The sequence below is a fragment of the Phyllostomus hastatus genome, unplaced genomic scaffold (genome assembly GCF_019186645.2).
Source record: "Phyllostomus hastatus isolate PE091 unplaced genomic scaffold, TTU_PhHast_1.1 phas_contig_40, whole genome shotgun sequence".
In the NCBI taxonomy this organism is placed as follows: Eukaryota; Metazoa; Chordata; class Mammalia; order Chiroptera; family Phyllostomidae; genus Phyllostomus; species Phyllostomus hastatus.
In genome coordinates this window covers 42,179,310-42,708,902 of record NW_025333872.1, presented here as the reverse complement: position 1 = coordinate 42,708,902, position 529,593 = coordinate 42,179,310, and the positions used below count along the sequence as shown (strand labels likewise).

Here is a 529,593-nt window from a genome sequence, read left to right as displayed (position 1 = left end):
CACAGGTGTACTTCAGCCTTACTTGGTTTTTAAAAAGTTGTGTTGCTAAGCTCATACTTTGTAAGTCCTGATTATCACTGATGGTCAGAGAAAAGGATCGCAGTGATTGCTGAAGTCCACAGCCAGTTTCATAGTATCCTCATCCATCAAACATTCAAAGAGAGATGTTATTGGGGAGCCAATTTTTTTTCCTGGTTTTACCATGTATTCTAACCCTTGTTTTGGGGTGGAAATAACAGACAAGTAGCTAAAAGTCCCCAGTCTAAGAAATTCACAAATAGTCCCTACAGAAGGGTTCTTGCCTCCAGGAAAGGAAATAAAGCTCTTATCTAACCTGTAGGGAAGTATACCTGAGCAATAAAAATACTTATACTAATACTTATACTTTTACTTAAATAAAAATTAGTGTTAAAAGAAGGCATGGAAACCATGAAAAAGAACCAGTTCAAAATGAAGGCTACACTAATTGGAGTGAAGAATAAATTACAAGGAATCAACAGTAGACTAGATGGGACAAAATCACATCAGCAATTTGGAATATAAAGAAGCAGAAAACACCCAATCAGAACAGCAAAAAAAAAGAATCTCCCCAAAATGAAGATAGTGTAAGCAACCTCTGGGACAACTTCAAGCATACCAACATTCACATCATAGGGGTACCAGGAAGAGAAGAGAAGAGAAGAGAGCAAGAAATTAAAAACATTTGAAAAGATGGTAATGGAAAACTTCCCTAAGCTAAGGGAGGAAATAACCGTAGAAGTCCAGGAAACTCAAAGTCCCAAATAAGACAAACCCAAAGAGGTTTACACCAAGACATATTACAAGTAAAATGCCAAAGATTAAAGACAAAAAGAATCTTAAAAGCAGCAAGAGGAAAGTCGTTACCTACAAGGGAGTTCCCATAAGACTTTCAGCCAATTTTTCAACATGCAAGTCAGAAGAGATTGGCACAAAATATTTAAAGTGGTAAAAAGCAAGGACCTACAACCAAGATTACTTTACCCAGCAACACTATCATTTAGAATTAAAGGACAGAAAGAAAAGGTAAAGAGCTTCCCAGAAAGAAAAGGCTAAAGGGGTTTATTACCACTATACCAGTATTAAAAGAAATAAAGGGCCTTTTTTAAGAAGAAAAGGTTTAAAATATGAATAATAAACAGCCATAAAAAAGAATGAAATCTTATTTGCAACAGCATGGATGGACCTAGAGGACATTAGCCTAAGTGAAATAAATCAGAGAAAGAAAAATACAGTATAATCTCATTTATATGTGGAATCTAAACAATATAAATGAGCAAACAAAAATGGACTCAGATACAGAGAACAGATTCATGATTGCCGGGGTAGGGGCTGGGTAAAAAAGGTGAAGGGTTGAGAAGTACATATTGGGAGTCACAGAACAGTCATGGGAATGTAAAGTACAGCATAGGAAATGTAGCCAATAATTTGTAATAACTGTGGTGCCAGGTGGGTGCTGGGAATACTGCGGGGGGCCACTTTGTAAAGTATATGATTGTCTAACCAATGTGCTATATACCCAAAACTAATACAAAATAATACAGAATGTAAACTGTAATTGAAAACATTTTTTAATTTTTTAAATTTATAAAAAAATACTTACCTTATAGCAGTACAGCTTATTGAAGAAATTTGTTTAAGTGTTGTTTATAAATGTTTGACTATTTTTGCTGATGTGTTCTAGGGTATTAAATGTCTCTTTTTCCCTTCCAAGTTTCTTTGATGTTTCTGGCTTCAGCTCCTGCCTGTAGCCAGAGATCACAGGCCATGCCTGCGAAACGTGTTTCTTTCTATAGGTGTGTGGTTTTCAGCAGTCATTTCCTCTCTTCAAATGGTAGGGAGTTCATCTTCCATCATTTAGAACATTTTATGTAAAATTATGTAATACAGAAATCCTTGTATATACTGTATAATTGAAGGAAAGTTTTTTATTTATTTTCGTTTGTAATAAAACTCAGATTTTTATTCTAAACTTGTTCCTAAAGATGGTGAATGATTTGTATCAGCAAACGAGCTGTGAGGGGCACTGCTCCAGCAGCATACTTTCCACCTTACACAAAGTCAAACACAAACTTAAAAGTCAGTATTCTTGTAATGCTGACACTGTTGTAAGATAACCATGACTTTGGAGGGGCTGGCTGGTTGGCCAGTTTACACATCATCTGCCACTCAGATATTTGGTTATATGGGTGCTCTGCACAATCTCAGCGAGTTCTACTTTGTAGGAAGTACAGCATGGCATGCATTGTTAAGTGATTCTTCGAATTAAAAAGTTATTTTTTTTGTTATCTGTAAGTTATATTAAGTATTATATTATTTGTCAACCTGCTAGCCCCCCAACCAACACATAGGCCACGTACACACATACTCTCTCTTTTACGAACTCTGCCTTCGATTTAATAAATCTATCCGTTCATTAACTGATTCCTGTTACCAATTTTTATTGAACACCTACTGTAATCCAAGCTGCTGTCACTGATGCCAAGTTACATGCCCATTTGAGTCATCTGATAGTTAGAAGGTATTCCCATTTCACAGATGGGAAAAGGCTCCTTAAGGTTAAGGCTTGTACTGAGTCTGCCTCTCTATCATCTGTTTTAAGCAGAATCTCATGGAGGTGGACTCTGTGGCCACTGCTAATCTATGATGTGAAGAGTGTAGGCTCACATCTATTTACTGGGGCATGCCACATAGCCACCCTACCTTGAGTGAGGCTGGGATATGTCTGTTACGGGCAGACAAGCCTAACTAAGTGGGTAAGAAGCTAGGTCACTGCCTCCTCTGATTCCTCTGACCCCACCCTTTGTAGTTAAAACAGAAATAGGAAAAGGCCTCTCACAAGAATGCAGATGTAATTTGCATTTTCATTAGTATTGGAACCTGACCAGTGTGCTGTACAATACTTAAAGATTTTCCTGGGTTCATAACTGATGCAGCTTGGGAGAATAATACTTCACAATGTAAAATTGGAGTATTTTAGTTGGAACACTAGTTGGGGACATGAAGTAATTTATATTCAGTAACAGACAATCCACCTTAGGAAACAAGTTTCCATTTCATCTTGAGTGAATGAATGAATGAATAGAAACTTTAGCTGACATTTCACTTACATATGGAATCTGTGGAACAACATAAATCAATAAGATACAGCCTCAGATATAGAGAACAGACTGACAGCTGTCAGAGGAGAGGCTCCTTGGGGCTGGATGAAATAGGTGAAGGGATTAAAAAATAAAAGAACGAACTTTGATAGAACAACCCATTATAATGAGGAAAAAAATAGCCATAAGAAGAAAGACTTTCAACAAACTTAGAGATACTATTAGAAAGAAACAACAGAATTAACATTTACTGAGAGTGCAGTTTCAGGCGTTTCCTAGGTGTTATCCTTGCTTTAGAGAATCTGAAGCCCAGAGATGTTTGAAAACTTGCCCAGCTAATAAGTGATGGACTCCAGTTCAAACCCAGGTCTCCTAAGCCTCAAGGTATACAAAAATCTCAGTTTAGAACTTGTAATGCATTTTCTTACAGATTTAGTAAAGGAGAAAAGAACTAAGTATCTAAGCTCGTTCAAGAAACTCTATTTGGTCTTTAATGGAAATGAAATAATAATGCCACTGAATGGAACAATCCCAGCAAGGGAAACAGAAAAATTAAGTGGTTGATATTCAGCCTTTTACACTGGGGATTTTACCCTTTTCGAAAGTTATTTCCTTTTCTATCGTATGTTTCCCAGTAGAAATAAAAAGCAAGAGAAAAGACCACTGTGGACAGGTGAAAAGGGACCACACACTAAACCTGACAAGCTCAGGGGAGGCCTGCATGGCAGCCTTTTAACTCAGACCTAAAATAACCACAAGGGATGGTCTAAAATTGGATCTCACTAACCAAAAGTAGTTTATAGCAGCTAGTTATGTCCTAGGCTAGAATCTTCCCTGGCAAAAGTCAATCTTCAATACACACTGCCCATCTATTGTCTTTTCGCATCTACAATAACATACCTTCGGAATGCCAAGGTAACTTCCTTTTAGCACAGATAGCGCAGAGCAGAGACCACCGATCCCCTCATTGTCAGTGAGTTGACTGTTGGCTGTTTACTGTCCTGTACCCATTCGTGTAAAAGAAGCACGTGTCTACCATTTTACTTTTTATCTGCCCCAGAGGTTTCCCCACCTTGCTTTCTCCCACTTCCCTACTCTGTCACCAGTGGATTTCATGTAACCTATTGTACTTACGTCTTCTTTGATCATAATGTATAAAGCAGGGTGCCGAACTGCCCTTTTCTGGAGCATTTTCTCAATACGTTGAGGTTTTGCTTCCCAGCAATTGTCAGTTTGGCTCAAATAAACTCATAAAAATTCTTACAGGTTTAGACATTTCTTACACTGACACCACCTTACACACAGCTCCAACCATGTTTCTCTGGCAGGAACCCAGGGCCCTGTGCCGTGGGTGCAAAAGTTGGAGCCCTTGTCTGAACTCTACAAGGTCAGTGTGGAGGAGCTTCATACAGCAGAGCTCCCCCAGCCGCCGTGGATGAGAATACGTCTACCAAAACATGATCTGCTTGGGAAGGAAGGCTGACCAGTCTCTCACAGGAGAAAGGCGTTTAGCTCTTTTCTCAATGGACACATTGAATTTAGTTTGCATAGGGATACATATCAAAGAAAGGAGGTATGGTTTACAGATAACATTCCTGTCCTTTTAACTCAGAGTCCGGTGACAGTGTGATGCCTATCAGCTGTAAAACCTTGGGAAGCAAACTTATTTTGTGCTTGAACCCTTGACATTTAAATTGAGGGCATTATTAGCAAAGCAGGTTTCATAGGACTTTATGCATTCTTTCTTAGGCCTGACTGCCCATCGCGAGGAACCGTTGGTTTGACACAGCTGCACCCCTCTTTGGCATTGTTTCAGACCTGAGTCAGGCGGCAGAATCTAAGCAGCCAAGATATAAGAAAAGTTTTTAGATAGGATGAGGACTCAGGCTATGATAAAGCTGAGGGGTGAGGGTCTTTGTCCCTCCTCCATAATCCCTTGAGTCTTCCTGATGGTCCCTTCAAGGCTGCACCTGTCTTAGGTTGTCCTTTCCTTGAGGAATCTTACCTGTCATTAACTACCTAGCCATCCTCCAGGGTGAAGTAAAGGGAGCAGAGACTGCGTCCTGGCCAGGAGGATAAGTTTTGTCTCCTTGAATCTTATGTTCCCAAGGTCCCCTAGCCGTGGGGCCCTTTAGCTGTTGGCAGGGTTACAGCTTCTGAAACCAGGCAGGATGGTTCCAAGAGGGCAGGAACTTTCCCTCACTACTGGCCCCAACCTGGACCCCACAGGTGAGGGTGGACCTGAGGGCAGGGCATCCAAAGGTTCTCCCACAGATTTGATGAAGCCTGTTACCAACAAGAGGAGGGAAAAAATTAATAAGAACTTTAATAGCTTTAAGTTTGGGGGTTTTTAATGCACATTCTGGGGGTGGGGAGCAGCCTCTGGAATTCTGCCTCACTATACAGAATAGGACCCAGGAGCATACTCTCCCCACCGCCCCCTGCCCCCAGTTTCCCAAGTGATTCTGTTGCATAGACAAACTTGAGAATTACCTGCACCATAGAGTGTATATAAAGAGTGTTGCAACTGTAAATTTTTTAGACCAATCCATCTGGTATTGTGAAAGCTAGAATGACTAATGTGATACTGTGAGGTATAAATATATATTTGGTCTTGTTCCCTGTTCCTTGCACACAGCTCTTAAACCCTTGGAAATTTTAAGTGGTGAGAGTAATACAGGTGTTTTTGTTATGTTAATGAGGTGACCTTTTGGAAACCCTGTGGGTAATGCAGGGGTGGAGACTATTGCCAGGGGAAATAACCCCAAGGTTAGAGGATCGGAACTGTTTGTCCCAAGCCCAGACCTCCATGTGAGGGGAGAGTGGCTGGAGATTGAGTTCAGTCACCAATGGCCAGTGATGGAACTGGTTGTACCTGTGTAATGGAGCCTCCATAGACACCCCAAAAGAACAAGGTCAGGTGAGCTTCCAGGTGGGCGAGCACACGGAAGTCCAGGGAGAGGGGCATAGCTTGGAGCACGTAAGCGTCTCACCTTCTGCCTACTGTCTTTTCCATCTGACTGTTCCTGAGTTACATCCTTCTATAATAAAAGGGTAAGTAAAATGTTTCTCTACGTGAGCTGCTCTAGCAAATGAATTGAATCCAAGTTGAGGGGCGTTGGAACCTCTAATCTGTAGCTGATCAATCAGGAGCATGTATGAAACCTGAATTTATCATCGGTGTCTGAACTGGAGTTGGGGTGGGTGCAGTCTCATGGGACTGAATCCTCATCTTAAGAAATCTGATGTTTTATCTCTGAGTAGGTAGTGTCAAAATGGTATTAAATTGTAGGGCACCCAGCTGTTGTCCAAGAATTGCTTGGTGTGGGGAGGGAACCCACACATTTGAATTTGAGTCAGAATCGTTAATGAGTCAGAGAAAGATAAAATCTGCCATATTCCAGGGATTCACAAAAAAATAAAAAATAAGAGCATGGAGGTGAGGATAAGATTAGGAAAGACACAGAGACAGAACTTCCAAAAACAATGAAAAGCCAACTCAAAATGTGTTTAGGTAAGTGGAGGCTGAGGTTAAAAAAAAAAAACTGCCTTTCTATATAAGAAGGGATACCTGAATAACAAAAATCAAAAAGTTCTGAATATATGAACTTTGTCTTTTCCACCACTTCAATCCCTAAGGAGGAAGCGAAGAAAGTAAAGGTGAAATTAGAAATCGTTTTAGAGTTGTACTATGCAATTATATTTATCATACCATTGAGTGAAAAAAGGCAACCTAAGTAGGCATTAGTCATCAGGTCAGGTTAAACTATAGTAGAACTACACCATGTAATACTATGTAGCCATTATAAATCATGGTACAGCCTGACCAGGTAGCTCATTTGGTTAGAATATCGTCTCAAGGTTGCAGGATCAATCCCTGGCCAGGGCACATATAAAAACCACTGGATGCATAAATAAGTGGAACAACAAAATAATGTGTGTGTGTGTGTGTGTGTGTGTGTGTATCCCTTCCCATCTTTAAAATCAATAAATTTTAAAAATTCAAAGTATGATATCATTCTGGCATTGCTATATTAATCTGTCCAAATTGAATGCTTCAAAATATTTTTAAAATTTATGCACCAAGTAGTAGGATTTTTCCAATTTATTTTATTTTTATTTGTTTTAATCTTCATTGTATTTTCCCATTACCCTGTAGTCCCCTTCTACCCCATCCCCCCAGCTATCACCACACTGCTGTGCATGTCCATGAGTCCCTTTTCCTTTTTGCTCAATCCCTCCACCCCGAACTTCTCCCCCAACTAGCTGTCATCCTGTTCTCTATCTATGAGTCTGTCCCCATTTTCCTTGTTAGTTCAGTTTGTTCATTAGATTCCACATATGAGTGAAATCATGTGGTATTTGTCTTTCTTTGACTGGCTTTTTCACTTAGCATAATGTTCTCCAGGTTCATCCATACAATTTTCCTTTTCATGGCCAAGTAGTATTCCATTGTGTAAATGTCCCATAGTTTTTGTATCCACTCATCTACTGATGGACACTTGGGCTGGTTCTGTTATCTTGACAATTGCAAATAATGCTGCAATTAACATAGGGGTGCTTATGTTCTTTCGAATTAGTGCTTTGGGTCCCTTCAGATATACACCCAGAAGTGGGATCACTGGGTCAAAAGGCAGATCCATTTTCAATTTTTTGAGGTATCGCCATACTGCTTTCCACAGTGGCTGCACCAATCAAGAAGTAAGGTTTATAACAAGAAGAACATTTTTAATCTCAGTATAATTCATTATACAAACACTTTAAAGGAACTGTACAGTTATATCAATAGATGCCTAGAGGACACTTGATAATAGTTACAAATAACATAGAGGGATTAAAATGTAATTTCCCAAGCTTAATATAAACCATTTATCTAAACCAACAGCATACTAAATAGATGACTGTCATTTTAATTAAATCTGATACATTTTAATTAAATCTGAAACAAAGTAGAGATGCACTATCTTCATTCAACATTTTCTAAGTTTTAATTAATGAAAAAGGAGCCCCAAATAGAATAATTAGTATAAACACTAGCAATTAAGAAATAAGACTGTCTTTAATTGCAGAATGTAAAATTGTATAGAAAGTTCACAAAATTCTCTTTAAATTCAATTAAAATTAGAGAATTTGATAGTGACCGTATGTGATACGAAGTGAAATCAGTAGTTTTTCTCTATAATATCAATAATTAAAAGTAGAAAGGACATTTTTGAAAAATCATACTAATAATGGCAATAAAACCATAAACTACTAGAGAAAACATATCACAGGAAGCAGGAGGCACTGAAGAAACCAGGGTCGCCATGAATAACATGGAGCAAGAATGAATTTAACATTTCCCTAAACAAGAAAACATGATAAAATATTTATGTAGCTACATGTACATATAAATTATTTGTTTTATATAATTTCAGCCAGAAATCTAATAAAGTTGGGAGTGGCCATTTAATTACCATAATTAAATTAATTATGGTAAATCTGTTTTGAACTAGACAAAGGATTTTCAAGCTCTAAAATAAATGCTCAACAGCTGAGGTATTATTTACATACATATTGCACATACTTAGGTGTACAATTTGTTAAGTTCTGGCAAAATGTATACACTTGTGAAACCACTGTAGTCAAAATTCTGAGAGGTTCCCCCATTCCCAACATTTCTTTCTGCCCCTTGAGAATTCATTTTTTCTTAACCACTGCCCCCACCCCCGCCAAATTACTACTGATCTGCTTTCTCTAACTACTTATGATTCTTTGGCATTTTCTAGAACTTAATCCTGCAGGATATAGTATCTTTTTGGCTGGCTTTTCACTCAGCATAATGATTTTGATATTCACCCAAGTTGTTGCATGTATTAATAATTTGTTCCTTTATTATTTTTGAGCTGGATTTTGTTGTATAAATACAACAAATGTTTATCACTCACCTATTGATGGGTATTTTGGGTTTCCAGTTTTTGGCTCTTATAAATAAAGCTTCTGTGAATATTGGTGTACAAGTCTTCATGTAGACAGATGTGTTCTGTCATTCCTTTGGGGTAAATACATAGAAGTGAAATAGCTGAGTTTTATGGTAGGTTTTTGTTTAACTTTTTAAGAAACAGCCAAATGTCTCTGAAGTGGTATACAATTGTGTACTCCCACCAGCAGTGCATTAGCACACCAATTGTTCCACATTCTGGTATGGCCAGTCATTTCAATTTAATTTATTTTATGGAGGGTCTGTCAAAATTCTTTGCCCATTTTTTAAAATTTAGATCTTTCTCTTCTTAATATTGGGTTGTAAGACTTTTATTATAGTTCTTTATCTGATGTTTTTGCTGTGAATATTTTCTTCCAGGCTGTAGCTTGTCTTTTTTATTGTCAAAGAAACAAGGCTTTTAATTTTAATGAAGTCCAATTTATCAACTTTGAAATTTTGTTTTATGTTTCATGCTCTATATTCTGTCTAAAAAAATTTTGCAAAGTATTTTTCTTGTGCTTCTTCTAGAAGTTTTCCAGTTTTGGCTTTTAAATTAGGTCTGTGATCCATTTTGAGTAATTGTATTCTTTAATATAAAGAAAGGATAAGTGTTCATTTTTTCCATACAGCTACCCAATCGTGTTATAGCACTACTTGTAGAAAAAACTCTTCTTTCCCCCCACTAACTTGCCTTAACTACCTTTGTTAAACTCAGTGCGAGTTTACTGGTGGGCTTACTACTTTTTGCCATTTATCTATATTCAATTGTAGCCATATAACAAGTTTTGAAATCAGTAATATAAGTTCTCCAACTTTGTTCTTTGTGAAAATTATTTTATCAATTTTCATATAAATTTTAGTAACAGCTTGTTCATTATCCCCCCTACCCACCCAGTTTATTGGGATTTTGATTGGAATTGCCTTGAATCTATAGACCAAGTTGGGGAGAATTGACATCTTAACAATACTGAATTTTCCAATCCATGAACATGGTGATTATCTCCATTTATTTTGATCATTTCTAATTTCTCATGGCAATGTTTTGTAGTTTTTAATGTAGATATCTTGGACATGGTTTGTTTTATTTATTCTGAAGTAGTCTGGTAACTTGTATTAAAAGTAAAATCCTTCTGGGCCGAGCATCCCCACTTTAGGAACCTACGGGATTAAGAGCATCTGTAAGGAAGGACAAAAATACCAAGAAGTTACTTGAAACAATGCATAACAGCCATCAATACCTTTTCTAACTAAAGAGAAAAAAAATACTCTAAGCAACAAAAATGCCTAACAACAGGGAAAAGAGTAAATTAATTACGGTAGATTATATAATTTCTTAAAGGGGGAGTGAGGTCTCCTGTGTTGGTCTGGATCAATGTGATCTGATGCTGCGGAGAAATAGGATGTCGAAGAACAGATTCATGATGTTATTTTGGCCAAAAAAAATTAAAAAGCAAAACAGAAACCTGTATGTGTATGACATGGATATAAGTATAGTGGGGAAGGATACGCTTAACAGTGGTTGTCTCAGAAAGGGGAGGTGGTGGTGGAGAGATTATTACCTCTTCTTTATATTTCTGAATTGTTTTAGCATGTTTGATGCGAACGGATAAGTTGATTATCTAAAAATCTAAGGAAACTTGAAGCAGAAGGCAGATGTGGAGACAGCACAGTGAGTGTTCAGGCATCAGGAGAGGCCGAGAATGCTCTGTGGGAGGGCCGGAGTTAAAGTGATCTGTGTTTTCTGAAAGATTCTGCAACAAAATGTATGAAGTTCTTGATTTATAAGATGATTTCCATTTTGAAAATAATTTTTAGTTATAATCCTTTTACAAGCTGTACCAGATGAACAGGACTTCATAAAATGCATTACAGGCATTTATAGCCTATACGACGTAACCAACACTGATGGAGTCCTTCAACGATAATTGTTTTTAGGTAATCAAGAATATCCCTTTTGCAAGCCCTGGCTGGCGTAGCTCAGTGGATTGAGCGCGGGCTGGGAACCTAAGTGTCCCAGGTTCGATTCCCAGACAGGGTACATTCCTGGGTTGCAGGCCATAACCCCCAGCAACCGCACATTGATGTTTCTCTCTCTCTCTCTCTCTCTCTCTCTATCTCCCTCCCTTCCCTCTCTAAAAATAAATAAATAAAATATTTAAAAAAAAAAAAGAATATCCCTTTTGCAGTTGATCTGTGATTTCCTTAGTCTGCATGCAAATGGTGTGACAAGGTCTCTAATAAGCAGGAAAGTGCGGGAGGGAGGGGAACCACGAGAGCACAGCACAATGACTCGGTCTGTAACCTCTAGGAGAGGAAAGCCGTGTCTGGTCTGGCAGTTTTTCAGAGCACTTCCACTGCCACACATACCTGAGTCATAAATCTCTCCGCGCCTCGACGAGGCTTTTGATCTGAAGCACACAAGGAAAACTTCGGGGAGTTGTATTTGTCTCTCTCGAGGGAAAGAATGGAGGCAAATTCATAAATCAATGAGGAATAAATCCCAGTCTCTGCCTGAGACATTCAGTGTATAGCATTATGATCAGGGCCAGCAACAGAATACACACATGGACAGGAAACGTACTTAAACAAAGCACCTTTGTGCCTAAAAGTGATCAGACACTGAACCCAGGAGCCCAAGGAGCTCTCAGGTGTTCTCTTCATGCTCACGTGCCTTCACTAGCTACTAAATGCCCTTTAACTTTGCTTACTCAGTTCCTTTGAGTAGATCAAGTGGAGTTTCCTGCTGTGCTTCTGTTCTGGTCCTGCCAGGAGGTGACGCTTGTCAACCACTTGGGGACAAGGCAAAAGACCAGAGAAAATACTTCAGAGAGATCCCTTAGTTTTAAGTCTATTTGAGCTTATTCTCACACTCAGGAGGCAGCAGATGAGTCTGTCTTTCCCAGTGTCAGCATGACAACTACCACACTTAAAACTAAATGCTGCCAGCTTCAGTGGCCATCTGAAAGCTGACAGAAATGACGTACTCTTTGAGTAGGTCTATAAATCAGAAAATACAGGAAATCTGCCCTTATTTTTCTTCCTTGCCTGAACAAGCTAGTACCTGAGCCAGTTTTGCTGCCTGAAATGTTTAAACACTGCTGTACTGGTAATTGCTCCTTAGAACTTCATTTAGGATCTGAACAGCCTGTCATTCCCCTCAAATAACAGCCTGTCACTGTGACGAGTGTGGGGGTGGTTGGTCCGCAGTGCACAAGCAGGCTGCGTCCCAGCACACTGTTCCCTGGGTGAGCAAGAGGCGGTTTCGTTAAAATGCAACAGTGAAATATGCCCCCACTCAGACACAGTGCTTTGGTGATGGGGGGTGGGGGAAAAACAGCCAAACAGGGCTAGGAAGGATTACGTATTTGTTACTTAAAATATTTCCTTTACCTTTATTTCAAATTCTATTATTCTGCTGTCTATTAGGATTGGGGCATTTTGTTATCTATCAAAACATGACTTTTTAATTCAATTTATTGGGGTGACATTGGTTAATAAAATTATACAGGTGTCAGTGTACAATTCTATACCACATCATCTGTACACTGTGTCACGTGTTCACCACCCCAAGTGACGTCTCCTCCCATCATCATTCATTCCCCCTGTGCCCTCTGGTAGTCACCACACTGTTATGTGAGGACCTTTTGTAAGTCTGTGAGTTGTTTTTTATTTGTTTGTTTAATGCCTTCACCTGTTTCACCCAGCCCTCCAACCATCTCAGCTGCTGTGAATACGCTGCAGTGAACATGGGGGTGCTACCTTTCATCTCATAGGACTGTTCCTTACCAACTGATTTCAAGAACACATGAATATGTTTTTTTCATTTTTTCCTTGGTGAATAGGTATATTTTTTAGTGATTTTTTATACATATAAAGAAAAGGAAGGAAAAGGAAACCGTAGTGATGGGTACAGGGTCAGACTACTCACTGACATGACAGTCTCCAGTTCTCAGGGTTTGTGATTGTAAGGTAGGCATGCCAGCTCTGACTGTAAAAAGTGCATTTCTGCTTTCCTTACATCAGCATTCATTAAGTTGCTCCTCCATGCAGGGAAGGAGCTGCAGTCATCAGAGGAGCTTTGCTTTGGAGCCTGAAATTGGGAGGCTTGCTGCTGGCTGTGTGAGGAAATAGCACTTCCTGGAGGAACAAGACGGGGAGACAGAGCAGTTCCAGTCCTGGCTTGACAGCACCTTGCTTTTGGGAGACTGGGGAGAGGCTGGAGGCTCGGCCTAGGTCTCTCATCGGGTAAGCACAGTATTTTGAACCTTACCTTTCCCATCCTCCACTAGGGCTAATTCATTTCTTCTGTCACCTAAGCTCCTGTACTTCAGGCGTTGATGAGGAGAGAAGAATGAATCAAAATGTTGGGGGGAAATAGGACTGAATGTGTATTTGTTTATGCCTCCCTTCAGATGAGATCCCAAGTCCTCTCATTTACAGTAACAATATTAACACATTCTTCAGTCCCCTTTAAAACATTACCTTGATTTAGGAATCACTACGTGTTGTGTGAACAAATATTGACCTCAGACTCCATGGAAGACTCCACAACTGTAGGGAGAGTCTTGGATTTGGACCAAAATCCCGCTACTGTGCATCAGGGATGTGTTTGCAAAGCCAGCACAATGGAGTCTCTCTCGGAAAAAAATGCCAGGGTAGCATTCCCAGATCCAACAGATGACCCACTGTAAATCTTGCTGGATTAAACCTGAGGGACATGGAGAAAAAAGCTGCCTCCAAACATAAGTGGAAGTTCAACTTGATACTCTAATCACCATAAATTGTACTGATTATTTGTATAAAACCATCGAGGTACACATAAATGAGCCATTTAAGGAATATCCTTTCAGTTTTTAACTTGGCATAAATACCAATCCCTGAAGATCAAGTTTAACACTGGTCACTTTGAGCATTTGAGGACCTTTTGTAAGCCCAAATTTCGTATTTACAAATGGTAATTTCCCAGGTGGTGGGTGAGCAGGGCTGGTCATTGCTAATGAAGCGCTAGTGTGACAAGACAGGCTGCAACCAGGAGTGAGTTTCATCTCTTCTCCTAGCTCCTCCCCCTCCTTCATTTACACTTTGAGTTTAATTAAAACTCCTCAGACCTTGGCTCTGATTAACCTGAGGGCAAACCAAGCCCTGAAATGCTGATGCCTCCTTCACGTCTGCCTGCTGGCTCAGCTCCTTAAGGGCCATAATTGGATAGCACGTCCACAGTGGCCTGGCCACAGATCCGGGGAAGGGCAGAAAGCCTCAGTGCAGAAAAGCAGAATATGAGTATACCTCAGCAAGTATTTCAACAATGTGCCTGACTTTTAAAATGCATTTTGAAGACGGACTTCAATTTTTTAAGGTAATAGATGCACATCAATTTTAAGTCAAATTTATCACCTACAAAATGAATAGCCACTGCCCCACCCACTGCTCTCAATCCATTTTTTTCAGTTTAACCATATTTGTAGATAATATTGTAACCACAGAGCTAGCTCAGAATGGTCCTGTTCTGTGTAATGAGATACTGAGTTGCTTTTCAAAGATGACAAAACAAAACAGCAAGTCACACAGCCAAAGCATGTGCAGAGGAGAGAACTTTGACCTCCAGCTGTACCCGGAACCAAAGCTCCCCCCATCCCCCGCCACACACACAGAACTGAAGGACAAGGTCGGCACCAGAACTTGAACACTGGAACCCCTTAGAAGCCGAGGGTCTGTTGTCTGGGGAAAAAATTGACAAGCACTTGCAACCTAAGGATTAGATGTCCATTAGAATTTTCCAAATGTAATATGCATATTGTCTTTATTCTAAAAGCAGTATTCAGATTAAAGAACTAGAAATTTCATGAAAAAAGGAGGGAAAACATCCTATCAAAAGGTATGTGAACGTTTTCCATTTTGTGCTCTTTGTGAACACAAGCGAAGGTGAGAGGCTGGTTCACCACTGAGTCTCCTGCATCAGGTGTGTGCCTCCTGCATCTCTGCTCTGCTCTGGCTCCTCTGCAGCCCATTCCCATGGAGAGCAACAGGGAGTCTGCTGACACGCACATTGTACTGTGACTGTTTTTGGTTTAAAACCCTTAAGAAGATTTCCCATGGTATTCGGAGTAAATCAGAGACACTACGTGCCCACAAATCCTCACCTCGTCCGGCTGCTGCCTTCCCCTTCAGCTCCATCCTTACCCGCCTCTGCCAGCAGCATGCTCTCGGCCACTTTCCAGCTAACTCTTGCTCGGCCTTCAGGTCCCAGCCTAAACAGTACTTCCTCAGGAATTCTTCCTTGATCTACAATAGGCTCCTTTGGTATACTTTTTCTTAAAAGGTAAAATCCTCTTCTATGTGGACCCTAAAATAGGCTCAGAGAAGCAGAGAGGAGAAAGTGATTGCCAGGGCCCTGGTGTGGAGAGGGGAGATGGAGGAAGGCAAAACGGGGGAGGTGTTGGTCAAGGGCATAAACTTTCAGGTGTAAGACGAATAAATTCTGGAGACTTAATGTACAGAATGGTGACTACAGTTACTAATATGTTTTGTGTACTTAAAATTTCCTAAGGGGGTAGATCTTAAAACTTCTCACCAAAAACAAACAAACAAACAAACAAACAAAAGCAAGAAAGAAAATGGTAACTATGTAACTGTGATGTTAATTAGCTTGATTAGCTTAATTGTGATCATTTCACAATATATACACATATTAAAACAAGTTGTACACCTTAAATATATACAATTTTTATTTTTAATTATACCTGAAATAAGTTGGGCGTAAGAAAGCTAGGAGCCTGAGGCCCTCTCACAATTGTGTTTGCTTTCTTTCTTCTTTCTTTTTCTTTTTTGAAAAAAAAAATTTATCTATTCATGTTAGACAGAACAGAAGGGAGGAAGAGAAGCATCAATGTGTGGCTGCCTCTCACGCACCCCCTGCTGGGGACCTGACCTTGCCTACAACCCAGGCATGTGCCCTGACTGGGAATTGAACTGGCAACCCTTTGGCTCACAGGCCAGCACTCAATCCACTGAACCACATCAGCCAGGGCTCTTTCTTCTTTCTTTTACATAAAGCACATTTAATGTGCCTTCTTTAGCAATTGCAGAAAGTTTCATATTTTACAATTGGGAAATTCTAAATATTATTTTTATTGTGGTAATATATACATAACACAGTTTACCATTTTTATCATTTTAAGTGTTCCATTCAGTAGTAGCATTAAGTATATTTACATTGTTGTACAACCTTACCACATTCATCTCCAGAAACTTTCACCATCCCAATCTAAATATTTTTTAAATTTTGTTTTAATTGTTCAAGTAGTTTTCTGCCTTTTACTCCCATCCCAGCCCACACCCTCAGTCCTCCCCACCTCCCTCCCATTTTCACCCCCCTCCCCAGTTTTTGTCCATGTGTCCTTTATATTTGTTCCTGTAAACCCTTCCCCTTTTCCCCTGAAAGTATGCCCCCTCTCCCCTCTGGTCACTGTCAGCCTGCTCTCTATTTCAGTATCTTTGGTTATGTTTTGCTTGTTTGTTTGTTTTGTTGTTTAGGTTCCTGTTAAAGGTGAGATCACATGGTATTTGTCTTTCACTGCCTGGCTTGTTTAGCTTAACATAATGCTTTCCAGTTCCATCTATGCTGTCACAAAGCATAGGAGCTCCTTCTTTCTTTCTGCTGCATAGAATTCCATTGTGTAAATGTACCATAGTTTTTTGATCCATTCACTTACTGATGGGCAAAACCTAAATATTTTTAAATATTAATATTTTACTTAAAATATCTGTTCAAGAGTTAGAGGTAAAAGATTGATCAGCAATTACCTTTTTAAAAAGGAAAACCAATAGAATGCTTTTTTTTTCAGTACAATCAGGTAAAATTGTTGAATTCCCTTAATTGAGAAAGTGCTTTTGAAATATCTTCTGTTTGTGAACTGATTTAAATGTCATTTGTTTGAGGGTCCAGACAGATTAAAAATCATATACATTGTGTGCATATCAATCACACTGGTCAATACAAACATCTATTCCAAGAATCCATGAATGAAGTGTTACAAGCACAGATGATAGCCTCAGGGGATGTGGTTCCCTGCTGTGTTTGCACTGCAGTTGCTTTCACAGTAGAGCTATAATCCACCCCATGTGTCCATGTCAGAGTCTCACAGATAAGACTTGAAATCCATTAATAACTGAAGTCATTTTTGACAATAGAGGTAATTTCTGTCTCTTGTCCACTGACCTCACAGGGCATCTCCAAGAAGTTCTGCTTGGTTGCTGGGCTCTGCTGCTCGGGTTCCATGCAGAGGGGGTCTAGGCCACATAATCCCAGGCACCCAGGGGCTCCGCCATGGCAGCACACGACAGTTCCTGGCAAAAGTGCCCAGTGGGCCACATCAGACCAATTGTAACCCACTTCATATTATTTTATTTTATTTCTTTTGTTTGATACAAGCAGAACTACCAAATTCAAAAGATTACTGGGCAGCAAAGGTGAATAAAGCAAATGGCTAATATCTAAAACCATTTCAAAAGCAACTGCCTGGATAAGCCTTTAATAGAATTTCCCAGGTTACAACTCTGAAGATGTAGAAGGCACATTACCATGGAAACAAATAGTCTCTTTAAAGAGAGACAGGCTCCTCTCCTAGTCTGAGATCTTTCCAGAAGGGAGGAGGGGGGAGGCGGAAAAAGAGAAGCCAAGGATCTGCAATTTGAACAACAAAGGGAAGTTTTCTTCTCATAATCTCATAATTGAACTTTGTGGGGAGGGTCAGCTCAAGATTATTTCATTTTGGAGGCTGTGTTATTAAAAGAAATCTGAAGTCAGATATTTTGAGATACTTAAGCAAAATGACATTGATAATTTGTGTAAATTTTTTTCTTCCTTCAATTAGTGACACCCACTAGTAACCAGTGAAACCCCAGTACACGACATCAAAGGCAAAGAGGACTCACTTTTCTCGGCCTTCTCTCCCCAACACACAGCCGGTGAGATAACATTCTGTTGCTTGTTTTTCTCTACCTCTGCCTTGAGTATATATACTTATATATACACATTTAAAAGAGTATAGACAAGCAAAAATAAATTAATAAACCCAAATAAGCCAATTTTGAAAAGGGCAAAAGATTTAAATAGCTATTTCTCCAAAGAAGGTGTACAAATGAACAGTAAGCTCACAAAAAGATGCTCAACATCACTAATCATTAGGGAAATGCAAATCAACATCAGATATCACAGATATCTGAAGGCATACCACTTCACACCCATTAGGATGGATATTATTCAATAAAGAAATGAGTATTGTTGAAGACTCGGAGAAATTGGAATGCTTATGCACTGCTAGTAGGAATGTATAATTGTATAGCCATTACAGAAAACATCAGGCAATTCCTCAAAAAATTAAAAACAAGGACTATATGATTCAGCAATTTCACTGTAGGTATATACCCAAAGAATTGGAAACAGATTGAACAGATATTGCACACCCACATTTATGACATTATAACAGCTAACAGGTGGAAGCCACCCAGGTGTCCATCGATGGATGAATGGATGAATAAAATGTGGTCAATACATATAGTGAAATATTATTCAGCCCTAAAAAAGAAAGAAATTCTGACACCTGCTACAATCTGGCTGAACCTACAAGGACCTTATATTAAGTGCTGTCAGCCAGGCATAAGAGGACAAATCTTGGGTGATCCCACTTACAAGATACCTGGAGTGCTCAGATTCACAGAGACAGGAAGTAGAAGAGTGGCTGGCGAGGGGCTGCGGGGAGGTGGGAATGGGAAGCTAGTGTTGAAAGTCTGGGGACAGCATTTCAGTTTGGGGAGATGTAGAAGTTCTGGAGGAGGTGGTGGTGGCAGGGCCACAGCAATGTGAACATGCTTGAACACCATGAACTGGACACTTAAAAGTGGTTAAATGGTAAATTTCATGTTATATATGTGTGTGTGTGTGTGTGTGTGTGTGTGTGTGTGTGTGTGTTTTAACAATAAAAATGTTTTTTATTTAATTCCTTATGTAGATGTACAGGGTTGTATATATAGATTTTTTTACATATAGATGTACAGAGATTTTTTGTTTGTTCTTGATTGGTTTTACTAAGAGAGAATTATACCACACACCTACTCTTTATGTAACAAACTTTAATGGTATGAAGCAACTATTTAATCATGCTTAGAATTAGGAATTCTATGGGTCAGGAATTTGGCTTAGGCGCAGAAGGGACAGCTCTCTCTTCTCCAGGTGTCTGAAGCCTCCTCTGGGAAGACTCAACGGCTGCAGCTGGAATTATCTGGAGGCTTCTTCACTTAACATGACTGGCAATGGATGCTGGGTCCTCACCTGAGCCGTGGACTAGAACATCTACATGTGGGCTCTCCACATGGGCTGCTCCTTTGAGCTTCCTCGTGGCATGTGGCTGAATTTAAACAGGAATTCCAAGAGAGCAAAGCAGAAGTATATGGCATTTTTGCAATCTAGCTCCAAAAGACACATTGCGCGTCCTGTACTCAACAGGTCAAGGTCATTACAGAGGTCTGCCCAGGTTTAAGGGGAAGAGCTCAGTGGGAGGAGTGTTAGGGTCCTTTGTTAGAGGAGTGTGTGACCAGGGCGATTGTTAAGCTATCTTTGGAAAATACAATGTGCTGCAACACATTCATTACCCTGCAGTTTGCTCCTATGACATTTCATCCACATCCTTTAAAGTTAGTACAGATGTAATTCTTCCATTTTTCTCATATCTTTATAATTATAAAATTACTTTAAATTCTAAAAATAAAACAAATACAGTAACAGAACTTGGAAAGCAAAAGAAAAATCTATCCACAATCCCCCTCCTTCAACCAATCACAGTAATTATCTTTAGGCCTTTTACTCCATAATTTCCACATGATGTACATAGAGCTTTGTGTTTGTTTATTTCCCCTTAGCATGTAAGTTCCCAAATTCACATCTCTATATTGTTATCTTGTTTATTTTTCTTGCATAGACAAAGCAAAAATAAGAGTAGGATACATCACAGTACAAAACTGTCAGCTTAGCCTTGGCTGGTGTGGCTCAGTAGACTGAGTGCCACCCCATGAACCAAAAGGTCACTGGTTCAATTCCCAGTCAAGGCACATGCCTGGGTTGCAGGCCAGGTCCCCAGTAGGGGGTGCTCAAGAAGCAACTACACATCGATGTTTCTCTCCCTTTCTTTCTCCCTCCCTTCCCCTCTCTCTAAAAATAAACACAATCTTTTAATAAGTAAATAAATAAATAAAACTATCAGCTCAAAGCTTTTGTTTAGCCTGATCCTACCTGACTGAAACTGGCTAAGGAAACTCTCTTCAAGGTTTTCAAGTCTTCCATCTTCTTTCTCTAATGAACATAAAGCAGACACTACACAGTGACTCTGGAAAAGTAATGTCATCATGTGCATTTGTGTTCATGTGCAAGGAACAAGCCAGTGACTGACCTTCGTATGCAATGCTAGCAAGTGGATTCTCAATCACTTTTCTCCTGCAAAAGCTTGGCTTAGGGGTCTCAACCAAATACATGGATCTAGCATATCAAAAATCAGCAAAGCTTGAGTCTCCCAAACAGGACCCAGCCATTGCTGGTTTTCATGGGCCTGCTGTGATGGGAGAGGAATCATGACACTGTGGTGCGTTTCTCATAAAGCTAAATGTACTCAATTTAAAAACTGAGCTTCGCCCTGAGGCCATCCCTTTTTTTTCAACGTCAGCATTTCTTTTCTCTTGGGACATAATTCTGACCATAGACTATCTTAGTGTTCCTAGTTCGCAAAATAAAAAGCTGGCAATTCTAACCTTAGTCACCCTTAACTTAGTTTCAACAATTGTACTGATGTGTGACATCCCAAAGTCTGGGACACACTGATCCAGGCCAAACTGCCTCCTTATGAAGAGTCTTTGGGTTTGAAGTGTCGTGTTTGTCAAAAGGGATTACATTAGAAGGCAGGAAAAAAACACTGTTTGATGTGAGCGGAGGGTCTGAAACTCAGAATTCTGTGTGTGCCATGCCAGTTGTGTGAAAATGAGTGAGTCATTTATGCTTAGAGCCTCTTACCTCAGCCATTGAATCCAGTCAATGATACCGGTCTTCTCTCCCCGCAGGGCCAAGAGGGTGAAAAGCTTAATTGTCACAAGTGCAGAGTGCTGTGTAAGAGCTGAGTGTGTTCTTGTGCAGCCTCCACAGAGCTTTCCCTCACAAAGCCTGCTCAGCAGGTCCTGTAATAGCTGCAGAAAAAAAAAATGTAAGGAGGAATACTCTAACACACTTATTTCCCTGGGAGTTCTGAATTTCAATGAGAATAATATTCTCTAATTAAAATACCACTGCAGATTTTTTTTTAAAAATTGCCATCTAATTTCTCTTTGATCTGTTTTTTTCCACTTAGGTTGCAAGGTTGTACAGAATTTTCCCCCCAAACACTTAGAGTCTGCAATAATTTTATTACATTCTGATTAAACTTCAAAGGACAAAATGCCAAGCCCCCAGAACAAGCTAAGCGTTTTCCCACTTCACTTAGGCAGTGAGCATTGTGGGGGTGTCTACAGTGGGCCTGAAATTGTGCTGGGTGTTAGACACGAAGGTAAATAAATACATCTGGGTCCTTGCCTTCACGGGTTCAGGGTTTCCAGGACTTGGTCGGGCCATAAACAGAACACTGTGAAGCAATGTGGTGACAACAGAAAGGCCATCACACTTCCATGTCATACGGGGCCTTGTGGGAAAAAAGTGGTGGCTCTGGCTGAGCTGACACTCTAACTAAAAGATGACTGAGACTTAACAGAACGAGGGCATGAAGGACATCTCAGAAGAAGAGATGACGCACACTCAGGTCCAGGGGTGGGAAACGGCATGGCCTGTGGTGTGTGTGTGTGTGTGTGTGTGTGTGTGTGCATGATGTGTGTCTATTCATGTGTATGCATCTACCTTTGTGTGTGTGCCTGTTGGTGTGTGTGTGTGATTGTGTTTCCATAACGGGAGAGAGCTGGAGCTGGTATGGTCTGGGAGACTCTACTGAATGGCTGGAGGACAGGCAAATTAACCTGAAACAAGCTGGCAGCATCAATATTAGCTGTGGGTCTTGGGAAGACAGATTTAAAGGTTTGCTTATATAACCCGGGAAGAAGAAAGAAAAAATTGACTCCTACACAAATAAATTTGACTTTAATGCATGTTTTGAACACACACCTCTTGGAGGTTCTGTGGACACCAATGCTGAGACCAGCGAAGAAGAAACCCCATTCTCCTCTAGAGATGATTTAGGGGACCCTTGTCCTCTGGAGGCCCAATCCAAAGCTTCTCAAGACTTGATGGCCATATGAGTCTCTGGAGATCTTGTTATGATGCAGATCTGGTCCAGTGACTGAGGCTTCTGCATTTCTAAATAGCTCCCAGGTGATGCCAGTGCTGCTGGTCCACAGAGCATGCTTTGGTAATGAGACCTCTGCTGTGCTGCCCATTTTGACTGTCTGCTAACCTAGAGGGACCACAAGGGGTTCCCTGCCCTCGACTCAGTGAACAGTGCAGACATCACTGGAGAGCCATGTTTGGGCCTCTCTGCATCCAGCACCCAGGGCACCAGCCAGCAGGGGTCCAGGCCCTCAGGTCTGGGGTGGCTGCCTACTGACTCCACAAACCTAGAATTGAAGAGTAGAAGTGGGGAGGAAGGAGATAGAAATGGTGGGATAAGGCTGAGAGTTGCTCAGAAAATAGGCCCATAAATCTCCTGTGACAAGAATTAAGTAAGATACTAAGGGACACAAGAAAAGAAAGCAGGAGGTCGGGGAAGGGCCCAGGCAGAGCATTGGACTCAGAGTACTGATCACTAGCTATGTACCAGGGACCGTTTTCCTGCTTTACACAGGTGTCACGTTTCATCCTTACCCAAAGCTCTTGCAAAGCAGATTGTAAATCCCAGCTAACAGACGAGGAAGTTGGAGCTAAGAGCAGTTCAGTCAACCCCTGGACCTCCCCACAGGCACACTGGGGAGCCACCGTTCACACCCAGATCGGCACAACCTGAAAGTCCAGGTCTTTCAGGCACCGCACATTGTCTTCTGTTCCTTAGAACAATGGACAAGATATGGGCGCTGGGCCTAGGCCTAAGGTATGCCAGGGTAGGGTCTTATGATAGTGAATCCAAAAGCAAGTGATGTCAGCCATGAATGAAGAAAGCACTAGGCCAGGAGGAAGCAGGTGGAGAGAAGCTGGCATGTAAAGTAGACCTGGAAACTGGAATTGGACCACTGGTGGGCAAAGCAGCCTGGTGGCTGGTCCTGAAGGAGATCTGCCTCCAGGTTTGCCAGCCAGGGGAACAATGGTCTTGGCACACTCAGAGGTGGGCCAACTGTTTGTTGGGCATCTGACAGCTATCTTGGATAGGAATTTTGGCAGAAATGGAATGTTTACCTGAGGGAAGAAAGGACGGAGCACTAAATGGGCAGGACTAGCATACGACGCAGTGTCTTGGACACAGTCAGCAGTGACTGAAATTGGTTATTACCATTACTGTTGCTGTGGGGTGCTTTCAAGGCATTGCTAGAGAACCAGCCAGCAATATACCAGGACATTCCCAGGCATATTTAGATACAGAATATTTCTGGGAAACCAAAGCATAAATGAGTCCAGCTGGGTAATCAAGACAAACCAGTTGAAGCTTCATAATATTTTGTGGAGAAGCATTCACACCCGCAATACTTTGCATCACTAACATTCAGATACTTGCATGTGGTCACTGCTCATGCCCACTTGTCCCCTCACTGAGCTATCATAATCCAGAAATTGTGTTCCTATGTGCCAGGAGCTATCCTACTGAAATCGCCTCAGACTGTAGTTCAGAGGCCCCCTCTGCTCCTCACTGACACTCAGGCTTCTTTGTAAAATGGAGATGATCACACCTCTGCTGCCCACCTGAGGACCAAGAGAGATGACGTGTGGGGAAGGAGGTAAAAAAAAATCACTGAATCCCATACTCATAGGAGCTGTGATGGTACTCTTCAGATGTCTCGCCATTCTATTATAATTTGAAAACTAATTCTTTTTTTTAAAGATTTTATGTATTTACTTTTAGAGAGGGAAGGGAGGGAGATAGAGAGAGAGAGAGAGAGAAACATCAATGTGTGGTTGCTGGGGGTCAGGGCCTGCAACCCAGGCATGTACCCTGACTGGGAATCGAACCTGCGACACTTTGGTTCACAGCCCGCGCTCAATTCACTGAGCTATGCCAGCCAGGGCTGAAAACTAATTCTTTATTAAAATTGTATACCCTCGGTGTTTCCTCTAAACTGCCTCAGTTCCTTTGAGAAACCAGGTCATGTTTAATTTCCTCCCTCCGTCCCTCAAAGTCTAGATAAAACCTGAGAGCAAAATTACATGTATAGATCTCAACACACCTCTGTGTGTATAGATAAATGGATGGCTGGATACAGATATATATACAGAGATAAAATTTCTCTGTACTAAACTCAAAGGACTACTTGTTAAAGCAGGTGAGACATTTGCACAATTAATTTAAAAGATTATCGTTTCAAAACAAATAGCTTAGAGCAGATGACTGGAAATCATTTCTCACTACAACTCAGTGGAGGAAGCTGTCTAATTCTTGGAAATTTAGACATTCTTCTAGTAATTTAGTACAAAAATGGGCCTGGCTCAATCTGCTCTTCACATTTTGGTAATTTAAAAGGACAAATGAAATTTTATTTTAATGGTAATTGCAAACTCATGCAGAAAATGTAAATGCACATTTCATGATTAGCTTACAGCATAAACTATGGCTTCTATTAATGTATTCCAATTTGTAATTCTTTTCACAGTATGAGATTTGAAAGCTGTGATTAAAATTAATTAGGTTAAGTAAAGTTTATCCCCCCTGAGCACTGCTATTGGGAAAAAGCAAGAGGAAAATGCGAACCGCATCTGGCTCTGCAGGAAGCTGTGTCTTCACACGAAGTCGGCTGACTTCTCTTCTCCCCACTGAGGTTGCATGCTGCTTATTTGGCATATCTTAAGCACCATGGATCTCCTCAAGGAGCTAATTGAACCATTAAACTATTCTTTGCTGCCTCACAAAACCACATAGGCTGTGACTACATCATCTTCACATAAGGACGTTGGGTTGATCCATCAACTCTTTAAACCCGATACAACACGTATGTCTGGTAAACCTAAGGTGATGGTGGCCACCCAGAATGCAATGTTGTAATTGCTACGAAAGAGGTACGAATGAGGGAACCTAATAAAGACAATAACTAACGAACACCTGTACAGAATTCTCTGCTTTGCACATAATTGTCTTGGCTATCACCTGCATTGGTCTCCTCGATAACCCCAACCAGGAATCCTCACTGTCATCCCATTTCACAGATGTGGGTCCCATGTTAAGTGAGGTGTCCAGATTCAAAGAGTGCTGAAGCTGAGACCCATGGGAATTCCTATTTCACATTCCCATGGCTCTGCTCTGTAGCCACTCAAAATAAAACCAAACAAAGCTCTTAATTTATGCCCAGTCTATGTTTTCACAACGGGTTGAAATTCATTACCAAGTCTCATATTACATGAACTAAGGCAAATGTTAACAGCTCCAAGATGGTGTCGTATATCCCAGAATGTGGAGCATAAATTTAGAGGGCCAAGACAAGCCAGAGGGACAGGCTGGCACAGGGACCCCACTTCTTATTAAAGATCCTCCTTAGAGTTCTCCAGTCTGCCCCAGCTGCCCCTTTGTTTGACACAAAGCAACTTGTGTTAATGCTTGCTTCCCTGTTTCCTTTGGCGCAATGGAGTCCCAGCCCTCGTCCAGGCCCTGGGAATACAGACGCAGGTGGCAGATACACTGTCTTTGGGCGTGCCAAACACACACACTGAATCGTGATGGACCCTCACCTCCTGTGACTCATGGTACCTAGCTCTCCACACTGTCTGACCCGGCTTCTTCCAGGGAGGACTAGATAGTCCTAGCTGTCATCTTGTGATGATATGTGTTAACACACCACTGAGAAACCTCTCCCTGGCATTGTAAACGTCACCTCCTCCAGTGTAGTGAATAGGAGAGTAGCTTTTAAGTATGGAAAACTGGATTTCATCCATAGTTCTGCTGTGGACCTTGGGTGAAGCATTTAATCTCTTTGTTTTTAAAATCAGTGCTTTTGTCTACCACCACTGTCTGATAGAAATTTCTGTGGCAATGGAAATGTTGTACTTACTCCTGCACTTTTACTGTGGAAACCACCAGCCACAGTGGGCATTAGCCCTTGAAATATGGCCAGTGTAACTGAGGAAACAAGTTTTCCAATTTCTTATCTAATTTTAAGTAGTTTAAAATTTAGATAGTCACAAGTGTCCAGTGGCTGCTGTGACTAAGCAGGCAGATGATCTCTTAAACTTCTTCATCATTGGATCTCTATCTTAAATAAAATTTAAAGGTAGGAACCTCTAGCTCATGTGATAATAGATTGGTGGGGATAAAGGGAATCGGTGGGACCTAGCAACGATGCTTACATCCAGCCACAGAGAAAACTTCAAGCTCCTGGAGACTAAATGCAGGACAAACTTTTGCTTTTATGGTGGAGGATGGTGCACTGGAGGCTGGGCCAAGGAAGCCCCGTTACATGTTCATGTGTGGCCAGTTCCTACAGTGTGTTGCTGGTGTGGGTGGGGATCTGCTAAAGTAGCAAAAAGGGAGCAGGGAGCTTTTTTGCAGTGTCTACTGCAAAGATGAGGACCATTCTCAGCAATTAGATGTCTACATCCTAGAAAACGTCACCATCACTCTGAAGGGACACACAGTCGCTGTGAAGGGCCCCGGAGACACCTGCACAGGGACTTCGATCACATGGATGTAGAACATTGTCTCCTGGGAAAGAACAGGAAGAGGCTCTGGGTTGACAAGTGGCAGGGAAATAGGAAGGAACTGGCTGCCGTTCGCACCACCTGCAGTCATGCACAGAACGTGATGTGCTGGGCTTCCGGCACACAGTGAGGTCTCACCGCTTCATCAGCATCATTGTTCAGAATGATGGTTCTCCTGGTGAAATCAGAAATTTCTTGGGCAAAAAACACATCTGCAGGGTTCAGATAAGGTCAGGTGTCACTTGTTCAATATCTCAGGCCCAGAAAGATGAGGTGATTTTGGAGGGAAATGACATTGAACTTGTATTGAATTCAGCTGCATTAGTTCAGCAAGCCACAGCAGTTAAAACAAAGTTCAAAATTTTTTGGATGGGATCTATATTTCTGAATAAGTGATCGTTTAGCAGGCTGATGACTAAAATCTAAGTGGTCCAGCTATATAAAGAGCAAGAGGCGGAATGATTCCTCACACTTATTTGTGATATTTAAAAGATGCAATGAAAGCCGTATATTGATTTGGGGGTGAAAAAAGTGAGCAGGGACTAGTGTCCAGAACACTTGGTTGCAGAGGCTCTCAGAATTCTTGCTGTTTCCTCCTGATACCCATCAGAGAGGATTTAGTGAGCCCCTCTAACTTCTATCCCTCTGTGAGGAAGACGCAGAGGTAGGTTTTAGCTCCGTGGGGAATAACTCCCTCTTACATCTATCTGTCCAGCAATAGTCAGACTGAGCAAACTTGTGAATTGCCCTTTGCTAAAAGCCCATCTAGTTCAAAGAGACAGCACTGAACTAGGACTCGAGAAAAACAAATGTGTGAGATGTGGCCCCTGACCTTCAGGTAGGTGGATGATGGTCTAGAGGATGAGTGAGAATTCACTGCCCTGTGCTATACATTAGAGGCAGTAAGTAAGCATGAGTTTATAAACTGGCTTAGATTTTTATATTTGTAAATATTCCCTTGTGCTCCTATGCAACACTGGATATTTTAAAAGTTAACTGAAAGTATTACTTACGGACAATGAACTACTAGGAAGGATTTTGAAACTATCCCTTGAATATGTCTCCCAAATGTTGTGTTTCAGGGACTCAGCACATCGTGGGATGAAATTCAGGTGTAATTGTTGCAGAATTGAGGAGAAAACCACACACAGAGGGCAAGGTCCTGTGAGTATTGCTCAGCGTTCTTAAGGTAGTTAGTTCAGGGGAACAATCCCACATTCTGAAACCAAGGAGTCAAAGAATATTTTCCTAAAATTCAGAAATTAAATGAAGGATTGGTTGTCCACATGCTAGCTCAATTTTAAAAAGGAACAAACTGTATGTGCTTAAGGAGCTGGAGAACACAGCTGGGGGAGGAGGGCTGTCCCCCAGGCAAGGGGCAGACTTGACTCAGTGTTACAGCGTGGGAATTATCATTGTTCCCAAACTTTCCTTCTCTACTCAAAAATGTCTGTCTACAGAACCACAGACGTTAGAGGTAAGGGGCACCTTGGAGAGTATTCACCAGCCCCTCCATTCACAGTGAGAAAACGGAAGTTCAGATCCTCACACAGACTCTGAGCAGGGGGCTTTTGGCTCCTCCCCGCCGTCCCACCATCCCGCCACGTGCTGACCTGACAAACGTGTCCCGCCTAATTTGAACCCTGCCCCAGACAGGCAGCACTCAGTGTGGGAGACCTTCCCGCACGCTCCACGTGCTGCTGTTGGGGTCCTGAATCCCCATGTCCTGGTCAGCAGAGCTGGACTGACTTGGAGAAGGAGGTAGAAGTTAGTTTCTGGCTCTGGGGTCATACATCACATTTCCACAACTTCACTGGGGTGACATTGGTTAATAATATAGGTTTCAGGTGTGCAGTTCTGTAATACATCATCTGTACCTTGTACTGTGTGTTCACCCGCTCTCCTCCACCTCCTCAGTGCTCTTGTGAGGAACAAATGTGACAATGACGCCTTTATAGAGATTAAACACTCCCTAAACATTAACAAATTTTATATTAATGTTCCTGTCAAATGCTGACTATTCTGAATGTGTCTGATGAGTCAGGGGCTTCAGAAATGGGCGGACCCTACTTCTGATGAGATGCGTGGCCTTGAGGGCACTCCTTGACCCCTCCTGGCCTCCGAGTCCGGGTGCCATGGGCTCACCTGTCTCTCAGGGTTGCTTTGGGGATTAAACCACACAGTGCGTGTCAGTGAACCAGTAATGCCTGTATCCAGTAGAGCAGCTGCTCATCTGTACTTTGGCAGATCATGACGAGAGTCCTCTCAGGACAAATCAGAAGATTGTATAAGACAAGGCAAGAAACCTAGCGGCCTCTGTGCCTGGGTTCCCCACCACATGTGGCCCCCTCCTTCTGAGACAGGTGTAATTTGAAAGGAGAATTATGGGTCCTCCTCATGCCTTGTCCCCCCTCCCCTGTCCCCACCCCGGCAGGTGTCTGCTTCACTTGAGTTTATGTGGGGGCTTCAGGACAGAGTCCTCCTCGGATGTCCAGCTTCTCTCATCTAGTGTCCTCTCATGAGAAACCACCTCTCTGTGCCTGAACTACAGCTTTTACAACCAAAGAAAGGGTCCAGACCTATGGACCTATGGACCCCGAAGAGGCTGCACCCACTCTAGGGCATAGAGCACATTAATTTCTCATCCTTTTAGGATAGCTACTGTGTGTTTCATAATAGACGTGACGTTAATATAGTAGTGCATATATACTTAAATATTCATAGTGAGGTGTGTGCTCAGAATGATTTGATGGACAAGGGTGCATAATCAAGCAAGTTTGGAAACCTCTGCCCTAGGCGTGAGCTGGGGACACCAGACACACAGTGAGCCGCGGCAAGCCCACCGGGGTGGGGGGCAGGGCAGGGGGCTCAGTTAGGGGAGTGCAATTAGGTTTGCAGGATCCAGTCACTGGGAGAATTTCAGAGATCGGAGGACTGGGCCGGCAGGACGTTGTTCTGAAGACGCATCCACCAGGTCATGCAGGAAAGCTGAGGGCCTGGGCAGAGGCTGCGGGGAACAAGCAGAACCCTTGGTCTCTGCTGTGGGACCCGTCCCTGGCATAAACTCGGTATGTCCTGTCTTGTCGACCTACCTTAGGGAGGCTGTTGTCTTCTGCATGGAAGTTTATGCTGGTTCGTGGGTGGGGGTGGGGGGTGGTAAATGGCAGGGTCCACCTTGCCTCTTTTGATTGGTAACTCTCCATGAGCATGTCCTGGGCTTCCTGGGCTGGATCTTTCCCAATTTTTTTTGTTTGGTTTGGTTTTTGTTGGCATTCCCTTTCCAGCACCACCAAAGGAGAGGGATCCTCTACTTACTGGGGAAGAGGAGGCGGCTGGCTGGTTGGTGCACTGAGGCGGAGTACCCGAGCAGAGGGGTGGCGGCAGGTTAGAAAGGGGAGGACTCCATCCAGTTCACAAAGGGACTACACATGCGAACTTCACGGCCACTTCAACTCTGAGTGTTGTTAACTTTTATTTTTCTAAGAGAAAATGGAAGGTTTGAGCCACTTCAAAAGTTTTGTAGTGACGCAGTGACTCACATGAGCCTTTAAGTTCCAGGGCTGGTGCTTCCGTCTCTAGCTTGACTCTCACAAGCATGTCAGTGTTTTGAGGGGATGATGAAATTAAAGTAAATTAGCTTGCAAAACTGTGAACAAAATGTTCATAGTATAAAATTTCCGTGAGCAAGATGTTGGTTTTTGGTGATAACCGCACAGCTGGGTCCGGAATCTTTCCCAGACCGACTCTTGCTCCTTGCAACCACTAGGTGGCAGTGCAAGCACAGCCTTATCGTAAGCTCTCCGAGGGCGTGACAAGTGAGGGGTTTCCTAACCAGGCCGGAATTAGTCATTCCACAACTCCAGTGTCGTAGTATCAGTTTCAGTGTGTGCAGTGGAGAGCACAGGAGTTTTCTCTGTGCTCTCCAGCCTCACCAGAAGCTGTGTATTTACTGGTGAGATACCTGCTATGAGACCTTTTACTGAATTAATAATGACAGAAAAACTTAACTGGACTCCCCGACCTTTGGATGCCAAGTAATAGACATTCAATAGCCAAGTTAGGCAGGCTGAGTTAACAGGGCTGCGGGGGTCCTGGGAGGACACAGCCTGGGTGTTCTTCAGTGTGCTGGGGAACCAAATCCTCAGCCTGCCTAACATCCCAGTCACTTTCAGCTGCAAAGGAAGTGCTGTCAAAAGGAAATCAGAGACTCAGAGTTGGCGATTTGCCAGGAGCCAATTTCTCCCAAAACATGGTGTGTAGCATTCTCATTGCAAAGAAGGGCATATTTTGGGATGACCCAGCCTGTCTGCCTTAGAAAGGAGCACTCTGTACCCAAACTCATTCTATTACTAGTATCAGTTAATGCATATAGAACACAGAGTAAGCACTGTATTATAGATTACCTCATTTAGTCTCACTATGACTATAGTGGGCGTGTGTTATTATTATCCCAATCTTCAAAGGAGGAGCCTGGGGATTAGAGAGGTGAAGTGATTTCCTAAGCCCTAGAATTTGAGTCAGGGTCTCTCTGATTGGAAGCCCATAATTTGTCTCACTGTACAGTGTTTAGCGCATTTTTAACCAGTGTGTAGTAGAATCACACCCCACCTCTGCCACAGGAAGGGGTAGTACAGACAGGTCCCATGTTCTTGTGCAGAATTCCTTGGGAAGTCAGAGCAAGATGCGAAGATGTGGGGGCCTGGGCTAGTGCTGCCCTCGCCGAGCAGGCTGGCCCAGCTCAGCAAGGCTCTGCTCGATGGACCGGTCCCAGGGGGAGGGAGGCTTAGCGATGGTCAGATTTGATTCTGGGCAGGCGAAGAGTGAGGCTGCTCAAATGAGGGGGCAGGCAGCTCTACAAGAATACAGCCAGCACGTGTGCAGGTGTTCCTGGTGTTTGTCTGCACACACCCTTCTTAGCATGTTTTATCCCACCCAGTTTGATCAGGTGGCCATCCGGCTTCTTCTCCTTTGTGCCTGTGGATGGAAGTTATACTTAGGTTTTTGGGTCAATTTGTAGACAAGACAGTGTGAGGCAAAAGAGCTTGATTTTACTCAGGGAACACATCTGGAATTACAAGTCTTTCTCTAGGTTTATTTCCCAAATGCTTGCTCACGATGACTCTTTCACTGGTCAGCATCAACACAAGAGCAAAAGGGCAATGTGGTGAGGTTTTCACAATGCTGCATTTATTAGATCTAGGAGACAATCCTATCTTTGAGACTGTGTCCTTCTTATTTCTTTATGGTTAAAATGTTTCTCTTGGGAAGCAGTGGGAGTTGCTTTATATCTTATATCCCCTGGCAAAATAAAAACTTGACAAGCCTATGGAGTGCTCTCTGTTTTCTTTTTAAAAGTTTTTACAGATCAAAGTCTGGGAACCTCTGCCCTGGCTAGTCCTCAAACTTCTATCACCTGCTCACATTGAGTGTTTCATATACTGCCATCTAGTGGTCACTCTAGCTCACACTTGCTAACTCCGCCCTTTGAGAACATAAATGGTAGGCACCTCTAAACAACAACCTCTACTCCCCACCCTGCCCCACCCCCACCCGGTATGTGAGTGTGTGTGTGTGTATTCAATTAGGTGCTGACAAGCAGAGATGTGTTAGCATGGAAAAATGCGGGCTTTGAAAATTGTGCAGAAATATTCGGGGTGAATAAACCTCCTACTCCAAACCCATGTGGGCAGAATTGAAAGCAGGTGTGTGGGATTAGCACTCTGTATTTTTTCCAACATCCACCACCAAAAGGTCAGCAGCACAGAAACGTTCATGCTCAGGAATGCTATCGGCTAATAGGACATGAGATGCTATAGACTCTAGAGGAAAAGCTTTCAGGACTAAACTTGAACCAAATGTGTTCACATTTTAACTCATACCTTTGAACAACAGAGGCATCCCTTCAAACTCCAAGAGGACCCATCAACCTTTCAAAAATGAATAAGTACATATTTCTGCAAGAACCTCGTGTCCTTGGGTGGGGGTAGGATCTGAGTTTGCAAATACCAGACAGTCCTCACCTTCGGAGGGACGCGTAGGCATGTCTCGCTCACCTCTGTGAGCATGGCCGCTGCAGCTCTGCAATGCGCTCCCTCAGCCTCCGGTTGCCCACCTCCTATGCGCCAGCTACTCCTGCACTAAAGTGGACTCCATTTCAGATGGCTAGGGGTGGGGGATGCAGAAAGCCCCAGGTTCGGTGAAGACAGAGGAGACTGGTGCTTGGCTCGGTGCAATACAAGGCCTGCATCCGCCCGGCCCTTCTGAAATTGAGAAGGGCTGGTGTTAAAGGGCTTTGAGCCATGTGGTGTCCTGTAATTTACCTGAGTCATCCTGAATTGAGTCAGAGATATTCAGGGTCTAGCCACTAGTGCATCAGCAGGCAGTCTACAACTTGCTAACAGGTTATTTTCTGAAAGGTCACGTGTGTACTGGCACTGTTTGAAAGTTGAAATACATTTACACATAAAAGCAGTGAGCTACAGTGCTTGCCCCCACAAGGCTGGCTCCGGAAACCCGTTTGACCGATTCTGTGTTTCTGAGGTGCACAGCAGACCTCCTTTGAGCCACCTGAGCTTTTTCTGAGTGGGGCACCTGGTGGAAATGGGGAGGCCCTGTAGAGATGTAGTCATCGATTCTTTTAATAATTCTCAGTAGTAACTCAGTGCATCAGAAGAGTACGGAAGGGGGAAAACACAGAAACAGAGAAACACATCTGAGTAAAATTACATTCACCAAGGGGATGTGTTCAAAGAACTCTTAAAGAAGACAGAGCCAACAGTTAAAGGAAGAAAGTGCAAGGCACAGACAGAGCTTACAGCGTCCTTGCTCTCCTGGGCTCTGAATACCCAGGGCTGACTTCTGCTCCTTTCGGTTTCCTTCTCGATTGTCTGCGCATCAGGCGGTGTGCTCCAGGACAGCCCTGTGCACCAAGGGTCTGGCTCATACTAGGTGCTCCATAAGCATCTGATGAACTGAACTGCCAAGAACAAGCATAATCTATTTCTCCCATTCATTTTGTATATATTAATGAAGTGCCTGCTACCACGGAGGTGTGTTCTAAGTACTGGTATAGACAGTGAGCGAGGGCAGGAGTCCATGCTGTTCGAGCTGGTGGCAGGCTGAAGAACGGGTCCACCAAAAGTGCCCACATCCTAATCTGTGGACCTATTGTGGCCTTACATGGCAAAAGGACCTATGTAGATGTGACAAAGAAAAGGATATTGGGACGGGGAGATGATCCTGCATTGTCTAGGTGGGCCCAATGCAATCACAAAGACTCTTGGGAGAGGACAGAGGGAAGCAGGACCACAAGCCTTCAAAAGCTGGAAAAGGCAGGAGACAGATGCTCCCTTGACCTATAGAAGGCACATAGCCCTGACGATTTTAGCCCCGTTAAACTAATGGTGGCCTTCAGACATCCGGAACTGTCAGGTAATAAATCTACATTGTGCTAAAGCCACTCAGTTTATGGTAATTTGTTGTAGCAGCAATAGGAAATGAATACAAGCTGAATATAACTGTAGCTTATTAAACACTTTGCGTAAAGTGGTAGAGGAAGTATAGAGTGTTGATTAGCTCATTTACCTTATTATTGCATCATAGATTGGCTTAACAATTCATTCTTCTTGTTGCCCATCAATGTATGTGCGTAAGGCTATCCCCTCCTGGGGTGGCAGGCAATTCATTCTGTAGCTTCCAATGTCAGGTCCTGCAACTTCAAATGCTTATACAGACACTTGAGTGATGAATCCCTCTCTATGATGACAACTTTTACTTAGGAGGAACATTGTTCCTTCATTGACAATCAAGTTCAACTTGGTTTCTGGTTACGGTGCCATTGAAAAATAAAAAGGAGATCTTGTTTGCATCCCATTTCTCCAGTGGGGAAACTGAGGCACATATCTGTTGAGGTTTGCTTTGCCATCCAAGAGCAAGAACCTGAACTTGGCTCTTTGGACACCTAAACCAACATTCCCATGGCCTCTGCCCATTGTTTCCCAGGCATTGGGGAAAGAGGAAGTAAACAGCAGGAGGAAAATAGCTTGCAAGAAGGAGAGGAAGGGAATTCTGGATAAAAACTAACAGTCATAACCTATGGAGTAAGAGAGCTTCCAGTTTTTAAATGAAGACTTGGGGGAAATTTTGATAATTGGACAAGTTTCATTTTGAAACTCATTTAACCCAAAAAGTCAAAACGAAACTCCAGGGGTGCAAACCCGCAACAATCAAAATATAGAAAATAAAAACAAGTTTTCACAAGCCCTTTGCAAAGCTAAATATAGATTTTTCAGATAGACCCACTCACCTCCAAATTCTTGACTTTTTGGAACTATTCCAGACATTATTTTTTTTTAAAGAATGTCTATCCAAAGAACACTAGTTTTGTGTGGGAGAAGCAATAAAGGTGTGTGTGTGTGTGTGTGTGTGTGTGTGTGTGTGTGTTTCTTTGTTTTGGCCTCCCCAAACTGTTGAGATGTTTTCAAATACCACTTGTGGTCACCTGCACTGGCAATATTTTCTAACTGTGGTCAAAATAAGCTGACTAACTCTTTGTGCATTTGCGTCAGGAGTAAACTGTCAAAAACCAGTGCCTTCAGTGCACTGGCCTTTAGCCATCTTACTTGACTTGGTTTGTCAATGGTGCATTTCTATGAACCTCTCTGAGTTCTGACATAATGAACAGCAAGATTAAAATTGAAAACCAAAGTAGTCTGGTTGCAGCGAGGAACACTGCACATGGGCCTTTCCTTTTCTGCATATCCCACTTCCTCTCTGTGCAGAGGAGGAGAAGAAGGAGGAAGAGGAGGAAGGGGGCAGGACTAGCCAGGCCGCTGGAATCACCCGTGGCCTGAGGGTTACCCCGGAAAGATGGCCTCTCGGGTTCCTCTCTGTGTGGTGAGGGCTTTGAATCAGGACGTTTGAACTGCTGAGCAATATCTTGACATGAACACTGAAGTGTCAGCTGGGGCTTTAGGCTCTTATTTGTGGTGGGCTGTTTTCCTGCCACAGATGTGGTTTACCGTTTACCTGAGTGTTCAAAACTGCTTTGCTGAATCCAGCGGCTTTGCTTCAGATTTGGTACCTGCCCCTTCCCTGCCCAGCCCTGGCCTCAGTGACACGCGTCCTGCTGCGTGTCCTCTCAGGCCTCGCCACGCTCCTTCCCACGGAGAGTGGAGTCGCCTGGAGAACAGGCACCCACATCATCAGACCATTAGTGTAGTGTGTTTCTCTGGGAACAGCAATATGGGGAAAAGTAAGATAGATCTCCTGTGCAAAGATGATATCCCAATATAAACAATGAAAATCAATCATAAAACCATGCAGCCCAAGAAAGGAATTGTTAAATCAAAAGCCTTAGAATTGTGTGACTCAGGCCAAGGAAATTATGCTAAGAAAATAATCATGAATATGTAAAAACAGTTCCAAAAATAAAGTCACAAGGATGTTTACTAACAGCTTAACAAAAAAATGAGGGGGGTGGGGTAGTGACTAAATAGCCAATAGGTTATTGATTGAATAAACAATGTTACAGTCATGTCATTGCCATAATCAATAGCTAGCATTTATTGAATGCTTACTATGCCCTAGGTACTGTGCTAGTTGCTTTATGTATATTTTCACACTGAATCCTTAACACACCCCAGGGACTTAAAAGAGAGGTAGGATCCCTGATCCATGAACACAGTGCTAGTACAGTGAAGTATGTCCCCCAAATGTCCACTGGAACCTCAGGATGTGACCTTATTTAGAAACAGGACCTTTGGAGAGGTAATTAATTAAGACTCTCAAGAGGAAATCTTCCTGGATTCATCATTGATGGGCACTTGTACATGAGAAAGGAGAGAGTGGTTTGAGACCCACAGGCACCCAGGGGGCACAAGTCTCTGGGAGACGGGGGCAGAGATGGGAGAGAGACGTCTACAAGCCAGGCAGCACCAAGGGTTGCGGGCAGCCAGCTGAAGCCAGGAGAGAAAGGCAAGGGGCAGATTCTTCCTCGGAGCTGCAGAGAGAGCCAATCCTGTCAGCACTGTGATGTCAGACTTCTGGGCTCCTGAACTCTGAGAGAAAAAATTTCTGCTGTGCTAAGCCACTCCGTTTGTGGTAATGTGTTATGGCAGCCACAGGAAATGAACATAGGTAGTGAGTGGTACACACAGGATTTGAACCCCGGCTGACTCCTGAACCAGAGCTCTCCCAAGGCACGGTGCATCCTCTGGGAGCAGGGCTTAGCGCTGTTTGTATGAGGCCGTGTTTGTGTGAAGAAATTGAATATGTGCACAGAAAGGAATTGGAAGAATATACAGCAAAAATATTTATTTCTGGTTAGTAAGAATCCAGATGGATTTTAATTTCCTGCTTTTTGCTTATCTCCTTTTTCTTTTCTCAGCACTGAAGTGCAATACTCTTCATAGTCAAATATACACTGAACTGTTGGAGCAAAGGGGCATCAGGCAGTAACTTTCTCTCAAATGGGTCAGACAACCTAATATAATGAATATGTACATACGCTGAGAGAAAATGATAAAGTGAAGGTGGGAAAATGTTAGCTCTTACAGAACCTGGACAAAGGGTACATGGAAATTCTTTGTACTATTCCTGCAACTTTTCAGAAATTCTGAAATTTCACAAAATCCAAAAGTTGCCCCACCCCGAAAGAGTCCTATCACGGAAGACATTCACAGTTGAAACAGAAACACCTTTATAAATGTGAGTGACAAGACACTGCCAACTAGTGCATTCCAGGGATCAGAAGAGTTTATCTGAGGAAGAAAAGTGAATATTTGCATTACAGCACAGGTGACTCTCAGGGGGAAAAGAAACGGAGAGGAAGAGAGACAGGGAGAGACAGACAGAGAGAGAAGGTGACAGAAGAAAACAGCACCCACAAGAAGGCCCTGCTGACTGAGGGCTGGTGGGGGCGGGGGGGTCTCGGGGAGGGCCAGGACAGGCCCGCAGCCCCACCCAGCTCCCCACTGCAGGTGTCTTCACACCCTCGAGCGGTGCAGGGCCAGCCCCAGACGAGGTGTCAGAAGACCAGGGTTTGCCTGCCCTGGAAGGAAGGAGTAAGGTCCCCCAGATCATCTCTGCAGTCCCTTCAAGCTCTGATGACAGTTTTGAGTCACTGGTTACTTACTCCCCAGAGGGTGGTTGTTAATGATAACTATGCAGATTACGTTTAAAAATAATATGGATAGACAAGTTAGAAAAGTTTCATGGTCTTTTGAAAATGTAAAATTATTAACAGGCCACTTGACATTTTTATATTAGTAGGACAGAAATTCTAACTGTGTGCCAATTTTAAACCTCACTTCCAACCAACGTGTGTAGTTTACCATCTGGGCAAATATAGGAAACAATGTCCACAATTTGGACTTAAAGGGGGAAAGTCACACTACTAAATGCATTATTTTAGATGCTCCATTCCTCTATCACTAATTTCTATAAAAACCTGTGACTATTACAAAAAAATAACTCAGTGTTATTGGCATCATTTTACCTGTGTACAAGATATTGTGCAACTGAGCTAGCTCTCGTCCAGTGGAAGGAACTAATTGTTCCTTTCACTCCAGGCTTGGTGTGAACAGGTCTGGCTTGGGGGTGGCCCCACCCTCATCTCAAACAGCACAGATAAATATATGGTTTGGCAAAAGCACATCGAATATATTATGTGCACTTAATTAAGTCGAAGAATAATAGGTCCATTTTTTACTCCATTCTCAAGTTGTTTCACATTCAGGTTGCCTTCATCACAAAGGTTTGCTAATTGTTCCAATTTGTGGTGCCTAGTAATTCCATTAATGTTTGCATTTCTGGGTTCCTACAAAGCCATTCTACTTCCCAGTGCTTCTGAGTAGATATTTGGAGGGAAAGACCCCACAAAGAGTAGAGAGTAGAGGCAGTGCTCCGCCCTGGCATCACAGGTGGGTATTCTGAGTGTCCCTGGAGGGATGCAGCAGCACAGTGATGCACTGGCTGCCCAAGACACCACCCAAGGACTGTTCACATAGAAGTAAGGGTATCTTCTACGTAAAAGGGAGAGTATCTGGGTGTGATGTTGGTTGTGTCTGTATTCACATGTATACACACACACCCATATATCCTAATATGTTTTAAACTAGTTTGAAGTACAAATGGGAGGAGTTCCTTTTTAGCCTTTCCTTTATGGAAACAAAAGCAGCTTCTTGGTAAGATTCCAGACTACCAGCCCCACCTCCACTTTAAGCTCTTGAAGCTTTTAAGCCCTTTCCTACCAGTTTTATTAACAATTTCTGCTTTGAGCCATCATCATGGTGTCCAAAGAATGTGTCCCTCTGAGTCCTACATCTTCCTTTCAAAGTGAAATTTCCTCCCAACGCCTGGCATGGCCATGGCCTTGGTGTTTTCATTCTTGTCTTTTGGGGTAACAGCAATAGCACTCCTAGAGTCCTGCATAAAGCAGGACTCGGCAGTGATAACAAATCCTGCATCTGAGAGCAGCGTTTAGGCCATTCGGGGCAGTCAGCCTGAACAGGTGAGTATCAGAGGAGCGGTGACACTGATTAAGACGCCTGCATCCACCCCACACCACGACTCCCCACCTGAGGCAGATAAATTAAAGCCAGCTGCTGATGAGTTTTTAGTTAACCTAATGATAACATTAAAGCTTTCCTTGTGGAAATGATACTAAAACAGAGTTTTCCTTGCCCAAAATGGCTAATGTTTTTGTGAACTCAGCTGAGACTGTGTTTCATGTTTGAACACAGAGCACTCAGTTCTGGCCCACGTTAGAGAGGAGAGGGGAACCATGCTCTTGCAATTCTTTGCATAGTACCAGCGCACAAGGATTACGTATGATGCCTCTGATGAATTCTCATTTTTCCATTTCCAGAGAAAAAATCTGGAATCTGAAAGATGGTTTTCTGGAAGATTTATGCTCTGAGTTCAAAATGCTTGGGGCAAATGTTTCGTCAGGGCTGCTTGTTACTTAGGTCCCCAGGTGGTGGGGACACCTGAACCTGCAGTCAGGGTCACCAGCGGAGCGGGAGGGCCCTGGGTTTAGGGTGGTGGCTCTCAAATTCCAGTGTGCACAAAAATCGCCCAGCACGGGGACAGTTAGAAAATGTGGTCTCTGGAATCCTTCTCTAGGCATAGACTCTGTAAGCTAGAGGAACCTGCATTTTAAGCAAATACTCTCGGTGATTCTGATGCAAATAGTTGACGATACAAAAATGTGTGCTTTAATTAATAATTTTTTGTTTTTCATATTTCCACTCAAAATTCTGCTCTCAAATACTTTTCCTAATAAAAAACATTTAGAATGTGAAAAGATACTCAACATCCTTAGTCATTAGGAAAATTCAATTTAAAAATTATGATGAGGTACCACTCCACACCCATGGGAACGGCCATAACTGACAATGAAAAGACTGACAATGCCAAATGTAGGCTGTGGTTACAGACAAGCTGGAACCCTCATGTGTCGCTGATGAGAATGGAAAATAGTAAAACCACCTCGGAAACACTTTGGCAGTCCTTTAAAAAGGTAAGAAATAGTTACTATGTGATCCAATAGTTATCCTGGGCACGCGCCCAAGAGAAATGAAAACCAGTGTCCGCACGAAGGTCTGTGTGTGCATGTTCACGGCCGCGTGATCACCCTGAACTGGACACAGCCCAGACGTCCATCTACTGGTGAATGGATAAACAAAACGTGGTGTCGGTGTACCATGGAATATTGCTTAATATTTAGAAAAGAACAAGCTACTGACATGTGGATCAACATGGATTAATCTCAAAAACATTATGTGAAATGAAATAAGCCAGACACAAAAGGCTATATAGATCATGTGATACAATTTAAATAACATGTCTAGAAAAGGTCAGTCGAGAGAGAGCACAGAGCAGCAGTTGCCTGGGGCTGGGAACAGGATGAGTAGGAATGGACAAAGGGAGATGGCAGTGCTCTAAAACTGGATCGGAGGAACAACTGAAGGGCTCTGTAACACTACTTTAAAAAAATATCATTGAACTACTTCATTACAATGGATGAATTTCAAGGTATATAAATTATATCCCCCCAAAAAGGTGCTTAAACATACAACAGGCTCTCAAAAATGGCAGCTGGATGGTACATGAGTGAATGAATCAATCCATTCAAAAACATTTCCCAGTATGCAGGAGATGGCGCTCAAGGAAACACATACGTACATGGATTGAGTGCCTTCTGCACTGTCATCGACTACTAATGTCAGTCACCTTAGTAGGTGGCTTTTTCTTTTCAGCTCGCCCTGTGTCACATTTTCACCCTCAGCCTTCAGGAATTTTTACCCTCAGCTTTCCAGCTGGTCCCCGCTCTTCTCAGCCTTAACCGTCACTGGACACTCTCACTGTAGGCTAATAGGATTTAGCTTTCTAATCGGGCAGAAAGGGCCGTCCACCCTTCCTTCTGACTCATCTGCTTTCTTTTCCACGTGGCAGGAGAAGAAAAAAGAGTTCTCGGTCACGTCGTATGTCTCTGTGTCAGCAATTCAATTGTTCCCCTAGCAACCATCGCTTTCCCCGCTGGCTCTCCGACACACACTGCAGCCTAGAAGAGCTGAGAGTCACAAAATATCTTGGTTCATGCCAGGAGCAAGTTTCTAAAAAGGCCACTCTCTCTTCTAGAGCAAACTATTTATAAAACAATGCTCAAACAGAATACACTGTTGTTCACTAAGGCGATGATGGGACAACACAGAGGGGATGGTGCCTCCTGGGTTCATTGGTTGAAGGAGAGGTGGGGCGGGGACGGCCTCAGACTCACGGTGCCCCTCCCGGCCTGCGGAGGTCACGGGTCCTGAGGGCAACCCGAAGAGAAGAGGAGGGAGAATCACGCAGTGTGGGAGCAACGCAGGGACTTTCCTCTGCCAATGGAATGCAGTCGTTTTTTTGCATTACAAGCATTCTGGATTTACTATTTTCCCGTCTGCCTCCTGACCGGAGCAGGCTGCCCTCAACGGATTTCTATACTCGCGTGAAAACTAAGAAGCAGGGATAGCTCAAAAGTGCGATTTCCTTGATTTTTCCATCCATTATTTATTTCCAAAGAGAATCTTTTTATTTTCCTTAATAAAGGAGGACACGCACGTTTCCCATGTCAGCCAGCGTTGGAGAACCGAGGGCCACTCAGGCGATGGAGAGCCCCGGAATGCTCCCTCGGAAAAGTATTTCCCAGACACTCGGAGGAGGGTTTGGAGTGTGTGATAATTCCATTTCACAGGTCCGTCTATGGAAGTAAAACCGCTCAGTGACAACTCAATAGTTTCTTTTTTAATTAACAAGAGTTAAGGGGTGTTTTATCACTATTTGAGAATACAGTGTTTTTCCAGCATTTCAGAAGAACAGCTGTCCGTCAAATGGTTGATACCAAATACCTTTAATGAGCCTCTGCTGAGTAACATGTGCACCAGGGTTTGGTATGTGAGTTACAAGAACCTAGTAACTGCCTTATTTTAATGTAGGCACTATTTGAAGTTCTGTTTTGTAAACTTCTTTTGTTTCAACTTTCCCCTTGGCCTGCAGATTTTCCTTGTGATTAGCCCAAATTACAGCAATTTCTCTGAATATAAATTATTTTTTAAAAAACTGTTAACACAGCCGCCACTGACCCCAGTGGGCCTGTAAAGAAAGGAGGAAGTCCCTGGCACGTGCAATAGCCTTCCAGGAGAGAGACCCAAGGTCTGTGATCATGTGCTCTTGCTGTGGCAGCTGCAGAGCATCTAGGCTTTCTGGGGTGTTGTCCCCAAAACGGTCCTTCAAGGTGTTTTGAGAGGTTGTTTATCAGGCCAATCCACTCCCTTAGGGTTTCCCCAAATAATACTAAGTCTCCAAGAATGAGGAACTTGAAGCCCACATTGAAGTTCTGAGTATACCCTGAAGTCCTTGAGGAGAAAATTCACTGGAGATTTATCACAGCCTAAGGGAGAACACCACCACCCCTTCCCCACACAGAGAAAGATGGGATCTCTTTCCTTTTCAGTTCAGAAAGAAAGGGTAAAGGGAGCCATAACAATTTGCATTTGCCTTGGAGAAATCAATTAACATTTTGTTTTATGGTGACAAAAGAAGAATGAAGGTCTAAATTCCTCTGTTCTTAGTAAACGCTGTCACTTAAAGACTCAGGCAGGCACACGTGCCCGGGTCTAGTTGCTGAATAATGGGGGTTTTGTCTGCAATGCTCTGGGCAGCAGTTTGCTGACCTGCAGAGAGAGGGGACAGGACAAATGTCCGCCAAGGCTCTAGTCTATGTTTGTGTCTACTTTCTCCAGTAGCGGACCGTGTTATTCCACGGTTTTCAGCGTGTCTACCCCACGCGCCCTGACCTTCTCCCCAGCCCTTTCTCTCCCTGGGATCTGAGCTGCTCTCACATACAATATTCATACATCCCAGTTCACATGAGCCTTTCTTCTCACCGCCATCAAAGTCCCAGTCAAAGGTCCTCAAAAAAACCATATACACAGACACATGCATGTGAATATAGGCGTTTATGAAAACATGTGTTCCAGCAGATTCAAAGGCCTGAGACAGCCCGAGCTCAGTGCTCTGAGTCTCAGGGTGACTCTCCTCAGCAGGAAGTGACCCCGTCAACATCCTGCTCGGTCTCCTGGGGCCCTTCAGACATCCTGTGCCTGGCTGGTGAGGCCTGCCTGCCCCAGCCTTGCTTTCTAAGCTGGGTGACCAGCTGGGGATCTCTCAACCACAATTTCTATGTTAAACTATAAGGCAGGTGACCTCAGGAATTGGCATGCCCCAGGCCCAATCTCTCAGCAACCTCCCTGGTCCCTTCACAAGAGCTACTTGTTAGCAACCTGTAGGCCCAGTGGAAATTTGCCCCAAGTTAGCCTGGCAGGAGATTCTAAAGCTACTCTCTCAAAGCTGCCTGATCATTTTACAGATGACCCTATTCAAGCTAAGGTTTTTGACACTTACTTAGGACACAAATAACAAAAATATCCCCATGCTCTTGTCTCTAATATTGTCATCCACACCTTTTCCTGGCCCACCCAAAACAGGTCAGAGCCCAGATGATTCCCACGGTAGGCAGAGGCTTCATGGACTGGTCTTGGAGTCATCTTTTAAAGGAATGAATGGATAATTAATAGTGTGTGGCTGATTGCTGTGTTACCAAGGTAATAACTGATGTTCATTGTGGAAAATATGTTTCTGGCTATGGGGAGGGAGGTGTGCCAAGACTGCAAAGGTGGAAAGGGCAAAGGGGGTAGTGGGGGACAATCAGAATACAAAAAGAGATGTAAAGACCATACTTAGGAATGTATATAAATTTACATATACATGCATTTTTTAAATTATAGTAAAAGATTTGGAAGATGTAGAATAGTTCCAGGAATAAAAAATTAAATCTACAACCTTTCTTCTCAGAAAAGCATACTTGCTAACCCTGTGGTGTATATTATTCATCTTGTTTGTTTGTTTTAGATAAATGGAACCTAAGCTTTCAGTTCTGTAACATGTTCTCTTTACAGTTAATCGTATTTACCACAGACCATTTTCATGCCTAGCAGCAGAGGGCCCCAGGCAGAACGCAGCTCCTTGCATCATTGCAGCCAACATCAGCATGATGCATTACGTATTTTATGACTTACAATGTGCAGCATTTCGTTTGGACCTGGGTTCAGTGACCAACTCCCTCAGTCTTCAGATCTGCAGCATTATAGCCTGTTAGAGCAAGACGGGGCCAAGAGTGATCATGGAAGTCAAGCACCTCATTCGCAGATGAGAAAACTGAGGTCTGAATCGAAGTCAAACACAGCTTTCATGGCTCCCAGTCTGTGTCCCCTATACCACATGGAAAAGCCCCCCTTTCAGAACACAGCCCACGAGGAGACTCAAGCTGAGAGAGGAATGCAGATTCACCAGGACCGACTTACTTTATTTATTTATTTATTTATAAATTAATTTTAATAACCATTTAACCCCCTTATACCTCCTCCTCCCTACAATCACCACATTGCTGTCCATGTCTGAGTCCCTTTTCCTTTTTTATCAATCCCTCCACCCCCTAAATGCTCCCCAACCCCCGCCCCATTAGCTGTCATCTTGCTCTCCATCTATGAATCTGTATCTGTTTTCCCTGTTAGTTCAGTTTGTTCATTAGATTCTACACAGGAGTGAAATTGTATGGTATTTGTCTTTCTCTGTCTTATTTCACTTATTTCAGCATAATGTTCTCCAGGTCCATCCATACTGTCCCAAAGATTAAAATTTTCTACTTTTTTATGGCCAAGTAGTATTCCATTGTGTGAATGTCCCATAGTTGTCCTACTCATCTACTGATGCTGTTTCCATATCTTGGTGATTATAAATACAGCTACCATGAACATAGGGGTGCTTATGTTCTTTCAAATTAGTGTTTTGGGTTTCTTTGGATACATTTCCAGAAGTAGGATCATTGGGTCAAACAGCAGAGCCATTTTTAATTTTTTGAGGTATCACCATACTGCTTTCAATAGTGGCTGCACCAGTTTGCATTCCACCAAAAGTAAAGAGGGGTTCCTCTTTCTCCACATCATTTCCAGCACTTGTTTGTTGATTTATTGATGATGGCCATTCTCACAGGTGTGAAGTTATATCACATTGTGGTTTTAATTTGCGTTTTTCTCATGATTAGTGACATTGAGCATCTTTTCATATGCCTCTTGGCCATCAGTATACCCTATTTGGAGGAGTGTCTATTCAGGTCCTTTGCTTAATTTTTACTTGGATTGTTTGGGGGTTTTTTTTGTTAGAGTTTTGTAAGTTATTTATAAATATCAGATATTAACCCCTTATCAGATGTATTGGCAAATACATTCTCCCATTCCCTGGTTTTCTTTTTATTTTGTTAGTGACCTCCTTTGCTGTGCAAGACCTTTTTAGTTTGATGTAGTCCCATTTGCTTATTTTACTTTTATTTCCCTTGCCTAGGGAGATATATCCAATAAAATACTGCTATGAGCAATGTCTGAGATTTTACTGCCTATGTTTTCTTCTAGGACTTTCATGATTTCAGGTCTAATATTTAAGTCTTTAATCCATTTTGAACTTATTCTTGTGTGTAGTATAAGAAGGAGGTTGAATTTCATTTTTCTACATGTATCTGTACAATTTCCCCAACATGATTTATTGAAGAAACTATCTTTAACCCATTGTGTGTGCTTGCTTCCTCTGTCTAATAAAATTGACTATAAAGGTGGGGGTTTGATTCTGGGCTCTGTAGTCTGTTCCACTGATATATGTGTCTGTTTTTATGCCAGTATCATGCTGTTTTAATTACTATGGCCTTATAGTATAGTCTGATATTAGGTAGCATCACTCTCCCAATTTTGTTCTTCTTTCTCAGGATTTGCTGTTGCTATGCAGGTCTTTTGTGGTTCTGTATAAATTTTCGAAATACTTGTTCTAATTCTATGAAATAAGCCATTGGAATCTTGATAGGGAGTGTGTCAAATCTATAGATTGCTTTGAGTTGCATGGATATTTTAATGATGTTAATTCTTCTTATCCCTGAACATAGTATTTGTATTTATTTGTATTTTCTTCAATTTCTCTCTTCAGTATCTTATAATTTTTTTGAGTGTAGGCTTTTTACATTCTTGGTTAGATTTATTACTAGGTACTTTTTAAAGCAAAAGGGCTTTATTTAATGAGGGTTTCTCAGTCTCACTCAGTTGAAAGAGAGGCCATGGCTGGGGTGCAGAGGGGTGGGCTGGGCTGGGCAGGGTACAGTGGATCAACAGCCCAGCTGTTCTCACACAGCCCAGAGAAGACACCGCACTGTTCTGAGGAATGGGGTCTTAGGTGTTGGAGGCACAGCTCTGCCTCCTATATGTGGAATTGGGCCACTTCTCACCCCCTCCTCACTGCCCCCCTGTTCATAGTCACCTTCTCTCTCCAGGGTTATTACAGTAGCTCCTTTCTGGGATTCCTGCTTCCACCCTGCCCTCCACAACCCCACAATGATCTACAACAGACAGTGGGATTTTAAAATATTAAAACTCTACTGAAAACCCCAGGGGTTTTCTATCTCACTCAGGGTAAAAGTCAAAGTTCTTGCAGTGCACAGGGCCCTTTGCTCCCCATCCATTTGCCTCTCTGTCCTCCTGCCTTCCTCTCTACTTACTGAGCTCCTCCATACTGGCCTCCTGATCTTTCTCACACTTGTCTCAGAGCCATTGTATTTGCTGTTCCCTCTGCCTGGAATGCTTCTCCCCACATACAATCCTAGTTTGCATTCTCATCTGCCTTGGGTTTTGGCACAAACATCACATTCTTGGGGGAAGGGCTTTCCCTGAGAATTTTAAGAAGGCCCTATTTAGAATTTTAAATGAGAGTGTTGACTACAATCAAGATAGTGGTATAGGTAAGCATGGTTCACCTCCTCATACAACCACATCAAAATGAAAACTAAAATAGAGAACAACGATCATTTAGAACCATCAGAAATCGAGTTGAGTGGAAGTACAGAGTTAAAGCAACCACATCTATCCAGACTGGTAGGAGGGGCAGAAAAGTGGAATGGGCTGGTCTCACATCTACGTGTGGTGAATAAAAATTTAGGAGGAATATTTCAGGAGCAAGAAGCCCCAGACCCACACCAGGACCCCAGCCTAGGGTTCCAATACCATGAAGATAAGCACCATAACTTCTGGCTATGAAAAACAGTGAGATTCAGTCAGTGGAAGAAACTTCTGGAGTCCCAAGCAGTTCCTCTTAAAGAACCCACCACAGACTTACTCAGACTTACTCCCTCCTAGCTCCGGCACCAGGGTAGCAGTTTGAAAGGCACCAGTGACATACAGGGAGGAACTAAAGTGCCTAGCATCAAGGCAGAAGCTGGGGGACAGGTTTCTCCAAGAAAGAAAGGCAGGCAGAGGCCATTGTCTGTTTTCTGATGCCTTCCCCCCACCCCCAACAGCAAAGCCACAGAGCTGGCAAGTTGGTGCCATATCTGAGACTCCATCAACCTGGCTAACTGTTTGACCCACCCCGAATATCCTCTGAGACTCCATCCCACCCAATTTACAGGCTCATCCAAGCTGTAACAGTGACTTTTCCATATGAATGGCTGGTCTTGGCTCATGCTTCACAACTTCCTAAATCCTCTCAAATAAGCAACAGCTAGTCTCAGAAAGCCCCCAAATCCCATACCTCTTGCTAAGTAACCCCAGGCCTAGAACTAGCAGCAGCCAGTCTAGATTCACAGCTAGGCTTCTCCTGGGAATCTCCAAGCCCAGCACAAGGAACAGCCATTTCAGATTGCTTTATAGCTCAGGCAGCATGGCCCCAGGCAGAACACAGGTGATAGCTGACCTTAGCCTGCACCACTTGGGAAACCCCAGAGCCTGCACACTCAATGGACAAATACAGACCATGTCAGAGTACCACCACCCTGCCCCTGTACAGCTGATACACCACAGAGGGCAGAAGTTGGTGATGAGTGGTCACAAACAGTCCTTGCAGCTGACTGGCCTGAGTAATCCCTCCCATTGACCTGTCAACAGCAATCAAAGTTCAACTACTAGAGGAGGATATACTCAGCCCACAAGAAGAGTGCACCTCAAGTACCCAGCTTTGGTGCTAGGGGAGGATGTGCCACTGGACCCTTCAGGACACCTAATACATTAGGCTGTGCTACCAAGACAAGATGTCAAAGCAGCTCTACCTAACAAATAGAAACAAACACAGGGAGACTGCCAAAACAAGGAGACAAAGAAATATGGCCCAAATGAAAGAACAGATCAAAACTCCAGAAAAATAACTCAACAAAATGGAGATAAGCAATCTATCAGATGAAGAGTTCAAAACATTGGTTATAAAGATGCCCAATGAACTTAGTGAGGGCCTCAACAGCATAAAAAAATGCAGTCAGAAACAAAGGATACACTAGTTGAGATAAAAAGCAACTTATAGGGAAACAACAGCAGAGTGGATGAAGCCAAGAGTCAAATCAATGATATGGAACTTAAGGGAACAAAAAACAACCAATCAGGACCCCACACCAGGGTGTGGTGATAAAAAGATAAAAGAATCCAAAAAAATGAGGATAGTATAAGCAGCCTCTGGGACAACTCCAAGAGGTCCAACATTCACATCATGGGGTGCCATTAGGAGAAGAGAAAGAGCAAGAAATTGGAATTTTATTTGAAAATATAATGAAAGAAAACTTCCCTAATTTGGTGAAGGAAATAGAAATGCAAGTCCAGGAAGCACAGAGAGTCTCAAACAAGATGGATGCAAAAAGGTCCACTCTAAGACACATCATAATTGAAATGCCAAAGGTTAAAGATAAAGAATGAATCTTAAAAGCAGCAAGAGAAAAGCAGTTAGTTACCTACAGGGGACTTCCCGTAAGACTGTCAGCTGATTTCTCAAAAGTAACTTTGCAGGCTAGAAGGGGTTGCCAAGAAATATTCAAAGTCATGGAAAGCAGGGACCTACAGCCAAGATTGCTTTACCCAGCAAAGCTCTCATTTAGAATCAAAGGGCAGATAAAGAGCTTCCCAGATAAGAAAAAACTAAAGGAGTTTATCATCATCAAACCACTATTATATGAAATGTTAAAAGGACTTATTTAAGAAAAAGAACATCAAAACTATGAACAATAAAATGGCAAAAAATATAAATCTACCAACAATTGAATCTAAAAAACAAACTAAGCAAAGAAGAACAGAGATAGAATCATGGATATGGAAAGCATTTGATGGTTTATGGGTGGGAGAGGGTATGGGAGAATAAGTGAATATATGAGGGAATTAAGAAGTACAAATAGGTAGTTACAGAGTAGCTATGGGGATGTAAAGTACAATAAGGAAATGGAGTAGCCAAAGAACTCACACCCACGACCCATGGACATGAACATATGATGTGGGGATTGCTTGAGAGAGTCAGGATTGCTGGGTGGAGAGGACCAAAGGGGGAAAAACTGGGACAACTATAGTAGTATAATTAATAAACTATAATTAAAAAAAGAATTTTAAATGCTTTCCTAGAAATCCCTGATCACTCTTTTCTGATTTAATTTTCCCTAGTCCTTCCCTTTATGTGACATACTATATATTTCATTTATTTTTCATTGCCTGTCTCTCTCTACTAGAATGTAAGCTCTAGGAATTTTTGTCTGTTTGTATAATTAGTCAAGGTCCTTTTGATGCAAGTCACAGAAATCAACTGCAGCTAGCTTAAGGGGAAAGGACAGCAATTTATTCCAAGGACTCAGAAACCCAAGGGTAGAAAGCAGGCTTGGTCCCTTCTTGAGAAGGGATTGGGACCCAGTGATAAAGCTCTTCTCTTTTTTACCTCTACCTGTAAGTGTGCTTCTTCCCTCTCTCTGTACATACTGGCTCTTCATGCTACTTTAGACAATACATCAGGCTATAGCTCCCATTCATTTAGTCAACTACAATCTGTTAGAAATAATGTGTGTCAGGCACTGATCTAGGTGCTCAGGAGGCATCAGTGAACAAAGCAGAGCCTGCCTTCCTGGAGTTTACATTCTGGCAGGAGAGACAGCCTACAGACCCAATCAATGAGCACATACGGTATGGCATGTTAGATGAGAAGATTATGGAGAAACAAAAGTAAAGCTCAGTAAGAGGGCAGGAGGATCCAGAGTATGTGGCGAGGCAGGGAGAATGCATCTTTAATTTTGGTTTCATCTTCATCCAAGGACATTTTTTCATTGCTTTGAGAGAGAAAAGAAAGGAGAGAGAGAAACATTGATGGGCCACTTCCCATACATGTCCTGCTTGGGGCTCAAACTCATAACCCAAGCATGTACCTGATGGGGAATCAAACCCACAACACTTTGGTGCACGGGATAATGCTCCAACCAACTGAGCCACACCAGTCAGGGATAATGCATAGTGACCCCAGTGATAAGATAGGGGGAAAGATTTCAATCACCACAGAGTCAGACTCAGAAATGCACTTCTCTATCCACAAAGGAGAACTCTAACTGGTCCAGCTTAGCCCAGGTGTCCACCCTGGTGTAATTAACTATTATTAGGAAAGGCAGAGGCACCCAAAACAAGTATGGTTTCTGGAGGCCCTCTCTGGTGGATGAGATGGGGAGGTAAAAGTCATTCTCAGAGAAAAGGAAATTGCCTTGAGCTAGAAAGACTTTTTACATGTACCTGTTACTAGAGAGATATAGGGTCCCTATGTTCATGCTATTGGTGTGTCTGTGTTAACATTTAAGTTAAAAAAGAAAAAGTCCCCATCTGATGGAGTTGTTCAGGTGATCTCACCTGTAGGAGGTCTGTGGTAAACCAGTCCCCCATCCTGCCACGTTCATGGAAAGGCATTGTACTGCTAATTTCCTGCTGATCGCCCCAGACAAGAAGACAGAGATGGTGATATCACAGAGAAACTTGCTGAATGCGAACTGACTCAGGAAATAATGTTCCACATCCCCATCTGTCAGGCTTGTTTCTGCCTCCTGGGGAAGGGCTGCCCATTTTTAGGAAGCAGACCCGTTTCTCATCTCTACCCTAAGGAGTTTCTCCTTAAAAGAGCAAAAAGTCACAAAGAATTAAGGGAGTTAAAAGGAATAGGACATTAGACATTTGGGATGATATAATGGCAAAAGCCATGAGATTTGGGTAATTTCCTTCTGAGGCAGACAGAAATAGAAATGGAAAATTTGATAAACCCCAAGTCATCTGCTGCTTTGTGAGAGAAGCCTATGAAAATGTTAAGAGTTTAAGCTGGAGGGCTAGCTCAGAGAACCCTCCTAAGATGTTTACGGCCTCATCTGAATTGTTAGCCTTGGAAAAGGAGAAGAGTAATATTTATAAACTTATGAATTGAGAAACCCCAGGGCCCCATTATTAGAACCAAGTAATGTAGAAAGGAATCTTCTAGAATTTAAAATCAGAATATATTCATCTCTGGCTATGAGGTCACAGCAGAGCTCAAGGCTGACCTTTGAATATGAAGACTGCTCACCACCTTCCTCATGCTGCCAGCATCTGTAGGCAGTGGGGACCGAAGGCCTAACATGTGAGACTTTTTGCCGATGAATGAAGGTGCCACAGGTAAGGTAGATAGATGGCAGAATCAAAGAATTTTCTTTTTTTGCATGGCCACAAGAAGAACAGTGTGTATTTGTGGCTGTCAGTCTTTGGGGGCCTTTCATGGGGGTAGACAGCTGAAGTCGTCCAAGCTTGACAATGAACAAGTGGGCTACCTGAAAGAAAGTCCTGATTCCAGCTTGTACCAACCCAGGGGAGCCAGAGGCTACCAGGAGCTCTTTGATAGACTGAAAGGGCATTGTCCCTGGGTCACCTTTGATGATCTGCTTCCTTAGAATAAGCAACTAATGCACAATCACAAGCAAAACTGACTATTTCCAAGGATCAAAAACAGGACAATGTTTTCTAATTTGCCTTTGAGTCTCAAGACAATTCTGCCCACTGACTAGCTTGCTGAGATACAGGCTCCTATTATGCTTACCTGGGCTCCAGGGTTTGAAATAAATCCCACCTCGCCTTCCCCCACCCCCCACCTCACCTCTGATGGTTTAAGGGGCCACACAACAGGAACCTCAAACTCCTTTTAGAGAATCCTACAAGCCATTAGAGGCTGGACTCTAAAACCTGAGAATTCTGGCTTCATGAACCTGATAGGGACATGTCCCTGTGGGTTTGCTGGAGCAGAAGGAAGGCCTTGCAATTCTAGCTGGATCCTCTTTGAACTGATAATTTCATCTAAGGAGCTGCTGATGTCAGTTACTCCGCTGCACATTGGCCCCTTGGCACATCTCCTGTGAGTCAGACTTCAACCAGAGAGGCCCACCCCGTGCTGAATGGCTGGGAGGCGCTCCCTGCTCACTTTAACAGAGCATCACTGCCCAGTTGTGGTCTCCCCAGGAATCAAGGCTGGACCTTGCACTGTCAAATCTATTGCTATGCGAAAGGTAACACAAGCACGGCAATTCTCCTATTCAGATTTCATGCCCACGTGTTCCCCAGTGACCTTGCAGAATTCCTGGAAAGAGGGCAACAAGCACCTGCTAAGACATGCGTCCTGCGGTGGGAACGAGCACAGGGCCGGTGAAAAGTCCCAGGCAGTGAGTTACGGACATCACTTGGAGGGTGTCTTCCACATAGGATGACTTTTTTCTCTTGAATGACTTCAAGGAGTTGTAAGGGGGCAGCAAGTAGGTAACAATGGAGCCTGCTATAAAAAGAATGTGCAGTGACTATGAAAATCTATATTCTTTCATGTGTGTGTGGATCATGTAGGCTATTTCTGATCCAAGGATAGAGGCAGTGTCTGCACTGAGAAGAGCATAAGTCCTTTAGCCTCAGTTCAAATCCAAACTCCATCACTTCCCAGTGTGTACCTTGGGCACACCACTTATCCTTTCTGAGCCGTTCCCTTGTTTGTTAAACAGGGACAGTGATTTTCCTCGTAGGGAGGGTTATCACAACCAGATTGGAGGCAAGGTAGAAAAATCAGCTCTCACCATGCTTGGCACATAGTAAGTCCTTAAATAACACCTGCAGCTGTTATTGCCATATTTAATAAAAACTGAATGATGCAGATGGGTGTATTAAGACATTCGCCCTGATGGGGATTTAATGGATGAGGCATGTGGATAAGCAAAATATGGCAGTCAGTATTGGCTGGTCATTGCTAACCCTCTTTCCTCCTTGTTCCTGCACCACAGAGGTGAGAAAAGTTAACAGTAACTTTTTCAACCTCCCTGGCAACGAAAGATTACCACAAAACACAGTTCTGGCCAAAGAGATGTGAGCAATGATCTTTCCTAGTAAAACCATGGCTAGTGCCACTCTTTCTTTCCTGCTTCTGGCCTTGAGTGTGGACATGATGGCTGGAGCAGAGACAGCTATGTTGTAACCTTGAAGAAATAAGTCCCATGGTAAAGATGTCAGAAGAGAACAAGAAAAAGGTTCTTGTTGGCATCAGTGAGTAGCTGCACCAGCCCTGAGCTATGTACTTCAGACTTCTTAGTTTTGTAAGAAAAATACCCTTCTATTTGTTTAAGTGACTCATGGGTTTTCTGTTGCTTACTGCTGAAAACATTCTTATCTGATAAACAGCTTGTGATAAGCTTCTGCAATACCTTGCTGGCCTAGTAGAAAAATCCAGTCGCTGTGACTTCCTAATCAATCTTTCAGGAGCATAAGCTCTGTAGACATTAAACAACCCTAAATATTGTAATAACATGAGTATATAGCTATGAATGTATTATCCACACATATTCACATAGTAACTTATGAAACCAGAGAGGTTTGGTTTAGATGCGATTCTTGACCTTTATGGTGTGCAGCCTATCACAGTGGAACTCTCTCCAACCTTGGAGATTCTGGCTCTGTACGCCTCGGGTGAGGCCAGGGCACCACCAAGTCTGAAAGCTGCACAGGTCCCTGGGAGGCACGGGGCCAAGTGAAACTGCACCATAGCCTTCCTTAGCAGGAGCCTAAACCTAGAACTCTCGCCTCCTAGGTACTAATGCCTCTCAGAGTCATTAGTAAATTAGCCTGTGGGCAGTGTGGCATAGTTCCGCTACTTTAATTCAAGTTATTCCACACAATTTAAAGAAAAATTATCAGGCTCCATAAAGCACAGGATTTGTAAACAATCCTCTCCTGTAGGTTACTTAATCTTCCTCTTTAAGTTCGCATCGCACTAAGTCTGGATAAACCAGCATTCAACCCACATAGGAGCCAGAAATACCAGAACTGCTGCATTATGACCTTACTCTAATAACTTGGATAAACAGGATAGAAACTCAATAAGATAGTATGGGGCAAATCAGCTAAGCCAAACATATTCACATATGGACAATCTAGAGCTCTTCCAATGAGAAGGCAGCCAGCTAACTCCTTGTCTTCTGCAATGTTACCATAATGTGCGGTACAGTACCCACAGGGCCAGATCAGAATCACTCGCATTGCCGACCCAACATGTTTACTTGGAATCTGTAATTTTTCATCATATCTGTAGTTTCTCTGTCAGAGTTATATATTTGCTTATATTTCTTGTGTAAATGTCTCAATGAGATATTTATATGCCTAAATAAATATGCATGGGTCTCTAAGGTTTTTGGTTTTGTTTCAGTCAGCAGCAAAATAAGTGATGGGCCAATTGTCTTGTCAATTAAGCTTCTATTCTAATATAGTTAGTGACAGTTATTGCTAAATAATTGTAGGTTCATACATAGAGTACTGGGTTAATTGCTTTATCAACCTAACTTTGAGAAATAATTGATGGGGTTCCCATTATAATATCTATTGATATACTTTATAGCAGCCTGTCCTCACACTGCATGTTTAGATTTCCTTAGTAATAATAATGATATAATACTCATGTGCCCTAACTGATACCAGACACTGCTATGCTCTTTATGTGTAAGTTACTGAATTCTTACCACAACCCAGTATGGCAGTGTACTGTTACCATGGCCATTTCGCCCATGAGTAAACTGAGTTTGAGACATTAACTTTCTTGTCTGAAGTCAACAAAGCCCACAGCTGGTAGAGAGAAGTTTTGAACCTAAGTAATTTTTACTCCGAAGTCCACCCTCTTGACCACCGTGCTATGTTAGCACCATTTATCATCCACACTTGTAAGAAATTTTAACAATAATTTTATTACGAATCACCGTCAACAAACCTTTCAGCCATATCCTGCTATAGCATCGCTTTCAAAATCTTTTAGAAAGAAACAAATGCAGTCATGGGTCTGAGGTATCCTTTGTGTCTGTGATTGTGTTTGTTGTGGAGTCACTTCCACAGATGCTGGTGTAAGGAACACAAGTTTTGGAGCCTGACACTTTGCTTATGTGGCCCAGAATGGACATTCAGTCTCCTTAAGCTACAGCTTGCATGTCTGTAAAGAAGAAGTTTTCATTCATGCTAAGCTCTTGTTCCTCAGGATAATGTTGATGGTTAAACAAGTTAATGCATGTGAGAAGTGCTTTGAAAATGATGGAGTGATGCACACATGTTATTATTTTATAACTTTCTTTTCAACACAACTTTCCTGACTAGTTCCACTGTAATTCATGGCCGCAACTCTCCGATCGGCCCCCAGCACTATCTACCACACTCTCCACCTCTGTTAGCTTTCCCATCCTTCAACACAACTGTGTCACCTCTCTCTCAACACCGCCCCTCCCTAGTCTGAGCCCATGACCTTGCCTCACACTTCCTCAGGAACACCGAAGCAACCCAAAGGCCTCCTTTATCGTGTCACCACCACAATACCACCCTAAGTCCCCAATGGTTTCCTTCCTATCACCAAGGATGAGGTGTGCCACTGCCTGGGGACCAACTGCCCTCCCACTCTCATCTCCCGCCACCCATCTCAGGGACTCCGTTCCTTCAGTCAGTCCTTCTCTTCAGCATGCACTCTCTACCGGAGTGGGGTCTTGTGTCTCCCATATTAAAAAAGAAAAAGAAATAAAAAGCCCTCCCTTGACCCTATATTCCCACACAGCTACTACCCTGTTTCTCTGCTCTCCTTCACAGTGAAACTTGCTGAAATACTTGCTTACGGTCACTGCCTCCACTACCTCCACTTCCTCATCTCAGTTCTCCCCTTGGCCCATTTCTGCTGGGTTCCGGCGCCTTGGAACTTCCTGGGGCCGAGTCCAGCGTGCATTCCCTGCCCTCCTTGTACTCAGCCTTGCAGCAGAAGTCAACAGAGTTTACTGCTTTCTCCCTCCTCCTGACTATTCACACTCTCCGGTTCTGGTTCCCACTCACTCATTTTCTAGATCTGGTTGCCTCTTGCCTGGCACTTTCCCCACATCTGCTTCATTTTTCTGACCTCTGTGTGTTAGTGGCCTACACTTTGTGCTCTGACCCCTTCTCTTTCACATCCTCACCCATTCTCTAAGTCTCCTCCAGTATTATGCCTTTAAATATCATCTCTATACCCCTTGCACCAACTATTTGGGTAATTTGGCATTGCCACATGGACATTAAGCAAACTTATGGCCAGTCGAAATTCTTAATTTTCCCTCCCAAAGTTTCTCCATCAATCTTCTCTATTTCAATAAATGGTACCACCAACTAGTACCATTAAAGGGTACTACTTGCTCATGAAAAAAATCTGGAAACTATCCTGGATAACTTTGCATCACCCCCACAACCAACCTCCTAAGTTCACTTCTAAAACACAGCCTGAATCTATAAGTCTCTCCCATTCCCTGGCTGGCATACCTTGGGACAAGCCATACTCACCTCTCATGGGGAATCCTGCAAGAGCCTCCTAACTGGTCTCCTTGTTTTGCTGTTGCCCCCATACTTTCTCCCTTTTAACACAATAAAGGAGAGAAAGGAAAGCTCTTCCCTGCAGTTGGATTCCAAATAATAAATATGGAAGGAGTGATGAATTTAGAAATTCATCAATGAATGCTAAAACTAGTAAAAGTAAGACTTTGGTGATCAATAAGATATTTACACAATCTCGAAGAAGCTGCCCTCATGTTAGTTACTAACTACGAAGGAAGAAATACTATCTTTACAGAGAGGCGATCCAAGGAGCATGACTGTACCCAGGTGATCAAAGCCAGCATTGCAGGTGTTGTTGGGACAAATCAAATCAGGTGCCTCCTGATACCATGCGCTGAGACGGACAGAACAGTATCTCTGGGATTTCCTGACTGAATCTAGTCACAAGGAAAAATTAGACAAGTCAAAATTGAGACATATTGTAAAAACAACTGACCTTGTTCTTTAAAAACATCAAGGTTAAGAATGACAGAAAGAGTGTCATTCTGTTCCATGCAGAAAAAGACTGAAGACACATGACCGAACTTGACACTCAGTTGGATATGAGACCTGGAAAAAAAGTAGCTACAAAGTACACAATTGGGACAATTGTTGAAATTTCAATATGGACCATAAATTAGAAGAATAGTAGAATATAAATATTAAATTTTCTAATCTTTCATTAGAGTACTGTAGTTATATAAGAGAATTTTTATTAGAAAATAGAGTTTTGAAGTATTTAGTTTTGAAGGAGCATAACGTTTCCACTTTATTTTCAAGTGGCTTGAGGAATATGCGTATGTACTTATAAGGGTATGAACATAGAGATAATGGTAAACAAATGGGACAAAAATGTAAGCAACTGGAAATCTGGATAACAGTTTATAGGAGTTCTTTGTACTGTTTTTGTAAGTGTTCTTTACGTTTGAAATCAGATCAAAATGAAAAGTTTTCAAAATGTTTTACCTCTCTGATCTTGTCATTTTCTTGCTTGATGGCCCTCCCATTGCTTCCCAACGTATCTGCAATCAATTTCCAATACTTTCTATGCCTCACACACGGCCCTCTGCGATCTGCCCAGGCCTGCCTCTCGCATCTCACACCCTGTCATTTTTTCTCACTTATGCTGCTCGAACCAGACCAGGTTTCCTTCTGTTCCTGAAACACACCAAGCTCATTGTCATCTTAGAATCTGGAAGCTGTTTCTCTACCTGGAATATTCTTCCTCTCAACTTCGCATATGTGGTTCTTCCTTCACATTCAGATATTGGCTTCAAGCTCCCTGCCTCGTGGAGGCCTTCCCTGACTGACCACTGCCAGCCTCTCTCATCCCGTCCAATATTAACTCTAGGTGGAGCACTTACCACTCCATATTTTTATTTGTTTATTATCTTGTGCCCCCACTGAACTGTAACACCATGAGAGCAGGTATTTTATCATATTCACAGCTGGATTCTCCATGCCTGAAACAGTGTGGGCTCAAAAAAAATACTTGCTGAATGAAGTTTGGTGTTTGTTATGTATTTTGATAATGCTATATATTATTTCCGTAATGAAATAAATCTGCAAGTAATAGGGAGAATCTCCCCCTCACCAGACATGAGGTCTCTTTCCTGGATAACTCCAGGGTTTTCTGTCCTGAGGATGATTCTGGTTATATTCAGAACAATAGATATTTTGTTTCAGTTCCTTTTTGTAGGGAGCCAAAGCTCATTAAGCCCCTTCCCCATTAGGACCCTTGGCGGCCAAGGCAATTACTGAGAGGACAATGGCATTATGTGTGTCTATACTTCCCAGAAACGACGCCTGCATCTCATAACTGGCAGGGCCCAGTAGGCAGTGATTATTTTTATCCTCATTGTTTTGACACTGCTGATGAAATATCTTCAGATGTCAATTCCTAAGAGCCACACAATAGCAATGGTTGTCGTAAGTTGGGGATTGGAAAAGAAGTTTGATCTGCTGTCTTCCGCCAACTCCAAGTGGGGTCTCAGATTTGTCATTTGAGTTTTCTGTAGCAGCTGCTTCCCTTTGAATTTAGAGAGTGCCTCTTTCAACTCTGTGAATGAAGCACGGGGCCTGCAGAATCAGACACACAGGCCCCCTTCCCGCTGGTAACCGATCTTCACAATTTCCTGGATCAGCCACATTCATGAGCCGCAGTGAATCTCTAAGGACAACGTGTTGTAAAAGAGACACTTGATCCAATCCATAAAACTCATACCTGTCATCATCTTTCATTCGCTCCAGGAGGCCTGTCAATAGGACTGCCCTTCAAAATCGTCCTCAATGCTCAGGAATATTGTGTCTCCCTGTTAACCCACATAAGGAGAGCTAGCTATGCCAGAGAGAATGGGAGAAATGTGTTCTGACATAAAAAAAAAAACCTAGTCCCTCCTGGTGCCTGCGATCCCTAAGAGGTCGGTGCTGCTCACTGCAGATTCGCAGAACAGATGTGCGCGGTGAGGTGATGCTGCTGGGAGGCACCACCAGGCAGATGGACTCATTACACCACCTAATGAAAAGCACTGATTTGCTGTGGCCTGAGGGAAGGAAGGTTAGAGTCATAAAGAAAATATGGGCATCTGGGCACTGTGCATGCAGAGATGGGCAGATGCAGAAAATGGCAGCATGGTCCAGGTGAGAAGATGTGTGTGCTTCTCTCAGGACTGCCGGAGACCTCTGCCTGCTTTGGGTTCACATCTATACCCACTGCTTCAGGGCAGCCGGAGTGACCAGCAGCCTCTAGGTTCCGTGACCAGCAGTAGTCACTGCAAATTAAACAAACCCACTTTGAAACAATGGCTGGAAGTAGGCTGCTGGTCAGTCTGGCTGCCCTCAGAAGGGAACACTGCCCTCAGAAGGGAAGTGTGGTGGTATCTTGCTTCCTATTAATTACCAGCTCGTGGTCTTGAGCATTTTAATTAACTTCCTAAGCCTCAACGTGCTCATCTATAAAGTGGAGGCGATAATGGTACCTATCACATATGGTTCATGGAAGGATTAAATGTAAATATATATAAACCCTTAGCACCATGCCTAGGGATAGGGTAAGCCTTTAATAAATGTTAGCTCTCATTACTATTTTCACTTTATCATTAGGCACCTAAATAATCCCTGCTGCTTTAATAAAATTGAAGTCCTTTTTGTGGCTTACATAGTGCTACATGAGCTAACCCCTACCTGTCTCCGATCTTACTCTATATCGCTCTTTGTTACACTGCTGGAACCATGCCAGAAGTCTTTCTGTCCCTGAAACACACCAGGTCACACTCAGATTAGAGAACAGGCTCATATGCCATATCTATATGCTCAGCAAGTAGTGTTACAATCAATATAATAAAGCTGGAATATATTGATGAAAGAAAATAAACATGCTCAGTGTAACTCACCTTGGATCTTGGTGCCTATAAGTGGGAAATCTGTAAATTAGATAGACCAAGCATGATGCTTAGGATCTCCTAAACTTAAAGAGAAATACATCTGGATAGCCAGCTGGTTAGCCCTATTTTGCCAATTAGAAAATTGAGTTTTAGAGAGGTTAACCTTTCTAGAAACAACTCACAACTAGTGAAGCTGCATCTTGGACCCAGACCTCACTTCAAGAGCTCTTCTCTTTAACTGTTACCCTCGACTGGCTTCAAGGTTTTTAACATGGGTTTAGGGGCTATCCCATCTTAATCCACCCCCAGAAGGAGCTTTCCGACCAGGAGGGGCCGTTCGGAAAGCCAGCGCTGCCTGACTGTACACACCCTGTACGTGCTGGTCTAGCACACCCTGCCTCCCACAAAAATGTCTTATTTTTAGACATTTTTAGACCAGCCCCTTAAGGCTTAAGAAACACTGATCTTGCCCATTTCTGGACAAAGCCTCTCTCAGTGCCAAAGGTAATAAATTTACCCCATTGTACCTGTCACTCTGATCTCCCGGCCTCTGCCCAATCTGAACATCTGCTTCCAAAAGCCAAAATCAGCATTTTTTTCAGTTCCACCTGGCTTCTGCTCTTCCTTCCTCCACAAGCCCAATCTTTCAACCCAGAGGCAATTAACTGGATTTTATGAACAAGAGCAAAATAGAGATGAGAGACTACCCCTTATGGCGTTTTAGGAGTGTTAGTCACATGTCAGTTGACATATGAGTCTCAGCCACAGCATATTGTTGTTGTTGTTGAAGGATATGTCATAGACAGATGTGAATTCAGTGCTCTGCCCCAGGATGGCAGAGCATGGTGATTTCTGCTTAGGAAATAGACACAGTAAGCAGGGAGTTAGGTCATAAGCTTCTCCTGCATAGTTGTGATATTTTCTTGCTAATGATGCTTAATTTTATCTAGCCCCTGAAGTTCGATGGCCAGTAGAATAATATATTTTCAAATAAAGTTAAAATGACTTGTATTTGTTGCATAAAGACATTTCCAGAAAGGTTAAATGTATTGTTTAGGACTGCAGTTAGAATTCAGAACTTAATTTCTTAATCCTGAACCTGTACATAGTCTAAAATTAGTATTAATAATAATAATAATAGCATTTCAAGGATTGACGCCACAATTTCTTTACAAACCTTATTGCCAGATATTAAGAGGTAGATATTACTTCCATTTTTACCTTCCAGAAAACTAAGTCCAGTCAATGAAAGGGCAATCATGACTGAACCTCAGTAACAGCTCAGCTACTCAAACCACCATCCACTCGCCCAACATGCACACTCACACACATGCACACACGCTCGTAATGATGTTAAACTTAGGTTCACAGCTAAATGGGCTAAAATAATAATAGCGTCAGTCAAATGCAACCCCATCAGAGTTCTTACTAAAAAGTCACTTTCAGAAAAGGAATGCACTGAAAGATCAAATGGAAATTTCCCCTTTCCCACCCCCAAGTGTATAACTATAAACCGCTGCTGTTGGGACCATGCTCCTTGGGGTCACTCCTTGGATTCGTAGAAAATGTTTTTTTTAAGATTTTATTTATTTATTTTTAGACAGAGGTGAGGGAGGGAGAAAGAGAGTGAGAGAAACATCGGTGTGTGGTTGCCTCTCACACACCTCCCACCAGTGACCTGGCCTGCAACTCAGGCATGTGCCCTAGACTGGGAATCAAACCAGCAACCCTTTGGTTCCCAGGCCAGCACACAACCCACTGGCCACACCAGCCAGGGCCATAGAAACTGTTTTAACAAGAAACATGAAAGTAAGTGCAAGGATTCAGGGAGGTGGGAGTTTGAGATTTTTCACCATCTGAAGTCCAATGTAAAGGACATAATTTATTTCCTACATAAACCTCAAGTTAACTTTGGAAAGTAGAAAAGATAAAAAGGAGCGTTGTTTAAGCTGTCTCTCTGGCCCTACATGATATTTCTGTTCTTTTTGGTTTGCATTATTTATCCAAATTAAACTTGCATCACTCAGAAAAAGTGATGAGAAAAAATTAGACAATGTCTTCATATCCACTAGTAATCAGAAAGTCCACATTTTTCTAATGCACATTCACTTTTTCTTGGCAATTTGACTCTGTTAATAAAGCTCAGGCAATAAAATAGTACTCTGAGGTAAATATTAAACTAGACCAACCCACCAGTGAGCAGCCATTCCTTTCCAGGAAATGAAGTGAATAATTAGAAATGTAGAGAAACATTTTCCATCCCCCTTGCTTCCTGCTTTCCCTTCCTTCTTTCTGTTTAATTTCCTCAGACGAAGTACTTTTTATGATGCTAACTCTTAATGAGGAGTCTTATCTCTTGCCCTGAAATTGTTGACCAGGTAAAGAGAGTTCTCTATTTTAATTCTCCCTCTTGAAGCTTGTTTTTTCCTCCTTCACTTTTTCTATTCTTTCCCTCAAAGGAGTTGACTGAACATCTCAAATTCATTATGTTAATATAGAGCAATAAGAATGTGTGTTCAAATTGTTTCATTCTGCCATCTTGAATGAAAAGCCTATCCAATAAATGTTTTCAAATGGCCATTTAACATTACAAGCATTAATTATAAGATTAACCCAAATAAGTTCTGTCGGGGAGGGGGGGACATCAGCTTATTCATAGTAGTCTATTTTTTTATTTTTTATTCCAACTGAACATTCATTGCCTTCCTCCATATTCCTCTTCATTTGTTCCATCTCCACAGAGTGGACATTAACTCTGAATGTGTGAGGAAAGAGACTTAAGTATTTTATTTTTGTAACTTCACATTAATCCAACAATGTAGTTTACAGTATTTACAAGGAGCCCTCCGTGTTCTAAACAACTGTGGCTATTCTGCTCTGAACACCAGCACCAGACATTTTATTTCCCATGAGCCTTGATTAACACAGCACCAGCGCCCCAAACAGAAATGGAAAATGAAGCAAAAATATCAAGCTTGCTTTTTTCAGCACTGACTTCATGTTGGTCTAGCAGTAAAGATAGAAATTCCAGAGACATTGGCTATCAACATGTGGCTGATTCTCTGAGACAGATCTGAGTTTTCCACTTTTACTCAGAACATAACACAATACCTCATAGCATTCTGTGCAGTGGCCTGAGATCCTCAAGAAGACTGGCCTTGAGGAGCCTTGCCTTTCCAAATGAAGCTGATCTGGAGGTCTGTGGGGGTCCATTGCTGTGCTCTGAAAGAACCTTATCTGAGGCATGGGAAGAGAGAAACTCTAAGCAGCCTAGAGAGCAGCAAGAATCCCTCCTGCTGTTTCAGAGTGAGGAAATGTTAGAGACCCCAGTGCCATCTGATTTACAGGCTAAAAGGTCCTGACCATTGACACAAACAAACGCATGAAATAATTTCACCATTCAAAACAAGCTTTGGTGAATTCAGACTTAAGCACTGCTTTTCCCACTATTGAACCTGAAATTATTTTTCTTTTGATTACACTTTTCAAGTAAAAGTGGGATTTGAAAAATTCACCCTACAAGCTTTACATTAAAAAAAGCCACACAGTTTACTAAAATACATATACTCAAGACCACTCAAAGCTCAAGCCTTATATCCGGTTATAATCTGCTTTTGCTTGTCTGCTTGTCTCTGGGCCCAAGCCCTTAGTGTCTGTTCCCAAAGCACAGATGGAAAACAAGCACACTTGTCTGAGGCCAGAGGGGACAGGGACCACAGCCCAAGGCCAGGGAAACATAAAAGTGAACAAAAGGAAAACAGAAAGAAAAATATCTGATCTTACAGCATATGGTCACATTCGGTGTACAACCCATACTTTTAGCACTGAGCTTTAAAATAATAATAACCCTGTATTACTGCAAGTCAGTAACAGCAGCCCCTCCATCTATACTAAACCAGGTCAATTGTCTGCCTGAACTCAGCACCACTGATGGCTGTTGTTCTCTATTACATGCTTTCCCATCCCTCTCCAAGTCTTTCCACTTCTTCTTTGCTTCACCCTTTTTTTCCTCTTCCAAGGCCAACAGTATCATTACTAAACTTGAACTATTGCACTACTGCCCTAGTTTGTCTGCCGGCCTCCAATCTCTTTATCCTATCCATCCTACATCCTATCCTTGAACTATTTCCCTAAAACTCCGTTTTTTCATATTAGCTCCATGGGTAAGAATAGCAACGGCTTCCTATTGTCCACACTCTGCAGTCGAGTGTTCAAGTCCTCTCCCACCTGACTCTGCCTCATCCCTACAGCTCATTCTCCACCACGCCCATTGAAGCAACAGTCTCCCTCTGACATTCCATAAGGATGTTTTCCTATTATACATCTGTCATATTAAGATTCTGAGTGGTCACCTCTGATGGGAGGGAAGGGAAAAGGATTCCAAATGACCCAAAAGGGGCTGAGCTGGTGCCCAGAGCTAGGAAGGAGTAGCCATTCCTTGGATTTAAAACCCGTCAGATGTCTTTGCTCTGCAAATGAGACAAGAGTAGAAATACCTACTACATCTGAGACTGGAAACAGTCTCAGTAGTAGGAATTCAGTAGGGTGCTCCGTTTGGGCAGAGCTTGGAAAGCTGCGGTCTGTTGACTAGGGCAGCATCCAGGCTGGAAGCACATGGCTCCACAGCCCACAGGCTTCAGGGAAGGCAAGTGTGATGTTAGCTCAGCTGCCAGCAACAGAACCATGGGGCAGAGCCGAGCATCACCACCAGCACAGACTGTGAGTGATACACTTCAGGTAAACTTCACAGCTGTGACTTGAGTGCCATGCGTTCTGGGAAGCCGCCTCTAACCTTCTGTTCTGTCTCTGTGACCTCCACTGAGCTGCTTTAGCATCCCACAGTTATGTAACACATAGCTCTTAGCTCACGGAAGGCAGTTAGTTATCTGTTTTCCCACCTGTCTCCTGCACTTCTGTGACAGCTCGTCACACAATGCCTGGTACATGAAGCAGCTCGATAAAGGAAACCAAGCAATCCTGAAAGAAAAGCCCAGGGGAAGAGCAAGGTGGATCAGAGGTTTTTCTGTATACCAGCAGGACTTGTCGTACACACCTTTCCTCCGCAGAGCCCAGCTCTGGGCTGCACGCAAAGAAGGCACTTGCTGAGTGAGTCAGTGACAATAAGCAAACACATATTCAAATCCCAGTCTCCCTTTTCTTTCTTTCTCATGTTAAGTGTGGAAGTCCAATACTGTTACTTCTATAAGCCTAAGGGCTTTGTTTTCAAAACTAATGGCTAAAACTACAACAATCAAACCTCCATGTTGGACTACCCTGGTGTACAGATTGATATATTTTAGCATCCTCTATCACAGTGCACATGACTTTGTAGCACCTGCAACATTGTGATTTGATTTCCAGATAGGGCTACAGCAGCCCCACAGCAGCTCTCCTAACTGACGCACAGCTAGTGAGCAAGGGGGCTCATGGTTGCCTTTCTGCACAGTCTGTCTCCGAGGCACATGTACCATGATTTAGAGCACAGCTGAGATGGCTGGTCAGGGAAATCTGGCCAGATCTGACTTCAAACATGGAATAAAAGAGAACTCCCATTTCTGGTTTCCACTCCGGCCTTAACTAGCTCCTATTGTGTTCCATATGGCAAGACATATGTTTCTCGCTGCACAAATTTAAAACATCTGAAAATAATATTTTCCTGATTGAGCCATTAGGGATGAGGCAGCATTTTTGGAGCAAAAGCTGAGTCAGTGGTGAACCTAAGAGGAGGCATCACAAGGACCAGGGCCACCACTCACCATGATTCATCTCAAACCCAAGGACAGCCTTCAGGTCCGTGGGATGGAAAGCAGGGCAACATCAGCTACTGCTCCCGCCCTCCCTGCAGACACTCTCCCTGCCTGGAGCATGAGCTTCAAAATAAAGACAAACCACTGATATTCTGTAAAAAACTAGTATTGAAATATACATCTTTTAATCAATTAATTTTTGTGAGCTTATCTGTGGTTTTTACAAAATAGTTTTAAGGCTCTAGAAAGTCTCACGGATATTGTGAGGGGAAAGGCAAAAAGCCCTTCCCATAAATCACCCTGGACCAGCTGGCATCAGGCCTGGCTGGAGCTTGAGAGAAGGGCAGCTCAGATGGGGAAGTGTTGCTGATGGTGGGGTCGGGTAACTCCCTGAGAACCGGGAAGGGACACTGGTTGGCAAGGAGATGGGAGGCCTCAGGTAGGAGATGTTTAGAGACTTTGGGGCCATGAAAGGGTAAAATGCAAAGGGAACTCTGGTAAAGCCCAAGATGGTCCAATTAATAATGGACACCAAGCCAGGGCAGCTGAAGCAGCATCCCATGACAGACCGGGCTGAGGCAGAAATGCTCTAGGAATTCCTCATTCAGGGAACCTGCACAGTCAGCATACAGCTACCTTGAAAAGCAGTTTCTTGTAACCAAGAGGGCTGTCCAGGAACCAAACTGGAACAGACAAAGAAAGAAGTACAGAAGGAAGGGAGGGGTGGGAGTGGGGAGGGAGAGAGGGAGAGAGGGAAGGCAGTGATACCGGGAAGGCCTGGAAGGAAGGTCAACAGTCAAACCTGCTTCAGGTAGGGAAGCAAGGGCACTGCATCGTCTTTTATCTAAAGTGCCCCTGACAATTCACATGCCCCTCCCATACTGTGGTTTTCCGAAGGTACCCTATACTTTTCTTACTTAATGTTGTTTTTTGCCTCCCTGACTAGAACATTAACTCCATGAAGATAGGGGATAGTATTTATTTTGTTCACTGCCTCTAAAATGAAGTGTCAGAAAAATTGCTCTCATTCCCGATCGACTTCATGCCCTTGAGCTGCCGATGAAGGCACAATCAATCAGGTGCAGGAGGGGTGGCAGACAGGTGAGCAGGAGACTCCTGAAAGCCTGGACCTGGACATGTGAGGAGAGGCTTCTCTCCCCCGATGAGGTGGTGACGTCAGCCCTCACCACAGTGCCAGCGCTCAGCGCCCTCTGGGCCAAGCTCAGACCAAACACTGAGCTCGCATTATGTCATTCAATTCCCATAGCAACCCTATGAAGCAAGCACTATTATTAACTTTGTTTTACTTAACGTAACTGAGGAGTTAAAGGTATAGAATTAGGTTGAGCCATATGAAATTGTCATTTTTGTATCTAAAAGATGATCAAATAGCCATACCATATGGTTTGACCTTATTCCATGTCCAAGACAATAGACTTCTCAAGTGGCAGAATGCAGATGCAAATGCACATCTGTCCATCTGACTCCAGAACCCAAGTTCAAGGGCAAAGCCATTCCTGGAGAAAAAGCACCACCGGGAAGCCACGTCATTACATCTTGTTAGAATATTCATACAATGAGGCCTAAGAGAGAGAAGAGAGGAGTGAAAATAATTGCCTGTGTGAGCTATAGCCATATGGTCTTCCCAAAATACTTCAATCTTAAAACGAAGGCTCCCTATTCAGTCTTAAAAAGGAATGAAATTCTGACACATGCTCCAACGGGGATGAACCTTGAAGACAGTATGCCAAGTGAAATAAGCCAGACATAAAAGGACAAACAGTGTACGATTCCACTTACATGAAGTACTTAGAGCCATCAAATTCATACAGACAGAGAGTAGAATGGTTGGGGGGGGGGGTTCTGGGGAGGGGGGAGTTAGTGTTGAATGGCTACAGAATTTCAGCTGGGGGAGTTAGAAAAGTCCAGAGGTGGAGGGATGGTGCTGATGTGAATACTGGTTACACAACGGTGTGAATGTGCTTAATGCCACTGAAGTGTACACTTAAAAAGGTTAAAATGGAAAATTTTATGTTGTGTTTACTTCACCATGATGGGAAAAAAAAGAAGAAGGTGGTTCTTGCTGCAGTCTGGACCTCTCTGGCTCTAAGCGCAGTCGGACACTTCAATGCTGAAAAACAGACTGTTATTTCAAATCTAAGCTTTTATGGCACAAAGTGTACATGTGTATTCAGATATATTCGTGTGTACTACATGCAAAGACTATTACCATGAATAAAAATAGCTAACATTCATTGAGCACGCACCTTGGGCCGGACTCTGGTTGAATGTGGCACACACACGAACACGTTCGAAGTCGACAAGACCCTGCAGCACGGCAGGCACCTTGGCAGTCCCCGTGTTGTGTCACGTGCTCTTGCCACCATGCATATCCACGTCGGGGAGCAGTCACCTTGCCTTCCTGCTCGGTGGGGGCTTCCTGGAGAGCTCTGAGAACAAAAGACTATAATGGAAATTGATTAGAAAAAGAGGCTTGGAACAACCCCCGATTCAGGATGTCAATAAAGTTTTGTTACGTGAGTAACCACGTGACCCAGAGAGAATCGCCCAGCGTTCCTGATTATAGTCCTTAACATTTGTGTCACCAGCACTTTAAATATGGGGAAGTAAAAGAAAACAACAACAAAAGCAACATCACAGTAAAAATTTCTGCCAAAATGCATTCTGATATCTTTACTGGGTCGAAATGAGACTCACGACAGTCTACGAAAGCTGGCTATGTTGAGAAATGGCGTTCTTTGTTGGTTGCACTCAATGTGTAGTATCAGAAAAAGGTCTCAGCCTGCTCAGATGAAGGAAATCTCACTCAGTGGTGTTATGTAGTCTCACTGCTGTTTCTATGGGTAATGTCACCTTCCTCGCACTACTCGTAGCCCACCTTGTTAGAAGCAGGAGCCTCTATGGATTGACCACAAGATATTTTTAGTTTCTTCTGACGTGGTTGGAACTGGGTGTAGGATAGTCAGCTAACCGTTCTAATTGTCTCACCTCCTGCACGGAGCAGGGAGGGGGGATGATTGAAGCCCCAGTCACAATCCTCCCTGAAAAGGTGTGATGTCTGTCAGCTCTTTAAGAGTTAAGCAGCATATCTTGCACGTTCAAAGCCCATTGTTTTGCAAGAAGTCTTAGGTGAAAACAATGAGACAAAAGCATGCTTCATAAAAGACAATGACATCCATTCAAATGCCTCTCATTATACTCTCCTATTTTGCGAGAGCCTTGTATCCAGAATTATCCTGTTCTATTAACTAGTCTGGTATAGTCTCAAAAAATGCTTTTTTTTTTCCTTAAATGTGGACTTGGGAGGTGGAGAAAAAAATTAAAGCAGAAAGCCATCTCGTTCAATTCATTCAGTCCCAGAGTTCACTGGCTAGAGAGATTGTTTCTAGTCACAGTTCCTTTCAGCTCTTTATGGGAATAGCTTAAAGCTTCCCAGAAGCTCAGATTCCCAAGTGCATACTTGAAGTTTATAATAACTCACTCCCCTAAAACTTAAGTAGCCCCATAATAGGAGACACAGGGAAATGTTCTTCTGTTTCTTTTTCTTTCTCTCTCTCTCTTTCCTTCTTCCTAACTTGTTGCACATGATCCGTTGCAAAAGTCCTGGAAACTGGGGAAGCAAACAGTTTATTAGGTCTCTGGTCCACTCCATTTCCATCTCCTTCAACATATTCCTCACAGGTTAATTCCAGCAGATCTTGAATATGGTGAAGGAAGCCATGTCCACCACTTCCCAAGGATCCAAGATCACAATGTATGAGCTTTTGAGGTCAGGACATTTAGACTTCTGGTCTGTGGTTCAAGTTCATTGCCATTCAAGTTCACAGGGCTCTGAATGTGAGGGGAATGGATGGCAGGAAGGGGATGGCAGGGATAGAGCCGACAGTGAGAGAAGAGGCTGGTGAAGGGACTGGGCAATCACTGAGCTGGGGGTCCTGAGTGGGGAGATGGGAGTGATGCTCTAAGACTCCCTGGATGAGGAAGGGATGGTCAGGGTCCTGGGTGCGGCCTTTGCGATGCACCTGTCAGTAGGTGGCCCATCAGACTAAGGAACTCTGAACATAGCACCCTTTACAAACCGTTGTGGCAGGAGGAAACATAACCCACCAACTATAAGGAAAGAGGATAATCTACTACTATGCTCCACAAGAAAGGTCCAGATTCATGAGCACACCCTGGTCCTGGCCATCGTGGGTGAAAATTTCACCCTGTGGCTGCATCTTTTACTCAAAGAATTAAAAGCTTGTATTTATCTATATAATTACTGTGCCACTTTTGCCAGCCTACAAAAATAAGAAAGGTCATATTTACTATGAGACCTAAATCACAAAGGCTTTAAGCACTCATTGCTTCCAGCAAGAATTCCAGTATTTTCCAGAACAGCTCTCAGCTCTCCCTAAATATCCCAGAATTTCTCCAGAGCTGCTTTCAAGTGTTTATGAACTAGTCTTGATCATCACTCCATTTCAGTGGCCACAGAAACCCAAACAGATACCTCTAAGCCTGATTCCCCAATCACTGGTCCACTCAGCGGCTGCTCCACCAGCTTTCCATAGACAGGAAGCCAGAGTCCATACTCGCTGAGGTCCCAGCTGTGAGGCCCAGCAGTCCTACCATAAGGCTATGACCAAGCCATGTATACACAGGTCCTCACACCTTGCTGTCACCACTGTCACCACCTCTGCCCATACAGAGTCATCCACCTTCACCAACCCTAGGGTAGGCATTTGACAATTTGCCAAGGCTAGCAGTGTGGTTCCCGGTGGTGTAGATGCTCCATCCTATTGGTCTCCAGGGAGCCCCACAGCACCATTGCCTGGGCCCTAGACATCATAGCATTTTGATTGGATAGTACAAGCTCACAAGACACATTTCACAAGGACACTTAAAGCTAAGTAATATGTTAACTACTTGAGAATGGTGGCTACTGGAAAAGAAGACTGGGACATGCTTAAATTAAACATTTAAAAATTCTTAAAAGAGAGGAGACTTGTAGCACCAATTACATTCAAGGAAAAGAAAAAGTAACTTATAAAAAAAGCTACATAATAATGCACAGTATACAGGGTGGGGCAAAATAGATTTACAGTTGTGAGTATGCAAAAAAGAGTTTATTCTTATATTATTATTTATTAATTATTGTATTATTTTCCATACAAAAACCTATAAACCTTCTTTTGCTCCACCCTGCAACTATTATGAATGTGTGATGCCAAGAAGTAATTAGAGGGGGTGATTTATTGGGGAAATACTAAAAAAAGTCACTTTTAGGCACAGTGCTCCATCCCTCACCTAATACCATTCCCTAGTAACATTTCTACTAATCCCACAAAATAACTACCACCATCACATAAACTATCATTACTTAATGATAACATGAACTATATTTTGAACATTCAAAATACAATGCCAAAATACAACCCTAAGTAATTTATATGCATTAATTAATTTAACCTCCACAAAATTTTTATGTGGCAAGGATTATTATCATCCTATTTCACAGATGGGGACGTAACTAGAATGTGGCAAGACAAGATTGATATGCGGTCCCATTTGACTCCAAAGGCTGAGCTCTTAGCATATTTTCTGGTGATGGTACATGGCACACACCCAAAAATTCTGTGACACACCGAGCAGATACGCACCAAAAAATGTTCACTTAAAGCCAGACCAAGGAAGGCAATATTTTAGAGCTTCCTTCCAAATTTGAAGCCATGCAAGCAGCAGCCAAAACAAATTCCTGTTAATTAACATGCTTGTTATGACAGGTGTCCCCAGTCCTGGATCTGTCTGTCCATGTTTACTCGTTCATTGAACAAATTTTGATTTGACGGAGAATCTACAATGAACCAGGCTCTGTTTTAAGTGCTTAGGATAGCACAGCAAACAATCCAGGCAAGGTTCCTGCTTTCACTGGACTTACATTGTAGTAGAAGGGGACCGAACACACACACAGAAATGAACAAGGAAAGCTTGTGAAAGCTGCTCACAAATGAACAGTTAGGGATAAAGTCCCATGAAGAGGCTGTGCAACAGGGCAGGGTGATGGGACATGTCTTGGGTGGGGGCTGCTTAAATTATCTGGTCAGGGAAGACTCTGAGGAGGCGAGATTTGTGCTGGGATGGGAACGACAGCAGACAGTCAACCATGAGACAATGAGGACAAAGAGCCTCAGGTGAGTGAGCACGTCAGGTAAAGGGTATATCAGATGATACAAAATCTTAAGGCAGGAGCCAGCTTGGCATAATCCAGGAGCAGAAAGAAACTGGTGTGGCTGGGGGAGGTGAAAGGAAGGGAGAGACGAAGATGAGACTGGAGAGAAAGAGAGCACTTAGGGCATGCTGGGCTTCGTGGCCAGAGTAGGGAAGGCATTCCAATTTCCTTCTAGTTGTGATGAGAAGCTGTCAGAGTTCAGGCAAGAGAGTGTTATAATCTGACTTGAATTTTGACAAGACTGCTTACTTACTCCATTCTGGGTGGAGAATAAATAGAATGCAGGAGTGAGAGTGGGAGTGCAGGACTAGTCAGAAGGCATGATAAGAAGCCCAGTCAGGCTTCCAGTTCTGGTGTCTTATACTGTCCTTACCCTTCTGTCATGAACAGCTATATAACCCCTAACAAAAAAAACAACAACTCTTTTCAGGCATTGGATAGCAACCAGTGCAGAAGGGCACACGAAGTGTGTCTGACACTCACCATGGCTTTCTCCCTAAGGGCATTTTCCAAACTGGCACCCAGAAGTCAAACCCAAGTAGCAAACAGTGGTGGTCTCACTGGGTGGAACAAACAAGGTGGAAATCTGAGGCTGTCCTTAAAATGACCAGCGTCTGAGAGGTAAGGTACTGGAGAGGACAGGACCTCTCCCACAGAAAGAGTCCTCAACATGTAGATAATGAGCCCTCACGTTCTTGTTACTTCTTGTGACAATCGTATGTGTCTGCATGACTAGACCGAGGTACCGGATATTTGGTCAAACACCAGTGTAGGTTTCATTGTGAGGTTTCTTCTCCTTCTTTTTGTTTTTTAGATGAGATTAACATTTAAAGCATAGATTTTTAGTAGATTTCTCTTGATAATATGGGTGGGCACCATCCAAACAGTTGAAGGCCTTAAGAGAAGACAGACTGAGCAGGAGGAAATTCTGCCTCCGGACTAGAGCCGCCACACCAGCTCTTCCCTCAATCTCCAGCCTGCTAGTCTGCTGCCCTGCTGGCCTGCTCTGTAGGCTTTAGACTTACCGGTCCCCACACTTGTCTAAGTCAACCTTTTAAATAACCCCTCCTCTGCCTCTCTCTCTCTGTCTCTCTGTCTGTCTGTCTGTCTGTCTGTCTCTCTCTCTCTCTCTCTCTCACACACACACACACACACACTGTTCGTTGTCTTTCTTTGGAGAACCCTAATATACCTCTTAAGCTGTCCGTGCGCAGGGTGACAGGCGTCGAACTTCTAGAAAACAACTGGTCCAACTGGAGCAGAGAGAGGAAAAGAACTATTAAGGGTTTTTCAGATAAAGACTGGAAAATATGATTACTCAAATGATTTAAGCCTAAGGAAACCTTACCTGTAAGGTATAGGACCTTACAGGAAAACTAATCCATACAGTTGAAAGAAAATGAAGCAAATGAAAAATTGAGACAACTATTATCTCTAAATAAAAGAATGTAACTTTCTGACTCAGCAGTGAACAATAGTTACATGGTTATAAAATGAAAACACCAAGTATGGATATTACTAACAACGATAATACAAATACACAAGGGGGTAGGAGGGTAGTAAGTCTACATGAAGCTAAAACTGTCACCTATGATAGTAAGTAAAAAGATAATTAAGTCTCAAGAGGTAACAATACCCACATATTTTTAAAAGGAAATAAACAGGTAAATACCAAAGGAACAGCTTTAAAAAGTATTTAGTAAAATTGTCTCTGCAGAGTGGGCTGGACCTGTGTAGTGTATATGGTAGTACTATTATCACCTTCTAGCATTGTTTGATTTTTAAAACTACACGCATGCATTACTTTGTTAAAACAAAACAAAACACACAACAAAGCTCCATTCACCAAGCCAAGAGGGACTTTGAAAGACTTAGGAAGATGAGTCCTAGTTCTTTTTCAATTTATTCACAGCCTTGAAAGCATCAGAAAAACTACCCCCTTCCTCCAAGTGTTATATCTCAAAATATCAGAGGATTTATTGTTCATTCAATAAGTAATAAGAGGATTTGACATCCACAATCTTAATTTTAAGAGAGATTGGGAAGATCTGTAAAGTCATGAAGCATATTTACTTGCTGTTTGGATATTTACTAAAAAAGAAAGCAGTGTGTTCACAAGAACCCACATTTAAAGAATGCTTAAGTAGTTCACATTACTGTCAGTGAGTCCAGTTCAGCAATGGTAGGTGGAGGCCGGCAGATGCAGGCAGGAAGAAGACTGAAGGATACGGATGTGAGACCCAGAACTGGCTGTAGATTAAGAACTACTGCTAATATCCTGGGTTACTTAAGACATGAAAAAATAAAATAGGCTAAAATCAAAATTCAACTCCACCTTTTTGAACCATTCTTTTGAAGCATGTGTAAAGAAACAACGCGGTGGAGGAAATCGCCCATTCTGAGAAGCCCAAGAGGCCTGGTACGCGTGGGATCCCGACGCTGTTGGATCGCCAGCCCAGACCTGTTGTCGCAGCCAACGCCAGGGGCGCGGGGCACCTGCGGCTGGTGCTCAGTGCTGCTCTCCTGATTCTTCCGTCGCCGACTCACCGCAGTGGTTTTCTGCAGTCACATCAATTGTAGTGCCTGATTGAAGGAGATTCTAGAAAATGTGAAGCTTCCAAGGTACTGACTGTTTGGTAAATAATCCCTGAGAGAAAAACTAAAAGAGCTCTATCTATTATGTCAGAAGTAAGATAAGAGAACGTAAAGACTTTTTTCTTCAGTTTGTATCCAGACTAAATAAAGAATAAGACACGTGATCCATCAACACTAAATCAGAAGTCACTAATTTTTAAATTTTCCTTCTTTGTCCATCTACTAATTCCCCACGCTAGGTTCCCAATGGCTTCCTAATAAATTAGTCCTAATGAAATGAAACAAATTCTAAAAGGAAAGTGTTCTCTCTCCTAGGATTATCTCTAGGTCTCTAAAGACAGTTGACAGAGCAGAATAATAAGGTTTCTTTCAAATTTTAATTTGCACCAACCAGCTCAAATATTACTAGTTTTCAAGTATTACATTTCCCTGAGCAAATAGTGTTCACTTTCTTGCCAGGGACTTGGTACTAAACTCCATCTTCAAAACTAGGAATGCAGCGTGACTGTGAATGAGACACGGTATTCCCATATTTGCCTGTCTTCACTTTTATGATCCCTCTGTTTTACTTAATAGTACTTAAAAACTCTAAGAAATGAAAGAATAGAGTATTGTTGCTCCATAGAAATGTAAATTTAAAGTTTCATGTACTATAGGTACCATTCGTAAAACTATATATGAATTTTAGAACTTAAATTAGACATAAACATTTATCAAAGGAGGAGAGGTAGGAGTGAGAAGGAGAAACAGGTATCGGTCAGAATATGGTGGCCTGAATTAGGATCTTAGTAGCAGAAACGAAACTTGAAAACGTTCACTCTGTCTTCTGGAAATAGATGAATAATAATGGGGAGGGTAGGAGATGAGCATGAGAGGAGGTGGGGATGATTCCTGCTTTCATCTCGAGTGGCTGGATAGAGGAGGTGCCCTTAAGTGGGATATAGACTAGGGTACAGGTGTGAGGAGGGGGCCATTTCAACTGTGGGCATTTTCATGTTAAGGTGCCTAGGAGACTTCCTAATGAAGGTGTCAGGAAGGATGTTAGATACAGGACTTTGAAGGTTCTCAGTGAGGGCCACAGATGTAGATTTGGGAACCATAGACATACAGACAATACTTAAAGACACAGGCCCCAGTGAAATTAGCTACGGACAGAGTGTAAATATAAGAGAACTGGGGGGTGAGGACCTAACCCTCAGATGTATCACAGTTTAGAGGTTTTGCAAAAAAAAAAAGAGGCAGCAAATGAAGAAAAAAAAAAGGCAAGAACGGAGGAGGAACACAGAGTGTGAATGATGTCACAGAAACCGAGAAAAGAAACTGCCATAGGCTGCTACACGATGGGGTGAAACGAGGAAAGAAGATGACCTCTTGCTTTGGATCGTGAAGTCAGAAGGTCAATGGTGATCTTAACAAGAACCTTGACATGAGTCAGCAAAGCCGTGGGGACCAAAGCTGGAGTGGAAGGGGAGGAAGTGAAAACTTCTTTCAAGAAGTTTTGCTGGGAAAGAACCCCCAGAAATGGTATGGTGGTGAGAGGGGACTATTAGGCCAAGAGTTTTGCTTTGTTGTTGCTGTTTTTACTTTTGACTGTGGAAAACATTCGTACCTAGCATGTGTAACACCAGGGATCAATATTCTGTACCTCATAAACTCATCACTCCAACAATTATAATTTCTACCTATTGCCCCCCTTTTATTTTTAAAAAATTAAGATATAATTTTACACCTGAAATTAATATTATATTGATATTGTATGTCAACTGTAATTGGAAAAAATTAATTTAAAAAATTCCAAACAAAAAGTTAAAATATAAATTTGCATATAGTAAAATTCACTCTTTTTAGTTTATAGTTCTATGAATTTGTGTACATGCATACACAACCACCACCAAAATCAAGATATAGAACACTTTGCACACCCCCAAATTGCCATTCATGTGCCTTTGCAGTCATTCCTCCTCTCACCCGCAGCACCCCCGTAACCACTGGTCCATTTCATATCACAACTTTGCCTTTCCAGAGTGTCAAATGAATGGAATCATACCATATACAACCCATCTAGCTTCTTTCACTCAGCATAATGCACATAAAATTCATCTATGTTGTTGCAGGTATTAGTAGATTGTCCTTTTTATTCCTGAGTAGTATTCCACTGCTCAGATGTACCACAGTTTATCCATTCAACAGCAGAAGGACATTTGGCTTGTTGCCATTTTTTGGCCATTATGAATAAAACCTCTATAAACATTTATGTCCAGGTTTTGTTGTTGATATAAGTTTTCATTCCTCTCGGTTAATATGTATCAATAGGATTTCTGGGTGTGATGGTAAGTATATGTTTAAATTTATAACAACACACTAAACTGTTTCCCAAGGTGGCTTCCCATTTTGTAGGTCTGCCTGTGATGCGAGAGAGTGCAGGTGCTCAGGAGTCTTGCCAGCTGTTGGGTGTGTCCCCCGTTTTAATACCTCTGCTTTCAGGGGTATCACACCATAGTTTTACATTGCATTTCTGTAATAAATAATGCCATGAGACTCTTTTCAAGTGCTTTCTTTTTGCCACATCTATAAACCTTTTGGCCATCATTTATTTGGTTGTTTTCTTATTATGAAATCCTGAGATTTGGGGGGTTTTTGTTTTTGTTTTTGTTTTTACTATATTCTGGATACAAATCCTTTGACAGAAGTATGTTTTGCAAATAATTTCCCCTGATATGTGGCTTATCTTTTCATTCTCAACAGTGTCTTTCATATAGAAGTTTTCAATTTTGACAAAATCTAACTAGTCAGTACTGCTTTAGTTGCCTAGCTCAACTATTCTTGGATAAGGAATATGGTAAGGCTCAAGGTTAAATTTTTTTTTGCATATGATGTTAAATTGTCCCAGCACCATTTGTTGAAAAGACTACCCTTTGTCTATTAAATTGTGTTTGTGCCTTTATGAAAAAAAAATCAATTGATTATATAATGTTTATTTCTAGTTCTCCTAGACTGTTGCATTGATTATTTATATATCTATGCTTCCACCAATGTGAATTTTTTTAATTAAAAAATATTTATTTATTTATTTGGAGAGAGGGAAGGCAGAGTGAAAGAAAGGGAGAGAAGCATCGGTGTGAGAGAGAAACATTGATTGCACTCCCCCAGCTGGGGACTGTTCCTGAAACCAGGCATGTCCCCCAACTGGGACCCTTAACTCTTCAGGCTGACATCCAGCCTACTGAGCAACACAGGTCAGGTCAATGTGACACTTTCTTGATTACTGCAGCTTTATACTAAGTTCTGAACTAAGGAAGTGTGGATCCTCTGTATTCTCCTTTTTAAAATTGATTTAGCAATTCTAATCCCTTGGTCTTTCCATATGATTTTTAGAATGTGCTTGTCAAATTCTTAAAAAAAAAAAGCCTACAGATTTTGACAGGGATTGAATTGAATCTCTAGCAACCCTATGACCTATACTTGAGAACTTTTCCTAAGTGATAAGGATGGTAATCCAATGAGCTATAGCTTCTTCATGACTCTTTAGAGATAAAGTCATGACCAGTATGCTGCCAGGTGAATAGGAGGCATAAAGGACTGAGTTTTTTGGTAGCCAAGTTCACAGGCAGAAGGCAGTGCTTCTGGTGAGAAAGTGTACTAAAGTTGCTTTCAACCTACTGCCCAGTGTTACCCAGTATCACCACTTAGAAAAGGAAACTATTTTAATCAGTCCTGGTGACAACAGAATGATTAGTGAGAGAGAACATAGTAGATACATTGCCCCAAAAGAGGAGGAAAGAATAAAAACATGGGAAAACTAGGGATCTAGAAATGTAGTAAATAGAAATACATAGGAAGACTTAAATAGTAAAAAAAAATGTTTGAGAGAAAATAGACCAAACCATTGAAACCAACTCAGTTTGACAAGAAGAAAGTGCAGTAAAGGAAGTAGGAAAAGAAAAAAATACAATGTGTGTATGGCTTTTATTGCTCTGCTTTATATGGAGATTTCCTAGCAAAATATTAAACACATGCAATCATAGGTTACATGCTGTATACAAAACTAAATAAAATATACATAGCCTTCAAACAAATGGGCATCATATTTTACTTATAATCAATAATGCCTCATGATAGAGGTATTTGGAATATCATATTTAAATGCTTCTTGAAAGCAATAAACAATGAATGTTCTTTGACATATGTAGAACAGATATTAGTGTATTACTCATATAAGCATATGACTTTAACTTTCCACTTACTTTATTTCTGGGGCATTTTCAAGTATTGTCCTTAATGTACCTCTTACCCGATGCTAGGGAAATACAAGCTGTTTGAGAATTAATTATAAGAAACTAGAGGGAGTGGATTGCATGGAATGATGCCTATTTTTAGCTTCTCAACCCTAAAACTACACATGTGATAGTTAAAAATGAGAATCACATACAATTCTCTTGGATGCCTGCCTCAGCAACTGCCTCGCATGTGATCATTTTGGCCACAGCTCTGCTCTCAGTGTGCCTTTACATGACAGTTTTTTCTTCCTGTTTTCAAGCATCACCTACTTCCACAGTCTCTCTGGACCCCTCTGGGCATATTGTGGTCTGGCCCTCACCTCACCGCCCCATAATGATGTTGTGTGCGGGAACAGGATGGAAAGGATGGCATCCGTAGACACGTCTGCCAGTAGATGAGTGAAAATGCGCCTTCGCTTGCCTTATGCACTGGGAATATCTCTGACGGAAAACAAAAAATAGATACACATGTATATGACCTCTGTCATGCTGTCAGGGCAGGCAAACCCAGTGTGATCTGCTATGTAGGTGTCAGCTGCCCCATTTTCTTGTGCCTGGAGGCACATTTAAGTTTGGTACTCAAATGCAACCAGAAGCCATCTCGCTGAAATCTAAGTGAAATGCACCTATTTGCTTCCTTTTTCCATTTATCAAGATTATCTGGAAAATTTCAACTCTTCTATATCTATAGCCTTATTCTGTATTTTATCATTTAAATTTCCCCCTAATCACCAGGCAACGGCTCAACATAATATTGCCGTAGCTTGAACAGTCGCTTCTAGCAAGATGTTGTCACATTAATGATATTGTGACCTTTAGGAATAAGGAATATGTAAACACCAACTGTTTCCATTAGAAAAAGTGTTTCCTTCCACCACAAAGAAAAATATAATGTTCACATGTTGAGTGTCAAGTAATGGAAACCCCATTCTAAGCATGGAGAGAAATTGCCCTGCATTTATTATTATGGTGTCTGAAGCTATCCACTGAATTTATCCATAAAATTCTGTGACTACAGTGAACTAACCATCATGATTTCTAAAAAGGAAATTGATATAATTTCCAGTAAATATGGTAGATTTAGCTGACATGTTCAGGCTATATTCCTGCTAAAAACACAGACTAGTCCTGGTGAAATAAAGCAAAAATGATGTATTTAATGCATAGTTGAGTCCAAATGAAAGAAAGGAATGTGTTTGGGGGCTGAGAAAGAAGTAGGCACCAAAACCTACAGCGATAAGAATTGAAGTGTAGGAGACTGCACAGCCAGCAGGCCCAGGCACGGCCTGTGGAGCTCCTGCTATGCTCCCGGGCCCGGGTGGAAACTGATGTCGGACCGCGGAGCCAGAGACTGGGTAACAGTAGATCCAACAGGGCCTAGAATGGGGCGGGCTCTCAACAACCGATTGTAAAATAGAAGCGATATATCTGAGATGAGGCTCAAGGGGGTCCAGAGGCCCCAAGTATGCTTCATGAGCAGGTGACTCAGACCTCTATGACTCCTTCTTCTGTTATACTCCTGCCTCTCCCTCAGCTCACGCCTATGGCATTGTTTGTGGGAGGGGGCCCTTAAGACCACTTTGTGGAGAAGGAACAGCCTGATTTATGGAAGATTGGCTTGGTATGTTGGTACAAGCTGAAAATGGAATGCCTGTGCACTACAGCCTAACTCAGGGCATCTCAAGACAGTGGTAAGGGGAAATCCCTCTGATGAATAGATTCAGATGGTACATTTCATCATCCACTTTGTGTGGAAAGAGGAATAACTAAGATAAAGATATCCATGGACTCGTGGGCAGTAGCAGATGGCTGAGCTGATTAGTCAGGGTCCTGGAAGGAGTAAGATTGATATAATCACGTAAGGAGTCCTGGGAAAGAGACACGTGGATGGACCTGAATGAATAAGTACAAAGTGTGAGATCATCTGCTTGTGAGCCAGAAAGCACACCAGAAACAAAAGATACCACAAGGTGGAGAATATGTTTGCTAATCAGTATGCCAGAAACCCTTGGAAAAGCCTGCCCTTGCATGCCAAGGCTTTCAGACATTTGCCGTCTTAAAATTCTCCCTTCACCTGAGAGGAGATAAAACACCGGCACCAGCATTTCTGGAAGCATCTTAAACAAAGCCCTCACCTTTTTTATCCCAAAAGATAATTCATGCAATATGCAAGCAGAGAAAGACTAGGGGCATGTCACTCTCACATCTCACTCTTCACTCAGAAAAATTGCTTCTTTAGAGTGTTTCTCAGTTCTCCTAATAAGAAAAAAAATAGTTACAATTGCATATCATCTCTGTCAATCACTCTCATTTATTAAAAGGCATCTGGACACCATCTTTGACTAAGAAAAGGTTGAAAGTCGTGTCCACCAAATGACAATCTTTCTTCTAGCCCATCATTTTTAAGATGGGGTGGGGCAGAGGGCTGGCCCTGAACTATACAGGCTTTTGAAATACAAGAAGGAACTTTAGCGGCAGAAGCTGAGAAAATAGTGCAGTTAATACCTATTATTATCTAATATCATCTTGGTTATAAAACAAAAGAAATTTGCTTGAAAAACCTTTGGGTTGACCTCTGTCCCCTGTGTTAATTTGTATCTCACTGCTTTGTAAAAGAACCAAAGAATTAATTTGAATCTGACACAGAGAAAGGCATCATCCCTGCTCTTGCCAAGCAATCCCAAAATATCCACATAACCAAAAAAGTCTTGCTGCCCACAGTACTTGAAGATCTCTTACAAATAAAGAAGATAAAACCCAACAGAGATGATAAGGAAACAAATCACAGAAGAGGAAAATCTGAATGGTCAAAAAGCATGTAAAGTGATCTTCTCCTCCAAAAACAGTCAGAAAGGTGCAAACTAAGGTGGTGGCAAAATGTTAGTCACTCCACTGAGTATCCGTGAGGTCTGGGGGGGAGGAGAATTCCCACAGAGGTCTGGTCTGTGTGTAAGCACTTCCGGGAGCAGTGCAGTAGCAGCCAGAAAGCTGAAGCTTTGCATACCACACATGCATTAGAATACCACGACACAAATGCACAAGGAAATGTGCACAAGATCATTTTTAGTTACATTGTTGTCATAGGCAATATTGAAAGCAACCTTAATGTCCATCTACTGAGAAAGGGAAACATACTTTAATGCTTTCCTAGATGGAAAACTATATAGTAATTTAAAACATAAATGAACTATTTCTACAAGCTTAAAAATAGGTAAATCTTGGAAACAATGTTAAATGTAAGTAGCAAAATACTATTTATGTAAACATTTTAAATACCCTAAACATCATTAAATACAGTGCTGTTTGTGAATGCACATGTACATCATAGATAGGAAAGCATGGATAAGGAACAAGAACCAATTTTAAGAGAGCGGTTAGCTCTAGAGATGGAGAAGGAGACAGTTTCTATTTATTCATGTGACTTTTTATATCTTCAAGAAAAAGATCTGAAGCAAACATAGGCAATTATCAACAGTTGTTAAGTCTGGGTGGTAGATACTTTTATGATTATTTGAAATGTTTTGTCATTTAAAAATAAAAATAATTCAATTGGCTCATTAAAATAGAAGTAGAAGCAAAGCAGAAGAGACTCCGGGCCTCGGCGTGGCGACGGTGCAGTTCCGGGCTGAGCAAGGAGAGGGCCGGTGCGCAGGAAGCCAACAGGTCCCGCTCCGTGTGGGTAGTGGAGGCCCGGCAGTGGGCAGGAGACGCTACAGTGAGCAGGTGGACCGGTGAGGAGGAATGCACTTGGGCTGGGTTAGATGGGCCTGGGGTCGAGGAGGAAGGCGTTAGGCCCCAAGTTTTGGGCTCTCCAGGTCTGGCTGAGTCAGGGCTGGCGAAGGGTACAGCATCTGGGCTGAGCGTCAGAGCCCCACCAGGGGAAGGTGCTGGGGCTGACTGCTCAGCACCCGCCAGTCCCTCCGCACCCCACACCCCCCGGCTCTGGCGCCCAGCCGCCCAGCCGCCCAGTCCTCTTTCTCGCTCAGGAACCCCCTTTCCCTTTCTCCAGGCCTCCACCACGGCCACCTCTCTTCTGCCAGTGTTACAGCACTGGTCTAATTTATTAGTTCTATCTATTTATTAAGAGGCTGAGGTTCCTAATGGTCACTTAGTTTCATTACTTTTATATCAGTAGAAATTGAAAGTACTTTATAAAAAATCTGTGGCTTCCCGTAGACATTCCCTCACTCTAGTCCTGTTCCACAGGCTCCGAGGAAAAAAATGGGCTTGTGTTCTAATGTATACTTTATTTCAAGCATTTTCTAAGAGCATTATTACATTAAACATCTATGGTGTGCCAACCATTGTGTGGGTTAGCTCTTTACATGAATTATTTTATTTAATTCTTATTTTTTAAAAAACCCACAAACAGTCCCCTGCAGTAGCGTATCCCCACGTTGTAGGTTCTCCCCATCTCATAAATGAGAAAACTAAGGTTTAAAGGGGTCAAGTAACTTAGGTAAGCTCCAGAAAACGGCCCGGCAGACATTTAAATCCAGTCGGTGTCCAGAGCTCAGGCTCTGAGGGGAGAACTGTTTCTGACAAGAAGTCTGGACTGGACTCTTGAGCATATGATTTTTCACTCAGGATTACAAGTCTGGAGAAATCTTATTTTCTGCTAAATGTAGGACTTTGTGCCTTCCTAGTATGTGTTCAGATGTTAAATTTTGAACAACAAAACAATTTTATTTTGAAGGTGTCTCCTCTCAGATATGAAGCTGTATTATGGAATAAACATCAAATATCTAATAAATAACCTATTTCTCTCTCACACACACACACACACCCACAGACACCCACTCTTCCTTATCAACTAAGCTAAATCAGCAGGCTAAAGGGTTTCTCAGAGACTCCCCTCAGCATTAAGGATGCTAATTGCTACTCTAGCAGTTACTGGAAAGATCAAAGAACCGCCCACAGAGCAGAGCGCGTTTCATCTTGCACAGACCAAACACTAATAGTGCCCATCCCCCGCCAGCCATCTCCCCCTCTCAAGCTGCCACATTGGACCAACTCCCTTTCCTCTCCCACACAAGCTTCCCCCCCCCCCCTAAAATAGCTCTATGCCCAAAATAAACACTCAGAAAAATGCTTGGAATGAATGGAGAAAGGTACCTTCACTATCATTATGTTTCCCTTCTAATTACCAGGGTTGTCTAATGATTTGCTTGTTTGTTTGTGGTAGTGATTCAGAGACCCATCACAGGCAACGCTTCCCAGTCTGTCTCCTGGGAGCTGGGGCAGGAATCCCGGGCCTTGTCCTCCCTCCCGCACTAGAGGCCCTGAGCACAAGCCTCACCTCCACCCCCTCACCCTGCCCCCTTGCGTGTGTGTTGCAGGAAGTCTAAAGGCTTCCTGCTCAGGAGTTCTCTGCTTTTTGTTGGAGATCAGGGCTATGAAAAAGGGTACCTCTTTCCTGGGGGAAGGCTTCCTCCTTCTAAGGATGGCACAGTAACAGAAGGGGCCTTCTGTCATGCATCGAGAAGTGGATCTGAAATAACCAGAGAGAGAGCTGGGCACCCTCATGGTATAAAATGTCTGACCTAGAGTGGATGAGTGAGGCTCTCTCAGCACTCTGGGGGTGCCCAGCAAAATGGGTCCAAGTTCCATGAAGTGGAAGAACGAGATGAGACTAAATGGCAGGCCAAGGAGTGCCTCAGGGTGGAGGGAAGAAGTGGCAGAGGGGAGTATCAGCAGAGACACTCCCGGGAGGGCCTGGGTCAAGGTGACTGAAGATGAGGCTGCCCTGGCACACCTGGTACATCAGGGCCCCCCAGGTACACGGACGCCCATGCACTACAATAGGCAGCTGAGTCTTCTTCAGTAAGACACAGTGCAGCACTGAACTGGGTCCCTCTCTCATGCAGGGGTCCACTTCCACTCATCCCCTTGTCCACTGCCATCCCAGGCAGTCAGGACCAGCTCTTCCAGCCCCAGATACTGATGGGGAGCAGGGGCCCCACCCCACAAACTCACTTGGATCCCTGCCCCAGGCTCCTGGAGTCCTCAGAGCCCTGTCCCCAGCTCAGCTTCCCCTGCCAAAACAAGGCCTCCGTGTCCTAAAGCTACATGTTTTCAGGCCCTCCTCCAGAGGTGTGTTTCTAAAACCCATCCCCACCTTTCCGCATCTGCCTCAGTCCCTCTGGCCCAGTGTTTGTCTTCCTGGACCTGTCACCATTTCCAGCTCTGCTTGCTCAAATCTATTGAAAACCACTGCCAGTGCAACCTTTTCCAAGGATAGCCTGTGCATTGTACTCCCTGTTCTAATGGGCCTCAGTGACCCTCATTAAGATGTTATTATTTATGCTGTGTCAAGGAGCATAGAATGGGGTATATATGGGAAATATCAGCTCAGTTCTAATCTGCAGTCTTTCTGTCTGGGCCAATGAACCTGGCCCACAGGAGTCCAAGTTGCAGAAAGGTCCTAAGAGCCCAGGAACAAGATACAGACTACGTGAATAGGTGCAAGCTCTTGGCCACCAAGACTGAGACCCCTGAGCTGCTGGTAAACAATAACCATTCCCAGGTGGGGTGCCGACTGGAAGAAGAATATATACTACCGGCTAGAGATTCAGGATGCACTAGCCTGTTCTGGGAGCAATGATAAGAGGAGATCTGAATATGCACAGTGCAGAGTCACCTAAGTTGTTTTCTATCCACAATTCTTCATCCTTGTCGTCCCTTCCAGTGTCGGCTTCCTGGAATAACAAGTGAGAGGAAAGATGAGATCCGGAGTCGAGTGAGAGATGAGAAGCACCCAACCTGCTGTCGCGGAGGCGATGCTCTGAGACGGGCATTCCTTGATTGCAGCCAGCAAGCAGACAAGCAGCCAAATCCTCACCATGGAGGCGGCCACTGGAGTGGCGGAGGCAGCAATGAACAGCGACATCAATGCTGCAAGCCCAGGCTACTTAGATTGTCCAGGGAAAGGCCAAAGCTCAGAGGAGAAGAAACAGAGGAAGAGATTGCCGTTGAGTTCACACATGAAGTACCTCAGGGATCTCTGAAAAGGAAGGGCAAGACTATAGGTAGGTCTTCTCCAGGTGGGATCTAAGTCAGTTCCATTACAGTAACGGCTGTCCCTCATTTACATAATCAGGCCAATAACCTGAGGAAATGTTGGTTATAGTTGAGTAACTCACAAACTGCACAAAGAAAGTCCCTTTTCATTACCCCCTCACCCCTCAGACCAGATATGATCTGTTCAACTCTCAGTGAGCGCATTTCAAACTCACTGCCATCATGATTTTGCTTATGCTATATTTAGCTGGGGTTCCCTTCCTCCCTGCACTTCTATGGCTTCTATTCACAGTATTACCCATCTCTCAGGGCTTCACTTAAATGCCACCTCTTACATAAAGCTTTCCTGGATTATCTTAGTTTTAAGTGATTTTTCTTCCCTGAGTTCACATGGCCATTTCTACCTGCATTATGATTCTTACCACATCTCACTTCGTGATGGAGCTATTTGAGTGGGTCTCAGGTGGCTAAATCCTCTGGGCATTTTTAGTTGCCATCTTACTTGATCTCTTAATAGTATTTAATACTACTGAATGTATTTTCCTTCTTGGAATATTTATCCCTTTGGCATCTGAATAGACAGAATTTTGCCTGCCTGGCTTCCTCTTACTTCTTCGGGTAACAGCACCCTGATTTTCTTTTGAGGAACTTTCTGTCCACAAAGTGTGGGCAGGACTGTTGCCAACCCCCTGCTCAGAGATGAGCACACAATCTAAGCTGTGTCAAAACAGTAATATCTGCTGTCTTACCGGAACCAATAGAAGAGAGACGTTTTCTTTACCTTATGTAGGATGTAAACCTGGAGCTTCTGCTGGTGACCCGATCAGGCCACCACATAGAATGACACTCCGAGCAAAGAAGCTCATTCAGAAGAAGGCAGAGCCGACAGGTGGGGCGAGGGGCATGCTCCCGAGGACCTGTTCCAACGCTTAGATCCAGACACGTCTGACTGGTGCTGAGTTTAGGTTATAAGAGCCAATGAATTATTCTTTTTATCCTTAAATTTTTTTTTTACCTTTTAAGTTTTTTTATTGTTGATCAATTATAGATGTCCCCATTTCCCCCCATTATTTTTTCTTAAATCAATTGAAGATGGGCTTGAAAGGGCCCAAGTTCAAGCTCTAGGACATGATACTCTCCTGGCTTTCCTCCTGCCTGATTGTCCCTTCTCAGTGTCCTTCACCGACTAAATGTGAAGGAGACTCTAAATGTTATAATCCATCAAACACTGGTCCTAGTCTTCCTTCTCTTTTTATCCTCTATGTCCTGCGTGGCAGTCTCAGCCACACCCATGGCTTTAATCACCATCTCAAATGTTTACCTGTAACATAGGTTTGTCTCCCTTAGAAATATACACACATACACAAACACACACACATTCATTTGCCTACTTACTGTGTCTACTTGAATGCCTCAAAGACATCTTGGGCTGGCCACAACAATCCTGAATTATGATCTTTCCTCCCCAAACAGCTCTCCTCCTCTCTCCCTATTACAGCAAACTGAGCAAGACAAAAATCTAGGTCCATCTATTTTCCACAAATTAGATCATGTCTATTTTGCCTAAATGCTTCTAAAACCTTCAGATTGCCCACAGGAGTCCGGAATCAGGAGCCTGAACCCCAGGGCCCCGTCCAGCGTGGTCCCTGCCCACTTCATCTCTCAGTGCTCTGCCCCTTGCTCTCTGGGCTGTCACTCTGCCTCCTCTCACTTCCCCCAAAGTGGCACGCTCCCCCTCACCTTAGGGCCTGGGCACATGCTCTTCCCTTTGCCTGGAACCTCTCCCCATCTCCACCTAGCTCACTGTAGTCATCCTCAGGTTTCAGCGAGAAGGTCCAAGAAGCCTTGCCTTACTCTTGCATCAGGCCACCCTGTAACTTTCCTTCATTACACTCATGACCTCAGGTTGGTTAATACCTGTTTCCTACAGAACTAAGTTTCAGGGGGCCAGACACCATGTCCGATTTTCTCATTCATGTTTCCTTCGCACTTAGGCCTACTACATAATGGGCAGTGGGCATCAATTAATATTTGCACAGCAAAGTGGTGAATACTCAATGTCTCCTGCTAAGTGAATAAGCTCTGCAGACGTGTGGAAACGAGTGGGTATGTGGGAGCAGTGGGACTTCCAGTGATGAGGAAAGATAATGCAAAGGGGAACTTCCAAAGGAAACAGCACCCCAGTGGGTGGACAGAAGCCTGGAAAGCAGCAGGGGTGGGGCAAGGCCTAAATGAAAGTCACACTGGTGAGGGGAAGTATGCTGAGACACCATCACGGGGCAGTGCGTTTGCAGATAGCTATTTGCTTCGCTGGGCTGTCTAGTTGCGAATGGAGTGGAAAGTCCCAGGTGCTATTTTCTAATACAGATGAATTCTGAGGATAAGCATTTATTACTTAATCGACGAGCTTCTAACATGTGTGTGATGTGTATCACATATAAAATTAAAGAGTAAGATACGGTGTGGGCTTATTGTGTTCAGTTTAGAATTACATAATTCTGTTATGTAATCTTAAGATGGGTGATGTTCATGCTATCATTGCGTGTTAAAACTTTAGAAGGAAATGTGACCTAGCGCTGTTGGAAAATTCATAAGGCAAGGGCAGGGAAGCATCCATCTCTGTAAACTATCTGTGCCGGGAGATTTTTATGTGTTACTGAACAGCACATGCCATCTGGACAGGGACGTCAGGAAGGAAAAATAAAAGGTTAATGTTTTTTACTGTAATAAATATTTATTGGGCATTTCATTTCTGCCACTTCTGCCACTTTCTAAGTCTATAATCTCATTTACCTTCTCTGTGTCTCAGACAAATTTGGATAATAAGGTTTGTTAGGGAGATTAAATATAAAATACATTGAAGGTCTTATAAACAGTGCCGGGTCCAATGGAAACAATTAAGAAGTTAGCTACTATTTACTTTTGATGTTTTATTATAACTACATCCTGGGACTGGATTTCTAGCAACTGAGGCTATGGTTGTGAAGAAGACAAACAAGATAGGAGGACCCTCATGAATTTTCTATTCTAGTTAAGGTGGAGACAATCAGTAAGTAAAACAATAAACAAGTCATTTCAGAGAAGGGTGACGGGGTGGCATGCTCTTGGGAGCAGAGGCCAGTTTCAAAAGGGCAGTGAGGAAAGGCCTCTCTGAAGAGGTGACAGCTGAGCTGAGACCCGAATGGTGGGAGATGGGCAAAGAGTCCTAGCAAGGGCATTCCAGACTAGATGCACAGCAAGTGCAAAGGCCCTGGGGCAGAACTGAGTTGAAGTGTTACATGTGACAAGAGAGAAGGAAAATGGTATGAACTGAGGTCAGATGTGATAAGATGGGGAAAACCATCAGTACCAGGCTGGACTGACCAAAGAGCAAATGGTCAGAACCTTGGTGGGACAGGCCTGCTGGTTAGAGACTATACTTCAACAGTTGTGACTGTTGGGTTACTAGGAGTCAGGGCCCTGAACTTAGAGGAAGGAACAGCTGGTGCTGAGACAGAGCCTTACCACAGTGCCTGGCCTCAGAGGAACCATGACCTCCAGAAGGCAGGCCTCTGTTGGCCACCCATCTCTCTCCCTAGCCGCTATGGCACATAGAACTGGTTGCCTCTCCAACGTCCATTCCCTCCTTTTCCTTGTTAGCAGGAGCTTGATATTGTTTATCGCAGCAGTGGGCCATCCCCAGGTGAAACAGGGTTAGTCTGACCCAATCAAAACAAGCCTGCAACCTGAAGCCTGTGGTAAAAGAGGTGCCTAGGACCCCAGTCCCAGGAAACCTTCTCTCTTAGGTGTGAGAACCAAAACCATATGCCCTACACTCAGCCTGGACCCTAAGAACTGAAACTACCCCTTACTGTCTACTCTCACATGACTTTCCTATCTCACTGTCTTCATTAATATGACTGTACTTTTCCAGGACTGTCCTACCTGAACTTCACAAAAGACTCATCAACCCTTCAGTGGAAAGCATCAGCAGACAGTTTTCACCCCCAATTCTTTGCATCCGTCCTCTCAGAATCCTTACCTTGCTGTTTCCACCGACCTTGCCTTTCTTTAACCTCCTTCCATTCTCAGTAAAGTCTGATGTCACCTTTCCTGCCCAGAGATGCTGCCCAAGCCATGTGGAGGTGGTGTCCTCTGGACCGTGTGGGCAATGCAGGAAGCCAAGCTTTGAAAGGTCTGTCCTTTAATGGAAGGTTTGGTTCATGTTATCTGTAAGTAACCACATACAGTTACAGATAGATTTCAAAAGCTAAAGATTGCTAAGGGGATAAAAGAGGCCTGATTTAAAGGAGTACAGGCAAATATACATCAGCTTTTGGGCATTCCTCCAAAATTTGTTCAAATGCCTCGTACAAGAAAACCAGGTTATAAAGCTAGTTCAATTTCCAGAAGTTTCCAGTTGGAGAACAGATGCCACAAGTCTTTTGAAAAACTGTTTTTCTTAAAAATCAAAATCATCAATATAGGTTCTTATCACTCCTAAATCAGGACAAATAACAACTACTAACAAAGATGTTATAAAATTGAGCATTATTATTTCCTATGGTATTAAGATTAGTAAAACATGTTGACAACCTAACATTTTAAAATTATTTCTACATTTGGAGTTCTGGACAAAGGTGTATTATTATTAGTATTTATGTATAATTATTCCTTCGTTGACAACTAATTCATTAAATTAGTTGATTTCATCAATAGACAAGGCTCCGTGATGTCAGCAGATTTTACATTTCTTTGCAAAATGAAGCAAAATGTCACCTAACATCATCTGAAAACAAAAAGTTCAAGAAAGAAATCTTGACAACCGCTTTTATAATGTACAACAAACTCACATCATTGTGTGTTTTAACTCCGTGAGGCGACTCATGAGTGAGCCTGGGTGTGGGAGAAAGCAAGGAGGTCTGGGGGCTGAGCTGCTGTCCGGGGCCCGCTGCTGCGCAGCCCCCAGAACCCAGACGTGGGACAGCTGCTCTATGTGGATTATCTTATCGCCAACACCCTGTGACCTGGGCGCTATGTAATGTGCATTTTACTCAAGAAAAAATTTAGGCAGAGAGAAGTTACATAATACACTGAAGATCACACAGCCTGGTAAATACTAGACCCAGAATTCCAGCCGTGGTCACTTGTTGTTGCCTCTATGAAATAACACCTGTTAGGGGGAGTGACGTGGCAGCCTCAGAGGAGAATGAGAGAAAGCCAAGTGAGTGAAGTCTAGGTCTCTTCTGGGGAGCCGGTGGGTAGACTGGGAGGCTCCTGTTACACTTTGCCTCAAATTGGGCCAAACTCGAGGAGCAAAGATAAGATCCCTCCTGTTTCCGGCTGTAAGACTTGGGCCAGACCCAGAAGCTGCCGCTGTCTCCTGTAGCAGTCTCATATTGAACATGCCACGTCAAGGAGGGCTTGTTAATAATGCAGGCTTGTAACACAAGCAGGATGTGAGTTTTGAAAAGACGCCTGCCACTACCCAGTTCCCCCGGCTGCACACAGGCAGAGAGAGGATGACAGCAAGATATCCAAGATGTTAGGTGAGCTAATGGCAGCTGGCTGACAAGAGGGAGGCTGAGGATTCCATCGGGATAACATGAGGTGTGAAGTCCAAGGGCACTGCAAAGCTGAGGATATGAGGATATTGTAGAAGCCCAGAAACTGTGGGGAAATGCCAGTCAGAAATGGGCCAACTGCTGAAATGAGCCAAAAGAAAGAGGCAGAATGGTTAAGTGCAGCAGGTAGGTACTGGCCAAGGGTCATGAGGAAAGCAGCCAAAAACAGGTGAGGAGGGATCATAACAGATGATTCTCCTGAGGGGATAAGTAATTACCTGGAGGTAAAGAGTGATTAGGACAGAAAAGACCCCCCTCCCACAAGTGGGATCTGCTGTGTGCAATGTGGTTCTGAAATGACTCATGATTACTGGGTGACACTCCTTACCACACACTGGAAATACTATTGGGTGCTTCTGCTCCCACTATCACTGGCCTGTCTGTGAGGGTGGAAGTCACACGACAGCCAAGATCACGATGGCAATGGCTTTACTCACCACAGCATCACCAGGACCCACACAAAGCCTGGGATGTGGCACGTGCTCAATTAATAACTTTTGAATTTTAAAAAAAAGGAAGAAAAAAGGGAGGGAGAAGAGAGGAGAGAAGGGGGAAGTGGGAAAGAGGGAGGGAGGGAGGAAGGAGAAGCTGTGACCTGGGGGCAGCAAGCTGTGCCTGCCTAGCCGAACGGACCAGGCTACATAGCAAACGACCTCCTGCCTCTCCTCCCCTCTGCACCTCTCCTCCCGACACATACACAGCAGTCCCGTGCCACCTCTCAAACACAAAAGAAAGCCACACAACCCATCACATTCATGGCAATGCACTAAGGCTTTGAGGAGCCCAAAGCCATACCCTTAGGCCTCCTGGGTCATCTAGCAGTGCATGAGATCAGTCTCTGTAGCACCTTAGACCTCCAGAACTGTGACCTCTGGAACTTGGAGGCCTTCCAAATAAAACCCAACCAGTGAGCTGTTTTAACACACACTCATAAGTTCTCCACTCCTCAGTGAACCCAATGCCACGCCAGGAGGTTGATGGGGACTCCCTCTCTTCAAATACTGCTCCTGCTCCCCACTTTGGAACACCTCTGGTATTATGATCAAGGGGAGGAGGTTGGGGGTGGAAGGTTATATCTTGTGTTTTAGTCAGCATAGGCTAGTTTATGCTGCAGTAACAACCCTGGAAGCTCAGTGACTGAAAAATAGGTGTATTTTTCACTTATGCTACCTGTCCATCACCGATTGGCTAAAAGCTGAATTCTACACTGACCTTTCTCTGGCATCCAGGCTAAAAGCAGCCACTATGTATCTGTGGCAGAAGGAAAGTACCCTGCAGAGGCTCTCACACTGGCATTCACATTCCTCAGCCTGCAAGTCACACCCAATGCTTCCACGCAGTCACTGGCTAGAAGCGTGCCTTGGTCCCACACAGCGGCAAAGGGTCTAGGAATATAATCCTACCATAGGTGGGGAAGACAGAGAGCTGAAACTAGTGATTCCAGTTTTGAACTGAGCCTAGGAGGTGGGACCCAATTAATCCTAAGCCCCTTCTCCCTAGCAAAGCAGTAAGGACTGGGCACCTGCATTGGGGAAGTGTCCAGTGACCTAGCTGAGACCACTGGAGGTGATTTCTAGATGAGCCTGATACTCAGGGGATCCCTGCTCCATACGTTCACATCCAACACGTTTCACCTGTTCTGCAGTCTCAGTTCTCCTGACACAGGGAGAACCCTATTGAGGACATTGTCCTCCCAAGACCCCATCCAGGGAAAGGTTGTCTTCACCATAGTGGACTCCCATTCCAGGTCCAGTGGCAGGAGCACTAAAGTAAACAACTATAGCAAAGTGTCTGGTTTGAAGATTTATTTTCTTTTAAAAAAATAATAGAGAAGTTTTCCCCTACCTCATTCTAGGAATTGAGCAACATTGTTTATACGTCAATAGTCCACATGTCAAAACTGACACTTGCATCACTTGCTACCACAGGTTTGAGGGAAGGCACGGTGGGTAGGCGAAGGGGAGGCAGAGAGGCTCAGGAGAGAAACACAGTCAGGCAGAGGAGGAAGGATGTGGAGAGCAGACAGGCTCAGTGATGGAGCACGGGGGATAAGGAGAAAGAGAGGGTGCGGTGGAGAGACAAGCGGAGGGGACAATGTCACAGATACACTTTCTCAAAGTCATCCCAGCTCTTGCAAAGGGCAATTTGCTGTTTAACAACTGTTTGTGTTTCTTTAAAAGTGGATCAGAGGGTTTGCAGCCTGGGCTGCAGGGACCCAATCAAGAGGAGGACAAAAATAGCCCCAGAGCTCAAGACCACCCTTGGCAGGAGGCCACAATGCAGCAGGGCTTCAAAGAGGCGGGCATGACAGGCAGACCTTTGGAAATCAGAGGTTGTTCAGGGAGCTACCCATTTACCTGGACTTCCTATGCCAGGTGAGAGGGACAGCTGAGTAAAACTTAAACTAGAGGTCTTAAACTATCAAATTCAGCTCCATCTGATTTCTGGTCCAGACATCAAAAAAGTTGAACCTGGTGACTTCTGCTGGATTTTTGTTTTGTTTTGTTTTGCTTTGCTTTGCTTTGTTGGTTTTGTTTTTACTCTGTACTCATTCCATGAAAATCTGTGGGTCACTGCATACACAGGTTCTGGAATCTTCTAAAACCCGTCTAACCAATATGGGCCACTGAGGTGCAGAGAGAAAGCAGAAATCTCAAAATACTTTTTTTTTAAGACATCTCCTTGTTCACTGCCGGCGCAAAAGCCGGTCCTCCACCGCCCCTGCTCCCCACCAGACGCACTGCGCTCTCATTAACGAGGCCACATCTTTCATGACTTACACTGCGCCCTGGGCCCAGTGACAGGGATCAGAAATAATCAGGCTCCATCAAGCCATGCCACCCCGGAGAACGCCCATTGTTTCCACTGGGCCCTCCCTAGAGGCATTCCCCCTCTGAGAGGGGCTCAGGGCGCAGCTGTTGCAGCACTGAGAAAGCACAGGAAAGGTGCTTGGCTCTCTGGAGAGGACAGCGGCCTGAGGTTAGCTAGGAAGGGGGATTGCAGTGCAGGCCGCAGCCGCAGCCGGGTGGCTAGTGGCTGGGGAATGCCCGCACCGCCGCGAGAGAAATCTTCCGTGGCCTGGAAATCTTGATAAGGTGGCGGCAGCATCCTGAGGGCGGCCGGCCGCCCGCCCACACATCCGCGGCGGGCAGGCGATGTGCACGCTGTCATCTCCAAGCTGGCAGGCATCGGGTACACTTAATTACCGGGGAAGCCGAATCAATTCGCACTTTTCATGTCAGCTCCTGAATTCACTCATGTTGTCACTTTTTCCTCCTTTTTCATAACTCAGCTGATGGAAAGATGTACAGAACTGGGTTTCCACCAGCAGGTCTCCGAAATGGATACGGAGAAGAGGAGGTTCATCCGTTGGTTCTTTCACTGATTGAACAAATGTGTATTGAGTGCCTGCTGTATACCTGGCACTGTGCGCGGTGGGATGGGAGTTCTCACTTCCGTTCTCCAGGGGGTAGCGACTGAGTATTGGACAGCACTCACCACATCTTTCCGTGTTTGTCAGGGCGCGTGGGGAGCTGTGATATTGGGACATCAGAATGGGGCAAAACAGGGGTGATGTGTGCCCAGAGGACGCTGCCCGGCTCCTGGGGGCTGATGGGACTGGTTTCCGGGCGGCACACTCTGCCCTAGAGCTGGGCTTTTGCCTTATTTCTGTGAATGAGGTATAAGGTGGTACTGCTAATCCGGGCCTGGCAATCTCCTTAAATGCACTCAAGGAAACCTCTCTTAGGGCCATTTCTCTTTCTTTTTCCTTTTCTTTTGAGAGCGTATCAGGAGGGAGTTTGAACTGAGAAATGCTGCCCATTTGGGTTAGTTATGTCATGAAGATAAATGATTTAGGATAATTTTCTGCAACTGGGAATCCCAAGTCAAGTCTGGAGGAGTCTTTTAAAAAAATAGGGGCTCAGACTCAAATTAGTATTTTTTTTAGTAATAATTAATCCAGAATTATTTTTAAAAACTGGCTGGAATGGACAGTCCCAGACTCTTGGTCGTCCTAATCAGAAACATCTCCTTCCTCTCTGACTGGTGAAGACTAGGCTTGAAGCTTTCTCATAGGGTTTGCTCAGTGTAAACTCCCAAGCTAGAAGGCTCTTCCAGTTGGAGCCTAAGGGTTCCTGAGACATGCCTCAGGGACTGCTGGGAATGCACTTCTCTGACCACCCCCCCACCACCGCTTCATTCAACCAGAGAAGAGCCATGGTAATATTCTTTATATATATTCATTTTCTTTTCTTAAGCGATCTCTTAAGATGTTTGAAGAAAACTTCCTATATTGAGAAAGAGAAAGAGCATAAGAAAAAGAAAGGGAAAGAGAAAGAGGATAGGGGGGATAAGCAAATGAATAAAGGACCAAGGGAGAAAGGAGGAAGGGAAGAAAAGAAGGAAAGAAAAAAAAAGGGAGGGAGGGGAGAGAAAGAAAGTCAAACTACATATTTACCAGAGGAAGACACCCAGGCCCAGGAAGGCCACAAGGCTCACCAGGTTCACACAGCTTCCCGGAGCTACGCCGGAGTGCGGGTCAACTTCCCACTGCACACCCAAGTTCACTTCTCTGTTTGGCCAAAGATGCCAAGGCCTTTGCTTTTGCTTACATGTTCATGGGGAACATATAGTATACAGATTTTTGCTTACCTTTTATTTAGGAATTTTCAAAATGAACTTCTAGTTGACCCCTCCTGCTTTTGCTTTATTTAATAGAGATTCTTGAAGGAGAAAGCCCTAGATAAATATTTTTTATCTGGATGAAGACGAAGACAATTTGTTATGTCAAATCTTAGGTGCTGTGGTGAAGCCCATTTGTCATACCCTTGTTGTCACCTTGTAAAGCAGGAAGCTCAGGAGAGGAGCCACAGCTTGCAATGGTGCAACCCCCACCTCCTCCGCAAGGTATTAGAAGATAACCTTTGTGGGTGGGGAACGGAGACAGATGCCTGGGCTAAGCCAACCCGTATAATGACAATGTTTCATCGATATGAATGATTTCCTTTTCAACATCACCTTAGTAATCAACTTTTCCATTATTGCCTAGCTTTATCTTTCTGTCAGCATAAGAAAATATCATCATGAGGTAAAATGTGCATGATATCCACAAAAATGCCTATTGTCAGGAGGTTTCGCTGCTGTAAACTTGCCCTCACATTCCCCCCATTTCCGCCCTGCGGGTGCTTACATTAGGGTGCCTGACAACCCTGTGCATGATGCAGCATCATACACAGGGGGAGGCAAGTGGTGCTAGCGCAGGGGAATCCCCAGCAAAAGGGCAGATCTGCCAAGGACCGTTATCAGATGAGGTGGAGGGGTGTGAGGTGACTCAGACACTGTGAAAAGCATGATTCATTTAGAACCCTGCTTTCCTTTATCAGAAAGCATGCCCTTGAAGTGTGTGTCTAAACAAAGTTCTGCAATCAAGTCCTGTGTTCAGTGGGTTGAAGAAGCTTGCTATTCAAATGATCCCTATAAAGCATCCTTTATCTATCAAAGACTTCATTCATTCATTTGTTAATTCATTCATTCATTCATTCAACAAATATGCATTTATTCAGGACTTTCAGCAGGGCACTGGGTTAGACATTGGGAATATGGGAGGAAAGAAGAAATTTTCCTCTGGTGACATGCTTCAGAACATTATACAACCACTACAAAAGAAATAAAGGGATGCAAACTGATCTTTTGCAAAAATGAGTCTTCAGAGATAATGGCTTACAACAAACTAGTGACTAAATAGAATTAAGTTTTTTGAGCAGCTGCCCCTCCTCCCTGACCCATTCCTCTGCCATGCAAGTCAGTTTGTTCTTCCTGGGCCAGATCTCCCACCTCTCCCAAAAGTTTTAATTTTAGTTTTAGTTTGATCCTAATGTTTTTCTTATAGCCTATTTGAAGTACAGTGTGATTTGCTCGGCTTCGATCCCAAGCACATCGGAGAAAAGTACATTTTGAAAAGAGATCAGGAGACAAGAGCACCTGGTTTGTGGGGGGAAAAATTCTGGAGGCATCTCACTAACTCATACATCTCTGCATGTTTATTATCAGGTCCCTAAAAGAATGGAGAGAGAGCAGTTAGCAGAAGGTGGAAGATGGAGCACCAAGGTCTATCTAGCTCCTATTGCTTGCTGCCCAGTGTCCGGTCTCTCAGCAGCAGATACCAACACTGAGGACCTAAAATGTTACCATTTCTTGAGGACACCAACCAGTCACTTGACAATAAGGTGATTGTACCAGGCCTCCTCACCCAGGCTGGGATTGGGGCAGTCATTCGTCCTTCCTGAGACTGATATGTGTTCCAGGTATGTGTGCACCTTTCCTGCCCACACACCTTGGTTGGCCCACCATCTGAGAACTCCCTGATTATCTGATCTGTTGACCTGAGATTACACATCATATTGCCTCAGACCTAGGGACCTGTGTAACAGCAAAGGAGGCACCACAATGGCCTATGACCTCAGGAGCCCTTGCACTTTTCGTACACTGTACAGTCTGTGCGCTGACAGCTGGAGGTGTCAGACCTCCACAGGGCGGAGCCAGGTTTGGAATAAAGTCATCCTTCAAGATACACAATCTACTTTGGATACTTTGAATACAAGACAGAAGTGGCCCCAGTGATCTAAGTCACTCATCTAAGTGACCCACTAGGCAATTTGTGTTTCCTATTCCGTAAAAGCACAATAACCAGAGGCAATCAGAGGCTGACAAAAACCAGAGGCTCAGATGCTCAGGGGGGAATTTCAGGGTTATTCCACTGGGCAAGTCACCTAGACCAGCAAAACTGCCATCCTTGAAGAGAACACCAGCCGTGTCTCAGGGCAGCATCAGGAACTGTAGCTGTCCCACCAGCCCTGCTGTTGTAAATCTTTTTTTTTTTGATTGAGAGGAAAACCAGGTGAGTGTGGGGTAAGCCACCACCTTGAAGAATCAGGGACAGAACAGAGGAAATTTAACCTGGAGCATGAGTGGATTTGAGTAGTGTGAGAGGTAGACTGCAGAAGAGGCTGCCAGTGTGTTACCTGTTGCCCCCAGTGTCCACTGCCCCTGTGCATGCCCACTAACTCTTACTGCAGGCACCTGCTGCTCAGAGCTTTGTTTGGACTTAGGAGCTCACTTGGCCCAAGCACAGGGCAGGCCAAAGGTGCTGCGGAATTGATGTGCCCAGAAACAGGCTTCAATAAAGTATAGCAAGTGTAGCTTGAAGAACATAGAACAAAGAAACCTAAACTTACCTAGTGCCCAGGAAAGGCCTCTCTGAACCATGAAGGATGAGTAGGAGCCAGCTACACAAAGAGGTGGAAGAAGGGTGTTGACAAGCACACAATGAAAGGGAAGCCATGGTACATACAAGGGAATGGGAGACAGAGAGTGGCAGGAGAAACAGTCAGGGGTCATACCATCAAGGGTCTGGGATCCTTGTTTTGGAATCTTAATTATTTCCTAAGACAGCAGAAATCCATTAAGGGTTTTTTGCAGAAGGTGGTGTGATCCAACTGACATGTTGGGAGATGGCTCTAGCTATAATAGGAAGAATGGTTTTGAGGAAACAGGGCTAGAGTCAGGGAAAGCAGATGTGCATTGACGCTTGGCTGTGAGAGTGGTGTACAAAAAGGTATGTGACCCAATGATGCAATAATTAAAGTCCACTGTAGGGGGAACAGGATGTTCCAGAGAGAATGTAAAAACATGAGAAGAGCAGATAGCCCAGGCTTGAGTCCCAGGAACAGAGACCTTAAAGAAAAATGTAGAGGTAGAGACAGAGGAGAGTCCAAAGAAAACCAAGGAAGAGCACCTAGAGAGGTAGATGAAAACCTAGGATAGGAGGGCGCCCAGGTGAGACGAGAGAAGAGAGTATTTATTCAGTCAGCAGTATCAAATGCTGTCGGAGCATAAGCAAAAGAAGCCTCTTTCATGGCTCCTGGCAGAATAAAATAATAGAACCTTTCAGGAAAGTAATCAGTCACGTACGTCAGGAACCATATCCCTGGAAATTCATTCACAGGAAGTACTTGAGGAAAAACCTATTTATATAACAATGATAATATTATTAATAATGGTAAAAATAGATAGTAAAATATCTTTAATGTGAGAATTGACTCAGTGAGTTATAAGACAAACTTAATGTACTATTTTACAACCATTAAATATAAATATGACTGCCATGAAGCAGCATGAAAATGTATAAAAATAACATCAAATGAAAAAGCAAAATGCAAATTCTATGTAAAAAGTAAATATACATATAGATAAAGATTGGAAGAACATGGAAAATATTTCAGATGTTAGGTAAGTAGGATTGTGAAAATTTCTTATTATTTCCAGTATTACTGTTACACTCTTTATAGACAATAAATTACAATAACAAAACATACTATGGAGCAACTTTATAATAGGTAGAAAAACCTAGAACGATGCCAAACAATTTTCTGGGTGAGTAGGATGAAAGAACAAAACATAAATTTTGCCACTTACAACTGGGGTCTGTGGAAGTATTGATTGCTTTCTGGACCAAAGAGGGTCAGACAACTTAATACATAGTTAATTCTCAGCTAAAGAGAACAGATGTCCAAACAGCTCTTAGTGTGAAAACTATTTATTCTTGAAAGCTATGAAAATAAAAGGAAATTACATTAATTGCAGCATAATAGTCACTATATTCATAATATTCACAAGAGATTCTATGCACTCTCCCACTCACAGGGAAAGGAGAAAGGGAATTAACATTTTTTGAGTGCCAACATGTGCCAAGAATACTGCTCGTCACTCACACACAATAATGGCTCATACGGACCCAGGAAGCGTGCGGACCCCTGCATCATCAGTCATGTTCTCCAGCATTGACACGAGTCAGATTCCGTAAGGTCTGTCCCTGCTTTGTTCCCCTCTCAGCCCCCATCTGGGACTTAAGCGCATTTCAGTGACCCCCTGGACAGCTGCAGCGTAGCTGCCTAATCCAGCAGAGTCAATGGCTTTGTTTCCCTCTTGCCTACAGTTCAAAGTCAGGGGTGTATTATCACCTCTTCCCTTCATATGTAAACTCCTACTTTCTCTCATGGTAGCTCTGCCATCATAGTTCTAAAATGCATTCATGTGTGAGGCTGCGGCTGAAGCTCTGTTGTGTGGTGTTCCTTTATTCTGGCATTTAATGTTCTTTTCATCTCACCCACATGCAGCATTTGAGCCCCATGCCCACTACAATGTCATGGAACCTCGGGGCACTCCCTCCTAGTTCACTGCTTACTAAGGGGTGTTTCATTTCTTCTCTTGATAATCACATCCTCAGTTTATTCACTTTTCTAATAACTCTATTAGAATGTTTATAAGACGACGTGCTTTTAATCGTTTCCCTCGCCCCACAGATACAGAGAGTAAGTTTCTCTAATGGGCTTTGTAACTTCCATCCTTTATTTTTATTGCTAATGGACTCTCCAGTAATATAAAATGACTGATGAGCACCGTCAGAGAAAAGCAGAAAAATCAATACCTGTCCAGACTCCATATTAGTTAAAAGCAGGTAAGGAGCTGAGGCTGGCAGACAACAGAATTTCCTCTGGCTCCCAAGTATCTGAAAGGAGGAAAAATGATCTCAAATGGGCTGTAAACACAGGGTGTTGGAACGAGAGACTACCCAAATAGTTTGGGTATTTCTTAGAAATCTGTGAAAACTGTCTCCAGTAGAGGGCAGTGGTAGCTGCCCACACTGACCCCAGGCACTACCCAACTAGTGCTGCCTCTTGAGGTTTCTCCCCTCACCTTCCTACAGATCACTCTGAGCTGATTTTGGCAAATCAAAGGAAGACCCTTGGTCAGACTTATTTGCTGTTAGCAGAGCCTCAGCAGCTACAGGTCCATACCAAGCATTGTACATGTGCCATCTCAGTTAGTCTTCACAACAATGCTATGATATGGGTACTATTGTTATCATCAACTTCACTTACAGATGAGGAAAATGGGGTTAGCTTGCCCAAGGGCGTCCAGCCTTTTGATAGAGCTGCTGTTCCAATTGACTCTACTCTACACCCCAAGAGCATAGCCACCATGCTATCAGTGGCAGGGCTTACTGTGTTCCATTCATGGGTTCCATTTATTATCTTCCCCTAGGGAATGTCTTGATGGCAGGAATCTTAAAATACTCATCCTTCTGTTCATCTGCAGCTAACAGTGAGCTCTGCCTATGGTAGATGCTCAATAAATAATTTTTGCTGATGTATCCTTTAAAAGTGCTTTAGTGTGTCTTTTTACAGCATTGTGATGTGTGGAGGAAGTTCCACATGCTCCTCCATTTGTCTTCATTTACAATCTAAGACAAGCAAACAGCGATGAAGAGATGAACCTGTTGAAGGCACAGGGAAGTGAGGAATAAACTTGAACTAATACCTAATTGGCTACAATATTTAAGTTATTTAAGTTTTATATATAAGTCAATGGAAAAAGGTTAAGGTGATTTTTCTATGTCTGTTTCTTTAACCTTCCCACTCTGCTGCTCCCAGATTTCTCAAAATGTTCTGTTAAAGCCCAGATGAGTCACAACTTCTAATCATTGTCTCCAGAATTTTCTCCCATCTGCCATCCCCAGGGCAGGGTGGGTTTGGGCAGGTCTCTGCACCCAGCCTTCCCTTTCAAGATTTCAGCCAACCACCCCTTCCCTGGCTTCTTGCAGAATTTAATACGACTCACCCCAGAACACTCACCGCATCACTATTCCTACCTATCAAAGGCAATGCAACTGAATCCATGCCTCTCTGTAATTCCTTGTCCTTGTTAAGACTACATAGATATGTGCATTTTAATGCGTCTACATGCCATCCTTTTTGGCCATTTGCAGCAACAAACGAATACAATGTTATAGCCTTAAGAATACCTGTAACTAAAGTAATCATGGGTAGAATCAGGACATAGTTTTGCACTTAAAAATATTAAAGAACACTACATTGTAATTATGTCTAGAAATAGAAAGAGTTTAAGAATACAGAATTGAATAACTGTTTCCCAAACTGGGACTCGCAGATGATTTTTCTGAGGCCCTAGAGCTCTCTAGGAGAAACTTGTGTTTTATTATAGTTCATGAAAAATTAATATAAGCATATTTTGGATCTTGGTTACCTATGAGGGGTTATACAGTACAGTGGTTAAGAGCCAGGTTTAAAGACAGACTGCCTGTAGTTACAACCTGGCTTTGCCCCTCACTAACTGTGTGACCTTGGAAATTGCCAGTACTCAGTTTCCTCATCTGTACAATGGGGTTACTGTATAATGTAGTAATGAGGGTTACATGGATTAAAACACATAAAGCACCCAGAACAGTGTCTGGTACAGAGTAAACACTTTATAAATGTTACTCATTAATTACTAACAATAAATACCATATGATTTCAAGGTTTGTTGTTTCCCTGGGTATTTTATGATATAATCACCAAGTAATACTACTTGACCTTCATAGCTGAGAGAGAAAAGAAGGAGCCTGGATACGTAAACCATGTGTTCACACAAAGTGAAGTCAAAGGGCCATCCCCATATGCTAGCCAATGACTGACTTTGGGGATTTTGAATGGAGAAAAGAGTGGGAGAGTTGAGTCGCTCCCAGAAGCTCACTGCGGTAGAGACATGCTGAACTCAGAAGGATGTGTATCATTGTGGGCAACACCATGCTACTATGACAAGAGGCATTTTATTGTCAGCAAAACCTCATCTGTCAATATTAAATTAACATTGTAAATTTAATTTTCTTTATGTTTATTTTTATTTGTACTTAATCTGTAAATTTCCCTTTGGAATTGTATAAGAGCTTTAAGCGTGAGTTGATGTCTCATTTTTCTTTAACTTGTTTAAGTAATATCATTTTATTTTATTTTTAAAAAATGTTTATGGTAGAAGGAATATAGAAACCTCCTACCCTTGGCCCCTCCACAGAATGTGCTAAACAATACCATCACTTTTTTTTAATCCCCATTCAAGGACAAGCTCATTGATTTTTAGAGAGAAGGGGAGGAAGGAAGAGAGAGAGGGGTAGAAACATTGATGTGGGAAAGGAACATCAACCAGTTGCCTTAAGTGGGGATGGAACCCTCAACTCAGTCATGTACCCTGACCAGGAATTGAACCCGAGACCTTTTGGTACAGGATGATGCTCCAGCCAAGCGAGCCGCACCAGCCAGGGCTGAGTAACATTATTTTAGGTAAATACTGGGACTCCAAAGGAGTATTTGAAAAGATCCCCAAGTTACTCAAGATGAAAAACACTGCATAAATTGCTGTAGCCTTTCCCTTTTTGTTTGGTTGGTAGACCATCAATGAACAAAGCACATTTATGTCTAAGGTTTGCTCTACTCTAACACTCCCTCCTATTCATTTGAAATTCGAAGCATATGTACCCCCATTCACATACCATGACCACTGCCTTGTTGTCATTATTTACTTATTTGACTTCCAAGTCATTTAGCTTTTAATATTTGAAAATGTTCCCATCCCTTGGAATAGCTTGTCTTACACACTGTATATTCACTCAAATATGCAAACTTATACAAACCAAACAGCCAATAGAAGCACTGTAGAGTATGTTCCTGGAGAAATTAGGAATGGTCTACACACCCCACAGCCTCTAGCCTACTCATGAGGAGAATTCAGCTAGGAAGGTCCCTAAACAAACTTGACCTCCAGCTCTAGCTCCAAGTGGTACCAGACAGAGGTTGGCTGAGGTAGCAAGTCCAAGGTCAAGACCGCTCTGGGTCCTTCTTCATGCTTCACAATTTGCCCCCACCTGCAAGTCTCCTGAAAATGTAAAGGAATAGGGACACTTCCATTTTTTACTCTACTTTGGTGTTTTTACATCTTCTCCTACCATACATGCACACCAGGTGTTCTGGTGCTACAGAGGAAGAATTGTATTTACAGAGGCCTTGAAGCTTTAATTAACTGGTCTAAATTGTTGAATCAATGCCTGCGTCCCTAAGGATCAAACCCCAGATGAATAAGAGGAAAGAAGCTAAGTGCACGACTGAGACAAATTCCTAGAAGTAATATCTAATTAATGGCTCTTTCTTTACCCAAGTAGCAAAGGACTCTAGATGTCACCATAAAATTTAACTGTTTTCCTGAAATAGTGAGAAAAGTAGATGTGTGATCCCTCATTTTCAACATGAAGAATGTAAGGCAGGGGTGATATTCAAATTAGTTAACAACCCAGAGGGAAAGTTGGGGGGTGGTCAAACAATCATGCTCCTTTAGCTGAAGGCCCTGGCTGTGCCAGGTGTTAACGCTTTAGTTGCTACACCACAGGAATGGTTCAGGCGGTCCCAGAGAGTGCAGTTATTTACCAGCCAATGGGAAAATGTTGCACTATTTTATTGCACAACAGCTATAGCTATACTAATGTATGCTGACTAAATATCAGCCTGAATTTACTGCTCTTTGTGCCCGGAGCTGTAGATGTGTGATTTGATGAAACAGAGGCTTGGCTCAGAACAGGTGCCTAGAAATTTGCTTATTTTCCATTAGGGCACAAAGACAGGAACATCTCTCAACACTAGGCAGTTCTGACTAATTGATCAAAGGTAAAGAAGACAGCCTCGACACAAGAGGGTGTGTTGGAATCTGCCTTATTTTGGAGACAAGATCTTAGATTTCTGCTGAGTGCCATTACTCCTGAACGCACAGTGGGTTTTAAACTGCTCGTGGAATGTAGAGCTGGTCTTTCAGTGAAGGTCTCCTCTTATGCTGTGGATCTTTTTTCCTGCATGCCCTCTAGCTGATATCAAGCCAGTCACAAAATTAATACTCATTGATGGATGGAGGATGAAAACCAGTATTTTTCTGGGGTAACTTTAATTTGCTGCAGGCCTAGAAACATGCTGTTTTGTTGGTTGGTTGGTTGGTTGGTTGTCTGGCTGGTTGGTTTTTCCCATCTCTTTTGCCAGCATTAGCCATTTTAGGACAGAGTTTCAAGGGAAAGGTAAGGATGCTCATGAAAGGAGGAAGCCAAGGTAAGCCTGTGTGCAAAAGAGAAGTCAGTGCTTTTATGAATGAGAGGGGGGTGTTCCAAAGATAATTACTTTTTGATGTGAATGATTGAAGGAAATGACTTTTCTGAACTGATCTTGCAAATAATTAAGTCAGTCAGGGCACGATTCCTTTCCCATGATATGGTTCACCCATCAATCCCACCCCAGCCCTCCCATCCTTCCCACATGAGCTCAGAATCTGAGCAGAACAGCCCATGCCCACTTTCGCGCATGTACAGAATAACAACAGAGGAGAACAAGCAAGCTCCCACCCAGTCTGGAGTGGTAAACTGAAATGATCATTATTCCAAATCACTTGCTGCCTAAATCGTTTTCAGTGCAGGCAAAGTTTTTCTGCTTTTTTAAGTGAAGTTTCCCAAGTCATGTTATTTGGAGCCATCACCCAGGCTTGTCGTTTAATGGAAACGGTACATAGGAAGTTGCCAAGATGGAGATCTTTGAGTCAAACAGCCCTTTAACCAGAAGAAGGGAAGTGAAGCAAATTCTTCCCTTCTCCATATTATGAGTTCTATGGGGAGGTTTATTAAGAAAACCTCCCCCACCCTCTTAGGGGATGGGAGTTAGGGAACAATAGCTTTGGTATGGAAACTCCCCTCCCAATTTGCACTTAGTTAGAGCTACACATCCACCCCTCTGCTATTCCCACTCCCCAGGAGGGAGGGAGGGAGGAAGGGAGGGGAAGACAGTTCAGAACAAGTGCCTAATCCCAGGTCTAAAAAGAGCCTGGGCCAGATCTTCCTGGTGACTGTGTCATGTTTGTGATCCCAGAACCAAGTTTAATTGTCTTTTAAAAAATGGGTGGTCTTGTGTTGAAAACAGGATGAAATTTTATTGTCACGTGCTCTTACCTGGACTTAGTGGTTGGTAAGGGGACCACTTGAGTGGTCCTGGGAGGGAGAAGTAAAAAGCTGGTCCTATTGCTGTCTCCACCTTCCCTTTCCTGGCAGCCAAGGGGCCCACCTGAAGGGCTTCCCGGGAGCACCGAGCCCCAGCAGAGAAATTATGTGCTTTGACACCCTTTACTTACCCCAGACAGTGTGCCATTAAAAAAAAAATCCCTGTCTGTTTTACCCTCTGATGGCAGTTTTAGAGGAGAGAAGGAAAAATGGATGTTTAGTGAATGCCTTTTCTATACCTCGCAGTGACTTACTTTTTTCCTAAACTATTATGTTATTTTCTGGATGGGAAAACAGAGGCTCGCAGAGAGATAAGATCAATTAGGAAAAATAAACAAGAATACAGAACAGAAAGGAAAGCACCTTCACCCTTAAAAAGAGGGGGGTGCAAAACCAACAACAACAACAGAAAAGAATTCTGAGGTCCAGGCAACTCCCACCAGACCAGCAGTACTGTGTTTTCCTGGTAGCGCTGACGGAGCCTGGAGTCTGGCAAACAAGCGCATATGGCAGCACCACGAGCTCTCCACCCTGCCATTACCCAGTAACACTCATCCTAAAAGGGAGCCTATGGCTGTCATCGTCCCGTCCACATGGTTTAGCTGTCGCCAGTCTTGCTGGTTCCTTACACCTTCTCTCCAGGTGATTTCTCTGTCTTATCCCTTTTCCCTTCTTAATCACAGGTCCCTTCACCCCATGAAATCCAATCCCCAGTGGATTAACTTGTCTGGTGTACAACTTTTAAGTACTCTCCACTGCCAGCTACTAAGCTGGACAATAACTCTTAGCCTCACACCTAGAGATTTTGCATGTTAATTTGTTAATGGTTTGGCAACCCCCTCCATAAAGGCTGAAATAAAAATAAAACCTTGTCTTCTTTTTCCATTCTTTTTTTTTAAAACTCAAGCAAATATTTTTCTGCCTACTAGAAAGCTGATATTTTCATTACAATAACTAAAAATTAGCAACTTGGATGCACTGGGGAAAAAACTAAACTGCATATGTCTCTGCCTCTGTTTTTATCTCACTGAACAGCGAGATGTTACTGGGACACAGACACTGGCCTTGTATAGTGATCGTCATATAGAGCTCGGCATCCCTCATCTATCACTGCCCTCTATGCATTTCCAGGGCTTTGAATAATCAGATCGGGAGGGCTGTATACAGTTGTCTTGTCCAAGTTAATTTCACAACACATTGGTTAAAAAACCATTTTTAATATGTCATCCAGCCACATGTCAGTGTTTGCATCTGCGGGCCTAATGAAGGTGTTTCCATAGACAGAAGACTGGCAAAGTGGTGCCATATTGCCCCGGGGCTCGCTCCCTGAGTAACTCGCCCCAACCTTACAAACACACTTTTCCATGTAACCCGCCTCAGTCAAGGTTGTCAGTCATTCCCAACTCAGCAGTGGTTTCATAAAATGCACAAAGGGTAATTACAGAAAGACCCCCATGAATTTCCATATATAATCTTACACTAGGACAGAAACCCAGGCTCCCGCTTCAGCTGTTCCCTACATAACTTAAATGTGGCAAACACAATAGAACAAAACTGCTTGGAGGGGGAGAAGGAGGCAGGGGGTGGAGGTGAGAAAGGGGAAGTTCAGACTAGCACAGCCCTGATCTTGAAGATTACTATAAAACCTTTAGCACTGTTGAAACAATCAGATCACTTGATTGGCCTTAACATTCCAAATCCCGTAAATTAGCCTGGTGGGGGCCTCACACTGCCAAGCAATGCATTGTATTGTTCCAACACCAACATCTGGCTAAAGGAGAACAGACTAATTTCAATTTTAGCTCCAAGAAATTATACCTGTTCTGGTCCTTATGACAACCTCTATAATAGTCATGTAGAAATGTGGCTTTTGTCACTAATATTTTATTTTTTTAATTACTTTTGCTGTAGGTATAACATGAATAACAGTTTTAAACTCTGCTCGTTTTGAAAAGTTGTTTTCTCCCTTAAAATTTGGAAGTAGATATTTTCAAATGGTAAGTTTCATTCAAATTAGTTTTTTTTCAGCCACTATCTTTTACAAGTTGCAAATACTAGTACTTCTGAGATGCAAACAATCACACAGCATGAAGTACCATGCAATGTACACTATAGCACTAAAACAAATAGGCTCCATGGTCCTTGATTCTTTGTAATTCTCTTGAATTATAAAACCAGTTAGACAAATAAACACATATATTGATCACTGCACCCATAAAACTAAAAAGATGTATGGCAAATTATTCATTAATTGTCACCAAGAGAAATAGTTGAGACAGACAAAGAGAGATATACAGAAAAGAGAAAGGAAGAGGAGGAGGAAAAACAAGGGGAGAGAGAAAAAAGCAAAATATTCAGTCAGAAGGAGTAGGCCTGCTCCTGGGGAAAGCCAGGGCTCGCTGAGGGGAGGTGCCTGCTGTCACTACCTGCCCAGGTGAGCAGCGGCAGCAGTGGGCTCTCAGGAGATGGGACCGAAGATGGCTGATTACATGACAAAAATCAACCTGAAGTTGATTGCGCCTGGTAACTTGGTGCTGGGCACTCTAAATACATTAACTACTTTGATCATCATAACAACCAATGAGATTTAAACTGATTTTCTGATGAAGAAATTAAGACACAAGGAGGCTAAGTAACTTGCCCAAGGTCGTGCAGCCAGAAAGTGGAAGTCAGGATTAGAACGCAGAGACAGACTGCAGGAATCTGACCCTTAGCTGCAGGCTGTACTCCCTGTAAACGCGCTGGGACCTACCCGCCGAGCTGGCATCACTCGGGCAGGCCAGCGAACTGAAGCGGCTCTGCCTCACCCTGGAGACACTGTCATCGTGCGGGCTTTGGGTCACCTCCTATACCACATTCTTTTGACACTACAGGGGTGGCAAATTTTTAACTGCTTGAGAATGGATTTAATTTTTTTGGAACTGCCAAAAATCAGAGCCACACACAGTGAACAGGTGAGCTATAGAAAATGTATATTTTTTTAGATGACAAACAATGGATGGTGGGGAAACAATGCAACTAGTTTTCTTGTGTGGCCAAGAACTGCTTTGACAGTACCCATGGAGGAATTCCACCTGTCATATAGGCGATTGTATACTATTAAAATTTGCAGGCAAGAATTATTTGGATCTTTCTGAGAAATTTGCTTCTTTTGACCACTTTCCAGTCAATTCCAAACCCTGTCATTTCTCACCATGTCTGAGGAACTTTCCACATAACAATAACATTGACCTTTAGTGTGGTCTATTGTAACTTCATGTTTCCCACAAAGGCATCTACAGCATTGCTTTTTCTCATAAGCAGAAAATGTAATAGATAAAATGACTTTGGTAGAACGGAAATAGGAGCCAACATCCTTTAAAACTCTGGCATCTTATGAAAGGTATACCAGAAAGAGGTAAAATGACTTTAGTGACCAAACTCCACAGGCTGTAGGTTTTCAAAATCTCTGAAATCCAGGGGGAGAATTGCTGGTAGCTCCAGGACCTGAATTCATTAGCTCATGAAGAGTTGATTAATTAGGATGAAGAAAACTAACACACACTATCTATACACATTAGAGATGGATATATAAACCAGAGTAAACATTTATTTGCCATGGGGGAATTGCCCTTCCCATAACTATACAACCTATTGTTCCCAAACACAGGTATTTCTCCAGTGTGTTAAAACTAATTTCTCTTTTTCTGGATTTCAAGAAGGCCCTCGACTGTTTGTTGCCACCCATTGCTTCAAACAGTGGATAGTAATGTAGGTCACTAATCCTACGTTGGGTTGTCTGCATTATCCATTTCTTTGCATCATCTTCCATGTGGGTCATCCTAAATAGACTGGCTATTCCCCAGCCCATGTACAACTCACCTTTTAATTTGGAGAACTGTATAGAACTTCTCAGTTGGTGATGTATGTTTCTTACTTGGTATGTTAAAATTCAATTTCACAGTACTAGGTTTCAATTAAATTAAAATTTACCTCCCTCTTCCTCACTAATAATGAGAGTAGTAATTGTTGACATTTGTTGAGTTCCTACTATCACCCAGGCTCTGCCATCAGCACTGGGCAGGTATTAATTCATTTAACCCTCACAACTACCATAATAATGGTGGTGGCTTCCATCATTGCCCACATTTCACAGATGAGGAAACTGACCTGAGAAATAACTTCCTCAGGGTCAAAAGGTTAGCATGTGGCAGAGGTAAGATGCAAACACAGTTTGATGTCCAAATTCTTAACCACAACATTAAATCACGCTCTTTGCTACTTGGGTGTTATGACTATTAAAAATAAAAATAAAAAAGGAAGCAGCTGTTTTTCTCACTTGCTCTGACTCTAGCTAACTGTTCTTGACTTTTTTTGCATTTTATCCATGCAGAACAAAGCTATATTTGTATTAAACTCCAGATAAATAAGTACCTGTTTTTAGCAGGGCCAAAAATTTGAGAAGGTTTAACTGAAGCTGATAAAATATTTAAGTCCAATCATGTCCTTAGAAGAAATGTAAAGATCCTTTCCTGTGTTACCAACACCTAAGCGTATCCGTAGGGTCATTCCATTCTGCACCTCCCTAGTTGTTTCCTTACACATCCCCCCACCTGCACCCCCAGCTTCCGGGGCTCCCAGCGAAGGACAGCTAGAGTTGGGCTTGAGAACAGGGAGTATGACCGCAGTGGGCAGGACAAGCAGCTAGATGAGAAGAAAGACGACAAAATGTTGGACAGCTGCAACTGTCCACTTCTGACTGAGAAATCGTGGGGAGCTCATCTCATTGTTTTGCCTCCATTTTTCTCTCTTCAAAATGGTGTTAACAGCTCTTGCCTCTGTCTACTTTTTGAGGAGTGTTGAGGCTAAAAGGCAATGTTTAGAAAAGTACTTTGCCCTCTTCAGAATGTGTAATCCAAACTTGTTACATGTTTCCTGCTGTGATATGCCTGCATGAAACTGTATTAAGCTTGTTTCTTTTAGTATGTACAGTACCTGATAGGTCTGCACTGGCTGACATTTACACAGCCTTAAAAAACCTTATGAAACAAAGCAAGTCGGCTGAGTTGGTGACAGCTGAACTTTAGGGAAAAGGACTCAGGGGTGAAATCATGACGTGTGGGTTTGAGTCCTGAGGGCAGGCCCTGCCATCTGAGTTGCCTGAAACTGAGGCAGGCATGCACCCTCTCTGGATCTCAGTTTCTTCATCTGTAAGACAGGAGCTCCATTTTGGAGTTGTAGGGATCAAATAGGAGAAAGGGGTTCATGGTATACCAATCTAAATTCCCACTCTACTTTTTCTTTTTCTTGATTTAGAGTTGGATGAGACCTCAAACATCATCTGGTCTGATCTTTCCATTTGACAGGTCAGAAAACTAAGGCACAGGGCGGTCAGATGACTTCTCCAGGGCCTTGTTTCCTGACTCCTGTTTCTGAGTGACTTCTTACAACAAAGGTGCAGGCCACCTCTGTGGACAAGTAGCTCCTGAAAGGATGGGGGGAGGGGCACCATTTTGGGATGTTAGTCACCCGCACCTCAGGTTCATTGACTGTGTTAAGGAGAAAAGTCTATGCTCAGACATCAGCTAGAGCCTCGAAGAAATAGATTCAGCCAATAAAATAATCCAGACACACCCCAGTGAGTAAATACAGTCATCCATATAGGACCAGGCAGGAACAAAACAACAGGTGCTTTGAAAGGATTACAAAATGTATTTGTACCAGAGCCATGCAAAAGCCATTTCCAAGCCAACAGGAAGGGCATTTAATATTTAATAAATAGTGTCACAGAGTATGCTCTCATAATTTGAGCCCCCTTTAGCTGTGTGCACAAGCTTTTCAGATACTTGTAATTTCTTCCTCTTACTTACAAAGATGTTCATTGAACCACAAGAGGTAAGTAAACATCAGGGGAGATCTCAGAGGAAACCTGTTGAATGGTTCAAGGCTCTCCATGGCAGAAGGGATCAGATGCCTGACCTTTACCACATCGCATCCCAAAATATGTCAGCAGAAGGACTTAAGCCTTTAAATGTTCATGCAGCTGATAGGCAGAGAGAAGCAGAGTTTGAAACTTGAGTTTGAAGAAACATTATGATGTGGTTGAGATGCCTGGGGATCATGTTGAAATGCAGATTCTAGTTCAGTCATTCCGGTGGATGCTGAGATTTTGCATTTCCAGCAAGCTCCCAGGTGATGCTGATACCAGTTTGGGATCACACTTTGAATAGCAACTCTATTCTCTATCCACCAATCCTTAGATAGTATCAGATAAAGCAAATACAGTCTTGCAAAGCCTTTCTGCAGATGTCATTAAGCAAAGTTGATAAAGGCTGTCCCTTAGTGGAAGAGTAGCAAGTGCTACCTCTCTCACCAAAAAGAGATATCTGAAAATCCTAATTAATATTAAGAAATTTGCAATTTAACATGTCACTTTCTCCAAGGGTATCTGCCTTTGAACACAGTTGTAAGAAAGAGAATGCTTAATGCAAAGCCCTGTAACTATGCCATTCTAGGCAGAGTGACAGGTGGGCAGGAGACTTACCTGGGCTGCCATCCCTCTGCAGCACCCCACACCCACTTTCAAACACCCTGACTTCAGAACACATGTCTTGCAAGTCCTAGACCTGAAATAGCTAGAAATAAGTGTTTCACATAATTTTAGAGACGTTTTAGCCAATTTCCAAGCATAGAATTTTAACTAAATAGGACCACGATCATCATAGTTTAAGCAACTTTGCATTTCCCATAGTACTTAGTACAATGCTTTGCTCAAAGTAAAGCCCTAATAAGTTTGACTGAAGAAGGGGCTGAGTAGGGTATGATGATTTAAAAAAAAAACACTCTATTTTTTATTGATTCTCATAGACAAAGTTACAAGATAAATTGATTTCTTATAATTAAATTCAGCCTTAAACTTTACCCAGTAGTTCTTCAGGTTCAGCTTCTGATGTACATGGAGAATTGCTAGTGGTAGGGGGCTCCTGCGTCACCTAGGTAGAACCACAAAAATTCTAGTGCCCTAAACAGAGTCTTCACGAGACAGGTGACCCATTGTGACAGTGGATCAACCAGCAGAATGACACACTGACCCTTAGAGGACTGTGTGGCCACCGAACGAACAACATGGAGTTGTTTTGATTATGAACAAATTTATTCCAGTTTTCCTTTTTTTCACTGAATACTTCTTATACATTAAATTCAAAACACCACTTGATCTTCCAATTGAAGAAATAACTTCAACTTTGAGATGGTACATAGAACACATTTTGGACCATAAACTTTTTTATTAAACATTGGGTGAAATGAGTTAGGTTGAAATCAATAGACACTAACTATAGAGTTTTAAAAATGCAATTGTTTCATATACAGCTCAATCGCAGAGGTCTACACACATTTTTTTTCTAATTGGCTTTATGGATGTGTGACTTAAAGTGTGCAGCTTGGTGAGTTTGGCAAACATGACTGCCACCACTACAGTCAAGATAGAGGATATTTGTATCCTTCTTCAAAGTGCCCGCATTCCCTTCATGGTCGCTACCTGCCTCACTCCCAAGCCCACCCCTGACAACTACAGACCTGCTTTCTGTCGCTATGGTTTTGCCCTGCGTAGATTCTGCATAAACAAAATCACAGAGTCCATAGTCATTCTGTACAGTTTCTTTCACTTAGTATGTTGCTGTTTTAAATGACTTTTTATAAAACCCTCACCTGAGCATATGTTTTACTGATTTTAGAGAGAAAGAAATGAAAAGACAGAAAGAGAGAAAGCGCGTGAGAGAGCTCAGTTGCCTCCCACATGGGCCCTGACCGGGGATCAAACCCACAACCTGTTGGTGCGTGGACCGTGCTCTGACCAATGGATCGCCTGGCCAGGGCAATATGTTGCTTTTGAGATTTATTCATGTTGTTGTGAATAGTCATACATAGTCATATTTTATTCACTTTTATCGCTAAGTAATATTCTTTTGTGTGAACATATCACAATTTATCCGTTTCACAGCTGACAAGTAGTTGGGTTGTTTCTAGTTTGAGACTATTGTGAACAAAACTTCTATGAACACCATGTACAGGTCTTTGTGTGGGTTCTAGTTTTCATTTCTCATGGGCAAATACCTAGAACTGGACTGATGAATAATACAGTAAGTGTACATTTAGCTTGATGAGACATTGCCAAACTGTTTTTCTGAAAGTGGCTGTGCCATTTTGCATTTTCACCAGAAGTTTAAGAGTTCCAGTTGCTGTACATTTTCACCAGCACTTGGTGTTGTCAGCTCTTTTCATTTTTGCCATCCTAGTGGAATGGTATTTCAGTATTCTAATTTGCATTTCCCTGATGACTAATGATGTTCAGAATCTTTTTGAGCCTATTGGCCATTTCTATATCTTCTTCAACTCACAATATTTTACAATAGTTTTAGAGTAAAGGTGGCTTTACTTCAAAGACTGGTGAACCAAGGCCAAGAAAAGAAAATGTAAACTCCCACACTTATGCCACAGAGCCCCTGAGACAGAGTCCTCAAGGAAGTAATGAGACATTTTTTAAAGATTTTATTTATTTATTTTTAAAGAGAAGGGAAAAAGAGAAAGAGAAACATCAATGTGTGGTTGCCTCTGATGCACCCCCTATTGGGGGCCTGACCTGCAACACCAGGCATGTACCCTGACTGGGAATCGAACCAGTGACCCTTTGGTTTGCAGGCTGACACTCAAGCCACTGAGTCACACCAGCCAGGGCAAAGAATGAGAGGCTTTTTAAATACAGTCAGGAAAACTGGTATGTCTAAATTTCCACAAGTTTTTGTACTTGAAAATCTAGCTAGGTAGATAGAGAGAGAGACTTTAACACAATAGAATAATTTTTCAAATGAAAGGGAAAATTAAATCCTAAATTAAACGAGGGAAAATAGAATCCTTTTAAATGTTAATTTATAATTTAAAAAAAAATCCCAGCTTTGGGTCAGACTTCTGACATAAAATGAATACAGTATGGTGGTTTAGAGTGTTGGCTCAAAAGTCAGACAGTCCAGATTCAAATCCTGGCTGTGCCACATACGCGCCTGTAAGCCAGGTGCCTGTACTCTCTGAGTGTAACGTCTTTATGATTACAATGAAAGTAATAATAGCTACTACAGAGGTTTGTTCAGATAACATATGTAAAGGGTTTAGAATGGTTTCGGGCAGGTATTAAGGGCTCAGTAAATATTAGTCATCATTATTATATAAAGCCTTAAAAACATGAGGTTGCAAGAAGTACATATAAAACCCTCTGAGCTAGAAAAACTTATTCAATTCACTCTATAAATAGATCTTTTACAAGATTGACACGTGGGATCAATTCAGGTCACCACTGTTTGGAATGAAGTCAGTCTATTTTCACCTAAAACAGTGTTTACTGGAGACCTGTTTCTGCAAAACCATCCCAAGTAACATGCTGAATGAGTTGTCCTCCTTTCTAAATAAGAGCCTTGAACTCTTCCAGCACCAAGAAAGAAGGGATGAGGGCATGGTTTCCTGAAAACAAACCATAATTTGATCCTCTTCAGCCCAAATAATTGGCCAGTGGCTCCTAAGGAGTTTCCTTGCAAGTCATTCTGGATACGAAGCCACTCACTTGCTAGAACAGCAGCTTCTAATCTATAGTTATATTAAGGTATAAACAAATAAGGGTTTTAAAAAGCACCAATAATGTGATACTGTACTTAAATTAATATTTTAGCAATCACTTCAATATATACATACTTGAGGACAGTTATTCATTAAATCAACTAAAAAGGCTTGGTGACAACTCTTGCAGTTCCTCCAAGTGCTCCCAAGCTCTGGCTCACAGATGGGGACCCTTCATGACAGAGCACACATGCGGCTCCTCCTCACACTTAGCTCTGCTGGGAGGACTCTCCCACGTCGTGTTCAGTGACGTCCTCTTGCACTAAGATCCTAACAATTTCCCTGAGAGCTGTGAAGTCATCCTTTGGAATGTCTGTTTGACCCAGACACCATTGCACAGGCTTCCAAGCCCAGGAAAGACTGTCCAGTTTCTTCAAATACATAAATGTTGTATGCGTTCTTGATTGCACTTTCTGGCTTCTTCCTTCTGATTCTATCAAGATCCCCTCTGTAACTGGCCCTCGCTGCCTTCCACGTGGTTGCAGATAGGAGAGACAGTACCTAGTTACTCAGTACAGGCACTCCAAGTCCTGGACTTTTTTCCCTCTTCATGACAAAGACGGGGTTTTTTAATCGCAGAGCTCACAGGTGCATCTGTACAGGTCTGAGTCCCTTCTGAGCCCCTGGGAACAGCGATGACTTGCGGGGTAAGGTTCCGTACCCCCACCCATTCCTCTACTCTTCACAAAGTGGTAGAAAGCCCACAACATTAACACAGGAAGGGAGGTGAGTCAGCAATGAATCATTCTTAAGTAGCAAAGACCAACTGGTGGTTCGCCTTTTTAGTGAATTCCAAAAATCTGGAGTCATTTGAGTCCAAAGGGGAAACTTGTGAGAGTGGGGGCTGGGGGAGCAGTGAGAAAAATAGAAGCAACAAAAATGTGCCTTCAGTGCTTCTCTCACTGCTCATTAGATGAGCACTGAGCCAGGACTGGTATGGCCTGAATAGCTGATACTTTTTATAAGTAACTGAAGAGCTATAAAAAGCTTAACATTTAAGAAAATAACAAACAGCTGTGGCAAATGAGCAAGAAAATCTAAAGAAAGAGCCTGTCTGGGTGGCAGGAGGTCATGCTGCTTCATGAGGAAGTGCTAAAACATTACTAACATTTGCTCCATCAGTATGCTTTCCTGGCCGGTCATGCTACTCTTCCCTCCACCTCAGCCCACTCTCCTATTAAACAGAAGAACAGACGCCTGTCACCAGAATGCTCAGTAATATTTCCTGAAAACAGCCCTTCTTTTCTATGCATCTAACCATGTGTTAGGCAGTGGTACACATGAGGAGTTCCTGCTCTACAGAGTGTACAAACGCCCTGTGCATTCAGGCTGAGCCTCACTGCCCTGGGACCCCTGGGCTCAGTTCACATGTGCCTTGAGGTGCCGCACAGCTGCCCTCCCTTCAACGGAAAATGCCATCTGCAGGTACCACAGTTAGCAAAAGGGAGCAACGGCCCTCCCTACTTCCTCTGGTAATTGTCCATAAACTCAATAATGAGGCAATAACCAGTGGGAGGCAGTATGGTAAAGTGATCAAATGCATGGGCTTGGCCTTTAAATTCCAGCTCCAACACTTACTCCTGGGTGAGCTTGGCCAAGTTAACTAACCTGTCTGCACCTTAGTTTCCTTGATAGCAAATAGTAAGTCAAATAGTTGTCTTCCCCTGACCTTTAGCTGAGCCTTAGGTGGGCTTGTTAAGCAATTTTCTAGGATGACTTTCAGAGGGCGTACCACCATCTTCCCCAGTTTCCAAGATTTAAGTAACTTTTCTTTAATGTTACATAATCAATGTTAGTTGGTACAAACGGAAAGTGAGAAGGAGGATGGTAAACCTAGGTCCATCCATATCAATGATTCCATTAAATGCAAGTGGATTAAACACTTTCAATGAAAAGGTAGCGATGGTCAGAAGGGATAAGAGTAAAACTCAACCACACATTGCCTGTAAGAGATATACTTTAAACATAAAGATTTAAATAGGTTGAAATGAATTGAAGGGGAAGCAGTAAGAGCAAGAAGACTGGAGGGACTATAATAATATCAGATAAAGCAGACTTAATTACAAAAAGTTTGCCAGAGGAAAAGAGGGGTTTTCCCCTCTTTTCAACAGTAAGACATAATCATAAATGTATATGTACCTAATAACAGAGCCTAAAATACATGAAATAAAATAGACTAATGGAGAAATGGGCAATTCTACAATCATAGTTGGAGATTTTAATACCTCCCCCCATAGCAACTGATTGAATAACTACAAAAAAAATTATAAAAATGAAGAGGATTTAAACAATCCTATTAACAAATCTTAGCCATAATTTTCTCTTCCTTTGATTCACATTTTCAGACACTGACATCTCTGGTCCCCCAGCCCCCAGCAAGGAAGCCATTGTCCCTTCAGGAGGCACAGACAGGTGGATGGTATCATACCGGAGGAGGCTTTCAAAGCTCAGTATATGGAGAAGCTTCCGAATGCTAGAAGGTGGCTACATCTCCCCCGCCACCCTCCTTAGCCTGTTTTATATGAACCAACTCTAGAATCATCAGTCTGTTCTCACAGCCATGCCGCCATCTGCTAAGCTTGATGGCCATTGCTAGAGTGCTCAGAATCCTTCCCTGAGACACCTGGAATGTTGCCATAACAGATGTTTAACCATCACATTTCATACACGTGGCCTAGGGCAAAACATCCACATGAGGAGAATGATGGTGATCGTGTGGAGTATTAAAATCCTTTGAAAGTGTCCAAACTGAAAGAATTTCTACTTTGGCTCTATCCTTTAGGTGAATGCTAAACAGATACAGGATGGGGGAAAAGTAGGTTTACAGTAGTAAGCATGTGAAACACAGGGTTCCTTCTGGTATTAGTATTTATTTATCATTGTATTACTTTCCACATGAACAACTGTAAACCTATTTTTGCCCCACCCTGTATAGTCCTCATTTATCTTTGTATCTATTAGCAATTGATCAGACACAATTAAAGATTATATTTGAAGGGAACAAATGTCAAAAAGTTGTCTTTTTGAAGAACGTGAAAATCAGTTTACTACTCAAGAATATTTTTCCTGCCCCCTTTCTGCCCTAGGCTGCGTAGATACACTGTAGCACTCCATCCCATGGAGTGTCTGCAGAAGGAGACACACGGCATCAAAAAGCCTTATCATATATCCCAGATGAACTGGAGAAAAGCTTCCCCGAGTGAGCAACTTCTTTCCCATTCACTTGAGGACATGGACCTTGGGTAGATAAAGTTTCAGATAAAAAGTCTGTGCACAGAAAATTAGATGTTCCCAGTGTGTGTGGATTCCATATGTTGGCTTCTGTAAGCATCATAAATCTCCTTTCCAGAAATCCATTCATCTCAACAGCCCTTGCCATGCCGAGGCCATGAAGGAGGGCAGACACAGCCTAGAGACTGTGGCTATGGGACCGGAGGGGACCGTTCCAAAGGTTTTCTTTAAGACTCATGATTTAAATGGTCCATTCAGGAACAGGCTAGGGCAATAAAAGATCATGGCATGGATGAAGACAGGGAAGCCCTTTCTGAAAACTTAGGACTCCTCGTCTCAGAATGCCCTTCCAACACAGCAGCAGCTCCTAGAGGGAAAAGCCTACTATTTTTCAAGTCCATTCACCTCTAATCCCATTGGCAACTTTGATTTTTTTCCCTAAAGAACATTCCTAGCACTTTGCCTTCTAAACTGCAGTACCAAAGCCCAGTTGAAAGACTTGGCCATTGATAGCAAGACCTTTTTCCCTTTCAGGATCTTGTTCACCTGGCATCTTCCCCCATGATACGCACAGTTTTAAAAGGAATAAAATCATTCGATTATCCCCTCCTTCAACAGTGCATTATTCTTTGCTGACCAGACAGAGAATGTGGGTCATTCCACGACTAATCTTTTCAGTGCTCTGAAGGGCAAATATGTGACAGGCACGAGGAGGAAGCACTTCCATGAATACATTTTTACTGGAACTTGTCCTACTGCAAAGCTCTTCTGCCACATTCCATTAGGAAATTGCAGGCAGCTTCATATATCCAAGGGCTTCTCTCTCTCCCACTCATAAATGTATAGACATCACACGACAGGGAGGGGGAGGAGGCTGACTCTCTTGTATGGCATACCCTTGCACAGCAGACGTGTAGGCAAATGCAAATGCTGAACACAGTAGCTCGTGCATATGTGCATATGAATATATATCATGTTATTACTCCGCGGCAATGAGATTCCAAGTAGCTACCGGAGAGGGGAGGGGAATGTCATCATCAATACAGCTGCACTTCAGAATGTCAGCTGAAGGCAGACAATGATAGGAAGATGGGCAGGCTGTCCCTAGCAACATGACAAAAAAGAGCTAGGACCACCTAAGGATTGATTCAGGACCGGGCCAAACTCCAGCCCTAAGCTCATCACAAATTATGCTAAGAGCTCGCTAGGGAAGGCTCCAATTGGCATTTTTGAGCCACATATCCACCCTTCCCCCCTTTTTTATACAGACATTAGGACTGCCTGGGAGACGACTAGAGAATAAAAAGCCCAAGTGAAAACTGAATTTGGGAAGGGTTGCTCTCTCATCCAAATGCTTTCAACTTTCCTGAGAAATCCTTCAGCTTCTTTAAAACAAGCCATTATTATTATTCCACTTTGCTATCCAAGTCCCTAATGAAGGGCAAAGCCAGCGTGCAGAAAATAAAGAGAATTGTAGATGAAAATGTCAGCAGACAGGTAGGAAGGCTGCGGCATGGCAGGGCCTTCCAGCTGGAACTGGGGAAGAAAACATCTACTTTTAAGGGAATACATTTTAAGATTTTTTCTTTATTCTTCCAGGAACACTTAGGTCTTGTCTTCTTGTAGACAGAGATATACACTTAATTACAAGCATATTGTATGAAAGAAAAATGTATAGACCTTCTAGACCCCAAAATATATAGCAACGGTTCCAGTTTTCATTACCAGAAATAACCAGAGGAAATGAGAAGCAGGTGTGGGAAGGCTTTCCTGAGCAATGCCAGGGCCTCGTTTTAATGCAGTTGTGAGTGGCCCGCCGCTGCCTCCCGGCCTTGCTGCTCACACACTCAGAGGTCATGCTGTTAAAATCAGCCAAATACACTCAAATTAATTTCTTTTAGACCCCAGCCCTACACTGCTTGCCAAGAGAACACTTCACCGGCTTCTGGCAGAAGCAGCACTGAATCTCTGCAGTACAAAATTTAGCTTCTTCTTAGACTGACGAAATATTTGGGGCATAAGCCTTAAGATCTCAAAATTAATCAAAAAGGACTATTTACACACAAAGCATGGAACTATTTTTGAGTGGGTGGTAGAAATCTAAAATAAGTTCCATATTTCTTCTATTGACAAATTAACTCTTAATGAGAGAGGGTGGAATATATGGCTTGTTGATACTGGCAACTGTTCATACCGCATACATATTTGATAACATCCTATAAGGACTACCACATGGAGAAAAGTGAGTATGAGGTACATGTGAAGATCTACCTTTTCTTCCTTTTCACAAATACCTACCATTTGCCCACAGATTAAAAAGAGGTCACTAGGATCTGCTCTGAATATATCTACCAGAGACCAATGCCCACATAGAAAGAAAACAAATAGCTAATTCAGTGGACAGCATTCTCTCTGAGGGCCTGTTTGGGATAGTTCTTTGTTGGTGTACAGCCCAGCTCTGGGATTATCACACATGGTAGTAGCCTCATGAGAGAAAGGGGGGTCAGGAAATGGGCTTGAACCTTGGTTCTGCCACTTCCCGGTGCCTGACCTTCGGCAAGTGACTTAACCTCTACAGCACCTAATTTCAGTATCTGTTAAATGAGGGGTTGAACTAGATGATTTCCAATGTTACCTTCTGCTATAAAATTTTATGATTCTAAGTCTCTAGACCACTTGGAAAAAGCATATCTAGCTGTGCTTGTATCAGTTTGCTATAGTTAGCACTACCATGAGCTGAAAAGACTTTAAAGTAACAATCTATTATAACTGACAATAAGAGGGTAGACAGGATCCTAATGAATGAATTTGCTCATCTCCATCTGAGGAATGGAGACACAATAGCAGTATTTAGCTATGGTGGACTGCTTGGGGCCAGGTCCCAACAAAAGAAGCTCCCACAAAGAAAGGTCAGAACTTCACTCACCTTCCCAGTGATTTCATCCACTGGATCTATTAAATGTGCCCACTCTCCCTTACTAAGCCTCTAATCCAACCAGGAGATAGGCTGTGACTTCACAGATGTATGTGCAGAGCTCGTGGATAGATAGAAATGAGTCCCTACTGATGGGATGGATTACTACATTGGCCAGTCAGGCAATTTCAAGGCCAATGCACTCTTCTTTTCAGCTTGAAGTCAGAGATAAAGGTCCTCACTCAGGAGGGCTGACACCTTCCTGGGACTCAGAACTCACCCAGAACTCTATTTACTCTTGGGTTTATGCTTCTGATCATCTTGTTCTTTAACCATTGTGATCAAGTGTCACTCTCCCCCTTGACAGCCTGTATTCACCCTGATTTACACAGTGAACTTCTAATTGCTGGAAACAGCACTGACATAAGTATGCACACTGCACTTTGGGGTGTGGGTGTACATAAATACACTCTCACAGGTGAACGCTCCCTTTTCTAGAATTATTGTGAAATAAGCAGCTCAGGCAATCTCAAAGCTACACTCTTGAAGTTTTAAAGTTTTAGGTACCAAATTTGTCTCTATTACACAATTTTGTTAAATTGAAATTTCATGTTTTGCACTATTGTTTATAGGGGTTGTCTGTGTGGTGTTTGTGTTCCTAAATACAAATGTATTTGCACAGCACTGTAACCAGATAATTCAAAAAATTATTTCTTTAGTGGAAGTACTTTGTTTGGGCTTAAAGAGTCTGTTTCATTTTTAAATAATTACTCCATATAGAATATATAAATATATTCAGGCATATAAATTTCTGAAATTTTTTGGGCATTAGTAAAGAGACTAACATTAACTACAAAAGAATTTTAAATGAATCTGTGGCTTTTATAATATATTATCTAAGGTTGATAGGTAGGCAACTGTTATAGGTTGAATTATGTCTCCATCCCCTGAATTTATATGGTGAAGTCGACACTCCTCCCCCTAACAATACAATCTTATTTGGAGACAGGGTCACGCAGATGTAAGTAGCTGAGATTAGGTCATACTGGAGCAGGGTGACCCTTAACCCCCATAGGACTGGTGTCTTATAAAAATGGGGAATTTGGAGACAGTTACACACAGGGAGAACACCATGAAGGTGAAGGCAGACATCAGGGTGACACTACTACCAGCAACCACCAGTAGCCCAGAGAGAGGAATGACACAGATTCTTCCTCACATCCCTCAGCCGGAACCAATCCTGCCAACACCTTGATCTTGGACCTCTAGCCTCCAGAACTGTGAGAAAATGAGTTGTCTGTTGTTTAAGCCACTTGGTTTGTGGAGTTTTGTTATGTCAGCCTTAAAAAACTAAAACAAAAACCAAATTTGGACATTTTCTCTTCTAGGTTTTCCTTTAAATGTCCCTAACAATTTGTATAAGTCTGACTTGTTCATTCTGCTCACCACAAACACACTCACACACACAAGACACCACGCCCAACCACGGCGGTAGGTGTCTGGACTCAGCCCCGCTGAGACGGGCTGTTGGGAATGCCCTGGAGACCATGCTGTAACAGGAGACGTCAACAGGGATGGTGTTTTCTTACTCTTGGTCTTGAATCAGTAAAAGATGAAGAAAAAAAGCACACTTGCGTATTCACTGGTTTAGGCCCAGTCATGATTCCTTTAAAGACGCTGCCAATAGATTTTAGTCATTCTCTGGCAAAGGTTTCTCTTCAACCGCAAACACTACATAGTTGCTGAATGAGTCACCACCTTGAGTAATCTAATTCCTTGACCAGTACTTGCCTGCTGCTTACAGCACACCGTGTCTTTCATTGTGTATTTTGTGTTGCTCGAGTCCCTGAAGCTTCTTTAACACTGTCTTAAGGGTAGGGTTAAGGATTCATTACGAAGCCTTAGAGAGGAGAAACCTTGCTTATTGCTCAGCAGCGTGTGAACTGGCTAGCCATCAAGACCCAACATATTAAGTTTTACTCAGCTTTCTCACACCTTGAGCTTAGCTGGATGTGGCATTATTACTTCAAAAAAGCAGTAAGTGTGGGCTAAAAACCTTTTCCCTAAGCTAGTAGCCTTTCTAAAGAATCCAGGGGGAAAACATAAGGAAAGAAGCAGATGCTGCTCCAGGAGGGGATGGGGAGCTCAGCCCACCCCCTGTCACCAGCCAGGCTCCCACAGACTCAACTTGCATCACCAGACATGCTGAATGCCTTGGGGAAAAATATAATGCACGTCTCACCAAAAAGTTATTTCTATCAGTGAAATTTAAAGCAAATAAACCTCTGAGCCTGTTTTTGTATGATTTCTTTTAAAAGTGTGCCTGAAAGATTCTCTATTAACATACTATAACCACATTTTGTTCTTTAATCAGGAAATTTTTTTTCTTCAAAATATTCGACATTTTGAATATTTGTAATATTTTAAACAGAATTTTTAATATTAATATCTGGCCAGTTCTTGATTTCCTTTCTCTTCTGTTTCCAATCACTACATAATTTTTATTCTTCCATAAGTAGATACCAATATTATGGAAATAGAAATTGGAGAAATAAAACTATCAACAAAATCAAAAGGCGACCTACTGAATAGGAGAACATATTTGCAAATTATATATCTGATAAGGAGTTAATATCCAAAATACATAAAGAACTCATACAACTCAAAAAAGCCACCCACAAATAATCCAGTTAAAAAATGGGCAAAGGAGCCCTGGCTGGTGTGGCTCAGTGGATTGAGTGCCAGGTTACAAACCACAGGGTCGCCGGTTTGATTTCCAGTCAGGGCACACGCCTGGGTTGCAGGCCAGGTCACCAGTGGGGGTAGTGAGAGGCAACCACACACTGATGTTTCTCTCCCTTTCTTTCTCCCTCCCTTCCCCTCTCCCTAAAAATAAATAAATAAATAATCTTTTTAAAAGGTTGCCAGAGGACCCAAATATATATTTTTCCAAAAAATATATGCAGATGGCCAATGGGTTCATGAACAGATACCCAACCTCAGTAATCATCAGGATAATGCAAATCAAAACCACCATGTGATATCTCCTCACACCTATTAGAATGACTGTTATTAACAGGACAAAACTGACAAGTGTTGGTGAGTATATGGAGAAAAGGGAACCCTTGTGCCTTGCTGGCAGGAATGCAAATTGGTGCAGCCACAGTTGAACAGTATGGAGCTTCCTCAAAAAATTGAAAATCGAACTACCACATGATCCAGCAATTCCATTTCTGGGTATTTACCTGAAGAAAACAAAAACACTAACTGGAAAAGATATATGTACCCCCAGGTTCATTGGAGCATTGTTTACAATAGCCAAGACATGGAAACAATGCAAGTGTCCGCTGACAGATGAATGAATAAAGAAAAGGCAATATCAGTCAGCCATAAAATAGAATGAAATTGTGCCATTTGTGACAACATAGATGGAAACTGAGGGTATTATACTAAGTGAAATAAGTCACACAGAGAAAGACAAATGTCATATGATTTCATTTATATGTGAAATCTAAAAACCAAACAAACAAAAACACACCAAGTTCGTAGATACAGAGAACAGGTTGGGGGTTGGCAGAGGTGGGGCGGAGGGTGGGTGGTGGATAAAATGGGTGAAGGGGGTCAAAAGGTAGAAACTTTCAGGTATAAAATAAGTCATGAGGATATAATGTACACCATGTCCACTGTAGTTAATAACACTATATTGCATATTTGTAAGTTGCTAAGAGAGTAGATCTTAAGATTTTTCATCACAAGAAAAAAATTCTTTATACAAGGTGATGGATGGCAACTAGATTTATTGGGAATGTATCAGAATATATACAAATACAGAAGCATTATGTTGTATCCCTGAAACTAATACAGTGTCATATGTTGATTATGCCTCAATAAAATATGAGATATTAGAGAAATGGAAGAAAAATTCTCTAATTCACTTCAACTGTGCTGCACTATTCCATAACCTTACCAAATGCAGGAGGGGGAAAGACACATCTTAAGTGTACACTCTAAATGAGGATGCTTTCAGAACAAGCTGAAGAATAGCTGTTTAATAATATTATTCATCACTTACATTTGCATGGCAACACACAACTCTCACAAAACTCTCTTTACTCTCAAAAGAGCCCTGAAAACCAGACATATTGCCCTTGAAGAAAAACTCCCCAGGTTACATGGAAGGTAGTGGAACCAGGGACTCTTGGCTCAGAGTTCTTTGTTCTCCGTCCTGCTATGGCAACTTGTCCTGGACAAGAAGAGCAGCCATCTACCTTAGGGAATTCTCCAGCTAACTTCTCATCAGACTCCTCACTGCCTAAGGACAGCAAAGTGAGCCACAGAACTTCTCTCAGCTTCTGTTTTCACATCTTCAAAATAAGACAAATGCCACCCATCCCATAGGATAAGGTGAGAGTAAAATACAATGATGCTAGTGAAGGAAGGGTCATAAACCATCAAATGTTAGACACGTGTTATACAAATCCCTTCTTCAGGAGCTTTATTGCAGAGTAAATGAGGACACTCATTTGCCGTTTGAACTTGGGCAGGTTTCTTAATATTTCTAAGGCTCAGCTCCTTCAATAAAACGAGACTGCTGCTAGACCTTCTCCATGGGATTATTGTTGAGAAGCAAAGGAGATAATCCACGCCAAGCATGTAGCACCAGTCAGCGCATGGGCATAACACGTCCTCGACAAATGGCTATCTTTAGTAAAGCCGCTCATGCTTGGTCCTGGCCCTTTGCCAGCACAGGTACAGCAGATGAGTAAAGCCCAAAGGGGCCCAGGAACTCCTTATTAGGATCCTGCCTGCCCAGGCTCTTTGCTGCTCTATGCTCTCAAAAGACATTTTTGAAAGAGTGCCACATACCCTTTGTTTTGCAAAATAAATGCCCCTGATCTGGAGCAAACTTTCAGCCATTGAATGTGGCTTGCCCTCCTTTAATTCCCCCCTGCACTGGAGTACGAGGTTTGGCTGGAGAATATTCACACCCATCCTGACATCCAGAGAGCAAAACTGACCTACCCTACATCTCAGTGCTCCTTCTGAAGGAGCAGCAGTTTGACAATGCTACTTCAAAACGTATCTGGCAGTCATGTAACCAAACTTTCTGAACACAGACAGGAATAGATCATGTATGTACTGACTAAGAAAAGTTAACTCAAGTTGTGAGTAAAGGAATGCAAAAACCAGCGAAGTGCCTGGCATGCAATTGGCACTTAAGCAGGGATAGAAAAGTAACAAGTTGTCTTCCAGGTTGGATTGGTGTCTGATCATAGCTTTGAAGAATGTTTTAACAGGAGAAGAAGAATAAACACCAACACAAAACTAATCTTAAAATCTAATCAGTCTCTGGTTATGAATACTACTTCTTAATATAATAGGTAACTACATTTTTCTGTAGCTTAGATCATCTAAGTATATATACAATCCTCACATAATGCCTGAGGGGCATATGAATTACACATGTTGACACTCACATGAATGGAAGCTGTTTACTGGTGTTCAGGTATGGGTGTGGCCTCTGAGCCAGCTCCTTAGCTCCTCAAAACCCTGAGATGTGTCAGTGACTCTCAGAGGGCAGAGAAACTTAAACTTGGAGAGGTAATGAAGCTGGAGGCATCCTGAAATGCTTGGCATTGTCTTGTTCCCTAGTATTTCAGAAGTAAATTTGTTCATCATTCTCAATTCTCATTTTATTTTCCTCTTAATTCTTTTTTGGGGGAGTTCTCACAAGAGTTCTTATTCAGATCTTGGACTTCCTACCCTGTGTGCTTTGTTATTTCAGGACTTAAACATTTGAACATGTGACTTGCCATTGTACGGGAACTTGAATGAACCAGTGAACACTTAGCAAGTGCCTGCTACCTAAAAGGCATGCTATAGGGCAGTGTGGTTGGTGCTGTAAACCCCCAATCATCTACAAACAACACTGAGGGCCCTCTATATGCCATACACTGAAGTACCAATTTGAATAAAGACCAGCTCTTGTGCTCTAGTTTATAGACAAGTGAGGGGTGCGGGCATAAAAACAATTACAACACAATGAAAAGTGCCAAATAACCAGCAGATCCGTGGGTTTCCCCCTTTGTGGACTGTTCCTGCTGAAGGATGTGAACAGATGTGGAGGCAGTGTCTGAGTACCTCCCAGGAAAGCTGGACACGGGAGCTCCAGCACAAGTTCAGCAGCGCCCAAGAAGAGCCGCGTCCCAGCAATGGATGGAAACACAGCCTACCAGCTAGACACCCTCATCTGCCCTTGGTTCCACAGAAACTATTTTTTTCCTCTTGTAAGAGCCATAGGATTTTCCTGAGGCTCTGGGAAAACAGCCTGTGCCTGGGACCTCTCACTCTTCCCTCAATTCTCTCTCTCGTCTCCTTTTTCTCCCCCTCTTCCTTCCAGCTACGCTGGTGTCTTTGCCTTCCTTCCTCTTCCTTTTTCCCAGGCCGTCATCTCCTCATCATACTGGGCCTTGCCCAAAAGACACCTTGCAAACAGCCAACACCCCGGAATACACAGAAGTACTTCTTCTGCAATGTGAGTAACTCAGCTGCACATTATACAGTTAAAAGAGTTTGATACTGTCATATTTACAGTTTGTACTTTTAATTAAAAATAAAAATCTATAGATTAAAATATATCTCTTTTTAAGAGTACAAATAGTCATTTGAAGAAAACCCATTAGGAGCCTTTACCTTTTAAAACTTATAAATCTGACTCAAATGAAAACATGAGAATGAAAAATATATAATTATGGAAACTTTCTCCCTGTTCTAGGATGTACATATTTCCGGGGGAAAAAAAGCCAAGAAGTGGAGAGTTATGTAGGAGATGAACTAAGCTAAGGGTACGTATTATTTCTGTGGCACCCCCTTGGGTGCTGTGGCTTTGGGTGCTCTGTCCCTAACTGAGTGAGACAAGAATGCCATTGCTGCTTTCACCATAGTTCTGGGAATGAAGAATAGTACTGTTCTTTATTTTTACATCCAGTATAATCTCTTTATTCAAGACCTACATTTCAGAAGGTCTCCATTTGAAATGTGGATCTCGGAAAGCGCCATTTAGTAATCAGGAAGAAAGACACAGCTGGGGGCTGCTCGGACCCTAGGCATGAGGCCAGGCAGTTGGGGTCCCCCTCTGCTCGGGCGGTGATGAGGCAGCGCAGCAGCTCCAGGGCAGTGAGGATGAGCACGGACTCTAGAACCTGACTGACCACAGGCGAACCTTGGCTCCATGTGACTTTGAGAGAGTCATTTAACTTTCCTGTGCCTCAGTTCCTCTCCGTGAAGTGGGAAAAACAATAGAATCTGCCACCTGGGGTCCTCTTGGGGGTCGATTTAGTTCTCAGAGCTGTCGGGCATGTAGTAAGCGCTGTATGTGTGTCTACTATTGTGACCCTCAAGCCTCCGAGGGAAATCCAGCTAATGGCAGAATGGTCTCCTTTATGTGGATATAAACTATGAAAGACTAGCATTTAGTATACTTAAATCTCAAGTCACATAATCCCAGCTCCTAAAGGCAGGTTTTTTAAAAGGCACAATTCCTGATATCACTGTAGCCGACACACAAAACAGAGGCGACCACATGACGCATAGGATTCCACGGAGTCATTTCAAGGCAAGGGAGGAGCTGACCCAACAGGGACAGTGTTGTGCCGTGGCCCAGTGCGTACCTGCCTTTCATGACTCGGGGGTGTGCGCTTCGTAAGATGGCCCCTTTGAGGCAGACAGACTTTCTCCCCAGATTCCTGGGTTCAGAGACCACGTTTCACCACGGCAGTTTACTCAACTCTAATTAGGGATCTGATTGCTGGTTGGCCTTCCACAAAGGACTTTTAATTAGGGCTGAGAATGCTTAGAAAAATCCACTTGGCAAGTCGGCCCTCTCACTCTATCTCTTTTTTAACATCTTGCCAAGATCATAAGGAAAGGGAGAGCTTAATTACAGTTGGTGTATATATCTTTAAGAAAAAAAATGCATTAAGTACTTTAAAATAGGCTCTCTTGGCTCTGTGATCACAAGGATTTTACTCACTTCTTATCCCTGATTGGTCTCATTCTCAGTTACAGATGAATCAGACACATTTTGAGCAGCTTTAAGATTTGCTTTTCATCCAAAGCCAAGTAGGCAAATGGCAGTGAATTCACAAGCTTTTCCAAATGATCTCATAGGTTCCTCTGGCTCCACTGTGGGGGCCGTTTGCACTCTGCGACGCTGTTATCGTAAACACCCCCGGCTTCCTTGTGTTGTGTCCAGGGAGGGGCTGCGGCACAGGGCCCACCAGCAAGGCGCTCCACTTTCTAGAAGGCAAGTGTGAGTCCCTTCATATGTGCATGTGGGCAGCAGTAAGTTGAAAAAAGAGAGATCAGATGAGAACATGACATACCCTGAGCCAGAAAGGTGGGCCTGAAGACACGGAGCCTTGGAGGTGGATCCTGTCCTTAAATGCTCGAAGAGCATCGTCTCTCTCTCTCTCTTTCTCTCTCGCTCTCTCTCTCTCACTCTCTCTGTTTCTCTCTCTCTCTCAATGCATCCATGGGGACCCCCTCTCATTAAATCTCCCAGCCTGAAAACAGATGACCCACACTCTCCTTCAATCCATTTGAATTTGGCCCTGGCAGAAAAAACTTTTTAATTATTTATATGACATATCTGATAGGACATGGAGTCGCTGAATGTGGGGTAACATGCTCCGGGCAATTCTGTGAAGCTCAAACCAGCCACTCGGATGCATGAGATTTTCCAACTGAAGTTTGCTTTTTGCCGCTCCTTTAGTCTCTGCCTTTTTTTTTTTCTTCAAGTCTTTGTGTCTCAGAGCTAAGGATTCCTTTCATCTAATCTCAGGAATGTGAAGCTCTGTATTGAATTACATTTCTTCACTTACTATTTATGTTTGATGCAAAAATATGAAACTGGGTAGAAGCAGAAGATGCTGTCACTTACCGTCTAAAAGGGATATGCCGATCATTCTTGAGCCTCATCCAGAACTTTCACACGTTTTCAACGTGAGGCTTCTGTGCAGACTCTTGAGTTTGGCTCTGTGGAATTATCTTAAAATCCAGGCACATCCCTGTCTGTGGAGCTTGTGCAGCTCCTGCTCAATAGGAATTCAGTGTCTTCTGCCTTTTGACTTAGACCAGTGATTTTCACCCTTTTTCATCTCATGGCACACATAAACTAGTGACTAAAATTCTGTAGCACACCAAAAATACATTTGTTGCCCATCTGATAAAAAAATAGGTATAATTTTGATTTGTTCACACTGGGCGGCTATTGTTGTGTTGGATGTTGTCATTTTTTAAATTTGACGATCTCAGGGAAAAGAGGTCAGTACCCCTGACCAAATAGGTATTATGTGCTTTAAAATGTCTTGTGGCACACTGGTTAGAAATTGCTGACCTAGACAACTGGTGTGGGGCAGAGGAGCCAGGCTGCTCCGGCGTCATTCCTGCGCTGGGAATACATGATGACTACCCAAGGGCTTTCTGGCAAAAATGTTTTTCCGAGGTCACTCTCATTCTGGTAGTAACAGCCGCAACAAATAAAATTAATGATTTTATGGAGAAATGTCACTGGACTAAAATCTAAGGCAAATTCTAATATCTAAGAAAATATGGAGGAAGAACAGCTTTCTAACTCAAACCAGGTGAATTTCCAGATATTCAGCTGATTTATCACACACCATATGTATGCCTTTCCCTTACATTGTTTCTACCCTGTCTTAGAAAGATCAGACATCTACTTATCACCATTACATTCTTTGTGCCATTAAAAATAATCAGGTTTACGTGTTACCTTCTCTCCCAACTGCCAAGGATGCTCTCCAGAACTTGGCGTTAGCTCTTCTGATGAGCCGGAGAGGAGAATATCATCATCCTCATTTTATAGATGGAGGAATTTGAAGCACAGGGAGACTGTTTTGCCTAAGGTGAAAGTGTTGTTTTAATCCTAGACTTTTATTTTTATCTCTTCAAATTTCTTCCTGAGGGTGGTAATGAGCTCGGTGGATTCATCAGCACTAAGCCTTGTCTGAAGACTTGTTTATAAAATTATTTCAATAAAATCCACAATCAGATAGGCTGGGGTGGGTCTTCAAACCGAGTGGCTTCCCTAATGAGCACACTCATCAGGGAGACAAACCTCGTTACCAGCTGAGCTGGCTTCTCCCACACTCTGTCATCGCGGGGGCTGAGGTATGTTTATTAGTAATAAAGACCAAAGCCCTAGGAGCTTTTACACAAGAATCTGGTTTCTTTTTCATTTGTTTAATTATTTAAAAAGTTAGGTTGGAAAATGTTTGTGGAACAGCTAATAACGTGACTTCAGAGAGGGATGGGTTGGCACATCCCACTCATTAGCTCCGAGGCTGCCTCACCTTGCACTTTCTCAGTTAGTTGCTGTCTCCTAATTTCCCTCCCTGTGGCTGTGCTATTTGCCCCTCTGATTCCTATCTGCCTCTCCAACTCAACTCACTTGCTGAAGTTACTTATACAAAAGACTGAATTTTCCAAGTGAAAAGGAATCCAGGAGGATTTTTATGTTTCAGAGCCCAGGGCTTCTGGATACTCATGGGCCTGGGAGCCACTCTGGATGTCATTGAGTGGTAGAGTTTGTCTTCCACACATGGGATGTCTTGAAAGAGGTCCTTTGGTTGTTTACAACAGGGTATTTCCACTGAAGACGGGAGGCCAGCTATGGACCGTTGTGCAGCTAGACCCCTCACAGTGAAAGGCCCCTCACTCAAAGGTGGGAAGGTGCTTCTAGGTCCTAAATCCCCATACCCCAAGTTGACTCAGTTGCCCCTAAGCCTCCTTGACATGAGAAGAAGGCAAAGTAGGAGAGAGTTCACTATCGCCTAATGGAAGCTCAGCTAGTCAGGACTGTTACATAGACCCTGCACTTCCTATCTGAAAGCTGCACTTGGTACAGAAAGGGAGTGATGCAACTCATCTCCATCCTATTCATTTTTGTCATTTTTATAATATTTACAGTTTTTAAAAAAGAATTTCTGATTTGCAAATGATAAAGCAGTAGTGTTTGCTCATTGTCAAGAATTTAGGTAATTTGTGGGGTGGGGGAAAGTGGTGGTGGGAAAATGGAGACAACTGTATTCAAACAACAATAAAAATGATTAATAATAATAATAATAAATTTTTTTAAAGAATTTAGGTAAAACAACCCTCCTACAGGGACATGTTGGTGTCTCACTGTCTTTGGACATGTAAGAGTTGGAGGCAAAGAAATGTGGACTTGGGGAAATCTGGGGCCAGCATGCTACCTTTCAGGCTCAAGGTACATAGAAAAAAAAAAAAAGAAGAATTTAGATAAAACAAAACAAAAAATATTGAAAAGATATTTACATTATCCAGTTATCTCATCCAGAAAATGAATGTCAACATTTGGCCTAGGCCTTCCAATCATAAATAGATACCTCCTTTTTTATTTAGAATTAGTGTGTGTATAGAATTTAGACTCTATTTTCCTTTTTCATTTGACAGTATTTCTTGAGCATTCTTCTATGCCCTTAAGTAGCCTGGGAAAATATGATTTTTATATCTGAATTTCATTGTTTGTTGTACTGTGATTTATGGGCCCATTTCTCTAATGCTGGGTATTCAGGTTCTTCTAACTGGTAGCTAGATAATAAAGAATTCTGTAATGCACATCCCTTTATAGAACACATTTTTATTTGGGGAGAGATAGACTCCTCAAATGGAACTAATGAGTCAAACCTATTAACATTTTGAAAATCCAGTTTTCATTTTGTTTTCTAAATGCATTGTACCAATTTATATCCCAATTTATGCATGATGGTACCCTTCAAATTGAATCTTTACCACACTAATGTTTTTTTTTATTTTATTAATTGGATAGATGTTCACCTCTGTTAATTGAGTCTTATTGCAATTATTTTCTGGTTGTTTGATAACTAGGTACTTTTAACAATTTTATTGAGATACAACTTACATACCTTAAAATCTCATTATAAAGGTACAACTCAGAGGTTTTCAGTAAATTTATAGAGTTTTGTAACTATCACCAATTTTAAAATAATTTTAGGACATTACAGTTTCAGAACAGTCCCTAGCACCCCTCAAAATTTTGGGGAACCCAGTTGTAGTTAATCCCACTCCTATCCTCAGGCAATTATTGCCAAGAAAACTTCCCTTTGTGTCTCCATCAATGTGTCTCTTCTAGGCATTCCATAGAAATGGATTTACACTTAGCATTTTATGCCTGACCTTTTTACTTAGCATAATGTTTTTGAGGTTTATCCATGTTTAACAAGTTATAATGGCACACATTTAATTCATTTTTATCTAATATTTAATTCATTTGCACTGATGAATTCTTCAGTGTGGGTGCATTGCATTTTGTTTCTCCCATCAGCAATTGAAGGGTATTAGAGTTGTTTTCAGTTTGGGACTATTGTGCATAATGCTACTACAGACATTTGCATCCAGTCCTTGCGTGGACGTATGTTTTGTTTTTCTTGGAGATTCAAGGGGTGAAATTGCTGTTCCTCTATTTTTTAAATGTTCACTAACAGGTGAATGCATGAACAAAATTTGGTAGATTTCAAACTTCATTTATGTTCCTGAATGGTTTACACAACATAGAAATTATATTTTCTGAAACTTCAAAAGAATTCTTTGCTAAGTCATCTGGACCTACAGAGTTTTTGAAAGGAGTTGTTACATAACTTTGTCAATTCCTTCTCAATGTGTTGGTTTTTCATATGTATAATTTATTTCATCAATTTCCAGAAATTCATACATTTATCCATTATTTTTACACACTCAACATACAATATTTTCTTTCACAATATGTTCATATCCATTTCTAACATTATATGTTTGTATTTTCTCTTTTCCTGGATTTTAATAGTGAAAAGTACTTCTATTTTGTTAGCCTTTAAAATATTAAAAACACTTAAATTTCTCCAAAATATATAAAGAACTTATTCAACTCAACACTAGGAAGAGAAAGACATACAAATGGCCCATAGACATATGAAAAAATGCTCAACATCACTAGTTATCAGAGGGATTCAAATTAAAACCATAGTGAGATGTCACTTCACACCTACCAAGATGGCTATCATTAAGTCAACAAGCAACAAGTCCTGGTGAGGAGAAGGAGAAAGGGGAGCCCTAGTGCACTGTAGGTGGGAATGCAGACTGCTGCAGCCACTGTGGGAAATAGTATGGAATTTCCTCAAAAAAATAGAAATAGAAATACGTTTTGATCCAATGATTATATAGATGGGACTACATCCTAAGAACCCAAAACACCAGTTCAAAAGAATATATGCACCCCTATATTCATAGCAACATTATTTATAATAATCAAGATTTGGAAACAACACAATTGCCCATCAGTAGATAAGTGGTCAAAAAAAACTATGGTACATTTACACAAGGGAATATTACACAGCAGCAAAAAAAAAAAAATGAAAGGAATTCTTAACTTTTGTGACAGCATGGATGGAACTGGAGGCTATTATACTAAGTGAAATAAGCCAGTCAGTGAAAGATAAATACCATATGATCTCACTTATAAGTAGAATCTAAGGAACAAAATAAACTAGTGAGCAAAACAGAACCAGAGGCATGGAAACAGGGAACAGATTGACAGCTATAAGAAAGGAGGGTGGAAATGGGAACTGATTGAAAAAGTGTGAAGGGATCAGTCAGAGAACATGTATGAAAGACACATGGACAACAGTGTGGGGATGGACTGTAAGAGTGGGTAGGGGTAGGCTGGGTGAAGTGGGGCAAAGGGGAAAAAACTGGGACAACTGTAATAGCATAAACAGTAAAAGATTTAAATTAAAAAATAAAGAAAAAATAAAAACAAATTAATCAATTATACCTTACTTTCTATTTCATAAATTGCTGTATTTACCTTACTTATATATTTCTGCTTGTTTGGATTTATTTTACTCTTCTAATTCTATTTCTTTAGTTATATGATTAGTTTATTTTCTTTATTTCTGGTTTAATAATGAGAGTGTTTGAGGCCTTTCACATGCTCTATCGTACTGATCTGGCCATATTCCATGAATGCTTGCATATAACATTAGATTTTAATTACTTTCTAAATAGCTTTTAATTATAGTTTTGATTTAGTTTTTATGAAATCATAAAGAATTTTAAAATTTTCTAAGTGACTGAGGGATTTAGCTTTTTATTATTATAAGAACTTGTACAATTTTTTTCCAATTATTTTTGCATTTTAAATAAAAGTTTTCTTTGTTGCCTTATGTATTGTTTGTTTTGCTTGGGGTTCCAAATGATACTTTTAAGAAAACTTATTTGTTGTTAAGAAACAAAATTCAATATCTGCCTATAAATCAACTTTAGAAATTATAGTATTTCAAACCTTGGTGACTTTTTTTTCTTTTTGATTGTCAAAGTCTGGTGTCTAGATATCCTAATAACAATTTTTTCTGTTGATTTCCTGTCAAGTTTTGTTTTTTATATTTAATGCTATGTTTCTTCACATGACTCTTAGGCTGTAATATTTTCATTCTGCATTGTACCTTTTATCAACATAAAATGCCAAAATTAATCATTTATTCTAAAGATTGCTTTATAATGATTTCTGCTTTGTCTAATTACTACTGCAACTCACCTTTTCTTTTTATTTTTATCTGCTTGATAAAGATTTGGCCATCATTTTATTTTTTAATTATTTTGAATTAAATTTAACATTTATTGATATTTTTTCTGATTTCCAAGTGAATTCATGTTTGTTGCAGAAATTCTGGCAACTGTAGGAAAGCCCACAGAAAAAATCATCCATTACCCAGTATCCAGAGCTTTCTCTTTTTTCTTCCTCTTCTTTTAAAATTGTCTTTGGTATGTTTAAAGAAAGTTGGAAGAGCTTACATCAGGGCCAATGGTCACAGGCCAATTAAACATGAAACCGGATTGTTCCATGGTCCAGAGCACAGAGAGAGACAAAGTCAAGAAAACAAAATTCATTTTTATTTCAATTCTTGAAATTCAAAAACTGCAAATCACATTCCTCTCTTATCTGTGGGAGTGAAGAAATAAAGTGATTAGATTGCCAGGGTTTCAAAGCTAGGATGACGTGAATCTGCTGTAGACAGGAGGAGGGATCCCAGGAGTTTCGAGAAAGTGATTCCAGCAGCTGCCACTGAAAATCAAAACCTTGCTTGGCTTCAACATGGACCTGGAATGTTGGTGTGTGTTTGTGTGTGTTATTGTGTATGTTTGTGCCGACTGTGGTTGGTGTGTGTTGTTGGGGTGTGTGTTATAGTGGTGGGTGTGAGTATGGGGGCAGGTCACATTGGTAGAGAGGGTCTGGCAGCTGCCCAGGGGTCCCACGAGGGAAATGCAGATGTCAGCACAGAGGAGTGTTTTTTTCTGGAGGTCGGGGAAACTCTGGGTCTGAGAGCTGCCACAAGTCATGTTCTGGCTGAGAAGCAAGGTCCAGAGCTTCAGCAAAACTGCATCCTATGTCAAAGGATCTCAAAATAGGCTCTCCAAGAAAAGGTTAAAGGGAGAAAATCCTTTTTCATAAAAGAAGAAAAGATTAAGTGGCTATTTAATTACTACCATCCAATCCATGTAGGTTGTCATCCAGTGCTCGGTGATTTTCCACTTCTATAGAAGGCAGAGAGGGTGAAATGCAATCCACTTAAAGCAATGGAAAAATAAGGAGTTTTTTTAAACCCTCCTATACACTTCTAGGATTTATACATGAAATATCAGTCTGTAAGGAAAGACTGTAGAATCTCCAGTCCCAATGATCCCTGAAGAGATAAACAGCAGTCCGGAATGCAGGGCCATGAACTGCTGGAAAAGAGCACTGGGCACTGGATCACAAAGACCTGGACCAGAATTTCAGCTCTGCACAAGCCCGCAAGATTATGTAACCTCTTTACTCTTAGTTTCCTCACCTGTAAAATGAGCATGATGACAACTGTATCACAGAGTTTTCTTGGATTAAATAAAATGACAATCTGTATGAATCCCCTAGCTCAGCACCTAGCACCAGTAGATGCTCAACAAATGTAAGCTTCCTCCCGCTTTTCAGCTACCATTTGATAAGCAGTAAACCTTGCACATTCTTTGACCGCTAAAGAGAATGCCAATTCAATTCTATTTGCTAAAAATTTACTGAGTACCTCCTTTGTGGAAGATACTAGGGTGCTTCTTGGCTTCCAGCACCCATTCACCCTACTTTTTATATGGCTTCAATTTTTGCAGGTGGGTCCACCCCAACTACCACCTGCTCAGGTGTTGTGGTTTTGCTGGACTTTAGTTGGTGACATATGACCCAAGTATTACCAATCAAAGAAAGCATCTGAATTCTTTATCAAGAGTGATTGGTTTAGCCCTGGCCACTGTGGCTCAGTTGGCTGGAGTATCACCTGTAAACTGAAAGTTTGCAGGTTCAATCCCTAGTTAGAGCATGTAAGGGAGACAACCAATCGATGTTTCTTTCACACATTGATCTCTCTCTCTCTCTCTCTCTCTCTCTCTCTCTCTACCCCGCCTCTCTCAAATGAGAATAAAATAAGCCATTAAAAAGAAAAAGGAGTAATTGGTTCAGACATGGGAACATGACCCAGTCAAGGCCAGTGAAACTCAGAGGGTTCTGCTGGAACTTGCTGGTCAGTAGGTCCTCTCTCCCGCCAAGAGCCTGGGGCGCTGGAGCTAGTGTAGGCGTCTGAACCCCTCAAGAACCTGAGAATTAACCTATTTATATAAAGGAGAGCAAAGGTAAGTGTAAAAACAGGGAGAAGGCAGCCCAAACCCTGGACTCTTCAGTTATGCGACCCAATAAATTCTGCTTTTTGTTTAATTCCTTCTTTTTTTTTTACCACTGATCACTTCAGTTGAGTTGATTTCTATGTTGCTAAATGAGCCCAAACTGACACAGCCTGTGTAAGAATACAAAAATGATGAAGATCAAAAAACTTATGAACTAAAAAGACGTATACAAAAATAATATACAAAAGTGCTTTCTAGGTAATGGGAAAATGTGGCACACACTTTGCAAACCTGATAGGGCCGGTCAGTCTATAGAGAGGAGGGTCCGAGTGATGTGCAAGGAAGAAAGAAACAGCAAGCCCGAGTGTTAGAGCCTGAGGAATTAGGTTTTGAGGAGGAAAGACGGGGAGATTCTTAGGGAGCCATTGCCATTCTTGTAAAGGAAACAGGGAGTGACAGGAAAAGAGGGTTTTTAGAACGTGGCAGTGTGGGCTATTTTGAGAGAAAAAACCGAAGACTTAAGGCACATTCTTATAATTCCTTTTCACTTTCAGATTGCAGATGCTGGTGTTTACTATCATTGGATAAAGAGCTTGTTTTGGTACTGAAGGGCATAATTGGATGATGGTGGGAAAAAGAGAAGCATTGTGTGTTCAGCTTGAGAGAAGACACAGGATGGGTTAACCCCCAGGGAATGTGCCGGGAACCAGCCTACCTAGAGAACAGGTGCCAAAAAAAGAAAGTGAGAACAAAAGATGCAGGTATGTTGAAGCCATGTGGTGGTTCCTCCAGAAGTTAAACAAAGAATTGCCATATGACCCAGCAATTCACCTGTGGGTATAGACCCAAAAGAACTGAAAGCAGGGACTCAAGCTTGAGCACATACCTTCACACCAGTGTCCATAGCAGCATCGTTCACTAAGGGCAAAAAGTAGAAACAACCCAAATGTCTATCAATAGATAAGTTGGTAAACAAATTGTGGTATATACACGCAATAAAATATTATTCAGCCTTAACAAAGAAGGAAATTCTATATGCTGCAGCCTGTATGAAACCTAAAAACATTATGCTGAGTGAAATGAGCCAAAATAAAAGGACAAATACTGTATGAGATACCTGATGTAGGCAAGTTCATAGAGACAGAGAGTAGATTAGAGGTCTCCAGGACCTGAATGGATTGAGCCAGGTTATTTTTTACTGAATACAGAGTTTCTGTTTGGGATAAAGAAAAAGTTCTGAAAATGGATAATGGTGATGGTTGCATAATATTATGAATATACCTAATGCCACTTAATCATACACTTAAAATTGTTAAAGTGGTAAATTTTGCATTATGTATGTTTTACCACACTTTTGAAAAGTGATGCAGGGTTATTGATGTTAGACTGGAGAGTGGGGTTCTCCAGACACAAGTCTTGATTAGAAGGCAGGGCTGTCAAAATGTTATTCTGGCCCTAAATGGTATGGCTCAGCTCATTGAGCATCATCTCACAAAATGAAAGGTCGCCAGTTCCATTCTTGGTCAGGGAACATGCCTAGTTGTGGGTTCAGTCCCTGGTCGGGGCATATACTAGAGACAGCTGATCGATGTTTCTCCCTCACATCAGTGTCTCTCTCTGTCCTTTCTCCCTCCATTCCTCTCTCTCTAAAAATAAATAAATAAAATCTTTTTTATTGAAAATGTTTATTTTATTTAAAAATGTTGTCCTAAGAAGACTGATCAGTAGCCATGAGTAGAGAACCTTGGGCCAGTGCCGAGCACTGGCCTAGGGTGTGAACTTGCATATCAGGGAGAATGAGGTGCTGTAAGAGCCAGACAAAGGGAGAGTCGGGAGGATTCGAGGTTACTGGGTGGGGAGAGAGGCACTGTGGAGCCAGGCAGTTTTCATGATTTCAGCTTTTTTTTCCTTACAAAATATTTGCTACAGTGGTTGATTTCCATTTTTTAACAAGCAGGGTATTTCCTTCCTAATATTATCTAACTTTACCTTTCTCAATTGCTGCCATAAATAGAACTCATCAACTACAAAGCTTTAGAAAATTGTAAACCTCAGCCAGTAAATAGCACTCAGCCATATGGAAAAAGTAGGCGGTCATGACTCAGAGGCAGTGACTCTGCTTTTCTGAATGGAAAAACATTCCACATTCTGATCTTGACCAAGAATGTTACTGAATGCAACTCTGAGTTCTGTATGTAAACTTTTTTTTTGGTACTGCAATGTTTTCCATTGCATAACTATATGCTTTGTCAAAGAGAAAATGTCAAACTCTCAGCTGCTCAATATAAAAGCTATTTTACAACCTGTTTTTCATGATCTCCTAAGCTTCACTTCTTATGTTTTTGTAACCCTACTTTTTCAACAATGTTTTTATTTCAATTTCTTTTAAATCTTTACACAAACTCCAAAACAATGTACACACTGATATAAAAACCTGCATTCCTGCAGGTAAAAAATAGCTTGTTGGCCCCTTAATACAGCTTAGCTGTGTTTCATTATCAAAAGGGCTCTAGTGCCTCTTAACTGCCAGTGAAGTTAAAGCAGTTAACCTGTTTACCCAACCTAACCACCTGTCCTCACATACTAGCAGAGTCTTCACAGACTGGGGAAAGAGGGAGGTACATTGTGATAACAAGGAGAGAGGCCTGGCTCTGGGCCAGGTAAGCGCTGACCAGATCACCTGAATGGGTGCTGCAGTGAGAGACTTTGAGCAGCTCACAGAAGCGGACAGACAGCTAAGGAGAGTGGATGCAGGCGCTTGGAGCCGATATGAATATGGGTTGAGTCTTGCTAAAAATCACCTTTGCCTTTATCATCAGCCCATGTGTCCCATGTACAAGGGAAATCCTAGCTCGGCTGAATCAAACTGGATGACTCTGACAGCTGGAGGTGGGTGATATTCCTCTTCAAAATATCTACTTGCATCCACTGATCTATGCAGAACCTTATAGGAAAAACTTTGGAACCTTATAGGAAAAACTTTGGAACCTTATAGGAAAAATATTTGAACCATGTCCACTTCAGAGGGATGTATGTGGAGTAGAGATGTATTCATTCCACAAATGTTTACTGAGTGCTTCTTACTGTGCCAGACACTGTGCAAAGTCTTGGGGATGAAGCTGTGAAGACAAGAGCCCTGACTTCTAGTTCACAGTCTTAGTAGAGGAGACCACAGTAAATAGAATAATAAATAAACAACATAATTCATGATAGTGATAACTGCAATGAAGGGAAAGAACAAGAGTGAGGAAGCAAAGAGAATCTGCAAAAGGCCACTTCAGATAGGGGGTTCAAAGATGCCCTCAGATTCGGGTAACATCTGAGCTTAATCATCCAGGGTGAGAAAGAGCCAGCCAGTCTCCCCTTGAAGGTGGGGTCTTGAAAGTGGGGTAGGGGAGGAGCAGCCTAGAGGAACCCAAATGCAAGGCCTGGGAGCCCATGTTCAGGACAGAGGACAACAGCTGGAGTGGCTACAGGTGGTGACTATGATGTAAGATAGGTTCACAGAGTGGCAGAAGCCTTGATCTTGCAGGGCTTTGTTGATCATGTAGGGATGGTCAGTGGAGATGGTCAGTGGACACTGGTTTTTGTTGTTGTTTTAAAGATTTTATTTATTTATTTTTAAATAGGTCAAGGGAGGAGAAAGAGAGGAAGAGAAACATCACTGTCTGGTTGCCTCTCACCTGCCCCTCACCGGGGACCTGGCCCACAACCCAGGCATGTGCCTTGACTGGGAATCAAACTGGTGACTCTTCGGTTCACAGGCCATTGCTCAATCCACTGAGCCACACCAGCCAGGGCAACATTGAAGAGTTTTAAGCAGGAGAATAACATGAAATTATTTACATTTTTAAAAGATCACTCTTGCTACTGTGAGGTGAGTGGAAGTAAAAGAAGAAGCAGATTAGTTAGGAAACCACAGCGATAATCCAGGTAAGTGATGATGTCAGCTACCACTAGGGAAGTGGTTCTCAAAGTGGGGCCACTGGATCAGCAGCAGCGTCACCAGGCCACTGGTTAGAAAGGCACATTCTCAGGCCATACACCAGCCCCACGGAACCAGAAACTCTGCGGTGGGACCCAACAAAGGTGGCTCTAAGGCACATTGAAATTTGAGAACTGCTATAAATAGATTATGGGTATGGAAGTAGAGAAGGTGTTACGGACTAAGTGGTTATGTCTCCAAAATTCCTATGTGGAAGCCCTAACCCCCTGTGTAGCTGTATTTGGAGATGGGGCCTCTAAGGAAGGAATTAAGGTTAAGTGAGATGAGTGACATTGTCAGAAGGAAGTTTTCTATCTCCCTTCCTCTAGCCACCCCCCACTCCCCACCCCACCACAGAGAAGAGGTCCTGTGAGCACAGAGAGAGGTGGAGGCTGCCTACAAGCCCACAGAAGATGCCTCAAAGTAAAACCTATCTTGCTGGCACCTCGATCTTGAACTTTTCAGCTTCTATAACTCAGAGAAAACAAATGTCTGTTGTTTAAGGCACTCAGCCCGTGGAATTCTGTGATGGTAGTCAGGAAAACCAATACAGGAGGGAAGAGTGAACTGCAGTAGGATAAATTTGGAAGGCCAAACTTGGTAAAACGTTAAATACATATAAGGGGTGAGCTCACAGTCACTATAAAAAAAACCATAGCTGTGGACTCCTTAACCAGCTATGAGAGCAAAATGATAACTCAGAGTAACAATATGTACACCCCATCTTGGAACCTTTCAAAATATGAGGGAGAAGCCCAGCATCTGCACCCTGTTCCTAATTCAAAATATCACCTAGTATGTGGGTCCTAGTGGGAAACCCCCTGCCGTATCCCTACACAGAAGTTAAGGGGGAACTGATCTCCCTCCTGAAGCTCATTGTAACTCGGTGCTTGGAAACATGACCTAGACTCAGACAATCAGGTGCAGTCAGGGACTGGCCTCTGGAAGGAGTTTATCCGTGGCTGTGGCAGTGGATGCTGAGGATGCAGTGGCAGCCCCAACCCATGATATGACCTTGGATGACCTATTTTCCCAGCTGGTTTTCCCACCCTTCCCATCCATTCAGGAGCAATAAGATGACTCCAATGAACTCATTTTCTGCCTAAATTAACTAGAGTTTTTAGCCGGCTTTCCTGAATCGTCAAGAGAGGAATTCTATAAAGACTGGACTTCCTGTGCATACATGGGGGCTCAGAGCCCTTGCTGAGTGGGTACTCATCTTAGTGCGGTGGCATCTGTGCTCACCAGCTGTAGCCAGAGACATCCGGGCTGCAGGCAGCTAAAGGCAATGGCTGCAGCCAGTTGTTTCCCTGACCTGTGTCTCTTCATGTAAGTGCACCATCAACAGGCAACTGAGGCTTTAAACAGCAGAGATTCCATTTTCTTTCTAATACTACTTTTTAAAGATTTACTTATTTATTTTTAGAGTGAGGGGAAGGGAGAGAGAAAGAGAGGGAAAGAAACATCAATGTGTGGTTGCCTCTCACGTGCCCCCTACTGGAAACCCAGCCTGCAACCCAGGCATATGCCCTAGACTGGGAATTGAAACAGTGACCCTTTGGCTCACAGGTCAGCACTCAATCCACTGAGCCACACCAGCCAGGGCTCTTTCTAATACCTCTGACTCCATCTCCTCCTCTTTGAGCCTACTGGCCCATCTTATTGGCAACATTATAAGGGCCTCTCAGTCATCTCTGGCATCTTCCATCTCTGACTCCTGTGGGGGTCATCCTGGAGCATTGCCCTGACCATGCCATGCCCTGCTCAAACATTGTTCATAAAATGTTCAGAATAAAATGCTAACTATTTTGCTGGGTATTCAAGGTCCTATACAATTTTGTTTCTCCCTATTTTCTTAGCTTACCTTCTAGTACTTTCCAACGCACTCTTTATGCTCAAAATATGTTGGCCTAGTCATGGTGCCCTGGACATACACCATGCATTCCCACTGTGCCCTCCCCATGCCTCTTCTCTCCCCATTCTCTCCAAATCCTTCCCATTCCTCAGGACCCACTTCCATCCCCACCCCTCTGGGAAATCCTTGAACTTCCTGACACACAGTGGTCTCTTCCTTCTTTAAATCTATAAAGCCACGAATGACAGTGCCAGCCATGTGTTGCTCATCGGGCACTGTCAGGTATGACTTGATTCCTTTTCCTGGGCTTGTACCTTATCATAGCAACCAGACTAGAAAACCATTTACAGCAGATGCCACAGTCTACATAGTGATTCACTGCAATGATTACACCCAATTTCTTGTGGATCCTAGATGAGATCATGGAGCTTGGTGAAGAACATAATGGAAACCTGATAAGCCAGATATAATTAATAGGTTTCACTATCTGCCCCCATCCATGGCCCCCTTCTAGAGAATCTGTTCTGCATCCCTCTGTCCCCCATGACCCTCTCCTGATCCAAAGAAGCTGCTCCTTTGTGAGATAAGCATGATATGACTTGACAAGTCTCTTTCAGATAAGAATTTGCCTGAAGAAACACAGAGGCTATTGCCAGTTGGTAGTGGTTGCTGGAGCTTGGAGGCAATGATGTGGAGTCAGACTGGCAGCTATGCTGGGTGAAGTAAGCAAGGGGAGTTTACAGAGGAAGCTGGCCTAGTTAGGAGGTCATTAGAGGAGGTTTTCTGAGACAGAGATCATAGAGCTCCTGGAAATGGGCAGAGTGGCTTAGCTCCTGTGGCCTTCTGCTTCTCAGGTCCAGTCTTTCACTAAACAGGTTCTGTTTCTACTTCCTGTCCATGAGATTTCCCTTTAACATTTCATTAAACTGGAGCTAGCTTGAGTGGCTTTAATATTTTTTGCCTTCAGAGGAACTCTGACTGGAAAAGAGGCATCAGGGGCTGATAATAATTCTCCCCCTCCATTCTTTATACCACCCCTAGGCAGGGCTCCTACAGGGTCCTTCCCCTTCCCTTCTCCTAGGGCTGTCACAGCAAAGCATGACTACTTAACTCCTAGCGTGGAAAACCAAGAATCAATTGCTCAAATGCTGTCAAAAAGTGACATTCAAGTTTGAGTGACAATGATGTCTCTGGTCCTGTCCCTATCCACTTTTCTATTTTTAATTCTGCTCCTGCTCTCTGCAATTACAATGCTTAGTGCTTAAGCAGTTGCCAGGAGTTATTTAACAAGTACCTCACCCTTCTTTGAAGAGGATGCTTTGATTCTGAGCTTTCATCCTTGCCTCGGTGACAGGCTTCAGAATGTGCCATTTCACAAGACATCACGTCTCTTCTAGTGTTTTCTTTGAATGATGGGTTCAAGCCCATTGATTGAGCATAGGAAGTGGAGCTCATCAGAACAAAGTGTCCCCAAACCCAAGTGTCTTCAGCAAGTTACTCCCCATCTATAAATGGGGCTAACATGGACAAGCTTTCTGAAGGGTGCCAGCAGATATGTCACTATAATGGATGAGAAGTACTTTGTAAATAAATTCCCAAAGCATCATTATTCTAATTTTCAGTGTCCATTTACCTTCAGATATATTAGCCAAGGTGCAAATGTCATGTACAAAGAAGAACTAGCCAACATTAAGAGCTGTGAAGGGATGTAGGGTCTCTTATGGGTCTTCTACTAAATGATGGTTGTCTGTCTGGCGAGCATGCAGTAAAGATAACTCACGCATGTAGACATATTTCTCCAATATTTGAATGTTTGCATTAAACACAAATTATGTGTCCCATCAGAAACCCCTGTGTGTGAATTAGGGATCAATCAAGGCTGGAAAAATTGGGGAAGGAAGGAAGTAGAGAAAGAATTTAAGCAAATAAGAAAAATGTCACCTTTATCCAAAGAACTCATGGTAGTCCATATGAATCTTGCTCCAGAATGAATTTCCATCCTTTAACATCCAGAACATATTGCCAGGAGTTACCGATCTGATCCCCCAGAAATGGACTGAGGTAGAGGAAATATACTGGGGACTACTTTGGGGAGCCACATCTGTGGGAGAGTGAAGGAAGCTGGGTTGGGCAGGTGACGTTAGATGGCATTCAGTCACAGCAAAAGCCTCAACTGATCCCGCAAGCACAACCTTAAGGGAAGGTGAACCTGCAGAGCTGTCCAGGCGATGCCAAGAGGTAGAGCCTTTGTATCCTCACCTGTCAGTCATCAGGAGCAGGCTGCCCTCAGGAAAGGATAAAATGGCTCTACTCCCCCCCGCCCCGCCACCCTTTTTCATGTGGCAATGAAATAAATGATTAGTAAGGAATTCTGTGAAGAAAGGTGCTCTTCAAAACAGCATTCTTGTTATTCCAATGGCACATTGTAAAGGCAGGACCATGTCCTAAACTCATTGATATCATCAGACTAATAGGACTAACAGAGAATCTGTGCCAGACACAGGAAAGCTTCAGACAGTTCCCTGCGCCTACACCTTGTGCCCAGAATGGCTCCTTAACCCATGGACTTGCCTCCTGTGTTGCAGTTATTGAATTCCAAGAGTGAGGTCTTGGCCTTAATCCAGCTGAAAGGATTATTTTTGTTCTTTAAGCTTGCAATCTCCTTTAGTACATACACCTGAGAATTGACAGTATTATTTCAAAAACAGCTTATGGCTATTAAACTGAAATTAAAAAGTATCATGACAACCAACGAGGAGAATTAAAAGATAAAAAATAACATCCAGAATACTTGCAATTCTCCCAATAAATGATAGGATATGCTAAAACTTACCTATGTACATTTTTGCAGGATGAAATCCTTCCAGGTGTTCTTAAACTATTATAAATATTCATTCCTTGTAACATTTTAATGAAACTTACAAAAAACATGCAGAAACCTTGATTTTTATCAAAACTACATTTTTCTTCTGAATTCGAAGGAAGGGCGCTCTCTTTCACCTAATGAAATACTGAAGTCATAGTTCTAATAGTCTCTTTGTCTCATCTTGCTGATTACCTTAGCTCAGAAATTTATCAGTTCAAGAAGATGTATTAACTTCCTAGTTAATTCAAAGATTGTATTGTGTGATTTTATAGCTCACCTATAATGGACAATGTGTCCAGGTTATTATCTCCTAAGAGGATTACCGTTTAAGCTTTCCCGGGATGATCAATTCTTTTTTGTCCATTTGCTAGGATTTTTATCTTCAACAAGGAAAAAAAATGTACATTGCCTTACATTAATGGTTTCACAGATTACAAACAACCATTGTTCCTTTCTCTTTCTGATGTTCTAATATTTTTTAAATGACTTTAACAAGTACCTTGGGTGTCCCTGGTCCTTTTCAACTTATCACTGCCATATTGTTGATGTGCCAATTGATAGGCAGATAACTACTTATTTTATGCCTGAGTATGAAACCAGCTCCCATCTGCACTTACTGGTATGAAAAAGTCTCACCAGAGTGTGAGGCTAAATAAATTACTGAGTAGTGGCATGTGTTCTGGAGCTAGAGTGCCGGCTTCCACTCCCACTTCCCACTTAGCTCTGGAAAAATTGCAACTTCTCTGTGCCTCAGCTTCCCATGTACAGAAGGAGACTACTCCAAGGGTGACTTTTAGAAGTAATTCAGGTAAAAGTAATGCCTAGCACATCATATATTTATACACACACACACACACACATGCTGGTAGTATATATATTATATGTATAATAGTAGTATATGTATTATATATGCTAGTACTATTGTATATGCTATACAATTTGTGCCAAAAACATCCAACACAAACTTAAAATTGTTACTAATTATACAGTTAAATCATGGCATTTCGAAAAATAACAGTACAAAATTTGCTGTGGCCTAATCATTTTTCTTCTGTTATAAATGAGATCATATTCTATAACACACTCCTAGGCACCAAAAAGATGATACCCCAGCAAATTAAAATGTCCATTCACTGACTCTGTAAACATCTGAGCAAGGCCTTGAGTGGGGTGCTGGGCTCAGAGCACCATTCCTCCCCAAGATCCCTGAAAACTAGGCTTTCTTGGAGGGTGAATAATGAACTTTCCAGAACATTTTCTTATCTCATATTTATTCTCAAGGAGTCATTGTTAGCAAATGCCTTCATATCCTGGGCATGAATCTTCCTATCAGTTAATTGAAAGCTTAAAAGAGATACATATTGCATATTACAGAGCGAGATGAGATTCCAAAGAAAGGACTTAGCAGATGCGGTGGTATTTCTCTGCAAAGTCGCAGTGACATCCCTGCTAACATCTATTTCTAGGCAAATGCTCAATTACTACACCACTTCTTCTACATGTCTGCAACAAAGGAGAACCGAGAGCTAGTTTTTTGCTGTGCCTGTCATTCCTTGGCTAGCACAGTTCACTTCACAAAATAACTTGTTCAGGCTGAAGGTTCACTAATGTCATCAGTAGTGTTTATTTGGTATATCACTAATTAAGTCGCATGCACTAACCCAATGTTTACTGGGTGATAAACATGCTACTATTCAATACATAGGAAATAAAAAAGTACCAAAAAAGATATTAACCAAATTTTTAAAATTAAAAATGAAGGTCTCTTGTATGTAGGAATCAACCAAGGAAAACTTTAGAAAGGTAAATTTTAAGCCAGAAAAGTTCTATGCCTGGACTGGTGATAACAGAGAGGAAGGTTCTGGCATCCAACAAGGTGCAGAGGAAGGGATTAGAAAATCTGTGCAGTGGATCTTCCTGGGGTAACACCCCTCCCTCCCACAACCCCACCCTGCTCTTCCAAAACTAATGTTTGTATGAGGGCAAAGACAAACCAGTCAATGAACTTGAAACTTTTGTGGGGTGTCTGCCACATGGTTGAACAGGAACCACCAATTCTGTGGTCCTAGCCAAGGCATAAATCTTTCAAGTTCCCCTAGATGACTGGAATTGCACATTAGAAATCCCTGTGAACACTGCAGGGGGGGGGGGTGGCTCTCGCCCATTAGAGGAAAGTTTCAGCTGCTGGAAATCAGCTGTCATTGGCCACTGAGTAGTAATGGTAATTCCCTCAACACCTCTTGCCCAGGGAATGTTTTCCAACACAATACAGAAAGTATTCCAGGGCTTCCCAGTCCAGGAATCTGACTCCAGGTAGCAAGTAACGGGCTTTACAACTGCCCTCCTGTGGCCATGATGTGGGGAAGAACACAGCCACCACAGCAGCCACACACTGAGAGGGTTTCACATAGTCAAAGCATTCTGCTCCAAGAGCTCACCATTAGCAAGCAAATACCAAGGACTCTCTGCCAGCAATATGGGGGAGGAGGGGGGACAAGAAGCAAATGTCCACATTAACAGGCAGACAAGCCTGGGACACAGACAACAAGGTCACATCCGAGTATCCAACAGAACCAGGGAGGCTTCCAGCAATTCCTGCATGAGGAGAGATGATGGTCTGACATTAAAATCCACACTCTTGCACAATCTTAAGATAGAAAACAAGTTCAAGCTTTTTCAACAAATTCTTTGATCTTCATAAAATTTCTACTTTAAACAATCCTTTTAACATGTCATTAACTATACATACCTGGCCCCAGTGGTCACTCCCTTAAGAGTGAAGTTTCCAGGCCTGGAGCAAAGCAAACAAAATAGGGATCCCCCCACAGCCTCCATCCACCCTTAAGGATTGTCCCACGAGAATGATCTGTGTTTTGGTGTGCCACACTGTGCAGGAGCGCAGGGCTGGGGATGGATCCTGTCCCTACATCAGCCTGGACTGGGACCGTCCTTCAGGGATATGCTGAGCACGTGACCCTCTGACTTCCAGCGACTTCAACATCTGCTCTCTCCCTGGCAAACTGTTGAAGGGGATGCTACTTGCTGTTGTTGTTTCCTCTCAGGAGCATGTCCTTCAGGCTCTCGGAGAACAGAAGAGCTTGGTCCTCTTTCCAGGAGTGACTGTCTCTACCCTCACCCCTGCTGCAGGTCCTGCTTTTTTCACACCCCCACCCGGGTATCTCAGCATCCCTGGGGATACCTGGAAAGACATCATCTTTTTCTGTCAAATTGCAGGACACTTGTATGAAGGCTAAGGTCATAGCAATTTCTTCCTGCACCCAGGCCTGGCTCTGTCATGCCCAGCCCTGTGGCGGCAGTGAAACTCTCTTTATAAGTGCTTAGTGTAGCACTGTGGCAATTAGGGGCTTGACAAATGCTTTTTCATGATGCTGAAGCCGAGGATCAGAGCCATAAAACATTCCCTGGAACAAAGGAGCACACTGTAAGGGAATCTACCTTTTAAAATAGGGTCTCTGGCCACCAGATGCCTCTGTGCCCAGTGTGTAGGACAATGAACACCAGGAACGTGAGCACAGGACTGAGCACATAGAGACTGGGGCCAGCATATGGGGCTCTTAGCACCAAAATGTCTCTACTGCGCTAACAGAGGGGCAATAAGGTACTGCATTTAATAAACAAGTTAGGGAAATATTAACTGACAGAAAGGATTAAGAACTCGCAAACTGGCCTGAGCAAAAACCCCATAGATTCCCAGCTTAACAGCTCGTGTTTATTCAAAAACACTAATTAGCAGGCAAAATGCAGGTTCATGAAACAGAGCCCTTAAGAAGGTGAGGAAGGATGGAGAGTGTAGAGGAGGGGGGGACACGGAGTGAGACAATTTCCCTACTGAGAATGATGAGAGAATTGCTTGCTCAAGGGCAAATTTTATGGAAAATCATGAGCCAGTCAGTGCTAACAGGGAGAAACCTTCCCAAAGAGTTAATGGAGCAGTTAGAGAATTCAGGTTCAGTAAATCATGAGGACGGGGAGTATTGATCTGAACGTTCTGAAGGATGAAAATATGGAGCTGAGCTGCTGACCAAACTATATAACAGAACAGCTTTCCAGCAGTGGCCGGGAGTTTAGTTGCTGAGTTGATGCTGGAGTTTTGCCCACTGAGCCCTCCCTCCCAAGCTGGTTCTCTTAAGAAATTCTGCCTACTCTGTCCTGGGGTTTAGGAGACTCTCCCACTCACACAACTGCACCTCTCATCTCCGTAGTGATTCCCACATGCATAACCTGCAGTCCAGCCTCTCATCTGATTTCCAGGGGCGGTATCTCCAAGTCCCTCCAGGACATTCCTACCTGAGCAACTTGCTATCATAGCTTATTAAACACTCATCATCACCAAAACCCTCACCACCATAACCACCGAGAAAACAAAACAAAGCAGGCATCAAATCACAAAACCATCTAAATTGGGTTCCACCTTGAAAACACTTCTCCAGCTCCTCTACCCAATTTGCCAATAAGATGAGCACTTACCCTTGGTCAGTTATTACACCTTTCTCTGATTCCGTTTTCTCATCTGGGTAATGCAAATAATAAAGGGCTGATAGGAGGACTGAACAAGGGCATGTGCATAAACCATTCAGAATGACAGCCAGCACGTAGTGAGACACATGAGCTATCGTTTTCACCAGTGCTGGAACTACATTAAAATATGTTTTTCGTTTCTTTCCTCTATGGATTCCACCAGGTTCACACCAAGGGCTTCAGCAACTCAGCCCCACATTAAAGTCCCACACAGTTAGAGCCAGACAACTCATGAGAAATGAGGACTAGTCCTTGATGTATGTGAAAGTCTGCTGGGAGCTTTTCAAAGATACAGATCCCCAAATCCCACTCCCAGACTTAAGTAAATGGGAAAATTGGGGGAACGTGTGCCTAGAAATGATAGTTTTTTCCCCAACAGTTTCTCTGTGTCTTCTGAGACAAAGCCAGGTTTGGGAAAACTCTGTCTAAGACAAACCTATTGAACATCATTTTATAGATGAGGAAACTGAGGCTGAGAGAGATCCAGAGGTTGGATTAAAGACACAGAGCTGGGAAGTGACACAGCCAGGACAAGACCCCAGGTCCTGTCATCCTCAGTCTACAGTCCTCTCACTTCTCCACACTGGCTCCCCCGGCCCCGTGACTGTCCTGGCTCCCTGCATTCTCCTCTCTACCTCCTCCAACTCCCCTCTCACTGCCTGGGTACATTAGCCTCTATTCAGCACCTACAGTGGGTCCCCAGGGCAGGTACCTTAGGGAGTGCGAGCCCCAGGAAAGTGTATTTTGAGGGGCATGTCTGTATAAACTGTTTTATTAGAAAATGGGCCCATGTGATATATAGTGATTTACTGATGAAGATTTATAATACTGAGTGTTTATTTATTGCCCAATTTGTTTTCTTTATTCCTCGTGAATGGAAGTTATCCCAAATCAGCATGTCAGCACCATTTTGGAGGTTCGATGTCATGCAGTCTTGCAAAAGAAATCTCTTGTTGGTCAGTGGCAGTGGCAGCATATGCTGACCAGGCTGCCTCCTGAACTGGGCCCTCCCTGGCTCCAGCACAATCCCATCGATATAAGTGCTAGAGCTCCTCTGGATACCTGGTCAATATCTTACAGGCTGGAGAGAGAGTAGAATAGTGCCCTATAGGGAAGAAATGGGATCTGGCTTGGACACCCTACCCAAATAGCACTGCAGGCTCCTTGGAGGAAAGCAATCCAAATCATGGGGATCTCTAAAGTATGGGAAGACCCAAGGAAGGAGTCCCACCCATGGTGAGGGGCAATACTGTCACATCAGCTGGTTAATAGATGGAGCCCTATGGAAGAGTAATTCAGGGACACTTTTCATAGCTTTATGAAGATGTCTGGCCAATTGCATTATATGTTAAATAAGTAGGAACTTGAACACATTAAAAATTAATAGACAATTGTATGAATAATAAATCTGTGGTGGTGTATAAAGTGATCAGACATTACCTCCAGCTTAGACAATGTATCCCTAAGATGGGATGAGCTAAGTGACTTTATAGTCCCTTCACTGGTGGCCTGACGAGAACAGGAACCAAGGAGATAATAAATAAAATCTGGGCTGGGTGAAGACCATTCAGCAGAACAAGTTACTTACAAAGCAATGTGTCTCTGGGTCTTCCCCCATCCCCTTTTCTCTTGGAGACATGCCACACAGCCCCGAGTCCCAGAGCCTAAATTGCAGATGATACAATCCCTTGAACCCAGTCAGTCTCCTAAAATTGAGAGACCTCTTAGGATGCAAGCCAAGTAGGTGAGGTCGGCCATTGTGGAGCCCTGCAGGCAGAGATGTGGTTGCAGGAATTGCATGGATCTGGTCTGGCTCATGGAGGTTCCCGCACAGAGAAGCCCTCCCTTCTTCCTACACCCCAAGACTGCTCTGGGGCTTCCAATGGAAAATACTGTAACCCATGTCCATCTTCAGCCACATGAGGTCATTTTCCAAAGGTTGGGTAGTCAGTTTCCCATGTTTCCTTCTCTCCCTGCCAGTATCCATCCAATTGCTTGGTTATCAAACATACACACACACAAGTGCTGGCACATTTTGGCTTGCAGAACTTTAGGTAATATATTGGCCCAACAAGAGAAACAACAACAACAAAAAAGAGCATTTCCTGGCAAATTAGAGACAGACAGAACCTAGAAACACAGGTGATGGGTGAACATTTACAATGTCTGCCCCCCACCCCCACACTGCTTCTTTGATGCAATTCTTTTTTGCCCTAAAGGAATTTCATGGTAATGAAATCTATACTCAAAAATCAAGGCCTCCTAACTAGACGTATCTTGGGACTGTTTGTTCTCTGCAGTGTAGCTGCGTGTGGCATGACCCTGTTTCTGAGTGTGTGTGTGAGAGCGTGTGGGGGATGAGGGGATGCTGCTATCAGCTGTGATCCAAGTCCACTTTGAGTGCAGATCCCAAGAGGCAAAATGAGATATGGATCCAATTTGGTGAGACATTAAAATCTTCTTACCTGTCTTATCTAACAGAATTCTAGTGCCTTGTTTTTCATAATAAAGATCTGGGGTAATAACCTTATTTAGTGTTTGCACTCTCCCCCACCCCTGGGTTTCTAGTGGAAAGTCAAAGATGCTGATTTACAAACAGAGGTTTCTTAAGTACTATTTTTAGAACAATGCCATACCAGATTTATAAGGGGGTTAGGGGGAGAAACTACAGTCACTTTTGAGCAAAGTAGCATTTCACTGCATAATAATGAAGTACTAATTGCTCTTTGTCATCACTTTTTATGCAAATTGCCCTGAAGCATTTTCCCAATATGCATTTTACATTTGAACAAAGAAAGTGGAGTCTTGACAAACAAGAATTGTGTACCCAAGCAAAAATAAAAATATCAGCTGTAAAATAAAACTGCTTAAGGTGCATTCTCTAAGGATATAAATTTTTCTACTATATCATCCCCATTATTAGATCTATTTGGCCAATAAGCTTCTTTTGAATCTAAAATAACAGTTTATGTGGCAGGCAAAAAAAAGTTTATGTGCAAAACTTGCATATTTTACTCATTCTACAATTTACAATGAAGCTCGATGTGAAAATTGTATTTCCAGATGAATTGAAATACAATAGGTCAAAATCTAGATCATCAAAGAAATGAAATTTTGTCAAAGCATTTATCATAGACACAAATCTCACTATTTTAGAGGTTTCAGTTATTCTAGTGGATTGACATTTTCATAGAGATAGTTATCAGCATTATCAACAAAGAAACATAATTTGCATATCATAAATAGGTACAGAGTTTGAAACATATCTCAAGGATATGTACATTCAAATTCTGGTCTAGAGACTCTTACTGGTCACAATCTTACTGACAGCAGGCAATAGAAGATAAAGAAGAGAGATGTAATTTCTCTTTTGAGAAATTTTGATAAGTTTTCTGGGAACTTCAGAGATACATTACATTCAAACCTGGCCTTCCAGATCATTATAAAGATATGTTTGTGAAGGTAAGAAGATAGGATATATTTTATTTAACAGACTGTTAACTTGATCTATACCATTTAAATCTTTAAACAAATGGTATGTGGGCTTCCATTTGCACTCTTGCCCCAGGCCCCAAAAATGTCAGGGGCAAGTCTACTCCTTAGAATTTCTCCCCTACTTCCAACTCACAAGCTTCAATCAAATCTGTACATTCTAAAAATGGAAAGCAATTGTCTTTAAAGGCAGCTGACTTCGAGACCCATCACCTACACTATTCACTAAATCCACAGATTCCAAATTTAAAAAAAAATTAGAGTATGTGACAAGGTGCTGTTTATGAAGCAGTAGAGGATTTCTTCCCAAATGCACAGAAATGAACTGTTGCCTTATTAAATGACCACCAAAGAGTGTTATTTCCAAAGTAGGATGATTCCCAAAATATAATAATTATACTCTAAGCCTTTTTAATTCTAGACTTCAAAGCCATTTGCAGTCCTAAAGTAATTAGTCCACAGTCCCTTCTTCTGAGCTGGATCCATAAGATGTTATCCAGTCTTTTTACAAGCACCCAACCCCAGACCCCAAACAGTATTGCTTAAAATGATCGAGTGAGTCAGGGGGCAGGTGGAGTGTGAAATCCTTACTCACAGTCTCAGACTCTCCCTTTTAGACAGCCTGATTATGAAATGAAATATGGGTAAACATGAGCTTGTGTACCCAGGAAATGCACTGTGAAGGGCAAAATGAATTACTTACGCTGTGTAGTGTGTGTATAAATCATATTAAAGCATGCTGAATAGTACATTATCATGCTTCTATTTTGCATTACAAAAGTAACTAATGTAAGCTGCAAAGTGTACTTTTAATCCATTATTCATTTCTGAAAGTAGTCAGACCACTATTCAAGTACTATAAAAGGCTACTGGCATAAGCAAACCTGCTTTTCAATTTATGAAGATGAAACAGCAAGATTTTAAGATTAATTTTAAATAAGTCAAGCTGTATTTGTCAAAACTTATAACAAATATATACATTCCTCGCTCGGATGGAGGAATTAGGATAAATCATAACTTCCACCTCAAAGAGATCATATTTCTCAAGACCTGAATCAATATAATGACTTTTATTATATGTGATTCTCTGATATTGTTCATTTTGCTTCATTTGTAATGTTTACATTGGTCAAATCCTATTTTTAGTTTCCTTTTTCATTGGGGTTCAACTGTATATATTCTGGTTTTCCACAGGGACTACCCCAAGTAGTTTGCATTTCTTCAATAAATGTCCCCAAAAATACAAACAGGGGCTGGGGTCTGCCTATCGACCCCGAGTGGCCTATCTAAGGCACCCCTCAAAGGCCTCTGTAGTCAAAACCCAGGAGCCATAAAAGAAAAGATAGATAAAATTGATAAAAACAACAGCATAAGCACAAATACAAATGATGATCTAAGAAAACGTTTGTGATCTAAATCTCAAAGGGCCAAGCCCCTTAAAGTTTAATGAGTCTTAGAAATTGAGAAAAGCCCAACAGCTTAATAGAAACCAAACCAAAGACATAAAAAGAAAATTCACAGAGAAAGAAATACAAATGGTCCTTAAACATAGGAAAAGATGTGCAGCCACACTCATATAAGGAGTCATTCAAATGAAAGCTACATGATGATACTATTTTAAATTGGCAAAAAATCCCCAATTTTTAAATCACTTTTTATTGTTCTTCTAGTATAGTTGTCCCATTTTTCCCCCTTTGCCCTCCTCTGCCCCACCCCCACCCTCCCACAATCAGTTCCCACTGTTTGGCAATGTCATTGTTGACCATCGTGAGGAAACAATCACCTACTTATGCTGGTGGGACCACAGATGAGAGTAAACCTCACGGACGGCAGTACGGCAATCCCTGTCAAAGTTACTGGCTTTGACCCAATAACCCCACTTCTGGGATTTTATGCTATAGATAGAAGCATCTGCATACATATGAAATGATATAAATACAAGGTTATCCATTGCAGTGGTATTCATAATAAAAATCCAAAAACCACTGAAGTGCCCATAATAGATGTGATGGTTGATTTTATGTGTCGACTTAACTGGGACACAGGGTGCCCAGATATTCAAACATTATTTTGACTAATATGATAGGGAATTGATTAAATAAACTACCTTATACATGTTAGAAATAGTACCCAGCTATAGAAAAACAAATGGGAATGATCTCTGTGAGATCTCTAGGACATACCAAGTCCCAAAAGACCTCCAGGATATAGTAAGTAAATAACAGTAAAATGCAGAGCAAGAGACATTGTATGCTAACCTTTGCCTAAAAGGGAGGGGACTAAAAATATATACTTCCTTTTTTAAAAGATTTTATTTATTTATTTTTAGAGAGAGGGGAAAGGAGGGATAAAGAGAGGGAGAGAAACATCAATGTGTGGTTGCCTCTCGCAAGGCCCCACTAGGGACCCGGCCAGCAACCCAGGCATGTGCCCTGACTGGGAATCAATCCAGCAACCCTTTGGTTTCCAGGCCTGCACTCAATCCACTGAGCCACACCAACCAGGGCAAGGATATAGATTTCTAATTGTTTGTGTTTGCATTAAGAAACATTGAAAAACAAATGCTATAAATAAAGTTATTTTCTTGGGTGTCAAAGTGAACCAGGACATATATTAATACTTGTACATGAATACTCTCAATCTTTTTGGTTTTGAACTGTATGAAATATTACCTATTTAAAGAAAAAAATTTTAATTTAAAAATAAATACTACAATTTCTTTATATCAGTCTAGTTTATTTCTTTTATTGTACTTATCACCAACTGAAATTTTCTTGTTTAGTTATTGTTTTCCTTGTTTCCTCCCCTCCAGAATAGTGGACAGCAAACTATAGCACATGGGCCAAATCTAACCCACCTTTGATTTTTGTAAATAAAGTTTTATTGGAACACAGACATGTTCATGCATGTATATATTTCTAGGGCTGCTTTTATGCTACAGTGGCAGAGTTGCGTTGCTGTGATAGAGACCATATGGCCCACACAGCCTAAAATATTTGTTATCTGGCCCTTTACAGAAAAACCTTGCTGATACTGGTCTAGAATATGAATTCCTTCCTAATAAAATGTGGCCTCCACTGAGACCAAATCTCTCATCACCCAGAACAGTGTCTATTGCATCAACAGACCTCAACACTGCTCATCAACACTGCCCCAGGTTGGGTTCCCAGGGAAACAAAGAAAGATGGAGATCGTTGTGCTGGAGGTTTCTTAGGGAGTGAGTGCTCCTTGATGGCCTGAGGAAGGCAAAGCAGCAGGGTCGGGCAAACCGAGAGGTCAAGCCTCAGTGCAGTCTCAGCAGAATGCCTTACCTGACCCGGTGTGCAGTTCTGAAGATGAGATCACCCTTCAGAGCTCTCCAGATGAAGTGAGAGGGCAGGCCTTTAGAGGCTCACTTGTGTCTGCCATTGGACAGGGACTACCCTGGGAAGGGGTTGATCTTCAGGGAAGCAGCTTTTGTCAGCCAAAGCTACCCCTGATGCGGTGCCACCAGTGAGGGCTGTCTGCCTGCAGGGCTCCCGCACGCTGGGGTGAGACATCTTTTATTGCTGGGGGAAGGGGAAGGGAGTACACACGTAGCATCTAAGTACTAACTGAATGAATGAACAGCTGTGTGAGTGTGTTTGCATGCTTCTTCTCCAATGATAATTCCATCTCTTTTGGAAGTACCAGTCAGTAAATCTTATTCTAATAATTTTCTTTGGGCTTTTCAATGTGTATCTTGAGTTTGTGTACTCTCAGACTTTGAAACAATAATTAGAATTCAAGGAATTTGTTGTGAGATGCATAGCAGAGGCAATAGCAGTAGGGGAATGGAAAGCCAGACAGGGAAGCGAAGGCAGTCAATGCATTGCCCATGACAATACAGTATAGAGGAGAGCTGCTTAAAGTGGGGTCCAGGGAATAGAGTCCCTCTCAGGCACTGAGTTCACAACTACAGTTGTTAGCAAGTCTGCCTCATTCTGAACGGTGGTTTCTGAGCAGGATTACCAGTAATAGAATTTTTTTGCTCACCCAAGATTATTAACTTAAAGTTAAGAGCCAATGTCTGGATGAAAAAGTTATACTGGTACCTAAATGCTACAAGAGCAGCGAGGTATAAAAATCCTTTCCTAACAACTACCTTAGATACTCTCAGAAGGAAGGTGCGGGTTTGCCTTTCCTAACAAATTCTCTGCCCTGAGAGGAGCTGATCAATAGTTAGTTTCGTTCCCCTACTCTCCCACCATGATCTCCAGGCATCACCGACCACACGAGGGAAGATGAAAGAGGAATCAAATAGTCACCTACAACCTTTTCACCCATTTGGGAGGTTGTAGCCTGATGACCATACATTTCAATCAGAAGGCAGAAATTTTCACATTTTTCTAGGAAGGGTGAAATACATTCCATGCTAAACTTAAGTTTTTATCCTTTGAATCTAGAGATTCTGTATTTCTCATTTTAAAACAACGGTTCCTATGGGAACAAAGTATCAGTTTCTCTTAGCAACCGCTGCAGCTTTTATAACATAGATAAACTTGGTTTCCACATGAAATACTTTCACTAAGAGCTTATTGTTACTGTAAAACCAAGCTTACCATAATATAACTTAAAAAAATCTAAGCAGAATACAAAATTACATTTAGAGTGTGATAAGTATGTACAAAATAACATTTGTACAGAACACAAGAAGACTTCAAAGAAATAACTAAAATATTAACTCTTTGTTCTTTGTGTCCACACATTCTAAATTTTTGTTTTGTATATAAAATAAATATAATGCAAAAAAGATCATCTAAACACAATATAATTTTATTTTAAATTAGAGATGGAGGATGAAGTATTGTAAACTCTATATTTGGAGCCAGAGCTTTTATTTCCTGCTCTGTCTTCATGACTGTATCACTGGATAGTAGGGCACAGATCACTTCACCACTGGCCTGCAGCTCTTCCCATGAACAGTGATTTCTAGGGGTTTTTAATTCTAAAATTCAATGATTCTACAATTTTACTTTCCCACAATAATTGTGTGGGGTTGTCTCAATACTGGAATAGTTTACAGATTTTGGAGAGCATGAAAATCACCAGAGGAGTAAGAGATAATGAAGTGCTGGTGAGGATGTAGGAGACACTTGTGCTCCGCTGGTGGGAATGCAGACTCTTGCAGCAGCTGTGGGAAACAGTATGGAGCTTCCTCAAAAAATTAAAAATAGTACTTCCATATGATCCAGCAACTCGACTTCTGAATATTTATCCAAGGGAAATATAATCACTATCTGGAAGAGATATTTGTACCCCCATGTTCATTGTTGAATTATTTACAATAGCCAAGACATGAAAATAACTAACTAAAGTGTCCATCAACAGATGAATGGATACACACACACACACACACACACACACGCACGCACACACGTAATGGAATATTATTCAGTCATAAAAATAAGGAAATCCTGTCATTTGCAACAATGTGGATGGACCTTTAACATAAGGCATTCCATTAAGTGAAATAAGTTACACAGAGACAGATAAACACTGTATGATATCACTTACATGTGAAATCTAAGAAAACCTAACTCATAGAAACAGAATAGATTGGTGGTTGCCAGAGGCAAGGGATGGGAGATGGGAGGAGTAAGTGAAGGGGGTCTAAAGGTGCAAACTTCCAGTTATAAATACATAAGTCCTGGGGATATAATATACAGAATAGTAACTGTATACAACTGTTTTGTATATTTCAAAGTTGCTAAGAGAATAGATTTTATAAGTTCTCATCACACAAAAAACCGTAACTACGTGAGGTGATCATGTTAACCAAACTTATTGTAGTGCATCATTTCACAGTATATACCTATATAAAATCATTATGCTGTATACCTTAAACTAATACGATGTTATCTTAATAAAACTTAAAAAATAAAAATTAAATTTAAGTAAAAAAATAAATCACCAGGTAGCTTCTTTTTTATTTTTATTTTTTATTGACTTGAAGGAGAGAGAGAGAAAAACATCAATTTGTTGTTCCACTTATCCATGTATTCACTGGTTGATTCTTGTATGTGCCCTGACAGGGAATTGAACCCACAACCTTGGCGTATTGGGATGATGCTCTAACCAATGGAGCTACCTGGCTAAGACCAGGGGAGCTTTTTAAAAGCCAATGTCTGGTCTGCCACCTCTTAGATTCTCCATCAGCAGGTTAGGCAGGGCTCAGGATCTGCATTTTCATTATGGCTTTCAGGAAATTCTAATGTAGACCACATTTGGGACCCACTATAATGATGCATTCTTTGTACAAGTTTTGAAAATTTTTAAGTTGCCTAATAAAAGAAACTGTTTGGCACAAGACAATTAATCTCCTTTGAGACCAACATTACAATGAGAACTTGGGGCAGTTTTTGTCCTAAAATATGTAACTCAGACTCATCTATCCACCCTAACCACCTTGTTATATTAATCTTCAATCTTGGCTCCATCAATACTTTTTCACATCTTGAAGCATCACTTTGTGCCATCTGTAACATCCAATGTGACTTATCCCTGAAACATACCAGACTCTCTCCATGTGTGGGACCTGGCACGTGGAGAGCAGATACGCTCTTCCGATGGTGAGGAGGCCCGCCTCGCATGCTCTAACAGGAGTGATGTTTGCTTTGTCAAACATGGTGACAGCGATCTGCTGCTGGTGACGTGAAGCTAACAATAAAGGATGGAGAAAAAATAAACCAGTTTGTGCATTATGTTTTCCAAATCCATATTCAGAATATGTTTACAAATCAGAGCATAAAACCAGCAAGCTTTTCCTGGGAACTTTCTTTTCTCTGAATGTGAAACTAGGACCCCCGGTGAGCAAAAAAGAAAGGTCCTCATAGAGAAATTGCTTTCTGAAGATAAGCAAATTTTTTTAAATTCCTGACAGAAATGTCTTTACTAGATGTTTATTGTTTAAAAAGACAGTTTTTAATATTAATAACCAAGAGGAAGCACTTTAAGGACTGTGCGGTGCTGAGTTTTGATGCAGGGTTGCAGTGGGAAAGGCATTCATATCTGATGTTTATACTGCTCAGCAGAGCTTCTCTCTAAAGGCATCATGAGTTTAAGAAAACATAAAGTATGAAAATCAAAATGCATAAAACAAAGTGGGGCATAATAAAATACATTTCAAATGCATTATTACCTTCACAAAAATTATTTACATACACTTTGAAATAGGAATGTCCTTCAGTATTAAAAGGTCATTAATTTGACTGGTAATATTCTATTTGTTGATCTGGGTGCTGGTTATATGGATGTGTTCACTTTGTAAAAATTTGTTGAGGTGTAAATGTATGACATGCACCTTTATATTATGTTACAATATAGTAAAAAATTTTTGCCTAAAATGTATTATATTTATAATCCATTGTGCATACAATTTTTCATGGATGTAAGTCTTCTATACCTCTTGTAGAGATGGCATGTTAGAAAAGTCAAAGAGGGAGAGAAAAAGGAAAAAGGTAGAATGAGTTTCTGAGTGCAAATGGGGTAAGAAGGAAGGCCCAAGTCAAGCTGAAGCGAAACCCAATGCCAACACAATGGCATGGCCATCTAACACAGCCATCCTTGGGGTAACGTCAAATGTCAGCTGGCCATTTTTATTAGTCACCCTTTTTAAAGAAGACTGACAGATAAAGATACAGATCTGAGCCTTGAAGATAAAATAAAAGCAATGTGATTTTTCTTACTATACAACTGGAACTCCATTTCCAAAAAAATAGTATGAAATCACAGAAGCCAGGATTTAAATACTGAACTGGCCACTTACTAGCTTCTATGATGTAGGACATATTTAACCTCTCTGAGTGTTGGTTTATTCATCATAAAAGAAAGGTAATAAAACCTATGTCGTGGGATTGTTGTGAAAATCAAATGAACAATGTATTAGAAGGACTGGTCCAGTGTCTACCTCAGATAACAGTAATGATTATTTTTCCTGCCTCAAGATGTAAAAATTGTGAAAAAAATAAAAATGTGCTCTCATTTGGAATTACTTAAATCTGTTCAAAGACAAAATTAAATGTTTTGGTCAAAGACTATTTTATTTTTCCACAGTAGGACTGAAAACATTTTTAGGACCAATGTGATTCCCACGTGCCAAAAGAGTGTGATTGGGCCATTTTCCCTTTTAGTTTTTGAGAGTGATGCGAAACATGTGGTCACCTTAGTAAGCGGTAACTGTTGGCACTTATGCTCTTAGCAGTTACTGTAAATCCTGGGTGCCCATGACCTTCAATTTCCTTTACAACAGCTGCCTGGGTGGGATTTCCCACCCTTGTCCTGGTGCACTCAGGTTAGAAAGTTGAAAATTTTTTGTCATACTGTGAGACTGAGCAAACATTAGCTTTAATTATTCTACCCAAATCAAAATACGATGAAGTTGTGTCTGTTAGTTCTAGATCTCAATTCCACTCGTGTACACTTAGCTAAATACGTAAAGATTCAGAATTTTGTGGGGGTTTTTTTCTCATAAATTATCTCTATTATAATCCTATGCTGTTCTGTTAACATCAGATAGATCTGTATCTACAAAAATCTTTGTTAATAAATGCAGAAATCTAGAAACATAAAAACCCTTTAAAATAACATTGGAGCCCAGATTAAACCCACAAATGCAAGGAGGCTCAGGGTTGAATAACACTCTCTCCTGCTCTTGCGCTGCCACTGTGATAGTTCGGACTTGGTGAACTGGAACACGATTGACAGCAGGCAAGCTTGCCACTTCAGGTCTCCCAGATTAAATTGAAGCCTTGTTTTTAATTTCATTTCCTTTTTTATTTAAAAAAAGAACTTGTTATTCACATTTTGAAATTATGCTAAAATGTAAGTTAACTGTCCCAGGGCTGCCTCTCTGCCTGGTTGCTCACTGGATAAAACACAAACACATTATCAAAAACAGCCTCATTATGGGCAGCCCAACACAACCAGTGGTGCTGGTCTGCAAGGGCTCTAAAGGCATGAAATAACCAGTGTCTCGAAATCCTCTACCCAATACTAGACCAAAAAATCACAAAGATTTTTATACTCAAGTCCATTGCCTGCATTGGAAAACAATGGCAGGACTTTAGTCTATATTTTAAGAGGGAAGTGTTGGGGAAATGGATTAGTCTTTGATTTGAGCAAAGTTTCCATGCTCACCACACTCGTGCTAACCTTGACTCTATTACTAAGTCTTCGTCATTCTCAGCAAGGCTTTGTGACTCGATTTCACCGTCTATGACACAGGCATAATACGTGCACGTTTTGTCTTCTGCAATTGCTATACCCTTGAAGACTTGTGTAAACTGGATTGTGAAAAATAAAATTACAAGCTTTGAATACAGTAGAAAATAGAAAAAATACTTAGGATATCTGAAAATGAATCCTTTTGTCAAGTAATCCTTTTATACCCTCTTTTAAAAATAAATTCAATTTTTAGTATTGTGTTCTTTAAAACTAGAACCCATTAAAAAGGGAAAGTACAGTGATTCCTGTGGCCGCTCTGTCATGGGTCAGGCCCAAAGGTTCCCTGCCTTTTCTACTCAAAAAGATTTGTGAATATCCTCCCTGGTCCTGCTCAGTTACTGCTGTGGTGCAGGGGTGGCCACAGAGGGGTCTGTGATTGCAAAATGATTCTTTAGGCAATAAAAAAATGCTGTGTTCTTGGGAGGATTAAGGGAAGGGAAAATAGAGGCGAGAGTTGGAGAGATGGGAGGTCAGGAAAAGAGGTAGGGCTAGGGCTGGTGAAGGAATGTGGAGTAGAATTGGTAGAGGGCTTGGCGTGTCTGAAAAATAAGAGATGGGTGTGCCGGAATGGCAGGGAATGAAGGGCAGAATGACACCAAGTCAGAGAGTGGCAAGGGCCCGGTTACGCAGGCCTGACAGACCCGGCCATGATGCCCAAATTTTATTCTCACCTCAACGGGAAGCCATTAAGGGTGACATAACACAATTCACATTTTAAGAAAATAATTTTACTGCCACATGAGGGTAGGTTGGAGGTAGGCAAGAGTGATCAAAAATAAATTTTAAAGATAGAATTGTTGGGTGTAACCAAAGGATCAAATATAGAGAAGTAAGGGAGAAGTAGGAACCAAGGATGGCCCCCCAGGTTTCTGAAATGAGTGACTGGGTGCCATTAGCTGTCCCCTTTCTTTCTCTGTAGTCTTTTGGACATAATCTCATTATTCCTATTTTTTCAGCTGTACCTGTATTCATGGTTCTCTTTCCAGCTCTAACGCCTCTTCTGAATGCTGTATCTATATTTCCAACTGTGTGCTATACATAGAATGCAAATCTCATTCGTCTTCTGCCTCAAATCCAAAACTTGGGAATATAGGTTGCTGTTAAAGTTTACTTCCTTCTCTGTTGCTCCCCAACATCAAAACAGTTCCCAAGAGCTGTGAGACTTTGCCTGCAAAACAGCCACCAGTCCTGTCCCCTTTTCTTTTCCCTCCACCCTTTCCTCATCCAGGCTTCCTCCCCGTCTGCCTGGACTACTAATAGGGTCCTGCACCTTGTTCTCCCACCGCCTGCTTTCTCTCTCAATCCATCCTGCACACTGCTTCCAGGTTGATCTTCCAAAAAGGAAAAGTCCAGTTTTTTTTATCCCCATGCTCAAAAATGATCAAGGGTTTCCAGCTGATGAAGAAGTTAAGCACAGCCATGGCCGGTGTGGCTCATTTCATTGGAGCATCATCCCATAACCAAAAGGTTGCAGATTTAACCCTCAGTCCTGGCATGAGCATGCACAACTCCTGGTCTGGAGGGTATGATCCCCCATCCCAGCACCAATCCCTTGTCCGGTCAAGTACCGGATGCAACAAATTGATGGTTTTCTATTGCACTGATGTTTCTCTCTCTCCCTTTCTTGCTCTCTAAAAGCAATGAAAAAAAATATCCTCAGATGAGGTTAAAAATATTAAGCACAAACATCTACGTCTAGCATTCAAGATCCTCTGCCCCATAAAAACTGGCATACTTTAAGACTATTGTGCACAGAGGTGGCATGACATTTGAACATTTGGAAAGAACAGGCAGAAGGGGATCAGTGTTCGGGTTGGACATGAACAGGTTGAATAAGAGGCTGTGCCTGAACTGCTCTTCTTCAAGAAGGCCTTTCACAAAAACTAAGCTCATATCTAAGTTAGACCCATCCCAGCTCAAAAGAAGTGCCTCAGGGAAACTGTAGGGGCCATAGGCTATATCTGTCTACCTGTCACCCTTCTTTTTTTCAGTATATTTTCTTGATTAAGCTATTACAGTGGTCCCAGTTTTTTCTCCTCTTTATTCTTCTCCACCCTGCACACCCCTCCCCCCAGTAATCGTGCCCCTTAGTTCATGTCCATGGTTCGTACATATAAGTTCTTAGGCTTCTCCATTTCCTATACTGTTCTTAACCCTCCCCTTGCCTATATTGCACCTGCAGTTTATCCTTCTTAATCCTCGTACCCTTTCACCCATTCTTCTCCTTCCCACTCCCTGCTGCTAACCCTCCATTTAATCTCTATTTCTGTGAATCTGTTCCTGTTCTAGTTATTTGTTTAATTTGTTTTTGTTTTTTAGGTTCAGTCATTGATAGTTGTGAGTTTGTTGTCATTTTACTGTTCATAGTTCTTCTTCTTTTTCTTAGGTAAGTCCATTTAACATTTCATATAATACGGGCTTGGTGATGATGAACTCCTTTAACTTGACCTTATCTGGGAAGCACTTTATCTACCCTTCAATTCTAAATAATAGCATTCCTGGATGGAGCAATCTTGGATGTAGGTCCTTGACTTTCATGACTTTGAATACTTCTTTTCAGCCCCTTCTTGCCTACAAGGTTTCTTTTGAGAAATCAGCTGATAGTCTTATGGGAACTCCTTTGTAGGTAACTCTCTCCTTTTCTCTTGCTGCTTTTAAGATTTTCTCCTTATCTTTAATCTTGGGTGATGTAATTACGATGTGCCTTGGTGTGTGCTTCCTTGGGTCCAACTTCTTTGGGACTCTCTGAGCTTTCTGGATTTCCTGGAAGTCTATTTCCTTTGCCAGATTGGGGAAGTTCTGCTTCATTATTTGTTCAAATAAGTTTTCCATTTCTTGCTCTTCCTCTTCTCCTTCTGGCACCACTATGAGTTGGATGTTGGAACATTTAAAGTTTTTCTGGAGGTTCCTAGGCCTCTCCTCATTTTTTTTAATTCTTTTTTCTTCATTCTGTCCTGGTTGAATGTTTATTTCTTCCTTCTGGTCCAAACTGTTGATTTGAGTCCTGCTTCCTTTCCCTTCACTGTTGATTCCCTGTACATTTTACTTTGTTTTGCTTTGTATAGCTTTCACTTCTTCCTGTATTTTACATCCATACTCAACCATTTCTGTGAGCATCCTGATTACCAGTGTTTTGAACTCTGCATCTGATAGGTTGTCTATCTCCTTGTCACTTAGTTTTTTTTCTGAAGTTTTGATCTGTTCTTTCATTTGGGTCATATTTTTTTTGTCTCAGCACACCTATTACACTGCAAGGGATAGAGCCTTAGGTATTTACCAGGGCAGGACAACCCACATCACTGCATTGTGGCACTGTGTGTTGGGGAGGGGTACGAGAGGGAGCAACACTGCTTGCTCGGCTCTCAGAAACCTTTCAGCCATTTTCACCCCAGCTACCCAAAAGCAAATTGGGCCCTTCTGGTACTGATTCTTGGGTGGGTGGGTTTGTGTATGTTAGGACTCCATGGGTCTGTCTAATGATCTCTCCTGTGAGTCTGGGAGTTTCTCCTGCCACAACCCCCGCAGGTTTTTAGAGCCAGAGGATTTGACACTTTAGCTTCCTAGGCTGGAACCCTGGGTGGCACAGTCTGTCTTTCTCCCCAGTTGTTCCTCCCCATTTATCCATGCGATATGGGACCACCCGGTCTGCCAGCCACCACCTCACCTGGCCCTGTCTGCCACCCTGTAGTGCATCTTCTCACCCTGGCTACCTGTCTCTAGCCCTCCTACCGGTCTAGATGGTTGTTGAATACCATTAGATTTTCTGGCAGTTCTGGTGGTTTTTAAATTTGTTGTTGTCCTTCTTTTGGTTGTGCAAGGAAACAAAGTGTATGTACCTACACCTCCTTCTTGGCCAGAAGTTGCCTTGCACCCTTCTTTCTTTCAAGAATGGGAATATGCTGGCAAGATGAAGGCATAGGTGGATGCACTGTACCTCAATGCACAACCAAGATTAGAACAACAACAATTTAGAGCTAGAATAACACCCAGAACTGATAGAGAATTTATCTGAATGTAAGTCAGACAGCCAAGAAGTTGAAGTAGACCTGTTCATCCAGACCGGTAGCAGGGGCTGAGAGGAGGAGCAGGCACGGGTCACGGCACAGAGATCGGAGAGAACTGGGCACATAAGGCACCTGGAGCGCGTAAGCCTTCCAGGTCGCGCAAGATTGCAGCCGTGGACCCTGAGTATGCAAGCAGTGGTTGGCGGACCCAGTGAGGCAGCATTGTGGACCAGGGCAGAGCGCGCAACCCAGGATCCCAGAGAAGGGACTGAGATCCCAGGGGAACGGAGCTACCGCCACCGTTCCCTCCTGCCCCCGCCCCTACATACAACATCACAATCTAGCGACTGGGGTGCCCAGCCCCGGTGAACACCTAAGGCTCCACCCCTCACCATAACAATTGCGACCAGACGGAAAAAAAAAAGGAGAGAGAGAGAGAGACATGTCTCCAACAGAAGAACAAATCAGTCCCCCAGGACTCATCCTTTTGAGTGATCAAGAAATAGCCAATCTATCAGATGCACAGTTCAAAACACTGGTGATCAGGAAGCTCACAGAATTGGTTGATTTTGGGTGCAAATTACATGAAAAAAATGCAGGTTACCATAAAAGAGATGAAGGAAGATGCACGGAGAATTAATAGTGAAGGGAAGGAAACTGGGACTCAAAACAAAAGACTGGACAAGAAGGAAGAAAAAAACAACCAAGCAGGAAAGAATGAAGAAATAAGAATTCAAAAAACCGAGGAGAAGCTTAGGAACCTCCAGGACATCTTTAAACGTTCCAACATCCAAATTATAGGGGTACCAGAAGGGGAAGAGGAAAAGCAACAGATTGAGCCCATATTTGAACAAATAATAAAGGAGAACTTCCCCATTCTGGCAAAGGAAATAGACTTCCAAGAAATCCAGGAAGCTCAGAGAGCCCCAAAGAAGTTGGACCCAAGAAGAAACACACCAAGGCACATCATAATTACATTAGCCAGGGTAAAAATAAAGGAGAGAATCTTAGAAGCAGCAAGAGATAAGGGGAAAGTAACCTACAAAGGAGTGCCCATTAGACTGTCAGCTAATTTCTCAAAAGAAACTTTGTAGGCAAGAAGGGGCTGGAAAGAAATAGTCCAAGTCATGAAAGACAAGGACCTACATCCAAGATTGCTCTATCCAGCAAAGCTCTCATTTAGAATGGAAGGGCAGATAAAGTGCTTCTCAGATAAGGTCAAGTTAAAGGAGTTCATCATCACCAAGCCCTTATTTTATGAAATGTTAAAGGGACTTACCTAAGAAAAGAAGATAAAGAAAAAGCATGTATAGTAAAAGGACAGCAAACTCACAATTATTAACAACCACACCTAAAGCAAAACCAAAAGAAACTAAGCAAACAACTAGAACAGGAACAGAACCACAGAAATGGAGATCACATGGAGGGTTAGCAACAGGGGGAGTGGGAGGAGGAGAGAGGGGGAAAAGGTACAGAGAATAAGTAGCATAGAATGTAGGTTGAAAATAGGTAGGGGGAGGGTAAGAATAGTATGGGAAATGTAGAAGCTAAAGAAATTATAAGTATGATACATGGACATGACTAAAGGGGGGATATGGGTGGGAGAGGGTGTACAGGGTGAAGGGGAGTGAAGGGGGGGAAATGGGACAACTGTAATAGCATAATCAATAAAATATATTTTAAAAAAAGAATGGGAATATGCCAATCATGGTTCTTATCAGCCTTTTCTAAATGATGGGTCCATACCATATGACCCAGTAGGACTGATCAAAGGTTTGATATACAGACCCTACAGAAAAGTGCTGTCGCTCATCTCTGGAAATGTTGAACAATAAGGATTATAAGAGACTGGAGCTACTTGTGACCACCTTTCCTTTGCCTTAATACAGCAAGCACTTTCTTGAGTATGAAACCAAAATAGAGGAAAATGGGGCCAAGAGAACATCAGAGAGCATATCTTCTGAGTCCTGTGCCTAGCAATGACTCTGAACTTCTCACTTACACATGCCAAGTGGATATTATACAAATGGTGACAGAGGAAGGAAATGTAAAACATTCCAACCCACTGTACTTATCACAGTGAATCAATGTTTCATTTCATTTAAATCTGTCCTTTGCCCTGGAATGCTCTTTGCCCAATGCCATCTGGCCCAGCCCTGTGCCCATGTTTAAGCCAGGGAATAGCACACTGTGGCTTCTTTATACCTACCACCTCACAGGGGACATCTGTGTGGGTGGCGCTCCTGGTGCTCCATGCCCAGCACAAGCATCTCCGCTACACTGGAGCTTAGGGAAGTGAACGTGGCTGCTTTGATGGCTCTACTCTCTCAATCGCCAAACTGCCACCCACCAAGTGTTCCCCAGTGGATTATTTTAACCCTAAATAGGATTAACTATCTGGAAAGTATTTTGAGCCTGTTCAAGGCAAAAAAAATGACACTATTATACCACAGAGTTGGGTACAAAATATAACTTTATTTATCTGATATCAAATGCAGTAGGATTGTGTCACACCACACACACACACACTATTCCACAAAATTTTGAATTAGTAAGGTCTGTATTATCTGGTGTTTTTACAATGGAATAATAGCAGTGTGTGTTCAGCTAAAGAATAGCAATTGCTTTGAGTTACTCATGATTTTGAAGAAATTAATAGATTGAAGCAATTTTATTGCGTTCTGTTATACATATGGGCCAGATTCTCCCTGTGAACATTGAGTGAACATAGTATGCCTTTGGATCAACACTGACTCTTTTAGGCCATGACAATTACTGTTTTGGAATACTAAATGTGACGACACTAGTGGACTAGTGGCATTAATGCTCCTTCTGAAAGCACCCAGAGAAAAATTACTTTTCTCTTGTTAGTAATCTCAGCAATGATAGGCTACAACTGAGTCACTTCTGATAAGCAATTAGCACATATCAAATCAAGGCATGTTATTCAAGATTTTATCCTGTTAGTAGAGATGCAGCAGGGGTCACCCATTAAAGAGCATCTGTGAAAAACTTCTGCTTTATTATGGAAGCAATGGGCAACATTCAAATAGAGGCAACTCAACCATTTAAATAAATGTGTTCTTAATCATAAAATGTCACTGTTCTACAGATCTGTTTTTCCTACTAATGTGTTGGAGATAATGCTAATGATATTTAGTTACTGTTTTAAGAGCAGCTAAAGTCTTATTATGAAAGGCAGCATAAAAGACACAGCAGTATTATTCCAAAGCTATGAGCCATTATCTATCTGTGTGAATCTGATGGCACTTAAGTCTATATGAGAAACATCTAAGCAACAAAAACATAGACTTAGATAACATCACAAAATGTCCCCTAAATACTCCTCTACTCTCTCTTACTTTTCATACCCTGAGAAGGAAAAAGTAAAACACACCAGGGTCAGAAGTTTAATGTGTATGTAAGGGAGGTCTCAAGTCAGTATTGCAGAAAAAACAGCTCATTTTTAAGTATGAATGTATTTGACATATTGATCACTGCATTTACCTGCCAATAGCAATTCTAGAGAGAAAATGCACTGCACCCATCAGCTGCTGAAGGAAAAAGCATGGGTAATTATGACTTGTTCCTTGTGATACCCTTCCCCTCTCTCCATCCTTCTTCCAACTTGGAAATGGTTGCTTGGATGAGGGGTGGGCCCCTGTCCTACCCAAGACAGTTGTCATCTGGCCATCAACCTGTGCTAAAAGTGAATTGGGCCAATCAGAGCTTTTCTCTCACAAATCTGAGCTAAGAAAGACCTAGTGAATAAGAGAAGAGGCAATAGGAGGCTAAGCTGAAGATGTATGTGAGTCATAAAGAAGAGTCAGAGCCTTAAAAAAGAGTGATATTTGTTCCTAAAATTATTAGGCAACAGATATTATGGACATAAGGAGTGTCTTGGCTGGGCCCCAAGCTGAGACTGAGCCTCAGGCTTGTATCTGAGGTACAGGGAGCCCCAGTAATCCTCTGCATGTTCACAGAATGTGCAAGGGCCCCTCAATGAGCATCTAGCTACACTGTCTGGTTTACCTGGAGTTGCAGATGCTCAAGCATGTCTGAGAAGCCAGGGAAGGAAGCAGGATAGTGACAGAGGCTACATGTCAGAGAGCAAACTCAGAATGCCTCAGTGGGGAATAAAAAAACATAGAAAGTGAAGAAATCCAGTAAGGTAGGGTGGAGGGGTCCACAAGGGCTTGAGTACTGGGACAGAAGAGTGGTTTTAGGTTCAATCTGAGGTTCTACCTGAAAGCCACAGGCTCTCCTTCATAATCTCCCTTCTTTCCATGTCATTTGTCATGGTGAGCACCCATCTCTGACCTAGACCAGGGCAGACTAGAAGGAGAAGACATTTTCCTAGAAGCAAGGTGCGCACACAAGTGAGCAGGTGTTCTGGAGTACATCAGAGAGTAGGTGTCCTGGAGTACATCAGTGGTGCTGGTCAGCACCATTGTGGAGCAGCTTGGGCCCATGCAAACCTCAGCGAGGGCTAGAGTGGCAGCTAGAATGGGAGGTGGCTGGGCCATGGTCACTGTGATGATTCATTTTATGTGTCAACTTGATTGGGCTACAGCATGCCTAGGTAGCTGGTAAAACATTATTCTGGGTGTGTCCGTGAGAGTATTTCTGAAGAGGTTAGCATTTGAATCAGTAGACTAAGGAAAATCAACCTTCCCCAATGCAGGAGGGCACCACCAAGTCCATTGAGGGCTTGAATAGAACAGAAGGGCAGACGAAGGGCAAGTTTGCTCTCTCTCCTTCAGCTGGGATGTCTGTCTTCTCCTGGATGCCCCTGGACATTGGAACTCCCAGTTCTTGGTCCTTTAGTCTTAAACTGAATTATACTACCAGCTTTCCTTGTTTTCCAGCTTGCAGATAGCAGACTGTGGGACTCCTCAGCTTTCATAAGCATGTGGACCAATCCCTAAAATAAATCCCCTCTTAGATAGATCTATAGATGTAGATCCTGTCAGTTCTGTTTCTCTGGGGAACCCTACAGAAGCTAAATGAGTAAACTCCCCACACACACCATGAGAAGGGGCAGAGTTGAGGTTCTGATACTTGGTAAGTAGTGAATATAAATAATTATGGACCCAGAGAAAAAGTACTCAAGGTATTCCACCTGATGGGGCTAATGGGCCATCAGGATTCCCTGCAAAAGCCAGTTGGTAATGAGGAGCATGGAGCAGAGACACCCAGAGAAAAGCAGAGATCACACAGCCCTTGAGAGTCTGATTCTAAGACTATTGATAGCTTTGAACCTCCAGTTTCAAAACGAGTCCATATGTTTCTTACAATATCTTTCCCTACCCCTTACTTTCAATGCCTTGAATAGTATTCCACTTCTTGCAACTGAAAAGAAAATCTAATTAAATATGAAAATCAAAATATCCAAGGTAGAAAGAGCTCCATCATTTCTTTGACCTCCGGCATATCACCAAGTCTTTGGTAAGTGCTGCCCCTGTGACTGGTGCTCTTGCCCTTTTCCTGTCCTGTGATCCCTCCCTCCCCATCCTCGGGCCTGTCCCAGTAACTGGTTCACACTCCTCTCCAGCTAGCATGTGCCAGGCTGCTCACCTCTGGTCTGGTTCATTTCAGTGAGTTCTAGAGCTGAGAAAAAAAATATTTAATCAAGCACCAAAGATGCTCAAGATACTTTGCTGGCTACTGTCACACTGTCTCTTTCATTCTTTTATGACTACGCAAGTGAAGTTATAATAGTAGTTTTATCAACGAGGAATACGAGTTCATCAAAATTAGTTGATGCTATAGGAATTGTAGAGCAGAGATTAGAACGCAGGTCTTTAGGATGTCACAGCTTGTGTTCACTGTGCCAGGCCACTCCCAGCCTTGTGAGTGCAGGGATCTAGGCTGATTGCCAAGTACTTATACCTACATGCAGTGGATTGTAGCACTCCCCAGGTAGTGCTCCTGGGAGTGGAAGAGAAAAGGAGAAAAAGATGCAAAAATGCAGTGAATAAATGCATAGAAATGGGGGGTGGGGGAGCAAAGAAGAAAAAGAAGACTAGCAGATAAGGTGTCAGCTAAGTGGGCGATGTTCCACAGGGATGACAGACTCTGGAGGTGCGACAGGTGCCCTTTAAAGAGAGACAGTCTCACCTTGAGCCTCCCCATTTTTAGGTACCCACCACAAGGCCAGTCTGGTTCCTGTTTTCCACTTGGACCAAAATAAAAGGCACAATCAAAATTAGAATAAAGCGAAGCACCAAACCTGAGAGCAGTTGAATCTAGAAAGCAATATTTGGCATTTGTCAGCAATAAAGTAAGAGCTTACATTTTTAATTTTGGAAAGTTTCATATTGCACAATTTACTATTTCCCCTACTGCCACCAGTACTATTTTCCATCCATGTGGTATCTGGATCTCACCCAAATATTTGCTGGCAGAGGCTACTTTGACTGGTGTGGGCAGCATTGCTTATTGAAAAGGAGAATAGGTCCTGAAGATGGACTTCATGAGTTCAAACCCTGCCTCTGATGCTTGTTTTGGGTGTGTCTTCAAGAAAACATTCTACTCCTCTGTGCCAAATATCTTACTTTCCAATGTGGTTACAAAGATAAACCAGGGTGACTAACCCTTCTGGTTTGCCTGGATACTGGACTGAAGTGCTTCCCAGGATGCTGGACTTCCAGAGTAAAACTGGAAAAGTCCCAGGCAAATTGGGATGAGTTGGTCACCAAAGGATAAAGTAAAATATTGCAGGTAAAGCACTGAAACAGTGAGTACTCAACAAATGTTAGCCATTGGCATTATGTGAACCCGCTGTGCATATGGCTATTGTAGTGGTCATTGTTTCCCCTGAACTTGAAGGTCTGGAACTAGGATCCTGGCCTTTTCTGAAACTTGAGACCACTTCAATTTCTCCCAAGTCCTGGAATCACTGGAAACAGGGCAAAGATGAGGGTGATGTGCCTGTGCTGGCAATGAAATCTGTGTGTAGGGGGAAGGTGAGCCAGACTCCTCCTCTAGCCTGAAATAAAGTTTCCCACTCTCCCCAAATGCTCTCCCCACTCTGTGATGGTACACCTGGACCATGCTGGCCATCTGGCTGGTCCACACTGGAGACCTAGAGACAGAGTTTGACCTACTGAGTAAAGACCTTCAGTCTTTGGAATCAGATTTCCCCCCAGAGCACCCTAAGTCTTTCCAAGATTTCCAAGTGAATTTCTGAACAATGAAAGGACCATCTCTGAACACTCTGGATCTGGCATCCTTGGGAGGTTCCATTCCTTTCAAACTCTTCAAGTATTTTGTCCCTGAAGGGCTTGTGAGTTTCCTCACTGCCTGGTCTCAGATATAGGAGAGAATTTACACAGGAGCCACTTTGGTTGAGGGCTTAAGTACTTAGGGATCCTTTGAGGAATCATGGGCAGCTTATCCTCCTTAAACCTCTGCTCCCACAGTTGCAAAGTTAAGATAAGAATTGCTAAGCACTTACTATGTGCTAAGCAACTGGCATACATTTTTTCTTTTTTAATTGTGCAATTAAATGTTTCATTAATGTAATTCAATTAGACTTGATATATGAAGGATTTTCATTTGCTACTGACAAAAAGTATCAAGATTTTCAGTTACAAATGTTTAGTCCTGTTGTCAGAACTATCTAACATGGTACTTTTGAACTTATAACTTGTAACACTTTAATCAAATTAATACAAATTGCATTGAAATCATATATTGATTTTATTTATTTATTTATTTAGTCTACTTTTCTTCATTTATTTGGAAGTTTTGCTTTTGTATTTTGAGGGCATTTTATTAGGTACATAAAAATTTAGAATTGGTATATACTCCTGATAAATTGGCATGCAATGTCTTAATTAATCCTCGGGATAAACCAAAGGGGTATGCATATTAGGAATCCCTCTCTGAGGCACAGAGGGAAGCAATTTGTCCAAAGTCACACAGATTGCAAGTGGCAGAATCACATATAAACTTGGGAAGTTGGGCTCCAAAACTCAAAGTTTCAATGAGGTATGTTATAACTCTATGCCCACCTCACTGAGCTGTTGTGAGACAAAGAAACACATACAAAGACACTTAGCATATGATAAGCACTAAATAAATATTATGTTATTTTTTAAGGGAGGAAGACGGAAAAGATAGGGCAAAATCTTCATTCGTACACAAGAAAAGACAATGAATCTACTAAACCAGCCTGACACCATTAGAAACATTAACAAGTGTTTATGGAACATGTATTCAGTGACTACAGCCAGAAGAAGAATGTGGGGTGCAGCTGGGAGCAACGCCAGACACTGTTTCTGCGCTCCTGCAGCTTACCCCTCAAAGAAAGAGATAGCAGCTGAACAAATCACTCCACTCAGAAGAAGGGGAAATAAGTGAATAATCCAAAAATTACCATCAAAAGAATAAAATACAGAGGAGTAAATGTAACCAAGGAGGCAAAGCCTTATATATTAGAAAACTACAAAACATTGCTGAAAGAAATTAAAGAAGGCACAAATAAATGGAAAGACATCCTGTGTTCATGGATTGGAAGACTTAATATTGTTAAGATGTTAATACTACCCAAAGTGATCTACAGATTTAATGCAATTCATATCAAAATCTCAAATGGTTTTTTTTTTGTTTTTGTTTTTGTTTTTTGCAGAAATGGAAAAGTCCATTCTAAAATTCATGTGAACTCTTAGGTGAGCCAAAACAATCTTGAAAAGAAGAATAAAGTTATAAGTCTCACATTTATTGATTTCAAAACTTATTACAAGCCACAGTAATCATAACAATATTGCACTGTCATACAAACAGATATATAAACCAATGGAATGAAATGAGGACCCAGAAATAAACCTTTGTGCATATGGTCAGATGAATCTTGAGAAGGGTACAAACACCATTCAAAGAGGCAAGGACAGTCTTTTTCACAAACAGTGTTGGGAAAATGGTATATCCACATGCAAAATATTTAAACTGAACCCTTACTTTACACCATATACAAACATTAATTAAAAATTATCAAGCCCTGGCTGGCGTAGCTCAGTGGATTGAGCACGGGCTGGGAACCAAAGTGTCCCAGGTTCGATTCCCAGCCAGGGTACATTCCTGGGTTGCAGGCCATAACCCCCAGCAACCGCATATTGATGTCTCTCCCTCTCTCTCCCTCCCTCTCTCCCTCTCTCTCTCTCTCTCTCTCTCTCTCCCTCCCTTCCCTCTCTAAAAATAAATAAATAAAATCTTAAAAAAATATATCAGCCTTATTTAAAAAAATTATCAAAAACCTAAACATAAGAGCTAAAATTATAAAACTCTAAGAATAAACATTGTGGGAGGGACCTCCTTGATATTGGAATTGGCAGTGATTTCTTGAATATGATATCAGAAGCAAAGGCAACAAAAATAAGAATAGATAAATTGGACTAAATCAAAATTTAAAACTTCTGTGTATCAAGGAACACAATCAACAGAGCTAAAAAGCAACCTATAGAATGAAATAAGTAATTGCAAATCATGTACCTAATAAGAGGTTATTATCTAGAATATATAAAGAACTCTTACAACTCAGAAAAAAATAACCTGGGACTTCCAGCCAAGATGGAGATATAGGTAGATATACTTTGCCTCCTTGCACAACCAAAAAAAGATGACAACAAATTTAAAGACAAAAAAATAACCAGAACTGCCAGAAAATCAAACTGTATGGAAGTCCAACAACCAAGGAATTAAAGAAGAAATATTCACCCAGACTGGTAGGAGAGACAGAGACAGGCAGCGAAAGTAGAGAGGACTTGTGGGAAGGTGGTGACTGGAGGACCAGGCAGTCCCATGTTTGTGTGCAGATAAACCAGCAGGAATAACTGGGGAGTGAGACAGACCACGCAACCCATAAAGCCTCAAAACCTCTGACTGAAAAACCTGTGGGGGTTGTGGTAGCAGAAGAAACTCCCAACCTCACAGGAGAGTTCATTAGAGAGACCAACAGTGTCCTAGAAAGTACACAAACCACCCACCAGGGAATCATCACCAGAAAGGCCCAATTTGCTTGTAGGTAGTGGTGGAAGTAACTGAAAGCCAGCTGAGACCTGAGCAAGCGGCATTGCTCCCTCTTGAACCCCTCCTCCACATACAGCATCACAATGCAGCAATGTGGGTTGTCCCCTTGCACCACAAATACCTAAGGCTCCACCCTTTACAATGTAATAGGTGTGCCGAGACAAAATATATATATATATATATGGCGCAAATGAAAGAACAGATCAAAACTTCCCAAAAAATACAACTAAGTGATGAAGAGATATCCAACCTATCAAATGCAGAGTTCAAAACACTGGTAATCAGGATGCTCACAGAAATGGTTGAGTATGGACCCAAAATAGAGGAAGAAGTGAAGGCTATGAAAATTGAAATAAAGGAAAATGTACAGGGAACCAACAATGAAGGGAAGGAAAGTGAGACTCAAATCAATGGTTTGGACCAGAAAGAAGAAATCAACATTCAACCAGGACAGAATGAAGAAAAAAGAATTAAAAAAAAATGAGGAGAGTCTTAGAAACCTCCAGAAAAAACTTTAAATGTCCCAATATCCAACTCATACTGGTACCAGAAGGAGAAGAGGAAGAGCAAGAAATGGAAAACTTATTTGAACAAATAATGAAGCAGAACTTCCCCAATCTGGCAAAGGAAATAGACTTCCAGGAAATCCAGAAAGCTCAGAGAGTCCCAAAGAAGTTGGACCCAAGGAAGCACACACCAAGGCACATCATAATTACATCACCCAAGATTAAAAATAAGGAGAAAATCTTAAAAGCAGCAAGAGAAAAGGAGAGAGTTACCTACAAAGGAGTTCCCATAAGACTATCAGCTGATTTCTCAAAAGAAACCTTGTAGGCAAGAAGGGGCTGGAAAGAAGTATTCAAAGTCATGAAAGTCAAGGACCTACATCCAAGATTGCTCCATCCAGGAATGCTATTATTTAGAATTGAAGGGCAGATAAAGTGCTTCCCAGATAAGGTCAAGTTAAAGGAGTCCATCATCACCAAGCCCGTATTATATGAAATGTTAAAGGGACTTATCTAAGAAAAGAAGAAAATCAAAACTATGAACATAAAATGACAACAAACTTACAACTATTAACAACCAAACCTGAAAAAACAAAATGAACTAAGCAAACAACTAGGACAGGAACAGATTCACAGAAATGGAGATCACATGGAAGGTTATCAGTGGGGAGGGGGAACAAGGAGAATGAGGGAAAGGATATAGGGATAAGTAGCATAAATGGTAGGTACAAAATAGATGGGAAGGTTAAGAATAGTATGGGAGAAGGAGAAGCCAAAGAACTTACATGTATGATCCATGGACATGAACTAAGGTGGGGGAATGATGGTGGGAGGTGGGATACAGGATGGAGGGGAATAAAGGGGAGAAAAAATGGGACAACTATAATAGCATAATCAATAAAATATATTAAAACAAGACAAAACAACCTGATCAAAAATTGATCAGAACTTGAATAGATATTTCTGCAAATGAGACATACAAATGGCCGACAAGCACATGAAGAAGTGCTCAACATCAAATGCAAATCAAAACCACAATGAGATATCACCTCACTCTCATCAGGATGGCTGCTATCAGAAAAACAAACACAAAAATAACAAGTGTCGGTGAGGATGTAGAAAAAACTGGTACCTAGTATAGTCAAATTCATAGAGAAAGAAAGTAGAAGAGTAGTTGCTGGGGGCTGAGAGGAGGGGAAAAGGGGAGTTGTTGTTTCACAGGTATAAAGTTTCCATTCACAAGATGCAAGGAATTTTGGGGATGGATGATGGTGATGTTTGCACAACATTGTGAATGTACATAATGTCACTGAACTGCACACTGAACAATAAGATGGTAAACTTTATGTTTTGTGTATTTTACCACAGTTTCAAAAATAAATTTAAAAAGAAGAATGGAGTCCTGGCCAGGTGGCTCATGTGGTTGAATGTCATCCCATGTACCAAAGGGTTTGAGAGCAATTCCACGCCAGGACACATATGAGGTTTGGGTTCCATTCCTGGTCAGAGGCTTATGGGAGGCAACTGATCAATCAATCTCTCTCTTCCCCCTCTTTCTCCTCTCTCCACCCCTCCCCTTTCTCTCTCTCTCTCCTTCCCTTCCTCTCTCACTAAAACCAATAAATAAAGCCTTGGGTGAGGGTTACTTAAAAAAAAAAGAGTGGAACACAATGGTAATAAATGCTGCAAAAGATTCAGGTCCAAGGTACACATGAAGTGGATCCGACCTGGGAATTGGTGAGGAAGCTTCACTAAGCCAAGAGTAGGATGAGCAGGGTTTCTGGGGAAGAAAACAGGCAAGCAAAGAGGACAGTATTTGCAAAGTCCTGTGAGGTGAGGGAATCTTTTTTCATTTGGCATGTTTTATTAATTACCAACTAGGTACAAACACTTATTTTCACCTGGTTACTTCTGTTTTTTGTTTTGGTATTTTTTTGAGACATAACTTATAAAGACTGCACAAGTCTTAAATAAACGGCTGGATAAATCTAGTACCAATACTTTGAATCAAGTGATGGTCAAAAGGGGTGTGGTCATGCCTCCTTTCCCCTTCCTTCCCCTCCCCCTGGACTCAGTGGTGGGGGGTGGGTGGAGGGGTGGTGCTGAGGAGACATCAGCAGGGAATCGCTCCAGAGGGAGGGAGACTGAAGAGATATGACAACTAAATACTGTAACCCGTGATCCTGAATTGAACTTGGACCAGAAAAGAAAAAGAGATATTGTGGGCGAAATTAGAATAGGGTCTCTGGATTGGACGGCAGTGTGACGTCAGGGCTAACCTCCTCCTTTGCCCGCCCGCCGCACTGTGTGGTCATGCAGGACAGCGTCGTTTCCCTTTGAAAACATGCTCTGATGCATTTAGGGTTTGATGGGCGTCATGTCAAAAACTTGCTTTCAAATATTCAGAAAAGAATAATAATGAGTGTATATTATATATGGATATGTATGTAGAAAGAGGACACGAATGTGTTAAAATAGTAATAAGTGGGAAATCTGGGTGAAGGCAATATGAGAGTTCTGTAGATTATTCTTGCAACTTTTACAGAAATTTGAAATTATTTCATGGTAAGTTATTTTTCAAAGGTATTGTCTATGATTAAAATGAACCCACAGGTGAGGCAGTAGGTAACAGAGGTGAGACCAGAAATGAAAATGAACATTTTATTTATCACTGAATTTGAAAAAGGAAAGATTGAGAGAAAATAATGTTCAGTGTCCTCTTAGCTCCCTCGGAGTAAAGTAGTCTATCCTACAAATATGTGTGGTTATTACAAACACATAAATAAGCATTCTGGTTTGGCACTGCTTTGGTTAGCAAGAAGAACTGGTCATCAGATCTGGGAATACAGGTCCCTTCTCTGGATCATGGCCCAGCACCAATCCTGAGACACGGCATGTACCAACCCACCCCCTGACCCTGCCCTTTCCAGCTTCAGAACATTGAAGATGAAGGAAACCTACCAACAGAATCTTGCCTGCAGTGACGACACACCTGGGCAAAGCTGTAAACCCAGACGGTGCTGAAGTGAAACTGGAACAAACACAGTGTGCCTCAAAGTCTTCAGGCATCTGCAAAATCAGCAAAGGCCCCATTCGAGTCTGGGCATGAATCTCTGGGTTTCCGCAAGCACCTACCTCCTGACAGGCGGCGAAGCGAGATCCTCAGTGTGTGGTACTGTGGGAGATTTATGGAAGAAGCATCTTGGGAGAATGGAGAGGCAGGAGGCCCAGAGCTCTGTCACTCACACAGGTGCTGTGCTGGATAAGCACACGTGAGGACAGGACAGCTGTGCTGACCAACACGGAGCTGTTACCAGCGTTCGGGTTGGATGCCCTTGTGTAACTACATCATGTAAACAGGTTTGTTTTCTTTTTTTTAAATAGATTAGAAACTGTAAGTATAGTCTTATATGTTCTTTGGGGAAATAGCTATAGGATTAGTGAACTCAACTCTTTGTCCCTCAAAAAATCAGATGATGGGTTGAGAAAAAATTAATTTCAAGTACATTTTTATTAGGATAAAATCATCAAGGCTTTCTTTTCACAGTAATTTGAAAATTGTCCTATTTCTTCTGTCCACAGCCACACTTTTTCAAGTTTATTAAGCACAGTAATGATAGCTGAACATAATCAGTTTATTAACTAAAGCATCTTTTTGAGGTGGGGAGAATGAGGTGACAGACATTTAAATTTTATTTACTCATTTAAGAAAAAGCAAGGTGTGGCAATAAGCTCTGAAGGGAAAAGGGAACATTGTTAGAGTTGTATTTTTACAGGGAAAAGGAAAGCGCTATTACTGTTACTACTGCTACTACTGCAGCTATGACTGCTACTACTATTATTGTGCTCCTCTCCTTCCCTGTTTCCTAGGTGAAAAAAGTCTAGCTCTCACCCCCCAAATTCTTCACCTCTCCTTCTCATTCCTGAGCTTCAACACTTAGTATCATACTAGCTTTGATTTTCCTATAATCCAGTTTTCACGATTCATTTTTCAGAGTAGAGATCTAGATGACCCTCTGTTTCCCACATTCTGCTGAATTTTCAAAACACACAAAAAATGTCTGCCTTTTTCCTGCCCACTCATGGCTACCTGTCCGGAGTTTCAGATTCTCGTCCTGTTTCCTCCTCCACATCCAGTGCTCCTATTGTGTGCTTTCTCCCTTCCCTTGTTCTCCAGCCTCTTCCTCCACTCACATTCCTATGTCCCTGCCTCTGTCCATCCCTCCAGGGACCCACTTGGCACATTCATTCTCCACCCCTCTTCCCTGTAGTGGGTCTAGAATTCCCATTACCAGACCTTTCCTGGCAATGAGATGCTGTTTCCAGGCCCCCTCCCTTGCTCAACATGACTTGCCAGTCTCCAGACCTTCTCCCTTCCTAAATGCTCCATTCCCATCTTGTTCATGAACTCTTCTCCCCTTTCCCACATCCATCCCCAAGAAAGCTGTTCCTCCAAGTTCTAGCCTGGTTCTCCTTCCTTTTCACTTCACCCCTTACCAGAGTGATTTTAGTATCCTCCTGTGTCCCATGGTTGCTTCTTCCTTCTAGTTGTTAATTTCTCTCTCTCTCACCTCCCACATGCAAAATACTCCTAAACCCTGATCATCTGTCTCCCAGGCCACCTTCCTCCTCTCAATCTTAGCCCCACTCACTGCCTTGGTTTGGGCTCTTGTCCCTGGATTTCTAATATTGTCTCCAGCCTCTTCAAGCCCCTTCCTATAGCTAATGCTGTGTCCTTCTAAAACCAAATCTGTCTATGCCTCTTTGACAACTGGGAATCAGTCAATAAAAACCACCCAAAACCTTTTTAGTTTGATGTGGTCTCATTTATTTATTTATTTTGTTTTCCTTGCTCAAGGAGATATATCCAAAAAGATATTGCTAGGTGATCTCAAAGAATATGCTGCCTATGTTTTCTTCTAGGAGTTTTATGGTTTCAGGTCTAACATTTAATGCTTTACTCTAGGTTGAGTTTGTTTTTGTATATGGTGTAAAAAAGTCCCACAAGGTGTATAATGCTTTTAATGTGTTCTTGAATTTGGCTTGCCAGTATTTTGTTGAGCATTTTTGCACCCATGTTCATAGTCTTTGCAAAGTGAAGGAAACTACCAACAAAGACAAAAAGACAACAGGCTGAATGGGAGAAACATATTTGTAAATGATACATCTGATAAAGGGTTAATACCACAAATATATAAATAACTCATACAATTTAACACCAAAAAAAAAACCCAACGCAATTTAAAAATGAGCAAAGGACCTGAAATAGACATTTCTCCCAAGAGGACATACAGCTGGCTAACAGACATGAAAAGATGCTCAACATCACTAATCATCATGGAAATGCAAATTAAAACCACAAAATGAGACACATGTGAGAATGGCTATCATCAATAAATCAACAAATAACAAGTGTTGGTGAGGATGTGGAGAAAAGGAAATCCTCATGTGCTGTTGGTAGGATTATAAATTAGTGCAGCCACTGTGGAAAACAGTATGGAGAATCCTCAAAAAATTAAAAATAGAGCTTCTATACAATCCAGCAATTCCACTTCTGGGTATTTATCTGAAAAAAAAAGCAAAAATATCTACTTGAAAAATACATGCATCTTATCCTCATTGCAGCATTACTAGCAATTGACAAGATATGGAAGCAACCTAGATGTCCATCAATAGATAACTGGATAAGGAAGATGTGGTATACATATGATGAAATAAAAGAGAGCAAAATCTTGCCATTTGCAACAATATGGATGGACCTAGATGGTACTTTGCTAAGTGAGAAATGTTCAAATACCACTTATAAGTGGAATCTAAAAAAATAAATAGATAAAAATAAATGAATAAACAAAACAGAAACAGACCCATGGACATAGAGATCAAACTGATGGTTGCTAAAGGGTGGGGGTATGTAGGGATGGGAATAAAAGACAAGTAAAATTTTGCCAATTGGATAGACAAAATGGATAACACACTGTCACTATCACTTGGAAGGAAGGAAGGAAGGAAGGAAGGAAGGAAGGAAGGAAGGGAAGAAAGGAAGAGAGAAAGAGAGAGAGACAGAGAGGAAAGAAAGAGAAAGAAAGAAAGAAAGAAAGAAAGAGAAAGAAAGAAAGAAAGAAAGAAAGAAAGAAAGAAAGAAGAGAAAGAAAGAGAGAAAGGAAGAAAGAGAAAGAAAGAAAGCAACAAGCAGGCAGACAGACATTCAGCCAGGCTTTCAGGTGTCCTCCATGTCTCTGGGGAGCTGTGACAACACAAGATAAACTCCAAGTTTTTTCCCTGCAGTGCATCCATTTTAATCAAAGATTTTGAGTGGAGGAGAGGAATTTTTAATCCTGAGGGTCACAGATTGTTAAAAAAGATGTTGCAGTAAAATCAACTCATACACATTATAGAGCACAACGTAAGTTCAGTTGCATTTTTAACATATAGCACAAGAATTCAAAGACATTTTGTGCTTAGAGAAGGCAATGTGGAGCCCTGTTCTGGATTCTTAGTTGATTAGCATTCTATCTTCTCTGCCATTTACAGCACTTCCCAGGAAAAGTTCAAGGGGCATTAAGCCCAATGGATAAAATGAATTCTTCACCCTTCTGGTCCACGTCAAACTTTCTAGTCCCGTGTTTTGCTACTGGCTGTTACTTCTAACCATGTACAATTCCTGCACTTTTGCTACTCCAGTTTTTCTGCCTACAATGAACTCTCCACCCTTACTTCTAAAAAATTCTCCTCATCCTTCAGAATTTAGCTCAGCTGTCACCTCCTCTGGGAAGCCATCCCAAAGTCTCTCAGGCTGACAAGTTTTGGGTGCCCTTTGTTCTTCTGTTTGGGCTCTTAGTGTGCCCTGACGACTTGTCTACCTGTCCACATTCCGTGCGAGGCTCCTGGAGCTGAAGGCCCTGATGGGCACATTCTGTCTCCAGAGGCTAGAACAGCGCTTGTACATAGTGTGCGCGTGCTCAAGGGATGTCTGAAAAAAGCGAAGACAGGCAGGAGAATGGTTGTTTTCTAACAGGTACAAGGTCTTTGCCAATGGGAGGGGAAGGGAATGAAACCCCTGTATTTTGACAAAACAGATCACCATAACAATGGCCCTTCTCTGCTGTTGTACTTTGGTGTTCCTAGCTAGCCCCCAGGCAGGGGCGCCCATCCCTTCCACTTCTCTCCTACCCTTCCTGAGGCCATAAGGTCTTACTCTTGCCCAACTCTCCAGCACTTGGATGCTTTGGTCAGAGCAAAGTCCAGCCTCTGGGGGCCCTTTATGTGGAATGTCCAGCCACCTTTCCTCCTGTCTGAATCCTTCCCAGCTTTGACATTTAACTCATATTCCACCTTCTCAGTGAAACCTTTCCTGGCTGTTTCAACCCTCATAAATTTTTTTCCTTCTTAACACCTACCACACTTAAGTACTTATTAGAGTTTAATTACACACATCTTGAATTTTATAACTTTTATTGGCTTTCTTTATTACAGAAGTAATACATTTATATTAGAGAAAAAAATTTAAAAACCAGTTAAGCAAAAAGAAGAACCACTCATAAGCTCTTCATCTTAAGAGAACCACTTTTACACTGTGTATATCCTCCCAGACTTTTTTCTATGCATGCTTAGACAATTTTCCACAAATGAATTCATGCTGTTTTGCAAATTGTTTTAAAAATGTACCAATAAAACATTAACATACCCACATACATATTTCTCTAACATCATTTTTGATGAATCCATGGCATTCAATTTGATATATGAACCACCATTTATTCAGGCAATCCTCTACTATAAGGCATTTAGACTTTTTCCATTTTCCTTTTGCCAATACACACAAAAAAATTCTGTACATTCTTAATTGTATAATTAGTATAAATTCCAGTAAATATAATTTCTATGTAAAAGAGGTATGGTATTAACTATGAGAAATTTATTAAATAATTAACAAAAGTAAATACAAAATTATTGCATTTTCAATTGGTTCATTTATGTTAGTTTTGACTACCACTTAGAATTTGTTTAATTAAGTTCATTGAGGATAGGATCCAATGTTTTCTCATCAGTACAACAGATGTTCAATGGTGCATATTAAGAATTAGTTTCTTTTATATTACTTAAATTTTTAGATCATAGTGCCATATATTGTTCATTGTAGATGCAGTTCTTGAACTATATCACCACAGATAGTGATGTGAGAACATCCTTTCCTGTTAAATACTATTTCCAAAGGCTCTCTTAGGAATGGGTGGATCTTTGGGAGAGATAAAAATGGAACAGATAAGAGAGATAAACAGTTAAAAGGGTTGTCAGTACAATTAAACAAGAGCTAAAAGTAAAATTTTTGCATGATTCTAGTTACACTGGAAAGTTACAATGCTCTGTAGTTTGGAATACACTGATTCTTTTCCAAAACTCATGTGACATTTTGTACAATGAGAAATCACTTTGCTGGGCAGGGGCATGCCCATAGACTCTAGGAGTAACCCTAGCATTTCCTCTGTGCTGCCCCAAAGCCCTGCTACATGACCCTGTACTAGTCCACGCCTTCTCTCTCCCTCACAGCCTTCCCTCCTCCACTATCAGCTGCTGATCTCGCTTCTTAGTCCACTGAGAAAACAGAATCACTTAGACGACGACGACACCCCACATTTCCCACCACGGCTATCTAGCCACCCCCTAGCCCATACATCCCTGCCATAACTTCCCCTCCTGTTGCTCAGGATGAACTGGCCCTATCTTTTAAATAAGACCCACTAGCTGACTCAAGAACTTCGCTCCAGAAGTTATCCCCTTTTATATCAATGGTTTTCTTTCTTGACAGGATTATTCTCATCAGCGAGCTCTAATTAGTGACCATGACCCTCTACCCATTTCCCCATTTTCTCCTTCATAGCAAAGCTCCTCTAAACAGAGGTCTACACCTCCTCTTCCTCTTCCTCTCCCTCTCTCTCTTTCAAACTCACTCCAGCCAGATTTAGTCCCTACCACTCCTCTCTTCTAAGGCAAATTTAAAAGTCACCAATGTGTTCTCATCTTATTTGACCTATCAGCGGCACTGACAGCCAATTACACCCCACTTCTGTAAACACTCTCTTTTACTTGGCCTCAAGAAGCTACACTCCCCTCTCCTTGTCTCTCTCACTGGTTGCTGTTTCTCAGCCACCTTGGCCAGATCTTCTTCATTTTCTGCATCTTCTGTCCTCTAAATATTAGAGTGCCCCAGATCTCGATCCTCACATCTCTTCCCCACCCACATACCCAGATTCTCTATGCTGATAACACAGATATCTATCTCTAGTCTGGACCTCTCTCCTGAAGTTCAGACTCCCAGGTCTAATTGCCTACTCAACTTTTACACTTATATGTCTGATGGGCATCAGAAATTTACTATATCCAAATCCAATCACCTGATCATCCTCCACATACCTACTCCTTCTGTAACCTTCCTCATATCAGTAAGTAGAATCTCCACCAATCAGCTGTTCAGGCCAAAATCCATAATTTCCTTTGATTCCTCTTTCTCTCACATCTCACAATTGAATAACTAAGTCTTGTCTGGTTTATTTTGAATATATATCTAGATTCCACTTACAGTAATGATTGGAGTCCAAATTACCATCACCTCTTAGTTTATCTCAATATCCGCTACCAGATCTCTATGCTTCCACTCTTGTATTCTCTTCCACTTAGCAAACAGGATGATCTTTCAAGAGACAAGGTTAGGTCATGTCCTTTCTCCACAGAAACCCCTAAAAATGTCTTCTATTTTCCCCTAAACTACAAGTCTGTTGGATATCCCTCTGGCATCATCTCCTGCTTTTCTCTGTCAGACACAGTGGCTCCTCTGCTGTCCCTGGTGCACGCCAAGTCCACTCTACCTCAGGGCCTTTGCACTTACTCTTCTTCATATGTGAAAAGCTTTTCCCCAATGTAGCTGCAGAACTTGTCCCCTCACTTCATTTCTACTTCTGCGCAAATGTCCTCTCATCAGGGATGTCTTCCCTGACACAACCACCCTATCTAAAAATGGCCCCACCCAGTACTCTTGAGCTCCTTTCTTACTTTGCTTTAATAGCACGCTTTACCTCTATTCTCTGTATGGTATATGATGCCATACTAGATAGATGATTGATAGATAGATAGATAGATAGATAGATAGACAGGTAGAAAGGAAGGAAGGAAAGGCTTATTGTCTGTCTCCCTCCTCATCCCAATCTCATCACTAAAAGAATTCTGATCCCAAGTTACAGAACAGTACCTGCTACATAATAGCAGGTGGCCCAACAATTGTTGAACAAAATACCCCTTGAAGCTATTCAAATTTCATCCATTCTCCCAAGTGTCACCTGTGCAGTACTAGCTGAGATTTTATGGTTTAGGCACACTTCAAAACATCTGGTTTTGAAATAAAAAACCTTAGTTACAATGCTGAGGAATTTGCCCAATGAGTAAAATTCAGTTTCTTCCTAACAGAACTTCATTCAGTGTGTTGGCTCCTCCGGGCTTTGGCATTCTCCCTCTAAACATCCCATTCTGAACTCTCTCATTGGATGTTAACTTTGCCCCACTATGTCTTACTCAAGGCACCAGATTTAAAATTCTGCCTAAGAAAAACCATTACCAGGTCCTGTAACACGGTGCTGGATGACAAGGAAACTGAAGACCCCAGGACTGCTTGCTTCTTTCGTTTTCCTTTCCTCATCTTTTTGTCTCCAGGATACATTAATTTTTTTGCCTGTTTCATTTTATAAAATCAAGGTAATTTATAGACATAAACTTAACTGATTTCAATGCTATGACACGAAGTTATTGTCCTGGAAATCATGTCCTGCTTAGAAATGTATCACGATGAAGCCCATATTCTGGACCAGCATATACATGTCATCATGTAGGAAAAGAAAAAGTATATCAGAGAAAGCTGAATGATGCTAGTACCAGAAATAAGTTGACCTCTACTCAAGTGACCACCATGAATGCACAGAGGGGAGGACCTAAATATGTTTCACACTGTAAATGCCTGCAGTGTCCAGAAGAGCACCACAAACCCAGGGAATGGCCAGCAAATACTCTCAATAAGGAGGCTAAGGGCAACCACAGCCTCACCTCTGTGGTTGTACTGTTAAAACGGTGTCTAGTACTTAACTTACCACCCTAATTTAATATAATTCTAAATACCTTTTTACAGGATTTAACTCAACCCACTTCTAACTATTGAAAATAAAATGAAATAACTAACTCCTATTGCACTTCAAGTCCCTCTATGTCAAAGATTTTGCCACTCCCCAGCCACAGAGGTACACGATTGCAGTGCTGGATGTGTGCTTAGAGTGCAACTAGTTCTAACTCAGCTCCTTGAATGATTAGATAATACAACCTATCATAGTTGCATTAGGATTTTTTCATCTTTAATTGTTGTCCCATCTCATACCTGAGAAGTCCAAACTAAAAAAGCTCTGGTTTGAGTCTTTGCAAGCAGATGAATTAAAATGACCACATGGCCTTTGTTACATCCATTTGGGACCAGAAACAGTGGCAAGACCAGCTTGCAGAAGCATCTCCACCCCTACCCCCTGGGCCCCAACACTGATGTGCCCAACTCCACTCACAGCCAGGCAGCCATGGCCTGCTTGAAAAGAAATGAACTTACATGACCCTCATAGGGATCTTCTCAAGCCACGCTCTTGTGAGAAAAGCATGTAGGGATGCTTATTAAAATGTGTAAAGTTATCACATACTTAGGAGAATGAGAAATACAGAAATCTCACCATTAGTCACATTATAAGAAATGGCCTTGCCAGGGCAGACCAGGGATCAGCATTCTCTGTCCTTGTCAGGGGGCCAGATAGGGACCTCAGAAGCAGGGTGCTTCATCAAAAAGGTCACCAGACCCAAAGTCAGGAGAACCTGAGATTTTTCCTCCCCTCAAAACTGGAAAGGCTAGTGAAGAAAAATCTCCCAGTGTGGCTCTACAGGTGGAGGCTTTACAATGCTGTTAGATAAATCAGCTTGGCCGTTCAGCTTCCTTTCCACCATTGCTTAGTTTTCCACACAGACATTCAAAATGGGGCCTTTCAAAACCCTGCCTTCAAGCGAAGGTGATTCAGAGCAACACTGTGGCTGATACCACAAGACTCCCAGTGCAACACTTCACTGCTTCCTCAGCATATGCCAGTGCCCATTTTACGGGGAAGGGGGGATTTATGATCCTTCCCTCAGTAGAGCGAGCCAAAGTTTTATAATATTCATTAAAAATCAGCACCACACGTAATAATATGGAATACTGCCTGTACACAAGGGGACCAAGTTATAGGTGTTCAGGGAAACGTGGCAGAATTTCCTGGCCTTGGCAAGGGTAAACTTGCAGGCACCAGCACTACACTCACACAACCTTTTTTTATTGCAAATGTTCGTTCGGACTAAGTCCTAATTACTTTCTGTAAAATCTTAACCACCATCAAGCTTTCTTCTGACAGGAGAGCCACGCGATGGCCTTACAGTGCAGCAGCAACACCCTGGCACCCTCCAGAGAGGCAAAAAACAGTCTGGAACCCAGTTGGAGCTGCGTCCGAAGCTGGGAAGACTGGCTTTTCACTTATGCCTCAAAATTGCTTGTGCCCTTTCTAAAACCTTGGTGTGGGGGCTTACAGTCTCCTTCAGCGGGACAAGCCGAGGCCCTCTGAAAGGATTAAAAGGTCAACATCAACACTGGGTCGGGGCTACTCTTCTTCGCCCCACCCCCACCCAAAGGGTCAGCTTTGTGGGGGTCCGTGTTGCGTCTTTTCGTGCCCCTCCTGGGGAACGCGGGACAACGCAGTAATGCCGGGTCTGGAGGTCTGGCTCCCCTTCCTGGGTGTAGTGCCTGGGACTCTGCCCCCTTCCTACGTGACACACTGGCAGCCTTCACCACACTCCCCACTCCACTGGACCCCAGTCCTTGCATTTCAAGGCCCCTGCAAGTCCACAGCCGGGCGGGACGGAGCCAGGCGGACAGCTGGGCCCGGAGCACCAAGCTGTACCGGCGCGCGGCCGCACAAAGCCCGGAGAGCAGCGGCCGCAGCAGTGTGAGGCGCGCCCCCTCCTGCGAGTCGTCGGAGCGCGCGTGCCCGCCCCCGCCCCTCGCCCCAGCCCCCGGAGCGCCATTCGCGGAGCGGCTTACGCTAGTCGCCAGGCGTACGGCGCCCCAGCGGCCGGGGAGGTGCGCTGCCCGGCTCCCGTAAAGTTATTGTGAATGGGGAGCGGGTGACGTCAGCGCCGAATGTCAACAATGTAGCGATTGAGAGTGTGGGCGTTCCGGGGAGAGCGCGAGCCGCGCCGCGCGGAGCAAACAGCGCCGAGCCGCCGCCGCCTCACCAGCAGCAGCAGCAGCCGCAGCAGCAGCGACCGTGCACTCCCGGGCTACGATCGCTGCAGCGCTAGTGTGAGTGCCCGCCGCCGCCCTCGCCACCCTCCTGCCCACTCCCGCTGCCGCCGGGCTCTCGCTTTTTCCCGGCCTCCCCTCGATCCTTCCCCTCCCCCTTCACGCTACACTCGGGGAGCTGGGAACAAGCTGCCATGTGATGCGCGTCCTCTCCTCGAGCTTTCGGTGACCCCCGAACCGCCCACCGCGCCGGCCTCCGGGAGGGGGCCGCGGGCAGAGAAGACGCAGAGAAGAGAAGGAGGAAAAGGACGCAAAGTTCTCTGGTGAGGTGAGTCCCCGGTCCCGGGCCAAGGCGCTGGGCGGGGTGTCGGGGCAAGTTTGAGGGGACAGTGGGTGCGCGGGGAGGCGTGGGGAAGCGTCGCTGGAAGGGAGCCTCGATCGCCCGGCGCGCTGCCGACGGCCGAGAGCCCTGCCCGTTTTTATGGCATTTTCTAGGAACGGGAAGGCGGTGGGAGCCGAGCGGGTGGACGCGCCGCGGCGAATGTGCGCCCTCTCGCCTGGCTGTTTACGGCGGGCGAGGCGGCATTGTATTTCGTTCGCGTCGACGGGTGTTTTGGAACAGTAGGGGGAGGAGGAGCAGAGGGTAATAAGTCAGGCGTGCGGAGGGCGGGCTGGAGTGGGGCGCACGTCCGCCCGAGCGGGAGCAGCTGTCAGACCCACGGCCCTGCTCCCCGCCCAGCGAGGCCGGGGCGCCCCGGCCCCCAGCCCGTGATCTCCGCGAGGGACTGGACGTCCTCCAACCTGCTTGCGGCTTGCGTGCCCAGGGCTGCTCCGTGAGGACCACGGCCACCACGCTTTTGCGCTCAGCTGTCAGTCGCCGCCGGGTAGCCAGAGCCGCTGAGACTAGCGGGGCATCAAAGCCCAATTTCAGAGTACCGAGGAGAGGCAGGTTGGGGCCTCGCAGCACAGATCGCGGGCTGCATGCTGGATGGAATCCCTATTAGCCAGTGACCGGGTTATCGGAATGCGTCTCTAGGAAGGTAAACCAAGGGGCTCGTGCTGTCACAGGGCGAAAACTTGTATATCCCTTTCCCAAAGATTTTGCATGAAATTAAAGTGCAACATGCACCCTCTTCCCCCCCTCCCCACACACTTCATTCCCCAAACCCCAGAAGCTCAATCTAAGAAAAGGAGTTGACCTAGGGAAAACCTCTCCACCTTCCCATGCGGAAGAGCCCTGTGGGTCTTGCAGTTCTCGCACCTAGTAGGTGCTCAGGAGCCTAGCGCCCACACAGAGGGCAGCGGGCGGCGCTCATGGACTACCCCAGCTGCCCGCGAGAGGGGACTCTAGTGAGCATCTTGGTGACCTCGGGCTGGCCAAGCATTTGCAGAAACTCTGTGGGAGGAAGCAGGCAGGGCCGGGTGTGTGTGTATGAAAGGGCTGCGCACCCCTGGCTTCGGGGATCGTGGGTACGCGGGGTATCCCCAGCACCCTTTGGTGTGTGGGCGAATTTGACAACTTGGGGAAAGTTCCGGCCCAGCCGCTGTCAAGAAGGTTTAGTCTGTGGCCAGAGAAGCTCGCGGCCGCGGGTACCCGTGGACGCTGGAAACCAAGAGGGACGAGGGCGCCCCACCCCCGACTTAGCCACAGACTCCTGGTGGACCCGCGGATAGCGAGACGCGGAGTTCCTCGGTCTTCACTTTCCCTGTCTAGTGTTGCAGTCTCTTAATCTCTGTGTATATTGAATCTGTTGCGTGTATTTAACTAAAAAGGGTAATTACTTTAAATAAGAATTCTTTCCTGCCTAGTGGGAACCTTGGCAGAGATGATGCCTAATGAGATATTTTGCTTTTGTCTGTTTAGAGTAAAATTAGAGATGTTAATTCTGATAACGGTTGTCTCAGATCATTAAAATGTAACATGTAGTAAAGGCATGTCTAGCTGCGAAGGCTCTGGCTGACATGAAAGAAGCTGAGCGTGAAAGGCTGCCACTCCTTCAGCGGAGAGGGCTATTTTGGTAAAGCAGAAAAAGTCTTGTTTAAAATGTGAGATTGCCCCACCCTGGTTCTCCAGGAGCTCTCGAGTAGACGGCATTTTTCATTCTTGCAGGTAATAATAAACGTGAGTCAAAATGACATCTTGTTAGAATTAGTCTTTAGTCTGTAAGCGAGATTGCTAAATTACAGTGTTGCGTTCAAACTGTTCCAGTGAAAGGTCTGTCAGCATTTCCATTATAAATTCAGTTTTTCAGAAGTTTACAATTTCACCACAAAACTTTGAGTGGCTGAAATGATTTTTCCCTTTTAGTGTTCTGGTTTAAAAAAAATGCATTGATTGCCCACTTCCATTATATTTGCTCTTCCGGAAACTTGAAAATTATTCATATGGGGTCCCAGAAATGGAAAACACAATTATGGGATAAAGTACTTTTAAAACATACTTTATTTGTGCAGAGCAGCATTTTCATTTTGGATTTTGGAAGGCTTTAGGTTTGCCATTTGGTAATCATAAATGTGTTGAGTTAATTCTTCTGGTATCTGTTGATTCTGCAGGTGGATTGAAGTGTCAGTTTGTATTGTATATGCGAGGATTATATAAGAAACAATGTCCTCATATATATGTATGTCTGAACTCATCACTAAGTTATGAACCACCCCTGTTAGTACTTCTCGGGTTTTTGTGTTGCATGTGACTATATGCCATAGAGAAGAAGTAACGCAGAAGGCGAGAGAGGAAATCTGGACGCCACCTCCCCTCTAATTCATTTTTCAGTATTACTAGTGCCTAGGAGGAAGCCATTTAGTCTTTCTATCAAATTATGCCTTTAACTCAGTGTCTCCAGGCAAGTCCCTTCCAGTCCCTCACCTCTGGCTGCTGTGTGAGGGGCTTAATTATTTGCAAACTGCCTTGAAATCCCTGGATGAAAGGCACTGCGTAAGTGCAGAGTATTGTTATTCAGATATGGAATTTAATGATCCATTACAGTTCATCAGGAAAATGCACTTTGCAGTGATGGTAGGAAACGTTTCCACCTGATAGAGGGTAATAATAACTGCTTAAAAGTAGGTTCAGATTACAGATGAGACAATTAACTCTGGCCATGTGCTCTTCAATTTGTTGCAATTCATTTTGTGATCAAAGTGAATCACAGAGAGCCAGATGGTCAGGTTCATGTTCAAATCTCCCCTAGACCAGCTCCTCACTTGTGGGCCCACTGTCTGCACAGCTGCCTGGACTTACTCATTAGCACTGTGAGCTGTTCCTTAGAATCTGTAGTCGAGACTCCTGTGATGCCAACAAAAGAGCCCAAACCAATCTGCATCGTTGGGAGCAGTTTAATTTTCCTTGGATTAACTCATGCTTAGTGTCCCTGGTATGGCTCCAGCCTTAACAAGGGAAGAGAGAGATCCCAGTGGCTCCCTAGCTCAGCTGTGCGGGGCTCCACTGCCCTACTTTTTGCACCTCAGGTCTCAGGGGCTGTGGTGTCTGGCTTGGTGTAAATGCTGGCTTGAAGCCTAATGAAAGACAGAATACTTATTTAAATAAATATCTTTCCTCTTTGGTGAAGGGGTGGGGAGCAGGGCCAGTTTCATGGGTGTGTGATCTGCACCTTTGCACAGGGGCCCCCTCCCCTCATCTGCTCAGAAGGACCTCACACTTGGTTTTGTCTCCACCTGTTGTCTCCTTGAAATCTTTAATAATTACTGAACACGGAGCCCTTCTTTTTTATTTTTCACTGGTCCTGGTGAGGGAGGGAGGATGGGTTGGAGTGGCAGGTAACTGCTACTTTGTCCCAGCTCCTTTCTGTCGGGCAGGAGTGGGTGGGGATATTGGCTTTGTGTTGCCACATGGTTGGATTTTCCAAGGGAACCTGGATATGTGGATTTTTATGTGGAATCCCCTGAGTTTTAAATATTAGCTCAAAAATGTTTCAGATATTGGATGAGAACTTGTCAGAGCTAGAGCTGGCCTGCAGGTATTCCCACCGAATGGACTAATACATCTTACTGTTTGGTATTTCTGAATTTGGCTATTTTCTAAAGGCCTGACCCATCGGAGATGATTTGGGAGTCTCCCCCAAATGAATGGGTTACAGGTCATAGCTGTTGGGGAAATTGAATGATACGAGAAAGGCAAAACTTGAAATCAACATTGAGTTCCACTCAAGGATTGATAGCTTTCTTTTTAATAGAGGATACAAGTTGAAAGGCCAGAAAATTAACACATGGACACCATGTAATCCTCTGCAGGTAAATCATTCATAGCTTTTGAACTACCTGCCCTCTATTTAGTTGTTATTGACCAGATGGGGTAACTTGGCTACTTAATCTTCATACTTGAGGACCTCCACAAAAATTTGGCATTTGAAAAGGCCCACTAAAATAATAGCTGTAATTTATTGAATGCTCACCATGTGCCAGAAACAGTGCTAATAACTTTATCTATATGTAACTCATTGACTCCTCAAAACAACCCTGTGAAATAGGAATTGTGCCCATTCTGCAGAAGAGAACAGTTTTCATTTTATGTTGGAAAGAATTTCATCTGTAGGCAGTGCATCTCTTCCTGACTGTATAAGGCTCATTTTGCCATCCTCTGTATATAATCTATTCCCAAGGCGATGACTGGGTGTGGGGTAGGGAACATAGCACATAGTGAACATGGTCCCTGCCCTCATGTACAAGAAACAAAAAACAATAGAAGATGGAACAGGTTTGTCAAAACCTGTGGTTCAGACAGCAAACCCCACTTCTACCTACCTTCCTGTTCCTCTCCTTTCCCTATCTGGATGTCGAAGAAGCTCCAGTGACGTATGATCCTATCAGAGACACTTGCGGTTCAGAAGTCAGGGCTGGCTGAAAAGATTGACATTTCCTTGGAAAAGAAGATAAGTTTTGGCACACTTGGGGCTATGTTTGGGAAAGCAGCACCCAGGCCTCGGGAGTGATGGGAAGTTGCTTCTGTTTAACCAATGACAGTGTATGACCTATTCCTGTTCCCCCTTTACATTTTATATAAATATTTACAAAAATTTCAAGTTCCAAGTGAAACCTGATGTGAACTAAACATTTGGTAAAGTTGTTAAGATTGCCCAGAATATTACCCACCTTTTATTGCGGGGGGGGGGGGGTGGTTGTCTAGGGTGACATTTAATAGAAAAATAGTTCTTTCTTTGTCAATTCAAGGTTTTTTTCTTTTACTTTTTTCTTTTTCACTCTTTTTTCTTTCCCTCTCTGTCTCTCTCTCTCTTCTTTGTTAATTTCGAATGTCAGTCTACCTAAGACTGAAACCTGATCTTACCACTGGCATGCCCCTCAGTTTCCCTAGAGCAGGGAGTATCCTCAGAATCACCACTATGTCCTTTTCAAGGGCCGTTTCTTTTCTAAAGAATATGGGAATTGAACCTTGTCCTACTAATGGCACTGCTTCAAAACTCAGGCAGGAATTTCGCTTTTGTTTTTCCTCGAGCTATTTTTTCCAAAATAATAAATCTCCCCAATCTGAAAGCATTTCACGTGCTCTTTCATTGTAGTCATTGGCATTACAGCCAAAATGTCTCAGTTCTCCCCAGTGACTTCATAATCACCATTTCTCCAGCACATTCCCTGGTTAACTTCTCTTTTGTTCCTTAGCCTGACAATAAATTGTCCTTTGGTTCTGAGATGTGTCACTTTCCTCCCTGACCCTTTTGTTCCTCTCCGGAAGGCTATAGGACACGCTGCTGATGCCCCTGAGAGCTGCCTCTTAGTTACAAGCTCCCTCCCATCCTTGTTGGTTTTCATTTTCTTCTTTCCCAAGCACTTAAACCCTCCACTTTCCAGTCCTCTCATACTTCTTGTAATTGTCTTCATTTGTTCCTGAGCCTGCAGCTGGCTCCAGGTTAATTTCAGAAGCAAGCTTTTTGATTTTCCAAGTCTGCCACCAATTCCAGTCTTGCACCATCCTTCTCTTCACCCATCACTTTGTGCAGATGCTCCAGGAGTTTCCCGGGGACTCTGCATGTCTAACCCACAGGAGGCTTAAACTCCCACTTTGGCGTATAAAGAGGAGAGAGCCCAGCGTGCTTATTTCCATTCTGTAAATAGGAAACAAGGAGAAGGTGCAGGCTCAGCAAGTTTCTTTAGTGTCCCAGTATCCACAGATTATTGGCAATTTTTATTTTTCTTCCCACCCTGTATTCTCATAAACAGCAGAAGCTTATGGCTACCACAAAATGGGCCACGTGTCCAGAAATGCCTTTCTTTAAAGGCAGATGCCTCATTCATTCACTAAACAAACGTATACTGAATATGTCTTATGTGGCAGGCACAGAGCTAGCCAATCATGGGGGGCTAGTAGGGAGCACACCCAGTCCTGGCCCCAGCCTCATGAAGCTTACCACCTAGCAGGAGGGATGCCATCAGTCAGAAAGCAGCAGATAACCCATTGCATGTTCTGTGAAGGAAAGAAAGATTTCCCTGCAGCAGAGAGTCTAGTAGGTGAATGTGACCTGGTTGTGAGGTTGAGGCAGTCCTCCCCAAGGAACTATAGAATGAAGTGCCATCAGAGTCCCTCTGCAACCTGGGCTTCCTCGTTCCCCCCAGCCTCCTAACCCTATTAATTCAATACTGTCTTTGGCCCTTTGGAGTGTTGCATAAACCATGATATAACCCCTTGGGCCATTTTGGCAAATAATGGTTCTTGTATACAGAGTCCAGAATTGATTTATTTACCTGTGTTTTTAGAGCCTGATAGAAACAGAATTGTTAATTGCCAAGAATACTGTTCAGTTTCATACTTGGAAAAAATGCAAGTTAGCATTCTTATTTTGAACATATTTGGGGTCGTTTTGACAATGTTTGAATGATTAGAAGCTACACAGATATTTCCTCCCAGTTGGCTGGTATGTGTGGGACTTAGGCAAGGATCTTCAGTGAAAATGCGAGTCCAGCTCCTGCCTGAAGGCCTTGCCTACCCCGGAGCAGGAGGGTCTCAAGCGTCCGCAGACCAAGAGCAATTATTTAGGTTATTCTTAGCACAATTCAGGAGTGTTGACAGTGCCTATTTATTTAAGTACAGGAAACTTTTATCTTATTTTTCATCACCATTTACCTTTTTAAAAAATGTATTTATTTTTTAGAGAGAAGGGTAGGGAGGGAGAAAGAGAGGGAGAGAAACATCTCATGTGTGAGAGATACATCCATCGATTGCCTTTTGCATTCCCCAACTGGGGACCCACCCACAACCCAGGCATGTGCCCTAAGAATCAAACTGGCGACCTTTTGGTTCACAGGTGAGCACTCAATCCACTGAGCCACACCACTATTTATCCCTCCATACCCTCTTCCACCTCCGCTCCTACCCCGCTATTAGACAGTGTTGTCCATGTCCGTGAGTACTTTTCTTTTTTCTTTTCGCTTGATCCCTCCATCCTCGCAACCCTCTCCAGAGCTGTCAGCCTGCTCTCCATGTATGAGTCTATCTCTATTTTCTTGTTAGTTCAGTTCATTAGATTCCACATATGAGTGAAATCGTATGGTGCTTGCCCACTGACTATGCTATAACTAAAATGCCTGTATTTTTTTTTCTTTGGCGATAGCTAACCTGTGTTGGGAGCTTCCTGTGTGTTACTCATATTAACTTATTCAATCCTGGTGACAACCCAGAGCTAGGTGTGATCATTAGAAGCCAAGGCACAGATGTTGCCCAGCTAATGAGTGGTAGAGCTGGGATTGGAAACTCGGTGTCTATCACTAGAGCTTGTTCTCCTACCCATTACACTGCTCCGCCCCCTTTTCCTTTCTCCTTCATGGGAGGTGGGAATGCTCTCCAGCAGTTCTCGGAAGTGGAAATATAGGCCTGTCCACCAAAATATTGGCTATTTTGTTGATGTCTATCTGAAAGATGAAACCGAAAAATAATTTCTCAATGAACTGGAGTGAATGTATCTCCTGTCTTTCACTCGGCCCACTTTCTAAAATGGCATTCCTCAGGTCTGAGTTACCATTTGGGGATCAGAAAGTGGAAGTGATGACATGTAAAGACAAAAGGAGAACTGAGCATAGAACATGAGTCCCATGGCTCTGTCCCCAGGGTTTTCCGGTAGCTCAGGCTCCTGGCCCCCTGTTATGGGAAGAGTTTGTTTTTAGCTTTTTAGGTTTTTTTCTGATGAGGTAGGAAAAGATGAAAGAAACTATTCATATAATAGGTTGATTATTCTAGAGCAGAGGAAGAATTTCATTCAGATCCAATTCTTTTAGGGCTCCTAATTAGAAATATTAGCCACTAGTAACAGATAAAAGCAGGTAACCTTTGCTCTCATTCTAGTCAATTTCAGGAAGAGATTATCTTGCCAGATTAGCATGTTGCAATTCTCAACCAGAGATCTGAATGGTTTTAGAGGACTCAGCTTTGGCAGTGACCCCAATTACCTCAAGTTTGCAGGGTCACTGTTTGGAATGCCGACTCAGCCCTGCCCTGGGCCAGACGACACCCAAGTTGTCTTCTTTAGTCAAGAGGCATTATTCTTGGGAGCTGCTGGAAAACCAAGTGTCTGTAGCCCAGTTTGGGAAAAGATCAAGTGTAGGAGTGTATCGCGCTTATTTTTCAGTACTTAGTTCACCTTTTGGAGATGGCTAAATAGAAAGGCTCAGTGTGTCACTGTTGGAAGTTTTAAGTGATTCAAAAAAATAAAGCAGATGAGTGCATAAAGATATCTATGCAAACAATGATGAGCTTAAATTAAAGCTGCTGATTTAGTATGAGAATTACTTGCATTGATTTGTGGAATATCTGCATGGGTTCAAGATTCCATATTATGCAAATGAATGAGCCCTGAAGAATCAAACTGTGAAAAAAAATGAAATGAACTGTAAAGGATATTATTACCCATTCAACAAGAGAAAAATGTAGACATACTTAGATTTAACTCCCAGTTTTCACACATGTTCTTGGGAAGATCAGCATCAGGGATGACAACTTGCTGCCTTTGGGAAGAGGCGAGGCAAGGCTTGCTGTCGGTTCTGCCCATGACCTCTTTCTGTTCTTCCTTTTCCACTCAGTGCTTTGCTCACCCAGTGCCCTTAACTGGTGCCCTCCTTCTCTTTCAAAACCAATCTCAGGAAAAGATTTCGTGAGAAAATTTTTACTAAGGTATAAATAACTGAGCATACTTAGTGCATTACTTCTTTGTGAAACATCAGCATATTCATAGGAGACAAAGCCAAAGGAAAAAAATCCTAAAAATGGGAATAGTAGAATTTCACACAGTGGTAACCTGGGGATGGGAGGAAATTTCTGAGCAAAGAGAGAGGGCTGTTTATCAGTTCAACCCCAGACAGAGAATCTAGACAAACAGATTAGAAGATATAAACCACTGTGTATTAAAAATAGAAAGGGCAGATGGTTTTGATTTTTAATATAATTGTGTATTTGTTAGTGAGCATCACCTTCCTCTTGCCAGACACTGGATCTGATCACATAAGCCTGTATAGCAAGATTGTGTGTTACTTGACATTTAAACGGAGCTTCAGGGGCAAGTCTCTTGGTCTATAATTAGGAATTTTTGTCAGTTAGTCAGTAGCAGTGAACCTGAAATACTTTATTATGCTTAAATGTTGAATTTCAAAAGAAAAAGAAAAAAAAAACAGAGCAGTGGCTCTCATTCACGGGTCTCCTCACCCCATAGTTTTTTTGATTAGAACTGATTTGATAAATTTATTTCAAAATTGACATGCCCCATTCTATGGATGGTGGTAACACCTGGACATCTGTAGCTGTTGACTGATTAATAAAACCATGCTTATTTTAGATAGAGGTGTTGCCGGCTAAATAATGCCCAGCTGTGGGGAGTCTGAACTGCCTCCCATACTACCCTTCCCCCACCTCAAGCTCCTCCCGTAACCATGCTATGTTGAGTTGATGGCGCCATCTAGTGCTAGTCTCTGGAACTGTCCGACGGACTCCCTACCTCTTATTCTTCCTTTGCTGTGGGTTCCGATCACTGAGCATGTAGCTGGACATGAAGAGTCTCCACTCTCTGGGAGTGTCGTGTCCAGTGTTGGACTTCTCTCTCTTCCTACTTTTACTCTCTCTCTGTAGTTGAATTATCCCCCATGCCTTCCTGCCTGCCTGGCTCCATTTTTTTTCTCTTCCTCTCTCTTTAGTACCTCGTTGTAACCCTTCTTCCCTCCTCGTTTCTCTTCTAAATTCTGATCAATTTGGGGGGAGGAAAAAAGTCAGTACACACGACTGACAAAACTTTTTCTAATGATATGGCAAAGTCAGGGAATGCCGAGCATTTGAAAGTGGAATTAACCATTAAACCATATTAAAGGAACCAGAGGGAAGTTAAAGATGAAGTCCACAGGTCTCATTTAGAAGAGCGTCCCCTCATCTTCTTCTAACTAGACATTTTCTCAAGCACAGTCAACCAAGAGTGTTTTCTTTAGTTTTGGAACTGTTGTTATAGTATTATGTTTTCTTTTTAATTTACAAACTTAACCTCTCACTCATATTTTAAATTCGAGACTGTTTCATGGCATGTCCTGGAACGTCCCATCACTAGCATGACCCTGTTTCTGCGGGGAAACGTGTCCTGAGTTTCAGACCCGTTTCCCTGTAGATTCTCGGGTCGTGTGTTAAATAGAGAACAAAAATGAAAGATGCATAGGGTGAAGCCTGAGATGTGACTACTACTCCACAACGTTTGTGGGATCTGACTGAGTGTACAGGTTTAAGTCTCCCACATCAAACAATAAATTTTAAATTTCCACTTATGTTAAGCATCTTGATATTGTGGGTTTAAAAGTAAGTCCCCTCTGAAAAACAGGAACTGTGCTTGTCTGTTACCGGTTCTTGTGGTCAATATGGCAACTATTTTGATTTTTTCAAAAGGGAGGAAAAGCAGTTAAATCCAGTTAAAATTAACTAGCTTGTGAGATTTGAATGCAGCTGTTCCACACATCACAACACTGAGAGTCAGTTGTTTGTTTATTACCACTATTAATTACTATTACTTGCTAGTACTACTTCTCAAGCGGTGGCATAGATTATATTTTTGGTTTAACCTTGGCAAATAGCAACTGCAAGGGTAGCGAGGTTCCTGTTTGCTAATTTGCATGTACCTTGTTTTTGTTTTTGCCCGGTAGGTGTGTGCACCTTCTATATGCAAGAGTAATTTAGTCTGTCAGCAGTTTCCTACCAGAAGCGTTTGCTGACTCATGTGGCTGTTGCAGTGCTCAGCTGGCCTCACCGTCAACTGCCCACAGTGCCAGTGCTGCCTTGGGAGAGCAGCGGGCAGCCTAGCTGCTGGAAGGCTATTTTCAGAGCTGTGCTCACTGCTAAGACGGGTTCCCTTCTTCTTTCAGCTGCCAAACACAGCCTTCTGGTTGCAGGGTAGAAAACGGCATATTTTTACCTTTCTAGAGGCTACATTAGAATCAGCAATTCTGGGAATCCCTCAGGAAAACTGGTTTTTAATCATTTTAAATTTCTGGGACTCTTTAAGCGGAGGAGGGAAAGAGGAGATAATAAGGGAAAGGGAATGTGCTGTTATTTTCTCCTTAGCACCAGAAGGAACTTTCATGAACCTTTAACTTCGGCTTTCTTGGTGTAACCGAAACCTGACCCACTTCTCCCTCAGTGAGGAGGAGCCTGTGCCTTGAGTGGGGAAGCAGCAGAGTGGGTGCTGAGAGGGCTGCCCTGACATTGTTTTGTGTGGCTCCAGTCCTTAAGTAATGACAGATTTCGTTGATATCTGTTGCATGTTATTAAGGTTAAGGGAAACAAACAAACACCTGACCTCGGGTCATGTTAAAGCTGGTATGCGTTTTCAGAGATGGTTTCGCTGTTTGTTTTCGTAGTTCACTTCTGCTTATTTTCATCTGTAAGTGTGAAATGTAACTTTTTCAAGATTTCTAAATAAACTTCCTTTTGTAATTATGAGTTGATTAAATCATCCTAAACTATCTTGAGAAGTGAGATCGCTAGGGAAAAGAAGCTTTGAGTACCCTAAGGAGAGCTCCTCCTTTTTGGCTTCAGTAAGCATTCTGCAGCAGCTTTGACCAGTAATAAAGAAAAAGCCAAGCCACAGTGACTGTGTGTAACATGATGTTGATGGAAGTTCTTGGTTTCCGCCGATACAAATGACTCATCAGTATCAATAGAATTGTGACTTCTAATAATAACACAGTGCAAGACCTTCAAAACATGTGGTTTTAGCCCTAGCTGTTAGTGAAAGGTTGGAAAATATTAGTTTAAGCATTTTTTTTCCTGATCTCTTGATTTCACCCAAGTATAAAGTTGTTTTTTGTAGGTGTGATGATCACACTATTGTTTTTTCATCTTACTGTTTTTAGTTTCGTTATGACTAAGTAGCCAAATTCAGATCATTTCATCGTTTAGAAATCTGTGCAGTAAGCATCTCCTGACAGGGATGTGTTTTGAGGGAAATGTGGCTGAAAAGCAGATCCTCCCTGAACAGAAAAAGGAGAAAACTGGTACAGACGAGAGTCCGCTGAGCTGCCTGCCTCCTACACAGCATCTATTGCGGAGGGCTGCGGTATTGCTGACTAGCCCCATTGCCCTGTGAGTCACTGTGAAAGGATTCCAAGAGGAAGGCTAACAGAAAATTCGAGTCAGAGGAAAAGGCGCTGTGGAGAAGGGGCAGTTGTCACAGGAAGGAGGGTGCCACCTGGTTTCCACTGTCAGGGAGCTGCCTCGTGACCCCGAGCATCACAGGGACTTGAGATGTATGCTCATATTTTTGCAGCCTGTTTACTTGCATCTCTATATGGGAGCATTCTTGGGTTTTTTGTTTGTTTTGGTTTGGTTTTTTTTCCTGCAGTTTGGCCAGACCATTCAAGATCACTATCTTAGCTCTGTACCCAAGAGCCTTTCCTTTTCGCATTCTGTGGTGAAAGCAACTGAATTTCTAGAATGTGAGACCAACGTCTACATTTACATTTATATAGCTTTTTTCTTTCTAAACACTTCATCTTTAGCAATGTTCTGTTGTTTCCTAGCTATTAGAGCCAGAGGCCTTTCTCCCTTGCTTGCTATGTTAGCCTTGATCTGGGAAATAAATGCTTTAAAGGGAAACTGCAAATTAGAATTGTGGACCCTGAGAAGGAATATATTTATCAAGAAGGACTTCTTGTAGTTAAGCGGGTGCAAATTCAGGACCAGAGGCCAGTGGCTGTTGCTGATGGAGGCCTATCCATCAGCACTGCACTTCAAGGGAACTCCAGAGACTGAGCTGCCAAGCCTCCTGCGCTGTGTTCCTGCCATCTGTACCAGCCCTTGTAAAGGAGTTTTGGGAATCGCCTTTCAACCCGTGGGCTGAGATCTACCCCTTCCAGTCAGAACTGTGCAACTGCATCATCATTTGTGTCTATACTGACAAATCGGGAGAACTTGATTCTGACCAATCAGGGCCATAATATTTGGACCAGTCAGAACTGTACAGTTTGGATTCCCTGTTTGCATAAAAATGAACCAGTCAGTGCCAGGACAGGAACTTTTTCTGTAAGAGGTGGACTCCCCTCTGTGTATGGAGAGTGTACTTTCGATTTCCTCCAGAGGCTGCATTTCTTTGGTTTGCAGACTCTTCGCTTGAATAAGGTTACTCCTCCTTTTACACCTCAGCTTGGGGACATTTGTTGACAGACTTTTATTAGTTCAAATTCATGTCAGTCTTGTCTCTTTCACTCTTTGTTTTAGATGGATTTGTGTGTGTGTGTGTGTGTGTGTGTGTGTGTGTGTGTGTGTGATATCCTGCCATCTTCTCAGCATTTTGGGTTTTTAATGCTCATCCTTCCCTGTTATCGTTCATCCTTGTGTCTTGCTATCTAATCAAGTTTCTTTTCTAGAGAGCCTTTTCCTTTCCCTCTCTTGGCAAATGTTTGCAATTTTTTTCTCTGTGTGAACACTTGCCTCTTCTCATTTGTTCTCTTAGATTCCGGTGTTTCCTGCCTGCATGCCCACACCCCTTTCTCACTGTGTTCTTGGGCAGACCTGGGCACACACACACATGCACTCACTAGACATACATACACGTGCACCCACATGCATCCACACGATGCCCCTCTCTGACCCTGGTGTCTTGCTCATGGAGACACTCCCACAGTGGCATCAGGTGCTGCTGTTGCCATCTTCCCTGCCAGCAGCCAGTTTCTGGAAGGGGTCATTCAGGTGGAAAAGAAATCAGAAGGAAAGCTGGAAGTGGCTTCTGGCCTGAGATTGAGAATGCATCCTGGGAAGGAGGCTGGATTTGAGGGACCAGGAGAAGGCCCAAGGGAGGCCCCAACTTCAGAGGCTAGCAAGGGGAGAAGGCCATGCTCAAGTACAGAAAGACAAGACATTGAGATGGTTCTGCTACTCAGCCTGGAGTTGGAGATCCCGAGGATCAGTAATGCACCTGCATGAGAGGGAGTGGCTAAGGAGAGGGAGAAGGAGGCTCAGAACTCAAGGTGTGAGAGAGGACTGGGATCTGTGGACTGCCCTTTGGCTATTAAAATGTTCCAATAGCCAGCTAGGCCTTTGGGAACAGATGAGAGAACCCACAGGACACAGTGAAGAATAACTTCTTCCCAAGGGCCCCTCAGTGTGGCCTTCCCTGGCTGCCCTGCAGAGTTGAGAGACTGCTTTCCTTCCCAGGAGCCCCACCCCTTTCCTCTCCTGTCTTTTCTTTGTAGATTTCATTACCTTCTGACATGCTCTATATGTTGCTTGCTTGTTGATTATCTGTCTCCTTCACTGTGACTTAAGCTGCAGGAGTTCAGGGATCATTGTTTCCCGTGTCTGGCACTGAGTGGGTGCTCAATAAATATGTATTTGTTGGATGAATGGATGGATGGATGGATTCATTGACTCTCCCTTTTTAAAAATCACCTATGGCTTCTTGCTGCGCACAGAAGTCTAAACTCCTCCTTGGCAGAACATATAAAGCTTCTTACAATCTGTTCCCATTCTACCATTTCAGGTATGTTTTTTTCATACTGAACTTGCAATTAATATCTCTTGAGCCAATTTATGTTTTCATTTTGTACAGTTTCCTGGTGCATGAGTTATGTATGTTGACTCTGAAGTTCTTTTACTATATCCTACTATTACTTCTTGGAAAAATCAGCAATTACTTATTGAGGACTTGCTCTTTGCAGAGAACTCTGTTAGGCACAGGATATAATGTGCAGAATACCATACCAGTGTCAATGGTCCCTGTCTGTAGGGAAGTTGTTATTTTATACTGGAGATGATTTATAAAAGGACATGAAGCATTTGAAGTATGGTGTGTGGCAGTGTGTACTCTAATGCCAGGTAAATGGTGAAGGTGAGTGTTGGAGGAGTTGGGAGGAAAGAGAGTCAGCAAGGCTTGGAGGACGGGGAAGCTTTAAAAGGAGTTAGGTCTATATATGTCCTCAAAATATTGTGGGATTTACTGAAATGGTCCTTAATTTCCTAGCTGATACCCCTCATGGTTTATAGATGTGAGGTTCGTCAGCTGTATTGATCATTGTCAGCATAATAGCCCTTGACCATTCTTAAGATGCCGTGAATGGAGGGGGATGAGAATTGTTAAGTGCAGACCTATGAAATTCTTTTATAGTAGGATGGAAGGTTTTAAATGTATAAGGAGTCCTTCACTTTCATTATTTGAAAAAAATTGTGAATAGAACTTCTGTTCACTGAAACGTGAAGAGTGAGAAAACAAGCCCAAATCAGTTGATATTTGTGGCACATGTATAGAATTGGTCCAGAATATATAAAGAACACATATAAATCAATAAGAAAAAGCCAGAGAACCCAATAAAAAAATGATACTGTGCATTCACATACTTAAACACTTCATAAAAGAAATCCAAATGGCTAATTTAATAATCAAACACATGCAAATCAAAATCATAACTTATCATACACAGTCTTTGGATTGACAGAAATGTAAAAATCTGACACATGTTGACAATGATATACTTATAGATGGATAGGAGTTCTTGGTCATAACTTATAGGAGTACAGCTTGATACAATTACATTGGAAAAGAGTTTGTCATTACCTAATGCAAGTTCAACCTGCTATTAGCTTACAACTCAGCGGTCTTACTTGTGTGTGTGTGTGTGTGTGTGTGTGTGTGTGGGAAAATTTCTTACTCATGCTTAAAGAAACATGGACAGGGGTGTTCAAAGAAGCATTGTTTATACATGCAAAAACTGAAAACAGTTCAAATTTGCTAAACATATGCACTGGAATATCAACACCACACAGAGGAGCGTGTGCAGAGGCAGCGTGCTTGGTGGCTAAGGCAAGGATTCTGCCTGAGTTCAAAATTCGGTTCTGCCACACATTTTGTGCCATTGGGCGAGTTTCTTAACCACACTTTTCTCATTTATACGTTAAGGAAAGTAATAATATCTACTGATAGGGTTGTTAGGAGGATTAAGTGAATTAATATTTGCAACATGCTTACAAAAGTGACCAGCACATAATACCTTCTATTTAACTGTTTGTTAAACAAATAAAAATGCATGCATTAGTATGGATGTTGAATGAAATAATCAAGACACAGAAGAAAATGTACACAGTGTGATTCCATTTATGTAAAGTTCAAAAGTATACAAAACTAAATGTGTTGCTTAGGATGTATATATAGATGGTAAACCTATAAAGAAAATTTAGAGCATGATTGTCACAAGAAGATCAGTAGAGTGGTGACCACCAGAGGTGAAGGAGTAGGGTATGATGGGAAGGGTTTCACTAGGTGCTTTCCAAGTTCCTGGCAAAGTTTTATTTCCAACCTGAAGAGCAGTCCCAAGGGTTTTTTAAAATTATTTTTTAAAGCTGCATGTGTTTTTTGCACATGTGTATATGTATGACCTATTAGTTAATACATTTTTAAAGGTTTTTGTGAATTGTTATTTTCTGTAAATACTTCTGATTTGAGCTGATATTTGAAAATTACCTCAGGGTAATTGTAAAGCCCAAAACAGTAAGATGACATTTTACAGAAATAAATGTAAATTCCCACATCTGCGTTAAAAAAGAAACTGTTCCAGAATTTGCACGCCTGTTTGGTGCCAGTTCCTGCACAACATTGTAAGCACTGGTACAGCAGAGTTCTCTGGTTCTTACAGAAACTGGTGCCTCTTAGAGCCACATTAACAGAGCTGACCTCTTTAAGTCAGGCAGTGCAGTGGTCTTGTTCAATTATTCTCAGGTCTGCTTGTAACGTGTATGAAATACTATGCCCCGTACCAAGGGACTGTTTAGGGAAGGAAGATGTTAACCATGGAAGGAGCATCCTCTGTGATCAAGATGTTTAGGGATCTGGAAACTGGCCAAGGAAGTGGGGATGTTTAACACGGAAAAGAGGAGATGTAGGGAGATAAAGGGTGTCTTCCATCATTAGACAAGGAAACAAACTTTTTTCATTGCTCCATGAGTAGATCCCTTCATTGTCTATAGTGGAGACAGGTTTTGCTCCTGCTCTAAGCAGAGGCTGTGGGACCTCCCTTAGGTTTGATAAGAGCTTTGCTATCAGACATGTGGTCCCTGGACCAGCAGCATCAGTATAACCTGGAGCTTGTTAGAATGCAGAGTCTCAGGCCCACCCCACACCTACTGAATCACAATCTGAAGTTTATCAGGGTCCCCTAGCTAGGGACTCACGTACACGTTAAAGTTGGAGAGGCACTGGGCTAAAGGTTTCTAAGATCCCTTTTCATCATTCTTAGGACTCAATGATTTTATTTAGTAAACTGATAATTACCAGTTCATATGTAACATTATCAATTTAAAATGCCTAACTATTAATAATACTGTATTGTATATTTGAAAGTTGCCAAGAGAGTAAGTCTTAGAAGTTCTCAGATCACAAGAAGACATAAATCGGTAACTGTGTGTGGGGACAGATGTCAGCTGGACTCCCTGCGGCGATTGCGTTACACGACACACGTGTGGGCAAAGTAGGTTTACAGTCGCAAGTGTGTGAAACAGAGTTTATTTCTTTATTATTCATTATTTTTGTACTTTTTCCATTGAAACAACCATAAACCTACTTTTGTCCACCCCCCGTGTATACAAATATTAAATCACTATGTTGTCCACCTGAAACTAATAAAATATTACATGTCAGTTGTAGCAATTACACATTTTTTGAAAGCAAAATGACTGAGTATGTTATATGTACATAAGCCCTAGCAAGTATTTGTTGCTCAACTGGTTTGAAGTGGATTTGTCCATTTTCTCCCTAAAGTAAAAGTTAGGTTTCTTATGTATTTGGGTAGCTTATAGCAATTAAAACATAACAGTGTTTTTGCTTTTTAATGTATAGGACTAGATTCTTGCTTAAAAATTTACTAATTTCTTCATTTTCTTTCTTTTCTATTCTTAAAGTCTCCAGAGTAGATTAAGACTTTGAATACCTGTTAAGAATAGTCAAAGGAGACATTTAAATAATAAAAACATTTCATAATACGTTGATTTTATATTTAGCTTGGTTTGGGTTTTTTTGCTTGTACATATTCCATATTTTGACCTTATGGGAACCTTTGAAGTCTAAGTATATTTTAGTAATTCTCCACAATAGCCCTCATCTTTTAGATTTTAGATCTGAGCTCAGGCAAGTAAAATAGTTTTTAGCTTTTTCCTCTTAAAATACCATGACTAACTTGAACTCATCTCTTTTCTCCTTAAATAATTTGCTACTTGTCCTTTTAACTGATTAAGTTCAGATGGAATTTATGATTCATTTCATATTTCCCCCTTTATGTAATTAGTCACTTATTCTTTTGATGTCCATAGTAAAACTAATACTTAACATGATAGTCATAAAATTCCAAAATAAGGAAGTTCTTAAATGACTTACAGCCAGATATAAAATATGGCAAAAATGAGTTGGAAAACTTCTTATGAATAAAAGATGTTCTTTAAGGCCTTGTAACCATGAGTTATTTGGTTTAAGCACATGCTTCCAGATACATTTTCTTTTGGCATAGAGGACAAAGAAACTGTGCTATGACGGGGGCTTCGATAATATTTGGTATATGTGTGTCATCAACATGAGATAATGTTGACAAATGGCTTTATAAAATAGTAAAAGTGTTATAGACATTTTAATACCTTTTGTGCATTATAATTGTTTTAATTTTAGTTAAGCATGGTTTCACCTCCTTTTCTAGGGTTAACTCTTAAAAAATCTTAATTCTGCCTTACTGAAGCTCTTCAAGTTTTGATTTCTTAATTCATAAATGATTATGAACAAATAAACTGCTCCATCATATCAGTAACTGGCTGTAAGGTAGAAGGCTAGACTTTCTTCTGCCAGCTTGTTGGCTTGATTAATTTATTTGCTCATTCATTCACCATAAATATATACTGAGCACTTTTCTGTGTACAAAGCTGTGGGCTGAGTATTCTGGGAAAGACATAAATAAGACAGTCTCAACGTCCAAAACATTTTATAAGTTATACATTTATTTTTTAATAATCATAGCACCTTACCAAATTTTAGATGATTAGATCGCCATTTTGAATATAGAGTAACTAGGAGATTGATGTTGAATTTAATATTATAGCTGTTGAAAATTGAAGTGTAATCAACTTTTAAGAGCAAGGTTTAGGAAGATTATTACATGTCCCTGTGAGGGTTTTACCTGATCTTAGGCTTTTTCCCCAGAGTAGTTTGAAGTCACATATTCCAGTTACACTCCAGCCTGTGCCGTCCAATATGGTACCACTGACTACATGGGATGTGGCTTTTGAGACTTGAAGTGTGGCTAGTCCATGTGGAGATGGCTGTGAGTGTAAAACATACACTGAGTTCAAAGATTTAGTATACAAAAAGTGACAAAATATTTAACATTTTTTCAGGTTGGTTACAAAAGTATTACATGCTAATACTTTGCACATAAAGGTTAAGTAAAAATATTATTTTTACTTGCTTTTTATTACATAAAAATATGGCTACTAGAAAATTTAAAATTACATATGTGGCTCTCATTACATTTCTATTTGGAAGTGTTGGTCTGGACTCTAAAGTGTGGAGTGATTGAGAGCTTTCAGAGAAGGTAAGATCAGAACTTCACAGAGAGTTTTGGAAATGAGATGCCACGGACAGGATCCACTCACTTGAAGAAGAAATCTCAGTCTGCACCTTTGCCCTACTTTCAGAGACGCTTGCTTTCCTGAACCCACAAAAAGAGCATATCTCAGGCAATAGTGATAAGCATTTGTATATCCTTTTTGCTAAAAAATGCACTGTTATGTCATTTAATCTCTGCTGTTCGCTTCATTTTATAGGAGTGGAAGCCAGAGAAGCCAAGATTGCATAATTAATGGTAAAATCTTGAATTTGAGTCCAGCTCTTTAGCTGCATTTTCCTATGCTGAGCCAGTCTGATTTTCACACCTATAAATTTATTTCTTGAGAGAAACAGCTAATTTCATTTCATTTAACTTTCAAATTTGATTATATTATACATTGGGAGAAGTGTACACATGACATACATTCATCATGGTGAGGAGTCTTTACCAAGTGAACACTGGTATAACTGGACCATGTCCAGCACTGGCCCAGGAAGCTCTCATGCTCCCCTTTCCACTGCCCCCCTCATGCTAACCACTGCTCTGATGCCTAGAAGCATAGGTCTACTTTGCCTGGTTTTGAACTTGATACAAACAGAGTCATATAGCACATACTGTTTTGGGTCTGGCTTTTTTTTCAATAATATGGTTGTGAAATCCATTTATATTGTTGCATATAATGGTTGATTTTTGATCCTCAGAACTAAATTGTATTCCATTGTGGTAATGTACCAATATTTATCCATTTGTGTAGTTGTCAGGTTGTTTTGGCCATTATGAACAGCATTCATGCTGTTGAACATTCTAGAACATGTTTGGGTGAACAAACATGCATTTCTGTGGGGCATAAATATAGGAACAGAATTACAAAAGCAGCTTAATTATTAAATTGTTTGGTAGATAAGGCTGAAATTCAGTTTTGTGATACTCTTTTGAAGAAAAGGAGTAAAAGTTCCCTTTGGATACCTCAGATATTGTACCAAAATAAGCGTTAAGGCAGCCATCACAACAAGATACAAGAAGAAGGAATTTTACTACCTTAACACGTTTTTGGAAGTGAGAATGAAGAGAAATAGTAAACTCCTTTATTAAGATGGAGTTTGAAAAGGGTAAGATACTGAAATACAGGCATACTTTGGAGATGTGGGTTTGGTGGGCTCCAGACCACTGCAGTAAAGCCAGTGTGCACAGTCTGTTTGCTGGTGGAGGGTTCGCCTTCAATTCGTGAACAAGAACACAACATCTGCGCAGCACGGTGAAGCAAGGGTACAATAAAATGAGGTATATTCGTACTGAATTTGTATCACTCGGATTTCTCTCACAGTTATACTTTTTTCTCCAAGACAAATTTCGGCAAACCATAGAGAAAAATTGAGATGAGATTGTTGCTGAGATACCACTGTGTGTAGAATAAGGGGTGAAAACCTGGGTGTGTTTATTGGGGGTGAGGAAATGGAGGTGGGGGTAGATGGTCGGAAATTGCATCCCAATACTACTAAATGAAAGATACGGTTTTCAGTATTTTACTGAACTTTCTTCCATCCCTTTCTCTTTTGTTTAGGGTAATGTGCAGGCAGTTGAATTTGCATTCTTGCGAAGAAAGCCATTGTAGGTTCCCTAACCTGAGTCAAAAAAGAAGAAATGTTAAGGCACCCGTTTATCCGGCAGCAGTCCTGCCGGAAGGAAGTGTAGTTCTAGAATATGCCAACACGGAAGACTTCATGTCTACCTTTGTAGCTTATTAACTTTAAAGGTGATCATTTTAAAATCTGTGTTTTATGTTTACAGTTATAAGAGCCATCGATTTTCAGCACGCTGGGCAGAGGAAGAAATCTTCCAGTTTTCCTTGCTTGGACTCGAGATGGCCCTGGGCAAGTCACATGGGAAGTGCAGACAAGGGGTGAATCCTCTGATAGTCTCTTTGGGCTCAGTGGACAGAGAACATCGTTGCTATTGTTAGTGGTAAATTAAAATTGCTTTATAGTGGAGAGCATTTCATTAAAATAGGACATAGCTCTTAGAGACTGAAGGTTTTGTGCCTGCATTACTGTGGTAGATGTCCCTGCGTTTATAGAAAGCCCCTCCTCCTTGCTGTTGTGATGTCAGTGTGATTGCTCCACCTCCAAATACTGGCTGTATTTTGGATTATGGGTATATTTTGAAAAGTCTCATTTTCTTTCTTTTCTGTTAATGACTTCTTTAGGATTATAAGTTGTGGGTCAAAATTCAAGCTTATTCAAGTTTTCTTCTTGCTTTCCAAATTAAATATAAAATCAGGGCATGGGAAGAGGAATCAAATTATTTTTAGGTTACATTTGAAGAGCAGGTGTGTTCTCTCATGATTTACAGTGCAGGTGCATTTTAATTTAATTGCTTAAAATGATGATTAAAATATTATTCAGGTGGAACAAAGCAAAGTTTTAAAAATTACTTGAAAGCTGTTGCTTTTATTTCATTTTTTTCTGTTTTTTTTTTCTCCACTTAAATAATGTGACTTTCTGAAGCAGTCCCCTCAAAGAATACTGCTCCAAATGTGTGAATTACATTCATTCAGTAAGATCCAGCCTTTTCTTTTATAGGACAATGTGGGATCCCGGGGCCGTGGCTCTTTTCTTTGTGTAGCCTGATTCTAAGGCAGAAACAGTCCTCCCTGCTTTTGGATCTGGTGACATATTTTCATTTGTCATTGAACACCAGGGGGAGGAGAACTACAGCCCCCAAAGTACCCATTCTGGGCCCCCTACCCTCTACCAAAGGATTTTCTGCTTCAGCCTTTTAAGCGCCCCAAATATTTCATGTTGAGATCATGCACTGTGTAGCTGGTTATCAGGGTTGTGTGGGTGTGTTTAGAGGGGTCTCCCCTTAGCTTAACTTCTGGTCTTGGTGACAGAATCTAAATAACACAGGTTACTCATCAGTAGCTGAAGATTTTCCCCTTTTCACATTGATGCTTCTGATATAGTTTTATACGTTGGCTGATTATGTGTGCGTACTTTGTGGCTCAGAGATGCAGCTGGAAAGTGTGTGGGGGTTGTCTGCTTCCTCTGAGGCTGCTACAGGTGGTCAGGTGGGGGCGGCCGTGATAAAGGTACAGCACCCACTTCCGGCAGCTAGTCTTGTGCGTGCTGTAACCCACTGCCTGAACCCGAGACGCACTTTAATCTAATTCTCTCCTTGGTACTTATCTCTCACTGCTTCTGATTTGCCTGCTGAAGGTTTATGACTAAGGTTGTGGTTAAAAATTCCCTTTTTAGGTATGAAAAATCTTTCAAATTACTTTGTGTTCCAGTTGCTTTTTCTTCTTTTGCCATGGACTTTCTGGATTTTGAAAAAATGAATTCTAAGGAAAAAAAATCTTATATAAGAGGTAAAGGTTAGGTGGATAATATATTCCCTCATTAGAGCAAAAATAAAATCTGTTTATGTTCCTGGCAGATTGAATATGTTAAAATGCATTTTATGATTTGCATTTTATGACGTGGAAAAGCCCATTTCAGAATCTTGTCATAAAATCATTAGACTTGGAATGAGTTCATTTACTCAGCCTGCCATTCACCTGTACGTCTTTTTAATTTCTGCACAGTGCTGTCCTTGGAGCTGGGAGAAATGTGAGCTGCCCTTGGAGGGTTTACAGTCTCACTGGAAGGGAACCAATTTGTATTAATATGCCTGATGAAGGGATAGAAGCTTTACATGATCTTACTCAACCTTGGAGAAAACTGTATAAATGAGATAATATTATAACTTTTTCAGAGAAAGAAGCTGAGGCTGAGAGACATTAAGCACTGACTTAGGGGAACCCATTGTAAATAATCAGGCCACCGGCTGCAATACCAATACTCTCTCTAGTGAGTGGGCTGCCTCTCACACTTGGTAATTTAAAGAACAGCCTGATTGGGGACATGCAGTAAGTATCATAGAAGTTCAGAGGCAGGAGCAACTGCAGGGTGCAGTGGGGGTCACCAGAGAAGACCCCTTGGCTGGGCAGGAAAAGATAAAAATGCCAGAGGTGATGATTGAAAGATCCACATGGCAGCAGCAAGTTTGCCAATTTGGAAAGAGACTTGATCCTTCATGGGTAGAATTTGCGTAGAGCTGCCAGGAGGATGAAGGGCCACCTCACAGTGAAAGGTGAATGAGGGCAGCTATGATAACAGAGGGAGAATGCGCACACACACTTCAGAGACACTGGGTAGGCCAGTCCAGCCAGGGCCCATCGAAATGTCACACTAACCAGAACTATTCCAATTCAGTACACCCTTTAATGAATCCCAAAGCCACAGCAGCCCTCAGAGGGGGATATTGTGTTATTATCAACTCTGTTTCAGGGGTAAGGAGACTGGGGCACACAGCCGTTCAGTGGTGGCACTGTGGTTCAAAGCCCGGCCATCAGGCTCCAGAGCCTGAGCTTCTGGTGACTCTGCTCTCCTTATCCTGGTTACTAGGATATGTGGGTGGTGCTGAGGGTTCTTAAGTGGCTGGGGAGAGTGACGGGACAATCAGAACGGCAGGGGTGATGACTGAAAGGTCAGAATGGCAGCAGCAAGCTGGCCAGTTTGAAAAGAGGAAATGGGAAAAAGAGAAGCTGTTACCCTGAGCTAAAGAGGGTCAGGTCTGGGCAAGTAGGTAGCAACAGAAAGAGGTGAGAGTTAAAGAATCAACAAGGCTTGGATGATTGGCATTGAAGATGAAGGACAAGGCTCTAAGATTTAGGAGGATGATGCTGCTATTGAAGAAATGAATGAGGTCAAGAGTGATGCTCTTTTGTTGCGGGGCAATAGCACAAGGGCAAGAAATGGAGGCTTTAGAGTGATTTAAATAAGTGGAGGCATATTTAGTAGAGGCACCATGTGCTAGAAAAACCTTATTATTACTGGAGAGTTGAAAATAAGGGAGGGTTGAGGGAGGGTGGGGATGATTTGGAAGGAGAGATCAAATGAATGATTTGTGTGTGTGTGTGTGTGTGTGTGTGTGTGTGTGTGTGTGTAAGAGAGAGAGAGAGACTGAGAGACTGACTCATGACCTTGGGAAATGCCCTTGGTCAAGCAGAGGAAGGAAAAAGGAGCAAGGAACCATGAAGGAAATGGAAAAGCAGCTAACTGGGGGGGAGAGGATAATTAAAAGAGAAAATAAAAAGCTGCTGAACAGTGTCAAGTGCTGCAGAGAAGTCAAGGGGAACAAAGAGGGAAAGGGCATGTAAGATTTGACAGAGCGGAGGCCCTTGTTCCCTGCACGGTAGGCTGGTGGACTGGGGAGGTGAAATCCAACTGGACTACGGGTTTTGGTGTTGCTGAGTTCTTCCTCACTGGATCTTTTCTAAATGCTAAATTTGTAGGCGGTTCAGTGCCGAGCAAGAGTAGGAGCTTAGTAAATACCATTTAGTTGACTGATACTGCATTTACTTATACTGAGCTACCTTATCTAACACACTTTGCCATGCATTTCATTCATTTACGTAGCTCCCAGTTTCTGACTGTGGAGGTGTTTAATTGATTATCACCTAATATAGACATCATTTTGAAGACATCATTTTGGGGTCTAGTTGATGAGCCCTTGAAGCAGAGGTGAGGAAGTCCATCAGTTTTGAACCATGCTTCAGAAGTTCATATAGCTGCCCAGTCCTCCAGGGTCATTGGCTCATTTGTTTCTAAGTCTCTTTTTAATTTTTTTTATTTATTGATTCTACAGAGGAAGGTAAGGGAGGAAAGAGAGAAACATTGATTTGTTATTCTACCTATTTATGCGTTCATTGGTTGATTCTTGTATGTACCCTGACCAGAGATCAAACCTGCAACCTTGGTGTATCAGGGTGACGCTCTATCCAACTGAGCTACCCAGCCAGGGTAAGCCTCTTTTTAAATACACTGATTGTTGCAAGGAATCCAAACAGTATTGAGCACCACTATACACAGGTTACCTTTTTATTTTAGGGTTTCTTTGTCATGTAAAGTCCAACTGATATGAAAAAAACAACAAAAATAATGTTTTCTAACTTCCCAGAAATCCTCAAAATACCAAAATGTGTCAGAGATCTCCCAATGCCTGCTTACCCTTTGGTGAAAACCCACAGCTGTGAAATGTAAAGCATTATGCACCACAGGGGCACTCAGTTATTTTTACTTAAGCTGACAGATTTGGAAATGCACCCCACTTTATAGCATTAGTTTAAACATTTTAGGGAGGAAAGGAAAAATTTGCATTTACAAATGATCATATTTTTTATTTTAGCTCTTGGCTAGAAATCTATTTGGTTCTTTATTGTTTCAGCTAGTTTTCCTTGGTAACAATGACTTGGTGCACTCTGGTTTTAGAAAATAGGTCGCTCTGTAGAAAACTCAGAAGACTTAGGAGGATGTAAGTTCTTTCTCTCCCCAGCCCCACCCCATTCTCCAGCACAGAGTACTTGTAAGTGAAACTTAAGAGAGAGTCAGCTCAGGAAAGTCAGACCCCCCCCCCCTCCTCCTACCCCATCGATCCCCTTGGTTCTCTTTCTTCTTTTCTGTCTTCTGTCATCATTAGCATCTTGACTCAGAAGTATGGGAGAGGAGAAAAAGAAAAGTCCAGTTATCTTCATTTCTTATCTACAGTTTTGGCAAGAGTTAAAGTGTCATAGGTTGAACCCTCAGTAGTTAGTGTTTGGAGTTGTCTGGGCTTTCATTTATTCCCCAGTCTTCACTGTGAATAAAATGTTAAGTTTGTTGTTCCTAACAAAAGAACCAACTTAACCATTTACTTCGAGTAGTTAGAAATCTGATCATTTACCAGAAAGTTTTCTTCTAATCTATTTGGTGTATTTTTATATTTAACTATATTAACATAGTCCAAATATATTTAATAAAATTTAATATTCCTATTAAAGTTCCTAAATAACTTATATTGCTATATTTTGTTATTATGAACATCAGCTCTCATTATTTAAAATTGCGCTTCTCTATTTTGTTACAGACATAGACTGATAAATTTATAAAACAATAAAAGTTAATTAGTAGAAAAATGAAATTAAAAAGTCATAAAAACATAAGCCTGGTTAAAACGTCTTAATTATTATATTTGATGGACATAAAATTACTTTGGCACTGCTGTGATTGTCTCTAAATATCTACTCCCAATCTCTAGACTGGGTCTGGGACTGGTCTGCAGGTCCCACTTTGACTCCCAGTGTCTGGACAGAATAAAGAGTTTAGGAGCCTGAACATGAATCTCAACTAACTGAAGGATATGCCTCAAAAGAGGTTTTGGGGGGGGTGTCACCATTTGTCTTGCATATATGTTTATCACTCATATAAGTCAAACACAGAAAAAATGCTATTTATTTAAACTTTTTCTACTCTAAAAAAATCATAGGACAGTGTATGATTGTTGTAATATTTCAAACAATATAAAGATGAATATAATAAAAGTTCAGTGTCTTTCTTCCCACTTCTCAGATTATTTTTTCTTTGCTTTGTATATACTATATACACAAACATATATACATATGTACAGTAATGTTTTCTCCTCCTATAAAAATAGAATCATAAACAGTACTGTACAACTTTATTTTTTACTTAATAGTTTGTCATAGCACTTTCCTTATCAGCAAATACAAATCTAATGTCTTTAAAAAAAATCTTCACCTGAGGACATTTTTTTCACTGCTTTTAGAGAGGGGGGAAGGGAGGAGGGACAGAGAAGAGAAAGACAGACATTGATCTGTTGCCTTCTTGTATGTGTCCCAACTGGAGATTGAACCTAAAATCTAGGTATGTGCCCCAACCAGGAATTGAACCTGCAATCTTTCAGTCTATGGAATGACACTCCAACCAACTGAGCCACACTTGCCAGGGCTAAAACCTAATGCCTTTTTAAAATATAAATCTAATACCTATTATGTTTACAATTGTACCATAGTTTATTTATTTCTCAGATGACGGACATTCAGGAACATTCTAGGTTTTTATTACTCCCCACCACGTTGCTGTTGAAGTTCTTATACATATATTCTTATGTATGTACTTTGCTATTTGAAGGATAGATTCCTAAAAGCTGAGTCAAGGATAATGACAGATGACATTTCAAAAAAGTTGCATCAATACAGAGTCTCACCAGCAAAATATGAAGTACCTGGTTGCCTCACCACAGCTAGGTTATTAGGAATTTTTAAAAATTTTCCTACTCCAGAACTTCCAGCCAAGATGGAGGCATAGGTAGGTACACTTTGCCTCCTCGCACAACCAAAAGAGGGGCAACAACAAATTTAAAAACAAAAAATAACCAGAACTGCCAGAAAATTGAACTGTATGGAAGTCTGACAACCAAGGAGTTAAAGAAGAAATATTCATTCAGACTGGTAGGAGGAGCAGAGACAGGCAGCCAGGGTGGAGAGGATGCGTGGCGAGGCAGTAGAGCAGGTGGTCCCACATTTGTAGGTGAGACAGACCACACAACCCAGGGTTCTAGTGCGGGAAAAGAAAGCCTCAAAACCTCTAGCTGTAAAAATCTTTGGGGGTTACTGTAGTGGAGGAAAGTCCCAACCTCACAAGAGAGTTCATTGGAGAGACCCACAGGGTCCTGGAATGCACACAAAGCCACCCATCCAGAAATCAGCACCAGAAGGGCCCAACTTGCTTGTGGGTAGTGGGGAAAGTGACTGAAAGCCAGCTGAGAGCCGAGCAAGCAGCATTGTTCCCTCTCGGATTCCTCTCCCAAATATAGCACCACAAAACAGGTGAACATAGACAAATAAATATGGCCCAAGTGAAAGAACAGATCAAAACTCCAGATAAAGAACTAAGTGATGAAGAGATAGCCAACCTATCAGATGCACAGTTCAAAACACTGGCATTCAGGATGCTCACAGAAATGGTTGAGTATGGTTGCAAAATAGAGGAAAAAGTGAAGGCTCTGCAAAACAAAATAAAGAAAAATATACAGGGACCCAACAGTGAAAGGAAGGAAAATGGGACTCTAATCAACACTTTGAAGCAGAAAGGAGAAATCAACATTCGACCAGAACAAAATGAAGAAACAAGAATTCAAAAAAAATGAGAGGCTTAGGAATCTCCAGGACAACTTTAAATGTTCCAACATCTAACTCATAGTGGTGCCAGAAGGAGAAGAGGAAGAGCAAGAAATGGAAAACTTATTTGAACAAATAATGAAGAAGAACTTCCCCAATCTGGCAAAGGAAATAGACTTTCAGAAGTCCAGGAAGCTCAGAGAGTCCCAAAGGAGTTGGACCCAAGGAAGCACACAACAAGGCACATCATAATTACATCACCCAAGGTAAAGATAAGGAGAGAGTTTTAAAAGCAGCAACAGAAAAGGAGAGAGTTACCTATAAAGGTGTTCCCATAAAACTATGAGCTGATTTCTCAAAATGAGTCTTGCAGGCAAGAAAGGGCTGGAAAGAAGTATTCAAAGTCATAAAAGGCAAGGACCTACATCCAAGATTACTCTATCCAGGAAAGCTATCATTTAGAATGGAAGGACAAATAAAGTGCTTCCCAGATAAAGTTAAGTTAAAGGAGTTCATCATCACCAAGCCCTTAATGTATGAAATGTTAAAGGGACTTATCCAATAAACAGAAGATCACAACTATGAACAATAAAATAACTACAAACTCACAACTATCAACAACTGAACCTAAACAAAAAAAAAACAAGCAAACAACTAGAACAGGAACAGAATCACAGAAATGGAGATCACATGGAGGGTTATCAGTGAGGAGGAGGAGAAGGGAGAATGGGTGAGAAATTACAGGTAACAAGAACTACAAATTAGTGGGTACAAAATAGACAGGGGGAGGTTAAGAACGGTATAGGAAATATAGAAGCCAAAGAACTTACATGTATGACCCATGGATATGAACTAAGGGATGGAATGCTAGTGGGAGGGGGGGCAGGGCAAAGAGAAATAAAGGGGGGGGGAATGTAATAGCATATGTAATAGCATAACCAATAACATATACTTTAAAATAAACAAATACTGACTATGAAGCTTTAAAAACCATTTTTCTTCAATCGATGAAAAGTAATCCCTACTTGTTTTAGGTTGAGTATCCCTGGTTACCAGCACAATTTTGCCTCTTTTCATATCTTTGGAAAGCCTATTGGGTCTTTCTATTTAATTTTGAGGGAACAAACCACAGTGATTGGCATTTATATCTGTTTGTTTCAGTGGAATAGAAGAGATAGGAAGATGACAGAGGTACAGTGTCAAATTTTGTTTTTCTTTGTTTGAGATGGTTTAGTTCTCATTTTCTTTCTCTAACATTTTTTTCTTCAAAATCAGCTGACTTACAGGAAATCCGTGTGTCTATTTGCGTGTAATGTAAAAAGAGCCCAGGGTGGGGTATCTTTATGGCTTGGCACACCGTACATCGCATTCAAGCCTGCCCAAGGAGTGTACATTCATACATGTACATTTTTTATTGAAGTAAAGTTATATAACATGAAATTAAATCCCTTACATTATAGAATTTAGAGTGCAACCATCACCTGTATCTAGTTTCAAAACACTTTCATTACCCCCAAAGAAAACCCCATGCCCATTAAGCAGTCACTCCTCATTTCCCTAATTCTTCATGCTCTGGAAACCACTGATCTGCTATTTGCGTCTATGGATTTACTTTTTCTGGATATTTCATATAAATAGAAACATACAATATGTGGGTTTTTTGAGTTTGGCTTCTTTCATTTAGCATAATGTTTTTGAGGTTCATCCACACTGTAGCATCTATCAGTACTTTAGCCCTTCTTATGAGTGGATAAATATTCCATTGTATGCCACAAATATACCACAATTTGTTTATTGATTCATCAGTGGATAGACATTTGGGTAGTTTCCATCTTTTGGCTATTGTGAATAGGCACACATGTAAATTTAGACACCCAGTTAGTCATACAGAGGGAGGTATGAAGGACGAGAAGGAAAGCAGCTGAGAAGAGCCTGTCAGTGGTTCTTCTAGAGCTTCCTTCTCTCTTGGTGATTGGTCATTCACAGGATCTGTGGAAGGCTGGCTCTTCAAGTCACACTGAGGATTAGTGTTCATTTGGCTTTAAGATCTAGGTTAACCTGCAATACAAAACCTCCCAATTGATCATAGCCTCCGCATTTAAAAAGGAACTTACTTTCCACCCTAGGGCATGGTTGGTCATTTTCCCCATCTGGGCACTGGGTTGCGTTAGCCTTACTGGGTTCAGTGAGTAGGAGGCGATATTCACAGCTGTTTCCTCTGTGGTGGGTGCCTTGACCTTCAACTTCTGGCTTAGAGCTTGTGGAATGTGACCGAAGGGAGGAATTGTGCCCAAGTTGTACTTGATATAAGTGTATTCTGTTCCCAACTCATCAATCTCAGTCAACTCAGGTATCTTCCAGTTTTCTTCTCTATAAAATGGGGTTACTGAGGCTTAGGTCTTAAGGTTGTAAAGAGAGTTAACTGGGATAATGTATGGGGAGCACGGTTACACTGCTACGTGGTAGTACTTCCTAAATGTTCCTCTCTCTTCTCAGAACTTCCTGTTTTGTCCTCTCTAATGTGCATAACCCTACCTACCCCACAGAGTGGTAATGAAAATAAAATGAGCTGATGTGCATAGAATGGTTCCTAGCACCAGGCCTGCCACATCAGTAAACACTCAGTGTAGATAGATAGAAAAATACCTTATCTTGCAGTTAGTGTTTCTCATTGGGAAAACTCATGGCTCGATTACAAGCCATCCAGTCTGCTCTAGATGGGACATTTCACGTGGGTATGTTGAGTTGCTCTGAAGCTTTCTGTCATTACCATAGACATCAGGCTAATTAAAAGACAACCATATTCAGGACAGATAGACTCTAGCAAAGATCCTGATGTAGGAGTTGGAAATTAGCATCATAGTAGCACAATTACATTAAAGAAAGTTATATTTATATCAAATTATCTCTCTTTGGAAGCTAACACAAGACTTGGCCTTCAAACTGATCACTTAGTACCCTGTTTTGAGTACTGTTTGGGTGCTGCTATTTCAAAATCCTGTTGTACAGCATTGGAAAGTGATTTTAGAAAAAAACAGTTGAAGGGAAAAGAATTCTGCCAGCCTACCTCTCAAAGTGTGTGACAAGCATACTCCGTGAGGTTGAAGTAAACCACCCCGTCTTGCCTGATGTGAGGAAATGTTTAAATGCTTCTTGCCACTGGTGCCAGAATAATTGAAGGAGAAAGATAGTTCATGTTTTGTCAGAAATAAAACATGTCTTTAGTTACAATCTTTTGTTTCTCAGACCAAATCTATACTGACTAGAATAACAGATTGCTTGCATAAGATTTGCACGTAAATATTTGAAAAGGCATGTTAGACTCAGCTGAAATTTTGAATGCATTTAAGAGTTTTTATAACACTTATATTTTTAAACTAATAGGTCTAACATGCAGTTATTTATTTGGCAAGTTTGCCCCATGTTCCTTAAACCCTTACGGATCTCCCAGAACTTTCCCAGGAGCCCCCAGTGAACACTGGAAAGAAGGCGAGTGAACCTGGGAGGGGGAGACCAGGAGGCCCTGCAGCCTCCGCTTTCTGGGGCTTTTCAGAGGAAAACAGTTGGATTGTGGATGTGTTCATCATGCTTTTTCACCTCCATCTCATATTCAAATCACAGCCACTTCCAGAACATGCAAATCGAACCTAGGTTGTGCCTGTAGAAGACATCAAATATGTCTTTCGTTGGTCCTGACATTTCTGTAGCATGAGGTCCCTCAAGTTTTACATTTGTGATGCTAAAGACATGCATTTACAATTTGAAAAGATGATACTCATTAAAGTAATTATTTTAAAACTTTTTTCTTTTGAAAAATTCAAACCTAGAGGGAAGATAAAAGACTATGTAAGTAACACACACCATAAGTTTACTTCACCAATTATTAACACTTGTTATTTTATCTATGTGTAGTTTAGATGTGTTGGGAGAAGGGGTTATTACTCTTTTAGAACCATTGAGAGTAAGTTGCAGACCTCATGACATTTTACCCCTAAATGCTTCAGCATCATCTCTGCAGAATATGAACATTTTCCTACACAACCACAGTACTATTATAAAGGCATTCTTAATTGAAAATGGCAGACAAAGGGGCAAAGAGCAGACATTGAACAGTGCTGAGAATGAACTTGAAAAATATAAGGAGAAATGTAGGGAGATCATTAGAATTCCAGTTTGGTTTGTTAAAGAATAAATTTTATGTGTACCTATGAACCACCCAATAGATGTACATGTCCCCCAAATATTTATTTGGTTCAAAGACTTTCTCCTGGATTTCTGAAACCATTTAGTGTTTTGGCCAGGGTTATAAGCTTCTTAGCCTGCAGATGAATTTCCTCAGCATCATCAGTATAAAACCTGAGAAGCCACATCTACTTAGACTTGTGGTTATGAACAAATTTTCAAGGGAATTCGCTGGTGCCATTGCATTGAGAACATGGGACCTTAAATTATTACAGTCAAAACTGTTTCCTAATGGATAGTAGGAGTAAACATGGAAGTCCTCTCCTGATATTTTGTTTAGGTTAGAAAAAACCGACATATTAGGACACTATTTTGAGAAGTAATTTTACCAGTCTGGCAAAATGTTAAGCTGCATGTCATCACAGACTTTTTGCAGATTTAGGCCTCAGGAGTCAGTTCCAGGAAAGTGCTACTCTTACAAGCTGAACATCAGGGCCTCAGCTGAGCGGATGGTATGTATAAGCACCACTGATTTGTGTATTTTAAAACAAAGATATACACTTTCTTGATACCATTAGCTCATAGAACATTAAATAAATTAAAAGCTTTCTTTGGACTGTTTCCCTGAAAACATCTATCTTTAGCAAGATTTAATATTTTAAAAGAACTATGTTTGGGAATTTTTTTTCAAATTAAATAAAAGCTATTTTCACTAAACTTTGGGATGGAAACCATGTTAAGCAGTCTTCATGAGTACAGGGTAGGTAAAAGTAGGTTTACAGTTGTCATGCACATAAATAATAACTAATAAATGCTAATACAAGAAAAACTATTTCACATACTGACAACTGTAAACCTCCTTTTGCCCGCTCCTGTTAAATTCATCATGCATCATGTCAAGAATAAGAAGAAAGTGTGTTTCCTTTGAACAGCAATATATGTCAGAGATGTTGGACCCATGATTTTTCATGAAAAGGTCCATTTTCAGTAAATTCTTATGTTTACTTAGTGCATTGAATGTGATAACTCACCTCCCACTGATCAGACATGTGGGAGATACATCCCAGAGAGTTTAAAACTATGTATCTTATCTTTCATTTCCTTTTTTTAAAAAACTCTTTTAGTATTCAGTGGCCATGGAGATTTCTAATTTTAAATCCCTATTTACATATCAAATTTACAAGCTATAACTTTTAGAATAATTTTGTACTGTGTTCTCTGAACAAGTTACAACAGCATTTAATGTAAAATGCACGTTTCTTGTGTATCAAAGCCATGCTTTTCTTTTGCCTAGCTTAACAGTCTCCTGTTTCCAATTTGTGTTAGAAAGTTCTGTGTGGAATGTGAACTCTGGTTTATACAATTACTAAGAGTGAATACATGTCCCTTGGAATGATAGCCCTTGAGCTATCTTTGTGGCAATCTTATGTAGAATATTTGAATCTTTCTTCTCTGATGCCAAGTGATTACTTTTCACATGTAAATAGAAGATGTCACTGCTTGAACTTGGCCACCAGTGCGTGCCTATAATGTTGATTAGCATCATAATGGTTTTTGGCCAGTCTGTGAGAATTTTGTTTTTAAGAGGCACTTTTTTTTTTCATGCCAAACTCAAGATGGAAGATTGGATTTGTTCATCCTTCATTCTTTCAGCCAGTAAACATTCATTAAGTGCCAACTTTGTGTTAATGCTGTTCAAAAAGCAACAGGATAAAATTTCTGCCCTGGGAATAAATGTGGCAGGTGCCATGAACAGATACAAACTGTACAGGAGCCACATGAGGGGTCTGGGGTAGGAATTTGGGAATGAGAAGGGGCCCCACAGCAAGGTGAATTAGTCAGTAAAGACATCACTAAACAAATAAATCCTGTGCTGAATATTGAAAGGATGTGTAGTAAATTCCCCCAGTAGGACAAGGATAGTGGAAGGAATTTTCAAGGCAAAGGGTGTGTGCAAAGCCATAGAAGCATAAAATACATATCACAAGTTGTAAAGTCAGATAGTTCAATATGACTGTGGTGTGGGTTCATGGAGAGAGGAGTGGAGGAAGGACAGGCTAAAACATATTGTATTTTGTCATGTATAATGTGCACCCACGCTTTTGGCCCAAACTTTCAAGAAAAAAATCTTGCATTTTAATTTTTAATTCAGTTTTTTATTTATTTATATTTAGAAACAAAAAGGGTTATGATATTCCAGGGTATTATTTTGCATATGGATGTCATTATTGCTTTCTAGAATTATACCTTTAATGTATAAGCATAAATAAAAGAATTAAACATTACAGAATTAGTACTGCCCATATATAATGTGTATCCTTATTTTCCCCTAAAAATTTTGGGCAAAAAGTGCACATTATACGTGGCAAAATATGGTAGTTGGGAGCCTCGTCATGAAGGATCTTCTATACCATTCTAAGGAGATTGATCTTTATCCTGTAGTTGGTGAGGAACCACTTCTGGAATTGTAAGTGAAGACATTTCCTGATCAAATTTGTGCTTTAAAAATATTGTCTTACCATTGTGTAGAGATACGACAAAAGGGGGATGGAATCAGGCCAGAAGACAAGGTACAGTGCTCCTACAGGAATCCATAAGGAAAGTGATGGAACAAAAGGTAGGGAGATTAGGAGACAATGCTGGTGAGAGCCAGTTAAGTGGAATCCTCAGAACTTGAAAGAGAGGAAATAATTGGGGACAACTCCCAAGTTCCAGGTTTGGATGACTGCACGGGTGATGTCATCAGTGTACCGGTGCTCAATTAAGTCACGAGACTGGGGGGGTGAGAGATGGAGGACAGAGAAAGCAATCACAGAAGTTCTAGGAAGGGACATTTAAGGAAGAGGCCAATAAAAAGAAACCTTAAAAGGAATGATCTGTGGGGAAGAGGAAACCCTAAGGATAGGATGAAAAAGGCCTAGTCACAACATATGTCCCTCTGTGGAGTCCTGATTTGAGTTCCACACCTGGACAGCTGGCCAGGATTTGCCTCTTCCTTGAAGTTTCCTTTATGGCTGAGTGCTCAGTCAGAAAGTATGACTGATAGAAAGAGGAAGGTTTATCTTTCAGACCCCGTGAAACCGCTGATCCTTCAGATGAACCATTTATCTTGCACCTTTCTCCAACATGGAAGAATGAGCCCTGCTTCTAGCTAGTAACGTTACTTACCTGCTCTTCTGGTAGTATGAAGTACTCATTGCAGGTTCTGCTTTGCTCAGTTTTGCTCATGGTATTTCCTCTGCTTAAAGTTGGCTTTTTTCTCCATCCCTCTTTTCTTCCCTTTAGTCTTGTCAATCAAAATCCTGGACATCCTGTCCTCTCATGCCCAGTTCACATGGTACCTCCGTCACTATTTCTCCTCATTTACCATAACCGAGCAGCCCTTTGCCCCTGGGCCCCCATGGATCTGATTTCACCGTTCACATGCCATTTAGATGCCTTATAGTATGGATGCTTGTGTATGAGTCTTTTACCCACTAGATTTAAAACTTGTTGATAGTAGGACTGCAAATATCTAGTATCACTTGCCCTTCCACAATGTCTTGCACAGACTAAAACTTTAATAAGTAATTGTTCAATGAAAATGAATGAATGTTGATGATTTTGGAGAGGCAGTAGGAAACACATTTTGGTTCAGTTTGGAAAATAAGTCTTGTGTGGCCACAAATCACATGAGGAATATAAAGTTTTGTGGGTTTTTTTATATGAAAACCCTCAGATAATGTGTTAGAAGGGAGGGAATGGTCTATATTGATTTCTTACATCTCTATTGATTATAAGGATATAATTTGTATTATTTATGGGGCTCAGCAAGGGGTACAATATGGTTCTAAAGTCTGAACTCTATACCCACCCACTTAATATGGATTGGATATAGAATAAAAGCCAGTCAGTTGATTGGGAACCCACTATTTTTACAATCTTGACTTATTTTAGGGTGTTAATGGAGGCAAATTGAGATTTTGCTTGGCTGTATAATGTATGTTAATGCTCAAGAGAATAGTTTTAAGTTTGAAACATTATAATAGCTCCTTCAGTCCTTTTAAAATATGGTAAAATACCTGTAAGTGGAAGATAATGAATTGACAGGAGACTTCTTTATACAGTTAGACTGGATCAATTTGCTACTGTTCTGTAAATCTACCAGCATGTAGGTTTTTGCTGGTGTTGTGTTGTGTTTTTTTTCCATTGTTTTTGCTGTTGTAGTTGTTTCTTGTAGGATAAAAGTCCAAGAGGAAACAGGCACTCAGTATAAGAAATACTCTTTCTCTTAAGTCATTTTTTATTCTCTTAAAGCCAAACATATTGTGACTTCAAAAAGGTGAAGAGCAATTAATTCAAAACTAGCGTGAAATCACCCTTCCTCTACTAAGTGTACAGGACATTACACATTGCATGGTCCCGGGCTTATACACAGCAGAGAGTTTTGTCCCTGCTCCCACAGAACAGCAGGTCAGTCTGCTGCTTATCAGCATGCTTTAATGTATCAGTTTTCTTTCTTTTTAGTGAATCTTTTCAAATAATTTAGAAAAGATCTAGGAAGACTCAGTTATTTTTTTCATGGACAAATTATGGTCTGTATTTAATTGAGTCTGTCAGTAGGAAGTATTTATTTCTATTGACCAACTGTTTGCCAGGCTCTGTGCTAGATATTGAGATTACGATCTGTCAATTTGCTTTTCTCTATATATTTTTCTAATACATCTTATCTTTTTTATTGTATTTCTGGCCCTAAAATTCTTTTACTTAAGCTCTTTTAGCTGGTTGTGATTTGTTGCTAAATTACCTGTATTTAAATTGTTATAATGTAGGTATTCGAAAACTATTTTTGTAGAATGCTAAACAATAGGACAAAATAAAGATGTATTGCATTTCTGTGTACCGTCTTTGGAATAAGAATTCTTCGTATGTTAAAAGCAACTTATGCAATGATAGCTTCTAAAAAATAGTTTGCAGTGATGGTTTTATTTATTTCTATGTACACATTGTGTTTGACCGCTGGAGTCCTTTGTGATGATTAGGGCTTCTGTGTGGTCAATTTCAGATCAAATATGAAATGTAAGGTGTAACTACTGCTGTGTTTTTTTTCTTTGTAATACTTGTGGACCCATCCATGTGATGTATAAAAAAATGCTTTGACATCCTTATTTCGGCTTGTGTTGCCCTTTCATTCACTAGCTTGGCTAGAAAAGAAATCTGCAATATATGATGAAAAGAATCTGTTGGTGCAATTCCAGGCCAGTTTTTAGTGTTTGACTTCATAAAGACTGTGGCACTTTTCGCCTCTGTAATTATAGACTGTTAGAGTGGGCAAGACCTTAATCATCTTCAGGTTCAATGCCATCAAATGCAGATGCCTCCTCTAAGGGATTCTAATTTCTGCATAGCAAATAAGACTGATTATCAATTCACATGGTATATCTTCAGTTATTTAAATAAAGACAGCACCATGATTTCTGTAAATCTTTTTTTCCCAAGCTAGTTCTGCTCACTTTCCTTCAGTATTCCTCATAGGATAGTTCCTTCATCATTTCATCCCCTTCCTCTGCATATTCTCCATTTTATGCGTTTTCTTAAAATATGGTAGATAAAATGCAAAGCTGTTCTCCATGAGTAGTTTGACTGGAGCTACATGTGGTGGGACTTTAGGACTTCTCTGGCCTTGAGAACAGTGCTTTTATAAATGCAACCAAAGAGGGTATTTTAGCAGCCCTGTCACACTGCCTTTATTGAGTTGGGAAGCCACTGGATCCCTATAGACAGACTGTGAAGAACCTTATATTGAAGCCCAGTACACTTGACTGTATACATTTGGGTCCATTCTTTTTTTCTCTTTTTTTTTAGATTTTGCTTTTATTGTTGTTCACATACACTTGTCTCCATTTTCCCACCACCACTTTCTCCCCCTCCCAACTCACCCCCACCACCCACCACCCACACTCAATCCTTCCCTACTTTGGCTTTGTCCACAGGTCCTTTATACGTGTTCCTTCCCTTCCCCTTCTTTCCCACGTTATCTCCCCCATCCCGCCCCTGGTTACTGTCAGTTTATCCTTTTGCTTGCCTGGTTATATTTTGCTTGCTTGTTTGTTTTGTTGATTAGGTTCCACTTATAGGTGAGATCATATGGTATTTGTCTTTTACAGCCTGGATTATTTCACTTACCGTAATGCTCTCCAGGTTCATCCACGCCTTCTCAAAGGGTAGGAGCTCCTCCTTTCTTCCTGCTGAGTAGTATTTCATTGCATAAATGTACCATTGTTTTTTGATCCACTCACTTACTGATGGGCACTTAGGTTGCTTCCAGCACTTGGCTGTTGTAAATTGTGCTGCTATGAACATTGGGGTGCATAGGTTCTTTTGAATTGGTGTTTTGGGATTCTTAGAGTATAATCCCTGCAGTGGAATTGCCAGGTCAAAAGGCAGTTCCATATTTAGTTTTGGGGGGAAATTCCATATTGCTTTCCACAGTGGCTGCACCAGTCTGCATTCCCACCAACAGTGCACTAGTGTTCCCTTTTCTCCACAACCTTTCCAGTACTTGTTGTTTATTGATTTGTTGATGATAGCCATTCTGACCAATGTGAAGTGGTATCTCATCGTGATTTTAATTTGTGTCTCTCTGATGGCTAGTGATGCTGAGCATCCTTTCATATGTCCCTGGGCCCTCTGTATGTCCTCCTTGGAGAAGTGTCTGTTCAGGTCCTTTACCCATTTTTTAATTGGATTGTTTGTCTTCCTGGAGTGGAGTCGTGTGAGTTCTTTATATATGTTGGAGATCAAACCCTTGTACAAGGTATCATTGGAAAATATATTTTCCCGTACATTCTTTACCTTGCAAGAACTTTTGGAATCCTGTTTTGGGCATCCCTAGAATTGTGGTTTTGGATCTTTGTTTTAGTCATTGACAAAAACTAGTTAATTGACTAGTTTAGTCATTGACTAAAACTAGTTAAACTATGCCAACCTCTGTCTAAGACAATACCAACTTGCTTTTGCTTTGGATAGAGTCTTACTGTTGATTCCTGGGGAAGGTGAATGACATAGTCAGAAGAAGGCATGCTTTCTGATAATTCCAAATTTTACTTCTAAAGTAAGAGATTTTTAAAAATTTGATTTTAGAGAGAGGAAGGGAGAGAGAGAAAGAGAGAGAAACATCAGTGTGTTGTTCCACTTATTCGTGCATTCATTGGTTGATTCCTATATGTGCCCTGACTGGAGATCGAACGTGCAAGCTTGGTGTATCAGGATGATGCTCTAGCCAACTGAGCTACCTGGCTAGGGTCCTAAGGAAAGAGATTTTTTTAAAAATAAGCTAAGTAGGAAATTTATATTTCACAGCATTGCTTCATGCATCTGGGGAGACATAAAACTGTCAAAGGAAACAAAATGGTTTCCACTGGAACCTGGTTATAACCCTTCCTTTGGGGGCTCACAGCTGTGGGGTGCGAGTTACAGATAGAAGTCTTGGATTGCCCAAGACTATCCTTGTTTATTCCTGTGTCCTGATTAATTGACAACATCCCCTTTCACTCTTGAAAGTGTCCTATTTAGACAATACTAAAGCCCTGCCTTTATTGAGCCTTTTTAACATAGATGTTTTTAACCACTTCTCTTTGGTTTGAGTCAGAGATCTCCTTGTGTTCCAAGGAATTTTGATTATGGTAAGTGATGTTATAAAGTCTTCATCAAATTTGACTGGAAAGAAAAAGCCATTTGGCACTCAGTTGTGTTAATCTTTGTATTATTAAATAATGATACCTGGGCAGTCTTAAAAACCAGTTCCTCATGTTATTTGGACTTTACAATACAGTGAGGTTTCTGTTTGTTCAGGCTGGCTACTTCAGTTTTTTTACAACGTAGTGCTGTTCACACTGCCATTGGAAGTTTGATGCTAAGCACAAAGGAACATAATAATTCTAAATAAATTATTTTTCCCTCCTTCCCTCTTTTCCCCTTCTTTATGTCCTTTTGAAATTTACGGATTTTATGTTCCTATCCCTGGGAAAACAGGTCAGAGGGTACGTCCTGTGTCACCACTGTCACCTTCCCATATCAGTATAGATTGACTTCACGTGTCCTCTTATCTCTCATCCATAAATGGTAGAACAAAATTAACTTCTCATTCAAGTCCCAGCATCTGCTATAAAGGCTCCTGTCTGGGAGGTTTTTTTCATGTGCTGGGTGGGGGAAAGTGGTATCTTGTCGTAACCCATGACTTAGCCCAGGTGTCACCTTGTAAGTTGGGAGTAGAGGGGGTAACCTGGTACAAAATGCCCTGGTGGTATCTTTGGTTTTTAAGGGAGAAATTCTGAAACTGAAAGAGTTTTCTTTTTTTATATGACTAGCAAATAGTGTTGATTAAGGCAAGCCAAGCAGGTGCTGGGTATGTGCTACACTATTTAATGATATTCAGAGTACTGAAGGGCTATTTTAAAATGTTTCTATATTATGTCAGCCAAGTGCTGGATGAAAAGTACAAAGGGCTAAAAATATTTACAGTTTCAGTAATGTCTGTTGTAAAAGAAGCCATCCTGTGTGATTTTTTTCCATTTGTAGGAAAAGAATATTATGGCTAAAATAGAAATGGGTTGAAAGTAGTTTGTTTAATGCTTAGGCTTTTAGGAAAAATAATCATCAAAAGGGCAGAAAGTTGGGTTAGAAATCATCAAGATTTTGAAAACAAAATTGGAGAATGAAACAAGTGATTACAGCTACTTTTACTGTTACTGTGCTATTATTACTATTTGCATACTATTAACTATAGTTGCAATTGAATATAGTATTGCTTATTTTTGAAACTTTTTATATATAGTTTGAAGGTAAGTTGCTGGTTTCAGATTACTTGGATTTATATCTCAGCTTCATCCTCTGGATGTGTGATCTTGGGTAAGTCGCTTAATCCCTCTTTACCTCAGCATACCCCTCTGTAAAATAGGGATAATAAAGTGCCTGCCTGCTAAGGTTTAAGTGAGATGAAACTGTGATTAGAGTAGAACCCATTTCATTGTAAATACTCAGTAAGTATTGGCTGCATTTATTTTTGACCTTTTTAGAATTTATTTTATTTTAGTTTTTTTTAATTGTAAAAAAAAACACAATATAAAGTCTTAACATTTTTAAGTGTACAGTTCAGTGGTACATTGTTGTGTAACAACTGGCTAGAAATTTTTCATGTTGCAAAACTGAAATGTTTAATTTTTTGAAAAGGCTTTGTCCTTCCCAGTCAGTTCCATAGCTCTATGGGCTTGACATGAGAATGCAAGCTTCATGTTGGGGTATGGAGTTCACACTTCTCTGCTCACTGCTATATCATGAGTGTGAAAAGCAGTGCCTGGCCCATAGTAGGGCTCCATCAATATTTGTGGAATAAATGGATGATAGATGGAGGGCAGTGAGGCCTTATTTGACATAGTAGGTGTGTTTTTGAAAAATCACTTCTTAAACAGTTAATCCATTTTTATAACTGATCTTAAATATACATGGGAAACTAACTCCTTTCATACGGTGAACTGATTTTTAAAACAAATAACTATTTCTTAACTATTTATAAACTCTGATTTTGGTAGGTGTACTTTTCTTAAACTGGGAAAAAAATAGTAAGTGTAGACACAGTGAAAGGAAAAGACTATGTTAAATCATTTGTCTAAAATTGGAACAGGATTCAAGCCTTTTTTACTTACTTTCAGATCTGGCCACTAGACCTACTTTTTCCTTAGGCATATGTGAATCATCTTCTTCCTTCTTCTAGAAGTCAAAAGTTCAGGTATAGATCATTATCTGCCAAAACTGGTGGAACACTACCTTTCCACTGAGAGTGTGTATCACCTCTTTTTGAGTTGTTGTTGTTTTTTTAAGACTACCAATTGGACATTGTCTACCAATGGCCCAGAATCTGTAGGTAGAGAGAAAGGAAGGAAGAATATGTCTATCTTTTAAAAACCTACCACTTACAAAATAAAATATCATCTTATTCTGTGGAGTTTTTGCTTAAATTATATATTCTGTTGGGGTAGATGATGTAAGTTTTTGTTGGGGTTTATTTGCTTTGGATAAAAGACTCATTATTACTTTTTATTACTTAATCTGAGATTTCATCTTTATGATATTAAAATATTTCAATGACATTTTATTTGTATTTAAGAATTACTGTGGGGTAGCAAGCAAGAAATGTGGCTTACGCAAGAGGTCACTTCCGTCTCCCAGGTAAAGGGGGCCCTTCATTGCCATGGCCTTTGCAGTCCCAGGAGAAAGAGGATAGACAGCCATGTCACCTGTGCAGAGCACCTGGCAGAAACCAGGAGCAAGAGTGCATCTCTCCTTTCAGCTGATAGGGAGCAAGCCCAGACTCTGTTCCCACAGCAGAGACGGTGGCCCATCTTCCAGAAGGTGGCATGTTGAGTCATTTCCATTGTGATTCCGTTATGAGTCTTTCTGAAAAGTGATCAAGGAAAACGATCTTACCTAGTCATTCTTTCCCATGCCACAAGCCAGTTTACCTCTGAAGCGGAGACCATCAATCCTCTCAAAGGTCTCCATTGTATCTCTGAGTTGTTAGTATTTTTGTATTTGAATTCTCTGAGAGCAGGAAAAGCATGTAAACTCTTCCTGGTGTGGTTTTTTTTTCAATTTCCTTTTGATTCCACGCTCAAAGAGGAACGGACACTGAATAAAAGGCAGTTACATGGTCTGGACCCTGAGGACAGGACAATGGTAAGCAGTCAGCTCATCCTATTCCTCATCTGCCCTAGCATGAGCACAAAGAAGACGGCATCCTGCTGGGAGCCTACATGGTTCTCTCCAGTCTCACTGGGCCATTTTCCCTTCATAAGCTTACACCAGCAACTGTGACCAGGGGCCTGGCTCTTCGAGGCTGCTCCTCCTATCTGAAATGCCCACTCCATCCCCACTTCATTTTACTAACTGTTGTTCATCCTTCATTCTCATCTTAATATCACTTCCTCTGCAAAGCCGTCCTGATCCCCACCACTCTTAACAAACACTCTCAGTTGTTCCTACTTTCCCCTCTTCCATCTTTCTTAGCCCTTATTAGAATTTCAATTGCATATATACCTCTGGATTGTTTATTTAGTTATTTTTCTCTCTCATTTGTCAACAAGCCCCATGTTTTGATTGCTTTTTGTAGTATCCAGGTAGCTTTTTGAAGCCTAAGGTAGATGATGGTGAGAGTAGGAAGATCTCAGACTGGAAAAGTAGATAGGGGCTATACTTTAGAGGATGAAAAATTCCTCTGACTTTGGGAAAGGATGATTTTAATGACCTCAAACATCACAGCAATGATATTAATACCACTGTTCGATAGCTCTCAATAAATTAGTACTTGCCTAAATACACTGAGTGCCTGATGCTCTGTAATAGTCCTCTCCAAGTGAGAATAATAAAGTCTCTGACTTTTAAACTGTATCCTTGTTCTTGTTCTAGCAGTAGCGTGCAGGTCAATAACTTATACATGGTCTTTAGTTTAGTATTCATCATAAAAGTAAATCCAGTAAAAACATTTTATGGTAACCTAAATTTTGAAGCCCTTTTCACGCTTATAATATCAAAAAGTTGACTCCTTACCTGGGGGGAAAAGGGGTAGGGGGAGTTTGGAGAGGATAAAGGGGCTCGAATGCATAATGATGAAAGAAGACTAACCTTTGGGTGATGAGCACATGGTGCAATATGCAGATGATGTGTTAGAATATTGTATAGTTGAAACTTATAAAATCTTATTAACCAACCAATGTCACTCAATAAACTTAATTTAAAAATTTGAGTCTTAACAGATATCCTAAATTAGCAAGTATGCTTTTTATATGTATTGAAAGGGAACTTTCATAGAACTTTAATGTTAAGTTTCTTTTGATTACTGACACATGCTATATACTTAACAATTTCACTGTAAGTTTTCATTTTTCATTTTCCTGATTAAACTCTGTTTAGTTGTCATATTGGTGTTTAAGCAGAGGTACCCTGCCTTATGGAGTATCTGTGCTCCTAGAAAGTTTGTTATGAAATATGATTTTATAAATCAGATTGTACTATAAAATAGTCATCTTTTACTTCACATAATCCTTCAATAAATTTATTTATATCATCTAGCTCATCTTTTATACATTTGAATTTTAGTAAGTACCCATTTTTCTTGAATTGGAGATAGCCCTACAAAAAATAAACTAAGTAAATGGTTTTGTCAGTCTGTATTTTTTAAGAGAATGTGCCGTTTTGCTTCAGGTGAATGTATGTCAGTTCATATACCGCACTACTTCAGGCAGTCAATAGGGAGGGACTGGTGGAGGCAGAGGGAGCTCAACACCAGCATAACACACTTTTTCTTTTGTCTGCAAACTTGTCGAAACCTGTCTTAAAGAATTCTGAGCAGAAAATTGAAGGATGACCCAGGGGTTTCCGGATTAGTTGGAGGGAATTGTTTTCAGTGGATGACAGTAAGAACAAAAGTGGGACAATTATATTTAAAGTAGGCATTTTATTGTAACTTTTAGAAATTGATCATCTGCATTATATACGTTACACTAACAAAAATACAATAATTTGCTCTGCTTTATACCTACTTTGAGCAGATTATTCAAGGGGCAAAAGAGTACAGTAGAGACACAGAGAAACAGTAAAATCAGAGCCCTAGGGCTCATACATGTTTCACTCAGCCGTTCCTGGTCCTCGCCATTCCGGGCTGAGTGAAGGGCCCTCTCTCCCTGCTCATTCTGTTCCAGCCACAATCACTCAGACTCAGCCTACCAATTTGTCACTCCAGTTTAACTTCCCTCACTTCTTTCCCGCTTCTCTTCCTTTGATAGCTTCTCTGCCTGTCACCCATTCACCTCTTTGTGCCTCGTTATTCTGTGACCGCCAGCCTCCTGTCATGGAGTAAGGAGCTAGGCCTGGAGACCTTTGAAATGGATTCCTGAAGAGCAGACCTTCACAGGTCTTTGTTATCTCTTTCTATTTCCACCTCCTTTAAAAAAATACTAAATTTTTTAAAAAATTTCAGACTTATTCCAAATTCAGATTATTTCCGGTCACCTCATAGCTAGGTCTGAAGCTCATCTATATAGGAATGGAGGTAACTGACCCAGTGACTAAGTAAATGAATGCATAAAGGATATACTTACCTACTTAAGAGAACGGATTACTGTCAGCCAGTTTAGAAATGTCTGCTTACTTTAGGAAATGCATTATATTTTAAAGAGACATTTTCATTACTTAATGTTTAGCAGTTTATTAAAAATCACTAAAATCTATTTTTAAAGAAAAACTTATTTTAGGCATTGTTTATCCTTCATGGTTCTTGTTTGATTAATTTCAACGTATTGAGGAAGATTACCTGGAGCTAGAAGGAACCTGTGCAAATAGATGAGATCCCAAGGGGAGATAAGAACAGCTTCTAGGGGAGGAAAGGAGAGTCAGATCCAGAAGGTGGAATAAGGGATGTTTCAGATGGTACCAGATGGTGGACCCTAGAGCACAGGCACCATCTGTGAGAACAGCCCAGAGCACACATGTGGGCATGGTTATGTGTACGTGCACAGGTGTGTTCATGGAGAGGGGGGTCCTGACAGGTACACATGTGGAGACTCCAGAAACCACTGATGCTGGCCTGTCCAAGCAGGCAGCAGTGTCTATCCGCAAGAATTTTGGACCCGGCTATTACCCCAGGGCTCCTGGAAAAGAGGTTGGAAAGATCACAGCAGAGCGCCCACTTGCCTGTCTTGAGCTTAAACTTCTGAGTCTGTAAAATGGCAGAGATAATAGTAATTACCTCAGGGGGTGACTTCAAAGGCTAATTGAAATAATATATGTGAAGACCTTAGAACACTACCTGGTACATAGTAAGTACTTAGTAAATATTATCTGTTATGTTTACATGAAAGTAATGAAGCCATTTCTTTTTAAGTTTCCTAAAACTGAGTTTTATTGTTCCTCAATTCAGTTATTTCAGTCAATGAAATTTTGCAACGTTGTAGGAAGATAACTTCTGGAGGGGTTTTTTTTGGGGGGGTGGAGGGCGGGCGGTGGTTGTCCTGTTTCAGTAGTAAATTTGTTCATGACAAAGAAAACTATTTAAATGCTAGGGAAAGAAATTTGCTTTTTTTGGACCAATCCTTATTTTTCCTAAATTCATAGAGTTCTTTCCCAGTGGTGCCAGCCTCTGAAGTTCACAGGAGAGAGTTCAGTTACAACGTAATATTAGGACAGGTGTAGAAGTAAGGGATGAACAATATGCAAAGACCACGATACTAGTCAGAAAATGTCTCTGGTGTTCTGCTAGCAGGACGCAACTGTTACGGGCTAAAACCAGAACAGTAACAAAACAAACATTCAACAAATCGAAGTGGTTTTCACTCTCTTAAATATTAAACGCGTTCTCCAAAATCTCAACTACAGTTGGTTGAAGTTTCATTGAAAATGATACTAAAACAGCCCTGGCTGGCGTGGCTCAGTTGGTTGGAGTGTTTTCCCGTAAACCAGACCGGGGGTTGGCTTCCCAGTCAGGGCACATAGCTGAGTTTCGGGTTCAGTCTCCCGTCAGGACACATACAAGAATCAACCAATGAATGCATAAGTAAGTGGAACAAAAAATTGATTTGTTCCACTCTTTTTTTCTTTCTCTCAAATCAATAAATTAAAAAAAAAAACAATTAGGAGTGAACCCTAAAGTAAACTATGAATTTTAGTTAGAAATAGTGTATCAGTATTGATTCATTAGTTGTTACAAATGTACCAAACTAATTCAAAATGTATATAACAGGAGACACTGGGAGGAGGGCGACCTTTCTGCTCAATTTTCCTATAAACCTAAAACTGCTAAAGAATAAAGTCTATTAATAAAAATGCACTAAAATAAAATTTAAAAAATAGATCATAGTCGGCTTCAACAGAATAATATACCCAACATCCTGGGTATAACTTCTGTTATATAAGCCATCCCCTCCCTGCCCTCCTCATAACGCTAGTTGTTAAAAAATCCTTTTTATTTATCTTACATTTCATCTCACTAACCTTTAGTGAATAATGGGTAATTGAAAGAATAAAAAGCAAGCTTGGCAGTTCCCGGTGGGAGTCATTGCAAGTTGCGGGGGGCAGGCTGAGAGCAGGAGAGCTGCCCACTGTGCGATTGGCTGGCTCCCTTCCTCCTGCCCACACCCCGCCCCGCTTTTCTGTCGACCCCAGCTTTAGCTGGGTTCCTTCTGACTTTTGACAGCAAATAGGAATCAAGGGTGAAGATGGGGCTAGTAGCTATGGTGTTTTTAGCATTGTGCTACATGTTTTGGTTTTGTCTGTGTTTTAAACCTCAAATTCCCATTTTTGTACATGAGGAGAGAAGATCCATACCCATGCAGTTGACCACTAGGTTAACAAGAATGAGACTAACTCTCTGTGGAAACCTGCCCCCCAGCCACCTGTGGGAGTAGGTGAGAATGGGAGTCGTTTGGAGAAGTTGGTCCCAGCCGGGGTTCCATTTAACTGATCAGGTAGCAAGACTTGGTTGATTTTACCTGGGGGACATTAATTCCACCGCACAGACCAGTCACCGCCATTAAGAAGTGTCAACTCAGTACTCAATCTGTTATTAAGTGATATAGTATCATCATTTATACATATATAATTATAGTATATATTATATGGGAACCATATATACATTTAGTGAACTGTTAATTTCTAGTCTTACAGAGAAGAGTGATAGAGTTCAACTGTAATCTGCTTGGCTTTGGAAGTAGCATTATATTATTTTAGTGGGAGTTAGCAGATTTAGCCTCTTAATTATGTTTGGCTGGAGGCAATATTAACATTTGGTTGTCTTTTGTAGCCTGCCAATGTTTGTGATGCAGGAGATAGGGACCTGGTCCCTGGCAGGGTAAAGCGAATGTGGTGGTCAGAGCTCACTTTCACTAATCCACAGATTTAGTTGCCTGCATGCTGAGGGTTCGGAGTTGATTTTGTGTAAACTGTGATTTTGAAAGTCAATTGGCTTTCTTATTTTGTGATGCATATTTAAGGTTTAATTGGTGATTTCTTGTAAAGTTGTAATACAGTGAAGGATGAGGAGCAACTATTGTTTTACCTGTGTTCTTTTTCTTAATATGAGAACTTTGTAAAGCTGACAATAGCAGGGTATTTTTCTAAATCCTGACTACATATTATAGATTTAATTCCATATGAAAGCAAATATTCTCAAAATGTTTGAAGAGTTTATTATCACATAAAGTATATTTAACATTAATATTATTTAAATGAAAAGTCTCAAATGTAGTAGTTGACCTCTTCAGAGCATAAAACATTCTTCATGTCCTATGAGAATTACTTTGCAATCAACTTTACATTTTTATAAACTTTCAAAAGTATTACCATGTGTTAGGCTGTTTAATGAAAATTACAATATTGAAAAAACCACAATATTTTTTATTTAGTTCAAAAGGTTTTGAATCGAAATGTTTTTGACTCAGTAAGCAACTAGTATATGTTTAACATTTAAAGGTTAGGACATGCCTGTGACCTGTAAGATTAATTTTCATGTCTTTCTTTTACTTAGCAAATCTGAAGTAGTAATAGAGGTGTGCTCTGGAATTCAGTCATACGTTTGTTCTTCCAGTCGTCGCACTATTTTCACTAATGTTTATGTGGTGATTTTTAGAATTTTAAAAAAGTCGGAATACACACGTGTATAAACATATATATTTATTTGTATTTATCATAGGAAAAAAATGTGACCCTTGAATTTACTGGAGATAATCATCTCTTAGTCATATAAAAATAAGGTTTATCTCTTAGTCATACAGGAAAGATTTATATCTTAGTCATATATAGCTATAAACATATGCTTATTGCCAGGGATTATTGAAATATATATATAATTTTTAAAGCAAAAAGAGAAACATAATGCTTTCTAGAGAGGCTGTGTTCCTTTCCTGTCTCTTGGGACCTTGCTGTAACTCTAGAGCCAGGACCTGGCTCCAGTTCACCCATGACATTTTCAGTTGATCTTTCTCCTGTTTTCTTTTCTGGTTGACCTTCAAACAGAAAGTTCATAGCCTCTTCTCAGCTGTTAACGTGATTTACTTCTTATGTCTGAAAGTCAGAATTGTTGTCGAATTCATTGTTTTAAGGGGATTGAGGTTTTTGGTTTAATGCCAGGACGTTCTCTGCTTGCAGAAAACTAAATCCACTAACCCCAATTTGAAAGGTCGCAGGGTTTGTGGCTCATGAACGCCTCAGATCCCAGGTCGAGCAGTTATTAGGCTGCTTTGGGCACACCCCATACATACAGGGCTGTCTATTGATGGTAGTCCAAGTATCATTATAGGGCTGATCAGCAAACACCCCAGTAGCTTTCAGTCACGAAAATTTAGTGCAACAAGTCACCTGCTGTTCCTTATGCTTCAAAGATGGCATTTGAGTCTGTGGTTGTTTAGGTTTGCAGTTCTGATCTTGTGTAAAAATGTATGTTTTTAAAATTTTCAAAATAGGAAGTGCAGCATGTGCTTTTTAGGGTTCTAAGGCACACAGCAAGTGCATTATTAAATATAAATGAGAAGAAGGCCCCCGGTGAGCTCCACATATGGCAGTATTACAGCTCTCACTCCCTCAAGGAGGAAGCATCATCGTTTCTTACACGGTGAGGAAGAGCTATCTTGTCATAGAAAAGCGACATATAAGTATTAGTTTAATTAAGAGCAATTTACCAGAGTTGCTGTCTAATTAGTTAGCACCAATTGTTTGAAAACTATCAGGAGCCTCTCCCAAGCAAGATCAAACTGGTTTCCTTAGATTCCTGTTTTTATGCCTTCACCACCCTCACTTTAGCTTCTTCCCAGTGTGAAACAGTGGGAAGGCAGAGAAAGACTTTTAAAAATCAGCTTATTAAGAATGAATTTTTTCTTTATAGATAGTAGTAACCTAAAAGTAGAGCTAGTTTAAAACATATAATTTCAGGTGTATATCATCAGTTATAGTCTTATATGTATATTTTATCAAAAGGCACAATTTCAAAAATGAAACCTACCAACTTGTTTCTATGGTAACCACTATTGAAATGTGTCTAGCCCATGTGTGTCTTCCCATAATTTCTCTCTGAGACTTTCAGGGAGTTCATAAAATTTACTTTGCTAATGTACAGAGGGAAGGAAGTAGATGGATAGAGATATATAGGGGAAGATACAGGTATATGTATATGTTTTTCAATGGTGATATGAGACTTCCAAAATTCACTTAGACTCCTGTAGCATGACTTCATCATTATGCATAAATATATTTGGCTAAGGGACAAGTCCATTGTTTTATAAGTTTAGTTTAAACTAATACTGCAGGTAAGTATTGATTTCCCAAAAAAAGAGACTGATCTTGCTTCCTAAATATTTTCAGGTATTTATATATAGAACTGTGGGATTTAGTACATGTTGATTCCCCCATTTAAGGGACCAGTGTCCCTTAAAATTGAAAATCATTTAGCCACCCTACAAGACCCTGCACAAGGTGTTTGATATTCTCCTTTATCCCTCTTCACCACTGTCTTTTTTTTTTAAAGATTTTATTTATTTATTTTTAGAGAGGGAAGGGAGAGAGAGAGAGAGAGAGAGAGAGAGAGAGAGAGAGAGAAAGATCAATGTGCGGTTGCTGGGGGTTCTGGCCTGCAACCCAGGAATGTACCCTGGCTGGGAATCGAACCTGGGACACTTTGGTTCCCAGCCCGTGCTCAATCCACTGAGCTATGCCAGCCAGGGCCCACCACTGTCTTTGTTACCACCAGGCCATGGGCCTCCACCTCGATGGAGTTTTGACCTGGGTTTAATTAACCCTTCTTGTGACCATTCTTCCTTGTCAAAGATTGTATGTGGTAAGTATAGTGCAAGTGACCACTTACTATTTATTTAGAGAATTTTCAGTACTTCCTAATAGGTGCATTCAGAAAAGCTGACTACAGTGTAACCAATGGCATAGGACAGATTTCATTGCATTTTATACTTAAAATAAATACTGATTTATTTTGAGAACTTTCCCACCTCTCTTAAGACCTGAATGTCACAAAACAAGCAGATGTGGTCAGATAGCTTTCTTTTTTATTTTTTTAAATATATTTTATTATACTATTATAGTTGTCCCAATTTTTACCCCTTTGCCCACTCCACCTAGTACCCCCTATTCCCACCAGCAGTCCCTCCCCGCTTAGTTCATATCCATGGATCATGCATATAAGTTCTTTGGCTACTTCATTTTCTACACTGTTCTTAAGATCCCCCTGCCTATTTTGTACCTACCAATTGTGCTTCTTAATCACTGCGCCTTTTCCCCCATTCTCCCCCTTCCCTCTCCCAGCTGATAACCCTCCAGATGATCTCCATATCTATGATTCTGTTTCTGTTCTATTCGTTTCCTTACTTTGTAAGCAAACTAAGCAGATTTTTAGACTCAATTTGTTTATAGTTGTGACTTTACTGCCATTTTAACATTCATAGTTTTGATCTTCTTCTTTTTCTTAAATAAATCCCTTTAATATTTCATGTAATAATGGCTGGTGATGATGAACTCCTTTTAGGTTTACCTTGTCTGAGAAACACTTTATCTGCCCTTCAACTTTAAATGATAGCTTTGCTGGATAGAGCAATTTAGAGTGTAGGTCCTTTCTCTTCATCCCTTTGAACGCTTCTTGCCTGCAAAGTTCCTTCTGAGACATCAGCTGACAGTCTTATGGGAACTCTTTTGTAGGTAACTTATCTGCTTTTCTCTTTCTACTTTAAGATTCTCTTTTTAACTTTTGGCATTTTAATTATGATGTGTCTTGGTGTGGTCTTCTTTGCATCCAACTTGTTAGGGACTCTTTGTGCTTCCTGGACTTGTATGTCTATTTCCTTCACCAAATTAGAGAAGTTTTCTTTCATTAGTTTTTCAAATAACTTTTTGATTTTTTGCTCATTCTGTTCTCTTTCCAGCATTCCTATGATGTGAATGTTGTTATGTTTGAAGTTGTCCCAGAGGCTCCTTAGTCTATACTTGTTTTTTGGTGGGGAGGGGGGGTTCTTTCTTCTTACTGTTCTGATTGAATGGTATTTTCTTCCTTGTCTTCCAAGTCATTGATTTGATTCAAGGCTTCATCCACTCTACTGTTGGTTCCCCATAAATTTTTCTCTATTTCACTTAGTGTAATCTTCATTTCTGCCTGGGTCTTTTGTATGCTGTAGAAGTACCCAATGAGTTCCTTGGGCATCCTAATAACCAGTGTTTTGAACTCTGCATCTGAAAGGTTGCTTATCTCCATTTTGTTTAGTTCTTTTTCTGGAGTTTTATTCTGTTCTTTCATTTGGGCCGTGTTTCTTTGTCTCCTCATTTTGGCAGCCTCCCTGTGTGTATTCCTATGTATTAGGTAGAGCTGCTTTGACTCCCTGACTTTTTAGTGTGGCCTATTGTAGGAAAGTGCACCCATAAGTCGGATGGGGCATAGCCTTAGGTAATCACCAGGGTGGGGAAGCCCTTGTGAACCAGGTTGATGGAGTCCCCAGTGTGGTGTCTCCCTCTGCTCTGTGGCTCTGTGCAGAGGAGGGCTCAGAAAAGGGACAATGGCCACTGCCTGGCCTCTGGAGTTTTGTCCAGGAGGAAGCTGCCCCCTGGCACTCACCCTAATACCAGACACTTAAATTTTTCCCTGTATGCCATTGGATACCCTTCCAGTTGCTGCCCCAGTGCTGAAGCCCAGAGGGAGTGAGTCTGTGTAAGTCTTAAGTCTGTTGTGGGCCTTTTAAGAGTAGACACCTGAGAATCCCACAGTTTCTTCCAGTGTCCCAACCACCTCTGGTTTTTATAGCCAGAAGTATGGGGACTTATCTTCCTGGAGTCCTCCAGGGCACTGGAACCCTGGGCTTGGTGGTCTGGTGTGGGGCTGGGATCCCTTGCTCCTGAGATATCCTTCCTGATTTTTATCCAGCACACATGCATATAGGACTGTCATTCCATGCCTCCATGTCTCTACATCTCCTCCCCCTACCTGTCTGAATGAATGTGACTTTTTACATTTTTTCATTGTCAGATTTCCATACAGCTCAATTTTCTGACAATTCTAGGTAATAGTTATTTTGTAGTTCAGTTGTAATTTTTGCTGTGGTCATGCAAGTAGGCAAGCCATGTTTACCTATGCCTCCATCTTGACTAGAAGTAGATATTTTTCTTGTGATGTAAAAGTATGCTCCCCAAGAATATTAACATTATGACAGGGCTCAGGGCATTTATTTGGTTAAATTCAAAGGGAAAACATTTTGCAAGGTAAAGTGGCAAGAAATAGATACTGAGGAAATAAACTGCACTGGCCCAACAATAGGGGAATTTCACCTAGCCCACAAGGAGGACAGAGAAGGCAGGATGTCTCTGAGCCTGTTAGACACAGTTAGTCATAATCAGCTCTCATTGCTTGCAGAGAAGGGATGAATAGATGGAACTGTGGGATTTAGTACATGTTGTCTTTCCCTCCCTTTCCAGTGTTTTATACTGGGAAGAAACTAAAGTGAGTGTGGTAAAGGCCCTTTAACTTAAGAGCCTTTTCTCTTTTGTGTGAGGTTCTTCTAGGCTCCTAAAGCAAGGTCTTTGGCACTCCTAGGTCATGGACAATGGCTTTGCACAGTTTCACAAATACCACTGACAGAGGGTAAGCACATGTGGTCTTCAATTTTAATCTGTAGTCTCATTTCTTTTAAGAAGTATCTGAACGCTGACAGGTTGACTGTCCTGGCCAGTGAGCTGAATTAGGATAGCTTCGCAAAATCCAGGGTCTACCATTTTCTGCAATCTCAGAATCTCTCTTTTTCACTCCCTCCTTTATTTCCCCTGTGTGCAGGTTTTACCATCTCTCTTCCAGGTTGACCTCTTTATTGGCCTCCTAGTTTTCACATATGGCCCCTTTGCTCATTTTCCATACAGCCAACAAGAATGACCTTTCTAAAGGTAAAACTGAGTCTTTTCATGACTTTGCTTAATAAAGTCTTGCAAGGACCTTTCCTCAGCAGAACACACTCCTTTGCATGGCACTGAGAATATGCCGGAATGGCTTGGACCTCCGTATTTTTCCAACCTGCTGCTCTTTCTTTCTCCAATCCCTCTGTGCTCTAGACAAACCTTTGGTTGCCCAGTGCTTTGTGTTGAATACTTTCTGGTTCCTCCCCGCAGGCCTGAGCTCTTCTGCCTCAGATACATTTCTCTCCCTGCACTATTTTCTAGTGGTTAGTTGACTTACCTTTCTTACTAGACTAAACATCTTGAAGACTGTTTCTTGGATGTGTTTGTCTATTCAGTTCCTAGCCCAGCACCTGACACATAGTGAGTGCTCAATAAAAGTTTATTATATGAATGAACAAGTGGCTACATCATACATAAAGCAGAAGTGAATAAGAAGCTTTATTTAATTAGTCTATAAAATAGGCCCAAGTTGCAGTTAATATGGGTTTCAATAAGAGTGAGGCTGGCTCACTCTTCATTCAAGGTGGTACTCATACAGACATAGCCCTTGGGGATGATAGCCACTGGATAAACAAAAAGTTTTGTTAGTTCTTCTTGAGAAATGTGACTTGTAAGAAGTGACTTATAATTAAATTTATGATGATGAATCCATAACTTAGATGTTCTTGTATTTCTTGGCAGTGAAAAAGAAGGTGATCTCTGGATGTGGATCATTTACTCAGGCCACATCTCTTGGTCAGTAGGTCCAGTCAGGAGGCCAAATATGAAAACTTTCTAAATTCTAATATGAATAATTAAGTTCTTTCTAATTGTCTTTAAGGGATTTTCCATCAAGCTGGATTATCTAAAAGAATGATTCTCCTTACAAGGGGCATTTCTCTCTACATCAGTGACTTTCCCACCATTCTTAATAGCAATAAGAACAGCTCTACCATTGTAATCACCGTAACTAATATTTGTTGAATGTTTACTTCATGTGTCTCACTGTTTAAAATGCTTTATATACATCTACTCAGTCCTTACAGCCCTGTGATGTAGTTACTGCTATTAGCTCCATTTTCACAGATGTGGAAATTTAGAACAAAGATATTGAGCAGTTTATCTTGGAGGGACCTTGTGAATGGAGCTGGGATTTGAACCCATGCAGTCAGATTCCAGCATCTGTGATGATGTATATTTCTAGGAATGCAACCAGTGTTCCTTGTGTTTGCTCTACATTGTTTAATTTTACTTTTCATGGCAGCTCTTGCAAATGAGGTGTATCCTATGGCTGAGCTGTCTGTGTTGTGTGATGGGCTGTGATGATGGGTGCTTCTGCTGTAGAAGAGCACCCTTCACACAGGAAGGAGTGCCAGTGATGGACAAAGGAAAATCACAGAGGAAGCAGAAGTTTCGAGAGGTTCTGTAACTTGCCCAAGGTCACTCAGCTAATGAATGGCAAAGGTGGAGCATGGAACTAGGCTGACCGCCTCCAAAACCATCTCGTGTCTGCTCTATTTGTCTGAACCCTGTGCAGGCTGCACTTCCGTCCCACACTCCTTCTTCAGCATGTCATGGTATCACTGACCAAGATATCTTTTTCTTTGTTTTATTTTGGTTCCAAGGACACAGTATAGTTACCTTTTGTGAGCCTGAATATTATTCAGATGTCTTGTGCATTGCTTTATTTAATCCTAAACTGTCCTTTAGGATAGGTACATAAACAGTGAAGTTCATTTAACCGTTTTACTGCTTTCCTCTTCAGGGAGTAAACTTTTCCTGACTAGACCCCAAATTCTAGAGAAATGTATATTGAAGCCCTGTGACCAGACCAGAGCTTTTCGAGCTAAGGTTCATGCAAAACATTGGCCTTTGTGGAAGATTTGGCTCTTGCTCACTTGGGTCTCAGTCCATGGAAATGTTCATCAACTCAAGAGGCAGGTCATAGATACACAGACAGGCATGGAGGACAGTGAGTGCTCTCTCTCCCTGTCACCTCACAGCCCTACTGTGTCGTTTCTTAGTAGGTAGACTGCTCTTTGGAAGATGGCCTATACCTTTCACTTCTGAATCTGTTTATGAGGAAATGACAGTGTTTTACAGCATTTGTACCACCGCCGACTGAAGCTCTGATCCTTGATGTGTTTAGTTTTTACGTGTGCTCATCTCTACATCAAAAACAGAGGAAGCCACAGGAAATTGCTGCCTGTATTTCCAGGAAACGTAACTACCTCATCAGCTCCCCAATCCGCACAACCCAGAAGACCTAGGTGCAGGCATTGGCATTGCCGATGAAGAGGGTGATAAGGAGCTCAGAGTGTTCTCATTCTCCGCTCTGCCCACAAAAGCCTGAAGAACACAGACTCTTCAGACTAACAGGAAAACTCTCAATTTCGTTCTTTAAACACTCAACCTCTGAACATGTAAATGCTACGCATAGAGTGAGCGATAATTCCAAACCAGACGATTAGTAGTTCTCTCTCTTTCTGCTCAGGGTTGGCACCTCCTGCCTGGTCCAGGGCTGTGACTGGCTGTCCCTCTGACCTCACAGAAATGGAACGATCCTGGAGAGCTCTCACATTAGCCTTTTGATGGGCTCAGGAGATATAAAGACCCTGAGGTGGTGCCAGCCACCAACCATTCTTTAAAGAATGATTATGATAATGATAATAGCTGATGTTTATTGAGTGTTGACTGTGGTGTGCCAGACATTGTATTTAGGATCCTACATACTATGTTGTTTTATTTAATCCTCACGTAAATCCTAAGAGGGTCTTTCTTTACTATCCCAATTTTCAGATGAGGCACCTAAGACTCAGAGAGTGTTTAATATCTTGTCCAGGATCACATAGCCAGTGGAGGATGCAAAATACAAACCCTGACCTGTGTAATTCTGAGCCAGCACTGTAAATAGTCAAGTAGATTTTACTGCGGGTAGAGCTGGGTTGGCAGCGCATGTGCACAGGCAGACGGAAGCGGACAAGATCCACCTGAGCAGGCTTAAGACTTGTACCCAGGGCAGGCTTAGGCGTGGAGCTGCCATGGTAACACTCTCACGTGGAAGAAAGGATTGGATGGTAGTCCAACAAAGACTTGACCACAGGGAATTTATGTGTCTCTGGGTGCTGGACGACATCATGAGTGCAAGCTCCCAAATTCAAAAAGGTGCCTTCTCACCTCATTGTGATCTCAGCTTCCTAACAGGGCTCACTTTGCATTTTAGCGTATAGATTCAAATTGTGATTAAAACAGGTATGAGAAATTGATGTTGTTTCAGTTTATCCATGAACCAAAACAAATTTTCTTCTGAGCATGAAATCTCACATCTCACGGATCAAAGAGATGCTCTGGAACACAAGTACCCACAAATATTTAATGCTTAATAAAGGCTATCTATTTACTAATACCCCTCCATTATTGCAAAGAGATATAATTTGACTCCAAAGACACATCCTATTAAAGCTGATGACAAAAAGTAGGAAAACGAGGCTAGGAAATAAAAGATATCAAGAAGATCACTTGTAGACTTGCTAGAGACAGACTATGAATATGATTTTGAACTCTCTGGCAGGTATTGTGAAGATGAAAAAGGAAATATAGTGGAAGGTGATTTTCAAAACCCAAAAAGAGAAAAGTTCTCGTCGAATTTTAGCAAAAAAAATAGTTTGCAACTCTACACATGTGTTGGTTTAAAGCTGTTGGCATGCAGCCCTTCTGTACATCTCTCCACATTCTGCTTATTTTTAGGGTTAAAAAACCCCCACATTGTGTGATTTATTCACATGTCTGCTTTGGGATTATTTCAGGATTAATAATCTGGTTTGTGTATTATCCATGTCTTCATTTCTCTTTTGACCTGTTGTTTATGTTCTGGACATTTTTTTCCTCATGAGTATTTTTGCTAAATGATAAGCAGGGAAAATAAACATAAACATACAACTCCAGTGATCAGTTATGCTATTTACAGAGGTGATTTTAATGCTTTTTTAGCTAATGGGAATTTTAAAAGGGATCTCTCTGTATTAGCCTTCTAATAGAACTCCCAACTGTCTTGGAATTCAGCTGGCGCCTCTGTATGTTTAGTGGACCCCACCTGGCCTACAGCTGAAGGAAGGCAAGCGGAGGACAGATCTGTAGAGGTAGACTTGGCCCCATTATACCCAAGATAAAGGCCACTCCTGAATTTATATAGAGTGTGAAAAGAGTGGAAACTTGTGTTCATTTGCTAAAGCTGTCATAACAAAGTACCAGAGACTGGATGGCTTAAATAACAGAATTTTATTTTCTCACAGTTCTACAGGCTCGGAGGTGTCAGCAGGGTTAATTTTTTTCCTGGAGGCCTCTCTCCTGGCCTGTAAATGGCTGAAGATCATGTGATCTTCCCTTTGTGTGTGTTTATATCCTAATCTCCTCTTCTTATAAGAACACCAGTCATATTGGATTAGGGCCAACTCTAGTGACCTCATTTAACTTTAAATACCTCTCTAAAGTCCCTGTCTCCAAATGCAGTCACATTCTACGGTACTAGATTACTAGATTTAGGGTTCCAACATATGAATGAGGCAGGGTGGGGAGAAAACAATTCAACCCATAACAGAATTTCAGATTAAAATAAGATGTTTGGACTACCTGAAGTTCAGTCATACATAATTCTCTCTTCTCTAGTTATAAAGAATTGAAAGTCTTGCAAGGTACCCTGTTCTATATTTGTACCCTTAAAGGTGTTGGACCACAGTGAGAGTTTGCGTGTGTGTGCACGCATGCGCATGCATTTTTTTTCTCTTTGGGATCAAATATACTGTGTCTATAGAAAGTTTAAAGATCAGTGCATTTTCTCCTGTTCAGAAAATAATAATGCCCAGCTTTCACTAGAGCTCTTTTCATCTCCAAGGCTCTCAAATATTGACAAAGTAAGTAAAAATGAGAGGGAAGTCTGGCTAAATAGCCTCTCTTTGAGGACCAGCCCAATGACTTAGAATACACAGTGATTTACTATATCTTTGCAAACAGAAGCAATTAGAAATCTTTCATTATTGGCTATAATAGCAAATGGCATCTTCTATGTTTGGCAACTGACATATCAAATTGCATTTTAGTTGGTTGTTATACATGAAATAGTAGGATATGAGTAGACCAAAAATGAGAATTTACAGCCCTGGGACTTGGCAATATATGACATCTGAGGGTTACCATGACAACTCATAAGGATGTTGCTTTGTAATCTTTTGGATTATGTTAGCCCAAGGCCACCGGATTGGAATTGGAGGGGCGATTGGTAACAGAATGTGAATGTTTTCCCTTTACTAAATGGTATTTGAATTTGTAGTTTGGTCATGTTGCTAAAGTCAAGTAGAAATAACATTGAGGTAATATTTAATTCTGCAAAACCTAGACAAAATCACATTTGTCAGTGAGAATATTCAGATGGGGTGGTCTGAGACTCACTCACTGAAAGGCAGGACTTCCTATCCTTGGTCGGTGAATAAAAAATATGCAAGTATCCCTTTCTATATGTACAGCCCTGAACAGTTAAAGGTAAGTAAAAATTTGGGAAATTAAACCCTTTTTATAATTGTCTTACGTTATAAAATTGGAATTGAACGTGCCCCAGAAAGTAATTTGGCTGCAAAGTAAACCACAGCTGCTTTCTAGTGTTCCATATCCTCTGCCTTAGCCGGAAATGGCCTGCAGGGTGTGGAATTTGGACCATGGAAAAGAATTGGGCAGAGTGAGGAAGGAAGTGGTTGGAAAACTGGGCACCACATTCCTCAGCCCTCACATTGGCCTTGGCCATAAGTACCACATCTCTCGTATGACAGCGTTGTGCCTCTCAGACAGGCTGCTCAGCAGGGACATTCAGTGGGAGCAACGGAAGCACCTGGAAACTGAAGAGCTCGGTTCCCAAGTCTGGTCCCAGTTCTGCCACTAACTGTGTGATTATGGACAAAACACACACCAAATCTGGGTCCCCCCTGGAAATGAGGGTATTGAGTTTCTTCTGCTGTCGAACTCTGCTATTCATCATGATGTGAGGCAGGGCCCAGTCACCATGTGTCTTTGCCATTAAGCCCACATTTTCATCTTAACTTTGCAGTGGAACCACCCTTCCATGGTTAGTGGGAACCCTTAATAATTCAGAGTGAGTTCAAGGGTTCCTCCCTGTCCCCATAACATTTTAGGTTTTATTTCTGAAGCAAAGCCTGCCATGCTGCAATGAGGAGAGGATGAAGTCCCAGACAGAAGACAGCTAGTTCCAGCAAGGTTCCCTGCTACCACTGACATCAGCATCAGTGTAGCTGATACCTAATGAGCATTTCTACATGGAGGACAGTGCTAATCATTTTATATACATAATGCCACTTAATTCTTACAACAAACATGCACATGTATAAGTATGTGATATAGTATATAAAATTGAGCAATGTATCATGTGCTTTATGGAAACCTCACAATAACCCAATGAGGTAGATAAATGAATTGTCAGGTAAGCATCCCAACAAAGGAGGTGTTATTAATTCGCTCTGTTTTTACAAATAAGGAAACTGAGTCATAGCTAGTAACTGGTAAAGCAGGCATTTGATGAAGTGGTATAGCCTGAGAGACCTTTCTCACAATCTTTCTGCTAGTGGTTCGGCATACCTGTGTGGCAATAACAGTCACCTAGGGAGCTTTTAAAATATGTGAATCCCAGAGCCCCACTTAACACCAGTCAGATTATCTGGGGTTGCAGCCTGCACCTGGGTATGCTAACAGCAGCGAGGGTTGGGAGCCACTGCTTCAGATAGAACACTGGGTTATGTGCTGGGTAGTTGTCTGTCGCCCTACAGCCAGCAGATGACCAGTCTAGACCTTGCACCCAGGCTGCTTACTTGAAAGCCCAGAACCCTGACAGCACAGTGGCCTACATTGCAGTTATTATTGTTGTTATCAGGGCTTGTACCTCCCATCATGCCCTGTTTCCCTTTCCTACTCTAAATCCCAAAGCCACAGATTCATTTAGGGTCTTCTAAAGACTGTGTAATAGACCACATTATGATAATCAGAGAAGAGACTTACTGGAACCAAAGTAGTGATTTCTCACTTAAAAGTATCAGAATTAACTCATCATCATCACCATTTTTAATGATGAGTTATTGTGCTCTTTCCTCATTGAGTGAAACCTTCCACCAGTAGAGTCTAGGACAGTGGTTCTGAAACTTTGATGCACATTGCAATCACCTGCACACCTTCAAAAACCACAGACATCTGGCTTCCACCTTAGACATTCTGATTTTACTAGTATGTGACCTGGGCAATGGGATTTTTTAAAGCTCTCCGCATAATTCCGATGTGTGGCAGAGTTTGAATCGGTGGTTTAAGAACTTGGTCTGTAAGGTCACAGGTGTATTGACCTCTGTGGACTGAATTCACTTTTTTTTTAAAGGGAAAGCCCCTCTCTCTCCCTCTTTTTTAAAGATTTTATTTATTTATTTCCAGAGAGGGAAAGGAGGGAGAAAGAGAGAGAGAGAGAAACATCAGTGTGCAGTTGCTGGGGGCCGTGGCCTGCAACCCAGGCATGTTCCCTGACTGGGAATCGAACCTGCAATGCTTTGGTTTGCAGCCTGTGCTCAATCCACCTGAATTCACTTTTCACCTCTCTGGCAGTGTCTCACCATCGTCCTCTTTTGCATTTTAGCCTGCATGATTACTTGGTTCACCACCTGACTCGGAATTCTCCCTCAATGTCCAATGATGGTTGCTTCCCAAAGGTTGTTCTTAGGCTTAGGCACTTCACATGATCAGGTGACGTGTCCATGAGACATCTTTGTAGGTTTCAGCCTCGTTGGACTCTTATTTTCAGTATGTGATGTATTTCTTTTTTAATGGTTTTACCTTTGAAAGCACATTTATGATTTTAATATATGTTACTTTTTACTTCCAAGAGAAAAACAAACACCTCTTCCACATAATGAATGCCTTATAGTCCAGTGGTGTCCAACTTTTGGTGTTTCAGGACCACACTGGAAGAAGAGTTGTCTTGGGCCACATATTAAATACACAAACACCAACGAAAACAAAAAAAATCTCAAAGTGTTTTAAATAAATTTACAATTTTGTGTTGGGCCACATTCATAGCCATCTGGGCCACATGCGGCCCGTGGGCTATGGGTTGGACATCCCTGCATAATAATAAACTATTTATGGATCTTTTCCCAAGCCCATTGACCATCAGATTTCACTATTGAGAGATAGCTGACATGCCTGTAATGCTTAGCGGTTGATAAAATCTTACAGATAGAAAGAGTGGGAAGTTGGGAGATTCGGACATAATCCTCAGAGTTTAGAAAAATCAGATTAATTTAATCAACTGGAAAATATAGTTAGATTATTAAAGCAGAAGGGTAAATTTGTTGACAAAGTTGCAAATATACTTGATTAATCTGGAAATTCATTTTGTAGTAGATACTAGGCCTTAAACTGAGATCTTTAAGGTGAAAGAGATGCTTGGTGGGGGAGGCGGGGACAAGTAATTTGTAAAATGGAACAACGCTTGACAAAGGCTGAGAGATAGAGAATGGAGTGTTGCAGGACTGTAGGTTTAAAAGGTATAAACTGGTATGACAGGTCAGAAGGAAGGGTTGCTGGGGGCGGGGGGCGGGCTAGCTGTGTGAGATCTAAAACAAGAATACTTTGGAAGAACGGAAAAACAAAAAAGGCATATTAGAGGGAGCTTCTGTTTTCCTCTGTGTGGTTGCTGAAATCCAGTTGGTCTGTAATTATCTTGGTATTATGGATCATGGACAAGGCAGGTCATTGGGATTGGGTATTATGTTTTTCTTGAGGGAAAGGCTTTTGAAATTCTCTCTCCTTTTTTTAGGTTTAAAAATTTCTCATTTTGAAGTCTCCTCTACATCTTGCTGCTGTAATCCCCAAGCAAAGAAGAGGGGGTTAGGAAGCCTGTCTTTTGAAGTGCAAGGGTCAGAGCAGGAAGGGGGCTGTCACGGTTGTTTCTCTTTGTTCGGGAATTAGAACATGTGAGCAAGTGGTTCCACCCCTCATTTTGTGAGCTGTTTTCCTCCGATATTTCCTAATTTTTCCCATGACGTTTCAGCCTGTTTCTTCAGAAGATTGCAAGGCCTGAAAGACCCCATTGTTTTACAGGAGTTCGAGTTTGTGCATATTTGCTGATCTGGCTGGCTGGGGTCTGAGTGTGGGTGGGGCACGGCGGGTGGAGGGCGAATGTAGACTGGAGAATGTGTGGAGCATATTTCTGATAGTGGTAAACACTTTCTGTTTATCAGGAGTTTTTAGAGGCTTTTTCTTCATACTTCCAAAATATTTTTTACAAACTGCAATCTGTCCCAATAGAGAGAAGTAGGGCCATCCCGTTAGCTAAGGAAAATTTTTAACAGCAGATCAAATGGATGAAGGCCTTATCTGAACTTCACTGCATCTGCAGATAAATGCAAACTTTTGTTCTTGTAAACACACATACTCCTTGGTGGCCTGCCCAGGATTCATGTGAGCTCTTGGAGTTTTGCAGCCCTGCATATTCTGCATGATAGATCTTAGTCCATGTGCACTTTTTGAGGATACAAAATGTTAATTGTAGTAGAGGAAAAATGCAGTAAGAGAGAAACCCTAGCTAAAAGCTACATATATTTTTGAGCAAAGGAATTTGGGGGTTAATGCTAATGAGGTTTTATTTAAATAAAGTTAATAATATATTGTCTTTATGTTAAATTTTCAGGAATTGGCGTCTGTATTTGAGTAATATGCCTATAGAGTACACTAAATTTATATTGATTTCTGAAATAACATTAACATTTTTAGTCAGATTTACAAAATTCCCCATTATTTCCAAATGTTTTCAATGGTAGCAGTGACCTTGGCACCTGAAGTCAGTGCCGTGAGTTGACTGTGTGCATCTCTTCACAACTCCATGTTCAGTAAGTCATGTGGAAAGTGTGTAATCAGCCAGGGTGGGAGCATTTACACCATGGAAAGCAGCAAACACTCCAAATGGAGCTCTCCACCAGCAAAGCCTGTTTTTCAACATTTAGCAGCACTCCCCTGCCCAAAGTAGAATTTAAAATTTAAGGAGTATTCTCCTGAGGCAAATAATGTAGTGTTTCCACTCAACATAATAGCCAGTGGGAACCTTTTAAAATATAAATCTGGCCTTATAAGCTTCTGTGCCCGGAAACCCTCCATGGCTCCCCATTTCACTTGGAGGTAAGGTCTCACTGTGACCTGAGATCTGTCTGTGCTCTCACTGCCCTTGACCCCTCTTTCTTTATCTCCACCCCTCTCCTCCTGTTCTCACTTCCAGACCCTGCCCCAGCCTTAGGGCCTTTCCTCCAGGGCAGCGGTTCTCCAATGTCAGTGTGCGTCGGAATCACCTGGAGGGCTTGTTGGGTTCCACTCTAGTTTTTCTGAGCCATGAATGAGTTTCGAGGTGATGCTGTGGTCCACTTTGAGACCCACTGTGGGCTAACTCACCTCCACTTGGTTTACCTCTCACCTCCTATAAGTCACTGAGATCCACTTTCACCTCCTGCCCCATCCTGACCATCCTATTTAAAATCACAGCCTTCCTCCACCCCATTTCCAGCCTTCTGTCCAGTCATTTTTTTTTCGGTGCACCTATCACCTTATAACAAAAATAACTTATTTATTATGTTTATGGTTTGTGTTTCTTGTCTGTCTCTGCCCAGGCACCCCATCTCCTCCCCGCCCACTGGACTCTAAATTCCATGACGGTAGGAGATTTTGTCTATGTTCTTCACTAATGCATCCTAAGTCTCTAAAAGAGTGCCTGGCACAGAGTAGGTGACCAGTAAATATTGTTGAGTGAATTGGTTCATGAACAACATTGAGATAATGTACCTCAGATTTGGACACCAGCCTCTTGAGCTCTCACTCACTAGAGAAATCTTAAAACACTTTCTGCAGTTTTGTGTCTCAGCTTCACTGCTTTTAGGATAACGAGGGGATCTATCTGCCCTCAGCCAAAGTTTGGGAAAGACTTGATAATCCTTAAATAGCAGGTGCTCTCAGGTTTAAATTTTGCTCTTAGACTTAAATTTTGACCTCAAAAGCCCTAAGCCAGGGGACTTCAAAGTCTGGTCTGCAACAGCATCCTGGAGATACTTGAGGGACTCTGCAAACCCTTAATTTGCGTTTCATTTTTAATATACTTCAAATGATTTTTATACCCATAATTAAAAAACATAGGCACACTTTAACATATTATGTATAAAATTTTAACACATTAGGACCACCAGTGCATTGAATTGGACTATGAAGTTAACAGTGAAATTACTAAGTGTTTTTGGCTGTTTCGGCTTATATATTTGTACTACTTATAAATGAGTCATCGATAAAGAAGTTCTGTACCAGTGTTTTGCAGCCTCCAGCCTGATTAGAAATTGAACAAGCAAATTCCTCCCGTTAGACATGTTCAGCATGCTCAATCACACGCCAGGCAGGATTTGGGAGCCCCTTTCGGTTATAGACTTCTATGCAGACTGATGGCTGGCTGTATAACAAGTGAACACAGCACACATCTCTTAGTGACACATTTTGTTCTAGGGTCCTGTATGCCCACTCTGCATTTTGGTTGCTCCTTGACTGGTTGTTAAAGAAGTCAAGTAGTTAAAGAAGTCAAGTAATTGCTACATTATCATTAGTGATTAAAAAGGAAATTTAAAAGGGTGTAACTACTGCATTTTTTCGAGTCTTTGGGTTAGTTTGAGGTATGTCATGAGATTACAAAATCAATCACTAAAGAACTGTTATCACCCTGGCCAGATAGTTCAGTTGGTTAGAGCGTTGTCCTGATACACCAAGATTGCAGGTTCGATCACCGGTCAGGGCACATAGAAGAAGCAACCAATGAATGCATAAATAAGTGGAACAGCAAACTGATGTTTCTCTCTCTCTTTTTTCATTCTTCTCTTTCTAAAAAAAATCAAAAAATGAAAAATTAGAAAACAAAAACTCTTATTACCTCCAATATAAATATCCCTTCTGTTCCAATGCACTCATTTCCAGAATTTGGATGTGGAAATTTCTCAGAGTGAGTTCCAATAGCAAAGTGTACAGTATCCTTTGCTCAACTTGATTTCTGAGTTTTAGATAGTAGATAAGAAGCATGGCAGATACAAGAGTTTTATCTGAATTTCTCTGAATCTGTTTGGTCCTGAGTTTAGAGATCTACAATTCAGACAAAGAGTGATACCTAGAGTTACCCACGACTGTCAGGATTTTCTTAATACAGTTCAACCAAAAACACCTACAGAAGTAAGTCAACTACAGAAGTAAAGCATCTGTTTTGTCAGTTAATAAGCCCACGACTCTCTTAAAGCTGTACTCCCTGCTATCTCAAAAGTGTCATTGAATGTATTATAGGAAATAGTTATGCTTTATGGAACATTCTGTAGACCTCCTTTCACATCCATCTAGTAGTGCACTTAAACTGTCCTGTAGTTTGTTGTTCTGTGTCCCACACTTGAATGGATCTCCTTGAAAGGAAGACATGTGTCTCATTTGTGCCAATGCCTGGCCGTGCCTAGTGCATGGTGGGTACTCAGCACATGTTTATTACATGACACTGCATTCCACAGCAGAGGGGAGCAAGTGTGAAAGGAACAGTGCAGCCTCCTATTAAATACACAACCAGTAACTTTTCACACTAAGCACAGCTTTTAGCATTGAAAACATATTCAGTGGTTCCATAATTCCTTCTCCTTCATCCCTCATGTACAATCATTTTAAGTTTTCTGAATTCTTTCTAGAAATATCTTTTGACTCTGACCTTTCTGTGCCCCCCTGCAGCCATGCTCTGGTTCCTCATCCTCCTCTGCATCCCTCGCCTGGACCATGGAAGCAACCTTGCAACCCTCTTCCTGCTCCCATCCTTCCTCTGCTTCTCACAGTGTTGCTGCACTTGTCTCCTTACCAAACAGATCCCAGCAAGTCCTTTGGTCTACTGCCTGCAGGGAAAGGAGGCAGCCTAAAACAGGCTGTATCCAGCCTGATACTTTTGCCCAGCACAGTATCCAGTAGCCACTTGTGGCTGGTCCAAATTGGGATTTGTCATGTGGGTATCAAACCAACACCCTATTTTAAAGACTTAGTATAAAAAAATGTAAAATATCAATCATTTTTATATTGAGCCCACTGTTGAAAGGGTAACATCTTAGATATTGGTTTCAATAATATTATTTCTTTTTACTTTTTTAATGTGGCTACTAGAAAATTCAAAATGATGGCCTGTCTTGTATTTCTGTTGGTCAGCACTGATCCAAGCTGTATCATGACAGTGAATGTTTCTTGTCACCTGGCCTGTTATTGCTTCAGCCTCATATCCCAGTCCTTCCTTCCTGCCCTCCTCAGAATTTGTCATTATCCCAAGAACCTACCAGGCCTGTTTATAGTGAGGGGGTTTTCCCACATTCTGTGCCTTCCTTCTGAAATATCTGTCTCTTTTTCGGTTAGCTATGGAATCCTAGTCTGATATGTAGAACTTGACCTGCATGTCCCGTGCTGGTGAAGTGGTGCGAGTTCCCTCAGACAGAACTAGCTACTTCTCCCCTAGCAAGCTCTCAGGCCTTCTATTATTGCGCTCAGCTTGCTGTCCTGTCCTTAGGTGTCTTCTTAACGAGACTTCTCAAAGGAAGAGGCTGCAACTTGCTCCTCTGATGAGCCCTGAGGACAGGAGCTGCTGTGTACTACACATGTCATTGACATTTATTAAATTAATATGTGACTTAATTTTATCCCACTGCGCAAAATGCTGTGTTTTACATGAAGCCAGCCCTGATCATCTGAACCGCTGGCCGTGGAAAACACTGGTTGCCGAGGGGCCAGCGCTGGACCTCTCACTCCAACCCAGTTTCCTGCCTTCGCGCTCAGTAACGTGGCTCCTTTGTTCTCCCTGGTTGATTTACATCGTGCGTTCGAATGTATGAAGTCCATGGTTAGTGTGCAGACTGAGACTATGAAATGACGGTATAAATGACCACTTTTACTATTTTGTTCATGGGTATCTCACACAAGGTTTTGTTTGAAGACTCAAGTTCTAAACAAATTTGAAATCCACTGTTCTAAATCCTAAATTTCATTCACATTTTCATTTCGAAGGTTTCATTTTGTTTTTGATGAGGTGGTTTCTAGTATCGCATGAGTTCAAATAGAGCAAGACTTCTCAATTCTGGATGCACAGTAGATACAGCCAGGCAGCTTTCAAAAATCCTCACACCAGGCCCATTCCTGGGGATCCTAGTGTAATGGGGCTGGTGGAGGAAAAGCATAAATACCTTTTTAGTAAGTTGATTCTATAGTGCTTAAAGAGCCAGGTAAACAATGCAATGTTGATGTTTTGAATTGATCAGTTTTCTTTCTTTTTATTAACAATACTGCAAATACATGTAATATAATATTAAGTTTGTACTATGATTTTGGGGTCAAAAATGGCATTTAATTGAAACCCATCTTCTGTGGACAGTTTCCCAAGTTTTCTGAAATTTAGAAGTTCCTTTTCTGGTATTCTCTAAAACTTACATGCAGCAGAATCTAATGTTCCTTACTGGCAGAAATAGCTAACAAGAGATATATTTCAGGTCATGGAAGTGAGGATGGACAAGGGCAGTGGGTGGCAGAGGTTCACACAGGTAGTGAGTGGCCTTTCTGGCGTTCTCATTAGCCTGGACAAACAGCGATGCCCTGACAGAACCTCCCATTCAGGTCTTGATAAGACCTGGCATTTTGCTTAATCACTTTTTAATGATATTCTTCCTTTCATTCTTGGTATGTGAGAAACAAGCTGTTTTCTAAGGCATGGGAGTGAATTCACTTTAATTTAATTCAGTAAATTGGGCAAGTGATACACATAGAATTCTTGTGGGGACCGAAGGAAAAATTACTTAAATTCGGTTTATCAAATTTTTCTTCACACACTTTTCAGAAGTTGTAAAGTACCTGAAATCCTGTAAAGGAGATCATCTGGGATATATATTTTGAAGACATTGTAAGAAAACCCTATGAATGGCATGCTCTATGTCATTACTATACACTGTTAAAATGCAAATGTAAATAAGCTTAGGTTTTGCAAATTCTCATTTTGTTGAAAATGGCTGTATGTTCTTATTCTAAAGTATCATCTCTTTCAGTTTGAGCTCTTTAGGAAAAAAAAAGAAGAAAGGAAAACACGCTTGGGATCAAATCCTTTAGGGCAGAAAAAGGAATAGAATCCTTAGTCAACTCAGTTGTTTGCAGTTGGTGTGTCTTCTGTGTGAGACTGATGTCATGCAGATTGAATACAGAGGCAAACTTAGGGGTGGGTGTGTGTGTGTGTGTGCGTGTGTGTGTGTTAAAGCCCCACACCCACCCTGAATGTGAAGTGAGTGTGAAGGGCACCACGACAACCCCAGATCTGTGGAGAATGTACCTATTTTTAACACACTAGATCAAGTGTCAGCACTCAATAGGAGGTGAGGAAGAGGGTAGAGACCGTGTTGCTCCAAGGACCTTCTGGCGTGTTTACAGTACAGCTGTGCATTCTTAATGGCTCTGCCGCTGCCCTGTCAGGTAAAGTTTTCTTTGCACGTGATGAATGGCAGGGAATTCTCTAGTAGAGGGAACCAAAGCAGCTGGGAGGAGGAAAGGGGACGGGAAGAATGGAAAAGAGAGAAAAAGAAGCACGCAGCTCGAGGGAGATAGTCTGTGCTTTGCAGTTGCTTGTGTGGATAGAAACCAGATGGTAAGCTGGAACACCCGCTTGGCTATCTGAGGAGCCAAACATATGGTTAATGGTCGGGAGAAATAGCTTTCAGAGCCAGGGCTTTGCTGACTGCTTCATATTACAGATTGTTACAGTGTGTCATTACATTGCCAACCTAAGTGCTTAATACCCACTGCGGGTGCTGGGCATACACTTACAAGAAGGACTTTTAGCTCTTTGCTGGCTCTGAATTCAGAACTGACATCATAGGGAGGCTTAAAATGTCTGGTGTTGGGAGGTAGGGAGAGGGGTAATTTTGTAGTGAAAACAAGATTTTTTTTTAACCAGCCAAGCCTTCACTCCACTGAACTGTTTTTCTGAGAACCTTTTTATATGAGAGTCAGCTCTCTCTCTCTCTCTCTCTCTCACACACACACAAACACACACTTACACACACGTTTTGAAGCAAATCTAAAACGCAAGCTACATTCCCCCACTCCAGTGGACTTGACAGCCCTTTTCACCTGGAAGCCACATCGCCGCACTCACAAGCTCTGCATTTGAAGTTTCTGTTTGGGGAGCTTTGGGCAACAGCAGACCCATGTTATCTAAGGAACTGCTGAGCCCATTCATCTGCTTTTCACGGCCTGCTTCCTTTTATTTTTAGCCAAATCCGTCAGGCCTGACAGGCGGGTAATTCGAGCCAGAGAAAGGGCAGAGCTCCAGGTCCTTTCCACAAAGCAATTCTTCTCCTCCCTCCTGGGAGGGCTCCAGACTTGGCCTGCTTCAGGCAGATGGATTTGTTGAGTCATGTGAGATCATTTACACAAAAACACAGTGAGGCAGTGGAAATTTAAAAAAAAAAAGGAGGGGGGTGGGGAAGAGGAAAGAGGAGGGGAAGCCAGGGGGAGTGTGTGCTGCCTGGCTGCTGGGGAGCGTAGGAATTTGCAGCGAGGCAGCTAGACTGAGGAATGCCGTAGATTCATTTGTGTATAAGGTAATGTCTAGTTTACACAGCGGGGTGGAGCCAGGCTGGAGAGGCGCCTTGAACTACTTGCCTGTAGTCAAAAGAGGAAGGGGGTGTGGGCAAACTTTTTGAACAAATTTTTTTAAACAACACCCACCACACAAAGACCACAGTGTTGACAGCCTTGGGTTCCAGTAGCCGTAAACTACCAAGGGGATGGTTTATAGAAAATGAGTTTGCTCTGTGATGTAATACAAGTTTGCTTTGTCCTGACTCCAGCATGACTGAGGCAGCAGCGGAGGGAGGAGAGGAAACTTGGAAAAGGACTCTTTGGTTAATGGTTTCCAGAGATTATTTAGCAGGACTTGAGTGGAGAGAGGAAAGTGGGATATTACGGGGAATTACTTCGAGGTGTACCATAATTGCGGTAGGTAAAATAAAGTCATTACTAAGGCTTCCTTGCTCAAGAGGAATTGAGCAATGGCTTTGAAATGCCAAGGAAGGTATCATTTTTCCCTACCACAGTATTCATTTTCCTCTAGCTTCTGGGACATTAAAATTAAAAAAAGAAAGAAAGAAAAAGAAAAACTGAGCCTTACATCAGGATAAACAGTATTAGCATTTAGTGAGTCAGCTTTGTTTACTGTTTATACAAGCCTTTAAAACAGTCCATTAAAAACTGCCTCCTGCTCATTCATGAAGTTCTTGTTTTCTTCTCTCTTCGAATTTGCTTACATGCATTAACTGCTTGGATGGGGATTTTTCCTTCTTTTGCTAGAATGAAGGAGTACATGAGAATAGTGACTAGGTTATCTACATGTCCAGCCTTACACCGAATGCACAGAAAATATGCTATGTAGAAGAAATGGAATATTCAAACTGGTACAGAAAATTAGATTGGGGACTATTTCAAAATATATACCGTGATTATTTTCATTAGAATACATTTCTGCAGTTCTGCATTTATGTATGCAAAATTTCTTAGCCTCCCTAAAATGTAGGTCAACATCAGCCCCAGTTCCTCATATTTGGTTAGTACTATAAAAGTCGAGACATTTTTGCCTTTTTTTCCAGACCTAGATCTACTCAGGCTACATGTACAATTTTAGTAATTATGAAACTTCGCTCATAAATTCCTTCTGTTAATACTCATCACTGAATTGCGATAGTAAGCACTCCAATCACACCTTGACTTGGAATAAACACAGCGTTCACGATGGTGCTGATGACACCGTTTAATGCCGAAGCTGCTCCAGTGTTTTCCAGACAGCTCTAATCATCCTGCTCTGCATGGTGACTTATTTATAGCTTTTATTTATTTTACTTGAGGAAGCTGATAAATTTTTGTGGTTGTTGATGGTGTACATTTCGGTTGCATATCAACATTATTATAATGTGATAAGAGTTGCCATTGCTTTAAACCTACCCACATCCTTGAGCGTTCTCTCGACACCAGGGTTTCTCAGATTCAGTACTGTTGACTTTTTGGACCAGGTAATTACTATGGATGCTGCCCTGTACATGGTAGGATATTTAGCAGCAGCCCTGGCCTCTGCCCACTAAGCGCCAATAGCCCCGTCCCCAAGTTGTGGCAACCAAAATTGTCCCCATACACCGTGACTGTCCCCTGGGGGAGCCAAATAGGCCCTGGCTCAGAACCACTGCCTATCCTATTTTGGTTTGAGGTTCACTCTCTAGCTACCTCATGAGCTGGGCACTCCTTTACTTCTGAGATTGAATTAAAGGGTATAAAATAACATTTTTCCTCCTACTATTTATCCTAAAAGTGGAGACTCCAAATTAGGTGAAGTTTCCCAAGGCTCAGTCAAGCAAGGGTATTTGGGGGGAAATTTTTTCCCACCAGGAGGCCTAGCGTTTTGTTACACAGAACAGGCTTTGGTTGGAATTCTGGCCTTAGCAGGTGGAAACCTTCAAGGCCACATTGTAGTGACTTTCCCAGAGCTGTTGAAGAGGAAATGGCCCCACTGACTGAGCTGGGGATGTTGACATAAGAAGAAAGGGAATGTCTCTTCAGGGACCAGGGCAGAGAGCCTAGGCCACAAGTGCAGCAACTCCCTGCAGGCTCACCACCTTCCTATCGGCCCCAGGAAGAAGGAAAGGCAGCGATGACAGTCCTTTCTTTGGAACAAAGCAGACATCCTCTCCATCTGAGTGGCTGTGGTCTCAGAAGCTGGAACTCTCGTTAAACAAGGAATGCAGAGCTCTCCCCAGGCTAAGGCAGGCATAAATTTCCTCTGTTTGTTTTGAGAGGACTAGTGTCGACTGCTGTAATGAGATCAGAGGCAACCCCAGGGACAGGGCCTTCAGGTCAGCCGCTGGAGCTGTTTTCTGTGGCTGTTCTCCTGGCTGCCGTTGGAGCCCAGCGACTCTGCGGAGCACAGTGGTGACGTGGTGGGTGGTTGTGCCCTTGTTTCATTCCTTGCCATCTTTGCCTCTCTAAGGCTACCAAAATGTCAGTGTGCAGTCATCCAATTCCAGGTCACGGAGAAGTTAGCATCAGGCGAAGTTCTTTCAGTTGTGTGCAGAAAGTGCGGCCTCGTGCCTGGAGGTGACTTCTTCCTTGGGGTAACTGCCTGCACTGCTGAGGGCTACTGTCCTCAATGCCTGGCAACCCAGACACCCTTCCTCACCCAGCATCACTCTGTTATGAGGAAGAGTTACGGTTCAAGTCACAACAATATAACATAGGCTACAAAGAACATATTTCTACCTCCAGCCTGAATTATAGCTAAATGGTCACATACCAGGCCCTAAATATGGCAGGATTTAGGAAACCCAAATCTGGACATTTAGGGAACCCAAAACAGGACATTCTGGCGGAGTCATATATTGAGCTGATGTAGCTTGGCCTGCTGCTGCCCCCTGCCCCCGATTTTTAGGTATGTTGGATAAAACTAAAAATAGTGAGCCCAAAAGCAGGAAAGGGAAATTGCCTGGTGCCAGGAGACAGTGATGCCACTGGTTCATGAGTGATTTAAAGCTCACACAGGCTGTAGGTTCTAGGGGTTGTGGTGTTTCTATCCACCCAGGAACTGTTTGCCAAAAGTGGGCAAGAAGAATTTCCCCCAGAGCCCGTGTGGGGCTTTGAGTGTGTACGTTTGGGGCATGGGGGTGGGAGATGGAAATTCAAGGTGGCATGTTGGCTGTGGGGTCCATTGTTGTGCTGTCTGCACGATGTGGGAGCTTCAGTTAGCTTGGCGTAGACACTAAACTGGTTTGAGAGCCCTGAGAGCTCTAGGGCTCTGGTAGAAGCAAAAACTAGGTCCCTGTGGAGAGGTTAACAACCCAGGGTTGGTACACCCTCCAAAAGAATAAACCACACACACTAAGGAGAGGCTGGTATTGGGAGAACAGTTGAACCTTGAACAACACGGGTTCGAACTATGTGGGTCAACTTATATGCAGATGTTTTTCAATAAATACAGACAGTACCATAAATGTGTTTCCTCTTACGGTTTTCTAAACATTTTCTTTTCTCTAGCTTACTTTATTTTAAGAATATATATATATATATATTACATATGACATACAAAATATGTGTTAATGGACTACTATGTTATCATAAGGCTTTTGGTCAACATTAGTATATTACTAGTTGTGAATTTTTTTATTGTGCAGTGGGTTGGCACCACTAACCCCTTTATTGTTCAAGGGTCAGCTAAACAGAATTGACCCTCAGGAAAGCAGAGATAAAAGTGAATCCCTAAGATGAATTTCAACAGGGTCCCATCATGCCAAATTGAGCTTTCTTCTGTGGATTAATGAAAGCTTCGTCCCCAAGGAACAAGGCATTACACCCACTCTGGCTTACTAAGCAGATGAGCTTCAGTTGTAATCACTAGCCCCCAGTAATGCAACTGTCCCTCATTACAGCCTGTCCTCAAGGTATTCTTGAGAATATTTGAATTCTGTAATTGGAAAGCTTTTATTGGAGAAATAGCTGGTCCCCTTGAGCTTCTTTAAAGAGAGATACCTTCCTAGTGATTTCCCATGTCATTGCTTCCTTTTCAGTGGGTCATTCTGAAGTAACTCACTAACTAGGCTTTCTGTTGAGTTATTTTAGCTTCTCAGAAAATCACAGGAAATGTGTTTGCCTGGATTGTTCAGCAAGCCCCCCAAGGGTGAGGGAGGCTGAAATTGTTTGAAAGTCTGTGGGAGTCTTTCAGCATAAAATCAAAGAAACCTGCATAAGTCAGGCATGGTTGATAAACCTTTGTCCTACATGAATACAATTCGGCCTTTTCTGTCCAAAGTGGACAAACGGTTAGGGATTGCCTAGAACTCTGGATGGCCACCAAGAACACCCCATGCAGTGACATGCACTGTTGGCAAATATGGTTTGAGGATGCTAAAATTAAAGCATGACTCTTTTATTTATTTATTAATAGAGTGATGAAATCTCTTGAGTTTATTTTTTTCTTCTGAGGCATGCAAAGAGTATACAAATAGTACCCTGCTGACCTAAAAGTGATGCCATACTTCTCAGGAGAAAACTCTTCAACATTTTGTTCTTAATTTGGACCTGTTTTTTTTTTTTCACTTAGCCTCAACATATTCTTGCCAAATGAGGAGCAGATATTACAGATTGATGTTAAGACATCGTGAGGATAGAATGAGAAGAAAGGGGCTCAACTGGTGCCAGATTTAAGAAAAATCTTCCTAAACATACAAGTCAGTTCAGGCTACTAGAACACAATAGTATAGACTAGATGGCTTAAACAGTAGTTTCTCACAGTTCTGGAGGCTGGGAAGTCTAAGGTCAAGGTGCTGGCCAATCAGCTTCCTAGCAAGGACTCTCTTGCAGACAGCTACCTTCTCGCTGTATCCTCCTGGTGGAGGGGTGGGGTGGGGAGAGAGTGAGTCACATGCTCTGGTATCTTAAAGGCCAATCCTATCATGGAGGGTCTGTATTCATGACCTCACCTAAACCTAATTACTTCCCAAAGGTGCTGCCTCCAAATACCACATGAGGAAGAAGTATAAAGGCAACATATGAATTTGGGGGCGGAGAGCACACAAATATTTACTTCATAACACATTATAATTAAATTTTGCATATATTGAGAGCCTACTATGTCTAAGGCAGTGGGATAGGTGCTTGTCATTTGGGCATAAAACAGACAAGATCTCTTCATTTGAAATACTCACAATCCAGTAGGGCGATGAGGTAAACACCTACACATGCACTTACAAACAGAACGAGGTTGTGCTGAATGGTGATGGGAAAATAGGAAGAGGAGAGCACTTCATCTCTTTTGAGCACTTCCTCAAGTACTTTCTTCATTTTACTTCAATTATTCTTCAAAACAATCTTAGGAAGTATAAAGAATTTTCCCCAATTTTATGGGTAGAGGAATAGAGACTCAGAGAGGGTTAGTAATTTGTCGAAATCATAGGCCAAGAGAAAAGCCAAGTTGATATTCAGACCCACTGATATGGCTCCCAAGCCCTGCTTGGTCCATGTTTCCCCCTGCATTTGCTGTGCCCTGTGAAATCACAGCAGTGAGGCCAGAAAGGCCAGGAGATAGGCTGGGGGATCTCACTCTGTGAATTTAAAGGAAGAATCCATCACGTAACAAGGAAGGTATATAGGAGAAGATGCAAACTGGCCAACCAAATACAACCACTGCTGATTTCCAAATAGTAATATAAATGGCCAACATTTAAAAAGCCAATGATTTTACATATTCTTTCCATTTTCTGGCTTTCTTGAATATTAAAAGCTCTGGGAACAAGTTCCTTGTTCCTTCTTCCCTGGAAATACAGTTGAGTGGCCGACTCTCCAGGCCCCTCCACTCCTCATCACCTTCACTGGCCTCACCGGTCACTCATCTCGTTCTTTTCTGACCCCTGAAGGCATCTGAATTTGTGTCCTCTGACTTACATAGTCCCCCAGGCAAGTGAAGTAGGTTGAACCAGGTACCCTCTTGGTAGCTCTTCTGTGTTGTTCCTTCAATTAAGATATTCCTAAAACACTGGGAGACTGATAGTGACCTTTTTAAGAGCAATAGCCATGAATCTAAATGTTAGATATCCTGACTTATGATTTGACCAAGTAAGGGATACACCCAGCATGTGTGCCAGAAGTAGTGACTTGAAAGCAATGAACTCTACTGCTTGGCACTATTGGCCCTTCCCTGGCTTCTATTCCTCCCCACCTGGCTCTCAGGACAAAATTTTTTGTGTACCAGCTGTATGTCTCTTTGTAATTTACAGTCCTCTCATTTCCTCTTTCTTATCACAGTTTCCTACTGAACCATAATTCATATGCCAGTTAAATTTTTACAATATTAATTTTTAAATTGCCTAACCTATCCTTGGGAAAGAAGGCTGTTGATGACTCTTGATGGGAAGATATGCTCGTCTTTCTGGCTGGGGCTGTCTGTTTTCCATGCCATGCTGTGAAGGCAGGGCACGGGAAGCAAGGCAGAATGGCAGTCATCATTCAGTCTCTTGGGGCAGAACCGTGTTACGGCATGTTTGCTGCTCAGACGTGGGGGTGGGGAGAATACGGAGGTCCTGGAGCACCAGAGCCACACATCTGCTGTAACTCTGAGGATGGAGAAAGACCTGCAAGAAGCTTCTCAAAGAGCTGTGCTCTGGCCCCTCTAGCTGTTTTTCAGGAAGAAAGGAGCCATCACTGGGGAGGGGCTGTGTGCATTTGAGGCAGGAAACAGGAGCCTGATTGTTGCTTTACCTTTGGATCCTTTAATAAGGGGTGCCACGGCCCTTGCTATGGAAGAGAGGGATTGGCCTGACAGTAATTACAATGGTCTTACATTTATCCAGTCTTGCACAAGGATTCCAAGTGAAGGTTGTCAGGACTTAACCTCAGAGACTCATGGATTACTCCAACACATAAAACCACGGTGGAGGATATTAGGGTTATTTCTCTCATCTGTTCATCTGATTTCCTAAGCTCCTAAATCCTTGACTTAGAGAATTTACTCTAGATTCTCGTCATTCTTGCCTTTTCTCCTTTTCTCTCCAAAGCCTTTCGTCTTTTTATAACTTTACTTATTTCTTCCCTACAAGCCCTTTGGTCCTCAAGCATAGGCCCTCTGCTTAGGCTGCTGGATTCGGTGGTGGGAGCGGGTTGACAAGAGGCCTCTCCACAGACTGATCTCAGAGTACATTATATCTAAAAGCCAGAAAGACCTTTAACGTTGTGAGGAGTGACCTCACTCCTATTGGCCTGTCTCCCATAGGTCTCCCATAGGTCCCTAAGCTACCCAGCTTTTAATTGTATTACAACAGTCTTCTAGAATGAACATCTTGGAAGGGGATGGGGGGTTTGGAGTGGGGAGAAAAGCCCAGCTCGCTATATTTCATTCTATATAGGCAATAAGTATTAGTTTTATTTTCAAGGGCCAAGAAATAACACAATCTACACTCAAATAAAACAGCTCTTTAACAGCTTTAAGCTTCTCTCCAGAGTAAGGAAAATAAAGTTGGCTTATACCTCTGTATTACATTAGCAGTGATCCAGGTAAAATAGGCTTTTCCCTGTGGTAGGTGGAGGTTGATGGTAAATAAATAGTGGTGAAACAGGTAGGCCCAGTCTTAACTTGACTCCTTTCTGACACCCTGTCCATGAGAGTGTATAATGTCGAGAAGCCGTAGGATGTGGGACCGTCACCAGAAGGTCGAATCTCTCCATCCCTTCCGTAGAGAGGACCTGGCTGCCGGGGGGCACTCGTCCACAACACTGAACTGTCTCTAGGTATCTCTTTGCTTGCCTGCCCTTTGGTGTTCTCCTTTCTTGGTAGCCTTTATCTTTTCATTCTCTCCTTGTTCTTTTCTTACACTAGCCTGTCTCCCACCTTCCTTCTTACCCACACTTCTACCCACCTGGAAAGATGAATTACATTTCGTTAACCTTCTGTAAGCCTAAGGTTGACCACCGTCCTCGTTGCCCAATGAAGCAACTCCATTAGGATCAACTGTGTGGGGGTCACATGGTAGCTCATGGAACAGACTTTCTCTGGGCACCCTATAAAGGTATCTGTACTTGTTTTTTGTTGGTTTGTATCAGAATAATTCAACTTCATAAAAGAAACATTGAAAAACAGAATAATAAAAAAAAAACTTCCTTAATTCCACCACGGTAACTCAGATATCTTTTTTTTTAATGCTTTAAAGAAGTAGTCTCTTTTTTTTAAGCTGTGGATTTCTCTAAGCTTCTTCATAAACCAAATTTTGGCTGCAAAACAACCAGGTTCTCTCCATTTCAAAGGAGACTGAAAGCACTTGGTAAAACAAGGCCAGCCTACTTGGTTGCTGTCCAGAAGTGAACTGACCCAATTTCTAAAACTGTCATCTGTTCACTGAGGTGTTTCTGTTAATGGTGGTCTGTGTGTGTGTGTGTGTGTGTGTGTGTGTGTGTGTTGTTGGGGGAGGTTTTTCATTTGTGGTCTTTGTACATATTGTAGTTCTATGGTATCTTCAAATGGAGACATATCTAGCCCAATGTCTATTCCACATGACTAAGAATTCTTTCTCCTCTTGCATCTAGTTTCCTAATTAAGAAAACTACCTCTCAGATTGATATCAGTACTAAATGGAAGTATTAATATAAAGTGCATTGTAAAATTTTGAACACTATACAGCTGTAAGATATTTTTAATATTCTTTAAAATATTTACAATCCTGGACATTAAAAGACTTTTTTCCCAAAGACAGTCTGCAATGATAATCAACATAGTTTTGAAGATTCTACATTAAGTGCCTACATCATCTTAGGCTCTGTGAGAGCAAAGAAAGAATATTCACAATATTTATTAAGAACTTTATATGTGACCTAATATTTCCCTCAATATTAGCCTGAGTTAGTTTTTTTTTTCACTCTTGACTCTGTCACAGAACCAATATACATGACAATGACCTAAGAACACTTGGGTGGCCCAGAGGGGCACAGAAAAGGATCCATAATTTAGTGCAAACTGTACACCCATGTTCTGAGGGGATGGGGATTGTGACATCACTGGAGCTGGGTGGAACTTCCTTGGGGAAATTATCTTCAAGAATCCTTGTCTGTTTATTATCTTCTTGTGCCCACCTTTCCTGTGTTGATACCAATGTGTACATTTGAATGGCATTCTGACATCAGGCATCTTTGCGAGGCATTTGGACAAGCTTCCCAGTTAAGTGCTGAATGATAGCTTTTAAATGGATCAAATATATATATTTAAAAGGAACCAACATGTATAGAGTTCTACTTTAAAACACAGAAATTCATTAGCATCTGCTTCTGGAAATTCAAGAGTAAAAGCATAATTTTTTGTCAGTCCATTTAAGATTGATTAGAATTAGATATTGAATTTTCTTGACTTTGAAGCAATGGCATCGTGTGCATCATCAGGGGGTGTTTGGATGTATTTAGACTACAAAGGTAGAATTCCAGGGTCTCTCCATATTGTACTTCATTGTTTAAAATGTTATTGCTGTGACTGAATAGGATATTTTCTTTGGAATCTATGTGTCTCAAATAGCCAGGGAGTGATCTGCAATTTCCTGACCCTATCTTCTTATTTATAAAAAGACTTTAATAATATTATGTTCACAGAATAGTAATGTGTGGAGTAGAAGTTTATCTTGTGAAAATATAAACCACAAAATTATTTTCTTAGTGGTGAAAGATATTAATATGGGAACACAGCCTTTGACCTCTCTGTGTCCTTGATTCAGTTATCAGATGTACCCAGGCCTGTCCATTCTCCAGCAGAGAAAGGCTAGTTGCTAAGAATTCAAGGTGGTTATAGTGAGCTAGTGTGATTATGAGTCTCTTTTCCTTTTCCTATAGAACATTTTCTATATTGTTATTATATCATTAAAAATAGTACATTTTAAAAGTGCTACAGTTCCATTTAAACCTGTAATTGCAGTCTTTATGGAAAGGTTCAGATATATGAATGTTTCATAGATGCACTCTGAAAAAATAATCCAGAAATCAGGTGATGGTAAGGACTTTTTCAATGTTTATTCTCTTCCCAAATCCACCCATAAATATTTTTCAAAGGAAAATGGCTATAAATCTAGTTAAGTAGTCAAAGATAGTTTTTATTTTTCCTTAATATTTAACAAATTAAGAACCCTAGAATCATACAATAACTGTTTTACTCTAAAATTTAATTCGAGTAAATAAAAAAAAATCTTCCTAATGAACCAGCAGCATGACTACAAACATGGGCCCTTATTCCATTTGAAGGAGGTGTTGGAGCATCTGGTTCACTTGGCCCTTGGAAAACTGGCCTGCTGAATTCCCTTCTGGGACACTGCCTCCCAAGGAGCTCTGTGAAAGATTCTGTTGCCTGTTAATCCTGGCAGTGGTGTAGTCAGGCTCCAGCAAACGCCTGTCTGTTCCTTTAGGCTTTGTGGGCAGCAAGGAAGGCATTGAGGTCTGACACACAGTAGGTAAAGCTCACAGGCTAGATCTTCCCTTCTTGAGGAAGTCAAAGCCTGAACTAGAAACTTAAATAACTGACCTCTCTGGCTTATTGATTACTGTGTCCTCAGTGTCCAGGACCTAATAAGTGCTCACAAAATAGCTACTGAATGATTAAGTGTTCTTGTCCCTGTGTGTTTGTCTGTGGTCACTCTGAGCATATAATATGCATCCTTTCCTTGGCCAGAGACATGCCCCGTGCCCATGGCCTCTTGAAGAGGCCTCCAGACTCTTCATTTGACTCTCGAGACCTGCACCATCCAATATGGGAGCCACTAACCACATGTGACTATTTAGCTTTAAACTCTACTAAAATTACACAAAATAAAAAAAATGCAGTTCTCAGTTGCACTAGCCACATTTCAGTATTAAGTGTGGCTGGTGGTTTCCGTACTGGCCAGAGCAGACATGGAGCTTTGCCGTCATGGCAGAAGGCTGCGTGGCACACAGCACTACTCTGTGCCTTCTGAAGCCCAGCTCATGGATTTCCTTTTTCTCTGTGTTCGCAGTACAGCTGCCTGCTTCAGCAACTGAGGTCTGCAGGAACAAGAGACTCTTCAAGAACAGCCTTGCATTGTGACATGTCTGATCCCTCGCTTCAGTCCCTGCAGCATGAACAAGGTAAGAGGTACTTCGAGGAATCACACTTAGGTCTTCCTAATGGTACCATGATGTCTTCTGGGTACATAGTGTCTTTCTGTGTTGTAAGGACATTGCTTCTCCTGCGCAAAGCATTCCAGAGGTTGGAGAGCTATGTGACCCCAGGAAGCAATGTTTCCGGTCAGGGTCCAAGGAACTGGTGGCCACTCTGGGGTGGTACAGTCCTTTGGAGGTGTCACTTGTGTTTGCCTGAGGCCTCTGAGTTGCCGAAATATTGGTTGTTAGTACCACTCTCTTGATATGAGTATGGGAAGATTAAGGCTCTGGAGCCAGACTACCTGGGTTTAAATATTGGCTCTTTCAGATGCTAGCTTTGGTGATCCTGGGCAAGTGTCTTAACTTCTCCATGCCTCAGTTTCCCCATCTGTAAAATGTTGATGTTAATGGTACCTACCTCATAGGGTTGTCGTAATGATCAAATGAGTTAATATGTGCACCAGTGGTTAATCTGTGCCCCATCACATTATAAGCATTTGCTGTTGTGTTTTGATGTGGGGTACATTGAATAGATATTATCTATTAGTCAGTATTGCTAGGGAGTCTAGTATTGGTACAGCAAGCAGCAAGTGATTACCAGATGGGCACTCTGGAGATAAATGGTGAATGAGGCTTTCAGCAAGTGACAGATAATTTGGGGGCAGTGTGGCTAGTGTTCTGATGAAGCATGTACCGGAAGCTCTGGAAGCTCTGAGGAGGGAACATCTGACTCTGGGGTATCTGGAAAAGATAGTATAGGGGACACTTTGAGTTGGAACCTAAGTGATAAATGGTCACTTCTTGGATTTAGAAGTAGGGCAAGGTGTTCCAGGTGAAGGAAACAGCCTGTGTTTAGGGACACAAGCTGACACAAATGAGACACAAATGAGAACGTCTGGGGTGTTTCAAAAACAACGAAGAATTTGGTACATCTGGGCAGAACTCCTCAACCTTCACACTGTTGACATTTGGACCAGGTAATTCCCTGTGTCTGAGAAGCTGTGCTCTGCATTGAAGTGAGTTTAGAAGCCTCCTCCTCTCCTTACTTCAGTGGCAATAACCAAAAATGTCCCCCGAACACAGCACTGGTTGAGAACTGCACGGGTGGGAGATGGCAGATCTGAGCCGGAGAAGGAGGGAAGGGTCCCATTCTGAGAGTCGCCGGAGGATGTCAGACGGGGAGAGACAGTTCCGGAGGCCTGCAGGAAGAGCTCGGTTATCACTTTGTCTCTGGGTTGTGACAGAGTTGGACAGTGCGTTTGCATGGTTGGTCTTAAAAGGTATTATGGAAGCTCTAGGCCTTTAGAAAGTCCATTTTCCTTGTTGAGATTCTTGTACTAAGTGCCCCTTTCCAGTGGAGATATTTCCCGTAGCCATTTGTTTGGCCTACGCAGAGGCTGCTGCTTTACCCCACCTGAAGAGATCAGGAAAAAATAAGCAATTATTTTTTTAGAGGTTTTCATTTAGCTGAGCCAAGTCATAGAGAAGGAAACCTTGTGCTTAAACTTGCCACTCCCCCACCCCCACCCACAACCTGGGTTTGAATACTTACCTTTAAGCAGTGTTTGAGAAGTGCGCTTTTGGAACACTGGAAAGTCATGCTGGGAGGGCAGGGAGGGGGACCCTCATTGCAGACCTTGACCCTGTCGGAATTTGGTATACCGAAAAACTGAGACACTCTGGGATGTCTCTGACTGGTAAGCACGGTTTGCGATGACAGCCCTGCCCTGAGTTTCTCCAGGGCAGCTCAAGACCTGATGTCACGGTTTGGCTCCTGACACACAGCTGGGAACCAGACTCCTTAGAAACTTCATGTGTCTCAGTAGGTGTGTCTATGGCTTGGGAAGTTACGCCCGCCCGAGTGGCCCAGTGAGTGCTTTATTTTATATTGCAGTATTTTAATGTAATGTAGTGATTACGTGTGATGTGTAACCATCATAGGTCAGCATTTTTCCTTGCGGCTTTCTTGGCATAAAACATAGAATAGGTCACCCTCTGGGAAGGAAACAGATCTTCTTGGCATAAATAAAATTAGAGAATCACTTCATCAATTAGGATATGTGAGAATGTTGAAAATGGTTTTTTTGGGTGTGATTGATTTTCTAAGAAGATTTGTTCCTAGAAAGCTGGAGACATTTGAACTGTGCACTTTCCACTTTCTGGGATATACACAGTAATCACTCTCCTTCCTCCCCAAACCCCAGCTAGCCTATGGGGCCCTCAGTTAGGAGGTACTGGGATGGAGGGTGGTCGAAGCATTCCAGAGGTCAGGGTTATTGATTCTTGAGAAGTGCCAGGGCACCTCTCACCACAGACATCAACAGCTCTCTTTTGGGCCACTCAGAGATGACACCTCTAGACAACAGAGGAATAGCCCCCCTGGCCCAGGATTGGCAGTTTTGCCAACTTAACAGGGCTAACCTGGTGGTCAGTGAACTGCTGTCTGCAGGGCAGGACCTTGATTCCTTGAACTTCTGTCTTTGCTGGAGTCTGAGGCCACACCAGGAAGGGGTGCCGTTCCAGCCCTCAGACACCTGGCATGCCGGTGCATGAGCACTGGCAGAAGACAGCAGTGAGGGCATTCCCTGGGCACAATGCTTCCCACGAATCTCGTGTCATTCCCTAAGGCAAGAGCACATGGAACGTGTCAGTGTGATGGAATGTGTCAGTTTGTTTTCCAACACGTCAGGTTGACACAGAGTGGATTCACCTTTTCAGTCTTATAAAGAGACTTGGCTGGGCTTTATGTTCCAGCCTTTCATGTTAAAGAAAGTGTGGCGCACAAATTTTCCCAGGGTACTCTTTCTCCCTGGCCCTCATGCAGCCTTGAAGACCATCTTTCCAACTTTCATACTCTCCTTAGATCTTTTTGCAAAAGCTGACTTTCCAATCTTTATAGCAATGGAAAACTTTAAAATTAGGATGTAACTTTAAATTCTGCCAAAAAGTCTTCATCTTTCCATTCTCTTGGTCATGCCCTTGTTAATATGTATAAATATACTACACTGTTTATATAATATAAGTTTTTGCTAGTAAGAAGGATTGTTTGGGTTTATTTGTGTTATCCATATGTTATTATGCTATAAAGAGAGAGCTTTAGGGTGCAACTCAAGAAATCATAGTCAAATGGGAGGCAGGTTGGATAGCATAGGGTTTAGTAGAGGCAAATTGGGCAGGATGATGTACACTTACTATGTACCACTATGTAAAACCAGGAACTAGCAGGAGCAGTGTTCTTGGAAAATCCCTCTTCCTAAAAGCAACCTTGGAAGTAGGATCCTAACCTCTTTCCAACACGGTCCTCATTTTCATGAAAGCATATCACATGCCATTTGTTCTCTGCCTTGAATTCATGAAGATACTTCATCCGATTGAGAGACTAATTGATTTTTCCATTATCAAATGGAATCCTCCTCTTCCTCTCCCCACAGTGAAAATGAACCTTCCTGAAAACTGTTTCTTCCTTGTTATGTTCAAAGAAAGCCAGATCAGATCGTTATTGCTTTGGACAAATGCCATAGCATCCAATGGAGTAGAGTAGTGTCTCTTATTTCTCTTGGTGGGGGGATGTCGTGGTTTTGCCTACTATCTGCCCAACAGATTATTTTTCCTCTGAATATTTTCCAGCATTCATCTCCATACCCTGCTGCCAGGTTTGAGGCACTTTCACCTTTACACTCAGATCAATATCTCTACAGTCAACTAAAAAGTAAAACTGAAATTTACTTTCTGCCTTCATTTAGAAGGGTTTTTTTCTCTTTTTGCTTTCCCCACCTTTAAAGGCAGCGAAACCCAGAGCTCATTACCCCCGGCTCCCCACCCTAACATGTAGCGTACACATGACTCTATTTGATTAAAGATCCGTTTCTCCAACACATGTTTACCAAGTGCATGCTATGTGCCAGGCACTGTGCTTGCAACACATCAGTGAAGAAAGCCAAGGTCTTTGCCAGCTGAAGTTTCCATTCTGGCCAAGGTGAGAAGAGTCATCATATCCCAGAGGTTTAATATGTAAACATAAACCTAATGTTAACATTTCTTCCATTTCAAACTTCCATCACAGAAAGAGCAAGTTAGCAAAGCACCTGGATGCAGTATAAGGAATTGGTGGAGAATAAACATGTAAGACCTCTCTCTTCCCCTTCCTAGGAACACTCTTGGTAGTTTCACCAAATAGCCAAGCTACATTTAATGAACCTCCACTGTTGTTTTTCTGAAGGCCATGGCCAAGCACCCCTTGGGGCAGACTTTGAAGAAGTATCGCACTCCAAAAACTAGTGCCATGGAAGAAAATACAAATAAGTATTAAATGATCTTGGAACAAAGAAGGCCTTATTAATTTCTGGTGGCAAAATTATAAAAGAAGAAGATGTATGTCAAACCTGAAAATTTCTTTCCATCCGAAGACATTCTGAACTGCCCTCAAAGACAAAAGACAAAACAGGGCAGTATTTACCACATGTAGGACAGAGTTAGCTGAGGTAGTTTACTGAGTTTTTACACTCAATATGGTAAACATTACCATTCTAATAGAAAATGTGCAAAGAATAGAACAATAAAACCAAAAAAGGAAGAAATATGGTCAGTAAATGACATATAAGAAAATATGCTACCTTGACAGTTGCTAAAGAAACGCACATTAGAACGAGGAGACGGCTTTCCAGCCCATGCTCAGTTGCTGAGGCTCTGTGGGACTTACTCAGAGAAGGGAGGGATGGAAACACTAGGCTCTCATACACGGAGAAGGGACACGTTTCACCTTTCGACTCAGAAATTTCACTTGTAGAACAGCTACCGCAATGAAATTTCAGTGAATGTATACAAAAGTTGAGGTAAGATATTCATCACATATTGTTATAATAGTAATTTTTAAAAGGTAGTAACTATGGCACAGCCATACAGTAAAAATACCAAGGGGGGATGGAGGGATACTTGATGACATAAAAACATGTCTAAATGTACTGTGAAATGTCAAGTCACATAACAATATGTATAGTTTGATCATTGTTTCACTTTTTAAGGGATTGTCTGCTCACAGAAAAAAAAAAGATTGCAGACACACAGCCACATGTTAAGAGCATTATCAATTTTTGTTGTATTTTTCATGCTAAAATCATACTTTAAATAAAAAACATTCAATTATCTTTAAGATATGAGCTTCCCTATATTTTTTAAATGTGCATGATAAAAAGACTGGGAGAATATTGCCCAGAATGCTGGCAGCAGTTTTCTCAGAGGGTGGGTACAAGGGATGCATTTCTTTCTTTTTTTAAGAAAATATTTTTCTGTGTTTTCAACTTTTCCACAGTAAGTATTTGTGTATATGATTAATAGTCAGGAGAGAAGCATTTTAGCTGTTTCATATTTGAAGTGAAGCTAGATGAAGGTATTTAGTGGGCAGACTGAGAAAAGAGACAAAGCCTTTGGTTAAAACAGATTCAGACTCAGGAGTCCTATTCGATGAATCACTAAAAAGGAGCGTGTCAATGTACTAATGATTTGGGGGCAGGAGTAAGTAGAGAAATGCTCTAGAAAAAGATTTCTGTGCTTTATTCATTGACTCAAAAAAACTTAAACAACCTTTAGGCTATTTAAAGACATTCTACAATGTGTACAAGATTAAACCTGTGATTCTCAAACTGTGATTTGGGACTCCACTCAGTGGACACCTGCAAGGTCTACACTGTTTTTTCTAACAATTCCAACACATTATTTGCCTTTTCCACTCTCTCAAGTGTACAGTACAATTTTTCAAGAGGCAGCATTACGTGCAATGGCATCATTTCCGTGAAGGCTGTTGGTGTGTGTGCTTGTGTTCCAAAGTGTCTCAGTTTTAGTTTTTAAAATAGTAAACACCGGTAGCAGTAACTGATACAAACAGGAGCGCTTTAGGGCCTGCAGTCATTTTGATGTCTGTCCTGAGACAGGAGTCTGAGGAGCCCTGAGCCGGGCTGTGCCTGCGTCCTGTGCATGGTAGCCCTCAGTCTAAGAAGGCGGCCCTGGGCCCTGAGCAGGGCGAGCCCTGCAGGTAGCACCTCTGCATCTTTCAGGAAAAATGGGCCTTCGTCCTTATTTTTTAAAATTTCCTTTTTGTAGCCTGGCTGACATAGCTCAGTGGATTGAGTGTGGGCTGCGAACCAAAGTGTCGCAGGTTCAATTCCCAGCCAGGCCACATACCTGGGTTGCAGGCCACGGTCCCCAGCAACCACACATTGATGTTTCTCTCTCTCTGTTTCTCCCTCCCTTCCCTCTCTAAAAATAAATAAATAAAATAAATAAAATAAATATTAACTCCAAACAAACATTACCAAGAAATAAAGAGTAGTGACTACTTTAAAAAAAAAAAACTTCCTTTTTGTAGTTTGTGAAAATAGGTGGAACACTTTTGGCATAAGGCCAGTGTAGCACCTGTGTTGCATGTAAATCCAGTTCTGCTGAATGTGGGGTGGATGAATATGGCAGAGTTAGACCTCCAGTCTCGTCCATAGGTATCACCCCGGGAAACTCAGTGAAGTTTTAGGAAGAAAATAGGAGAATAATTGCCTCTGAGAGGTATGGGAGTGCAGATTTAAAACAGAACTCACCATGTAGTCCAGTAGATTGTCGGTTTGGCATTAAGTAGGGAGAAGACAAGAATTAACTGAATATAAGTATGCTCATTTGTCTTTAAAATGCATGTATGTATACAACTTGTGTAGTATTTGTGTGTGTAAATGCACAGAAAACATGTACATGCTATTTGAGAATTGCTTCCTAAATTACGTAGAACTATCTCTTTGTACAGTTATTTATACAATGGAAGCAACATCAATGCTTCTATGTCAGCCCAAGTCTTCTCTTCCTTTCTCCTCAACCACAAACACATTTGGGTTTACCTCTGAATCTCAGAGCAGCTCATGATGGAGCAGTGGTTGATGCCTAGTTCTCTGAGGAGCAGTCTTCATGACCCAGGGTGGATGTTGAAAAATCTGAACCTTCCTGTACAGAGAATCTGAGCATCAGATGAATATTGTGCTGGAGCCCCTGGAAGTCAGTTCTAGCCCGGAGACCCTGTGCACCCCTACAGTATTCACACGGACATGGCAGTGCCTTGACCGGGCATGGGGAGATGTCAGTGGCCTGACTTAACAGCATGTCAGAAAAGATGGAGGAGAACCTGAACAGGTAGGACATAAATCAAGGCTTCAGTGTAGAAAGGCTAGACTTTCGGCTTAAGACCATAATGGCCCCAGAGCAACAGAAGGGATATGTTTTGACATGCCTATTGTATAATTTCACATCTGAGAGACCTGGTTGTGAATCATGATAAGCTCTTTGAAATGTGGTCACAGCTACTGACCATAAAACAGGTTTCACTTGGAGGAAAGAAGATACTTGGTCCCACTTTATTCTTTTTCAGTAGCACTTCACACACATTGTGATTGTCGGATGAGAAATCTTGTTCTTCCTTATTTCTTGAGGATTTCAAGAGGTGTGCCTAGGATTTTCTTAGCCAATGTTTTGCATTTTTTAAATTGACAACCGCCTCATGCCAGCCTTCATATGGAGCCTTAATTGAACATTGACTGAACTGGTGCATTCTCATTCTATATCACCATATTGAATGAAGCCTGCACGGCCACACTGCACAATTGGACGAGCCCTTTGGATGTGTGATGTGTGCTGCAACCTCTTTCCCTGATGCTAGTTCTGGCTGGGACCCTGCAACCGAGAGGCCAGTAGATTTTGGACTTTGTGCATCATGCAGAGCAATACTTCTGTCTTCCAAGTCCTCAACTCTGCCCCTTTTCTCTCAATTAGTAGTTCTTGATGGATACAATAAAGTTACATCCTGTTTAGTGAATTGGTGATGGGAAACATTAACTAAGTTACTTAGTTAACCTGTAGCTTGTCCGTGTTTAGAATATTAACAATCCACTTGACTGGCCTGATTTTGTGAATGTATCTCAAACAGTGGAATTGTGTGTATGAAGGGGAACATGTAACTGAGAGATTGCTTCTAACCCAGCTTTTTAACTTGAGCATCTAATACTTTAAATTGCCTTTTCCCCTTCCCTTTTGTGATGCAAATGCCTCATAACATCTAGCTGTTTTCTGATATTCTTCCCAGCTACCTGTTGTTATCTTTTGTCTCTGTAAAATAAGCCCATTATTGGCTTTGGTAAAATGTTTTCAGAGAACATTGCGCTTTTTAATAAATGCGCATCATTCGCTTTATTTTAAAAAAAACCCATGTGATAAAAGTAATAAATGTACTAGATAAAGAGAGATGCCTCTGTAACGTATTAAAAGTACATACTTTACAGAAATTCCTTAGTTAATGTTCAGAAGACATATTTCTAGTCTCTTATAAATGACAATGTTTAAGTTTAAATGAAAACATTTAGATTTGGTTAGTCACAACTTATATGTTGTGGTTTATTTGGTTTTCTTTTTTTAGGGAATAAAGAAATCTCCCCACCTTCAGACTTTATGAATAAAGTGGCATTATCTTGAGAGGCTAGTCTCAGTTAGATATAAATGTAAGCAATTAATTAGGATAACCAACACTACCCGGAAAGGTAAAGTGGCATCACATGTCATAGCGAGCAGAGCGTATGTGTTGATTAGAACAGTAGGAAAACTGCTATGAGTTATGAAAAAAAAAAAAGAAAGGTTTGGTCGGAATTAGCAATATCTGTGCCTCGTGTTGTGTCTTAAATCCAACCAATAAACAATTTGCTGTGACAGCTCTAGGCTGGGATTATGGCATTTCAGATGAGGTCTGATTATCGCTAAAAATAGACGTGTGTATTGAAGATCCAAAGAGGAATATTAAACAATTGAAATTTTGTGCAAGACTGATGCTGTTTCATTGTAATAATTTTCCCAAAAGGCACATTAGTAATGCTGCTAAATACAGACTTTAATAGACTTTAATAATGTGTACTTTTGAGGCCTGATACACAAAGGAATAATGTATAAAACATTCATTATGGAAATTGCTACCTTTTTATTTAATAAGAAATCTGTTGAAACAAAACCATTCCTCTGCCTATAGCATTATGTCCTCGGGTTTTAGCAGGCTAAAGAATAATTGCCACCTTCTTTTATATTTTTTCACCTATTCTAGTCAAGTTGCAATCATATTTACTTATCTGTTCCCTGAGTAAAAATGGGTGAAAAAAAACTTGCATTGGATGGACCTTTGTTCAAACTGTGGCTCAGCCTCTCATTACCTATATAATCTTGGGTGATCACCTTAACATCCAACTCTGTTTCCTCATTTGCAGTGTAGGGATTATTCAGTTTGCCTGGCAAAGTCCTGGTAGAAGCTAAAGTTGACTCAGAGGAGCTCCGCATAGTAGGCCCTCAATAAATGCTTCCTATTATGATTTCTTTCTGCATCTGTTTCTCTGTATCTTGCTTGTTTCCATGGATGGCATCTAGGAGCAGTTGTCGGGGAGCTGAGAGGGGGCCGAGAGCAGAATAAGCAATGAAAAAGAAGCCTCGGTAAGCAGCTCTGTCGCCGAGCCTTGCATTGGATTTCAATTTGATTTTAATGTGCTGCTGCTGAGAGCCATGCTGTTGGAAAAAAGAGAGGAGTAAGAAGCAGATGCTCTTGGAAGAACAGTGGGGCATTTATCTCTTTTAATGAGATAACATCATTAGAGTGACAAAGTGCAGTGAATCGATACTCAAAATGGACTGGTGCTATCTTCCCAAAGTGTGCCGATTGTCCCACTTCACAGCCTTAGAATCTGCTGAATCACGAATTCTGTCTTATCTGTTACTGGAGCCACTGACTTTGATCTTCCAGAATAGATCCACACTTTAGGGATCTCCACAGGAGTAGGAAAACAGACTAATTGGATAAATGAGAACAATCCGGGGTGATTTATAAGTTGCCTTGTAATCAAGGAACCTCAGAGAAGGTTGGGCTTTGATTTTTCCCGTTGACTTCTTGAAATGGCTGAGCATCCTGACGCCTGCCTGTCCCCTCCACCCGCTCTCTTGCTCTCTGCTTCTTGGTGTAATGTCAGAAACTCCATGTCAGACTGTGACGCTGACAGCCTGACATTCACAACAAAGAGACAAGGAGAGAGAGGAAGAGAGACCAGGGAGGAGGAAGGTGAGGAAAAGCAGGCAGGGAAGGGGTTTTTTTCTTGCGCATAAAGCCCGTAACTACAAAATTGCCAGTGTTCTGGATATAGCACATCCGAGGAAAATTAAGGAAAGGAGCAAGGTGAATGCTGATGGAGATAAAATTGAGCTGGGAAGACTTTGTGCTACTATTTTTTCCCTGTATTTTTTTTATTTCAGTGTGTAGGTTATATTATAGTTACTGTAGCTATGATTTCTTCTTACCAAGAAAAAAAAGGCATTAAAAAATTCCCTCTTCCATTACCCCAGTTTTTCTCTTTGAAACAAAGCACAGTTAAGAACCCATCTTAGCAGGAAGTGTGTGCTTTCTAAGGTTTTTCATTTTATTACCAGATTCCCATAGTTTAATCTGAACAATAGCTGCTTCAGAAAAGAAGTCACTGGTGACGGATGTTTTCTGACTGTGACAAAGACGACTAGGGAAGTGTTCAGTGTCATCACTGGGCCACCTTGCCCTTGGCCTCCCCACAATCTGCTGGCTGCAAAAAATGCTGATCTTACCCAGCAGCCGGAGCGGGCTGAAATGTGGCCTGGTCTCACAAACACCGTTGAGGTTTCTTGTACCCTCAGGCACTTTCTTCATTTGCAGTTGTTTGGGTGACTGGTCTCTGGTCTCCTTGGATCAGTCCTGACCTGGAAGCCTGCTGCCACATCTCACATGTGTTTTGAATCCAGATGCTGGAATCTAAATTGAGCTGTGAGCTCAGCCTGAATCATCTCAGCTTTTCTATAAACAGGGAAAGCCAGCTGCCAGATCAGCTTTTGAGGTATTTTGAATTACAAACTCTATGTCTTGGTTGGGGTATCTGTCCTTTTACTTTTTCATCATGCAAGGAAAAAAAAAAGCAAAAAATGGAAAATGGGCCCTGGCTGGGTGGTTCAGTTGTTTGGAGCATTTGGTCCCATGCACCAAAAGGTGTAGGTTTGATCCTGGGTCAGGGCACAGGCTTGGGCTGCTGTACGATCCTCAGTCAGTGTGCGTCCTGAAGGCAACCAATAGATGTTTCCTCTCTCAATTCAATTGTTCTCTCTCTCTCTCTCTCTCTCTCTCTCTCTCTCTCTCTCTCTCCCTCCCCCCCCACCACCCTTCCTCCTTCTCTTTTTCCCTCTTCCTCTCTTTCTAAAATCAATAAACATATCCTTGGGTGAGAATTACAGAAAGAAAGAGAGAGAGAGAGAGAGAGAGAGAGAGAGAGAGAGAGAGAGAGAGACTGTTGTGAAAGAAAGAAAGAAAGAAAGAAAGAAAGAAAGAAAGAAAGAAAGAAAGAAAGAAACTGTTGTGTTGATTCCATATTAATTACTGTGCCATGAAAGAAGTACTTTTTCTGTCTGCATCTGAGGTCAGAAGGTGTCACATAGTGACTTCTCTCAGATTGATTGAAATAATAGTAATTGCGAACCTTAGAAAAAGGTGGGGCCTCATATTACAGTATTCTTGTCCTTAGAACCCAAGTAAAACTTCACACATTTGGGCCACTTGAGAGAAATGCTCCTCTGAATTTGCAAAAAAAAAATTTTTAAGTGAATTATAGCATGATTTAAGCTATGTATAGCAACCTAGACATAATAGCTTATTTAAAATTTTTGAGGAAATTCTACTTCTGGTGGAAGAGGAGAGTAAATTTTTATCCTGGGGAGGATTTAGAATAATTACCCTAAAATATTTTTCTGTAAACTCAAATTTTCCTTGAAGTTTCTTTTTATCCTACATATGTACATGGATGTCACACTGTGTTTTGTCTATGTTTCTTTTTCTTCACATAAAACAACTTTAAAAATTACTTGCCAGGTAAATTGCTTAATTAAGTCTTACATTAGGTAATTTAGCTGTTAGAACAAATAAGTCCCCTCGTGGTTTGCCACCGTGAAAGCTTGCTTTATTGCTAAAGTATCAACCCAGTGTAGATCTTTCCAATCAGCGAAGTGCGACTATTGGGCAGCTGTTCGGGAATCCTGAACTTAGGCTCCTTCCACCTTCTGGCCTGACCACCTACAGTAGGTGTCCAGGCTGCTGTAACAAAAGGTTGCACGCTGGGCGCCTTAGAAGACAGAAGTGTTTTGTCTCACAGTCCCAGGAACTAGAAGTCTAAGACGTGAGTTGGGCAGGGTTGGTTCCTTCTGTGAGTTGTGGGAGAGGAGCTCTTCCAGGCCTCTCTCCTTGGCTTGTAGATGGTGGTCTTCTCCCTGTCTCTTTACCTCGTCTCCCCCCGTTCCTGCCTGGGCCCAAATTTTCCCTTTTTATAAGGACACCAATAATGTTGGATTAGGGCCCACCTTATTCCATTATGACCTCATCTTAACTAATTATGCCAGTAATGTTCCTGCAGCTATTGTCAATAGGGTCACTTTCTGAGGTGCCAAGGGTTAGGATTTCCACACGGGAATTTGGTGGGCAGGGGGACACAGTGCAACCCGGAATGCCTTCTTTTGAGGCTTCTGATTGTCTGCATCTGGCTGGTGGGAGGAAGCGAGAGCATGAAGAAGACACACTCACTTCTTAATCCATAGGCCTGAAGTGACTCAACACCTTTACTCTTCATATTCATTTCGTGAGAACCACATGGCGCTACCTGAATGCAAGGGGCCTGGGAAATGTAGTGCCTGGTTGCGTAGTGACTGCTAAGTGGCTCCAGACCCCTGCATGCGCACACCAGCTATTCCGTCTTTCAAGGAGAAGGTGCCCTGTGTCTGCTAGTATGCCCGTCACAGAGATCCAAGTTCAAAAATCCCATTCTAGCACGACTGGGAGTGCTTTTCAATAAACACTTTTAAGTGTTTATATGTGAATGACTGCCTATGGACTACTGTTTTGTTTTCTGAAGAATCTAATATATTCTCAAGAGAATTTTATTTATACTAATAATGGGTACTTTTTATCCTTATGAAACCAGTGAAATCCAAATTAATGAGGTTTTATTCTCCACCAAAAATTTAGCTCGTGGTTAGAATGATTTCTTACAGCACAATAACTTTTTTTGTAACGTGTTCTATTACTGAAAAAAACGATATATATCCAGGAGGGAGAAAAAAGGAAATTATGAATGCAGAGGACAATTGTATAACCTGCTGTGCTTATCTCAAGTGGCTAGACTTCAGTATTTCATTATAAAAGTCTTGTCTCTCTTATCAGGTTAGTCATTATTTCGTAAGTTGAACGTGGGTTTTATAAGTGACTAAGTAATTGCTTTGTATGTTCCTTTTCAATTACAGTAAGAAGTCATGAATTCTCTACATTTAGAACTGCTAAAATTATTTAGATTTGCCTATTGAATAGGTTTCTTTTAAAAAGGGACTCAGGAAAAAAATTTCCACTGTAAATTTTTGGCTTAGAGTAATTTGTAAGAAATTTCTCATGAAAAAGATAGTGATAGTAATTTGAAAAGGATAAGTAGGTGCAGTCTGAAAACTGGGTAGGTAGTGTGAAAACACATTAATACTGAACCATAATATTTAATTTGAGATTTTAGTCATGAAGTTCCAAGTCAAGAAATCATTCTCTGACTGTTTTATTGTTCTACTACTTTAAATAACATTCATGTTATCTAATGACTTAAAACCCATTAATAGTACTGTAAGTTCTCTTTCAGTCAGAAACTCTGACAGTATTAAAAATAGTCATTTGAACAGTGGCCTTTCAGTTTCCAGTGGTTATAGTTTTTAATGTGTCGAAATAAACTAAACCAAATATTTGAGCCACTTTAAGAATGAATTAAATCCTCAGTCATTTAGATGATATGAATTCTGGTTTCAGAGAAGGGTATGGGATGAAGTTTACCCTTCGCAGAAACTTGATGAATAACCATAAAGGCACACCTCATCCTATTGCACTTCACTTCATTGCGCTTCCCAGCTCCTATGTTCTTTACAAGTGGATGGCGTGTGGCTACCCTGCCTCAAGCTTGCCCTTCAGCACCGTTTTCCCAACGGGCCCGGGTGAGGATTAACATTTTTAGCAAAGAAAATATTTTTAAATTAAGGTATGTGCGTTGTTTTTTAAACATAATGCTGTTGCCCACTTTATTTAGACTACAGTCCAGTGTAAATACAACTTCCCCTGCGCTGGGAAACAAAACACTCGTGTGACGCACTTTATTGTGATAGTGTATTTGCTTTCTTGCAGTAGGCTGCAACCAAACCCGCAGCACCTCCCGGTTATGCCTGTACTGGAGCTGCTACCATTGCACTGAGTGCCTTATGTTTGCCAGACACTGCACAAGCTTCTTTTACAATAGACTTTATTATTGCTAATTTTCACAGGCAGCTTGCAAAGTAAATGGTGTTATTCCCACTTTACAAATGCGGGAACTCAGAGATGCTCAGATAGCGAGCCCCATACCACATATCTGGATACAGAAGGTCCAGTATTTGAATTCAGATGTTATTGACTCCGAAACCCACGTATATTTTCATTCTGTCACATTGCCTCATGTGAGAGTGTTTACTGAATTGAATTTGAAATATAGTAAAAGAATTTGGTAAGCCAAAAGTAAATGCAACATCCAGGGTAAATGTTTTAGTTCTTGAAAGAACAAACTCTTTGCAAATTAATGTGGTAGTTGGAAATGAGTTCCAGCTAGCCGCTAAAGCGGGTCTCTAAAACTTACTAACCCTTTAGTAGGCTACCACTTCCTAAATAAATGAGCAGTCTGTGATTCAGAATACTTCTCAAACATCCATACATGACTAACTTAGAATTCTTTAGAACTCAAGTTAGGTTCCTGAAAACTGGTTTCTAATTCATACTCTCACACTTGCCCCTTTTCTGAACATGCCCAAGTTTTGCAGATTTTATTGATTTGCTGAGGCAAAGAGAAAAATGGCTGCCCTAAACCATAGGTATGAGGGCAAAATAAAGAAAACCTGTCTATTTTTTAGTGAGAAGCTCAGCTAGAACCCTAGCATCAAAGAAAGGTACATTCCTCTCAAACCACTTCACCTTTTCACCTTTCCTAGTGACATGATAAGCCTGACTTCGGATGAAAAGGATGGTTTAGAGTTTTGAGAGGTGCCTGCATTCATTCTCAGCCTCATCCCATTTACTCTGTTTATAGTTTCTGCTCTGTGACTGTGGCCAAGTCACCTAACCCATTGGAAACATGGTGTCTCCATGTGTGTGTGATGAAGCAGTGGGAGTAGTTTGGGAGTTGTTAGCCAAGTGTCTTACTCGGGCTGGTTCCTGTGGGTGTCTGTAAAATGCTAGGAGTTGAGTCCAGTGTTTGGTGTGCATATGTATTTTTCTTCAGAGAATGGTTGATAGCTTATTATATCACATTTTCCAGGGCTTCAGCACACACACACACACACACACACACACACACACACACACTAAGCCAGGTTATTTCCGAAGTCTACAGAGACTCCAGCATTATCGTTCTTTATAAATTTTATTATGCACAGGCTATCATGGGCAGGATAGAAGAGCAAATGAATGCATTCTTTCTCCTTTCCGCAGTATGATATGTCAGGGAAACTTGGAGTGTTTTTGTTACAGAAAACTCCTCTGTTCTCTGAGTGCTCTGTGTATAGTAAATGTTCAGTAAATGTCTGTGGATGATGACAAAATTCTGTTATTAGCAGATAAGCAGAAGGTCAACCAGTTAGAAATGAATCACATATTGGTGATGAATAAGCCTTTTTTTTTCAGGCTTAAACATTTCTTGTAGTTATCTGCAATGGTAGTTTAAAGAATCACTTCAAATAGTTTCTTACCCAAAACACTAATTTGGAAGAATATATGTACCCTTATGTTCACTGCAGTGCTATTTTCAATAGCCAAGGTATGGAAGCAACCCAAGTGCCCATCAATACATGAGTGGGTAAAAAAGGCATGGTACATATTATATACAATGAATTATTATTGGCCATAAAAAAGAGTGAAATCTTACCATTTGCAACAGCATGGATGGACCTAGAGGGTACTATGCTAAGTGAAATAAATCAGACAAAGACAAATACCACATGACTTCACTTATATGTGGATTCAAGAACAAAATGAACAAATAAAATAGAAACAGATCACAGATACAGAAATCAGACGTGATTGCCAGAGGAAATGGGGGTTGGGGGGCTGAGTGAAAAAGCTGAAGGGATTAAGAAGTTCAAATTAGTAGTTACAAAATAGTCATGGGGATGTGAAGTACAGCATAGGGAATACAGTCAACACTATTGTAAGAATTATTGTACGGTGCCAGGTGGCTACTTGAAATATTAGGGGGAACACTTTGTAAAGTATATGGTTGTCTAATCACTATGCTGTACTCCTGAAACTAATACAAAATAATAGTGAATATAAACTGCAATTGAAAAATAAAAAAAAGATTTAAAGAAAAGTATTTCACATTTATAATTATTTCATAAATATTTCATATTTAGAGTCTCATATAGTTGGAATGTTAGTAACTAAAGGATGTTCAGTGTTAATAGATGGGTTTCCACAGTGAGGAGGCAGAGGCTCGGAGGTGAGGTGATGGACAGACTGGCTCCTGCTTTGGTGCTTCTGCTGTCGTGCCTGCAGCGTGGTGAGCATGTAGTCCTGCCAGACAGCCTTCTCATGTGTGTCCTGGCTCAGCAGGTTAAGCAGCCTGAAGCAAAGGCCCAATTGCTCAGCAAATCAACAGATGAGAGAATGAGAAAAGCACTCTAGCACCTCCCCCTTTTGGTAGGAAAGAAAAAGAATTAAGTAGCAACCCCTGTCCCGTTTTTCAGTTTGAATCTATGGAAGGCCACTCCTGAATGTGACTCAGGCATTCACTGTATTGAAACACGTCCTACCCTCCAGAAAACCCTGGTTCTATTAAAACAAATAAAAACACTGTTTCTTGGATGCTTAGAGATGCCTTTCAAAGACTCATGATGTTTGCATACATTATTACTTCTCTCCAAAAATTGTATTTCTTTTTCTTTTTGTTTTCTGGTGGATTAAAAAAATGACTTTTTGACTCCTTAATATAAATGTGTGTGTGTGTGTGTTTGTGTGTGTGTGTTACAACCATTTACTTTCTCAACTTTGTTTAAAGCTTAAGCATCTTGGCTCTGTATTCTTTGGAGACTTTGTAAAAATAGAATAATCATGGTAGACCACAATAATATTATTTGTCTTCAAAATCACTATAAACAATCACTACTAAGATGTTAATGCTAAAAATATACTCAGAGAACCTCCTTTGGTTGCATTATTTTTCTTCATTTTAGTACCACCAGACCTTATAGATATTTAAGATAAAACTTTCATGATTATAAGTCACTTTTTAGAGTTGTCTGAGCTAAATTGGTAGTATGAAGTAACTATCAAATTTTTCAGCAGGTACATAAAAGTGCTATAAAATATTAATAACTATATTATTTTACTTAGTTTTTACTGGGATAGGTTTACACATTTTCAGTGTCCCTTAGTCATGAGTGAGTTCACAGTATGGCACATGGTTTTGTATCATGCATATTTACGTATGTATTTTTCATAGATATAAATAAATTAGTACCTAGGTACCACATAATGAACACCCTCAAAATTTGAATTTCAAGGAACAGTGGCAGAAAATATCATCACTTGAAACTGAAACTCTCAGACATCAACATAAAAATGGCTGAGATTAGCTATGTGTAAAATTCCCAGAAGGTAATCCGCACTCAGACAAACCTATGGTTTGTCTACTCATTTTTTTTTATGTCTGACCAACAAAAATCAAAATGAATTTAACAACACTTAACATTTTAACAATTGTGACATCAGAATTAACATCAGGAACTAACAGCTGGCTGCTGGTCTGTGTGACAGCCCCCGAAGGGAGTTGGGGGGTCTGAAAACTGTAGAGCTTGTCCCCCGTTTTTGCAGACAGGTTGGCAGCTGTATGCTGCCAGTAGATTCTAAGTCCATGGGTTTGGTTGCACCCACCTGGGAGTACTGGGCCCCCCCACCAGCACTTCTGAATTGAACATTGCCCCAACAGCGAGTCCTCTGGCCTCAGCCCTGGGGACTGGGCTCTGCCCCGAGCTCTGCTGCTCCTCGAATGCTGAATCCTCGGCTCTAACGTGTACACAAAAGAAACTTCGAAGGTGTGTTGTGAGAGTTAAATGAGATCGCTGATGCGAAAGTCTGTAGCAAAGATCCTACCCTGTGGTAGGCTTTTAGTAAATGGTTTAATTAAAAATAATAATAATCAGGTGCCATTATTATGCTTTTGGGGGACATAAAATTTGTCAGAAGTTGTATTTGATAAGTAAGCATTCCAAGTTATCTGTCCGTCTGGCCTTAATGACTTTGGGTGGAATGAGCCATCTCTATGTGAAGAGTGGCAGACAGTTTCTCTTTCCTGCTAAGCCGAGTCCTCCGTGGCCTGGCCTCCTGGCGGCCTGTGAGTTGGCAGAAGTAAACCCCCAGCAGACACTAGTGGGAGCACTCAGCTGGCCCCCTCCGCTTCGTTCCCACAAAATGGGTGTTATTCCCTATTGGGTTCCGTAGATTGGGTTGAATAGTTGTGGGGGTTTTGAAAAACAGGACCAAAACCCTAAATATATGCATGTACTGCAACAGATGAGAGAAATGAATCCCACTCACAATATATTTTTCAGATGTTGTTAACTGGGTTTATTTTTACTTTGACAGATACTTCCGTTTAGGGGGTGCTTTCCACACACAGATTCTATTGTGCAATAGAAAATTCGGTAAATTTTGCCTCTAGGTTTCCTCCAGATATCTCAGGTAACCACACCCAAGCCTCAGTATTGCTCTGTTCTCAATAAGAGACTTGAGTCATTACTTTAATGAATGATCTTAGTTTCCCTCAGGAGGTTTTTGTTGGCAGAATTTGTAATCTTTTTTTTATACAACATTGTGCTTAATATAGAGAAGACCAAGTATGTATATATGACAGACTCAAATTAAAAGTGGCATAATTGTGTTTATCCATTGCTTTTGATTTCACACTTCATTAGCTTCTTGAAGTCAATATGTGGTTAAGTTAATGGTTAAGATTTTGCACCCTGCGTTCAAATCCTCATTCTGCCACACAGGAAGTATGACACCTTGGGCAAGCTCCCTAACGTCTCCCTAAACCTGTCATTTCCACAACACTGATTAAAAACGCCTCCCCGGACTCCTTTGAGAATTACGTTGGATCATGCCCATAAACACCACAGCATCTGGTGAACGCTCGGTAAATGTTAGCCATTGTGTTGGGTGGGGAAGGGATGATGACAGAGTTCTCAAAAGTGACTTCTCTGTTTCAGTTTAATAAGTGCCTGGGACTTCATATTTGCCTGCCTATTTCATGATAACCATGAGAGGAACTGGCCCATTTGGGCCCAGTTTGAGACATTGCACAATTATAAATTTCTAGTAAGAAGATCAGCTCCAAATACTGACAATCCCATTGTATCAATATCTTCTTGCAGCTACTGCACTTAAAATAATTTTAAAGCTACTGTTCCTAAATAGCAGGGTGCATCTTGACAACGTTACAGTAACGTTGCTGATATTTGGGGAAACATCGGGAACTGCTTTGAAGGGTCTGAAAAACACTGAGTGGAAACTGCTTCATTGGTTACACACCCAGTGCTGTGCTCCAAGTGGTTTGACTTAGGGCTGTTTGAGTTTGGTTTTGTTTCTGAAGTGGAACAACTCTTTTGTGTCTCTACTTTATATTAATTCCAGGAGCTGAGTCAGTAGTGAGTCCAGCAGTTGAATCAATGTGGGATTCAGACTTTAAACTGATCCTTAGCATCATATCCGTTATGTAACACTGAAGTGGGCTAAAATAGGGAAAGGTACAGTACTGTTTCCATTTCCACGTGAAATGTTGTAGAGGGCCAGTCTTCTCTGTGACTGTATGTGCTGCATAAAAAGTAGTTCTAAAAAGGGGCTTTGAAAGGGGGAAAAGGATGTGTGTTCTTATTCTCTGTCCCTATCCAGGCAGCAGCAACACTAAGAATTTTCCAAGTTAGCTACCAGAGTGAACAAGAACCAGGTGCATTTGCATAATCATCAGAAAAATTATGTTCTGTCTGCATTTTTAATTAAGCCAAACATTGCACAGAATTAGACACAGCCTTTGCTCTCTGGGAGTTTAAATGTAAGACAGAAGATACTAATGTACATAGACGTGAAGACAAATTCATGTTTACGTTTTATAAGTATTATGGATGGATCTATTTTGTGCCTTTGTAGCCTTCCTCAACCCAGGCAACCCAGCCTTGGGTAATCCATGTCAGTTTATACATGAAAATAAATTTTACATTAAATAATGTGTGTGTGTGTGTGTGTGTGTGTGTGTGTGTGTGTGTGTGTGTGTTTACTGTGAAACCAATACAGGTTCATTTTAGAAAAATTGGAAAGTATAAATTTTTTAAAAATCACATATAATTCCATCACCCAGAGAAAATTATCCAGTGTTATATTTTTGTGTCATTTTAATGCATCTTTTTTAAATATATTTTATTGACTATGCTATTACAGTTGTCCCATTGTTTTCTCCCGGTTATTCCCCACTGCCCTGTACCCCTTCCTCCCACCAGCATTCCCACTCCTTAGTTCATGTCCATGGGTCGTACATATAAGTTCTTTGGTTTCTCCATTTCCCATACTATTCTTAACCTACCCCTGTCTGTTCTGTCTGTACCACTTATGCTTCTTATTCCCTGTACCTTTCCCCCACTCTCCCTCATCCCCCTCCCTGCTGATAAACCTCCCTGTGATCTCCATTTCTGTGATTCTGTTTCTGTTCTAGTTGTTTGCTTAGTTTGTTTTTGTTTTAGGTGTGGTTGTTAATAATTGTGAATTTGCTGTCATTTTACTATAAATGTTTTTTATCTTCTTTTTCTTAGATAAGTCCCTTTAACATTTTGTATAAGGGCTTGGTGATGATGAACTCCTTTAACTTGACCTTATCTGAGAAACACTTTATCTGCCCTTCCATTCTAAATGATAGCTTTGCTGGATAGAGCAATCTTGGATGTAGGTCCTTGCCTTTCATGACTTTGAGTACTTCTTTCCAGCCCCTTCTTGCCTGCAAGGTTCCTTTTGAGAAATCAGCAGATAGTCTTATGGGAACTCCTTTGTAGGTAACTGTCTCCTTTCCTCTTGCTGTGATAAGGATTCCCTCCTTATCTTTAATATTAGGTAATCTAATTATGGTTTCCCTTGGTATGTACTTCCTTGGGTCCACCTTCTTTGGGACTCTCTGAGCTTCCTGGACTTCTGGAAGTCTGTCTCCTTTGCCAGATTGGGGAAGTTCTTCTTCATTATTTGTTCAAATAAGTTTTCAATTTCTTGCTCATCCTCTTCTCCTTTTGGTACCCCTATGATTCAGATGTTGGAATGTTTAAAATTGTCCCAGAGGTTCCTAAACCTCTCCTCATTTTTTTGAATTCTTGTTTCTTCATTCTGTTCTGGTTGAATGTTTCTTTCTTCCTTCTGTTACAAATCGTTGATTTGAGTCCTGGTTTCCTTCTCTTCACTGTTGGTTCCCTGTACATTTTCCTTTAATTTACTTTTCATGGCCTTCACTTCTTCCTCTATTTTGCAACTATACTCAACCATTTCTGTATGCATACTGCATACCAGCATTTTGAACTCTGCATCTGATAGGTTGATCTCTTCATCACTTAGTTCTATTTTTGGAGCTTTGATGTGTTTTCATTTGGGCCATAATTTTTTTTGTCTGGCACACCTTTTATGTAATAAGAGGTGGAAGCTTAAGGTATTCACCAGGGCAGGCCACGGTGTCGCTGCATTGTGGCTCTGTATATGGGGGAGGGGTCCAAGAGGGAACAGTGCTGCTCGCTCAGCTCTTGGCTGGCTTTCAGTCACTTCCTTGGCTACCCACAAGAAAAGTGGGCTCTTGTGGTGCTGATTCCTAGGTGGGTGGGTTTGTGTACATTCTAGGACTGTGTGGGTCTCTCCAGCGAACTCTCCTATGAGGCTGGGAGTTTCTCCTGCTGCCGCAACCTCCACAGGTTTTTACATTCAGAGGCTTTGAGGCTTTATTTCTCAATGCTGGAACCCTGGGTTGTGTGGTCTGTCTCCCTCCTCAGTTGTTGCTCCCAGTTTATCTGCATGCAAATGTGGGGTTACCTGGGTCCTCCCCTCCTACTGGCCTGATGCATGTTTCTTCTTTAACTCCTTGGTTGTTGGACTTCTATACAGTTTGATTTTCTGACAGTTCTGATTATTTTTTGTGTTTAAATTTGTTGTTGTCCTTCTTTTGGTTGTGTGAGGAGGCAGAGTATATCTACCTGCACCTCCATCTTGGCTGGAAGTCTTTAATGCATCTTTTTACATATGTTTTTATATTCTATAACTCAGTTTTCTATATATGCACTTTAATTGTGCTTTTTTCACATAATATATTTTTGCATGGATTCATATTAAGTATTTTTAAAACATAATTTTGGTAGTATTGTTATAATATTAGGATAATTTGAAAGTTGTGAATCCAGCTCCTGGTCCCCTGAAAGTCATTTAACGTATAAGTCAAAGACTCATTCTAATTGTTCACCAGCCCATCTAGACCTGTTTTGAAAATAGAACTATTATTCACCTCAAGTGGAAACTCACCCGGCTCTGCATGTTTCCTCAGGCTGGGTCGCTGTTCGTGTTCATCTTCCCTCATTGACTTATCAGGCTCCATGCACACATGCACATTTGTTTATAGCAGTCTTCCTGATATGCAGCCACGGCGTGGGGTTTGGAAAACTGCCCAGCTACATACCATTCATTCCGGCTGACTTCAGCTTCTGGAAGCTAAGTGGATACTCTTAACTCCTTCCATCTCTGAAGAGCTCAGCCTATACTGCCACTGACACTGAGCTAATGCACTCACGGATTCTCTCATGCTCACAATTGAAAAGAGATGTTGGCCCAAACACTATGAAAGGTTTGGTGTTACTTGTAAAAAAGTTACCAACTCTCTGATTGCCACCCTGTTGGCCATACTGTAAACAACTACTTAAGCTCATGCTCCTTCAAGCCTAAACTGATGTTTCTTGAAGCACCTTGGGAGCAGGTGGAGACTGAAGGGGTTTCCAAGGAGGGACTGAGACCAGTCCCTGCCTTCTGGAAAATCTGTGTGCCCCCTAGATTGGGGCTCAGTTTGGAAGAGTTGTCTCATCAGCCTGAAAACTCCCCTTTCAGAAAATTCACCCGGGGCCTCCCACTTTTCCCTAGGAGCCCTGTCTTCCTCATACCCCTTCTGTTTCTTGTGGAGAACAAGCATCAGAATAGAAGGCCCAGTCTGCCTAAGTGGTAGGAAGGGAATGCGAAAAGGCAGATGGAGAGAGGTTATGCAAAGTAGTAAGATTGCCTATGAATATTGGAAAAGGTTCAGAATCTTTCCATTATCTTCTGCAAGCACTTACCTTGTTTTTTCCAAAAAACATACACTCCCTTACATCAAATGACCTTCCTTATATGCAGGAATCTAAAGAGGAAATATTGACAGGAATAATAGCACACCAAGAAGGGGGAGCCTAGACAAAGAGGAGATGCTAAAGTGACATTTACTCTTTTTACAAATGTCTCCACTGAGCATGTTTCAGTGGTTAATCAGAGCTTTCTTGCCTGGCACTTTCCAAAATGATATCATTATCATGCTTGCTATTTCAGCAGTTCCAGGAATACCTTGCCTGTGGGTCAGGGTACTCGGTTTCATATAAACAACTCATAAGAGCCCTTTATAATTTCAGAAAGACAGGCAAAGAGAGAAGTTATATAAGTTATGTGGACAAAAAAAGAAATTTGTCAACATTCCTTTCCTAGCACAGACACTGACAGAGACGTCTTCTGCTGTCTCTCATGGTTAAATGTTGTTTATTTGTTTCCCCTCAAGCCATGCTGAATTCAGTCCCTTAATAGACTAAAGTACCTTCAGAACTCCTGTGGGAGACCATGAGGAACATGCTTAATCACTTCATGGATTATGTGAAGTCTTGGAATGAATCTAGCCATCATTCACTACCTAGCTTGGCTTATCAAACCTTGACAGCTAGCAGAACTCAGCCAAATACCCTTGATTACAGACAGCACCAAGAGCCTTGGGAGTTGGTTGGGAGGAGCTGGAGTGTAGAATGAGTTACTTCAGTACATCAGTTTCATCTGTTTGAACATATCCTCCTAAAATCTAAGGATGACAGAAGATAGATTTGCCCAATGCTTTTCCTGCTTTCATTGATGGCAGTAGGAACAAATAAATGACCATTTTCTGAGTTGGGATACTGTTCACTTTTATTGACAAGAATGATTCATATTTGTTAAAGCATTTTGGCAAGAGGAGGAGGATATAAGGAGACTAAATGGTAATGGATAAAAATACAATAAAGATTAAATAAATGTTTTATTACATGCCCCTAAATAAAAATTTTTTAATTTAAAAATAAATAGAAACATTTTGGCTTACTTTAATTTATGCTAGATAATAAAAGATATTCATGTTATTAAGTATGTTTGCATTTCACAGATCTTGCTTCTCACAGCAGAGATGCATAGTCAGCCAGCTTTTTCAGGTATGGACATGTAACCAGGGCACAAGTTCAGCGAATGATCTACTACAAAATCAATGTCAACATGTACAGGCTGATTGATTTGCCACTTGCTTCATATCACAGATCAGATAATATCTCTGAGAGAAGACTTTCAAAGTGTACAAACATCAGCAAATAATTTCACACTTTAGGAGGTAAAGGTTGCTCTGAATTAGTGTAGAGGCATTTTGTATGTATATACTTACACATGCATACGCACACTTCAAACTCCAACTGCAGTTTCACACCAAAAGCGAACACTTGAAAGGGTTTTCAAAACTTTTAGTAGCTTGTCCTGCTGTTGCTGAGTTGGGAAAAGGCAAGAAGGAGGGTATACTTGTATGAGTTGTATCATTTTACCTGGTAAAGATGTAGATGGTATTTAAAGGCAAGAGCTTCTTGGCCCTATACATAGAAGATTGGATGTTGATTTCCCTGCATGGTGGACCTATTACTTATTCACCTTGTAAATAAATAGGCTCTCAACGTCACAGTTCCTTAGAACTGATATTCTATTGAAGGCCTCTGATGTGCCAAGCATCACACTGGCCACAGGGCAAAGCGAGGGTGAGAAATGGTATGGTGATAAACCCATAATCAAAGGTGAGAACTGCTGAGAGATGCTTATCCTAACTAGTGTGGGCGTGTAGAGGGTAAAGCAGTTCTGCCTGGGAAAGGTAGGAAAACATTGATGGGGAAAGTGGCATTTGAGCTGCATCTTGAAGAATGCAGAGGAGTTTCCCAGACAGAGGAAAAGAGGAAGGGTATTCCAAATAAAGGAGACAGTATGTGAAAGGCCTAGAAGAAGGAATCACATTGCTCATTTGGAGATTGTCAAGATGTTTCCACTTTTAATTTACTTGAGAGAGGGAAAAAATGATGCTTTTGATTCAGAGGTGAAAACGTCAGTAAGAATTTCATTGCAGTGGTGATTAAAATTATATGCCTATGGAACAGAGATTGCTGTCAGCATCAGCCAAGACTTGTGACTAAGCTCTGTCTACAGCATCTACAGTTGATTGTCTCAAAAAGAGCTCCAGAGGTCCAAGAGTAATGGTCTGGAGCCCCATCTTGAAGCTGCTGGGAGCAGGGCTGGTGAGTCTTGTAAACGTGGTCCACAGCCATGGGAGATCAGAGTGTAATTGCCCTGCCAGTTGCAGGGACCACAGAGCAGCTCAGAGCCCAGGCTTCATATTCAAAGAGACTTAGTTATAAGTTCTGGCTCTTCTGGTGTTTACTTAGTGCGAGACATGGGACAAGTTTCTTTCCTTTCCTTTTTTAAAAAATTAAACATATAATTTCATATATCTATACAATACAAGTGATTTTCTACAAGTGCCTAAGTGTGATAATAGCATACACACTTTTTAGTTCTTTTTTTTTTTTTGGTCTTAATTTTATTTTTTTTAAATATATTTTACTGATTATGCTATTATAGTTGTCCTAATTTTTCCCACTTTGTCTCCTCCAGCTGTTACCCCCAATCCCTCAGGCAGTACTCCCCAACTTAGTTCATGTCTGTGAGTCATGCTTATAAGTTCTTTGGCTACTCCATTTCCTATACTGTTCTTAGCATACCCCTGTGTATTCTGAACCTACCAATTTGTACTTCTTAATCCCTGCATCTTTTCCTCATTATCCTCCTTCCCCCTCCCAACTGATAATCCTCCAAATGATCTCCTTATCTATGATTCTGTTTCCTTTCTGCTTGTTTGCTTAGTTTGTTTCTTAGATTCAGTTGTTGATAGTTGTAACTTTATTGGCCATTTTAACGTACATAGTTTTGACCTTCTTTTTCTTAAATAAGTCCCTTTAACATTTCATACAATAATGGTTTGGTGATGTCAAACTCTTTTAGCATTACCTCGTCTGGTTGCACTTTATCTGCCCTTACATTCTAAATGATAACTTTGCTGGATAGAGTAATCTAGAATGTAGGTCCTTACTTGTCATCACTTTGATACTTCTTACTAGTCCCTTCAAGCCTGCAAAGTTTCTTTTGAGAAATCAGCTGACAGTCTTATGGGAACGCCTTTGTAGGTAACTGTCTGCTTTTCTCTTGCTACTTTAAGATTCCCTCTTGATCTTTAACCTTTCATATTTTAATTATGATGTGTCTTGGTGTGGTCCTCTGTGGGTTCATCTTGTTTGGGACTCTCTCTGCTTCTTGGACTTGCATGTCTATTTCCTTCACCAAATTAGGGAAGTTTTCTTTCATTAGTTTTTCAAATAAGTTTTCAACTTCTTGCTCTTTCTCTTCTCTTTCCAGCATTCCTATGATGTGAATGTTGTTATGTTTGAAGTTGTCCCAGAGGTTCCTTGTTTTGGGGAGTTCTTTCTTCTTGCTGTTCTGATTGAATGATTTTTTCTTCCTTATATTCCAAATCATTGATTTGATTCAAGGCTTCATCTACTCAACTGTTGGTTCCCTGTAATTTTTTCTTTATTTCACTTAGTGTAATCTTCATTTCTGCCTGGGTCTTTTGTATGCTGTAGAAGTACCCAATGAGTTCCTTGGGCATCCTAATAACCAGTGTTTTGAACTCTGCATCTGAAAGGTTGCTTATCTCCATTTTGTTTAGTTCTTTTTCTGGAGTTTTATTCTGTTCTTTCATTTGGGCCATATTTCTTTGTCTCCTCATTTTGGCAGCCTCCCTGTGTGTATTCCTATGTATTAGGTAGAGCTGCTTTGACTCCCTGACTTTTTAGTGTGGCCTATTGTAGGAAAGTGCACCCATAAGTCGGATGGGGCATAGCCTTAGGTAATCACCAGGGTGGGGAAGCCCCTGTGAACCAGGTTGATGGAGTCCCCAGTGTGGTGTCTCCCTCTGCTCTGTGGCTCTGTGTAGGGGAGGGCTTAGAAAAGGGACAATGGCCACTGCCTGGCCTCTCGAGTTTTGTCCAGGAGGAAGCTGCCCCCTAACACTCACCCTAATACCAGACACTTAAATTTCTCCCTGTATGCCATTGGATACCCTTCCAGCTGCTGCCCCAGTGCTGAAGCCCAGAGGGAGTGAGTCTGTGTAAGTCTTAATTCTGTTGCAGACCTTATAAGAGGAGAAGACTTAAAATCCTGCAGATTCTTTTGCCTCTCCAATCTCCCACTTGTTATTATAGCCAAAAGTTATGAATACTTACCTTTCTGGCATTGGAACCCTGGGCTTGGTGGCCTGGTGTGGGGCTGGGATCCCTCACTCCCGAGGTGTCCCTCCCATTTTTTATCCACAACACAAGGGTGTGGGACTGCCCATTCTGCACCTTCGCCTCTCCACACATCTCCATGTCTCTGTCCCTCCTACCCATCAGGATGAATGTGACTTCTTTAAATCCTTGGTTTTCGGGCTTCCATACAGCTCAATTTTCTGATGGTTCTGGGTGATATTTGTTTTGTGTCTAGTTGTAATTTTTACTGTGGTTGTGCAAGGAGGCAAGCTGTGTTTATTTATCCCTCCATCTTGACCGGAAATTAGTTCCTTTTTTTCTTTTAAACTTTTTTTGCCTATATCACTCTCCTCCTTCCCCTCCCCCCATCCTCCCACTTTTACTGCTCGGGTACCCTATCATATTTTTCCCATGTTTATAGTCTGTCATATAAATGTACAATTATGCAAACATACACACACCAGCACACAACTGGGAGTTGGGGGATTGTCATTTTGTTTTATAAAAATGCAAACAGGTTGTTTAGGGTATTCACAAAGCATTAGTACAAGTACTTCAGAAGTGCAAGTACTTCAGAAGTGCAATTACTATGCACATACTAAAGAAACATTTGAACATGTAATACATTTATTTCACATGTATTTTTGTGAATTTTGAATTAAAAATTTTACTCATAATTTTTGTGCATATGGCTTCTGTCATGTTGAATTTTAATAAGAAACATCAGTATTTTAAAATGTTAAATGATTAACCTTTAAAATGTCCGTTTGTAAGTATGTAGCATTTATACTTCTGAAATCATTCAAGTTTAAAAGTGCTCTAAGACTTTTGGGACTCCCTGTTACATTTATTTTTATATCTTAGGGTTTTTTTTTCCAAAAAATCATACTGAAATCTCTTCATTCAACTGATAAAGCCTAGTTCATTCTTTTTAGTGACTGCATAACGTTTCATAGAATAATTATTATAATTGACTCCACAATCTACTCTATTGATGGGTGTGTACCTTGGTCCTCATTTTCCCCCATCATCAACATCGTAACGATGATGCAATGTTGATACAAGCCTTTGCAAACAAGTACTGCTATTTTCATGGCATTGATTCCTAGGAATGGGACTGCCGGGTTGAAAAATGGGTAATTTTAATTTTAATGAATGTTGCCATAAGTGGCTTTAGTTGATTTTTTAAAAACTGCCTTAGGTTTTTAGAGTATTTTTTAAAAGCTTTCGCTTGCATTATCTTTTTTGATGCTCACAGTGACCTTTGAGGTAGGCAGAGTAGATCTTACTATTCCCATTTTACTGATGAGAAAATGGAGGCACTGAGGTGCTAAGTGGTTTCTCATACCTACCCAGGTAGGAAGTACTCGACTCTAGTCTAGAACCAAGTCTCATCCTGAAGAACCCCCCCTTACAGTCTTTCTTTACCTACATTTTGGTTTTGGTAGATCAGTTATATGAAAATCTTTTTCTAAATTGATTGAATTGAGAGAAGGATACATACCTTTGCTTATGCTACCAGGAGAGGGCAGTAGTTGAAATACATTTATTTTCCTAAATTTTTGCATCCCTGGCCTCTTTTAAGGATCATAATTTATTTTTTACTTTTGTAATGCCTTAATTTTAGTTTTGAGTTACTTGTTTGATCATTGAACTCTTTAAGATTTGATGGTTATATTTCATTGGTGATTAGTTTCTTCTGATATTATAAAAAAAGAATTTAGAACCCTCCTCATAGAATGTATATTCCAAGGGTTGTGAAAGAATGAACTTTTGTCCGTTCCCTTAAAGAACTGTGTTACATATCCTGAGTCTGACTGACTGACTGTTCAGAGTCCAGTGTTGCAAACTTAGTGTGTGGTTTGGGGTGGTTCCCATAGCCCTCAATTCCTTATCTGTAAAATTGGGAGGATATACCTACATCCCAAGGCTGTTTTAGGGAATCATAAATGTAAACTATATGACATAGCATGTAGCTCACAGCAAGGGCTCGGCCCATGAATGTGCATGTGCAGTCCAGCCCCCCAGTGATCCAGGCTGCCCCTGCTGATGGAAACATGCTTGCACCCAACAGTGTCTCCCAGGAACACAAGGGGCGGGGCACATCTTTGAAAAATAATTTTTACCTACACTATTGCCAAGATACCATTCAGCTGCTCTCCATTTTGTGCCCAAAGCAAGTATTGATACAGCTCCTTCAGTAGAAGTGAAGTTATAGGAAGGCTCATGGCATTTCTAAATGCCCCTTTTTGAGTGACGTGTATATAAACCACAGTGAATACTTTTGTTCCTGCAGGGGTTTGATTGAGAGGAACAGCAAAAAGAATTTTAGTTTCTCTTCCTCCAAGTGAACATTGTTTACTTAGCTGTCTTTTTGGGGAGATGGGAAGGAGTGGCCACTTAAAACCAATAATGTGTGTAAACACACGCGACAAGTGTAGTTAGCATTTACTCACAACAGCTAATAGACAAGCTCCATAAATGTGACTTTAGAGACATCTGTGAACAAACAGATTTTTTGCCCTTCAAAAATGTTAAGAATCTTTTAGTTTTTAGCAGGAACAGCTGTGGAATTCAGCTGTTTGTTTGTAACATGATGTCTGAGTGAGAGATGATGTTTAGATGTAGTATATTAATATCTAAAATGTCATTTTAGATAACAGTAAGGTGGTGTGGTAAGTGGAAGGGAGCCAGGAAATTCAGAGCTACAGCTGACATTTCATCCTCTCCGAGGTTTGTGAAAGGCCACAGCTAACTTTGCATTTCCCCAGGAAGGAGGGTGGAGGTTCAGTTGGTATCACACCCTGCACATTATTTAAACACAAGGTTGTTCATTTTCTCTTCTGTGAAGAGTGGTTTCAGAAAGTGTGTCTTTGGCCGACTGCTTGCTGGCATGCTGCTGTTCTGGTCTGCAGCACTTAGGGAAGGGGAGCGTGCAGATGCCTGACGTCGGCTGAGAAGAAAAGTGGATATTTTCCTGAACCTACCCAAAAATGGCTTCTTGCAGCCTTTCTTCAGAAACTGTTTTCAGTAAAGAAAGATGTTTCATGGCCAATAACTAGGAAGATTACCTGGATGTATGACTCATAAGACTCTTACGGCTTTAGCAGTTCTTAGGAGTGAGTATGTGATGTGGGTCCTGTTAATGGGGTGCTGCCTAGTGAAGAAAGTGAGGCCCAGAGAAAGCCCAGGACAGCCCTGACTGCAGTTAACCCGTGACGGAACCAGAGCTCCCACAGGCCCCATCACCTCCTCAGGACCCTACACACACTTTGCGCCGTCAGCCCAGGGCGTGCGCTGGGTGCGATTCCATACCACCTGCTTCACATTTCATACATTACATTTCACCAGGGGTGCACCATGTTAACGTGGGCAGTGGAGTCCAGGAGCGCCAAGTTCTCATCAGAGTTCCACCACGGACTAACTAGAGGATGGTAACCCCTACATTTCAGTTTCCTCCTTTGCAAAAAAGGGATAACAGGTAGTACACTGAGCTTTGTGGAAACTCAGTGTGATGACGTGGAAGGCTTGGTGTGAGGCCTAGAATGCAGTGGAGGCTCCACAGATGGTAGCTTTTGATGGGCCAGGTGCTGTGCTATGTACTGGAGATGTAAAGAAAAATAAGGTACCATCCCTGCACTCAAGAGGCTTGCAGTGTCGTTGGGAAGACAGATATACAGATAAATAAAGCAGCATCTGTTCAATGTAGTGATAGCAGCTTCAGGAGTGCACACTAGAGTGGTTTGGGAAGCCTTCAGAATGGACATGTTTCACAGATATTTGAAGATGGATAATAACTTTGAGGCGGGCAGGATTTTTTGAGAAAAGAGCATATAGTAATCTAGAGCAGACAGTTTCCTAATGTATGGACCCATGAAACAATATTTCAATATTAACATTAATTAAAATGTTCATGTCACAGTAGAGCTACAACTGACTTATAGTGTGGTAGTCTAAAGCATCCAGGCAGAGAAGTCAGAAAGGACAGTAGAAAGAGCACCATGTTCTAAGGGCTTAGAGGCTATCTGTGAGAATATGGGTCAATACTGAAAGATTTTTAAGCCGGGAAGTTATGTGGTACTGTTTGTGTTCTGTAAAGATTGCTCTGTAGACTAATGGAGGATGAACTGGAGGAAGGGCAGTGTGAGGGCAGGTGGGAGGTGATAAGGGCGATGGGTGTGGCTTGGTGACAAGACCCTGTCACCCAAAACTGTTTTGATGGGTAGATAATGAATACCATTTGGGATATTTTCTGTGGGGTATCCAGATGGCTATATCATAAATATCATTTTAATTATATTGGCAATTCAAAAACATGAGAAGGGAAAATATTTTCAACTCTTTCTGACATTGGTCAGCTCGTTATTTTTATCTGAGCAAAATTTCTCTCTTAAAGAATTATCTTTTAAAAGAAGGGATTAGGTCTTTTCCACTGAAAAGATGTTTTCAGTATAATCAAGCCTTTGGGGCATTTCTTATCAGTGAATGTTCTCTCCTTAGCATTTGTTTATTTGTTGTTTTTCTTCTGTCTTATGCAGGCAGTTATGACAACAGTTATTTTGCTGTGTACCTTTAAGACCTATCAAAAGATTGGTGATAATTTCACAATATATACAAATATTGAGCCATTATATTATATACCTGAAGCTAATATGATGTTATATTTAAATTCTACCCCAATAAAAACTAAACTAAAATAAAATAGCCAATCCAGAAAAAAACATCTATCAAGAGAGTTTCTTAGGATTTCAGTGTTTTAGAAAAATCATTGCATGGACGAGGACTCTCAACTTCTATAATGAATTAGAAAAAAAATAAATATTAATTTTAAAACTTCGATATAGAAAAATAACTTTCTAAATCCCTGTTTTTCAACTTGAAATAATATTACAGTACTTTAAAAATGCATATTGTAACAAAGTTCATTCAGGTTCATTTACTTCCTCAAATCAGGAAGCATACCATACATATAGAAGGAATGTATAGTATACTGGTATATTTTATAGCATAAAATAAAGGAGACATCCACATTTCTACTCTCATCTCAAGAATATACATTATCACTGCTATTAAAACTTATGTGCACCTCTCTCCTATCGAATTCTACTCTTCCCGACTACTTTCCTGGATTTTGAGTTCATCACTCTCTGGTCTTTCTGCCATTTTGTATCCCTAAACAATATACTATATTATTTTAGCCTTTATATAAATGAAATCATACTGATTATTTTTCACTTATTCCTGCTAAGACATTATGTTCTGAGATTTATCCATGTTGATATACATAACTTTTGTTAACTCATTTTCATTACTGTATCAAGTCTTACTGTACTTATTATACTTTAATTGATTTAGTCATTTTGCTGCTGAAGGCCCTGCATTTTACCATGTATGTGGTAACCATATGAGCCTCTTTATTAGTGCAAATAATTTGTAAATTCTTTATGGTTTTTAATTTAAATTATTTTATCATTTATAACAAATAGTAGCTTTGTTTTTTTCCTTTCCGGTCTATATGTTAATTACCTTCCCAATTTGAGGAAGTTTCATTCTATTCCTTTTTACTAAGAGTTTTAATCATGAGTGATTGTTGAATTTTATTGAATGCCTTTTCTGCACCGTTGAGATTATCCTATGTTTTCTTCTTTAATCTACTGATGTGATGAATAACATTGATTGATATTGAAGCAACCTTGTATTATGGGAATAACTCAAATTTAGGCATGTAATTTTTCTTTATGAATTACTGGATTTGAATTGCTAATATTTTGTTAAATGTTTTTGCATTTAGGTTCACAGATAAGATGGTCTCATGGTCAGTTTCTCCCTGAGGGTCTGTGAATTTTGATTTTATGTGTGTTGAAGGTGTTATTAGGCATGTAGTGTTACAATGTTGTCTTGGTAAATTAAATATTTTATTAGTATGCCATAACCCTCTTATTCTCTTTGCCTGAAATTAATTTCATATGTGTTTAATTTAGTTGAAGCAGATTTCTGGGTTAGTATTTGCCTACAAATATCTTTCTCCAGTTCCTTATTTCAAGAATCCAAAAGGTTTTAGATTTGTCTTTTGTAAATTACTTAACCATATGTCTTTCTTATTAGCTTTGTAAATGTATAATTTATATACAGCAAAAGTCACACATTTTAAGTGTACAGTGTGATGAATTTTGACAAGTGTATACAGTCATGTAACCACCACCACAATAAAGATGTAGATCATTTCCATCATATCAGAAAGTTCCTCATGCCCTTTCACAGTCAGTTTGTTTCCCTCGCCTCTGGCCCCCAGAAACCACTGATCTGCTTTTCATCACTATAGTACTGTTTTCTCTAGAATGTCATGTAAGTGAGATCATGCAATATGGAGTCTTCTGTGTTTGACTTCTTTCACTTAGCATAATGATTTGAGATTCATGCATTTTATAACATGCATCATTCATTCCTTTTTATTTTTGAGTATCATTGCATTGATATGAAATCGTGGTATGGATATACCACAATTTGTTTAACCCTTCCCCAATTGATGGACATTTTGGTTGTTTCCAGTTTTGTGCTATTATGAATAAAGCTGCCATGAACATTCACATTCAAGTGTTTGTGCTTTCTGTTTTCTAATCCAATCAGACAATCTGTCTTTTAAACAGAAAATGTAGTCAATTTTTATTTAGTAGCTTATATTGATCACATTTGCATTTTCAGTCAAACAAAAATAATAATGTTTCTGGAGGCCAGGGACAAGGGAAAGAAACTAACTGTATTCATTTTGACTATTTTATATTTTGCTTTCTCTTTGTACTACTTTTTCTGTGTTTTATTTGTTTATTTATTTATTTATTTTTATTTTTGCCTTCATCTAGGTTGAATGAGGTTTGCTCTGTTTTTGGTTTTATAATTCCATATTTTTTCTTCTATGAGTATGGCAGTTGTCTACACTGTTCCTTTTCAGAGCTTCCCCTTGAGATGGTAGCATCCGATGTAACATAACAAATGGAGTCTTACATTACACAGTGTCTCCTCTTTTCTCCCAAGCAGTCCAGGAATCTTAGAATTCCTTAATTCTGATCATTCTTTTCAACGTAGTGTGCCATTGTTATTCAGTTTTCCATTTCATCTTATTTTTATATTAGACATTATTACAATTTGTATACAGTCAGCATTTGTTTTATATAGTCCGTGTTTATTTAAATTTAGTTACATGTTTACTGTTGTCTTTGCCCACCATTCTTTCTTTCATCCCAAATCACTTTGCCTTTTTCTCAAGTTCCTTTAGTAAATGTTTTTGGAAATAAACTTTCTTATTTTTTGTTTGACTGAAAATGCCTTTATTTTTCATTGTTTGTGAAAGGTAATTTTGCTGAATACACAGTTTCATGTTTACTAGTATTTTCTTGCCAGGTTTTAAATTCATCTTCCCCAGATTTCTCTTCTCCCGTTTAGAAATCAGCTCTCAGTCTAATTATCAGTCACTTGAAGGCAGTCTGCTTTCTCCGCTGGCTGTTGGGGAGATCTTTTTGAAGATGGTGTTCTGCGGTTTTACCAGGCTTTATCTGGGTGAGGATTTCTTTTTATTTTGCATTCTTGGAATTCACTTGGCTTCTTGAATTTTTCGATGATTGATATTTGTGGAAAATCTCCAGTCTAATCACTTCTAATGCTGCCCTTCCCTCATTTTCTGTATTTTTCTTCATACTCCACCCTCCATAACTTTTAATCTTCCTATTTTCATCTTTTTTCCACCTCTGTACAAAATTATATATAATTTCTATGTATCTATTTATCAGGTCACTAATTCCCTTTCAGTTATATTTAATTTGATATTGGACTCGCCCATTGAATCTCTAATTAAAATTATACTAATTTTTTTACTTCTAGGAGCTATTTTTGGTTCTTTCACAAATCTGCCTATTTATTTTTTGTACCTTATTTTTTAAAAGAATATTTAATACCCTATTTTTTTTGTTTGAACACATTAAACATATTTGTTTTTTATTCTATATTGGATACATTCAATATCTGCAGTCATTGACGGTTTAATTCCTCAGTTCATTTTTTTCTCACTCTTGTTCATGGCAGCTTACTTGTTCCTGTGTTTTTTTATTTTTGGTTGTAAACTCAATTACTTGTGACTCTATGTATGAGAATCCTTTGAGACTTGGATTTAAGGTTTATTTTTCTAGAAAGGCTTTGCATTTGCATCTGCCTTGTATTTAGGGGCTCTGCCATCTAAATGTTTGTGTTTCGGGAGGATATGCAACTTCTGATCCCGTACAGTGTAACAGTGGCCTTGGAATGTTCTGGGAAAACCTTTTCCTTTTTTCCCTTTTCTTCCATCACTAAAGCTTAGCCTTTCTTTCTCCTGTTCCTGGGGATTTTTTTTTAATTTACTCACTGAGGCTTTTGCCTTTCAGTGGTGTTGGCTTCAACACTCACACCCTGTGTGGGCTTTAGGCTTGTCCCCTCTCCCTTAGACTCCTTGTCCTTTAAAACCCTCACTGAGGGTTGGCCACTACCTACAGAGTTGCCTCCCTGGCTTCCAGTCTTCTTGTCACTTATGACCTATAACAATTGCTGTTACTTTCTTGCTCTTTAGCCATACGTTTTAAAATTTTTTTGTTTGTTTTTTAAAGATTTTATTTATTTATTTTTAGAGAGGGAAGGGAGGGAGAAAGAGAGAGAGAGAGAAACATCCATGTGCGGTTGCTGGGGGCTGTGGCCTGCAACCCAGGCATGTGCCCTGACTGGGAATCGAACCTGTGATGCTTTGGTTCGCAGCCAGCGCTCAATTCACTGAGCTATGCCAGCCCGGGCTAAAATGTTTTTTAATACCCTAGCATTTTTAGGTATTTTATGTGGATTTCCCATAGTTGAAATTCAGAAATCCTCTTTACTTGAAAGTTGAAATAATAAATTAGTTAGCTCTTTGCAATTTGTGGATTTTAGTGAAATCAAAGGTTGACTCTGGTTTTCACCCACAAAAAAAGTAGTAGTTGGTTTGCATGAACATTAGTATTAATTTTTAAAAGATCTCCCTTTTGGTCCTCTAAAATGGGATTATAAAAGGTGTTTAAGAATTAGTCACTCATTCTTACTTTTCAGCAAATACTTATTGAACCCTACATTTTGACATGCTGTTTCAGTAATTAAAACAGACAATAATCTTGCCCTTCTTGAGCCTACTTCCAGCTGGAGGAGGCAGACAATTAACAAGACAAATAGGTAAAGTATATAGTATGCTAAAAGGTATAAGTGCTGTAGGGAAGAACTATGCAGGTAAAGGAGGAATGGGAGATCTTATTTTTCTTCATTGTAAAAAGAATATATTTAAGACTGTCAGGGACCATTCCAATTAAAATTCAAGCAAAAAGTTGCTTTAAACATTCTACTACTGTAGCATTTTTAATTCTAAACTTAAATTTGTAAAGGTTGTTATATTTATAGATAGTCCTAGATTGGAAAAATAATTTTTTAAAACAATTCCTTAGCCACTTCTTTAGCAAGCAAGTAAATATTGATCACAATAAAACTTCAATGCCAAAACTTTAAGTCCTCAGGTTTTAAAAATAGCTCTAAACCAGAACGTGTTTCAGGCTACCTACTCCCATAAGAAATAATACAAACAAAATTCTTACCCACAACTAAATACCAAAGGGATGAAATATCTGTTATACTTAACTTGCTTGGTTGGTTCTGAAAGTCCCAATTGGTGAAGTTTAAAAAGGCCATTGATTTCTTTGGTGCAAAAACTGACAAATGGCAGAAGTAACCAGAAGGGAACAAAGAACAGTGGAGACCTTCAAAGACCACAGCAGTGGACACGGGGTGAAAAGCAGCAGGCACTATTTTAGAAGGATCACCGTGAATCTGGAGACTGAAGTTCTGCAGACCAAGAGCAAAGGACCACTTGCAGCTCTGTTCCCACGAGGGCATGACCATGCTTTTTTAGAAGCACATCAGTGGAGGGACAGAGAGTCCATTGTCAAACAGTTGTGGTGGCTACCCGCAGGAAGTAGGGTGAATGTCTGGGTTAGTGGCCTGACACCGGTGACTTCAGATATCCTGTCTGTGCACCAAAAAAGGGCTCAGTCAGAATAATGAGAGTTAATTGTGCAAAGCTTTTTAGGAGTGGATTTTCTACAGTCAAGGTGTCATCCAGGACTTTGCATTTTTAATGTTGTTCATGCTGAGGTGTCTTCAGCAGACACCTAATTGTCCGGGGTCTTGATCTTAGACTTCTAAGCCTCCAGAACAGTGAGAAATAAATGTTTGTTGTTTAAGCTAATGGAAAAAAAAAACTTGGAAATATATAAATCAGTTGAATGGTTTTTCTCGTTGTAAAAATTAACATGTTTATTGAGAAAGGCTCAGACCATCTTTTTTTTAAAAAAAATAATCACTCATAACCTGAAAGAAAGCAGCTGTTAATGTTGTTAGGTGGTTACCATTCCCAGGCTGTGTGCCAAGGTTCTCAGGCAACCACAGCAAATCCACAAAGTTGCCACAGGATATTTTTCATCATCAAGGGAAACACATCTGTCCAACACCTCGCTGGAGGTAGTTCACAGTTTCAACATCAAATCATACTGCATTCCTTTGCAAAAGCAGGTTTTGTATGACTGTTGAGTTTTTAGTGATAAAAAGTAAATACCCTGTGCAAACCAGAGTAGAACAGGAAATGGGGGTAATCATGTCCAATCTGATTCCAAGATACAAAGTTTTGCATGCCCCACAGGTGCACACATTCTATTAAGTTCTGGGGAGATAAGGAAAAGATAATACTGTTCATTTTTGTGTGTCATTATTTTCAAATAGGTACTAATTCATTGGGACATAAATATTTATTAAGTTGTTTGGACCTAACAGTTTATTGTTTTGGCCTGGAGGCACTGTCAAAAAAATTATGATACTGTAAAAGCTTCCAGAATCATTTGGGAACCTCTAATTTATATCCTTTCAGGCTTTTTCCTGTGTGTACTGCACATGTTTTTGAAACCTTTTAATGTAACAATAAAATACATATACATGGAAATCTTCGTGTTTCAGTTAATGTAGGTCAGCACCGTTATTTAAATATTTCAATGGCAGTATCGTTTTCCATCGTTTGACTCCATTATTTTATTAACCGATCCCCTAACATTAGAAGTTTAGCAAAACTTTACTTTTATAGTTGATGGTGTGGTCAACCTTCTTGCACATCTTTGTTTATATATCTAATAATTCCTTAGGCTAGATTCCTAGAAAGCAGTTTGCTGGGTCAAAGAATATATACTTTCTTACACTTTGATATCCAGAAAGAGAGAGAGAATGCCAAATTGCCCTTTCAAAGAAATTGTGCCAGTTTCTTTCTACCCACAGTCTACAAGAACACTTCAGCAAAAAGAAGAGAAGCATTGGAGAACTTCCAACCATGGGAACTCAGATTTGAGGACTGATCAAAGGTGTTCCCCCTCCCCAACCACGGAATAAACTTAATGCCAGTAAGAAAGCTGGGAAAGTGCGAACTGGCCTGGAGCTCTTGAGAGCCTCCACAGCCAGTGCCCTCAGACAGCAGCATCCAGGCAGATCCCACTTAGAGGACAGGACAGCCGTTTGTCGGGAAACTTCAGCCTTGGGTTTACTAACCGGGCCGTTTCTCAAAACGACAGTGTGGTCCCCAGAGAGCCATATTGCAGTGCAAAGTCTCCCCTCTGCCTGCATGAGGAAGAGGCAAACGAGCGAAATAGAAGCTGACACTGGCAATTTTTTTTTGAGGGGACAGATTTCAGAGTATCTGTGATGGTCAGATGGGATCCTTTCTGTTCCGTGATCCACAGCACATATATGTTAGTCTATGACTATACATGTTCCATATCGTAAACTACATTCAGTTTATACGTGTGAGCTGGTGTTTTCAGTTATTACTTATCAAGGAAAAAGCATATTTTTAGGCCCTGGTCATGGAGATATAAAGATGTATGGTGTACTTTGGCAATACTTCTATTTTAAGAAAACTCTGGAGCTCTTCAGCTCTCTAAGAAACCAAGGTGTATGGACAGAGTCATTCCTGAGTGTCATGAATGGCTAAAGTTTTTCGTAATTTTATCTGATAGTGATGTACATTACTGTTTTTAAAGATGAACATCTGTCTTTGATCTTGAGTTATAAAATTTTTAAGCAATTCAATTTTATAAATTTGTAAATAGTGCTATTAAAAGAGCACTCTAGATTAATGCTGTCTGAAAAGTTAATGCTTAGCTTGCTGATCCTGAAAAGATGAATGGATTCTTTAGGCCTGCACACTGTTTACTCTTCAAATTGAAGTAAAAATTAGTGGAACAAGTGTTAAGTAGGACAATCCTGCTTAAAGCAGAAAAATCTATTGAGAAGTTTTGGTATAGAAAAATTAAATCTGTATTGTAAATACTCATCAGTTCATCGTTTTTACCTGATGTCTTCAATACATAGAACCAAGAAGTTATTTTCACTCATGTCCGAAGTAAAAAGACCACCATGGTGTGTTTTCTGAGCACTTGCAGCGTGAGGAGCCTGCCCCTCTGTGTAGAGGGAGAGACTGTCAGAGCTGCTGCAAGTCTCCATGTGACTCCACTGCCACATGGCATTTCCTTTTCAATCCCCACAGTCTTCTGTGTATGTACATGGCATCTTTAGAGAAGTTGATTGTGTGAAGAGAGGGATGAGTTTTTGCCTTTGTGACTGGTATGCTTAGAAAAAATAAGCTTTTTAGGATGTTAGGAAAATCTGAAGGCCTAATCAGTGATTTTTACTTGATCAACATGGTTCTCTTTTGTTATTTTTAGAAAACCAACTATACAGATCTGCTTTCAGAACACTGGGCATTTCTACAGATTTAGGAGACACGTACCAGAGAGTGCACTATAATTGTGTGACCCTCATCTGTCATGCCCGGAACATTGCTCCTGCAAGATAAAGAAGGAACAGCATGAGTGACATGTGGACAATTCCTTAGCCTCCAGGGTTTAAGTGCAAAATATCATGACATTCTTTACTTTCTTGTTTTAGGAAATTAAAATCCATGTTGATGGACAGATCTCTGGTCTCTGAATATTTTGAGATAATGAGGAACGTTATTTCTTTTAACCCACACCATTTTTAGCAGACCTTCACCAAATTAATAAATTCTCTGATAGATTAAGACCATTCGTAATTTAAATAAATCCAATGCTTACATTCATCTGTTTATTCAGCAAACATTTATTGAGCTCCACCAATTCTGGGCTCCAAAGATGAACGAGACAGATAGGGGTACTGCCTTTGAGTTTATGATTGAATTAGGAAGCTTTCAAAAAAGCCAAAGCCTGAAAATCAGTGAGGATGTGCTGCCGTGGAGATTCAGGGGGTATTTTGGAGCAGAGTCCCTAAGCTCAGCCCAGTGCTCAGAGAAGCTTCCCTGGGAACTCCTGGTTGGCCTAGGTTTTAAATGGCTAGTAGAAGACAGAGTACCCATACTATGAAATCCAAGTAGAGTAAATTCATCTGGCCAGATGCTCCACTTCTTCCAATACACATATTCAGACCTGTAACTACCACCCAGATGCTAGTTGGTACCATTGCCTAGTTACATGATGTCTTCAAATGGTTCCAGAGGGACCCATCATGTCTGTGGTTAGCACCATGGCCCACCAACCCCTGCTGGATTTTCATCTGTTACATTTAGCAATGGAAAGGTGAGATTCTAAACATGCTGATTTTTTTTTAGAATAATGCCAACTGATGATACCAGGCCCATGTCACCTAGATTTCACTTTATTGGTTTTCAAGGCAGCCCTTAAATGACTTTTTAATTAGTTGTGTAGCTATGCCTCATCTTGATACTTTTTATAGTCACATATACAAATAAGCATGTGTACACTTTATTGTTTATATTTATTTAAAATAAAATTAGAAGTTAAACATCTGTGATCTGGGGGAAATCATGAGGCAGGTGGTATTGGTTTGGCCTTTTATTATAAGATTTAGTTAACTGTAGCTGCAATTTACCTAACAGAGATTAAATATTTAATGTTAACAAATGCTTGTGTTTCATTAGGAAAAATATTATTATATGGTCATTAATAAGATTTGCAGATCGTTAGTACAGATCAGATAAATGCAACGACAGAAAAAAAGTCACATCTTTATCCAAATCATGACTGTTGATGGCTTTAACATTTTTTAATCCCAAACTTTCATTGTAGGATTTGGGAGGGCACAGACCCTTTAAAAATATCTATTTTGTTTCCTCCCATTTAGGGCAATAGCATTCTCCAAGGACTGTGTGATTACTTGGCCTCTTCTAGGCAAAGTCCCAGAGCAGAAATTCTTCCCTAAGGAAAGTCGTTTGGTTCAAAACTTCAAGTAGCTGTTGTCTCCTTGGGGCTCCTTTGTCTCTCGAGGGACCAGCCTGAAGAACTATAGTCTGGCTAAAAATCAGGTGGCCTTTTTTGGAAGACTGCATAAAAGTTTCTAATAAAGAGGGGATGTTTGTCTTAGGTATACTGACACTATGTATTTGAAAAGTCTGCAGTACACAATTCCCATTTATTCCCACTTAGGGGTTCTGTTGGGTGTTTTTTTAGCTTGAGTCTACTCTCCTAGTAAAAATAAAGCTATTTTTTAAAGGCTGCTTCTAGTACTTACATCTACATTTTAAAAGAATTTGCAGAAAACAGTCCATAGTGATAACTGTGTGCAATGCCCAGATTGTTGCAGAACTATTTTAAATAAATCTTTTTGTGATGGCTGCATTTCAGCGCTCTCACAGGGTTCTGCTCACATGATTCCATCCCCCCACCCCAGACACACATGCAACAATGGGGCTCATCACCCCTTAATTAAAGTACTTGACTTATTTAATTTGTGTATTTGTCCAGTGTGTGTCTGCTGACTGTCCTTTATGCATTGTCCGTGGCCTCACGCACACACATGGACACTGAATAAATATGATGACAGGTTCCCTTAAGAGAGGATGGATTGCTCTTTTAGGGAGTTGTGTGTTTCTATGGCAACTCCCTTTCTAAAACTTTGAATTTTATCCACATGTATTTGCAGATACCAAAAACAAGCTTATGTTTAATTTAGAGAAGCTTTGTTGAAAAGGAAACTGTAGCTCATCCGCAGACGTCAAGAGCATGCACACTTTGTTCGAAAGCTTGTTGAAAAAAATTATGATTCTTTTTGTGCTTGACAGTTAACCCAGTGACCAACATTCTATTCAGATAGCCTTTTGTTGTCAACTTTTATGCCTCTCGCAGTAAAAACCTCAAATATATATGCAACTTGATAAAACTGAAAAGGAACAAGGTGGGCAGTGTGTGTGTGCTTTCGGCCTCTCTCGCCTTCCCAGTTTTGTACATCATAATGTTGCTAGCTCGTTGAATTAAATTTGCTTTCATCGTCAATTTCCTTTTCTCTGTGTTACTGCAGTGTCTACAGGCTCTCGGTTACCAGCCACCTCTGATCTAGAGAAACCAGGTTAGATCCCTCTTTTGAAAGGAGAACCATCTCCATGGTTCAGTGCTTTGTGTTGGTTAGGAGTTGGGATTCTGGAAGACACGTGGGCTGTATTCCTGAGCAGTAAAATACGTGTATGTATAAGGACATTTCCTAATTTTGTAGGACAATTCAAATGAAGTAATTTGTGTAGTGGATGGGGTCTGTGTATATGAGTTCTACTGTATTTGTAGGGCATTATGTTTCTTTTTCTTTTTTGTATACTTGTGTGTATTTTGACTTTTTGCCTTTCTTCCTGAAACAGATTCAGTTTTCTTAAAATCAAATCAGCTGTGTGGCTGGTGCTGTTGTGCCTCATCCACATGTGTTAATTGTGCCGTGGCTTGTTTTGTTTACTGTTTGTGCAGACCTGATTTGCCATGGTCCGTGCCTCTCATTCCACCAGACCACAGAGTTGATTTCCCAGTGGGGAAAAGGCTGCCTCTTCACCCGGTAATTAGTTATCTCATTCAAAAGAGCCAAGCTTCTCGGAGATGACTTTGTCACACTTTAAATGTCTGCTTTGGAAGATGAGAGCTCATTTAGTTACATGCTCATCCATGTGGCAGAAGAAATGCATGGTTAGTCACCATGGAAATTCTTAAGTATTTGAAGGGCACAGGATGGTTAATTAGACCATTTATACTCAGCTACTGAGAGATTATGAGTTAGTTTATAATGATAAGAACCCAGAGTAAGAGGTAATATTTTTCAGCCCATGAGGAAGTGGTAGTTTTGTTTATTCCTAAAATGTATTTTCATTTGCCGAGAGAGGACTCTGGCATTTTTTTCTTGTATAAAATTTGTGTAATCTCTTGCTAAGTAAACAAGCCCACCCCCAAAAGCACACAGGTAGAGTGAGTTCTACGTTCTCACTGTCGTTACCTCCCCAGAACGCTGGAAGAAAGGAAATGCCAGGCTGGCCTTTGAAGGTGTGGGGTGGTGGTAAGACTGCCCCTCGGCAGGGTCCCTCTGTCCACTGTGTTTCTGAGTCTTCCCACATCCCCCAGCTCAACCTCCCGCATCTGGTTACTCCCCACCACGAATCCCACATCCAGGCCCCTGACCCCATCCCACCCGGTCTGAAAGCCACTGCCTTCCTCTGCGTCCTTCTCCTATCTTGGCCTCTTCAACTATTTCCTTCTTGTCCTAGTCAGTTACAACTATGTGGCTTCATCTTTCAGCCCAGGCTCCAGGTATATCCGAGTTTTGCCTTTTCACCCCCGTGGCCCAGCCTTTCTTCCTGTGGGACACTGTAAGGGAAGTGACTAGAAGTATTCATTTTGAAAGGACACGGAATGGCCATTTAATATTCTCAGTGCGTCTGTGCGCGAAGACATTTTAGAGCTGTATTTTGTGTCAACCTCAAGTGACAAAAGGTCTAAGATTTAAAGTTTAAAAAACGTTTGTTAATATTTTCTTCCATTATATACAACTCATGTGATCTGGCACCTGAGTAACTCTTCAGCTTCATCTTGCTCCAAGCTCACCCTTCTGTCCCACCTGGGGACAGTTTCTGAATGTTCCGTATTCCACTCGGCCACTCCATATGCTCCCTCTGTCTGAAACATTTCTCCATCCCCCATCCCAATAGCTCCAGTGTCCCTTCTGCAGGGACAACTTTCCTCCCTCGACGCCCAATCTAGCTAGGTTTCCCTATATGCTTTCGTAGCACTGAATACCTTTAAAACATAGCACTTGTTACAGTTTCAGTTTTATCTTTATTTGCATGGTTATTTCATCAATATCTGTCCTCCCCCCCCCCCGCCCCATTATTCTTGAAGCTTCTATAGGCAAGCAGTTCCTTGTCTTGGTGTTTCCAGTGACCAGCACAAGAATGGACATGTAGCAGGTCACAGTGACTATTGTTGAGTGACCATCTACAGATATCTCTGGTGGCCCACACAGTGGCCATCGGCCCCTTCTTGCTAGCACACCCTGATTTGGTTGAAGTATTTACTCACTTCCAGCTGCTCTAGTGCAGCTGGCTCCAGCCTATCCCTGATCCAGGGGGTGAATTTTTGGTTAATCTAATCAAATCAAAGGTGAAGAGCATCTGGGGCCTTCGTGATGTTGCTGAACCACTAAATAAAGCAGTCCCGGGACAGCTCTACCTCTAGGCAACTGTTTGTGTGAGACAATAAATCCTCTTATTTGTTTAGGTCAATTAAGAGTTCTCTGTTTCTGAAAATATCCTGATACAGAATGTCATGAGGGAATGAACACATGAATGAATGAACAACTTAATCTCCTGTCTTCACAAGTCCCTCGGTAATTCAGTTTTCTCTCTCTTCATCTCTTTGAAGTGTTAGTGAAGATGTTGACCAGTATTAAGCCCAATGCTAAAATCCAAAATAATTCCTATCTGTTTGAAAATTGTTTCCTCCCACTCAATGCCACATCCCCTGAACTTGAACTCACATTCTTCTTCACCTCTCACCCTTTGGCTCCACACTTTGTTCATAACTTTTGGGGGCAAGCTCTTCTCTCGGGAGGTTGAGAGTCAGGTCGTCATACCCAGCAATTTCCTGTTTGTGAGCCTTGAAGCTCTTGAAGAGTGCAGGCAGGTTTGACAGAACCTGTAGGTGTTTTCAGACGCTGAGCTGATTCATCCCCTGTGGTTGTTAATTCTCCCAAGCTACCATAACATCTCTTTTGTCTGGATACTGCACAGTTTCTCTTTGTGTGGAGATGAGATCCTCAAGACCTGCCCATTCCATGCTTTCCATGTCTTTTCTGGGTTTTGGTGAGTTGCATTTTAGGTCCCTCCCTCTCCATCGTTATCAAACAGTTTCTGCACAGCAGAGTTTTGTTTCTTCTTTAAAATATATATATGTATATTTTAATTGCATTTATTAGGGTAACATTGACTTATAAAATTATATAGGTTTAAGGGGTACAGTTCTATAATTCATCACGTGTATTGTATTATGTGTTCACCACCCAAGTCAGGTCTTCTTCCATCACCATTTATCCTCCCTGTACTCTCTTCTTCCCTTTCCCTCTGGAATCATCATTCTGTTGTCTGTGCCTGTGAAGTTTTTTGTTTGTTTTGGGGGTTTTTGCTTAATCCCTTTACCTTTTGCATCCAGCCCCACAACCCCTCTCTCCTCCAACAGCTGCCTGTCTGTTTTCTATTTTGTTAATTTATTTTGTTCATTAGATTCCACACATGAGTGAAATCACATGGTATTTGTCTTTCTCTGACTAGCCTACTTTACTTGGCATAATGTTCTCCAGGTTCACTCATGCTGGCACAAATGGTAAGGTTTTCTTGTTTTTTGTGTCCAAGTATTCCACTGTATAAGTGTACCACAGCTTTTTTACTCACTCATCTACTGATGGACCCTTGAGCTACTTCCAAATCTTGGTGATTGTAAGTAATGCTGCAATGAACATAGGGATGCATATATTCTCTTGAATTAGTATTTTGATTTTCTTCAGATATATTACCAGAAGTGGAATTGCAGGGTCATAAGGCAATTTCATTTTTTAATTTTTTGAGGAAACCCCATACTGTTTTCCACAGTGGCTGCACCAGTCTGCATTCCCATCAACAGTGCATGAGGGTTCCCTCTTCACATCCTGGCCAGCACTGGTTTGTTGACTTATTGATGATGGCCATTCTGACAGGTCGGAGGTGATATCTCATTGTGGTTTTAATTTGCGTCTCTCTGATGATTAGTGATATTGAGCATCTTATCATATGTCTGTTGGCCATCTGTATGTCCTCTTTGGAGAAGTGTCTATTGAGGTCCTTTGCCCATTTTTTAATTGTATTGTTTGGTTATTTTGGTGTTAAATTGTGTACATTCTTTATATATTTTAGATTTTAACCCCTTTTCAGATGTATCATTGCCAAAATATGTTCTACCATGCAGTGAATAGTTTTGTTTGTTTCTTAGCATTTTGTGTGAAGCAGAGCTTTGCATGTGCCCCATAAATCTAGGCTGCGGGTCTGCTGCCTGCCTTTTTCACAGACCTCCGCCATAACCTAAGAAATGCAGGGTCTTAAATAATTACCACCTGAAATGCCTATTTGTCTGGTGGCAGAGACTTCGGAGTTCTCTCATTACTCACTTGATCTCCCTGCGCAGGAAACCACAGGAGGTGGGCAACTAGGTCAGCAATCTTTGAGAGTATTACTGTTGGCCATGCCATATCAATTTGTACCTGCCTTCTTAAACCAAGACAGGAATGGTTCACTTTGGCCCACTGCCTTGGGCAAGTAACATACTCTCTGACATTCAGAGAACAATCCTAAATGCCTCAAAGTGTTGTTACAGGCTTAGGGTATGATACTATGAAAATGTTTCTCTTGCCTGGGGAAGCTCTGTACAAAAATAATAATATTACAAGGCTGCCAAAGACAAACTCCTGTGAAGTATCTTTTCATACTGCTCAGTACCTACCTCAGTTTCCCTCCCTATCCCCAACAATTTGCAGAAGCAGCCTATTGTGTAAGCCTCCCACATATAGAGAGATCGGTTCCCCTGGAATCTTCAGAGTGAATCACTGCTTCTTCTGATTGTAGGCCTCCCCTGCTGACCTCTGAATTCAAGTGTTTGTTTTTAACTTCCGTGATTTCTATTGGAAAAAAAAATTCCTTGTAGTTAGTGATGAGGCAACTTCAATGTTTCTTAGAAAAATGCTTTGTGTATAGTACTGATAGCTCATTCACATCTTGCTCTAATTCAGTCCGCCAGCTTTTTTGCACACGTACTGTGTGTCATACATTGTTCTAGATGCATGGGATACATCTGTGAACAAAAGAGACAAAACTTCCTGCCCTGTGGGAGCTTAGATTTTACTGGGGAAACAAAAAATGAGCAATAAATAAATAAGCAAATAATAGTATGTTAGAAGATGATAACTGCTATGAAAAGGCAAGCAAAATATAGAGCAGGGTAAGGGAAGAGTCGTTTGGGGATGGGGAGAGGTTGCAGTTTTAAATCAAGTGATCAAAGTAAGCCTCCTATATTTCTAGCCTTTTGTTGTTGTTTTTACAGAACGTTGTAATGATTTAATATCACAGGTGAATAATTGGCATAAATTAAATATTGCCTGAAATAAAAGCAGTGCCGCTGAAGGCTAAATCTGATTGCTAAATGCTTAAGAAAGCAGGAGAAGGTGCATGAGCCCTTATCTGGCACTTGCAGGTTATCTATTGTGAGTTTCGCTTTTTCCAAAAATAGTGTTCATTTTATGTAGTCTTCCAATGGAGTATATCTATGACACCTGCTGCCATGTGCTTTTAGTTAAATATAACTAGCCGTCTTACCAGACCAAGAGGTTCATCCAAAATGTTTCCTTTAAAAGTTCTCAGAAGGCTCCCCTGGTTGCCTTTCCAGCCCATAACAATGATGGATTTTGCAACCCTGCTGGTCCAGCCACATAGAAAAACCTAATGTTGTGGGTAATTCTCCCCTTTACACACATATTTTGTGTTTTAGTAGTCATTTGGAGCTCTCATGTCTTAGGCATGGAGTTCCTTGTATCCACATAAACTGTAGACCTCGGACAGCCCCACCCAGAATAGCACTGTGAGTATGACCCCACACTCTCCTCCTGCTGTGCGCCTTCTGCCCACATCTGCAACGTGACCTGACCTGTGATGAGCCCTCCTTTGAATTCTGGAGTTTTGTACCTATGTACCCTCTCCCTAGCTGTCTTGTCTGTCCTCCCTTTTTGCATTCCACTTGTGTTTTCTCCCTGAAGTAACTTAGAAAGGGCAGTGCATGTCTCCTCCCATTGTCTGAACCTATAAACTAGAAGCTCTCAGCCAGTTGCTCTCCAGGGGCTAGACCATGTCAAGATAACACTTGTTTTACCTCCTGCCCAGAACTGACTAGTACGGTGTTATCCAAAAGGTAGACTGGAGCTAGGGCCATCAGAATAAATATCTTTTAATTAAAGTATGGTCAACACACAATATTGTTAGTTTCAGGTGTACAACATAGTAATTTGACATTTATGTACCTTATGATGTGATCACCATGATAAGTCTAGTACCCATCTGTCCCATATAAACTTACGACAAAATTATTGACTATATTCCCTGTGCTGTATATTATATCCTGGTGACTGACTGACTTTATAACTAAGAGTTTGTACCTCTTATTTCCTTTAACCTTTTTCACCTGTCTCCCCACCCGCTTCCCTCTGGGAAACATCAGTTTGTTTTCTGTAACCATAAATCTGTTTCTGTTTTGTTTGTTCATTTGTCTTGTTTTTTTAGATACCACATATAAGTGATTTCTGTCTCTCTTATTTCACTTAGCGTATTACCCTCTAGGTCCATCCATGTTGTCTCAAATGGCAAGATTTCATTCTTCTTTATGGCTGAGTGATTTTCCATTGTGCATGTTTGTGCTACACATATGTACATGTGTGTACCATATATATACACCATATCTACATTCATCTCATCTATCAGTTGACACCTAGGTTGCTTCCATATCTTAGGTATTGTAAATAATGTTGCAATGAACATAGTGGTGCAGATATCTTTTTGAATTAGTGTTTTCTTTTTCTTTGCATAAATATCCAGAAGTAGAATTGCTGGGTTTTATGGTAGTTCTATTTTTAATTTATTTACTATTTATTTTTTTGAGGAGCCTCTGTACTGTTTTCCATGTGCCTGCACAAATTTATAATCTCACCGACAGTGCACTAGGGTTTCCTTTTCTCCACATTCTCACCAACACTTGTTGTTTGTTGATTTTTATTATAATAGCCTTTCTGACGTGTATGAGGTGATACCTCATTTTGGTTTTGATTTGCATTTCCCTGATGTTTAGTGATTCAGCATCCTTTCATACGTCTGTTAGCTGGGTCTTGGAAATACATGCCTTCTTTGGAGAAATGTCTGTTGAGGTCCTCTGCCCATTTGTTAATTGGACTGTGTTTTTGATGTTGAGTTGTATGAGTTCTTTATATGTTTCAGATATTAACCCCTTTTTAGACATGTTGTTTGCAAATATCTCTCCCATTCAGTAGATTGTCTTTTTATTTTGTTGATAGTTCCCTTGAAAGCCTTTTATTTTATGTAGTCCCATTTATTTATTTTTGCTTTTATTGCTCAGAACAAATACGTTTTGAGCAGTGGCAGATGTCCTTCCATTCCTTCCCTGTTGTTCCCGGTCACTCGCCATTTTCAGAGAGTGTGGAGATCCATGGGGACAAGCCTGGAACACTGAGAAAGACAGTCTTCCAGAGGGAGTGGGCAGCTCCCTGGCTCATTGCAGGGTCTGACTCTGAGCCCGCCACTCATTATTCTGAACCGTGTGATGTGCTTCTGTCACCTCCTAGAATGGAGTGACTTTGAAAAAGCCACACACTCCCCCTAGGCCTGTTTCCTCATCTGTAAAGGGAGAAGATTACTTCCCAAATGACCTTCCAGATTGCTTCCACTTCTAGTAGTAAGACACTATTTACTGCCCTTCTCCTAAAAGTTGACTTTTTGACATGGTTGGGATCTTCCCACTTCTATGTCCCTTATCCTTGTCTAATTCTCCCCATGAATTCATTTTATTCATTGCATTGTCACTCTTCCTCTGAACTCTTTGTGACACACACTTTCCCAACTCTGGCACATTTCCACCCCTGAACCTGTGATTCTACTCTGCAAACAGCCCTGGTTGTTTCCGCCTGTGCTCCTCACCCAAAACACTGCTTTCGTGTTGGTGTCTCTGAATAAGGAGTTGGGCTATTGAGAAAAACATGTTTGTAGCCCAATGTCTTTATCATAAAAGAGACAGAGAATGGAATTAGTTCCTTTTAGACTGTTCAGGCTCTGATGACCACAATCAAAATAGATTTATATCCAAGCAGTAAAAAGGTAATATATGTGAATTTTCTCATAATAGGAATCCTAACACAAAAGCAGTATAAACATATATTGCATAGTCTGTACCATAATTTTTTTTAAATTTGTCATTTCAACCTTGAGGAGGAAAATATACTCTAGTAGTCAAGAAAGCATTGTTTTTGTAAATTCCATAACATAGAGGGAGTGTGTTTCATTTTCTCAATGCCTTGTGCCTGGGAATTTTGAAATGAAAGAGTCAGCTGTGATATTAATAAAGTTCCACAGTGAGAATATCAATGTGGAGAGAGATTGGTATTAATACATTAAAACACTTGGATTTTAAATATAAATCCTTTGTCAGATTGCTATTCACTTAATTGCCACAATCTAAAATTTATCTATTAGCATTTATTTTCTAATGGTTACCAGTATGATAAATATTTTTCTTTATGTGTGGTGCAACTTACTTCAAGACAATGAATAAGGATTTAGTATTGAAACAAACTGTAGGAACCAAATACTTCTATTGCTTATTTATTCAGTATATAACTTACTGAACAAAGTTAGGTTGACTGTACTCTGAACAGTAGGTACTTAGAAATAGAATTATTCCTCTTCAGTTGGAAAAGAATCTGGATCTTCAATGTAAATATCTGGCCCAAAGTCACAAAGTAAATGAGAAACAAGAACTAAAGTCACTTCTTTGCTGTTTGATTGCTGTCTTTGATTACAAATTGATACAAATATTTTTTGTGATATTCCTATATTCCAAAAAATTATATTATTTTTGATATTTCCTTAACAAATATACCTGTCTTTCAGAGAATACTGGAACCAATTTCCCCTGTCTTTATATGTGGCACACTTTATAGTGTGTGTATTGATGAGATTTCATCTTATTTTTAAAGACTTCCTAGAAAGATTTCATTACTTGCCTCATTAATCCACTCCAGTGTTTAATTAGATTGATGTCACAACACTTACTTATCTAACTGAAATCTTTCATGCTATTGCTTAACTCTGTTTTCTCTCACTTTGCCTAGGATATTAAAAGCAACTAATCACCATTATCCATAATAATATTTATGAAGTCCTCCATATATTTGAAATGTTAGCAGTATAACTAACAGTAAGCATAACTCCCAAATACCAGTAAATTTTAAAATAGAGAACAGGGACTGGCTTGTAATAAATGTAAATGGCATGAATGGTAGTATTTAGTTTTGATGAATGAATAATACTATGAACTAATATGACTTAAGCAGACTTAATGAAAAAATTCATCTATTAACTCATTTACTTAAATATTCATCAGGCACCTTTGTTATATTGTGCTATGTTCAGAAGTACAAAAAAATAAGTCATAGAGTCAAGAAAATTTCAGTTCAAGGGATTTTTAAGGTAGAACTTATTAGGTATATTGCAGAATACATTAGGTATATTATTCAGAATCATGAAGGTACAATAGCTTAACCTTCAGAGGATAACTCGATGGCCTATCTAATGACTTTGTGGTCTTTACAACCATACCTGGAAGTGGGGCTGAAAAAAATAGTCTGATTATTAGAACATTTCTCTCCATTTTACAGCTGCCCCATTACTACTATCTGTAATAGGCATCAAAATTCTACTATGCGTGGTCCCTGAGCTATTCATCTGGAAGCCCCTTCATTCTGGAGTTCGTGCTGAAGGTGTACCTGTGTCTTCCTGTGTCTATTTGGACACGTGTGAACGCCGGTCCGTGTAGGACAAGGGGGTTATCGCTGGATATAAATCACAGAGTCATGAAGCACGAAAACGATATGCCTGGAATGCGGAAACCAGGGTTGCCTTCTGCCTCGTTTTTTTTATCAGACAGCAGAGGCAGAAAGGAGAAAAGATTTATTCTGGAGCTGTTTGACACTGACCAAGCCATTTATAACAGATAAAATGCTGATTTATTGCTGCAAAGAGAATAATGGGTTTTCTTGCTAAAATGCCGTTAATAGTTTTATTGTTTCAAGTGCAAATCATATTCAGCAATTTGTTAGTCATCTTTTGAAGCAAAGTTGAAGTAATTCAATCAGTATGGGCTTTCAGTAGAAGGACAAAGTAATTAGCAAATTGTGAAAGAATTCATTCACCAAGGTTGGCTGATATTTGAATTCTCTGAACTATAAAGACATAGAAAAATTGCATTTAAGAAATACATGATGATGCATGTGTTTCTTTAAAGCAGAAAAGCTGTAGGAAAGTTGATGTTGCACACTCTGTGGAGTTAAGAGTATGCCTTCTGTGGGTGCCTTTTTTTATGTGCAAGACATTGTGCTGGTCACCAAAGGGAAGACAAAACTGCAGAAATTAGGTAGTTCAAAAATAATTAAAATATGTAACCGGAATAGGATCAGAATTTCAAGAAAGGTACACATGAAGAGGTTCCAAGGAGATGACACTCAGAAAGTGACCTTTGAAGTCAGTGTTAACACATACTTAAGATTTCTGTAGCCACAGTTGGAGTTTCAGATTGAAGGAATGCCAGAGAGTGGGAAGATCTGTGCTGATGAACACTGAGTGGGCTCTTGGCTGCATAGGAAGGTCCCTGCTACCACCTGGTGTCCCAGTGTCAATATTAATAGTGCCCTCTTCTGCTCTTAAATGAGTCCCAGTTGAATGGCCTACTATACAATGACTGTGGGGGCTGTGAAAATGTGCCACTCAGCTCTCCTGCTTTAGGGAGCACAACTGACTGATGTCCCAGCTGTGGCCCCTCTGGACTCACCACACTTGGGCACCATGGCCACGCTTCCCAAGGGCCACTCCCAGCCAGGAATCGTGCACAGTGAGGGTGCTAAGCCATGCCCATTCCAGCAAGACAGGGGGTTCTCCACTAAGACACTTTGCCTCCAGGACTGCTCATTGGCAGAGCTGAACACTTCTTAGAACTGCGCTGCACTGTAAAACATCCTACTCCCCTTCCTTCCTCTTTTACACAGGGCCAGGCTCACATCTTTGTCTGCAGATTTTTCCTGCCTACCCCTGCCCCATCCCCAAGAAATCTTGTGTAGATCTAACCCCATGTTAGCACATGCTTCTCAGCAGACCTGAACTAGTGTAGTAGCCTGAGTTATTGCTAAGTCTTAGATACTAAATGAGGATACAACTACAAAGAAAAATTGGGAGTATATTGTAGGCAACTTTGAAAACTGCTTCAAAGAATTTGACTTTAATTCAGTAGACTATGAGCCTCCATTGAGGGTTAATCTGTTTGAATAATTATTAATTATTTGGTCCTGCTGATTATCGGAAAGGATAATTGAGTCAGGGAGACCAGTTAGGAGGGCACATCAGTTGTCCTTTAAGAGTCTAAAGGACAAACTCTGGCATGGGTATGTGAGATACTGCAGAGGGAAGGTCTATGAGTTTGGATATGATGGGACAGAGGAATCAGAGATTATGTAGTGCCTCGGTTTCCTCATCTGTGATATGGGGACAGTAACAAGCCCTACATCACTCATGGAGCCATAGTGAGGATTAAATGAGTTAATACATTCCAAAAATTTAGAACAGTGCCCGGCACACAAGAACTCAAGCGTTTCTGAATTTGTTTACCTGTTGGTCTTGAGCTGCATTGCCCTGTAGACCTTTCTGCCATGGCAGGAATGTTTTATATCTGTGCTGTCCAATACGGGAGCCGCTAACCACTTGTGGTTATTAGCACCTGAAATGTGGCTGGTGTGACTGAAGAATTGTATTTTTAACTTCATTCCATTTAAATTCAAATAGTCACATGTGGCTAGTGACTACCATTTAGAAGTGGCACCTAAATCTAAAGTACTAAGTAATGAATATGAAGGTGATTGCAAAATTGTAGTCTATTTTTTTTTTCCCAAAAAAGCCTGTTGTACCGATAATGACTTACTTTTAAGTAAGCCCGTAGGTTTGGTTGCCAATTGCTAGGCAGGGATAACCACAGAGGGGGCTGCAGTCCTAAACAGACTCCTCTGAGATAATCAGAGCAATAAGAAAGGGACAAGGAGGAGACCTCATGTTTTTACTAACCCTGAAATAAGAAAAGTACTTTAGGGCTGAAGGAAAGTGATCATGTCTTGGTTTCTACAAGTAGCTAATAGGTGGTTAAGACTTCCCATCTAATGGGACCTGGAATTTCTTCTGTCCATTTCCCAGGCCAAAAGAGAGGAGGTAATGCAGTGCCTGCTCTAATGTTCCCCTCCAAATAGTAGCCAGGATAACGCTGCTAGTATATAAAAGTACTGTTAATGCTGCAGCTGAGGACCCCTGGTAGTTCAAGGATAGTGCTGATTGGAATTCTGAGGGATGTGTTAGAAGGAAAGGGGCAGACGTTTCTTATTATCTGTAAGGACAAGATAAAAAGACATGTGTGTGCCTATCCACCCAGAAAAAGGATAGTTGAAATATCACTCTTTCCCTTCTGTCTGTTCTCTTGACATGCTCAAGGTGAGCTGGCCTTTCTGGTTCTATGAATATATCACTTGGAATGGTTAGTTTGGGCCAGGTTTTACTGTGGGCATCTCCCACATTATTGACTTACCGGTTAAGATTTTTAATGCAATTGAAAGTCCAGATGCATCAGTTGATGTAAACTGTACAATTCAAGGTATTCTCTCAGGAGAGAAAACACGGGGGGCAATGTGCAGCATGGTAGAAAGAGGAAGGACTTTGGGGTCCATCGTGAGAGTGCATTGCAGCTCTGCTATGTGCTAGATTTGTGACCAGTGGTAGTCACTTTAAGTTCAGTGTCTTATCTGTAAAATGGGGAATACTGGTATATTCTGAGTTATGCAAATGATTGTATGGGTTAAAGTGAGTCTTATGTGAAGGTGCTGGAAAATGTTAGCTCCCTGCCCCCTACGGTATCTCCAGTCTCCCACTTTTCTTAAGGTTCTATTCATTATCATTGCAAAATCTAACATCACTTGGAAGTCTCAACTCTGTCAAACCTCTGCTCCCAAATCACACATGCTCATCACTTCCATCGTGCTGACCTGCTCAGCCCTGCTGGAGCAGCCTTGAACAGCCTCTCTTCCCTCTCTTGCCATGACCGCCTTAATTCCTATCCTGAGCATTTCTCAGGTCAGAGCCTTCTTGTTCTGCACGTGTTTGGTTCCGTGCCTGTCAGCTGAAAGAGGTGGTTCACGTCGCTCAAGGCCCTGCCAGCCCTGGCATTTGACAGGTTTCTGTACTTAGGACCACCACCCAAGTTTGTTCTTTTAAAAAATGTCTATTGGTTTTTCTTTTTAACAAAAAAACACCTTTTCATTAAAGACACTGTTGAAAATAAACAGGTATGGGAAAAAAGCAAAGCACTCATAATGTTAACATTCCTAGAAACAACTGCGTACCTCTTGAATGCACCTTACAATCCTGAGTGTGTACATGTGTGAAACAAAAGCTTAATCATTAAATTCTCATTTCTTGATAACATCCTTCTTAAATGTCCTAACTTCTTGAATAATTTCCCACATCACTAAAAGTTCCTCTACACCAGCATCATTTCAAGTACCTGTCTCGAACACTGTGTATGAATGTAGTGTGGTTTATTACTGGACACCTAGGCAGTTCCTGCTCTTTCCCCACTATCGTAAATAAGGCAGAACATTACAAAGAGAGTGGTAGACAGCCTCATCCTGCATATATCTTTTCACACAGCCTTGAAATGGAATTGCCACATCGTCAGGCGTGCACATTTTTAAGGTTTTTGTTACCATATTGTCTCACATTATCCACTGAAAGGATGGATGTATTTCCACCCCCCAGGGCACACTTGGTTCCCAATGGGATCAGTAGTCCTAAGGGAGTGGGGGCGGGGGAGGCAAATGAAAGGCAGAGAGAGAAGGGGAAAAAAAACTAGTGCTTTTCCCTTCTTGTGTGTGGATCTGGTTCCAAGTCCTTTATGTTTTTAAAATCTCTTTGCATAGGGCATCTCCCTGGCTTCTGCAAAATTCTTATTTATCAGCCACTAGCTTCCTTTGCCCCCTCTAAATTGCCACCTTTAAATCAATGAATGCACTGTTTCTTGGAAGTATTGACCCTCTGGGAAGAACCTTTCTGCACCTCTGTCTCATCAAACTGGAGAATCTCATCTGCGTCTCTTTAATCTCATCTCATTGTGCAACAATATTTTCTCTTTTGTCTGTTATTGGCCCTCTGATTTAATGCTTTAATTTGTTGTGTAGGTTCCTTGTATCAGTGTTCTGGATAACTCATGCCGTTCTAGATTGAATATTCTGTAAAGTTTTCTTGAAATACTGTTTTGTGAAAGATGTCTTACAGACTCAATGGATCATCCATTATATTTATTTTTCAGAAATGAAAAGATAAAAAGCAGAGTGCTTGTGGTAACAGCATAACTCGATTCTTTTCCAAGGACTCAGGAGAAAATTGCCTATTCTTTTTATCCAACAGGATGAGCACTAGCACACCTTTTATTTTTCCTAATTGACTACCCAGGACACAAACTGTTGCTTCTGTAGGTCAGTCATACCACATTTAATAATTTTTTAAGGACACAAATACGTACACTCCTCAGTGTCGCTTGGCAGAAAAGCACATGCTCCCTCTGGACCATGAAGCTGGGACACCAGTGAGCAGCTGAACGGCTCTTCAGTGTACTGTTTCAGCAGCTTGTGGGAAGGCTTATGGTATAGTGATGTGACAAGCTGTGAACAGCAGATCAGAGAAAAACATGAGATAATTTAATTGAGGAGCTTGGTGAGAGGACAGCTCTCAAGAGCAGAGAGCAGGGACATGGCAGAAAGGGCATCTGAGGAAGGGATAAATTATGAAATCGCATTCTGAGGATAGTGTGAAAAGGGTGCTTCCTCATTTCTCTGGCAGTTGGGGTCAATTTCCTACCCTCACATGCTTTGCAAAAAGGGAAATAATTTATTTTTATTACTGCCCCATTCTTATGGCAATTTTTAATACTGCATATAGCAAGTCCCTCATTTCTACGTAAGGGACTGACTTCCTCTTTTCTCTGGGTTTGGTATTTACTATTTCTGCCATATTCTACCCCTTTAGGAAATATTTTTTTTCTATTTTTTAGAGTAAAAATGTGAAACTGGTAATAAGCTACGATGTGTTCTTTTTGACTTATATCTTTTGGAGGCTATTATAGGCTTTTTTATTTCTTCTACTGTCATTGACTTTAAATTCTGATGTGAATAGTTTTTTTTTAATTTTTACTCCCAAAACATTTGGTTTGAGTTAGTTTTATACATCATTCTTTGTTACTCACTCTCAGACTATCTCTCTAAGATACTCTTTTTATAAGACAAGTGGTGAATTTAACATTATCCAATCTTTAAGTAAATCTCAACCCTAGCACATACCCTGAACATGTGAAAAACGATAAAGAGAACTCAGAAGTGGTTTTACTGGGAATATTAATGTATTTGATTATTCAAGTCAATCAAAGATTATTCATCTACCAACTTTTCAGTTTTTTATTTCTTTTTGTGTCAAGACCAATTGTGTGTTTAAGTCGGTATGGCCATCTAGTTTAGAACAAGGCCATAGCTTCATCATCAGCTTTGGATCATGATCTGGTTAAGTCCATTTTAAACACTTCTGCCTTTATAGCTCATTCTAAAATCTTTCACACTGTGTCAGTGACAGAATCAGAGCCTGTGTTTAAAGCCCTCAACTTTAACCCTGGAAGGCAGATACCACTGGAAAACAAGGACCACCACACAGGCACACAGTCATGACCCATGACCTGGGTCAGGATACGAGGACTTAGAGTCGACGCAGTGCTACAGCACCACTTCTGTGTTTCTGGAGGTCTTCGCTGGTCATACACGGTGATGCAAGAATATCGATTCCAACATAGTAAAATTGAACTTCAAATTCACTATCCCTTTCTTTAATCTTTTAAGAAAATTCTTAATCCTTCAACTCATCGGGATTCTCCTGTGCACACAAGTCTGTACAAGGAATTTAATGTAAAAACTTTAAAGCAATTTAATATGTTATTGATTCCACTGCTAAAATTTCACAATCGAAAATTTGTTGGATGTCAAAGACAAAAAGTCCCCAAATGGCTTAGTCAGTCGCTCAAGAACATTGTCATTTCTCCCAGTTTCTCCCCAGCTGCCTTCCACACCTGATCTTATCTTGCTTAAACCTGGGTGTGTTCCCTCTCTGTGCAAATCCATTCATGTTCTTCCGGAAAATGACATCCTTCTTTCTTGGTGTTACCATTCGTTGCAGCTGAGTGGGTCAAAAGGTCTAAATTAGTCAGAGAGAGACTTAATGATGAATTCATGTATTTTAATATGAATGGCTTGATTTAACAGCCTGGCACATCCGACATGTTTGGGAGACTGACACTCCCTGCATTTTTTAAAGGATATACCTGCAGAAAGGGACCCTCAGGGGACCTTCAGGTACCTTGCCTAGCATTTTTTCTCATCATTCTGTGGGAGCTTTGTTCATGTTCTAAGTACTTCGCACTTAAAAAGTTTTTTATTTGAACTACTTTTCTAAAAAGCTGACTGTGTGTTACTTTTGTAAACACCTTTCCTCTTCATTTCCCACCCCCACATCTTCCTAAGTTTATCTTCAAATGCTTTATATCACCCAAGCACTTAAACAACACTGCAGACATTTTCATCTAAGCTAGTAGCAGTTAATTACCAATTTTTGTCTGTGTTTCAGCACTTCATACTATTTTGACAAGGGTTGCATACTCTGTTCTTCTGGAATTTTTAAGTGCTTTTATGAGTAATTTGAGAAATTCCAAGTATAGATTAGGTGAGCTGTTCTTTCCTTTGTTGTCTTTTTTATTTTATTTTAAAAACAGTTAAAGAGGACCCTCTGTGTGTCAGAGAGAATGTCCTCATTACTCCCACAGACATTGTCTAATTTAATCTTCTTCCCCTGAATTTGTACCTTGAATCACCATTGTATCTTAGTGTGTGTGGTGGGGGATGGGGGGGGGCAGAGCGGGAGTGGGCAGAGGGGTCATGATCTCTGTGTGGTACATCCATTTTTATCAGTGATTTCAGTCTCAAGGGCATGGCTGCTTCCTTCTTTATTTCTCTAGTTAGTAAAACTCCTGGTTGGTTATTGGCCAAAAGTGCTTTACAGCTGAGGATGGTCTCTGGGAAGTTTCAACATAAGTTTCTTTTTGTTTCCTTGCAAAAGCATATGTTTGCTCACCTGCATTGAAGGTGAATAGGGGACTTAACTCGCCAAATGGAGTGTGTCAGGAAGAATTACTGATTTATTTGTGCATGCTTCTAGAATATTTAAAGAAGCTGGTTTGATGACTCTCCAGTGGGGCTTACCCGGTCAGCATCAGCATTTGAATCTCTCGGGCCTGTCATTGGGGAGCAGTTGTGTTCAGGAGGGGCTTTCCCTAACCTGAGGAGTGAAACCTGCCCCAGGTGCAGGAGGCCCAGCCAGGATCTCCCTTTCCTGGCTTGATGCTCCTTTCTCCTTTGGGGCCACACCCACAGTTGCTAGCAGCTGCATGTGCCTTACCTACCTTGGGGTAATGGTCCTTTCATTTTTCTCCTCTCTCCCCTCTCCCTTCCTTCCTGCCTTCCTTCCTTCCTTCTCTCTCCCCTCCCTCCCTTCATCCCTCCCTTCTTCCTTTCTTCCATGCCTCAGTATACAGGGTTCAGCACAAATAACACCCCTTTTATTACATAAAAATCTTTTTATGACAAAATCATAAGCATGTAATTCTGTAACATACCAATATCACACTCAAGCACACCATATGACATTTTAGGTTAAATGTTCAATTGCTGTCCATCTCATGCAAGACATTCATGTACCCTTCCAAACACACTCAATGGCATTACTTCTGCTGGACTCTGTATATTGAGTGCCTGTTGAATACCAGCACTGTAAAATATCCAAGGGATTCAAAGCTAAATACATAGGCTTTTCTTTATGTTGTACACAAGTCACAAACGGGGTTTCTCCAAAAGGCAAGCAAGCCCTAGCTATAAATTGTTTAATGGAGGGGAAAATATTATCTTTACATGAATCGCCTCCATGCTTCCAGTTAGGGTTTCCCATGTACTTATAGGTGAGTATTATCCAGCATGGAGACTTTTCAGGACAAAATTCATCCAGTACAGATTGGCTAAGTGCTTAGTGTGCCAAGCTCTGTGCAGGACACAAAAAATATAAAGCTAGATAAGACAGGGTCCCTTTCTCTAAGGACTCATAACAGAATAAAGAATTATATAAAGTACATATTAATGCGATAGCAGATTCATGGGGCATACTGAGGGGTAAGAGATTATGAGCATTGAGCAGGATTGGGGACAGGACAGTGATTGACACACAGTAGGTTTTCAGTATTTGTTGACCAACCAGTGGGGTTAACCCTCGGTCAGGGCCTATGGAAGAGGGCAACCTTTCAGCTGTTCCACAAAGGATAAAGAAAACTTTGTCTGAGAAGAGAAGGACACTGTAGACAGTGCGAGCGAAGGTGGAGTACAGGGAGGCACTTCAGGGCTCACAGAGAAGTGCCAGGATGCCTCAGAGGGAAGTGTTAGAGAGATGGCTCCAGACTGTGAAAGGCTGGAAGGCTTTGGCCCTTTTCCTGTTGGTCAGTAGGGCAGGGAGATTTCAGTCGTTTTTAAGCAGTGAAGTTACATCAGATCTAGGCTTTAAAAGGGCCCTGTAGCTGTCCTGTCCTGCATAGGGTGTTCTCTCAAGCAGGGAGAAACTGAGGAGAGGAATCCTGGGGGAAGCTGAGGAGGGTCCAACAACAGCAGTCCGTGTGGAAAGGAGGGCAAAATTAAGAGGAACTGCAGCATATTCCACGTCAGGGATGAGGCCAGAAGTAAGCAAGGATGACTGCAACTTCCAAAGAACTCACATTCTTCCCTGGCCAGGTGTTCCAGTTGGTTGAAACATCATCCCATAAACCAAAAGGTTGAAGGTTCAATCCCTGGTCAGAGCACATATGGGAAGCAACCGATCAATGTTTCCCTCTCACATCGATGTCTCTCTCTCTCTTTCTCTCTCTCTCTCTCTCCCTTGCCTTCTCCCTCTCCCTCTTCTTCTAAAATCAATAAAAAATACCATTGGGTAGGGATTTTTTTTTAAAAAGGAACTCACATTCTCCATTTACTAACTATGCAAACTTTTGCAAGTTACTGTACTTCCCAGTGCCTCAGTTTTGCATCTGTAAAACAGGCACAGTTGTACTTCCCTGGCAGGATTGTTGTGAGAATTAACTGAGATAATGGTGGTCTAAGCTTTGAGTGTGTCCCCTGGCATGAAATAATAACCAGCATTTATTGAACTTATACTGTGACCAAGTGTTTTACATGTACTTCCTTAGACCTAACAATAACCTTATGAGGTAGATATAGATATTGTCTTTATACTGCTAATGGGGAAAACTGAGGCACAGAGAGAAAGTAACTTGCCCAAGGTTGCCTGGGAATGGGCAGAGGTAGGATTTGAACCGGGCTTGCAGGTTCCAGAGGCTATGTGCTTAACTGTGAGCTACACTGCCTCTCGGTGTTACTGAATTTGTTTTTCTTCTTTGTGCCACCTCAGTCTTATCCCCCAGTTCCCTGGCTGCCAAGACTTTGTGGGAAGTCAGAGAGGAGGAATGTCCGGTACCTGGACTTTCTGACCATCTCTCTCACATAAAACTGACCTGTCCCTGACTCATTCCCTAAGGACTCTGTTCAGTCACCGAAATGAATATGATAAATGAATCTGCTGTGAATGGAATGGGTTAGTAGGTGAATGAGTTACTTTTCTAGAAAACACATCTACATTTTAACTAACTTGCAGTGGCCATCACCCAAAAGAGTGACAAATTTCAGGTCAATAAGGGATTATTTTTGAGCTGGAATACCTTAAATCACACCCATGGCTGGCTTGGCTTGCCTCTGCTCTTGTCCTGTGTGTTATTTATCTGTCTCTTCATTGCTTCTTTTTTTATTCCTAATACAGTTTCCTAATTAAAATAGGCATTCTTGTTCACTGAAGAAATTTTAAAAAGTATGGAGCACAAACAAAAGAAAGTGTAAATCTCTCAGAATAATCCCCCTACTCAGGAGTAACTGTGTAGATACTGTCCTTCTAAATCTTTTAAAATCTGTGTGTGCATGAAATATATCTGAGTGTTGGGCAAAGACACATTATCCTGAAATCATCTCAGTGCAAGTGTTTGTATAAGGTACCTGGTGGAATTGCTCTAAAAGTAGGCAATGAAATTCAACAGAAATTTAGCCATTCTGCCTGAGAGCATGACCTCACAGGCTGGGTTGGATGTCAGCAAGGACAAGTCTTTTTAAAAGAGCACTTTTAAGAGCAATGCAATAAGTGGTTATGCAGTAGAGATCACATGCAAATCAAATTATAGCACCAACTTTTTAATATGATGCAGATGGGTATTTCTCGCTTAGGATCAGATTTCCCATGACAGCATCTGTACACTAAGTCGAAGACTCTGTCTCTGATAATGAGAGGTGTTAGATGACTTGGAAGAGATTCCAACAGTGATGAAGACATTGGAGATGAATGTGAAACATTGGGATAACATTTTTTCATAAGATTCCAAAAAAATTTACAAATCAATCTATTATTTTGTATAAATGTACTTTAAAGTATAAATCCAAATTAAATACAAAAAGATAAATATTTATTTCATCACATTGCTAAAAGTTGAGAAACTCAAGTTAGCAAAAGCGTTTTTGGTTTTTTGGGGTTTTGGGGGGGTCGGGAGGAGTTGTATTCTCATTGGTTAAATGGGAGATCTTTTATTTGAGGCTACCTTATATTCAGGTATATGTGGTATATATGTACTTCAGTTTTTAAACAAAAAAACAGGATGACATTATATGCTGTGTTTATAACCTATTGTTATACTTTATATAATTATGACTATTTGCTATGTCTTAATTTTCTTAATGATATCATTGGTAACAACTGCATTAGAGTAAGTGCACCAGAATTTATTTAACTAGTCCTCTCTTGTTAACTATTGAAGAGTTTTTTTCACTCATGTAATGTTATAAGTAACCTCAATGAATAGTTGTGTAGATAAATCACTATCTACACTAGCCAGTATCCATGGCTATTTTTCTTAAGTTAAATGTCTATATGTACAATTTCTAGGTCAGGGTCTTGCAGAATTTTAAGGTATATAGATAGCATAAATTGCCAGGTTGCACCAACCACTAATACTTCTATTACATCTTAGGGAATTATTCAATTATCATCCCCTAGAGACAGTATCTTAATTAATTCTGAGTAACTCTTAGCAAGATCATTTTACTGCTGTCCAAGATGTTTGTCTCATCTCTTTCTTTTCCTCAACTTCATGCTATGGGATTAGTATTAAAAACAGGTTAGAAGATTTCATATCTCTTTCATTGTCCAAATATATTGATTAGATACATTTGCTACCACTGGGGTCAGTGAGGTGTCTCTGAAGCACCATGTGATATGTTACCCCTTTTCTGTGAATGACATTAAATCATTAACAAACATCACTGAGTCTTATGAGATAGAGAATCCATGTGACTTTTCATAAATTCAGTAGATTACTGTTATAGTACTTTACTAGAATAGTGCTCTTTTTTATTTCCACTTATTACATGTGTTGTTAATTTTTATATTATACAGCCTCAGAAAATAAGGCAGCTTGCAAAGCCTCCATTGTATCAGAGACTGTTAGTTGGACACCATAGAGCCCTCCTGCTCATCAGTTAAACAGAATCCCTTCCATAATTGAGCTGCTAACCAAAAGCAACAGTGCTGCCAGCACAAGGCATCTTTCCCAGCCTTTCTGACCATATGACCAGGTTATAGTCAATGAGCTATACTAAGAGGTGTGGTATGTGAAAGGATGTCTTAAAAGGGATGGACCACACCTTCTTCACCCCTTCCTCCGTCTTGTTCCTTGGAACATAAATGTGATGGCTGGAGCACCAGCATTATTTTGGACTTGGAGGAGAAAGGCTACACTGTAGGACCAAAGGAAAGGAAAGCTGGAAAGAGCTTGGGTCCTGGTGAATGAGGAACCTCCATACAGTCCTGGACTGCTGCTCCAACTTCCTCTAACAGTCCTCCAACTTCTTTTGTATGAAAGAAACAAACTTCTGCTATTTAAGCCCCAGTTTGGGAAGCAGGGAGGTATCTCTGTTACCTGGAGTCTGGCTGAATCCCATCCAGAACAATGATATTACCAATTTGATGGCCTTCTGGCTTCCTGTTCTCTTTCCTATATTCATTTTTCTTTTGTCTCATTAACTAAAAGGGACCCCACCCACGTGGAAGTACCCGAGCAGTGTTCATATGGAAGACAAGGACATCGCCCGAACACCACATTACACATTTCCCCTGCTTATTTACGGAGACTACTTGAGGACCATTAGTTGGCTGAATGTCCCCTCCTGTCCCCATTTTTCTCCCCAGAAAAGAAGGACAGGAGGTTCATATACAGAGCTAACAAGGAACTCTTGATCAAACAGTGGAGAGGCGGTGGCCTCCTGGCACACGGTGCGTGGCCTCTCTGTCGCCGACAGCGCCCTCACCTGTCTGTCACTCTGGATGTGAATGAGCTGCGGGCTGCATTTCTCTGCCTTCAACCTTCCCTTTTCTCACATGTGTCATTCGTGAGTGTTGGTTAGGTGCTCACCAAACAGCTCAAGGCACACAACATTTGACACCATACGCTAAATATTATAAAACTGCATCGTGAGAAACATGGCAAGGAATAAATCAGACAGGACAGAGAGAAAGAAAGGGCAGAGAAAGGAGAGAAGATCTGAAAAGTGCAGAGTTCAGCCGTAGACATACAGTATCTCTGGAAACAGACTTTTAAAAATCTGGTGACAGCAGTAAAGGCCTTTGATGCCTCTTTTTCTGTGAAGTCACCTTGAGAGCAAACAAGGAAATTGAGTGGGCATATCCTGTTTATGCATCTTGCGAAGCGTGTGCAGGGAAGGCTGTGGAGTAGAAACGTTATTCCTGCAGAAATGCAAACCCGCCTCCCATTCTGGCTCATCCTCCTTGAGGTCAGCAGGATTAACTTCGCCCCACCATTCTTCCCGCCCTTCCCTTCTTATTACTAAAACATGTGGTGCATGAATTAACACAGACACCGAAGTGGGTTACAGCATGTGTTTACTCTGTCCTACTTCAGCGTGTGTGTTTCATTTCCTGATAGAGCTGTTGAGTGTTACTATTTAGTGGCAAGGAGTTTGAAGTGCTGGAGGGTAAGCCTAAAAAACTCTTCCTCAGTATGTTGTGTTCTAGCTCCTAGGAAGTGTCCTCTAGTGTAGTTAATGCATTCACTTAGATTATTCATATTGGCATATAGTCTGCAAGCTGGGGCAGTGGTTTTTCAAGGGAAAGACTTAAATAGATCCTTTTTTTCCTACCCATTCTCATATTTGTCTGTTTGTTCATGGTGATTTAAACTGACTCTCCCTGCCCAGTTCATGTCTCTGTTTCTCCTGTCTTTTTGATTAAATCTAGAATGAACCTTTGGTTATGAGAAAATGTGTCCTGGGCTTCATTGCTTATATTCATTTGTGCAATATGAATAGAAGTCCTAACGTCACAGAGCAATAGGGCTAGGAGAATCTGAGAAGACATCACCACCTCTTACATTTTATAGTTACAAACTGTGAGTCCCAGAGAAGTGAAATTGTTTGCCGGTCACACAGAGTAGATTTAAGCCAAGACCCTCTCACCCTTCCCACTGTCCCACACTGCCTTGCTTTGCAAGACGGCAGCCAAAGCTTATTAGAAGGCAGGGCACCAAGTCCTCCCTGGTTTAGAATTGCCGTGGAATAAATCACCCTGATTGGGAAGAGCACCAGAGAATTATAGAATCCCACAGGCTTCTCAAAGATAATTCACTTTAAACTGTTCTCAGTAAAAGCCACATAAAAATGTCCAACAAATCATAGAAAAATGAGCTCATGGAGTAGTGTTGAACCACAAACTTGAATAAGAATCTGTTTGTCCAGTGATGAAACTATGTAGAAGATATTTTCAAAAGTGTGGCAAGTATTAAAAAAAAAGAAGAAGAAGGCCAGAGGCTGGTTTGGTTCCCACTGTTTTTCTGGAAAGGAACAAAGAAATGGTTTCAATCCAGTTCTCCTTACCCACCCTAATTTTCAATTTTCTCAGAATTTCTTTCTTTGAAGTTCAAGCTAATACATATATGGCATCTTTAAACAGTTGAAAATGTTCACATTTCACTCAAACACACATGCTTTTTCTTGTTCCAGCAGAAACATCTGAGCCTTCTGCATGGAGATTTGCAAAGAGCGGTTTACCTCTCAGACAGCATGTAGTTTAGAGAGAACTGCTCTTGAGTAATTTACTCTACTTGTCTTGCAGGAAAGGAAGGGCTGAACAGAAGACAGTGAGAGTATTTCTTAGGCAACATTGCATCTTGGGTTTGAAAAGAGCAGGTGGAGGCCAGGCGAGCCGTCTGTGGCTCGCTGTCCTCTTCGAGGCTTCACTGCACAGGCTGTGTGCGTGTGTGGTGCGCGTGCGGTGCTAGGTCACAGGATGGCCGGGCACACTAGGGCTGCCGCACTTTCAGAATGGGTTTGGTTACTCTTCAAGTTCCTGTTTAAAATGGGAATCTGGTCTAGGTTTTTGCATGTTTGTCGGCCCTGCACGTAAGGCCAAGCTTCTCTCACATACTAGTTTCCTTATATCCTGTTTCTTTATAGGACACTTTTTTCAAAAGTGATAATAACGTGGCTTAGTGCTCATTTTATTATGGGCCTGGTTGTTGGATTCACGTTCGTCAACCTCTTTCTTCTGCTTTCTGCTGTACCTGTAGACCAGGGAGTCACACTCATCTTCACCAGGGGCCACCGCAGCCTCACGGTTGCCTTCAAAGGGCCGAATATAATTTCAACTCCTCAACAGTTAAGGAGTAGTTACATTGATACAGTCCTAAAACTACATTCAGCCCTTTGGAGGCAGCCGCAAGGCTGATGTGGCCCCTGGTGAAAATGAGTTTGACACCCCTGCTATAGAGCTAATTTTGTTACTTCATCATCTTTTTTTGTATTGTATTTGATTTTGGAGAGGGGGTAGGGAGGGAGAAAGAGAGGAAGAGAAACACTGATGTGAGAGAGAAACACTGATATGTTGCCTTCCGTGCGCACCCTGACCGGGGACCACACCTGCAGCCCAGGCATGTGCCCTCACCGGGTATCAAACTGGCGACCTTTCAGTTTGCAGAACGATGCCCAGCCAACTGAGCCACACCAGCTGGGGCAATCTTAAATCTCTAGATTTTTATAATAGACCAGGCCTCGTAATACAAAGTGCCATCTGTGGTTAACCTGTTAAGTATTATCAGCTTCGCTTAATGTTGCAGCAATGCCCCCTCCCCTTTCTGTGTACCGCAGCCATCTGCGAGGTGGTCTGTGCAGGGGGAGGGAAGGCGTAGGTCAGGGAAGGGACATTTCTGGGGTGCCTTCTATATGTAAGGCATTTTATATATATTGAATCCCTACCAAAATCAACATAGGAGGTAGGAATTGCTGTCCCCATTTTGCAGATGTGGCAGCTGAGGCCAAGAAGAGTTAAATGACTTGTCAAAGGCACTATAGCTACTGCTGCAGTGTATGAGGAATGCAAACCAGGACTCTCTGACCGTAAAGCCAGCCTCATACCACAGGGCCACGTTCACATAACCGTTGCCTACTTCAGCAGTCCTATTTATCTATAATGGAAATGATGCTGAAAGTTTAAAAAAACAAACATAAGAAAGTAAGGTAGGTGATGAAACACATCCAAATGTAGTGCAGATTTACAGCCCGGGATTGTGCTTGCAGGGCTGACTAATAACGGGAAATGAGAGCCTTATTGACGAGGAATGATCTTAGATGGGTAGCTAGTTTTTGAGAAATTCGAGAAGCTTGGGTCAAGTGATGAGAGAGAGAACAGAAGGGGCAGAGCCGTCGAAAGCAAGGAGCAGCCCAAGTGAAGTTAGGGATGACCCACTGACAGTAGCAAAGGTGAGAAGCCCCAGAGGAGCGGTCTCGGACTAGTGGCAGTGTAAAAGGTGGTAGCCTGTCTTGGAACTCTGGGCACCGTCAGCGTTCCACACAACGAGCCCTGAGTCAGCACACAAATGCTTAGTGAGTGCGGGAAGAAATGTGAGGAGGATTAATGTGAGAGAATGCGAGGCTGCCAGTAATCTTAATCATAGCATTCAATCCTGTTTTAAAGGTTGTGACCAGAATTCCAATCAACATCAAACATTCAGTAAAACTCGGCTGGCGGTTGGGGGAGGAACCGTAGCCTTGGGTCACTGATGCAGAAGCATCACTTTCTGAACTCCTCGTGCAGACTCTCAAGATGTGAGCTATAGATGGCTGGGTGGAGGCGGCAGGAGGAAACAGAGCGTCACTGTGCTTACGACGAAGAAGCGAAGGCACTGCTGGCTGTCTTGGGTTAGAGCACAATGACAGCAACGGGGAGGGAAGTTTTTGTCAGATGAGAAAACTACTTTCAAGGAAGGCAAGGCTGCTTCAGTGGCTTTCATTCCTTAATTTTAATTTCATTGTCGTTCTTGCAAAAAGGTTTTCACAGCATGCTGCCTGAGAAGGAAGCAAAGGGTACAAAAGTAAGGATGCTGTTGAAATTATTCTAAAAATATAAATCTCAGAACCACTGCTGAGGTCTGGATCTATGTAATCCACACCTCACACCTTCCACTCTGTGTCTCCGTCTACCATATATCCCAATAACTGACGGTTGGAAACCACGGCCCCAGATCTCCACAGGGCCACCCTACGTATTGACAGTAAACAGTTGGCCCAGTCCTTTTGTTCCCCCTCAAAGGCCTTGACTGAAGCAAATACCAGTTCAACCAGAGCATACAACTCGCAATTCAGACATAAACACCAACTTATCTAGAAAACTCCACCCCATTCCTTTCCATTCAGAATATCTGGGCTCTGTAATGTCAAGAGCTTTACTGTGGAGACCACCGTTGTGGAGATGGTTGCCATTCAGGTTATTCTTCTGTGCACTGCCTGTCCTGTGTCATTATTATTGCTGTCCTTGAGCAATGTGGCATTGGGGCCCGGACCATCTGAACTGTACATCCTGTGGTCTCAACCCCACCAGGTACTTCCTTTTGCTCCATCGTCCAGGGGACACTCCTGTCCGTCCCTCCTTCTGTACAACAACTGCCCTTGTCTCTGTCCATGTCAACTCCATGTTTTGGGGGTTGATACGAACCCCAAACAGAGCGGTGATGTGCATTGTCAAAAAAAAATTTCTACAATATGAAGTATTTATGAATAAAAACTGGTTAAAAAGCTGGTGAAGGCATGTGTTTAGAGTTTAGAAGGAAATGTATTTCTGTAGAGGAATTATTTTATTTCCTCCTCTCTCCCCCTTACATACTAAATTATATGTCAGCCCTAGAGTTACTACTAGGTGAGGGTGTTTGGCAGTGCTGCAGATCTGCTGACAGCAAATTCTGCTGTCACAGTAATTCTGGGTTTATTCAACTGTTGTGTCATCCACCCAGAGGGGACCAGTTATGTTTCCACTGTTTACTCTTACATTTTGTTTAGGCTCCCTCCTGATTTCTCCTCGGGACATAGATAAAAAGAAGTCCTTATTTACTGTAGTAGCTACATGGGTTGTGAAGGGAGAGGAGGAGAAGGACTAAAAAGGAGATGAAGTGGGCAGAGATGATACAAAGAAATAGAAAATATATTCTTCTGGGAACCATGATAAGTCTGGTTGAAGAAATAAGACGTTTACCAGTATGAACAGCACTGAAAGCAGTGAATGCTGTAAGAAGGGTCACAAGGAGCTACACTGGTTCTCATCAAGTGAGGACCAAGATCAGGGCTGCGTGTTCTACCGGAGTGGCCGTGGCCGTCTTCCTGGAGGATACATGTCTCACCTGGGCCTAGTGGTGGCCAGACAGAAGGAAGAAGGGGGCATTTGGGGTAGGAAATGCTTGAGTGCAAAGGCAAGGATGTGGGTGGGGTGGTGGGGAGGCATGCAGGGCAGAAGTGGAAAATAGGATCGGAGAGGCAGTTTGGTACCAAGTTGTTGAGGGCCATGAATACGAGCTGAGTTTGAGTTGCCCCCTAGAAGCTCTGGAAGGTCATTAAAGTGACTTGGTGGCGATGTCCCTGACAGACTGGTGGGGGCAGAAACTGGAGGCACGAGACCTTTCAGAATGGGGTAGCCATGGGCACAGGAGCTGGAGGGAGAACCCTGCACAAAAATGGTGACAATAGGAACAGAGAGTTGGAGATAAAGTCTAGGCACATGTCAAAGGCATAATCAGTGAGACCTTGGTGAATGCTGAATATGAACGTTGTTGGAGTCAGGACAGAATGAGAGAGAGAGAAATCAGAGAAGACCCAGGGGCTCTAAGTCTGAATACCTGCAGGAATGATTGATGGACTTAGAAAGGTGAGAAGTGGCCTGGTTCTAATACTTCCAGTAGAATTTCTTAAAAATGTTGTTTATAAAATGTATAGGGGCTGTGACCAGTTCTGTTGCACACTGGGAGAATAATGTCTGCCTTAGGAAGAAACAGACGAGACCCAGTTGGGCTGACCGGCAGCACAGTACACACACACCTGTCCACCCACTGCTCGAAACTGGAGGTCATGGCCGCTTGGCAGGAGCCTGAGGTTCACCCTGTTTGACTGGGTGAAGTATCTGGGATTTAGATCACTTTCTCTCTCACCACCCACCCCTATATTGCATCCATTCGTGCTGCTAAGTCATGGTAGCATATTTTCACTTACATTTTATTAGCCTGCAGTGTGCCTACATGTCGTCCAAATGAAATAGACCTGAATGTGGTCCTGTCCATCTTCAGTGAGGGTAAGCGGCCTCTTGACCTCCTGGCATAAATATGTAATGCCAAGGAGAAACAGTCTCTAAAAACTCTGTTTCCATTTAATTTAGGAAAGCAGTGATTTTTGTTGGGCTGGTATAACAATAACGAGCTTCATTTGTCAGTTGTGAGCCAAAGCAGCTTGCTCTGTATGCGTGGACTTGGCGTTCTCTTTTGTGTGGCAGCTGGCCCACTGACCTCATCATTTAGGTTCCCTGTTCTTGCAGTGGAACCAGCACCACAAAAGTGAATTGCTGTATTTTCCACAGAGTCACGCTACATGTGATTGTTTGTTTACAATGACATAATGCTTTAAACTTTAGTTCAACCCTCCCCAAAACAGCCACAAATGTGGTGGCTTGAAGGGTGAGCTCATGTGTAGAAAAAGAATAGAGACTCTTCATAACAAAGGGTTAGATTAATAGCCACAGACTGCCCTTCTGGAGCTTGCTGATCTATTCCAGGGTGCTCCCTGAGCTTCAGGCCATTAGCAGAAAATGCTTAGTTACCCTGATGGCTGCCCCTGGGTTTCAGCAGGTTCACATCTTCAAACTACTTTGAGAGAAGCTATTGTGTTTTGGAATTGTTACAAAATGAGGAATGGACTGCACAAAGGCGACCCTGTCTTTTGAACCCAGCCTGCAGTGAGCACAGGCGTAAGTGTAATCATCAACGAGACAATGACGCCTCGTCCTCTAGTTCGCCAGCTGACACCCAGGTCTTGAAGTGGGTTGTTACTGCGGAAAGGATCACCTCCTCTGAATCCATCGAGTGTTAATTAACCTTTGTCATCCACATATTAGAGAATCCATCTTTATGCATTGTTTTCTAGGATCAGGCTTCGTTATTACCAGAAATGCCTGTCATAACCTGCTTCGGCTTCCTTTTCCCCAGAGACCAGCCTGAGAACCTGCTCCTGGGTGTTTCAGGGCAGGCTAGTTGGTACCTGGGTGAAGGTCAGTCTGCCGTTCTCGGGAACACTCTTCCCATTAAAAGAATATTAGCAATAATAATGACATGTAATAGCTTGTTTCCAAAAACATTCTTCATGTGTATTACCTTATTCAGGACTCACAAACAACTCTGTGAGCCAGGTACTATCAGGTAATTTTAGAGATGAGAAAATTACAGTTCAGAGACTTACCCCAGGTCATAAAGCTAGCAAGTAGTAGTGCCAGGATTCTAACCTGATCCATTCAAATCCCATGTTCTTCTTACTCTCCCTCATTCACATGAGAAAAGTCTTTTGTGTCTGTGGTATGGCCTGTGGTTCTCTTAGCATTCCGTCTGCACCCGGTCGTTCACGATAGAGGGCTCATGTTGGGATGCAGCCGCTGGAGACGGGACAAAGGGCACTGGTTCCAGACTCAGCTGGCCTTCAATCCCAGTACTGCCGCTTTTGTTGGCTCTTGTAGTCTTAACCAAGTTATCTAACCTCTTTAAACCTCAGTTTCCACCTTGGTAAATGAAAATAACAGAAGTACTCACTCTCTGGACTGTAGAGTACTGTATGACACCACGTTTATTTAAGCAACCACCCAATGCCCAGCACAGAGGAAATGCAGCAGGAGTGTCAGTGCTGTGTCAGCAGCACTGTCTTTGGTGGGGCCAGTCCTTGCTAACCCACGGCTTTCTGGTCCAGCTCACCGCCCTGCAGGCTGCAGATGAACACCTGAATACTGGACTCTGGTGTATACAGGAAAGGCACACTTTCTCTGTTCTAGATTTAGAGGCACCCCACAATGTCTTCTGTCCTCGGGGTTTGAAGACTTCTCATTGCATCTCATCACACCAGCAGGAATTCCATCAACTCAAGGAGCACTCCGAGAAACCCCAGAGCCCTGTGGCCATGACTACCTTACACCACCAGTCGTTGTATTTTGATGTGGATTCTTTCCACTGCTTTCTTCCTGACACCATACGAAAGGGGAGTTTGGTGATGAAGAGAGGGAGGGAGAAGTAGGGGCCAGGGAACGGGTGAGGGGCAAAGGCAGAAGAGCCCTAGGGTGGTAAAGACAGAAAAACCCGTGGGAAGTCAGTGAGTTCGCCTCATTTACAGTTTGTGTCCGGGTCGGCTCTACCCTAACTTTATTTTCAATACTTAACTTGAATGTAGCCTAAGTAAAGAAAGCTCTTGCACTGCCCAGCTTTGACATGAGTAACAACTTCTGATTCTGGAAGCACAGTTACAGTGTTAAATAGTAGCCTTCAGTTTCCCAGGCACATGGCTCCTCATAGAGAGGACACTCTGCTCGACAGGAACCGTCAAACACAGCACCTTTGCTACACAGCACAGAGCTGGGCCAGACTCTGCAAAGCATCTTCCAGAGAAGGCCAAATATTTTGCTATCCCACCCGCCTTCCTTTTTTCTGTTTTACTCTAATTATCTCAAGTGATTTGAGATAATTAAATAACATTGCATTCTTTGTGCTATTTAATGTAAGTCATTTCTGAGCAAGCAAGCTTCCTAGCTTCCTAGAAGCTGAAGTAAAGGCGTTGTTTTCAAAGGAATAGGGAGCTCAGTCATTTGTGTCATGTGGAAGCTGCTCTTTGGGCAACCCTTTGTCACTGAGGAGGCACAAAAACACTCCACCCCACTTCCCACCCTGGCGCCTGAGGCTCACCCTGACGGAAGTGCTCTTGAAAGGAAAACAACCACTGGGACCAGTTGTAGCTGCGGCTGGGTGAGAGGCTCACCACCTCACTTGCCCTCCAGACTGGAGTCCACGTTCTTCTCTCGCCGGAAGCTTCCAACCCCAGAACTAAAAACGTTCACCTGCAGGACGGCATTCACAATCTCGGCTCACGGATCCCGCTCTGCCGCAACTTTTGTGTGTGCGGGCTGGAAAAGAGGGAAAGTATGTTACTTTTTTTATCTAACAACTTATAACTGTGTCAACACATAAGACAGTCTGTCAAAGCTTTCTGCTGGTGTTGCTGCTGTGAATTAATTTTGAGCGTCACTTGTGAGCAGTAAACACTTTTGCAGTGTGAACAACTCTTTGTACAGTAGGAGTTGTCGACAGCTTGCCGTCCCCCCTGGAAGGGGGGACTAAACAGAAGATGCCTCCTGCCTGACAAGTCAAGTTGGCTGGGCTACGATGAGCAGAAATGTGTCACTGGGCCCAGTTTGCAGCCCTGTCTTTTCTTTTGACCACTACACTCAGATTTTCAGTCATACTAAAGGATAGCCTTGAAGTGTTGAATTGAGAGCCTGCCTAAAGCACCAAGCATCTGGCCACTTCTATTTTAGAACTGGTTCTAGAATTTATGGTCCACATTATTTTTGTCCTTAAATTGTTAAAGAAAATATCACCATGAAGAGCAAGACACAAAGACACACAACACATGTGCCAAACACACTGACTCAAGGGACGTGCTTCTCACATTTTTACATCTCATTACTGTGAGGTTCCGTATTCAACTGGACTTTATTCATGCGGTGAAAACAGTCACTTTGCTCTGGGTGAGATTATATGTGTATGTGAAATGACATGCATACATAATATCGTATATGTAATTCATTTTCACTCGCGTTTCTATTTGTTGAAGGTTTTCATTCTTTCTCCTCTTTGCATCCATCCCTGGTCCAAACAGCAAAGCCTACCCCCACAATCGTGGCAGGCCCGCCCTGCTGCTCTGTATCCACCAGGAACACAGAGAGGAATCTCATGACAATGTAACACTGAGCTTCCTGGATCCGACCCACATTTTCGAGTTGTGCTCCAGAGTTCCCTGTCTCTTAAAAACTGGAAGAATCTACTGTGCATAACATTCCCCTTCTAGCAGCTCCTGAAATCTATTTTAGCCCAGTAAGGTTTGTGTGCTTCGCGTGCTTACATAGGTAGGACCTGCTACAGAGAACGTCAGACTTATCTTTTTATCCTAAAACTCCTTTCTTCAGGCTTCGTCATGAGGCTTTCTTGTTCTCATATCCGGAAATGTGTTGAGTAAGACCTTGTTTAGCCTGTTCGCATCCCGCAGATTGCAAAGAGGAGTCTGGAGACTTTCCTTCCCCGTCTCCTCCGTTCCTCCACAGCCTCCTCCTCAACACCTGGCACACTGCTCTTGCCATATGTGGAAACGCTCAGTAAATGAAGGTGGCTGATTCATCTCCATTCACAAAGGAAGCTGTAGCCAGCAGAGGATGGCAGGGGTGGATGAGGTAGGTTTTCACTCATATGGAGTCATCTTTAGGTCGAAAGAGATTCCGGGGGCCCTGTGGGAAGACCCTGGCCCCTTGTTAGGTCGAGCGGGTCCATGTGCGAGGTGTGGAGCCGTGGAGGGTGCCTCGGCGACGGAGCAGGCCTGAGGCAGCCCAGGGCACGGAGGCCGCAATCGCCCTGCGGAGTGAGGCACGGTCCCCACGTGCTGCTGAAGTCCTGCCAGTGCACATCTATGCACAGTGTTTTCTGCTGAGTCTGAGCAGGGGACCAGCTCTGCACCCGGTGAAACACATACAGCTGTTCACTAAAAAGTGAACGTTTGGAGAAGGGTGTTCCTTTTCAGAGGCAAACATGCTGTTTCTCCTGCCTGCCTGGGAGAGAGCTCTGCTCTCGCATTCCTAACAGGAGAGATACGAGAGGAATCCATGTGATGCCAGCCTCCAAAGAGTTAACTGATGATGATTTTAAAATGGGAATCATCATGAAATGTATGTAACATAAAAGGCAAATGCGAAGTACTTAAATGACAGGTGGCATCATTTGAAAAGGATGTGGGGGCTGGTCCTGGAGCTGTGATCATACACAGCTGCATTAATTTGCCTAATCACTGGATTGCTGGAACCAGTGTCTATAAATAAACACACACACTAATCTTTTGATTATCCTTTTTATGGCACGTTTCTTCTCCTTTCCTTTTTTTTTCTTCCTCATGTCTTTTCATTGTGATTCAACTGTACTTCTAAGCTCTTATTCTGCAGATCCTTCTGTGTTATTTTAAACAACCAAAATTACTCTGGTCAGTTCACAGAAATACACATAGCCAATAAATGTATGAAAAGATATTCAGCTTTGTGATAGTTTTTAGAAAAATGCAGGGAAGATATCAACAAATTGTCCAGATAGGCAGAGGTTAAAATTACTGGAAAAACTTTTATGTTGGCAAGAGCATGAGGAAGCCAGGCTTGGTAAGAAAGTCTGTGGCTGTGCATGCCATGTGGTATTTTGTGAGGGCATTCCGGCATTACCTACCAAAATTGTAAGTGTGTGTATCATTCAACTTACCAAATGCACTTCTAGGGGTTTGCCTGAAATCTGTTTGAAAGATGTATTCTCAAGGATTCTTATGTCAGTGTCGTTTTCAATAGTGGGAAAAAATGGGAAAATGGAAATCATCAAAATATGTCTGAGTAAATAAATTCTGGTACATAAAAGAAGACCATGTAGCTCTGGCTGGGTGGCTCACTTGGTTGGAGTGTTGTCCTGTCCACCAAATGGTTGTGGGTTCAGTTCCCAGTTGGGGCACATACAGGAGTTAACCAATCAACGTCTCTCTCTCTCCCCCCCGCCACCGCTTCTCTCCCTCCCTCTCATCAATAACTATATCCTAGGGTGGGGATTAAAAAGAACACCATGTATCCCTGTAGGTCTATATTTATTGCCAACCACGGATCACAGATGTTTGCAATACCTTGATGTGTGGAAAAAGCTTGCAGAACAAGGGAAATAGTATGTTTTCAGTTATATTACGTCAGTGCTTCTCAAGTACTTAAGTGACAATGCAGATTCCTACTGAGGAGGATTGGGGTGGGACCTGAGATTCTGAACTGTTCACAATTTCCCCAGTATTGTATTTGAGTCACAAGGTTTGTTTACCTACCTACATCTGTGTGTAAATAAATATGCTGGGAATAAATTGGTGGAAGGTTCCACAAGATGGTAAATCTGAGTGGTTCTCACTTTCATCTTTGTGCTTTTCTGTATTGTTTTTTACATAAACTATATAACTTATTTTTAAATAAGTGTTTTGGTGGGATCACTGGGTCAAAAGGCAGGTCCATTTTTTAATTTTTGAGGTATCCGTATACTGCTTTCCACAGTGGCTGCACCAGCCTGCATTCCCACCAACAGTGGAAAAGGGTTCCCTTTTCTTCACATCCTCACGAGCACTTGTTCTTTGTTGAGTTATCGATGATGGCCATTCTGACAGGTGTGAGGTGATAGCTCATTGTGGCTTTAGTTTGCATCTCTCTGGTGATTAGTGATGTTGATCATCTTTTCATATGTCTGTTAGCCATTTGTATGTCTTCCTCAGAGAAATGTCTTCAGACTTACTCCTCGAACATTTAAGGGAGGAACAGACCACCTAGGCCAGTCATTTTTTAGGAGAATGAATCATCAGAGTCACGAAAAACTTTTGAAAAATACAGACACTGAAGTCTGAGCCCCAGAAATTCAGATTCAGCCATCCTTAAGGGGAGAAATCAGGACTTTTAAAGAACCCCAGGTGATTCTGACACAGACTAGGTTTGGCCACTGATCCAGCCTCCAGATTCTTATCCATCAAATTTTGGGCCCCAGCACACATTTAGAGGGGGTTTCTGTTCTCTTCCCTGCTTCCTTCTCCCTTCCAAATCATTGTACTTGGGATGGGGGTGAAGGTGGGGGTTCATGACCTTGGTGTCCGCACAGAAGACTTCTACCTCCTGTGGATGTTTCTTGAAGTTTTCCCACCAGCCTCTTTCTGTGCTGGCCAGCTCTCTGCGTTACTGTCCTAGGCCTGCTGTAACAGGTCACCACAAACTTGGTGGCTTAAGCAACAGAAATGTATTCTCTCGCAGTCTAAGCTCAAGGTGTCTCACTTTTCTCCTAAGCCTGTAGGGAAGATTCCTTCCTCACCTCATCTAGCTTCTGGGTAGGCTCCGGAGATTCCATGGTGTGTGGCTGCATTCCTCCAAGCTCTCTGCCTCTGTCTTCTCAGGTGTCTCCTCTTGTCTCTTATAAGAACCATCATTAGATTTAGGGCCTGCCTGGTTAATTCAGGATCATTTTATCTTAAGATCCTCAATTTATTATATCTGCAAAGACCCCTTTTCCAAATAAGGTCACATTCACATGTTTTGGCATCGAAGATTTAGACATATCTTCTTGACACCACAGTGCAACACACTACATCTTCTAAGCAATTCAACAACAGTTTTGAAGTTAAGCAACACATTCTGTATTTACCATTTTATTCTCCGAGGTTGAGCTTTTGGTTTTATTTCCCTTTTTTTAGGCACAGCTATAGGAAGTTATCACATGAAAAAAAAGTCAAATGGTTGCTGTGGGCAGTCTCTGTATCTACACTGGCAGTGCAGCTGCCCTGCACAGGGGACTCGGGATTCTGTCCTGGTTCTGTCCCTCCTCGTCCAGCAGTCTCCCAGGCACCAGAGAGTCTGGGGCAGCCCGTCACACCCAGTGCTCTCCGATCACATCCGCATGCCCTGCCTGAGCTGTGATGGACATGTGATCTAACATTCATTCTTTCCCCTGGCTCTCCTGAGATTCAGAAATTAGAGACATGTTTACTGAGGAATAAAAGTAATGTCTCAATAAAAATTTCAGAGAAATATCACTGTAAGTCTGTTGGCTGTGTATAACTGGGCTTTGAGCAGACTCGGGGCTGGTTTTCCCCAGCCCAACCCACAGGCAGATAGAGAAAAAGTAAAGGTTAAAGCAAGTTTTGCCATGTATCCCACCTTCCTGCTTTCAGGCAGTCCTTTCCTGTAAAGCTTTCTGTTGGTATTTTCTGGTAAGGGAGGGCAGCCTGTGTTTGATACTGCTACCGGCACAAGCTTGGCTTTTTTGGTTGTTTCACTGACTTGATTTCTGTTCAGTACATGCGACAGGTTTCTCACAGGGGTATTTTCATTTGAGGAGGAGGTTTCTCAAAAATGTTTTGCCAGTATCTGGTCATGCACAGCCCCTGGGCATCCCCAGTGAGGCGCTTTGAGTCATAGCCCCCACAGCCAGGCGGGGACGCGCGTTTGGCCAGCGATGTGCTTCACCTGGACGTGTGTCATTTCCCAAAACACACAGAAGGAGAACCAGATTACTAAAAGGGAGCCTCGTTCGCATATGGTGGGGTTCTGCTGCCCTAGAATCGACCTCAACATTGGAAAAGTCCAGCTTTTGTTACGTGGGAGGTCCATCTTAATTGAAGCCCAATTAACCCAGCCTTACAAATAACCCAATCTTAAAAATAATGAGTATTTCTCCCAGAAATAGGGTTCCAAAATGCCAAATTACAGCGTAAGCACCATGTGAGTGAAAAATATTTGACCTTTTCTTCCTTTAAATATACAAAGGCTGTTTGCTCTAGGATACCTAAACCTTATATAAAAATATTTTTAATTAAATAAGCAGTGAATGACTATTGAGAAAAGTCAGACAGTAAAAAATCAGAAAAACAAAAAGATGAAACTCCACATTCCTAGGGATGCCTGGATTGGTGGCTGGTTATATAGTCCCCTTAGCTAACCTGGCTGGGGCTGCATGCTTTCTGTTTAGTTATAAAATCCAGTAAAGGGTGAATACTTTTTTTTAAAAGAAGATACTACATAGCCTAAATAACATTTTGACTTAAAGCTACAGATGAACAGTTATTTGTCAGTCTTTTGATGTGAGCCCAAGGCATTTTCTTGGAGTTTGGGTCTGCTGATTCGAAGTTCTGTATCATTTTTTTTATTCACATTTACTGTATGGCTTCCATTTCTCCTTAAATTGAAATAATTTTCAAAGACGCAGTAAAATCTGACTGCAAAATCATTTTAAATTTTTATTATTCCCCAGTTTTTCACAGTTGTCTTCTTCATGTCTAATTCAGTAGCAAATTTCCTTCAGTGACTTGCTTTTTTCATGTCCTTTATCTCACTAAATTTTCAGAAAAATAACTTTATTTTCACATTTGTATTTCACTGGCCAATGTACTGTTTAATTAAGTTATGTAATTAGAGTAACAAGGACAGCTGGATTAATAGTTTAAGCATGCAGTTTCCATCTGGAGTACCAGGGAGCACTGTCCAGGATTCACTGACCACAGTATTGGTCCATGTATTTTATAGCGGAGATGGAGGAGGCTGATTAATCCACCCAGGCCATTACGGTCCTTCAGTTAGGAGACTTTCTGCTGGATATATTCTGAACCACTCTCAGAAACTCATAGGAGAAAACCTATTCAAGAAGCACATCATATTAAAATGATTTGTACAGCTCTCCCAAACATAGAGGACCCATTTAGAGTTATTAAAATCTTCACCAAGACTCAAGATATTCAAAAGAGGTTTATAGTTATACAGATATTTGGCTTCTTCTGAAGGACCAATAAATACATCAATGAAAATGCTGTGGAAAAGGCAAGCTTTGCTCTGAAAATCTCAAACCAAAGAGGATTGGTTTTTCTAATGGTTTATTCTGGTAAGGTAGTGTTTCTTCTTGTATTTCAAATTTGTGTAACATATGGAGTGCCCACAGTTCGACCCTGACTGAAGTGGAGAAAGCAGGTGTTTCTATTCTTTACTATGAATAAAGAAATAGACTCAAAGACCGTTCGCTCCATGAGAGTGGGGACCAGCGGGGGCTTTCTGTTGTGATATCTGGTTTCAGTTCCTCGTCATGTTTTTGGTTCGACCCCCATTTTTAGGGTGCTAGGAAGGCCTTATTGAATAAACTCTGTTAGGCGCATGTCTGTCTTGTTCACTGATATCCCCAATACCTGAAATAGGTGAATGAATGAATGGATGAATGGGAGAAAGACAGAGATGGGTCACACAGCTTTAAAAAAGAAGAAAGGTATTACAGCCAGGTCCTCTGACTCTTCCTCATGTATCTTTCTATTGCATCAGGATCTCCAAGCACTTTGCTGGTTTTTCTGAGTCCTTGATGTTCCCCATACCTGAGCAGGACCTGTTTTTCTAGGGACAGACAGAATGTGACAAATAACATAAAGCAAGATGAACTACTCCCTGATTTTGACAGTGTTTCAATGATAGACAAATCAAAAACGTTCTCACACACATGTCTGGGAGTTTTCAACATGGCTTCACAATTATCTGGAAATGTTCATGTTAGTAGTTTTCAAGGTGAATGAACACTATACTTTAAGAGGTTGTTTGCCAACAACTATATATTTGTTTTATTTAAAACATTTTAACCAGCCCTGGCTGGCGTAGCTCAGTGGATTGAGCACGGGCTGCGAACCAAAGTGTCGCAGGTTCGATTCCCAGTCAGGGCACATGCCTGGGTTGCAGGCCATGACTCCCAGCAACCGCACATTGATGTTTCTCTCTCTCTGTGTCTCCCTCCCTTCCCTCTCTAAAAATAAATAAATTAAATTAAAAAAAAATTTTAACCCACTAAGAATCTTCAGCAAATGTTAATTATAGCTTTCTAGCAACTTTTACAATATTAAATTATATTAAATTATGAATATTTTTAATAAATAATTACTTTTCCAGCTGCTGGATAATATTATGTCTTTTTAGAAGGTTGTTTCTGCAGCTGCTTATCTATTCTTTGTATTCTAATTTCAGCCTTTTAGTGTAAATTGATAACTCAGTCAACCTACATCACAAATCAGTGGTAGGTTGAACTGTCATTATGCATTTCTCCATAATGTATACCATATTTCCAGTGATGTAATTTGGATATGGTATCAGTGTTTAAGTTGATTTTTGGCATCTGTGAATTATTCTTATATCCTTCATTAAGTTTTCATATTTTAGTTATTGATTGAAACTAACGTAATTGCCCAAAGGCAGTATGGGCTGGGCTCACGGGAGACCCTGGAGGGATGGTGACTCAGTCACCATCGGCAGGTGTAGCTGCATGTGCATGGCAGGTTCAGGTTCAAACAGTTCCTACAGCATGCAGGTAAGAGTTCCCAGGTGCCAGACACACGTGGAAGCTCCCAAGTGTCACATAAAGCCTTCCATGTAAATAAAGTTTTTACATTGTATATGATGTTGTGTCTCATGTTTGCACAAAGGGAAGTAAAACATACCATAGAATATTTCATGTTGCTGAAATATTCCGGACATTTGCTGTGTACTTGGGACTGCACTCAATTTTCCTTTTATGTGTATTATCTCTCTTTTAATTCTCTCTCTCTCACACACACACACACCATCTATCTGGTAAGTACTATTATTCCCATTTTATAGTACTGGATATAGAAGAATTATGTAACTTTTTCTAGATACCTTGTAGGCCATCAATGACAGAGCCTAGAGCCAAAGTCAGGTGTGGTTAGGCCCCAGAGCCCATACTCTGGGTGACTGTGCTGTGCTGCTGCCTGTTTGCATACCTGCAAAGAAGAACAAATGAGCCTTTGCTCCTTCCACTTTAACTGTAGATACTTAGAGTGACCCTGTTGGCTTAATGGTCAGCTTGTCTTAAGAGTGCATATTGGTCTTCCCATGACTAAGGCTTTTCTGCTCATCAAACGCATATCTCTTGAATTAATGAGAATATATGAACATTAACAGGATAATCACAGCTCACATGTACTGATTATTGACGTGCCTATATTAACAACAGGTAAATACAGATACAATGAAATTATTACAACTCTTATCAGCTATGGAGCTAGAGCTTTCAAAGGAATAAGCTCCCCCAGTGGCATTAGTGAAGTACTTGGATGCAATAACATGGGCTCCTAGAAAAGTCTTTTAATCACTGGAGAGTAATTTTTCCTAATTTGCAATCCATTTGCTTAAAGAAATTATATACTCATAGAATATCATTGTTCTTTCATCTTGTCTGCATTATCCACGGAGAAGGAAAAGCTAGTCAATAGCAAAGAAAAGACAGCTGTATAAAGCCACTTTCCCTGTTCCCTTGGTACAAATAATGGATGGTTCTCCTTCAGCTGTCTTGGTTAGCATTACACTCCTAGAAGATGTCCGCAGGAGATGGCTCTGTGTTAAAGCTTATTAGCTTCAATTTTAATTGTTCTAGGGAAATTTGCTTTGTCCATTAGACTTAACTGTCCTTAAACAAAGCCATATAATTAATCATAAAAGAAAACTATCATAGTCAGTAATAAACACTATAGAGTAATAATTATAGATGCTTGCAAACATGAGATGAAGTAGAAGAAAGTGAAGGTGACGAGACTTTAGAAGAAAAGAGCCTAACCTTAGGTAAGATAAAGAACATTTGTCTATTCTGGATTGGTTTGGAAAACAAAATAATGGAGAGATAAATGTTGATCCAAAATATAAGTGAAGACTAGAAAGCTGAAAAGAAAGTGCAGGAATTAGGAAGAATTCAAAACATTAAAGAAAAAAGAAAAGTCAAAGCTAACTGCATATATTCTCTAGAATTATTTCTTTTGACTTTGATGGGATTCACTTATTCATTCATTTGTTGGCTAATTTCCAACAAATGGACAGGTGGGCATAGCCCTTGCCCTGAGGAGCTTACAAGTGAGTGGAGGAGACATAAGTGAGTAACCAGCACAGGAAAACATGGACTGTTTTTGCAGAAGTGTAGGATGCTGTGAAATTGCAAACGAAGTAAACCTAGCCCAGGCAGGGAGGTTCAGGAAACATTCCCAGGGGAAGTGTTCTCTAATCATAACACCTGAAGGATGCATTAGCTAGGCGGAGGGGAGGGGAAGAAGAAAAAATGACTATGTGAATCCTGAGGTGACGATGCCTGATGCTTTCAAAAACCTTAAGTTCGGGGTGGCTGGGGCCTACATCAGGGCGGAAGAACTGGGAAGAGATGAGGCTGGAGTGGGAGCAGCATCCTGGTCATGAACAACCTTGGAAGCCATATCCGAGCTTCATCCTAAAATCAGTGAGAAGCCGGGAAGTGACGTGATCAGGTTTCCCTGCCGAAAGATCACCTACCTGCATTGTAGAGGATGGCCCTGAGAAGAAAAAGACTGGTGGCAAGGAGAGCAGTTTGGGGGCTGGAGAGAGACAGACAGAGCTTAGATGCTTGTTTCCTTTGCAGAGAGGGTGTCAAAGTGACAAACACTCCTAGAGTGATGATGTCATCAATGACTCATTTGAGAAGGCAGAGTATGTACTTAGTTGTAGCATGTTATTTCTCTTGTCTTACATGTATGTATATGATATTTTGCAATACACAGAGGGCTCTCTACATAGTTTCAGACCATCCGTTGTTACTCATGCATGCTTGCATCCATTTAGCAAATACTGACCTGTTGTATTCCAAGTGTTCTCCCAGATGGTGGTAATACAGCAGAGCATAGGAAACATGATTCCTGTCCTAGTGGGAATTCACGGTCTCTCTCAGGAATACAGACTATAAACCAGTAATCATATTAATAAACAAGATGATTTTGGAGAGATTAATGCTATAAAGGTAATAAAATGGAGCTATGTGATCAGGAAGAGGGTGGTTCTGGGGAGGCATGCATAGGAAGGTCAGGTAATGCCTGACATGGGAGCTAAGATCTGAATGCAAAGAAGGACCTTACTATGCCCAGACCTGGGCAAAGGGCCTTCCAGCCCAAGGCTAAAGAAAATACAAAAGCACCAAAGCAAACAGAACTTGAATCAAGGAATGGCCTACAGGCTTAAGTGACTGGAGAATGGGGAAGAACAGGAGAACAGGTATGAACAAGGAGAGGGGGACAGACCAGGACCTTTTGGGATTCTGCTCTAAGAGCAGTGTGATGTCTAAAAGAAAGGTTTCAAGCAGGAGACTGATGGTAGGGAGTGTGGGAGCTAGAATTCTGTTTCAACCATGCTATATTTGAGATGCATGTTGGGTATACAGGTCAGAGGCTGAGTGGGTAATGGGATATGGGAATCAGGGAAGAGGTCAAAGCAAGACACAATAAATTTGGGAGCCCTCAGCATAGAGGTCGCAAAAACTACAGACCTGGGAGAGAGTGTAGTTAGAGAAGACAAAAAGTCCAAGGTTTGGAGGCCTGAAACACACTGACATTGAGAGGGGAGCCAGCCAAGGAGACTGGGAAGGAGTCACAGGTGAGACAAGAAGGCAGGATGAGAAGCCAGGGTAATGTGATGTCACAACCCTCAGAAAGAAGTCGTTTCATAGGGGAGGTTAGCAGCTGAGGGAAGTGATGATGATGATGATGAGTGATGTGAGATGAAAAGTGAAAACTGAGCATGGAATTGGGAAGACAGAATCCTTGGAGACCTTGATTAAAGTGACTTCTCTGAATTAACACAAAATGAACTTACCCCAGGTTAAGGAGAGAAAGAGAAATGGGGAAATAATGGCAACAAGTCTAGACAACTCTTCTGAGGATCAGAGAAGGGATGGTACCTGGAGAAATTACAGATTGAGAAGGGGTTTGGAGATGAACGTTTCAAAAATGCCTGTACACCGATGGTCCAGGAGAGAGAAAGAAATTGCTGTCACACAGAGTGAGGATAAATGCAGGAACAAATTCCTTAAGTGAGGGAGAAGGGATGGGGCCATAGCTCAAGAACAGTGATTGATTCCTGGTAGGAGGAGGCGGAGCAAACAAGAAGCCCGAGAATGGAGCAGGTCATTCCTGTGCCCCCAATAAAAAGGTTGACAGTGGAACACCGCCATAGTGGAAGAAATTTCTCTGAGGGGCTCTGAGACAAGAAAGATCTATGTACTACATTTGTTTGTTGGGGTTTGTATTTGGAGTTTTTCCTTCACTTGTCTGGAGAGATGGCAGCCATTCTCCACTACCCCAGCCTCTGGTTCTCCTCCTCCAGGCTGCAGGAAGGGGGCAGCCCACCTGACAGCCAGGTTGGGTGTTGATTGGCCTCCTCTCTCTGATCTGCCAGGAGCCAGGGGGCAGGGAGGTGGAGGGAATTGTATGAAGAGTGCTCAGTAATTTCTTTGGTTGTTCACTTCCGGTAATGAGCCATGGATGGACATGTAGCCCAGTTGTCCACTCATCTCTGGACATTTCTTGACACCTCTTGACCTCTCCTCATTATGTTGATTAGAAAAGGAAACAGCTCCCGGGTTGAAATGTTTCTCCTTTTAAGACTATAGGGATCAGCAACTGGAGCAGATAAGCTTAGGGAGATTTTTTCATCCTAAGCACATGCTGTCCATCTTCCCAGGAGGATATTTTAAATATTGTTGATGATAATGACTGCCAGTCAGTCCCTTAAGTATCTCAGGTTAGTGATACATGACTTAACTCTGTGTCATCTCAAGACATCCCCCAGGTGAGGGGGTGGTTTCACAAAAAGAGGAAGTGAACTGTGTCTGGTTTCATTATGAAGCTGGATCTTGAGTCGGTCCTCGTAACCCATGGGCAGGACACTGCGCAGAGCAGAATTCCTGAAATCTGTTTCATCATTAAACATCCTGTTGTCTTAGACAGTTCTCAGTAGAAGAAATAAGTAAATGTGGTAAATATTTATTCTGAGTTTCCTCTCGGAATTGACCGAGCAGGATTCATTCAATACAGAATACACTGAGTCAGTTCTTAAAGGGTTTCGTGTACTGAGCTAGTGTTTGTCCTGACTGTCCACTGCTTTGTGAGCCTGGTACAATTTCATGATTTAAAAATCTCTTGAGCACAGTTCTCTTTCATGTGTTCCTTTGCCACTGAGTGGATAAACAAAGAAAGAGGAAAAAACAGGGAACTTGACCGGAGAGAGTTGACGCTGAATAATAGGAATAAGTGTCAAGACACAGTTGTGTCCAAAAAAACAAAATAAAATAAGCTTCACAAATAGAGAATGTGGAAAATAAAAGGCAATAGCAAAATATGAAAAGTCCTTGTAGGGTATGAAAAGAAGTTGGTGGATTATTCTGCCTATTCCTCACTGTTAACATTAGGCTGTGTTTGGGATCACATTTTGATGGCTGTATGGGTGAATGTATTGCTGGCTATTGTGTGGTTATTAGATTTAAATGGTTATTTTTAAGTTTAGAGGGGTTTTTTTTTCCTTTTCAAGGAACAATGGCCTAAGACAATGATGGTGTGGGAACTTGAATCCATGTTCCAAGTGACATGCAAAGGAACTGGAACCTAGGGGAAAGACTTGGGGGACAAGGAGAGGCCGCCATGATTGCTCCCTACCACGTGTGGGGGTGTAACCCATGCTCTGGCTATGCCGGAGGGCAGAGCAGTGTGTGTGGGCTATGTGAAGGTGGATTTGTCTCAGAGAGAACTCGCTAATGGTATTTGCAATGATATCGTGTGTACAGTTCCCAAAAATGTCTTTGGCTACTTGGGAGATAGTACCTTTCTTCTTATTGGAGGTGGCCAGTCAGAATCAACCACTTTGTGGTCAAGCCTTTGATGATGGGGTGTACTAGCCACCCCTGAAAATACGTGGTATTTATTGGTGTTTATCTCATGGAGAGTGTAGGTTTACTTTTCATTAACCATCTACTTGATTAAAATGAGGAGCAGTTGCGGCCAAATAAAAGCAGTAGCCACTTCTCCAGAGCTGCTGCTGGGACCTGAGGATACCTTTATTGAATAAATAGCTCTGGAATATTCTAGTGTTCCTGAGACTTTGGCTTCAGAACATGAAAAGGTCTTCTAGTCATTTCTTATCTCCAGAAAGAAAAGGGAAATGGATTGACTGGAAGACCAAGGCCCATGATTTCTTCTTTCTCTTCCCAGGGTCTTCGCTGCTTTAGTAGGGAGCTTTGGAGAGAACAGGAAACTCAGAGTTGATGCAAGAATTTCATTAATTCCCCCCAAAATGTTGGTGCAGTTGTAAGTTATGAGATAAATCTTACTTTGAAGCTTAGAGCCCCAAATTTTCAGTCTAAAGATGAGGACTTCTAAAGCAAATTTTGATGACTAAAACTGGGAAACTTGCTCCATCCTTCACTTTTCTTCTTGTTCAGTTGGTAGCAGTAGCCTTGCCACCCCCATCAACAGATAAAAGGACTGAAAAACAGGAAGCAACATCAAATAGTTTTAAATTACTTTGGGAAACTCCTGAAAGTGGGTGTAACATGTGTGGGCCTTTGAAAATGAATCATATTTGTGTATTTGAAGTACAGCTACTTAATTATTTATCCAGTTCGGTCTGATGTTCCTTGATATCTTTCTTTTTCTGGCTACATTGGGTCCTTGGTGTGTCTGACTGCTGTTGGTTTGGTTCTCACCGGTGCCCCCAAGTTGTTAAATTAGCTGCTGAGGAATGTGTCACAAAGTATGTATGGGAAAAAGAAACCACAGGAGATGAAAGAATTAGATGATATTTTTAAATTAAAATTTGGTTAGTTAGCCCATAGCAAGACCCTGATATATTTGGCTACAGAGCACCTAGATGGGGAAAAATCTGACTGTCGTATTTCAGCAGTCTCCCCAGAACAACAGTGAAGGAAGCCTTCGTTGTGTATTCCACTTCCTCGCCCAGAAGGTCAATGTCTGCAGCACACGGGCACATAATCCACAGGAGCCCACCTAGTCTGTGGTCTGCACAGCCCTGAGCTAGATGACCCCAAGGAAGGCCTGGCTTTCAGATTTGTGCAGCTCAGAGCAAAGGTACAAATGGAGCCCATGTGTATATGTATAAGGAGTAAAATTTTATAAACCAAGCTAACAAATTGGTTGCATGAAATGTGTTCCGTCTTTCTACCTTGATATGATGACATTTCAGAGGGCCACCTTTTTCACAGGCTCCTTGAAGTTCTGAGCTGGAACAGGGTGTTGTGAGGAGAGCCGTTGGCCACCTTGACCCTTCTTTCCTGCCCCTCTCCTCCCCTTCCCCTACTCTGTCTCACACTACAGGGGCCTTGAGGTATGCATGTGGACACTGCTGCCCATACAGCCAAATTCCTAAGTACATACACAAACAGCAACCCAAATATCCCATCAAGCCCCCTTCCAGCAGAACTTCATTTAACTCTCCAGTAGCTTTTTTCTACTACAAGAAATATGATTCAGATTTCCCTAAGTTGACAGAAAAGCATGAAATCTGTTTCTAACAGATGTTCCCCATGATCCCCCAAATGTAAACATGTTTGCAAGACGATAGTGAGACAACCTGTTTACACAAGGAAGTACTTAAAAAAGCAAACAACAAAGCACCACCCAGAGCAGTCATCGTGATCAAAGTGCCGTCAATTATTAGGGTGTAAAGGGAACTGATGACTCAACTTAGCACCACCGCGGTCTCCAGATTTCAGTTTCGTAACAAGAGTTTCTTTTCAGGAATATTCTTCATTTACACACAAATCCGATTTTCTTTCTAAAATGTTTCTCGATTTTTGTCAAACCGAAATACCAGGATCCCTTCAAAAGATGACTCCGATACCCAGACTGTGCTCAGACGAGCGCCATGCCGACCTGCTTTGCCATGGGGAACGGGGGTTTTTATGCCGGGATCTGGTGCCTGAGAAGGAGGGCCAAGGTCTTCCACACAGCACCTCCTGGCTCTCTGTCCCTACACCTCCCCAGTTAGTCACACGCAGCACAGAAACTCTCAGACTGCACGGTGGTAGAAAATAGCTTTCTGAATCAATCAAAGTGTGATATTTTGATACTTTCACATGCCTGGGTATTCTGGGCAAACGCGTGCTTAAATCAGTGACTCATGGATGAAGATGCAAAGTAGGTCTCTGAATGCTGGCTGGCTGGAAATCAGTTTTTAAACCTGAAGCAAAATATGATCTAGTGAAATATATATATATAATTTGTGTCGAGTGTAGCAGTTTTGTGAAAAGAACCACCACTCTCCCTCAAAGTAATGTACACTGGGAGTGCGTCCTAAGGTGAAAAGATGCAATGAGTATCTACATGAAAACCCGTGAGAAGTCTCTGCTGACAGGAAGGTTCAAAAGTCCCTGAGGATGTGGTTTCCCATAGAAACAAAGCTTTACATTTTGTTACTTTGATAATTGTGAGGTCAGACCCTGTGACATCCTTACCTATGATTCCCACTTAAATAGATCTAAAGGAATAGGCTGAGAACCTGACCTTATAAAGAAGTGTTGTTACAACACTTGTGTGTAAAAAAATGTTTGTGTTACACACCTATCCTTGGGTCTCACGAACTTTCATCTCCAGGTCATTGTAGAGGTGTCAGTGAGAGTAGGAATGCCACTAAGACTGTGACCCAGAAGCAGGACCATCACCAGCACCAAGGGAAAAAGAGCTAGTAGTGTGGGCTCCTGGTGTTTGCAGTGCAATGTAGTTGCTCAGTTTATGTTCTGGGATCTATTTGTGCTTTAGAATACTTAAAAATACTTAAAACTCCAGTCCACAAAATGCACACACACACACACACACATATACACACACACACAACCTATTAGAACTAACAGGTTCAGCAAGGGTGCAGGATAAAAGACCAATATACAAAAACCAATTTTATGTCATAAACTAGCAATGAAACACTCTGCGAATTAAGAAAACAACTATTACAATAGCATCAAAAAGAATGAAATTCTTGGGAATAAATTTAAAAAGTCCAAGACTCATCCACTGAAAGCTACAGAACACTATGGAAAGAGATTAAGAAGACCTAAATAAATGGAAAGAAATCCAATAGATTGGAAGACAGTATTGTCAAGATGGCAATACCACCAAACTGATCAACATACATATTCAACACAATCCCCCAAATCCCAGCAAGCTTTTTTGTAGAAATTGACAGGCTAATTTTAAAATTCATATGGAAATTTAAGGGTCTCCAAATAGCTAAATCAAACTTGAAACAGCTAAACAACAAAACAAAGAAACAAGCAAAATATAACCAAAGACACTGAAATAGAGGACAGACTGACAGTGACCAGAGGGTAGAGAAGAGGGAATTTCAGGGGAGAATGGGTAGGGTTTACAGGAACAAATTTAAAGGACACATGGACAAAAACTAGGGGGAGGGTGGTAATGGGAGGGAAGTGAGGAGGGTTGGGTGGGTGGGCCAGAATGGGAGTAAAAGGGAGAAAACTGTACTTGAACAATGATTTTAAGAAAACTTGAAACAAAAGATCAAAGTTGGAGAACTTTCTGATTTCAAAATGTACTACAGAGTTTTGAAGTCAAGATAGAGTTATCGTAGGATAGGCAATGAACTGAACTGAGAGTCCAGAAATAAACTTTGTAGTCAGTTTTTCAACAAGGGTACCAGAATCATTTGATAGAAAAAGAATGATCTTGTCAACAGCAAATAGATGTCTGTCTGTCTCTCTCTCTCTCCTTCCCTCCCTCTCTCCTCCTTTCCTTCTCCCCCTTCTCTCTCTATAAAATCAACAAATAAAAATCTCAATAATAATAATAATGGGCAAAGGATCAAAATAGGTATTTCTCCAAAAAAGATATGTAAGTGGCTAATAAGTGCATGAAAAGATGCTCAACATCCCTAGCCATTAGGGAAATGCAAATCAAAACTACAGTGAAATACCACTTTTACCCCCACTGAGATGGCTAAAAACAAAAAGACAGATAGTAGTTGTTGAGAATGTATAGTACCCTGAACCTTAATGCATTACTGGTGGGATTGTAATATGGTGCAGCTTTTTGGGAAAACAGTTTGGGGATTCCTCAAAATGTTAAATATATAGTTAGCATATTACCTGGTATATTGGTCAGGATTCTCCAGAGGAACAGAACCAATAGGGTGTGTGTATATAAACAGAGAGATTTATTTTAAGGAATTGGCAGGCTCACATATGTAGGGTAGGTCGGCAAGACCAAAGACCCAGGGAAGAGCTGATGTTGCAGTTCAAGTCCAGAGGCAGTCAGCTGTCAGAATTCCCTCTTCCTTAGAAGAGGTTAGTCTTTGTCCTTAAGGTCTTCAGCTGATTGAATAAGGGCCACCCACATAAAAGAGGGTAATCTGTTTTACTCAAATCTGTTGACATAAATACTAATCTCATGTGAAAAATACCTTCAGAGCAACATTCAGACACATTTGATCAAATATATGGACATCATGGCTAACCAAGTTGATACATAAAATTAGCCATCACACCCAGCAAGTCCACTCCCAAGTATACAGAATATCCCAGAGAATTGAAACCATATGTCCACTTATACCAACTGTCCTTAAGTGCTCATAGCAACATCATTCTAATGGCCAAAAAGTAGTAACAACCCAAATGTCCATCAGCAAATGGATAAATGGAATGTGATATGTGCATACAATGGATTATTATTCAGCCATAAAAAGGAAGGAATTGATACATAGTACAACATGGATGAACCCTAAAAACATTATGTGGGGTAAATGAAGCTAAATGGAAAAGGCTGCATAGTATATGATTCCATTTATATGAAATGTGCAGTATAAGCAAATCCGTAGAGACAGAGAGTAGACTAGTGATTGTTGAGGGCTGGGGGTAAGGGGGAATGAAGAGTAACTGCCAAGGGGTGTGGGGTTTCTTATTTGGGGTGATGAAAACGTTCTGAAATTAGATGGTAGTGGTAGTGATGGTTGCACAACTCTGTGAATATGCTAAAAACCACTGAATTTTATGGTATGTCAATTATATCTCAATGAACCTGTTTTAAAAGTTACATACCTAAGACTTAAAACATAAGTGGTCCTACCCACCTAATGGAGAGTAGCAAGGGTTGCTTCTGAAATGTAGAATGTATGCCAAATGCTATAAGCAAAGAGTCAGAGAGGGGAAAGTGGGAATCACCATTTACAAGTCTTTTCTGTCACAGGAACTGTGTATCTGTCAACTCAATCATCCTTTAAAAAAACTCTGAAGGCTGGTGTTATCATATCTATTTTCCATAGTAGGAAATTGAGCTTTCATTTAAATCATTTGTCCAGATTCAGTCAGCTAGTAAGCTGGGATGGAACCGGGTCTGTCTGACTCAGGCTGTTCTCTTCCCACGGCTCCTGAGGCAGGAACCCTGTGTCGTGTCGGGTAGAGATGCCAGGGCCTGCTGCTTATAGCGATGGGCATATTATTCCCAAGGGGCAAAGGTGTGAAAGGTTAAAGGGTGCTTTTGGAGAAAAAGCAAAGGACTTAAATACAAACTTGGAGACTGTTACTTTTATGGTAAAGAAAAAAGTCAGTGTTCATTTTTTAAATCATGAGAGTGCCATGAAAGGCCAACAGGGAAAGAGACGGGGTCCGGCAGCATGGTCCGTGACAGCGGATTAAATAGCAGAACCCAAGAATATCAGGGCAGTGCGAGCACGTCGTAGACTGGAGAGAAAGCTGAGTACTGCCAGTGGGGCCGGCCGACTGGTGGTGAAAGGTGCAGCTGGGCTGACTAAGTTTGAGCAGCAGCCAGGTGGGCGTGTTCCTGAAGGCAAAACAAGGAAAGTCACTTCACATCCAGAGACTAAAGTGACACCAGGAAATGTCACCCTGGGGTGCTCCAGGGACCAGGAGTCATTGGCACAGGGGCCCATGGACAAGGGAACTCTTGTCCGAGTTCATTCACAGCAGGGGCTTTTAACCTGGGTCCACGGACTCTTAGGGATTCGTGGATTCACAGGCTCTTAAGGGTCCCTGAGCCCTTTCTTTTATGTTAAAGGGGTTTGTGTCTGTGCATCTTTTTCTGGGGAGAGTCATCAGGTTGTTAAAGGGCCTATGATGGGAAAAAGGGTTTTAAAAATGAGTTTAGATGTTTCTCTTCAGATGCCAGGCTAATTTTCTGGCTGTGTGATAGATTGTGTTAAATGGTCTGGCACTCCTAATTTTTGGAATAAAAATGAATTCTTAGCAAATGATCTCACTGCCTGCAGTGCTGTCTGATTCTGTCCTGGCATTTGATAGAACTTGTTAGGGGATTAGGTAAGACAGGATGTTGGTACGTTTGAGGTCATTAAACCGAGAAGGGAAGGGGAAAAAAATCTTGCTAAATATATTGTGGAGTTGAACTAAATGCTGAATAGCTAAGGAACGTTCTTTGTGCTCTGTGCCAACATTTTTAAACCCTGCTTAGAAACAGACTGGAGTAGCGGGGACAGCTCCATCTAGATGTAGTGCATTGGTAAATGCCTGTCTTTCCAAGAAATACTGTTTAACTTACCTTTTTACGAAGGAGGCATGGCAAGTTGCGTTGCCCTGCCTTGTATAACGTTTTTGTAAGCTGGTACAGTGATGTAGATCCTAGAGAAACAACAAAAGCTACCTTTTGACCTGGTGACTAGCATTCTGAGAGTTCCAGCTTCAAGACTAAGGGAGTAATGGAGAATATGTCACAGAGAACATAACATGTATGAAAGGTCATGTTGGATAAAATGTCACCCCTACAAAAGTTTATTTCCTGCCTGTGTTTTCCTTCAATGTTTTTTGTGGGGGAGGAATCCTTCAATCTTATTTTGGATTTATTATTCAGAAAACACTTAAAAATGTGGTGGGTTGGGTGGTGGCAATGACCATACAGCGAAGTGAATGACTTTCATCCCACTGAACACTACACTGGAAGATAGCTATAATGATAAGTTTTAGGTTTTGCATATTTGACCACAATAAAAAAATGTATTGGATAATACAGAGGGAAAAAAACATTTTCCTTTTGAGATGGGAATTCCAATTACCTTTGTATGTTAAATGTCAAGCCCTTTCCTATGTCTGAAATGAATGTGTACGTAACAGGCAAAAACGTGTGGGATGAAAATTCTCATTTAACTACTGTGTGGTCCCAACTCTGAGCTCACTGGCTATGAGGCCTGAGACTGTGTATCCCAAACAGATGTCAAGCCCTCAATAGATGCTTTCTCCTTTCTGCCTTCCTTTCCTCACATCTTATTAGTAAAGTGAGGAGATTGGACTCATTGATCTCTAAACACCTTTCAGTTCTGCTGATCTGTGGGTTACAAACAAAATTTTTTTAAGGTCTGCAAAACAGTATAAAATTCATATGGACAAACAGCAGCTTCTGCTGCTTTGGACTTGCGCTCTGCTCTGCTCCGCATTCTTTCTCTTCCTCAAGCCCGCCAAGAATCAGCCAGGAGTTTGGAGACGGGACAAGGAAGAGAAAGGGCTGAGGTGGTCTGGGACAGACAGCTGGGCTGGGACGAGGAGGAGCCTGGAGGGGGACTCCGGGCTGGGTGAAGGATGGCTGCAAGACTGGAGTTGGTGGTGCCACATGGTCGTGGGTACAGCGGCACTCGGGGCTGCAACCCCAGATTCTCTGAAGGGTATGTGACCACAGCAAGATTAAGCATGATTGATTTTTATACAAGGCAGATGGTGGCAGGAACGTGGAGACTGTAAATCCAGAGAGAGAAGCAGAGTTTGTCATGTGAGGAAGAAGCAGCAGGAAGCAGAGCCTTTGTGGGAGAAGCAGTCTTGTGGGGAGATGGCAGCTGGAGGGGAGGGTAAGGGCAGGCGTGTGGCCAGAGTCTCCTGTCAGGGTTCAAGCTGGCTGTAATAAATCGTAGCTGTGAGTACAAAAAAAGGATCAAAGGAAAAGACAGGTAGAAAATAAACTTTGGGGGAGGGGGTTGCATTTCATCTAACAAAACCTTTCATGCACATTAGGTCCTTATGTTAGTCTCCTACGGAATCACCTAACCTGGGGCGGTCTTGGGGACCCATGATTCCAGGAGAGAATTGCAGACAAAAAGACCAGTTACTCTGTTGGTAGCAGTGAGCCGGTGATGAGAAATGATGGTGGTGGCAATAGATACAGGGAGGGGTGGACAGATTTTAGATGTAAGTTGAAGGTAGAATGAAAGCACTTCCTGATGGATCAGATGTTAGAAGTGAAGGAGGGAGAAAAATCAAATACAACTTCTATGGTTTGGGCTGGACAGCAGGGGCCATGTAATGCCTTTTCCTAAAGGATGCTTCACACTTCTCAGACGCCACATGCCTCGCACATCTTCAAGTTCGCTGGCCAGGCTTGCAGCTCTCGCCCTTGCTGCAGTGATACATAGGTTCAGTGCAAACCCCACTGGTCTTATATGGGGACAGTCCAGCAGCAACTTGCCTTGTATGGGACCCACCTGTGCAACCTCAAAGTCAAGGGGCACCTGCCCCTGGCAGATGAGGCTGGCAGGCATGTGCAGCTCCCCACAAAGGAGCAGGAATTTGCAAGTTTTCTGGCTGATAGATGAAGCACACGGGGAGGCAAAGCTGTCAGACATGGAGAGCCCTGAAGAGCCCAGGCCAAGCCCATCTGAGTTCTCAAGAAATGGTCCTTCACTAGTTGTCAGGCAGCCTCTACAACGCAGCCCGTCTGCATGCCTGCAAACAAACTTGGTCACTGTCTGCATGATTTCATGCATTGTCTTTGATGTAATGGTGGAAAATACGATATTTTGAATTAAATGGCACATTAGAACCTACTTCAGGCATTTTCTGCTTGGGCATTGCAGGAATCGTGATGCCCTTCAAAGACTGGGACCAGAGTGAGGTACCTGACACTGTGTTTTCACTGCCATATTCCGTGGCCAAGGCAGGTGTCTGTGCTTCTAATTTGCCTTCAGAGAATGATCTGGGTCATATTTAATAAGATACCTGGTAGTACCTTTTTTTTTAAGAAACTGCACTCAAAAAATTTAATTTTAATATACTTGATGAAATATAATCATTTTAGTACTAACAAGCTAATCAACTCTTTTTACACAAATAATTAAATTGCTGTAGAACCTGAAGCTTTATCACTTTACTTGACATTTTACTGGCAGCATATATAAAAGAGGTTATGTTTTCTTTGGGGAGAGAGATGTAGTCACCCAAACTGTAGTGGGTGGCAGTGTGGCGCAGGAAAAGTGTGGCCTTTAGGGTCGGGTGGACAAGGACTCAGCTGCATGTCATCCTCTTTGCATGAATGTGACCTTGGGCAAGGCATTGGCCCCTCTGAGCCATGGTTCTCTCACCCACCCTGTGAGCTGATAACACTTGTACAGTTCCTAGCATGGTTCCTAGCACATAGAAGTTTCAGTAGATGGAAATAATATTAATGAATACAGTCCAGTGTTACATTTTTATAACATGAACTCTATAGAAACTCAAAGATTAATTTCAGGTTGTCTATTTTCAGCGCTTGTTTCTTTTTAGCTTTTTCTTATCTCTGAATTATCTAATGGCAAGCAGTTCTGATTGCATCATCCTGTTATGGTACAGGCAAAAAATCTGAACAAGCTATTCACTGTATTTGGGGAATTTAAACACCTTGAATATCAAAGAAGCGACTTTTCTAGCTGTGGTTCTCCAACTAATAGAATAACTTTGTCCCAGCACCTGAAATGTGTAAGTGGAAACTTTCAGAGGTGTTTTATCTTCATTTTCTCCATCCTGTCTGAAATGGCCAAATCTCCCCGCCAGTTCTTTCTGTTGTAAAAAAAAAAAAGAGCACGTTTCCTTGCACCACCTTCCCATGTCAGTAGAACAAAACACAAAAGCCACAGACTGTGATTCAAAGGTCTCTGCCATACACAGTGACTATTTAAATTCTGTTTGAAATGTAGATTTTAAAAATTTTGTCTCTGTAGTTTCCAAAAAAATAACATCAGTTGACCCCCTTTGTTTGAATGCCCTCTGGCCATGCAGTGGTGTGTGAGTGCTTCAGTCCCCAGTTCTGAGTGTGAGCAAGGGCTCTGGGGCCCCCACAGCATGTTTATTACTAAAGCTGTCACCAAATTTTCAGTAATATTTTTATACAGCACGGGACCAGCAGAACACTTGACATTTGACCTTTTCTAGCAGATAATAGTCTCTGCATGCAATTTGCATTTTTAGAACTAAGTTTTGAACATTGATTTTGTTTTCTGACCACTGTAATTTTATCTTTCTACCCAATCCAAAGGAAAAAAGTGATGGAGTGTGTCCATATGTGTGTGTGTGTGCTGGGGGTGGGAGGAGATGTGCGAGAGTCATTTATTAGCCTTAAAAATCAATAGTGTAACTTTGGGCAGTGAGGCTGGAATGGTGTTTTGAAGCTGGGAAATTAGATTGGCTCAATGGTGTCATCCAAGTACAACCTTGTGATGCTGAGCAAAGTCAGCTTGTTTTCCTTGGTGAAGTTTTCACTTCAAGTGATACTATAAAATACAGCAGGGAGAATTAGCTTAAAAACACCATATCCACTGTGGCTGGTGTGGCTCAGTGGATTGAGCACCAGCCTGTGAACCAAAGAGTCGCCCATTCGATTCCCAGTCAGGGCACATGCCTGGGTTGCGGGCCACATCCCCAGTGGGGGTCACCTGAGAGGCAACCACACATTGATGTTTCTCTTCCTCTCTTTCTTCCTCCTTTCCACTCTCTATAAGTAAATAAATAAAATCTTAAAAAACAAAAACAAAAAAAACCCCACTGTATCCTAGAGCATGATGACCCTGGACTTTTATATTTAAGCAAACCTGAAATTCAGGTTCAGACAAGCACATGAATCAATTCTGAATATTTTGTCTTCTTATCTGTATTGCTTTAAATCCCAGCAAGGTAGGAAAAGGGAATTAGAATAGGAAAGAGAAATTCACGGGAAATAATATTGGAAATCAGAAAAGCATTAAACCAAACCACTCTTATATTTCTTAGAAATTATGTTGTTGATAATTAGATTTGTGATGTAGATAAAAATACCTCCACCTGTCATTTCCTGGGGAAAAGCAAATAGGACTTTGCTCATCAAATTCCATTAAAGCCACTAAAAAATCTTAGCTAAGAGTTGAGTTGTGGGGATAAAGAATGCAATCAGCCCGACTTATACCAGAAGTACCTTCCAGCAAACCTGATCATTTCACGGCTAATTGGTGTAAACACTCCTTTGCCCACTGCTGCAGCTGGAGACGCACTTAGACTTTTTATGGCTGTTGCTGCAATTAAATGCCATTTACTTTTTCTTAGCTTAAGAATGCAGGTCCCACCGACTTTTTCTTTTCAGTAAATTTAAATTTTTGAAAGAGGAAATTACAGATAATTTCTCATATTTGGGGTATGCTATTTTACTTGTAAGTGAATGAATAGTGACCATTCAGCTATCTCTTTTTTAAACTTTCCCCTGGCTTTTCTAACAGTAAATATGAAGAAATGAAAAAGTGGCACTTTCATGCTTAGTGTAGCATTACCATATCTCTTCCTCACCCACCTTTTCCTAAGAGCAGTCTGATAAAACTCTTCAAGCTTTTCTGAGGTCTTTGGAAATCGGTCTAGCTGAGAAACGCCATGAAGGCAGGATGTCTGTGGCTGTCTTCTTCATCATTGTTTTGACATACATAAATGGTGCCCAGCACCCCGCAGGAGGTCAGTAAATACTTGTTGAATGAATGGCTATTGTCCCATGGGCTTCTGGGGTCTGAAATATGCCCAAGAAAACCAGTATGTGATGCAGTCGACATAGAGCTGCACTGCCCAATAAAGGCACCACTAACAAGCGGCTATTTGAATTTAAATTGATTAAAATTTAAAAGTCAGTGCCTCATTCTCACTAGGCACCTTTTAAGTGTTCACCAGCCACATGTGGCTGGTGGCTGCCATCCTAGACAGCTGGATATTGAACATTCTCCTCATCATGGGAGGTCATATTATCACTGGGACAATATCATCAGTAAGGCCTAAGTTAGTGGCCCCCCTCTTCATAAAGTGAAATTCCCATGTGAGCACAGTGTGTGCTCACACTACAAAAAGTAGCCCTTTTACATCTCTCAGCACTGTAGGAGCTCAGCCAAGTATGGGTGGCCCACAGAGGTGGCTGTCTCTTTGAAACTTATAGCCAAGTCACAGTAGGGCTGTTAGTCACACTGACTTTCCAGTACTATATGAGGTCTGTCCAGAAGGTATCCAGCCATGTACTATGAAAAAGAGACATTTATTAAAGAAGATACAATGTACAAGAAATATTGTACATCAGACAATGATGCTTCAGTCTCCTTCAAAGTAGGCACCTTGGGACCTCACACAGTTCTCCCAATCACCATCAGCTACCCCCATTGTATTTCCCTGAATCTCATCAATGGTCTGAAATCTCTTCCCTTTCAAAGGTGATTTTAGTTTGGGGAAAAGCCAGAAGTCACAGGGCACCAAATCTGAGCTGTAAAGGGGGTTGAGTCACCTGGGTGATTTGATGTTTTGCCAAAAACTCTGCACAAGATGTGATGCATGAGAGGGGGCATTGTCACAATGAAGCTGCCAATCACCGGTTGCCCATAGATGTGGCCTTCTGAATCATCCAGATAGTTTCTGTGGAAGAATGTTCAAGCTTAACAAAAAATTTGATGCAGATTTGTTGCTCTGCTCACTCAGTCATTTTTAATGCAACAGCCACATGGCACACCTGCTCACTCAACAGTGTCGCCTGCCCTCACTGACTAGTACAGTGAAGTCGTCATTGTTCATGCATGTGCATTCCAGTCCACTGTCCTTGGCTGCCAGGTTACATCGATGTCATGCAAACCATTCTCATTATATTAACAGTGGCTGCATTTTTTCTGGACAGACCTCGTATAATTATTTCACTACACCAGTTGTTAGAGTAGTGAAATATCTGTATTAATAAAGAGCTGCTGTTTTAAGCTTGTCATGTGGCTGCTTGATATGCATCAGGAGCCCTGGCCATTTGCATAGGTTGCCCCCAACCTCCCCTTAATCAAACAAATGAGTTAGTTGACACCTATTTCATTCCTTAGGGTAAAAGGCTGCTCAAGGACCATGCTCCAGTGCTGTAGGCCTCAGATTGGTGGGTGCAGCCCTTGGCCTCCTGGTGGCTTGTCCTCCAGGAGGGACTGCTTCCTAAGAGTCCTTCTTCAGGCTGCCCCATCACTGCCAAGTCCCAGATCGAAGAACCATTGGCCTCAAGAAGACCTTAAAGTCATTTCATCCAACCTCTTCAATTTACTGCAGAAATCAAGTCATAGAGAGTCACTCAGAATTTTGTTTTTGTTTTTGTTTTTTTGGCTGTGGTCAGTTTCTTTAACAGTGAAAGGAGAATTAATGGCTTTATTGCTCACGTAATTCTTACGAAAAAGAATAATGATGCCCAACATTTTATGTATGTCTTCAGTTTACGAAAATTCTCTTGTCCACCCTCTCATTTAATCCGTGCGGGCACTTATGAACTGTGTGAGAGGCAGTGAATGACCTGCCCAAAAGAACAAACCTACTGGGAGTCACAGAGACCTATGTCTCCTGGGGCTTGGGAGACTATAAACTCTTCTAAATGTAACATAACATAACCACATGGCCTTACTAGTTTTCAGATTGTGGTATTTTGCAATTGAAGATTTAGTGACATTGAAAATGGTAACTTTGTTCAAGAAATGCTTTTTTTTCCCCTTTGATATTGTGCCAATTGCACAGACTTTGGTTCAGCATTAAAACAGAAGTGGGTTGCTTGGAAGTATATTTTTAAAATGAGAGAATCCAAATTTGTAATTAGCTTTAGAAATGCTAGTTGTGTAGTTTGAGTGTCTGAAGAGGTTCTGGCGATCATTTCTGTTATTACTGGTGGTTTGCTTTTGTGTACCCCCCACCCCCACAAGTAATGAGGCCCTTTGGAAAAACAAAGTATGTTTTTTGAGGGGTCACTTCCTCTGTCACCACTGTATTTTTCACACCCTGTAGCTCTTGTGTACTTAGACAATAAACCATACATGTGATCATCTGATCATGGCAAAGAAAATTCTTCTAGAAGCCCGTCTACCCACTTGACACCTAATTATAGAGGAACGCTATTTAAATTATAAAAAGAAGCCACAGAGAAGGAGATGGTTCATGTCTGATAACCTTTTGTCTTTTGTTAACCTTGATAGAAATATACCTAACTTTTAGATAAGATTGTTGGGAAGATCATTTTAACTCACTTCCAAAATAAGATTGAAATTTTTTCACATCTCCCTTTTCCTCTTTCTACTTCAGCCATTTTATACTTTATGCTATATTCTACTATGCAGAAATTGAATTTATAGATGAGGGAAAGAATGAAATTATTTCATTCTATATAATAAATACCTCTTCAATACTCTTTTATTATCTTATAAAAATTGTGGTGTTCTCTATACCAATTATCCTGTAAGGTTAAATACATGTAAAGGGAAAAGAGAAAAAAAATTTAAATAGCTATAAATAGAAAGGAACTTGGGGTTGTGAGCCCAGATTTAGCATTACTAATTTATAATACATTTGGGAAGATCATGTTTGTATGTTTATTTGGTTTTTAAAGTGTGTATTATGTATGTGTCTTCATGTCTTCTCTGTGTGTACACTATTATATAGTGGACTCTCAACTCCCTGCTGTGTTCTGTGAAATACGACCTCCCTCCTGTCAATATAGAACCTTCAAAGTGTTTACTATTATCTAGAATTATTTCTGAATTTTATTTATGCCATTTTCCCCTGCTTTGTCCAGATGCTATAGAGGTCACTGACAAAAATGTAAGATTTATAGCCAGAATGGAAATCATCAAGTCATTGAAATATCTTGGGCTCATTCAAAACACTAGGCTTGAATAGATCTTTGCGATTGCAAACCTCCGATTCCTCCCAACGTGTTAGGGTGGAAGAGGACTGATGAGCGTGCACATACTTTCAGACTCTGCAGGCACCAGTTTTTAGCATTAAATGAGATAATGCACACGAGGCACCCACACCAGAGCCATTGCTGTGCACCTGTCTGATTTGATGTTGGTCTCCACAGCTCTTTCTGCTCTCCGATGGCCATGCAGAGAAGCAGCAAAATGTCAAGAAATAGGAAAACACCAAAAGGAAGGGAAATGCCAGGACTCAGTAGTAGTCCAGAAACAGAATTTATCAGGCCACAAATAACTGGCAGCCAATTGTTTCTCTTCAGAGGATAGTGTGTGAATTATCTCTGTACCGCCTCATACCCTCTCCCAAGTGAGGACCCCAGACACAGGGGCCACTCTCCCACTGCCCGGGTCTCACTCAGTCTGGTCTGGTGAGGTTCAAGTGGACGATAAATTTACATTAATCTCGTCGCTCTTATTTTGTGAAAAACAGTTCACTGTCTTCTATAGAAGAAAAACAAAAATAAAACCTAAATATCGTTGTCACTGATTAGAACTTTAAGATGTATAAAGTGTGGGTGTATTTTTTTCTTGCCTGGGATAAAATGCACAATTAAACAATTAACCAGCACTCACACTACAGCAGGAGTTTAAAATGGTACAGCTTTTCATAATTCCAAAAATGAGAGAAATAGCTAAATAAATAAAACCTTTTCTACAGGGTGTAATATTATGTAGACATTGAAAAGCATGTTTAAAAAAATAACAACATTAACATGGGGAAAATGCTCACATTCATATAGTATTGAATGAAAAATTAGAAACAAAACTCTGAGTGTTTTGTATATATGAAAAGAGAATACCGATCCAACAACACCTTATCCCTAATTCTGAATCCAAAAGGTTTCAAAAATAGAAAGGGCTTTTTGGTAATTTCTTTGGTAGAAAAACTTGACCTGAACTAATGTGAGGCTCTATTTTATTTGACTTGATGGGAATATGCATCTTTTTTTGCCACAGGAATATTTAATGTGTTTAGGGAGTGCTGCTCCAGACTCTGATGGGGTATTATGTGATAAATAGTAGTGCTATAGTAATACTCTCTACAATCCAAACAATTCTGAATTCTGAAATACAGCTGGCCCAGAAGTTTCAGTTAAGGGATTATGGACCTATACAACAAAATATCATTAATGATTTACCAGTGTCAAGGTTAGAGTTGATCTTTATGCCTTTTCATATTTTCCAAATGTTCTACAATAGGCATACATTCATTTAGCATCAAAAACTAAGTAATATTAGTTTAAAAATAAACATATTTGAGGCAATCAGAGAGTCATCTCATTTCAGTCAGAGTTCTCAAATTTATCATTTTATCATTTATCAAATTTGCTTCCTATGTTGCCTTCCTCTGTAGTACAGCCACATGTGTCTTTTAAACCAAGGTGTTCTGATTTGTTGCAAGAAAACATTCATAAGACGAAATAAAGGAGAAATTGATTTGTCTCCAAGCTGCTCTGGGGCTCAAGACAGCACCCAGTGAGGGATGCTCCTCCAGAGGAAGTACTCAGGGAACAGGGCTGCGACTGGGGTTGAGCCCAGGCATTAATACCATGGGCTGTTTTATCATGTTCTGTTTACGTGGATGGGTCAAGAAGCACATAGCCAGAGGCACAGTAAGTTAGCTTAGAGGTCATAAAAGCAGGGTGCAAGGAGGAACCGGATAACAGGAGTGGGGAACGTTAACATGCAAGGTTTGCTCTGCTAATGGACAACTCTTCCTCCCCGATCAGGTGGACATTCACTGACCTGCCACAAGGTTGCCCCACAAAGCTTTGGGGTCCATGTCTGAATGGATTGCTGTAGCCTTCTCATCTCTCCCTGCATCCAGTTCCCTGCATCCTAAGACTCGAAGCCAGCACAGGACCTGGAAAAATTACATGTAAGTTGTGATGATGGTTTCTTTTCTCAAACCAAACTATGCTAAGAATTTTCTTAGGTGATAATAACAAATAGCCTAAACACACATGAATGACTTTTCTTTAAACAAAATATCTTGAGAATTAGAATCGAGAAACAGAGCTGGGGTTAGATTCTGCATATTGCTGGTTCTTACACTCGAGCTTGCCTCAGAATTATCCAGAGGGCTTGTTACAGTTCAGTTTGTTGGGCCCTGTGCCCAGAAGTTTTGATTCAGCAGATCAGGGGTGGCTGGGAATTCGCTGTTCGACAAGTGTCCAGGTGATACTGACAGAGCTAGTCCAGGGACCCCACTGTGAGAATCACTGCTTTAGCTCGTGTGACTGAGAGGAGGAATGTTCAAGGTAGAACAGTGTATTAAATATTCAATATTGAACATCACTCAGTTAATATATTTAGTGAGGCACTTGACTTGTCTTTCAGAAGAGAGAATTTGAAGGTGCTCTCATCACTGTCACATTTGAAGTCCAGCCAAGGAGATGCCATTATTCTGACAATTTCACTCCAGAGTCATGAGTACCAGGCATTCAGTGCCCTTCGTTTTCAACAGGGGTGACTAACAGGGCTATTACTAGGCTGAAATGGCAGCAACAGTCCCTTCACAAGTGTGCTCTTTGTACTTTTAGATACACTTACGGGGAAAGTTTTTGTTTTGCTGGAGTGGGAAATGTATCGCTTCCTTTCAGAGTGAATCGTCATACTGTGTCTCCCCTCACACACTTAACAGTGCCTTGCTTTTACAAAACACATGTGAGAAGGGAGGCACCTCTAAAAAAACGACCACGTCAGCTAGCTCAGGTCTGGTGGGGCCGTGAGTTCTCATTCCTGGCAGGCCTCGAGGATCAGCATGTTGTCATTTCACCTTTGGCATGAGCCAGTCACCTCTCTGCTGAGGACAACAATAACGTGCTCCATGTTGATAGAAAAAAAGAGAAGAATTTGGCTTAATAAATACACACTTGGATCTATGTGAGCATTCATGTAAATGTGCATATGTGCCTGTGACTATATATGCATTATGTATATTTCTAAGCTTTCATTGTAGGAATTTTAAACATTTTTTTCTTTTGTTTCATTGAGTTGATGTGAGTGTAAAAATAACATCAGCATTGCTGTCCAGGAAATGTTTGAGAAACTTCTGGGCATTTTAAATCTGTGGATAAGCACTATGATTGATAGCATTTTTCTTGGGTAAGGTAAACATTATCATTCAAAATATCACTTAGAATGTACAGTGCTTTTACTATGATTCTCTGGAATTGAGAATAATCACTCTTAATAAAGCAATTTCCAAATAGTCATGTATTAATGAGAGAGTATATCTGTTGCATAAAAATTAACAGAGCCAGAAATCCTGGAGATAGATTAAAGTGCATATGTTTGAAATAGAAATCACAAAACCAGAAAAATGAGACAAAAAGTGATAGGGGATGAAAGAGCTCTAGAAGGAATTGGTCCGAAGCTATCTTCAGGGGGCTGCCCAAAGGGTGACAGCGCCGGCAGTAGGGCTGACAGAGTTGGGAGTGACGTAGTCATCTATTACTATGCTACCCTCACAAATTAGAACATCTCTGTCAAGCACTAATGAGTTGTTCCTCACAGCATTCTCAGAAAGAAGGTTTTGCGTTTATAAAGCATCTTTGCCATGGAGGGAAGGAAGTGGGGTGGATCTGGTGCTTGTTAAACCCCCTACTCCTTTGTCGTCTGCGAGTGTCCACATTCACACATCGGGGGTTCCCATAGGATGACCTTTGATGTCACTTTTACAACTACAGGCCAGGGAAGGAAAAAGGCTTCTGTGATGTCTCAGGTAATCAGGGCTTCAAGCTCTGGCAGGACCTGCTCACCCACCCCCTCAGGTGAAGCAGTGAAGTCACCTGGTGCTTAGAGCAACTCTGTAAAATGGCGCGCATGTTTGGGGACTAAGGGTCTATGGGAACCACGTGTGCTTTCCCCTCAGTTTTGCTGCACTAAAGCTGCACTAAAACGAAATTTATTAATAAAAAAAATAACTGAACACCAAATAGTATGACAGTTCTTCAAAAATTAAAATCTCGAATTACCACAGGATCCAGCAACTTCACTTCCAGGTATATACCTAAAAGAAGTGAAAACTGGGAATTAAAGATATTTGTACACCCATGTTCCTAGCGGCATTATCCATAATAGTCAGTAGTTAGAAGCTGCCCACCTGCCCAGCAACTGATGAATGGATAAAGCAAACATGGTACGTGCATACTATGGGATATTATTCAGCCTTCAAAAGATGAAATTCTGATACAGGTTACAGCGTGGATGAACCTTGAAGATACTAAGGGAAATAAGCCAGACGAAAGGACAAGTACTGTATGACTCCACTTATATGAGGTACCTAGAGTAGTCAAATTTATAGTCTGAAAGTAGCACGATGGTTGCCAAGGCCTAGGAATTGAGAGGAACAGGAAGTTAGTGTTTAGTGGGTACAGTGTTTCACTCTGGGAAGATGAAAAAGTTCTGGAGAAGGATGGTGGTGATGGTTATAAAACAATGTGAATGCACTTAATACCACTGGGCTGTACTCTTAAAAATAGCTAAAATGGTAAATGTTATGTTATGTATATTTTAACACAATAAAAAGAACTGAATACCAGAGCTCCCCTTCCTTCCAAGAATATTGTGCAGAGTAACAACCAGTGCTTGACTGTGAGGGTGGCGTGAGAATGGATGGCCATGTCCCCCATACCTCCCTCAGCTCCCCTGCTGTCCTTGGCGTGCTTCTGGGCCAGGGTGAGGGATCTGCAGAATGTTCTACTTCACCTTAGGAATGGGTTTCCTGTAGGGGCAAGGATACATTTTCCAGAAACTACCTGGGGAAATGCCGTGAACAACTGTAATCTCTACCAATATGCCCGTTACCAGTGTAGGAGAGCCAGTTCACCGTGACGGAGGCACAGTGCGCCCACCTGTGCTCCAGTAGTGGGGCTGCTCCGGTGCATCAGAGTCATGTGCTCCTCAACAAGTCCATGTGCAGTGCCCGGGATGCATGGGGTGGTGGGGCCACGTGCGTAGCTATAGCACAGACGTGGTCTTAATCAATGGAGGTGGACGTGGAGATGGGAACCAGATTGGGGCCTAATAGAAAATGAAAACTTTGAGAGAAAATTGATAGCACATAGTTCTCCTCTACCAGAGCCTCAAATTATTATAATACCTCAAATGAAGTGTAATTTATCCGCCTATCACCAGATCTCAGGAGTACTGAGTATTCCTGTCTTCACAAATTGCAGAACAATTTAGTGAGTGACCTGAAGTCCTGTGAGGAATATGCAGTATTGGGCCCCAGAGTGTAGTCCATTCAGTCTTCATGTTTGGGGGGTTTTCTTTTTATTCTGTGTTTCCAGAAAGCTGGCCTTGAAGAATGATCATGGGACTTGGTAGCTGCGGTTTCTCTTCAGTCTCCCTCAGCTACTTTCAGGCCCTGCCTCTGGGTCTGACCAGGGCTGTCATTTGTGAAAAGCAGAGCTTACGTGTCCACACTTTCAAAGAGCTCAGAAACCTGTTCTAAAGTATCTCACTCTCTCCTTAAGACGTGAAGATTATTTATATGACACGTGTACATACTATATACATACACATATGTGTGTACAGATATGTGTATATTTGGCTTCAGGAACAGGTAGATCCAAAATAGAGGTAAAGTAAGTCATCAAAGTTAAAATTATATACATATAATATATTTATAATATACATTTTATATAGTATATAATTATAAGCTATATATTATATATTTATATATCATTTATATATCAATATAAATTGTATACATTTATATAGTTATACATATATTTGTGTATTATATATTATTCATATATTTGTGTATATTTATATGTGATTATATAAATTATATAAATTATATATGTGTAATGATATAAATTATCATTTATATCATATATAATATAAATTATCATTTATATCATATATAATATAAATTATCATTTATATCATATATAATATATGGTATATTCATATATTATAATATCATAATGTATATCATTATATATATTAAATTATTTATATATATATATTAGTCCCCTCATTCCCACCCCAGACTTTCCAAACCTGCTTAGAAATAAATCCTCCATAATCTTCACTTAGGTGATGGAGAACAGGGCAAAGCATAGAAGGTTTTGAAGTCAGTTGCCATAAGTAGCTGCTAAGATATCATAAAAACTGAAACTAAAGGTTTTTATAGAAAAGAAAATCCAAGTCAGCAAGTCTCAGAGGGAGAAAAGTAAGTCCTTGACATCCACATGTGCCCTACACTTGAGTTGAAACGACATGGACATAGAATTCAATCCAAATTAATTCAGCCCATGACTTTGGATAGACACACTGACAGCAGTCCAGCAGTCACCCAGAGAGAGGACATGAGGTGGAGAATACCAACAAAAACAGACCCTTGGGGGCTCTCCTTGAGGCTCTTATGTTTCCTAGGAATCGGATGTGCTGGTTCCAGGCACTGAATTCATGTTTAGTGATGGCTGAGTACCTGGAACCCAACTAACCAGAACCCTGAATTAGCTACCCTTCCTACTTCCCACCCCACCCCCACTTCACCCCCTCCCACACACCCCACCCTACCCCACACATCCCACTTCCCTTTTTCAGAGATAAAGATTCAGAAAACAAGATAGTTTTGGTTTAGTAAAGGCAGAGAATTACTGTACCCTGGAGGATAGTTATAGAATGGTTAAAAGTTTTATAATTAGGAAAAGAAACTGCTTTGGGAAGATTTTCAACACAGAAGCACTTTCCAGCTCTCTGTCAATTAACATGAAAATTGAAACAAACAAACAGAAAAATCTTCTTGTCCTCAAATGTCTAGTTCACTGAGGTTTTATTGCACCTCTTTTCATACCTTAATAATAATCTAAAAATGTTGACTTAGGATGGAAAAATACACAATTCATTTTTATTATTCTTGAGAAAATGTCCAAGTTTTGACTTTTACCACCTTTAAATTTCAGAAATCCTTTTAATGTTTGTGTTTATTGAGTTGGGAGGCCCTCAAAAGTTGTGATATTAGAGTGGCATATGGAATAATTCATGAGCATGTGTATTCAGCCCCCACCGTCACTGGGGAACCACTCAGGTAGTTTCAGAGTCCGTGCTGTCGGGCTTGTTGAGAATATATGAGATATAAGTATTTGTAACATTGTTTCACGATCATGTCCTGCTCAAGGCACCATCAAAATCAATTTTTATTTTGTGCATATACAGTAATTGTACAAGTGAGAATGATATATGGTATGGCAACATACCTTAATACATGAAGCAAAAATTTCAAATGATATTCCCTGTGAGTCTCCAAATGAACAGCCGTGCACACTGTGAAGCTGCTTACCAACCGCCATCAGCTGTTTATGAGCTTACTCCAATAATTTCCAGTCTGTTGTATTTTTAGAAATTATTTGTGTGCTGTTTTTTTGGGTACACCTGTCACTGGTAGAGTCACACCTCTCTCTGAGCTATGATTTAACCCAGGGAATGACACTGTTCCAAGGATCCTCCTGTAGGACTGAGGGCCCAGGTGGCAGGACTTCGCTGCCCCTGGCAAGTGCACGGCCGTGGGTCACAGTGAGGAAGAGGGTTTCTCCTCTTCTGCTCCCAAACAATATTTGCAAAGCTCTGCGGTGTACCAGGATTTTAGAGTCCTCATGATGCTTAACTAGGAAATGTAATCTATTGTTTCTAGCCGACTGTTGCTGTATTTGTCACTAAGGCAGATTATTAAACTGAGTCCCATGTACAGTATTAAGTGCCCTTAATTACTAAAAAGAGCAGAACCAGATGATAATTATTTCCTTTTATCAAAACAGAAGTACCTTTATTTTGCTGACTGTAAAAGCAATGTTTGTTGTATATAATTTATAAAAGAATAAAACAGAATAAAGAAGAAATAGGTTACTGATATTCCAGCTACAAAGATACAGTCTAGATGTTAACTAATTCTTTTGTGTATTGTTGCAGACTTTTTTTCAATTAATCAACTTAATTCCAAATTTAGAAGTATAGTAAGTCCTTAATGTCGTCCACGGGGTCTGTGACTCACAGCAAAACTATGTATAATGAAACCAATTCTACTACAGGCTAATTGACATAAACGAGTTAAGTTCCTACAGCATCTCATCAATGTTGTAAGGGGAGGACATTGAACCAAATGACATTATTTAAGGACCTGCTGTCCTCAGGACAGATTATATCCCACAGTGGAGTTTAGGAATGATGATTTTAGACATAATTTTCTAGGACAATAATCTTCTAGTTGCTTATTTTTCTCTCTTCAAATTACATTAATCAACTCTTGTCAGAACAGATACCTGTGTGGATTCACCAGTATGTGTTTATCAACTGGAAATTGCTATTAACTGGTTCTTTCCATTTCTACATTCTATCACTAAAGGAGATTATTAAGTAGTCCTATAAGATCCTAGTGGGCTTCTGGAATCATAAATGAAGATTCAATTATGTACAAGATGGTTTTAGTGTTAGGTCAACTGATAGCCTTCCAGTGATTTAAAAATTTATAATTAATATACTATAAGGCAATTTGGCAGAAATGCAAAAGGTTGATTAGCCAGATTCCCCCATTCCCCATCCATAATCTAAAGTGTGGGCTCCAGTAAAATTCCAGTTTTATACCTGATGGTAACAAAATGTGATTCAAACCTAATCCCTGCATGTGCATGAACCAGAGAGTGTTCCTGCCACTTCTCACCCTTCATCCCCTTCAGAGAAGGTCCCCTCCACTTCTGGTGTTCCTTGGGTTGCACTGGCGCCTCTGTGCTTTCCCTTGAAGAGTGCTAGGACTTTGGACCAGGATGAGTCCTAACACTTAGCCAAGGTTAGGAAGGGCTTTGTGCACTGAAAGAAAACCCAGATGAAGTATATAGTAAGAAGCTGCTAGAAGAGATTTTGTTTCAAAAATTATTTGTATCTGGCAGGTTCTTTGAAAGCAGGTTCCTCTGGGTTCTTCTCTCTGTGTCCCTTCACATCCTCTGTGTCCTTGTGTGTAATAGGCACTTGGTTTGTGTTGCCCTGAATTAAGGTTTCTGTGTCCCTGGAGTGGCAAAAGAACGAATATGTTCAATTCAGATAACTGCATCTTGCCTTTTCTATAGCAGTCCGTGGGCACTTTGTAAACATCCGCGACCGTGTTGGATGCTCAGGTGTAGGGAAGTGGTGTGCAGTACTTGGATCCTATGCAGCAGGAGATGCTAACATGGATAATGAGAATTTGGTTCTCTGTCTTCGGTTTCGATTTGACCTCCTTGCTTCTCTGAGTCACGGTGTTCGCTCTTTGGTGATAGCCCTGTCATTTAAGTCTGAGACTGTCCCTCGGACTGTTTATGACATTGTATCTGAATTTCCCATTACATTAACAACCAGCATTTGCGTAAGATTTCAGGAACATGCTAAAAGTTAGTTGGTTTGTAGTTGACATTGAAATTAACTTTCTCTAACCTAAGCCAGTGAAAACTAAAATGCTCCTCACCACATAAAAGTTTTGCTTTCGCTGTGTTCAGACCCCTCCCACCTTGTCATAGCACAGTCATTTGGAGTCTGGTTTGGGGGCGGTGTGGTTGTATCTCAGTGGTGTATGACCCACTTTTTCATAACACTTAATTACCCGTGTTGTTACACCACCAGTCAGAAGTTCTGACGACAGTGGACTCTACCCTGAAAAAGGTTTTCTGACACAGCTTGTCAGCGCTGCTCTAGAACTCTGCGTTGTCGGAAGGTGTCAGCTCTCCTGGGTGTGTGTTAACTACCAGAGGATGACAGGACACTTCCTCTAGTTTCTGGATAATGAGCAAGCACACAGGTAAAGATGCCGTTCTCAGAGGCAACTCCTCTTGCGTCTTCATTATCTTGTTGAGCTGACTTTTAACTCTTAATCATTCCCTGCATATGTTTGCTGTTATGTTTTGCAAAGGGGTCTCAGAGGAACAGCCTTTTCATTGGTACCCTGGGTACCAGGGTAACTTAACTTTTCAGTAAAAGTCTAAAGAGACGTTTCTTCTCTGTGCCCCTAGAAAACATCTTCATTCTTTTTTTTTTCCTTATTTGCTGTCAAGGTGCTTGTCTCTCAGTATCAGCTTCTCTGTTGGCAGCGATAGCCATGTGCGAGTTAATGCTGGGTGAATTGCAGAGTGTGGGGGTGGGGGTGACCGGACAGAGCAGAGAGAAATGCACAGAAGGGATGGGCGGTGACGACAAAGGGACTCTGTGCCCCGGGGAGCAGTGTACCTCAGCGAACTAAAAGCAGGCTTAGGATGGGGTGCCGACCTAGTATTGGCAAAATCATCCCTGACAGCCTGCTCTGTTTCAGATACATTTGCTTCTGATACCACTTTTGTTGATTTGAAGAACTTCTCAAGCACTATCATTGTTTCCAAACAAAATGTTGTAGGTATCATCTTCCTGAATTGACAGAAACCTTTTAGGGTGCGTGTCTTTGCTGAGAGTTGTTGACATGTGGCCCGAGGCGGGGTGGTGCAGGTGCCTGGCGGCTCCCATCGTCTGTGCGCTGAGTGGCATGCCGACGCGGAGTCTTTGAAAATGCCCATAGATAAGTCAATGCTGTTTTCCCTGAAAGTCCTGATACAGAAAAAGAATGAAAGTACAAACACTAACTGGAAAAAATGTCACACATTTTAGCCACTTTGCATCCCTTGTTAGGACGAAGCCTGGGTTGGGTTTTTTACATTTGTGAACTTGTGCGGTAGGTGGAGCAGTGTGGGTGGCCCAGAAAAAGTAGCGGTTAGAATAAGATTTTCCATTTATTGCCCTTTGTGCATGGCTAAAAATAAGATTCATACAAATCAGAATATGTAGTGCAAGCACAATCACTCTGTTAATTCTGATGACTGGCTTGCCCACATCTTTGCATCTGTCTGGTAAGTGGTACATTGGGAAACAAATGTGTCTCTGTCTAAATAGCAAAAGGCAGCCAGGTTTTTGCGCTGTTTGTCTACATGTGATAGTTTATCAGCATTTTCCCCTCCTGAAGGAAGAAAGACACAACTCATACATAAACAAATTGTGTTGATGGAAGGTTGAAAAAAAAGTGATAGAATCCTTGAATCTTTTTTTTTTCCTAAAGCAATCACCTTGTTTGAAATGCTGTTTTACAACATCCATCTTCTGGGCTCATTGTTAGAAAGTTGCTTCTTGTTGACTCAGAACAGCAAGGGAAGGATTTCTTACTGCTGTGGCTGAGAGATTGGAAAACTCTTTTGCTTCCACAGGACTGGAGCGGTGGGCTGGGGGAGGGGGGAGGATGAGCGCATACCCTCCATGGACACAGATGTCGGAGGGGCAGTTAACCAAGTAAAAACTCCCTTTCGTCTGACTGCTGAGTCTACTGCAACCACAGTAAGTGATAACGTGTCAGTTTGTGGCTAAAAGAAACACCAGAGAGTGATGGTGTCAGCATTCACAGGGAAATTTGCACCTTCGTAATCCTGGTGCTGGTGCTGTCCCCATTCCACTGGCAGAATGGCTACGGCATTTCCAAAGAGTGAGAGGGGCTGCAAGTGTGCTCTGAGCCTTTCAGCTTAATGTAATTTGTAAAATAAGATGAGTCAAGAGGGCAATTACTCCAGAAACCTCTGGAAATTGAAAACTGCACATCACATCTCTCTCCGGCCTCGCCCTCTGTGGCAGACAGCGAGGCAGGTGGTTAACAGGAGACGAGAGCCTTGGAAGAAGGACTCAGGATCCACGCTCAGCTCGGCTGCTACCTGCTGACCTTGTCTGCTTACTTCACCTCTCCTCTCCTAAGCCTGGGTGTCTTTATTCGAAAACAGCAACAGGGGTAGTACCTACGTCATAGGATGGTTGATGTATCAGTGTCGGGCCCTGACACGGTGGAGTATAAAGACAAGCGAGATAATAGATGAACCACAGAGGTAGCACTCAATAAAATGATGGTGGTGGTATTCTTGTTTCTGCTCTTGCATCATAAGAACGTGTCAGAGAATTTCAGGGATCAGCCTCTTGCTCATTGTTTCTCAGTCAGAAGGCTAAAGGCCATTTACAGAGTAGCTGGGTTTTTCATTCATTACTGATGCTATCTGGGAGGACACTTTTTAATTCTACCATTAAACCAGCACAGTGTAAACCTCTCCTTTCTTTTAAGATCAGTACTTTGTTGAGCATATTCAGTTTTTACCTTTTCACTATGTTTTTTATTTAAACATGGATATTTCAGGTCTAACATCTATGCATGCTAATTGTGGTATCTGGTGATGCGCATTATGAAAGAGAAAGCGCTAATGTTGTAATCAAGTAAGGTTTTAAATATTTCAGGTGGAAGTGGGTAAAAGCTTCAGGAGCAATTAGCTTCCGTGGTAGTGTGATTCCTTATGGAAAATAGTGCATCTGTTATCGTTCTGGTTACTGATCAATCCAGGTGCTGACCAGCAGAAAACAATTGTTGCTTCTTTTACTTTTTATTATTTCTGAAAATTATTACATGCCCTTTTAGAACTCTTTTTCTGGCTGCCAGAACTTTCCATTGAAAAGCAGATACAGTATGTGTTTCATAATACGGTCACAGTTGCTGACATCACTTAACTTTTTTGGTTAACCTTTAGAATTAGGTGCTAAGAGTTCAGATCACCCTTTTCTCTCAGCCTCCTCCATGACCTTCCTGGGATGCAGTTTCTTCATTTATCAAATTAAAAAAGAAATTATGACTGTACCTTGACTTTGCCTCACCTGGGATCTGACGAGAAGTGATAAATTAGACCAATAAGCCAAGGAATTGAATCATGGTACAGCTATGAAACAGTGATGGCTTGGTTTTATCAATTGATATATTCTGCTAGGTGGTTTTTTTTTTTCAATTTCTCTCCAAATTTTTCTTTTTATGATCTGTCCTGCAATCCCAGTTACAGATACAACTTGTAATTTATGTATCAACATCATCATCATCAAATTTCCTGGGTTTTTAACGTCAGGACCTGTCTGCTGGGTGGAGATGTTTCTCGGGTCAGCTCTGCCAGTAGGATCTGCCTTTTATTAGGATGGTACCCAGGTTCTCTCAGTGTATCCAAACAAGGCTGCTTTTTTTTTCTTTCTTTTTTCTCTTGAGTGAAATGGGGGGCTGCTTTTCAGCGGAGCAGATCATTCTGGGCGGCTCGCAGCTCCTGGCGTTGCCGCACAGCTTCCACCCCCTCTGTGAACACACACACTCGCTGCCCGTTACCTCTGCCTGCCTCGTTGTACTTTGCCACAAACGGAAGTTTCTGTAGAAATCATAGGCAAAAGAAGGTGATAAATTAGACTCTGGCTGTGATTTCCTCCCACATCTTCCTAAGGAATGACAGAGATTCTGAAATCCATCACATTAAGATACCATGTGCTTCTTCCTACATAACAGCCCGTTTTAACCTACCCTTCATGTGCAATTGGAGGGTACCGCTGGGCCAGCCTCATTATTCCTTTGGTTGAATAATGTAAAGCATTTGCAATGGAGATTTACTCTAATGATGTAAGTGCCTGTCCGCATTGCTGGCTTAATGCTCTCAGTCATGGAATGCTTTAGAGTTTATTGCTAATGGATGAATCCTCGGGAAAATCGAAATTTTCTATAAGATTGACATTTGGAGTGAGGAATATAAATCTAATGAGAGCATCTCAACCCAGGTTTGTAATTAGGGCTGAACGGAGCAAATCTGTGCGCGCACGCCACAGAAGGGCACAGCAGAAGGTGAAGTTGCACGCGCTGCCGTGAATGAGGGATGAAGGCCGATGTATCAGTGTCGGCCCGACACGGTGGAGTATAAATGACACTGTCACCAAGTGCTGCACAGGGTGCCGAGGGAATTCCACTCCAGTAAATTACATTACTTAGACAGACCTGAAGGTATTGTGTCGGAATGAGAGGAGGGAAGGGAAGGCTGTCAGCACCAGGCGGAAGATGTTACAGTGCAGCTGGCTGCAAGGATGGAAGTCAGTGGTTTCCATTACACCTGGCTGTCTCGCATGGTTCTCTGTTAATTAATTTTCAGAGGCTACCAATGTATACGTGGGAAAGCACATCATGTCCACTTGGGGTATAGGTTAGAGTTGACCACAGGGAATAAATGTAAGTTGATTTGTATAAACTGGTTAGTATTGGATTCTCTCTTGTTATTTGTGGCTGGGTGACATTAGATGTTCAGCATGAGCTTGCCCTTCTTTCCTTTTCTTCCTGTGAGGATCCAGCAGCCACGGTTAGGATGTGATCATCATCCCCTGTGTAGCACTGTTTCTTTTCGATCCCTGCCCTAATAAGAACATATGTTTCTTTAATCCTCCCCGGACACTTGTTTCTGCTCCTCACCTTCCATTCCCTAAGTGGTACCAGTGCATAACATTTTATTTTGTGAAAGAACTCACAGTAAGAGTAGTTGATTCCTAGAATATATTTTGTGGAGAAAAAGCTACTTGTTTTCACTTCTTTTTTTCTTCTATCCCCACAGTGAAGTGAGGCTACCTTTTTGGTTGATGTGCTATACTATCTCTGAGACAGCATTAGGAAAAGAAAAATCAGAGTATCAATTGTACCCCTGCCTTCTAGCTCACTGAAGGGGTGTTAGTCACCTTTGTCCAGTTTGACAGCCAAAGCCAGTTCTTGAAAAAGCCAATACCAAGTACCCTGGAATTAGTCATGGTCACTTCTTAACTAGAAAGTAAACATCCTCTCCTGAATGAATGGAGATTTAAAACAACATCCATCCTGACTTTCTTTCACATGTGTTACACTTTGTCCTCTGTGACATAGACCTGAGAAGCATCTCTGATCACCTGTGAGCAGGGAGAACACAGAGACCTGCAGAGTGTCTCTGTAAGGCCCTGATGGCAGGCTTGGTGCAGCCTTTCTGAAACAGGGGACACAGGTAGATAGCAGAGACAATAATAACTTGGAAGTGACTTTAATTCCTTCCAAAACAATACTCTATTCATATCAGGGCATTACAATTTCGTCTTTATTTTGTAGCCATAGTTACAGTCTTATTTTATTCATCCAAGCATGAAGCTTAGTAAAACCAAGATACTTGGGAAAGCAGTTGTGAGGGAAGATAGGAAAAACCTTGATCGGCACGAAGATAGTGATATTTCTGGTTTATGTTAAGGTACCATCGCCTTTAAAATGTTGTTAGCTGATTATTCTAGAATAATAAGGAGGCATAAAATGCATGGTATAAAATGTCTTAGTGCCATGTGCCATCCTTAGCATAGGAAGATTATGTTTATAGAGTTTACTTTATTTAGTTACACAAAAAGTCTGGGACTCTGAGCTTTATGGGAAATGAGTGTCTCTCCCTGAATAAAGTCACTAGAATTTTTCCCTTTTTAATTATGTTCATTTTGATGGTCGTATATGGTTTATATCATCTATTTTCTTTTTATCCATGACATCGGTTGGGAAACCACATGTGTGTTGTTGTCTGCCACAATAGAATGCACACCATACATTTCTCTGCCCTGGCCTCCTGATGCAGCATGCTGATGGACTAGGACTTTGAGTTTTCCTGACCGGGATCCTGAGGGAAGGAATGCACAGTGGGTAAAATGGAAATGGTTTGGATGTTCCTCCACTCTGTAGAGGGAGCGTCCTTTGTTCCTGCTTACCTCCCCATGTCGGACTTAACATTAAAATTGGAAAGGGAGACGGGGGAGCTCCTTAGGAGAAGTAGGCCTGTGGAGAATTGCGGTTGCTCATTCAGAAGCTATTCTTAGTTCTGAGGAATATAATGAACTTGAGCTTTGAGTCTTGCCCAATCTCCCATTAATGATTCGACCATCGTCACCACCTCTCCACCTGACTATGTTTTCCCCAATGACTGCTGTGTTTTTCCTTCCTATCTCTGAATGGAGCATCTTTCAAACAAAACACACTCTGGAAGGGACTGGGCCCTGTTGCCCAGCAGCCCCACCTCTTTAAAAGAGCCTTCCCAACCGGATGATTCTTCGTTGTCCTGCGGAGGGCTGCTCTTCCACATTTCCTTCATGTCTGCGGGACTGAAGAAACTTTTCTGTGCACCTTGATTTACTTGTCAGAAGTCAGCCCATTAGCACGAGCCCTTCACTGACATTGTCGTCCTGGTGTTTCCAGCTGACAACTGCTGCCACACGCTGCCATGTTCCCCGAGGTCCCAGCGCTGCAGAAAAAGAGACTTTTGTTCTGACTCGATGGGGGGAAAAATGCAAACAACAACACCAGCTCTAGCACCAGAGAGCCTATAAAGACATGTTCAAATGAACAATAAGGTCGTTTGTTCACATATGACATAAGGATACAAGAATTTAAACAATGAGACCTCTTGTGAAATGTGGCAAAACGTGCCCCGCAAACGTTGTGAGGCTCTCTGTCTCACGGAAGGCAGTTTTTACGTGGGCTTCAAAAACCCATTAACGTATCAACCACCCTTTAAAAAAAGAAAAGAAAATCACTTGTCGCACGATAATATTAAAGCGATTTCTGTTCTAAAGAAAGCTAAAATGCATTCATTTATATAGAGTACGGCACTATAATTTATTTTTTTTAAAAAAACAGTACTCTATCAAGAAGTGCTATGCCTCTTCCCTCCTCACCTGAAATGGAGAATTCATCGTTTTATCAAGACCTTCTTCATTTGAATACTATTTATTTCTTCAAAATGGAAAAAAATCCTTTCAATCACTTAAATTTAAGATGAAGTTTTAAAGCGTGATGATAATTCTGTAAATGCTCTGACATTGGTGGAGCATAGGGAGGGAATAATCTGCTTTGAAGGGAAATTTTAATTAAATCTACTGCTTTTATTTGAACCCCACCCTTTTTTGCTTTGAGCCTTTAAGAAAGGCTTGGTGTATTTGCAAACCCCAGCAGGGCTATGGCAGAACACAGGAAATTTCTGGTCGGCTGGACCAGGATCGCTGACAACGCCCCCAAATTGTTCCTCTTTTGATGATTCTGATGTTTAAAACGTGACCTTCAAGGAAAAGTAGGGTGAGAACAACCATGATTTAGCTGTCCAAAGGCACTTCATCAAACTGACTTTGTATTAAACTCTAAAGATTTTTAAGTAGTTTCTGATGGGTATATATACAGCATTCTTGCAGAATCCTCCTAATTGAAGAAATGTTTTATCTCCATCTCTGTTGACAGAAAAGATTGCCTACTGATAATTGCTTTGCTTAAGTGTCTGATAATATGCCAGGAATGAGAGCATTCTGTGTTAGGTCATCTTTAATTATGCATGTGCCACCTGTCAGTTCTAAATCAGCAGAGATCAGATCCTTGAGGCATCGCTTGCAGGGGGGTGTGGGGAGGGGAAGGCTGAGGTGCTCTCTTTTAGAAACAACAAAAACAGCTAGTAGTAAACATGGCTTATAACCTGCAGATTTTTAAAGGAGCCTCACCTTCATTGTTCTTGAGCGGGAATAAGCTACTGGGACATCTGAAAAACGTTTGAAATCTCGCCCAGGCCACCTCAAGCAAAGATAAATTACTGTGAGAGAGGATGGTAGTCCCATCTGTTGCATTTCCTTTTTGCTTCTTCTCATCGTGGTAAATGAGCCAGGGAAAAGCTCAGAAACATTTTTTATAAGCTATGCGAGGACAGGAAATATGTTAATGATGTTAGATTTCATACATTTCAGGGTTTTTTTCAGTAGTTGGTTGGCTTTTTTTAGAAGGACGAATGTGGGTTGGAAATAATGCTTGTTACCCTCTGTCAGCTTTTGGTAGTTTTATTCTCACTTTTCAGGGTTGTTTGGGACTTTCTGGTGGGATGTTTAGGGTTCTTTACTGAAGGTTCTGTTCTCTATCCTTTGATGGTGTGGATTTGTGCAGTAAGGTGTTTCTCTCTGTTCACCTGTCAGAGGTTTAAGGGAAGCCTTGAGTTATTGTTACATACTTTTCCAGAGGAGGGTGTTGATGGACCGAGAGGCTGAAGGCAGAGAAAGGACAAGTGGGAGGAAATGAACACGTGGGTGAGTTATCACATGGTGAGTGCCTTGGACTCCGTGAAGAGGTGAGGCTCCCAGTCTGCCTGCTGTCCAGCCTGAGAACGCTGCCTCCTTGGTAAGAGTTATGAACATGAATTTGGAGATCCTGAAATGCCTTTTCAAAGACTGCTGGCTAGAGCCATTGAAGCAAAAAACAGACCAGGTGATAAGGGGGTGGAGACCTCTGACCCCTTGCAGTTCTGCCAGAGCACCTGGCCCAGCCGGGCTCTGGAGAACCCTGGGCTGCCTTCTTATACTTAGGGCGCCACCTGCCTTTCTACTCCCATCGCACAATCCACTGAGGTAGAGATACAGTCTCCCAAAAGGGGAGCAGGTTCAAAATACTTACGGCAATAATGCTGCCAGTGCGTTTGTCTATTTAATGCTCACTTAATACTTGGAGTACTAGGGTGTTATATGAATAGCTTTAAACTGCCTGCAGTGGAGAATTCTTAAAATAGGAGACCATAGTATATCCCAGGCCTGGACAGAAGAGAACATCAGAGAGGGAAGCAAAGCCAGAGAAAAACTGAAGAAAGGAATTGAAAAGAGGAAAAAAGGGGGTGGAGGCGTAACTTCCATATTCTCTTATGACAGCTCATCTTTGCAAATCTTTTCCATGTACCTGGAAAGCTCTTTCACTGTCTCCAGCTGGTTAACTTACTCTGAGTTAGTCAAGCATCATCTCCTCCAAGAAGCCACCTTTGCTCCTTTCAGGCAGAATTAGCTGCCCCACCTCTGTGATCCCATAGTGCAGGGTCCCCTCCCTCAAAGCACTTACCATGCCCCGTACTGCAAGAGCTTGCGCATTTCTCTTTCTACCCCACAAAGTGGTTACTGAAAAAGCTAACATCTAAATTGTGACAGTAGAATCTCATGCCCAGAGGAGTAGTAATGACTTCACTGGACTCCACAGTACTTAGAGCACATTAGGAGTATTATAATCAATTTTTGACAGTAAATTTGACCAAAGAAATAGATGAACTTGGATGCTTCATGAACAGGGGTCAGGAATGGAGAGGCCATCAGGGAGTGTCCTATAACCAAAGGTTGAAGGAACACAGGAAAGTTAGCCCCAAGGAGAGAAAAAGAAAGGGAGATGACAACTGTATTTAGATATATGAAAGGCTGTTGTTCTAGAAAAAGCAGAACCAAAAGGTTACAAAGAAAGAGAGGTTACAAAGAAAGAGATTTGGGCTCGGAACAAGAATTTCCTTGCAGCTAGAGCTGACTTACCACAGAACCAGTGGTCCCACTTGGTGAAATGGAACCCCCATTGCTAGAATGAGAATCATTATCTTTCAGGCCCTTTGTGAGCTGTTACAGACAAGGTTGCACACTGCATGGAAACACAGACAGAAAACCCCTCCGTTAGGGTTAAGGCTCAGAGTCTCCATTCTGTGCAGACTCGCAGTCAGGACGACCATGGGACGTCAGTCCCCACCTCCGTGTGGTATCTGGTTGGCCCGGTACTCAGCCCTCACGCACCCACAAGCTATAGGCTGAAGTTGGGGGAGGGGGAGCAGAGGAAGGGAGTCAGCGACTTCCTTAGGAGTCAGTACAGGGGACAGGAGTGCTGGATTGTGTCCTGCCTCATGTGCATCCCGGCCTCTCTCTGGCCGTGTGACTATGAGTGGCTCCCTCAAAGCCTCGAAGCCTCCATTCTTGACATGCAAAATGAAAATAATATTGTTCACTTCACAGAGTTGTCTGGAGGCTTAACCAAGGTAAAGGAGTCTGCAGCGTGCTGCCCATAGGTGGGTGCTTGTCCGGAGCTCCAGCGGCACCCCTGCCCTCCTCTGCCTTACATGTTGTTTCCAGGACAGAGGACACACTTGCCTTCCTTGCAGGATTGCTGTAAGCTGGATGACTACACAAGGTGTTGCATATAAAAGCGCCCAGCTCTGTGTGTGCCACAGAATAGGTGTTCACGATTGTCAGCCTCAGTTTACCCTCTGGAGCTGGGAGGCGAGAAGAGGGGTTTCCGGTCTCACCCACCTCTGCTGCGGAGGCCCTCAGAAGGCTCTCCTTTCCCTGCTCGGAGCCCTGAGCTGACGCTCCGATCCCTCTCCTGTCACCCTGACATCTCAGCACGTCGCCTTCTCTGCCTTTCCTTTCTTCTTCCTCCTCCACTTCTGTCTCTTCTGACGCTCTTCCTTTTCTCTAGCTAATTCCCTCCTTGGCCTTTTTTGTGCATTTTGGGTAGGATTACTGTGATGCACACAAAGTTTAAAATACTATTTTCAGTTCTTGGGGGGTTTTTTTGGCTTAAAATGAGGTTTTATAATATAGATTTGGGTGGAAGCAGGGTGAGGTCTTTCTCATTTTCCTCCGAATTTGCTTGAAGTTCTTTCCTTTTCAATGTTAATACTTTCCCATTCTTCCATCCCATGGGCTTTTAGTCGTTAGCTTGCCAGACACAGCAGCTGAGAGAGTCTTTATGACATCGCTGAAGTTAGGAGAATGTCATTCACAGGGAATCCAACCCATGTATTAACTCAGACAGAGCAAATTGCTAAATAAAGAGCTCCGATGCCAATTTGCTTCTCTTGTTCCCATCCTCTCCCACGGAAGGGGTGGCGGGGGGGGGGTGCTGACACAGAAAAAGCAGTGGACTGGGGAAGGGAAGTTTCAGCCATTTACTGAGTCAGAAATTGGAACACTGCCATCCATATTCAGACATCTCATCTCTCTCTCCATCCATCCATTATCCATCAGATGTTCAGGAAACAGGTCCTTGTCTGAGACCCAGCGTAAAGTCCTGGGCAGACGCTAGGTGAGTGATGGGATCCCTGTCCTCGGCCTTTGTCCCATCTCCTCTGCTGTCTGAGCAGGTGGAGCAGTGGCTCATTTTACCCGTGTGTCTGTATTCCCAAGAATCCTCACAGGGCCTAGGTCAGTGAATGTGGGGGTGACAGGAAGACCTGGGAGGTAGGGGGAGGGAAAGAATGAAAGAGGGAAAGCAGTTGAGGGAAGAAATCGCACTCTATATGGTGTCAGGGGTGTGTATTGGTACACACTCTGTGTGCAGTTGAATGACTGCAGTGAGAATCCAGGCAAAGAGCACTGCGTCCTGAAATCTAGCCGAAGTTTGCAGGGCAGTGGTGCTAATTATCCTCCTCCACGGAGAAGTCAAAGTGGAAGCCACGCATTATTCTCGGGGGCACTCCCCAGCACACACAATTCCCTTGCTTTTTCTCACGCTAAGTTATGTTGCTTTTTATTTAGCAGAAGAACGCAACTTTGCCCCTCTAGTCATTTCTGATTTTTCAGTCAGAAATGGAATACCTTCCTTGCAGGGAAGAAGAAGAGAACAATCTATTTCTTCCCTTCTCTTGCTGGCCCTCATGTTCCTTTGGGGCCCTTGCCCGAGTGGGCCAGCCTGTGCTGCGCAGCAGCCAGTAGCTTCGCCCACCTCCCCGGGCCTCGGTGTCTTCGTGGGAGGAGTGGGAGCAGAGATGCCCACCTCGTGTGCACCCCTGGGTTATCCTGACAGTCCCCAGAGGAGAGATGTTGTACAAAGGCACTTTGAAAATGAAGGTGCTGAATACAGAATGCTGACAAACAAATGCTGACTGCAGGACGAGTTCTAGAACATAAGAAGAAAAGTGATTTTGTTTGTGCTTGGAGAGCAGAGTGAATGCAGAAAGATTTCGAGACGCTCTCCCTGCAACAGGAAACGTGGCCTCCAGAGCACCTGTTTCCATGTGTGGTTAGGGTCCTCTTTTGTTGGATTAATTAGGTCAGAGAAGCTTCTTTTACTCAGCACCCTCGATGGTACAGTGATTTAGCCACTGACATTATTATACTTATTTATGGATTTGCTAGATTCCCTCATTCTCCACTAGAATTTAAAGCTCCACTAGTGCAGAAATATTTGTTGAATTCTTTGATGTATCCCTAGGGCCTAGAGCTCTGCTTGGTCTACAGTCGGTGCTTAATAAATACTTGCTGAATGACTGTGCTAAGTCCTGCTAGGCACTCTGAAGCTGGAATGATGAGTACCGTATAGTCTTAGCCCCAGGAGCCCCATAATCTAAGAAGGAAGACAAACCACAAGAAGCCAACAATCATTCCAGAGTACAGAAAAACAATGATAAAGATATGCAAAGAATTTATTTTCTATTATTTAAGTGTTGTTATCACCTTGAAACAAGAATGAAAGCACAATCAGTTTTTGTCATTAGTCTTATCCTTTCATTTTACTAACCTTTGTCTTAAATCTGTTTCCTGGGTGGTAGAGACTCATGAAAAGCTCCAAAATGCAGTCTGTGCTAAAGGTTGCATAGAGAATAAAATGCAGCCAGGCTTCCAGGTCAAAGACAGGAGCCCTGTAAGAACAGACATTGCTGGTTTGAAAGTGTTCTTCCCAAGCCTCCTTCCTAGTCTAGTAGTTTCCTTTGCAGTTCCTCTTCCTCTCTCTTCCCTCGTAAAGGTTGGTGTTCTATAGCTGCCTGCCAAGTTTCAGCTACCACCTGAGTGCTGAGGACTTGACTGTATCTTGTCTCCAGGCCTGACTTCTCTCCTGTTCTTTCCACCAAACTGCCTACTGGAGGTTCCTCTGGGATTTCCTGTTCAGTCTGGCTAGACTAGGACTCATGGTTTGACCCTCCCGTTTCCTCTGTCATGAATAATCACTGCATGTGCAGCATCAGACAAGCCCATGAGTCGTCCCCACTACATGCTCTGCGCCCAGGGAGTCTCCAGCCCGTCAGTACTCCCTGGAAGCCCTCTGGTCCATGCCCCACTGCCTCAGTCCTGCACCGGCTGACCATCTTGTCTCCAGCCTTTTCTTCCTCCCCTCATCTGTTATCCATGAAAAAGCCAGGGCGATCTTTCTAAAACACAAGTAGGAACCCATATGTTCCAAACATCTTTACACAGCCTGTAGTCTCCTGTGACCTCCTGCATGTCTGGCCCTGCATTTCTCTGGTTTCATCTCCTGCCCTCCATCTTCGTGCCTAAGTTTCCAGGGCTTAGCACTTTGCCCGGGGTCAGTGGGTGTCTACTAAATGCACAAATAAAACCAGAGCTATAGGGAGGAGGGGCACTTAGGTGGGAAATCTGCCAAGGGAGGGCAGAGGTAGGAATCTGTGAGGCATTCAGGAGAGACCAGTGTTTCAGAGAGAGATGACTTATACTAGGGAGTAGGAGCTATAGGTAGACACAGAAACACACACACACACCCCTTGCCCTTTGGCCACACCAAACTATTTGAGGTTTCTCTGCGTACCCTGTGGTTTCACAGCTTCACGCCCTTGCTGCCGTCTTGGACCCTCTCCACCTCATCCACCTGGCACATCTGGCGGGCCACCTCCTCTGCGAGGTCACCCTTAGCCTAGCCTCCCTCCAGACACTAGACGGTGGGAGATTCCTCAATGCAGAAACATTTGTATTCTTCCCTGATGAGCCCCTGTGTGCCACCACTGTGCCCATATCTGACACACACTTTGTACCACAGTGCATTGGACAGTCTGTGTGTCTGTGACCCCTGCCCCCAGGCTGGAGAGGGAACCCTGTCCTAGGTATATGTGTGGACCCACCATTTGAAAGTGCCTGGCACGCAGTGAAGAAAGCTGAGTGGAAGGCTGGCTGGGAGAACAGGCATTTGTGTTTCATAGTGAACATCAGTTCTTGCCTTCTCCCGGCCCAGCCTCACTGTTCACCAGATGCGGTCCGTTCTTTCTCTGCTGTTCCTGGCACGTACCTTCTCCCACAGCTCTCGCCACCCTCTGGAATGGGCATGCGTTACCTCACGCCTGACCTTGCATTCGTCTCTGTTGCTCCACATCGCTCCACGTGCCACCCTTGGTTGCATCTGTCTTAACCATCACTTTGATCACCTCATTTGCCTGCTCAGGATTCTTCAGCAGCACCTCATTGCTCACCCAATAACGTCCAAACTCCTTACCCTGGCATTCAGGCCACTCTGCTATCCAAGTCTGGTCTGCTTCCCAGCTCACTCACACCTCACAACAGCCAAGCTCAATCCCTTCCCATTCCGAGGATGGGCTTTGCCTTCCATCTCTGTGCCTTCCACATGTCACAGTTTTTTCCTGGAACAGCCCTTCCCCCACTTCTCAAAATCATATTCAGTTTTTACTACCAAAAAACTGCTGTTCTCACAAATCCAGAGTGATTGTCCCAGCCAAGAGTCATCTTCCTTTCTCTGCACAATTACACCACTCACGCTCCCCGTTACATGGTGCTTTCATTGGGCTGATGAATCAGACCAGCACCTACCCTATTCGGGACATGGTGCTATGTAGGTCATTGCCCTTTCTGTAACTCCAACCCCAACCTGAAAATTTCTCATTGAAATTTTTGATGCTGCCTGCCTTTGTGTGTATACTCTTCAACAGACTGCATGCCATTATTGGTGACATTTGTGGTTTGTCCAAGATCACCAGCTGGTAAGGGTGGAGCCAGACAGAGCACCCTCTGTGTCACTGCAAAGCCTGGGCACTGCCCACGCTAGCAGCTGCCTCACTCGTAACCCCTGGTTGTGTTATGCTTCCCCTTGAGTAGAGAGGGGTCCTGGGCCTTACGTAGCTTGGTCCCAGTGTCGCATAGATCTGTTGATTATGTGCTCATAATATGTAACTTCATTCCTTGTGCACAGTAAACGTGGCACGGGAAAATGCCTGAGATGTCCTGTCTTTCTTGTGCTGTTTTTGCTGCGACACAAGCTTCCTTCAGGGAGTATGCATCAGTACCCCCTAACTATTCCCACTGGCTCCTGAGCTAGTCTTGTTTTCTCACTCCTGAGTCAGTAGATTGTCCAACCGGTTATCCTTGCCCAGAATCCACCTACTCTCTGCCACAAAACGAATCTTCCTAAAGACGGACTTGGTCACTTTGCTCCAGTAACGTTTTGTTCAGACTGCCATGACTGACTCTCAGGGTCCTTTCCTTTGCCTTGTCAGCTCAGCCCCCCAGTCCCGAATCATGTGTCCACCACACCCCCCACCCAGTGTCAGTCCTCTCAGCCACCCGTCTCCTCTCTTCAACAGGGCACACAAATTCTCCCCTCTTCCTTCAGTTGTGCTGCTTAGTTTTTCCACGTAAATGTCCTCCCGTGTCTCCACCTGCAGGCACGTTGAGCCCAGCTACAAACAGCACTGCTGGCGCTGTGAACATGGGAAAAAGAAAGCCTGGCACACTCTGCCCTCGATGGCGCTCGGTCTGTTGAAGTGTATGCACACAACGGCAGGCAGCATCAAAACTTTCAATGAGAAGAAAACAATTGTTTGGGTAGCTGTCACATTCTACCTACCCATTAAGATCTGCTCAAGTCAATTTTTTGTCAGATTTTTCTCTTTTATAAGTCTTTATAGTACTAATTATCCTGTATCATTCATTTTGGTATGGAATCACATACTGCTTATGTTGTCAAGTGTGTCCTATCCGTTGGTCCCACTTCCACAGGTGGATTTTAAGTGCCTTGAAACAAGGCCTATGCCTTACATGTTCTATACCAGCTTCATCCGTCTGTGCAGCAAAGCACCGCCCCCCCCCAAAACACAGTGGCTTAACAAGCATTTATTTTTCACAGTTTATGTGAGGTGGCTGTGTAGTTCTTCTGCTTTGAACTGGCTTGACTGGGGCCAAATAATCCAGGATAGAGGTAGACAAACTAGTCCATAGGGTTGCCACCTGTTTTTTAAAGTAAGTTTTGTTTAGAACGTGGCCACACCCATGTATTGCTCTCATACTACAGCAGCAGATTTGAGTGGCTGTGAAGGCGGTCCTATGACCCACGAGCCTAAAATACTCACGTTTTGGCCCCTGGAGAAGAAGTCTGCCGACCCTGCTCTGGGACACCCTCACCTGTTCAGCAGCTGGCAGGCTGTTGGTCTGGGGAGGCCGCAGCTGGGATGGTTCACCTCTGTGCTACCTGGTCTCTCGTTTCCCAGGAGGCCTGCCTGGAATTCTTTATGGGGTGGGGTCAGGATTCCACGGTGGCAAGCGAGGGCAGGCCCCAACATGCAGGCACTTTTCAGGTCTCTGCTTTTATCACTCATTTCTGTTGTCCCTCTGGTAAAAGAAAGCCCTATGGCCAAGCCCAGAGTCTGTCGGGGGGGCCACCCAGGAGCCTGTGGTAAAGAAGGGAATTATTGCAGTCAGTTTGGAAAGCAGATCTTCACACCAGCCCACTCCTCCCTAACCGCCATTCCTCTAACCTCCACCCCTCGTGCTCCGCATTGAGCACGTGGTAGAATTTAATTAAAAGTGTAAATTGAATCTTTGGAGGAAGGGAGGATGACAAGAACTCGTTGTGTAACTACACCAGGTGCTGCCATAGGCCCTGGGTTACAATAATGAACAAAACATGCGGTCCTGTCCTCCGGGAGCACACAGTCAGACGTGAACCCTGTGTGTCCCTTCCTGTCCAGCTAAGAAATGGACTTCTCGCTAAGATTCCTATTAAGGATCTTTAGTATTTAACTATGATTCTTCCATCTATTTGTTGTCTTCTTTCTACCCTCACTACTCACCCAATATCTGGACTCGCAAGCCTACACATGGCCTGCTTCGGGATGCCCCCACTTCCACCCTCTTCCTCCCCCTTCCCTCTGAACATCACTGACCAGCTGATCTTCCTGGTGCCCCATGTTTCGCAGTCTGCTCCTTGTTCAAAAGCCTTGTCCTTCCACCAAAGAGAACTCAGACACATATATCCTCAGCAAGCACCTCGACACAGTCCCTAAACTTGTCTTGTTTCCTTGCCATTCTCTGAATATTCACTGTGCATTCTTTTGTCCATTCTCAAATGTGCCTTTTGAGGTACTACCCACCTGTCAAGGCCAGGCCTAGGTACCACCTCCTCCACGCTGCCTCCTTGATTACCCTGATGGAAAGTTATTTCCTCCTCTGCACTCAAAGGGTGCCGAGTTTGGAATACAGCTCAAATGGCACGTACCACTTACTTTTTGGCATTTGGGGTATCCTGACTCATCCACCTGATGCATCTCATCCTCCTTCAGATTAGGGATCAGGTCTTACTCATTTTCACTTTCTTCTGAATGCCTTGCACAAGAAAGACTGTTGGTAGTAAAAGCTTGTTAATGAATAAATGAATACCTGATATCTACATAGCACTTTACCATTTCCAAACATTTTTATCTGCCATATTTCTAAGAGGCCATTGATTTAAATAGGCACCACTAAGAAAGAAAAAAATACCAGTTAAAGTGTAATAAGCTATCAGTTTTAAGATATGTCCTAATTTCTAAAATGCTATTATATGGGAAATAAACATTCTGAAACAAAGCAATACAGAAAATTAAATCGAACTTAGATAGATACAAGTGTACAATTAAATATTTCTGAAACTCCTAGATGTGCTGGGACTTCGAGCCTCACAACAGCCACACAATAGAGGCAGGGTGGGTAGTGTTACTCCCATTTTATAGCGGAAAGAATTTAAAGTTCAAAGAGACTACGATACTTATTCAGAGTAAAACTAATAAAAATAGGAGAGCCAAATAGTATGGTTGGAACATAGCTGCCTTTCTAAAATCACTTGTGGATATCAAAACCCTTAAGTCAGCTCTGGGTCTAATTATCAACATCTACCTTTCTTCCTTTCTTTCTTTTCAAATTATATGCACATCAGTTGGCCTTTCAATTTGTTTCTCCCAACTGTATTGTTTTGTCATGTTACCCCAGGAACATCCTGTTACTTGACATAACTTAATGTGATGTGATGTGATATTTCATGCTGTTTAGCAGAAATTAGAATGATTTCTGGATGCTTAGATTGTCTTGGGTAGTAATTACCAGGCAGAGAGCCTCTCTCACACATACCCACAGGAGTTTCTCAGACATCCATTAGCCTCAAAATAGTAGAAGGCTTTCTGAAACCAATTCTTCACTTTATTACTTTATCTGAACACGTCCTTTTGGATTCTAAGAAGCACTCTCTGGAATATACTGTTAAGAGGAAAAGTATTTTTTATTAATAAGTTTAGATGTTTGATACACCTTAGAAAGAATTGGTATGTGCAGATTTTTACATATGTGGAGATATGAAGCTGATTTCCAAGAAAAGGCGCACTTTCCTATGTCTGTCTGGTTGTATTTTCATTTCACTCAAATTGCTAAGTGGAAGAAGAAAAGCACAAGTGGAAGAGTCTCCCCAGATCAGCAGGAACTGGAATGTGGTCAAGTCTTGGCAGAGTCAATTCAGCATTCCATCCATCCAAGGGAGATGTGTTGAAATCCCCCACTGTTCTCAGGATTACTCAGACTTTATTTCAGTGGCTTGTCTATTTCTGCTCACTGCACTTTTAAAAAAGCAGTTGGAGAGAGGGAAAAAAGTTGAGAAGATTAGCCAAATGATACAAAATAAGATCTGTGCAGGAATAGTAAGAGAATGAGGTTGTTTCACTAGGAGAAGAAAAGGTGAAATTACTTTCTGTCTTCAGATACTTAAGGTTTTTGGTTTGTTTTGTTTTGTTTCTCTCTCTCTCTTTTTTTTTTTTTTGGTGAAGAAAATAACAGTTCAGCTATACTCTCTGACCTCTAAGCACAGAACAAGAAGAAACTGAGTTCTGTTTGTGTCGGACACATTGCATGGCGGCAAATCCGAGGGATACCTCCATGAAGTGTCTGTCCATCCTAAGACCTTTCAAGTTCACTTGCCTGAAGTGGGTGGGAAACCACATTAGAAAATCTCTTAAGGCCCCTTCAGCACTGTGATTGAGTGAATCTCCAACTTTCATAACTACCACAAACAACTTTTGGTTGTGATTATCAGATGTCATCTAGCTCCTACCACGAGCTGCTGTGACATGGGTAAATTTGAAGATTGGATACAGTACCCCTCGACATCCCTGTGACTATTCTGTAACTACCACTATGTACTTCCTAATCCCTTACCTCTTTCACCCAGTCCACAAACCCCGCTATCTTCTGACAACCCTCAGTCTGTTCTCTGTACCTATGAGTCTATTTTAATTTTGTTTGTTTTGTTGTTGTTGTTCTTTAGATTTCACATATAAGTGAAACCATACAGTATTTGTCTTTATCTGATTAACTTATGTCACTTAGCATAATACTCTCTAGGTCCATCCATGCTGTTGCAAATGGTAAGATTTCATTCTCAAAAAAAAAAAACAAAACCTTTCTGATGCCACACTGTCCTCTAGCTTCTACCCCACTTTGCTGCTCCCTTTCACACAAATGTCTTGAACTTCTTATCTACAGACATTATCTCTACTCCCTCATCTGATGCTACTACTCCACCAAAACTGTTCATTTCAAAGCCGCAGATGACCTCCTTGTCCCCTTACATTCTCAGCTTCTCAACAGCATTCAGCAGTCTTCCTAAAACCCATATTTTCTGGGCCTGCATGACAGAAACTTCTGGATTTTGTACATTCTCATTCATCACTACTGTCTCCTGCTCTACTCAGTGTCTGAAGTGGCATGACCTTTGCCACAGTCCTGAACCCCATCTTTTCTCACTCTGTACAATCATCTGATACCTCATCTTTTCCCAGAACTTCATGGTACTTACTCCCCGAGTCACACATCCCTGAAATTTAGGCTCATGTGTCCAGTGGTATACTTGACATACCACTTGGATGTCAGATAATCATTTTAAACTTAACACATCCAAAACAGAACTTAGCCTAGCAGGATTTTTTTTTCACATATTAAGATCTCATGAGCTCTCAAACAGAGATTGTCAAAGAAGGGGGGAAAAAACACCATGAGTGAAAATCAGCACAAGCAACTAAATACATTGAATACCTTTTCCTCACCAAAGACTTTAAATGTTTGAATTATCAGATTTTTTAAAAAGACTATCTCTATAAATTAAAAAGTTTAAGTTAAAGATAAAGTACAAAAATTAGCCTGCAATAATGGGCTATCAAAATTACCAGACACTTCCGAAAAAGAACCAAGGAGAACTTTAACACATGAAAAAATTAATTAACGAAAAAATTAGTGGATATGCTCATTTGTAAAGCATGAACTCATGAACTGGAAAACAGAACTAAAGCAGTTGCATACAGCAGAGCACAAATAAACCAGGACCTGGAGATATAAGGAGAAGGGTTAAGAGTACGGCGGGCAGAATAAGAAGGCCAACCAGGCAGACTCTGAGTCACACAGGGAAAGAATACGCAGGATGGCAGTGACGCGGTGGAGAATATCTGACTGAGATTTCTTTCAAATAAGAGGAGAAATATGGATCCAAAGATAAAGGGAGCAGTGTATACAAAGCAGACAAATTTTAAAAAGCATACATAACCTTTTACAGTGTAGTGGGACTGCTGCTCTCTGAAGACAAAGTTCTCTTAAAAGGAGTCATAGAGAAAACACAGATGATACCCACTAAGGAACAATAATTAGACTGACAGCAGACTTCTCAACAGCAGTAATTGAAGCCCGGATTCTGAGATAATATTTTCAAGATTCTGAGAGAAGATAATTTTCAACTTAAGTTGAGTACACAGCAAAAACTAACTTGCAGAAATGAGAATGAAATACTGTTTTCATAAGAGGAAAACCTTAGAGAGTTTACCTGCAGCAGACTTACACTGAAGGAACTTCAAAAGATATACTTTAGAATGAAGGACAGGGACAGAAAAAGAGAAGTCTGAGATACAGTAAGAAATGATTAGCAAAGAAATTGGTAAACATCTAGGTAAATCTGAACAGATATCGGTCCTTTAAAATAATAATGTCTAATATAGGGGAAAAGATAAACTGCAGTATTGGGTAAAGCTCTAATATGTGAAGAAGAAGATATCAGAGTTAGCATTAAAAGGCCCTTTTATTCTGAAGGAGATTATGATACTAACTTAAGATTTCAAGAATAACAACTAAAAAGAATAGAAATAGTATACACCTTCCAAACCAGTTTTTTAAAAGGCAAGCAAATTTAGCCCTGACTGGTGTGGCTCAGTTGGTTGGGCATCATCTCACGACTAGCTAAAGGTCGCTAGTTCAATTCCCGGTCAAGGCACATGCCTGGATTGCAGGCTCATTCCCCAGTTAGGGTGTGTGTGATAGGCAACCAATTGGTGTTTCTCTCTCTCTTCGATGTTTCTCTCCCTGTTTTTCTCTGTTCCTACCCCTCTCTCTAAAAGTAAATAAAATCTTTTTTTAAAAGTCAAGCAAATTTTAAAACAAAAATAAAGCATAGGGGCAGAGTTGGCAGGGGAAAGGCAGACCACTGTATTTGAACAACAATAAAATTTTAAAAATGGAAAAAAATAAAGCATAGAAAATTCAGTACAAATAGAAAGCAGAAGTAAGATTATAGAAACAAATGCATACATTAGCAATCATGACATATGTAAACTTTCTGTCTAAAAGGTACAGTAAAATTAAGATTTAAAAAAAAATAATAATGATTTAACTGTACAGTATCAGGACAGACATCCCAACATGGAAGGACAAGTTAAAGGAATGGAAAAATGTGTTCCAACAAATGCTAATCAAAAGAAACCTAGAGCAACTTTATTGATATCAGTCAAAGACCAAAACAAACAACCATTATTAGGGATAGAGAGAGCACTAGATATTGATAAAAGTTTCAATTCATTGGAAAGGTATAATAAATCTAAAATAGCCTCCAAATATTTAAAAAAAAGAAAACTGATAAAACTATAGGGAAATTTCATGTTTCTCCAAGTTATTGCTTGGTCAAGCAGACAACGAATAATCAGAAAAATATATAATTTAGGCAACACAATTAACTGGCTTGATTCATGGACATAAGGAACCTTGCACTAAAGTTTTCAATACATGCAATCTTCACAAGAAAGATTCAGAAAAATTGACCTCATTGAAGCCATAAAACAAGTGTCACCAGATTTCCAAGAAAAATAATGACCACATTCTCTGATCATATTACAATTCAATTAGAAGTAACAACTAAAAGATAAACCCCCCCAAAATTTCCCTTATATTTGGAAATTTAAAAAACATTTCTAAATAACTCATTGATCAAAGATATCGTAATGGAAATTTTCTAAATACTTAGAATTGAATGATAATGAAAATGTTGTGCATCAAAACCTGTGGGATGCAGTGAAAGTTGTACTTAGAGGAAAATGGATAGCCTCAGTTGCTTTTACCAGAAAAGAAAAAAAATGAACATGAATAAGGTAACTTTGAGAAGGTAGAGAAAGACAAAGGAAGGAGGATGAATAAAGATGGGAACAGAAAACAATTAAATTGAAAATAAAGAAATCATATAGGGGATCAACAAAGCCTAAGTTGATTCTTTGAATGGGCTTCAAAATACAGAGTTTCGTAAAAAGGCAGGTAGTAAACTTTTTGCTCTGAGGGCACTATAGTCGCTTTCATTCAACTCTGCTACTGCAGTGTGAAAGAAACTATACCCAGTACCCCACAAATGAGTGGATATGGCTCTGTTCCAGTAAAATTTTATTTTAAAAAATTGGTGGCACTGTTTTGGCCTTTGGCTCATAATTTGCCAGCCACTGGACTAGTAAAGACTGATGTATAAGAAATAATTAGAAATCTTAGCAAAGTGGCTGGAAAATATACAAAAATTAGTTGCCTGTTTATACACAACTAACAAAGAAAAGTAATTTTTAAAAAGTTATTTATAACAAAAAATTTAAGCACTTGACAATAAATGTAATGAAATTTGTGCAAGACCTAATTAAACTAAAACTTTATTGTTTAATATGCCTTTTTCTCAGACCAATGGTTTTCAAAATTTTGGTCGCTGGATCCCTTTATACTCACAAAAATTACTGAGAACCCCAAAGAGCTTTTGTTTTTTGGGGTTTTATCCATCTATGTTTAGCTTATGAAGAATTAAAATTGAACATTTAAAGTATTAATTAATGTAAAAATAACAATAACTAACCCAGTACATGTTAACATAAATAACATCTTTATGAAAAAAACTGTACTTTTCAAGACAAAAAAATTAGCAAGAAGAATGGCTTTTTAATTTTTTTTTCAAAATAATTGGAGATACTCTTCTTTAATATTTCAAAATTTGCAAGTAGTTACTTCCCAAAGGTTAGTTGCAATGCAGAATCTAAAACCTTATCATATGAATGAACTTCATACTCCATCACATTCATTGGTCTGCCTAGCATATCGAATAGCTCTATTCAGGATTTTTAGGGCTATGTTTAGTTACTTGGAAAATTGTGGTTTGTTGAGTTATACAGATCTTCAAAATGGTGACACATTTCACTTTATAATGTCCAAAAAATTTTCATGTAAATATTACCACCAATCTCAACAGGAAAGTTTTAAGTTTTCAGAAGCCGTCAATTTCATAGTAACCGATACACATTTTCCAAAAATCTGATTTTTAGAAGCATTGCATTTTAACACTGGGAACAAATTCCACCAGTTGTTTTCCTTGAAGTGACAGCTCACTTTTATCATTTTTAAAAAAGGATCTGCCAAATACCTAAATATGAATAGCCATAGTTCATTGGGCATTCTTTCGAGTAAAAAGGATGTTCTATGAAAGTGACTTGTTCAACTTGCAACTCAGACAATCCCTGAAATGTTTTTCCTGGAGAACAATTATACCTCAGTATGCAACAAAAGTACTTTATGCATATTTGTCACAGAATGTTAAAATGATGTGTACCCAAGTGTTGAGATTTAATATAAATTTAATACAAATAATTATTCTCCCGGCATGATCGAGATCATCCCTGAGTGAAACTAGCATTCGCGTGACTGCGAGTGTGTGGTGGTGATGAGCTGGACCAGTAGCTGCCACCACCCTGCTTTGTGCTGAGGCACCAGCCGTTTAGCCGCCATCACATTTGCACCATCTCTGCGAATGTCAACCTGCGCGAAAAACAAATAGCATCTTAGTATTATTATGAACATAGTATTGACTTCATTGACTTCCTGAAAGGGTCTTTGGGATCCCCAGGGGTTCCACAGACCACACTGAGAACAGTTGCTGTAGACCTTCATGTGGCTTTCTCCTTCATGTCCTTCAGATCTCAATTTAAATGTCATGACCTCAGAGAGAACTGTCCTACGTAATGCCCAGTGACTCCCCAGTGTATCACCCCATTCTGCTTTTATCAGAGCACTTATCACTACTTGATAGTTTATAGTTCATTTATGTATGTGCTATTCTGTCTCCCCTGACTGGAATATGAAACCCAAGCATGTAGGTGCTTTGTCTGGTATGTTCAATACAATAACTGTGTCTCCAAACCTAAAGTAGTATTTGGCACCTAAGCATTCAATAAATGCTTGAGGAATGATTGGCTCAGGTTGAGATGGTGCACAGGGAGTTGGGTTCTCATCATTTCTCACTAAAATTGCCTTTTAGCTTTCAATCTAGATTCTACAGATAAAACAGAAGGAACTTTTGAGTTCTGCATTTTACATTCGTAACTCAGTCTTCACAAAAACCCTGAAAGCTGGGTACTTAGCCCTTTTTACAGAAGAAGCACCTGAAGGTCAACAAGAACTATTCCAAATCTAAAGACCTGATAAGCATGAGAGCCCAAAAATTAAATCCGTATCCTCCAGCATCCTCCCCAGTGATTCAGTAACTCAATGGATGCAACATTAAGACACACTCATTAAGTATTTCTCAGAGTGCCAAGGTTTCAAGAATCGGCTGCCAAATGATGAGGCAGTAGTCATTCAGAAAGTGTGTTTGTTACAGGGAATTTTTAAAATAATTAAAATTGAAACTCTGAAGTTATAACAAATGAGCAGCAGATTTTCAAAATTAACTTCTTTGCACATTTAAGAAATGTTTACCTCAACCTTCAATTCCCAGGAAACCATTGTATTTCTTCAGTCTTTTGCCCCAAAGTTCTTAGGATCTTTCATAGGAACTGTAGCAGTGGCAGATGAGCCATGCAGTTCTTGCACCACGTTCACACTGAAGATCTCCCCTGTGCCTCGGTTCCTGGCTGGAACAAGTGTACAATAATGTGACAATGTGCATGTCAGCACAAAGACTTGGGTTTGGACCTAACCACAGCTAGCGTATTTTACTTCATCGATTCTGCCAAAGAGAAGCTATGGCCAAGTATCTAGGGATCACACAGGAGTCAGCAGTAGGACACGGCGTACGAGTCAAGCCTCTTACTTTCTAGACAGATGCTCTGTTTGCTTCACATTTTGTATGAAGTCTTTAACACCGAGAAAAAATTTAGCAAAAGACTTTTGAGAGTTTCTAAGCTAGCCCCTTAGACACCAAGAAATACCTGTGACAGTCATTTCCCTGTGTTTGTAGCACTGAGATCTGTAACTTTTAAAAAATAAGGTGGAGTGCCAATGTTCTCTCCAAGTTCTGTGTTTAAAGTGTGCCCGTGAGAACTCAGGGCCAACTTCCCTGCTGGCGTTAGGGATGTGACTGCAGCAGGCACTGCGGGGCCCTTCTTTTCCCTTCATTTGAAAGTCCACAGCTATCTATGAACTTAATTCCCCTGAGTTAGAATAGAAATGCTCGTAGGAACATAAGTAAGTCACAGCTTTCTGAAAACTAGCTTTAACTCTAAACACACAAGGGTGCTGAGCTTCACCGCAGAGCTTGTCTGGTAAGAAGCAGAGAGGGGAGGAAGAAGCAGTTTTGGAAATGGGGTACAGTGTAGGGAGTTCCATCACAGAAGAGCACAGACATTCAAGAGACCGAGGAAAGAAAGAGGGATGATGACTTTGGAAAAGCTGTTGCCAGCCTCCGTCTCTTCTAGGGTGGACCATAGGTGCACCCATGTATTTCTAGCTCACAGAGGATCCTCACCGCCACAGGAAAGGAGCCTGCCAGGGCAGCACACAACAGCTTGCTGCAGGCCCTTCCCCCTGCCCTAGCTCCAACAACTCCCTCAAATCACCCAGAGGATAATATTTGTAGAAACAACACAACCAGTTGGTCAAGGCCTGGACTTGGCCTCTGCTAATGACTTACTTGGTCTTAAGAGTATGGTTTAGCTTCACTGTTCCCTTCATTCTTGTAATTATGGTACAAAACACAGTCATGTAATCACCTCCTAAGCAAAATAGGTGAAATATTTGTGAAGTACACAAAGGGATATTCTAATTATGTTGTTTTCTTGAGTTTGTAACTCATAGTCCCTCGAGATCTGTCTCACTCTTCTTGTGCACATCCCTACCAGCAACACAGAGTCTGTAGTTTGTTATATGAAATGAGCCGGTGTGTCAGGAAACCATTCTCAGACTGCATGTGTCTCCTACTCCCATCACACACCCACCATGCAGAGCCTTTATCCAGTGTATATCGTGTAAATTTCTCCTCTCCATAGTATCTACTTCTCTTGGGACTTTGTTTGATCCATTGTAGAGGTATATTAATCCTTTTTTTCTTTACTATCTGTTGAGGTCCCTGCCAGGGTTTAAGGAGTCTCTAACTTCTGAAGGGGAAGCATCGAGCTATTAAATACATGGAGCTGTGCCCAACCTAGCGGCGTGTAGCTGATGGCACAGACAATCCCTGCCTGGAGATGCTAATGGTCAGGGTCATATTTTCCTATTAATGTTAAGAGGCTTAGTTACCTACTCAGGTTCTCTTATTTCCTGCTAATAACCATCCCCGAGCTAAATTGTAGACCTAACAGGAGATATTCTAATACTTCTGATCAGCCTGTTTCTGATTGCCCATAAAGTTGATCTTTTTCACAAAGGCTTATGTGTAGATCAATGGATAGAATATCCAAAACAGCCTGTTGCATCTACTCTTCAGCAGCCACAGTATCTTGATGTCACTCATAGGGCACCCAGAAAAGTCTGATGTTTGTTCTATGTAACTCTTTAGAAATTTGAAAATAGCTACTCTGCTATCTTACTCATCTTTGTTTACCTAGCTCCAAGCTTAGTGGGGAAAACAGAGTTAGGGATCCACAAATATTAGTTGACTCTTCCTTGAAAATTTTAGTTGATCTTTCTCTCCCCCTTCCCGTAGATAACTCCTACTTTGTCATTTAGAATTCAGCTCAAGCATCGTTGCTGGGAAGGGTCCCATTTGTGTTTAATGACATGCTAAAAAGCCTCTGCAACAGCCCTTGCAGCTTGGTATCACTTTACCTGGTCAACTACTGTATTATATCCTCCAGAAGCTTGTATCTGTGGCCCAGCACCTAGTAAAGTGGCTGGCATGTGGTAGATACTCAGCAAATATTTGCTAGATACGTCAGTGACTGAATCTTTCTAAGTTCCATACACCTTTGCCCTTCTTTGAGTGTTTGAGTTTGTCTGTTTCAAGGCACCCCCCCAAGTCAGCACAGTGATTTATGTAGTTTGAGCAGCTTAGGGCAGAGTAATTCTCACTGGCAGTCAATAATAATTGTAGAACAAAGCTTCACTCTTTGGGATGTGGATAGAACACTTAATGAGACTTCATTTTGGGTCTTTATTTCCTGTTTTAAGATTACACAGAGATGGAAGAAATATCTGTGATCACTGTGGAGCAGAGGAGTAGATATGAGCAAAGTGCAGACAACTTTTAAGTGAGAAAAGCATGGAACACTATGGGAGTGAATGCAGATCAAAAAAATTAAAAAGAATCTACTGGCTGGCGTAGCTCAGTGGATTGAGCACAGGCCTACAAACCAAAGGGTCACCGGTTCGATTCCCAGTGTAGGGCACATGCCTGGGTTGCAGGACAGGTCCCCAGTAAGGAGCACATGAGAGGCAACTATATATTGATGTTTCTTTCCCTCTCTTTCTCCTTCCCTTCCCCTCTCTCTAAAAATAAATAAATAAAATCTATGTCTCATGATGAAAAAATATTTTAAAGAGGCAGAGAAAACTCTGTACTTGGAATGCAATATTAACTTTAGAAAATATGCAAAAGAAATTTATTTTATAGTAGATATCTCTTACATCATCACTCTTTTGGTGTGTGTTTTTTTATGTGATTATATTTCTGTTGGCCTGAGAAGCTATTAGTTTTAGGTAATACAATATTTGAAGTAACCAAAGAATTTGGTGGACCCACTGACCTGCTTTTGACTTCTAAGACATACAGCTTAACTATCTCAGATTCTACAGAACTTTTCCTGGGCTTATGGCAAAGATTATTTTAATCTTAGCTGTGGACGCTAGCCTGCCTGTTCCTTCAGTGGAGATGACATGGTGCACATAAAGGTAATCTACAGATACTGGACTTGTGATCTTTTCCCACTTTCTAATTTGAAACACGTTGTGTGGATCTGTTGATCTCTTCTTTCCAGAAGGACTCACACTTGTGGATTTCAGCCTGTACCACATGCTAGGATAGGGCACTCTTCCAGAGAGCTGCTCCGTTCCCAAGCAGCCTGAAGAAGGCTGCCATGCCTTGTCCACATGCTGAGCAATGGAAACTTGCCCCAGAGAGTCCTGTGGTCCACTTTGTCCCCCAAATTATTTGACATAAATGCTCTTGTGAGAGTCTAAAAGTCTGAATTGGCCACCTAGACAGAAAGAAAAATCTATGCTGCATCCTCTCATCCCTCTGTATATTATTTCTCTGTCCGATCTCTATAGTCAGATTATATGAACCTGTTAACATCTTCCTTCCTGAACATAAACTTGCTTGTTCATTCATTCAACCCACATGAAATCACTCCTTAAGTGATCTCATCCAGTCCTGTGGCTTTTAAGTACTATCTCCATACTGATGACTCCCAAGTTTATATCTCTGGAATCAACTCTGCCCTGAATCTTAAGTTTTGTGTTTAGCTGCTTATGAAATGTGTATATCCATAGCACTGGCTAATAGGCTCCTCAAACTTAGCACATCTAAGCCAATGTTTTTTTCTCCCCTACCCCCTGAAACCTGATCCTTCCCTGGGGTTGCCCATTTCAGTAAAGGACACCCCATTCAGCTAGTCATTTAAGCTGCAATCCTAGAAGCCATCCTTAAGTCATTTTCTCACATCCAACATCCAGTCCATTAGCAAAGCCCATCAGCTCTACCTTCCAAATACATGCCAAGCCCAGCCATTGGTCATCACTTCTTTCTCCCTAGTCTGCACCATCTTTATTGCTCATCTAGACTGCTCCAGGAACCTCCCAGCATGCTTCCAATCTGACCCACAGCAACCCATTTCCCACATAGAAACCAAAGTAATTGTTTAAAAATAGTAATCAGATCTTATTACTTGTCTGCTGCATCTTCCCATAGCGCTTAGAATAAAACCCGGACTCCCACCCTGAAGGCAGGCCCTTCACTGTCCCAACTCTCTGGTAGCCTACTCTGGCCCATGGCTAGCTGTTTGCCAGCCAGGAAGGCTCTTGTCCAAGACACCTGCATATTTCACTCTCACTTCATTTAGAATCTGCTTAAGTGAGACCTTTTATGACCACATTCTCAGTTCTCATCCTTCAGTTGTCTGACCCTCTTATTTTGTTCTCTGCAGCACATTTTCTTATAGATCTGTGTGTGCATTGCCATCCCCTCTGATAAAATGTAAGCTCTGTGACAGGGTGACTTTGCTGTGTTTATTGCTGTACCCTCAGGCATCCAGAACAGTGCCTGACATCATGTGCTGCGAGTGGCAGACACTCAGTCAGTTTTGTTTGAGCAAATGAAAACATTTACTGACCAGACATCTTTGTTTCAGGTATTATGCTATGGGGAAAAGAGAAAAAAAGGCACATGATTTCTGTCCTTGGGGGACTTGCCCTGGGTGGCAGCGACAGACACAAAAGCAATGCTGTGGTAGTGATAAGGCTCCTTGCTGGGAAGCTCCAGCTAGAATCTCCCAACTGTGCCTGCAGGAGTCAGGAAGGTAACCAGAGGAACTGGCATTTGAGATTGTTCTTGAAAGATGAGCAGATGTTTGCCAACAGAAGAGTGGGAAGTGCACTTCAGGTGTGGGCAATAGCATGGAGCTATGGTAGGACAAAGATCTTGAATATGACCAGCTTATGAGAGAGTTGCTGAATGAGATGAGTTTAGATAGATGAGCTGTCAAGAAGTACAATTTATTTCAGTGCCAGCCCTCAAACATCACCCTCCTCTGGAGTTTTCCCTTTTAGTAAATGACACTCCATTCATGTGATTGCTGATGATGAAATTCTCAGAGCTATCCTTAACTTTCTTATTCTCTCACACCCCAAATCTAATCCTTTAGCAAATCCCATCAGCTTTCCCTTACAAATACATGCCAAATCAGCTTCTAGTCACAAAAACTAACATTGTCATTAGCTGCTTTTTAAGTTAAAACTGGAAGAGCAACTTTGGTCAACTAAATGGATGCCTATTAAAGATTATTAAACACATGTTTTGAGCAGAAGGAAGGAATTATTTTCATGTCAAAATTTGTATCCTTTTTATACTGGTATACCTTATCCAACTGTTCTGTGATATTACAGCATATGATTGTGTTCATGTGTGAGGTTTTTCCCTTAAAGTGGAAAAAGAGGGACCCCTTCCTGTACCTCATTGTTCTCACAGAGTCCAAGACTGTGCCTGGCACATGGTCACTACACCGTGAATGTGTGTGAGAGAATTATTCTTCACGTTAAAACAAACTCACTGTTGAATTCCTTTAATGACCTTTCCTTCTGCCTTTGAAATGGTCAATTTCTAAAATTTATTTAGGTATGATTATTATGTAAATATCTGCTGCCTAAAACCAACCAGTATCCAGGAGATGCAGCTAAAGCAGTGGTCAGAAAAAAAGTAATGGCCTCAAATACTTATTTTGGTAAATAAAAAAAAGAAAAATAAGTGAATTAAGTATCTAACTCAAAAATTTAGAAAAAGAACAATAAAACAAGGCTAAGAATACCATGAGGAAGAAGCTAATAAATTTAAAGCAGAAAACCATATATTCAAAAACTGAAAAATTAATTAACAAATACAGGAAGCACATTACTTGAAAAAATACAGGAAATTTGACTTAAATTGATCGATGAAACCAGAAGAAATAATAAAAATAAGGTGAATATAAAGTGTATTACCAAGCAATCATGAGGTCTTTTTTACTCAACTCTTCTGACCCCTTTTTTACAAATGAACACCCAGGCAAAATTGTCTAGTTGTCTAAGAAAATATAATTGGCCTACTGTGACTTCCAAAGAGAAGGAAAATCTATCAGAAAAAGTACTATAGAAAGACACTAATGTAAAATTCTAAATAAAATATTAGCAAGCAGAGTCTCAGAGGATTTTCAAAAAAGCAACACAGCATGACCAAATGAGGTTCATTCCAGGGGAGCAAGGATGATATGTTATTGGTAAATCTGTTAATATAACTAACCATATTAATAGATCTTTATAGAAAACTCATTTGATCATTTACATAGGTGCTACAAAGATATTGATGTAATTCAACATCCATTTTTCATTAAAGAACACTTTATAAAATAGAAAGTGATGGATACCTCCTTAACAGATATGATAAAATATATGTACCTCACCACTAATTGAGAATCCCACTTAGTAGGGAAACACTAGAAGCTATGCTATGTCAGAAAAAATTAAGACAAGGATGCCCATTGTTGCAACTGTTCTTTAACATTATTCTGCATGTACTAGCCAATGAAGTACTAGAGAAACTGGAAGCAGAAAATGTTGAGGTGCTATGATTATATAGGTGGATTGTATGCTTGTTTGTATGAATCAACTGGAAAATTGTTACAAACAATACAGAACTCAGTAAGGCAGCTGAGTACCAATTTATTATGTAAAAATGAGCATTCTTCCTCATATACAATCAATAGCTAGTTAAAGATATAATGGAAAAAAGATTCTATTTATAACAGCAACAGAAAAATCCAAATATGAACATAAATATATACATAAGTACATTATGTATATATAAATACAGATATTAAGCCTAACAAAGAATCTGTAAGAGAGAAATATTTCTTCCTGTAAATGAAGGAAGCTGTGTTAATTTTCTGAGATGCAGAAGAGAAAAATGAAAAAAACATGAATAAATGAAAAGGCAATCCATGTTCTTTAGTAGGAAATCGCAACATTACAAATGTAACATGATCCCAGTAAAAAAAATGATTGAATTGCTTGTAACCAAACAAGCTGATACTAAAGTTCATGTGAAAAAATTTAGTAAGAATAATCAAGAATTAACCCTGGCCAGTGTGGCTCAGTTGGCTGGAGCATCATCCTGTAAACCAAAAGTTGCAGGTTCAATTCTCGGTCAGGGCACATACCTGAGTTTTAGTTCAGTCCCTGGACAGGGTGCACACAAGAAGCAACAGATTGATGTTTCTCTCATAGATCATTGTTTCTCTCCCTCTCTCTCCCCTCTCCCTCTCTACAAATAATAGTAATTATTATCATTATCATCATCATCACCACTATTATTAATGAGCTTGTCCTCAGATAAGGATTTTTTAAGAAAGAATATTTTTATTTTTTAATCTATTTTATTGATTATGCTATTACAGTTGTCCCATTTTCCCCCTTCACTCCCGTCCACCCTGCACACCCTCTCCCACCCACATTTCCCCCCTTTAGTTCATGTCCATGTGTCATAAGTTCTTTAGCTTCTACATTTCCCATACTATTCTTATCCTCCCCTGTCTATTTTCTACCTAATATCTATGCTACTTATTCTCAGTACCTTTCCCTGCCCTCTCCTCCTCCCACTCCCCTGTTGCTAACCCTCCATGTGATCTCCATTTCTGTGGTTCTGTTCCTGTTCTGGTTGTTTGCTTAGTTTGTTTTTGTTTTTGTTTTAGGTGTGGTTGTTAATAATTGTGAGTTTGCTGTCATTGTATTGTACATGTTTTTTATCTTCTTTTTCTTAGATAAGTCCCTTTAACATTTCATAAAATAAGGGCTTGGTGGTGATGAACTCCTTTAACTTGACCTTATCTGAGAAGCACTTTATCTGCCCTTCCATTCTACATGAAAGCTTTGCTGGATAGAGCAATCTTGGATGTAGGTCCTTGCCTTTCATGACTTGAAACACTTCTTTCTAGCCCCTTCTTGCCTGCACAGTCTCTTTTGAGAAATCAGCTGACATTCTGATGGAAACTCCTTTGTAGGTGACTGTCTCCTTATCCCTAGCTGCTTCTAAGATTCTCTCCTTCATTTTTATCTTGGCTAATGTAATTATGATGTGCCTTGGTGTGTTTCTTTTTGGGTCCAACTTCTTTGGGACTCTCTGAGCTTCCTGGACTTCCTGGACTCCATCTATTCCTTTACCAGAATGGAGAAGTTCTCCTTTATTATTTGTTCAAATAACTTTTCCACTTGTTGCTCTTTCTCTTCTCCTTCTGGTACCCCTATAATTGAATGTTGGAATGTTTAAAGATGTCCTGGAGGTTCCTAAGCCTCTCCTCATTTTTTTGAATTCTTGTTTCTTCATTCTTTTCTGTTTGGTTGTTTCTTTCTTCCTTCTGGTCCACTCCATTGATTTGAGTCCCAGTTTCCTTCCCATCCTGTTGGTTCCCTGTACATTTTCCTTTCTTTCACTTAGCATAGCCTTCATTTTTTCATCTAATTTGCAACCAAATTCAACCAATTCTGTGAGCATCCTGATCACCAGTGCTTTGAAGTGCACATCTGATAGGTTAGCCATCTCTTCGTTGCTTAGTTGTACTTTTTCTGGAACTTTAATCTGTTCTTTCGTTTGGGCCATTTTTTTTTTCATCTTGACGCACCTGTTACATAGTGAGGGGCAGAGCCTTAGGTGTTCACCTGGGCAGGTCAACCCAGTCTCTGGGTTGTGACACTGTATGTGGGGGAGGGGCCCGAGAGGGAACAATGCCACTTGCTCAGTTCTCTGCTGGATTTCAGTCACTTCTGCCACTTTCCCCAAGGAAATTGGGCCCTTCTGGTGCTGGTTCCTGGGTGGGTGGGTTTGTGCACATTCTAGGATCCCGTGGGTCTCTCCAACAAACTCTCCTGTGAGGCTGGGAGTCTCTCCCAGCATCTCAACCACCACAGGTGTTTTCAATCAGTTTGGAGGCTTTATTTCCTGGCGCTGGGACCCTGGGTTGCGTGGTCAGTCTCACTCTCCAGTTTCGCCTGGTTTATCTGCATGTGAATGTGGGACCACCTGGTCAGCCAGCCGCCTCATGCACCGTGCCCCATCACAATCTGCCACCTGGCTGGGTCTGCCCGCTGCCGCCTTGAGTGCCTGGGGTCCGCCAGCCACCGACTTTTTTGCCACAACCCCTCTCCACCCGGCCACTCGACTTCGCCCCTCCTACTGGTGGGGATGAATGTGTCTACTTTTAACTCCTTGGTTGTCAGACTTCCATACAGTCCAATTTTCTGTCAGTTCTGGTTGTTTTTTTGTTTCTAGATATTGTCCTCATTTTGTTTGTGCGAGAAGGCATAGTGTGTCTACCTACACTTCCATCTTGGCTGGAAGTACCAGAAAGAATATTTTTAAAAAGGATAACCAAGAACTTTAAAAAGAAAATAGTGAGAGACTTGCTCTTTAGACTTAAAATATATAACAAATATATTTATTTATTTTAATTAGGGCATTAATTCAATAGGTCAATAGTATATATGGAGTCCAGAAATAACCTCAAATACATTTGAAATTTAATTTACATTTAAAAAGTCATCTCAGATTAGTGTAGTAAAACTGAATTGTTCAATAAATGTTGCTGGGAAGATTATAGCTGTCTGGAAAAAATAAACTTTATTGAGAGTTCAAGATAAATTATAAGTGGATCAAAGACTTAATTAAGTTGATCTACTTTCTGCATGTATATTATGTTTCCATTTTTTAAAGAATACCTCAAAGGGGGATATCTTTTTTACAGTGTATTTGTCTCCTAGGGCTACTGTAACAAAGTACCACAAATTGGGTGGCTTTAAAGACAGAAAGTTATTGTCTCACAGTTCTGGCTGCTAGAAGTCCAAAATCACAGTGTCAGCAGGGTTGAGTTTCCTCTGAAACCTGTAGGGAAGAACCCTTCCTTACCTGCTCCTAGCTTCTGGTGGTGGCCATTGACCACTGGCATTCCTTGGCTTATAGATGCATCACTCTCATCTCTGCCTCCATCTTCACATGTTGTTCTCGCTCTGTCTCTTCTGTCTTACATGGAGTTCTTTTTATGAAAACACCAGTTATATTGGATTAGGGGCCCACCCAATGCCAGTATGACCTCATCTTAATTAATACATCTGCATTGACCCTACTTCCCATTCATGTCACATTCCAAGGTACAGGAGGTTAGAGCTTCACCTTCTCTTTGGAGGTAGGTGAGGCTGAGGGCAACATAATTAATCCATAACTAGGGTTAATGAAAAAATTGTAAAGAGGATTGGAGTTGCTATAGAAAAATGTTTTAATCCCATTTTAGTGACTGGTTTGTAGGGTGTGCCATTGTTGAGCTCTTGCAGAGAGAAGCAACCCAATGCTGTGTCTACCAAGGGTGTCATCGTCTTGGCAATCACGTAGCCGCCGGAAAATAAGGGCCTAATCCACTGACTGCCCATAGTGAGATCAAAAGAAAGTGCACAAGAAGCCTTCTGGCTCTTTTGGTAATCTCCTTTGCGATTGTACAGTTCTGTAAAACTAGGGGCTGGTCTTTACGGGTAGGGTTGGTGCAATAAGACCATTCACCTTCCTCATAGAGCTGTGGTATTGGTCTGAAGAGGGGCTTTTTTCAAAAGCATCCTCATTATTCAGATTTATTCCAAGAATCCTGTAGAGCCTTCATTTTCCACTGGGCATGGGGATGGGTTTTATTTTTCTGTCAAAGAGTCAGCAAGTTTCCAAATGAGTAACAGACACAGGGTGTGGTGTGTGGCTTCCCTTTTGGTTGGGCACTTGAGTCGCCCTTGAGGTATAATTAATTCCACAATTCTCACCACCATTGAAGTTATTTTCTTAATTTAATGCAATAATTATTTTGTTGTCACTGGCTTCCCGTGTGGGGGCTTATTGTGAGTGCTCAGTAAGTATTTTGTCGGCTGAAGGAAGAAAAGGAGAACAATATTTAGCCATTTAACTGTTGACTGAGGCCTTTAATAGTTTCAAAGTTCAACCATTCTAGGGCAGGCAAAACTAGTCTGTATTAGAAAACATCATAACAAGTGGCTGCCTTGGGCAGTGGGTACTGACTGGGATGGGATGTCTTTCCAGAGTAATTATAGTTTATAGCTTGATAAGGATCAGATATATCTTTATCAAAACCCAGTGAGTGTGCACTTAAAATGTGTGCATTTCATCTTATGTAAATTCTTCCCCAAAAGAAAAGAACTATAAGCAAATCTAGAACTCTAGCAAATGATATGCACAGAAACAATAAGATATATTGACATATGAATAGAGGGATGGGTATAGATGGATAGATGTGTAGTGAAATAAGCATAGTAAAATATTAATTGTAGAATCTAAATGTGGATGTATGGTGTCCACTGTAAGGTTCTTTATACTTTTCTATAAGTGTGAAATCTTTCACAATAAAGCATTCAAAAAGTTCAAAGTTCAGAACTGTACAAGACCTTGCAAATGTGGGGCCAAAGTCTACTTGCCAGTTTTATTCCCTGTCACAAGCTTGAATGTCTACTACTTAAAACAGGGAACAGTGTGGCCTGCTAGGAGTCTCCTGGCAAATCCATCAACAGATTCACAGAAATATGCAGGGGGCCTGTCTGACTGCCCCACCTGGAGGAAGACTTTGAGAAGGAAATATTGAAAAGCGGGAAAGGACATTGCATTTCAGTGTAGCATCATACAACACGATCTTACACCAGCCGCCTGCTTGTGACCCAGGAAGAAAGCTGATGCGGCCCCAGTGAAAACAATGCCTTGTTTTATAGTCATGCTCATGATGCAGAGGAACCCCATTTTATTTGTGTTTGAAGAAAGACACGAAGAGCTGCAATTCTGTGATGTTCTCTTACTTTTCCTCCACCCTCCCCTTATTTTATACTTATCCCCCTTTTGGAAATATAAATAAAAGGGCTTAATTTTGGAATAAAAATTGTCTCCGTGCACTGAGCCATACTTCCTCCTCCTGTATTTTCTTTAATATGGTATAGTAGAAGCCCGGGAGTCGGAAACTCTTGGGTTCTTCTGTTTCTATTACTAAATAGTTCTGGCATCTCAGGTAAATCAGTCTCTTTAAGCCTAAATTTCCCTATTTTTAAAGGGAGCAAATTCCATCAGATGATCTATCTACAAGTCCCTTCTAACATTAGAATGGAACCTTGCTTTTTCCCCCCTGTCTCCCTATATCTTTTGGGGGCCAGCTATAATGAAATCTTGAATCCAGACCCTGGCAAACTCTAGGAGGAGGAATCTCCAGTCCCAACAAGACACATAGAAATCTCTGCTGGTGTTTATTTAAATAAAGCTTAAGGCTTTAATCCCAGTGAATTTTCCATCTGTTTTTCTATATCAGTCAGTCATGAAGTTAGTTGGATTTTTAAGGCATTTGGGAGAGAAAAGCCACGATGTGTTAACACAATGCATCTCTTCCAAAAAGTATCCAGAAGAGCAGAGAAGAAAATGATTTATTTTATTTGTGAAGCTGTATGTTTGGTTTATGTGGACTTATCTCCAGATGAAAATTTTATTTAAATACTGATTGTGGGAAGAGGTAATCAGTTGCTAGCCAGGTATTTTTCCCAAGGAATGAAAGTAGAGTAAGTTTCTAGCAGGATGAGTCTATTTTCATCCCCAAAGACAAGAGTAGGTTGTTGTGTCACAGTATACAAGTTCTGTCCAGAAGGTATCCAGCCATGTAACATGAAAAACAGAGACTTCTATTGAAAAAGATAAAAGATACAAAAAACATTGTACAAAGGACAATGATGCCCTAGTCCCCTTCAAAGTAGGTACCTTGGGACCTCACACAGTCCTCCAAATCGCCATCAGCTGCCCTGTTGTATTTTCCTGAATCTCATCAAAGGTCTGAAATCTCTTCCCCTTCAAAGGTGATTTTAGTTTTAGGAAAACACAGAAGTCACAGGGTACCAAATCTGAGTTGTAGAAGGGCAAAGTTGCCTGGGTGATTTCATATCCAAAAACTCTCCATGAAATGTGATGCATGAGTGGATGCCTTGTCACAATGAAGCTGTCAATCACTAGTAACCCATAGATGTGACCTTCTGAATCATCCGAATAGTTTCTGTGGAGGAATATTCAAGCTTAAAAACTTTGATGCAGATTCATTGCTCTACTCACTCAGTCACTTTGAAAGTGACAGCCACACAGTACCCATGCTCACTCAACAGTGTCTCCTGACCCCACTGACTAGTACAGTGGAGTTCACACATGTGCATTCCAGTCCACTCTCCTTGGCTGCCAGGTTACATTGATGTCATGCAAACTGCTCTTGTTATATTAACAGAGGCTGGACTTATCCCAGGCCTCATATAAACAACCCAGAGAGGGTAATTGTATAAACTTTGAATCTCCTCATGTGCTATTTACTCAATTGTGTTGCCAAAGACACTCAACTTCCATTATGTGGATCCCTTGGTAGGTCTAATTACCTGAGGGGTAATTATGCAGATATACATATATGTATATTCATAGTCACACCAGATGTAAATTGTATACCAAATTTAGTTGTATCCATGTTGTATCTTTTCTACAGATTATGTTTCTATGTTTGCACATTTCAGCATGAATACCTACATATTTTCTCCCTTCCATCTCCTGTAACCAAATGTGAATAGTGGGGCTACTTAACATAAGAGGTTAATTATCAAGGACTTGACTTTACTAATATACTCAAGTTGGTGGTATTTTAGGTGAGCAGAGCATGGGCAAGCAATCTGATTTGGTCCATTATTATATTTTCAATTATCTTTGGTGCTCAAAGAGAGACACTAATATAACTGAGGATGACATAGCAAATTACCACAGCTCTCTAACCTTTTAAATTGCTAACACTGTTGTAATCTGTAATTATAGAAATCAGTGTGAGAATTGTGGCACTGCATAATTATCTTTCCTGATACTTTATTGCTGAATGAATTATTAATCAGAATCAGTCTTGTATAGTATTTGCAGCAACTCAAAAGAATAATGTATAATTAAATTTCATTATTCCTATTTTTGTGCTAATGTTTTATGATGTTGTAATTGATAATTAATTGGCCAAAAATTCACACAATACTTGAGAGTTTCAGGTGGCTGAAAAATGTTCAGTGTGCTGAGTTCATTAACTAAGTAATGATCATTCCGTAAAGACCACAAGTCTAGTCTAGTCTGTATGAGAAAGCTTTTGAAATTAGTGTATTAATCATTAAGCCTTTCATGTTTTCTTGAAAGAAAGCAATAACTGTGAACACATACAAATAATTAAGAAATCTTAATAGATTGTGTATCTGGTCAGTTTTAAGTAATCAGATGTTGTTATGGATATCAGGTTAATGTACTAGATACAGTTGGTATTCTTCTCTGTGCATCAGTTTCCATGTTAATGAAACAGCGAACAGCCTCCATAAAACCACTGTTTCAAAAAGAGAGTAAGAGTGCTGTAGCCTGAAAAGCCATTTCCCTCTGCCTTTGATGAGCATAACTCAGAGTGGAGCACATCTTTATGGACAAAGTCTGGTCTAATCTTCTTTTCCAATTCTCCCAAATACTAAATGCTTTCCCCTCTCATAGCCACACAGAATTTAAAATCTGAAAGGATTATGAACTTCTCCTTGACTGGCATTCTAACTAAGAATTCCTGGTGTGAGTCTCTCCCCATGTCCTTTGCAACCTAGGTAACCAGCCAATGCTCAGAATCCAAGAATGTCTTTCACTCAGCCTGGGATCTGTTGAAAAGAAACATTGTTGGGTATTTTATGTGAACTTCTGCTGTGCCATTTTATTTGATTTTTTTAAGAAGGGTGATGCTTTTTCTGGTTTTCAAGTGTCTCCTTTAGAAACATACACTTAAAAAAAACAGGTGAACGTATTTTTTCTTTCCAGAGATTTTGAAGGCATTGTTATAGGGAGCTTCACAATGCATATGCTATTTTTCAATCACTCCTTTTCTGGTGATCAGAAAACCATCCATGAGAGATTGTTCTTGAGGATTGCAGTGCAGATGCACCTCCACTTTCCCAGGAAGATCATGGGCGATTTCTTTTTACATTGGTTATGTCGGCTCCAGTGTCTTACAATTCCAAATTGTAAATTACCAAAGAGGAGTTTGTCCTCAAACCACAGTGAATGGAACTAAGGCACAGTTTGTAGCATTTCAGGGAGAGTTACTCAGTGCCCTTTGTGCTTGTCTGATTTTGGAATGAAGATCAGAAACCTCCCTTCTATCATCTTCTCTGAATCCCAGGCCCTCCCGTGCCATGTGTGGTTCCAGAGCTGCAGAGGCCAAGGCGTTGGTCCAGCCCAGCTTGGTCATACTCTAGAAGCATTGTCCTGAGGATGCAGTTGGAGGTCCTGTGAGCCCATCATCTCCTGAGGGCTGGGAGGCTTAGGTGCTGCTGAAGTGGAGGGCATGAATGGCCTCTATTTGACAGTTTGAGAGGGGAGGCTGCCAACATAGGGGGAGGGAATCACAGCCATCTTTCAGAAGTAGGATCAAGGAGGCTTTTACCAGGGTAGAACAGCTAAATTATACTCTGCAAGGACCCAAAATGTACAGGACCACTGGATAAAGAATATGTCTCACTGTTTGTGAACAGTTGAGCCTAGAAAGCTTTGGAAATAAGGCACATTTAAGACCCTTGCACTGAGAAACTCTACAAATGTTAGCTTTTCTTTCATTGTGTCAGTCTTAAGCTTTTCCTATAGCTTTTGTACCTTCCCATTATCTTGGTTGCGTATCTTGGAAGGTATATCATTAGTTTCCTCTAGCATTCGTGGAGATCACAATAGACTAAATTTTCTGTGGGTAAATGGATAGGCAAGGTGACCTGGCAGCCCAGAAAAGACAGGCAGCTCCAGAGAGCAAAGGAAGGTGTGAGAAGAGGTTTGAAGGAGACCTTAGCAGAAGCAAAAGTAACAGAAGACAGGGAGGGAGGGTAGCGTGCAGGCTGGGGTTGGGGTTTAAATAGAGTGGTCAAGGAGGCCTTGCTGAGAAGGCGACGTCTGAACAAAGACCTGAAGGAGGTCAGAGTGTGAGCCATCACCTTTGATCAAAACAATCTCTTGGAAGGCAGGCTTTTTCTTCCTTTCTCATAGGAGGACACACAGAACTTAAGTGGCCATGTCATCGAGCTCCAGGAAGTGGCTAGACAGGCATTCCTGGTTTGTAGGGCTGCCTTGGATCAGCTACCATGGGGGTTAAAGTGTACATTTCCAGCCCCACTCCAGTTACACTAAATCCACGTGGCTTGGAAACTGTTGCAATACCAGGAGACAGGAAGATGGCTGGGAGAGTCTGAGTTATGTAGGCAGGGAAGGCAGGAGATGCCAGTGTGACAAAAGGACAAGTCATTGGCAATCTGGGATTAAAAAGTGAATGGAAAAAGGTAGTATAGTTGAGAAACAAGAGTTAATTTTATTGAACACTGTTGAATGAGTGAGTTAATGAACCAATGAACAAACAAAGCCGTGTAGTGCTTTAATCCTCCCAGCCCTACCACATGGGCATGCTCTATCATACCTTTTTTGTACAAGTTGCACACAAACATTAAGTGTCTTGCCAGAGATTCTGCAACTAGTGAGTCAGGATTCAAAGCCAGGCAGCCTGGCTCCGAGCCTGATTCTCAACCATTACACTTCACTGTCTCCGTATACCATACTGTAGACGGTATTTAGTGAGTGCTTACCAGACTCCAGGAATTGCTACAGTGCTTTCCCTATTTGTGCTTACTCCTCATAACAACTGGATTACAGATGAGGAAACCTTACAAAGTGCTTGTGTGGTGCGAGGGGCATAGCAGTCAGTGCTTGGATGCCGGCAGACCTGCTCCACAGTGTGGCTTATCCGTGCTGCACCCACACTGCCTCTCACCATGAGAGAGGGTTCTGACTTGTATGAAACATAGGCAAAGGTAGCAGAGAGAAAACAGGGAAGCCTGCGATAGGAAGGTAGACTATTCAAAGCCACACATTTAGTAAATATGAGAGGATAGAATCTTTTAAGAAATGTTATTAGATGAGAAGCAATACAAGTCCCCTATCTGCCAGATGCCTTCTCTTGACATGAAAGAGAAATTATGAGGGTTAAGTGCCCATACGAGCAGACATTCTCGATATAAGTATGTGTAGAATTAGTCAGATGGTAGTGAGGATAGTTCCTGATGCAAGTAGAGTACTTTAAACTTCTCAGCGAGCTCTCAGGTCCACTGCCTTATTTGACCTTCACTATTAATGTGGGATATTACTGAGGGAAGGCTGCCATGGTGTCGTCGCCAACTTGCCAGAAAGCACCAGATTTCACACATTGTCCCTTAATTTTCTCACAGACCATGGATGGGAGTCAAGCAGCTTGGCCTCTCCCTAAGTTTAGCAGGAGAATCTAGCAAGCAAAGACATACATCATTCTTCATGCAGCCCAGGTTTGCTCAATATAAGAAACTCTCAATCTGTGCAGAACTACAAATTGATGTAATGTGCAAAAAAAATTAACTTTCTTTTCCTAACAATGGCTTTTATTTGTGAAGTGTGAGCTGTAAAACAAAGACCATCCCAAATACCTTTTGCTTCATCTCATTTAATCTTCACATAGCCATTTTACAGATGGAAAGACCAAGGCTTACAGAGTCTAACAAATGTACTCAAAGCCCTACAACTAGGAAGTGGGAGACCAGGGACTCGCACGGAGGCCACTCTGTCTGGGGATAGAAGGAGACATGGGGAGCAGGTACACTGTAGAGTCAGGAAGAGCTAAGAAGTCTCTTCCTGACTGGTGCTTTTCTGTGCTCGTCCAGTGTCACCTGGTCAGAGGGCTGGCCCTCGTCACACCCCTTTCTGACCATTTGGAAAGAGTGTTTTCTCCCCCCTAAATAATCCTTTCTTTAATATACTTTGCATTATCTGAATCATATCTTATGGGGTATAAATGGTGTGTGTGAGTGGTGGTGTAGTGTAGGCATATAAAAGGAGTTATATTTTAAACAGCATCATCACCGTCAGCAGGCATTAGTGTCCCTGCCTTTTGATAACAGTCATTATGCTGAGAAGCTGCCAAGGACAGGCAGGGACTTGGAAGGCTTCGAGCACATCCTCCCCTCCCCTCCCCTCCACCCAGTGTCTCCTCACTGACCTCCTGCCTTTCCCCATACTCCCAGGAGACTATTTCACATGTGTGCTAATATTCCAGCTCCATTTGATCTCCTGTATGGTGACAGATGGTCCAAGTGCTTTTATTACCTGATGTAGGATTTAACAAACTGCCGACCAACGGGTTAGCCTCATGGTTTTAATCATGTTTAAATGGAAAAACAAGAGTGAAGGTACCTGGGCTTCAGCAGACAAATACAAGCTTTTCTTAGAACATTTCCCTAAAGGACCCTTGATCTGGATGACTTCTCGATTAGGTGCTGCCTGCCTTGGGTGCTGAGTTTTGATTGTTCTAGTTATCTGGTGATTCATCTTGCAACCTAAACTTCACCCATCCCAGCTTGCATGCCTGCAGAAAGGATATTTCAAAACAGAACCATGTTGTCCCAAAGACCCCAATACATGAAAGAAACAAGTTTCCTGTTATTAGGAACCTCTTCTGGCCCTGGCCAGTGTGGCTCAGTTGGTTGGAGCATCGTCCCATGGCTGAAGGTTGCAGGTTTGGTTCCCAGTGAGGGCACGTACCTAGGTTGCAGGTTTGATCTCCAGTGGAGCATGTACAATCCGCTGTCCAGGCACATGCGATCCCTGGTCCAGGTGTGTTCGGGAGGCAACTTATTGGTGTTTCTCTCTCACTCCCTTCCTTTCTCTCTAAAAGCAATGAAAAAAATGTCATCAGGTAAAGATAAAACTTTTAAAAAAAGAACCTCTTCTGTGAAAGCTGTATTTCTGCCAAACATCAGTGACTCACTTCTGTTTTCTCTCCCACCTATAAGCAGCATGCCCTCTCAGGAAGCAGGACAGGCACTGACAGAGATCACAAGGATGAACAGCCACATAACTGTAGATATTCTTGTGTACAGGCAGACCTTTCTGTCATAAGCACGCCTGGAGGTCACCCGCCTCAAAGGAGTTAGATTTGATAGTCCAGTCTTTAGCAGCATAATTCCTGGTCAGGTGGATCTACCATTGGCCAGGTTTGCATGTCAGCACCTGTAAGCAATAACTAGCCCAGAGAGCAAGCTGGGAACAATGGCATGGCTAATACTGTTTCTTGACTTTGCATGGACACCCAAGCCCAGCATTGTCACCGACCTTGTGGGTAAACTTCTGACAGTAATTGCACAGTAAAGTCTTTTGAAGTTAATTTAAGGAGTAAAATTGTTTAAGTATAACACTTAAATGTTCTCGTCTCCTCTCTCCTCCTTTTTTTCTCCCTCTTTCCTTTCCTCTTTCCCTCCATCTTCCCACCTCCCTCCCCCAGTCAGATTCGAAGTCCAGTCATGGCTGAGTTCAGTTTTGGACAGTCAGGTTTGACAGTAATGCTGAAGTTAGAATTAGACAGACTTGCAATCTCCCCATTTTTCTGCATTTGACTATCTGTTGTCTTTTCTTACTCTTTGATTCTCTGTTGTGAGTTTTGACTTGGTTCTTTTCTAAAACAGAATAATTTCTGTCAGATTCTGGGAACTCCCCTCCCACCCAATGGAGAAGTTTTGGGGAGGGGACGCGCGCCCTGTGTTGAACTGTGCACTAGGTACAAATCTGCAGTGCCTTCTATTAAAATGTAAAATGATCCGTTGAGTCATCCTCCCTCTGGTTTGACTCAGATGCTTTATGGCGCACTTTGCATGTCATTTCTCTGTACTGATTTCCCCATGGAGAAGGGCGTCTGATGGAATCCAGGCAGACTGAAGATTGCTCTGAGTCAAATGGATCTTTTATTCTTTTAGTATTAACCCTTCCCTCTCAGTTCCCTGTCCTTGCATTTTCCCTGAAGGAACCTTAATGAAGTAAATAGGTTCCACCACCCTCATTTAGCCTCCTAATCACTGTTCATCATTTCTTCTCACATTAGCAGCATGGAGCTCTAGGGTAATATTCCTCTGGCTGGGAGGAGAGGGGAGGGGACCCTGGGAAAGAATATTTCACACAGATGCCCTGATAAAGAAAAATGTAGGAAATAAATGACTTTTCTCTGTCCTCTAATTTCTAATAGGCAAGAAGCAAATGCTAATAGGAAACAGAGATTGATGTATGAGAAATGAATATAAATGGAGAACATAGATACAAAGAGGTAGCATCCGAGACAAACTGGGAATGACAAGATAGAAAAGAAAACTCACCTGGGAGAGAAAAGGGGCTACCTCAGCAGAATAAATGAGGGTTTTGACTGTACTCTTACCTTGGGGATCACCATCAAAGAACCAAAAGCAAGCATCAAAATATAGAAAAGTAGAGCAGGGTAGATGATCACAAATCTGCCAATCCCGAATTCCACAGTCTCCCTGCCCACCCTGCTCTGTTGCCCACGCCGCCACCATTACCCAACTTCCATTAGCAGTAATCACAGATCTTAGGCGACCTGACATAGAGTCCATTTCACGCACTGATTTCAAAGCATGCCATTCTTTCATCTAGAGATGACAGTGTGTGCACTATGTTGTTGTGAAGCCCAAGCCATGGCCTTCTCTCTGGTCCCGGAACAGTGTGATCTTGCCTGACGTCACCAAGTGGAGACTCAGACAGGAGAGAGGATGGACGCCCTGTGCGATTCTGTAGCCACATACGTGAGACAGCTTGTGAGAACCTGTCCTGCCAAGCAGAGCACTTTTGGGGCTGGGGCAGCACGGAGAACACAGTGCTGACCTGTACGGTGCTGACCTGTACAGTGCTGACCTGTACCTCTGAGTACTCTGTTACGCTGACATGAGAAAACTGGCCCTTGATTCATCCTTTCTTCGAGTTGACTTTATTTATAAGGGAGAAAAGTTCAAACTGTCATTGGGTGGGTTTTCCATTTTTCTTCATCTCTCCCAAAAATTATGTGATGGCATTTTTCCTACCCAGCTAGCTGTATTATTTTTGAGCATCTCTAACTTCCTAAAAAAGCCTTCTCAAGAACTGTCGTTAGAGAGCTCATGTTTCAGATCTTTCCTAAATTTCTGTACTTTCATAGAACCATAGAAATTAGAACTAGAGAAACATTGCCAGGTCACCTAGTGCATTTCCTCATTTTATGATAAGGAAGTGGAAGTGCATTGAAGTGATTTGGTTTTCACAGATGAAACAAGGATCTCGGTGAAGAGTTTTGCTCTGAAGCAAAAGCCTGGGCTCAGATTTCTCACCACCTCCCAAAAGGCTTTGTCCCACATTCTGCCCAATTTTTCAGCTTCTGATTTAAAACCTTCCATTTGGATTTGGTTAGATTTGATTGCCGTTAAGGACCCTCTTGACCTTAAATTGTAGGCTATCAGTTTTGGGTATGTGTTTTCATTTAAAACCAAAGTCCACCCTAGGACCTTTGTAATTAGGTCACTGAACCAGAGGCAGATTACTTGAGTTGTTAACCCTTTCCTGCAATTTTAACGTAGGGATAGCTGAGTATTTTTTAATTATGAAACAAAACACAGCTATAAAAAGTGTGTAAGACTAATATACAATCTAACACAAGCTGAACACCCATCTGCCTATCACTGATGTCAAGAAATAGGACCTTGCCCTGGCTGGTGTGGCTCAGGGGATTGAGCTCGGGCTGAGAACCAAAGGGTCGCAGTTCAATTCCCAGTCAGGGCACTTGCCTGGGTTGCAGGCCAGCTCCCCAGTGGGTGGTGTGTGAGAGGCAACCACACATTGTAGTTTCTTCCCCTCTTTTTCTCCTTCCCTTCCCCTCTCTCTAAAAATAAATAAATATTTTTTTTCATGAAAAAGAAATAGGACCTTGTGACAGCGCCCCTGAGAGCCCTCGTGCTGTGTTCCCACAACAGAGCTCTCCCCACAAACAGAACCTCTGAGTCTTGTCTGTGTAGTTTTACCATCTACGTATGTATCCCCAGATGTTTACGTTTTGCCCATTTTTGAACTTAATATAAATCAAATTCAGTTGTATGTTCTTATTTTGTGTCTTGCTTCTCTGGCTCAGTATGCAACACTAGTTTTGTGAGATTCATTCATGTTGTTACATGTGGCTCAAATTTGTTTAGTATTCTTCCATTACATGAATACATCACAGTGCATTTATTCATTCTGCTGCTGGCGGACATTGTGGTGTTTCCAGCTGGGAGTTGTGCTGAACAGTGCTGCTATGAACACTCTTATAGAGTTTCCATTGCAGACATGCAGGAGCATCTCCTGAGTGTAACCTAGGAGTGGAATTACAGGGTCATAATCTGTACCCTTCTTCAACTTTGCCAGATAATGCCAAACTGTTTTCCAAAGAGGCTGAACCAACTATCAGTGCATGAGAGCCCTGCTACTTGACATCTTCACAAACACTTGATACTGCCAAACTCTCTAATGCTTTGCAGTGTGATGAGTGTACAGTACATCTTTAATTCTTTATCACCTTTAGATTAAATACATACAGTCTGCTACCAACAGTCTAATATTTCTCCTAGCTCAGCCTCTGTCACATCCTGAGTCTTCACGTAGTGTACACTTAGTATGTATAATTGCTAGTAGTTGTCACTATTTTATTATGGGATATTTTGGAAGTTTGCATTATTTTTTTTATTTTGATCTGTTTAAAAGAACAAGTGAGCCCTGACTGCCATGGCTCAGTGGATTTAGTGCTGACCTGTGAACCAAAGGTCAGGGATTCGATTCCCAGTCAAGGCACATGCCTGGGTTGCAGGCCAGGTGCCCCACTAGGGGCCTGCGAGAGGCACCAGTGACTACTTCCCTCACACATTGATATTTCTCTCCCTCTCTGTCTCCCTCCATTCTGCTATCCCTAAAAATAAATAAATAAATATCTTTTTTAAAATATTTCAGAAAACAACAAGTGAAGCAACATCAACAACAAAAATTACAAAAAAAAATCAGGGCTTATTTTGATGATCCCTAATTTTTTTTAATATTTTTCAAGTGTGTAGTAAAAAACATTGTCACAAACTATGTCAGTAAATTGAACTTCCTCCTGCAAGTTCAAGGAAAATGGAAGTTTATATTGAAGCACAAGAATCGTTCCGAGCTATTAAGGGTCTGATGATACAATCGCAAGTGCTTCCTCCTAACAACAGCCTTAAATTTCAGTTCCCTTGGAACTGACTAGTACAAACGCAGATGGAGTGTTTCAGTAAATAAAGAACATGGCATGTTTTAGCTGCTCTGTGTCAGGCCCTTACTTTAGCTATTGAAAGCATTAGAGACATTAAGTGACAGGCACTGCAGTTTTCCATTAGAAAATACTGAAATTGGATTGCTTTCCACTCTGAGTAGGAAGTTTGGGTCTTGATGTGATTGCAAAGTGTTTCCAATCCAAAAGTAATAATGTAGTAGTTTTAGTGGTACTATGAATGCTAAAATTTCTATAGACTTGGTAACTTTCTTTTATAAAAACTAACCCTTACTATTTCATATAAATAACTTTCTTAAAAAGCATGCTTAATAAGGTCAGAAGTTTACTAAGCAATTACTAAATAATTTAGTGTTTCATTCACAGAAGTATTTACTCAATGCACTGTTTCTAGAGGAAATGTGGTTTGAAGTTCAAGTGAAATGGTTTATAATTTGGTCTTTCTCATTACCTGCAAGAGGTATTCATTTCTTTTCATCTGAAACATTCTAGACATGACAGGTTGTCTGAAAAACTTAACATTCTTCTCTTTTGTGAATTACACCTTTTCAGATTTCCCACTGTAGATTTTTTTCTTTCTTTAGTTCTTTGATTTATACTTTTACTTCAGAACTGTTAGATATTTAATTTCTGAATATAACCCAATAATGAATGAAGAGTGAATGAGTGAGTTAATAAGTGAGTTTGCCTTCATTAATACTGTATCTTTTACTGGTAAGAGTAGCGGTATATGTAGCTTTTTAAAAATATATATTTTTTATTTATTATGCTATTACAGTTTTCCCAGTTTTTTCTTCTTTGCCTTCTTCTTCCTGGTACTTCCCTTCCCTTCAGCAATCCCCCACCACCACCACTTAGTTCATGCCCATGGGTTGTACATATGAGTACTTTGGCTTCTCCATTTCCTATACTATTCTTAACCTGCCCCTGTCTATTTTGCACCTACCAATTTGTACTTCTTAATCCCTGTACCTTTTCCTCCATTCTCCCCCTTCCTCCTCCCAGCTGATAACCCTGAAAATAATCCTCATATCTATGATTCTGTTCCTGTACTATTTGTTTGCTTACTTTTTTTTTATTTTAATTGTTGTTCAAGTACAGTTTTCTGCCCTTTACCCCCATCCCAGCCCACCCCCCAACCCTCCCCACCTCCCTCCTGTCTCCACCCTGCCCCTTGTTATTGTCCATGTGTCCTTTATACTTGTTCCTTCAAACCCTCCCCCCCCCTTCCCCTGAAATTCCCTCCCCTCTCCTCTGGTCACTGTCTGCCTGTTCTCTATTTCAGTGTCTTTGGTTATATTTTGCTTGTTTGTTTGTTTTGTTGATTATATTCCTATTGAAGGTGAGATCATATGGTAGTTTTCTTTCGCCGCCTGGCTTATTTCACTTAGCATAATGCTTTCCACTTCCATCTATGCTGTCACAAAGGGTTCTTTCTTTCTGCTGCAAAGAATTCCATTATGTAAATGTACCTCAGTTGTTGATAGTTGTGAATCATTTCCCTTTTAATGTTCATAGTTTTGATCTTTTTCTTAGGTAAGTCCCTTTAACATTTCATATAATAAGGGCTTGGTGATGATAAACTCCTTTAATTTTACCTTATCTGAGTAGCACTTTATCTGCCCTTCCACTCTAAATGATAGCTTTGCTGGATAGAGTAATCTAGTAATCTAGAGTGTAGGCCCTTGCTTTTCATCAGTTTGAATACTTCTTGCCAGTTCTTTCTTGCCTTCAAAGTTTATTTTGAGAAATCAGCTGACAATCTTATGGGAACTCCTTTGTAGGTAACTCTCTGCTTTTCTTTCACTGCTTTTAAGATTCTCTCTTTACCTTTAACCTTTGGCATTTTAATTATGATTTGCCTTGGTGTGGTCCTCTTTATGTCCAACTTGTTTGGGACTTTCTGTGCTTTCTGGACTTGTATCTCTATTTTCTTTGCCAAATTAGGAAGTTTCCTTTCATTATTTCTTCAAATAAGTTTCAATTTCCTGTTCTTTCTCTTCTCCTTCTGGCACCTCAGTAATTCAGATATTGGTATGTTTAAAGTTGTCCCAGACGTTCCTAAGCCTATATTTGTTTTTTTAATTATTTTTTCTTCTTGCTTTTCTGATTGAATGCTTTTTTTTTTCTTCTTTGTGTTCCAAATGGTTGTTTTGATTCTCAGCTTCATCTGTTCCACTGTTGGTTTTTTGTAGATTTTTCTTTATTTCACTTAGTATAACCTTGATTTCTTCCCTTATGTTTTTGTCATACTCAGTGAGTTCTTTGAGCATCCTGATCACCACTGTTTTGAACTCTGCATCTGATACATTGATTATCTCCATTTCATTTAGTTCTCTTTCTGGAGTTTTGTTGGGTTCTTTCATTTGGGCCATATCTCTTTGCCTGCTAAATTTGACAGCCTCCCTGTGTGTTAGGTAGAACTTCTTTGACTCCCTGTCTTAGAAAAGGCACCTATAAATTGTGTGGGGTGGAGCCTTAGGTAATCGCCAGGCCAGGGCAACCCACTTCACTGCTTGGTGGTTCTGTGCGAGGGAGGGCTCTAAGCGGGGATAGCCCCACTACCTGGCTTCTGGAGGTTTGCCTGGAACTCTCCATGTTTCCCAGTCACGTCACTAACTTTCTGTATGCAACTGGTGCCCTTCCATCTGTTGCCCTAGTGGTGAATCCTAGAGTGGGTGGGTTTACGTATGTTCTAATTCCATGCAGGCCTTTCAAATGGACTCCCCTGAAAATCTGGCAGTTTCTTCTGCCTCCCAAACTCCTACTGGTTTTTACAGCCAGAAGTTATGTGGGTCTATCTTCCTGGTGCTGGAACACTGGGCTGTGCAGTCTGGCCTGGACTGGGATTGCTTGCTCCCAAGGTATCCCTCCCAGATTTTATCTACCACATGTGAGTGTGTGACCACCCATTCTACCACTGCCTTTCCACACCACACTGCATTTCCACACCTCTCGACCAGTCTCTGCAACTCTGCCTCTCTTACCTGCGTGGATAAATGTGGCTTCTTTATATCCTTGGTTGTTAGACTTCCGTACAGCTTGATTTTCTGACAGTTCTGGTTATTGTTTGTTTTGAGATATAGTTGTGATTCTCTTTGTGGTTGTGTGAGGAGGCAAAGCGTGTTTAACTGCGCCTCCATCTTGACAGGAAGTCCTGAAAGTCTTCTGTGTAGCTTTTGGAGGACATGAACACAGTATGATAAAATAATAGTAACTAACTTTTACTGCTAAACCATATGATAAGATGATTGGGGTATATGTATATGTCCATGTGCAGCTGGGGTTTTTTGGCCTACAAAAAGAAGAATAAGATCCAGCCAAAACCCAAATCAGAACCTTTGGAAAGCTTTCTTACCATCTGATTTCAGCTGATGCCTGCACACTTTAACGTAGTGTCTAATGCATAACATGAAGACTGACTGTTAGACTCATAAGTGCTATTCTGGGCTCTGTTACTCACTACAAATTATCTCATTCTTAGATCCTGTGGATCCTGCTAAAGATTTCAGAAGTTGCTGCATTAGGGGTAAAATGTTGTTTAATGAATATTAGTAAGGCATGTGAAAAAAGAAAACTCAATGGAACATAATGCAGTGATAGGAGAAACAGATTTCAGGTTGGCATTAGTCAGTCAAAAACAGACAAATTGGAGGAGTTCCTAGAAGAGCACCCATGATAATCAAAGGATGGGGAGGCTGGCTGATTTCTAAATTTCTAAAAGAAGAAGAGACAGTATGTCCCGTTATGCTTGAAAAGGGGCCAACAGGAAGGAAAATGATGAGATCCAGTAGGAATGTAAAGGCAAAGAGGAATAGAGTGGTGCTGGCGTAGCATAGGGAAGGATTATCCAGGAATAATGTAATAAAATCAAGAATAGCCTCAGTCAGGTTAAAGTCTAGTTACAGCTTCCTGGAAATAATAGGATTTAGATTATAACATTTGATGAACAGATCTGTGTTTAAATAAATGTCTTCTAAAACTCCCTGGAAGGTTTAGTCCAAAAAATAGACATCCACATTCATGTAATTATCATAGCCTGCTTCATTGATTCAGGGTGCGCATATTGCCACACCTCCCTTATTTCCCCAAACCTGCCCTAATACCAGGATATGGATTCTTTTCTTAAGCCCCTCCACCACTGCAGCTTTCCTAGAGCCAGAAAGGGAGCATCTTGCTTGTGAGCTGAAACTGAGAACCCATCCACTGCCTTTGTCTTCACCACTATTCATGACTCACTGCTCCTCCCTGGTGGCCAGACCCTTGTCCAGTCTGGACAGTCATCAGGCCCTAACTTGGACTTCAGAGGAACTCCACTCTGAGTTCCAGGTGACATATTATTTTAGTATTTATTCTCTTGGTCAGCCATGGTTCCCAGAACAAACCTCTGGGCCAATATAACCAGGACTGGAAGAGCTCATAGCGTCAGTTCCACATGTTGTGCCAAAATGTCCTCCTAGGTTTGGATTTCGCATTTCCTAAAGGTAATTTCACTTTAACAGACTTGTTCCCCCCATTTATTCAGGGATACCATGGTCCAGAACAAGAAGCTCTTCCTAACATGGCATCCTTGGGAGTCAGGGATTCGGGTCCTAGTTTCTTCCTGTATATTGTCCCCCCTGTTCTCTGCAGCCAGCTCTACAGTATCAACTGTGAAAGAGGCTACATAATTGCTCTTTGTAAGATCACAGAAAGCTAACTTCTCTCAACTAAAATGACAATATCCCACTCCCTATGATCAACTAGATACTTCTTTTATAGACTCTCAGACTCAGATTTGTAGATCTGTATGAAGTTGGCTGGTCTTCTAGTGCAGATTTCTCATTTTACAGACATGGAAACAGGTCCAGAGAAAAGTGGTTTATCCAAAATCCACAAAGCTAGTCAGTGTGAGAACTGGACCAAAAGCCCTAGATCACTGGTCCACTCCTCTTTCCATTGCACCTCACTTCCATTTCTCTTTTGATTTCATTTAATTTTGTGTTTCGCTAAAACACATACATCTTTGTATCTTTTAGAGTAAGGTTCTCTCTTATTGGTGTAGGTACCTTAATAAATGGACTAGAAAAATGAGATGTCTTTTAGAAACCTCCTGCTTCTTATGAATTATGCACACCGTTTACATTCTAAAACATTGATTGCCCCTACCCCCTGCAGTTTTGAGCACTGCCCACTAACAAAACGTTAAGAAATGGAATCCAACAACTTGTAAAAATGCAAATGCATTAGGATCAGGTGAAGATTATCCTAGAAATGCAAGATTGGTGTAACATTCAAAAATAAGTCAATGTTATTTACCTTATTAACATACCTTTTAAAAAAGAAAAATTATGTGATTATCTCAATACATGCAGAAAAGCATTTGTCAAAATCCAGCACCCATTCACCCATTCCTGATTTTTTAAAAAAAAAACTTTCAGCAAATGAGAAATAGAAAGAAACTTCCATAACTCAATAGGACCATCTATAAAATACCTATAGCTACCATCATAAGTAACAGTGACAGGCTGAATATGTTTCCCCTAACATTAGAAACAAGGCAAAGATACTAGTTCTTACCACTTATGGTCAACATTGTACTACAGGTACAATGCAGTACTGATGCATCTAGCCAATGCATTAAAGAAAAAAAAAAAAGACCTTGAAATAATCCAGATTAGAAAGGAAGTACAATATCTTCATTTACAGACAGCATAACCATCTACATAGAAAATCTGCATCACAGGTTCGATTCCCAGTCAGGGCACATGCCTGGGTTGCAGGCCATGGCCCCCAGCAACCACACATTGATGTTTCTCTCTCTCTCTCTCTCTCTTTTTCTCTCCCTTCCCTCTCTAAAAATAAATAAATAAAATCTTAAAAAAAAAGAAAATCTATGGAATCTACCAAAGCAAAAAGGCCATGAGAACTAATAAGCAAGTTAGGCAACGCTGCAGGATACAAGATCAATATACAAAAATCATTTATATTTCTGTATACTAGAAATAAAAATCAGAAATTTAAATCTAAAAGCTAAACCATTTATAATTGCATTAAATGTTAATATGTAGATATAAGTCTGACAAAATATTTAAGCTTGGTTTAGGCAAAGATATTTTTAGATACAACACCAAAAGTATGATTTATAAAAGAAAAAAATTACTGAATTTTAGACTTCATCAAATGAAAACTTCCTCTGTTTGAAAAACACCATTAAGAGAATGAAAAGACAAGGCACAGTTTAGAAAAGATTTGGAATATTAGCAAACCAAATACAGCAATGTATCAAAAAGATCATACATCATGATCAAGTGGGATTTATTCCAGGAATGCAAGGTTGGTGCAACATTCACAAATCAATAAATGTGATTCATCACATAAACAAAATGAAGGATAAAAGTCACATGATCATATCAGTACATGCAGAAAAAGCATTAAAAAAAATCATCCTGCACCCTTTTATGATAAAAACTCTCAGCAAAGCGGGAGTACAGGGAAAATAACCAAAACATAATAAAAGCCATAAATGACAAACCCACTGCCAGCATCATACTCAATGAGCAAAAACTACAAGCATTCCTCTTAAGATCAGGAACAAGACAGGGATGCCCACTTTCACCTTTCTTATTCAACATAGTAATGGAAGTCCTAGCCACAGAAGTCAGAGAAGAAGAAGAAATAAAAGGCATCAAATTGGAAGGGAGGAAGTAAAACTGTCTTTATTTGCAGATGACATGGTACTGTACATAGAGAACCCCAAAGATTACACCAAGAAACTGTTAGAACTGATCGATGAATTCAGCAAAGTAGCAGGATACAAAATTAATATCCAGAAATCAGTTGCATTTTTATATGCCAATAACAAACTAACAGTAAGGGAAATGAAAAAAATAATCCCAATTATAATTTCTTCAAAAAGAATAAAGTATCTGGGAATAAATTTAACCAAGGATGTAAAAGACTTTACTTGGAAAATTATAAGACACTGAAGAAAGAAAATGAAGAAGATACAAATAAGTAGAAGCACATACCATTTTCATAGATAGGAAGAATTAACATCATTAAAATGCTCATACTACCCAAAGCCGCCTATGCAATTCCTATCGAGAGTCTGATGACATAGTTCACAGAACTAGAATAATACTCAAAAATTTATATGAAACCACAAAAGGCTCTGCATAGCAACAGCAATCCTGAGAAAGAAAAACAAAGTTGGTGGAGTCATGCTACCTAATATCAAACTATACTGTAAGGCCATAGTAATCAAAACAGTATGGTACTGACATAAAAACAGACACATAGATCAATGAAACAGAATAGAGAGCCCAGAAATAAACCCACACTTTTATAGTCAATTAAATATTCGACAGAGGAAGCAAGCACATACAATGAGCTGAAGATAGTCTATTCACTAAATGGTGCTGGGAAAATTGAACAGATGATTGCAGAAAATTGAAACTAGACCACCTTCTTAGATCACACACAAGAATAAATTCAAAGTGGATTAAAGACTTAAATGTTAGACCTGAAACCATAAAAATCCTAGAAGAAAACATAAGCAGCAAAATCTTGGACATTGCTCATAGCAATATTTTACTAGATATATCTCCCCAGGCAAGGGAAGCAAAAGAAAAAATAAACAATGGGACTACTCAAACTAAAAGTTTTTGCACAACAAAGGAAATCATCAACAAAATTTTTAAAGCCCACAGAATGGGAGAACATATTTGCCAATACATCTGATAAGGTGTTAAAACGCTAAATTTATAAAGAGCTTACAAAACTCAACACCAAAAAAAACCCCAACTAAAAAATGGGCAAAAAACCTGAGTAGACACTTCTCCAGAGGACATATATAAGGCCAATAGACATATGGAAAGATTCTCAGTGTCACTAATCATCATAGAAATGCAAATTAAAACCACAATGAGATACCATCTCACACCTGTCCGAATGGCTTTCATCAATAAGTCAACAAATAGCAAGTGCTGGCAAGATGTGGAGAAAGGGAAACCAAGCAGTGTTAGTGGAAATGTGGACTGGTGCAGCCGCTGTGGAAAGCAGTTATGGAGATACCACAAAAATTTAAAAATGGATCAGCGTCTTGACCCAGCAATCCCACTTCTGGGAATATATCCAAAGGAACCCAAAATACTAATTCAAAACAATATAAGCACTCCTATGTTTATTGCAACATTATTTACAGTTGCCAAGATATGGAAGCAGCCCAAGTGTCCATCAGTAGATAAGTGGATAAAACAACTATGGGACATTTACACAATGGAACACTACTCAGCCGTAAAAAAAGAAAAATTTTACCCTTTGCAATAGTATGGATGGACCTAGAGAACATTATGCTAAGTTAAATAAGCCAGTCAGAGAAAGACAGATACCATATGATTTCACTTATATGTGGAATCGAATGAACAAACTGAACTAACAAACTAAATAGAGACAGATTCATAAATAGAGAGCAGGATGACAGCTAAGACAGGAGGCAAGCGGGTGAAAGGGTTGAGGAAAAAGGAAAAGGACTCATGGACATGGACAACAGTGGCAGGGGTTGCAGAGGGCAGGTATAAGGGGACTAAATGGTAATGGAAAAAATGCAATTAAAAAATAAAATGAAAAAATTAGAAAAAAATATTTGGAAATCCCATATCTCATAAAGGACTTCTATTCAGAATGTATAAAGAGGTCTCAAAACTCAACACAGGCATAGGTCAGAGATAGTGCAGGCTTGGTTTCAGGCCACTACAATAAAGTAAGTATCTCAATAAAACAGGTCATAATTTTTTGAGGTTCTTGCCTTCGGTTTTTTAAAAAACATATCTTTAAAGTGCAATAAAGTGAAGCATAATAAAATGAGGCATGCCTGTAGTAAGAAAACAAAATATAAAAAATAAGCAAAGAATCTGAACAAACATCTTTCCACAAAAAAATAAGTAGATGAATACATACCTAAAAGATGCTAAACATTTTCACTCTATTAGAGAAAAGCAAGCTAAACCACAAAAAGATCTAACAGTGTGCCTGTCAGAATGGCCAAAATTAGAAAGACAGACCACACCAAGTGGTGGCAAGGATATTAAAGAACTGGAACTCTCATACATTGCTGCTAAAAATATGAAATGGTACAAGGTACAGCCACTTTAGAAAACAGGGGCAGTTTCTTTAAAAGTTAGACTTACACATAGCAAATGATTCTTCTGTTCTTTCCCTAGATATTTACACAAAAAGGATCAAAGGATATGGTCATACAAAGATTTATACCATAATCTGTGGCTTTATTTGTAATAGCCAAAGACTGGAAGCACCCAATCATTCATCAACAGATAAACAGATGAAAAATTGCACTCTGTCCATGCAATAGGACACTGCTCAGCAATAAAAGAGCACACAGTTGATGCACACAACATGGATGAATCACAAAATAGCTATGCTGAGTAAAAGAAGCCAAACATAAAAGCGTATAATCTGTGACTCCATCTATATAAAATATATAAAATGACAACCAATATACAGTGTCAGAGCAGACCTGGGGTTTCAGGGAAAGGGGCACAGAGAGGTGCAAGGGAAAGACTATTAGGGGCAGAAAAAGAATTCCATTGATAAAGGATGTGTTCAGTCTTGATTGTGATCATGGTTTCACAGTTGCAAACATATGCCAAAATATATCCAACTGCACACCATAAATGTATGTGGTTCACTGTATCTGAAAGCTGTAAAAATTAAATAAGAAAGTAAAACTGTTGGATTTCGTACTAGTAGTAAACTTTATTGAAAAACTATGTTACCTAATTAATTACAGATACTGTTTTTTTAACTATGTCAGTGAACAGTTTTTAAAGCAAAGAACCATTTTTGTAAAGGCAATCTTCACTATTGAATACATCTGTTTTATGACTCCTCTTGTGATATATTGTGTTCACTTAAAGTGGATATACATCAAGTCTGCTGGGATAATGACAGAACAATTCCACTTCTTTTCAACAGCTTTTCATGAGCAGCAGTAGCATTGTGTTGGTTGCACTTGGTCTTGAAGTGGCCAAGGGCAGTTGCAATAGCTGGCTACACTGACTCTTTCGTACACAGACAGTTTAGATCACTTGTTAAATTATGTAATGCAATTAGATATGTGGTATCTTAGCCAAATTTCAACTTAGCAGCTTACATGTATTTAAATCAAGAAAGCATTACAAATACTTATAAATGATTCGTTTCCACTTAACACAAAGCTCAAATTAATACCTGAATTGGGACTATGTGTGCGTGAAAGTTTATTTTCAGTCAGCCAACAAGACCAAAACTACCAAGTTTTAAAGTATGTGTTTTAAATGTATTGGGTGTTCCATTAAAAGGCCTGGCTTTTTTTCCATGGGATGAAAGGACACGCTGAATGGAAAGGATACAGTCAGCCATAATACATGACTTTTCAGTATGTTTCCTGAGCTCACTGAACTGAGCATGAATATGCTAATAAGCAATTCTGCCCCTTTCTGCCCAGCTCATGGCAGTGAGACTGAGGAACCCTGAAGTTCTTTCTCACCTTCGCTTGTGACTCAGATAGTGGTGACCGGGCCTCTCTTTCTTTCAGGGTGTGAACGGCATGTCTGTGGATGAGAAGCCTGACTCCCCCATGTATGTGTATGAGTCCACAGTCCACTGCACCAACATCCTCCTGGGCCTCAATGACCAGCGGAAAAAGGATATTCTCTGTGACGTGACTCTGATCGTGGAGAGGAAGGAGTTCCGGGCCCACCGGGCTGTGCTAGCTGCGTGCAGTGAATACTTCTGGCAGGCGCTGGTTGGACAGACGAAAAATGACTTGGTGGTCAGCTTGCCTGAGGAGGTACAGTAGTTTGGTTTGATTGTGTATTGCTAAGGGAGGCATATTGACCTGTAGACAATTGGGTGAATACAAAAGTGGACCCTGTGCCACATCCCCACTCAGGGGCTGGTGTCCAAGTCACCCACACATTATGTTTGTGTCATAGCCAGTTTCGATTTGATGCATGTAAAGTCTTGGAGACGTGAGTCTGAACAGAGCATCTTTCTTGAAGGGAAAGATGGTTCCCTTCAAAGGGAACTGAACCCCACCTGTGGCTCACAGTCACTTGTAGTTTCTAGTTCACTTACTCTTCCGGTTTTGAGTAGTTCAGCCAAAGTTTGGTACAGTCCTACATGTGGGATCTTAATCACTGGGACTGTTGCTATGATTTTTCTGTTTCAAATGATTGAAGGAGCACTTGATTTCCCCTGAGAGTTAAAGAATGAGAGTATTCACAGCACCTACCTTGCTTGGGGAAAAAGTAAAAGCAAGCAGTAATTTTCACAGTTAATATAGTAGATTCTAAGAAGTGTAAACTTGGCTCTTCTCACCATTGTTGAAAATACCCTACTCAGGTTTCTTAATTACTTTAGTGAGTCTAGTCATTTCTGTTCATTGAAGACACTGGTGGCTGGACCCATCTGTCCAGAGATGATATTCAGTTGGATGATTTGAGCTGCAGAAATTCACAATGGGCTTCATAATGGGCTTCACAATGACAGACTTCAAATGGGTCACCCTTTGAACTGGGTACACAATTTCTCTGCCATCATCCTGACTCCCCTCCATTTTCATGGGACTAAGGGTAACACTGAGCAGCCTTGGACTTTGTGTTCAGGGCCAGAATTATCTCCAGTGCATCAGCAGAATGTGCAACACTGGGGCCACCACTGCCAGCTGGGTAGGCTGTGCACTGCTCACCTCTCGGGAGTACAGCTCACATCCATGGTCTGTCCCAGAGTTGTGCAGTGATCCACTGAGCAGAAACCCTAGGAGAAACCAAAGACCCTCGTCTCCCTGGTGTGAGGTTCTTATGAGTACAACTAGCATTAAATCCCAAGTTTACAAAGCCAAATGTCTCCAGAGGTGTGGCAAATGATATAGATGAGTAAAGGGAATATGTAGAATACAGGAGGAGTTTGTGGGGCAAGCACCTGCTCCACAGAAAGGCATCCAAATTCAACATAAAAAGCAAGTCAATGGATGAGTAGAACATGGTTATCAGAGAGGGTCACCAGATCCAGTCCCTTGTTAAACAATATCTGCTGTGACTGCTGCAGAATGGGAGAGTGGCCAGATGACAAAGTGAGGACCCACATAAAAGGCTCCTTACTGCTCCTCACAGCACTTACAAGTAGGTAACAAGAACAATCCCTATACTAGAAGCCAAAGGACAAATCATTGCTGAAGGTAGTGTAATTGGGGCCGGGGTAGGTAGGGAAGTTTATGCACCGAGTAATGTGGGAAGGCCAAGGATGGCAGCTGTGGTGTGACCCTGTGAATGGAGCTGGATTTTCCTCACCTGCCTCGGGGGGTGAATACCCATCATTAGGTGCGATGATGAGTATAGAAGTTCTCAGCATTGTCCCTATCCCGTAGAAAACATCTGTCAACTGTAGGACCCTTCCTCCCTCTCCAGATAGGGAACAAGACTGTCTTTTGAATTTGTTCCAACTCTAGAATTTCCTGGAAATATTTGGAAAACTTTTAATTATCCAAAATGTTCTTAGGGAGAGGTATGAAACAGTTAATTTATTATCTGTATCTCTTTGAGAGCCACGTCATTTATGTTTTCTCCTGATTTTCAAAAAATTAGATTATATTAAGATGTATTTACAGATCAAAATCAGATTTTGTGTAGTTAGTTTTTCTTCCATAACTGGCGGCCCCATCTTAAGACTCCCTGGACCACGTGCCCAGAGCCCTGGCCTGCCCCCACTTACCTCTGGGACCCTGATTTAACCTCAGTGAGCCCCTGTTTGTGTCTGTAAAAAACCCTAAAATTCTGACATCCTTGAATTTATTTATGATAATAAATAATTCAATGCCAAGGCAGTAAAATTTAAAGGAAGCTGAAATGTAAATGCATATAGCCTAAACTAAAAGTTGCTTTTTAGATCAGATCCTTCACAGTGTCTGATTTCCTTGGCATTTGGGCTCTCTGTAAAGTCACACTGTAGAATCATTACCCGAAAATCTGCTATTTGATGTTTCCGATTGTGTTCAGTTAAGTAGGACCTCGTGATACGTTTGATTTACTTTCTTCCTAGCTGTGTAAATAGATTGCTGTCCCGACATCATCTACATTTCCAAACGATTGAAACATTCCAGTTGCTCACGTACCTGAAACCTCCAGACGTATCTACTTTTTTCTTCCTATGAAATATGAACTCCCATTGTCAGTATCAAAGCTTTAAGTAACTTGTTGATGGGGTATGCAAGCCAGCCCCGGTGCGTTTCCCTCTGTGGGTCTGCAGTTGTTTCTGAGGCCTCCCTCCAGGAGCCCTGCCTCCCTGCTCAGAGCGCCCTCCTGGGGCCCCAAGTGCTGGGCATTGTTTTCTTCTCCTCGCTGTGTACACACTGAAATGTCCTTGCAGGCTCTATGGTCATTGTCCCTCTTAGCTCAGTGAATGACTTCATAGAATTTGAATTAAGTGGTAAAAAAAACAAAAAATCCCAAACACTACCTTGGAAAGTAGCTTCCTGGAACTAACTGGCATGTGGTTCATATGATGTAAGAATAAGCATTTGATTAGTCCCTTGGAAATCTTCGAACCTCATCATAATTCTGTCACTGCATTTAAATCAGCTTCTGGCCCTGCCCCAGTCTCGTTCACACTCGGCCCACCTCTGCACTCCCCCGCCAGACAGCCATTGTGTTTCTCAGGGGCCAGCATGGCCAAACGCGAGAGCTCCTCGGTGGACTGTGAGACTTCCAGATGCAGACTGCCCCACTCCTGCTCCCCTGCTTGGTCGGTTCAGGCCCCACGCCACTCTGGCTTCCAGCCTTGTCCAGTTGTACGGTTTCACCCTAAAATCCTGAGTATTGATGGGCAGCACGGTTATCAGCAAATTAGAGCCCAGTGCCAGTGTGGCTTCTTAACTGGAAGGGGGAGACACGAAAATAGAGACCTTCTTCCCGAAGCCAAGATGTAATTGAATTGTCTTGCTTTTTTGTTTTTTTCCCCTAAAATGGAGTGGCAGTCCCCAGAAGTTACATGACTTGGGTGTTGGCCCCCCATTGAAAAACACACCCAGGAGTGTGTGTCAGCCAAGAAGGCAAGAGCAGAAAAGAAGGGAGTGTACATAGTACTTTTGTTCAATAACACAGATAATTTAATTTCTAATTAGTAAGTGTGTTTTGTGCTAAGAGATGAAGAGAAAGTGGTTGATGTGCCAAGCATTGCAAGGCCATTATCCCACTGCTCATTAGTATTGACGCTGGCTCAACAAACACCTCCTTAGCTATAGTCACAAAAACCATTTGGAGCTGGATGCTGTTCACGCTGGAAGTGCATCACAATCACAAAGTTCATTCTTGTGTGTTGAGTGTGGAGGGCTGGAATGGGTTGTGCTTCCTTAGAAGACATGGAGCCAGCCGTGGGTTTGCCATTCAGCCCCATTCCTGTGGGGCTGCTTGGCTCCCAGAATACCAAGGGAAGAGCAGCTGTTAAGAGGTTATTGCCAAGGTCTAATATCAAAGAGTCAAAAGATAACAAGTGTTGGCAAGGACGTGGAGAAAAGGGATCCCGGGTGCACTGTTGGTAAGAATGTAAACTGATACAGCCATTGTGAAAAATGGTTTGGAGGTTCCTCAAAAAATTAAAAATAGAACTACCATGCAACCCAGCAATCCAACTTCTAGTTATATATCTGAAAGAAAGAAATAATTATCTTGAAGAGATGTCTGTACTCCGTGTTCACTGCAGTGTTATTCACAATAGCCAAGATGTGCAAACCACCTAAATGTCTATTAAGATATGACTGGATAAAGAAAATGTATACACACACACACACACGCACGCACGCACGCACGCAATGCAATATTATTCCATCTTTAAAAGGAAAGAAATCCTGCTGTTTGCAGCAACATGGGTAAACCTGGAGGACATTATGCCAAGTGAAGAAAAGCCAGACATAGAAAGACAAATATTGCATGATCTCACTTGTATGTGGCATCTAAAAAAGGTCAGACTCAGGTAACAGATAGAGTACAGTGGTTGGTACCAGAGGCCGGGGGTGGCGAGTAGGGCAAAAGGGGAGACATTGATGAAAGGACACCAACTTTCAGTTAGAAGATGATTAAGTTCTAGAAGCCTAGTGTACAACATGGTGACTGTGGTTAATAGTGTGTTATATGCTCATAATTTGCTAAGAGAGTAGATCTCAATTGTACTCACCACAAAATAATAATAATAATAATAACCATGGGAAGTAATCAAGATGTTAATCAGTTTGTGGTGATCACAGTTTATAGATATATCAAAACATCATTGCATACCTTAAATATATACATTTTTGTCAAAAATAAATAAATATTTTAAACTGTCGGGGGAGGTTATTGCCAAGGCTCCACCACCTTTCTTTGGGTGTGTTTCCCATGTCCTTTCACCATCTAGACAGCAGAAGGGTTCTTGCAGAGAACAGCTATCAGGTAGGGGTAAGTGTAGCCCCTTCAGGTGGACCTTATGCTTTCTTAGGTATAACTATATTTCAGACTTCTGCTCACTCACTCTCTAGCTCTGTCTCTTACGCGCTCTCACTCTCTCTCTCTCTCTCTCTCTCTCTCTCTCTCTCTCTCTCTCTCTCTCTCTCTCTCTGAACATTTTAGGGCAGATCTTGTTATTTCCAGTGCTAAACAGAAAGGACAGATGACCCAGAAGGATTCTGAAGAAAAGGCATTTATTGTTAGGTCTGAACCACAGGGTGCAATAAAGAATGTTTCTGCAGTAGTGCTGCCAAGCATAGAGGAAATTATGGAATCTTCTTGTCTGAAAGTTTTTAGAGGATGTGAAAGCTGTTAATGTCCCTGGGATGGCTTAGGTCCAGTCTTTTAAACAAGTAGTAAGACAGTCATGATTGCCTTTGAGCAGCCTTTTCAGTATGAAATACTACTTAACACATAGGGTGCCAGCACTACTCTGAGCCTGGGTTTAACTGTGGGAGGTGAGACTTGGTGGGAAACAGTGGGTAAGGTCTTTGGGAAATGGCATGCCTGAGATAAGAACAGAACACTCACCACCCCAGAGCACAGAGCCAGCTCTTTGGCCTCACCCATTCACCACCTAGACAAAACTTGAAAGAAGAGTAATAAGCAAGTTTTGAGATCTAAGGAGGATTAGTAATGAGTGACTCAGAAAACCACAGTCTGGACCTTGGCACTAACTGTATGTAAGGTCTTGAGAGCCAGTCAAGCTCTTGGGGCTTCTGTTTCCTCACTCATGTATTCATTCATTCAGCAAATATTTATCAAGGTCCTGCTATGTACCAGGACGCATTGTTCTAGGTGCTAGGTTAACCTAGTATACAGAACAGAGCTTACTTTCCAGTGGGGGAGGATGAGAAGAGACACAAAATAAATAAATATAATATGTACTTTGTTAGATGCCATCAAGGAAAATAAAACAGAGAAGGAGGTTAAGGGATGTCAGGATACAGGTATTGCAACTTTAAATAGGGTGGTCAGGAATGGCCTATTTGGGGGATGACTTTTGAGCACAGACTTGAAGGAGGTAGCAGAGCCAGCTGTGCTGACTTCTGGGGGGAAAGTGGTTGAGGCAGAAGGAATAGCAAGGAGGAGGCCCAGAGGCTAGCCTGGGTCTGACATGCCCAATACACAGGAGCAGAGTGAGTGAGGGGCAGAGTGGGAGAACGCACATCAGAGGTAACAGGGCCAGGCTGTGCCCCTTTTGGACACATTACCTTTCCTTGGAATGACCTGAGAGGCCATTGGAGGGTCTCACAGAAGATCATTTTGACTGCTGTGTGAAAATAGGTGGGAAGAGGGCAAGGGCAGAAGTAAGGAAAACACTTAATATGTCAACAACCCAGGCATGGTTTGATGGCTTAGACCAGGGCAATAGCAGCAGAGTGGTGATCAGTCTCAGATTCTGCTGATATTTTGAAGGTAGAGCTTATGGGATTTTCTTATAGATTGGACATAGGATGGGAGAGAAAGAGAGGGGTTAAGGATCACTTCAAGGTTTGGGGTTTGACCTGTCAGAAGAATAGTGTTGCTATTAAGTAAGATCGGTGAAGACTGGGAGAGTAGATTTGAGGAGGTGGGAGTAGAATTAGGAGTTCCATTTTGTTCATATTAAGCTTGAGATGCCTGTGAAATCTAAGTACAGATATATAGTACACAGGAGAATGCATGCCTAGAATTCACGGGAGAAATCTAATCTGGAAATAGAAGTTCTAATACCAGAGTACTGAGGATATTGAAAGCCACAAGACAGGGGACAGTCACCAGGGGAATAAGTGTAGGCAGAAGAAGAAAAGAAAAACAGATTCCAGGATTGAGCCTTGGACTTTCCATAATTAAGAAGCCAGGGAGATAAAGAGGAACCAGCAGAGTAGACCAAGATGGAGCAACTATTGAAGTAGAAGGGGGAACAAAAAGTATAGTGTGTTGGAATCCAGGAAAAGTAAGTATTTCAAGGAAGGAGAGTAGTTGACCATGTCAAATAACTCTGATAAAGGCTGAACACTGACTGTGCAGCAGTTTGGGAGCCATTTGTGATTTCATTGCATACATACTTGGGGAACAGGTCTAGGACAGAGACCAGTTCAGTTGTACTCAGGAAAGGGAAGATTGGAGGTGGGAGGCACACTGGCCAGGAAGGGAGAGAACCACACAACTTCAGAAGACGAGTGAGCTCAAGCTCCCTTCTCTTTCTGAATGTTCCCGTACTTTTCAGAAATGGTCTTGTAAGAGTTCGCAGGAGATGACAGTTAAAGAACTATAGAATCACTCTTTGCTAACCTACAATATAGGCAGATTGTAGAAGATGCAGCTCACTGCTCTCTAACCATTTCAGAAGGTTTTAAGATTTTGAAACAATATATTTTACATTTAATGACCTCAATTTCAGTGAGTATGCAGGGAATAACAATGCCAGTTACCAGCTTGGCTTCCGTGGCTGCTGTTCAGATTAATGAAATGTGATATGTTAAACTTCTTGGAAGGATGGTGCTATATAAACAGTAGGTATTATTATGCCCATAAAAGGAAAGCACAGTCTTGTCTGATGAAATGACTCTTACCTCAGAATCCTCATTAAAAACTATGGTGCAATTTTCCAAGTTGCATTAGTGAGACTTGGCAGCAGATGAAAAAAAAGCAAATAAATAATAAGTCAAAATATTCCAGGTAACTACTTGCTGGCAAGTAAGAAGTTTTCAAGTCCTAGAGTCGTGCTGATAATTTTGAAATGCCTAAAGGCAGAACTTATTTATAGTAACGCAAAGGTGACTTCCAGCCCCGAAATCTGGGCCTCAGCCTCACATGGGGTGCAGAAACGCAGAGCCGTGAAGAGAGGAGCTAATCCTGTTGCGGCTCCATCTCCGAAGGCTGCTCGGTGGTGCTGATGCAGAGGGAGGGAGATCTGGTGTGAAAATAGCCACAGCGCTAGCTAATTTTAAAACTGAAATGCATAAGCTGTTTCCAAACCTCTTACAGTTTTTAAATCCTGAGGCCAGTAAATCCTATTTAAAGAAACTTATGTTGAAATGTTCCTATTTTGGCATAGTAGAAGGAGTTGAATAGACACAGACTAAGACATATCTAAAAATTATTTTTAAGTGACCTGATTTCAAAGCCATTTTTAAGGATTCCTTTCACTATACCTACTTATCCCTATATAATGAAAGACAGCCACAATGATAAACATTTTAAGTGGATTTGTAACAAAGCCCTTGACAGCACATTTGTTTGCATTAAATTTTAGTTACCAGTAAATCTATTCCTTTTAAACCTCATTTCTGTGTATGAATTAAATGTCCCTTACATTTCTTTCTTTCCCCTATTTTGAAGTCTCCTAACTGTTTCAACTAAAATTAAGAATAACTTTAAAGGCAAAGTTCAGAGCTGTAAAGTTTCTCACTTGATCAGTAATCATAACTATTATTTTGTCATATTTAATCATGGGACCTAGGCCTTTAACAGGGAACTTAATTAAATTTTCGATTCATGATAAGAAGTTAAAGAGCACTTGGGAGGATTCTTAAGAATTATTTCCACTTCCCATCCAGATTACAAAAAAAAATGTGATAGAGAGACACAATGGCTGTCAGCCAAGGGTATTGTAGGTCATGCCAACACGAGCTGGCAGCAAGCCACTGTCCAATTAGCGTGGCTCCACCATTGCAGAGGAATCACTCCCGAGTAGCTGGTTGAGTCACTCATGATGCAGTAGTACCTCACCTGAGCCAGTGCTTCTTAGAATCAGTTCTTGTTCACTGGCATTACCTGCCCTACTTCGCCAGTAAAAGTTCAGGACTGTTTAGGCTGAAAGCGGAACAGAAGAGAAACATTGATTATGTATCTCATTTCTCTCTGCTTCCTGAAAACTGAGACTGCAATTAAACAGTGAAAGCATGGTGTGTGTGTTTTAAATGAGTTACAAGAAAATATAGTTTCCACACCAAAATACTCAGAGCTGGAATCCAAGGGTTGGTTTTTATTCTGTCTTGCTTTGGCAGCTTTAACACTTGGCACAAAATTGAGGATATCAGTAAAGTTACCTAATAATCTTAATGGATTCACATTCCATTAAAAACTTGGAATGTCACCAAACTGCTTCAGGTTTCAGCTCTATTGTTGGGGTGTCCGTGATATTTCTTGTGCATGTGCAGTTAGACAAGCAGACAGCTTTTGAAAAAGACCCTTTTTATGGTGAGAACACCTGGAATCGTGGTTGGACAAGCTATAAACCAGGAAATTGATTCAGGAATTTCTTAATAAAATGGATTATATCCAGACATTAGAGTGGTGCATATTTGTCAGTAGAAAAGGCTGTTCTTAGAAGCACAAAGAAAGTAAAATAAAATCATTGGCAGTAATCAGTTAATAACTTTGTTTATAGTCTTGTTTGTTTGGGTTCTTAACCAGAACACAGTCTAGATAAAGGACTGGGTTGTTTTCGCCTTCAGGAGTGAAGCAATTAAATAGTGGCACTTTTGGTTTCCTAATATTTCAGACGTGTTCTTTTTTCTGTTCACTAGATGTGTATAGTAAAATGTATCACTTTGCCACAGACTCCTAAAACATGTTGACAGTCTCTCTAACTGACGTTGATGCCAACTCCAGGCTAACTGGTGATTCAGGGAGCGCTGCTGTCTGAGGTGGACTGCTGCGTGCAGCCTGGCAAAGACTACGTGTGAAAAAGTTAATGCATTCAGCGCCCTGGGTGGGATGGAGCCAGGCCTCCAACGTGAGCACATTTTTTGACTGCCTGGCAGCTGTTTCCAAGCAAGCCAAAAGTTGGCTTGGGGGTGAAAAAAAATACTGGGATTTAGCCAACAAAAGATTCCTGTGTTTAGAAGGAAATCAAAGGAAGGATGCAGAAGGTCACACTTACAGGCCGCCAGGTTGTTGAAGTAAACAACTCCTACATTTTCTCTTCTGCCTTAGAAAGGATAGTGTTCTGTGTCATTGCTACTCGCTTTTTCCTGATTCTTTATAGCTGCCTAACTTTTAGTTCTATTGATGTTTTTATTTTTTTTTAATTCTTATGGCAAAACTGAATGACAGATTGCTCTTCCTAAAAGTGGTACATAGATGACATCATCCATGGAGGGCAGCACCGGCAGCCGGAAGGGAGTGAACAGCTGTGAGAGAGCAGCAGCCTCCCGGGGCTGCCGAGCCACCGTGATGATGTAGCTAGGAATGAACTGTGCATGCAAGTCATTTCAAAGATCTGTCCAAAGAAGCCCTCTGCACCCTCACAACTCATCTAGTATTCTTGATGTATTCGTTACAAAAGGAGAAGGGTGAGGAAAGCAAGAAATTTACTCAAAGTCCAGGAAAATGTCTGCTAAAATACAGGACTCTCAAGGGTCTTGGCACATAAAGATGGGCACTGCAGTACCACGAAAGATGTGTTCTTCCTTCCCAGTAAACACCTTAGACTGTGGGTGAGTGCTCTTTCTGCCAGATGGAGCTGTGGAAGCCCAGGCATTGAACTGTACCCTACAAACAGGAAAATGGGAAGATTAAAACCATGGAACACCTAGATTCGAGATAAAACCTTCATGGTTGGGGAAATGAGCAGGATTCTAAGAGAAGATATTTGACATACACCTTTAATAAATCTGGGGCTTTGCAGGGTGGGGAACGGATGAGTTGAATCCATCAGATTTACAAGATGTCCACGTAGAGAAACGCAATGACCATTCAAAGCTCTGTTTAACAAAGTATCTCCATGCCTCCTACTTGGGGCTGTTATAGTAGATGTTGACCAGGTGTTCTCATTCACTAACAGAAGAAATAGTATCCCAGCTGCACTGAGGGATTTCAGCTATATTAGAGGAAAGTTTTATAACTGTGTAAGATACTAGACCCTGGAGTAAGGTACAAAAAATATAGAATTACCTTCAGAGGAATTATTTAGTGTGCATGTGTTTAAAACTCAAAAGGCCAAGATGGCTTAAGTACATACAGCACTTCATAGAGTCAGAGGAATGTAACACATGACCCCTTCATAGGTGACTTCTTTGGGGTATTAATTAGAAAAGTAAAGCAAGACCATTTCTTTCCAAGAGCTTACAATATAGTTGAAGAATCAAGACAAAACCATAGGAATCCCTGGCTGGCATAGCTCAGTGGATTGAGCGCAGGCTGCGAACCAAAGTGTCGCAGGTTCGATTCCCAGTCAGGGTACATGCCTGGCTTGCAGGCCATGACCCCCAGCAACCGCACATTGATGTTTCTCTCTCTCTATCTCCCTCCCTTCCCTCTTTAAAAATAAATAAATAAAATCTTTTAAAAACATAGAAATCAAAGATAAACCATTCAAGAGAATTCGTCATAGAGGCCAAGTTGTGATGGCCACTGTTTGTGCTGCAAAGGTTCAGCTGGGGCAGAGGTCAGGGTTTTCCTTTCATCTCCCCCATAAAGCTTAAACCGTCTAAAACTTGGTTGATAAGACTTTCTGAGGGAACATGTGGGGAGAGCTCCTACAGGAGAAGACACATGTATGATGAAGGCCCAAAATCAAGCACTCAAGGGGCATGGAGGAGCCAGCTTCAATGAGCACCAATGGTAATTTGGGACAGTAATTCAAAATATGGTCAGATTACCTGGGGCCCTCCTGTGAAAGAGTAAAATTAAGACAAAATAATTTAACCTTGATCAAATAAACAATGGGAATTCACTGAGACATTGTGAAGTAACATGCTGAAAAACAAATTAAGGAATATTTGGCTAGTGATGGAATGCCTGACAGATGGATCAACCAACTACTGCAGACAGAGGGCACAGCCAGGAGACACACCCTGATCCTAGCATAAACAGAGCAAGGTCTATGCTGAGCTGAGGAACTGTGAGAATGACGGCACCTTTCAGAGATCCTAAAAATTGAGTGTGAGAACACATGTATGGGGAAAGAGGCCATCGAGCCTCGATCTATATCTGCAGTGCTGTATATGTGCCCACAGTGCTGAGAGTGCAGAACTGAAGGAACACACGTGAGACAGACCGGCACCCAGGCGATGGCAGGGCTGAGACTGAGCTCCAGCACTTCCACTCCCATTGCCGGTTCTTCTGTGAAGAGCAAGGTTTACTCTGGATTGCTGGTTTTAAGTTTATCTTCATTTGGGGAATATTTAAGCTCCAACAATTTTATCAGACTGAGGATACATGTGTAGAGGTACTCTCTAAATTACTTTTTAAGGAGTATGCCTCCTAAGTGATATTGTGAGCATCAGCCCTTACTTAGCACAAAGAAGTACAAGAACCTACAAGGAGATGCTAAATTTCTAGAGGACAGAGCCCTTGCCTCAAGGTTATTTGTAATCCAGTGCCACACATTTTGAAATGTCAGGAATAGATTCAGACAAAGATGATCATTTAAAACCATTATGGTGAATGTATGATGGGCATTAGTGGAGCAGCAAGGCAGCACACAGAGACACAGAGTTACACCACACACACATACTGTCTTCACACTACCCCAGGCAGATCTGAGCATCACTCCTGGTTGGTCAAACAGGCGTCAGATGTCTTCTGATGCAAATATTCATAAAATGCACAATATCCCCAAGGATGCATTCAGTGTATAACTTGACTTTACAAAGCCTTTTGATGTAACTTCCAGTCAGAGGAAAACCACGGGTTAGAGAAACAAGCTTAACAACACCATGTGGAAGCAGTAGGTCCACAGGGTGGGTCGTTCTGCAGGACAATGGCCTGATTTCTCTACTAAGCCAGTGTCATATAAATGGAATGAGCTAAATTAAACAAAAGTTAAGGGATTTAAAAACCAGAGGCAGTGTATAGTCCTAAAACCAGTTATAAAGGACTTTGAGGAAGGGGGGTTGGAATTGGAGAAACTCAAATGTGATCTTGGTATCAGAAGCAATTTTCCTGAAATGGAAAGATGGTGATAATCAGAAAAGGCAAACTGAGGAATAATATGTCCAGTATGATCTCTGTTGGATCAAAAAATAAAATACAACCATGAGTGAATGTGTGTGTGTGTGTGTGTGTGTGTGTGTGTGTGTGTGTGTGTGTAAAGAACCATAAGGACATGTGCTGAACTGTTAACAGTGGTGACCCATGAATGGCGGGAATGTGCTATATTTTGTTTTGCTTGTCTGCATTTCCCAAGTTCCTACAGGGTACATTATTATGTTTCTCTAATAATAAAAGGGTTATTTGAACAGTTCAGTGGATAGAAGGGAAGGAAGGAAGGAAGGAAGGAAGGCCAGATGAAATATGGAGCATAATTCTGGAAAAATAAAACTCTAAGTATGGCTTTATGTGTGATTTCACAGGTTCTGTACCCTCATTGGTTTTCTCCATGAAGGTGCCAGCACTGTCCCCATGCGTCCTGGACCTCCTGTCCAGCTCAGGGCTCCCCTTTCTCCTGTCTCAGATGCTAAAGTTCTTAACTTGAGCTGAACCAACTTGCATGCACAGTCTCACTGGTTAAATGAAAATCAACCCAAAAGGCAATAAAGGGAATAAATTCCTCTTAGTTCCTCCTTATTAAAAGTTTAAGGCCCTTTTTCATATTTAAATCTACCCGGGTCATTGAAACCTACAGATGCCTTTGCCATTCCATCTCTGAAAATTACTGGTGTTAGTTTCAGCGTAAATAGTTCACGTATTTTCCAAGTGTCCGACCCTATGCATCCCCAGTTAGAGAAGGAAATTCTCACCATCTAGTCAAATCTTGTGTGATTATAAAGGAAGTAGGGGATGTGGGGAGTGTCCTTTCCTGTCACCCTGGTATACAATGAGTACTGAAGAAAAGGGGTGTTCTTTCAGGGGTATTTTTAAACATATATAAATATTTATAAATGTATACTTTAGGAAGTCACTCAATAAGCTTGGAATTTACTTCAGACTCTAGTTGTGTACAAAGTATCTCTAAGTAGTTGCTTCTTTAAGGATATGTCAGGATGTTCGGTAATAAGGACATGTTTTTATATTAATGAGATGAATGATGACTTTTTTTAAAACCAATAGGAAAAAGGCTGCTTCCTTCCTTAACTGGACTTTATTAAAAGAGGACACCATCACCTGAAACTAATACAAAATAATGTTGAATGTAAACTCTAACTGAAAAAAATTTAAGTTCTTTTTTTAAAGGATGCCATAAAGTCACCCCTGGATTCTGGAAAGTCTGGAACAGGGGCCGGGGGAGGGCCTAGAACTCACACTGCTTTCCTTCCTCTCCACATTTCTCCTGAATCAAAGGGGCCATTCACTGGGGGCCCTGCAGCAATGAGGGGATTTCCCTCCATCACGCCCAAAGTCTGGAAGACGACAGCTGACACATGTGTGATTGAGATTTCAGAGAGTGACTCAAAATAGAAAGTGATGCTCTAATGGATCTGCACCTGTAAGGCTCACGCTGGTGTTTAAACAATTTACTGCAAACTGGTGCCTACTCCATGGTCAGCAGAGTGCTGGTACCTCCTTACTTCTTCCTCAGGAGCCTCCAGAAATGTCTTTTTTTAATAGGTTTTTTAAAATAATTTTCTCTTAAATCAATCCTTTTTTAGATATTTTTTAAAATTTTGTTTATTTTTTAGAAAGAGGGGAAGGAAGGGAGAAAGAGAGGGAGAGAAACATTGATCAGTTACCTCTTGAATGCCCCAGACTGGGGACCCAGCACGCAACCCAGGCATGCACCCTGACTGGGAATTGAACTGGCGACCCTTCGGTCTATAGGCCAGCATTCAGTCCACTGAGCCACACCAGCCAGGGCTTAAATCAATCTCTAGTTTGTTTTTGTGGAAGACCTACAGTTTTTAACTCTTCTAATACCCATATATTAGTCTTCTGAGGCTACCATAACAAAATACCACAGACTTGGGTGGCTTAAACCACAGAAATTTATTTTCTCACAGTTCTGGAGGCTGAAAGTCCAAGATCAAGATGCCATCAAAGTTGTTTTCTGATGAGGCCTCTCTGTCTGGCTGGTAGGTAGCCACCTTCTCACCATCAGCACGTGGCCTTTCTTCTGTGCACAGAGAGAGAGAGAGAGAGAGAGAGAGAGAGAGAGAGAGAGAGCGAGCAATGGTGTCTCTTCCTCTTCTCATAAGGACACTAGTTCTAGCAGGTCAAGGCTTGACCCATCTGATATCATTTAGTCTTCATTACCTCTTTAGAGTCCCTGTCTTTAAATAGAGTCACACTGGGGATTAGCATTTCAACATGAATTTGGGGAACACAGTCCACACCAGCTCACTAAAATACAAAACAATATATGTGCCAGATCACCTACATACATGTACAACCACACAGCCATGTACTGTGCAGCCATAAAGAATAAAGGATCTCTGTGAGCCAATGTGGAATGATTACCAGTATATGTTTTAGAAGGCAGAAAGGAAGAGGCAGAAGAGTACATATGCTGTATACGGTATACAGTATGCTTCCTTTTGTACCAGAAACAAAGGAAAACAAACATATATATTTAAAGTGTATAAATGTATATCTATAATTTATAAGTACACATACATGTACACATTTGCACATTTTGTAAAAAGAATCTGAAAAGATAAAACATGGAAAAGGTGGCCTTTAGAAAGTGAGGGAAACAAAGTGAGAGTTCGAAGTGGGAGTGACTCTCCGAATGTGTCCCTTCTGTGTTGGCTTTTGAACCATTTAGGTGTTTTACGTAGTTCACAAATAAAAATTTAACCAAAAAGCTGAAAAGCAGCAAATCTTAAAATTTAAAACAAACAAAAGGTGAACTCATTGTATGTTAAATTGTTTAATTAAACACACAAAATAAAAGAATAAGTTAGGTTAACTTTTGAACACAGTACTGTGATTAAACATCCTCCATGGAACATTCTTCAAGACAGTGGACAGTACTTCTGAATAGTGTCTCTGTCATGAAAGACAAAATGAGTGGAGACTGTGACAGAATAAAGGAAACAAAATGAGAACAAATGATATAAGGGATTCTGGATTGGCTCCCAGGTTGAGGAAGTATCTATAAAGGACATCATTGGAGCAGTTTAGAGTACCTGCATGGATACTGTACATAAGTTCATAATATTGTGTCAACTTTACTTTTCTTGGGTAGTAAAATGATATTTTGATTATGTAGAATGATCTTGTTTTCAAGGGACACATGCTGAAGTATTCAGGGGTAAAATGTCATGGTTTGCTTTCAAATGGTTCTGAAAAGAAATGTACACAGTGTGTGTGTGTGTGTGTGTGTGTGTGTGTGCGCGCACATGTATAGATAGATATAAATATAAAAAAGAAAGAACACAAATTTAGTAAAATTGAATAGTTGGTGAATCCAGATTAAAGGTATATGGATGTACATTTCTTTTATCTTTTGTATGCATTGAAATTTTTCAAGATGAATTGTTGAGGAAAACAAATAATGGTATTGGATTGTAATGAAGGTGCTCCATTCATTCAAAAAGTAGTTACTGAGCACCAGCTCTGTGCCCAGCCCTGTACTAGACCCTGGGGAGGCAGCAGTGGCTAGGACAGAGCATATTGGAGTTCTGATGGGCCTACATTTTGGGGCAAAAGGCAGATAAGAAAACAAGATAACTTTATTGTGAAAGTGCTACAAGAAAAATAAAACAGGGTGATAAGATACACAGTCATTGAGGGAGAAATGACACTAAGTGGCCAAGGACAGCTTCCCCAAAGGAAGAGATCTGCACTGAGCTGCACTGTCTGTTCACATATGCACATATACACAAGTTGGTGATGAGTTTACAGAGGAAAAGGACACATGGAGAAGAATAGGTAGTGAGGGAAAGAAGTTGAAATTTTAGATATGATAGTTCAGAAAGGACTCGTAAAGCAGGCAGCATACAACTAGAATCCAGGGCTAGAGCTGGGGTATTGGGAGAAGAAAGATCACATAGGACCTGATGGGGCATTTGAATGACTTTGTCTTTTACTCAGTGAAATAGGAATCTTTTGGAGAGTTCTGTGTAAAACTGTGACATAATCCGACTGATCTTTCTAAAGGATGGCTCTGAATGCTGGGTGGAGAACTCGCCGTGAAGGGGTGAGGGCAGAGCAGTTAAGTGTTTCCTACCAGCGAGAGGTAGTTTACAGAAGGGTGGGAGCAGGGAAGGAATGCAAAGGTTTGGATTTGGACTCTATTTTGAATGTGAAGCTGCCAAGATTTCTCACTAACTGATTGAAAGTGGGATATGAGAGAAGGAACGAATCCAAGATGACTGAAGTTTTTGGCCCAAAGAACCAGAAGGTTGGGTGTAGCCATGAGCTGAGGTGAGAAAGAAAGACACCCAAGGAGCAGGTTTGAGAGAGGACATCAGCTGGGTGGATGGCAAGACCAGGGGGGTGAGCAACGGTCAGGCAGAGGTAAAAGGCAAAAGCTTAAACGTTCTACTGAGAATTTCAGAACAGGCTTGTGCAAAGACAATTAGGATCACCTTATATAAACCTTTTCACTGATTTCTTTTCCTTCATAAATTAACCTAATGGTAAGTTGAGCTCTGTCAGCTTGGATGAAAAGGTTAATTCCCAGTCTGCACTGATTTCTGCCTCTAAGAGTCTCACTCCCACACAGAGCTTCTGCCGTGGGCCTCCCGTTTCGGGTGCTGGGTGGAGTTTCGGTGGGAAGGAGGGACCGCGCTGCAGATGTGGCCCTGTTCACAGGGACACAGCCTCGTGAGGCGGCACTAGTGGGAGTGGCCCTGCAAGGTTCAGGCAGAGTGTACAGTGGTTCCCAGACATTTTTTGCCGATGACCCTTTGGACATGTGACTGAATTTCACAGACTGCCTTTCAGTTTTGAACCCAAATTTTCCTTCCTTCTGTGCTCCACGCCTGCGTCCATGAGGGACACACATTCTAAGCATAGCTCGTTCCTCAAGAGCAGGCCCTGGCAGCTTTGAGACTATTCATTCACATTCCATTGCCTCTTCTGCTCTCCCTCCAAGATTCCTACAGAGGCTGCTCCTAAAATAATGAGGCCTTATTTATTCAGATTCTTCCTCCCCCAGAAAGATACTGAGAGCTTTTCATGAGAATTCTTGAAGAATTGCTGAGGTTCTGTGGCCTTCAGAGAGTGTCCTTGAAATGAGAATTTCCCCAGTAGATGCTTGATGGAGATGGTGATCCTTGAATCTACTCTGCCAGGAGAACCATTTGTCTGCAGCTGTAATACATCTTGCCAACTGCAGTCTAGCCTAAGGGAACTCCAGGAGACTTCCCTTTCTGGCCAACACCAGAAACCGTCGGGAGGTGGACCTGCTCTCTCCCTTCTCCCGCCTCTCTTTCTTCCCACCTCCCTAGGTTTATTTTAAAAGGCACATTAGTGAAATCACACAAGGACAAACACTGTGTGATCACACTTATATGAGGTATCCAAAGTAGTCAAATGTACAGAAACAGAAATAGAATGGTAGTGACCAGGGGCTGGGGGTTAGGGGGAGAGGGAGTTGTTTAATGGTTACAGAGCTATAGTTTTTCAAGATGAAAAATTTCTGGATATCCATTTCACAGTTACCTGAATATACTTCACAACTGAACTGTACACTTAAAAATGTTTAAAATGGTAAGTTTTATGTTACATTTTCTACCACAATTTTTTAAAAGCCTCCTTAATGGCATTGCTCCCTTGAAAGGAAAAATACAGAAGTTCTGAAGTGTAGAATGCCTTAGGACCTAGCAAAGAAACAGCCCGTGGGGTGCAGCTATTGTTGTAACTGTAGATATTTCTCTCGTCGGTCTCCCTATGATTTTGCTGGATACACAAAAGTACGGTGTGTGTGTGTGTGTGTGTGTGCACGCGCGTGCATGCACTCCAGCCTTTAGCAGACATGTATTGGTCTTCTGTGAGTGGTTATTATTATTATTACAAGAAAAAGGCTTCAAAATCATCCTTGAGTTACCCAGTGCTTCCACAGGGCAGTCCTCTGCTAGGTTTAATATCAAAGCAGGCATCTAATTCAGCTCTACTTGGAGGCAAGTTTCTATTCTAGCTCCAATTGTTGCTCACTGAATGTACAATATTGTCTTTTGGTTCAAAAGTTCCTGAAATGTGGCCTCTTTTGTGCTTTAGACACTTGGGCCCCTTTTGTAACTAGTTGTTGAACTGTGTAATTCCCTAGGTCCTATGTGGTCTGGCTTCCATTGTTTCCTCAATCTCTGTTAGAAGGTTATTTTTGTGTATCTTAGGATTCACTTCAGTCCTTTTGGAAGTAAAAATGTACGATATACTTATAATTGTAACTTGCTTTAATTAAAGAAGACTTCTGAAAGATCACAGTTATCTCACCATCCAAGGCTTTGTTTCATGCTCCATCTTACAGAGCTGGAGGGGTAGCTGCACCAGCACGGCCATCTGTGATCAAGGGTCACTGTCAAGAGAATGTCCCTACAGTGCCAACTTCTCACCATGAGGCCTAGGCTCAGTTGTTCACCCCAACTTTGTGTCTAGAGTTGGAGTCAGAATCACTGACTAGACAACAAGATCACAGACCTGGAAGAATGTTCCAGAATATTCCAACCTAGAGTCAAGTCCCAACCATCAGCACAAGAAACAGAATGACCTCCAGGAACCTAGGTGCTGCCATAATTGCATGAGCATCTCTTTTGCCTTTGTCTCAAATCGCTGCTACAGCCATGTTCTCTCCTAAGTTCTGACCATTCTTGGTAAATTACAGGTATTCATTGAATATCAGCCATGGGCCAATCATAGCACTTGTTGCCATGGTTTAGAGGATGTCCTTCACCCTCATCTCACTTGTCCATTGACTTGCGCCCTTCATCTCCTCTACTTACAGTCATATCTTCTTGTTTCTTTTCCACTCATTAGTAAAGATTTTGACGTTACCTGGATCAGTTCTAAAACCTGTCCAAGAGGTTATTAGGGAGGAAAGGCTTTGGGCTATTTTCACCTGCCATTTTAGGGTGTATAGAATGGCAAGGTGTGTACAACATTGATGATATTCTTAAATGGCAGCTATTATGTCAGGTCCAGGAAAGTACAAGATGGGACATGCTACTCTCCATTCTAACAAAACGGTGGATCCATGTGACTGACTACACTAGCTCCCCTGAAAGGTCTAAAGAGAAAGGGCTTACTTGTTCAGCAAGGGAAAGTCATGCCTGGAAGTAATGCCTGTATAAATGTCTTGAAACTCAGACTGCCGAGTCTGCATTTGTTTAATTTCAAGTTTCTGCAACCATACAGTTGAATTTTTGTTGAATAGGTTATGATGGCCTTTGAAAGCTTACATATTTAGGAAATCACTGACTCCTTATATTTTTTTAATACTGCCTTCCATTACATCCTAGCAAGGCTCCCAGTGTTCTCTGCAAATTGTTTGTAATCTCAGCAGACCGGTTGAAGTAGGCCAGCATTCCAGACTGAAATAGCTTGAAAGATGTGTCATTTGTAGACTTATAGGAGACATGGGGAAGTTCAGGAAAGCTGTTTGTTGTGCCAGCTCACAAGTTCATATATTTTGCTACTGGTTTCCAGAGTAAAAGAAAATACTATCAACCTTGTCTCTCTTCCTTGTCAACTTTTTTAAAGATTTTATTTGTTTATTTTTAGAGAGAAGGGACCCACGAAAGAAAGAGAGGGAGAGAAACATCCATGTGTGAGAGATAACATTGATCAGTTGCCTCTCACAAACCCCCAAATGGGGACCTGTCCTGCAACCCAGGCATGTGTCCTGACTCGGAATCAAACCGGCGACCTTTAAGTTCACAGACCAGCACTTGATCCACTGAGCCACACTAGTCAGCACTCTTCCTTGTCAATTTTTATACAAAGTGCTTAAGCAATACTAAAAACCATAAATCCTCTCATTTATTGTGGTAGGAAATAAGGCGTTTCAAGAATTGAAGTTTTTTTTAAAGATTTTATTTATTTATTTTTAGAGAAGGAAGGGAGGGAGAAAGAGAGAGAGAGAGAGAAACATCAATGTGCGGTTGCTGGGGGCTGTGGCCTGCAACCCAGGCATGTGCCCTGACTGGAAATCGAACCTGCAATGCTTTGGTTCGCAGCCCACGCTCAGTCCACTGAGCTAGGCCAGCCAGGGCAAGAATTGAAGTTTTAAAACAGGTGTGTTACACCTCATCTACCCCATCTAATTTGGAATCCTTTTACAACAATGACATAGGTACCACTTCGGCCTCTGCTGGAACTCTTCCAACAGTGGGGAGCTCACCACCACTTCAAAGTCCCTTCCACTTTATACAATTGTGATTACCAGAAAATTATTCCTCATTTTTAGGAGAAATCCACCTTCCCTTAAATTTTCATTGTGGTATTATTTATACCCTCTACAGTGGAAGAGAACAAATTTTCTCTCATCTTTTCATGATAGCTCTTTGAGCACTCTGAAAACAACTCTTACATGAACCTTTAAAACTCCCTTTCTCCTGGAGGTTAAACATTCCTGGTTCCACACATTTCCTGGGACATAGAGTCAGTACTCATCATGGTCCTTGCTGGTCAGGCCTACTCTTAACAAACCTCAAAGTACAAGAGTCTCAATGTGACATGAACACTAAAGGTAGAGTGAAGGTAGGACCCCATCTCTACATTATGCATCTCTTGATGTAGCCCAGGATCGTGTTAAATTTCCTGACAACCATGTCACAGCACTGACCGATCCCCTTGAGCCAGGATTCTCCCATCCTACCCTTACAAAGTTGACTTTTTAAATCCCAGTACAGGATTTGATGTCTGTTTTTATTAAATTGTGTCCTTATACATTTACCCCATAATGTCAGCCTGTGGTCATCCTTGAGAGTCCTGGTTCTGCCTCCTAGAGTATCTCACCAGCTTGCCACCTGGATCTTTTCCAAGTCAGGGATAGAAGTTAAGCATGACAGAGTGTGGGTCTCATAACCAGAAACTTTTCATCAGGTTGAAGTTGACATTATCATCCAGTAACTGATTACTTAATTTTACTGTCTTTCAGACCCCATTTTTTTTTTTTCAAATTATTCTAATAGGCCTAAGAGATGTCTGCTGCCTTGCTAAAATCCTGGGATGCTATTTACACTGCATTCTCTGAGCCATAATCCCATCAAAACCAGAAACGAACTTACTTTGGCATGACTTGTTCCTAATGAAGCATGAATCATCTGCCACCTTCCTGTCTGGGTTCTAAGTGGGTGATGGTTTGTTTGCCAAACCCAGGGAGATCAAGTGTACGATGCAGATGGAAACACTATTCAAAGACATAGTCTTACTCACTGAGAGCATCAACACTCTTGGAGAGTAAATGGGAAGATTTACAAGGGCCACATGCACATCTGGACTGAGTGTCAGGGAAGATGTCGGGGGAAGTGCTGCGTTATGTATACAGTGTAAAAATGAAAAGAAAACAAGAAGTCTCCACAATTCTTGGGAAAATAGCCAAAAAGGCTAGATTTCATTCAAAACCAGAAATGGAAGTTGGATATTATTAAAAAACAAAAATTTTGAGTCCCTGAGGCCTACAGTGCCACAAATCTCTGTTAGAGACAAAGCAAGTTGAGTAGAAACACAGTAGGAGGCAACCCCATCTGGGCAAGGCTGAATTGAGGTGGGGGTGGTTCCTTAGGAGAAGGACACCTAAAGTGGTAACTCGACCATGATATGGGCTTGTGATTCCCACAGAATGAAACACATTAAACACACCCCCCCCATCCCCACAAAAAGAGCTGTCCTCACAAAGCTTCCCCAGTGTTACAACCAGGCACTAACGGCCCATCCCCCTGCATGCAAGGGGCTGATTGCAGTTGACCGTCAACACCAATCTCCCTTACCTTGTCTTTCCATTGTCTTGTTTCCGTCTCTCTCAGACACCAGGTTTCTGAGGAAGGCCCCCAAGTCCTGCTGTAACAGGACTGGGCATGTCAGCATTGGCCCAGTAGCCCTCGACCCTGCAGCCCCTTCACTGTTTTCATAGAGCTGTACTTTAGTTCAAGTCCCTTTTCTGCATCAGAAATGATTGAATCCTGAAAATGCTGTTGTGCAGTTATTTTTGGCTCCCATCCCTCCAGCCCTGGGGTCTTGCCTGCTCCTCGACAACCATTAGCAGCTGTTAGAAGGGGCTTTCACATGCCTGCTTCTTGCTGAAGTGCTGTGACACTGGTTTTCTAAGAGCCCAACTGCACTGAAGAGGGGAGAGAAAAATGGCAGAAGAGTTACAGAAACCCCCTGCATTTGAGGAGTCAGGTTTTTCTCCCCTTTGTGCAAGAAAACAACCTCTGACAGCTGTAGAGGTGCTGCCCAGCTGAGTTCCTGTGGAGGCTAATTCAAGTGAACTCACGGGGCAGCCCCAGAGATGGCCCTGTGTCATCCTCAGAGACACCATCAAGGGTGCATCCTTGGTATAAGAATTTTAGCATCCCACCTCCCTGAGCTGCTGCCACTTCACTGTACCTGACGTTCTGGGCCAGTCAGAGAGGAAATGGCCTGTCACCACAGAGGCTAGAAGCTGCTGCCAGCGCCCTGGAGGCCCCCTGAAACCTGGACCCCATTAGCTTCCTCAGGAACCCATGCTGCCAATGAATCTCCCTGGTGGCCTCCTTCTCGGGTGTTAGATCCCTACGAAGGACTGAGAACTGCCGTAGACATTGGGGAAGTTCTGTGCTCCTTGTTAATATTAATCCATTAATTCTCACTAGCCCCAATAAGATAATGACATTATTGCAGATCAATAATTAATGCATCAAAAAAAGGAATCATCTCTGCATAATAAAATAGTATTTTTAAAACAATAAATAAAAATAAAATAATGAAAATAATAACACATCATGTCTATAAACACTTTGTCACTTTGTAGAGAGATAAAAGTATACACATATTTTACTTTGTATATGCATACTTTTTGCCCAAATTTTTGAGGGAAAAATAAGGATGCACATTATACATGGGTAGTCCCTGAAATACCTTTTATGTGTTCTTGTGTTTTATAGCTATTTGTTACATAAAATTTCTTGCACCATAATATGTTCAAAAATAAATGCTAAAATTCCTTTATATAAAAAAACAAGTATCTAAATATGAATAAATAAATAAATAATTGAATTAAAAATTAAAACAAAAGATTTTTGTCCCTGAAAGGTTTGGCCAAAAATGTGGGTGTGCATTATACACGGCAGAACACGGTACTTTGCTCTTTAGGACGCCCACCCCCAGCAGGAAAATCACACACAGCTCTGTCCCCATGTTTCACACCAGAAAATCTGCAAGGCCACGTCCCAATGTCTTCCCCCTTAGCCCTTAGCCAGAATAATCGTTCAGGCTCCTAAATCTCAGTACTTCCCAAGATATGAGTATGTGTAGCACACCATGAAGTGAAATGATTCCAAACGGTATATGAAGAACTTTTTTTTTTTTCAAAATCACTGTGTTCATTTTAATACATATTAGAAAAAGTGAACCTGAGAGTTCCCAGGTAGTATTACTTAGGACAAGTTTCTGTATAAGCTAAATTTATATAAAGAAGAAAGTGAGTTGCATTAGAGAAAATATTTTAGATTGTGATGTGGGTCCAAGTGTCTATAGTTTGGGCAATGCTCCATAATTCAGTACTTTTTCTGTCCACTAGTCCTGTCTTGTACAATCTCTATTCAGAGAAAGCCGCAGTGGTGTTTTATTGGAAATGCAGGGTCATGCCTATTTTCCTGAGTTTTGTATAAAATATAGGAACAGGAATGCTCCTATAGGAATGCTTTTTGCATTAAGTACATTAGGATGAAAACAATTTTTGTTTGTTTGTGTGTGTGTTTCTTTCAATCAACCATTCCTGGTTATCCGATTTGTGTATTTCTTCCAGAATATCCTAGCTCTCCTGCTTGGGTCCCTAAGCAGCTATACCGCCACCTCACCTGTTTCTGTACCCTCCTCATGGTAAAGATAGAGAACGATGCTCTCCCTGACTCCTGGTTCGTGTTGCGGGATTTCTTCAGGACTAGACACTTTATGCTTCTATCCCAGTTCTCTGTAACCACACCTCTGCTCTTCTCCCTCCTTCTCATCTTTCCGCTCAGTGAAGTTCTAAAGAAGGCCTATCCATTTGGCTGGTGTGGTCGTCCTTGTCATTTAGATGTTCTTCCAAAGGATGGATATGGAGGGCACTGCATTCAACGTCAACAACCCTATTTTCTGTTGCTAGAGTGTAGAGTAGGGAGAGGACATGGCAGGACATGAGACAGGACAGGTCTGTTGAGCCCAATTATAAAGAGCCTTATGTGCCATGCTGAGGAGATTGAGTTTTATTCTGTAGGAAGCAGGGAGATAAAATGATTGTCATTAGGAAGATGAATCAGGCAGCAATACAAAGGAAGAATTCAGGGAGAAAGAGCCAGTGGCCAGGTTGCTGCAAGGGTCTAGGCAAGAAGTAATAAAGACACAGAATAAGACATGTTTCTTAGAAAAGAAAGCGATGGACTAAAGAAAAACAGGAAAGACCTAAATTGCATCATAAATTTTTATTGTACATTTACTAGCTAATTTAATTGTTTATTACCTGTTTCTTCCTCTAAATCAGTGTTGCACAATATCATATTCTATGATGAAGAAAATGACATTCTGTGTTGCCCAATATGGTAGCCACTAGCCACATGTGGCTATTAAGCACTTAGAAGATGGCTACTGTGACTGAATTTTTAGTTTTATTTAATTATAATTAATTTAAATTCAAAAAGTCAAGTGTGATTAGTGACTACCATACTGGGCAGTGCATGTCTAGAGTGCAGGTTCCAAGCATCCGGGCTGCCATGTTTGCCATTCTGTCCTTAGAGCCCGGGGGGGCTTCTTTGTGTTTTCCACAAGCAAACTTCTTTATGGAAAATTTTGGCCCCCACTTAAAAAAGGAGAAGAAGGATGGAGACTTCCCATATACACTTAGAATATCTCCCACAGGGTTAAGCTGAAGCTCTCAGCGTATGCAGGTGGAGGAAAATCAAGCCAAAGGGGCTAGACGAAGGTCGGCGGTGTGGTGAGGAAACCCAAGGCGAGGGTCTGTTCTGCGGGCCCTGCCTTCTTGGTCTTCATTTCTGGCTCTGAAATGCACAATGCCCACACTTTTTCCTCGGACTATGTAAGGGTAATAATCATAATGGATAAAACATTTTAGGAGGAATGAGAAAAGGAAAATATGTTAGACAGTACAATATGCAGATGATATATAATAGAATTGTACACCTTAAACCTATATAATTTGACTACCAATGTAACCCCAAGAAATTCAATTTTAAAAATGTGTTAGAGCTAGTTCATTAGAATGGCTGTAGTGACATTGGGGAGATCCCACATGACCTGTGAGGAGCTTAGGACCCAAGCCCGTGACCTTGGGCATTTTGCTTAAGCTCTCCAAACCAGTTTCGTAGAAAACAAGAATAAGAATCATAACATTTCACTTACAAGTTGTGGGGGGAACAAATGATAAAGGCAAAAAGCTTGTGCTGTCTAACCCATAAAGTCCCACTCAAGAGTCTGTTGTCACTTGCACACCAGAGCTGTATCCCACTGTCTGTCTGAAAGGCACAGTTATGCTAAATTACAATTCTGATATGTGCCTGTCAGAAAAAGCAAACAATAAGTCATCAAACTCTATACACCTCCATCCAAAACAGAACCTAAATGACCCCAAAAGACTTTTATCTCTCTCATCGTTAAAAAAAAAAGACTCTGGAAAAGCTGATACCACAACCTCCTTCTTATAGCTTGTTATGATTCAGTAGTGCTGTTGCCAGGAAGTTCTTTATATACAAGGGGAGATCCAAAAAACCAAGAATTTGTTTAGAAAAAGTTGTGTATTTATTCTTACATGTTTAAATTTCCATCACCTACTCTCCATGTGATGCAATACACCTATCAAGACGGTTCTTCAGCTGCTGTAAACAGTTTCTGAACTCATCAATTTTGATGCCTTTTAGTTCTTCTACCGGGTTTTGTTTCACCTCTTCCACATCAGCAAAATGTTTCCCTTTGATGGCTTTTTTCATCTGGGGGAAACAAAAAAATGTCTGTGGGGTGATATTGGTTGAATAGGTAGGATGGGGGTCATGCCAGTGTTTTATCAAAAACTGCTGAATACTCAGTGCAGTGCGGGCAGATGCACTCGTAAATCATCATTGAAAAGAGTCTTCAAAACAAATTCACTGAAGCTGAATGCAGCCTCTCACACCACCACCAGCTGGCACACTGATACAGATGGGTTTGTAGAACACTCACCTAGTGGGGGAAGCCTGTACTACAAGGGGCCCGCCTTCCAGAAGATGATTCTATTTTGGGGAATCCCCCTGTATTTCCATCCTGTCTCTGCCTTTCTAGATCCAGTGGCCACCTTCCCCATCCCCATTTGCCCAAGACCACCTCCCATTTGCCACTGAGGCTCTTTATACCCTTTTCTCATCTTCCCTGCTCTGTACTTTCATCACCTGCCTCTGGCCTTCTATCTTAGCAATAAATGTAGACACTTTTCTCCATGAACCGACCTCCCAGAACTCACAACCTCTGCAGCACCTGTAGCCTTCTATTAAGAAACATTTCTAGCAACCTGAGTCCCACAGAAGCACCACCTTCCCTCCTGCCTCACTGCCATTCGCCTGTCTTCAGGCCCCATGATTGTAGCAAACCTGGTTATCCTCACACTTAGAATCACCACCCACAGACGCAGAGCTCTGTATGACCCTGTCAAGTGATGTCAGCTCAGCGCCGGCCTATCAAACCCCATGCTTTCTGCAGGGAACAGCTAGCTACCTAGGGGAAAGGCAAAACTTGGCCTGTGTGTCAGGTTCCCAGGCCATGCCCCAGGTCCCAGATTTTCACAGGGATTCCTGTTGAAAATAGTTATTAAGTTGCCACTAGAATGATTTTCTCATAGTATAAAACCCACTTATTAAGACTTTCTTAACTATGACCTCCTATCTGATGTTTTTGTCATTTTATTTCTCAGAGTTTAATGTACTTATTAAAGTAAGGGATCGTGGCTATAAATGATTTAAATAAATGTGTATCGGTTTCGGGGCACCCAAACAGGAGTTGGCAGGTTTCACCATCATATTCCCCAGTACTCTCCCTCACAGAGAATGTGTCCTCTTCCCGACCACATTTAAAAACAGGGATCGCTATCAGTCCATTGGCTTTCAGCATATGTAAGCAAAAATAATTATTTTCTATCTTGCACTTGGTATATCTTTTTTCTTCCCAAAATATTTACATTAATTAAACCTAAACAGAATTTATGCCATTTGCCATCTTTAAATTTTAATTCTAATTCAGACATCTCTCTATGGTTACCAAACAAAGGCTAAGGCCACAGCAACCCCAGTCATTGGTAAGAATGCTGAAAATTAACGGGCCCGCTGACAGTCGACAGTATGATGCCTGATTGTATTGATAGCAAGAGAGTAAAATGGTAAGTATGCTAAAATTATACAAAACATCAGTATATTTTAAAGTCCTATCACATTAGGGAACCAAAGTTTATGGACTTTACAAAAAGGAAGCAGCAGCAGTACAAGCCCGAGGCCCGACGCCTGCCGGGGAGGTCAGCGGGGCCTGTGGGTGCACAGCAGGGTGACTGACACACATGCACCCAGGGCCTGGGTTTTCAGGCCAGTGTCCTCAGGGCTCGAGAGCAGTGAAGGAGAAACACATCTGCCTCTTCTCCTTCCTTCAGAACGTGGCCACCCAGACTTGGTATCTGGTAGTAAGGATTAGCCCCAGTGACCCAGCTGTGTTCCCAGACCCACGCCTGTGACCAGCCTAACCTAACCTGATGGTTATGATCATAATAACAGATCAGCCTAGGGTGCTTAGGAAACACTTATCTGCGGCACTGAGGACAGCCAAGCACAGCCCCAGGTTCACATACAAGACCAGGTGTGCTTTTCACTTTCCATTGTACCAAGTCTGAGGTGGGGCAGGAGTCCTCCCTGAAACATTTGTTTTCATGTGCAAGTTACCTGACTGTAGAAAGATCTTCACTTCACATCCACACTGCCTGAAACATCTCGTGCACTGGTCCATGCGGATGCAGGCTGTTTTTGGTGATCCACTGTCTAAGCACCAAAGGCTAGGACCGACAGCTTGGATAAATTGCACTTCAGAAGTTTGTTAAGAAATTAGTTGTTCGAACCCAGAGTTTTTCCTGGAAACAGGATATGAACTGTGGCTACTTTCCTCAACCATCTTCCAAATCTCATATCTATGTTGCCTTTCATTGTTTTAAATGTATTCAGTGACCAGATGTTTATCGTTACGCAAAGACTAAAGGAAATGAATTCCACAGTCTGGGAGTAGGTGCAGGGCCATGAAATACAAAGCAGGAGTGGATCATCCTAATGAGAGAAGAATTCGTGTAGGAGAAGAGATGTGGGTAGGATCTCCATAGGTGGGGAAGGCCATCACAAGTTAGTGTCCCCCCACTGTATACCTGCAGCACCTTCTCTATATGTCTGTCATAGCAGCTTTTGCATTGTACTGTAATTGAATTACTGCTTGTCTTTTCCTCATTTGTGCAGTAAGATCCTTGTACAAGACCTCTGAGTGGTGGTGACGTTGTTTCTAATCTGCACATTGACTCTCCAGAACAATGCCAACATCACAGGCATTTGGTTAGCATTTGTCAAACAAATGAAGGGTATCCTTTAGAAAAGTTCTGGAGGCAGAAAAATACGCAGCGTGTATTAGATGAGAATGAGAGGGAGGATTACAACCACCTCATTGAGCCCCAGAGGCCTGGATGCCAGCAAAGGTGATACCACTGGTGTCCAGTTCTGATGCACTTTTTTAGCCACACCCAACTACTTTGGAGGCTGATAATTTTTTAGGAGAAAATTCTTTGGAGTTCCAGCTGGAGAACCCATCTCCTCTCAGTATCATTGATGTGTGCGCTTCTTCCAGGGAGGGTTAGAGATCTTAGGGCTGCAGTCATTTCTCTCCATAGATTGGTGTGAACGAGCCAGTGGGTCTGTTTCCACCAACCACCTAGGGCTTCACAGTGGAGAACAAAGGGCAGTCTCTCCCCCGAGTCTTCAAGAGGACGTGCCCACCATTCACCTTTAAGTACAGCTGGTTCATAAAGTAGAAGTTGTTCATTAGTTGGAGACAGCATGTGTTTTATAAAAATGCTTTCAGTATATGATTCTCCTTATTTCCACCACTTGCACAAACATACATGGTGATTCTTGTTTATCTTAGTAACAATCTTGGTACAGGACAGCTTGGATCCTCATTTTGCATTATCAATTTATTTTTCTCCCTCCTCCCTTTTAAAGTCTTCACTAAATGTTTTTATGTTCATTGTGCATTTTTTTCTAAGTTAACACAACCAAGCCAGTAAATTTAGGTTGAAGTGTCACTTGCCTCAGCTGATGGCAAATAACCTCAAATGAGGGCCCATGCAGCCTTCTCTGGCTAACTGCAGAGTTGGCTATTTAGGCTTCAGTTTCACCACCGTAATTATGAGGGAGAAGCCTATAGTTAATTACGTTGCATGAATGGGAGAGATTCCTGGACTTATTTGCATTTGTTACTTGCTGGTAGTTTCTCTGTTGAGGTTTCCATCCTTGTTTTTACAGAGCTTGTGGCATGTTTCTGCAGTCGGTGTGTGAATTTTTATGATCTGTTGCATGTTATTCATGCAATTTCCTGCCCCGTAATGGTATCAGTTTTCCAGACGCAGAGGAATACAGACTAAAACCCAGGAGCCTACATTAGCATAAAATGTCCCAGTTCTGTCAGTTTGATTAATTTGTCTCTTTGTCTCCACTCTATATGATAAGTGCTATTAATGGTTGCAACACTTCATATGTCAAAGTCTTTCTTCCTAATGACTTGAAAATGCAGTTTATTTCCCCCTTTTTGTATTATTTTTCTCATTTAGCATTCTACTCAAGTATAGATTTATGCCATGCTCTTTCATTATCTTAGTGGTTGCAGCACTGGAGTGATTACATATGGTGTAGAGTATGCGTAAAGATGTGATCCCAGGGGCAGCAGCTGCTGATGCAAGCTGAAAATAGATCCAGCGTACGCTCAGCACTTTTCCCAGAGGCCTTTTATTTATTAGTAACAGTCTTGGTACAGGACAGCTTGGATCCTCATTTAGCAAGACGGCTTTTTGCCTTTCCGAACACAGCAGTGACTTTGCTCTATTTACTGACACTGCTGTGTAATTTTTTTAACCGCCTTGTATTTTAGCAATGACTTAACCTAACAGAAATTGTAATATAATCTCTATGTATAATGAACTCAAGAAGCGACAGGCTCCATTTGAAGTAATGGAGCTTGACAGATCTAAGGTTTAAATTAAATAATCCTATTTGTAAGACAGCATTTGTACATGGTACACTGCTTTAAAATGAATTTCTATTCTTCTCTAGTGCTTCTTACACCATTTTTAGCATTCTCCCTTTCAAAGGGACTTTAAAAAAAAGAAATGTATTATTGCAAAGCCAATGTCTCTTTCATAAGGAAAGAATAAAATGAATTTTTTTTTACCCATTTCAGTCACTGAACTGGAACCAGCATGATCGGAGATGAGCAGTTGTTAATCCAAGCCGGCAAATTCAGACAGCTCAGACTTCTCTGCCGTGTCGGCGCAGAACATCTGCAGTATCCGTATCATGATAGTGGGACTTAGGATTAAGAGAATAGCTCACCTTCTGCTCATGTTTTAGGCTCAGATAGGTATTGTTTCACAAATGTTCAATGTCCTAAAAATGAATATATGCACTTATTTCCTGAATCCAAGAATTTCACGATGCCGCTCTTCTCTCCAAGAGGCGCACGCACTGCAAACAGGCCGAGAAGGCCACTCGCTGAACACAGCAGCACAGGCGTCGGGGCGGCGACTCCTTGCTGCATGACAAAATGTCCCAAGTTGTAAAAATGAAAAAACAATGACATTAAAAGTTTATAGATGAATGGCAATGTGAGAGTATTATTTAATGGCAAGGCCTGGTCCTATAATGAGGAAGCCTTGGAGAAAAAATGAATTTATTCAGAGAGAGTAGACCTCTGCCTGATGAAGTTGGAAGTATTGTAGGAGAGACAAGTTAGTAATTTTGCTCTTTGCTGTTTTCTCGGTGACTCTACCTGCCCCGCAACCAAGAGGGCATCAGAGATGAGAGGGCAATTCCCTCCTTAATGTGTCTTTGCCCTGAGATAGCTCCACAGGTCCTTCCATTTGGGAACAGAGATTTTATTTATTCCACGAATGAGTGAAAGTTATGTGGGCTAGGTTACAAATTAAAACAGTGATTCATGCATGCTAAAGAAATAAAGTGTGACTGTTCCATTTCAGTGGGAATATGCCCCATAATGTCGAAAGAGCAAGTAATTTAAATCGTCCCTAAAATAAGCAAAGCAAGGGGCACTTCAGCCAAGCAGAGAAAAAGTCCCCTTTTTCTGCCCAGGTGCACAAATGTATGGGAAAGCATAGGGCCGCAGTATTTTATCAGCTACGGTCATTGTAGTTCACGTATTCCTTCAAGTTTGGGAGTTTAGACCGCTAATAGCCCCAGCTGCTGTCAGGAGCCCCTGCCTTAGAAAGATGCCCTCGGTAGGAATAGGCAAATGTGCCTGCTTTCTCACTCTTTTTATTTTGTCTTCCTTTCTCACCCTCCTGCCCTGCTTCCCACTCTCACACACAAAGAGCACCCAAGCTTGTTCTCAGGGCTCATCCCTGATTCCCTCCATTGTGACAAAGTGATGTTGTAGCCAATTTCATTCTCCGCCTGGTAGGCTAAGAACAGTGGGTGATCCGCTTGCTATGGGAGAAGTGATACTCAGGCATAACAGGATGAATTAAGGGTGGGTTTAAGTATTAACTCTTCATTCCCTAGCCATTGTGGTTCCAAATTAGATTCAGTGTTGTTAAAACTCGGAGAGTGTGAGCGTTTGTATGTATGTGTGTCTGTTGCTGAAACTGTGTTTGATCAATTGAATTGGCCTTGTTTTTCTGATGAAACCCATCAACGGTATTATGAAACAAACAGACCAAATGAAGAAAAACATTTCACATGTCAAGTATTTCACTGTGACCTCTGAAAGCTGATGTTTCCCTTCTGCCACCAGGTCTGAAATGAGACAAAAGCACTTCATTTTTCATAAGTGGGACTTGGTTTTTCTCTGAAACCTTTTCATTTCCAAGATGTCTTGTGGGAGTTATCTCAGGTTGTGCTGAGCTTCCCAATAAATGATGTAAAGTCTGAAGGAGGTTCTCAGAGCCAATTATTAGCAAGTGGTTTGTAAAGTAAAGACTGAAGGAAAAACTATATTACTGGATAGGGGTCAAGCAGAGAAAGAAGAAGGAAGAAACTGACTTTGTTGAACACCTATTGTGTGTCAAGAAAATATGATAATAATTTGAGCAGAATAATGAAGTTTTAGTTTCAGAAGAACAAACAAAGATCAATGAACTTGCAGAGTTGTTTTTTTAATGGAAAAGTAGGTTTTATAGAAGTGTTGGAATAGAAGAGAGAAAAGGGGAAAAACAAGGTAGGGAATGAGTTGCTAAAATCTATCTAAAAAGGCAATAATAAGGTAGAAGAATTTCAGCCACTAGGACAGAACTACTTCAGTTGGATTTAATGCCAAGACAATTGCTAACAAGTAGAATTATAATATTCATTTTTGTCCCTGTATTCCATTAGCAAAATCTGCCTCTTCAAATTCTTTTGAAAATAAAGACGTCTGCTTGGCTTTCAGTCTAGCGTCTGCCTCACCCAGAAAACATCATCAGAAAGCCCAAAATCAATGGAATTTTTTTCAATGGATAACTTAAGCCAATTTTGAGTCTGATTTAAAATTCACTGTATAAATTCATCCTGGCTTGCTACAGCTGTGAGTGTACTCTGCTTTCTATTGCCGACTCAGTAAAACATACATCCACTCCACATTCCACACTTCAGCTTTCAAGTGGAAGAGAGCTATTTGAAAGCCCTCCTCTCAAAATTGACTTCTTGGACCTTGTAGGACTTGCTTTAAAAGCTACCGAGAGTATAGATGTGTATGTGCTCACTGTTTGAAAGTGATCTTAGATCCAAGAAAATTACAGCATTTGCATTTCTGGGTATGCAGTGATGCACTGAGCTTCCTTTTTTATATTTTATTTATTTATTTTCAGAGAGAGGGGAAGGGAAGGAGAAAGAAAGGGAAAGAAACATCAATGTGTGGTTGACTCTCACACGCCCCCCACTGGGGACCTGGCCCACAACTGAGGCATGTGTCCTGACTGGGAATCGAACTGGTGATTCTTTGGTTTGCAGGCCAGCACTCAATCCACCAAGCCACACCAGCCAAGGCTGCATTGACCTTTCTCAAGGTACTGCTGCTGTAAACAAGCTGAAGCCCATGTCCCTCTAGTTTGGGTTATACCCTGTTCTACTAAAAAGATAGATACACTTCATTAAGCTGAGATTTATTAGTGAGGCCAACAGGTGATAATGGGACAATAATTTTTATCTATCGGCTTTGACTTGGTACCCTTAATTGGCAGCAAGGAGAAACATTAAAAGATCTTGCTAACGCAGCACAATGCATGGGAAGTAAGAATGTCAAGGGAGTTTTTTTTCTTCTGTAGTATATTGGGAATCATAAAACCTTGGTCTTAAAAATCATCTGACCCAGCACTAAGGAAAAGGGTTATATTTTACCTTTTGTATATCCCTTGTGTCAAGTACAGTGATGGTGATGATAAAAATGAATAAATAACCTTTACTGAGCACTCACCAGGTAGCAGTGCTGTTCCATGCACTTTACATGTTTAACTTAGTGACACTACAGGATGGCTGTTGTTATCTTCATCTGCCAAATGCAGTAACTGAGGCAAGAGAGGTCCATTAACTTGCTCAAAGGTCAGCTGCTGAGTCAGGGAGCCTGGATATGAGCCTGGGCAGCCTGATCCAGAGCCCATGTTCTTAACCCCTTGCCTCAGAGATGACAGTAGTAACACTCATTAAACATGTGCGTGTCTGTGTTTTATCAGGTGGGAAAGCAAGACCCAGGGCCACAAGCCAGTAAGCTGTAGATTTGGAGACAGTGAGTACCTCTAGCCCTGGTTCAAGGTCTCTCTGTGCCACACAAAGGTCACCATGAATCCAGTACTAGAAATGTTCCTGTACACAGGAAATAATGGAAAAGATGCTGAAAAAGTGTAAATGTAAAATGATGGCAAAGAAAAAATACCTGAAATAATTTTCCTTCTTTTTCTTCACTTTACCCATCGATGGCCCCTCAATTCAGGCCACTCGTTCACGTGAAGACCTCGACACCTAGGTCACCATGACTCACATAAGGACCTGCCTTTGCCTGGGGCCTCAGTTTTGAGGCACTGAAGCCATAAGACACATCTAAGAAACCAGCTAATGATTTTATAACCCAGTGTAGTAGAAAGAGTAACACCCCCTCAAAGAGGTCCCCATCTTAATCCCCCCAACACCTGTGAATATGTTACCTTACATGGCAAAGGGAATTTTGCAGATGTGATTCACTTAAGAATATTGAAATGGGGAGATTATCTCGGGTTATCTCCTTGGATCCAATGTAATCATGAGTTCCCATAAGAGGGAGGCAGGAGGGTCAGAGTCAGAAAGTCTACTTTGAAGTTTGAAGTTCACTCAAGTGATGATGAAAGAAGCTTAGAGAGGCCCAAGTAGAGATCCTGGCCACAGAGCTGGTCAGTTGCTCCACAGTCATTATCAAAATTAATGAACAGGGCTTGGGAGGAAGTTGTCTTTCCTCTGCCTTTGCCCACCTCTGACCGTAGATATTTTCCGCAAGTCATCTCATATTATACTAGTCTGTCTATTTTTCCATTCATCTTTTTCTTTTAAAAATGGACTCTTCACACTCTTTAAAAACTTTCACCTCTTTCTCATTGCCAGACCAGAAGGACTTACTGGGCAAGTTTGCTTTTTATCGATCCTACATCCAGCATGCAGTGGCTTAAACAACTGACTGGCATCAATGGCTGTCTTCCCTTAAAGAAAGCTCTCAGCTGCAGAATTTTGAGCCATGCCCTCCTCAATAACTTTGCCTCTGAAGCCTGAACTGCCTTGGTTACTCCTGTGAACCTTTACGTGATACCTGTTGTACAAGTCACGCAGTAACGTGTCCCACATTGCTTCCAACTGGAACCGTATTTGCACCACTGTGGTACCCAAGCTATGGCTCTGCTTAATTAGTTAGAAGCAATGTGACCTTTTTAAAATCTTTCTCAGTCTTTTATTGCTCTGTGTTCTCACATGTCACCAACTCTTCCTCCTAATGGCTTTTTTGATCTGTCTACATCTTTTTTCCACTGCCACAGCCTGCGTTCAGGCCGCAGTTGGTTCTTATGTGGACACCTGTGAGCAGCATGCCCCTGCCCAGCTCACTCCCCAGATGCAGCCAGAGTAATCTCCCCAGTGTTCTCCTGCTTGATTGACTCCAGTGTCTCCCCACTGCTGGCCAGCTTCCTCTGCATGACCTAGACCAGCCTTTCCGGCCTTCCCCCTGCTCACCTCTCCAGTGTCACCTGCGGCCACCCCAGTGCGCCACCACATTGTGTGCTAAGCCCTCTCATTTGTTTTTGTACACTCCTTTTCTTCCACATGCAACACCAGCTCCCTCCCAATACCTGGCTAATCCTCACTCAGGCTTCAGCTTCCATGTCACTCCCTCAGTGTTAGTTGTGCACCCATACTTCCCCCATTCCACCCCCATTACAGCTCTTATCATGCTGTGTTGTAATTACCAGTTGGCCCTTCTCTATCCCGTCTGCCTAGAACTTCTCAGACCAGGCACCCATTTTTCCCTATTTGTTGTTCATGCCCCCAGCACCTAAGACTCTGTGGAACCATGGAGGGGGTCCATATGCCATTTGTTGAAAGAATAAAGTGTGCCCTATATTGCAGAGGTGGTCAAAAGCAACCCCTCATATAGTGAACTCCTTGTGGGGAGACTGCCTGGCCTCACCGCCTGCAAACGTAGCCCAGCCGAGCACTGCAGTACAGCTGAGATCCACTGGTCTCTACGTGAGGCTGCACGTGTGCTGTTTTGATGTGTCTGTTCCCATATTACTGGGTGGTGAAGGTGAGCAAAAATGACCAGGGGAAGTGGCCAGCTATAAAGTATTATTCATCGCTGACAGATTTAACAGTTCATAAAGTTATGTTATCATCCAGGACAAACTATGAACAAATAAAATGGTTTTTAGGTCTGCAATCAAATATAATCAACTAAAATTTTATTCTCTGTGGTGAACGAACAGGTTCCAAATTCCTTCCTTGCCCCCTGCCCCTAAAAAGTACACCATTCAGATTCTACATATATTTTTGAGGCAATGTGCTTCTCTTGTTTTGCTCTTTCTATGGCTTGCCCTGTGACCCAGATACATAAATATCTTGTGTTCTTGTGCTCCCTCTCCTGGTCTTTTCTGTCCTGCAGCCAGACTGTGTTCCCAGAAGTGTGCCCCCCTTCCACCCCTCAGGTGGGGGCCTGGCATGGGAACAAAGCAGCCAGCCAGCACCGCGGGGCTCGTGGTAAGATCCGTGGGGGACCAGAAACAGACTCACTTCTTCCTTGTTTGCCGTCCAGCTTGACTAAGTGAAAAAGGACCGTACTGGCACAGAAGAGAAACATGCCTGGCATCCTTTTTGCGAAATGAAATGCTCTCCAGAAAAAAAATATATGTATAATAAAAAGCACTTGATAGTACACTTTTGAAAATGTGCCTCCCTGGAGGTACACAGGTTCTCACAGGATGTGCCCTATCACTTAACAGTGCTAATTACCTAATTATCTGGTCAGGTGCAGTAAAAACCCCTCTGACATTCTGTTCCCTCCATATGCCAGATAAAGTGTTCCAGTGTCTGCTCTCTGACCGTGGTGAGCAGCGCACCAGACTCTCTTCCCACCCAGAGTAAGGATGCAGAATGGTCTTTGCAGCTAGCTGGGTGGGACCTGGCTTCAGGGCACAGCATAGAACAGGTAGAATGGCCCTCAAGAAGGAGGCCAGACTTCATGTGGCTTTCTTGGCCCCAGGTGTCCCCTGGAGAGACCTTTTTTTAAAATCATTTGAGGATATGTTCAATGATTCTAGAGAGAGAAGAACAGAGAGAGAGAGGGAAAACAAAAACATCAGTTGGCTGTCTCTCATATTCATCCATAGCAGGGACTGAACCCACAACCTGGCTATGTGCCCTGACTAGGAATCAAACCCACAACCTTCTGGTGTATGGAATGATGCTCCAACCAACTGCGCCACCCAGCCCCTTGGAGTAACCGTTGAGTTCTGACTTTGCCCACCCTCTTCCTCTTGTTGCAGTTGTTTCTTAGACATTTCATGATTTTAGTTATTTGCCTTATATTCTTTTTTCCCCATTTGACTTTCTGAAATACCTTCCTTGCTAACTATGTCATTTTTCCCTACTTTAGTGTAACAGAGGATTTTGCTTTTGCTTTTTCTCAAGCTGGCCTAGAATTTTACCCCCTAGGTGTAAAATTCTGTTACTCTTACTAGCAGGCTACAGCAGAACCAGTCTCACTCACCCACTGACCTGTCCTGCCCTTCATGTTCAACCCTGTCCACAGTCTTGTGCCCTCAGTCTTGTGCCCTCAGTCCTGCAGCTCCCTCGGCAGTGGTGTCTGAGTGGTTTTCTCTGTGGCTTTCTGTGCACTCTCGGCCTCTTCCCAGTGGATCACTGCTTTCTGTACCATGGCAGTCCCTTTTACGTACGAGGTTCAGCTGAAGTTTCATTTAGATGGGTGGAGAGGGCACTGGTTTCTCTCAGGCAGAGGAGAGCGTTAAATGCTAAGTGCTTATGGAAGATCCTTACTGGAAAACCATGAGGCTGTTTTGACTGGATCCCAGTATTTGGAGGGCAGAGGCTGACCCACGTGGGTTTTGCTTGCCTGTCTCCCAGCCTGCTCAAACTGCAGCTCAGTGCTGTTAAACAGCCCATGCTGTCCTTCCCTCATCTGCTGTTGCAACAGGGGTCTCAGCAATGTAGAGTTTAGCATTTAACTGTTCTCTATGGATAAGACATTGTGAGTTTCTCCAGAGTAAAACTATATATATATTTTTTGCTTCTTTCAAATTCACCTAAGTACCCAACATAGCAAATGCTTAAGTAAGTATTTTTGGATTGATTAATTAGTACTGGCTTGTTTATGCAAGATACCTAGTACACACACAAAAAGATTCATGAGTCCAGCACTTCTCTGTGATCTAATGATTTTCTATCATTTAATCTTATTTGAATGCTGTAGTATTTGGTTGACTTGAAAATGTGACCTTTTGTTAATTTTTTTAAATGTGTAACATTGCCTTCTAAAAATAATGAACCAACGGCTTCTTCACAATGCAACTATTTAACAAATTTAATAAAATACATGTAGATAACAAGGGAAAGTATAAAACTTGGTCCTTGTCTTTCAGGAATTTCTAATCAAGAAAGGCACAAAATTCAGATAACAGAACAAAACAGCACTCATGTGAACGAAAGCCAAGACCGATAGTCTATAAGCAGCAGCTATTGTCCGGGGCGGGGGGGGTGGGGGGGGAGAGTGTCCAGTTTAATTACCACCTCTTTTGCAAGGGTTGCCCCTGGCCCTTACATTCCACATTGCTGGACACAGATGTCCCAGGTGCAGTTGGAACTGGTGAAGCAAAGCGAAGGTTGCATCCAGGCAGTGAGCACAGCTTGAGCAAATGCTGGAAGGCAGGAGAAAGGCTGACAGTACGGCTCAAGCGGATAAACTTGAGATGAGAATAAAAAGGAGGGCATTGGGGGAAATCTGGGAGGTCAGACAGGAGAGAATTAAGTTCATTCTCTAAAGCACAGAATTGCTGCCCGAAACATAGCCTGTGTCAGGAACCTTCCCCCAAAGACTCTCCAGCCTCCCTGTGATTAATGATCCGGAAAGATCAAGGTGCAGGAGAGAGGAGAGATGGTGTCAACAGAGAGGAGAGGGGTCATGAGCTGAGAAATGATAGTTTTCCCTTTTGCTTTGAGTCTCAGTATTTTTACCACAATGGTGACTCTACCTAGAGGTTCTTAGGCCCTGGCCTCCGATGCTTGTTAAAGAAAGAAATGACGGTGGTATTCAGACAGGTGCTGGCTTAGCTGGGGTTTTCAAAGCCGTGCTGTTCTGGAAAGCTGCTGGTAATCTGCTGTGGACGAGCTCTGCAGACCATCCCTCCTGGAAGCCGAATGTTTCTTGCTATCACAGTGCAAGGAAACGGGAGGGCTTGCTTCCCATTCGGTTTGTTAGGTTTCTGATTTCCAACTTCTGTGACTAAGATTCCATCAAAACTCTGAAACACCCCTGGGTACTGTAGTTACCTTAACCAGCATCTTAAATGTACATCCAGAAATAGTTTGAGTCACCCAAAACAGGAACACCTGGTGTTCTGAGATTTGGTATTTGTCAAAAAACAAAAGTTCACTTTCAGGATGTTTGGATATCTTTACATATAGTGTTTTCTTAGTTAGGAGCTATAAAGAAACAGGTCTTTTATAACAATTCGAGCCACATGCAAAGGAGATGGCCCAGAGCAGCCATCGGGATGCACCTGTGACTTACAGCCCTTCATCGCCATCTTCTGAGTTAGCATGAAAATCGTGTTTCAGCTGCACAGAAACTGGACACTTCTACCCTTTGTGAGAAGCTTCCACCTAACCTTCTTCAGCGGCAATGCTGCCAGAGATGACACCATCGTCAAAAACAGAACCCTGAAGTCATCTCAGGATAGGCTGGTTCCCAGTATCCATTGATGTCATTTGCAAGCTTGCAGCCCTGATTCCCAGGAAAGGCTGTGGAAGGCTGCAACACAAGAGCCCGATAGATCTAGACAAAAATGGTAGCCTTGGCCATGCTGATGGAGAGCGTCAGCACCCTCTTCATTCCCTCCCTTGACCAGCGGAACCACCTACAAGAAAGATTAGAACTCAAGCAGAGGGGAGGAGCAGTGGTTGAGTGACAAACCAGGAGTGTGGGTTTCATGTCATAATGATTCCTGCAGCCCAGATTGCTACAGAGCCTAATGTTTTGTGTGCCAGCCCTACAGCTCCCCAGCAGCCATTGTCCATCTCACATATGGGGCCATTGTGTTGATGGCTGCGGTTTAAATCCTAACAGAGCACAGATGGTGCCTGCATTGTGTCAGCATTAACTCTTCCCCATTGGCAGAGCCCACTGTGGAAACAGGAGAAGGGAGGAGAAATCAGAGCTGTACGTCCCTTTAGCAAAAGGTCTGATTTCCATGTATGCACTTATCCCAACTCACTGTACAGGCTTGGGTCACCCAGTCTCAGCTTCTGTTACGTAGAGTGGTTGGTAAAGGACTTTGATGAAGGAAACTAAAGATTGTAGAAATACTATTATTGCTGCTGTACAAACCATGCCTATAAGGCAAAATCTGTGCTTTGTCATTCTGTGAGGCACCGTAACACCCACTCCCACTGCAAAGGAAAGCTCCCGGCCACCAGAGGAGATGATACACATCATCTTAGATATGTTAGTGTTTGTGCCTCGAAAACCTTTCAAGCGTATTATCTACATTCCCTTGATATGCCCCTGTTTATTTCTACTGTGCAAATGAAAGGGGAAATAGCAAAGTTTTTCAAGTTCTGGAGGTCAGATTACCTTCCCCACTAAAGACCAGTGGTCCTTCCCTGGTGGCCCTGAGTCCTCACAGCTACGGGAGTATTAGTGCAGGGTAAGCCCACCTCCTTCCAGGGGTCAAAAAGAAAATAACATTTTCCATAAGAGATGTGTTATCTGTCAGTTCTTCAGTTTTGATTTCAGATGGAAAATATGACTTAGGTTCTTAAAGAAAAAAAATTCCCTAAGCGGGCAGACAGATGTCTTCAAATATGTGATGGATTGTCATACAAAAGGATTCAAATGGTCTGCTTGCCCGGCAGGCATCACTAGGGTTAGTTCAGTTCAGTTCAACTAATAGTTACTGAGAACCCACAGTGCACCAGGCACGTGCTTTAAACTGAAGGGGCTGGCGGGAGATGAGTATCCTGCTAAACTCATGACACCAATTATTGTGAAGCAAGCAGGTTTAATGGCAATATGAAAGTGTAAAATATTTGGTGACTCACTGGATAAACCAAGGAGAAGGGGAATACAGAAGTAATACTTCTAGTCTCCAATGTCTTCCCATCAATGGGTGAAGCAGAAGAAATTAAAGAACTAAATTGGAGATTATTGCCAAGGTAATAAATAGAATTTCTTAGGTAACCCAAGTAACCTGATGAGCAAAAGGATATCCCACTGAAATGTGGCTGTGAGAAGGAATTTTGTATTGAAATGAAATTGTCAGCCCTGGGAAGAAGAGCAGAGCAGCGGTGTGTGTGCAGAAGCTCTGTAGCAAGTCCAGAAGCATAAGGGCAGGGGCGCTCAGAAGGGTAGTAGAAGGAGAGTGGAAGAAAGAGGAACGGCATTGATATTGGTATAGGAGCTCATTTTGGGTTACACAGAGAGGGCAATTACAGGTTCCGTATTCCTATTGCCATTTACAAAATTAGAGCAAAGGAGAGGCATGATGCAGAACTTCAACTATGTGAATAGCTACCAGAATTCTCTTTAACTGCAATACCTACCTGGGAATGAATGGGACTGATTTGCTTTATTGGTAATTTCACCTTCAAGGAGGTTGACAGTTCAAAGGTAGAGTTGCTATTTTGGTCCTAGTAACAGTGACTAAGTACAGGGAAGTGACAGAAGTACACAGGAGAACATCCTTAGCATCGTGAAAGAGATGTCATCCCTGGCAACCACCACTCTGCTTTCTGCATCTATGAATTTGACTGCTTTAGATGCCTTATGTAAGTGGAATCATACAGTATTTGTCTTTTTGTGGCTGACTTGCCTCACTTAGCATAAGACCTCAAAGTTTATCCATGTTGCAGCACGTGACAGGATTTCTTTCCTTTTGAAAGCTGCACAATATTCCACAGGCGTATATCTGCATTTTTAAATCCACTCATCCATTGAGGGACTTGTGGGCTGCCTCCACTTCTCGGCTACCGTGAATAGCGCCACTGGGAACACGAGTGCATATATATATCTCTTCCAGGCCCTGCTTTGATTCTTTTGAATATATAACCAAAGGGTGCATTGCCTCATCTCATGGTAGTTCTATTTTTAATTTTCTGAGGAATGTCCACATTGTTCCTCTATAGTAATTGCACCATTTTACAGCCCCACCAACAGTGCAAGGGCTTCTAATTTCTGCACGTCCTTGCCAGCACTTACTGTTCATTTTTATAGTAGCCATCCTAATCGGGTGATGTCTCATTGTGATTTTAATTCGTAGTTCTCTGATGATTATTCATGTTGAGCATCTCTTCATATGCTTGTCAGCTATTTTATATCCTTTTTAGAGAAAAATATAATTCCACTCAATACTTTGCCAATTGTTTGGTTACTTGCTATTTTTGTTGTTGAATTGTAGGAGTTCTATATATATTCTGGGTATTAGCCCCTTATCAGATAAATGATTTGAAAGTGTTTTCTCCTATTCCCCAGTTGCCTTTTCACTCTGTCAAGTCCTTTGGTGCCCATAAGTTTGTGAGTTCGATGGAGGGACACTCGTCTGTTTTCCCTTTTGCGGCCTGTGCTTTGGTGTCATATCTGTGAAATCATTGCCAGGTCTGGTCTCATAAAGCTTTTCTTGTGTCCATCAGATGAAAAAGTGAGAAAAACTTTTACAAAAAAGTCGAAATCTTAGATAGAGGAACAAAAGGAAAACGTCTAAGCAGCCCATCTGGATGAAGTAAAGCCCCCAAACTACAGGGTAGAAGGAGACGTGACTAGAGTACTGTTTGTTAGGGTCCGTATCTTTGAGGAATCGTGGGCTCCAGGGAAGCATCGGAAGTCTGCACATCAGAAAAGAGCATCATAGTTTTCAAAAACAAGGAAGAAAGTGAATCTTAAAAGTTTGAAGAGCGATTTGTATAACCTGGATAATTAGTTAAGTATATACTCTTGGATCAAAAAATCATTTTTGCAAGTTTACAATGGTTTATCAGTAGCACGTGCTGAAAGAAAAGCTTAGGGATGTTAATTCACAGCACCATGAGTAATAAGTAACAATTAAATAAATCTTGGTTGGCATTCCTAGAAAATAGGAACTAAAGGGAGGCAGGTAATAGTTCTGTCCTCTGTCCCAATGCTTGGAACATTTACTCAGTCCACATTTCCTGCTGGGGAAGTATTCAAGCTCAAAATGGTTCGGTCTCAGGGGTGGGAATTTTTGGCTTGATGTGAAGAACCATTAGGAGGTTCTGATGAGGGGCTGAACTTGTCATCACTAGAGACCTTAAACATGTTTTGTGTTTCTGGTGGAAGGTCAAGTGGTTGATGGTTGGTTTGAAATGAGTAGAGGGATTGAGGAGGTAAAGTCAAACCTTGACTCGAGAAAATTCTGGTCTGGGAAGATCACTGGTTTCCTGAATAGGGAGAGGGTCATTTAAAATGGAAATTAGGTAATTTTTTTCAATCTCTTGAAAAATAATTTTCTGTTGGAGGCAGTTTTTCAAATGAAACTGTAAATCTAGATGCAGGTTTTACTACTTTCTTACTGGTGAGTGGGATGCTTTTCACTTTCATTTTACACCGAAAAATGTAAAAAGTTACTACCACTTATACCTATTTTAGGATCTACACTTATACCGAAATTGAGTTTTTAAAAATTATTCCATGAAGTTCATTATATAATCTTTCAGAAGGGAGGTTTTCTACCTTTCATTGCATGCTTTTAGAGTAAATATGAATACAGCACCTTACACTGGTGTCATGCGTATGGCTTCTGCCCATCACTTACCTGGAAAATATAACCATCTGTACCTGACTGAGAAAATAACTTAGGCCACAGATGAAGGAGGTGAGAAGAGGGTTAAAAACCACCCAGTTGAAATGAAGATTCCACGGGGTCATGGTGTGGCTAGTTCTCAGGAAAGATAACGAATCTTGGCTTCCCCTTTGCTGTTCTCATCGGCCTTGAGACAACCAAAGAAGTACCTCAGAAGCAGCTCGAGCAGTTCTGTAGCCCCACGACAGTTCTGAGCTGACACGGAGAGGGGACACATGACATTCCCTCAAAACAGCTTTATCAAGCCACCCCTGTAATTGGGAACAAACATTGGTGCCACATGGCTGCCCAGGAGAAAGGCATTTCTGCTTTGATGTCTTCTAGATAGATCCTAAGGGCTGATGCTGAGCTGATCCTGCTAATTTATCAAATTCCTAGGTGATAAAAGGGCTTCCTGGGATTTGCAGGGCAAGAGAGGGGCTTAGCAATCATCTTCACTCTTCAAGAGGAATCCAGGCACTGATTCTGAACACTGGAAATGGTGAGAGAATCAAGCATGAGATTCGCCCTTCTTCGTACCCAGGGAAGTACCACTTCCAGTTGGCCAGACTCCTTTGGATAGAGCTATATAAAACTGAATATTTTAGAGAGTGTAATAAAACTCACAGTGATGTCTTTCCATATGAAATGCCATTTCTTTTCTGGTTCACTTCAGAAAAACAGCAACAGACAGGAAGGAGGGGAGCAGTCAGAAAACTGGAGGTAAGCCCTGGCTGACCAGCTGTGTGACTTTGGGAAAATCCCGTCACCTTTCTGGACTTTGTGGGCTTCACCTTTTTTGGCATCCTTGATTGAAAAATGGATGAGGATTGAGTCAGGGAAACAGAAACCATGCCAGGTGTTTCAAGCAGAGGGGATATAAAACAGGGAATTGGTTACACAGGTGTTGGAAGACTGGAAGAACAGAAAGGGGAAGAAGAATTAACCAGTGATTAATGGCTGCAGGAAGCAGCTACCACTGCTGGGGCAGGAGGGGACAGAGGGGCCCTGTGGGCATGGAGGGAGGGGCTGATGCCTCAGGAGCTGTACCTGTGCAGGAGACAGCCCCTTCCAGACGCTCCAGCACCAAATTGGGGTTCCACAACACAAAAGAAATAAAGGAGGAAACAGAAGGAACCAGAGCTGCTCCTTTCCTCTCATCTTCAGATCTCCTCCCATCAGTGCCCCCGAATGGCAGAATCCAGTAACAAGTCAGCCAGCAGAGGAGCCACGGAACCGCAGTGTTTAAACTCCCAGCCCCAGCATTACAAGAGGAAGCATAAGAAGATCGGACATGAGGCCGAGAGACAATAGCAAAGAAGCAGTTTATGAGTTTATAGTGTCAGGCTAAAATTAGATTAAGTGATAGAATATAAAGTTAGTTGCTGGTCAGAGCTATTTAGATTTTCCTGTTTGTATTAAAGTAATGCTATTTTAGTACATAGAGATGGGTGGATAGATAGATTTTGTTCTAACTGAAACAATTTTGGAATAATTTTAGTTTTTTCAATTAAAAAAATCTATATTTAGTTCATAACTTGTAAGAAACTGCAAGATGTACACTCTGAAAACCTTTGTGACGGGAAAAATGACAGCGAAAACATGAGCTATTGTAGGACCCTTCCTACAGTGATCCGAGGCGTGAATTTCAGGGAATCTCGAGTCATGCCTCTTGATCATGAGGACTCAAGTCAGGTCTCTGCTTAACCTACCCGGTTTTCTTTTTTGTTAACCAGTCCAATCCAAAAGTACCTCAGTGGGCTGACTGTGAATTTCAGTTGAAGATACCCATGGTCCTGCCACTCACCACCGACCTGCACTGCTGGCTAGCCTTCGGAGTTCGATTCAAATGGAGCGGTTCCACTGTTTGACCTCTGCCCTAAGATGCCATCACCCCCACTGAAACCAGGGAGCCCATTTCAACTGCAGAGGATAGGCAGCACGTGCACACGTGTGTGTGTGTGTGTGTGTGTGTGTGTGTGTGTGTGTGTGTAAAGAGCCAGACCTGTGAGCATATGACATGTGCCATTTCTCAGGGACCCACATTGACTTATCTACACATAAATCAACTTGAATGTTGATTTAGTTTTTCTGCTGTTACTTTAGGAAAGGAAACAAGATAGTTTTTTCTTGCTCTATCTTTAAAAATGTTAAAATGACCAGAAGTTTTGTTGAAATAGTGAAATTAATTTAACAAATATATTCTGAGCATAGTATGCTTGTATAGCATGATGCTTTGGGGCAAAAAGTGTGATAATATGGGTATAAATTATAGGAAATTCAGATTAGAAATGATAGCTGGCTGCTAATTCAGTCGTCATCCTACAGAAGGAAGTGCAGTGCAGTGGGGCTGAGAAGGAAGAGTGAGTTGTCACCAGTGTTTTCTTTATGTGACAAGTGCCTTGCTGTGCAAAAATAAACCCAGAGGGCTGCTCAGTGGCCAGTGTTTTCAAAAGCCCATCAGCATAGCTTTCCCCCTGGCTGGTGTGGCTCAGTGCATTGAGTGCCAGTCTGCAAACCAAAGGGTCACTGGTTCAATTCCCAGTCAGGACACATGCCTGGGTTGCAGACCAGGTTCCCAGTAGGGGGCCTGTGAGAGGCAACCACACACTGATGTTTCTCTTCCTCTCTTTTCTCCCTTCCTTCCCCTCTGTCTAAAAATAAATAAATAAAATCCTTTTAAAAATAAAAAATTATGTTGTAAAAAAAAAAGAACCCAACAGCATAGCTTTGTTTCCTTCATCTTCCCAGCTCCTGCAGGGTAGAAGAGATCCAGCTTCATCGGGGACATGTGTGTGGTGTTGCTGAGGGTAAAAGTTCCATGTTTTGTAAGGATGTAATTAAGGGATCTTGAGAAGTGTGCCTCCCCTCTCCTAGTGAGCAGTCACCAGATCTCCTGATTTGTCCAATCAGCCTTCTGCAGATGGCTCACTGCTCCAACCGCATGAATACACTGCCAGAACCAACTGAGGAGCTCTTAATCACATGGCTTAAGAAGGGAACGCTATTCCCGGTCTCATAAAAATGCTCAAACCCTCCTTTCAATACATCTGAAAGCCAACTGCCTGATTCGTGTGATAGTCCAGAAGGATGGAGCTTAGAAAGTCCCAATCATAAGTTCTGTCCAGCAGCACACTGGGCACCTTCTGAGAGTGAGCATCCCAGTTCTGCCTACAGCACCCAAATGTGCTGTCTGCCAGTTAAGTTCTCATCAGTCCATCCTCCTCACATCAACGGCATAGAGATGATACATCAGAACCCAAGGGAGTATCACATTAGGGTCATAGTTTCAGTGGGTCACATTTTCAACACATTATCAGTATGTAGACTCATACCGTCATGTGTGACTGGTAATCTGACCTGATATCTTTCAGGCCTGAAACCAGAAGGTCGGTGCCACTTGCTTTGTATGTGCCCACTCCTAGATGAGGTCATTGCCACCTTGGGAGCAACCAAGAGCAAACAGGGTGTTACTTCTGACCTGTCCCAGGCGTAGTCCCACATGGCACACTCCTTTCTGCCCACGATGTGTGCTTCAGCCTCCTCTAGATCACCTCAAGGAACCAGGTAGTCATGTGTTTAAGCGTGATGAAAAAATATTCTTCACAATGATCCATCCAAAAATCTTCATTCAAAATGCAAGGCTGTTATCCCAAGTTGTCACTGATATTGTATTTTGTGTTTGTTTATCATGCCCTTAGGCCATTCCTGACCAGTGGGTTTAGCCTAGATATGTCGGCTTCCCTCAGAGCGGTGGAACTCAGTTCCATTAACATCAGTGAGATGAAATTGGTGTGCTATTTCTAGTCACTGCATTCCACTTTAACTTCGTGATCATTACCTTTTTAAATGACATTTTTATGGGTCATTAGTTTTGTGTGAGATTCTCCACCACCCACCTCCTCTTATTTTTTCCCATTATGAGAGCCTTACTTGCTAAAAACAGAAAGTAAATAACAATGCTGACTTGTGGTCACAGTTTCATAAACATATAGCTTATAGCTTCGCATTGGTGCCTGGATATTTGTTTGTCGAGTACAATGAGTGAATTTAAAGATTCCTGAAAATGTAAAGACAGTGTAGCCCACTCAAGATGGAGCTCAACCGATATTAAGAAAGCCTCTGCCTGTTTTAACACTGACCTGGAGGTGTGACGGGCACTTGCTTTCTGTTTTGTGCATTTGGAGGTATTACAGCTGTCCTGAAGTACACCAGAGACCCCTGGTAGGGGGTTCCTGGGAGGGACACCTGTGGCAGTTCAGAAGGTACCCATGGTATCAAAGCAACTCTTGCCCCAGAGCAGACAGAGACGGGGGAATTCACCACACTCCAGGTGTCCTGCTTATGAGTGTTCAAGGGATTCCACCCCCAGACCTCAGCAGTTTCCTCTTCTCCTGAACTGGCCTGGATTTCTCAGTTGGCAATTTATTATGTAATTTTGTGAGCACCCTTCCATCATTGACTTACATTATGACTTAATAGCTAACATTTCATTGTTTAATACCTCTTCTACAAAGCTGAATTGCAGGTTTCTTGAACATAAGCCTGAGCATTAGCCATTCCTTAGAGCATTAGGATTGAAACCCCAGTTCTGTGACCTTGGATGAATTCCCTCCTCTTTCTGTCACTTCTGTGGTCTGTAAAATAAGGGCAATTATGCCTGTCATGCAGGACATTGCGAGAACCACATAGCACGGTGCTGGGCCCCAGGAGGTGCTTGGTGAATAACTCACTCACTAGATAGAGCCCTGCACACAAAAGCTGAGCAACTGGACATTACAAAGCAGGATTAAACTCATGTGGGGAAGAGCTAGTCATGACTCTCAAAATTTCTTGGTGAGAGCAGCACCACATCCTCTGACCTTGGGCTTGAAGGACAGTTTACAACCCTGTTTTTATTCATGACTCTTTCATGACCATCTGATGATCATTTCGAGCTCATCATGTCTCCTGAGTCCAAGAGGATGGTGATTTGATTTGGGGTATGGATACTGTGCCCATTGGCATCCTCAGTCCTACATGCACATTTAGTGTCAGCTCTTACATGAGTGGAGAAGCTTTCTCCAGCTCCTTGCAGCAATGTGGCAAGTGGTGATGCCCAGGCCTGATCCAGTGATCCCCATGGGTATCTCTGGCTTATTTAAGAAATGTCTTTAAAAGTAACCACAATGGGACACAGTGGTGGGGACTACTGAGACCAAGAGCATTAAAATAAAAAAGAAATGGCCCTGGCTGGTGTAGCTCAGTGCACTGAGCGCAGGCCTGTGAACCAAAAGGTCGCAGTTTGATTCCCAGTCAGGGCACATGCCTGGGTTGCAGGCCAGGCCCGTAACAGGGGGTGCATGAGAGGCAACCACAAACTGATGTTCCCTCTCTCTCCTTCCCTTCTCTCTCAAAAATAAATAAATAAACTCTTTTAAAAAATAAAAAAGAGCGCGGGCTGTGAACCAAAGTGTCACAGGTTCAATTCCCAGTCAGGGTACATGCCTGGGTTGCAGGCCATAACCCCCAGCAACCACACATTGGTGTTTCTCTCTCTCTCTCTCTTTCTCCCTCCCTTCCCTCTCTAAAAAAATAAATAAATAAATAAAATTTTAAAAAAATAATTAAAAATTTTAAAAAGAAATAGTGATGAGAGTATGAGGAGGTCTGTACAGAAAACATAAATAGCAATGAGATGAGTTCCCCCCATTTCCCATATAGTGAACACATCTGCCAAAACTCAAAATGTGTATTAGCCACTCAGCCACTGGCAGATTGCCGAAGAGCAGAGCAGAAGATGCTAACTTATGCTACCTTGATGCTGCCATCCCTGTCTTTGTGGTGGGCTATGTTACAATGAAGAAATGGGTCCTGTGGCATTCTCATCACCTTCTTTGGTTACTTACAAATACGCACTTTCTTGCCTTGCATCCCTTTTAAAGGTTCCTGAGAGAAATGTCCATAAGACGGAAATAGTAAGTACTACATTTGTTGAAATTATTATGATGTCAGCTTAGTAGGCCACAAGAGTGTAGATTAGATGAGCTCCCTTTTAATACTACTATGAGGGAACTGAACAATAAGGACTGTTGCTTGCCTTGGATTGGTTGATTGGGTTGGCATGTTGGCTTACACAATGCCTCACTCCGAAGTAATTTAAAACAACACTTACCAAACACTGTTGTCACCTTCTATACACTGTAATTGTAGGTGAGAGGCACAGTTAGACTTATGACATAGTCAGTAATATCCAAGCTCTTCTCAGGCATTTACCATGTTAGACCCCAGCTGGATGCAGAGTAGTTACAATGAGAAATTAAACAGTCCCTGATCCGAAGGACCTTGCTGTCTTATGGTAGAAATGGACCCGACCAAGTGTAACGACAGTGAGATGGCAATGATTGCCCGTGTACAACTCCAGTGCGGGTCTGACTGTGATGGTTTTGTTGTATTTCTTTTTTTATCCAAATATCTCAGGACTCATTAACTGACAGAACTTTTTTAGTTGAAATTTTATTTAAGTACTTCAGAATTCTTTTTTATCCTTTAAATATATTTTTTTACTATGCTATTACAGTTGTCCCTTTTTTCTCCCTTTTATTCCTCTCCTCCCTACACACTCTCCCACCCTCCATTCCCCTCCCCCACACCTTAGTTCGTGTCCATGAATCGTACATATAAGTTTTCTGGCTTCTCCACTTCCTATATCACTCTTAACCTCCCTTGTCTATTTTGGACATACCATTTATGCTGCTTATTCCCTGTACCTTTTCCTCCATTCTACCTCCTCCCCATACCCACTGATAACCCTCCATGTGATCTCCATTTCTGTGAATCTGTTTCTGTTCTAGTTGCTTGCTTAGTTTGTTTTTGTTTTTTAGGTTCAGTTGTTGATGTGAGTTTGTTGTCATTTTACTGTTCATAGTTTTGATCTTCTTTTTCTTAGATACGTGCATTTAACATTTTATAAAATAAGGGCTTGGTGATGATGAACTCCTTTAACTTGACCTTATCTGGGAAGCACCTTATCTGCCCTTACATTCTAAATGATAGCTTTGCTGGATAGAGTAATCTTGGATCTAGGTCCTTGCCTTTCATGCCTTTGAATACTTCTTCCCAGCCCCTTCTTGCATGATAAGTTTCTTTTGAGAAATCAGCTGACAGTCTTATGGGAACTCTTTTGTAAGTAACTATCTCCTTTTCTCTTGCTGCTTTTAAGATTCTCTGCCTATTTTTAATCTTGGGTAATGTAATTATGATGTGCCTTGGTGTGTGCTTCCTTGGGTCCAACTTCTTTGGGGCTCTCTGAGCTGCCTGGACTTCCTAGCAGTCTATTTCCTTCGCTATATTAGGAAAGATCTTCTTCGTTATGTTTTCAAATAAGTTTTCAATGTCTTGCTCATCTTCTTCTTCTGGCACCCCTATGATTCAGATATTGGAACATTTAAAGTTGTTCTGGAGGTTCCTAAGCCTCTGCTCATTTTTTTAATTCTTATTTCTTCATTCTGTTCTGGTTGAATGTTTATTTCTTCCTTCTGCTCCAAATTGTTGATTTGAGTCCCAGTTTTCTCCCCTCACAATTGGTTCCTTGTACATTTTCCTTGATTTTACTTTGCAGAGCCTTCACATTTTCCTCTATTTTGCAACCATACTCAGCCATTTCTGTGAGCATCCTGAATAGCAACGTTTTGAACTCTGCATCTGATAGGTTAGCTATCTCTTCATCACTTAGTTGTATTTTTTCTGGAGCTTTGATCTGTTCTTTCATTTGGGCCATTTTTTTTGTCTTGGCATACCTGTTACATAGTGAGGGACAGAGCCTTCATTCACCAGGACAGACAACCCACATTGCTGCTTTGTGGCTGATGAATGTCAGGGAGCCGTCCAAGAGGGAACAGTGCTACCTGCTCTGCTCTTGGCTGGCTTTCAGTCACTTCTCCCACTTCCCACAAGCAAATTGGGCCCTTCTGGTGCTGATTCCTGGGTAGGTGGGTTTGTGTACATTCTAGGACCCTGTGGGTCTCTTCAATGAACTCTCCTGTGAGGCTGGGAGTTTCTCCCACCACCACAATACCCACAGGTTTTTACAGTCAGAGGTTTTGAGGCTTTATTTCCCCACTCTGGAACTCTGGGTTGCGCTGTCTGTCTCACTCCCCAGTTGTCCCTCTGTGTTTATCCACACACAAATGTGGAACTGCCCAGTTGTCCAGACACTGCCTTGCTGCATGTGTCCTCTCCACCATGGCTACCCATCTCACCCCTCCTACCAGTCCAGATGAATGTTTCTTCTTTAACTCCTTGGTGCTGAACTTCCATACAATTCGATTTTCTGACAGTTCTGGTTATTTTTTGTTTTTAAATTTGTTGTTGTCCTTCTTTTGGTTGTGTGAGGCGGCAGAGTATATCTACCTGCACCTCCATCTTGGCCGGAAGTCTAGTACTTCAAAATTCTTAACTATTAAAATCCCATTCAGTTACATATCTAAGAAATGTCTCTTACTAAAAAGAATGCAACAATTTGAAATCAGTGCTGCCCTGGAGAACCACGATATTTCCTCACTCTGGCAATGGAGGCTGAGAAGATGGTGTCATTCCTTCTTCCTGGGAAGTTTGGAGAGGGCTCCCAGAGAAGCTGACGTCCAAGTTGAACCATGAACAGCAGATATCAGTCCTCAAAACAGTTTTGGGTCTGTGTGCTGTGGTGAATTTAATACATGTGGTATGTCAGACACAACGCCTCCCAGTTCATCTTGCTCTACACTTACTCCTCTAGGAAAGATTTTTAAATCACTTGTACAATAGCTTCCAGCAAGGACCCCATGATTATTGCTTTTTTTTTAACCTGATTTCTAATTTATAGACCTGCCTCCCCTCCCTATGGGGTCATCAGTGCTTGCAAAAACCTAGAGGATGCGTGGTTTTGCATAGAGAGTAAGGAAGCCTGCCCCAAACACCAGCAAGTTTAATCCACTTCCATCAGAAAAAAACAACTGGCCTTAGGCAACGTATTTCTAATTGTCTAAGTTATTCTCTCTGTGTGTACACGCGTATGCACAAGCTGTGCATAAATAGCACATTTCCAATCTGTGTGAAATATAATGGATGAGCAGCACATGACAGTAGGCTTAGCCCCTGAAGATTTACCAGGAAAGAAGACAGCTGCATGGCAAAGCTGCTGCTTATAATTAGGGAAGGACTAGCCCGTGTCCTGTGCCACTCAGCGGCTTCAACTATTCAAATGACAGCCAGTTTGTTTAGGTCTGTAACCCCCATTCTTTATGGGTGCAGCATTAATTTCTTCTTGAGAACACTGCTTTGGATTGTCATCATCTCTGGTGTCATTGTAAGATCAGGGATGACATGATAATTGAAAAATCCCAACTAGAAACCATGATGAATGAGCAAAATAGGAGTTGCTTTTAACATCTCTTTTTAACTTTTAGGTGATGGAAAAAAACTATTTTTAAACCCTACAGGCTTTCAGTTTTTAACAGTCGTATTGCCAGTTACGCGGTTCACAAGAAAACTATACTGCTTTCTTGGGCTCCGGGGAGCTGCAGGAAGTGTCTCAGCACTCCTGATGCAGAATGGCTCTCAATAGCACTGATTGGGAGGGAAATTAATAGGCATCCCATTGTTACCGTGCATTTTTGCCAGGATATTTCATTAATGTAAACACTGAGCCCTTTGTCATCTTGTTTAGCCACTTGACCCTGGTGATTTTCAATTCTGTGTGTCCCTGATGAAATCAAGCAGTGGCATGCATGAGACAGGCACTAATTATGGAAGCAGAGTCATTGCTGACCCAGTACTGATTAAACTGATCCTCTGCTGTCTTTGTTCTGGGACATTAGCACTGTCTGGTTATCTTGCTTCAGTTGAGGGATTCAGGACAATAGCGGTGCTGATGGTAACTTCATGGCAATTTCCCTGTTTGTTTTGCAGGTCACAGCCAGGGGCTTTGGGCCACTGTTGCAGTTTGCCTACACCGCCAAGCTGTTACTCAGCAGAGAAAACATCCGCGAGGTCATTCGCTGTGCCGAGTTCCTGCGCATGCACAACCTGGAGGACTCCTGCTTCAGCTTCCTGCAGACCCAGCTCCTGAACAGCGAGGATGGCCTGTTCGTGTGCCGGAAGGACTCGGCTTGCCCGCGCCCGCGCGAGGACCATGAGAACTCCGCGGGAGAGGAGGAGGAGGAAGAGGAGGAGACGATGGATTCAGAGACAGCTAAGATGGCCTGCCCCAGGGACCAGACGCTTCCACACCCCATCAGCTTCGAGGCCACTACCATCCCAGTAGCACAGAAGGAGGAAGCTTTGCTTCCCGAGTCAGATGGGCCTACGGACACGAAGGAGAGCTCCGAAAAGGATGCGTTAACACAGTACCCCCGATACAAGAAATACCAGCTTGCATGTACCAAGAATGTCTACAATGCATCATCCCACAGTACCTCAGGTTTTGCAAGCACATTCAGTGAAGATAACTCCGGCAACAGCCTCAAGCCGGCGCTAGCCATGGGGCAGATTAAAAGTGAGCCGCCCAGTGAAGAGAATGAGGAAGAGAGCATCACGCTCTGCTTGTCCGGAGACGAGCCTGACATCAAGGACCGAGCAGGGGATGTGGAAATGGACCCGAAGCAGCCCAGCCCCGCGCCCGCCCCTGCCCCCCATCCCGGGGTCGCCTTCCTGGAGAGATCCAGGAGTGTGTCCTCTCCCTCCTGCCTAAGGTCTCTATTCAGCATAACAAAAAGTGCGGAGTTGCCTGGCCTGCCCAGTACATCTCAGCAGCACTATGCCAGGAGTTCTGCATGCCCTTTCGACAAGGGCATCACTCAGGGTGACCTTAAAACAGACTACGCCCCTTTCACGGGGAATTATGGACAGGCCCATGTGGGCCAGAAGGATACGTCCAACTTCACAATGGGGTCGCCCCTCAAGGGCCCTGGGGTGGAGGCTCTCTGTAAACAAGAAGGAGAAGTGGACCGGAGAAGTGTGATCTTCTCCTCGAGCACTTGTGACCAAGTGAGCACTTCGGTGCATTCGTATTCTGGGGTAAGCAGTTTGGACAAAGACCTCTCTGAGCCGGTGCCAAAGGGTCTGTGGGTGGGGGCTGTCCAGTCCCTGCCAAGCTCACAGGCCTACTCCCACGGTGGGCTGATGGCTGACCACTTGCCAGGAAGGATGCGATCCAACACTAGCTGCCCGGTGCCAATCAAGGTCTGCCCTCGGTCGCCCCCCCTGGAGACCAGGACCAGGACTTCCAGCTCGTGCTCCTCCTATTCCTACGCAGAGGACGGGAGTGGGGGCTCGCCCTGCAGCCTCCCTCTCTGCGACTTCTCCTCCTCACCCTGTTCCCAGGGAGCCAGATTCCTTGCCACAGAACATCAGGAACCAGGCCTGATGGGAGATGGAATGTACAACCAAGTCCGACCCCAAATTAAATGTGAGCAGTCTTACGGAACCAACTCCAGTGACGAGTCCGGATCGTTCTCGGAAGCAGACAGTGAGTCGTGTCCTGTGCAGGACAGGGGCCAGGAGGTAGGGAACCCGCATAAATTCAAGCATGTCATCCACTCCCCCAGTCCTTTATCTGGACTTTCCCTGCCTCCCTCGCCACCACTCACACATGGTTTATTTGCCAAGATTAAAGGTTACAGTAAAGGGACTGCCTCCCCTGTTCACGGAGGCAGGATGCTTTAAGGTGATTGCAAATTAACCACTTTTGTCCTAGAAAGCATTTGAGGTTTGATCTAGATGTAATACTCAACTAGCAGAGACAAGCAGCTTGCTGAAAAAGTATCCTGTGTGGAAGCATGCTCAGGTGCTTCAGACACTCCTGCTCCTCCCCGTCTTCTCCTCCTGCATCTGCTATGAAAGGGGGCTGTACTTGTCACCTCTGTCCTTGCTGCTCACCCCTTCAGTGTAAAGGGAAACAGAAACACTTTCAAAATTGAGACCAGATAGGTCTACACTAAACGGGTGCTTTTCCAGCACCTTTAAGTTTTCCTTGTCACCAGAAGACCCTGGGGCCATCCCGCGTTCATAGCGATGCTCACGGGCAGCTCACCCTCCGTTCTGGTCCTGGGGTCACTGCAGAAGCACCCTAATCAGTCACACAAAATGGTATAACACTGTTTCCCAACCTCCCTATAAATAGAAGGTATTTCGGGGAGTAGTGAGGGTGAATGGCAGTCTCCATGCACCCTGGAAGCAAAGTACTTTCTAGGTAAAAATTCCCAAAGGCTCCGTCCATGTCTCACCAATGCTGGGAGAGGGAGCAGGAGCAACACCAGCCACATTGTCAACAAGACTCACGTGGCTAAGGAGAGAAAGATCGGATGCCTGTACAGTCCCCATCTCCCCATAACCTCAGAGGCAAAGATGCGAGGATGTCTGGGTCACAGTCGGCACTGCCTAGCTGATTGATAAGGAAGCAACCTGAGACTGCCACCTGTGTCTCAGACCTGCCTCGGGAGCTCACGTGAGTGAATCCAGTGAGAGGTCCACCCTCAGAGCTGCTTATCCGACAGACACGGGAAGAAACACAGCATGGTCCTCACCAGGCCATGTGCATGTCTGCACTCCCCAGATTTCAGCCTCTGGTAAAGTGGGGATGTTAACCTAATGAGGCAGCAGAAGTGCCACGTGGGTGAGATGGCTTTTCAGAGACCCTCGGACGGCTTATCTAGTCTCTGCAAGATTGGGAAGAAACACCTGAGATTTTAGTTCAGGCGTATATTGAAGAGATTCCAGAGCTCCCCGTGCCAACTGCAGACTTGCTCCGTGGTCATTTCCTTGTTTTGCTGGATAGCCTGGTCCCTCTCTCCTTTTGACCTGGCAACAAAAAAAAAAAAAAACGAAGACAAGGTTTAATTTAGTTAAAAGAAATTATAAAGAAAATGTGAATGGGAGGTATTTCTGCGCAGACACACCATACCCGCTCAGGTTTGGGAGGGAGGCTTGTGCCAGGCGGAGGTGCATCTGCGTCTGTGTGTTCGACCTGAGAGGATGCAAGGTTTGTGAAAACAGCAAAAGGTCGTGCTCTCTCTTTCCTCACTGGCTTCTTTTCCTCCAATCACAACTTTTGTGAGGTTGCCTTTTTTCCCCTGAAACTTTCCATAAGTGTCCCTGATGCAGAAGCCTGGTCTGGTTCATTGGCATAATGATTTATCTTGCCAAGGATTGATGTCACAAAAAAAATGCCTCCAAATCTTTGTTTAATTTTTGTGTCTCCCTCAAGAGGAGCCCTGCCATTAAGCTAAAGGAATTGTGTTTTCATGTTGTTTGCACATGCTCAAGAAACTCCCCGTTTCAGATAGGTCTCCTTTTGTCCCTCTACTCTCCCAGAAGTCAGCTTGAAGTCACCTCTGAACTAAATCACACCGACAAGAGTCCACGGTTTTCCCTGTGTTCAGGCCATACCATGCATCTGCCATAGACCTTTTCAGGTCTCTGTGACTCAGTTAAGAGGAGGGCTCATTCAACCTATAGAAATACTAGTAAGCAGGACTGATCTCTCCCTGCAAAATACCATTACTTTCAAAAATACCTGTTTTTAAAAAATGGGCTTTTTGTATCTTACCAAAGCTGAGTACCATTTCAGAAATCACACTTCGCCTCTCTCAGTAGTACATTTTGAACAGGACTGATAAAGGAAAGCTAAGCCTTTTCCCAGCTTGACAGTTCAGTTCTCCTAGAGTGAAGGAGCTCAGGTTTCCGAGAACGGTCTGGGGACTCAGCACCACTGCTCCTAGCCGAGTCCGTAAGTAGCTTACAGGAGGCCCTCTGGCCCTGGTGGCCATGCGTCCCCAGTAACGGCAGTGAGGGTGAACCCCTGACCACATGAATCGTAGCTCAGATTCCTGAACTGATCCAGAAGAATCGACATCTACTGGGCTGATTCTGCCCCAGTCTGCTCTTGTATAAGATCCAGGTAACTTCTCTTCCAAGTGAACCCCAAGGAGAGACCAGGGGCAGAAACCAAAAAGAGTTCTCAGCTCCAATTAGCCCCCTGCCCAGTTCTTCGGGCTGACTTCGGCGAAAGCCAGAACGTTAGATCAAAGGAAGTGTTGGCATACCTTGTATTCTGTAAGGTGTTCAAGTTTGACCCTGTCAACTCTCCCATCTCATCAACATTGACCTTTCTCATTCTTTTTAACTATTCTCTGGCTCTGAAGAAGGCTTAAATTAGCACAATATTGTCGTTAATCAACAATCAGCCTTTTAAAATTACTTTCCTTTTTAAAATAACCAAAACAGCATACCCGGCTCCTAACATACCAAATTTGACAATCAGGCTTTCTCCGTACCCACAATTTACAAACATATATTCGTATCCCTAGAGGTTGGGGTTTTATTTTAATGGCATTTACTGTATAATCACTCAGCACCTTGCTGCTTTACATCACTGTCATCATGTCCATGCTGCTAGGTCAGTCACAGAGGGCTGCTTTCACACCCACGGGTCCCAAAATCACAAGTTATCCAGCTGTCATCTCTCAACAGCCAGCCCAGCCGCTCCCAGTTCTTCCCTCTTATAAACATTTGCTGCAATAAACATGTTTGTGAATGTATTTAGTAGTGGTGATTTTATTTTTATGGGTTAGTTCCTTCAGTGAGTTAAAGGTTATGCTCATTCACAAAATACTGCCCAGCCACGCCCCCAAAGGCTGTAGCGATTCACGTGTCCCCCAGCAGTGTCCCCTGTCCTTGCCGGCACTGGTTATTGTCAGCCCGTCTTCCTGTCTGTTGGCAACTGAGGAGCTTGACGTCTTTGTCCATTTTCTTTTGTGGTGTTTGTCTCTAAATCAACTTACAGTATCTTTAATGCTTAATACAGGAATATTAACCCTTTCTGGTAAATGTTTTCTGTTTTTTTCTAGTGTCTTCCTTTATGGTATCTTTTTCTACATAGGAAATGTTACTTTTTTTGTAATTGTTCTCCATCCTTTTTTAAATGACTTCTGGTTTTGCTATTTACTTAAAAAGCCAGCTTGGACATTTTTTTTCTTCCAGTGATGAAAAAATGAATCCACCGTCTGAAGTGACAAAAATAACAAGACAGTATGCCTAACGAGAGCTCAGTTCGCTTCAGAATGGGAGGCAGAGTTGGGGAGAAGTACAGGGAGGCGTTTCATTCCTTTGTGTTTCTATAATATTTGGCTTTTACTATGTATATCTCACACAGGTTCATTTTTTTTCATTGAGATATAATTCACATACCGTAAAATTCACACCATTAAAGTGAACAAGCCGAGGGTTTTCAGTGGTTCACAAAATGCCATGACGGCCACCACTCTCATCCCAGGACATTTTCTCCCCTCTGGAAGCAACGCCACCCCCCCCACCGCCGCCCTCCCTGCCCCACCCTCGGCTCAGGAAACCGCTGCTCTGCGCTCCGTCTCTGCACAGTCGCATGTTCCGTACAGGTTATGTCAATGAGATCTTACATGTGGTGGCCTTTCAGGTCTGGCTTCTTTCGCCAAACAGCATGTTATCAAGGTTTATTCTTGACACCGATGTGCCCACTGGGCATGTCGTGCATTAGTGCGTCATTTCTTCTTATCACTCCATAATGCTCCGCCGGGTAGATACACCGCGCTTTGGTGACCCAGTCATCAGTTTAGGGAGGTTTGGAATTTTTATGCTTTTTGACTCCTACCGCTAATGCTGCTGTGAGCACTTGTGTACGAGTTTTTCTGTGGACATGTTTCCAGTTCTCTTCATTACGTACGTAGGAGGGGAATTGCTGAATCATATGATAACTCTGTTTAACCTTTTTAGGAATTATCAGACTGTTTTCCAAGGTAACTGCCCCATTTTTCATTCCACCAGTAGTGTATGAGGGATCAAATTGCTCCAACTCCCTGCCAACATTTGTTATGGTCCATGTTTTTTATTATAGCCATTCTAGTGGGTGTGAAGTAGTATCTTGTTTTGGTTCTCAGGTTCATTTTTAAAATTTGAAAATTAGAGAAAAGTCACAAGTATTTCTGCAAGTAGTAAGCTTCTTGGCAAGACAGTGTTGCACCACAAGCATTTCTAACTCATTGTGACTTTTAGTGAAGAGCACTAGAAAGACAGCCAGAAGTACTGGTTAGTTGGACTTGTTTCATTAACACGTTTCATGTTGAGAGGGATAAAAGTATATGAGAGTGAGTGTGTGTATCCACGTGTGTCTGTGAAGGGGCCAGGGTGGGAGGACCAAGGGCCCTGCAAACACTGACACAGAACAGCCTAGAAGAGCTGTGTCTGACTCTGCCTCCCACCCAAACTCAGACTTCCAGACATACACTGTATGTAAATCTTTTACAGTTGTTTTTGTGGTTTGTTTAATCAAGCATCTTTTCAAAATATCTGTAATTGGTCTACTTACTAAAAAGAAGGCCTTGCTGGGCAGCACAGACACCAGCCAGGTTTCTCATTAACCAGCTTCTTGTGCGGTCTAGAACGCCACTCTCAGCATCTGGGATTGCAAAGCGTGCCGCATGTCTAGAAGAAGAAACCATGCGACAAAGAAAGAATTGATAGAAATAATAGCGTTATTAATAATACTTCATATCTCTAAGGCAGTTCAGACTTTTCAAAGCACTTTCTCCATCTTTATCCAATTTTAGTCTTCACAGCAAGCCCGTGCGATTGGCAGGGCCATTATTATCTCCCTCTGACTCATAGACCCTCCGAGAAGTTCAGGATGGAGAGAAGGGGAGGCTTGCCTGAGATCACACAGCTAAGTAAGTGCAGGATCACAGCTAAATCCCAGGTGTTCTGCATTTGTTCTGGACACTGGACCACAAGACTCTAGGGGAACAGGACAGTCGTGCAGGAAACATTTCCTGGTCTGGGAGAGGCAGTGTTGTCATTGGCAGCTGCACAGAGCTGAGCTGGCTCTCCCCACACCAGCAGCCCTGGGACCATTAGCCCCGATGGGCATCGGCTTCCTCCCTAGACAACTCACGGAGGGCTGAGGGTCTTGGAAGAGCATAGGTGTTAGAGGCTCTAGAGAGCCGGCAGCACCATCAGAGCCTCAGAATACTGTGAGCAGGTTCGATTCCCGTGGCTTCTACTCAATGCTTGGTACTGAAACTAAGAAAGGAGATAGCAAAGAAGACTCACACACCAGCTTCTGCTGGGATCCCTAGAGGAAACAGACGCTTGTTTCTGCAACATTTTGTCTCTGTCCTCCTCCTCCAAGAGCCCCCATCCAGCCAGCCAGAGAGACCAAACAAGTGAGGTGTGTTGAGAGACACCGTGAGACGATTACAGCACATCTGACCAAAACCCTGTAAGATATTCAGAGGAAACAGAGATCACAGGGAAGTCCACCAGACCAAGAGAGTATTGTTTGGGGGTAAGAGTCGTTTTCCCCTCTTTTGTCTCATATTTGAATTTTCTGCAAGAAGTTATATTGCTCATGTAATTTTTTTTTAAATTTTAATAAGTTTATTGACTTTGGAGAGAGAGGAAGGGAAAGAGAGAAAAACCTCAATTGGTTGCCTCCCATACTCACCCTAACCGGGGATTGAACCCACAACCTAGGCAGGTGCCCTGACTGGGAATCGAACCCCGAACCCTTTGATATGTAGGGACGACACTCCAACCAACTGAGCCATACCAGCCAGTGCTCTCATATAGTTTTTTAAGTGATATTTTTGTTTAACTGGGAGAGAGGGATGTATTGGCTGCAGAAGTCGGGTAGTTGTTGGCAGAGGAGGGAAGTGGAGCAGGTGATCTGTGTTTGGTGAGAGAGAAGCACTGGCATTCCCTCACAGGCCTTTGAAGAGGAACACCTGGGTTTCGTTCACCTTCTGGATGCCACACAGCATTCTCCCACCTTTGCCAGCCTCTGGGGCCAGAGATCCCTCAGCACATGGCATGGCCACTCGTTTCCACTGACTGATCAACACCTGGTCTAACGCTCCTCTGGTTCCCACTTAGCCAGCCAGTGTAGGTTCTGGGCTGAAAAAACCTCCTTTGCCCTATTCTTCCCATAGTGCTGAGAAGGAAGAGAAGCGTGAGCACGCTGCAGGAGCTGGGTCAAATCAATAAGGGCAGAGTAGGCAAGTGTGGCCCTGGCCAGCTCCGGCTGCCGGTTGGCCCTCGGCTTGCTGGCTTGGTAGCTGCCCTGACTCTCAGAGTTTAGAGAACCAAAGCTTGGGCAGCACCTATGCAGCTGCCCAGAGCCTGAAGAGAAATCAGCGCCCTGGATCTCAGGGGTCGTTCCCCTTCTGTGCAGCCTGCGTAGCCTTACGTGCTTAGTCTCCTGTGCATGTGGTTGGCTGAATGCAGCTGCAGGCTGGCCATTCAGGCAGGGTGGTGGTAGTTGGCAGGATCTTCATCTTGTCAAGTTGGGTGTTTTGCACTATATATGAGAGCCCAGTGAATGAAAACCAAACCACCTGAGAAGTTAAATCTTGGAAGATAGGTGTGTGGAAGGACAATAAATTACAACCGTATTAGAATTGTAAGAATTCACCAGAAGACAGGAAGAAGGGCATCAGCCTTCTTGGTGTGTTTCAACACATCCAGGCCTAGTAGCATTAGCTGACTTTTCAGCCCCATCTGAAGAGTGTTGGGAGCCTGGGAGCCTGAGATTGGAACACGCTCCCAGCTCCGGAAGAGGCCATGGCTGCTTTTCATCTCCAGGAACTGTGCCCAAGGACCTGGAACTTAACTTCTGCAAAAAGAACAAGCAGTGTGGTGCATTCCCACTGCGCCTTCCCAAGAACACTCTGGGACTTCCTCTTGGTAGTCAGTAGAAGTTCTCCCTTGCTAGAGGAGTAACAGAGCCTTTTAAAAAGGAACAAGAGTGGTTGGGTTTTGTTTTGTTGCTTTTTTCCCCCACATTGCAGAGAGTGTGCAGCAGACTATTTTCTTTTCCTTTGACCTCTTTAAAGACCAGCTGGAGTTGCAACAGCTCTGCTGAAATGTTATGTGGCCTTTTGCTGCAGGGACTTTGAAACCAAGCATTGTTGATTTTTCCTCTTTCCTGTCAACTTCTGTCCTATTTCCCTAGTGTTTTATATTCACCGCCTGGATGCTTTTGAATATAGTAACTCTCTGTGTGGAAGGCCTTTTGACTTTCCCTGTGGCCGGAACGATAGGTATACATTCTTTCTGAAACAAGTAAACCCAGTCCGGAGCAGAAGCAGAATGGCTTTGTTGTCAGCAGAAGGGGAGACTCCACAGGGCCCAGAAGCGCTGCAACGTCTGCTGTGCAAACAAGGCTTCTGCCTGGTGTGGAAACATCCGTGTCCCCAACAGACAGACCTCTGTGTTATTTAGGCACCATCCAGGATCTGAGTGTCTGTTTGTTATCCGAAGGGTGTAAAGGGAAATCAAACATTCTTTCATATCAGTATAAGCCCTGTGCAAACATAGCCCCATGGACAAAGCCCTTTCCCGGGCCCATAACAAGGAGCTGTTTGTCCTGGCTGCCTGTTTTTAGCAGTCAGAGCAGGACCGAGCTTAGCTGAGATCGGTGTAACGTGTGGCTCCGTGGTCTTGTTCTCTTGGGCCGAAGTTTCACTGGTGTCATGGGACAGAGTTGAATCAGAGCACCCACTGGGAGCCTTCAGCAAATGCCATGTCCAGCAGGCTCAGAGCTATGAAGTAACCTGACAAAGCAGTTGCACCGAGCCATAGCAAAGCCGAGTGATAGTGTAGTGTGATTGCCTTTGTGCACGGGGGCTAACGAGTCACAAATGCCAGGATCTGGGCTCATGTCTGCCTGCATCTGATGCAATCAAAGAAAAAGCCCGCACTCAGAATAAAATAGCTTCATCTCCCTCCCATGAGTAACACACACATAATACTGCAGCTTCCGAATAGTAATGAGGGCTTGGTTTCTTCACACACAAATAGTTTGATCAATTAAACTCAGACCCACCTGCCTATTTTTCTGATTCCTCAGGTTCACTCGAGCCCATTTCTTCAGTCCACTAGAGCCATGCCGTCCTTACCATAGCCACACGCCACACATGGCTATTGAGCCCTAGAACTGTGGCTGGTTGGTGATGTGTTGGAGGGGTAAGATGCTCCTTGGATTTTGAAAATGTAGTACCCCCCACAAAAGTAAAATATCACAATAATTTTATATTAATTCCATGTTGAAAATATTTTGGACTGTAAGGTTCAGTTGAATATATTAATAAAATATAATTTCACCTGTTTTCACTTCTTTTAATTCTTTTAATCAGCGGCTACTAGAAAATGTAAAATCACAAATGCAGCTGGCATTGTTTGCATTGGACAGCGCTGGGCTGGCGCTTGAAGGAGGTGTTGGTTTAGGGCGCCATCTGCTGGTCCATCTAAGGCAGTCACTGATGTAAGCAAGAAGGAAGCAGTGTGCGCTGGGAAACACATCTCTTGGCAGAGCAACAGGCAACCTTCCTTTTCCAGGAGCTTCTGAAACTGAACCAGAACTGAACCCCGAAGCCCCTGCATCATGAGTAAGGGTCATGGAGAGAGTTCTGTCAAACTTCTGGAAGGGGCAGGCCAGTGTTTACCTCTTGGGTGCTAAGGAGGTCGTAGACAGCTGTGGTCTAAGCATTTCAAACCGCTTCAGGATTGTAGGCAAGCATTTAACAAAATTAGGAGTACACAGCTCCATTCCTCGAAAGACTAGTGTCCTCTCTTTGGATAATGATGACTTGCTTTGATTTGTCAAGAGTATGAAAGTAGGAACGCTGCTAATGACAGTATCTATTATCCCAACTTTATGGCTTAAAACAGCAGAAATCATTTAATGACTCCCACTGTTTTGTGGGTCAGGAATTCGGACTCGCCCCATCTGAGCACGTCTGGCTCGGGAACCTCATGATGTGGAAATCAGATGCTGGCTGAGGCTTCAGTTATTTGAAGCTTTGGGCCCAGAAAACCCACACCCAAGGTGGCGCTTTCCCATGACTGGCACAGCGATGCTGGCTGTGGGCTAGAGGCAGACCTGGTTTCCTCCAGAAAGCGCAACCTAGGAGGCCTAAGAGAAAGCTGAGAGCCCTTGGAAGACCTCACCCCCGAAGTTACACACACCACCACGCCTGCTTTGCTGTGTCAGTTGAGGCAGGAACGTGCATCCTCTTGATGGAGGAAGGTCCATACTGTGTTGTAAAAGAAAATGTGAGGTGGAATGGCTGTACAACAGTATTTGGGAAATGCTGTCTGCCGAAGCACCTGACACTTGGAGAGCACTGTGAGACTAAAAAAGCCTTGGTCATTTTGCAGATGAGGAAATCGAGGACTGAAGGAGTAAAGTAACTTGTCTGTGGTCTCGCGCTTGGTAGGAAGGACAAAAGCCCAGTTCTAACTGCTTGTCCATGCTGGTGCAGCCTGTGCAGATCATCCCCCTGTGCCCCCCTGCTGTACGCCGTGTAAGCATCATGCTGATTGTTCCATCTTTCCAGCATCTGCAGGGTGTGTGGCGGTTTAGGTCATTCTTTGGGTGATCTCTTTCTATAAATAGTCACTTTATTGAGTTGAGGCTCAATGGAAATAGGTTTCAACTGACTAGGGAGCCCTTGTTATGTAAGTGCTGTAGCGATGAAAAGGCCACATTTTCCAACATTTTCCATGCTGCTTGCTTCAAAAACCTCAGGGACAATAACCACAGTATAATTTGTGTGATCACTTTCTTTCTGACTATCTGCTCATTACATCTTATTTATATTTGAAACTGGAAATAATCACAGCTTGCTTTCAGTAGTTTCCATATTCCTTGGTCATCTTAAAAAGGTTTTACCGTGTGTTGATATTCTATCTGCCAGAATTAGAACTAAAATCCAGCTGCCAGAATCATTATTTGTTATTCTCGGTTTCAGGTCAAACTTCCCTTTCCTGTAGATCAAATCACAGATCTTCCGAGGAACGATTTCCAGATGATGATTAAGATGCACAAACTAACCTCAGAACAGTTAGAATTTATTCACGACGTTCGGCGGCGCAGCAAGAACCGCATCGCAGCCCAGCGCTGCCGCAAGAGGAAACTGGACTGTATTCAGAATTTAGAATGTGAAATCCGAAAACTGGTGAGTCGGCCCGTCCGTTGCTATCTGCAGCCTGGAGGGACCGGGACTGATGCAAAGTTACAGTCGTGAAAACTAGAGAAGTAGAGAGAAGGGCCACCATTCAGGGACGTTTGGGTTTATTTTTGAACAAGTCCCTTAACAAAAGTAATAGCTTTCTATCTGCAGTGGGTGTGTCTGTGTGTGTGTAATTACATGCCGATGGTTTATGTAGAGTAGTTCTGTTCTATTTTCCATTCTGCACGTTCTAGTAGCTAGCATTTATTGCATGCATGCATGGACCAGGGGCAACTATAAAGTATTTTTGTAGATGATTACATTTAATCCTCACACCAACCCTACGACTTAGGTACTATGCTATCTTCATTTACAGAGGCAAAAACAAGAGTACAGAGGGATTACTAACTCCCCATTGCTGATTCCAAATCTTGTGTTGTTGGGGTTTTTTAATCCTCCCCAAAGGATATATTTATTGATTTAGAGAGAGAGGAAGGAGGGAGGGAGAAAGAGAGTCATCTGTCCATAACCTAGGTTTGTGCCCTGACCAGAATCGAACCCGAGACCTTTTGGTGCACAGAACAATGCTCCATCCAGTCAAGCAACCTAGCCAGGGCCCAAACCTTGTGTTTTTACTATTTCTCTCGCGCTCTCTCTCTCTCTCTCTCTCTCTCTCCCCCCCCCGCCCCCCCCCCAGAAGAGTGGAGGTTAAAGGTAGGACGCCTGCCTCTAACCTACCCTGATCTTCTGAAGCCCTTCACAGCCCCAGGATCTTTGATTTTGCAATTCTGCCTCAAAGAGGTTGCCACGTCTTCCTTCTGCATGAGAGTATTTGTCTCAGGGAAAAAGCTCCTATCCCCTAAGCGCCCCTGACTGGGACCTCTGTGCCCACTTCTCCCCGATAAGCAACCTAAAGCTACAGGAAGTAAATCTAGGTGGCCTTGATTCTGACTGTAACTTTGAAGGCAACCAGTGCAACCTCATGCAGCTCAGCCTTTCTGCTGGCCACAGACTGGAAACAGCTCAGGTGCTGTGTCTGTGAGAGGTGAGGAGGGAGGCCCGTAATGCAGTCCTGATCTGCTGTCCTCCACTGAGGACTGTAGGCAACAGCCCTTTGCCTCCTGGTGAGCCCATTTCCTCATGCCAGCCCGAGAAAGAGGAAGATGGGACATTTGAAAAGCATGAATAAATGCTACATGTTACCGAGATGGTCCTGGACCCCAGAGTCTTTTTATTTAATTTAATTAACACCCACCAAGCAGGAAACACCTGCCCATCATCAGTTGCTCCTATCGCCAATAAAGTTCTGCTCCTTAGCAAGACACACCGCTCTCCATGAGTCAGTGTGTAGCCACCCTCCAACATCCTCCCACTCCCTCCCCAGAACTTGACCCCTAATAAAATCAAACTGTTTGCTCTTCCTCCACCATCTCCTACTCTTTATACCTCTATGCCTGTGCCTCTGTTTCTCTTCTACCTTGGACACCCTTCCACTGTTTTCTTCTCTGACTCTATCCTTTATTCTTTAAGACTCTCCAGGAAGGCCCTTTCCTGAGTCCGTGGTAAGGCTGAGCACCTGCCCCTGGAGCGGCGATCTGACCTCCGTGCCTGTCTCATTAGTCTTCATTGCATGTGTGCGTCTGCCTCCCCAGCCCTTTGCCCGAGCCTGCAGGTTCCTCGTGACATGCACAGTTACACGATCAGTGCTGACCCACCGAAGCCTCTGAGGAAGTGTCTGCTGCCCTAAAATGTATTGGAAACTATGAGTGGGCCATGGGATTATGAATTCCTTCTTTCCTTCCAATTTTTCTTTAATGCTGTTTTAACAACAACAAGACGGTGCTTTAATTTAAGCCATGTTAAATGGCTAGCGAGTGTGGGCTTCCTGGAAGCCTGCTGGACTTTGGTAGGGAGCCAGGCAGGCCTGAGCCCGCAGGTGCAAATTGTGGAGGTCTCAGGCATGCATCTACAGGAGCTGCGGCTCTCTGCTCTTCTGTAGGCAGTGGGCTAACTCTCCTCACCCTTATTTGAGAAATGCCTGATTTCTGTAGTTAGCACTCTTCTCCGGCGATCGTGTGACACTAAACAAATAATGAAGTCTAAGCCACACACCAGTCTGAAGCACTTTGCTAATATTGTTCAATTGGGAAAGCAAGAAGGCATCTCCGTGTTCTCCCCCAACTTTTTTAGAAACCCCTTGAATAGTACGCTGCCTTTCACTGCCAAATGAGCATGACATGCTCGTCAATCTACAGCTAGCCTCGTGCTCCTGACCCCGTCCTGATGTAGGCTGCCTTTCCTGCACCAGGCCAAAACACTATCACACACAGCGTTTCCTTTTCTTCACCCTCGGAAGTGCCCAGGACGAGAGTCGGTGGCTTGGCCAACGATGTGGCAGAATATAAGACAGGTTCCCTCGTGGGGCTGGGCCATGTTGCCTCTCGGTCTACAGACGTCCAGATTACAGCCCAGAAGCTCCAGCTTACACAGCCTGGATGTCCTTGGTTTCTTACCCGCCGCCCTCTGGCTGCGCCCGCACGCACACATGCACGCACGCATGCACACACTCCGGGTCTGAGCTGGCCAGCTGGCTGCAGCGTGGGTGACTCTGGTCCCACCCACACATCCCCACACCCACGCACTCACTCCCCTCTCCCCGCCGTCTCCGGCACACCACGTAGCCTTTGCAAACTTGCATAATGTATTTCTCTCAAGTTGCACTTGTACATCTGTTTATTTTTCATTTTTAAAGCATGTTTTCTTGAAAAATTTATAAATATTTTAGCAGGTGCCCTTTCCCCATATAAAGCTCCGTCTCTGACACACATGCGCACCCTGCCTGTAGGGCTGCATCCAAGTCACAGCACGTGCGTGCGGCTCCCCTGCAGGAGAGGCCATGATGGATATCTGTCCCCCCTCCCTCCCCACCCCTTTCACTTTCTCTCCCATCCTCTCCTCACCCTTCCTGCACCTCAGTGCAAAGCTGGAGAGCACTCACTGCCTGCTGCTGCAGACGTCCAGGGTCCCCACCAGTTTCATTGTGCACCCTCCTGCAGCCGCCTCATCCTCTCTCCTCACACACATAGTGGTGGGAAGACCTTAACCGGTCTCCCCTCTAAGTTCCTCTCTGAGCGAGAGGTGGATTTGAGAATCACAAAGGCCTATGTGGGATTTTTCTCTCAGAAAGACATCTCAGAACCTCCGTCTCCACAGCTCTGCCTGCACCTTTGGTGTCCAAGGGGACTGGCACTCGGGCCTCACTGCTTGGCCTCCAGCCGTCCTAGGGAGCGCAGGGTGTTCAGTCTTTTGGCTGCCATGGCAGGAGAGCCTGCTGATGTTGGATTGAGCCGTATGAAATTGCCTGTTGTCCACTGTTTTTAATTTTCCTTTTCAATACACTTTCTTTTTTAAAGAAGTTTTAGGTTCATGGCCAAATTGAATGGAAAACACAGAGTTCCCATATGCACCCTGCCCCTACACACTCACAGCCTTCCCCATTAGCAACATGCCCCACCCGCTACAACGCCTGTTACAACTGGGGAACCTGTGTTGACACGTCATCACCCGAAGCCCACAGTTACGTGAGGGCTCACTCTCAGCGTGCGTGCTGCGGGTGTGGATGCATGCACAATAACAGGAGAACGTGTGTTCTCTGTGTTCTGCCTGCTCATCCCTCCCTCCACCCACCCACCCCAGATCCCTCCCTGGCCACCACTGATCTGTTCACCGTCTCCACGGTTTCACCTTGGTCAATTAATTTTGACCTCCAAAACTGGCAATCTAATACATCTAGGGGAGAATTTCAGCTACAAGGTGTGGAACCAGGAGTTTTCCCATTGATTCTCTGCAAACTCCAAATTCCAAGAAACTGGAACCTGCACTCCCAGCAGTTTTCTGGTTGGTGCTGATTTTTCTGGTCACCTGACCAGGCCACCAAGAGGCATGAAGAGCTGTCACAGGGAAGGGGTCAGGATCAGTGGGACATCTGGAGGGGCTGCTCAGATAGGAGATGTGGCGGAAGTACATGCCCAGGCTCCCCAGGTATATGTTTTTTAAGTTTCTAGATCCTGACCTAGTCATTCCTGACCATAATGCACTATGCAGAAACAAAAGTTGGAAAGCCCCCAGAAACGAGGTCTTGAGTCCTCCGGTCAGGCCTGACCAGGCCCTGTCTTGTGTCTCTGATGTCCAGGTGTGTGAGAAAGAGAAGCTGTTGTCAGAGAGGAACCAGCTAAAAGCCTGCATGGGGGAGCTGCTGGACAACTTCTCCTGCCTCTCCCAGGAAGTCTGCCGCGACATCCAGAGCCCCGAGCAGATCCAGGCGCTGCATCGGTACTGTCCTGTGCTCAGACCCGTGGGCCTCCCCACAGCCTCCAGTGTGAGCCCTGCGCCCTTAGGCATTGAGCAGAACCTCGCCGCCCCTCAGTGTGCGGTGGGGGAAACTGTGCCCTGCTGTTTGGAGCAAGGTGCAGCTCCCCCTGGGCCCCCCTGGGCCCCTAGCAACACCTCAGAGAATTGTACTTCTGCCCGGAGGCTCGAAGGCACTGACCCAGGAACCTTCTCAGAGAGAGGACCTCCTCTGGAACCCAGGACCCAAACGGTGACCGTGGACTTCTGCCAGGAAATGACTGATAAGTGTACGACTGACGAACAGCCCAGGAAAGATTACACCTAGTGACCTGGCCTGCCTCCCACCTCTCACACCCCTCCCACCCAGGGGGCGCTGTTCATCTGTTGTCTGGAAGAACCAAGAAGGAATTTGGTGCACACTACAGCGTTTCTTAGCAGCAATACTGATTCTGAGTATTCCCTCCTCTCTTCACGCAGGAGTGATATATAGTTACCTTCGCAATGGTGCTACCCCTTGCCCCGGCAAGGAAAGACAACAGTGATGACACTGTCTGTCTGTGGGTTAACTTCAATCTTAACAGGGATAGACTATAACACCTCTAGGACCCAACCACAGATTGTTTTCTCAGTGGCCCATGTCACAAACCCTATCTCAGGAATTTCTTCTGAATGTTCAATTTTTTTCATTGAAGACAGCTTCTATACACATCAAAGTTTTATAGCTAGACTGTACATATTATATATAATATATATAAAAATATATATATCTCCATATGCAAAAGTCCTGCATGCCTCGATTTTCTCATTAAAACTGGAAACTTCCTTTCTCATTCATGAACAGGTTCCAACATTCCGCTTCCGTTGTCTCTGATGCTAGAACTAGTTCAGTAACTGTTAACATGGTCCATTTTCTTGATTCACAGTTCGACATCAGTTTCTACTTATTTATGGACAGAATTCAGTGTTGGAAGCTTTTCTGTTAAGGTTTCATTTCAGCGGCTGCACCCATCCACGCGGTCTGGTTTCGGCCCCGCCGGGGGCACCCCTTGAGTGTCATGGTTGGTTGGTTGGTTTTTGCAGACACTGAACAGTCACGGTCAACTTTGCCACTTGCACTGAGTTTTGGGTCAAACCTATTTTCTTAAATGAAGTTGTGACTTCAGTATAACTCAAGTATACTGTATATTCTTTACTTTTAGTTTAAAAGTAGAACATTTTAGCTAATTAAAAACCACTCAGGTGATAATTATGTAGGAAAAACAATCTTGCCAAATAATGAATTCATCCTAGGATGTGTCGACAATAATCTGCTTGAATATTTTTATATTTCACCTCCTCCCCACCTTTCCCTAAGTGAAGCTGAAATGCAGATAGAGAGTTCAGAGCTGACGCTGGATGTTCAGATTCCTAAGAGGGGAAAGAGTCTGGGCATCACACCAGTAAGTACATCAAAGCAGTAGGAATCCATGGTTCTGTACCAGAACTCAGCAGGCATTGACTCCTAGAAATCAAGTCAGAACCATGTTCTCCCCCAGGGAGTAAGTCCCATTCATTTCAACACTTCCTCAGGCCTCACTTGCTCCTGGAAGTGTAGTGAAGTAAGACTTTGTGCTTTGAAGGACTTGGCTGACCAGGACTGGGCTCCCAGGAGATCGAGCCTGAGGGGATTTGAACTGCAGCCCCAAGGCCCGGCCCCCTAAGTGGCTGTCCTGGGTCAGTGCAGGTCACCCAGAGTAGGAGAGAGCAGGGCAGAAGTGAGCCTGAGGTCTGTCCCTGACACAGGCAAAAGCATTTTTCCTCCCTTTCTTCTCCAAATGTTTTGAGTTGAATTCTGAGGTTTTCCGCCAGTCTCTTGTCCCAAGGCAGATTTCATTCTGAGGCTTCGGACATGACATGGCCAGGAGCCCTCCTTGCCCCTGCCCCACCACACACACACACGCCTTCCTGCACCTGATGATAATTTCTTCTCGCTGCAAAACTGGTTGGCTTGCAACCCGCAGAGAGCAGCTTCCCTTGGCCCAGGGGGCATGTTGGTCTCTGGCTGCGTTTACAGAAGGCGTGCTGAGGTCCCACGGCCACAGAGGAGAAGTCAGTGCCCCCTCCAGCGGGCCTCCAGCCTGGCTGTGGGAAGGGCCCCCAAGGGTTTGATGTGGGGATGGGGTGGTGGGCAGTGGGACTTGATGGGTGACTTTGTTTCTTTATTTGTGCCATTGTTTGGACAATATTAAAGCTGCATGTAAAAGAGGGAATTAGTGTATGATGTAGGCGAAAAGTGAAACCATAGTAACATATGTTTTAGTATTATTAACCTTTTCTGTACAAATATTAGCGCTAAATGTTTAAATATGTATGATTGCCAGAAATCTGTTGGTTCATGCGATAGGATATTTTCTTTTAAAAAAGGCTTTTCTTTTTTAAACTAGCTCCACTTTTAAAACCTGCCTCTGGGTTTTCGTTGTTTGTCATGTGTGTGTGTGTCTGTGTGTGCCCGTGTGTGCCTGTGGTGGACCCACCATCGCTGCTGCGGCTGCAGGAGTTCCTTGGCCCACTAGACCGGTCCTGCGCCTCACCGTGAGGTGTGCCTCTGTGGGACACCAGTGACCGCTCCCGTTCAGACTCCGCGCGAATCACGTGATCCATCACAGATGTGTGTTATGGTGGAGTCAGCCAACAGTCCTTTGGTTTTTCAGCTCTCTCATTGCCTTTTTTAAGTGACCTCCTCTTCTTTTAAAAAAGGAATGTTTTCTGCTCATGTCATAACCAGGTCCAAACCAACTTGTTGGCATGATTTTCCCTGGTCTCAACTCATGTGCAACTGGTAGTCTTGACCACATTCCGCTCCCCTGACCCCACCCTTCATGTGGTTCGGTCCGCACACGCCCGCACCGCACCATGTCCGGGTTCGAGGGGCTCTCTTTCTTTCTCTCCCCCTAACTCAGTCCACATCTGCAGTCTGCCAGCCCCCACCTCACTTTGATTCCTCTCCCAGCTGAACCTCTGTCATGGGAACTGGTTAAAAACACTTCTTGAAAAACTGTCTTTCGATTTCTTCATGATTTTTACTGAATTGCTACGAATTTGTTCACTATCCACCATGAACAGTGACTGGTTTTGTGCAATGTGATCTGTCTGTGTCTGTTACTACTCTAAACCATGTGTTTGTCTGAATTATTTCTGGGTTAATTCAAAGGGAGGACTAGCTGGGGACCAGAATCCCAGTTGTCTCAAGTGGAATTCTAAAAACCGGCCTGATTCCTTTCCCTGGGATCCCTTTGTGAAGCCCGTGCCTCTTGTGAGAAGGAAAAGCAAGTTCACCACAAGGGGCAGTGCTTGCACAACATGGTGACACCCAGTTGTGTTCTTTAGGGTCTTCCTGACCAAAACAAAGACCCCGCAGCCACAGACTGTTTGGGAGGATCCGTACGACAGCCTAGGCGGGTCTCGGAATGTCTGGGATTGGCATGGGCTGTTGGGCAGGGACAGTGGAGGTGGCCCTGTGATGAGTTAACATCACCTGAGTCTAGTCCTCCCCTTGGATCTGCCTTCGCTCTGCACGTGTCCCCAACAACCTCGCTTCATTCAGGTTGGTCAGGCTCTGGGCAGGCGAGTGCTTTGCCATGTGTGTTTGTTTCTCTGCGTTATCTGGGGGTGCCTTGAATAATCTAACTTCATTACATACTGATTCTGGAACAAAACAGTTGCAAAAAAAAAAAAAGAAGAAGAAGAAGCTGGCGAAGTTGCTAGGCCCTCCTCCTTCTCTTCCGGGTTCGCTAACAATGACTCAGGCGTCAGAGGTGATGCTGCAGTAGAAAATGTTATTTTGTATATTGTACAAGTAATTTATTAACTGTCTTTCTAAAAGTATGCTGCTTACAAGATGCACTATGATTTTGGATTTAATCCTTGTATTGCTTTCCCAAGGAAGTAAAAAAAAAAAAAAAAGAATGGCTAGCGGTTAGTATGCCAACTGCCGCTTCTTGAAAAGGAGGGCAGCTAGCCGCTAGAGGACTTGCCTGAGGGGACTGCTAACAGTCAAGTGGGCACAAAGGAAAGTTCAATGCTATTGTCAAGAGGTCTAAACCTACACTTACTCTTTTAATATTTTATCATTGCTGTTAAAGTAGAAGAAACAAACAAAGGTGTGAAAGTTCTAAGCCTTGTTAAGAAACCACCAAGTCCTGCCCCTGTGAGATGACCCATGTGCTGTGCAGTAGCTTCCCTCTCAGAACAAGGGAAGCCTGCCACACTCTTTCCAGACCGTTTTTGGCTACCTAGCTCCATGAGTTAGACCCCGTTTAAACTGGGAGCTGCTTAGGAAATGACTTCAAACTGCTCCACTATTGCTTAGTTTGGGAGGGGTCCCAGATCTAGAAGGAAGCAGGAATCAAGCATTGTTCTCACCACTGTAAATAAACTAAAGAACATAGTTGGGTTTTTTTTTCTTAAACAATAAAGCTGTTCACTGAATCATGAGTTAGTGTTTCTTCCCCAAATTGAGGGTGTTGTTGTAGGTTCAGTCTCTGGCAAGTGAGTGCACAGTGCGGTGCCCTGCAAGGAGTGGGTGCCTGGGCAGGAAGTCCGTGTGCATGGGAACATTCTGTGTTCAAGCTGCATGTTTTTAATACTGCCCGAGCCACCTCATGACCCAGGCATCAAGCATTGATGCTGCAGAATAGAACATATTTGTATGCAAATAGTGTGTGCAAATAGTATTTGTACATAGAAAAGACCTATTGTGGCAGACTAAGGATAAATTATTCAACCGACGGCGCAAAACATTTCTTGCAAAGAAAAGTAAGTGTATAGTATTTTCCTACACTCCACTCTGGGAGATAATATTTATATCAAATGACTATCGGTGTATTTTAATTGTAATACAGAAATGATGCTGCCATTGGTGAAGAATACCCACTTGGTTGCAGAGGCCCACTTTTGTAGCTTTGATTTAATGTTGTGGTGTGGTGTGCGCATTTCACTATCGAGCAATGGATAAGCAACTCTGACTTACATTTTCATTCCAGTTTATTGACCTCAGCTGACACAGTGGCCCTTCTAGAAGCAGAAGTGCACCAAGACCGTTCATTTCAGGTAGACTCGCATTCAGTGCCAAATGCTCTCATGCGGGCAATCGGACATGTGTATCAGGAAAGAGTGAAGGGACTTGGACGAAGAGGGCTTTTCCCACAGATTGATGCTAAGTCTTCTACCAAAACATGTCTGGAGGCAGAGGGGTGACCTCTACTTGAGCCCCAACAATGCATTTTGCATGTGTGAATGCTGGGGTGCCCATTCACGCTCTGACGTAAAAGACCTGCCACTTCTAGTGCATGATCAGGAAGATTCCAGATGCATTTGGGAGCTTCAGGTGCTGGTTAGATGCCACCTTTGCTTGTGAGGCCAGAAGGGCCTGTGAGGATTTGTTCCAGAACCAGTCTGATGCAAGTGCACCTCTAATATATGCCTTACAAACTCCAGAGGCCATATTCAAAACAGGGTCTTCTCAGTGTATGCAAGGGGCTCCAGCCCCTCTTCTCTTCCTCCCCAGGTTGAACAATACGGACAGTTTTCACACATATCTACCTGTATAACCCTCTGTACCTCTCATAACTGGTCAACGACTGTAACAGGTTACATCAGGTGTTTTTCTACATACTTTTTACACAGATTCTATGCGATTAATGTAACTTAATTCAGTGCATCATTTTATTGTACTAGTTCTTAGGCTTGTCTTTTTTTTTCCTAAGTGATTGTGGTTTTCCTTGTGGTTTTTATTGTAAAAATGAAAATGGCTGTTGATGCTTATTCTCTGTAACTAAGAATTTTTACCTTTTTGGGGGAAAAAAAGTGCGTTGCTATGAACTAATGAATTGAATTTTCATTTATTCGTTGTAAATACACTATCGTGCAAAAAATTTTCACTCAGTTGAATTGCTAGTGTTAACTGAATTTTGTCTAGACACCATTTCTGTTGATGAAATAAAGACATATCATTATGCATTGTAAGCCGGATTTCTCCGCTCTGGGTCCCTGTGTTCAGGTCATATGCTGGTAGCCTCAGGACATCTTTTCTCCCAGAGAAGCCATATTTCCTCTAGTTTGGACCTTTGCCTGCTACCTGATTAATATGATTAGACATATAAAAAATGTGACAATGCTAATGTGGTTCCTCAACTCTGAATTTTAAAGATCCCTAACGCCTATGAGAACAGATAAAACCAATTTGCTGGTTTGGGTGTGGTGCGGTGGCCGTCGCCAAACATCACCACTGGGGGCGCTGCGATAACGGTATCGTTTCTCAAAACAGCGCGTGAATCTAACAATTACCTCCCGCAAAAAGCTGAACGAAAGGAAGGGAGGAAAAGGGCATTAAATCCACACTAAGGTACAATGAGGGGCAGAACAAGGAGTTTAGAATTGTGGTTAGGGAGTAAATACAATTGAACGAAAAAAGTATATGTGGTAGTTTAGTCTCGGATTTTGACATCAAAGGAAAACAAGATACTGAACGCTGGGCGGGCCAGACAGCTTTAAGTTGCCCTGGACCCAGGAGCGGTTGGGTTGAGCGGCCAGTGAGCCTGTGAATCATGGATTCAAATGATGTCCGGAGAAGGCGCTGCTGCCCAGGTCTGGGTTTCACCAAGCACGTGGCCGCGCCCCATGCATCAGGTGGGAAAACTGAAATTAAAAATCCGTGAATTAGCCCTGGCTGGCGTAGCTCAGTGGATTGAGCGTGGGCTGCAAACCAAAGCATTGCAGGTTTGATTCCCAGCCAAGGCACATGCCAGGGTTGCAGGCCACAGTCCCCAGCAACCTCACATTCATGTTTCTCTCTCTCTCTCTTTCTCCCTCCCTTCCTCTCTAAAAATAAATAAATAAAACTTTTTTAAAAATCCGTGAACTATGCTCCCTTAGTAAATCTCTGAAAGCACCCTAATGAGTCCCATGGGGGTGTGGGGGGTTGCTTCCAGGGAACATGTAATGAGATTTGCAAATGTGTGCTCTTCTGGAAACACCACATTCCTAACATTCTAGGCATGAAAGGTAAAAAATACAGTCTTCTGCCTGAAGACATAAAGTCATTCAATCCACTCTGGAAAAGACAAGTGGGTCATAGTCCCAAAATTTTCTGTAGGAAAACCTGGTCCCTTAGAACTGACAGATTTGCTGCCCGTTCCTCCCTGATGTTTGTGCTTGTGGCAGGAATGACAGTCGTGGTTGGGTACAGAATAAAGCTGTTATGTCCCACAGAGGGGAAGCACTCAGACAGCGTCCAGCCCCAAATGGGCAGCACCCACTTCCTTCCCACTCTGAATGCGCACCTGAGGGGCAAGCCATATTCACCTCTGGGCATGGGGATTCTCAGACTGCCAACCCTTCTGCTGCATGTATTTGGAAATAACTCTGCTATTCTTTGAAACAGTTCTAGAATGTTCACTCTTCCAGCCCAGCACCCCTGCCCCTCAATTAGGATGCATTAGCAAGATTGTGCTTGATGTTTTACAGCAGCTTGTGACCGTGCCCAGAGTGGGATGGGTTTCCAGTTCTCCCCGCTGAGCACCATGACCTCTCTGTATAAATGAATGGGATACTTCCTGCTGTCAAAGAATCAAGGCCCAGACAGATGGAGTTCATTTCACATCCCATTATGCAAGTGCCTTTCCTTTCATTTGACTCAAAGGCATGATACCTTCTGTCCCCACCCCCACCTCTGGCTCCTACAGAGCCCAACATACTCCTGCCCCCTGGCCTGCTTAGTCAACCAGAAAGAGGCATCACAGGTTCTTCATGATTAGCTCTCACTCTTTCCCCTTGGTGACAGGTGCATCTCTGAGGCAGTGACCCTCGTCCTAAAGCAATGGATGGAAACCTTCAGAGACATGCCAGAATTTATGGGAAGTACTACATTTTACACTGAATGCTTTTAAACTTTTTAACCTCTCTTTATGCCGTGCAGTTGATGACCTGTAAAGGCTTTTGAGGGTGAAAGAAATTTAAATTACAAAAAAATGTTTTAAGTGATGCTACATGGGCTTCTGAGAGAATCTCATGTAATACAGCCATCGACAAGTCATGACAGCACCCAGTGACTGAGGAATAAAGACTGGAGTATTGGAAGTGATGGGTGAGGTATTACTTTGGGCCTCTACTCATAAACATACATTCATTCAACCCTGGGCTACATGTTGTACATCCAAGATTTTAAATGCACAGGCCTTATCCTTAAAGCTTTCATTGGGCTAGTTAGGCAGACAGATGTGCAAATAAATAATTGCCCAGGGCCTGCTGATTGCTGTAGACCAGAAAAAGAGCAGGGCTTCCTAGAAGAAACATCGCCTTGGAGCAGAGACCTGGGTTAGAATTCCAGCTGCACAGCATGCATTTCAGCTGTGTGACCTTTAGCTGTAGGGCAGAGTACTTAATTTCTTTGAGCCTTCTCTGATCTAAAAAAAAAATATGGAGATGAACAAAAACTTCATACAGTTGTACAAGGTATAGATAATATGTCCTCAGCACCTGGAATATGGCATACCCCTTAAAAGGGCATCTGTTGGGACGTGGGCCCAGTGGTGTTTCCACCCACCTGGTCTTCACTGGCTCTTCTACCAGCTCACTGCAGAACAGGTCATACTCCTTCACATTGCCACACTCTTTCCACAGCTGCGAATGGACTCAGGAGCCATTTGGGCTAGAAGCATAGACCAGTCCCACCCGGGCAGTTACCCCGTGTATTAGTTAGAGTTCCCCAGAGAGACAGAACCAATAGAAAATATTGAAGAGAGAAAAAATAGAGAAACAAAGAGATATTGATATATATGAGTAATCATAAGGAATTGGCTCACACAATTACGGAAACTGAAAAGTCCCACAGTCTACGTTTTGCAAGCTGGAGACCCAGAATAGCCAGTGGTATACTTCTCAGAACTACAAAGCCGATGAAGAGAGTCCCAGTCCAAGGGCAGAAGACTGTCCCAGCTCAGGGGAGCTCACCTCGGATGGTTAAAAGGTGCTTCCTAGAAATAAACTGCATCTAGTGTGCTTTTTTAAAACAAAATATTTAAATTTTACACACAAAAAAAGTACCTGCTCTATAATTACAAGGCTGACAGAAAAAAAGGCATGATGGATGGAGGGCTGGCTGAGAAGGAGCTCCTGGAACTGCATCCATAAACAAAGGGTCCCCGAAAGGCAGTGCACAGTGGATGGAAGTTGTCCAGCATCCCACCACTCTGTGGGCAAGGACAGCAGGGAGCAAGAGCTGCAAGCAGCTGTTAAGGTGCAAGCGGTGGAGAGCAAGGTCAGAGGCATGGGCCTGGACATAAAGGCTTTGTGTGTGCCAGGCTAAAGAGATTGGATTTTATCTCACAGGACATAGATGATGCAGAGCTTTTGACACTGCACCAAATTGATTCTCCTAATGACTTGAAGCCTTTATCACAGGGTGTGTAGCCAGGACTGGAGGACAGTCTGGCCATGGGATGGAGGAGCTAAATAGCTCTTCCATGGGAGCTGAGCTCACCTTTATGGCTCTCAGAACTCAGCACCAGTCAGCCTAGTGATGGGCTAATTAGTGCATATCTCACCGCTGTGGCCATGTCTCTGTGCTCTGTGAGAAGCATTAACTGGCCCCAGCTGGTATGGCTCAGTGGACTGCGTGCTGGCTGGCAAATTAAGGGGTGGCTGGTTCAATTCCCAATCAGGGCACATGTCTGGGTTTCAGGCTGCATCACTAGTGGGGGATGTGCAAGAGGCAACCAACCACCCATTGATGTTTTTCTCCCTCTTTCTCCCTCCCTTCCCTTCTCTCTAAAAATAAATAAATCATTTTTTAATGAAGCAGTAAGTGCTTTTTGATGCACCTTTGCTGGATGGCAGGACCTCTGGCAGGATGGGCAGGATGAGGAAGAGGTGTCTGCGGCAGTCACTCCCCAGAAGTCTGGAATGAGGTCCCATGGGGCAGCTGTGGGCCTGCAGTCGTGGCGCCCCCACTGACAATGCATGATCCCGCAGAAGGATAAAGTATAAAATCACGCAGTGTTCATGTTTGCCAGTTATAAACAATATTTTTTAATTTTCTTTTTTTTAGTCCTCACCAAAGGACATTTTTTTTTTATTTTAGAGAGAGGTAAAAGGCAGGAGAAAGAAAGGGATAGAAACATCAACGTGAGAGAGAAACATCAATTGGTTGCCTT

The 529,593-nt window shown here is 41.9% G+C and overlaps 1 protein-coding gene, 1 non-coding gene and 1 pseudogene across 10 annotated transcripts; all 3 read left to right on the top strand.

The window, feature by feature from the left end:
* The first annotated feature begins 26,797 nt into the window (after positions 1-26,797).
* On the top strand, positions 26,798-27,351 carry LOC123822253 (annotated as a pseudogene).
* A 106,587-nt stretch (positions 27,352-133,938) lies between these two features.
* Positions 133,939-134,067, top strand: LOC123822314. The gene has a single exon (XR_006786284.1). It is a non-coding gene; the product is annotated as a small nucleolar RNA SNORA38 (small nucleolar RNA).
* Positions 134,068-193,229: 59,162 nt separating this feature from the next.
* On the top strand, positions 193,230-525,406 carry BACH2 (BTB domain and CNC homolog 2). 9 transcript variants are annotated; one of them, XM_045843214.1, is made up of 8 exons: positions 193,230-193,700; positions 276,194-276,305; positions 381,375-381,523; positions 448,318-448,572; positions 502,983-504,089; positions 504,396-504,575; positions 514,853-515,059; positions 519,246-525,406. In XM_045843214.1, the coding sequence occupies exons 4-8, from the start codon at positions 448,330-448,332 to the stop codon at positions 519,726-519,728; spliced, it is 2,220 nt and encodes a 739-aa protein (XP_045699170.1). In that variant the 5' UTR covers positions 193,230-193,700; positions 276,194-276,305; positions 381,375-381,523; positions 448,318-448,329; the 3' UTR covers positions 519,729-525,406. The 9 variants fall into 9 exon arrangements, with proteins under 9 accessions (XP_045699170.1, XP_045699162.1, XP_045699161.1 ...); XM_045843206.1 differs by having other exon boundaries at positions 276,199-276,305; positions 502,983-504,575; XM_045843205.1 differs by having other exon boundaries at positions 502,983-504,575.
* The last annotated feature ends 4,187 nt before the right edge of the window (positions 525,407-529,593 follow it).

What these genes read in the sequence shown, in the direction of transcription:
- BACH2 (XM_045843206.1), top strand. Translation starts at nt 448,330, where the DNA reads ATGTCTGTGGATGAGAAGCCTGACTCCCCCATGTATGTGTATGAGTCC. An exon ending in TGGTCAGCTTGCCTGAGGAG is followed by an intron (nt 448,573 to 502,982) that starts GTACAGTAGTTT and finishes TTTGTTTTGCAG; the next exon opens with GTCACAGCCAGGGGCTTTGG. An exon ending in AATGTGAAATCCGAAAACTG is followed by an intron (nt 515,060 to 519,245) that starts GTGAGTCGGCCC and finishes TCTGATGTCCAG; the next exon opens with GTGTGTGAGAAAGAGAAGCT.